Raw genomic sequence first — 576,716 nt, 5'->3', positions numbered from 1 at the left:
GACAACATCATCTGTATATTATGGTGGAATTGGAATGAAGTCTTACATCCACTTAATAACAATTTACTGACTAATAAAGTCTATTAGACATAATTTATTATCATGATAAGGTTTCTTCCCCCACTTTGGTAAATTTACCAGTGTTTAATTGTGCTATAAATAAAACCGTGTGCTTTTCTTCGTAAATTACTAATGCAATAAGGTGCTTTAATTGAGCCAAGGTAGAAAATAGAAATGTTTGGGGCTGATTGAAAGGGGATCTAGTTCTAGACTTTCACTTTAACCACAAAAATCAGGACTACAATTAAATGAAACAGCACCTACTGCAAATATTGTTCCCTTCTCAGTACCTGATTATTGTTGTACAGGTAGTTCTCATCTTAGGACCATTCATTCAGCGATCATTTGAAGTTACAATGGTGTTGAATGAAGAGACTTATGACCAATCCCTGAAGTTACAGCCGTTGCGGCGCCCCCGTGGCCACGTGATTAATTGGGTGCTTGGCAGCCTGCCTGCACTTAAGACCGCAGGGGTGCTTCACTTCCCCCACCCACCTCTCTCCCCCACATCTATGCCCTTTTGGCCTCCTGCACTCTGCGCCCCTGCCTCTCTAGCTGTGTTCTTGCTCCTGCTGCTGACCAAGCATGCCCAACCTGGCCTTTCCCGAGGCAGCTGCTGGCCGCACGAGGTTTTCTTCCCAAGGTCGTGCATGATGGTTTCCTCACAAGACCTGGGGAAGATGGCCTCACGTGGGCAGCAGCTGCCTCACAAAGGGCCAGGATGGGCATGCCTCAGCAGCTGCAGGAGGAAGATGGTGAAGGTCAGCTGGGGCTGCAGATTGCGGGGTGGCAGGGGCCTCGGAGGGCAGGGTGGAGAGGGTGACTGTGGCTGGGATTGGGCTGGGCCGGCTGCAAAAAGCAAAAAGCCCCAGAGCCATGGTGCGCCAGGAAGCCCTGGCCCAGCAGCAGGGCACAAAGGGGTTTCCTGGCATGCACATGTCTCTAGGACTGCAAAAAGCTTGCAACCCCAGAGCCACAGCGCACCAAGAAGCCCCTGAACTGCAGTGTATTCTTTCCCTGGCCTTCCGAAGCTCACACTATACCGCAGCATCCCCTCCCTCAACTTGTGCATGGCCTGAGCTGGCCCTCCCAGGCCTCCCCCACCCCCCTGCAGCACCCCCATGCTCCTTACCTGGGATTCCTGTCTCTTTCCACTTAACTATCTGTGTATCTTGGAGTTACGACAGCAACCGGGACCACCAGGATAGCCGTTGCTAAATGATGTGGTCATGTTATGTTACGCTTTATGATCACATTGCTTAGCGATGGAAATTCTGGTCCCAATTGTGGTCAAAAGTCGAGGAGTACCTGTATAAAAAGATCTGGCAACACCGCTGGTTTCCTGAGTCACTAGCTCATGGGGTTTAGTCACAACTAAACCTAACAGTTTAGAAAGGTTATTATCGGTAGAACATCTCTGAATAAGACTACAGTTCGTGAATTAGGAACTTGGTAAATTTGACCTGATTCAGAGATAATCAGATCAAAAGTAGCGAAATATTTTTAAAGCAAATGTTAATATAGGAGCAAATCAGGAGATGAAAGCAACATACTATAAGCTTTTGTTGTTGTTTAGTCGTTAAGTCGTGTCCGACTCTTCGTGACCCCATGAACCATATTGCCAGGCCTTCCGGTCCTTCACTGCCTCCCTGAGTTTGCTCAGTTTCATGCTCATTGCTTCAGTGATGCTATCTAACCATCTCATCCTCTGCCGTCCTCTTCTCCTTTTGCCTTCAATCTTTCCCAGCATCAGGGTCTTCTCCAAAGAGATCTCTCTTCGCATTAGGTGACCAAAGTATCTGAGCTTGAGCTTCATTATCGATCCTTCCAATGAGCAATCAGGGTTGATTTCCTTTAAGATTGACTGGTTTGACCTCCTAGCAGTCCAGGGGATTCTCAAGAGTCTTCTCCAGCACCACAGTTCAAAGGCATCAATTCTTCGGCGCTCAGCCTTCTTTATGGTCCAGCTCTCACAGCCATACATTACTACTGGAAAAACCATAGCTTTGACTATGCGGATCTTTGTCGGCAAGGTGACGTCTCTGCTTTTTAATATGCTATCTAGGCTTGCCATGGCTTTCCTCCCAAGGAGCAAGCGTCTTTTAATTTCATGGCTGCAGTCTCCGTCTGCGGTGATCTTGGAGCCCAAATAAATGAAGTCTGTTACTGCTTCCATTTCTACCCCTTCTATTTGCCAGGAATTGATGGGTCCGGATGCCATGATCTTAGTTTTTTTAATGTTGAGTTTCAAGCCAACTTTCGCACTCTCCTCTTTCACCCTCATCAAGAGGCTCTTTAGTTCTTCTTCACTTTCTGCCATTAGGGTGGTATCGTCTGCATATCTGAGGTTGTTGATGATTCTCCCTGCAATCTTAATTCCGGCTTGTGATTCTTCCAGCCTGGCATTTCTCATGATGTACTCTGCATATAGGTTAAATAAGCAGGGTGACAGTATACAGCCTTGTCGTACACCTTTCCCTATTTTGAACCAATCGGTTGTTCCATGACCGGTTCTGACTGTTGCTTCTTGGCCCGCATACAGATTTCTCAGGAGACAGGTAAGGTGGTCTGGTACTCCCATCTCTTTAAGAATTTGCCACAGTTTGTTGTGATCCACACAATCAAAGGCTTTTGCATAGTCAATGAAGCAGAAGTAGATATTTTTCTGGAACTCTCGTGCTTTCTCCATGATCCAGCGAATGTTGGCGATTTGATCTCTAGTTCCTCTGCCTCTTCGAAACCCAGCTTGTACATCCGGTAGTTCTCGGTTCATGTATTGCTGAAGCCTAGCTTGTAGGATTTTGAGCATAACTTTGCTAGCATGTGAAATGAGTGCAATTGTGCGATAGTTTGAGCATTCTTTGGCATTGCCCTTCTTTGGAATTGGAACATAAACTGACCTTTTCCAATCCTGTGGCCACTGTTGCATTTTCCAAACTTGCTGGCATATTGAGTGCAGCACTTTAACACCATCGTCTTTTAGTATTTTAAATAACTCAGCTGGAATACTGTCATCTCCACTAGCTTTGTTGTTAGCAATGCTTCCTAAGGCCCACTTGACTTCACTCTCTAGGATGTCTGGCTCAAGTTCAGTGACCACACCATCATGGACATCAGGGACATTAAGATCTTTCTTGTATAGTTCTTCTGTGTATTCTTGCCACCTCTTCTTAATCTCTTCTGCTTCTGTTAGGTCCCTGCCTTTTTTGTCCTTTATCATGCCCATCTTTGCACTAAACGTTCCTTTCATGTCTCCAATTTTCTTGAAGAGATCTCTAGTCTTCCCCATTCTATTGTTTTCCTCGATTTCTTTGCATTGTTCATTTAAGAAGGCCTTCTTATCTCTCCTTGCTATTCTCTGGAAATCTGCATTCAGTTGCTTATATCTTTCCCTTTCGCCCTTGCTTTTCGCATTCCTTCTTTCCACAGCTATTTGTAAAGCCTCATTAGACAGCCATTTTGCTTTCTTGCATTTCTTTTTCTTTGGGATGGTTTTAGTTGCTGCCTCCTGTACAATGTTACGGACCTCCGTCCATAGTTCTTCAGGCACTCTGTCTACCAAATCTAATCCTCTAAATCTATTCATCACCTTCACTGTGTACTCACAAGGAATATGTTCTAAGTCATACCTGAGTGGTCTAGTGGTTTTCCCTACATTCTTCAATTTAAGCCTAAATTTTGCAGTAAGAAGCTCATGATCTGAGCCACAGTCAGCTCCTGGTCTTGTTTTTGCTGTCTGTATAGAGCTTCTCCATCTTTGGCTGCAAAGTATATAATCAATCTGGTTTCGGTATTGACCATCTGGTGATGTCCATGTGTAGAGTCGTCTCTTGTGTTGTTGGAAAAGAGTGTTTGCTATGACCAGCTTGTTCTCTTGACAGAACTCTATTAGCCTTTGCCCTGCTTCATTTTGTACTCCAAGGCCAAACTTGCCTGTTATTCCGATTACTCCTTGACTTCCTACTTTAGCATTCCAATCCCCTATGATGAAAAGGACATCTTTTTTTGGTGCTAGTTCTAGAAGGTGTTGTAGGTCCTCATAGAAGCGATCAACCTCAGCTTCTTCAGCATCAGTGGTTGGGGCATAGACTTGGATGACTGTGATATTGAATGGTTTGCCTTGGATACGCACTGAGATCATTCTGTCGTTTTTGAGGTTGTACCCCATTACTGCCTTTCCCACTCTCTTATTGACTATGAGTGCAACTCCATTTCTTCTAAGGGTTTCTTGCCCACAGTAGTAGATATAATGGTCACCCGAATTAAATTCACCCATTCCCATCCATTTCAGTTCGCTGATTCCCAAGATGTCGATGTTCAGTCTTGTCATCTCATGTTTGACCACATCCAGCTTGCCTTGGTTCATAGATCTTACATTCCAGGTACCTATACAATATTGTTCTTTACAGCATCGGACCTTCTTTTCGCTTCCAGATACATCCACAGCTGAACGTCCTTTCGGCTTTGGCCCAGCCGCTTCACTCTTTCTGGAGCTACTTGGAATTGCCCTCCACTCTTCCCCAGTAGCATATTGGACACCTTCCGACCTGAGGGGCTCATCTTCTGGCGTCATATTTTTTAGCCTTTTAACATTGTCCATGGGGTTTTCTTGGCAAGGATACTGGAGTGGGTTGCCATTTCCTTCTCCAGTGGACCACATTTTGTCAGAACTCTCTGTCATGACCTGTCCGTCTTGGGTGGCCCTGCACGGTATAGCTCATGGCTTCACTGAGTTACGCAAGCCCCTTCGCCACAACAAGGCAGTGATCCATGAGGGGTACTATAAGCTAGAAGTGTACAAAAAAATAGAAAAAATGTTTTGTTTCACACCTGAAACAAACACACCATACTCCCGAAATCTTGCTGAACCATTCCAGCCTTGCTGAAACAAACTCGAACACTTTTGCTATTCCAGGCTTCAGCCAAAACAAAATCAGAAGATCTTAGAGTGATTTTTATGGGCTGAGTATGCATTACACTGTTTAATGCTGTTTAAATGCATTATTAAACTGTTTAAACAAATTTCTACTGAAATTCTCCAAAACAGCTTACAGTAAAAAAAAAAAAAATCAGTTCATTTTCAAAAGATAAAACACTATACATATAAAATCAATTCAGGTAGCAGCTTGTAAGAGTCAGCAGAATGGTTTAAACCCCATTTAAAAACAGATTTAGATTAGATAAAAAGCAAAGCTCACCCACTAAAAGTTTTGGAGAATAAAATAAAATTAAAAAGGGTCTGACCTGTTACATGACAATTGGTAATGTTGGCACCTTATATATCAACACAGGAAGTGTATTCCACAACATGCTTGGATCCCATTTTCCACCAAGAAGCTAATCCTACTTAAAAATCCAGTTTTGTCTGAAGAATGGCAGCCAGAGCAGATATTTTAATATCAGGCAAATTGAGATGGAAGTATTTGTTATGTGATGAAAATATGACAGTGTGCTAAGAGGACTAAGATTGGGTGGTTCTAGGTACAAAACCTTAGCCATGAAGCCCCTTGGGTAACTTTTCACTCTGACCTTCTTCATAGGGCTATTATATGGATAAAATGGAATAAAGCTGAAGAGTAGAGAACCATGTACATTGCCTATCCGTGTCCATATCCATATCTAATGTAATATGTATGCCCAGCAGAATCCTTCCCTTGAGCTGGGAGTCATCTTGCCTTCCAATGTTGGGGGACTTCAGTCGCCATCCTCTTGAAGTCAGTTCACGCAGAGGTCAGGAGTTCATGGCCTCCATGGTGACCATGGGCTTGCACCAAACCCAAAGCTCAACACATATAGGCAAGTACACGTTAGACTTCATGTTTATCCCAGAGCAGATGGGTTGTAATGTGAGCATATGGAGAGCAACTCCAACTCTTGCTGTGGTTGGATCACTTCCTGGTCCAGTAGAAACTGGCTGCCACCCAGAACCTCTGTAGAGCAAAGGGGCTGATTCAGATGTAGTGTCCCAGGCTTTTCATGGTTCTGGATGCTTTCTGGCAAGGGTGTGGTGTGATCATTGATATCCCAATGATCTTGCAGGCGGTTCTATGCAACAGAAAGTGATCCAGCACTTGGGACAATTTGTTTCTGGTGGCCTATCCCAAACTGTTCTCTGGTTTACCAAGGATCTCCAGAATTTTGTGATATACATACTTTCTCCAGGTTGTACTTTTATTTGAGTAATATTATAATATGGATATTCTAATGCATTGGACGATAATGTAAGCTGCTGAGACTCATTTGGTTGCAGTGGGCAACAAATTAATTAATTAATTAATTAAATAAATATTTGTGTTTGAAGGAACGACCACACATCCAAAGATTCCAGATAGTATTTGTACAAGACCTCAAATACAAATGTTTCCTTATGAAATTATTCCATAAATGTAGGTACCAGTCAACAAGTGTCAAAATCGGAAGCTCTTCTTACAGTATTTAAAAAGTTCAGGGTTTTTTCCTGCCGTTCTGAAAATTGGTTTTTGCTATAGTAGGGGAAACCCAAACACTAATTAATCTCTTTCGGAAACATTAACACTTTCTGATTTCATGCAGTTCCATCAATATGTACATTCCTACTATGGATTAAAATCAGTGCAGCTTTACTTAGTCATTAGAAATACATTTAAAAGTAAGTGCTTAGATTAAGTACAGGGCTAGAACATCACTATTTGCACTCATCAGATGCAATTTGAAAATAATTCTCCATCATCTTCAAGTCTTTCAACTTCATAATCTTGAGCCCTAGCAGCAAAAACCACTGTCTTGCTCACAAAACACTACCCCACTGCAAAACCCAGCATTTCTATGAGAAGAAACTGAAAATTAGGGCTACTGGCTCTGAGCTTTACAAGGCCACAGCATTTCACAAAAAAGACAAGGTTTTATTCTGCGTTCATGCTGCAGCTAAGGCAGAAATACATCAACTTAGCTTTTCAGCACACTCGATGTCATTGGCTCACAGAGGTCCAATGCTGCTTTTGTGCTTGCACTTGAAAGTGCCCTCAGGAGGGTATCTATAAAAGTAAAATTGGCATGTATGCATGTATGTGTATATGTGTCTGTGCACTTGACATTTACCAGCTTACATAAAATCTTTTGTAAATCTCCATCCACGCTCAAAATGCCAAGGAAGCAGAGCCAGAACACCTGATGAAAATTCTAATCCAGTTGGTGGGACTGCAAAGTAACCAACCATCTGGCAACTGTCTGAAATGTGGAATAACTTTGCTTAAACAGGAATGGGACTTATTTGAACCTTGGAATCTTCATTCTTTCCTTAGCCAAGTTTTACTGCTAAACTCCAGCCCCACTTTGCAGCCCCCCCTGGAGTCTCCGTCAATCACATCTCTGACATTTAGTAGTGAACCTAGATTTTTGGCAGGTGCCGTTTTTGTCACTTTTTCTGGAAGCATAATAAGCATCCAGAATAGGTGAGCTAAGCCTCTGGCAGTCTTAATGCATGTAGTGGTTTACTTAAAACAAAAATGACCACCCCAAAAATGCACAAAGGAGGCTGAAAATCCCTTGCAGTAATATCAAGTCATGCTTCCTGCATCCCTTGAAGGCTGAACTGAAAAAAAAAGAAAAGTTCTCCCATTTGTAATAAAATTGCTTATCTCTTGTACTAAACAGTTTGGTAACTTGTAACTTCAGGTACTCACTTCCAGTAACCTCTAGCACCCACCTTCTTCTGGTTATTGACACTATGGTTCCTTGGCCTGAACACTTCCTCTAGGAAGCTGGAAAACAAAGATGGATTCCTCCCCCCTCTCCTCCTCCCCCCCTCCTCCTCCCCCCTCCCCCTCCTTGTTCTTTCCTTTGTTTCTCTTATTTCTCTTTCCTCCTCAGAAGCAGCAGTCAAATACTGTTACAGTAAAAAGGGAAAGCAGAGCCAAGCTGCTCCAAGGGTTAGCAGGGCCTTCTAGTTGAACTATAGGCATCAAAAATACCAGCCCCTAATGCTGATCCAGCAAGTAAACCCTACACTGGCCTTTTGACTGAATGATTGAATGATTGAATGATTGAATGATTGAATGATTGAATGATTGAATGATTGAATGATTGAATGATTGAATGATTGAATGATTGAATGATTGAATGATTGAATGATTGAATGATTGATTGAATGATTGAATGATTGAATGATTGAATGATTATGTGCCATCAAGTCCTTGTTGACTCTTAGCAACCACATAGATAGATTTTCTCCTTGATGATCTGTCCCTACCCTGATCTTTCAGGTCTTCCTGACAACAAAGTGCACCTTCAGGTGCACCAATTGCCACTGTGAGACCATCCACCTTGCTGCTGATCATCTTCTCTTTCCTTCCAAGTTTCCCAGCTTCAGAGACTTCTCCAGAGAGCTAGGACTTCACATAATGTTTTCTAAATAGGATAATTTGAATCTGGTCATTTGTACCTCAAGTGAGAACTCTGGATTGATTTGTTCAATGATCCATTTGTTTGATTTCTTGGCTGTCCATGGTATTCTCAGGAGTCTTCTCCTATCCTGCTTCTTCAGAGACCAACATTTGCTTCCACAGAGTGTCACAGGGAATACTATGGCTGATCTTTGTAGGTATAGAGACATCGTGGCATTTGAATGTCTTTTCCAAGGCCTTTGTGGCTGCTCTACTAAGTGCTACTCTGCTATGTATTTCTTCGCTGCTTGTTCCTGTTGATGCTTGATTCTAAAAGGCAGAAGCTATCCACCACTTTGATATCTTCATTGTCAATTCTAAGGTTTTGTTTCCCCAAACCTAGGAATGAGGGAGACTTGTTTGGTTCCTTTTTTATTCCCAAAACTCTTCAGAAATGAGATTTTTTTAAAAAAATAATTGAATGTGGGAGAAAACCAAATTGATAAATGCATTATTTGAAGCAGTGGACTTTGAGTGCTTGGCATCCCTGTATGTTCAACCATCTTGGTAGAGCTGTTTTCTACAGTTCTACTACTACTATTTCTACTTCTGTTTTCCCCACAGGTACTACCTCTTCACCAACTGCATGGCAATCAAGTACAATATAGGCCCTTTCAAGTGTGTGTGTGTGTGTGTCAAAAACATCAAGATGGCAGCTGCAACTGTGCAATCAAAGCCTGTCCTTCTTTAATGTGTGTCACAAGTGTGAAGCATGTAAAAAAATGGTGGGCTTCAATTGTGTGGTCATAGCCACCATCTTGAATGTTTTTCCTTTCCCTGCAGATGTCCCTGGGTCCCTCTATGCAGGGAATTTTATACTATTACATTTGGCTGTGCAAACAGATTGAAATGTCATTTCTATACCCGCATGCATACATGAGAAAGAACATAGTTTTTTAAAAAAATCAAATGTAGAGTAAAGCACATCTGTATCTCCCTTCCCTCTGGAGTTGGCCAAATTAGACCCCACTTCTCCCAGTTGTTTGCCATTAACATTACTTGAAAAAAAGGTTAATTAAAATGTAATTAGTTCATGTACCCTTGAAAAATACCTGTATTGCAGCAGTTTCCCTTAGAATATTAATCACAATAGACTTTCTACATGTGCAGCCTGTGTGCTCGTAATGGTTTCCTGCAGAAGCTTCGAGCAGTTGGGATTAGGGATCCCGACTGCAAGTAATCCTGAGATCCTGACATGATCAAACTGAATGCGAGATTAAGAGATCCTTGACAGTCGGCCAATTAATGGCTGGATTAAAAAACAAAACAGTACTGCTTGTTGCTTCTGCCTATGATGAATCCATTGATTAGGTTTCTGCTGTTTAGTTCATGCTGTAATTTACACATTAAATTTCAAGAGTAATAACTCACAACAACCCATGCAAGACAGAAGAGTCATTAAATGGACCAGATTAATAATAGCACTGTCCTGGGTGGAAAATGAAGATAATTGTGCTGCTGCCCCTACCCGCCAGCTCATATTGAAACCAAATATTTTTTGTAAGAATGGCTTGCTTTTATACATGTATTAACAATCGTGAAATAAACGATAGACTAGCCTATCTGTTAAGTGTGGAAGGCACATTACTTTTAGGTAAGAAAGCATCTTCTGCAGGGGTAGAAATATTGCTTTGTGCCCTCACTTGGGGACGTTCAGAGAAAATTTTTATTCCTTTCAAGACAGCAGACCCTCCTGAGGAATTTCATTCAGCTTATTGAAATTCATAGATCTCTCCTTAATGATCTCAGGAGTTTGTCTAATCTACTTTTAAATTTACTTTGTATAGATAGAGTTTAGGCACGTTAAGAAGGTTCAAAACCAAGAAAGTTTGCTGCATCATCAACATGATTGTCAAGCCCACAAAGTCCAAACCCCAATCCAGAAGAATTCTCATGAACCAGGCCTGGTTCAGATAAATACTCCTTTATTGGTTGGTACATGCAGCTCGAAGCAAAGCATTGCTAAAACTAAAGCCCATCTAAATTTCCCTCTACTTTTCCCTTCTTGCCCCCCCCCCCCCGCTTCTATTTTGGCGCCTGATTTCTTTCTCACTGAATTGTGGCCTTGCAAATTCCTCTCTCTGATAACACCGTTTCTTCCTGGCCTTCAGACCACCACTAGTTTTGTCTGCTTTCATGCCTTGTTACAAATGCCTGTATCAAAGTAAATAACTATCAATATCAAAGCAATACCCCAAGCACACCTGTTAGCTCCTGTCTCCCCCCTTGTTACAAATGGCAGAATCAAAGCAAGCAAATTCCTGTTGACTGCTATAGCTATTAAGTCAGTCCTCTTGTGATTAACATTTGATTGATGCAGGTTCTGACAATGATATATGCTGGTGCTGCACTGTAAGAAGGACATGGACAACCTAAGGAGGTTAGGTCACTCATGGCCTAGTCACCTGGTGGCTTAACTACTGCAATGCACTCTGCATTGGGAGCCCTTGAAGACCACCCAGAAGCTTCAGTTGATCCAGAATGCAGCAGCGCAGGCAGTGATGGCCATGCTTTGGTATGGCTATGTAACTCCTCTGCTCCGTGAGCTGCACTGGTTGCCAGTTTGCTTCTGGGTGCAATTCAAGGTGCTGGTTGTTACCTATAAAGCTCTACATGGTATAGGGCCTGGTTACTTGAGGGACTGCCTGTCTCCTATAGTATCTGCCTGGCTGATTTAATCTGGCAGGGTGGGGGCACTCCAGGTTCCTTTGATTAAACAATGTCATATATCGGGACCCTGGAAGTGCACCTTCTCTGTAGCAGCGCCTGTCTTCTGGAATGAGGTTCCCTCAAGATTCAGGTCTGCTGATGTTTAGAAGAGCTGTGAAGGCCTGGCTCTTCCCCCAAGCCTTTGGTGAGGGAGGGTGAGACAGTTTGCTTCATTCCGTCTGGTCTGTCGTTCTTGACATCTTTTATCTTTTTTCTTTTATTGGTTTTATTGAAATTTCTTTGATTTCATTGTGAGCTCCCCAGAGTGGTTGGGAGTCAGGCGCATACAGTACAAGTTTAATATATTGTTGTTGTTGATGTTGTTTTTGAAAATGGTTAGGGGATAGAAAACAAATCATCTGGGTAAAAGATTTGAAAGTTGTATTTTAGCTTGTAGAGAAGAAAGCAGAAAGAGATAAGAGTATTTTTCAGATAGCAGCAGAATTTTCATATGGGAGAGGGACAATTCTTGCTTTGTGCTACCCCAGAGAATAGTTTTCAATGGGATGGGATTATAATACAGGAGAGTAGATTTTTAGGCCTGTATGTACTTTAAAGATGATTTAGAATCGGAAGAAATACTTACAAACCCCAAGCGAACTACGTACCTGTCAGCCCTTTGAGGTAGTCCAGATCAGGAAACAGACCTCATATGTTTGACTGGACTTACTGAAATAGGCTCTAGTAACTTGAAAATCTGACTGTGTTTTTCCTTCCCTCCCTCTTATACCCATAAATGAGAGTGGAGTCACTCTGGGCTTCCTCGTCATGCTTTCTTTGTTTCTCCAGCCTAAAGCATACTTTTGTTTTTTGTAACCATTTCTGCATAGTTTCTCCAAGGTCATTTCTGTGGCCGTCTATACCACCGCCCTGCTATTCTCTGAAGCAGCCTGACTAGTTTTAGGGCTTTTTTCAGATCATTAATGAGTGGATTTTTTAAAGCAGCAGCCCCTCTTCCCCAGGCTCATGTAGAAACCTGAAAAAGATCTGACTATTGTAATGAATAAGAGAGAGGTGTGCTATACTTACGTGAACTCTGAAGTACTTCTTCTGAATTATTTCTGAGGCATGCCTAGCCATAATAGATATCATCTGAACATCATGAGAAATGTTGTCTTGACAACTATAGTACTTCCATAGGGGGATGGTGACCTTCTCTTGACGAAGGTCTTCAAATGCAGCCTAATTAACTATGAATGCTAAAAATACCAATTTGTGCTCAGAAATCCAAATGAATGAATTTGCAATGCTGTAGAGGGCATCTGTGTTAAAATGGAGGTGGGGTGAGGGAGAAGAACAAACACAAACAATGCTGTTGTTAGGATCTGCTATCATCCTCCCAGCTAAGGAGAAGATGTGCATGATGCTTTTTGAATGCAGACTGCAGTTCTCTCAAATAAGTAAGAAGTCACAATGATGGGAGATTTTAATCACCTGACTTCTGTTGGGAGGCATACTCTTCCAGAGACGATCATACCAGGAAATTCCTGGCTTAGCTTGCTGAAAAATTTCTCCTTCAGAGAGTAGAGGAAGGTGCAAAAAGATCAGGTATCCTTGATTAATAATAGGGAAGATTTAGTTGAGGAAGTGGAAATAGCTGGAATGTAGGGAGCATGCGGTGATGTAATGCTGGAGTTCTTGATTCAAAGGGAGAATAAAACTGTAGTCAAATACATATCTTGGATTCTAAAGGAGCTGGTTATAAACTCAGAGAAATGAGAAGCAACATCCCATGGCAGGAGATGGTAATTGGAAAAGTTGCTCAGGATTGGTGGAAGTTTCTGAAGAAGAAAAATTTAAAAGCACAATTGCAAATGAAGGAGAGCAAACGAAACCAATAAAGCTTTACAAAAAACTAGTGAAGTTCTGAAAAAAGGACACATACAGGAAAAGGAAAGAGGACTAGCTTACAAAGAAAGAGGATCGACAAGGAGAGGTGTAGAGCTGATTTCAAGAAAGTAAACGGTCAAAATGAGCTGAGGCTAGCCAAGGATGCTAAGAAGAACAAAAATGGCTTTCTCTTCACATGCTCAGAATAAAAGGAAAAAGGGAAAAAAACAACAACATACCAGCTACTCAGTAAAGAAGGCAAAGTGTGACATAGGACCGATTCAGAGAAGGATAATGAAGATGATCAGAAGACTAGAAACTAAGCTCTACAAAGAGAGATCGAAGGAGCTGTTTAGTCTTGAGACAAGATAGTTATGATAGCGCTCTTCAAATGCTCATTCCAGAATATGGAATATGGAATAAGAGACGCAGGGTGCAGAAAGGAACATTCTGAACACCTGTTCCAAAAAACATCCTAACAGTAAGGACTGTTCAACAGTGGAACCAATAACCTGAGAAGTGGTGGGCTGTCCTTGGGGGTATTCAGTCAGAGGTGAGATTTACATTTGCCTGGGATGCTTTAATTTGGATCCCTACCATGAGCAAGGAATCGGAGGTGACAGCCTCAGTGGGCATGCAGCTGGTCAGAATGCATGGTGTTAGATTAAATGGCTGCAAAGACCCACCCTGCTCTATGTTTTTCCAATTATACTTTGCTTGTTTTTGAGAGGGCCCATGCTATCCAGATGTTCTCTCAAATTGCCAGTTCACAAACTAATAACATTGCATCTTATGCCCAGTTGTGTGCCAGGCTGTGCCTTCAGCTATTCTCTGTAACACTGAAATCAGGGGAATGGGGAGGATGACACTGGACTGCCAAACATGACATCTTTTTGACATTTCTCTGCTTGTCTGTCAAACAAGGCCAGCTACAAACAAGAGTTTTCATCTCTCTGAATTCCTCTGTTGGGCCTAGCCCAAGGAACTCCAGGAGACCATGCAGAATCAATCCAGCAAGGTTTATTAGCTACAACCCCTTAACAAGAATCTTCCCAGAATGAAACCAGTTTCCAGCGATGGAATTTCTTAGGGAGGTGCCAGTCTCCTCCGCTTATCTCTTCCTCACTCCTCTGGAGATGAGAGCACATTCTTTACTCCCCTCCCACCATTCCAGTCCATCACATCCTCCTAGTTTCCCGCCTCTGGACAAATGCTCCTTGCACCTATTCTGAGCACAGTTGTATTGCCTGTTTCCAGGGTGCAATGACAAAGCAAGGCACCCTGGTGTTAGTGACAACTTTGTGGCAGGCAGATAGCATGGCCAAAAATTAGTTCAGTGATAAAAAAAAAAAAGAATAAATAAATGCCATTGCTGGCAACTCTTTGACACCGTAAAACCAATATAAATGATGCAGGGTCATATCATAGAACAGAGACAATTCAGGAACATTTGAAAGCTGCAGGTCTCCAGGTGATCCTTGCAAATGGCAGCAATAGCAAAGGGGACTGGGAATTGCTGGTGTACAGTTGAAGTCTATTGCTCTGGAGAAAATGGGTTTCTTTTTTCTGAATGATCAGAGAACACAACAACGCAAATTAAATTAGACCACGCAAGCTGAACCGAAATTCAAAGCACAGCATCCTTCACCAGGGATTTAGTGTAGCTATTTAAGATGACTGCATTGACTAGTTCATCCCTGTGAAATTTGTGATCCCCAACCCAATTATTGCTATTAATTCTTCAGCTTTAGATTACAGATTACAGGACTGTTCCCATTAAGAAATAGGGCTATTCCTTACATTCCCTTAATTGTGACACAAATACGCCCCAGGAATTGTTTTTGATTTCCACCAAGTTCTCATGACATTCCCTTCAGCACTTTCCCAGGCTAGTTTAAAACTGTCCTTTACTGTTCCTGGTTTAAAGTAGAGATTCTTCTTGTCTTCCAACACAATTTTGGCCATGGATATGATCTGGCATGCTTCAGCAAAGATGTGGTTGCTGACGTAGTTAGGAAATGCCAGTTCCTCTTGGCCAGTTCAACATACTGAGGAGATGGCCTTATAGTTCCCCTCACTGGAAGCTGCCCTCCATGGCTATGTTGGCTTGGGCTGCAAGCAAGACTTGACACCTGATTCCCACAGTGGTCTTTGTGTGAGACTAGGCTGAAGCTGCCATAAAGCAGGCATGTAGGCAGAGAGGAGAAAAGCCAGGAATCTTTCTCTAAAGGGTCCTTTCAGAGAGGTAGATAAGAAGGAAACAAGGATCAAAGGAGAAATGGCACCAGAAGCAGATAAAGGGGGCTGGGCACTAAGCACATGGGAACCACCACCCCCATCCCATCAACAGCTAACAGACTTGTAAATCAACAAAGCAAGGACTTTGGGGGATCGAAGGAGCTCTGAGGCCTGCCCATTCTTTGAGTCATCCTGGATCTGGACTTGGTGGCTTTTGTCCTAGCTAGTGCTGGCAGCCTAGTTGAGGATGTGTGTGTGTGTGTGTGTGTGTGTGTGTGTGAGAGAGAGAGAGAGAGAGAGAGAGAGAGAGAGAGAATGTACATTCTACCTAGTAATGTTTTGCTGCCACTTTAAATTCACTGGGTCTCTTTGTATTCCAAAAGAACCTGACTTGCCTCAGGTGTTCAGTCGAAAGCGATTGGTGTGTATTCCTCATTATTTCCTGGCTGTTGACTAGGGCTGTGTGTCTCATCTGCTCTAGCTGCCTCTATATGGAAAACCCAGGTAGAAAGTGGGGGTGGAGGGGTGGGGGTTACAAGATCTGCATACCCCAACAAGCTGCACATGCATGAGTGAGTGACCATAAGCCGAACGTGGGAGCACATGCAACATTTGCCATAGAATGCCTGTCCTGCACTTTTCAAAGCTGTAATGGTATGTGGGAACGATGTTAGGAGACAGGAGGAAGAGCCGCAGCCAGGAGAACGATCAGACAAGAGGCAGCTGAGCCTGCAGAAGGAATGGGGGTGGGGCAAATGTCTCAGAAGGGACCCTCCCTAGTTTCTTGGGCTGTAAAGGTGACATGTAGTGGATTATAGTAGACAGCAAGGTTATCAGGAAGGAGAAGGTGCATTCCAGGAAGGGCAGGGAGACAAAAGACAACACAGTCCACAGCTGGAGCATGGGAAGTGTAAGAGGTTTAGGATAGCCACTCCCTAGGATCTCCCAGGGTATATCCACTACTTGCAGTAGTACAGATTTAGGCTGGCAAGATTTTGTCTACATGGTCTAAGCAATAAAGGAACTGAATTTGGATGAACTGTTTCCCTGCTGTTCTTGGATTGGGCCTGACATCAATCTTGTCTTTTTTTTTTTGGTCTCCCTGCCCTTCCTGGAATGCCCCCTGCCTTCCTGATAACCTTACTCTCTACTGCAATCCACCACATCACCCTTCGTAGATACATTCCATCACACAACAGGGGAGAAAAGTATTTTCAGACTTGCGAGATTCCATTAATGTACCCTTACAATAAAGTAGAATTAGTTCATGTGGATGTGCTTCCTGTCTGGTCTACCTTGTCAGGTTCGGTCAGCACGAGGTTTCAGGGAAGCACGGGGCTGCAGGGAAGCTCGCAACCAGACCACGTGGAATCCACCGGCGGTAGCTAGCAGGGAAAAGAGGAACCGAAAGCGCCGCTAATTAACGAGCCACCTGCGGCCAGCTAAACAGGAAAACCGCAGCGGAAGCTTTTAATTACGAACTGATAACGGCGCGAGCAAGCAAGGAACGGGGCCGCAGGGCAGCGAAACAAGATCGCAACGCAGCACAGAACCTGCGGTCTGCACGTAGCAGGGAGGGGCCAACCCAGCCGGAGGGGGACTGGCAATCAAGGACAATGGACTCTGACCGACCCTGCCATCATGAACGATCAGGGGGACATTGGGGGGCCTAATAGCCCACAGCCGCAACGCGATCACGAGGCGGGAAAAAGCGCGGGAAGGGGGGAATATAACAAGTGATGCAATTGTACCAAGCCAGTCCTGGCTTTGCTTGTGACTACTACGTTACGCATGAGTAAACCTTCTTTGTGAACCACACGTGTCACGAGAGTTTCTCTGTCGAACGGGGCAAATCTCACATAAAGCCAGGACTCACCGTCAGCGCTACCCGGTACCACCGAGGAGCGTTTTCTTTCTCAATACAGGCATGACCAGCGACGAGGAATCCGTGGGTCAGCTGGAGCGCGAGGGATCCAGGCTCGCGGAAGGGCGGTCGGAGCCGCCCGGGAGCGATGGGGCAGCGGCCAGGGCCGGGCGCACTCCATCCGAGCGGTGGTCGATGGGCGTGAATCAAGGACCAGACGATTCGGGCGTTACGATGACCCGGGGTTCGGGATTCCGGAACCGTGAGTGGAGCGAGAAATTCGCCCGACTAGAGGAGAGAGTCGAGCGACGCCTAGACGCCGTGGAGGCGATGCTCCAGACCCTACTACAGAGAGTGGGGCCACCGGCGGTGAACGAGGAGGCGAGCGACGGGGGGGCGGTCCGACACCCCTGCCGGCACCACCCACGGCGCCCCGGTCGGAGGACCAACGGGCGGCAGACGCCCTGAGACTTCGAGGTATCACTGGGAAGTTCTCAGGGGACCCCGAACAGCTGCCGCACTTTCTGACGCACGTCAGGGGGTTCATGCAGAGGGGTGGTCACCTATTCGCTAGAGACGAGGACAGGGTATCCTACGTGGCCGAGCTGCTAGATGGCCAAGCCGCCAGCTGGGTGATCGGGCTGTACGATGCCAACGCGGCGGAACTACGGAGTTTCCCGGACTTCATGCAGGCGCTCCGGGACAGATTCGAGGACACATTGAGCGCCAAGCGGGCGGAGGACGACATCCTACAATTCAGGCAGCGGGGCAAATCGGTATCGGAATATGCCCTGGAGTTCCGGAGGTTGGCCGAGAAGCTCGCGGACTGGCCGGAGTCCCTGAAGGTGAAGTATTTTAAGAGGGGACTCAACCCAGAGATCCTGGAACGGGCACTGGGGCGGGACGACCCGGCCACAGTGAAGGATTGGATCTGGCTGGCCGGAACGGCGGAATCGGCGTGGCGGCAGATCCAACAGAGCACAAGACGACGGGACCAGACGAGGGACCGGCCGAGGGAGAGGACCCCCGAGGAGAGACGGAGCGGTCGACGGCAGTCCACCGGGAGGCGAGAGGCGACCAGAGCCCCGAATCTGTGCTTCCGATGCGGAGGCAGAGGCCACCGAGCGGCGCAGTGCCCGACGGAGCGGGAAGGCGCCCCACCACGGCCCGAAGTCAAAACCCCGCGTGCGAACGGGAAAAGGACCGGTGACCGACCGCGGAAGGGGGCAGTGGCGGCGGTGACCGAGAAAGGACGCGGGGGGTGGTCGACCCCGGAGACAGCATCCTCCGGAGAGGACTCGGAGCCGGCGGGAAACGAGGCGCGCTCGCACTGAACGGCGTCCCAGTGCGAGCAGGGTTGTCGAGGCGCGCGGACCCAATAGGAGACGAGGACTGCCCACCGTTCCGGGTGAGGATACACGTCCGGGGGGTGAGATCCGGAGGGGAGGCACAGCTACGGGCGCTACTGGACTCGGGCTGCACCCACTGCTTGATGCACCCAGCGGTGGTCTCGGGGCTCGGGCTACAGCTGAGGCGCCTCCGGGAGCCCATTTCATTCAGCCAGTTAGATGGCACGCTGGCAGGCGGGCCAGCTCAGTATTACACCGAGCCGGTCCAGATGACGATCGGGAGTCACCGGGAAGAACTGAGGTTCGTGGTGGTCCCGGTGGCCGACTACGCGGTGGTACTCGGCTTGGCGTGGCTGCGGCGGCGGAACCCACGAGTCGACTGGACGGCGGAGGCAGTGCGGTTCGGGGTCGACAGACCGGCGAGGGGCGAGAGCAGAGGGGACCGAGCCGTGGAGACGGAGGCAGCCGCAACCACCGGCGGACAAGCGGAGGGTCCGGGACACCGGGAGACGGGGCGAGAGCAGATGGGGCCCGAGACCCGGGCGGCAACAGCAACAGCAGCAGCAGCAGCGCCGGGACCCCGGAGACCCGCCACGATCCCGAGGCGAGGGAGGCAGCGGCGACTGGCGAGGCAACCGCAAAGCGAGGGGCCGGACCCGGGAACCCCCGACGGGCGGCGGAATCCCGAGGCAGTATCGAGACCTGGCGGCAGCGTTCGGGGAGAAGGAGTCTGACCAGCTCCCACCACACCGGCCCAGTGATTGCGCCATCGAGCTAGAGCCAGGAGCGACCCTGCCTAAGCCAAAAATGTACTCCCTGTCGAGGAGGGAGATGGGAGCCCTGCGCGAGTTCATAGACAAGAACCTAGCACGGGGATTCATCCAACCCGCGAAGTCACCATTAGCGGCCCCGGTGTTATTCCGGGAGAAGAAGGACGGCTCGCTCCGTATGTGCGTAGACTACCGGGGGCTGAACGCAATCAGCACGGAGTACAAATACCCCCTCCCCCTGATGAAGGACTTGATGTCGCATCTGTCGAAGGGGAGGGTGTTCACAAAACTGGACTTGCGCGAAGCCTACTTCAGAGTTAGGATCCGCGCAAAAGATGAGTGGAAGACGGCGTTCAACACCCCGCTCGGAAGCTACCAGTTTTCCGTGATGCCGTTCGGATTAAAAGGGGCCCCGGGGGTATTTATGCAGCTAATTAATGAGGTGCTGCACGACCTACTCTACCGGGGCGTCCTGGTCTACCTGGACGACATCCTCATCTACACCGAGACCCTGGCGGAGCACGTGAGCCTGGTGCGCACGGTGCTCCAGAGACTGCTGAAGGCACAGCTGTACGCAAAGCTCTCGAAATGCGAGTTCCATCGAGAGCAACTAGACTACCTCGGCTACCGAATATCCAGCCGGGGAATTGAGATGGACCCGGCGAAAGTAAGGGATGTCCTGGGCTGGGAAGCGCCGCGAACCCGGAGGCAACTCCAAAGCTTCCTAGGGTTTGCGAACTTCTATCGTCAGTTCATCCCGAACTTCGCCCAAATCGCCCTTCCCCTAACCGACCTGCTAAAAACCAAGGGCACTGGGAAACCCCCAAGCCCAGCATGGCACTCGCGTGGACTGCAGAATGCCAGGGGGCGTTTGAGGAACTAAAACAGCGGTTCACCGCGGAGCCGATCCTGCGCCATCCCGACCCAGACCGGCGGTTTATAATACAAGTGGATGCATCAGACGTGGCAACGGGAGCAGTCCTGCTCCAACCCAGCCCGGAGGGGCCATCCACCCGTGCGCCTACGCCTCCCGCAAATTCACCGAGACGGAGAGGAGGTGGATGGTGTGGGAGAAAGAGGCGTACGCGGTCAAGTGGGCGCTGGCCACGTGGAGGCATCTACTGGAGGGGGCAACTGAACCGTTCGAGGTGTGGACGGACCATAAGAACCTCGAGGCCCTGAAGACCCCGCGTAAGCTATCCCCCAAACAGGCACGGTGGTCCCAATACTTCGGGAGGTTCAGGTTCACACTGAAACACATCCCCGGGAAGCGCAACTTCTTAGCGGATGGACTGTCTCGCATGCCCCAGCACGCCAGCCTACGGGAGGAGATCGTGGACTCCGTCATCCCCGCCAGCAGGCTGGCTGCAAAGGCGGTGACCCGAAGCCAGACCAAGGGGGAGCGACGGGACGCGGCGTCTGAAGTAAGGCAAGGGTTCGCGGAGGCAGCGGAGCGGGACGGTTGGCTCAAGCAGAACCGAGAGGCGCTAACCGGCCAAGAGGGGTTGTGGTGGCACGAAGGAAAGCTGTACGTGCCCGAGGGTTGCCGACGGGAGGTCATGGAGAGAGCCCACGACAGCCGGAGCGCGGGGCATTACGGCTTCGTAAAGACACTCCATTTAATCCGGCGGCAGTTTTGGTGGCCCACGCTCCGGAAGGACGTGGAGGCGTACTCGGGGGTTGCCCGGTGTGCGCAACAGCGAAAGGAGCCAAAGGCAAACCTAGAGGCCTACTCCAGCCGGTAGCGGAACCCGACGGCCCTTGGCAAGAGGTCGCCATGGACTTCATAGTGGAGCTCCCGGAGAGTAAGGGGAAGACCGCCATTTGGGTGGTCACGGACTTATTCTCCAAACAAGCGCACTTTGTAGCGTGCCGGCGAGTCCCCACGGCCGAGGGGCTGGCGAAACTGTTCGTGCAACATGTCTACCGACTCCACGGCGCACCTCGACGTATCGTCAGCGATCGGGGCGGCAACTTCATCGCGCGGTTCTGGCGGGAGTTCCTGAAGCGGGTGGGGACGAAACAAGCCCTATCCTCCGCGGCGCACCCGCAGACGGACGGAGCCACGGAACGCCTGAACGGGGGCTCGAACAGTACCTGCGCTGCTACGTGGGGCACCAACAGGACGATTGGGCGGAGCTACTACCATTCGCGGAGGTGGCATACAACAACGCCGTCCACAAGAGCACCGGGTTCTCTCCGTTCAAAGTAGCCACCGGGAGAGAATTCGTCCCCATGCCGGAGCTGCCTCAGCCGGAATCCCAGATCAACTCCCTGGACGCCTGGTTCGCCCAAATCGACGAGACCCGGCGAGCGGCGCACGCGGCATTGCAAAGAGCCAAAGCCGACTACAAGAAGCACGCGGACCGCAAGAGGCTCCCCGAGGAAAAGTGGAAAGTGGGGGACCAGGTGTATCTGTCAACCAAAAACCTAAAGACGCACCAGGCATCGAAAAAACTCAGCCCGAGGTTTGTGGGGCCGTTCCCCATTTCGGAGATCATCAATCCGGTGACCGTCAGGCTGACGCTCCCGAAAAGCCTCGGGAAGATCCACCCGGTGTTCCATTGCAGCCTGCTAAAGTTGCACCAGCCGGGGAACGCCTGGCACAAGGCGGAGGGAGTACCACCACCCATCATGGTCGGGGGAGCAGCATTTCGAAATCAACCGGATACTGGACGCCCGGAGGCACAAGGGGCAGACCCAGCTCCTAGTGCAATGGAAACATTTCCCCAAGTCCCACAGCGAATGGGTGAGTAAAACCCACATAAGGGCGCCGGACCTAGTGCGGGACTTTTACAGGAAATACCCCGGGAAGCCGAAATAGGACCGAGGGGGGGAGTTGTCGTCAGGGGGGCGGCATGTCAGGTTCGGTCAGCACGAGGTTTCAGGGAAGCACGGGGCTGCAGGGAAGCTCGCAACCAGACCACGCGGAATCCACCGGCGGTAGCTAGCGGGGAAAAGAGGAACCGAAAGCGCCGCTAATTAACGAGCCACCTGCGGCCAGCTAAACAGGAAAACCGCAGCGGAAGCTTTTAATTACGAACTGATAACGGCGCGAGCAAGCAAGGAACGGGGCCGCAGGGCAGCGAAACAAGATCGCAACGCAGCACAGAACCTGCGGTCTGCACGTAGCAGGGAGGGGCCAACCCAGCCGGAGGGGGACTGGCAATCAAGGACAATGGACTCTGACCGACCCTGCCATCATGAACGATCAGGGGGGACATTGGGGGGCCTAATAGCCCACAGCCGCAACGCGATCACGAGGCGGGAAAAAGCGCGGGAAGGGGGGAATATAACAAGTGATGCAATTGTACCAAGCCAGTCCTGGCTTTGCTTGTGACTACTACGTTACGCATGAGTAAACCTTCTTTGTGAACCACACGTGTCACGAGAGTTTCTCTGTCGAACGGGGCAAATCTCACATACCTCACAAGGCTGACAATAGCATGTGTCAAGTTTTATCAAACTCCTTATTAAACATGGATTTAGTGCTCTCTTGAAGAAATGCTAGTCCTGTGCTCCACCGAAGGTCTATTTAAAGCCAGAAAGAGAATATTACATGTTTTCTTTTGCTTCTAACAGTAAGAAATTTCAAGTGGCAGTAATGTTTGCCATTTTTATTACTTTGGAAACCTAGTGCCATTTTGCCTACTTCATTCTTGCTTTGGTGGCTCTAGGTGTCATGGTTGATGACTGCTGTTGTCATGTGCCGGGCAATCACAGTGATGTGTTCTCAGTGGGACTTTCCAGTGCTGTGGCCATGAGATTAGACTTGGACCCCTAAATCACTGGTTGCCTGTATAGCCATTCCCTCGTAGCTCCAGCCAAGGACAGAGATCACCTGTTAGCATTCCCTGATACCTGTTCCCTGGGCTATTTCTGAACACAGCTTTAGTAATCTATTCAGAAATAGGCCAACAGACATAGCACAGGTGCTGAGGAGAGCTGCCCCAAGCAAGAGTTGTACCCGTCCCTCCTGCTCCAACCCACACACCTCTCTGTGTCTGTAATCTGTTTGCTGGGCAACTTCATAGGTAGCTAAACCTGTCATTACTCGCTTAGCCCCTCCCCTCCCCAGTTTGGGAGAGTGATTGGTGGTTGTTTTCCCACCAGTAGGTGGGCAGGGGGTGGTCGGGGAAGAAGCCAGGAGAACTCACCGATTCCTTTCCATAACTTGGTCTGCAATAAGTATATATGAACGGCACATTTCACTTGTCTTGTACTGTTGCAGGTTAGGAATCAGCCACGAGAGCAGCACAATTTATGCCAGCATGCTTTCTGCCAGCTCAAGAACTGGTGGATAGCACTTTAACACAGCTGTCTGGAAGAGATGTGGCAAAACGTGCCGTAAAATGTAACCACCTGATTGTAGCAGGATAAATGTTAAACTCTTCCTACCTGATGGGTTTGAACTCCATAATTATTCACCATCCTTAGTAGTTGCCATTTGCAGTTTTAAAAAGTGCATGTTAAATCAAGATCCACTTCATGTCTCATCTGAGGTCCAGGTAAGAAGAGATCATGATTGAATCAGCTATCATCCCACCCCCCAAAAGCAACTCATAATGTCTTGGTTTGGGACAGGGCTCACAGTATGGGGAAAGATACTCCAAATCTTTCTGCCTTGGATGGTAGGCCACCCTACAGAAGCTGTTGTTTGGGGAGATAAAATGATGCCTCGATATCAGGAATGGGGAAGCTGTGATGTTTTGGATGTTGCTGAAATACAACTCCCATATCCCGTTCACTCTGAGATTCTGGGCTATAGTTCGGCAACATCTGGAGAGCCACACATTTCCCACTGCTATTATGTATTTCTCTTTGCATCTAATCATTTGGGAGGAGGAAAAGAAGAGACTTGAATGAGTAGCACAACAAAAGTTCAACAAAAGAAGATGTCAGGCAATCCAGCCAACAATCAATTCTGCTGTCAACTCTTATCTGGACCTTGCTGGAACTAAGCTTAGAAGCCTGTCCCAAAGACCTGCCCCAGCACTCTGGAAAGACCTTGTACTTTGTAGACATCGATCAATTAGTCGGTACCTGCAAAGGTATCTGTAATAAGTGACGCATTTCGGTGAGAAATCCCAGAGTGAGTACAGAATTCAAGAACTGATGTCCCACTGAAAAGAGTTCACTTTTCTTTGCTTTTTTTTTCCTCCAAAAGACAACTTCCCTGCCCTGTGCATTTATCAAATTCATTGTAATTGCTTGAATGCAGCGAGAGGAGGATTGTATTTCTATGCTCCAGCAATAATATTAGTTGCAGGAGGATTATATAAGCCATAAGTCTTTGTCAAAACCAATTACTAGAATTTTCAAGAAGCAGGCTAACTAGAGAAACCTCTGAGGTAAATGGAGGTCCTGGGTTTGTGCTCTTTGAAATTACCCTGTTGGGCACAAGCCAAGATGCAGGAATGATGCCGACAATGACACCACATGCGGGTGAACGTTTGACTTCTCTTCCTGGTTTTTTTTAACACCCTGAAGAAATAAAGCAATTAATCTTCCTAAATTTTACAGATGTCATCTATATATAGGTTTCTGAGAATGATAGTCATTTGTATTCCAACAAGGGTGCAGGAGGACGTGGATGATAACAGCGCCAAAGCCATGTTTGTTTGAAGGTTGCATCAGACTGCTTTGCCAAGAATGGAAGAATATTCTTTCCCAAACGCCAGTCAGACGATAAGAATTGTAATAATACAACACCAGAGCGCGATTCTGAAGGATTAGTGTCTCCTGTTGATTTTGTCAAGAGGAAGTTTTGCTTTGAATAGATTAGGACATTTCCTCTTTGATAGGTGGGGAAAACAGTGACTTGAACTGATAGAGAAATGTTGCCGTAGATCTAATCTCAGTTTACTCAGTAAGTTTCTTTCTGAAAGGTTTTTGGAGGCCCTCATGCACAGGAGTCTCTTTAAAACACAGCAGGCTCAAGGTAACAGTATTTATATCCTTAATGTACCTATCCTTGCTATGGTCCAAACATTAACATGCTACAGCAGTAGAAAAATGGACAAGCAAGTGAACCTGCGCATGGTGGCAATATTTATTTTTGCTCCATCTCACTGCTGTGATATGCATATCCAGATACATTTTTCCTGGTTTCTTGGTGGCTCCCATTTTGATTTAACAGAGAAGAAAAAAGATGAGTAAATCACCGCAGCTGCTGCTGTTTTATTCTTTTCCCCTGCACAGTGGCAAAATAAGAGGAATATAGGCAAGATGCTTCTTGAGAGGAAGGGCAAGGATGGGAAAATTCCTTCCACTTGGCAGGAAGAGATTTTGGCAAAGTTGCATGATGTGTCTGACCACCAGTGACTGAAACTTCTGACCCACTCAACAATATTCACATACCACATTTTCTTGCAATTTACTTACTTTGTTTCTTTGGGAAGAAGAATTTTCTCAAGGTACATTTGAGCCAGGATACCATTACATTCAGCACACATTGGTTTATTGACAGAATTGGTACCAGAGGTGGACTAGAGAAGCCTATAGAGAAGTGTTTCTCAGCCTTGGCAACTTTAAGATGAGTGGACATCAACTCCCAGAATTCCCCAGTCAGCCATGGTTGACTGGGGAATTCAGGGAGTTGAAGTCCACTCATCTTAAGTTGCCAAGGTTGAGAAACACTGCTATAGAGGGATAGAATTACAAGCCTTCTTTGGAGACTTACGCAAATTCTTCTTTCATTTGATTGGTTGCAAAAATATTTACATATAACTATGGGTCATGCAATAGGACATAACATTAAATATGACTGATAAGGTTAACCTTACTCATTGGATTAGTTTATAGGTATATTGGAATGTGACTCTTGGCAACTGCCTGGACAAGGCAATTTTCAGAAGTGGTTTGCCCTTGCCTTCTTCCTAGGGCTGAGAGAGAGGGACTGGCACAAAGTCACCCAGCTGGCTTTGTGCCTAAGGTGGGACTAGAACTCCTGGTCTCCTGGTTTGTAACCTGGTGCCTTAACCACTACACCAGAGTGGCTCTCTAGTTTTATCATAGCCACTATCTAAAAAATGTGAATTCTCAGAGCTATTTGTTATGGCCAGGCTTGCATTTCTGCAGTAACACTTTCACTTATCTTGTTAGTGATGTTACATTCCATGCACCTGTGAATTCCTAGCACCTGATATATGTATGATTTATAGCTGTGCTAGCCATATTGTTATACAAAGAAGGTATGTGGGTTAGGGTCCTGATCTGTACCTCTCAATTTTTCTCTTACATTTGTAGATTTATATCCTACCTTTCCTTCAGGAGACAGTACTCCTTCCTCCAATTCTTCCCTGCTACAACAACCCTGTGAGATAGATTGGAGATAGGAGAGAGAGAGAGAGAAAAAGTCACCTAAACTGACCAAGTGAGTTTCTGTGGCCAAGGGTGGACTTGAACTGGGGTTCATGTGCATGTAGAGGATCTCATCTTTGAGCACTCTGTCTTCTACCAAATCCATGAAGAATCCTAGAAAAGGAATCTAGTTTTGTCATCTAATATGCTGATTAGCTATATGTCAGTCCTTTTTCTTTATAATTACCTGTTTGGAAAATCTACTTATCTCCTGCTTTTTCTCAATAAAACTAACAGTGATTAACAACAATAAAAACACTCTAACAAAAATGATCGAAAAGGCACAGTAAAGACAGGAAAATAGAAGCAAATATACTGTGGGTGGGAGTATTCACATTTATATGAAGTTCTCTTCCTCCTCATGCTACTGGAAATGGTACGTTTCAGGGTAGCTACACCATGGATTTCTGAAAGTACAAATCAGCTTTAAATGTGGGCTTTGACTCTATTATATCGTATTTCTTTTTCCCAGCACACCAGCTGCATTTGATAAGAGGCCCTAAAATTGAGGCTTAACTACAACTCAAAAGAACCCCAATGGTTATTGTATTTCTGTGTATATTTTCTGCTACAGCAAAACTCTCCTAACTTGAGCATCCTGTAAAATGAGCCTTGAGATGTAATAAATATTGGTGCAATATTCACCGTATATGTGGGAATGGGTCTTTCAAATACTACATGTTGAGATAGATAATATTAGTGTAGTCAGGCTGAATGAGCTCTACTTCTCTGCACCTAAAATTGGCCTGAGTAGTCATTAAGTGCATATTTCTCAAGGTTATCTTAATTATAATGGAGTGCAATCAGAGTACAGCCACATCCTTTTGCACTTGTTACACAATCTGATGCAAATCCTTTCCCCAGCATCAATTTCTGTAAGATTCAGAGAACCCGGCTTGTCTCTTTTTTTCTTTTAGTTCCAATCAGGGTAGACTTGTCATGCACGTTATCAAAGTTCAGGTCTTCGAAGCAGAACTGGACATGGCACTTAAACATTCACCACGATTCCTCACTGTCTTCATAAACATGTAATTTTGCTCTGGCTATTTGATTAAAGGTAGCCTTCCTCTACTCCCCTCTTCTACCCCACACCACCCCAGTTTTTATTATTGAGAAGCTTGGCCGTGATGGTTTTGGAACATGTCTAAGACTTATTTTGAGAGTCTTACCATCACCCTAATAATGTATCCCCTAAGCCATTTTTTATGGAAGAGGCTATATGGCCAAGAATGATAGCTGGGCATAAAAGGTTCCTGATGATGGAGAGAACTTCCTGCCTTTATTGTAATTACATCTCATAACTTGGATGCTTTTCATACAAACTGAATTCAGAAAAGTGGTTCTTTTGCAATACATAAAACTTGAGAACCTAGAATAAAATAGGCAGAACTGATATTAATATTGTGGATGGGGTCAACCACACAACTATTTTGGTACTATTTATCACATAGCACACCCTTCCTGGGATTCATGGAGAAAGAAGCATGCATCACAATAAAAGTATTAAACATGAGGGTGGTTACCTTTGTTCATACATCAAGGAGATAATCCTCCAGTCCCAGAAAATTTAGATTCTGCTAATCCACTGAATACATTTCCTCCCAAAGTCAGCTACCAAGTAACCAGAGTCAAGCAATACTGGATATTCATATCTGTATGTGGTGAGACATTTTGCCTAGTAAGCTATATTGTCTCTGTCTCTAAACTCTTTCTAGCAGCAGAGAAAAACAAAGAACAAAAGGCAATAGATTCTATTCTCTCCCACTTCCAGATAGTTGCTACTCCAAATAGAAGTTCTTTAAAGTGTAACAAAGGATGCAGAAAAAAATGTCCTTCCTGTAAAATTATGCCACCTCAGAAACAGGATCTGGTAGTAATGCTACCAGAAGGTTGGAAAAGATCTCTAGAACATCTTTTCCGACCTTCGGCCAATGACCATGCTGCCAAGAAGCTCTGAGAGTTATTATCCCAATATAGATGGAAAGTCTGGGTAGGATTTTCTGAAAAATGACAATAATTTTAGATTATGCAAATGGTGCTGGGACTATTGTGCCTGCCAGCGTCAAATTTGTCCTTCAATGAATCCATTTCTGAAAATAACCAAATGGAACCATAATGTGCATTCCATCATTGCTGAGAAAGGATGCTTATTTTAATCCAGCCTAAAACCACTCTCTTATCTCCTCGAGAGCTATGATAATGTTTTTTTAAACACAATATACATGTTTTCTCAAATAATAACAAGGAAATGATAAAATAAGGGAAGATTAATGAAGATTATAGCCATTGCAAATTTGATGTGCAAAAATCCTTTATTTTAAGGTATATTACCAAAATAGTTTTTCAAAGGAGAAAAGTTACCCAGGCATCAACAACAATGTTTCTGGGGTGAAAAATGAGATACTTAAGAGATTAGAAGAAATGATAAGCTTGTAATAATAGTAGAGCTTGGACTGCTCAGATGGTGTCTTCCAAACACGAGTTCTCTAACTGTGTGACATAAACTTAATACACAGCACATGGAGACAAGTTTAGGAAGATGAAAAGGAATGCTGTTACAGTTCAGATACATTCAGATCTGTGGGAGATCAGGACAGGAAGTAGATTAAAGTTAGGCATTAGGCACAGTGAATAATTCTATAGATTTCTGTTTTAAGAAAAGCATGTCAAAACTCAGATCTCCTTCAAGCTACTAACAGGAAATGCTAATTCCCTAACAGAACTGGTAAATAATACTGTGCCTGCATTCAGTCATAGGGAGCCAAACTCAAGGATTACAGAATGGGAGGTGTTGGTGCTAAAAAGTGATGACACAATTTCATACTGCAAGTTAATTTCTTCCCTAAATAATAAAGTTCTGCTTTTAACAATAATAGAACAGGTCTCAAGGTAATGGCCCAATCTGATGTCCTGCTTCCATGTTACCTAAGAAATGGATAAGAATATGCATGTTTGTGTTGAGTTCTTTTGAGTTGAAAGCAAAGGCCTAGCACCTGCTATTCTAGCATGAAGTAGGTTCGTTTTTTAGCTTTGTTTAGTCTGTTTTTTATTGGCTTCATTATTCCAAAAGTTTGCAGAAAGAAACCTCCAAAGGAGTTAGCAAAATTAATATTCGAGTTACTAATGAAACTCCCCTTAGTTTCCCTGGTGTGTCCCTGGATCGGTAAAGTCTGCTGCAAAACTTAAGTATTTCTATAATTTGATAATATCTCTACTGAGATATTGTAAATCTGAGCTTTCATGGTTCCACATATTACCAGTGAGTTATTGTTTCTATGACCTAAACATCTGCTCCTTAAAGTAGTTTTTCTGTTTTACTTAGAAATAGAAGCATGTCACAATATAAAATAGGGTTACTATGACCTATTAGCAAATCTGGATAGTCAGAAAAACAACAACAACACACTTCCAGTTCCAGAGTAGAGTCCGGCCTCCGGTCTTTGGATGAGATGGCATATTTGAATTATTGAGAAAATTATGGGTACTGTGAAAAAAGATTTTTGACAGTAGGCTTAGCCAGTAATAAAACACTAGTTTCACTGAAGAACAAGCTGGTGAGGCTAAAATTAATGTTTCTTCCAAACTGAACATAAGACAAAGTTGGAGTCAAACCCCCCAAACACCGAACCATCGTTTAATACCCAGAGTTTTCTGTTCCCATTATCACTCAACATTTCTTACAACTGCTGAGAGTCAAATTGCTTGTGAAGAGAGATAATAGTAACTAACAAACCAAAAACAATAAGGAATTATAGCTCAAAAGAGATGTGCTATAAACTTCTTACATTAACCTTAGAACAATCAGGATGAGCTATACTGAAAACTATCAGCATTGGTCAAATTTGGCAGGCTTAAAATCTCATATCACAGAAAAGCTAACTAGTGTGGTGAAACAACTTGCTCAGATTCTTGCATCTATAGCAGAACCGGGATCTCAGGGTAAACATGCAAAATGCTTTTCTTGAATTGTTCAGTTGTGGTGAACCAGCTACCACAGAGTTGTGACTTAGCATCACTTACATACTTTCAAATGTTTTCTTTCCCAGAGGAGGCCTATACAAAATCAGATTACCTGGTGAAAATGCTCTTAGGATTGTATTATCTCAGACTTCTTTGAATGGATCATATCTCTTTTCCACCCTTTCATTTACTATATAAGTAAAATGTTTTAATTGCCTTTTTTCCCTCCTACCTGCATCTATGGCTGCTGTGACTGAAAAAACATTGCAGGTCAGAATTCATAAGTAATAGATGGAGGCTGTTAAAGTTTTGTTTGTGCTTAAGTGAGAACAATGCATGTAAGGCAGGTGATATTTAGATTTAATTTTTAGAGCAAGATCAATGCTGATGACAGAACAGATGGTCATCTTTGTCTGGGGCAGGGGAGGGAAAGAGAATTAAAATAATCAGATAGAATTTGGCAGCTGTTAGTTTACATTCATGCATAAATAAGATGGATCCTTATTAGTTAACACTGCAATCTGGGTTCTTTGGCACAGGAGGAAGGCAATCATGTAGTTATATATGTAATTTTTATTAAAGATTTTTAAAAAGAAAGATAAAAACTAATACAAACTAATATAAAGTAAGAAAAAGAAAAGAAAAAGAAATCAAAGAGAAAGCTAAAAGTTCAAGAAAGGCAAAAAAAAAAAAAATAGAAAAGAAAGAAAAAAGATATAAAGAAGTAGCTTCCGATCTTCTTTGCAGCAGTTCTAAGGACAATTATAAATTTACCTCTTACTCTATGGTTACAACATAACTCTCTTCTTTCTATAATCTATCCTATCTAATCATCAAAACCATAGATCATAAGTTCATGTTTTTTTCTGTTTCACACAAAAAGTCTATAAGGGGGTTTCCAGAATGATAAGTCAAAGTTGGCTGTAAGCACAACTGGGGCAGACTCAGGATTTGAGGCTTCACCACACGTACGTGTAGGCATTGATCACGAATTATGGCTTGGCAGGAGCCAGCATGGGCTCATCAAAAAGAAATCATGCCAAACCCAATCTAACCTTTTTGAAAAGAATGACTAGTTTCATTGTGGTCAGTTTCATTGCCCACAAGAATCTGGTGGTTATAGTGTACCTTGACTTCAGCAAAACATCCAGCAAAGCTTCTCATGAGATTCTAATTCAAAATATTGTAAAATGTGGCTGGACCATGCTACCTTTAGATAGACATAGAACTGCTTGTTCAATGTGTGTACATCAATGGTTACACCAATTTATTAGAATATATGGTTATCAAATTTGCAATATCATGACATCACCACACAAGCTCCAGCCTTCTGCGCTTGTGTGGAGAGGTTGCATGAAAGTAAGTAGGGGGTGGAGTTTGCTTTGTGATGTCATGTCACATATTTCATCATTTCCCTCCCACCTCAGCCTTTTGCCCGTGGACCCCTATGACCTTAACCTTTGGCCCTGGGGGTTGCCAATCAGAAGGGATAGGGGAATCCTTAAAACTAAATCAATCAAAAGGAACAGAAAAAGGGGACCTAAGCCAAGGTCAGAATCTTCCAAAGGGACAAAAAATAGAGACAGCATTAAACAAAACAGGAATCAAGGCAGCTAGCAAAGACCTCAAGTTAAAGTAGACAATCATATACAAAGCAAGATCACAGGGTTGTATCACACTCACTGACAGCAGGGTCACCTGGAGATTGAATATGCATTGAATTATAAGGACAGACCAAAGCTGAGGCAAATGAAGATAGGTAATAATAATAGATAGTAAATCATAATTCAGCTCTTTAAGGCCAAGTGTTTCCAACACATTTGAATTTTTGTTCACTTTTTACTGTCAGCCACCTTGGTTCACCTCTGGTCCCAGCTACCCAGAACTCACTAGACTTTTATTTATGTATTGATTTATATTCCATCTTGCTACATGCATATGTAGCATTCTTCACTCCCATTCTGGGGCCTTCCATGTAACATCTGTGCAAGACAAGTCGGGCTCAGAGAAAGTGACTGGCCCAGAGCTCCATGGATAAGAAGGGGATTTGAACCTGGATCTCCCTGGTTTTGGTCCAATGTCTAAACCCCTACACCACCCAATGGAATCTACAGTCAATTAAACTTATTAGTCAGTCACAGAGCCAGCCTTCATAAAAGAAAATATGGTATGTAATACATCCTGCCATGTAGGGTGCGTAATAAAAAGGCCCGTAACTGGGCTTAATTACTTGGCAGTCAACGATGCATACATTCTACAGGCTACAAATACAACTTTTACAACAGCAAGAGTTATGTTGGGTTCCCAGAAGCTGCACCCAGAATTCTTCTGTCTGACATGGAAATGATAGAATTTACAAAAATGATATTCCGGAGGAAGGTAAGGAAATTATACATTATTTGTTATAACAGCTATTCCCACACTAGTCCCCTCCAAAAATGTCAGGACTAACACCCCCCCCACCCCACCCTTCGAGTTTCCTGTCCAGTAGACCAGCTACACTTACTGTGCGGAAGAATTTGCAGCCAATGCAGTGAACTACTCCAAAACAGAATTTGATTCAGCCACAAGATGGCAATAAAGATTAAAATATAACAGTATTATCTAAACTAGATTTTATTTCCTTGCTTAAGTGTGACCCAAACACTGTGACCAGAGCATTATCTAATGTTTATATATATATATTTGATATATTTATATATATGAGACAAATCAAGGACTTGCAATGATCTCTAATCTAGTATTTATTGTAAGGAGTGGCTTTATTCCCTTTCATGACAAACAATACAATTAATCAGACATAGTGCTGATCTTCCTTCCCTAAAAAAATACTAATGTGTTTCAAATTTATATCTAGTGAGAGGGAGAATGAGTGGAGGAAGGAAGGAAGGAAGGAAGGAAGGAAGGAAGGAAGGAAGGAAGGAAGGAAGGAAGGGAGGGAGGGAGGGAGGGAGGGAGGAAGGAAGGAAGGAAGGAAGGAAGGAAGGAAGGAAGGAAGGAAGGAAGGAAGGAAGGAAGGAAGGAAGGAAGGAAGGAAGGAATGAATTATGGCCACCACCACCCCAGGTTTACCTTCTTGTAAGTTCTCTTTACACAAACTTGTAACTGGCGGCTGTAAGATATTTACCGTCATTAAATGGTGTCACATAACCACCTTTGTTGGTTAGCAATCATGTTAATAATTGCTGTCCCTTGAAAGAAATAGACAAGGACTCAATGTACAATGCAGAGGCTTAATGTAGAAATATTGATGATGGCAGGAGAGAATATCCAATTAAAAAAAAAACCCAAACCAGTGCAATGCACACCCAGCACCACTCCACGCAGTTAAATGAAATGATATTTCATTCTCCTGGGTAAACATCAGCTTTCTGTCATACTCAGTGCTGGAGCACTAGTTGCTCATCTGCATTATTCATTCTTTTTTGTCTGGTAAATTAAAAATGAAGCCTTCCAGAACGAAGCGTTTTTGCAATAAGAAGCAAGATGGGATGCATGGCAACCTTTTAATTCACTGTTCAAGAGCTAGATGACCTCCAGATCAGAAGAAAAAAGATGTTCAGATATAAGAGTTGGCCTTTAGACACACATGCATGCATTTATGTGCATTGCACGCATGCATATTTCTATACACATTATTATAAATATGAGCATGGGAAAGGTTATCCATAGTATCAATAAGAACCTATTTGTATCATCATACTTTGTAGTTAGAAAATGTCCTGTTGACATGGTCTTGATGGAGCTTTATATATATTAAAATTTTATTCCCTGGCAGATTAAGCCCAGCTATCAAAAACTTTTCAAAAGAAGGAGTCCAGTAGACTGTCACAATAAATTCATACATGCCCATCCATCCTTCATGAATACAATATCAAATGAAGCTGAAGCATGTATGTGCCTGTGTGTGTTTATGAAAGAGCCATTTCAGGTCCAATCATAAATATTGCAATATAATACTTACTATAGAAGCCAAAGAACATCCTTGTTTGTTATCCATCCATCCATCCGTCCATCCATCCATCCATCCATCCATCCATCCATCCATCCATCCACCCACCCATTATCTACATACATTATCAACTGTTGCCAGCTTAAACATTTTTGGATTGGATACGGAAGAGGGTGTACACAGGGAAGACTCCAGGACTATTACAATTAATAAAAGTTTATTAATAATGTCCCAATATTTACAGCGTCAGAGAGATCTTACCCCAGTTGGCTGTGTTGAATGTGGGTAGTGGTGAGTAAGGAATTCCATGGAATCAACTCACAAAGGGTTGCTTTCGTTGGGTATGTTTTATAGCCCTCCAATCTCTCTCCCCCCCCCCTCCTCAGAATTGATTCATTCATGCATCAGCAAGGGAAGATTACATATCAGGAAGGATTAGCTACATTGTAAAGTGTCTACAGCAGTGTTTTTCAGACTTGGCAACTTTAAGATGTGTGGACTTCAACTCTCAGAATTCCCCAACCACACATCTTAAAGTTGCTAAGTTTGAAAAACACTAGTCTACAAGTATTGGGCTACTGTTAAGACAAGTGGGAAACAATTATCTAACTGAGGTTAGAGAGGGAAGTGTGTTATCCTACAGCTCATGAGAGTAAATAGGAAGTGCTGCCTTGTCAAAGCAGCCTCTCTTCCAGGTGTTAATTAAACAATGCAGGTCAATCACAGGACACCAACTAAATTGATTAAAATATATCCGTGCAGATTTTTTTTAAAGAAGGAATCAAAAGTGTGTCAGAATCATCAGGTTGGAAGGCATTTTGGAGTTTTTTTAATCCAACCCCTTCCCAGGCTAGGAATCCTCACATCGTCCCAGACAAACTGCTGTCCAACCTTTGTTTAGAAACCTCCAGTAATGGAGCACCCATAAATCCAGAGTAGACTGCTGCATAGCTCTCGCAGGCTTTATTTTGAGTTTGGATCTTGAGTTTGGATATAGGCCAGTGCAAATCAGGCTTGATTCAATCTGAACTGGAAAGTCAAGATATGAAAAGGGCATGATTTGATTGAGTTTGCAATTTGAGCTTTGCAGGCAAACTGATTTGATTTGAGCCAATTTGATATTCAATTAAACAAAAGATTGATCCATAAACTCTTATGGGGAAGCATTAAAACACTTGCAGCTGCTTTATTCGCTTGGCAGAATCCACCAAAATAACAAGAAAACAGCAGGATGAGAGATTTGAGAGGTTATTAACTCTGCCAAGTTTTAGCCAGATACCTTCAAAGGTTTTACTACAACACGTTTTTAAAATGTTTTCCTTATACCTCTTTCAAGGCAGAGCCTGTGGTGAGGAAAGGACAGCATCACAGTCAGCAAAGAACTGAACCAACATGTGTCCTATACCAATTTAAAAATAAAAACTTTGCAAAGCTGTTGAAAAAATAAGCTTGCATTTTATTATTCCACTTGCTTTTCTGGTGTGCAAGGCTTGGACACCCAAGAATGCCCATTGACTTATCTATATGGGGTGCTACAGTTTGCTGCTTCTAATTCCTGGGTTTTGTGGGATACCATGAAGGTGGCATAGCCTCATCCCTTGGCTTCTTTGCAGTCCCAAGCTGTGCAGGGCTCCTGGGCAAAGCTTGGCCTCTTCCAGATGAAACCAAGATGGGTCAGGATTGTGGCTTGCTGGCAGTAATCTATCTTGGTTAGTCAGCAGACGTAGGCTGGCATAGAGAGCATGATTCTGGAGTGAGTCTGAACAGATGCAGGAGAAACCAGATAGAGATCAGCAAATGCTCCTGATTCTCCTGTTCAGGAGAAAGAGGAGTAAGAGAAATGGAGGTAAAAATGAATTATGCAAAACAAAAAACAAACAAACAAACAAACAAAAAGAATTTGCAAATAAACCAGGGAAATGGTTGGCATAGAAAAGACTAAGATATTAACAAGGAATATGATCAAAAGGAATTGATGGAAAAAAACTGGTTTTAAGATTAAGAAAAAAGTGAAATGCTTGGGTATTTGGGTATGACTACTATAAATTATATGTTACACCAGAATAATTATATCAAGACATGGAATGAAATCAAGAAGGACATGTTAGCATGGGAGAAATTACAACTGTTATTGTTGGGGAGAAGTTCTGTGATAAAAGTGAATGTTTTGTCAAGAATGATGTTTTTCTTTCAAACAATACCTATTTTGACAACTGATGTACCATTTAAATAATGGCAGAAAGATATATCTAAGTTTGTTTGGCAAGAAAAAAAAAACCCCAAGGGTTAAATATAAAATATTTCAAGATGCAAAGGAATGAAGAGGATTGGGACTGCCTGATTTGAAATTATAATTTGCAGCCTGCTGCTTAGTCTGGATGAAAGAATGGGTTTTGCTGAGAAATAAGAGAATTTTAGAATTAGAAGAGCAGGATCTGAGGTTTGGATGGCATGGCTTTCTATGGTACCATAAAGGCAAGGTTAATGTAGATTTTAAGAATCATTATATTAGAAGTGCCATACTGAGAATATGGAACAAGAAGCTTTTTATAGGAGATAAACAGTAAGTGAAGAAAAATAGTTAACTTATCAAGAGTTGTTAGAACAGGAACATGGAGAATATAAGATGAAATCAAGAGAGCAACTGGCTGCAGAGGGATTTAGTTTTCAATGGTTTTCATATGCCTAGTTAAGAGAAAGATTTAAGGTAGATAATAGGACATTTGGAATTGAGCAGCAGAAGACAAAATTTGAAGTTGAACTATGTACAAACGATGAACATGTAATTGCTGAAATGTATAAACTTTTATTGAAATTTGAAGCAAAAGAAGAACTGAAAGGCTGTATGATAAAATGGGCTAAGAACTTTGGACACAATATACTGATGAAACAGTGGGAAAATATGTGGTTAAAAGGACTAAAATTTACATTATGTTATAACCTAAAAGATAATTTCTATAAAATGATGTATCATTGGTATATGACTCCAGAAAAATTGTCCAGAATGTATAAACGTACTTCAAATTTATGTTGGAAATGTGGACAACATGAAGGGTTATTTTATCATGGTTGGTGCACTTGTAAAAATTAGAAAAGAGCTATGGAAGATTATTCTTATATATGATTACTGCTGCGAGACTATTATTTGCTCAAAAATGGAAAGATTCTGAAATGGAGTCTTTGGTGAATAGAGGAATGGTTGGTGAAGATGACAGAACTAAAAATTAACCTGTTTGATTAGAGAAAGATTAACAACTACATTTATTAGTGAATAGAAACCCCTTATGGACTTTTTGCTGAAAAAAGAGAAAAATGAACATGATTTATGGGTGTGAATATTAGAAAAGGGTAGCTTATGGGAAGAAGGAAATTATGATGTAACCTTAGAGAGGATAAAATATAAATACATTTACAATTATTGTCCAAAAGATCGGAAGCCCCTTCTTTATAATCTCTTTTCTTTTCTTTTCTTTTCTTTTCTTTTCTTTTCTTTTCTTTTCTTTTCTTTTCTTTTCTTTTCTTTTCTTTCTCTATTTTCTTTCTTACCTATTTATTATTCTTCCTTATTTTGTTTCTTTCCTAATATTTGTACTGTCTTTATCTTGTAAAAAAATTCTTCAATAAAAATATATTAAAATTATATTAAAAACCCCAAATTTATTTATTTGTTTGTTTGGCAGATTTGCACAACCACCCATCTCACCAAAACGACTCTGGGTGGCGTACAACAATCGGATAAAAAGACAGGTATCTCCTGATTCAGGAATGAGTGGCTACCGCTTTAACAATGGCCTCCATGGGATGGGGGGGAAAAAGAGGCAGAATGACAAAAGTGTTGCAGCTTAGCAATGTACTACTGCTTTTGTGCATGCACTGTGACATGTTTGTGTTGCCAAAGGAGTAGAGCTCAGGGGGTAAGGTCTGCATCTGGCCATATCCCAGAAGGAGAAAGCAAAGGTGACAGCCTTGCTGCCCAAAAAGGGCTCTGGTTGGCAAAGAGTTTCATGAGATTTTCAGGTTCATTGGCTGGTTACTCATATTAAGGATCCCCGCCCCAGCATTCTCCTTACATGAAAGCAAAGTTTTAGCACTGGATATTGTCTGTAACAACCCCAGAAGCTTCAGAGAAGCCATTGGATTTTGGGTGTTTGGCAGCCACCCAATTTAACTTAGCAGAACAAAGCAAATTCAGGAATCTGCATCAGTGGGGTAGTTCAATCAAAGCTCTGTCCAATGGAAGCATCTTTTCTATAGCAGTGGGCAAAACAGGCAAGACAGTGGGGGTGGCATCATGATGCAAGCCCAACCCCTTGCATTACGATGCTGTGTCCTCCATCTTCTCCATTTTGACATTGTCTTGTAGGAGTCATTGCTTTGAAGCTTTGCATAGGCCTAATGCTTTACTCCCCTTACTGATCTTAAATAGAGGCAGGAGGCATGAACCGCAGCATACTATGGCTCAGAAAATTACATGGATGCATCTGCAAAGTCACCAGGAGTTATGCTCAATAGAATCTTTACTTCAGCACCTTGGTAGCAATCTTAAAATGATAACTGGGCCAGGCATCATGGTTACAATAGATTAAACCGTTTGGCTAGAAATACCAGAAGCTTGTAAAGGATTTCAAAGTGCTTCTAGGCAGGTTAATCTCTTTCTCTCTCTCTCTCTCTTCTATCATCATCATCATCATCATCATCATCATCATCATCATCATCATCATCATCATCATCTACTCTCTCTCTGTAAGGATATTTTCTTTTTCTACTTGCCCTAATAATAAAAATCTCCAAATGCTGCTTTCTGCAGCAAGGAAGTGGAAAAAGCCATAACTTAATAATCAACAGTGTGACCTGCAGAGATGTTCTCCCAAGTTCAAATGTAATGCTATTTTCATATGTATATTTCAGGGTGACATTCCATTAAAATAAAAAATTTAATACACGGAAGCAACCAAAAGTAGCACATTTCATTTCACATTAAACACATCTGGGTGGCTTGTCATTCACCTAGTTTTATCTCTGGGGATGGGTGTTGGAAAAGCATTGAAAGATAAATGGTATAATCAGTGCCATTGGATTACAGGAATTTCCATACAAACTCCAAACTGTGGTTCATATAATTTCATAATCTATTTGAAAAATGAATGTTTCTACGCAACTGTTCCCTAGGTTGAAGTTTTCCCATAATAGTATTTTTACTGTTCACATTTTAGTTCTAATTAAAACACACACTGATGATGATGATGATGATGATGATGATGATGATGATGATGATGATGATTTTGAAATATGCATTCAGATTGCAGGAGAAAAACCGTTGAACCAGTTTGGCTAAGACAATCTAAATTTAGGAGAAGATGGCATGTGTCCTCAGTAGATCTTACAAGAAATGTCACAATCTATGTCAACATGTCCAACATCATGTTTTTCAGAGTGTGTCAGCACACTGAATGTCCCTCCTTGTTGATGGGACATGGCCAGCAGTATGTTAGCTAGCAAAGTAATCTCTAGATTAGACATCCAACCTTGCATATGCATCTTTGCTTTATGACTGGAAGACTGCCATTTTGATTCCCATATTCAAATGAAAAGATTACAGACGTAAATGCTAGAACTACAAAGGGATTAACTTGTTAAATGTGACTGGGAAGATGTCTGCCAGAATTCTAACTGGAGGAAGAAAACAAGAAGTGAACTCAGCCAAGCTGGGGAAGCAGATCAGATGTTAGCTCTTTAGCAGGTCCTTAAGACATGTTTGAAGGTCTAGGTCTTATGGACAGTCAACTAGAAAAGGCTCATGGATGATTTTTTAATATATGGTAACTGCAGCAAGGCTGTTATATGCACAAAGATGGAAGAACACAGAAATACCCATAATGGAGGAATAGATTGTGAAGATGGCTGTGTTTGCAGAAGTGGCTAAATTGACTTGCTTGATTAAGGAGGGAACTATAATTACTTTTATAAAAGACTGGAAACCCCCTTATGGACTTTTTGCTGAAAATGGATAAAAATGAACTGGTGTTTTGGGATTTAGTGATTAAAAGTTCTGTTTATGGAAGGAAGGGAACAATGGTGTGTAATTTGGGAGGGTGGAGATGGCAATAATTATGTTCATAACTGTGCAAAGAAGATTGGAAGTCACTTCTTTAGATATCTTTCTTTTCTTTTTCTTTCTCTTTTATTATCTTCTACTTCTTTTACTTTCTCTTCCCATTTGTTCTTTTAAATTTCTGTAGTTTTTTAAACTTGTGTAAAATCTTCTTATAATAAAAATTACTTTTTTTAAAAAAAGGTATGTTTGAAAGTGAGAAACAGCTTATTGCACAGTTGTTGATTGGGAAGAAGCGAATTATAATTTATATAGCATTTGTTGCAAATGCTAGATAAATTATTCCAAGGAGAAGAATGGAACTGAAAATAAATGTATGCAAGACCAAGATAGCTGTGTTTGATAGGAAAATGAAATGAATGATTCTAAGTTATATTCAAATGGTGAACAACTAAAACAAATGATAAATGTGTGTACCTTGTGTTACGAACTTTAATATTTTGGGGTCAGATACCAAAGCGGGTATATGCCAGGATAACTGCATTTAATAAAAAAATATCAATGAAATCCCAATACTTACAGCATTGGAGCATTCTGAATCACCCACAGTGATCTACAGGAGGAGGAAATTCAACAGAAGCAGCTTACAAAATGGTTGCTGCCTTTGGGTAAGTTGTATAGCCCTTCAACCTTTCTCTCTCTCCCCCCACCCAGGGGGCTGCTTAGTTTAGGCATCAGCAAGGGAAGGTTACATAGTAGTGAAGATTAGCTACATTGTTAATTGTCTAGCAAATATTGGGTGCCCAGTTACGACAAAAATGGGAAATAACTATCTAACTGGGGATACAGTGGGAAGTTTGTTATCTCACAGCTCACAAGAGTAAATAGGAAGAGCTGGCTTGTCCAAGCAGACTCTCTTCCTAGTGTTAATTTAATAATATGAGTCAATCGCAGGACACCTTGGTAGAATATTTACTAAAGAAAGGGAAAATCAATGGAGAAATATTAAGACATGGAAATGATAGTTGAAAGATAGTGGGTGGCATGTGGCAAGGAACGAGTATTGAAAAAAGTGAAAATGACTGTACGTACACTGTGCTTCTGCCCACTTTCTTATAAGGAAGTGAGAGTCAGGTATTCCAGGAGAAACATAAAATGGTTGAGTGAAACGGCAATAAGTTACTTCAGAAGTGTGTGTGATAAACCAAGAAGAGATAAGGTTAAGAGTGAATGGGGATGGATGTGAATTGAGTACAAAAATGAGTAACCGGTATGAAAGATGTGCATTGAGGTGGTTTGGTCATGTAGAGAGAAGGAATGCAGATTGAATTGGAAAACAAATACATGATTGAGGAGTGAATGGGTTGAGAGAAAGGGGCAGACTAAACGCTGTGGTTGGATGGAGTTGATGAGATCCTGAAAGAGAGAGATGAGAAGTTAAAGAACAAAAGCCAATGTATAAATCTATGTTTAGCACAATGGAAGCAAATATTGTTTACAAGGCTAGAAAGGCATAGTAAACGGTGGTAGTGAAAACAACATTTGGGTTTCCTCTCTCTCTCTTTCTCTCTCCCCCTTAAATGTGATTTGCTCACCACTTCTCATCCTTTCTCTGTGCCTCACGTTAAGTTGCTTACCTTAAAAAGAAATATTCCATAGTGGGGAAATATGTATGTATGTAGGCATGTATTTTTTTCCATAGATGATGATTTTTGAATTGCCACTTGATATACCTAATATGCTCTCTAGTCTTTTAAGTTGCTGAATTCATCTTTTGAAGCTTCAGAGGTGTACAATGTTTACTTCTACCAGTTGTCTGAAGACTGTTTCAGAGAAATACTTCTCTAAATACTTCTCATGATGCTGAAGGTACACCTCTCATCCAGGGTCCTCTTTTTGTGAGAATGTTCCCTTTTCTCTTGCCACAATCTTTCCATTTTTCTTCCTTCCCCATAATATGCCTCTAAAGCAGTATGTTTGAAAGTTGGCAACTTTCATCGTAAAGTTGCCAAGTTTGAAAACACTGCTTTAAAGCAAACTGACAGTGCTTTCTCCTTCTGCCAGTCTAAGGTGGAGTGGAGTCTGGTACAGCATGCTATCAAATGAGATAATCCATAGTCATCCAACCTGTCTTCCTAAGAATCATATGTGAATGACAGCTAAGGTTAACAGCGAGATCCTGGGCATGTCTGTTCAAAACTATATGTAATTGAATTCAACTGACATGCTCCAAGTAAAATTGCTTAGCATTGCAGCCTTAAAAATGGGAAATGTTCCCTCAAGTTGAGCTCAGCTCTTGGTGAATATGCAGACACATCCATGTGTGGTCTTGGGAAAAGCATGAAAGAGGCTTGCCATTGCCTTCTTCCATCATTTCCCCATTCTGTCCTACGGTTCTGAGCTTTTCTACTGTTCTCCCATCCAAGTAGTCACCAAACCCAACCCTGCTGATTTGTTTCAAGATCAGCCAAGCTTGTCTTAGTAGTGCCACCTGCTGGAGCTGAATGTCACTTTAAAAAAAAAAAGATTTGACCATCTTTATTCACCTACTTTTGGTGATTCCCTCTCCTGATTTTTCTCCAGGGGGAATATGCAAATAGTTTTTCTGTTCTCCCTCCCTTAAATAGAGAGTAAGAGCAAGACACAGGGAGTGATCATCAGATTGCTACTTTACCAATCTGAATCCATAAGCCTATTGGATATTGCAATAGGAGACTGTCAAGTAACCTGGGTGATCTAGAGATTCAAACCACAAGGGTTCAAAACCATTTTCACATAACAGAGCTCTTCTAAATTTATTGATTGTGTGTCATCCAGTTGATGTCAACTCTTAGTGACTACATAGATTTTTCCCATGATGATCTGTCCGTAGTCCTTCAGTTCTTCCAAGTCTCCTTCTACCTTTCCCAGCTTTAGAGTCTTCTCCATAGACCTAGGTCTTTGCATAATGTATCCAAAGTAGGATAATTTGAGCCTGGTCATTTGTACCTCGAGTGAGAACCCTGGGTTGATTTGTTCGATGAACCATTGGTTTGTTTTCTTGGCTGTCCATGATATTCTCAGGAGTCCTTAAACTGTAATTTTTAGTATGAAATGAAGGAAAAGAAGATTATTAATCACACAAGCCATAAGTATGTTAACTACACTTAGGACAGATCCATTTGACCCCCTAACCCAAGCATGAATACAGGCTACTGACTCTTTCTTAAGGGCGAGAATGCACAACATCGTTCTCTACTTGCATCCAGCCCATGGAGAAGACAACCTTCACCAGCATCAAAAGGAGTGTTTTCTGACTTGTCCCAGATCAAGCAGGGCTGCCTGGTTTCTCTGCTGCTCTTCATTTTTGTTGTGTGCTAATTCTTCCACTCCATTGGCTGCTGTGCAAGACAGCAGGAATGCTCCCTCCCCTCCTGTTACTGGTCCCTGCCTTCCACAACCTTTATTTTTTTTTAATTCACCAGTGGAACAGTGAAAATATGGGCTTTTTATTTTTTTTTTTTTTAAGTTTGCTGGTTGATGGATCTGTCTTTTTGTAAAATTGACCAGAATTTGGCCACTTTCCCCTCCTCGCCTAAGTGCTCAGAAAAAAGGGTAAAACTGCATTTCTTTCCTCCCTCCCTCCTTGCTCCCTTTTTTATTGGTCCAGGAGGGGTAAAAAGGCAAGGGAATCCACCAATCAAGGGCTCGGGCGAATGTGGTCTGGACAAAACATCAAATGATCACTGCAGCCAAAGCTGAGAAAGGGTTGAAATCCAGAAAGGGATTTCTTAAACCAGCTTCATTTCAAGCCAGTTTACACATGGGAGACCAGCAGCATAAGGTGGCAGAATGGGACAGCCCTTCATGAATGTAATTACGATTATTCTCTGATTTAAATGTTGTTTTTCCTAGGCCTGCCCACTAGGTTTGAGTGTGGCTTCCTACATGGCCATCAGAGGCCAGCTGTTTGTTGCTGTGAGCCACCCAGAGTTGTGTTTAAGAAGGGCAGCCATACAAACCTTTAAAACAAGCAAACAAACAAACAAATAAAATATACCTTTGGTTGTTGTTTGTTAAGTTGCCAGATTGGTCTGGCTTGGATTGTGTGGCCAAAATTCAGCAGCAAAACTGCCCATTTTCATCAGCCAAACAAACATTAGCCCCTCAAGGGGGCAAAATAAATAGGTTGTCATCTTCATGCCTATTGTGTACCAGATATCCTTCCATAAAAGGAAAAAAGTAAGCTCAAAAAGGAGGGCTGAAAAATTTGGTTGTAACCCTGGATATACCACCCTTTGTAACCTCTTTGCACTGAACCAAAGGAGAAAAGTAGATAAATCATTGAGTTAATGTACATACTGTAAATAAATCAACTGAAAATTGATTTCATTTCAATTTGAATATTATCTCATTGGATTATTGTAATATCCTTCATATGGAGCTGCCTTTGAGATCTTTTAGATGGCTACTAATTTAGGAATTAGTTCAGTCTGGCTGTTTTGACTGAAACAAAACTATGCTATGCTAACTGTTGCCTAGTTTCCAGAATCTTTTTGGTCCAACTGAACCTATCTTTACAGGTTTCATGGTTTAGGACCAATACACCTGAAGGCTTTTCTGCTTATTAACATCTATTTGTACATTAAAGAATGAATTGGGAATCTCTTCTGTGAAGACCTCCCTCCCCATATATCAGGCGAAGAGGATGGGTGTGAAAGAGATCTTTTCTGAGATTGTAATAGTATGGGGGAAAGACCTTGGGAGACAAGGCCAAGAGATGCTGCCTAGGGAACAGTCAGATAAGAGACTGCATAGCCCGCAACTGGATAGTGGGCAGGGCAACAGGTTCAGAAGGGACCCTCTCTAGTTTCTCAGGCTGTAAAGGAGGCTGTAAAGAACTGTACCTTCAGACTTGCAAGATTCTGTTAATGTAGCTTTACAATAAAATAGAATTAGCTCATCTACTTGTGTTTCCTGTCTGGTCTACCTAGTAAGGAGAGAGATAAATGCCCCAATAGTGAAATATTCTCCCCAGAAAGAGTTTCCCCTAGACCTATTTTTCAGATGCAATTTTTTACATGCAATTTCTCCCTTTCTGTCAATTTATATGGTTATAATTTTGTATGTTGGGGCTTATAATTTGTTTTGTATTTACATATTAATTGATCTGTCTTGCAATAAATTGTCTTGGGAATATAATTGAAGGTAGTATAAAAGCACTAATAAGGAATGGATAAATGAAATACAGTCTCCTTAATTATCGGCAGTGTCATTCTTTCATCTTAGTAATTAATGTTAAATCATTATAAAAAGGTCAAGCATAACCAAAAAAACAAAGTTAAGAATGTTCACTGTTATTTGGCTATTGCAGAAGGTAATAACATTTTTAGTAATACTAAATGAAGATTAGTATTTTAAGAAGGAGAAGTCAAACAGAAGCTGGTTCAGGAAAATACATGAGAGTTCCAGTTCTGTAAGTGGTATCACACTGGCATGTACACGCATGCACACACACACAAACATTTCCATTGTAATTCATCTCCTTTCCAACGTATTTGCACAGAAATAGAAACTTACATCTTCCACCGATTTCACAAGAAACTCACATAGTCTCCTATCTATAAGCATTTGATGTATAGCTTGGAAATCAGCATCAGAATTAAAGTGGTCAGGAAAAGGGATTGTTGTTTTGGGGTTTGCTGATTGCCTAAAGTTGTATTGTCATTCCAGGAAAGATTGCTTGTCAAGAGTCATCCTTTGGAGAGTTATATCAAATGAAACTGCCAAGAGTTGTGCTGGCCAAGACAGTGAATAGGTGAAGTTGGACAGCAAAACAGTTCTATAATTGAAGCAAATTTACATCCAGGCCATCACTGCTGATTGAAATCTAGGTTTAGATTTTAATCAGATGTATGTTATATCCAAATGGACTAAGGCTGGGGACTGCACTATCAAAGTCGTAAGTCCAGGAATTTCTCAAGCTGTAAATCCATGAGATAATTTAATAGCAAAATTTTGATGCACTCATCACTATACAAGGCCAGGATAGCTAGAAATTCATTGCTAGAGCAGATATAATTTGGGAGCATACAGGAGCAGATACGTTTGTTTTTATTTTGATTTTAGGATAGCTTCAGAAATAGGCTTGCAGTCTATCCATGCCAATATTTAGTTCATCTTTTTAAATTTACTGTCTTTCATTTAAGATATACAGCTACAATAGCATGGTCTATATCTTGGCATTCACATGTTATAGCAATGATCCAAACAGACTATTTTTGCCAAAACTCAGAGTCCATAAATTGTTGAATGAGGTCCATTTTAAACTAGAAATATGAACCTGTCTTCTCTTAACAAGTCAGTATCATACTTTGCCTAATAGTACAGCAGATCTAACATTTCCATCACAATTTAAGCACTGACTAAACTCTAAAAATCAGTAAGGTTACCTTATTTGGGCTGCAAAAATCCAACCATACAAATATTTCTGTATCTCTTCACAGGCATGCAGATTGCTTCTAGACTGATATTTATTGAAAGGTATTCTAAGAAGAATTTGTATGCTAATTTCTCTTAGTTACACCAAAGAGATTGATTGGTTGTTGAGCTTTTTTTTTTTAATGGGATGGACAGACTCCAGGTTTTCTGTTAACTAAGCTGTGATTTCTATATGAAGATTAGGGTTTTAATTTTTTAGATTTTCAACTTTGCCACTGGGTTTATATTTTGTTTTCCACTGTGTGTATGTGTGTGTGCGTGTGTATGAACATGTGTACATGTGTAATCCAAGTGATTTGTTTCAGAAAATCCTACAGGCACAAATAGAAAATTAACACATGACCCCTCTGAAATTTTGGCAGGGCTTGGTTCTACTTTCAGCCAAAATTCAGTTGTTTTTCCAGCACTAAAGGCTATGAGACGTATTTGGAGGATTTGGGACAAAAGTTTCAGTTTGATGCCTGTTCACATGAAAAATGGACACTTTGGGATAATCCCAGTTTAAAAATCACAGGTAAATGCTTTTGAGGGAGTATTGAGCAGAACAATATCAATACTCTTGCCTATCTTATTGGTAATGATTCCTGAAAAACATCTATGGATTGTAAGAAGAAATTGGATTGTCTAAGACTACTGAATGGTAATGGAAAGCTTATGGAAGAATCTAAACCTACAGTATACATTTACAGATGGATGAACAATACTATTAAGATAGATATTTGTAATCTGCAAGAATTTTGGAGTACAGTGTTGAAATATCCTATTTTAACAAATCAGCAGTCTTGTGTTTTAAAGAATGTTAAATATGGCTTTTACAGTCTAAGATGAGACTTATTAAATCAAATTATTCTTTTTCATGTTTATTGGACACTTCAGTGGATGCTTAAGAAGAGTTCAGTGACAGACTTTTTATGAGAGAGATGTAATATCTTTGAGATAACTCTGACATGAATGATTTAGGTTTATGCTATGGTTGTCCAAGTTTGGTCTAATATTCCCATTATCATTAAGATGATTCTTATAAGAGAAATAAGGTGCAGATTTTAATGTGATGTTGAATTATATGATGAAAACTTAGAAATTATAACTATTGAGCTTGAATTGTAGCTAAAAAGCTAATTTTGCATTGCTGGAAAGAAACTACTTGTAGAGGGCCCCAGAGATGACCATGCAGAAACTATGTAGAGATGACCAAATCCTGACACTACCAGTCAGGACCTAAAATCCTGAATTAATAACTTAATACTTAAGTTATTAATACAGATATTCACTCTCAGCTTTTGGACTAGCTGTTTACTGATGTAATGAAAAGCCTGATCAGTATGATACTCTATGGCAAGGTTTAACTTGTTAAAACGGAGTCACTTTTATACAGTCTATTGTAAAATAAGCATGTATGCATTTTTAAAAATTTTATATATTTTTCTGTTGTTCTTTTTGTTTGTTTTTTGATTGGGCGTGTGCATGGTTTTGCATTTTACTGGATCCTCCCTCCCTCCCTCCTCCTCCTCCTCCTCCTCTTCCTCCTCCTCCTCTTCCTTGTATTTATTTATTTATCTACCACATTTATATGCTGCCCATCTCACAGAATCATGACTCTGGGTGGCGTACAATAAAACCATAAAAAAATAGTAATTACAAAAACATTTTACAATTAAAACATCAATATTATTATCATGAAAAAAAGGGCTAGACAGAGCATTAAAGGACTTTAAAGGACTTCTGTAAGTACATCAAGGATGGGGCCAGTCTCACCATGGAGGGTATGATGTTCCATAGGACAGCCACCACAGCAGAAAAGGCCCATCTCCTGGGTCCCATTAGATGCAGTTCCTTAGCAGACAGGACCTGTAGCATACCTCTTCTGCCAGACCTGATGGAATGGGCAGAAGTAATCAGGAAGAGGTAGCCCCTCAAATAGCCCGGTCCCAAGCCATGCAGGGCTTTAAAGGTCAAAACCAGCCCTTTGAATTGGACCTGGAAGCAAACTGGCAACCAATGCAGCTGTAGAGGAGAGGTTTCCCATATGCCATTCTAGGGGCACACATAACTGCTCGTGCCACTGCATTTTTCACCAGCTTAAGTTTCTGGATACACTTCAAGGGCAGCCCCATGTACAATAGTCCACCTGGGAGGGGATGAGTGACTATGAGCAGAGCTTCCCGATCCAGGAAAGGGTGCAACACCAGCTGGGCAAAGGCCCTTCTAGCCACGGCTGCCACCTGCTCTTTAAGCAGGAGCCACGAGCCCAGGAGGCCCCCCCAAGTTGTGCACCAGGTCTGTCTGGGGCAGTGCAAAACCCAGAGCTACTCCGTCCTACCAGGGTTCAGTTGAAGCCTGTTGTTTCCCTGATGTTACCTCACCCCATGACAACAGATGAGCTCACCCAGTGGCTTCATGTAGATGTTAAACAGGAGCAGGGAGAGCACCAAACCCTGTGGCATCCCACATAGTAGGGGCTGAGGGTAGGATCTCTAGTCCCCTGCCCCCCCACAATCACCACCAACTGGTATCAATGCCAGAGAAAGGAGAACTAGTACAATACCATGCCATGCACCCCCAATCCTCGAAGCTTGTCCAGAAGGACACCATGGTCAATGGTACTGAAGGCTGCTGAGACACCAAGCAGAACAAGGATGGATGCACAACCCTTATTTCACTCTTGTCAGAGATTATCCAAAAGCACAACTAATGCAGTTTCCATCCCATATCCAGGCCTGAATCCTGACTGAAAGGGATCCAGATAATCTGCTTCATCTAGGGTCCTCTGAAGCTGCTGCATGACCATCTTCTCCACCACCTTCCCCCAGAAGGGGAGGTTAAGACAATGGACAAAAGTTGTCCAACGACGGCTTCTAGAGGAGGGGGCGAATCAGTGCTTCCTTAAGAGATAGAGGAACAACCCCCTCATCCAAGGAGAATTTCACCACCACCACTTGCATGACACCTCCCATGCAGCTTTAATCAGTTAGGAGGGGCATGGATCTAAAGAGCAGGTAGCTGAGCTCTCAGTCATAAGGATACTGTCCACTTCCTCAGGCCAAGAGGTATAACAATAACAATGATTTTTTAAAAGCCCAGGTATGTGGCCATATCCAAAAGTAAATATCAGGCCATTTTTTCTGGATTACATGACAATCCTAAGTGTGATATATGCCTTTGTTGTATCGCAACTACTTTGATTTGGACAGCTTGTATTTGCATTAGTTATCCAATCTGCTACTGAAGACTGATGACTTTGCAAGACTTTTTGCATAAGCCTTGATAAAAACAGGTAAACAAGCCTATAGGATATTTTAAACACAGATGCAAAATAAGAAAGAGAAAGAGAAAGAAAAAGGAGAAAAAGAAAGGGAAGGAAGGAAGGAAGGGAGGGAGGGAGGGAGGGAGGGAGGGAGGGAGGGAAGTCTGACCAACTTGTAAAAGCATATCTAGCTCCTTCAGTAGCTGAAAGCTAAAAAGAAACCTTGAATTTTTCTGCATGGAAGTATACAATGAGTGTAACCGAAGGACAAAAAAAAAAAAGAGCTCAGATACTTTAGCTAGTGTTGAGTGAAGCAAATGTCCCCTCCCATTTTTTTTAAACATCCCTCTTTGTGTTTCTTTTTTATACATCTAGAAAAACCTATTCAAGTTTGCAAACTATTATTCCTTCAACTTGAATTCATTTTCCCTTTCACAGAGTTGACTCTTTTTTTTTTTTAAGGCTTTCCTACGTAACCCAAAGCCAGCACTCTGCATTAGTGACAAAAAATCGCTCCATAGCAAGAATGACACTAATGGATATCTATCCTGTAGAATTAATATATGCCTCTCTTTTTCAGTATTTTTTTCAAAGTCCTGTGCTGACTCCTAGCCTCTCTGTCAGGATAAATCTGGTCCTTCAAAGAGGAAAGTACATTCTACTGGATGTGGAAATGTTATATATATGTAGCTGTATCTCCCAGCTATATACTATTTTCAAAAGTATCTTCAGTCCAGGTACTATAGCAAAGTCACCAATGTTAAAATGGGATCAAAATTAATTCAACTATAAACACCGCCAGCTGATATTCTTTGATTTTGTTTTCATCAGGATACATATATACTCAGTGCTCCATAATTCATAAGTGCAGGCATGGAATGACTCTGCTTAAAGCGCTCTGTCTGAGGTGATGGAACCAATGGAAAAGGGTGCACGGGGGGATTGATCAACCAGTTATGCTTCTAGATCAACCTTGTTGCTGCAGAGGGCTAGTTCTGGTCCAACAAAACGCTGTAGTAGGACTATGATTCTGAAGGGTATTGTTTTGATACACAATTTTACACTCTCTCATAATGTGTGGGCATGCATGTGATAGTGCACTCTATCTTATTTACAAAGGATTAACTTGCTTTGTAAAGAGCACAGCGTTTCTTTCCCCCACCTTATCTCTTTGTTGAATGCCTGATTGCCTTCTAAGAGAGCACAGAATTCCCCCCCCCCCATTTCCTTAGAAGCAATTAGCCAGATGACTGAAGCCATAAATTAGATCAGTACCAGGCAAAGAAGTTGCAACGAGAGAGGCCCTACATTCCAAAGAAGTTAGGTATTTCCTTGATAACCAGAAGGAAAAAAGTTAAACTTAGATTCAACTCTTTAGGGCCCACCTTTACTTTTCCCTGGGTCATCCCAAAATTCCCTTGTATGGATATGAGGGGATGTACTATCTGAAATATCTGAATATGCCTATAAAATCTTTGTTGCTTGCTTTGCAAGGTGTGGTTCTGGGCAACACTCCTTGAGCCATCCAGAAGGTTTCCTTGGCCAATAAAACCTCTGTTAATTAAAAGCCTCATCTCAAGTCTTCTTATTTGGCTTTACTGAAACTTGGGAAATAAAAGGTGCCATACAATTCTATAAATGACTCCTGAAAATACTCAATACGTTCTGTAAGGCTTATTTCCCAAAAAGTGGATATAAGAATGCAACTAAAGCATTTTTTTCCCCTGGGAGTATGCCCCATTGAACACACAGTATGAGTAGAAGTATGACCATATAATCACTCTGTAAGTCAGTGACTTTTGTCTGAGCAAGTAAAGTTCTACACAATTCAGCAGCAGATGAATACTCCATGAAACATCTCCATTAGTTCTCCAGATATTCGGGACACCTTCTGTTCTCTACTGCAGATTGCCCCTTGGTGCTGAAACTGTCCTGTGGAATGGTCCAATCTCTATCATTTACCAAGCCCAGTGCTGATGTGTTTTAGTTGGCTTTGAAAAATTCCTCTTTTTATGTTGATCTTTCCAAATCATTCTCTGTTTCTAACACCTGTGTTTTAAATGTATTATTTTTTATTCTACTGTGAGGAAGATAATGGTAGTGGTGACGATGATAGTCATGGATGGGGCTGATACTTTGGGACTGTTTGCAATGAGAAGCAATTTATCCTTAGGAATAAATAAAAAAGCAAAAAAAATCATTAAATAAATGTACATTCAACTGCAGTGGTGTCTTTACAGCAGGTCAAGTGTCAAAATGGTGGCTATGACTAGGGGGATAAAGCCCCACTTCTTTTTATGTGCACACAATGCATACAACACGTGTTGAAGAGGGACAGAGCTTCAAACACCAGGTCATGCCCACCAGTGTGAGGCTGTTGACCCACTCTAGAGGCCCCTACTGAACTAGAAATGAGAAAATTGGGACTTGTGGTGCAAAATAAATCAGGAGACAAACTAAGAGTTCTGCCAAGGAAATTCAGTGCTTACAGCACATACCTTCTTCCAACAATCTAAAAAGAACTCTATACACAGGCATCACCAGATAGACAACACCAACATCACTTTGATTATTCATTCTGGAAACTCTATTCAGAAAGCAAAAACAAGAGCTGGTGCTGATTGGGCCAATCGCAAGATTCTTCTTGGAACATGACAACTTAAACTAAAGGAAGCATAATCATAAGAATAATAAGATACAAACTCATCAGTATTTCCTCTGATCATGAGATGAAAGCAAGAAATAGATTGAATAGATTAGATGTGCCTAAAGAGCTCTAAACTGAAATGTAGACATCATTAAAAAGGAAGAAAATAAACATTTCCCAAAATGCAAAATACAAAAGTAGTGAAAATGCATTTTGTCTCTATGTTGCTGAAGAAGAGCAGAAAGCAAAATGCAGCGAAGACAGGGAAACATTTGCCCAGCTTAACACAAAGTTCCATAGAGGGCTAAGAAAAGACAAGGAAATAGCCCAAACAAGCAATTCAAAGAAACTGAAGATAACAATCAAATGGGAGGGACAAGTGATTTATTTGTTACAGAAATCAAGGAAACTTTTATGCAAAGATGGGCACAATAAAAGGCAAAGAAGCCAAAGTTTACTAGAGAAAGAAGATATAAAGAAGAGATGGTGCAAATATATAGAACTGTACAAGAAAAATCCCAAAACTGATTGCCTGTACAAAGGCTTGATCGGTGAACTAGAGTTGGGCATTGTGGAAAGTGAAGTTAAATGTGCCCTAGAAAGTATTACTTACAAGAAAGCTGCGATAGTTAATGAAATACCAGCCAAACTGTTTAAAACCTTGAAGGATGACAGAGTGTTGTACATGTGGCTTGAAAGCACGTATAAAAAAACTTAGTAGTGCCCAAGAGGCTTGAAAAGATCAATTTATATTCCAGTACAAAAAAAAAAAGGGGGCAGTTCTAAAGTCTCTTTAAATAGTCAAACAATTGCACTTATTTCTCATGCTACTCAGACATCAGCAGTATATTCGCAAGGGCACCCAGCTTTATTCATGCATGTATTTATTTACTTAACTGAAAACCTACAGAGGCTTACTAGTTATCTGACCCCCAAACCTGGATATACAAGCTGGATTCAGAGGATGCTGAGACATCCAAGGTTTTATTTTACTTTGCTTATTTTATTTTACTTTACAAGGCTTTCTTTGTTTGCCTATGATCAGTTTAAAAAAAAAAATGCCCCAAAATGCAAAGCCCCCAACTACCAAAAATACAAACTATAAACAAAAGTAAAAAACAACAAAGAACATAATTAATAACAAGCAGTAACAAGGAGAAAAGAAAACCTATGCGTATCACCTGTATATCGAGTATTAAGCAATATGTGCACATTTCAAACTACAAAGAAAACAAAATTCAATATTCTTGTAAAATATCATGAAATCTTGTGTGAAAGGGAAGCATATTGCATCATTTTTTTAATACTAGAAAAAAGTGCTTTTTCAAAAGTGAAGATTTCTCTTTAGATTGTATAAATCTTTTGCCTTTTGCCAAGCTTATAAGCTGCTCCAATAGAAGCTAATTCTGTTTGGAGTCCAGTTTGCATTTTGGTAAATGAAAACAATTTACAAAGGAACATCAATAATTACAATTGATGTTCATTACAAATGAAAACAATTTACAAACAAATTTATAGAGTGCTCATAAATTATAGTTCACATGCTGATAAAGCTACAGTTCACGAGTTCAAGCAGTAAGACACTTGCAAATTTAAAAACATCTATTTTGAGCCATAGTATTATTTTGGATAGCCAAATTTTAGTTGCAAAGGGATATTGTTTCATCTCAAGATGGATAGCAGTGTTTGGGACACAGGATAAGACAGCTTTCAGGAACTTTGCCTAAAACCAGTTAGACCTTTAGATGCTGCTTTGATCCAAATTTAGGATCTGTAGAGACATTATGACAACAGCTTAGCTTTAAAAAACTGAACAGTGGCTGGAGCAAATTTCCCATCTGCAGAATAGAAAAAGTGAAGCAGGGCAGATAGAGAACGTTCCGCTTTCTCGAGTACAAAACTACAGTTAGAAAACCATGTCACTAAGTGGTAGAACATATTCCTCGGCAGATAAAGCTTTTTAACAGTTTCCTTGGATGGTTATGGCCTGCAACCAGAATCCTGGATTTTCCTAAATTGATCTGAAGAAAGTTTTCCTTATAATAATCTGCACAAACAGCTAAAAGGCACCTCAGTCCTAATTAAGCTCCTAATCATAAGACCGAATCATCTGCATATAACAGCAAACAAATTTTCATGTGGTCCAAAGTTGCTAAGTGCCTTTCAGGCTAGAATTCTGAAGTTTCTAAATCATTTAAATAAATGGTTTGTCATCCTGATGTTGTCCGTGAGGAGACCCTCACCACAAGATTTGACCTGCAGGAGACTATTTTTATATAAGGCTTTAATGAGAATGAATCACCTATCTAGAGGAAGTCTAGTTTTAACCATGTATTAGGTTTAGGGACAGAATCAAATGTAGCCCTTAGATCCATAAATGCTCAAAATAATTTTCTGTGTTAGGAGAAATGAAGTACTTCTTTTCCAAATGAATTAATACCAGACAATGATCCAATGTTGAGCATCCTTGTCCAAAAGCTGATTGGGCTTCTGTTAGTAGTGATTCAATTGATTTAATCTATTACTTAGGAATATGGCATGCAGCTAGTACAAATATTAAACTAATAGGCCAGTAGCTGGAAGATCTTTGCCCTTTTTATTTATAGGAATGATGGCTTTGTTCCAACTATAGGGGATTCTCCCTAATCTATTTATTGTAGTAAAATAATACAATTATTATTGTAGTAATAATGGAAACCATCAATATTTTGTTCAATATGCTAAATTAGGAAATGATCCCAACCTGACCTTTTCCCTGATTTGCACTGCTGAAGTAACTTGCAAATAACTTTTGTAGACTCCCAATTCTATTGTGCAAGGCCATTAAATGTTGACTCAGCATCATCCGCTATATCTTGGACAACCAGTCACCAAAAAATAGATCTAAAGAAGCTCTCCCAAAGGTTTGCTGGAATACAACAATGCAGGACATGAGAAGGTGATCCAAAAGATCCAGCTTCCAAAATAATACAGTATCTTTATTTAAGAAAACATTAATTAGAAATGACCATATCTCCAAATCCTTCTTTTGCTTCTTCAAATGTAAAAGCACAGTATAGACTTGTTTAGTTTATAATAGCTAGAAGGAGAATGGGGCTGGTCAGCATGCTTCTCTTAATTTCCTCTCAGCGGCATAATATTCCTCTTAGGAGCATAGTCACCACATTTTAAATAGTTTTTGCCTCTTTAGGCTCCACAAACTAAAAACATTAGTTCCCAACATCAGAAAGTTTTTAATTAAAATGGACAGATCATGCAATTCCTTTATAATTGCCCTCATTTATGACTGATTTAAAGAAATGTGCTTCACCTGAATTCAGTAACCCTGTCAAAAATTTGCTGAGTTATTTTGACTGTACTATCCTAACTTTATATAGGCCTCAGAATTGCTTTCTGAATGGAAACACTGAGTTAGGCAGACATCTTTCTCAGAATTAGAATCTTTAATGTTAAAGTTTTGGTGGTCACTATCTGTCTACATGCTAATATGAAATGAATGTATTAAAGAAAGGACAATAACTGACAACAAAGAATAGTCCCCCATACTGGAACCATTCTAATAAGAGAGGAGAAGTTAAATTGGGTAAAGAAATCTGCAATCTGGAAATCTGCTTTAAATCTGAATTGGTTCCTAAGCCAGAGTGACCGCATAACCACATGGTTAAATTCATAATTCACATGAAATTATTTCAAATTATTTTTGACCATTATTTTTGGTTTTGTTCTGTATTTATACTTGGGTTGGGATTCTAAATAACAAGTTAAGTGTGTTTAGCAGAGCCTTAAAGCACTTATATTACATGTTCATTGTTGTTTAAACCTGTTGACATTAGGGTGCTCCTGAAAAAATTGAAAATTCCTGTGGCCCAAGAGCTGGCCACCTCTTATTTACTTTATGTAGCGTATTGACGGACCTGTAGTTATGCTACCTTACATACTCCAGTTGGATTAAATATCCATTCAGGCCAAGACTGACTCCCCGATGCAGCAGCTGGTCAGAGTTTTCATCATCTTCCTTGTAGCAGGAGAGAGAAAAGGGGAAGTTGAATTCCGTAGCAGCATCACTTGCACTCCAGACTTCTAAGATGTAAGATTGGATTCTCACATTGACATTGAAGCTAGTAGCTGCTTTGCAAACAATATCCAGGTGCAGACTGGGCAGGAGAGGCAAGCTTTTTCCCTGTTTCACCAAAAGCAGAAGAAAGAAAGCAAGAAGTTAACAGTTTTGAAGTGCCTGTATGTAAGGTTCATGTGTGAAAGCAAGCATCCTCTCTGGAGTTCTCAACAATTTCTTAAGAAATTATACTAATTAGGACTGAAAATGACTTGTTCCTTGCATTTTCATTTCTGTTTCTGATTACTGTTAAAGAGTTCTGACCTGAATGAACTCTCCCAGTAGTTTCCTGTGGATCCTAAACATGATTGGATTGATGATATCCTTGGGGTTATTTGTGATCAGAGTCACAGTGTGGAAAACAGAATCCCAGCATAATTTTTTGGGAATTACTCCCAGGGAAAATTGAAGTTACTGAAAACTGTGACTCCCACACTCATCCCAGCAAGGTGACCCACTAGGATATTGTGTTCTGTATATCCCTCTGAAGAGAAGGCATTGTAGAAATCACATCACCCAGCTCTCAAACAGATGTTATTTAATTTCTAAGAATTCAGCTAAAATGTTCAAAAGAAGTGTATATATCAGAAAAGCTTTTCTTTTTTATATTAAAAACCCAAACCAGCCTTAATCGTAACTACGTGGGATTTTATGGAACTTGAGAAATTTGACTTGACAGCTTTACCACCCAGATTTAATGAAACCAAAATTTCAGCGCGTCAGGTTTACTCCAAGGAGAAAGAACTCTCTAAGTCTATTTGGCATATTTAATGCACCAAATGGCATGACATTAGGAGCTCTTGCCCAGCTTCAAATATGAATCTGTTATTTGAGGATGAAGTGAAGCAGATGAAGAGGTCATGATTTTTCAGTATTGTGAATTTGTATCCATGCTTTCATTTTATATATGGGTTGGGCAAAGGTAGGATGGGGAAATGAACCTGATACGATTAGAAAAGATCTGTGCTTTGCATTACCTTTTAAAATGCAGAGAAATGAAAATCAACCAATGCATTAGACTGGTGGCTAAGGGAATGCTTTGCTGAAATTTCTGGGGACAAGAGGAAACAGGAAACTGATCTGCTACTTGTGTTTTCACAATTGCCTTCCCTCCCCCACCCCCCACACCCCGGAGTATGAATGATATGACATCATGACCAGGCATATGAGCTGTCACTAGAAATTCCCTTCCAAAATCCCTGGAAATTTTCTTTCATGTGCTTCCCATTTTGAGCCCCCTAAAATTGCCTCAAATGTTTTGTTGTGATTCACTAGCTATGAATGGGAGGATGGAAGGGAATCTTGCCCTAATGGCATTTGTTCTTTCAGGGATCACAGGAAAAAGAAGTTGGTGCCAATTCAAAGGCAGTTGCCCCAAATCAAAAGGGAGGCTAAAGAAAAAGGAGAGCAATCCAATTTTAGACTCTTAGAATTAAACCGACAGTCCTGCCACAGGCGTGAGCCTTATGTTGCTGCTAAGGAGTTCCTTTGTTTTTGAGATGAGCAGTGTGGGGCATCTTCTTGAGCTTGCATGCATTTGCAACCCAAGTGTTGTGGGCCTTGTGAATGGCATTTCATTGGATAAGTCCATCCCTCAATGGTTTAAAAAGATGCCCAAGATACGCTTACAAATCCAGGTGACATCTGAACCAAACAGGGAAGTATTCACCAATCCCTTTGATCAGGCATTTGCTTGGAAGTTTAATCATCATTCACTTGGAAATCTAAAGCGTTGGTTTTCTAAACCATATATTACTAAGACTAAATAAAGTTGCCTTTAAGTTGAGCTTGCTTCCTGATGACTCCATTCTTGGCAACAATACAGAAGTGGTTTGCCATAGCTTTATGCAAAGTCTAAGCTACAGTCCTGTTCTTGATGGTCTTCCATTCAAGTACTAACCAAGTCTGATTCTGGTCAGCTTTTAGGCAAGTGCTGTCAAGATTACCTTCACAAAAATGAACACATGGGGTTGATAGATTAGAATTAAGCCTGCTGGCTCATCCTTTGAACTCTAGATACTGACCAGTGTAAACCAATCCCATCAGGCTATATTAATTTGCTTCCATTTATGAAGGATGCAGACTGAATGAGCAATTCTAAATTTGGAAGCTCAAATGCATAGAAATCAGGTTTAGAGCTACTAGGTGTGATCCTAGCTTTTCCTTCCAGTTCCCTTCCCATCTGTAGTCTTCTGATCATCAACCTGCAGAGAACTTTGCTACTACAATAACAGTTTTCCTTCTTCTCTTTATTTTACATCAGATACAGGGTAGCATGTATTTTGGAAGGAAGGAAGGAAGGAAGGAAGGAAGGAAGGAAGGAAGGAAGGAAGGAAGGAAGGAAGGAAGGAAGGAAGGAAGGAAGGAAATCTCCAGGTTTCCTAAACTCTATTGTGTGGGTTTTAAAACTAAGGTGACCACTTTTGAACTGGTTAGCCCTTTGGAAAAAATGGGACCTCAAATTTTAACCAGAAGATAAATTAATTAACCCAGAAGTAGTCCTATTACAATGTCCATCTATTGTAATTCATTGCTACTTCTGATTCTGCTATTGAAGAAGTAAGCCATGGGAGGGGCCAGAGTAAATGTGATGGGAGTTACTATTCATCTCTTTCTCTCTCCCCCCCCCTTTTTTTCCTCTTGTTTTCTTTCGCTTTCTGATCTCTTTTTTTTCTCCCTCCAGATAAATGCAGCCATAGAATTAGCATATAATGTTGTAAGAGATATGAATCGTGTATGTAAGACTTCTGCAATTAGGCTAAATGTGCCTTTAATTTAGATATTGGTTCCCTAGCTGCTGGCCTGCGAACTAATCAGTAGATGATCCAGCTTTATTAGGTTAATTTTGTATGGAGGAGGCCAAGGTACAGGGTACATGGAGTTATAATTCTGCCGTTATATCATGTAGGTTTCCGGTATGGTCAGTAAAACTAATTTCTCCTGGATGCTTTCACAAAGCACCAATGATTTCCTTCTGAAAATCTGCTTCACTAAAGTATGTTTGCTTCTAGAAGAACTAACTTAATTCCTGATTCAATTAAACACAATATATTGGCATTCAGATTCTGAAAAGCTGTTTTTCCATAATCACAAAAAGGTTACTATCTCAAATATTAAAAATTGTAACCTTCCTTCCCTTCCTCCTTCCCTCTGTTCCTTCCTTCCTAATTCTACATATTGGAAAATATCTGGTCAGACAAAGCAGGATGGCTATATTTAGTAAGTAGGTCATGGAGACTTTTTCATTTGTTGAGCTGAAGAGTTCTACCCTTGCATTTTTCTGTGCTCTTGTGTGTGACAAGTACACTATGAAATCCTGCTTGCATCATCAAAAAGAAAAAAGGTCTGAAAGGACATCTCAGAAGTTTCATGAAGTAACAAAGATGGTTGAAACATGTATTTTTTCTTTGGTTGTAAGTTTTGCTCTTTTATTATGGAGACCTTTTCTTTTCATAAGTCCTTAGGAAGATGATTAAAAAGAATCAAAGTAAAAGAACCTTTGCAGTAGTACTGGCACCTCTCCAATAAACAATGATTACGTCTTGCCCTAGTAAACTGAAAGCAGTATGAGATGTTACACAACTTTGCTAAAAGAAGCCAAAATGGTCTTCATACTGACATTCAAGTGCCAAACATTTAGGTTTATTTTCTGAGCCTTCCTATATTCTTGAACATTTAATTAATGTTCAATTTAATTAAGGACACTTAACAACCATTTATAAACAGTTTGTTACATTATAGGCTTATTATTTTGTAAAGAACGTTATATCCTGTAGTACAAGAGAGGGTTATGGAACATTTAGAACCACCAGTAAGATGTCAAAATATGTTTTGAATAAAGATGTTGCCACTCCATACTTTTTGGCAAATAATACTTCTAAAAAATCCCCTCTCACCCCTATGGGTGGTATGTGACTTCCTCAATCTTGGGTCCTCTACCAGAGGCCTGGGAATTTGACGGTTCTACGCAGTATCTTAGCTGTTCCTTGCACTGCGCTCTTCTGGACAGAGAGCTCTGATGTTGTTCCTGGGATCTGTTGGAGCCACTCTCTCAGCTTAGGAGTCACAGCCTCTAGTGCTCCTACCACCACTGGGACCACTTTGGCCTTTACTTTCCATGTCCTCTTTAGTTCCTCCTTCAGGCCCTGGTACTTCTCCAGCTTCTCATACTCCTTCTTCTTGATGTTGCTGTCACTTGGGACCACTACATCTATCACCACCGCTGTCTTCTGGTCCTTGTCTACTACCAGAATATCTGGTTGGTTGGTCAGTACCTGCCTGTCCATCTGAATCTGGAAGCCCCACAGGATCTTAGCCCTGTTATTCTCCACAACCTTCTGTGGAATCTCCCATCTGGACTTGGGAGGGTCTAGCCCATACACTGTGCAGATGTTCCTGTACACAATGCACTTGGTTGTGCCATTCAGTGTATGCCATTCCTACCTGCATCTTACACCCTGCCACTATGTGTTGGACTGTTTCTGAGGCCTCTTTGCAGAATCTGCACCTTGGGTCCTGTCTAGTGTGGTAGACCTCTGCTTCTATGGATCTGGTGCTTGGTGCTTGTTCTTGTGCTGCTATGATCAGTGGCTCAGTGCTATGTTTTAGTCCAGCCCTTTCCAGCCACTGGTAGGATTTCCCAGTGTCAGCCACCTCAACTATCTGTTGATGGCACATCCCATGCAGGGTCTTGTCTTGCTTCGGCACTTCCTCCACCCATGTCTGCTGCTGCCTGAGGCATTCTCTCAGTAGCTCATCTTTGGGTGCTATCTTACTGATGCAGTCCTGGATACTCTGTATTTCATCCAGGACAGTGGCTTTGACACTCATCAGACCCTACTGTCCTCTTTCTGGACGGTGTACAGTTTCTGGGTGTTGGACTTGAGGTAGAAACCTCCGTACATTGTGAGGAGCTTCCAGGTCTTCACATCAGCAGCCTCCATGTCCTCCTTTGGCCAATTCACTACACTAGCAGGATATTTGATGACTGGCAGGGTGTATGTGTTGATGGCATGGATCTTGTTCTTCCCACTGAGCTGACTCTTCAGGACCTGTCTTATCCTTTGGTTGTACTTGGATGTTGCTGTTTCCTTGCCTCCTTATTGTGGTTCTCATGTAACTGTGGGATACCAAGGTACTTGTAGCTGGTCTGTATGTTGGCTATGTGGTCTGCTGGTAGTTCCACCCCATCAGTCTTAACTACCTTCCCTCTCTTTACTACCATCTGGCCACACTTCTCCAGTCCGAATGACATCCCAGTGTCCTCACTGTAGATCTGTGTCAGGTGGATCATTGAGTCGATGTCTTATTCACTCTTAGCATATAGCTTGATGCCACCCATGTAGAGGAGGTGGCTGATGGTAGTTCCACTCTTGAATTTGCATCTGTATCCAGTCCTTTGCTTCTAACAGAACTAACTTAACAGATTTGCATCTGTATCCAGTCCTTGTGACTATTTGGCTGAGGGGGTTCAAGGTTATGCAGAAGAGCAGCAGGGATAGTGCATCACCTTGGTATATGCTGTACTTGGCCACTTGTGTGAGCTGTCTTCAATACACTTCCAGTGTCATCTTCCACAGTCCCATCGAGTTCTTTAGTGTCCTGTTGACTTTGTATAGTGCCAGGCATTCATAGATTTCCTGTAGTCAATCCAGGCTGTGCTCAGATTGGTCTGTCTAGACCTTGAGTCTTGGGCAACTACTTTATTTATGAGCAACTGGTGTTTTGAGCCTCTGGGGTTGTTCCCAATACCCTTCTGAGCTGTGCTCATGTACTGGCTCATATGGTCATGTAGCTTGGCAGCTATGATGCCTGATAGGACTTCCCTTGTTGTGGGGAGGCAGGTTATTGGCCAGTAGTTGGGCGGTGCTGTTCCCTTGATCTTTCATGATCACTACCATCCTTCTTTGTGTTAGCCAGTCTGGGTGGGAGCCTGCTGCTAGCAGCTGGTTCACCTGTGGTGCTAGGTATTCATGCACTGCTGTTAGTTTCTTTAGCCAGTAAGTGTGGATCATGTCCAGGCCAGGTCCTGTCCAGCTCTTCACGTTCTTGACCCACTGTTAGATGTCTGCTACTGTGATGGTGACTAGTTCCTGTTCTGGGAGATTGCTGTGGTCTGCTCTCAGGTTATGCAGCCACTTTGCACTGGTGTTATGTGTCTTCTCTTTCTCCCATGTTCTTCCAGTACTGTTCTGTTTCTGCTGTTGATGGCTCTGCTGTTACTGTGTTGTTGCCCTGTAGTTGGGGTTATATCTTGGATAGTTCTTTGGAGAACAGGCCTCTGCTTCTCTAGTGTACGTAGCCTGGTATCAGTGCTGTGAGCCTTTGTTTAGCAGTCTCTAGGGCTTCAGATGGAGCAGGCCCTTGTATTTTTTCAGTAGCTGAGTCATATCCTTATGACTCTAACCCTAACCATAACCCTTTTGTAGATCCACCAGCTGATTAACTTCTGAGTTGCCTTGATCTTAGCTTCCAATTTCATTTTTCTGGGGGTGGGGGTATGTACTGCTGTTCTTCCTGATTGTGTAGCCAAGCATCTCTAGGATTACAGTGGCTATAATGTATACCAGTTCATTGGTTTGAGTTATGGTGGTAGCAGGGATTGTCATGAGAGCTCTATTGACATCTTCTAGCTTAATATTTGATGGTACATCTCCATTGAGCCTTGGCAATTGGTCTTAAGGGTTGACTATAGCTAGTTTGTCCATGATCTTATGCCTCATATCAGCTGCTATGCTTCGTAATGGAGGAGGTGGCAGTGATGTTCCAGCTTCAGGTGTTGGCAGCACATCCAGTTGTTCTTCCAGGTCTTCTTGAGTCTGGGATATAATGTGTAGTTGATCTATCTCAAGCTGTGAGAGCAGCTTCCTCTTCACTATGTTGAAGCGCTGGGTAGCTAGCTGCTTCTCAGTTAGTGTGGATGTAGGTCTTCTGTCCATCCATAGTTCCCTCATACGTTTCGTATCCCTATTCATTAGATCTACTGTTGCAGTAGCATTCCATCAATTCCAGGTTCTCTTGTCTCATTCATGTATGGTTTGTTCCAGTAGCCCACTTATCATCAGATTTTCCTGGTTCCCCAACACCTAGGATGGACCTTGTTAATCCAGGCAACGTCCAAGTCAGCATGATTCTCTTAGTTCGTGTCACTCTCATATTCAAGGTAGGCAGGTGAAGCATTAGGGGGTCTCTGCCCAAGGACCCCTACTGGTAAGGTAGGTATCAGCTAGGATTTGAACCCTGGTCTCCCACGTTAATATAATTCATATTATTATATTAATAACATTAATATAATATTATTTATTGATCTAAGGTATAGATTCTGCATTCAGTTCCTTGCTATCTTCAAATTTAAATTCTGAAATAGTCAGAACTGGTGATTTTTAAATTTGAAATTGTCAAAACTGGTGATTTTTTTCACTTGATTTAACAGATTGAATTCAGGGATGATCAGCCATGCTGAAATTTCAGGCATTGAACTAAGGAACAAATCACTAACTACTGTTTTGAATTCCATTAATTCTAATGGGAATAAACACCCACATCACTCTTTCACCGTTTACCACTCTTATCACATTCAGACTATGCTAAGTACATAGTCTGGATTCAGCTTTCTATTTTTCCACCCAATGGGTAAGTGCCATCTGAATCTTAGTTGATTTCAAAGGATTTCTTTTAAGGTAGCCTGCATTATGTATGGAGGAGAAAAATTAAGCATTCCGATTTTTTAAAAAGCATCTCCCTTGTTTAGTAAAGCATTCTGCCAAGAAACACACATACATCTATTTGCTTGAGTTAGCCATTTATGCATAACGTGCAACTGTTCACTCCATTTTCCTGCTAAATACCATTATCTTGGTTTTTGATGCATTAATTTTCATATCCTACTCATTGCATCAACCACTGTAATGCTCTCTGCAAATCATTTGAGTTCTCATCCAAGAACATGGCAACATCTGCATACAAAAGTATATGTACATTCCTGTTCCCAACCAACACTCCTCTGTTGTCACCACAAACATTCCTTATATACTTATCCAAGGGGAAATCATTTCCTCCTTCTTGCTCAGTGTTGAACTATTCACTAAGCATTACATTTATTCTCACCGACACATCACTCCTTCATCGGATACCACTCTTAACACATTCAGGAATCAATCTTCAACTCCAGATTTGGACAAAAGTTTCCACAATTCAAGCCTATTCAATTTATCATAGGCTTTCTCTAAATCAACTATGTCCAGTACAATTTCTTTCCCACATTCATTCATTTTTAATGACAAAAGACTAAATCTAAACTGCATAACCACCACCTGACATAAGACTGCACCAATCTATAACTCCAAGAACTACAGTATTGGGAATTACCTGATCAGAAGCCCCATTTTAAGATCCTGCCTGAGTATGAATATTACTTGAATCTCCTGAGATACTGGATTTGAGGTAAGCCAAAAATCAGTGGGTAGCTAGAAGGAAGGCTCCATTGATATAGCTTTATTTTCAATACTTTGAAAATGGAGCTGATCTTTTTCCCAGTGAAATATTATCTCTTCATCCAAGGGGGCCAAGTCTGAGTTGGTCGCTTGGAAAACACCCTCGTATTTAATTAATCACAGCTTCTGTCATGTCTCTTTTGCCAGCCAGACACAGGCCCTCATTGCAATCTTTCTTTTTTGTGTGTGAAATTCATTCTCACAAAATATTACAACACATAGGCATGAACTGGCAAATCAATACAATTTGTGTTAGGAAGGCATATGAGAGTGCATCATTCATTATGATGTTGACTCAGAAGGAGCTACTGTTCAGCAAGAAAATGTCCAGGGGAAAACAAATATCTATCAGCTCCTTTTCTCTTTTCAGAAATAACTACTTGCAATCTACATTCAGAGTAAAGAACCACAATATAGACAAAGATGTCCGTAACAAACCACAGTGATGAGAAATAATGAAATGTACATCATGGCCAAACCCTGGCCTTTCATACTTGCATTCCAATGTCAGGCGCATAATGCACGTAATTCACATGTGCATTGAAATGTTATGATACATGTTTCATCACTTGCCCCCCCTCCCCACAGCTGCCTACGAACATAGAATTTGGAAGTGTAAATGTGCAATTTATCATGCTTATAGGTTCACGTCTACTATTCAGCTTTGTGATTCTGAATTATCCTGGTGTTCCATAAGTATGTTGTTCCTTCCATAGGATGGAAGCTGTAGTTCATATTGGATGTTGTTTTTATCTTCTTAGCTACAAGGACTAAGAGCTGAAATAAACATATGCATATAATATAGATATTAAAGCATTTTGCCATTCATATACTGAATGTGGAACTTCACACATGCAGAGAGCTTCAGGCACTATCATCTATTCAAATGCTTTTTGTATTTTTCAGCAGATGTTAAAAAAAAATCAGCTGCTAAGAACGATTGCATCTCTCTTAGTAAATATAGCCAAATGTACAGTATATGCAGAACTGAATATCAGAACTATCAGATATTAAATAAGCCTTGACGTCAGCTACTAATTACTGCCAACTAATAATATTTGTGAAAGACTGAAATCTAAAATCAAAGGATTTGAAACACAAAAATAAGGTTGAGAGAGTCATACAAAATATTCATTAAAATGTGTAGAGGAAAATTTAATGAAGAACTTGGGGAAATGATTTAATTTCTATGTTACCTTTGATGGGCTTTCCATTCTACTGTATCAGATTAAAATGGTGGTCTTCCACCCTGGCTGGTGCAAGATATTACGATGTTCTACTAACATTTTCCAGAAATTCAGGAATAAGTTACCATTTTGTTTTAAATGTATTTGATAACACTTTGATCATTGGGAATAAGTACATTTGTTAAACAGCTCATGGTCAAATTTTGTATTTTATACAATATTCATGCAACTATCATTTTTGATAACTTTTCATCAAGAATTAGTTGCCTTAATTGAACTCAAGGTTACAATAGTACAGAAGCAATTTTCAATGTGCTTATCAGATCCAAATAACTCATTATTCTTGATGTATTTTTTGCAGTACGTGGCACTTTATTTAAAGTTTAGGTGGACTGGGATACCCACACACTGAATGCCTTTCATTCATCTTATGGTCCCAGATGAAAGTTATTTCTCTACTGCAGTTGATATTACTTCCAAAAGAGAAGCTCCTACTGGTGCCAATGGAAGTTGTCCTCCCAAGTTGTCCTCCCAAGTTGTCCTACCTACAATTCCAATGCAGTGATTTTCTTTGGGACCACAATACAGTAGAAAAAGAGTTTGCTCACTTGCTACATTCTCTAGGTCAAAGCCTCAGGAATGCTCTAAAGGGGATTCAGAATTGGATTAAGAAAAACAGCAATGCTTTTATATTTTTTTAAAAAATTGGTGGGTTTTAAGTTGGTGATTCTCTTAATATCAGGCAAATGTTATAGCCACTATGCTATTAGGGCACCTACTTCAATAGTAGCTGCAGCAGAGTTGAGGGAGACAAACCTGGGAAAGTCCAAGAAAGATTTTTTTTTAAATTAATGGTGCTGTAGGGTGGTAGGGGTGGTATGACATGGTGGGCTGTACATGTTCCTACCATTGCATGCAGTAGCCAATGAAAATAGAAGATGTTCCCTAGAAGGAAGTAAAACACAGCAAGCAAAGCAGATGGCAACATTTGAGCTTCCAGAAGCCAGAAAGCATTTTTTAAACATAGAACAGGAAAATGTGGGCAGATATTGTATTTGTGGAGGGCTTTGGGGTGTGTAGTCTGTGTTCCTACCCTCCAGAAATAGTCAGTGGCCTGCACTCATGATGGGGCATCTTGGAAGGACAGAGATGCTTTTGGTCTTCTCTACTTTCTCACCAAATAACCAGTAGGGCATTATTCCCAAGCTTTAGAAAAGACTCTTTTTGTGCTTTGATAAATTCTAGGATTTATTCAGTATTAACTCTAAACTAATAAAAAATATAAAGCATTTTTCTAAGATTTAAAATAAGATTATTAGGGGAAAGGGACATTTCTTTTAGAAAAAGAAAGTTTCCATTAAAATAGTAAAGACTTTGGCTTTATGCCTAGAACATATTGCTAGTTAATTATCACCATTCAAAACAGCACGTTCCACCAATGTTGAGATGATCACCTCTATTTAGTAAATAGGTCATAATTACTTGTACTTCTGGCCAAGAATTTGCATTTCAGACACTTCCTTTATGTAGGAACTCTCTGGAGGGGAAGCCCAAAGTAATCATAGCTGATATCATCAGATATTTTTGCTAGAACACTTATAATATTTCAGTAGTAACTGGCAATCACTGGTCCCAGGCTGTGGTCATGAAAACTTTTAATCCAAAAATAATTCTACTAAATTTCTGCCAAATTTGATCCAACTGTGTATCTGTTGCCTGAATAAATACTGTAGTGCATTTAGCATTATTTCTTCATCTTTATCTAATGCCATAGGTGAGGATCATCTTTTTTAATTACAGACTTTAAAGGAAAATAGTGTTATGTAGGATAATCCTTGTTGGAAGAAAAAAATCTGTAAAATAATTCTTTTATTCTAGATCTAGTTTAGTCTTTAGTTAATGTATTAGATATAGTTCAAGAGTAGAGTCATAAACATTTCACATTGGGAAAAAAACAAAGATAATGATGATAAAATGGGGATTCAATTTGGTGGTGACTTTCCTCCATTTACTAGCTGTTCCTTTCAGTGCTACAGCTTGGGGAGAAATCCCCAAATTAATAGAAGCTCTACCTGTTGTTGCTGCTAAGTGTGCGGAGCTCATGTAATCATAGACTCATCTTCCCCCTCAGAATCCCCAAATTCATTTTGTAACATTTTTAAAATTTATATTTAATTCTAGAAATGAAATGGTGAAGTGCATAAATAGAAATTTCTCTTTATATACTGATGGAGTTCTTTTTGAAACATCAAAGTATAAAGAGCAGACCAACGGATAATGGGAGAAGGGATGAGAAGGGTCGATTCCCTGAGTTTTGGTGAATGTCCTGTCAAGTGGAAGTTGGATCCACAACTGCCTTCTTCCATTAAAACAAACAAACAAACAAACAAACAAACAAACACTCAGTACCAAACATCCTAGTTTGGGTTTGGGCTTATTTCCAGTAGAACAGGAAAGGAGGTTTTGACAACATCTATGGTGCAATCCTGCTTGCTTGCTTTATTTATTTACTAACTTTTGTCTTTTATTTCTCATAACATCCCACCAGGCTAACTACAGCAGTAAAAGCAATACTAATTAATAAACCAATTACTCACCATATAGACAATAGATTTATATCAAAGCTAAGATTCATTCATGCCAACTACATAAAGTCATGGCTAGGTAGGGACACAAGGCCTTCCCATCCTTAGTCCAAGACCACTTCTAACTAGAACATACAACTATCCTCCTGAGAATAGTATTCCATCTTCCATTCCCGTGGCCTGTTAAATTACTTTACACCTTGGACACAGAATGAGGAGGTTGAACATGAGCAAGCAAAATATTATGGAGCAAGTGGGAGAAATTAAAGATGATATAGTTTTGCTTGAGGCAAATCAAGGATGGGGAGTGCATGGTCAGAGCCTCACGCAGGCCACTGACCTATTTTTGAAGACCTGGAACCCTTAGATCTCAGGTTATTTAAATGCACTAAGAAATTGCCACTATTTAGCAATGTAATTTTTCCCCATTAATTTAAGATCAAATACATGAGTTAAGATTCTGCTGGCTTAACACACTATTTGATCTTTAATTACCTGAATACCTATCCCCAACATACCAATAAAGAGATCTATAAAATCAGTTCTACCTCTTCAGTGATATCACTGAAAATCTTATATTTACAATGAGTGGATTTGAAGGCATGTATTCATGCCAGAAAGATTTTCTGGACGAATTAAGACATTATTTGAGATGCAGATGACTACCACACGAAGATGACCAATGCATGAATTGCTTTAGCCTTGCAAATGGAGAGAGTAATGAAGTTATTTAGGCCAAATTCTGCAAGCAATTTCACAGGTCCAGTAATTGGAGAGGGAGGAGGGGAAATGATACCTTTCGTTTATTAGCCCAGAATGATACATCACAGCTTTTGTGTTCGTGGGTTGGATTTGATTTGCTCAGTTAAAGTTTCTGGTGATTACACACTCTAATTATTGAAGGCGCTTGTAACTATATTGCATAAATGCATATTTCTTACTGAACTAGGGTTCTGTTCTGCTAAGTGCTTCATGTTGCAGAAACAAGTGTTTTACAAAAGAAACATTTTTTTCTTTTAAAGGAACATAAAGCCAAGACTAATCATATTTATGCCATAATGATCACCCCAAAAGTTTGCCCCTATACATGGCTTTGTCTATCACGATGTTGTCCGAAAATTCTGAGTCCTTGTCACTCTTTGAAAAGGTGTCTTCCCCCCTTTGCTTTCCATGATTCAGCTACAGATGACATTTGTGTTCATCCTGCCTTTGAAGTGTTTTCCTTTTCATTGGACAGACCGTCTGCCATATACCCCACTTCTCCCCAGCTGTCCTCCCTGTTACACTCAACTCAGCTTGAGAAAAATCCTAGAATACGGCTGATTTGTTATCAGAATTAGACTTTCCACAGGCTTGCTGGAAGAGCACTACGATGAACAGAAGGTGCTTCTCTTTTTGTTTCATGGAGCATGGAAGCATTTGGGGTCGTGTACTAAACTGGCAAGTGTGAAGCAGAGTACGAGCACCCTGACTGGCACGTTTCTCAGGGTTCAGCTACTGGCTAATTCAGGCTGAATGAGAATTGGCTGCAAGTGCTCCCCTAGCTTGTGCTTGGAATCTGAGTCCTCAAATGGCATTCTGGAACTGCAGATAATAAGGAAAACTGAGGTTTAAAACCCAGGTTGTTTTAAAGCATGCAAGGGGTGATTTGTGGATGGAATGGCTAGTGATGTGGCACAATTCAATCGGGGCTGTCTTTTCAGATATTGATTTAGGTCTTTCTCCCCCTGCCCTGGTATGTCAAAAGATACTGGTGACAAATAAAATGTTCCATATCTGCAAGCAAACTTTAGAGTAATAAAAATGGTTATCATATAAAATGTTTAAGTGACTCCAAGGGTTACTTTACATCACTCAGATGGGGGGGGGAAATCTTTAAAAACTGCCTTGCAACCAAAAAATACCGAGGGTAATAAAAGAGCAGATGTTTTCTTTGTATTTCTTTACATAATGCATCTCTCTTCTAGGATATGGTAAAAAGAAGTCTTTATGCAAGATGTGGGTTTCAAATGAAGTGATAAAAACACACAGGATTTTTATATCAATTGAAAAAGTACAAATATACAAGAGGCAGAAACTGTAGAGCCTGTAGATGTCCAATGTTTCCCCCTCCAATGTAGCTGCTCTAATCCAAATTGCTCCCCATAAATGCATTTGCCATTTTAAAATACTACGAGAGGTTCTCATCACCATCAAGTTGTATCTTAACAGAACAGTATAGTTAGCAGTGAACATTTTTAGGCTTAGTCCCTGAGAAGTTTGTTGGAGGCAACAGTGCAAACACTGAGGGGTGCCAGGAAAAATGATTGAGTAGGTTCAAAACCAATCCCCCTTCCTTTGGTTCAATTCATTTTAAACAAAATGAAGAATTAATTATGTTTCCTTTTGGTCATGTTAAAAATTGCAGTTCAATCACAACTTCTGAAAGTTTCTGGGAATCACAAAAAGTGTTTGGAAGGAGAGCGCTCCCTGTGCCCTGCTGCTCTAAAAGTTTATCAGTTCGGTACTGCTATCTATTCTCTCTCCATAATGGATCCCTTCCTGCAGTGTTCAATTTTTAAGCACTTGGAATGTTCACGAACAGTCTGTAACACTATAGCAGCTTGGGCAATGACCAGAAAATGCTTGTTCCAATGAACTGGGGCCAGATTTCTCATTTCCAATAGCCATTACAGATTTACAGCTCGCAGCCTTGGTTTATTAGCTACTTCAGTGCTTTCCTTCTACGTACAATTCCATTTTCTTTTCAAAAGGCCATTTCTTAAATAACACAAACAAACAACCATTTCCGGAAGCACTGGCGAAGCATCCCCTATTTCCAAATAATTTATTTATGCACCAGACCTTTCCTGCAAAGCGTTGAGTATGTTACTGTCTTGTCTCGTGTCAAACTCCATTTAACAACATATAACAGAACAACAGTGCTAAATTCGAATAAGATTTTAATGTTTGTTGGCAGAAAAGAAAATTCACAGATGTCTTTTTCACTATAATTGGCGCTGCATTTACTTTTTTGCCAGTTTGGAAAAAGAAAAGGAAAAGAAAGTGATTCGTTCAAACCTTTTTCTGATTTTTGAATATTACAATTTACCTGGATGTTCTGAATGTGAAATGCATGCAACCAGTTGTATCTGGTTCTCCTCGTCAATACACTGTAGATGTATCCACACAATAGCTAAAATGTGACATGGTTAATCAGCACTTACTTGATCCAGTGTATTATATGTTCAATGCCTGAACCTTATAACTAGATTCTTCAGTCAGTCAGTCAGTCAGTCAGTCAGTCAGTCAGTCAGTCAGTCAGTCTTTTTATTTTGGTCATTGATCAGCAACCTTGATTCTTCAACTGTTTGACTGATTAAAAAAACAGATACTGTATATAAAAAGAAAAACCAAATTCAGTTACACCAAGAATGGAATCAAGGTCAAATATATTGAATTGAGGTGATGTGGCTCTATTGTTTACCTGGTTTTATTTTCATGGGTTTTCATGAAGATTTATAATACTGTGGTGTAGCAGCATCTACGTATACGTGTATGAAAAAAAGAAAGGTGGTGGTTACAACCAAGGGATGGAAGGCAGGGCTTCATTCTTAGAGTTGTGATGGTCCTCTTGCCTTCTTTAATTCTCCCTGTAGTTTATAAGGGAGCCAGGCACCTTTCTCTGCACGACATGGCAGTTAGCTGAAAGAGGAAGATTCATGCCTTTTCCACTGTAGATGGCCTGGATCCTTCTCAGTCAAGAAGTACAATTGGCTACAGCACAGACTACGTTTTGCTCAGACTTTCTGTCTCCGAGAATCTGTCCAATAAGCTTCCTAACAATAATTTGGCACCTACCTATCTGTTAGGTCAAGTATTCATATCAGGTGGAGTGAGATAACTACCTCAGGCAGCAGAATCTCAGGCAAGCTATTGAAGGGCAGAGATGGAGTTGTCCTATAGTTAGGCTGTGCCCCAGAAAAGCCTCCAGTTCCTGGGAGCAATTGGAGATTCTATCCCATCACCAGGGTTTGAGAGAGATTTAGTTGCCAATCTGGTCAGTTTCTGGAAGGGCTCAGCTTGCTCTGCTCTCTCTAGAGCAAGTCAAAGACTTACTCCTGAGACGCACTTCAGAGAAGAACGTTTGACATGTCTCACTCAAGAAGACAATCCTCTGATGTCCCAGAATATCCATCTTTGTCTCCATTCTTATAAAGAAAACTAAGTATTGGGGAAAATACCGCAAGAGCAAATCCTATTCATAGCCTTTCATAATCGGAGTCACCTCCCTCACCAGTATATGGAAAGTTCTCTATCAGTGCCATCCCAGGAGGCCTGGTGTGTGTGTCGGGTAGGGCAAAAAATGAAGATGACCCTCCCCCTTCTGTATGTGCTTCAGAGTCACACACATAAAGCCAGGGACAAGGCTTTGATTGTGCTGCCTTGACTGCCATCTTGACCTTTTTTTGGCCCTCCCCATGGATGTCACTGCTTTCCATGTAGGAGAAATTCCCCATGAATCATGCAGTTGATGGAATTGGGGAATCATTGCAATAGCATTATATGATTAGCTAATCCAAATGTTACCTTGAACACTCCAATCTTCTTGTTCTGAAGAAAGGAGTTTGTAATTCAGGTATAAATCAATGCCCTAGGGTCCATTCAGACTTAGACATGAAAGTCTGGACCCTCCATATATTCCTAAATTTCATACATCCCTTTAATGCCCACTTATTACAGCACTAACTGATCGCTTTGCTCCAATTAACTAATGCTTACAAAAACATACACAGAAACTGTGTCTATGGTTTTGTTAGCTTTGTCTGATTGTGTGTTCTATACACACTAAGAAAATGTCAAAAAAAGAAAAACCAGCTGGAGAATACAAAAGAGAATTTAAACAAACCTTTCCTCTCTAATGTATTATCTCAAATTGCTTGTACAACATGCTTGCTGTTGCTACAGCATTATTCCAGTTAGACATAGACAGGTTAATGTATGTCTTATCTGCCTGAAATTCAAAATAATACCTGAGACAAATATGAGGCACTTATTTCCAAGCAGATGTATCAGTTTCACATATCACCGAACACGCTTACAATGGTTTTTAAATAGAGAATCCTAAAATCCAATCATTGCCTTGATATGTTTAAGCAAGAGTATATAATCTATGCCACCCAAAATCTTCAATATGGCTTGTTGAATTTTAATTTTTTTAATGTGTCAAAAGGCAAAACTTGTTCAATGTATGAGGAACAATCATATCAACTTTATTTCATTCATTTAAATTAAATTATATGTAGAGTTTGACCTGGGCTAGTCCATTTCTTCCCTCCTATCTTTTGGACTGCAACCTGGTCCACCATCCAAAATCCAAGTGTGGTCCTTTGTTATTCAATTGTCCAGAGCCTATTCTAACATGGGCACATGATAAAAGTTGTGAAAATAAACCTTTGCTGCACTCATGTTTTATTTATTCCATTTTTATTTATTTGTTGTACTTTTATACCACTACACTTGCAAAGGACTTGCACTGAAAAACAACAGCAATGACCTATAAGAATATCTCATTCATTCATTACAAGTAAAAAAATCATCTGCAAAGATGTTTTCCTAAAGATACACAATTCATAATTATAACAGTTACCAGAGATCCCAAATGACAACCAACTTAACTCGCAAAGCCCCATCTGTTTCAGTAGGCTGAAGGTCAGAAGTAAGAACTCATCCAGATCTCTGACATGTTTTAGATCAGTGTTTCTTAACCTTGGTAACTTTAAGATGTGTGAGCCGGGGGATTCTGGGAGTTGAAGTCCATATGTCTTAAAGTTGCTAAGGTTGAAAACACTTTTAGACACACATCTTAAAAATGTAATGTGGTGTGGTTCTTGCTTCATTCCAAGAAATGCAGCCTCAAAACTTGAGAAGTGACCTGCTGAATTGAATTAACGGTCCATCTAATGTGGCATCTTCTTTCATAAAGTAGCTGGCCAGGTGGCTTGTCCCCAGAAGTATTTTGGTACTAAGTATTTAAGGGTCTATTTATCTACTTTGGGTGATAGCCACCAAGAGAACTATCCTCCATTAATTTTCCTAATCCCCTTTTAAAGGCCCTTAAACCTGTAGCTATCACCACACAGATGGTCTTGAATTCCATTTCTTTCCTCCTGTCAGTCGTGAATCTACTGTCAACAGACTTTGTCAACAGACGTCTAGGTTCTACGTTTATGAAGGAGGGCAATAAAATAAAATAAATCTATCGTATTACTTTCTTCACACTGCTCATTATTTTACAAACATCTGTCGGGGGTTTCTTCTCCCCCTTGCATCAATCCATTTTTCCATTTAGTTTTTTTTTTTCAATGCAAGGTCCTCTAACTTCTTGGTAATTTAACTTGGGTTCTCCCCCCCCCCCCCTTGCATTTATATAAGCAAGGCTCATTTTAGCAACTTCTGTAGTACACGCAGCTGGAAAGACAAAGGGTTTAGGGAATGCCTTTAAGGGGCACTGCTGGCCTTACCAAGAATGGCATCGGTGTCTGCCTGTTCTAGGGATCAACGGAGGAAAATACTGCAGCATCTCATTAGACTCCATTAGTCTGGTAGCCCTGGAACAGGGTTCCTTATCTTGCCTCAGGGCTTGTGTTCTGGGATAACTTGGTGGGTCTGATGCAAACGCAGCAGATACCCATCAATGCTTTTTTCGTGTGCTATAGCACAGGCCAGCGTAGCCAGGAAAGCTATCACCATCATTTGGCAGACTTTGTTGTGTTATTTGGTGCATTAAAAATAATAAAGAAATGTCTTCTTTTTGCTATACTACAAATCTCATAAAACCAAGAACAGGCAGAGTGATAAACGAAGAAGGGGCATGGAATAAATCCTTAAGTCTACCTACATCTCTTTGCCGTCTTGTAGTCGGTAGGTCATGAGGTGCTGAAGAGTCATTGCCACTGAATTCATGTTCCCAACCCTTTTTTGTTGACCTTAGTTCCATACAGACAACTCCAGGTCAGGGACAGGTTACCAGAGGGCCTTGACAAACTGCCTTCCAGGGACTCTTCTGAGATTGATATCCTGCTTCTTCTGCAGGCATCATCATTGCAGCAGTGGCAGCAGCACTGGGACTAGCACCAAGCATCGAGGAGTTGCCATTTTTGATTTCCAGGAAGGTCTCTGATATTGTGCACTCAGAACATGTTGGGAAAGTAAAACGGTGGTTCTTGCAGCTGTTGAATGGAATGAATGGAGAAAAAAATCGTAAGGAATTGGCCGTACCTTAGTATGCTTCATCGCCAGGTCCAGCTGGCAGCAGCGCTCCTCATCTTGTTCTCCTCCATTTTTTACCCTGCAATGCCCTCTCAGTTTTCTTTCTCTAGCCCCTTTCCTTATCAGGCAGCAACACGTGTACCTTTTATTTTTCCTTTCGGCTGGAGCATATTGCAGAACAAAACTGCAGTTATGCCTGGCATCTTCAGTCCCTAGAGGGACTCCAGGAAGGATGTGGTAAAGCAGGACCTCTGCTGAATTTATTTCAGAGAATGCCTACGGCACTAAATTTTGGGCCTCCTCTAGGCTATAGGGAAGTATATCTGTGCTCAGAGGTCCAGCTATAGCAACATTCCTGTCTAGGAGAATAAAGAGGCTTAGTCCTTGGCCAAGGGTGCTGCATACCGATGCCAGATCTATAAAAACAAAGGCACGCAAGCCCAGTGAATGACCCATCCTTCATGCAATATAGAAAGACCTTGCTGCAGATAGAAAAAAAACGTTCATAACCATCAAGCGTAGGTAAAGGCAAGGCAGAAAGTGATCTACCGATGAGCAAAGTAGTTGAAGTTAAGTTGAGTTGAGTTTCTAATGTTCTGGCACATTCTTCCAAACAGTGAAATCAGCTTTAAAACAGCAGGAGAAATGTGTAATTGAATCATCCAGGTTAAGCTTAAACAGGTAAAGGGCAACTGAGGCTCAGATGACTAAGGCGTAAAAAAGTGCTACAAATGAGAAGCAGATGGCGGTAGAAAAATATAAACCATCTGGGAGGAAGGAAAACGGCTGGGCTGCCAATTTCAGGCATTGGAAAATCAAGAGATTGGTGGGAACTAATTTTTTCTTAAAAACCAAACATTACTTTTTAATTGCTCTCAGGTCTGAAGATTTTTATTTTCTATTTCACATACCAGTTAAAAGTTGCTTTTAATGGGTATTCCCTTTAGTTTTACTCTTTGGTCTAAATTCACAGGCACAGATGTACAAAGTTTTCTTTCTTTCTTTCTTTCTTTCTTTCTTTCTTTCTTTCTTTCTTTCTTTCTTTCTTTCTTTCTTTCTTTCTTTCTCTCTCTCTCTCTCTCTCTCTCCTTCCTTCCTTCCTTCCTTCCTTCCTTCCTTCCTTCCTTCCTTCCTTCCTTCCTTCCTTCCTTCCTTCCTTCCTTCCTTCCTTCTCTCCTCTCTCTCTTCTAAATCTCTAGAATGAATGTGGGTATTTATTAGATTAAATATTACCCTGGAAAAAATCAGTATTAATTTCTGTGTCACTGAAATCTCTGCCAAAATCCTTAAGGAGACATTGACTAGTATATAGTAAGGATAACATTCATATACTGCAAAGTTGGACAATTTGAGGCTACAAGCCATGTGAATCCTTCAGATCCCAGCTCTATCTCTAGCCATGTTTGCTAAAAGCTGGTGGATAGTTTCCTGCTCACTAAGTTAAATAACTGTGTCATATATTAAACACACAAAGAACATTCCTAAATTCCCTCCACAAACCCTGGGGGAAAAATTGCGAGAATGTCCTGTCTCTTCCACTTTTCAGGATTATCCCATCTACTATGACCACTGGATAATCCAAACATGTTAAGTCAGGCTCCTGGGTATCAGAAACTGCCCACCTTCATATATAAAAATTAAAGGCATAACCACATTTTCTCCTTGGCCCATCACCAGGACAGGCCACCCATTGCTTCTTCAGTCCAGGAACAGATGATGTCATCCTCTTTCCACTCCCATCACATCCCAAATGCACCTTGCCCATCTTTTCCAGATTTGATTCAAAATTGCTGTTTTCCATCCTAAGTGATCTTATGCCCTTCTGAATCTGTAATACTTCCTTTCGATCTAGTGATGGACCCTTTGGCTACAACACTTTGCATGTCCCTTTCCTCCTGCAGTTGATTGCTATCATGTGTGCCCATTTCATCCTGGTCTGCTTGGTTCCTATGTACTCTATGTCAGGATTTTCATTCTCATGGGAAAGGATTCATCCCATTATCTTTACAACAATAACAAATAATATTTTGACTACAGAGATCATGTGAAAAACACCTGTTATTGTGTGTTGTGTATTGTGCTATTTACTGCCACCTATTGGCGTGTGTATGCTAGTTACCCAGTGGGGGTGGCATAGAGCTATAATACAAGGAGAGGAAAATGTGCAGCCTCTCTGAGTAGTTGTTAGTTGTTTTAGTGTTAGCCACTATGTAGGTTTTATGGGCTACGTAGTTGTAACAAATTATCAAGTAGTGTACCTCTTCTCTGAGAGTTTGTAGCTAGAGATTTTATTAAGCTTGTGTTGCTAATAAGTCTTGGATGCTACATTACATGGGAAGATGTGTTTTTCTTTATATTATGTATGATATTTGCATTTTATGGAATTTTGCATTTTTATCATTAAACACCAGTTAGTATATATTTTCTGACTGGATTTCTTTGGGAAACAAGAAATGGACATTACATTGTGTTTGCTTTCATGGCTAATATTTTCCTGGAGTTTTTGCTGCGCTCTGCACAAACAGGAGTGTTTGTGATTATCACTCTGCCTGACACTCTACTGGTCAACAGTTGCCTTTAAAAAAAAAAAAAAGTCATGTGGTTGATGCAGCAATGGGCCATTAAGTCAATGAACTTTCATCACCCCATGTTTTCCCATCTCTTCTAGAAGGTCATTCTCTTCTAGAACAGAGCTTCAATCTTTGCATTCCCTATTAGACACCCTTTTGGTTTCTGCCCAGGCTGGGTGAAGCATACTTCCCTTGCTTTCTCACCCTTTGCTCACAAGAACAAAGATCCCTTTCCCTTTTCCCCCCTCTCCTAAATCTTTAAGTATGCTGGAATGAAGCTGCAAAGTTTTAATAAATGCAGATTTGCTTCTGTGAAGCTGAACCAGCTCTTTCTTGCCTCAAAATTTCTATGGACCTGCAGTAGAAGGTTCCTTTTGCTTTGATCATGACAGCTTTAGAACAATGGCAGTACAGTAAGGGGAAAAAAAGAAAGGGTCTGCCTTAGAGTCAAAAGAGAGAATGTGGGAAGGAGGCATGAAGGCATCCATATGTCAAACATCTGGGAAAGCAAAAGAAAAGAATGGGGACCAGTGAGAAGGAACAATCCCAAAAATGAGAAGGTGAGCACTGGTAGACGGGCCCACAAAGGGTCAAGCCATTGAAACTTGTTTTCCCTACTTGGATGGGGAAATCAAGAAACAGGGGAATGACCAGTCAAGGATGTTGGTAGCCATAGTCTAGACTGAGCACTAACTTGATCCCATAGCCAGACCATTATAATCTGGACTGGAATTTTAAAATTGGCTTCAGGAGCAGCCAGGAATAGCATGGGAGACATGCAACTTAAGCTGCCACATAGAATTGCCTTAAAAATCACATTTTATTTCTGCTTTTACTTCTGTAATTCTGTAGGTGTTCATCGGTAAGGCAATCAATGTCTTGCACAGAAAAGCCCTATTTAAATCAAAGGGATTTCCATGGTTCAAAGCTAGGTGAATGCAATTGATTGCAATGGGTCTCCTCGAAGTTCAATTAAATCCAGACCTATTTGGTGTCATTAAAAACATTTTCAATAAGTTAATGGGGCAGGGAAGTGTTCATCCCATCATAGTTCATTAGTATAATGTTTTTGCTTCTGCTTTGGTCTCCAGGAGAGGAAGGAGTGTGCCCCCACATATACAGATATGAAATTGAAGCTCACACAACTGAAATCGCTTTCTAAATGGGACCCATTGAAAACAAACAAAGCTTTCCTTTTCATCAAAACTCCCAGCAAACTTTCCCTTTCCATCTTCCACCTGGCCACTTCTTTCTTTCGAAAAGTTATCACCAAGTTTAAATACAGAGGAAAATAGCTCTCAGATCCAATAATATGCAGAAGGCAGAGTTTCCAGTGATACCAAGGGATTTTTGCCCAGTATATTTGCCAACAAATCAATAACAAGAGTAAATCTGTCTGCATCTTGTGCAATCAAATGCTTGCTATCAGGTACTCCTGGCTAAATTAATATAATCCCTGAAGTGCTGGGTATGTGTCAAAGTTAATGCCGAGGGAAGCTTATGCTTCACATGTGATAAGCTGAAGGATATCTCTTAATAATGGTTTAAATAAAAGAAAATTATGTGGAGATTTGAATTAAATGATCCTGAACTCACTTGTGGCTCTGCACTGAAGTCTTTCCTCTCCTGAGATGGTGCATTTTCTCACCCCTGCCAAAGTGTGGCCTGAAATCTTTGGAAATGATGAGACTCCACTGGTGAACTAGACAGCTCCTGTCCCACAAAAAGTCATCGTTGTTCTCTTTTAAATTGCAAGCATTTCTTTTCTACAAGGCAATGTTGTTACTTCTAGCTCTCTCTCTCTCTTTTTAATGTGCAACAGAGGAAGACAAGCAAGCAAGTCTTCCTCTGCCTGCAGGGTGGAAACAGTAGGAAGCATTCAACATTTCTGAGGAATCTCTCAGTATGTGTTGAATGAACTCAATGAGACATAATAATTTCTAAATTGTTCACCCTTTTCTGGATGAGAGCAATTGTCCTGAATAGGTCTTTACCTTTGGTAACTATTAGACATTGTAGGCAGTGCTGCCGAAACACCCTTTCCATAAGGCCACCTGATAGCAATATGAATTCTGGGGTTCATTTATTCATTCTTGTCTAAGTAAAGTTGGTGTAATTGACCCTTAGTTCATGTTTGGTTGCACTCAGGGATGGATGATCATTCTTTTTCTAATTCATGTCACACTTCACAGTATCTCTAAGTGAAGAGTAACAATCAGTGCTGCAAACTAAATTAGAAAAGATCTGCTCTGGAATAATGAACAGCATGTGAAAATAAAATTTCTAAATCAGAGTAATAGGTGTAATTTCAAACTCTTTTCCAAATCCAAGTACAGTACTCCTGATCTTGAATAAGATGCAGTGCTTCAAATTCCCCTCTAAATCGAGGAAGCCCTGTACTGGATAATACTGTTAGTACCTAAAGGCCTTTAATTTCAGAAGCACTCTTGCTAGCCCATGCACAGTTTGCTCCATGACATCTGGAGCCTCTCATGATAAAGGCCTCCATATATACTGCTGGCCACCTCCACTCTTGCCTTCTATGCTTTGGCAGTGACAGCGGAGCACTGAACTTCAATAGCCCCAATTTGGGGAAGCAGAAGCAGAGGTGGGCTAGTTTTCTCTTGCATCAGCACTAGCCAGCCAATCAGCCAAGATCAAGAATTTAAATCTGAAGAATGGCAGGATCCCATACATATCCAGTTTAAAAAAAACCCAGAGATTTCAAAATTAAAAAGGAGGACTGGATGTGCTTTGATGATCTTAAAAACTAAGCATGGATGAATGCTTAGTTGGATAGGAGATCATCAGGAAATCCCAGGCCTCTAGCCTAGCATCCTGGAAGAAGGCAATGGTTAATCATGTTCCTCTTGTTGCCAGAAAAAACTATATGGATGCGGCCATGAAGACACCAGGCAGATGAGAGATGGTCATTGGTCCAAAATCACCCAGTGTAGAGTACGGATTTGGACTTAAACCTGCCACAGTTAATTTAGCAGTTTAAGGAAGCTCTCATAGGAGAGGAGAGCATTGGTGGCCAGTATATGGCAACAGATGAGATGGTGCTTCATGGATGATATCAGGAGAAATAAAGGAGATACAGAAGATTATAGTTAGCAGTTGATGGGCTTGCAGTGGGAATACTAATGTCAACAGGACTATGTAATCACCCTGTACACAAAGATACGCATGACACTGGCAGTGACATTCTCTCCTCCCTCTTAGCAGTTGATGGACTGGCGTACTACTACAAGAGAGGCTGCCAGTGATTTGACAGGGTTAAACTTCACTCCTCCACTGCTGGGATCCCACGCTAACACAAAATTCTGGGTTGAGATACATTTTCATACCATTAAAAAAAGCTGTAAAAATAAAGCCCTCCCACTTTTTTTCCAAGAAGCAGGCAGTTTCTACCCTACCTTATATTTCCAGTGTACCGGAATGGCCAAAACAACTTCGTCCAAGCCCTAAGAAAGGACAAAACACACACACAGAGACACAGAGGCAAACAGACACACACCCTGAGACAGAGAGCGCACTTTAGGCTTACTTTTTGGTCCAGGTCACACAGACCACATCATTAAAAAAATCCCAGGACTCCTACATCTGGCAACATGTCCCAGAGGTTAGAGTGGGGCTGGCAAGGAGCATAGGAGAAACTGCTGAAGCTCCTGGTGGAAAAGAGAAGACACTGTAATATATGGTGTACTACTAATGTCCCCTTCAGCCTCACCACTATTATAATCCAGCTGCCCCATCTTTCTGTCCTCTGAAGCAGATTGGAAAGATTGCTGTCACTACACGAGAGAGCTGCTGTGCACTTACTCACAGCAATGAAAATAGAATATGCTATTTGTAGACCTGCAACATTCAGTGAAGGCTGCAGCTGCTACACTTCGGATAACAATGGCAGTTTTAAATCCCACAGGTCTGCACTGTTGCCTTGTGAATACATATTGCAAAGATAATTACAACTTCTCCTTGTACCGTTATTCCTGCTGATTACTTTGTAGCGTAAGACATTTAAACTTAGCAGAATGTTGTGATTCAGGCTTCACTATGCTGCCAGCTTGATGTACCTTGGTAAAATTGAGAGTCACAACTACTTTTACTGCTTTAACATCTGGGGGTGAAACAAATCAATAAGATGACTAAGTCTATTACAAGACAGAAAGAAGGGGAAGAGGTGAAGATTTCAGAAGGCAAATCAGCAACATTCATGAGATGGCCCCAAGAATGCTTTTAACTCATTTGTTCTTCTGAAATCGTATAAAAGAGTATACCGTTGATGTATTGATTTTTCCACGGCATAATCCTTTAAAAAGGTAAAATAATTTAAATTCTCATGTTTCCTTCCAAATACTGCCTGAAGGTTGCATGTGGACACTGCTTAAAGATCCAGAAACTCCTTGAACTCATGGTAGAGCTTCAGGGTTTCTACCTGAGGGACAAGCACCAGGATGGCATTCAAATGTTCAACTTATTTTGGATAGGTTGCCTTCTCCTTGAAAGACCAGGAATGTGTATATGTGTGTGTGCACATGTGTATTATTCCTGGAATCATACCTGGCCCTGGAGAAACTGGAGTTCTTTTTATCAGTTTATATCAATACACCACCTGTAACCCTCTCTGGATAGGAATAGCCTACCATCAAATGATACATATTCTGGTAACCTTTCTTTTTTTAAAGATATTTTTGTTAAAGTTTATATATATAAAAACTAATACAAAACTAAAAGACCTACAAAAAGAAAGAAAGAAAGAAAGAAAGAAAGAAAGAAAGAAAGAAAGAAAGAAAGAAAGAAAAGAAAAGAAAAGATTTCCCCTCCCTCCAAACAAGTATATGTATTAACAGCAATTTAACACCTTCTCTAATATTACTAAGAAAAGCCCTCTTCATCCCCTTTCTCATTCCTAAACAATAACCGAATTATAAAAAATATTCAACATTCAGTTCAATCAGCAAAAGCATTAAGAGTGTCAGTAATAATAAACTATATATTTTAAGCTGAAACAAATAGGTCTATTTTGCATTTTAGCTTCTAAGTTTTTTCCGAGAAATGAAACCTAAAAGATCTCTCCCCTTAAGCATACAAAAGACCAATAATAACCACATATATGTTTTAAACTAAACCAAATAAATCACTTTTACAGGTATAAATCATTGTCTTACAGTCCTGGTCAGAAATATTCTGGTAACCTTTCAATTTGATTATGACAACGTATGGTACATGGAGCTGTCTTTGAAGGCAATTTGGAAAATTGAGCCATTCTAAAATAGTGGCAAGATCACTAACTGTGACGGACTGATATGATCATATGATACCTTGTATAAGTCAGTTTGATACTGAATTTTAAAGCCCTAAATCATTCTCAAAGGTACTCAAAGAATGGCTCCTCCATAACGTATCTGCCTTGGTTCTTCAGTCATCCTCGAGGCCCATGCTTGGAAGATCTTTTAAATTAAGCCTCCCCAAGGAGGCCCATCTGGCACTCAACTTAATGTTTTCTCAGCACATTATTTTTCTTCTAAGTATGGCTATAGTTTTGTACTCAACTTATCCGTAAGAGGCCAATCTATTTTTTAAAATAAAGTATTTTACATATTTTATATATTTCTGGTCTTATTTATTAATGGCAATTTATTGTTTTCATTTCTACGGTTTCCTAAAAAATGGTTTTTAGAGACTTTTAATGTTTTCACTGACTCTGAAATCTTCCAAGAAGCCTCTGGCTATTGGGTGGTTGAAAAAATTAAGAAAATAAGTAAAGAAATAAACCAGATGGGAAAGGAAGGCACAAAAAGAATATGAGCAGAGTAGCTGACTCTGGAAAATCCTGGAGGTAACATATAACTATCATGGTTACTATACACTGATAGACATCTGCCATTATTTTTATATATGACCTGTTTTCTAAAGTTTTTATACAAATTCCCCTTTTAAGATCTGCTGTAGCAAATCCTATCAGTTAATTACATGCTATGCAAAGAAGTACTTCCTTTTTATTTGTTCTCAGCCTTTAACTTCGTTGGGTGACCTTGTCTTCTTGTATTTTGAAGAGGCAGAAAAATGTGAATGGCCTTCTAGTATTGGGTTCTAGTATTTTGGAGGGCAGGAGAGAGAGAGAGAAACCCTCCATCTACATTCACCATACTGACACTTATATCACATCATGATATAAGTTTAAATTTTATAAACTTTATATCACCCTCCCCCCATGATTAATCTTTTTTTCTAAGCTATCTCCGGATGGTAAGCTTTCTTTCATCATAGGAGAATTACTCTTGTCCAGGGGTAGGCAACAGTCCTGTACAAAGAAGGCAAGATCCCATTATAATGGCCAGTGCAATTCAGAAAATGGATCTGATTCAATTCAACAATTTAAACTGATTCAGAAAATCGATCCAATTTGGTAAGGCACTTGAATCAGATAATCAGATCAGATGATTGCACAGCATCTCCTTAGGTAACAGTCAGATCCCTGTAGCCAGCAAGTTGCTTGATGGCCTGAATGCCATTATTTAAATTTCCAACTTTAACCATACACAGTATTCCTAGGGACATTGTGGGAAACCTAAATGTTTTTCCAAAAAAGGTCTGGGAGCCACCATTTTAATTTCCCACATCATGTCACCCCAAGGCATCATCAGAAATTAACATTCACATGGTATCCAGGATCCGGCATCAAGGAGACTCACTGATCTTTGGCAGCAGTAGTCCATGAGTGAATATTATGCTGACAATTCAAGCCTGAAGCTGGCCCTATCAGTCATATATCTGAAATAGCCAAATCTATTTAATTGAAACCCTCAGCTTAAAACATCAGTTCCTAATTGTCTTTACAATGAAAACAATTTTTTGAAAAACAGCCGAATTTTATAATGCAATAAGGCAGGACCCTTGTTCTAATTTTATATATTACACCTCTGTGAGAGCTACCAACAGCAGCAGCAACAAAAGTCTTCCTAAACTTTCCTTTCAAACTTCAAATAGTTTAAATATATTCTCAGAACTTTTAAAAGACAACTTACTTGTGAATTCATAGACAATTTATTCTGCATTTCAAGGGTAAGTGTGGAATATTTTGAGGCTGATATACTGCATTATCCACATGTCTCGAAAGAGGATTAAATGCTCTGTTCCAAAGTGTGAATTTCATACCTTTAATCATTATGATTCTGTTATCCTCCTCTATTAGAACTGAACTATTTTGGGTATAACCTTTAACTTAACACCAAATCAGTGCAATCTGTTACGTTGGTTATCTGCAAGCAGAGATCATTCTTAACAATAATTGTATCAGGTTAGTGAATAAACTGGGGGAAAAACAACAGCTATTCCAAGTGCAATATGTAGTCATATCCACCCACCTCTAATCCATGTAAGCTTGGGGAGGATGAAGGAAGACTCACATGTTCAGCACAGGTACATTATCTCAAAAGGGACGGAGAACATTAGTCAGCCACGTGGGAGGTTCTGCTTGGCCGATATCCCAGTTTTGTCTCATTTTCACTTTACATGACGCCAGCTTGTCACATTCCTATTCCAGCCCATTGACTGTGGCTCTTTTCAACCTTTCCTTTTTAAAAATTAATTTAAAGTTAGTTTTGCACCTAGAGTTTCAATAAAGGACAAAGTAGTTCTTATTCTCTCAACTGGGAATTAAACAGCTTCCCTCTTATATATTAATAGATCACAAGGATAAAAATAGCCCTGGGTTTCTTCTTGACATCTTCTACACAGAACACTTTGAAGCATTTATCTGTGAGACATGAAACGTTGGCTTCTCATGTACATATACATTTGATTTAGGAGCATCCATAGATCATATCTTAAGCAAAACAAAGATCTTTCAACATAAGACCAAGTCCCATAACTTGCTAAAGATTACTATGTTGATTTGAGGAAGGAGATTCAATCAACAACTCTAGTTCTTGCAGTACACTATTACAAGACTGAAGACAACTAGCAACAACTAAGATGAAAGCATGAGGGAAATACCACTTTTTGTGGTAATTCTGCATAAAAGCAATATCAAGGGAAATTATGCCCAAATGCGTTCTAATAGAGGTACTAAAGGTATTATGATGAGAGGAAGTACAACACTCTTAATGCTGCCACACAATGAATTTACTGCCTCACTGCAGTGAACTCACTCAGTGCCCATTGCCTACACTACTGATTGCAAGTGTAGTGTGTGGCCACAGCAAAGCCTTCCAGTTGTTAGCCACCCTTGGAGAAATAGCATTTCCCTCCTCTTCACCTCATGGTTAGATGGAATGTGACCTCCAGTGTGTTTCTTCTATGCTTTGGTTGTTTTGTTTGAGAAACTGCTTGCTACATACAGCACTACCTAACTTGTGTTCTCATGTTCTTCAAACCAGCCCAGGGAGAAAAACTATAAAGGAAATCACTGCAGTTAGTGGGGTGGAGGCATGCTTCTCTTTATTTCATGGAAGATCTGAGAGGGCAGCCAACTGAGCAACTGGCAAGTTCAGCTTTAAGTATTGTCTGAATGTGCTTCTTCAAGCTCCATCATGCTGAAGGCATCTTCAAGCTGCAGAAAGTGATGACAAAAGGTGGAGATAATGTGAATTTAGATTCAAGTGTATTGGGAATGGCTTGCAAATGGAAGGGTTGGTGATGGGGCCAAGGTAAATTAGAGTATTGTGGAGCCAGGTTACAGTACTATAAATTTAGCATCTGCATTTGTAGAACATGCAAAACTGGTTTGTCTTAATCTGGGTTACGTTTTTTAATGGCTTACTCTGTCATATGAACTCAAGCCATTTGTATGGCTCAGTGCATTGTGTGATCGCTGAAAATAATTTGATTAAATTATTAAGTAATGAAACTAAGCATTAAATGGATATAGCCAATATCTACTGGATCACCCCATCTGCATGCTTGTTGACACCTGCACTTTTTTTAGAAATTAGTGAGAATAAAGCCTTGCTTTTGCCATGTATAATATATATTTGTACTACTGAAGCAAATATCAATTTTCCATTCTTGTGAGCATTGTGAAAACTCCAGATTAAAAGCATAGGTCTTATTGCATCTAGCTCAGTATTCATTTGCAGTATTTTAGGCTCTTTTAAATTTCAGGCAGAAGCCATACCTGGAGATTCTTGGACTGAAATTGAGACTTCCTGTATGCAAAAAAGCTCTTATCTTGAGCTTTTGCTCCTCCTCTTTGTTTGAAACATCTAGCTTGATATGGAAGATAATAGTATAACATAGAAGTGAGCAGCAGGATAGCATTTGACGGGTGAGGGATGTTAAAGTAATAAGAAAACAAAGTGGGTTGGGCCACATCACAGATATAAGTGGGGGATGAGTTTTTCTCTGGGCAGTTGCATGTTTCAAAGCTTTTATAGAAACATGTTAACATTGTGTTATGATTATTTTAGGATTTACATATCAGTGTTTGCTATAAAATTGCAACCAGGTTTTAGCCACTGTGCTACTAAAATCTGACGATGTAGTTGGAGGGTTCATTTATGCCCCACCCCCCAAATGAACCCTCCAATCACACCGTCAAATTTTAGTGGCACAATAGCCAAGCATATTTTCCAATATGCTTTCACAATTCAGAGGATACAGTAAAACTCAGTGCCACAATTCAGCATGGAAAAGTGGGCCTTAAACCTGTCGTTCTCAAAAGGAGCAATGTCTTTAGCATAATGTACAGATAAAAAGTTAATGAGGCAGTTTTTCCCCATGGCATCACCAGCCCAAGAATATCATTGCTGACTCACCTTAAAACTCACTGGACTTCTTCCTGTACATTTATATGTGATGGAAAAGGGTGAAATGCAAGTTTCTGAATATAAACAAGACTTGAAACCGATCAATTGTATGGCGGTCCATATTGTTATTTGACTTTCATCAAGAATAGCACAGGCTCGCTGAATTACATTTTTGTGAAAAGATAAGAGTTCTAAGTACAAATCAGGCATCTGGCAACTTCTGAGTTCTCATAGGTCTTTATGATTCCAAGACAAAATCCTTGATTTCTATTTACAGAGATGATGGTAAGTCAGAGGCAGGTAGAGCTGCGACTCATATGGCAGGCACCGGATGCCAGCGAGATATCCAATAATGACCTGTCAGGAAAGTATGCAGCGTACCATCACACTGTGAAATATCCTGGGGGACTCTCTTTATGAATTCTAAAAAGATACAGCAACCCTTCAGGCAAGAATGAAGTCACATGTCACTTAAATATTGGCTTCATGCCTTCTGCTAACTGTTCTTCACCTGTATTTTCGGAGTCTAAAAAGTATCAGAAAATAAAAGGCCTGTTTCTGTTGCACTGAAATGGTAAACGTTTCACTGCACAAATGTGGACAACCACAAGCATTAATTCTTTTCCCCCCACCCCCAAATTAGGGCTAAAAAAAGTTATCTTTTAACCAGTTTAAAAGGAGAATTTGTGGAAACCAATGGAGGAGGCCTCACTGTGCTTCTGTGGAAACTTCTGATGTTGCATAGACCTAAAGTGACGTCATACATAACTGAACTCAGCGGCTTTTGCAACAAACCACAGAGATGCCAAATTATTGATACGCATGCAGTGATGTCATCGTATGTTCTTGTCACCCAACATCTGATGCAAGTATGTACCTCACAGCATTTGTGTGATGATGTCATCATCATGTGTTGTCATTTGTCTTCCCTTCTTGCCCTCCCTTCACATCCCCAAGATTGGACTTCACACAGGTCATGAATATTTGTAAGGATCAGGAAAACAACACGGTCTCCTTTCTCCAGTCTGTATTACAGCTAGATAGAGCACGAAATTGATTGCAAAAATTCTAATTCAATCATATTTCAGTGGCAGTTCTAAATCTTTATATGTGTGAATCCATATTAATAGGCAATGCATATGATCAAGGGAAATCTATGAATGCTACAATTTCTGGATAATGACAGTATTGGGGGAAAATAAGACTTTTATAAGGCAGCCGGTGGATTTGTACATTTCAGATGAGAATCTCATGTTATCCTTCAAATCAGAATGGCTTATCAGTATTATATTTACAAGGCTTGGTTGTTGTTTTTTCCCCTTTTTTCTTTTGAGGAATCTAAGTCCTAAAAGAATGGGGAATTAACATTCTGATTTACAGGATAACTCCCAGCTGCTATTAGTTATTTCAATTTGTAGCTTTCTGTCACTGATACTTTATTATTATTGAAAATCTCCTTGAGATACAGGGGCATTTGCAGAGTCAAAATGGTGCTCACAGCGGAGCAATCAGAACTCTGCCCCTTTTAATTGTGTGTCCCATGCATTGTCCACACTTAAAAGGGGTTAGGGCTTTATTCATCCATCTGCATTTGCCATTTTGCCATTATTGACTCTCTTCCCATAGATGTCCCTGTGAAGGATTATAACTCTTGAAAATGTTCCCAAAACATTTGAAATAGATGAATAAACAAATCAATAAAATACACATAATGTGTTCTAGAGGTCCACATCTGTGTAGAATGGCCACCTAAAGACTGAATTAGCAAAACAGAAACATTTTAGACAATTGGATTGGAAGTAGTGTTGGGTGGCTGAAGGCCACCCTTAAAACTGGGAGAGGGAGAAGGGGACAGGACCATCGAAGTGTGGTGGTGATACAAAGTAGACAGGACTCCATTGTGTACATGGGCAGTTATTTTCTGGTGGGTTCCTCCTTTTAAATTCTCCCTGTTGTATCTATCAAAGATAGGGAGATTACAGTACTGATTTTTATGAATACTTTCTGAGGGCTGCATAAAGGAGCTTCAGAGTTTAAAGGCAACCTTGAGACACTGGTTGCTCATCTGTTCTAAGGCACAAGAGCGCTGGTGATTACACTGCCATAAGCCTCACCAGCACAGCCCAATGATTATTGTGGTTAAATCACCTAGCATACCAGATCACAACCCCCTGCATTAGGGCCTTTAAGCAAGGCTTTCTTACACTGCCTCCGATGCTTGAAGATGTCCTGTGCCGTTGGGAAAGAGGACCCCCACCCCTTAGAGTGGTGGACCATCACTTGACCATATGAATTAAATATTGAGAAAGGCATTGCTAAAAATAGTACTTGTCCTGTGTTTGTTTTGAGGCCTGGCAGCTATTTGATTGCATCCTCATTATTTCGCTACAGAAAGAGCCCAACGTGCTGAAGAGGAGCCTAGTTTTCTTTTCTGCTCCAAATGCTCCAGAAAACCAAAGATTTTAAGGTTGCCAGATCTCAGGCTTTGTTTCTGACATTTGGTTCAAGTTGGTGCATTGCATCTCAAGGCCACATCTTAGCTTCTTCTCCTTCCATCTCTAGCTCGATTATTTTACTGCTGAACCCCGCCCGCTTACAAGATATTCAATTCTCAAGCGTAGGCAGTCTTGGGAAATTGCTCAGCCTCGTCTCTTGGCACATTATTTCACTATGGCTGCCTGCTGAATCGCTCACATTGGCATGGTTGAGATCTAGCACGAAGATATCTTTCTATAGCTCTTCACAGAAGGATAATGAATGCCACAAAGGACCACCTCAATTAACTAAACTCGAGAAACCTGCTAGATTTAAATCTTGCATAAATCCTAAACCTTCTTTTGTTAAAGAGAAGGAAATATGAAACAGATCAAGAATGGAAATACGGGGGGGGGGGCAGTGGAGGGAGAGTACTGGATGAAAATCTACTTTACCTGGTGAAACAGTACAATGAGTCACTTTGCTCCAAGGCTGCATTGTTATATCTGTTCCTCTTAAATATATAGGAGAACAGCTTTTAACAATGTCTCTCCCCCCGACATAATTTCTTTACTATTCTGCATATGTTCTAGTCATTAGAGCTACCAGAATACTTGGGAAATGTGATCAGCCTTTCATGTGGCTCCTTTCGGTATATCAGTGAAAAAAAGGACTCCTCATTTCTTTGCTGGGAAAATGAGGGAAACTGTAATAAAAGCATTCTGCCAGAGGAGAAAAAAAAAGGTGGTCATTTACTATGCTAAATAAAGAATGGAGCCCTTGCATTGAAATTCCCTGATTTTATGGCAGATTGGTGGGTGGGAGGGAGGGGGAAATAGGAAGCCAAGCTTGTTATTTATTTATATATTTAAATAAGTAAATAAGGACTCCAGTCCCAGTATAGCCACTTTCTAATTTAACTCCTGGTGAGTTCAGCACACTTTGTATTCTTCTTGTCTTTCTACATAAACAAGTGAAAAAGCAATCACAAAGAGAGTGATGACAGCTTGGAATCTATAATAAACTCAACCTATGGTGGCCTTTTATATGTATTAGACTTGTAGGTATGTGAGATTTGCAGCTTAGAAGAATTTAAAGCTTTCCCCAATGTAACACCTGCCCAAATAAATTTTAGAAATAAATTTCAGGTATAAAAATAATTGCATTTTATTAATTTTAGCAGCTTTGCATTTAAATATAAATGGCAGGCACCATTAACCATATTTGTGCTTTACCTTTCTGATTCAGAAAGACTGATTCAAATTAAATTTAAAATTTCCCTATTAAAAATTCTATAAGCTCCTTTAATAAGCTGGTGACACAGTTTAGAGCGAGATTGCTCCTATATTGGGCAGAGTGATCAGAATGAGTTTAGTAAGACAAATATTTACTACTCTTGAACCCTATCCCCATTTAATAAATGCTATATTTTGACAGCTTGTTGACGATTTTGAAAAATACAAATGTAACAGAACTTGTCATAGTTCAGAGAATAGCATATCTGTGATTAATGTGAATTTGGATCACAACAAAAAGCTAGCGATACAGTGAACATTTTTTTAAAAATGTCTCAGCTTGAATTAGATACATGGTACAGAGAAGATACCATGTAAGTTTCAAGAAAGAGTAATGAATGAAGCCCAGTAGTAATTTTGATGTTGGCGTGACACCAGCTAATAAATGTGCGCAAAACATTTTGTGGTCAAACCCTCCGACCCTGAAATACCCCGTCCTGTCTATTCTGAGGCTGGAATGGGTTTTTCTGACCTTAACAGAAATGTTTTGTGCTTGGAACCCACCAGAACAGGATTTGTTGGGGTCAGAACACACATCTCTACCACTTAGGTATATGCTCACGTTCTGTAACAAAGTGACTGTTGGCAGGAAGGAACTTAATGTCTCCATTCTCCACATTCATCTTCCCCTTCCTGATTTCAATATAACTCACATCCTACTTTCCCACTGCAGCTCTGGGTGCCTATCACCAATGCATGGTTGTCTGCCGGATGTATTAAAAAGGGTCAAAATGGTGGCTGTGATGGTGTGATGAAAGCTTTGGCCACTTTAAGTGCATCACACATGCAATGCACTTACAAAACAGGCAGAGCTTTGATCACACCATCTTGACTTTTGCTCCAGCCCTGTGAAATACTGCTGATTTCTCCCAATTGGTCAGAAGTGCTTCTGCAGGAGTCCTGGCTACCAGGGCCATTTCATCATCTTGTGTGGCTACAACAAAGCTTCGGGGTGTATTTATTACAACAATCCTGCCTACGTGGACCAAATGGGAAGCACCAACTTCCATAACTTTGAGGAAGCCAGGACAAGTTATGGCACAGATGAGGACATCCTGTTTGTTTACCGAAATAGCTGACCCTCTGGCTTGGTGCTCCCAGTTCATTGCTGGCAGCCAATTCACTGCCATCATGGCAGCCATCTCAGGAGACAGAGACATTCGCTCCCAAACTGCAACAGGTTGCAAGCAAAGGATGCGTTGAGACTTGAGAGGACAGAAGGGAGAACATATTTTAGGCTACCTTAGAGAATTTGTTCCTGAAGCAGGATGTCCATTACAATAATAATAAATAATGAAATGCTTTTTTCAGTTGGGGTCTGTCCATGGACCCCAGGTGATTTGGCCTGGGGGTTCTGACTCTAGTCCCAAATAAAAATCTCACCAGTCCCCGCTCCCTAAATAAGAATGGATTGTTGAAAAAAAATTAAAATGACTCAACTCTGTTCTGATGCTATAACCAAATCCAGTGTGGCTGCCCAATTTTAAGCATACATTCATCCTTCTTCCTGAACCATTTTTTGGAATTCCCTCCTGACTCAGCTTGGTTCTTTTTTATCTGCTCTGGCAAGCTCTTTGCCTGCTTTAGAGCCAGGCTGTTGCCCTCTGAAAAAGCTAATACGTGCATTTTTTACATTTTGCAAATTTGAAAAGTTTTGAGATGCAGAATGTCTTTTCACAGGAATAAAACTCAAAGACAACCCAGCTTCATGAAAATGAATTGCAAAACAAAATGGTGTAAGAACAGTTCCTTCTTTCTAACTATCGTTCATCCAGTTTTTGAATCTTCTGATAAAAATCAAGCAAATAAATCAAGTAATAAAGGGGAGAGGCAGAAAGAAAGACATCAGTGTTTTATAAAGCAGTGTTCAAATGGGGCCATTCCCGTAAGCCCCCATCCATTAACTCCTTTCCCACAGTAAATGGCTCCTTCTGAAAGCATTCCCACTTACGGGGACTTTTCAGGTGTGACAAAAGTTTTGCAATGCTGGCAGAAGACTGGGAGAGCTTTTGGAAAATGTTTTCTCACAGAACTGGTACTGACTTAAATCCTTGCACTGGGACTACAGACTTCATATTGTATGACTTGGCACTTTGTCGTCCATCATTCTGAATAAGGTTCATTTAATTGATGTCATTCAGTGATTATTTGTGAAAGGCTGCCAATCCTGATTGTGCTTAATTTCTTAATTAAAAAAAAAGAGATTGCAGGCTGTCTCTTTGAAACCAATGTTTTATTTGGTAAGAGCCAGTTTGGTGTAGTGGTTAAAGCATCAGGCTAGAAATCAGGAGACCATAAGTTCTAATCCTGCCTTAGGCATGAAGCCAGTTGGTGACTTTGGGCCAGTCACTTTCTCTGAGCCCTAGGAAGGAGGCAATGGCAAACCACTTCTGAAAACCCTTGCCAAGAAAACTGCAGGGACTTGTCCAGGCAGTCTCTGAGAACTGGACACGATTGAATGGACTAAAAAAAAAAAGTTGGGTGAAATCCAATGGTATATTTCCACTGATGGAAGTGAAAAGGTTGTCCTGCAGTCCCCACATATCCTCAAAAAGGACTTCAAGGAGACCCTTGGCCTCTGAAATTTTGGATACACATGACAGGGATGGAGGTGAAGAAAAGTAGGCATAGAGGAGAAATTCCCATTGTGTGAGCAAGGCCACTTGTGAGATGCTGGATTTCATCCATTATTTTGTTTCAGTATTCTTCTACTCTCTGTCTGATGATTAGAGAATGTTCTCTCTGCAAAAAGAAGATGCATTGTTTAATTCATCTGATGCATATTCTGAACAACAGATGTTTGAGCTTGTTTATTGATTGTACACAGCAGTCAAATGAGCAATAATGATTAAAATATTTACAAATATATTTCAACATTATGGAAAAAAGGACATTTTCCAGTAACAGTCTTTTTATGTCCTAAAAAAGAACAAAGATGAAGAATAGTAAGAACATCTAAACTGCAATATGAACCAAAATGTAAAACTTCATCTTCTATTTTCGAAGGTAGCCACAGATGATAGGTGAAGTTTAATAATCTATGACATTGAATGTATCTCATTGTATCCAAGTGACCTTGGATTAGTTCGTACATGCATTTCAGTTCCTTGATGACTACAGAATCAGTTGATGAATCAGCTCCTTGTGAGCTGAAATACTGGAGTAGTTAGAGGAAGTATTTTCAAACATGAACATGAACTGTCCAATGGGGAGAAAAGACCCCATTATTAGGGTACCAAATAAATTAGAGAATATCCTGAGATATTTTGGGTAGCTTTTCAAAACAAATAAATGACTGAACTTGCAGTCCTATGTATTTGTTACCTGCAAATAAGTACAGCTGAACTGAATGATGTTAGAAATGTGACTTCAGTGGTACTGATTCTCTAGAACCTAAAGATCACAAAGGGCAGTGGGGTCTAGATGGAGAATCAAGGATTTAATCCAGTATTTCTCAAAGTTTCTCAGCAACTTTAAGATACGTGGACTTCAACTCCCAAAATTCCCCAGCCAGCATGCTTGTAGCCACCTAGGAGCTAGGCTTTGCCTATTCCACCCCTCTTCCCTATGTATTTTCAGTAGTACACTGTCTTTCTGTCATAGATATAAAATCTATTTTACTAGTCCTTGCTCAGATTAGATTCCCATTCTTCAGGAAAACACTCAAATGACTTTCTTCTATAAAAGAGACTTTCTAAGCAGACATTATGTACTTCCTCCCTTTTCTTCTACTTTTACCCATTATTCTGTGAACATCAAATGAAATTGGAAATACTTTTAAGAAGAATAAAAGAGCATATGGCTTTACTTTTAAGTATCAGTAACTTTTTTTAAAGCTATACCTGAAATGGTTCCTATGAGTTGTCAGTCAGGGTTCCAGCTAGACTAGCTTGAATACTACTGAAATCAAAACAGTCTACATTTGTCACAGTGAATGACTCATTTAATTTAGTGGAATATGAGCATAATTAATTTAGCTACTTAAAAATAAAGATTTCCAATGTTTTTCTCTGTTTATAAGTTATTTTAAAAATTAATAAACATCTAAGTCTGTATTGTTAAAGAAATACTAAGCTCTTATATTATTTGTGTTTTTACTACATTGTGTGTCTATCTTATATCTCTGTATCTATGAAATTAGAGATCAATAATATGAATTAATTGTATAAAGACTTTCTGAGTACCTAACCAATCTCAGCTGATCTTTGGAAGCTAAGTAAGGTCATACCTGATTAGTATGTGGATGGCAGGAAATATCAGGGTGGTAAACTGCAGTAGGAAATCAATTCTTCTTCTTCTTCTTCTTCTTCTTCTTCTTCTTCTTCTTCTTCTTCTTCTTCTTCTTCTTCTTCTTCTTCTTCTTCTTCTTCTTCTTCTTCTTCTTCTTCTTCTTCTTCATCATCATCATCATCATCATCATCATCATCATCCCAGATTAAGGCAATAGCAAACCATTTCCCGATTGTTGCCAGAAAAATTACATGAAATATTCAGGAGTTGAGCTCAACTCAAAGAAGACGTTACTTGCATGTGAGGGAATGAATAATATGAATATAATGCATGGTCAAAAGCTGAGCACAGGTAAAGCCCCTCTGCTTTTTAAGGGAGAAAAATATGTGTGAACATATGTGTATACACACACACTCCAGAATGTTTGTTCATTTGTTTGTTTTCTAGGCTTATATGCCACTCCAATCAAGGCTGACTCTGAAGGGCTTAATCCTATTTTTCAGACAATAATAGGATTAAAAACCAAATGCAACAACAACAATATAAATTACCCAACACTGAGGAATAGTCATGGCACATATAGATGTTTGCCCTTCAGGAGGGAACAAGTGCAATCACTGGGAACCTGAAGGCACACTGAAACACCCAGGTCTTAACTGCTTTCTGAGAAGCTAACAGAGTTTGATACCGCATTTGATAATCCAGCAGATGCTGTTCCAGAGAAGAGAAGCAATGATAGAGAAGGCCCAACCTCTATAATCTCTGCAGATGACATTCTATAAGGGTCAAGGTCCAGGAGGAGCCTCTTCTTAAAGATCTTAAACAGACCAGTGGGGCAAAACAGTCCTGTAGAGCTACAGGTCCCTAGTCCAGATTAAGGAAACGTAGGACCTCCTATATGGACTGATAAAAGTGCTCTTGTTATTAGAAGGCTATTGACAGTAACCACAATAAATGCTCTTTAAATAAATTACACTTCCATCTGTGTCAGGCAACTGGTTCAGCTAGCTCCAGCTGATATCCATCTAATACCTAGCTTCCAGTTTCTCAAGCATGGTCCCTTTCAACCAAAACATAATTTTACTTGAAATGCTGGGATTTAATTTAGGAACCTCCTACAGTTTGCTGTACTACTAAGATATGGCTTCTCTCCTTGATAAACACCACTGCTATCTGTGAGAGTGAGTGTGTATAATTTAAATAAAGCCAAGAAATGATCTTTTAGATCTCAGCAGGTCACAGTAAAGTCAGCGGAATCAGCTGATGTCTCAATCCATCACATACACACATACACACAAAGAAGGTAGCATTTGAATGCAGCTGGAAAATGTTATATGGAAGAGACAATTTAGTAGAAAACTAGCCTACAAGCAAATGACCAGTTTAGAACCCTTTTCCTGACATTTAGTTTTTGACATGCAGAGGACTATTATTCATTAAACTTATCTCTTGACAGTTTTAAATAAAACATAAAACCAGAATTAAAGCCAATGATTTTAAAAACAATTAAAATCAACACCTAAAATCAAGAATTAAAAACCTACTTAAAGAGGTCTATTTTAAATAATATTTTAAAAGTGACCAAAGTCATTAGGTCCTAAATTCAACAACTCAGATTCATGAATTCCAAAAAAACTTCAGGTGGTTACAAAGATGGCTCTGCATTGTAATGTGTGATCTCATGTCTCCATGTGCACCAAGGATCATCTTTGGACCCACTGTTCAATGTGGTAAGTCACTCCAGAGAGAGATTTAGTGTTTCTTTTGATGGGGCAAGGAATTGTACTCCTTTCAGAATCAACATCACACCTTTGAAATGGCTTGCTGTGTATTATAATTTTTATTTTGGCTAGATGAAGATCAAAACAAAGTTATGCAATTATGTTTATTTTACCAGTGAAATCAATAGGGCAGTGAGAAGCAATACCATCGCTTGTTGTGAAACCACCTCTACTCTGACCATTGAAGCAAAGCGTGCCATGAGGGAGAAAAGTGAGTGCTGCCTTGATGCATCTGTTGAAGCCTCAAGGGTTGCCATATATAATACCAAAATAGTGTGCAAACTATTGTACAATACCCTTAATTTCACATGCTAGCAAAATGCTTAGAATAATCCAAAGCAGATTAGAACCCTACATGGAAAAAAAGATTCCAGATGTTCAAGCTGGCTTTAGAAAAGGTCAAGGAACATAAGACATTATTTCTGATGTACATTGGATAATTGAGAAAGCCAAAGAATAACAAAAAAGAAGTGACTATGCGCTTCATTGATTGATTCTGTGGAATGTGCTTAGAAAAATGGGAATCCCAGAACATCTCATTGTCCTCAAGATATCTATATACAGGTCAGGAAGCCACAGTATGGATAGAACATGGTGAAACAGGCTGACTCCAGGTTGGCAAAGGAGTGAGACAAAGATGTATACTCTCCCCTTATTTGTTGAACCTATATTCTGAATATATATTAAGGGAAGCTCAAATGGAAGATGATGAGTGTGTTTTTAAAACTGGAGGAAGAAATATCAATAAACTGTGCTATGCTGGTAACACTACTCTGATAGCTAAAAATACAAAGGATCTGGGACTAAAATTAAATATAAAAAAGACCAAACTAATAAGAAGAGGTACAACAACCAGCCTTAGAACTGGCAATGAAGGTATTGAAGTGGTGGACAGCTTCTTCCTTTTAGGATCAACCATTCACAGTAAAAGCTCAAGCAGTCAAGAAATATGCTGCAGATTAGCAATCAGCAAGCAAGGTGTGTTGTTTCAGTTACAGTGGTGATGATGCACCATTGGAAGACCTGGTTTTTGCTCCAGCAATCTTGTAGGCCTATTTTTAATGGATCTTTCTTTCAGCATATTTTTTTTTCCTGCCCACATAACATTTTATTTAGTTTGTATTCCTGTGCTACTTTCTATCCAAGTTTCTTAAAGAGTGTAGTTAAAAAGTTGTCCTCATGCCTCTTTTATCTAATTCCAAGCACAACCCTGAGCCTATCATTACCCTTTTCTTTAGATGTGGAAACCTGGATTTCGATCCATTGAAACACTTCAATAACATTGTGCTGAAATTTCCGCTGCTGAAAGTCTCTACAGCCCCAAACGGAACAGTGAAATGTTAAGCATGGCTTTAAACTGCTTTGCTGGACTGAGGCCTAAGGCTACAGAGATGTGGTTTATTTCAAGGTGATAGCTTGATGTCTGTGGCAGCTGAATCAAACTTTAATTTGTTAAAAAGACCTGTCAGCATTTGAAAATCCAGAATGGGTAAATTTAGGGTTTTCCCTCTGGATGTGGATCAGTGCTTCAAGGCCTCTCATATTAGAGCAAGCAAACATGGAATTCATATGTCTCTGGCTAGCATTAAGTAAAAGTGCTTTCCACCCTGGAGCAAGTCCACCGATTCCTGTACAGAGTTGTCGAAAGTTCCAACAGAAGAGAATATCTGTAGCTCCGGGTTGAACCGTAGAGTCCTTGGTGCTCTGAGTGTTTGGTTGTTTGCTTGCAGATGTTTCATTACCCAGCTAGGTAATATCATCACCACCCTACTAGGTAACATCAGCACCGATGATGTTACCTAGTCAAGTAATGAAAGGTCTGCAAGCAAATAATCAAGCTCAGAGAGCACCAAGGACTCCACAGTTGTTCAAAATTTCAGAGGGAACTCAATGCAAAGGAAAATCAGGTGGGGAAAGTCTTTTTTATATACGGTAACTGAGATTGTCCAATAGACTCCTTGGTGGGACTGATCTCTGCAGCCTTATTCCTGTGTTATGGGAAATTCTGCATTATGGGAAAGAATTCAGATGTAAAAAATGTTAAAGCAAATCAATATGAGGAACAGGAAAGAAATACACTAAAGATGAGTTGTTTCTTTCTGTAAACTGTGCGGGGCAATGAAGAGAAAAATGCCTAAACTTGTACTACCAGAAGGCTTTTCTGATTCTGGCAGAATATGAACATGCTACAAGGTGTTTTGTCAACTGTATGTCCTATGTCTGTTTCAGGACCTAGTTCTCCAACACAGCCAAAGGTGTGGGATGCTGGGAGTTACAACATTTTTTCCTCACTCCAGTTTTAGCTGAAGGATTGTCAGAGGATAGACCTCTAATTGAAGGCCTCCTCTATCTGAAGGACTCTTGGATTCAAGTCCATTGTACAGAAGGGGAGGGAGGGGAAGGAGATCATGGTGTCATAAGATTGTCCATCAACAGTAGCAGTGGGACAGCAAGCTGAGCAGGTATCCAAGTCACAGATCACAGTTTTCCCCACTATGATGAGATGTATCATAGTTTATAGTAATTCTCTTAAAGGTGCATCTCCATATATAATTAGTATATGCAGTTATTACCCAAACCTGTTTTTTATTCTGTTTTAGGTAAATGCATGTTCTTTGTTTATTTCTTTGTTTTCTAATGTCAGATAACAGGTTACCCTATTAATGTTATAGTGATATGTATTGGTAGACATATGTAGTTGTGCAGGTAGGATTTTAGTTTTCTAGTATTTTCACAACACTAGCTTGCCATTTCTAGTCGCTGCATAATAATATGCTTCATTTGTAGCACTCTCTCTCCTTTCGAGAAGGCTTATCATATGCATAAAAAGAGTCACAGAGTGCGCTATGGGACCCATCTGAAGCATAATCTGAATGTCATAGCCAGAATGATTTCAGCTTTGCTGCAGAGTGTTTCTTAAATTATATTTAAACATAAAAAATAAATATTTAAACATGTGAGGATATTTTATTATTACTATTACCCTGGCAGACCTAGGTATAGTCTGAACCTTACAAAAGACTTGAGGATCATTCAGTTGAGAAGCTTTATAGGTAAGGGATAGAACAGGGCAATGCTAAAATAGCTTATTAATATAAAATGACAACCTGTTCCTCTTCCACATACACATAAACCAATTTATTATCACTTGAACCTATGTTAATATTGGTTGTAGGACTAGAATAGAGATAGTATCTCATCTGGGCTGAGGATATTTGCAGCCATGGAAATTTAGTGCATGGTTTTTGATGGTAAGATCTTAAAATGTAGAGAGCAGATTCAGTCGTTTGATACCTAAAGGGTCAATTATAAGAAATGATTGTGTAAGCCAATAGCTATATATGTACTCCATATACAATCTACATGTCAGCCTTCAGATATAAGTTAGTTTCTTTAGAGTCATCCTTTGATAGTCTCTCCATTCTTGCTTTTGATCTTGACTTACTATACCTGGTGATATGGAATATGGAGGTTCATCTGTGCTATTTCTGATATTGGAGAACTGAGCTTGACATTCTGATGAGTTCAATTCCTAATCAATTTGAAATTCTATGAAATCAATCTTCATCTTCCTTTATGCAAGTTCATAAACCAAGAAAACATCAGTTTAACCCTGACTCCAAATACAATCTTAGATACAAGATTGTATCTGAGGGGTTCTGTGACAATATTTTCATGGTCCTTGCCTTTTATGCCTGAGTGCCTAATCCCTGTTTTTTTTAATGAGTTCATTATTCATTTAGCAAGGAGAAACTGGACACAGTCTGACAATTTATTTAATCAAAATGCCCGTTTATATGAAAAGGAAGCCTTTCATGAAAAGCTTTGTCCATCTTCAAAGAGAGTTCATAAAGCAATTGAGACATGAGATGGCGGTCATTAAGGAAAGGAAGGATTAATGCCAGTTTGCGATGTGCTGCTTCCAGAGTCTCAAGAGACCAGCTGCCAAAAATCGTCAAGGAAGAGAACTGAAATTAGCCATCTGTATGTGCGTGGCATCCGCCATCTTTGCTCTAAGGAGACAGAGCCATATGAGAAAAGACAGCAAAGGTGAAATACACAAAGGCACTGGCTTTATTGCCATGGCAACCCCACCCTGATGAAAATCAGAAAAAGCAAAACATCTTTAAGAAAGGTAGAAGGAAGAAAAAAAAAATCAATGCCATCTACCAAGGGAATCCAGGAAAATATGCCCTTTAAAGAAATGCGTTGACATTTCTACCATTTGGTGACTACTCCCGACAAAAATAGGGGCTACAACTTGTGCAAGCTGCTGAGTTAGAACATATTGTACTTGTTAAATTATTCAGCATGTTTTGAGACTGAGTTCTGGATGATAAGTGAAGGCTGTAGCCCAAGATTAGAATCATGAGAGCCACATGATGAGGTCAGAACATTACTATTGGCATTTACCTTCATGCCATTTGACATCACCCTGACTATTTTGCACTTGCAACTTTGCTAACTTTAACTCTCTTCACGCAGTTGCTCAAACCAAAGGGACAGAACACCATCGTTTTGGGATTTTTTATAACATGGGGTAGGTAACCTTTTGGAAGCCTGGAGTTATAACGAGCATTTGGGGGGACCCCAACAGCTACAGAAGCTGGGATCGTGAGGGGAAGTGGGTGGGTCTAGCTTTTGTTTAGATATCCTTGATCTTGGGGAAGAATTTTAGTGGTTTCTCTGTTTGGTTAAGCTAGGCTAAATTTATAAAGAGTCTTACACTGTAGTTTTCATGAATTTCCTGCCTTCAAATGATGAGAAATGTAGTCTCTACTTCAGCCATAGTGGTCAGAGGAGACTCCAGGAGCTGCAAGACCTCATGGAAACCTGAAGCTGCAGATTGCCCACTTGTAATCTTACTCTTGCCTGGGAATCCTATCAGCCAAAAAAAAAAAAAAAAGCATTCCCATTGAAATTTGACCCCCAAATGATTAATTTCCCCTCAAATCAAGTGTTGTCAACTGTTTTAAATGTTTGACAAAACTATTATGTACTGCTATGTTTAATTTTTTTTTTGAGCTGTAATCTCCCTTTTCTTTTGTCTTCCACCTCCTGATTAATTTAATCTTGATGTACATAATAAAGACTTGCATTTTCTCACTGACTTTCTTTGGAATAAACTGGATGATGGTGGCATTTACTTAATTGATCCTCCCCTAGAGTTTGAGATGGTTGTGAGTAGAAAATATAGAGACCCTTTATGAGAGCTGGAGGGCCAATCCACCACATCCTTGTATATGTGTGGCTCAGACATCTCTCATTATACAAAAATTGAACTTGTGACCTTCATACAAATCATGGGCTCTACTATGAAGTCCTATCACAGTGGTGAAAGGAGATTTGACTACCACTAGTTGGTTAATGTATTGAAATGCTGCATTTTGACTCAGACATTAAAATATTCCGAGTTGTTTCTGCCTATCTTTCCAGTAGGATTTTTCCTACACAGGTTATCTGATTTTAACTTCTCTGCAATTCTGTAAGGTAGGTTAAGCTGAGAAAGTGTTTAATGTCAGGGCCACCCAGTTCTAACTGGAAACCAGATCCCCTCAGTTCAAGCCTAATGCTTCATATGACTCATAATTCACAGATTATATGCTGCTTTATACAAGAATCTGCCTGTTGGGTCTCCTACCTTGATTTAGTCTTCTCCCAACTTCAGCTTTGTCTGGGAGTTAGTCAGTTCTACCACATCACTGCATTAGGCATGATTGTTTCCAGTACAGAAGTTCAACAATTACCTATCATCAGAGGAAACTCTCCCCCTAAATGTCTACAATAGTTACTATGGAACTGCCTTCTTCCAAAGTGTTCCACCCCTTACAATGTATGTCCTCTATATGTATTATGCAAGTTTATTCCAGGGAAAATTCTGCACAATTCAAAGAGGTAATAACTCCCTCAAATGGAGCTCGATTGCTGGTGGCAACATGGGCAAGTTGGTGCAGTTTTCTTCACAATTCTTTGCCTTTTTTCAGGATTTTAAAAAAAACTTCTCATAGCCCTGACATTTCCTGGTGATCTCATCTCCCATACAATTTCTTTTCTTTTTTTTAATATAATTTTGTTAAGAATTTTAATTACAGTAGTGACAACTAATACAAACTAAACTTAGAGAAAGATAAGAGAATGGAAAGAAAGAATAAAAAGTGCAGGGAAAAAGAAAAAGAAAGAAAGAAGAAAAAGAAAAGAAAGAATATAATAAAGAAAACGAAAAGAAATATATAAAAAAGTGACTTCCAACCTTCGTCACAAGTATAGACAAATTTAGTAACTCTTCACCCCCTATAAGGTTAAATAGATATCTCTTCATCCCATATTCCATCCCTTATCTATAAGCAGATCCATAAAACAGCTTTTCAATCTTGGCATCAGCAAAAAAGTCCAAAAAGGGTTGCCAGAACGTTGTAAAAAAATGTCTTGTTTTAACCTTGAACAAATAAACCAACTTTATATTCTTTCCTTTTACTTCTAACAGTCTTAATCTTTAATTCAATCAAATATTGTCATAGGATTTGATTTCTCTTCAATTCTTTATCCCATCACACAAATTTCTTCAAGGTTCTAACAAGCCTCTTTTGTTGATCCAATAAATTAAAAAAAAAAAAAAAAGACATTATCCAGGTCATTTTCTTGGTTTGTCATTTGTATTTCCCCTTCAATTTTTCAGCCAGTTTCTTTTGTATATCCAATAAAGTGTCCTTTTCCAAATCATTCTCTTAGCCTGTCATTTGTAGTTCCACTTTCGGTACTTTGTCTGTTTTGTCAGACAAAACTTGCTCCACATCTGTCATTCCCTCATTGACATCTTTTGGAAATAACCTATCCATAGAATCAGGCATTGTCATTGATACTGTTGATATTATAGCCTCTAATTTCTGCCTCCAAAGATCTCCTTTAATATTTCCAGCGTTATGACGTTTTGCATCCTTTTGTAAGTCCCAGTTAACTGACACCAAAAGCTGACTTGTATTTTTTTCCCTTCTGCTTAGAATCTTTAGACCCCTCTAGTGTCTAGTTTCTAAAATCATAAAGATGCCTAACTTTATTATGAACCAAGATAGCCAACATAAGTCTGGTTCCCATGAGAAACTGTTTATTTGTTATAGTTAATTCCAAAATCTTATTTGTAAAAGTCAAAATTCCAAATTTATCTGGACCCATAGTCTGTTTGTAACTTTCTTAAATCAAAATCTTATTTAGCTTTTTGCTATTTATTTCAAATTCTTTAAGTTCTTAAGCTTATAATTAATTTTTCTTTTGTTCAGAGTTGAAGATAAATTCACCAGATGACTTTTCAAACTTGTTCTTCCAAAGGTCTCTAATAGCTTTAAGATGGTTAATAGGCAATTTCTGAAAATGATTAGAAATTGAGGTTTGCGAACTTAGTGTCTTTTAAAAGGCTCTGCTGTAGTTGCAAGCAAGATGGCTCATCCCATCATCTCTTGGCGCTAAACCCATGCAAAACCACTGTTGTGTGGTCTCCTCATGAGGAGGAACTGTCTAGAGCACATGTGAGCAATCTTCTGACCATTCCTTATCCAGAGAGGTTCCAAGGTACCGGTCTACTGACTGGTTTTCTTGGTCTTTGCTGTGGTCATTGGCTCCACTTTTGCAGAGCCATCTTCAGTTCACCATACCCCCTCTGGAAGTCCTCTGCTCTCCCATACAATTTCTAACCAAGTCTGATCTTGATCATTAAAACATAGAATAAATTATCAGCAGTATTTGGAGCTCAAGGATTATCCTTTGTTAAAAATGGTGGTTTCATGTTAATGCAATAATTGAGAGAAAACCCACAAAAGAATTTTCCCTAGCTAAATTAGTCTGCAGCCTTGTAACAAAACAGCTGCTTTATTCGTTGCATGTTTATTACAACAATCAGTGGAACTCCATTCTCAAATACATTTTAAGTGTTTAAGACCATATTCTTTCATTGCACTGACGAAAATAGAAGAGTGACTTTGTTAATTGCAGAGAGGTTGTATTGCTCTTCGAAATTTAAAAGCCCATATCTGGAGAAGTAGAAAGAAAGAGAATAACACAGAGAGAAAACGATGGATGGGGATTTTTTTTTATGTGATAGAAATTGTAGTTTTAGGATATCTGAATCACTGAGTTGGGAAAACAGCTATCACCAACCCTACTGACAAAGGTCATTTCTTGATCTAATTCAATCTTCTCAACATCCTTCCCACAAGTTTGGCATATTGGCTCCTCTACATCACTCATCTTCCAAAAATTGCACAAGACCTTTTATGGGGCTCCTAGTCAGTTTTATGGAGTGAGATATATTTATATTCAGCAATTGCATTGCCTTTTGTATATTGATGGAATATGCCTCCAGCCCAATTCATATGGACTGTTGGATATACAGTATGGTAAAGAGAAAATGTGTACAGTAGGTTTTAGAACTCAATCATATGAATGTGATAATTCTCAGGAATTAGCTCTTGCTTGTCTCCACAAAAACTGGCTAGCAGAACATAGCAGGAGCGTATGACTATGAAGCTGATATCAGCCAAGCTCAAAATTTGTGTTTAATAAGACCATGTTAGGAGGGGATTAGGCAAGCCATATCAGATGACATCATCTTAAAGGACTACAGTACATGGTCTGAATGCAAGAGGGCCCAGATTTAGTTCCCGACATCTCCAGGCAGAACTTGGGAAAACCCATCTGAAATCCTGGGGACCCATTTCTCTATGATACATTCATTGCTGTTGTAATCGTGTCCATCTACCTTACTACTAAGTGTCATCTTTTTCCTTCCACTTTCCCTTATATTACGGATTTTCCAGGGAGATAGAGCTTCACATAATGTGTCCAGAATATGATGAATTGAACTTGATCATTTGTCTCTTGAGGGAGAATCCTGGATTGATTTGTTCTATGATCCATTTGTTTGTTTTCCATGAAATTCTCAAAAGTCATCTCCAATACCAAAACTAATTGCACAAAATATATTTACAAAAAGTGATTGGTCCTGAAAGATCCATGATAGTAAGACAAGCAAAACATGGCTTATAAGGGTTAGCCAGACATTTGTTTAACATGAATAGAGATAGTGGTGCTGTTGTAGTAAATAAATAGCTCAATGATTTTCAGGGTTGTTATGGTCTGCTGAGTATATAATAAATGCTTTAAAAACTCTCAGAGTATTTTTGTTAATACAAAACAGCCTGAAAGGAAACTATTAGGTATGTTTTACATAGTTGATTATATTTTTTCTCTTTTTAATTCTCTAGATGACATGCAATTTGCACTTATTTTTCTAATACATTATGCCTTAGAGGGTATCTTTTTTTAATGAACTATGTGCAAGTTTTTTAGATCTCTGTGTTTTTCAGCTTCCAAGAAATCCAGTGATATAGAAATAATTTGGGAGGTGGGATGATTGATACTGCTTCCCCCATCTTCTTGAATTGTATACTGCTTTATAGATTTGTTACTTGTGATTTTAATTGGGGGGCATTTATATTTTTATTGTTTTTGTTGTCTTGGTTTTTAATTGTAAGCCACCCAGAGTCATTCTTTGGGGGAGATGGGCAGCATATAAATTTAATAATAAATAAAAATGAATAAATTAAAAAAAATAAACACACACACACACAACATGCATACACATAATGCATGCTCTTCCCCCCAAATTCACTAGGTGTTTCTCCCAAGAAGAAAATCCAGATTAACCTTGACATTCTATTCTGAGTTCATGATAAATTTTTGGGATTTTCCTGGATTAAGCAGCTGGGCCCCAAAGGCTCTGTTAAACATAAGATCTCTAGTCTGTCCATCCATCCATCCATCCATCCATCCATCCATCCATCCATCCATCCATCCATCCATCCATCCATCCATCTATCTTATATGCCACTCCATTTCTGAAGATTCTGACCAGCATATAAGAGTTCCAATGATTACATGGATTACACTGTGCCTTTGAATGCACTAGGTTTTGCTTGTTTGCTGCTTGCATACCTGTACTTGAATCTATTTGCTGCTCTTGTGATTCCCCCACTCCCCCCAATGCACTGTACTATCAGTAAATCTGGGTCAGAACATGCTACTTTTATTCTGAAGAGCTGAATTGCTCTAACAATTGACTACATGCTGGCTTAGCAACAGGCTAAACTCAACCAGGCTAAACAATTTCAGAGCACTCTGTCCTTAGCAAGAATTTTTAGGTTCCCCAAATGCACTTACTTATTTGTTAAATGTATATCTTGCTTTTCCTCAAGACAGCTTACATGGGAGATCTCCATAACCACCCAGAGTTGCTGGGAGTCAGACAGCATATACTATACATACATTTAATAAATTACTATTTATTGTTGGTCACATAGTCAGCTGATTGTTTAGACTGGATTCGGCATTTTTATCCACCTATCGAGTCCTTCCCAAGGACCTGGGATAGGCAGATGTTGTTTGATGGTGTTAAAGGTATTGTCGCAGGATATAAGCTGTTCCAGGTAAAGCTGACTTTTGCAATTGACTGATGGTGATTTTGTCAATGCCAATGATGTTCAAGTGGTGCTTCAGATGTTTTGGGATAGTACCCAAGGCACCTATTGGTACCATCTTTGCTTTCTTTTGCCACAGTTGTTCTATTTCTATTTGCGGGTCTTTGTATTTTGTGATTGTCTCCAGTTCTTTCTCTTCTATTCTGCTGTCTCCAGGCATTGCAATGTCCACTATCCAGACTTTTTTGTCTTCCTTATCAACAATTGTTAAGTCTGGGGTGTTATGTGGCAGGTGCTTCTCTGTTTGAAGTCCCAGAGCACTTTAACTTCTTCATTTTCTATTTGTCTGTTTTGTGGTCCCACCAGTTCTTGCTTGCAGGCAGATGGTATGTCTTGCAGATATTCCAGTGCACCACTGTTGCTATTTTGTCATGCCGTTGTTTGTAGTCAGTCTGTGCGATCTTCTTGCAGCAGGTAACTAGGTGGTCCACTGTTTCTTCAGCTTCTTTGCAGAGGTGACATTTGCTGTCTGTTGCTGTCTTCTCAATTCTGGCTTTGTATGCATTTGCTCTTAAGCCTTGGTCTTGTGCAGCCAGAATTAGCCCCTCTGCCTCTTTCTTCAACTTTCCTGCTCTTAGCCATTGCCAGGTCTTGTTGTTATCTGCTTTGCCTGCTAGTTTTTTTGTGTACTGACGATGTAATACTTTGTCTTGTCATGTCTCTTTTATATTCTTCATTTGTAGGCCAGTTTGGTCTCTTCAGGATTCAGTAGGCCTTCATGGTGTACTAGTCTCAGTGCATCTTCTACATTGTCCCTCAGATATTCTTCTAATGCCTTTTTTATTTCTTCAACTGTCTGGTGAACTTGCAACATTCCACACCCACCTATGCTCCTTGGTGAGTAGAGTCTGTTAACATTGCTGCATGGATGAAGGGCATGATTCATTGTCATTATTTTTCTGGTGTTCCTATCCAGGGCTTCTAGTTCTGCTTCAGTCCAGTCCACTATTCCAGCTGTGTATCTAATGACTGGAATTGTCTACATGTTAATTGCCTTGATGGTATTTCCTCCACTGAGTTTGGACATTTAAGATCTTCTTCACTCTCATGATGGATTCACTACTAACCTTCTTCTTGACTTCGATATGCTTGATGTTGTCAGCTTGAAGGATGCCCAGATATTTGTAGTGATCTTGATGTTATTTCCATAGGGCATCCTGATTCCTTCAGTTTTCACTATTTTTCTCCTGTTGATGGTAAGCATGGCACATTTGTCCAGGCCAGACTCCATTGCAATATCTTGGCTGTATATTCAGACAGTGTTGAGCAGCAATTCCATTTCAGATGGTGTTTTTCCATACAGCTTCAGATCACCCATGTAAAGGAGGTGGGATAGTTTGGCAGATGTTTTTGATGTTTAATAACCATGGCCTGACTTGTTCAGTATTGTTGACAGAGGAATCAATGCAATGACAGACAGTAGTGGTGATAGTAACTGTCCTTGAAAGATTCTTCTCTTGATATTAACCTCTCCCAGTCTATCACTATTGACCAGCAACTGCATCTTCCATTGTGCCATTGATCTTTGCACAAAGCTTCTGACGTTTCTACTGACTCCTGCTATTTCTAGGCACTTGATTATCCAATCATGTGGCAGGGAGTCGAATGTCTTCTTGTAATCAATCCAAGCTACATTCAAGTTGGTCTTCTCTTGCAGTTTTCCAAAACCATCCTGTCAGTTAGGAGCTGATGTTTTGTTCCTCTGCTGTTTGGGTGGTTTCCTTTTTGCTCAGATGGAAACAGCTTGTTTTCAACAAGATGCTATTGGACTGCATCAGCTACCACACCAGTTAGCAATTTGAATTTGTGATGGGTAAACAACTTTTCTTCCAGTAGTTCTGCAGCTGCTGGCCCTGGTTCCTCAGCCAACAGTCCTGAGTCCTGTAGCTTACTTGTCACCAGATGTCCAGGAACTGGAACACCTAGTGCAGTCCTTGCTGAACCAGACAACAACCAATCTGGTATGGATTTCTGTAAATTATGTCTCACCATATTGTTTATGGGAGAGAAACTCTTTGTCTGGCTCCTCTGATGAGACCTGTCCATTATGGTTGAATCTTTGGCATAGCTCTCATCCTCCTTGGAGCATGCAAGTGCCACAACCATGTCAAGGTAGTGCCTCACTGGGGGCTTTTTTATCATCATCATCATCATCATCGTTGTTGTTGTTATTGTTATTATTATTATTATTATTTTATCCCCCCAACTTTAACCCTGTGATATAGGTTGGACTGAAACAGAGTGATTGGTAGTGAATTTCCACAGCCAAGGGTGGAGTTAAACCTGGGCTGCCCGAGTCTTAGTCCAACATTTCATCATACTAGCTCTGAAAAGAGTAGGGAGAAGATATTCTAATTTTTTAGCCAACAAAAGGACTCCCAGAGTTGCAAGAACAACTTCTCATAGTGGTCACAGAGAGAGAAACTTGCCCTTCCCTTTAGTTCATTTATTCTGTGGAAGGCCACCTTCTATTTCCAGCTTCGCAATATATCTCTTTTTGTCACCTCCTATCAAGAGCATAGCATATCTCCATCATATGTCAGCCATTGCAGGATTGGAAACTCCTAGAGGTTTGCATTCCAGGCTGTCTTGGCAGATGTTAGGCTTTGGGATTGTTACAATGCAATGTTTGTCCCACATCTGGCAAAAACCTCTACTTGCACCTCTGAGGCTACGTCGTTTGATATTCTCTTAAGTGTCATCAATTCCTGCTTTCACTTCTACGTCTCTTGCTGTAAGATGGCTTTTCCAATAGTTCCAGCTATTGAAACCTGCTTTGATAACTGAGAAGACCTCATTCTGTCTCTTGCATGCCACTGTGTTAGAGGAACAAGCCTTGGGGAAGGAGAACCAGCATGGATTCTCCAAAGGTACATCCTGCCTCACCAACCTTCTTGCGTTTTTTGTCAGCTGGCATGTGGATGGAAATGACCCTCTTAACTTTGTATAATTGGACTTTTAAAAAGACTTTGACAAAGTTTCTCAACAAAGATTATTAAGTAAGTTTAACAGTCATGGGGTAAGAGAACCTGCTCTTTATGGATTGTTTACCAGTACAAAAATAGAAAGAAAAAAGTAAAAACAAATGGCCAATTTTCCTACTGGAGGGAAAATGTGGACCCAGTTATGGATTTCTGTTGGGATTGTTCCTTTTTAACTTGTTCATAAATTGCATTGATTATATGCATTGAGTAAGCACTGAACTGGCCTAGTTTGCAAATGATACCAAACTACAGAGTGATGAAAACCAAAAGTGATTGTGAAGAGCTGCAGGAAAAGCTATTTTAAACTGGGGGAATAGCCAACTAAACAACAAATATTATTCAATTTAAGTAAGTATAAAATGATGCACATCAGAGCAACCCCCCCAACTTCATCTATACACTGGGTTGTTTATAATTAATCAAGAAAAATATCAAAGGGTTATAACTGATAGCTCCAGGAAAAGATCAATTCAACATGTGAAAAAAGCAAATTCCATGCTAGAGAACTTTAGGAAAAGAATTGGAAATGAAACTGCCAACACTGTAGTGCTCTTGACCAGATCTATGGTGCAACTACATCTGGAATACTATGTACAGAGAATGTGGAAGAGTGCAACAAAAATGATCAGGGGGCTCGAACGTTGGGGACTCTTTAGCTTAGAAAATGTGACTGAGGGTAGACAGGATTGAGGTGTATAAAATTGTGTATTTCATGAAGCAAGTTGACAGGGAGAGTCTTTTCTCCTCTCAAAATACAAGGACCAAGAGTCACCCAATGGTGCCAATTAGAAGAACATTTAGAGTGGACAGAATGACCTTCTTCATATGGTGCCTAATTAACCTGTGGAATTCATTTCCACAAGACATGGTAGTAGCCACTTGATAGGATGTTTTTAAAAAAGCAAACAGATAGATTTATGAAGGACATCTGTCTAGAGCTATTAAGATTCAATGTTATCTCTGGATCAACAGTGTGCCTCCAAATACAGCTTCAGGGGAAAATGGCAGGAAAAGGGCATGTCCCAATCTCCTCTTTGGTTGGCCATTGTGAAAAACAAAATCTTGGATTAGATGGGCCTTGGCCTGATTATGCTGAGTTATTTTTATGTCCTTAAACGTAAGGGTATTGGTAAAAGACTTCAAGAAGAGTGATCAATATGGCAGAAGATGTCCACTCTGGTTGAAAAGAAGCAGTTCAACACACATACTTCTAACTGCAGGTGCAGGCTTGAACTAGGATGCACAAAATACATGCTCTGTCACCAAAGCACACTGAAAGCCCACCTCCTATTGGAGAGAACAGTGTATGTGACAGAAATGAGGCCTGTTATTGTGTAGTTCCATAAGAAAACCTACCAAGTTAAATGGTGCTTATTTCCAAATAGTTGGATACAAAGTTGCTGATTCAAGCTTTGATATTATGCCTACCTAGTAGGAATAATTTCACTTGATCTGGTGTGACTTCTCAATAAATATGCTCAAGTTTGCTTGGCAAAACTGGATCTCACCCTACGAATTAGCCTTATCCAGCAGCAATAAAAGAGTTAAACCCATCATTGGAATATTTTTGTTCTTTATCTCTTCATGATAACATTTTTTTAAAAAAATAACTATTTCCTTGAACTATTTCTCTCCTCTTCATAACGGCTATAGAAAATTTTTCCTACTGTCCTCCCTTCATGAAAGAGAAATATAAAAATTGCACTCCCTTTCCAGGGACTGTTTAAATGTTCCTTGTACCTTCCTGTTTAGCTTTAAAAGATATGCAGCAAGAACAAAGCTAATCACACATTTGCTGTCTTTACCATGTAAATGCAATAAATTAACAAGCCGACAAAAACTGATTGCTACCTGCTGCTAACAAGCAGCCTGGTGTCTAATGGTCCAGAACCAAGTTGCTTGTTGTTAATGATGTTCCAAGCAGCTGGGAACAGCTACATTCACAGAGTCAAAATTGGTCTTCTTTTGATCCAGCTAGAGGAACTCCATTTCCAACAACTTAATGTAAGCAGAAGCCAGTTTAAATGCCATTACAATTAGTAGGTTGAGATAATCTGGGCGTAAAACAGGATGGATGTCTCCCATTATATAGAAAAATGGAGATGCTATCTTGCTACCTTAAACTTTGCTCTGTGCACAATCCCTGGCTTGGCTTCTAAAGAATAAGTTCTCCCTAATATGGCAGGATTTACTTCAGATTAAGGACTGTACTTTCATAAATACTTTTATGACCAGATAACCTCTGGAAATAATGGTTCATTTGTATGTGAAAAATAATACTCCTTCCTTCTTCAGGATTTTCCTGCTCAAAGCCACATTCTTACATGAATTTGCTCTTCCAATATTGCACTACTAAATCATTTAATCAAGCAGTTATCACTGTCTCGTAGCCAATGGTAGTTAAACTAGCACCAGTTCTTACAACTTTGACAATCCAACCAATCTAAGGATAACAAGCTACAGCCAAGAATTCTTAGTTCATAATTTCTGAATGTCTTTTAAAAAAAATAAATAAATGGGGGTCATTGTTTTGGTCTCTCTAACCTGGAAAAGGCATTTTTATATCAGAATTTGATACCTTGCCCTTCAGTTTATCAGTACAGAGTTGTCTTTAATAGTAGTGACTTTTCCTAGCAATTGGACAGGAAATGAGAAGAGATAGATACCTGAGAAGAGACAGGTGGACTAAGCAGTGCTAAAACAAAGGTGGATGGTGCTTGAGTTTCTGTGGGGAAGGAGGCAAGGAGGGAAAGTGACAACATGCCCATCATGATGTCAGCATACAAATGATGCAAATTATGTACTTGTGTCATTTCACATCATGACACAGCTGAGACAAATGATATAACTGCATCATTTGCACTATGTCATTATGACGTGCGTCTTCTTTTAATGGCTTTGACTTCTACGGGATTCCTATGGGATGGAGAAAAGCAGCTGGTGGTTTTGACTTCTGAATTCCTACAGGTGGAGCTTGGATATAGGTATTTATTTTATTGTGGTGAGCATAACATATAGCATAGCTCTGGGGCACTGCAGAAGAGGCAGAAATTGAATACATGTGACCATGCCCAGATACAGTATTATATTTTGGACTCAGTCTTCTTGAAAGATGGCAAGATGACTATTTTCCACCCACTTGGGGAATGTTTACTGGGATAATTTCCAAACAGAGAGCCATGTTAGCCTGTCATAACAAGAACTTTAAAAACTGTTTTCCAGAGCTGGATGTATAATATGAATGTGGCTGAGGCAGGAAGGAGCAGTGAAGTAACAGATGAAATTCAGAAAGTACAGACATGATAATTTATTCACCTACAACATCCAAAATACATCAGCATCTAACTATCATCTTTCTAGCACAAAATAAGCTTCCTTTCAGTTAGCTTAGAGAGGAGAATTCTACCCAGACCAGCATAGATTGTCCTAAAACTGGATTAGATTTTGTCACAGCCTGCTTCCAGCACTATGCCTAGCAATATACAGTGTAAATCATATATTCTATCCAGATCCTCAGGAATAATATTAATAATTAGAAATCCAAGTGAGAGAAGCACAGTCGAGCAATAGAAAGATTTATCTGTGGCACTGAAAATTCCTCCACTCCATACAGTTTATTTAGCCTGTATTTCTAATCAGACCTAAAAGAGAATATTACACTTGTGGACCTCTACTGAAGCCATTTCAATATATAATCAATGAAGGATAGTCCAACCAGGGCAATTATTTATTTATTCATTTCAATTTATTGGCCACCCAACTCCAACGGACTCTGGGCAGTGTATAAAACTAGAAAAAAACCATAAAAGCAGCTAAAAACATTAAATCAGATGGACAGCCCAGAGTAAAATGATCTAATAAACAACAAAAATCAACAAAACAAAACAGGGGCCTTAGACAAATCATAAACATCAACCCCAGGCCTGGGACCAAAGCCTGGTTTTCAGAGCTTTCTGGAACCCTACAAGAGAGGGTGCTGTCCTTATCTCTGGGGAGATGCTGTCCAAGAGGGTGGGGACTGCAGCAGAGAAGCCCTGCTTCCTAGGTCCCACAAGATTACAGTGTTTAATGGAGGGGACCTGGAGCGCATCCACTCTGCTGGAACATACTGGGTTAGGGAAGAAATGATTGGAGACAAATGGTCTCTCAGGTATCCAGGCCCGATGCCATACAGGCCTTGTTAGGTAATAACCAGCATCTTGAATTGCACTTGGAAGCCAACTGTCAGCTAATGTAGCTTGCGTAATGGTGGTGACCTATGGGCACACTGATAGACCCCGTTATTGCTCACGTTGCTGCATCTTGAACCAATGATACTTGTCTTCTCTTGCAGATAGTTCATCAGCCTAAATGCTGGTACTTATTAGCAAAAATAAGCCACATGACAAAGATACAAGTCTGTCCTATATCTGCTTTGGTTGTATCTAGATGGATAAAATAGAATGGTGTACAAGCATAAGGAGCCTAGCAGTTTCATGTTCATGTTTCACTGAACTGATATGATATATTGGAAAAACAAATGTCTGGGGCAGGGGATGGTATGTGAGAATATTCCTCAAAGCAGGAATCATGCCTAAGCAGGGATTAGTGAAGCATTTTTAAAAAAAACTTTAACAAAAGAAAGCCTTATTTAAGAAAATAAAGAAAAGGAGAGACCAAACCTATCAGAAGAATCAGCAAGCAAAAAGCTTCATGGGTGTGTGCCTTAGGAGCAAAGAGACCCTGAGGTGAGTAATCACATAGACCGATGCTTCCCAACCTCAGCAATTCCCAGGTGTATGGACTTCAAACCCCAGAATTCCACAGTCAGTATGGCCACTGATGAGAATTCTGGGAACTGAAGTCCACACACCTGGAAGTTGCCAGTGTCTGGGTAACACTGGCATAGACAAAAAATAGGCAGAGTGAAAACAAAGAGGGCACACAGAGTAAATCCCTAACTTTCTACATCCCACTGTCCATTTTGGTGAATAGGTTGTGGGGTACTGAAGATTCAATGCTACTGAAATGACACCTTACAACAAAATATTCCACTGTCTATCAGAGACACCCTTCTACATCTTGGGTAGGAAAAACAAATTAACCTACATGAGCACAGTTCTATAATCAAAACTGCCAATATTTAAAAACTATTTCAGGAACATGGGAACTAACCTTGAAGAGGTGGAGCAAAGGAATTTCACAAGGGGACTAGAAAAAGAAGCTGTTGAACTGCAATCCATCAAATTGTTCAATTTATCTCTTGCAATATACATCAGAATACCATTTTCTATTATTACAAAATAGCTAGAAGTGTTAGTTCTGACTGCTAACGTATGTGTTAGTTGTTGTTTTTTTGCATTTCACTTCCTGTTGACTTCATAGTTTAATGAGAGAGAGAGAGAGAGAGAGAGAACACACTTTTTATGTCTGATGAAATATGCTATAGCTCACAAATGCTTACAGCCCTCATACATTTCTTTAAAGTACTGCAAGAATCTTTGTGGCTTTGGATAAGCAGTACCTCTGAATTTACCTCTCACTGAACAGACCTCCAAGGTGATAAGATAGCTAAACCGGTATTCCTGAAAAACAACCATTAACTAAAAGCACTGAAGCACAATCAATTCATCAGATGATGGAACCTATATTTTTATTTCAGTATACTCAAAATTGTGTTTTAAAAACCTGGATTTAAGATTCGGCACTTATTTATTACTTCTATTAAACGCTTGTCAATACAGTCCTCTTTAACTAGCAGTCAATACTATTTGTTGCCATCAGTTTCCTTGGAGATAACCTCATAAAACTCTCATCCCAGTTTTGCATGCCCCAATTAATTACAGCTGGCAACACACACACACACACACACACACACACACACACACTCTGACAGAATTTACCCCCCCCCCCAACTATAGTATTTGCAGATTATATAAAGCTCAGGCAGATAACCATGATGATGAACACAGCTCTAACACCTTTAAGGGATGCTACCTGGATGAGCTCCTGCATCAAACAATGGAGAATTTGGAACAATAAGAGTATGATGTACAACCTATGATCTTAGAAACTGGATCAAAAAGATCTCCCCAATATTCTGTGTTTTATGAATCAGAGCATTTAAAAAAGAAATGAGCTCCTTTGCAAACCAACAAACAAGGAACAGAAAATTCTATTTTTCCAGATAGAGTAAGGAAGATAAGTTCACATACATACAGGTTAGCAGACCTATTATATGCATGTGTACATTTGATGCAAAAGATACTCAGTCCCAGTTAAATTAATTTGGATAGAACTATTATTCCTGGAGGCTGTAGACTAGAGACATTCAAACCGGGTTCCAGGAAACCCTGGTAATCTTTGGAAGCTTATTAAATGTTACCCAATAAACAATAGTGCACAATTTTTTTGAAAATTTGCTTCTTTGTCACATACATACAATTTGATTTATCTAGGCAGGAAAAAAAGCTCAATTATTCAATGCAATCAACATCAGTGGCATAGCTAGAATGATCAGAAACTCAGTCAAACTCAATTAAGACTTTTGACCAGAGAATGTGGAAATCTATGAATATAGCATTTCATGACTTGTTGGGAAATAAGATCAATAAAAGGGGTGTTACGGAGAAGCCATTAAAAACCACACAAGAAAATATGGTAGTAGAGAGGAAGCTTAACACAGAGAAGTCTACAATATATTTTCAACTATTTAGTCAAAATTGATTAGATGATTTGTTGATTTATATCAACAGCTTGCTACAGAGACAATCCTTTGGTTTCAGAGATCTACTTTTAAAAAAAAGTTCCTTGTATTTAAGATTCTGTAAGATGTGTCTAGCTTAAAGTTATGCCTATTGGTAAAAAAAAGGTCACACTGAAAGTTATTCTTGAACAAAGGCCATCAAATGACTTGCATGGATGTGCCTGTCATACATAGAGTCAGAAATAAATTATTTTTAGCACCCCCAGGCCTAATTGTTCTTATTTATCCAAAAATTCAGGACAGGTAGAAACAAATACAGACTTAAAATGTTTACTGTGGTTCACTTCCTGAATCAAAAGCTCTACATCCGTCACTCATTCTCTTTCAAAGACATCTGCGCAGGCCTCAACTCAAAGTCTAGCTGGTCAGGATAAGTTTGAATTCCAGAAGAACTGTAACAGAAAGCTCACCATTCATGGTACCTTGTTCTATGTGATTACTCTGAAGTATTCTAATTTCCATGCACTTTTTAAACTTCTGACATGGCTTGGCCAATCGTACCTATGTTTTTTTGGTTTGTGTTTTCTTGTGCCCCTTGGAGCTTTTCCACTGAGTACCTCTAGGTCTGCCTCTACGTCTGCCTAGAGACTTAACCACTAGAAGACAGCAAGGAGATATGAAAAACTTCTAGATATAGTAGTTCCAGTGCCATCAGCTTATCCAGTTCATTTGGGATCTGTTTTTTTGTTTTAAAAACTTTCTCTTGAGAATCATATCTTGGTTTTTTAGAACTGTCTCTTATTAAGTCTTCTTAGAGATCTTCATTCTGGCCATTTCCTACATATTATATAAACTGAATTCTCCACAGCCCTTCTGCCACTGTGGCCTGCTTTGAGTTTGTCTCACATACTTCACCTTTTATATATGTCCATTCCTACCCCCACCCAAAGATATGCCAAAAGAAACAAGCTTATACTTATACTTTATGCTTAGGAATCACTTTATATGATGACTGCACTGTTAACACTGTGGTGATAAGATAAGCTTATTCTTGCTGAAATCCATTAATTCCCTTTTCTTTGGTAGTGACCCCCGATTTTTAAAGCCAAATTGTTATTCCATCTAAAATAGATCTGCAAGAAGCCACATTTGGAAACAGTTTGGAAACCCTCCAGTATTATCTGGTGTTAATTCTTTCCTCAATCATCCCTGGAGTTCCTTCATCTTCTTGAGTACCACCTCAGAAATATTTTCTACAGACATCCATTTTCTACAGATTTCCCTGTTATTTTCAAAATGAAGCATCAACATTCATCGCTGAGTAGTCCTATGACCCAAATAAGCAAACAACTAGCCACTTCCAACGCGCGGTAGCTAATTTTGTGAAAAACACTGACATTCCAAAATTCTTACTTCTTTATGCTGTGTGCCTCTCAGCCTGTGTATCTTTATCTCCAGGTTTCCAGATTTGTAATTTGCTGCTATTTGTTATGGGTGAATTCCCAGGTGATCTAGCAGTTGAAACCAGGTGTCTCCTTCAGTTGGAATCAAAACTGTTGGAGGAAGTAAAACACAAGCTACATTCTCGGTGGATGAGAATAGAAAGGATCATCACTTTGAGCACCATAAAATGTGAGTGCAACAAGGCAGTACTTTACTGCAATAGCTCACTATTGCTTATGCCTAAAAATTGCTACTAGTTCTGTTTGCTTGAAGGGAACATCAGTCCAGTAGTGTCTCAGAGGGCTTGCTTTAGCATGTAGTAGATAAAATCAATGCAAGTTGACTTGTTTCTTGGTTATTTAAACCATTGTAACTAAACTATAGCAACAATTTACTCATGTAGCAGCAAACAATAGACCCAGGCTAAAATGATAATAATTTCCACTGGGTTCTCCAATTCTGCATCAGTGAGTTTCCCCAAAATAAGAACATTAGTAGCTTACTTTCCCTTTTCTAAAGGCTAAACTAAATAACAGAAGATAGCGTATGTTTAAAAAACTGGAGTCAGTTATATAGGAAGAGGGGTGGGGAAAGGTAATATAAAAGAGTTGGTGAGGATGACTGCAGTACTTTGCTTTTTATCTATAATCTACTCAGGGTTAGGCTTTACTGGCCCCAAGCCAGAAATGCTATCAACAGATTGATATTTATCCTGGGAGAAAATATGGAGAGAGATAGGAAAATAACAGGTAGAAGAAATAGCTGTTTCCCCTTAGTGGCATCAGTGATAAACCACAATGATACCCAAATGATGACATGCAGTGTGATTTCATCACACAAATGCTATGACTTATGGAGTTGTGTTAGATGTGACGCAAGTATGTATGCTGTGATGTTTGTGTATTGATATCATGATGCATGTTCATCATTTGCCCCCACCCTGCCTGCCCCCATGTCCCCCTGCTTTCTCTTCATAGTAGTGGGAGAACTTCTGAAGATTAAAGAAAAATTCAAAGCAGACAAAAAAGCATTTAAGCAGAAAGGAATGAGGCAAAGATAGGCCAGCCAAATTTTTAAAGATACATCTCCTAGGATATATCTAGTGATACCCCAACTAAAATTTGGCAAATTTTACTTGGCCAATATTTTACTTCAACAGAATTATTTAAGTCAAATCTAGAATGTGGCTGCTAATTTTGAATTCTCTCTTTACCTATATTGACCAGACAATCCACATTCCAATTGATTGTGGAGAAAGAGGACATTATCATATCAATATTTCAATATTTAAGAAAGGTAATAGTATAGATCCATCCACCCATTAATATTTGGGCTTTTATGCTCCTTCAATCCCATGGCCCAACAATGCCCAGTTAAAATAATTAGGTTTAAAAACATAGAATGTAATAAAAAACAGACTTGAAGCCACCTCATCAGTCTCAGGAACACCTGAATTCACATATCCATTCCATGCCCAAGGGCCCTTTTTGGTCTTAATTGCCAAATACCAGAAGGGATGTCACCACTGTTGGGGGGGGGGCTGTTCCAGAGGAAGGGGGCTGTTCCATAACAGAGAGGGCTTATCTTCAGATGCCTTCTCACCAAGACTCTCTAGGAGGGAGCTTCCATAATAGAGGTGTCCTTTATGAGGCATGTATTGATTCTAAAACTATCTTTGATTCTGGTCTAAACTCTGGGAGAAATGGGGACCCTCTGCAATTGACCATTGTCTGTTAGCACATATCTTTCATAATGCCTCGCTCATTGCCTAATAGAGCATTTTATGTTTTATATCTGAAGAAATAAGCTGATCTTTGTAAAAAGATCTATAAAACATAATTAGTCTATTAATGGAATCAAGATTAGGCAGGTTCAAAGTTTCAAATACTGGGCAATGATTATCCATTCTATTGGGTCACCTAAGTTCATAGTTGCAAGTGCCCAGTACAGTGTATAATCTTGGGCTCCCTCCCCAGTGAAAGTAGAAACAGGGATCTGGATCATATTTTTCATGAATGGTTAAACTAAACTTAGCTCGTTGACTTCCTGCTGTATTGACAGATTCTTATCGATTTCCTTAGAATTGTCTTCTGGAGGCTAGGCTTCAGCTGGATGGTCTTTGTCCAGAGGATCCTCTTGACATTAGGTAAAAGAGTACCAAAACCATTATCAAACAAAGAATAAGAGATACTGAAGAACAATTACTGTTGTTGGTCCCAAGTTACTTTAACCTGGATAGAATTAACTGTTCCCCAAAGCCAGCTGATTATCTTTCCAATATGATAGTCTAATATAGTGTTTCTCAACCTGGGCACCTTTAAGATGTGTGGACTTCAACTCCCAGAATTCCCCAACCAGTGTGGTAGCTGGGGAATTCTGGGAGTTGAAGTCCACACATCTTAAAAGTGCCAAGGTTGAGAAACAGTGGTCTAATATAACAGTTATGGAAGAGCCTTCACACCAGTGAGATACCTTAGTTTAGAAAAGACAAAAAAAGTCTGCATTGTACCACAGTTGTTCTTGTGGCTCTGGGGAGATTGAATCAACAGAATATGTCCTCCTAATTGTGTGTTCTGAAGCATAAAGATATACAATGCTCTCTTACTGCCCCAATTGTACAGTTGTCCCAATGCTATGTTGCAATGCAATTTTTGCTTGCCATTTTAAGCTAAGAGAGAAAGAGACAGAGAGAGAGATGGATGGATTTTGGACAGTGGCCTGCAGGATCAGAAAAATGTACTGTCTCTTGATTAGTAGGAATTTCTCTAATTTCTTTTAATTGTACTTCTAGGATAAATTTATGAGTCTTAGGTTTGGGGTTATTTTATGCTCATTTATATTATGTGTATGTACAGGTAGTCCCCAGTTTAAGAATGAGTTCCATTTCCAAGGTCTGTCCTTAAGTCAAATGTGTATGTAAGTTGGAACAGTATTATGGTATAATTGTTATTTTATTGTATATTACTGTATAATTATATTATACAATACTTATTACATTATTGGATAATACTGTATAAATAGTACTGTGCAATGAACTCAAGCCATTGTGTATTTAACTTGAATTTTGCTACAATAGGCTCCGTTCTTGACTATGGGTCACCCTTAAACTGGGCATTCTTAACCCAAGGACTATATGTTCATGAGCTGCACTTAATAAAAGGATTTGATTTGATTTATTCAAGATACATACTTAGTGTGGATATTTACTATTTCAGAATCCCATTTAGCACTGTTGCTTCGCCTGCTGCTTCTCATTTGGTGCTATTTCTCTCTCCTCCTGTTTGGAGAGCTGTTTTTTTTCCCCCTCCTTAGCGAGTTAATCACGTAGGGACAAATAAATCCCCTTCTCCATTATCTCTAAATGGATGGGTCAAGTACAAGGAAGCCAGGTAATAAATTGGCACACATGTCAGGATGTTCTAGGATGAGGAAGTGACCAGTCAGTGTTTTAAAAGACCATATAGGTGCCTTTGTATGTACAAAAAATAGAAAGTAACCAGATGAGGCAAAAGCATACATTAAACTAATGAAAAATGGGCCCACTGTGCTATGCATGTTTATAAGTAGCATAACCCTCTGAATGCTGGCATGTGCTCCTGCAGAACAGATTCAACAATCATTGCTAAATCATTTTTTCTCTTTCCCTGTTGGCCTCCCCTACTCACTGGGTGCAGAATCATTATTCCACAACACTCACATAAGTGGTCTCACTTAATCAGGGATGTATAGTTAGCACCACACAGTCTATGTACGCAGTTCAAATGGTATATGGGGTAAGTGTATTTCAATACAGTGTGCAACCAATGAAAAGAAAAATTTAAAAAATCCTTGACCTGGGAATGGTAATTTATAAACTAGGTCTCAGCCTTTCAAAAGAATCCTATCTCCTATCTGGAGGACCACTGTTCTTATTTACTTGTCTTGCACACTACTTTATTTATATTCCAAGATCTGCAATGAGGTTTTATAAGGCTGATTCGACCATGCACAATAATCAGCATTCTGGGAAAAATTGGAAATTATGCTTAACACACTGTAATTTCCAAGAGGGATAACACTTTTGTCTCTAGAAAGTTAGGACTGATGCTAATTTCTCATTCTAAGTTCTATGTTCACACTCCTCCAAGCTTCAGTAAAAAAAATAATTCTTTTCATTTGAACTTATACTGGCTTCCTTCTACCTCAGGCTACAGAATTTGATGAAAGCCTGCTACGGTTCTGACATCTGTTAAGCAAAGTGTAGTGAGTTAATAGAAGATGCAAAGACATCACGTCACTCACAGGACAAGGAGAATGCTTGGACAAGGCCACTTGGCTAAACCAGAGAATTCCTGCACACTGCTTCTAATCTTCTTGGCTGCTCTGTGCAAGGGAGAATGGGAGTAGCCTTTTTCTTCACTATACATCATAGGAAATACCAATTCTCACCAGCATACAGACTGAGCTGTACATAAATAACCAACCATGCATTCCAGCAACATAGTTAATATGCATTAAATGTGAAAGGAACTATTTTAAAACCAGATGGCATAATCGAAGCACCACATTCTTTTTTTGTTATAAGGCACTGGAAGAGGGAAAAAGCCTAAAAAATAGTTTTAAACAATTCTCCTTAAAAGTAATTAAATCCTACACTTTTAATTTTAAAAAATGATTTAGGCAAAGATCGTTACTGGCTGCTTCTCTTAAAAGGCTAGCTGTCTTTGTGATACTAGAATATGCTGGAACCTATAGGTGGCACCATTGAATAACCTTTTGAAAAAATGCTTTTCATCTTCAGTTGCCCTTAATTAAAGTTTTATAATATTTATATGAATTATCCTTCTCCTTTATTTTCAATAACCTTGAATACATATGTGGGAAAATGTTTGCTTTTTAAAAAAAAGAATAAAAAAGCTGCCAGCACAGTGGTTAGTATACTAATTTAAAGCCCCATCTCTTTTGTTTAAAGGCAAATGCAAGTTTTACCTATAGTAGGTTTCTGGTGGAAACTGTACATTGATAGACCAATGTAATTCCAACTGCAAATCTGTTTACTCTTTCAAGTGGAAACAGGGTTGTATATTCAGCCATTTCACCTGTATTTAAGAAAGGCTTTTGTTTTAGAATGTGATTTATTCATCAAGTAATAAGGCATGACGTTGTGTGTATTATGCTCAGTGACTTCCCAGGCAGAATGCAATACAGAATGTCAGGTTAGAGCCTTGGTAATGCAGCCTTGAAGAATAGTTTAAAATCCACAAAACAGTGATATCCAGGGAAAGTTATGCCACATGCCAGAACATTTGGTTTATGTTTAAAAATGGGAAACACATGTTTAAAAATGGGAACACACACTCTGATCCACAGTCCAGCCTGATTTCACCGAGTTACTGTGGATGTGATCCTGTAACTGAATTATGCTGAACCCTGATTGGAAAGAATTCCCAGTCATGCAAAACAGGTGGTTTTGCAGCCATTTTTTTAATCTTGACCATCCATATGGGACAATCAGGGTGGAGAAATTAGGAGCCCAGACAATCAGTCACTCAGTCTATCTGTCGGCCTGTCTGTTGAAATTTCTGAAATGCCAGGTCCATTACAGTGTGAAGCTTGAAAGTTATCTGCACTTGTACCAAATTTTAGGGTCATTTTTTTTTTCCCAGGAAGGAATGAACCTGGCATATCAACCTCAGCTTTAAAAGGTACTCATGACTGTTGCCTCAGTTTGACTTCCCAGAGAGAGATGCAGATCCAAAAACGTTGCATACTTGGTTCCATTTTGGAAAGTGTGATTCCACTCATGAAAGGGAGATCTACCACTTCTCTGAAGTTGTGACTTGTGGTAGTAAAAGGTACCCTTCCACACACATGTGAGCTGCATTCACTACCAAATCTATGAGATACCCCTCCATGCATGTGAACTGCTTAAAGTGCCCTTGTAATAAAACATTCAGAGCAAGTTGAAATGACTCTGAGTGGTGACAGGGGGAAGAATCAGACAGGGACCAGCAGCCCAGTAAACCAAGTTACTGATATTCACTGGCTGTATCTCAAAAGTAGTATAGCTGCCATGCTGAACTAGGAGGAAGGGATTGATAATAATATGGTCACCCAGATGGGTTATAGAAAACATTCCAATGTCAAGCTGTAATTTACTCTGTGTCTGCCTTTTCCTTTGTCTTGTATTTGAAATGTATTAACCCAAAGATATGTAAGTTCTGGTCCTGCTTTTGCTCAGGCTGCTCAATAAGCTGCCAATGATTTGCTGGGAGCTCAGTGTACACTGTTTTGTTGTTTGCATGCCTAATAATGTTGTATCTTCAAAGTGACTTGGCTGCTATAGGTGAGCCAGGTTTTGGGCACAACTGACTCCTCACAATGAGCACCTCTATTTGGCTAGAATCCAATTCAGTTAATTATCCAACCCATCAGTGACTGAAGGTTGGCATTCAAGGGTGCCACACAACTCCCTGAAGCTACCTTTTTGAGAACTAGTTTTGAATGTCATCTATATATAGTAGCGACCAGTTTCAAATCTCCTGATGAACTCTGTCAGTGGTTTCATGTAGACAGATTCTGAAAAAAGCATTGGGGACTGAATGAAACCCTGAGGGAATATCTATCTCTCCATCTACCATATTTTTATACTACCCAAACTACCAAGACTCACCATGGTTTACAACTAACATTCATAATGCAATAATTAACAGCTCTTGTTTCCAGGAGTGACTGATTCCAAGCAATAGTGTCAGGGTGAACACCTCAGCTAGGCAGTAAATCACTGATTTACTGACACAACCCTTCCTTCAAGTTTCTTGGTTAGACTTGGCAGAAAACTCTCAGACATGATTTAGTTAGATTAAAATCTTATTGCATACAAGAATGAAGCTTCACTCAAAACAGTTGATTGCCCACTGCTGTGCCAAGATGTCAGACACTTATATATAATCATCAAGGTTTTAAACAGTACCCTTCTTCTTCATGCCCGTCACAGATATTTGGCAGGTTGCTGGGGGGGCCTTGAGTGGTGGACATATCTTTTTATAATGGCTACCTCTAGCCTGGGAGCACTGGTTACCACCTAATCAGCCTCAGTCTCTATAACACCTCCTTCATATTCTCTTTTCCTTCCATCTCTGAGTTTGGAGATGGAAGATGCTTCTTCACTTTTCATTTTTGCCACGGCCACCAGGAAAGTTTTCTACTCCTTCCAGATGCTTTTCCTATTGCAGAACTCCCCCCTCTCCCTTTTTGACTAGGGTCAGCAGAAAGGGGGGCATAATCTCTTCTACCACATCATCAGGAACTCTCCCCATTCCAAATCTCCATCTCTCCTTTTTTGGAGAAGTAGGCTCTTGATCTCCCCTGTAAGTCATTCCTCTCCTCTCCTCTCCTCTCCTCTCCTCTCCTCTCCTCTCCTCTCCTCTCCTCTCCTCTCCTCTCCTCATACAATATGCTGCCTTCCCTTCCTAAACCAGTTCCCTTCCCTTCATTGTCAGAACAATCTCAGATGCAGAAATCTGTTTGCATGGCCAGTTACAGTAGGTGGCCTGAGCTTGTGAGTTTATTCCAAATTTTGCTTTTGAAGGAAAGATGGTGGATGTACATTATACGATACCTGCCACAAAGGTTTATGTTTGGGTAAAGTATTCAAATAGATCAAGTATTCAAATCTGTCCTGCCTTGCTGAGAATCCCAAATTGTTCCATCTCAAATTCTGTCTCCCCATAGTTGGATGGGTTGTGGGAGGGCAGAAAAATGCAGGGGTCAAGGGATGATTTCAGACCAAGAGGAAACAATAGAAAATTGTATTTTCAGTTTGGCTAGAGGATAGCATTTCTGATGAAGATGGTCATAATCCAGTTGATCCTTAAGGAGATGATGAGCAGCTTGAACAACCTGAAGAAAATGGGAGACCTCTTGAATGGGATAGATACAGGTCATATTTAGTGTGAGTGGTAGGCATAGATGACTTGAAACAGTGACCCCTATGTGGAGGCATGAACTGACTTATCAACAAACTCAGCTATAGGTACAATACCAGTTGACTTGTTTGTATATATAACAATGAAGTATTACTCTACAGTGGTATTTGTCCTCTCTTTATTCTTTTCAGATAGTAGCTGAGAGGTGATGGGGGAGAGGCTCAACTTTTACATCAAAAAGTTTAAATTGAGTTTTCTAAAAACATGTCATGAGTTTGGACCTCTGTTGGAAATCAGGTGTTTGAGCAAACTGGGTTCCAGAAAATTAGTTGAATAAACAGACAAACTTTCTGGGTGGAGAGTAGACCACAAATGAGAATGAAATGGTCTATCCTAGAAAAGAGATCTACCAGAATAGCATCCAGGTCTTTGATGTGTGTTATGTCAGTGATAAAGCCCCAGAAAAATGTATCCTAGTTCTCTTCTGGGGGCAGGGCAGGGGACCAACAGTCCAGAATGTTGGTTGGTCAGTCAGGGACTTGGCATGACAAATGTGGGATGAAAAAATGCTTCTTGACATCTGGTCTAACTTGAGACCACCAAAAATCATGGAGAAGAGATGGGTAGTTTGGAATAATCCAAAATACTGAGCTGGTTGTCATGGCAGAACTGCAGTTCATCACCCCTCAAGTAATGAGGGATATATAACCAGTTGCTGCAGCATGGTTCTCCCTGTTTCCAAGAAAAGGGTGAGGAAGAAGTCAAAGTGGACCTCTGAAGGAAATGCATCTGAGCATGCACTTGCTAATCATGGATCTGATAAGGAAGAAGTCTCCCTTCTAACCCCAAGGTGGACTAGGTGTCAGAGGAAAGCAGACGAAGTTTTCTGGATGCAGAATGGAAATTGAGGGAAATTGATGATAAAGCATCAGCCTGCTTGTTCTGAGAGTTAAAAATACAAGAGATTCAGAATGAGAGAAAAATTGTGCCCATCTAACCTAGTGCTATGTGAGTGTGCAAGAAGCCTGTAAGTGTTCTAGATTCTGGTGGCATATTTTTACTTTTTTATGGTATTCCAGCATCTTTGAGGAGATGATATCAATGCTGAAATTCTTTTTTGATTGCCACAGTTGGGAAGAGATCTGGGAAAGAAATGCACAGGGAAGGAGGGCGCTGTCCTCAAATGCTGGAGCAGATTATATCAGCAGAGTTCCCAAAGCAAAATTAAAAATAAGGCTGTGCAACAAAGGATGGGTGGAAACAGGATATCAGAATATGGGCTGTTTGAAGAAAGCTTTCTTGTTCTTTGAAATTCCACTTAAAGGAAACCCCATCTTAGTTAGATAAGTTAATGTAGAAATATATTCATGATAAGAATTAGTAGGCACTCAAAATACTGTACATCTCTGATACCGCAGGGCAGCTCCTAGCACAGGATAGATTCTACCTTAACTGGGTCCATCTGAATTCCTGTAGAGGAAGTATGGTAGCCCAACTAATGCAACAGAGGTAGGTCAAAGGAACATTTTTCTAGCTTAAAGTAATCACAACTTACATGCAATAGTGAAGGCTTTTAAGAACTGTTTGAGCTTGATCAATTCTTAGGAGGGCACTCATATGTAAAGTGGCCACGTTCTCCACAATATAGATATAGGCATTGCATGTAATGGCATAATTTTCTGGAGCTGGTAATAGAGTTCTGCTAGCTCCCAGATTTATAGGATCAACCTCTGAATCGAAAGGGGGTTTAACCACAACATAACTCCTCAGGCATTAACTTAATTATAAATCCAACATGGTTTTAGTTGAAAATCCTCTGGATTCAAGATGTATATCTTGCATTGAGTAAGGAAGATATCACCCCTTCAAGGTATGTCAAGCCAGGAAACAAACTTTGCAAAGACTATTGAAACTCTACTTTATTGTTGTTAGGATATAATAATGTTGTGAGCTGCCCAGAGTTGTTTAAGATGGGCGGCCATGTAAATCTTTCAAATAAAATAAATAAAATAAAATAAAATAATTTTGAAAGCCTGGCAGAAGGCAGCAATTTTGCTTGGATTCCTATATGTCCAGGAAAGGAAATGCGTACTTAGCACTGGAGTGCTGTAGCTCTGAATAGCTCTAGGATCTTTGGCTGGGAGTGATACAGAGACAGTGGTAAATAAATCCTTGAGAGAAGGGATGATGCCTCCTGACTTAAAAGAGATGGTTGCATGCCCCATCCTCAAGAAACTAGCACTATCACTCAAGTCAAATCATCACTTATCTACAATTACCCCCAAATTCTGGGTAATTGTTTTTCAGTCTCTAACCCTCCCTTTGTGAGGATGTTTGTTGAGAAGATAGTGGGGCTACACTGGAGGAAATATATTATCATTCCAGGCCTGGGTATGGCACTGAAATAACGTCACTGATCATATTTATGGGTGACCTCTGGTGAGATCAGATTGAGGGAATGCAACCTTCCTGGTATTGCTAGATCTCTCAGCAGTGTTCAATATTATAATCATGGTATCATTTGGACCAGCTTCAAATGTTGGGTGTGAGGCGCATTGTTTTGTAGTTGTTCCCCTTCTTCCTAAAAGAGCAGTTGCAATTTGTGGTGGTAGCAGAGATAAGATCAAGGCCTAAAGTCCTCTATTGTGGAGTGTCATAGGACTCAATTTGCTTCTCACTTGTATTTAATATCAACATGAAGCTGCTGTGTGGAATCATTCATTGACATAAAGTGGTCTTCACACATCTCCACCTTGTGTTGCTAAGTATGCTGTCTTCTGGAGAGGATTTATACAACATTTTATTCTGTTTCTAACTCAAAATGGTAGGAAATGTGCCACAGATTTTCAGTAATCAAATTCAATGCAAATTCAGGGACCTGGTCAAAGGAAGAACTTGGGGCTACAAAAAAAGGCCTTTGGCTTATCTATGGGCAAGAAACCATGAGGCTAACTGCTTAAGTAGTCTGATCTGACTAAGACAGCATTTAGTACAAAAATTACACAAAATCCAGACATGTGAAAAGTCTGTCCAAGTATGAAAGGCTCTTGGGACAATTTCATGAGAGGCAACATCCCTTCCCCTTTCTCTTCTCTACATGTTTCACATATGCCCTCCTTAAATATTACATTCTGAACCCCAGAATTTCTGAGATGCTTATTTTAACTTGGCTTTCTTTTGCCAACAATATCACACTGGTAGGATATCAAAGAAAAGCTTTAAAGTTTAGAGAGATAATCCTTGCATGCTGGGAATTGTATTCTTCTAATTAAGTATCCACTGCAAGTGACGAAGAGCCAGGCAAAGCTGACAGAGAAGGAAGCTATCACTGAAGCTCTGACTCACGAGTGCTTTTCCGGAATCAGTTTAAATTATCACTTAATAGATAGCTATTACACACACTTTTCTCCTTCATGTATGATGTATATTATATTGGCATCAGCCATTAATGAAATTTCATTAACACAGGCAGCACTATATTAATTGCAGCTGCATATTTTATTCTTCCCTTTCCCCAGGAATTACCAATCAGAAATGCAGCCTTCCCTCAGCTTCCAAATAAAGACCCTGCCTTTTCTACTGGATCTAAAACAAAACAAATGCCATTCTTTTTTGAAGCAGGATTGGGAATTCCTGCAGCTCTACCTGCAACCTTTCCTAGGGATATATAAGGGTTTTGCATGATGTTCCATGAAGGCAGAAGTTTTTCATCAGGCCCATCTGCCAGTGATTAATGCGGGGGCTTCTTGATGCAAAAAATGAGTGCCACCAGTTGTGCTTTTGACCACAGAAGACAGATAGATATATAGGAAGAATTTGAACACAACTGGAGTAGCGAAGTGTGAGTGAGTGGGTGGATAGAGGGGAAGTTACTGTAGACAGAGTAATCTCATTAAATAAAAAGTAACCTCTAAAAAAAACCTGGAATTTGGCTATAATTGATTCTGAAGCTTTGTGGGACATGTGGAATCAAAGGGCAATGTAGTTATAGGTTGCAGCATTCATAGATTGCCCCTTCTAAGTTGCTGTCTGTCAAGAGCTTCATAATAGTAAGCTGCCATGTGAAATGCCACTGGAGTGAATCTGCAAATGTCTTGAGATCCTACTTGGTTTACAGAGCATCTAACGTGAAGAGTTGCCTGCAGAAAGCAATCAATGCAACTTTCTGGAGTACATGCCACCCATAAAGCTTGCATTAAACAGCCCCTCAGAGAGAAGAAGGAGGTGACAGAAGTATAAGATGGCGTTGGTTAGTGGTGGTGGAAGCCAACTGGCCAATCAGGTAGTGCAATGAACAAAGTTGATTGAAACAGCCAACGTATCTCAAGTTGTGGGTCTTGAAACGAGGAAACGGAATTGCTTCCCTTGTCAATAACCCTGTCGCTTGTAATGCTAAATGGAGATACAAAAGTAATCTGCCATGGATTTCTTTCACATTCAAATGCCATGAAATACCAAAATAGACTTCACTGCAGCATGGAGAGCACTTAGCTCAGTTTCCCAAAAAGTTATTTGAACATTTTAGAGCAAATTATGTAAACATCTGGAGGTCTTGGTCAGAGGAGGTTGCATTTTTAAAGAGGAAAGTTACAACAAGGGGCATTTAAATAATGTGCATATAAATTAAATGAATTAAATTCCATGGAGAAAACATACATTATAAAAAGGCACAATTAAAAAAAAATGTACTGGAGATGGCCATATTAGGCACCATAAAAATATTGCGATAATATAGAAACATTTGAACAACAGCTGCAAACTTTCTGGGCATTCAAAAAAGAATAATTTGCTGAGAAATGAAACAGATTAATGCTGATTCACTCATTCTCTAATGGTAAAAGAAGACAATGGCTCTTTTAGAAAAGAATGGGCTGTGGGTCCACCCTGGGTCATAAGGAGAGCTAGTGAAGTGACTGGCAAGCTGATCAAAATGAAGGAACACATAATTGCAGGTGAGTACCACATTAAGTAAGGAGGGGTAAAAATTGAGCAACGGTCTCCTCGCATTCTCCTGACAAGGAAGCACAAAGCCCTTGGCTACTTAATCTCAGGCCTTCATTGCTATTCTAGGAATAGAATGATTTGCTGCCACTTTACAACACCCGCAGTGATTAGGTAGTCCAAAGAACATTGTCATTTAAGCTTGCCTCAGTAAGGAATAAAAAAACAATGCGGCTGACTCCTACTCTGCACTGAGAGATGAGCAGTGTTGCTGGACGCTCACATGTACCCACCTCCTCACCCTTTCCAATTCCAAAGAAATAATGAATGCTTTCCACTGGATGCCCATCATGCTCTGGTTCTCCCCTCACACCCTCCCAAATGTTAAACCAGCTCTTAAAGATGAAAGACATGCATTCAGGCAATATGATTTCCATTTCACTATCTTGGGTCCTTTCCTCATAACAGCCTGTGTTTTCCCTTTCTGGTCTGTCTTGTCAATCAAGTAAAATGAGGTTCCGAATCCTTTACTAACCATTAGCGTCGAACACTTGCACAGGCTGGGAACTCCACCGTTTCTGCGTACGTATCTAATGACCAAAGCCTTTGCTGTCAATAAAATTGAAAGGATATAATTCTCTACCCCCTCATAAATCTAGAGTCAATTTAGCAAGGAAATTTGAGGGGAAAAGTAAAGTACAGCATTCAGAGATGGGAGCCCGGAGTCTCACAGAGAAGATTAAAGGATTGCTTCCATCTTCAAAACCTTTGAGAATGGAAGACCTAGCAGCCCTTTGCTCTCCTGAGCTCTGTCTCATTTCCAAGGGCTGTGTGTGTGTGTATGTGTGTGTGTGTGTGTGTGTGAGAGAGAGAGAGAGAGATTATTTTGCAGGAGAGAAAGCACTACTCTGAAAGATGGATGCCACAAACAAATACATGTGCAAAAAGTTAGAATTAAATCCAGGAGTCAAGCAGCAGCCTCTACTATAGCGTAATAGTTTTAATGATGCTTTAACCCATACAATTTAAGATTATTATTTTTATTTTTACCCCAAATGGTCTGCATGCCATTAGCAAATCAGTTTGAAGACAAGGTAATTTTTTCCAAGCAACTGGTGGGCAGGAAGACACATCTCAGATCCTTCTATGATCACTGTAGTGCCCTCTTGTAAAATCTCATTGATACTCCTGCTCCTCACTCCAACCTGTTTTGCTTTTGGATGGCACTACAAATCCTACTCAGGGATACGCTGGTGAACTCTGAGCTGGCAACTGATTAGGAAAGAGGTCTTGGATTCATGGTAGCTAATTCAATTAAAAGAGTGTCTTGAAGGGTGCACTGTTGTGAGAAAGGCAAATATCATGATCATCATCCTCAAGAAATAAAATGCTTATAACCTTGTTCTTTTTCACAAAGTTGTGATTGAGTACACTTTAATTGCAATGTACCATTCTAATCACTGCTTCAGGAAAAGAAAATGATACTGTACAAAAGATCAAGGGGCTGGAGCAACTGCCCTTAAAATGCATTTTATATTAGGGAAAAGCAAACAAACAAAAACAAAATAAAAGGCAGAGAGAGAGAATAAAGATGGATATGATAGAAATATATAAAATCATGTGCAATACAGTGAAAATAGATAAACCCTATTTTTCATGCTATGATAATATTAGAGCCTAAGATCACCAAAGTGGAACAGTGTAAAATTCAGTCCAGATAAGATATTTTATCCACAATACGAAGTTAAACAACAGAACTTACCATAGTGATGGCTACCACCTTATAATTTAGGGAAGGAAAAGCTAACATTTACTATTTTTTTCTATTCCTGGCCAATTTAGATATTAGAATATTAAGAAAGTAAAATCTACCAGTCTAAGTTTTCTTTTGGATTTCTATTTTATTTTCAATTAATGTTAAACATATTTTATTTTTTATTTTATTTTATTGTGCATTGCAATTACAACTCTTCAATTATCTTTCTCCAACCTGGTGACCTCAAGATGTGCTGAATTTCAACTTTCATAATGCCCAACCAATTGGGCTCCAATTCTTTTTTCAATGGGATTCCAGAATCCAAGGTCATTTTTGCGAAGTAAAAACAAGTCCAAGACCTTGTGTAGATAAAGGGAGTAGAGGCTTTTGAAGATTTCATACAGACAAGAAATTATGTAATTAATAGTCTATCCCAAGGTTTATCCATGCATGGAAACTGAAAGTCCAGTGAAAGGAGAAGTCTCATCTAGGAAAAAAGTGAAGCAATTAGTTGGGCATTTGGTTGTGCTTGTGTGCAGTGAATATTTGGCCTTGTTTCATTGGTATGGTTTGAGATAGGTTTCTTGTTTTGATCTTTTCATTATTTGTTATGTATTTGATTGATCTAGATACTTTATTGTTCAAGTTAGTCTGAACTGCTGAACAAATGGCCCAATTTTGATCTATATTATTGGTACTGGACATTCTTAATGGATTTATTGCTATGTTTTATAGTCTTTGAAATGTTTGCTAATGGTTGAAATGAGAATGTTATACTGTAGCATTGCTAGATTTTTTATGGTGAGCAATGGCCATTTAAATTGTCTCTTTTTCATAAGCCAATTGAGCAATGAAAAATGATGAATATCAATAAATGCCTATTATGATTCCAATTCTGGAAGTTATATAATATATGGTATATTGAGTATCAACAAGAGGTGAACATGCCCATGATCTAACCACTTGAAGAGTCACCACAAAACATTCTCATGATTCAATATAGCTTGTATTATAACTCTATGTAGAAGTGAAATCGCTTCAGCTCTTCGTATTGCATTAGTTCCCTTCTGGAAACCTTTCAGTCTAAATGCTGAGACCACATCCTTGGATTTACTACTGGAATCAATGAGCCTTGGAGGATAAACACCTCATAGGACCGGCTCAGGTAAAAAGCACACTCTGATAATATATCAACAGCCTCAAAATGTCCAGACAATAAAACAATGGCTTTAGCAGAGCATGAACGGTAATGAAGACATTTGCACTGAACTAAAAACTAAACAGAACATGAACATTGGCTCAAGGCAAGATGCATAGATACTAGGGAAATATTCAATTCAGAGTTTCAGTTCAAAGGCTATTCATTCAAATTAAACTGGATTAACTTGAATAGAGCATATGCATATAAATGTTTTCCCTGAACTGAATCAGTTTTCTCAATCGAATTAATCCAATTTGGAGATTTGATTTGGAAGCCCAAACTGTATCAGATTGCACATTTGAAAAACATTGGTGTTTCAAACTGAATTTTGCCTGATTTCCACATCTCTAATAGGAATTCTATGCCAGTTACCCCTAGTTGAGCACTGCTGTTCGGTTTTCTCCTTCTAGGGTCATACTCATGTATTAATCACATAAATAAAGTAAATATAGTGAAAGAGATCTTTTGCCTACAATTTTCCCTATCATGCTATCACTATATTCAGTGCAATGGGAGCTTTTTATACTCCTTAAGGCTCCTCATATGAACTAGACAAGGAAGCTCTAGAACACGGTTTCTCAAAGTATGGCCCGCAGGCTGGATACAGCCCACCAGAGTCATTTATCCAGCCCACCCAGCTGATTGGCTGCTGCTGTTGTCTGTCAGAAGTGGAAGTGTCGGGGCTGTGTCGGGAGCTGCAGGCGATGCACGAGGAGGGAGATCGCAGAGCCGGACTATTCTACATGACAGGTATGCCGGATCCAGCGGCTCTCCTCCTCTCCTCAAACTATAGTCCGGCCCCCCAACATTCTGAGGGACTGTGAACTGGCCCCCTGTTTAAAAGTTTGAGGACCCCTGCTCTAGAACTTCAAAATTTTCCCAGCTTCCAAAGTTATGCCCAGTTTAGCAACAATGAAAGGAATAACAGGATAGAAGGGATACAGTTAAGTCTGTAACTCTGCTCCACCAAGTTTGCCCTGTTCCAGCTAGCTAGCTATATATATTACTTAGTGGCCTATTATACTACTGAATCAGGACTGACTCCCAAATGTTTTAACAAATATCAAGAATACTGTAAAACAACTGAAAAGTAATATAATGTGGGAATAGGGTGCATATATATGACAAATGTTTGCGTGGAAAGTAGATTTCAGGATTTCTTGGACTGGAAGGCATATTAAGCATGTTTTGGGCACTTTCACAAAATGGCCACTCTGATGGATTTGGCCAGCCTCAAAACACTATTTACAATCCCATCCCATTTAGTTCCATCGGATGTTCTCCATCACTTCAGTTAACCTTCCCCCCCCCCCCCGGTACATTTTCAGTGCTACTGCTTTGCAGCATTCTAGAGTCACATTTATTTATTCATGTTGAATTAAAAGAATCCAAATAAAATAAAATCAGGTAGGACAGATGGGCTAGGGATGTGCCAAGCTTTGAAAGAGTCCTTTGGTTTGACAATGCTTCAGTCAAATCACCCCAAGGAAGCCAATTTGTGAATTAAAACAAAAACTCATGTCAAAGCAGGAAATCAGATGGAGTGGCTTTGAAGTATTTTGTGGTCTTCCAACAAGCATTGCAGATTCAGTGGCTTTTCTGCTGCTTCTGGGGATGCTAATCAAGTAACTTCACTTCCATATTATCGAGCCTCCTAACAGTAACTAAGAAAACTATTTTATTGCAAGGAAAGACAGGTCATGTTACAGAACCTTGGAAAGTGGACATGTGTGAAAGAAGTAGGATTTCAGGAATTATTGGCCTGTTAAGCACGTTTAGCCCTCTTTTATCTGTAAGTGCATTAAGACTGCTCCTCCTTGGTGCTTTTGATTCTCTTTCTACCTCCTTCGGAATTAAGAGGTTGCTGGCTAGCTTTTCATGAGATATGAAGGGAATGTCCATCTGCTCTTGTTCTGCAATTTGTGCAAACATCCATTCTCATTCCTGGGCTCAGAGAATTCCATTACACATATGTGAAAAAATTGAGTGGGGATTGATTGGTATGACATTGTATCTCTCGGTGCCAACCTGCTTCTGCTGCCTTTGCTAATTAAGTAACTAACGCAGGGGGAGCCAGCCAAAAAACTGACATAACAAAGTCCTGCTAGTGATGACAGGATCATTCTCAGAAGGGGCCAAGCTTGCCAGCCCTTCTGCATTGCAAAAACCCAGTGATCAAAGGCAGCACAGCTTACCAGCAAAGACAATGAGTTCTGTGATGAAGAGATTTACTTTTCGTCTCTTCTTTCTCTCCGTCTCCTTTTCTTGAAGAATCAATTATGCAAAATGGGACAATTGACTGGGTCTGCTCCTTCCTCCTCCTCCTCCTGCTCCTCCAACAGCAGCAGCAGTAAACCAATGCTCCTATAATAGAGAGGAAAAGTGTTGGTCTTTGAAAAGATTGCACAGAGAACTGTAGAAACAAGAGGGGGTGGGGAAGAAGAGCTTAAATGCTCCTCCAAGCACTAATTAAATTTGGAATTTACAGGAAGAAAGATTTTCCAAGTAAAAAATTGGCACAAAAGAACCATCCATTCCAAAGGTTGTTTATTATAGAGAGGAATAGGGGAAAGCATTATCTAAGAACAGTGCTAAGTTTAATTTCTTTTTCTGTGAGTTTAAGTCTAATTTATTGTCTCTATAGCTCATTCCATGTGTGTTTCAGGCAAATGGGCACCTCTTTACATCAGAATGGCATCCGAATAAGTAGTAGATCCATTGCATCTTATGATCTACTCAGAAACTTACATTTTCTGGTATATTCTTCTATTGGAGGTTCTTTTCAGAACCTGTGTTTTGAACAGCCAGCCCTATATTTTAATCTCCTTTGAACATTTTACATGTAACTCCTTAAAGTTAAAAAGGAATTTTTATATTGTCTCTTCTCTTCATCTCTTGGGAGGCTGGTCTATCACCAAGCATTGTAGGATGGGGGAAAGGGGTTGATTTCCTTAGTCATGCACTTCAAGATTACAGGGCTGGGGGTAGTGCTATAGAGCTTATTCCCTTTTTATCATTCTTTTCCCTTTATTGGTAAGTAAAATAAGGCTTACAGACTATGGGAGCCCTCTCACATTCAGGCTAGCCAGAAAGAGCCTAGGAAAAGGCATCCATCTGGAGTATTGGTGGAGGAAGCCATGTCATTGCACCAAGGCAGGAGGTGCAGCTAGACTGTGTAAAACAGAGGGCTTCTAAGAGAGAGTTTTAAGACCTCCAGCCTTTTACTCTATGGGCTTACCCCTACCACTACAGACCTCCCTGAATCAGGGTATTGTCAGTCCAAATACAGTGAAAGAAATGAGGCACAAACAAATTAAGGGGAATGAGAGCTGACACAGAGCTTTTATGGATTTGGCAAACACAGCTGAATGCCAATCCATTTCTATCCAACTAATGCAACCAGAGACTGGTGAACATATGTTAGAGCACTATAATATTATTTTAAAAAGTACAACAGTGTTTATCTTCACCAAAAATAATTTGAAATCTATAATAATGACTTAGTTCAAATAGCTGGTTTGATCAGGAGTCTTTAGAAGATATATAATAAAAACTTGATCCTCTAGCCAGTAACTTCTCAGTAACTCCCGGACCTGAAAGGGCAATATAAATCCCTGCTGAAGTTTAAAAAGAAGAAGCAGTAAAGCTGAGTTGACAAAAATTAATTAGGTTAATTAAGGATAAAAATTCAGCTCTTTTTATCATGACTGGTAGCTGGACATCCACCAACAAATCCTTCTGAAATAACAAATCAAGTTCTTGTGGAGGTTTGGGGAGCCCGTTTTACAGGCCTCTATAAGAGTAAGGGAATTCCTAATTATGTCTGTCTGAAAATTCAGTTTTAGTTTCAGTTTCTGAGGCAACTCCTCCCCCCCAGCTAAAAACAGTAGGAGCCAGGTAACAACCACTTTATACCTGAACATGTCAGGGCAAATGTGAATTAGTGGCCATGTATTTTGGCAGATTAACTCCACTTACATCACCTAGATAATCTCCTCTTTGCTTAGATAGACAAGAGAATGCTGATCCCTAGGCCTGGGTTTCCACTGTCATCATTCCCATCTTTAAAAAGGGAGACAGAAATGATCTAGGTAACAACAGATCACTGTCATAAGCAAACCGTATTTAGTTTATTATGTGCTACTAAGTCAGTGTCAACTTCCAGTAGAAGAGTATATATGAACTGTGGAGTTCTTGGTGTTCTCTGAGCTTGGTTGCTTGCTTGAAGACATTTCATTACATGAATAGGTAACATCATTGGTGCTTGTGAGTGTGGGTTTGCTCCCTGTTTATTATACAGCAGCTTGCCCTGCCAGTATTGGTGGGGCTGTGGTTTTCTCCTTGGTAGTTCCTTGGTTAGGGTATTGTTTTCTGCTTGATTGTTTGTCTGGTGTTAATCCCTGCTTATCTGGGTGTTGGCTGCTGGAGAGGATGTGTTTTGGTCTTTTTGTTTCCTTCTTAGCTTTTTTATTGTCTCTTTTGAATGGTGTATAAATGTGCTTTATCTCTGTGTGTCTATGGGAGAAATCCTGGCTCCCCTTTATGCTGTACATATATACCAATGGACTAGAATAAAAATGAATATATCTTGGATGAAGAATAAACTGGGTTTAGAGTAGGACAATCCAGAATGAATCGTAGAGTTATCTTTCAACAGCTAGCTGAAGTTGTATTCTAAGGAATCAAAATCCTCTTAATATGCAGCTTTTGTTGACTTCAGAAATACTTTTGATTCAATCTCCAGAGGCAAACTCTGAGAAAAATGTGAGGCTATTAACACCGATAAATGGTTGCTGTTGCTTATTAATAAGCAATATAGTAATATCAAGATTAGATGCAACCTGCTTAGAATATTCTTTGACCTACCACGGAGAGAGGTCAAGCAGGGCTGCATCTTGCCACCCTTTCTTTTCAACATCAATATTAAAGCTGTAGCCAAAATCTTAGATACTGTATAGGGCACCACCACCTGCCTATGTTGGCAGAGCAAAGCATCCAGATCCTCTTGTGTCCTGATGATGCTGTGCTTTTGTTACATCCTTAAATCAGCCTTAAGTGGGTCTTGAGGACTTTTGTGCAGGACTGTAGAGAAGAGGATCTGCAAACAAACAATTAAAAGATAAATATAAAGCGTTTTGCCAAAAGCTCTATAGTTACATGATTAGCTCATTGACGGAGACAGGCTAAAACGTCAAGGGGTGTTCTTTTCTTCAAGTATGAAAGCTGACCCCAAAGGAAACATGTAGTGCTGGTAGTTCAAAGGAGATCAACAGCCATCCTGAAATTATTTCTCACCCAAAGGGGTAGGCCAGTACCTGTGGCCATCAAACTATTCCAGAGAATATCATCATCTCAGCTCCTTCTGGGCTCTTCCCCTAATTACAGGCTGCAAACTATCCCTTAGAGACATTTTCCAACTGCCTAGGTGCATTCCGGTTGTAACCTTAAGACTGGAGGTTGAACTTTAAGGGGTAGAAACAAGAGCTTGGCTAGTGCTTACCAACTACTGCTTGAAGAAGTCCTGGTCTCACACATATTCCACAATAATTTTCAATCTAGGTTGAAGTCTTTCATTCCCTTGGTCTCTCCCCATAATTTATACTTTCCTTGGGTTACAAGCAAGCAAAGGACCAGTAAGGCAGTCAATCGAGGTCACACCTCATGAACAAAAACTTGCCTCTCTTATTCCATCCTGAGATATTTTTATTAAATGTCACTAAACTGTCTGTTCCTTCAAAATATACTGAATTAGCATTGTATATGTTAACAGATGCAAGGATTCTATGTCTTTTGTTGGAAGAATGGCTAATTAAATTGAGGATGTATGCCCCAATGTCTAGAATAACTTCATATTTAAAAAATAAATTGGATGTAGAATTCAGTTCTATTTGGAAATTATTTTTAGATTACAATTTTATACATGGAATTGAAACACACACAAAATTCAGGTTTTAGAGTTTATATTTTAACTTAGTTTATAATTTACAGTATTGTCTTAATATATTGCTTATCATCTATAGTTGCTCTGTTTTAAAAAATGATCTGAATTGTGTTAACTAACTACATTTAGACTAAACTTTAATAGGGAGATATTTTGATTAAAAATGGATATGAAATATCTTATAGTATTATAAGCTTTTAATGATGTATTGGAATATACTAGTCATATGATTTTTCAGATTTGTTGGCTATATGCTCATATTTCAATGGGTATATTTTATTTCTATTAGTTATTCTCTATTTTTTTAAAATAATTGTAATTGTACTTGCATTATCCATTTCCTATATTCCTTTAAAAATGTATAATTAAAACAAAACCAAAAACGAGTACTTAGCTCACAAACAGAAGTTAGAAAGCACTTTACACATCTCCAAGGAAAACCAGCAAACTATCTTGATTCTACTTCCCAAACACAAAATAAAGTTTGATGTGCTCCTTTTGGCAGTCCTACATGCCAGATTTCAAAACTTCCCCATAAAGAATGTAACTGCCCTTGTGGGTTAGGAAAGAGAGAAAACATTACCCATGTTTTATTCTTCTCTACCTTTTGTAGAGACATCACACCAAGTACATCACACCTTTCCTGTTGCAATTTCCAGGTCGATCAGAGCAATTTTATGTTTTCCTGCTGCTGTCAGACAAAAATGACTGTAATAAATGTGTGTGATATCATGTTGAATCTGGCACGAGATCACATCTAGGTCATCTTTGTAAATGGGCCATTAGAATGTTAGCTGGTCATAATTTAACTTTTATCATATCTGTTTTGGAGTGGCTTTAGTTTGTAATGTATAGATTTGTGCATATATACAGTTTGATTATGCTGGTGTATTCTTTAATAGATGTATTATTGTTTCTACATTATTGCTCAGTATTTTTAAGTGTTTTATCTGAGTGGCCTTTGGCTGTAGTAATTCCTTCCTTCCTTCCTTCCTTCCTTCCTTCCTTCCTTCCTTCCTTCCTTCCTTCCTTCCTTCCTTCCTTCCTTCCTTCCTTCCTTCCTCCCTCCCTCCCTCCCTCCCTCCCTCCAACCTATTTTGCAATGCCAGGATAATGCTGTTTACTGACCGACCTTCTCAAAAATAACAATGACTGACATAATGCATAGCAAGGCAGCTGGAATGCCTTCTTCAGCCAAAGAATATTGTTGAAGGCATTGTGCTATTTAGTGATGCCCATCAGCAATGGATACCTTCTCTTGACAAGCCAACAAACCAAGATGCAACAGCTGTAGACCATTGCAGGGAAGCTTTTTGTTCTCTCTTTTATTCTCTGTGTACTAAATCTGGTAAGATTTAATATATGACACACTCATTTGTTAGTTATGACATTTTCTTAAATTAGGTCTTTAGTTGAAACTCTCCTCCTTAAGGTTTTGAAAACCTGCTGTGTTTTCCAGGGCTTAAGCCTATTAAGCACCTTTAATTTGATATTAAATGGCAAAATGAAGAGCTCAGATATGCTTCTGAAATGTGGTGGGGAGTATAATAATGTCTTACACAGAGATGCTTCATTACAATTTTTTAAAGGCAGCCTTTCTTCTCCAAAGGCGAACTGTATTGATTGGATTAAAAACTTGCAGGCTATCTGTTGGAGAATTCAACAGAATTCTATTCTAACTGTGTTAACTCTGACACAAGTCTTACTACATTTGCCGAAATTTATTTATTTACTTATGCTTATAATCCCTCTCAATCCCAAAAGACTCCGCAAGCAAAATATAAGAAAAGTAATAACAATAAAGCAATAACAATAAAATCCACTCATCAAACACCTGCAATAGGTCCTTCAGTCAGATCACCTGGGACTAAGATCTCAGGGAAATAACTCAGCTTTAACTTGTTTATGGAATGCTAACAAGATAGGGGCTTCATGTACCTCAGAGGGAGGGCATTCCCAAGAGTTTTGGCTACCAGAGAAAAGGCCTAATATGAAGGACAAGATCATTTATTCTATATGAACAGGCTGTTTTGTAAGAAAGCTAAGTTTTGTTTTTTGTTTTGGTAAGATTGATGGTCCATGAGATCAAGCTGTGAGAAACTAGGTAGATGGAAACCAAGCGAAGGCCTTTTGCACTGCGGCACTCTGGCACAGAATTGTTCTCCCAAGAAAAGCTTGTCTAGATCGTAAATCTTTTTATTTGCCTCTGGCTTTTATGGATAATTTTAATCTGGACTTTTCCTTTTACATCTGTGTTTTCATGGTTTTTGTTGCTTTGCTTGTTCTGAGGTTATTTTAATGGTGATTGTTGATGGATTCAAACAATGGATGAGGAAAGAGCACCACTGGTCAGGCACATTCTTGTGGAAGTCCCCATAAACACATGGTGGGCCCCAAATTCCTATCAAGGTGGAACAGTAAATCAAGGAACACATTAACTTTATCTGTAAAGACAAATATCTGCTGGCTTAGTCAGATTGCTGGCTCCATACCAAAGCCTTCCATTTCATCAAGAGTACTTACAGGAACTGGCCATTATGTTCATATTATGCCTTATGTGATTGGCTCCCCAGTTTGTTTCCAGTCCCAGCTCAAAATGCTTGTGTTCATCTTAAAGCCCTTTGCAATTTAGAATCTCTTCCTGTATGTTCTTATTCATATTCTAAGATCCTCTTCAGGTGGCAGCTGTGGCTAGGGAGGCCTTCATACAGATTTGTCTGGTGAGCCAATTGTGCCCCTTCCTGGACTGGGAGGCCTTGCTCAAGGTCACTCATGCCTTGGTCACCTCCTGTTTGGATTACTGCAATGCACTGTATATGGGGCTGCCCTTGAAAACCACCCGAACACTGCAACTGGTGCATAATGTGGCAGTGATGGATGCCCCTAGGTTTACCATGTTACACCTCTGTTGCACAAACTGCACTGGCTCCTGGTTTCCCTCTGGGTGCAATTCAAGGTGCTGGTTATTACCTTTAAAGACCTACAGTACTGTGCAAAAGTTTTAGGCAGGTGTGAAAAAATGCTGTAAAGTAAGAATGCTTTCAAAAATATATATTTTAACTGTTTATGTTTATCAATTTGCAAAATGCAAAGTGAGCAAACAGAAGAAAAATCTAAATCAAATCAATATTTGGTGTGACTATTTTTTGCCTTCAAAACAGCATCAATTCTTCTAGGTAACCTTGCACAGAGTTTTTGAAGGAACTCAGCAGGTAGGTTGTTCGAAACATCTTGGAGAACTAACCACAGATCTCCTGTGGATGTAGGCTGCCTCAAATCCTTCTGTCTCTTCATGTAATCCCAGATAGACTTGATAATGTTGAGATCAGGGCTCTATGGGGGCCAAACCATCACTTCCAGGACTCCTTGTTTTTCTTTACGCTGAAGATAGTTCTTAATGACACTGGCTGTATGTTTGGGGTCATTGTCCTGCTGCAGAATAAATTTGAGGCCAATCACACACCTCCCTGATGGTACGGCATGATGGATAAGTATCTGCCTGTATTTCTCAGCATTGAGGACAGCATTGATCCTGACCAAATCTCCAACTCCATTTGCAGAAATGCAGCCCCAAACTTGCAAGGAACCTCCACTATGCTTCACTATTGCCTGGAGACACTCATTATTGTACCGCTCTCCAGCCCTTTGGCGAACAAACTGCCTTCTGCTACAGCCAAATATTTCAAATTTTGACTCATTAGTCCAGAGCACCTATTGCCATTTTTCTGCACCCCAGTTCCTATGTTTTCATGCATAGTTGAGTTGCTTAGCCTTGTTTCCATGTCAGAAGTATGACTTTTTGGCTGCAGTTCTTCCATGAAGACCACTTCCGGCCAGACTTCTCTGGACAGTAGATGGGTGTACCTGGGTCCCACTGGTTTCTGCCAGTTCTGTGCTGATGGCACTGCTGGACATCTTCTAATGTTGAAGGGAAATAAGCATGATGTGTCTTCCATCTGCGCATTAAGTTTCCTTGGCCTACCACTGCGTCTATGGTCCTCAACGTTGCCTGTTTCTTTGTGCTGCTTCAAAAGAGCTTGAACAGCACATCTTGAAACTCCAGTCTGCTTTGAAATTTTTGCCTGGGAGAGATCTTGCTGATGCAGTAGAACTACCTTGTGTCTTGTTGCTGTGCTCAGTCTTGCCATGGTGTATGACCTGTGACATGAAACTGTCTTCCACAACCTCACCTTAGTAGCAGAGTTTGGCTGTTTCTCACCCAGTTTTAAGCCTCCTACACAGCTGTTTCTGTTTCAGTTAATGACTGTGTTTCAACCTACATATGAAATTGATGATCATTAGCACCTGCTTGGTATAATTGGTTAATCATACACCTGACTCTAATCCTACAAGATCCCTGACTTTGTGCAAGTGTACAAAGTGTGCAAGTGTAAGAATTGATGCTGGTTTGAAACCAAAGGGTAGTCACACCAAATATTGATTTGATTTAGATTTTTCTTCTGTTCACTCACTTTGCATTTTGTAACTTGATAAACATAAACAATTACAATATATATTTTTGAAAGCATTCTTACTTTACAGCATTTTTTCACACCTGCCTAAAACTTTTGCACAGTACTGTGTATGGCACAGGATCAGGTTATCTGTGATGCCACCTCTCCTAAAGGACATCTACCCATCCTACCAGATTAGATGGGGTGGGCCTGCTCCTAGTCTGTTCCCTTAAACATTGCCATCTTATGGGATCTAGGAAGCGTACCTTTTCCGTGGCAGCCCCTGCCCTATGGAACACCCTTCTCCTTGAGGTTTGGCAGGACCCCACCCTCCTAGCCTCTGGAAAAGCACTTACTGAATTAGATTCAGGCTGCCCCTTGGCTTCATAAGTGTATGGTTGTGATCATTGTAAATATCAGAGTTTGGCCAACTCTTCGTTTTTATAAGACTTACTATTTTATTGACATTTTATTCATACATCTATATGCTTTTGATTATTATTTTGCACTTTCTTTTGCATTACTTGGAAACTATAATTGTAGTAACTATTGCATTACAGTTATTGATTAAGCACGCCAGTGCTTTTGTATTGTTGCTCAATTACCTTGGACTTCTTGTACATGTTACAATTCTTGCAGAATCACTGAAGATAGTTCTTCTAGAAGTTTTAGTAAGTTTCAGCAAGCATCAGAAAAACTACTTTCTAACTTCAGCAACTTTTGTTTGTTGAGTAGATAAGACACAACAAATTTAGTAAGGTAGAGTATCATTTAACAAACAATTAAATGAATAGGAGTGTTTTTCTTGTTGAGCTATAATCTATCATCAGAAGAACAAATGTCCTTCTAAGAAACTTTAGGGAAAAGACTTGGTGAAACTAGACCTGTGCAAAGAGTTTTGAATTCAGACCAGATTGGAATTCAAATCCACTGTTTTGAGTTTGGAGTAGTTGTTCTGTGTGAGAAATAGGCTGTTTCAAAAATTTTGGGAGCTTGAAACATTTCCAAATTGACCGAGGCAAGCTCCTTCTAGTGCAAAACAAACATTCCACACTCAAAGCAGCTTTTTTTTCTTTTCGATTATTTAATTCACCTTTATTATTTTTTATAAATAACTCAAGGTGGCGAACATATCTAATGCTCCTTCCTCCTTCTATTTTCCCCACAACAACACCCCTGTGACGTGAGTTGGCCTGAGAGAGAGTGACTGGCCCAAAGTCACCCAGCTGGCTTTCATACCTAAGGCAGGGCTAGAACTCATGATCTCCTGCTTTCTAGCCTGGTGCCTTAATCACTAAACCAAACTAGCTTTTGAACTGAAAACAGTGTGTTTCAAATATGAAACACTTTTGAAGTTGAAATATATTTCACACTATTACTGACACCTTTTGATAGCCAGAAACCATATGAATTGTTTAGTGTTTTGCCAGCTAAAGCTGTGTTGGGGTACAGGACAGTGACCTAATGATATCAGATGAAAGGACAAGTCAAAATCTTTACTTTCTCCATTAGAGGCGGTTGGGTTGTTAAAAAGTCTCTGACAACTTTAGTTCCCCACCCAAAAATGGTAAATGAAATTATTATATTTATTTTATGTTGACTTCTGTAAATATTATAAAATCATCCTTTGAAGCTCCCCAAAAGTAGATAAAAGGTGATCCAGTTGGCCATTCTGGCTCTAGGGTTTAACTGTTTAAATTTGGTATGGGTATATAGCAATTATCTATGTGTCTTCTGAATCCTACCACAAAGGTTCAATAACTTCCTAATTGTTTTTAGTTTATTTCTAAATTAGACTTTGGCAGCAGCCATGTTTTGCTTTACGATGGGTTATCATTATATGCCTCTACTTACGATCATACAATACAGGACTTATCAATGATATTTTATTGTTTGAGGCAAAGAGTAAGCTCATTTCCTCTTCTTCCATGGATAATAACCAATTTATTGGACTACTAACAATAGTGACCAGAATAGAGTTCTCCGCTGTACTCAAGACCATGAAATTAGATGTAGCTATACTCTCCAACACATTGTAACAGTTCTCCAACATTAAGGTGGCCATCTCACTGTGAGTTGAGGTAAGACTAACACTTTCACAAGATGGTATGATTGTCCTACATCCAAGTTAAAAGAAGGCCATTTTGTATTTACTCCTGGCTCATGGGTAATAGACTACAGGAGAATATCAGCCACAGTTGGCCTGCACAATGATCTATGTGTCATATAATGCAATGCCAAATCTATGTAAATTATAGCCAGTTAAAAAGTGGCCTTTTTTAAACCAGATTCTGGTTGTGTACTCATATTCTCCATCGCTCCCCCATCCATGTTTCACCTTACTTCCAATAAGTGCTGTATATAATACTTTTACAAGATAGGTCAGTTTTTGTTTTATTTTGCAAATAGGATTACTGATGAAAAGGTTTGTCTTTCCTAATGCCTTTGATGGATTTCATGACTCAAGTTAGATTCCAACTGGGAGTTTCACACTGGACATGAAATATCCCATACACATACTTGGAAACCAGATGATGCTACAGCAATCCAATTGTTGGAAAAGTACCACCAAAAGTAAATTGTTGGGATATTTTTAATTTATACCTGGCTAAAATCTATTTCAGGATTGTCTCTTTTTTTCTGCCCTAATGCTCCTTCTATCCATATGCCAATTCTTTGATTACATAAGTTCCCCCATCCAACTTTATTCATTGTAGTCCAAATGTTCAGCCAAACCAATACCTTTGGAAGGAGACTCCCTGTGGATTTAAATCATTTGGAATGATGTCACCAACATCATCTGGGGTTTAAATAGTTAATAATTAGCTATTGATTTTACATCAGTTGGTAAAAGAGTTAGAATGCAATTACTTGAGAAAGAAACTCTTAGATGATGTCCATGCCTGCTCAGACACTGGTGTAAGCTCCATGTAGCAGTTTGAAAAGGAAATAAATAGAAGATGGAGAAATCCTGCCTTTTCAATGTGTGAGAAGAGAGGGCTGACTAAGGAGATTCTTCAATATATATTTGCCAAAGCTATATTGAATACATGAAAATATAAATTAAAGTTTCTGAGATGAGACTTCAAAAATAGCAACAATAAGTATCGGCTCTTTTCAGAGGGGGTAGGTGGGGAGATTGCTCTGCAAAAAATACATTTCAGCCCCAGGAATCTGTCATTTCTGCCAGCAGTGATATATGAATGTTGAGAGAGAATGAATGAGAGAGAGGTGATGCCCCATCTTTGTTTGGCTTCTGTGACCTTCTCCAAATAGGTCTTGCTCTAGAATATCATTCAATCTTTAAGTCCATCTATTTATCCTTCAAGAAGCAACCTTGATATGATTGCTTCTCAATAGCACACTGCATTATGGATGCTCAAATCTTGAAGAAATTCAAGAGCAACTCTTCAGACCTTTGTGATAATATCACTTCTTCTACAGTAATCAGAAAAGGACTCCCCCACCCATCTCCAGCATCCTTTCTGACCACCAGGCAGTGAAGAATATTGGACCAGTTTTGTAATTTGGGGCATTTTATTTATTTTGAAAGCTCTGTTAAGTACATTGTTTAACATATCTATTACTTCCTAATTTTTGGTAAAAATCACTGGAAAATTGTGTCACGGTTATATGGTGGTTTGCATGTAAATGTTGCCAGAATTCTCTTCAGGGACTTAGGGGGCTCCAAGCAGCTAACATTAACTTAAATCTGATGAAATGCAGAGAGGGGAAATATTCTCACGTGTAAAGATGAAATAATCTTTGAACTCTCTTCCTTTCCCCATTTATAAAAGTATCTGATTGGTCATCAGTGACACGTTAACAATGCAATAGAACATTAGACCAGGAGAGACTTTGCATTTGAGTTACACACTAGTTACAATGACCTCTTTCCATTCTCCTGCATGGAAATGGTTGAAGAAACATTCAGAGAAAGAGAATCACAACAAGCATCCAACTGATAAGAAACTGAGTTGGGGGTTAGGAGTTGTTTATTGTTGTTTTTGTTGTACTCTTCCCAGAGTCACATTGTTTGACTCGGGTGGCCCTATATAGCCATCAAATAAATAAATAAATTTGTTAATATGCCGCATAAGTTTCCTTTTGCAAATTAGGAATCATAATCTTGATTCCCTGACAATCTGTTCAATTTTCTGAATTCGTGGTTTTGCTAGGCTGTTGAGGAGCCTAACATAGACAACTGGAATAGTATTATGCATGGACATAATTTTGGGTTGTCTGACCCAACTGGAAGAACTACTGTCCCCATGTTAATTGAACTGAAAAAGTATTTTGTATTTCTGAAATTGTTTTCTGCGTGTGTGTTTAGAAGGTCAGGGCTCATCTTATAAGTAATCCAATGAATCACTCGCATAGCACAAGTTCTGCATTGTGCAAAATCTCTGCACGTAAAGCGGAGATAGTTTTTCACAGAGACAAAGAATATACACAAGGTGAGTAACTATTGAGGGAAATTCCAATGTATTAATAAACCAGGATTATGTAAGTATGAAGTTTAAAGCTTCCCTTTGAAATGTTCTTATTCCTAGATATAACCAGATGAATATAGTTACAAAATGCAGGCACTTCCATTTGCATGAAAAAATATTATGCCCCCTCTCAGTCTTTCTCTCCCTCCCTCTCTTCTGATTCTCATTTTGTTTGCATGTTGTTTTTAAGCAAATGCTCATCAAGCAATTTATATTAAATCATTCAGACATAATGCTTTACAAACAGCCTATGAAAATTATAATGAGTGTTCCTAATTAGTCAATCATCAAGCTATAATCACTTCAGGATAAATTAGGTTATGGGAATTAGAGAAATTTAGTGAAGCACTGAGGTTGGCATCTCCCCCCTTTTTTTAAACTTCAGCCTTATGCAAAACACTCATACATATATACAAAAATACTTTGATTTCATCTCTAATTTGCATTCCTCTACATCTTTTTGAACAAACTGTCCGTATGTCTTTATTAGTATCATACATGATCAGCACAGATTCATAAATCACAGGCTCAGACAAGTTCAGCCACTTTGATTCTCAAAGCTTGACAATAGTGTTGTGACCTGTTAGTTGAGTACTGAATCATTTTTAGGGCCAGATTGTGCATGGATTCCCACTATGTGGGCGGTTGTAAAAATCAGTTGGAGTGAAGCCTCATAGTGTCAGGTTGCAGCCCATTTTAGGCTGAACAGTTTTCCTGTATTTATTAATATTCTTTCTCTCTTCATCTCCTCATCCGACTTTCAGAATTACACCCAACTTTCAGAGACTTTATAGATTAACTTTCTACATTCTTTCCAATGTTTTATAACATTATTTAAAGTTTCTAGGTTTAAACCACTATCATGCTTGTTGGTATCTACTGTATCTAGTGTCTTCTTTGATGCCCTTGTTGTCTAGCATTTCCAACCATTCCTGCCATAATTGATTTTTCTAAAGAATTTGATTGCATGACATGACCAAAATAAAATAGCCTTAGCTTGGTAATCTTAGCTTCCAGTAATGTTTCTGGTTTAATGCATTCTAAAAATCTCTCTGCTGTCCAAGGTATGCACAGTAGCTGTCTTCATACCCATAATCTGAAGGAGCCTAATTTTCTTCTGTTTGCTTTTTTATTGTCTAACTTTCACAACCACAGGTAGTTATAGGAAAAGCAATAACATTTACTGTTCTGCACCTGGTATGAAGACCAATATCCCTTCCCCCCCCACCAAATCTTGTCTATGCTGATAATTGTACTGTGCCCAAGTGAATTTTGCATGTAATTTTGGGTCCAGTGTCTCCTGTTTGGACAGATTTGATACCATGAAAAATTAAGTCCTAGATTAAGTCCTGATTCAATTCTTCATTGCTATTTTTTATTTTAATGTCACCATTTCCAGTTGTCTTACTTTAGCCTTCTTGATATTTAAATGCAATCCAGCTTTTTAACTTTCTGCCATGAATTTAGGGAAAGTTGTTTTTTATACCCTCATAAACTGTTTGTGTTTCTGCTGCCATTTTTTAATTGTCATTTCCAATTTGTCTAAATTAAGATTCCCCCAAATTGCTTTTGTATATAAATTGAATAGAAATGGTTAGCAAAAACAGCCCCGCTACACACCTTTTCCAGTCCTGAACTAATCTATATCAGGGTGGAGAACTTCTTTGCAGCTGGCAAGGGAGTGAGAAGGCATGCACTAATTAATCAATCAGCCAAAAAAAGAAAACAATATTAAAGTGCAAAAAATGCAAGATAAAAGCCTATTCACAGCAAAAGCTAAGCATGCCTATGGTCTGATCAGACCCAACGGCTTCTGACTGCCATTGTATGGCAGAAATTTTGGCCACCTTGCTAGAGACTTCACAGTCTTGGTTGTTTAGCAGGAAGTACACAATATCCTACTAGGACTAGTCCAGGTAATTTGTGATTAGAGGAGAGGTTACCACTGTCCTCCAAGGGTAGAGACAGGGCATTTCAAAAGTACATGTATGATTGTCTCAGTTTCAGTGTCTGAACATATATATACAGTATATGTATATGTGTGTGTGCACACACACACACGTATATATTACATAAATATGTATGCTCTGAATAAGGGATGTTATTGAACCTCCCAATCAATACCACTGAGGACAAAGTGTCCAAATAACACTTTGAGCCAGCTCAATGGGAAGAACAAGATCCATGCCATCAACACGTACACCCTGCCAGTCATCAGATACCCTGCTGATAAAGTGAGCTGACCAAAGGAAGACATGGAGGCTGCTGATGTGAAGACTCGGAAGCTCCTCACAATGTATGGAGGTTTCCACCCCAAGTGCAACACCCAGAGATTGTACACGAGCCGCAAAGAGGGCGGGTGGGGTCTGGTGAGTGCCAAAGCCACTGTCCTGGATGAAACCCGGAGCATCCAGGAGTACATCACTAAGATGGCACCCAAAGATGAGCTGCTGAGAGAATGCCTGAAGCAGCAGCAGACAGGGGAGGAAGTTCAAGTGGAGGAAGTACCATGGCAAGACAAGCCCCTGCATGGGATGTACCATCAATAAATAGCTGAGATGGCTGACATCAGGAATCCTACCAGTGGCTGGAAAGGGCTGAACTAAAAGACAGCACTGAGGCACTGATCATAGCAGCACAAGAACAGGCACTAAGCACCAGATCCATAGAAGCAGGGGTCTATCACACTAGACAGGACCCAAGGTGCAGATTGTACAAAGAGGCTTCAGAGACAGTCCAACACATAGTGGCAGGGTGTAAGATGCAGGCAGGAACAGCATATACTGAATGGCACAACCATGTGGCTGAGATTGTGTACAGGAACATCTGCACAGTATATGGGCTAGACCCCCCCCAAGTCCAGATGGGAGATTCCACAGAAGGCTGTGGAGACTAACAGGGCTAAGATCCTGTGGGACTTCCAGATCCAGACAGACAGGCAAGTACTGGCCAATCAACCAGACATCGTGGTGGTAGTAGACAAGAACCAGAAGACAGCAGTGGTAATAGATGTAGTGGTGCCAAGTGACGGCAACACCAGGAAGAAGGAGTATGAGAAGCTGGAGAAGTACCAGGGCCTGAAGGAAGAACTAGAGAGGATGTGGAAAGTAAAGGCCAAAGTGGTCCCAGTGGTAGTAGGAGCACTCGGGGCTCCCTAACTGGGAGAGTGCCTCCAACAGATCCCAGGAACAACATCAGAGCTCTCTGTTCAGAAGAGTGCAGTGCTAGGAACAGCTAAGGTACTGCGTAGAACCCTCAAACTCCCAAGCCTCTGGTAGAGGACCTGAGGTTGAGGAAGACGCATACCACCCACAGAGGTGAGAGGGGATTTTTTTTTTTTTTTACACACACATATATAACAAATATATGTATGCTCTGAATAAGGGATATTATTGAACCTCCCAATCAATACCACTGAGGACAAAGTGTCTAAATGAGCCAGTGTGAGGGCCTCCTTATGCGAGGATGCAAATATATAGTAAAAGAATTTGGGGATAGCGACAGATGCATACATGAGCTTGTTGTAGCAGAGTGTGAGGTATTAAATTTATCCCTTTGGATATCAAAAATTCTTTGCTTAGCCTCACTCCAGACTTTGTCTAAGGCCAGCGTAGATAGATACTGGGGAGAGAGCCCACCATGGGATCAGATCAGATGGTATTTACTTCTTCCATGGAGAATAATACCTCTATCAGTACAAGTTGAACTAGAGAGTTGCATCCATACATGGGCCTCAATAGAAATCTATCCAAGCTCAAGCCAGAGAAATAAATTTGGGTCAGAACTCCTTTTAGCACAAGGACATTGTTGTGTACCATACAAGAAGAGACTTAGTACTTTAGCTTTGAAAAGGTTAATTGCTGCAGGCACATAGTTGTTTCCTTTACAGTTTGTGTATCTGGTGATTACATTTGAAACTCTTTGGCATGGAGGGTAAGGTTTGAGGACTGAAGTTTCCAGGAGGTAGATGACTGAAAATAGATATCTAGGTATTCAAAGGCTTTTATTTGCTCTGTTGGGATGTTGTTGATTACCCAAATATGAGGGAGGTTAGTGCACTGCTTAATAAATATAATCACCTTAGCGTGATTAATTTCCAGCATTTTGGTCTGGCAATGTAATGCTAGTGCACGGAAGCTTTGCCCAGTCTCATTTGGAATACAGAAAAAATAGCATTGTCAGTATATAATCATTTAGAAATTGGGCTGAGAGTTAGAAGTGGGGGATGGAATTCAGCTCCAGGGAAGGCCTGTGTAAGGTCATTAATATAGACATTAAACAATGGGTTGGGAACAAGATACATCCTTGTTTGATTCCCTTGGGGGCTAGCATAGGCATAGTCGATTCACTGTTATTTGTATATCTGACCTGCACTGTGGTATTTTCATGCAGCAGCATTATTATTTGGAGAAGACAAAGATCAGTAAAGAGGACTGCCAATTTTTGCCATTATCTCTCATGGGGAATTAAATCAAGTGCCCCCTTAAATGTATAAAGGTGGCATAGACAGGGCCTTTTGGTAGATTGGCATATGTTGCAGACAGATGATACAAGGTAGAACATGGATCCATTACTGAAAAGCCCTGTCTAAACCTGGCTGTAGTTCCATGGCTAAGATCCTTTCTTGGTTCACCCAGTTAGCTTGCTTATAATAGAGATGTTTCATGTATAATTGACTAATTATACATAGCAGGCTGATTGGGTGGTAATTAGCTAGGTTGGTTTTATCGCTTTTGTAATAAATTGGAACTATTATGGAGTTGCTCCATTCTTTGGGCACCTACTGAGAATTATCCCTGATGAATGAGGGAGGGAGGGAGGGAAATTGGAGGCCACCATTCAGGGTTTAGTTTTAGCAACTCTAGAAAAAATCAGGTCCTTCTTGGGAGCTTTGCCTTTTTTCAGTTGGGTGATTGGGCTTAATGTTTCTAGTAAAGGATTAGCAGGTATTGGGCACAGGACCCTGACTGGTGTTCGAAAGAGAGCATGACAGTGGGCATCTCAGGTCTCTATATTAAGTTATCTCCCCCTCATCTGGGTCTACTTATTTGTGTACTTCTTTGGGGTCCAATGCTAGAGGAAACTTAATATGATGCAGGAGAAGATGTGGCCAAAATGTTTGGGGCACTTTTTTTCCCCATTTGTGGGGCAATTTAGGATTGTTGTTTTTCAAATCAAGGTCTGCTTCCTAGTGAGACGTTGATTTCAGCTGGGTGGATCACCATACAGTTTTGTCCCTTGGCGATAGTACACTTATAGCTGGGTGCAGTCAGGAGATTTCTGTACTTGTTCCAATTGTATTTAAGGCAACCAATAAAGCTTGTGTTTAGCTTTCTTATTAATGCATTGTCTAAACTTTCCATGAGCATATTTGATAAAAAATGTTCTGGGAATTATTAGGTAAACAATCTTTCTTTGTTTCCTTAGACTCATAAAAGATGTCTCCCTAGACATATCGGTCTAAAATGGTTGAATTTCACATGTGTACAAAACCCTGAGATTTCTCATCATTGTTAGATGTACATTAAGAAAGTATTCTAAGTAGACACACAAATTAAACAGACTAAATATTAGGGCTGAGTAGATTTTAGAGGGGGGCAGTTTTGGAGGAAAGCAGATGGGAGGCATTTCCTCGCAGCTGCCTCACACAGCAGTGTGGCCTCTTTGGTGCTAAGGGCAGAGGGAAGAACCATATTACTTCACTTTACTCTGCAGCCTCAGAGTCTTGCAGCTTTTACAAAAGTCGAAAGGCTCTTTCAGCTTTTGCAAATGCCGGAGAACACTGAGGCATCAGAACAACATGAAGCAATGTGGGCTCTTGGCCTCTTCTCTCCGCTCTTAGCCTGCACAGAAGCTTCTTCTGGTTTTCACGAATGGTAGAAGTAAGAGACAATGGGGAGGCTTTGAGGTGAGGTGGAATTTTACATTGAGATAACCTATGTTGCCTTTTTGCCTTGAGAAAGAGAATCCCATCAACTCCCAGTGTGAAGCTCTTTGACAAGACTTATTTAAATCACCTCACATAGCTCTAGTAAATATGTATAAGCACCTACATCGGCAAGCCTAATTGGTGCCATCTGCCTGTTAAGTTCACATGGAACCAAATTGAGTTTTGAGCTATGTGATGTGTAGAACAGCCTGCAGAATTTTCATCTGTATAGACAACAATGAATCTTTCTCTTTGGCTGCATTTAATGAGTGCCACACCCCTCTCTAAAATGTATCACACTGGAATTGTATGGAACTAGAATAAGTGTTATAATAAACACAGGGAATTAATTTAATGGAACTGATTATACTCTATCAATACGACGTGTGTTTGTCTATATAATTAGGTTGAATATTGCTATAATGTTCCATTGTAGCATATCAACTCAGATAAAATACATTAAAAATAAAAACACATGGTCACTTTCATCAGAAGAGGGCACTTATTACCATTAAAAAAAAAGAAGTGCTCATGTTCAACCAGATATTGGACATTTGCAACACTGCTTCTCAATTTTGTTGTCTAGGGCTATTTCAAAGTAAAAAAAAAGGGAGTTTTTTTTTTTTAATAGAGCCTCGCCTCTATTTAGCTGCTTGTTTTGATATAAAGCATGGCAATTTCAATTTTGTGCCTCAAAACCATGGCTCTTCTAAAGCCTCAGTTAAGACTTTTTGCTCCGAAAGTAATTATGCTTTGCAATGCCTTTGCAATATTTTTTCTATTGGTTTTGGCTTCTAATACATTGGGCATTTCTGTTCTGTCATAAAATGGAAGGAGGAGGGAAAGAACTAAAGCAATTATGAATTTGGAATTTTAATAGGCTGCTATTAATCTTTCATTATCCCCCTCCCCGAAACTGTGGGGTCTGTATATACACATTCTAACCTAATTATAAACTTCATCATAATAGTGTAATTTGTCACGCAAAACAACACTTTCTAGATACAGAGACTGTTGTTAACATTGGTATAGATTTGAAGCTTGAGAAAAGCAAGATGTCATAAATTACCCATCTTCCCATCTGTAGACCTGAAACTTGAATACACTCAGTTCTCCTTATTTGCAGATTCTGTATATGCAAATTCGCTTATTTGCAAAAATGTTTTTGTAACCCAAGATCAATACTCACGGCACTATCATACTTATTTGTGGACATAACGGAGTGGCAAAACATTGGACCTGCCCAACGCGGTTGCTCCCAGATGAGGTTTCAGCATTCGCTAATTCAGTATTTGCAGCAATTTTACAGAACATAACTGCCATGTATAATGAGAATTGACTGTAGTTCCATTCTAAATTTAGAAAAAGTTAACTTCCCATTTCTTTACCCTGCCACTATTCACATTTCTACTTGACTGGACTTAATTGTTTCTTCTGCCTTATAGCCACATTGTGTCCCCCAGATGAATTAGACTTCATCTTCCCAAATTCTTAGTAATGGCTGTAGTGTCTCAGGAATTCTGGGAATTGAAATTCACATATTGGCCAGTTGTGGAAAGGCTGCATTATGTATCTCCAGCTATACTTATTGTATAGTTATTGTCTTATAGAATTATCATGCAAATTTTATTTTGCCATGGTTTCCTGGAAAAGATCCTACATTGATTATCTTCATGTTGAAAAAAAATCAGGGCTGAAAGTCTGAAGTACAGTTAATGAAGGTTAGAAGATATCAATGGTAGTTTCTAAGGCTTCATACAAAGAATACATTGAAAGGTGTGGGGGAAGCACTGAATTGCACTTGTGTTACCTGCTCACCTACATGTTGCCTATGACTCCTCCTAGCGGTGTGATCTAGCAGCCTGGAAGATTTCTTTGGGGGTATTCTTGCTGAATTAATGTGCAGGGCAGGAATTGCAAATTCCTGTGAGTTCATTACTCATTCTTTCAATGTGATTGATTTCTAATGTTCATTTGGATATGTATTAGATTGTATCTATGTTTTTGGATCAAGCAAGTGATCCTGATATTATAGCTTGCTCACATACATGATTCCCCTTCCCAGACTTAGGGTGCTAGATGTTACTATATGCATTCTTTTCATAAATTCTAACAGAGAGACTTTCTCACAGTCAGAATCTTCTTTTGTATCTGAACGTTGACTAGGTGAGCGCTACTACTCTTACTCCGCCTGTTTCCAGTCTGAGAATATTTAAAGTTTTGCATCATGTGATTTGTTCTCCCTTGCAGTTTTATAACAGTAAGACAAATGGTGGGAGCTCTGGAATCTGTACTATGTAGCATGCCAACATGGCTAAATGCTTCAATCTCATATGCATCTATTCAGACATGAGGTCCATTGAATTCAGTGGGGCTTATTTCTAGGTAAACGAGCCTTACCATCATAGCAATGGACCAGACTGCTCCTGTCACTGATTTCAAACATACAACTAACTAGAATCTAGGTCATTCAATTCAGCGTTATTGGATTAAAGATTAGATGGATGCTTTCTTTTGTACTGCTTCTCCCTATACTGTATTATATATTTATTTTGCCAAATACATTCAAGTTTCTTTCTAGTTTAGTGTTGAAGATGTGACTTCAGATACAGTTTCTCAGCACCTTACAACCTACTGGCTCTAAGGGTCAGTTGGGTACAGATAATTATCAATTCTGTCTCTGTTCGCACTTGCTTGCTTCTCTTTTCCCCAGGCCCACATGCACATGAGAGCTCTCTCCTTGATACTCTTCCTGATAGGACATAGTTAGCTAGGTGCTATGTTTTCCTCCCTATGTTGTATATTTCCTATAAATAAAATCCTTTTTTCCTTAAAGTTACAAAACCAGCTTCACTAATTGTTGCTCAGGTTATATTTCCCCTCTGCAGGAATATATACACTCACTTCTTTTGACATTTAGATCATCATCTGATTTTTGCTATAGGCAATTTGATTATCTGTAGGTAATATAAGTAATTTAATTCAGCCAATTTTTGCTTGGTCCACATGAATGCCAATGTGCAAAAAAAGAAAATCATTCTTGCAAATTGTATCTGCCTGGTGGTGCACAAAAGCAAAACAAATCTCTGAGCTGATTTCTCCAAATTTCATTTTACCTTTCATTTTATTTCTTAGGGAACAGCACAGTAAATGGGACACTGATGGTTCCCACCACTTCCTTTCATGAACAAAACAAATATAAAATGCTGCAAATGGTTTTTAAGGAAGAAATATGCAGGGAAGAAAGGGACAGATTTCATGGAACAGAAGTTCTGCTAGCAACATCCTTGAAGAATATTTTCCTCATTTTTATCATGCCAGAATATTGGATGCTAGACACTGGTATCTGAGTGTGGGGAAGATTTCACATTTGAATCCTTTTGCATCGTCTTTGGCTGTAGTTTTAGGTGTGGGAGTCTGTAGGTAGAGTCTTTGAGGTCTGCCAGCCGATTTTGGTGAATATTTAAATCATCATCATCATCATTATCATCATTATCATCATCATCATCATCATTGTCAAATTATAACACGTAATATAGAGTGTTCGCAGAAGTAGAATTGGAAGAACTGCAAAGGTCTACCCAGGGCAAAGAAATCAAAGCCTTGCCAGAAGTAGCTCAGATGGTAGACATTTCTCCTCAGAAAGAACAAAGCCCTCTAACTAAAATAGAAGAGGATCTGAAACAAAGAATAACTGAGCATCTAGAACAGAATAGCACAAAAACAACAGAATAAGGTTGCCTGCACTGAAGCTTGTTAACAAAGAAACAGCTAGCACAAGTATTAAAAGATGCCAGTACTGTAATAACAAGTATAAGCACCAGCTCACTGCATGGAATGAACCAACTGAATTACAGCATGTTTGCACTTATAACTGAATACCTTGGATGCAAAGTCAACAAGGAAAAAAGCCAACAGTGCACCACCAAAATGGAAGTTCAGGTTGGAAAATAAGATCAGCATGCTAAAATCAGATGCAAGCAAGCTAGAACAGATGAAAGAAAAGAAGCTGAAGAACAAAAAGACCAAAGAAATATCATCTAGAAACAAGGAAGATCAAGTAAGCACTGGAAATAATAAAGCAGAAAATAACAGCCATACCCAAGAAGATCAACAGATATGAAGCTTGAATTGCACACTACAGGCAGAATCTCCAATTTCAGTCAAATCAGAAATGTTTCTACCAATCCATCAATGGAGAGACTGCAATGAACTAGTCAATACCTGACAAAGAAGAAACTCTGCAGTTCTGGGTGCATCTATGGGACAACTCAAAGAAATACAACAAGAATGCAGCTTGGATAAAGGAGGTAAATAAAAATAAAAAAGAAGCTGAAATGAAAAAAAAAACTTGTAATAACAGCAGAAATGGTGGAGAAAAGGGCAAGGAAGATCAAGAATCGGTTAGCACCACATGAAGATGAACTGCATGGTTTTTGGTTGAAACATCTGACTGCTCTGCACCCACTCATTGCCAAGCAGTTTAACAATATACTGCAAGGAGGTGAAATTGAAGATTGGTTAATATCTGGCAAAACCTACCTGGTAATGAAAGATCCAGCAAAAGGGGCAGCACTAGGCAACTACAGGCCAATTACCTGCTTGCCAACAACTTTCAAATTGCTAACTGGTGTGGTAGCTGATGCAGTCCAACAGCACCTAGTTGAAAACAAGCTCTTTCCATCTGAGCAGAAAGGAAACCACTCAAACAGCAGATGAACAAAAGATCAGCTCCTAATTTACAAGATGATTTTGGAAAACTGTAAGAGAAGGAAGACCAACTTGAATGTAGCTTGGATTGATTACAAGAAGGCATTTGACTTCCTGCCACATGATTGGATAATCAAATGCCTAGAAATAACAGGAGTCAGTAGAAACATCAGAAGTTTTGTGCAAAGATCAATGGCACAATGGAAGACACAGTTGCTGGTCAATGGTGATAGATTGGGAGAGGTTAATATCAAGAGAGGAATCTTTCAGAGAGACTCACTATCACCACTACTGTTTGTCATTGCATTGATTCCTCTGTCAACAATACTAAACAAGTCAGGCCATGGCTATCAAACATCAGAAACATCTGCCAGGTTATCCCACCTCCTTTATATGGACGATCTGAAGCTGTATGGAAAAGCATAATCTGAAACGGAATCACTGCTCAACACTGTCCAAATATACAGCCAAGATATTGCAATGGAGTTTGGACTGGACAAATGTGCCACCCTTACCATCAACAGGGGGAAAATAGTGAAAACTGAAGGAATCAAGATGCCCTATGGAAATAACATCAAGATCACTACAAATACCTGGGCATCCTTCAGGCTGACAACATCAAGCACACTGAAGTCAAGAAGAATGTTAGTAGTGAATATATCAGAAGAGTGAAGAAGATCTTAAAGTCCAAACTCAGTGGTGGAAATACCATCAAGGCAACTAACACCTGGGAAATTCCAATAATTAGATATACAGCTGGAATAGTGGACTGGACTCAAGCTGAACCAAAAGCCCTGGATAGGAAGACCAGAAAAATAATGACAATGAATCATGCCCTTCATCCATGCAGCGATGTTGACAGACTCTACTCACCAAGGAGCATAGGTGGGTGTGGAATGTTGCAAGTACACCAGACAGTTGAAGAAGAAAAAAGGACGTTAGAAGAATATCTGAAGGACAGTGAAGAAGATGTACTGAAGCTAATACACCATGAAGGCTTTCTGAATACCAAAGAAACCAAACTGGCCTATAAGAAAACCAAATGAAAAACAGAAAAGAGACGTGGCAAGACAATGTATTACATGGCCAGTACACAAAAAAACTAGCAGGCAAAGCAGATAACAACAAGACCTGGCAATGGCTAAGAGCAGGAAAGTTGAAGAAAGAGACAGAGGGGCTAATTCTGGCTGCACAAGACCAAGCCTTAAGGACAAATGCATACAAAGCCAGAATTGAAAAGACAGCAACACACAGGAAATGTCGCCTCTGCAAAGAAGCTGAAGAAATAGTGGACCACCTAGTTAGCTGCTGCAAGAAGATCGCACAGACTGACTAGAAACAACGGCATGATAAAGTAGCAACAATCGTGCATTGGAATATCTGCAAGACACACCAGTTGCCTGCAAGCAAGAACTGGTGGGACCACAAAACAGAAAAAGCAATAGAAAATGAAGAAGCTAAAGTGCTCTGGGACTTTAGAATTCAAACAGAGAAGCACCTGTCACATAACACCCCAGACTTAACAACTGTTGATAAGAAAGACAAAAAAGTCCGGATAGTGGGCACTGCAATGCCTGGAGACAGCAGAATAGAAGAGAAAGAACTGGAGAAAATCACAAAATAGAAAGACCTGCAAATAGAATTAGAATGACTATGCAGAAGAAAGCAAAGATAGTACCAATAGTTATAGGCGCCTTGGGTGCAATCCCAAAACATCAGGAGTACCACTTGAACACCATTGGCATTGACCACCAGTCAATTGCAAAAGGCAGCTTTATCTGGAACAGGTTATATCCTGCGACAATACGTTTAACAACATCAAACAACAACGTCTACCTATCCCAAGCCCTTGGGAAGGACTCAATAGATGGATAAAAATACCAAATCCAGTCTGAACATCTGGCTGACTGCAGCCACCACCTCCAACAACAATATTGATAATGGCATTGGCAGATGATTTGGTACTGAGCCAAGGAAAGCTCAGGTAGCAAATTTAAGGTTTTCAATAAGGTTCTAAACTATCCCTAAGGATTCCCCTATTTTAGTACTGGGGAATCTCAAAATAAAGGTAGATTTTTTAAAAAAAATCATCCTTAACTACCAGGTAGCAGCATCTAGCCAACCTTGGCTGGTTTAAAAAGCTAAGTATGATAGAACATAGCTTGGATGGGAGACAATGATGATGTCCCAGAACTATTGGCTAGACTTTGTGAAGAAACATCACAAAGAAGAAAAAGAACTCTCTAGGAGTTGAGCTTGACTCAAATTAGTCTTTACTATAGCCAGGAAGGGAAGAATTAATTCCCCTCTTCATATACTGTGAATGATGATTATTTGCCATAAAGTTGTTTTCGACTCCTAGTGACCACATAGATAAATTTTCTCCAAAATGATTTATCCCTAATCTGTTCTTTCATGTCTCCTAACAGTGCACTTATTGCCTCTGTAACTGAGTCCATCCACCTTGCTGCTGGTCATCCTCTTCTCTTTCCTTCTACCTTTCCCAGCATTGGAGCCTTTTCCAGAGAGCTAGGTCTTTGCATAATGAGAGCTAGGTCAAAGTAAGATAATTTGAGCCTGATCATTTGTGCCTCAAATGAGAACTTTGGGTTGATTTGTTCAATAATCTACCGGTTTGTTTTCTTGGTGTCCACGATATTCTCAGCAGTCTTCTCCAACACCAAAGTTCAAAAGCACCAATACTCTTCCTGTCCTGCTTCTTTAAAGCCCAACTTTTGCTTCCATAGAGTGTCAGAGGGAATACCATGGCTTGCACAATTCTTTAGGTATAGACACATCATGGTATTTGAATTTTTTCCCAAGGCCTTCATGGCTGCTCTACTGAGTGCTAGTCTGTGGCGTATTTTTTGACTGCTTGTTCCTTTGCTGTTGATGGTGGATCCTAAAAGGCAGAAGGTATCCATCACTTCAGTATCTTAATTGTCAATTCTAAGGCTGGTTGGTCTACTTGTTGTCATTAATTTGGTCTTCTTTGTATTTGATTTTAGTCCCATTTTTTCACTGTGCTTTTTGACTTTTAGTACTAGGGCTTGTAGATCCTTTGCATTCTTGTCTATCAGGATAGTATCATCAGCATAGTGCAGGTTATTGATGTTTCTTCCTCCAATTTTAAAACCACTCTCATCTTATTTCAATCCAGCTTCCCTTAATATACATTCAGTGTATAGGTTGAATAATTAAGGGGAGAGTATACAGCCTTGTTGCACTCCTTTGCCAACCTGGAGCAGTCTGTTTCACCATGTTCTGTTTCTACTGTGGCTTCCTGACCGGTATATAGAGTTAAGATGGCAGATGGGAGCAGACGCATAGTGCAGGGCTCCTAGGTATGGCTGTGGATATTGAATGAGGGGGGGACTCCCTAGTGCCTTTACCTGGAGGATCCCTGGTTTCACAACTTTGCCAGGACTTGTGGGGACTTTGCAGGTGGCAAGTCAGAGGTTGCAGTTTGGGGCCACCTTGTTGGGGGCGAGAATGGTGATCAGGAGTGGCGGTAGCAGTTGGCCAGTCTGGCCAATCTGATGGTGGTTGGAGCTTCTTCTGAGGTGGGAGCCAGAGAGAACAAGCAGCTGGTGAGCGATGGTGAGCGATGGAGCCCTTGTGGGGCAAGAGCCAGTGGTGGCGAGTGGTGAACGGCAGTGGCGAGAATGGCAGTGGTGATTGGGGCCTCGTGGGCCATGGAGATCTTGTAGCCTGGGTGAGCTGTAGCCAGGACACTGGCAGTGTGGCAAGCGGTGGCAAGTGGCAGCTGGAGTGGCTGGGATGGCTGGAGCGATGGCTTGGGTGGTGGAGGCCAGTTGCTGGAGCCCCTATGGGACTCTTCTTCTGCATTGGTGGTTGGAACATAAATTTGAATGGTCGTCATATTAAAGGCTTATCCATAAAGTCTAATCGATATTATGTGGTCATTGATTGCACTGTAGTCAAGTACTGTTCTTGCTCTACCTTTCCCTACTATAAAAGCAATACTATTTCTTCTTTTTCATGTCCTGAGTAATAAACGGTGTGATCTGATTAAAAGTGCCCGATCGCAGTACATCTCAATTTGCTGATACCTAAGTTGTCAATTAGTAGTTGATTCATTTCATCTTTCACTGTGTCAAGCTTTCCTGAGTTCATGGTTTTTACGATCCACATTCTTACTGTAATTATATCTATGCAGCTTCTGATTTTCTTTTCCTGTATGGCAACATCAGCAACTAGGCATCCCAAAGCCACATCATAAACACCATTAGTACTTTGAAACATCCTCAGTTCTTCCTCAGTAGCATGTTGAGTGCCATCCCACCTGAGGGGGCCATCATCTGGCACTATATTGTCAATCATTTTATATTTTCTACCCATGTGGTTTTCTTGGTAAAAATACAGGAGTGGCTTATCCTTGCCTTCTCCTACACAGTATGAATTGATGCCTTTGCCATTGTCACTAAAGGAATCATCTGCCTCCTGCATCTTCCTCTATCGTTGCTGCCCCATATAGGTGTCTGCTTGCTTTAGGTGAGCAGCTGGGATGCCCTTCCTGCCTTGGGTCACCCTGCTGAGAATATATACTCTTGACATACACTCCTGACGTTCGTCGCTCATCCCTCCCAGGAACACCCCCTGCCATGATGAGGCAGCACAGCACCATTTGCGGGGGGGGGGGGGACTGCTACCTGAATTCCTTTCTTTTGAATAACAAATAAGCACTGATTTAGGTGCATGCTATTAAAAGTACCATATAATTAAAGCCTAACTTTGGAATGATTTGGGTCAAAAGCAATTGAACTGGAGCAGATGATGATGATAAAAATCCCAAATCCAGTCTAAGCATCTGGCTGACTGTGTGACCAGCACCAACAATAATAATGTAGATATGAAACATTTCATTGCTAAAGATTTAATTGCTAATCTTCCTAAAACCATTCTGAATCTTTCTTCCAAATCTAGGAACAACTATTTCTTGTTAATAATTGGCAAACCAAGATTGAAATGACTTTATCACTTGCTCAAGGCCCTTCAGATGAATGCATGGCTAAGAGATGCAGATTCGACCATCCATGTCTAAAAGAAACCTGTTCTCTAAAGCAAAGATGAAAGGCCTGATGGTTTTAAATTAGATTATACAATGCAATAACCACTATTCCTCTGCTCCCTCCTTTCCAAATAGCTGGGAATGCCTTGGATAATTTCACGTTCATTTATTCTGGCCTTTGAACATTAAAATGTTAACATGATGGTAATCAGACTTAAATCAATTCCTGCGTAATTGCTGAGTCAATGGGGCCATAGTTAAATATTGATAAGAATCTTAAAGCTCCATCAGGATATATTGACAACCTGAGAGATGAATGCAACCCACGATGGGAAGAAGACAACAAAAGGTTGAGTTTAGGTCCTTATTGCAGTTGCAAGAGGGGGCAATTAATGCAGTCTTCTTGTGTTCTGTAAGCCTGACATTGCAGCTGCCATCTGGGGGATCTTTCCATTCATTTCCAGCTCAAGAAACACGTGAGGGAGACCCCCGATGTCAGAGGGCAAACGATCTGATGTTAAAGACAATCTAAAATAACAGTTAGATTCCGATTTGCATATTAAATCTGAGCAGCAGAAGTGGGAAACTGTCTTTTCTGCTCATCAGGACCAACTTTTCTCCTACTTAGAATTCTCTAGCCTTTGCTTGTCACAGTAGCCCCAAGCCTCCCTCGCTCCAGTGGCAATGCTTATAAATTATAAGTCATTTTATTTCGACATATAGATGCCAAATGGCTCCAAGGAGTTTTCACTGCCTAATACAATTAGGTAAAGCTGTGTCACAGTTTTAATTATACAAGGTCTTGCTATAATACATATCCAAGGAGTAAGCAAGTAAATAAATCCATTGATATTGGCCAGTGACCATAATTAAAGATGAGACAGAATTTCAGGCATTAAGCAATGTAAATCAAACAAACCCCAAACTACAGTATAAATACTATTTTATTGGTGGGGTTAAAATATTATTTTTAAAATAGTACTTAACTCAAAGTGGAAAGGAATATCTTTACCAAAACTAACAATTAATAGTCTTTTCAGGTCTCCAATGGTTCTTAATCTAATTCTATATTCACAAACCCTGGGACATATGCCTCAGCTCACTGTCCAGTAACTAATGAATCACCTCTTGGTATACCAGCTCTGTAAATGCAACATCAACTTTCTTCAAAAACAGAAGGCATTTACCTCTGTGTTTTTTTTCCTTTGGTATAACACTATTTAACATACATATGAAATTCCTGTTTGTCTAATGTCATTACACTGAAGCAAACGTCGAAAGATGTTCCCTGTTCCATTTAATCCTGGGACTGCTTCATTAACATATCTCTGGATTAATGCTCTTTGGAAGGAGAAATCATCTAGGTTTATACCTGTGGACAACAACAGCAGATTGTCACTCCCTCTAACAATGAGATGGTGACAATTGGTGATACTGACAGCACTATAGTCAAAATAGAAGGCTGAGCAACAGGAGGGAAAAATCAGCTTGCTCAAAACAAACAAATACCTCCCCCAGAAACTCATAATTAATAGGAGTGCAAACAGTAGGAAAAGAAAATTAAAAAGTATTGGCTGAATTATATTTTAACATGGGGGGAAGAGGTGAGGTAGTATGCTTATCTTTGAACCTTTTAAAACTTTCCTTATCATCTTGATGAAGAAAATGGTTCTTTAGTTCTGAATCACTAAATAATGAAAACTCTGATCAGGGATCAGTTACTGCTGGTTTTGGTGGGTGGGGTGGAGTGGGGGAAGGAATGAGAAACCTATAGGGAGGGCAAATAAAATGGTCTATCCAAAGAAAAAGCATGGCAGGCCTGTTGAAATCCTGCACCAAAGTGTTCTGCACGGCATCATTTGGTTTTTAATCCTACGTGTACGTTATCCTAATATCTTTTAATATGGATTAGCTATTATTTTGAGGTCCAGGATATACCAGTTGTTATGGTTACAATAGGAGCTTGCTAAAATGTTCTGCACAGCATGCTACCAATAATGTAATGATCCATTATGAATGAAGCCATTGGCAGATCAGTGCACATCCCACCGCCTTCTCCAAATTGCTGAAGCATTGGGTAAAGTGCCAGAAGCCATGACAGCTCCTCCATCATTGTCTCCTTTCTCTTTAAGGTCCACCATCCCTAACCTGAATTATTATTATTTTCTTTCTGGATTGTTCAGTACTCTATGCTGTTCACAAGATAAGCTATTTTTATATAACCACCCATAACATACAACAATAAAGCCACTAAGGAGTCCATTTCCAAGTACACTTTAGGTATATCCCTTTTTTGAGGGGGGTAGGGTTGGAGGGCCTGCAAATTCAGATCCTTTTATTAGTTAAATAAAAAAGAAAAGAAAAGGACAATAATGCACAAAATTAGAAGAGAAGAAATAAAGAAATAAAAATATACATGGCGTGTATTCACAGACATACAATCATAAATAAAGTTGTACAGTAAATGTTTTAATGAATGGAAGCCATAATTCATCCAGAGCTAATCTATATTGGTAAGTTATTGATTTGAAAATTGCTGGTGACATAAATTCTGCAGACCACTGAATAGTTGGAGCCACATGTTTGTCTTTCCAGTGCTGAAGAATAAGTCTTTTAGCTGTAAGTAAGGTACAAAATATCTACTTACTTTGTCCAGATGTCAACTCCCATGTGAGAGGAATAAGCAAAAGAAAATGAACATCTGAAAATACTGAATCTCAAAGTTGAGTTAATGCACCTAATAACTTCCTTCTGATTTCAGTTATAAGGATGGTAAAATGTCAGGAAGTCTTCCAGTCAAGCCCAACTCTTGGTGACTTCAAGAACACATCCATGAAGTTTTCTAGGTGATTTGCCACTGCCTTTCTTCTGGGATATTTTTCAACTTCTCAGGCCAGCCTATAGCTCTGGATCCAAATACTTATCATGGCAGCCCTGCTTAGCTTCCAAGCACTGTGAATGCACCCTATTCGCATTTTTACCTTCTGTAAGGTAAGCAGAGAAAGAAGTCGTGGTGTTAGTCCCAGTCCTTTGTGTTTTCATGTTTGGTGTAACATTGGAAAAGGCATTAGACTTAGATTTAGGAATAGATGTAAATTCTATCTCCATCCATCCATCCATCCATCCATCCATCCATCCATCCATCCATCCATCCACCCACCCACCCACTCACCCACCTTTTAAAATTTCATTCAATAAAAGGAAGAAGCGATACATTTGTGGCAGATTTTAGTGCAGTATTCAGGGATGAATTTTAACCCATCCAGCTCTCTTAAAATTTTACTCAGATACAATTTAAAGATTTGACTATCCTTCACACCTTATGTTACTATGATTTAGCGATTTGCTTTTTGATGACATTGAGATGGAGCTTATAAATGTTGCTTCTCTTTGTTCCAGTAGAAAAGAACTATAGAATTATATGCAATTTTCTCCTTTCTCCTACTGACCAGTATATGATCTCTAATTCTCCTCAAAGAGTCCCAAAAGTCCAGAATACAGTGGTACCTCTACTTACGAACGCCCCTACTTATGAAATTTTCAAGATACGATCAGCTCCGGCCCCAAAAATTTACCTCTACTTACAAACTCGCCTCGACTTACAAGCCATTTTCCGCCCATTCCACGTGGTCCGTGGCCATTTTTCCACCCGTTCCACGTGGTCCGCGGCCATTTTCCACCCGTTCCATGTGGTCCGCGGCCATTTTCCACCCGTTCCACGTGGTCCGCGGCCGTTTTTCCGCCCCTGACGCGTGGTCCGTGGACGCCGGAACGGATTAACGGTAATTACATTGAACCTTATGGGAAAATTTACTTCGACTTGCGACCAACTCAACTTGCGATCAGAGTCATGGAATGGATTAAGTTTGTAAGTAGAGGTACCACTGTAGATAGTTTTGGAAGTGGGAAATGGAGGGCCCTCTGGAGGGCAATAACTCCTTTTTCTATTCTTTTTGGGGGAACCTGTTATTTATCAAAGAACATCCCCCCTCCCCTTTAGCTGTTGTTTGTTGCTATCAAAATAAGAGCAGAGGAGATAGGATGATTCATCTCCCAGAGCCCTATTTGCTACTCATTTGAAAAAGAGGTCAGTGGAGGAAAAAAAACAACAACCAGTCACTCTTAAGCTGAGGCGTGGAAATACAGTGAAGGTATTAAAACTGAAAAATGCCCAGTGCTCTAAATAATGTTTTTAACACCTACAGTATATGATCATACCATCTGAAAAGATAATCAGGGGACATCATTAAAGAAAAACTTTGGAGAGTGACTGGGTTAATATAAGAATGCATGCCAGGTGTTTCATTAGATATGTTTGTAATATCTACAGATATTTAGGAAAATACAATAAAATATTCTGGCAATGCCCCCACCCCCACTCCAGGGAGTTTAGGTTTCTCATTTTAAATTGATTCTGGAAGCTGTACTTATGATTTCCCTTTGGATACTTTGCATTTTCTTAGCTGTCAATGCCTCTGTTCACCCTCTTGCTGAAATTCAGTTCAAAATCTCCTGCTAAAATCTCTGTTCAGTCGCCAGGTATTAGCATTCCTCAGGTTAAGTCAGGATACACCTGTACTCTGACCTCTATTTTGAATCAATTTTGCAGACTTAAATGATTAAGGCTTGAAATAAATGATTGAATATCCCTCGGGAGAAAATGTATCATGAATAAAAAGTTGACGGATACTTATTTCTGGGTGAGATCTGAACCAGATTTATCCTGCTCAGAAATATTATGGGAGTGATAAAGGGAAAATCTCCTTCAAGTTGAGCTTAACTCCTGGTGACTTGATGGACACATCCATGTATTTTCTTGACAGCAGTATGGAAGTGGTTTCCTACTGCCTTCATCTGGAGTGATAGTTTTTTATTTTCTAGATTAGCCTACAATGGGGATAGGGGACCAGTCTGTTCCTTCTTCAAGTACTAACCAGGCCCAATTCTGCTTAGCTTATAAGCCTAGTCAAGGCCATCCAGGAATCTATATTTCCAATTTCAATTATCATTACTATTTGCTAATATTCAAGAGGTTTCATAAATCATTTTATTTCAAAAATTTCTAGCTCTAGCTGCATTTTTTTCTCCTCTCACCAAGTTATATCTCCATGCAAATATCCAAATGAGTAGTAGGGATGAAGATAAGGAGCAGTAGCATAGTACTGTATAACTCAAACATCTCCACTCGATGCATGTTAGATGCTCCCAGAGTTCCTAGCTGGCATAATCAAAGTTTTATTCTAATAAATCTGAAGGGACAGTAAGTTGAATACAACTTGCATAGCTTGCGATGGATGAACCTGTCAATTTTATTTTGAACCTGAATCTGAACCTGTTAATCTTATTTTAATTTGTTTGTATGCATTTCTCCTATTATGCAAGTTTGCCTGTGTGTTTTGCCAATATTTGCATTTTCTGCAAATAATTTCCTACTTTATGTTGTTTTATATATCTTTAAATCAATATATACATTTTTGTGTGCATTTCCCATTAGTAGAAACATTTAATATGATTCCTTTTGGTTTGCTTTGGTCTGCATGACAACATTCCCGTATAAAACTATGTGAAGCATGATTACTGAAGGATAATTCCATTCCTGTTTGTATGTTCATTTTAGAAGTGCAAATGAAATTCTCCATTATCCCTAGCTGCAGGTATAGCTGCTGTATTGCTGAAATGTCACATTTGTTATGGAGATTGCCTTTGTGTTGTAGATTTTTCTTGGACAAACAGCCAGCGCAGGAGGTCTAATCTTGATTGGAACCATGGCAGGAGGGAAAAGGATTTTAATTGAAATTCCACAGACTTGGCAGAGGGAAGCTACTGGTCTTAACATCAATGGGAATAAAAATATCTCAAATATATCTTTAAAAACCCCACATATCTTATTGTCATCTCACCAGCTCGGAAACTTAAAATCTACCCGATGAAATATTGACACAGACACCTGAACTTCTGAAGTGATTACACGTATGATACCATAAATTAATGAAAGGCAAACCTATCTATAGCAGAAGGAAGAGAGGCAGCTTAGCAGCTCACAAGCTGGGTTGATAGCCTAGCTTTTCCAGGTCATGTAATCAGAGCTTTCTAAGTTCCATTAACTCCTGTTGGCATTGCTGCACTGATAGATGAGGAAGTGATCAACATTAAAAATGAAAATGAGGACACAGGTTTCCAGTCAGTGCTATTATTTAGGTGCTCAGCATAGAAAAGATGGGATCCAATTTTGCATTAGCAGACTTCCATTAGTGTGATAGGAGATTTTCCTCTTCTCCTTTTTCTGTACCTCCTGTTCACCTCAGACTCTATTACAAAGGGTTGAGAGACTCTCTGCAGCAAATTTTGAAGTTTGGGTTTTGATTGCAGGGAAATACAGAATCACTGCCTCCAGTTGTATCAGTGGAAGCTGCCTCTGCTAACAGAATCACAGAGATGGATGTTACTCAGCAAGATAGAGTCAAGCAAACTATCGTCATTTAGGTGAACAGTAATTATATACATATTTTAAAAAAAACACACCCTCCTAACTTGTAATTGGAACAGATTAAAAATAGTAGAGTTGATAAGAAACTGTAGCAGTGCCTTTCTATAAATCCTGTTCAGTAACATCAGTAATTTTGCATGCTGTTAGAAATGGTTGGAAATAATTACTTCCATAGCTGTGATATCTGGCCTGATGTTCCCAGCAGTGGTACTGGGGTTGGTTGCACCAGTTTAGTCTACATCTCCAGGAAACGGGTAACTTCTTTGTTCTACAATCCTTTTATGGCCTTTAGCCAATATCAAATATTAAATTGGTGGCATCAGAATCCAAGGAAGCATGAAGGCATCACCCAGCATGTCAAACTCAGTGAAAGTCTATTTGCAAAATGATTTCAGAATCAGGAGATTTGGAATAGGTCTCTTCTTAAGGGGAACCCACACTTTCATCTTTATCCCTAGTTACATGTAGCAGAAACGCCTTGCATGTCTGCATGAGTTTTGCTGCTGTAGACAGTGCTTCCACTTCATCTCATCTTCAGTCCTTCTCACCATCGCCGCTTCACACTTTTATCCACTACGCAGTGCACCTACATGGCAACCAGCTGTTGAAGTGCAGTGAAGTACTTCAAAAGAAAAGCCACTTCTGGTTGATCAGCTATATGATAGTATCTCTTCAAATAATCCCTCTTTTGTTAATTGAAAAATAGAAGGAGTTATATCGGTATGTTTCAGATCATTTCTGCCAGGAGAAAATCTCCCAGGGACCAAAGCAGCTCTCCATCACTCTCTCGCTCTCTTTTTTCAAACCAAAGGAGGATTGTCTCATAATTAAACATGCACAGGATCTACAGCTTCTAGCTAAAGGGAGGCATTCCGTACTGCTGCACTCATCTCGGAAGCTGGCAGCAAAGACAGGCTGTCCTAGCCCTGCCCAGAGCTGTCCTTTCCAGATGTCTTTCACCTCAGACTTTCCAGCACACTGTGTAATTAATGCACACAGTAATTTATCTTCTCTCTCAATGGGAGTTGCTACCCTCTTGCTGAAAATGGAAAGATCACCTTCTTAATAAACCTGCCGAGCGCAACCCGAGGAAACCAAAGTCCCCATGCACTCCTGAACCTACAAATCTGCATATGGCGATGTGGTGCAGCAGCTGTTTCTCTCCATTCTTTGCTGCTCCTCTCCTGAATTCAGCCGAGTGCATATACCTCCCCCACTTCTTAAGCTCAGACAGAGACACTCTTTGTTTCTTCTTTTGCACACAGCCGATTTATTATATGTTTATTATAAGATCAGCCAAGTTATCATTCAATCTTAATAATTTGGACTGATAAGGAGTGTTGTATGCTAACTGGATCCTTTCTCTCCCTCTCTCTCTTTTTTAATTTTGCTACCCTCCTCTGAATGTCTTTTAATGATTTATATGTGTATGGTATATGGACCCCCCTCTTTTCCTTTCCCCCTCCCACCCCCCACATATATCGTTGCAGCTAGGAAATGAAAGGTACCTTCCATGAAAGCCACAATGATATTTTCAGATGAATTGCAAGTTCACAGGATGTTCCCAAGGTGAAAGCAACATGCAGGCTGATCTCACCATTTGCAAAGACACAGGAGGAATGCACCTCCCAGACAACTTTCTTTTATCTGGATGCTCTGTTCCTAATTAAAGCATTACCCATAGCTGTGAACTTCAAGGAGAAATTTACAAAGGGAAAACGAGAGAGAAGGGAAAAAAGGAGAGGTGAAAGAAAAAGAGGATGGAAGAGGAATCGCGACAGCAGGGGGACAGTGAACACCTGACAAGAGCATTGGAGGATGTTTTTGAAAGCTGCAAAAAAGCTTTAGTGTTACTGTGCAGCCTGTTTACAGCGTACTCCAGTGCAGATTTGTGCAGAAATAAGTCCCATTCATTAAAGCTTCCTGGTAAATGTGAATAGGTTAGCAGCCTGAACTGCAGTTTATGGAGACTGCGATTTAAAACAACTGCCTATTGCTATATTTAGGTACCTAACAGCTTGCACTTCAAATGGTCTGGGCTGAAATTCCAGAGCTGTTTAATTTTCCGATTTCCTTTTTCTTTTTTCCCTTTCTGATTCCAGGGTATGTTGCTTCCTGACTTCCTCTTTTTCCTCCTTGTTTTTCACTCTTTTTCTTCCAGTATATTTCCTTGACTTGATCATGAGAAGATTTGAGATATCTAGGAATCTAGATACCTACAAATATTCTGTAGGTATAATTATTCTGTCTTCCAAGAGTTTTCAAAATGTTTCATGCACCAGAGAAGCCCAAGTCTGCAGGCAGTCCCTCAATAGTTTCCCATGAATCCTCTACCATTTCCTGAAATGGTAGATCAGATTTTTAGCACCTGGATGGTTGCAGTGGGAGAAGCAGAAGTCCCCTTCTAATAAAAGAAGTATGCATATATTGAATGAGACCAAAATGATTTAAATTTGGAGTTAGATTTGGCAAACCTAAAGGAATTTCAGTTCACTGTTCTTAAAAGAGATGAAATATCTATCAATTAAACAATGTAATGAAAATTACCAAGGAATATCACTACAGACCTTGAAGCCAAAAAGAATGCAATGTGAGAAATGTATGCTTCTGTTTCTGTTTTCACCCATCTTTCCATCTTCCTGTCTTCTTTCAGACTAGGCATATAAGACTTTGTATTCTCTTAATTCCACCATGAAATTTTCTCCTAGCTTCCATCTTAAAAGTGTACCTTTACATACCTTTATCCCCAATCCTTTACACTAATATGACTTACCTCCCTGCACACCAGCTGTCAAATGCCATTCACCCTTCTGTGAGTTGGCAGAAAATGCCCCCATTGTCAGTTACTATCCTGCCTCTATTGACTCTCTTCTGCCTCCCTGTTGAATGGTACTGTCCTGATTTTGTATGTGCAACATGTGATAAGCAAAGTGATAGGTTAATCAGTTAATTCCTCAATCTTCCATCTTTGGTACGTTACTAACTTGATTGTTAGTATTATTATTGTTTGATATATTTGATGAGCTTTTAGGGTTAGTGTATCATTGTGCATTTCTATGTTGCTGCCTGTGAGTTGCTTAGAGTCAAAATGATAAAAGAAATAAAAGAAACACTGGCTGGCAGAAAAAAAAAATCTGCCACTCCAATCATAGTAGCAGGAAGGGGCTGAGATCTGGATACAGGACTTCATTAGTCATATCAAGGCTCCTTCTTGTGCCCCTCCTCTTACACTTATCATAAACTGAATAAGATTAAAAAAGTCTAACTTCAGAGTCAAGAAAGGAAGTGAAACAGAAGCTTCCTTTCCTTTCCTTTCCTTTCCTTTCCTTTCCTTTCCTTTCCTTTCCTTTCCTTTCCTTTCCTTTCCTTTCCTTTCCTTTCCTTCCCTTCCCTTCCCTTCCCTTCCCTTCCCTTCCCTTCCCTTCCCTTCCCTTCCCAAGAAATGCTGAAGTTCACATTTATAAGTCCTTTGGTTGGAGGCAATGGGCAGTGAAGTCATTTGCACGAAAACAAATAAAATTAAACTGAAAATAAAAGCACTGTCACTGTTAGCAGGACTGCTTTGTCCAACTGTTTAGAGAAAGAGCAACAGAATGGTGGCAGATGAGGCTTATGAGTGACTGGATGGGAGGACACCTGCCCACATCATTCTGAAATGGCCAATAAGCATTACCATTAGTGATCACATCCACTAATGATCACCTGACTTTGCATCCAATGTAAAATGTAGCTGTAGTAGATGGCTATATGGTAAAATGTATGGTAAAAGGCTGGAAGCTTTTAACTTCCTCTCCTAGAAGGCCTATGTGTTTTTACAGCCTGACCTCACCATCTGCTTTGGAGTAGCAGTTTGGTAGTTACTTCTGCTGCTATGAATTTTATGAGGGGGAAGATACCTTACCTGGCATCCCCTTACAACCTTTATTACCTTTTAGGCAATTAAAAGTTAAAAAATGTAAAAAGTACAAAAATGCAGTTAGTGCAACAAGTGAAATAATTTCAAGAGCACCACTTCCCACTTCCATGTAGTACAGAGGCATGTGTCAAGAGGAGTCAGCCCCTCCTCCTCCACACTTGGGAGACAGACCAATCTCACAAGTGATAAACAAAATCAAGCTTTATTTTAAAAAAAGGTAAAATGTTAAGGTATCTTTTAACTTTAAATAATAAAGTACAATTAGTCACTGTTGTTAAAAACAAAGACAGCTGTTCAGATCTCAATGATGCAGCTGCTAATTTAAAAAAAAACAAAAGCAAAATGAACTGCAGTGTTCCAGGGATACCACACAATGGTGCTGGTATACTACAAATTTCTCAGACTTTATGGAAAGTTATTAAACTGAGTGAGTTTCATATATTATACATCTTATCAGAGATTTGAAAGGAAAAAAAAGGAACCACACACACAGCTGCAGGCATAAATTAAAAAAAAAAAGATTTACAACAGACCCAAGTTCCTATTTTATACAGAGTACAAAGATACTTTTACTAAAAGGTTTTAGCATAGCACAGCAAAACAAAAATCAACAAACCTAGTGCAGGTTCTTGGCTAGAATATTTTACTGATTTCACAGTAGACAAAGACATTCCTTCTAATTTAATTTTCTGGACTTCCCTGTATTTCTTGGGGAATTACAGCCAGAAATCAGAGGTTGTTGGGGAGTGATATTAAATCCCACTTTTTCCAGTCTTGGTTCCTGCATTTGTTTTAAAAGGAATGAATCTTTTTTTTTTCTGTCTCCAGCAGAGGAAGGAGCTGGGGTAATCTGAATCTCTATGTGATCAAGAGCGATACCTATTCTTAGGGATTTAGATTCTTGGTCTGACCTGCAGCTTACTTGAGGAGGCATTTACTCTGCCATTTGGCAGAGGAACCACATTCACTGCCTTACTGAAGTGTAATAGATTTTGCACACATTGCAGGTGCTGATAAATGTCATTGGCTTAAAGAGAGAGATATTACTTTAATACCAGTACAACTAAAGATGACTAAAGGTTGCCTCATTCATGGGTTGGGGTCTAGGGATGAGATGGAGGCAGGGCCAGGGAAATATGGCATGCATGCATCCATGCATGCATGCATGCATACACACACACACACACAGTATATGTGTGTGTGTGTGTGTGTGTGTGGCTGGAATATATTTATATTTTGTTTAGAATCAATGGGGAAAGGCCCTTAATCTCCTTTTTCAGTGGAAGGTCTGAAAGTGAAAATGCTTTAGAATGCATGATGTGAGAGAAACCTCAATGTGATAGGAGGAATGGAAGATGGGGCTAGCTTTTCTTTCTAGCCTTTCCAAGCGAAGCCAACTCAACATCAGGCCATCAAGTATCTCTGCAACTTTCTACCATGTTTGGAACAGCCTGTGTAGAATGCTATGAAGGCAAATATAACAAGGAAAAGAGGATATTGAATGAAAGCAGCAAGCTTATAACAGATTGCAGTTCCACATGCTCTGTGAGAGGGTTTGGCCTTAAGTGGTTGTGATATGGCTTGGACAGCTGTAGAGATAAGAAGCATTTAATTCTGGCCAGGCTCCCAAAGTGAAGGAAGATAGAAGGGATTAGGCTAATAGGCCTGGTGGAGCTTCTGTGAAGCCAGGTGGTTTGCTGTCTCAATGCAGCCAGAAGAGAAGTCCTTCTCCTTCACGAGCTGCTTTTGAGTCCTTTTTCATCTGTCTCTCCCAGGCCCCAGAACTCCCACAAATGCAAGAAACTGGTGTTGTCTGAGGTGTATATGCAGAATACACTTGTCTGTGTTTATGATTACAGAAGTCAAGCTGTTTTCAAATCACTTAAAAAAGAGAAAGAAGAGCATGTTGAAAATGTTATCTTTTGATGGCTGCCAGCAGTGTATAGATATGGCTACGGTGCATCATAAAATTTTATCTCCTGTAGATTTGCCCTGCCACAGAACATTTACTCGCTGTCAAAGAAAGTAAAACACATGCTAACAGCCCGAGGTTCCCTTTACAAGCACTGAAATTTCAGAAACCACCCCACAGCTAGTAGTTTTTCATCATCTTCCTTGCAACACTTGATGTGTGTGATTTGTGAGGTGGGGAAAAAGAGGGGGGGGGGAGGAAGAGAGAAGCTTATCTTTAAAATACAATATTTTGGAATGGATCTCTAGGGTGCACAGGCATTGGGAGGTAGGATTTAATTTGGGCTGTCTTTGTGACATTTAAGCATGAAGCTGTCGGATAGAATTGTATGCTTCACTTTTTAAAAATAAAATAAAATAAAATAAATGGGAATGAATCTTCCTGGAAAAGGACACTTTTGTGGTTTATTAGATCTAATATTGTTAAATTTGAGGGTCTCGCTCACTTGTCATGAATACACAGCAACTTTACTTGCAGTGTTAAATTTCATTTCATCTTTTTTATTCTTTAGTTATGCTTTTTTCCTTTCCTTTCCCTTTTTTTAAAAAAAGGGAAATAAACTACATTTGTCAGAAGAAGAAATAAAGAGCAAACATTGACATTTCAAATATGGTATTCCAATCAAATACCATCAGGCCAATTTGGCAGTAGGTAAATGGGGATTTCATGCTCTTAACCTGTTAACAGGATACCAAATTAAATATCTTCTACAAAGTAGACTATTAGGAGACAAACAAAAAAACTACAGTCATAATTTTCTCATACCCATAGAGAGCAGATTAATAATTAAAAAAAAAAAAGAACAATTAATCCAGTTCTGATTTTTTCCCAAAATATCTTAAAGGTAGAGTCTCTAGTCAAGTTTGACTCCCAGTGACCACATTGGCATGTCAGTGTTGTATTTTTGGCAGTAGAAAAGAAGTGGCTTATCATTGCATTCTTCTGCATTTTTTTTTTCATTTCCCAGTATAGATGATAGCCCTGGAATTTCCTGGGTGATCTAAGTACTAACCAGGTCTGATCCTGCTTAGTTCTTCTAAATCAGCCCAAATTGGTTAATTTAATTTAATTTTTAAATGTTGATGGTGCCCAACTCTACAACAGTTCTGGGCAACTTACAATTAAAAAAAGTAAAAAAAAAAAAAGTTAAAGAAAGAGAATACAACTGACCAGAAGACCAACCCCATAATAAAAAAAAAGATCCAAAAAGATCCCAAAGCAAAGGAGCTCAACCACCATCTTAACCTGGTTAAATGCTGTCATATACTACTTTCAAATACTTTAATATTCCCCCACCAAAGAAAACGTACTTCTTAAAACAGACTGTTCCCCCCCGCCCCCCAGCTACCATTGGAAAGTTCTAAGACTCCTTTATGCATTTAGATAATTTATGATGGGTTGAAAAATTATGCACATTAGTCAGTGGTGTCTTTCAGGTAGAGTGTCAAAAAATCAAGATGGCGATTGCTGGAGCATGATCGAAGCCCTGTCCCTTCAAACATATATGTACGAAAGGGTGGAGCTTCAACTGTACTGCCATCTTAACTTTTTTGACCACCAGTGTCACTATCCAACATGCATGTTTGATTGATATTAGAAGGGAAACATGAACAGAATCCGTTCTGCCTAAATCAGAATAGCTTATATATTTTCATGCCTGCTTTGATCATATGAAGCATGTTATTTGAACTATCCAATGTCTACATTGCATGAAAAATAATCATCTTAAAAGGCAAAGCTTATTGATAATTACTTAAAAGCTCTGAATATTTAACATTTCTATTGAAAAGACCCTAGCCATAGCCACACACACACACACACACACAAACACAGGGGGGGAAAAAACACAAGCAAACAATAATGCTCTTTCCTTTTTTCTGTCCTGTTGGTCTGTTGGTAGCAAGGCTGTGCACAGATCACGTTGCCCAAGATTTCACGCAGAGGAAAACTGTACATACTGCATGAGAGATTATGATTTTTGATGAGCGGTGCTGTCAGCTACTGATGCAAGTTTTCTATTTGTTATTCTGTAATCCAAGAACTATTTAAGGATTGGATACAAATGTTATAAACCAGAAATTAGAACACTAACATCCTCCAGTATTTCTCCCTACTGTAATTCTATTATGCATGTACTTCTAAAAGCATAATAAGAAGCTTCAAAAACATCTAGTCATTTTGGAAGATGAGGAATGCAAAACTATATTAAATATATGGTATTTGGGAAGAGGCCTTCTCAGTGATGCCTCTCCCCAGCTCTAATGAGACATAGACTGTGTGATTTTTTGATTAATTACATGCCATCAGGTCACTGTTGACTCTTAGCGTCTACACAGATAGATCTTCTCCATGAAGATGTGTCCTTAACCTGGTCCTTCAGGTCTTCCAACAGTGCCCTCATCGCCACTGCAACTGAGTCCATCCACCTTGCTGCTGATCATCCTCTTCTTCTGTTTGTTTCCATCTTTCCCATCATTAGAGCCTTTTCCAGAGAGCTAGGTCCTTGCATAGGTCTGTGAATGTTGAAGCTTTTGCCATAAAGTCGTTTTTGACTCCTAGTGACCACATAGATAAATCTTCTCCAAGATGATCTATCCCTAACCTGTTCTTTCATGTCTCCTAACAGTGCACTTATCGCCTCTGTAACTGAGTCCATCCACCTTGCTGCTGGTCATCCTCTTCTCTTTCCTTCTACCTTTCCCAGCATTGGAGCCTTTTCCAGAGAGCTAGGTCTTTGCATAATGAGAGCTAGGTCAAAGTAGGATAATTTGAGCCTGGTCATTTGTGCTTCAAGTGAGAACTCTGGGTTGATTTGTTCAATAATCCACCGGTTTGTTTTCTTGGTGTCCACGATATTCTCAGCAGTCTTCTCCAACACCAAAGTTCAAAAGCACCAATACTCTTCCTGTCCTGCTTCTTTAAAGTCCAACTTTTGCTTCCATAGAGTGTCACAGGAAATACCATGACAGATTCTGATCATGGTCGGTAGACACACATCACAGTATTTGATTTTTTCCAAGGCCTTTGTTGTTGTTCTATCAGGTATTAGTCTGCAGCATATTTCTTGACTGCTTGTTCTTTTCCTGTTGATGGTTAATCCTAAAAGGGAGAAGCTATTTGCATATCTTGGATATCCAATTCATTGTCAATTCTAAGGCTGGTTTTTCTACCAGTTGTCATTAGTTTGGTCTTCTTTATATTTATTTGTAAGTCCCAGTTTTTCACTGTGCTCTTTGACTTTTATTATGAGGGCTTGCTGACCCTTTGCATTTTTGGCTATCAGGGTAGTGACATCAGCATACTGCAGGTTATTGATGTTTCTTCCTTCCATTTAAAAACCATCCTCAACTTCTTCCAATCCAGCTTCCCTTAATATACATTTAGTGTATAGGTTGAATAATTAAGGGGAGAGTATACAGCCTTGTTGCACTGTTTTGTCAACCTGGAGACAGTCTGTTTCACCGTGTTGTTTGTACTGTGGCTTATTGGCCTGTATATAAGTTTCTCATGAGGACAATGAGATGTTTTGAGATTCCTATTTTTGTGAGCACATTCTACAGCTTGATGTGATTGACAATCAATGGTCTTTCTATAGTCAATGAAGCACATAGTGAGTTATTTTTGGTATTCTTTGGCTTTATTATACAAAGATTGTTATATAAAACTTATATAACATTATTATTATATAAATAATGTTAATCTCCTTTTGGTATTGGAATGTAGATTGACCTTTTCCAATCTGTTCACCATTGTGTTGTTCTCCAGATTTGCTGGCACAGCTTGTTTAGAACCTTTACCAATTCTTCTTCTGTTGCTTGCCATATTTCTGTGGATATTCCATCAGCTCCTGTAGCCTTCCAACTTGGTAATGACAGAAGTGTTCATCTAACTTCATCTTCTAGTACTAGAGGTACTTGCAAGTGGCAAAAATTGGGGGGGAAAGTCAGTCTCCTGCTTCATTTTGGATTCCTAAGCCATACAATTCAACTACATTTTCCTCTTTCATGTTTCCAGCTTTGGCATTCCAGTTCCTAATCACAATCAGCATATCTTGCTTGCATGTTCTGTCGATTTCGAATTGAACTTCATCATAAAATTCATCAACCTCTTCTTCTGCATCATTGGTTGGCACATAAATTTGAATGGTTGTCATATTAAAGGGGTGTCCATGAAGTCTAAATGGTATTATTTAGTCATTGTTTGCACTGTAGCTAAGTACTATTCTTGCTGTACCCTTCCTAACTATAAAAGCAACACCATTTCTTCTTTGTTTTTCATGTTCTGTGATTTCTCCCTCCAGCATCTTTCTATATCTCTGTGGCTCAATATACAGTAAGTGCCTACTTGCTTTAGCTGGGCAGCTGGGATGATTTTCATCCCTTGGGTGACCCTGCTTGAAGTAGGGCATATACTCCTGGTATACTCCCAAGAACATCCCACCACAACCACAGTGAGGCAGCACAGCAAGACTTGGGGGAGGGGGGCTCACACACTTAGTGTTGTAGTAAACTTCTGAAGTTGATTTATGTTAACATTTATTCTTATACAAATAACGTCACATCCATTATTTGAACTTGCTGCTGAAAACAACATTGGATATTTAGTAATTCAATTTTTTTCATGTCCTGAGTAATAACTGGTGTGATCTGATTGAAAGTGTCCAATCCCTGTCCATCTCAATTTGCAAGTTGTCAATTTGTAGTCATTTCACTATGTTGAGCTTTCCTATGTTCATGCTTCTTACGATCCACATTCCTACTGTAATTCTATCTATGCAGCTTCGGATTTTCTTTTCTTGTATGGCAACATTAGCAAGTAGGCATCCCAAAGCCACGTCATAAACACCATTAGTACTCTGAAACATCCTCAGCTCCACCTCAGTAGCATGTTGAATGCCATCTGAACTGAGGGACCCATTGTCTGGCACTATATCATCAATCACTTTATATTTTCTATCCATGTGGTTTTCTTGGTAAAATACAGGAGTGGTTTACCCTTGCCTTCCCCTGAGTAGTATGAATTGATGTCTTTGCCATTGTCGCTAAAGAAATCATGTGCCTCCAACATCTTCCTCTATTGCTGCTGCCCAATATAGGTACCTGTCTGCTTTAGTTGGGCTGGGATGACCTTCATGCCTCAGGTGACCCTGCTGGGAATATATACTCTTGACATACAGTGGGGCAAAAAAGTATTTAGTCAGCCACCAATTGTGCAAGTTCTCCCACTTAAAAAGATGAGAGAGGCCTGTAATTTTCATCATAGGTATACTTCAACTATGAGAGACAAAATGGGGGAAAAAATCCAGAAAATCACATTGTCTGATTTTTAAAGAATTTATTTGCAAATCATGGTGGAAAATAAGTATTTGGTCACCTACAAACAAGCAAGATGTCTGGCTCTCACAGACCTGTAACTACTTCTTTAAGAGGCTCCTCTGTCCTCCACTCATTACCTGTAGTGGCACCTGTTTGACCTTGTTATCAGTATAAAAGACACTTGTCCACAACCTCAAACAGTCACACTCCAAACTCCACTATGGCCAAGACCAAAGAGCTGTCGAAGGACACCAGAAACAAAACTGTAGACCTGCACCAGGCTGGGAAGACTGAATCTGCAATAGGCAAGCAGCTTGGTGTGAAGAAATCAACTGTGGGAGCAAGAAGCAGAAAATGGAAGACATACAAGACCACTGATAATCTCCCTCGATCTGGGGCTCCATGCAAGATCTCACCCCGTGGGGTCAAAATGATCACAAGAACGGTGAGCAAAAATCCCAGAACCACAAGGGGGGACCTAGTGAATGACCTGCAGAGAGCTGGGACCAAAGTAACAAAGGCTACCATCAGTAACACACTATGCCGCCAGGGACTCAAATCCTGCAGTGCCAGATGTGTCCCCCTGCTTAAGCCAGTACATGTCCGGGCCTGTCTGAAGTTTGCTAGAGAGCATTTGGATGATCCAGAAGAGGATTGGGAGAATGTCATATGGTCAGATGAAACCAAAGTAGAATGTTTTGGTCTAAACTCAACTCGTCGTGTTTGGAGGAGAGAGAATGCTGAGTTGCATCCAAAGAACACCATACCTACTATGAAGCATGGGGGTGGAAACATCATGCTTTGGGGCTGTTTTTCTGCAAAGGGACCAGGACGACTGATCCGTGTAAAGGAAAGAATGAATGGGGGCATGTATCGTGAGATTTTGAGTGAACACCTCCTTCCATCAGCAAGAGCATTGAAGATGAAACGTGGCTGGGTCTTTCAGCATGACAATGGTCCCAAACACACCGCCCGGGCAACGAAGGAGTGGCTTCGTAAGAAGCATTTCAAGGTCCTGGAGTGGCCTAGCCAATCTCCAGATCTCAACCCCATGGAAAACCTTTGGAGGGAGTTGAAAGTCCGTGTTGCCCAGCGACAGCCCCAAAACATCACTGCTCTAGAGGAGATCTGCATGGAGGAATGGGCCAAAATACCAGCAGCAGTGTGTGAAAACCTTGTGAAGACTTACAAAAAACTTTTGACCTCTGTCATTGCCAACAAAGGATATATAACAAAGTATTGAGGTGAACTTTTGATATTGACCAAATACTTATTTTCCACCATGATTTGCAAATAAATTCTTTAAAAATCAGACAATGTGATTTTCTGGATTTTCCCCCCCATTTTGTCTCTCATAGTTGAGGTATACCTATGATGAAAATTACAGGCCTCTCTCATCTTTTTAAGTGGGAGAACTTGCACAATTGGTGGCTGACTAAATACTTTTTTGCCCCACTGTACACTCTCAACGTTCTTTGCTCATCCCTCCCAGGAACACTCCCTGCCATGATGAGGCAGCACAACAGGGTTTGCGGGGCGGGGGGGGGGGACAGACTGGGTACCAACATTATTATTTTTTTGATACCAGGCCTTTTCATACATAACACGTCAATAGTTTACTTTTTATGCTCCAATGGAGCTTCTTAATTATTTTTAATCTTTGTCTAGATTTTATTGTCTAGATGTTGTATACATTTTAGTAAGTGTTCATAGTTTATAATCTATAATTCTGTTTCAGCTAGAATGGGGAAACCCATCCTGGGAAACTTTGTTCTGAATGTATGTATGTAAGAATATACTTTTAATAGAAACAGAATTAAATATATAAAGCTACATTAAAAAAAAACCCTCTACTAATGTGTTCTTAGAGAATGACAATGGCTGGCATGAAAGTGCAATTCCACAAGAGGAGACAGTTCATCTTCTGGTGTGTGTCAGCTCTAGGGCATAACAGTTTTGCTGGTACATTTGTACTTTTGCTGTCTTTATTCCATAGAGTACAAGGGGCCCTGCATTGTTGCAGGATGGAGAAAAAGACACATGGTTGCCTCCTATGTAAAACTTTGTGGGATGCTAGCAATAATAAAGTAAAAAATTGTTTTCCTGGCCAGCACAACCCACTGATTCAGATGTATGCAAATTATATTCCAATCCCTTGAGCTCCTCTCGCAGCATAGCCATTCATGAGATGAATGAGTAGAATCATGGTAAGAATGGAGAGCCACAATGGAGTCCTTATTCCAGGTGAGACGAGAAGCCCTGTGCAAGTCTAGCAGCAATCCTGAAGTGGCCTCAGAAAAATAGCAAAGACCTGGAAAAACAATCAAGAGTCTTATGGACCTTAAAGACTAAAGTCCATTATTATAAGGATTTAATAAGTGTATTAAGAATTAGCAGTAGTATTTATTGAAATGAAAAAAAAAGATAGATAGATTACAGAAAACTTGGCAATTGGATATGTTTACTTTAGTACCCCATTTATCTTTAAATTCATTTGGATGGAAATTTCTTGATCTTTCTAACCATCTATTGGTGTAGCGTGGAGACGTGGAGACTCATTTTCCTGCTCAAAGAAGAATGTGCAGATGTTCTGAACTTGTAATGTTTTGCAAACCCCCATCTTCTTTCCCAGGTCTGAGAAATCCTTTATAATTGCAATGACTTCCTTTTTATTATTCTTGTTGTTGTTGTTGTAATAGTAATAGTTATAATAATAATAATAATACCAATCCTAGGGGCTTACAATCTAAAATTGAACACAAATGAATGGGCATAGGAAAGAGAACAATACACTGTTGCTTATTTGTGCTTCTCAATCAACAAAAATATCCAGCCACATATAAAAAGCCACTAGGATTTTCATCAATAGTAAAAGAAAGAAGAATTGAAAGAACTTTATTCTAACTCGCTTTGTAAAGTTCACAGTAATGGTTTCTTATGAGCCTTTCCACTGAAGATGATGGGAAAGAAACCACACTTATAACTTGAATATTATTTGCTTTGAGTTGTTCTGTCACTAGTTAATACTTCTGCTAATCCCTGCTCTTATTGAACTAATATATTTCTATGGGAATGGGCAACGTGTTTCAAATTCAAATCATTTCAAGCTTGAAATGGGTTACTCTGACATTCTGGAAGTGTTAACATACCTGTTTTAAAGTTTAAACAGAGCCCTTTTGAGCTTCAGATATCTTCAGAATGTTCAGAACGGTACATTTTAACCTTGAAGCAACTTTTTAAAATCTCAAACTGTTTCAAAGTTGAAACACTTTAAGCATCCCTGCATTCCTAATTGTTCAGAGTGGAGCCTCAGTAAGTGGCAATGCAGAGTTGATCTTGGCTGACCTCAGAAGTTAAACAGAGTCAGGTCTAATTAAAACTCGGATTGGGAGATGCCTGGGAATTCCCAGAGCTGTTAGGTAAACTAAGAGCTTGAAAAAAACCATCATGGGAGAAGGTAATCCTCCAACACTGCCAAGAAAATTATATGGATGCAGTCTGTAGGAACTGAGTTTGACTCCAGGACAACTTTACTTTTTTTAATAGTTGGAAGAGGGATTTTTGTTTGAATCAAACTTTGAATTTAGCTTCACAAATCATAATATTTCTACTTCCATTGTCACTGTGTTTCTTCTACAAATCCTAAGTACACACAGAATAAACGTATCCTATTCCCCAAGCTTTTTTTTCCTCCCACCAGAGTAGACATTCATGTCAAAGAAATTGCTAAGGAAACATTTACAGTGCATATAATTTTCATGTTAAATCATACCTCTAAAAGAGAGATAATTTTGCCCCTCTGAATTTTAGTTTTATAGCAAAAGATTTGATAAGCATGTTTTCCTTTTGAGAAATAGAAGAATGTAATAATTGTAAAGCTGCAATGAACCATTTGGCAGAAAGTTGCTCATGGTCTCCAGATTCTCCCTATGGTGAATTTTACTGTTTATCATACACCTTGAAGCAACTCTTAGCTGACAATAATGTAAGAATCTGGGGTGAAGGAAGTGCCCTCTTCTTGTTAACAGACCAGTTGGAAACTGAGATCTTATGCTGAAAGACTTACCAGAAATGCTGAAATTGAAGGTTAATTTCAAGTATTACCACTGTATTTTGAAGAAAGAGAAATGAGAATTATCTGAGAGCTGGATTGGAGAGGATGTTCTGAATGTAATGAGATACATAAAATGGAAGACTTTCAGCTCAGCTTATGACTTGGAATCAGACCTTGTTTTAACTTGTATTAGCACCCAGCAGAGTGAGCCATAGAGAGGTCTGTCTTTCATGGTTTTTCATTTTCATTTTAAATTATGTAGAAGTAGGAACGAAATGGAGGCAGGTATTGGGACAGCCCAGCCCTCTGAAGAAAAGTAACTTGGAGACTGATACATCCCCTCCTTATATGAGCTGGTTTCAGTCAGTCTTAACTACTTTTAGAGGGGGGGAAACCCCAGAAAATGAGCTGTAAGCTAAGCAAAGACTATAATGTGTAGTTTAATCTTAATTTCCTTAATTGTCCAGAACATCTGGAGGAATTTATTCTGTGGAACCTCTTCTCCCACTTGATCCTAATTTAAGGGGTGGGCAACAGAGTTCTCTGATCTCCATTGTGTATAGCCTTTTAAATGGGATGGAAACTTGAACTCTCTGGATTTATAAAGTTCAGATCAGAAGATTAAAAAATATCAGATCTGTGCAAGAGTTAGCCCCAGACTAGGCTACCGGTTGTTGCTAACCTCCAGGGGAGGTATGCCGAATACTAGTAAATTTATTGATGCTAATAAATTACAATGTCTATGCATTGTTCTTAGCATTGATGGATTATCTTTAGTAGTGATAAAACTGATATTTTTAGAGAAGGTAGCAAAGGATCTTTTAGAATAACTCACACAAGGTTCAGTAAGCAGTCAGCAACTTAATCATAAATTAATGTCCTGTAACTGAAAGAAGACTGTGTATATCCATATTGTTTGGAGGAAAGCTATATTATTTGACTGACATAATTAGTAGCATACATATAAAGGTTTTTTTTCCAATTTAGTGTTTATTTTTGTTCTTTTTCTACATAACTTATTCTTATATTCTAATGTTACTTCTCATGTGATTATATCCTACTGTCACTTGTTCTATTTAAGATCTAGAGGATATTCCCTGAAGAACCAAAAGCTAGATATGAAAATGAGGATCTTTTAAGCATAATGTGTAACATATTTATATAGGAGGTCTTCTTGTAATGTATTTAATTCATATTTATTCTAATTCATATTTATTCTTTTTACTGTAAACCACCCAGAGTCACTCTGTAGTGAGATGGGCAGTGACAAATTTGAAAAATAAATAAATAAATAAATATCACTGAGATTACTCTCTGTCTGTCCCATTAGAAAACTGGCCATTGTAATTCCAATGGTGGAAATAGTTATTTAAAGATAAAATGACCAACTGTATAGAAGGACAATTATTGTGGAAGAAAACCCAACACAGACCCTTGTCAAACTAAATCATGTTGCTTTTAAAATTCTTGGGGAATATTAACGAATGGATCAATATATTTGATTTTTCTAGTCTTTCATTTTTTTTTTAACAAAAAGTCCTGAAGAAATGTAGATGACATAAGAACTATCTCTTAATAAGTAACAGGTTAAAAAGCAGAAAAAAGAGAATAGGGATAAATAGATGATTCTTCCAATGGAGAGGTATTATCATCAAGGTCATCAAGGTTCAATACTGGGATCCCTACTTTGTAAACTGATCATAATGACCTGTAATAAGAGATGAGTGGTGAGAGGGCCAAATGTGTCACACTACAGCTATGTTCAGGTATTTATCTAAATACCTCAAAGGTCTCAAAAGAACATGTGTGCAACTTCACAATCTGTCTTTAGTTTCCACAAGTAAGATGTAGAATGTCTAAAGGGGAGTGGTATTTGCATTGGTCCAAATGGGAAATTATTTCTCACCATTAACTAGAACCCAAATAAAGAAAATTCTGGCTTGTACTGCCAGCTATACTGACATTCGAGCTGAAATGAGCACAGCTCCTGTCTTTGTGGAGGTTGGAATGAGTCAATGGTACTGCATATGTGCTCCCATCTGCTCCGTGCTTTGAGCTTTCCATCCATTCAAGCCTGACCTGGGTTTAAGAGATGTCTGCCCATAAATGCAGATGAATAGTCATGAGAACCTTTCTTGGCAAATAATAAATGATGGGGCTGAGGAGAACTGCAATCTCTAAGAGGAGAAAATCAGCAAAAGAAAATTGACAGATTTATCCAACCCTAGTAATACTCATTTGGTAAAAGGCAAAATATATACGTTATTCAATGGTCATTTATTTCTTTTCTTTGTTTTTGTTACTCCTTTGTCATTTTGATCCCCCTTAAATCCTGCTATGCTGCATCATCATGGTGGTGGGAGGTGGGGTGTTCCTGGGAGGGATAAGTGAAAAATGCCGGGAGTGTATGTAGAGTATATACTTTCTTTCTACGCCTACAGCATGAAGATCATTCCAGCTGCCTTGCTAAAGCCAGCAGTCATCTATATTGGCCAGCAGTGATATAGAAAGATGTTGGAAGGGGATAGCCATTTTACTGACAAAGCCAAAACGATAATTTCATGCTGTGCAGGAAAAGACAATTGTAAGCCACTCTTATAATTTACCAAGAAAATCACATGGAAAGACAAGATAAAGTGGTTGACCATATAGTGCAGGATGATACATCACTCAACATACTACTGAGAAAGAGCTGAGGACCTTTCAGAGTACTAATGGTGTTTACGACATGGATAGATTAAAGCTTTTGGGATGTCTAGCTGCTGATGTTGCCATGCAGGAAAAGGAAATCCAAAAGCTGCAAAGACAGAATTACAATAGGAACATGGAACATAAGGAACATGAACATGAAAAGCTCCACACAGTGAAAGATGAAATGAATCCACTACGCACTGTCATCTTAGGCATCAACCGATTGAAATGGACTGGAATTGGACACTTTCAGCCTGAAGATCATACTGTTTACCACTCAGAACACAAAAAACAAAGAAGGAATGGTTTTGCTTTTCATTAGAGAAGAAAACTATTTTCTCCTCTCTGTGTTAACCTAAATTGTAATACACTACAAAGTTAAGGGTTTTGGTCTTGGGGAAAGAGGGAACTAATTTTAGGTGCATGTACATATTATGTATGATATGATAAAGCTGGTAGGGTTTCTTTCTTAAATGTCTGTATTTTGTGAATCAGGCTTTCCATATCATAATCCTATTTTTATTTGTTGATTTGTTTGTTTTACACAATATTATAATCTTACCTAGCCTGATGACAAAACCAAAGGTATAGTAAAGCAATCCTACAAATGTCCTTTTCAGGTTCTACTAAATGAATTCACTAAGCATGCATATTCCTCTTGAGAAGATACAAAAACAGCACTTGTGTTGAAGGTGACCTTCAGCAATGGTCCTACCATTGGACAGAGGGAGGTCCCTATCTCAGAGAACAGATGTCAGGAGGGAGGCAGGCAGAAGCAGCAAGGCGATACACAGCCTACTCTTTGCTCATCATTGCCCCGCCCTCTAAGTCTGCTGCCTTCAGGAGCAGTAGACAATGATGTTCCAACGCAAGGTTGGAAAGATTCGTTTGTATAGTTCATTTAGACAAATGGAATACAGGAAGGGCTGCCATGTTGCCTTTTGCATTAGGTAGAAAAGTGTCTTTGATCACTCCTGCCTGCTGCTGAAATTCTGTTTTGATGTTAATTTTTGCCTTTATGCATTTAATGAGAATGGGCAATTTTGTTTTCCTTGCAACATCTGAAGCACTGTTGTTTCAACATACTTTCCAAAGGATCCACAAATACGTTACTGGCGGAGGCTGTTAAAGGCAAATGAGTCTAACTGAAATCAGCAAAAAGCTACCTGTGATATTTTTAACTCTTTTCTCTGGATGATGCTAATGAAATTGCAACACTTAATGGTTTACTGTTGTCTGTCAGTCAGTCAGTCTCTGGCCCTGCATTTTCCTCTGGCATACAGCATTGTATATTTAACTCAGTGTCCAACCATAAGACAAACTGAGTTGAGAATATTTTTATAGACTATAAAATAAAAGTGTTAGGTGTCTGAAATGATGGATATGAGTTTGAATGAGAAACATTCCACACAAGTTTTCATCAACAGTAATCCTTCTCAGCCCTGCAAAGAATGGAGGAGGAGGAACAGGAATGAAGAACTGGAAAGTAAAAAGTAAAAGAACAAAGAAAAATATTGCAAGTAACAGATACCAGATGCATGCATGCATTGACCAAAGTTCTGTTTGATCCTCTTTTTTTTTTTTTTTGGTACATGGTTTTTACATATATGCACATACATATACGCGCGCGCGCACACACACACACACACACCTGCCCATCTCATGCAAGTGACTCTGGATAGCTTACAATATTAAAAGCAAACAAATACCTCAAACATAAATGCCATCTCTGCACCCTCCTGCACCCAAGGATAAATTGTTAACCATCAACAGTAGCAGAGCTCATCTCCCCTTGCCCCAGATGCCTGGAGGAACAGCCAGGTCTTCAAGGCCTTGTGAAAGACTAACAGGGTTGGGGCCATCTGAATTTCTGGTTGAAAAAAGGTTGCAATATATTCATACATGTTTATCTATGTCTATATCCTAATGTATGCATTTTTCTTTACACTGCTTACATGCACATTTTTGCAAGCAATTTTTCTATAGTAAAGTCATTTATATGCATATCTTCTCCTAATGGACATACATTTTTATGTGCCTTTTTTAAATGGTAAAATTGTATAAATTTTGAAAAGTTCAATTTTCAGTCTTCATGTGCATTCTAAATTCCTCTATATATCCAAAAGATTTAAAAACTAATGTATTTGTCCAAGAATCCTAATGGACATTTCTGATCAATCTCTACTTTACAGAAATGCCATTGTTATACTGATCATTTAGTGACTAGAAAAATGAAAATCCTACTTCCTCATGATAATTCTTTTTTTTTTTAACCAAAGAACTTCATTGGAAGCCTAGGAATGGTTAGCCAACTAAATTCTCATTTATGAGTTAGTATGGGGAGTGATGATTAGATCCTTTCACAGAAGAGTTCATAAAAATCTGATTTCTCAAGTTTTCATAAGCAGATGTAACTTGTTATAAACAAGTTTACACTTCTTGAGCCAGGGATCGGCAACATGGAGTGCTGAGAAAACATGATGAGGAAAATGTCTGAAGAATCAGGCAGAGTGAAAACAGTGAAGGACCCTCTAAGAGAATGAAGACAGCAAAAATGCCGCAAAAGCCTACAAAACAAAGCCACAGGTTTTTGGACACGTGCTAATTATGGTGATACTATAAAATCACAGGACAACAGGTTAGACTAGGAAGTCGAAAAAAATCTAAGAAGGAAGGGACAGGCCACTTTTGTAGTGTAGCCATGAAAACTACATGGACATGCCTACAAAATAACCAGTAGCTTTAGATTGTTTTCTTGCAGATAAAGGTAAAGGTCCAGATGTTGGATTTGGGGAGAGATGGGGTCAAATCATGGTGCTCACAGCAGCCAATATGTTTGTCAGACCCTGAAAGATGCCATAAAAGACCCCATTAAAAATAGTAATTATGAAAATCACTTTAATTTTGCAAGATCTCCCAAATCTCATGCTATCCCATGAGATAACTATTTTGGCAATCTGACATAAGATTTTGCATACTTTTGGACCATTTTTATTAATTTATTTGCTTTTGTGCCTAGGCCATTGCATGACAGTAACTGGGGCTAAGACTGTTGACCCCTTGAGTGATTTAAGCAGGCAGAATGGATAGTCTGGTAAACTCTGATTATACTTGTTTATGAATCATTTTTTTCTGTTAAGCAGGTTCCTAATTAATAATACATGTTGGTCAGTTCAGATTTCAATCAGAGAAGATAACAGATAAAACTTCTTACAATTGGAAAAGTATATTTATTTTTGAATGAGAGCTTAAAAGACATAGCACTTCTTCAAGTGTGGGAATTGGGCTAAAAGGAAAGGAAAAAAGAGAAAACACTATAGAAGAAGCAGCTGACAAATTTTGATAATGCCAATTGTTTTTATCAAATATTAAATCAAATTAAGGGTGCACCCTTGGAGAGCTGCCCCAATTATTCTCTGAGGGTCTGCCTGGTATAACTGCCTGTTTGCTATAGCGGTATGCTCATAAATGAAGCAAATATATTACATTTTCAGACTCCAGTGGTCTGTCTTGCAAAGGAGCTTTTCATTGTTTGGGGAAGTTGGGGAATGCAACACTTGCCATTCTGAAAGCCACACTGGAATGAGACTCTGTGAGTGTGTGTGTGTGTGTGTGTGTGTGCGTGCGTGTGGCTGTTGCTCAGTTAGAATCCCAGGGACAGAATAGGAACATTCTACTCAGGTTTCACTTATGCATGTTGCAAGCTTAAAACTATTTAGGGATAAGCAGCTTCCTCAGCTAAAGGCATTTTCTTATGTTGACGAGGAGCTGCTCACAGTGTCAGCTATCATTGCTCTTGAGCCTCATTTTGGCATGATGGAAAGAAAGCAAAATCTAACATCTGTATGAAATATGAATGGCTGCCAGAAGCCTGGCACTCACAGAAAATGCTGCAGTAGGAAGTTATGCAAAAAAACAACATCCTCCTTGAGACAGACGTTCCTGAAGGTATCTAGAAAATCAAAGACCTAAAAATAGAAGATGAAATTATGGTTTCATTTCATAACACAGTACTCTTCATGTCCATAGATCCAGAACTAGTGAAAGAATCCATGGCAGAAATACTATACAAGACAACCAACCTAGCTAAATACACTAAGGTCAAAATACTCAGAATCATGGACCTCCCTCAGCCTTTGCCTCACTACCTACTTTCAGTTTGGTGGACAGATATACCAACAAATCAGGGGTACACCCATGGAATTCCCACTCTCAGGACTCATAGCAGAGACTCTAATGCAGCATCTAGAAACTTTAGCACTCCTACACATACAACCAAAAGTATAGATCTGGTATGTAGACGACACCTTTGCCATAATAAAAAAGGAACAACTAGAGAAGACACATGAAACAATCAACAACATCTTCAAAGGAATAAAATTCACAAGGGAAGAAGAAAATCACACACTACCTTTCCTGGATATCCTCATCAGCAGAGGAAATGACAGCAAATTAGAAAGACAAGTCTATTGAAAAACAATCCACACTAATCAAGCGCTCCATTACCAAAGTAACAACCCAACTTCCCACAAGAGGAGCTGTGTAAGAACATTGTTCAGACAAGCACAAATGCACTGCAGCAACGCAGACACCAGAAAAAGGAAACAGACCACCAATACAACATCTTCCAACAAAATAGATACCCATGCAACTTTACCAAAATGTGCCTGACCACTCAACCCCGTATAGCACAATCAACACAAGCTATGAAAAGGATAACACTACCATACATCAAAAACATTTCAGAAGCAACCAACAGACTATTACAACCACATAGCATCACTGTAGCAGACAAACCAACTAAAGCCCTCTGAAACATCTTAACTAAACCAAAAGACCCAGTAGCCCAAGAAGAAAAAACAGGAGTCATCTACAACATACAGTGTAAGAAATGTAACAGCTACCACATAGGACAGACAAGCAGAAGACTAGCAGAGTGCATCCATGAACACCAACTAGTAGTCAGAAGACATGATGAAAACTCCTTAATCTCACAACACATGGACAGACTCAACCACAGTTTCAAATGGGAAACTGTAAGCATCCTAGATCAAGCTAAATCCAAAAATGTTAGGGAATTTCTGGAAGCTTGGCATTCAGACAAATCAGCCATCAATAGACACATAGAAATAAACCATATTTACACACCATTCAAAAGAGACAACAAAAATCTAAGAAGGAAACAAAAAAGACCAGAACACATCCTCTCCAGCAGCATACACCCAGATAAGCAGGATTAACACCAGACAAATAATCAAGCAGAAAACAATACCCTAATCAAGGAACTACCAAGAAGAAAACCACACCTCCACCAAAACTGGCAGGGCAAGCTACTATATATAAACAGGGAGTAATCCCCACACTCACTCACACTGATGATGTTACTTAGTTGGGTAATGAAATATCTGCAAGCAAACAACCAAGCTCAGAGAGCACCAAGGACTCTACAATTTAACCCTGAGCTACATATATTCTCTTCTAGTATCCTCTTCTATTGGAACAGACCTTCCTGAGTTGACCAGTCAAAGCTTCCAATCCCCTTTTTTGAGAACTGTTACTTAGGCTAAGCTTCCTGTCTAACAGATCACACAATACTTGGGCATTCAGAATAGCATGGGCAGAAAGTTCATTTGGTCTGCATTTTTAATGGACATAATTCCCCCTTTCTAAACTAATGTGTGAACTGAAATACAATTGTACCTCCAGGATGTACTTTCCAATTATGTGATGTAATTTATCAAGTAACAAAAACATAAAATCTACAGAAATATCTATTGTAATTAAAATAATATATATGCAGGCACTGCATTAAAGAGAATTAGTAGCAAAATAATTGTACTGTAGGAAAAACGTGTTCAGATACCTGCATATTAAGAGCAATAGGCCTCAAAATTTGAACAAATATTTATTTGGACTTTTAAAAAAAAATGTAGCTGGACACAGAAATTAGACAAAATAGATTTAAGGAGCAAAAAAATGGGGATTGAGTATAACTTGTAAATTTTCAAACTACTGTCATTTGAAATTCTGCCTTTCCCTAAACTTCATCTAAGTTTTTGAAGCTTCAGAACTACAGCTAGGAAATTTAGGTTTTATTTCTTTTTCCCATGTACTATTTTTTGCTAGGTAAAGCAAGCCCCCTCTCCCATATGTTCCTTTTCTATTTCCTTTGGGGGGGATTTACCATGATGTCCAACCAACACTTCCTTGTGTTCTAGATCACAAGGCGAAGGAAAGAATTACAAGGTGACAATAACTAATTGTCAGCATGAATATCTCAAGAACATTTTCCAAAGTAACTGCCTCTCATTTTCTTTTGATTAGGTAATCATAATCCTTAATAGATTGTGCTGTAGATATAATTTATCTTGATTTTAGGAAAACATTTGACAAAATGGTAGGTGTTCTTTATTTGGGGGATGGGAATCACTTGTACAAAAAGCAAAGCTTCTTGGATGCTAGTTCCAACCAATTTTCCATGGGCTTTGTTCTCTCCCATTCCACTTTCACTACAAACAAAAAGCAATGCATTAAGAAGTAATTCATAACAGATCAATATGGGCCAGTCACTTTGGCCACTTCAAAGGTATGTGAGTTGCTCTCTTATTTGATGGAATCCACGACAGAAGTAAAACCAATAATATATTTCTATTAAGATATTTTTAAAGTGGACATTTCTGGGATATTCCAAACATGGGCTAAAGAACTGAAATCTCCGATAATGCCCCATCAATGGCTTCACGATCTTAAAAATGTTAAAATGGTATCAACAGATTTGAGATTAAAATTGATTTATCAAAACATTGTATTTAGAGTGTATTGGACTCCCCAAATAATGAACGTGAAAGGATGGACATCAGATTTTCTTTGATGGAGGCTTATTGAGCCATATGATATAGTCCTGCATTCATTTAGTTTTGTTTTGTTTTGTTTTTTGATTGGTATATTAATGTATAGAAGTAGATTTATGGGAAAATCTTTAAATGTCAAAGATGTTAATGTGACGTTGAATTATATACCAAAGCTCTGGAATCTGTTTATCTGGAATTATGGTTGTATTGTGCATGGGAGGAAGAGGTAACTAAAAGAATTATATTGAGAAACTGGAAAAGTCTGGAGGACAATATGGTGGAAGGTCCCTCCGGCTGAAGCTCCTCTGAAGCTAGAGCGTTAAACATGGTTAATTCGGTGTCTCAGGATTTTTTTCCGAGACACGAAGCATTCTCTGGGCAAGGGGAAGCTATCGAATCGTGTCACGTGTCTTCCGGACAGCTATAGCTTATCAATCAAACACGGGTTGCGAACCAATGGTGAGCAATCAGCTGGGAAGCAGGCGGATCAGCTTGTTGGCGCCGCGTTTAAAGCTTCTTAAAGAGACGCTACTTCTGACCACCCCACCTCTAAAATCACTTTTGTTGTAAGTTATTTAAAGAATTTAAAGGGGCTATCTCCACTACAGAAATATTTCTTCTCTTGGTTGGACTTTCATTATTTTCTGGGACTTTTAAAGTGTGTTGTACTGGATTTGAAGGATTGAAATAAGAGCATGCAATCTGGAAGTTTTAATGTTTTTAAAGAAGTTTTCTATGCTTTTAAGAGACTATTTTTATTTATATTTTACTTTTGCTTTTAAAAAGGAAGAATTTTATATAAGTTTTTTTTCTTTTCTGTTTCTGGAATTGAGAGAGATTTACTCTTAAATACTGTGGGAAAGTTTTGGTTTGGCGATTTTCACAAGCTATGATTGGCTGCAGATTCAACCCCCTTGTTTTGTTGCTAGTTTGTGAGAAAGCAAAATCTGCCAATTTTTCTAAGCTGGGATTGGTTACTAATTTGCCCCCCCCCCCCCCGTCTTGCTGTTTGTTGTGGCTATTCAGTTATGTTTGCATTTGGGAATTATCACTTTTGGGCACAAGAGGGAGCAAAAATATTAAATTGGAAACTATTGAAAGGAAGAAACAGCTTTCCTTTTCTCCTTTCTTTAATTTTTAACTAAGAGTGGAAAGAAGAAGAAACAGAAATAATGGCCACCAAAAAGCATTGGTGAATCTGACTGGATAAAAGGCATATTTGAAGAATATACTCTCAAAACACAAACCATTACTCAAAGTGTTAACCAAATATTTAACATTTGCCGATCTTGATGAGAAGTTTGACCAAAAAATGGACAAAATTGAAAAGGAATTGGAAGAAGATAATAAAAAAGTTAATGACACAGTCAACTTTTTGGAAAGTGAGAGGGATAAAGAGTTGGATAAAGTTGTACCACTGGAATTGAGAGATAAAGAACTTTGTTTAAGGTCCAGGGAAATTTTTGAGATTAAAGAAGAAAATTTAATAAATATGATGGATGAAATAGAGAAAATTCTTTATATAAATTCTAGGTATGCAATTGTATCTGTTAAATCAAGAGATGTGTTGGTCTTTCAAGTACACTTTGATTTTAAATTTAACATTGAAAACGTGGATATAACTATGCCTAAAGAAATATCAGTAAGGATTTCAAGGAAGGGAAAGGATTATGCTGTTCTGATAGATATTTTGAAAAAGAATAAAATCCTCTTTTGTTGGGAAAAATTAGAAGGGATAGGGTGAATTAAATTTTAAAATAAAAGAATAGAGTTAGAAGGCTTTATATCTTAGTGATCTACGTATATGCAACTGTTTAAATGTTTTTGTATAAATGATGAATATGTTATTGTTAAAATGTATAAGATGTTGTTATACATGAATATGGAAGATGAACAAGCCAAGAAAGATGGAAGGTCCCACAAATACCTACAGCAGAAGAATGGATTATTAAACTAATGGACTTGGCTTAAATGGCAAAATTAATAGTATTAATAAGAGATAATATTGTTTTTTAAATTCATCTCCTTATGGCAACCCTTCTTAGATTACATACTTGTGGGGGGGGGGATGAAAGTGTTGATTGTGGGTTTTAATAATTAGGTGGTTTGTGTTGATAGAAATAATGTGAATTTGGATTAATTAGTGGTAAGAGATTAACTTTTTTTAAATTTGTATTTATATCTGTATGGGAAATAGTCGGAAGTCGCTTTCTGTTCTATCTATCTTCACTATTTTAGTTTGTCTTTTTTTAGTTCTATTTTCTATTTTTACTGTATTCTCTTTTTTGTTTTTAATTGTATTCCTAATATAATATAATAAAGTTCTTATTTTAAAAAAAGAGAGATGTTAAGGAATGGTGTTTGTAAATGTGTAACTGAACCATATTGGAAAAGGCAATATTCTCTACTAATTAAAGGATGAAGCAATACGTACAACTTTGGCAGAGATTTTATGACATTTTTCAATAAGATTTTGTGTTTGATTATACTATAGTACTATATGGTATTTATTAGTAAACCAGTGACTATTGATAAGCTTAATACTGTATATAAGGTAGATTTTTTTTCCTTCCCTCAGTCTTTTTTTTTTTCATCTTTCATTTTTGTTTTGGTTTCTGTTTTTTTTTTAAGTTTCAGGATTGTTCTGTTTAATTGTGGGGTTTTTAAAGTATGCTTTGCTCTTTTGCTAATATTTTATATTTTGAAAACTTTTTTTTTTAAAAAGAGAAGCTTTTCATGTCAGTGTTCAAGTATTTTACTAAATATGTTATGGTCTGAGAATATGAATATATATTAGCAGGTGAAAATGCATATAAAATATAAACAGAGAAAATGCCTCACTGACTAATTAGGCCAGCATTCTATCTCCAAAGCCCTTGGACCACTTATAAATAAGACAGGACCACAAGCTGTTTCCCCTAAGTTCTGAGATATACTGCCTTTGTACATGTATGTTTTATTTAATCATTCACATTTTGTTGTGTTCAGTTTCAGGATTTAATGACTCAAATGGGTTCTCATTGCTGGGAGTTGTGCAGGGAAATGAATGAATGAATGAATGAATGAATGAATGAATGAATGGTGGTATTATGTGGAACAGCCTTGTCTGAATTAGACAAACAGACAGACAGACAGACGTATTATGTGGAATACCCTTCTCTGAGCCTTTGTCCTGAGCATGTTTGGAGTGTAGCTTCTGACAAGTACATGTATATACCTATATGTATATAAGCACATACATTGTGTGTGAAATGCACATTTGGGGTGGGGGAATCCCAGGATTAGATTCGATTGTAGCTGACAGCTCTAGGTTGACAAGGTGAGGAAGTATTTATTTATAAATTTTATAAACCATTTCAGTCGTGGCTTTTCTAAGTGTTGTACAAAAGGAACTACAACATGCAATAGCTTACAACAACAGAAAAACAATATATCATTATGGTAAAAATTATAATTAATGTAGTATTCCTGGCACTGGGAACTCTTCAACTCACGGCTCCTGCTTGAAGAGCAGGTGGCAGCCATGGCAAGGAGGGCCTTTGCACAACTTTGGGTTGTGCATAAGTTACGCCCTTTCCTGGATCGGGATGCCCTTCAAACAGTCACTCATGCCCGGATAGACTACTGCAATGCGCTCTACATGGGGCTACCCTTGAAGAGTATCCGGAAGCTACAGCTGGTCCAGAATGCAGCCTCGTGGGCTACTGTTGGAGCCCCAAGGAGGGCCCATGTAACACCTCTGCTCCACGAGCTGCATTGGGTGCCAGTTTGCTTCCAGGTCCAATTCAAGGTGTTGGTTATCACCTTTAAAGTCCTACATGGCATGGGACCAGGTTATCTAAGGGACCGCCTCTCCCCTATGACTTCAACCCATCCCACCCGATCACACAGAAAGGGCATGCTTAGGACCCCCTCGGTGAAAGAACTTTGACTGGCGGGGTCCAAAAAGCGGGCCTTCTCTGTGGTAGCCCCTGCTCTTTGGAACATCCTGCCCCCAGAGGTGCGATCGGCCCCCACACTCCTGGCCTTCCGTAAGGCTTTGAAGACCTGGTTCTGCCACCTGGCCTGGGGTGGGGTGGGAATACCTCAAGCATGGAGATGGCTAGCCCCATAGAGGCCTCTGCCTTCAGCCTCAGATTTTTCATCCTCCTGGACTCTCCTTCTCCTTTTTAGTAATGTTTTTAATTAAGGTTTTATGTATTTATATATTTTATGTTTGTAATGTTTGTTGTGAATCACCCAGAGTTCCCCCATTGGGGGGAGATGGGCGGTTGAAAAATTTAATAATTAAAAAAAAAAAAATCCCATTCCCAAAGGCCTTCTGGAACAGTCATGTTTTATGAGCTGAATGGCCAGAAGAATGGGACTTATCCTTGCTTTGGGGAGGCAGCTATTCCAGAGAAGGAGATCCTCCACAGAGACTGCCCATTTTTGGCTCCTCCCATCTCACCTCTTAATAGGTGGGAATCTACAACAGACATCTTCTGTGTCCTCAGAATGGGCAGGCAAAATCTATTTGGGAAAGGTGGTCTTCACCATACCCATGGTGCCCTGGGTATGGTGAAGTAAATTGGGCATTGCATGATATTCTTGCCTGTGTTATAATTTTTTTTCCTGTCTTTTTTCTTTTGGAATGGTAAATTATCTTAAATTCAGGGTCATCTTCCTGAATTATAGTAGTACTTCTTGTGCCTAAGTTCCTGAAGACAAGCTAATAGCCTTAGAAATAAAGGCTAACAATGAATGTCAGCATTTTGTTTTCATTCCATCTGCTTTGAAGTTATTTCCATAGGATTTTCATAATTTTTCCCTATTCTTGGCATCAGATGCACATTGACATATGGTTAGGTAATATCTTCTGTAATCATTCATTTCACAGTTTACACTCTAATTAAACTTTTTTTTAAAACTAGCAATATTTACTATAAGAATCCTACAATTTCTCTATCAGAATCTTCGCTTTTAATTATTCAGTGAATATTTATTAATATGCATGACAAAAGAATATAGAAGAAGAAGAGAAGAGAATATATGTAACTTAGGGTTGAACTGTGGAGTCCTTGGTGCTGAGCTTTGTTGTTTGATTGGAGATGTTTCATTACCCAACTAGGTACCATCATCAGTGCTAGTGAGTGTAGGTTTTGCTCCCTGCTTATATACAGTAGCTTGTTGTACAGTGTTGGGGGGGGGGGTTCTCCTTGGTAGTTCCTTGATTAGGGTATTGTTTTCTGCTTGATTGTTTGTCCAGTGTTAATCCCTGCTTATCTGAGTGTAGGTTGCTGGAGAGTATGTGTTTTGGTCTTTTTGTTTCCTTAGCTTTCTTATTGTCTCTTTTGAATGGCATGTAAATATAGTTTATCTCTATGTATCTATTGATAGCCGATTTGTCTGAGTGCCAAGCTTCCAGGAATTTCCTAGTGCTTTTGGATTTAGCTTGGTCTAGGATGCTTACAGTTTCTCAATTGAAACTATGCATGGGTTGCATGGGTATCCATTTTACTGGAAGATGTGAAGGCAATCTGTTTCTCTTTTCTGGTGTTCCAGGTTGCTGCAATGCATTTGTGCTTGTCTGAATAATGTTCTTACACAGCTCCTCTTGTGGGAGGTTTGGTTGTTACTTTGGTAATGGAGCATTTGGTTAGCATGGGTTGTTTTTTGATAGACTTTCTAATTTGCTGTCATTTCCTCTGCTGATAAGGATATCCAGGAAGGGTAGTGTGTTGTTCTTTTCTTCCCTTGTGAATTTTATTCCTTTGAAGATGTTGTTGATTGCTTCATGTGTCTTCTGTAGTTGTTCCTTTTTTATTATGACAAAGATGTCATCTACATACCGGATCCATACTTTTGGTTGTATGCGTGGGAATGCTAAAGTTTCTAGATGCTGCATTACAGTCTTTGCTATGAGTCCTGAGAGTGGGGATCCCATGGGTGTGCCTCTGATTTGTTGGTACTACTTTCCAAACTGAAAGTAAGTTGTGAGGCAGAGGTTGATAAGATCCATGATTCTGGGTATCTCGATCTTAGTGTATTTGGTTAGGTCAGGTGTGTTGTGTAGTACTGCTGCCGTGGATTCTTTTGCTAGTTCTGGGTCTATGGAAATAAAGGGATGTAAGGGGAATTCCTACAGTGCTGATATATGTTTCAGAAAATTGGGACAAAAACTATTTTAAAAGAAATGATTCTATATTTTTCTCTTGGAATAAAAAGAAGTTAAAGAAGTTCAAAATTTGGTAGCAGTTAGAAGATATTCATAATGTTATAATTCAAGATTGAACAAACACAACGCTCCTTCCTTAACTGACAACTTCATATTTTTCAAGGATATCTTAGGAACTGAAGAATCTCATAGACATTTTTAGAACAATTTGGAAATTTTGAAAATGTTTTCCAGTTATGTGCATGGAAATTCCATGCAAAATATTAAGTATCATGGGAATTCCATTTGTTCTTAAAGTTTACTGTACCCTAAAGTGTGAGGTTTAAAGGTTCCCATGTATCAATACCCAGAATGAGTCACAACTGAAGTGGTCTTTAAATTCAGATAAAGAAATTTCTGTATATATTTTATTCATATTTAATGTAATTTAATTTGAGAAATATGAAATAAAAATACTTAAATAATTAAGCAATTCAGTATAGTTACTTAATATATCCATAAAATAATCTCCATTGATATCAGTTCTGAGAAAGAATACTGCAATTTGCCCAAACACATTCATCAAGTGTATCAAGGCTTGAATTGAAATATGAAGTTCATAAATAAAAAATAAAACATCATCAGCTTATAATACTAATTTATAGTCTGATGAATTGTGAGAAAAACCATAGATACTATGCCTATACCTAAGGGTTCTAAAATGTATCAAAAATCAAAAGAAAGTAGTCATTATTGTCTTGTGCCTTCAGAGAGTGAAAAGGTAGATTAAAAGTAACCATTGGTCTTTACTTTAGATTTGGGGATTTACATCCAGAATCTGGACACATGTTATAAATATTTGCTGAAATCTAAATTTAATTAGGGGGACGCGGTGGCGCAGCGGCTTAATGACGCTGAAAGTTGCCGGCCAGAAATGGCTGATGCTTCGGTGGTTCGAGTCCAGCCTTCACGCTAAACAGGGTGAGCTCCTGTTTCCTCCCCAGTTCCTGTCAATCCAACAGGTTGAAAACTCACGTGAGTAGAAAAATGGGTACTCCCACTCCGGTGGGAGGAAAAATGCTGGCGGCGCTTGCACGGGAGTTGGGACCAGTTGCCGGTAAGCGCGAAACTGCACTCGCCCGAAAAGGGTGCGAAGCAACGGAAACCCCGCCTCCTCCGCTCGCCAGCTGGGCTCTGCTCTAGGAAGGAGGCTCTGGCAAACCACTTCCGAAACAATTGCCTTGAAAACTGCAAGGACTCGTCCAAGCAGTCACTGCAGGGTCAGTAATGACTGAGCGCAGACCAAAAAAAAAAAAAAAATTAATTAAGGTAATATATTTTAACGAAATTTAAACATAATTAAGGTAACATAAAATATAGATTTTTATCAAAAGGTATTTTTTTGCCTCAAGTGATAAAATTACAGCTTGGTCTTTTCTGTCTTTATTCAAATCAATCAAAGCCACCAAGGGCTGAATATTATCCAATTCATGTCTACTTTTGATAAACCAAACTTGATCTTTCTTGATCGTGGAAGAAATCGCCTCTTAAAGTCTACTATCTAAAACAGCAGTTAAGTTTTTAATACCTATAATGATCAATGACATAGGATGCCAGCATATAAAATATTTCCAGATGTTGGTGTAATTGTGATATAGGCTTCATTAAATGAAGATGAGATACAAATTTCAAAACTCTTATGCCATTTCATAGGAGTACTTACAGAGTGGGTTGGCTAGGACTATGACTTTTCTGAAGGCAGCATAGCTTGCCATAATTTAGTCCAGAAATATGCCAGTCATAGAGGCAAATAAGGGGGAATTCTTGCCTTGTGTTCACTTATATTACCTCCAGCCTGGATTCAAAAGTACATGGAACCAACTCAGTGATTTAATAACTATTGAGGGGACAGAAAAGATAAAGAGAACTCAAACCTAAACCTCTTACCATCTTTAGCAGTCTACTTAGTTATTATTTTTAGAAGAACCTGAGGGAACATGATTTGGCTTATGTTAGGAAGAGTTGGGATAGAACTCATGATTATCTTGAAGGTCCTCTAACCTTTCTCTCCATGAAATAGCCCACTTCATCACTGCTATCTGTAGTCCCTGTATTGACTGGGTAATATTCCTACCACGTAATCTAGCATTGCAGTAACTAGCAGAAACATGTAGCTGCATTCAGGTACATCTTTGTGCTATAAAGGGAAGTATTTTTATCTAATATTTCACATGTTATATAGGGAAGCAATTTTGACTTACATCATTTGGATGTTGCAGGAAAGAGGAGAGGGGTTTCAGAGAGACTTAAGTGACTGAAGGCACAAAACACATATTGGAGACACTGGAGACTTCCCCCTCCATTTTCTCCATTTCTTAAATTATACCCATACCATAGATTAACCCCTTTAGTCTCAGTGTAGTCATAATTCAGCTGCTATTGCCATCCCAGTACCAAGTTCAGAGTAAAACAGTACAAACTGGAAGCAAAGCATAAGAAGTACTGGGCGCAACAGACAAAAGCTTGTTAGGCAGTGTGGGGAGCAATAAGCCATTGAGAAATTCAAACTGATTACCCAACAAAGAATTCAGGATAAACAGAGAAAAGGGAGTTAAAATGGTTAGAATGATGAATATATTTATGCATATAGATGCATAAATGTTAGCAACTCCCACTGAAGTAAATTAAAATACATCAGAAAAGGAAATGGCAAAAGGAGCTTCCCATTGTCGATATGGTGATATAACATCTTTGTATGGATATAAGTGGAAATCTCCACTTTAATTTGAGCAACTGCTCCTGGCGTTAGACAATGTGAAGCATAAGAAGTTATTTCTTTAACTATCTTTACATCAATTATCTATCTCCATACATAGTAAACAAAGAAGAAGAAATATTTAAAAGGCTCTGTGGCATTTTCACATGGAACAAGACTGGAAAGTTATAAGTTGTAAGGTTGTTTCTTGCTGCCCTTACTTTTTTTTTTTTTTTGGTGTGTGTGAGAACATATTTTTAGAAGAACTTTAGGAAGATTTTATAACTCTTTCACTGGGACTATAAATCAACTGTTTTCACTCTCCACAATATTAAGAGATTCATCTACAGAGACCATTATTTCCCTAGATTGTACACTAGTGAATTGAAAAAAAAATCAGTTATTTTCAGAGAACATCAGTTGTACTTTCAAGGAGCCTTCTGGCACATATAGCTGGATATGGAATAAGTTAATATGCTTGCCATAAGCAGAAGTAGCCATAACCTTTATGCTGCTGGACTGTTGCTCTAAACTCTCATAAAGCCTTCCAATAAGGTCCAATCCAGTATCTCTACTAGATTTGTCACTGCTTGCAAGCCTATACATGAGAGTTTTAACAATGCAAATGGAATCAAGGAAACTCCAGGGAGGGTTTCAATGGAATGCAGAAGATCTTAGAAGAGTCCTGGTTTGAAGTTCCTCAAATCAGATGGACCTCATTCTTCCTTAGGTATTCTACTTTTTTCATTAATAATCCTTCAAGTCAAACACAATCCTGACGATCTCATGGATAGTCTATGCATACTCTATGAAAACCCTTTTCAACCTTTTTACTCTGGAGGAAGCCATGAAATAATTTTCAGGTCTCAGGGAACCCCTTGCATGAAAATCACAAAAATTCAAAATCTTCACAGTATAATTCATTTCTAACCTACACATTTTACAGTGTTCACAACAACAGCAAAGCTGAGTTGTAAACAGCTGAGTTGCAGTGTGTAAACATTCCCACCATTGTGGGCAGTAGCATTGCATGGCATGTGAAGTTCAAAAAAACATTTTTTTTTTCAATCGCTCTCTCTCACAAAACCCTAGAGTTCCACAAAATTCCACCTGAAAAAGGTTGCTGCATGACCTCTATGTTGTTTTCTTGGCAGCAGTATAGAAATGGTTGGCTACTGCCTTCTTGCTAGATTTTTGTTTTCAACTACCGTGTCTAGCCACTACATGGGGGATTTCCTGGTGATGTTTAACAATTCTGATCCTGCTCTGATTTAATTTCCTTTAATTCCCAAGCACTCTTCTGAGACAGAAGTATCTAACGATAAATTAAAAATTTGTTCTATTTACTTCTTATATAAATACACCCTTTTTCTGCAACTAGAAACTGCAACTAGAATATACACCTGTACCAATAACAACTTTTTTCAAAATGTTGTGCCAACATTCAGTTTTTAAAAATGCACAAAATGTGCTTTCTAGAGAGAAGTATGCACAAATATATATTTTACTAGATAACAAATATATATTTTACTAGATAAACATTATTTGTCAAAAGTATATATGTTAGGAAAAGTGCCTTTAAACATTTATGTAGAGGGAACCTGTGTGAAAATGTCTTTTTTATTCAGATTTCATGCTGAAATGGGGCTAATCAAAACTTAGTCAGTTCTAAGTGAAAATAAAAATGACAATTTCAAAGGGATTTTGGAATGCGAAAAGAAGGAGAAGCAGATTAAAATACAAACAACTGTTCTTTGATTTGTTATATAACTGATATCATTGGCCTTTTTGCAACATAATACTGTGTTTTATGGTGTCTTGGCAAGTGACCTGTTAATAAAGACCATTCATTCATTCATTCATTCATTCATTCATTCATTCATTCATTCTCTCTCCCCAAAGAAACTGAAGAACTTTTGCAACATCTCACAACCATCAGAAATAAATGTTTCTAAGAATGGTTCTGATAGGTGGTTCAAAGCATAATTCCAAAGAGAGGGACAATCTACCAAAACAAGAATAACTATACAGTTGACCAGATAATTAATAGTCCTCATCACTTTTCAAGGCAAACTATTAACAATGAAATCAAATACAAAAAAAGGTATTTTAAAGTGCTGCCCTTCCATCCATACTGCACTATAATAAACTTTATTAAATAAATTTCCACAATATACATGAGAAAGAATTAAACTTATATTCTAGAAACAAGAAAATAGCATGGTAGCAATTTTGTAAACATTAAAACATGGTTCATGATCAAATGTATGATACTTTACTTCAGAATTTCACCAATTCTCCAAAATGCTGATCACATTAGCAAATGATTTTGAATTTGGCTTTATAGGAATTATGCCCTCCTGTGTTGCTTTCTTGCTCTAGAGTGGAAAACCCACCCTCTTGCCCTTGGCAAATAGTTACCCAGCCAAAGCAAATCAAATTCTAGACCCCGTCAGCGGCTCTGAGACCCTTGTTTTGCCTCCCTAAACACAAGAAAATTGGAGGCATCTGCAGCAAAATGACAGTCTTCATAGTTTGGCTGGGGCCAAGTTTGGCTGGGGCCGTCATTCTTGCTTGAGGCCAAGAAGAGTCAAAAGTGCTATACAGTAAATGGAAAGGACATTTCTTTGTTATAGCAGCCAGGCAAAATCTGGGCTGTTTTCTTTAAAAGGCAGATAATTTTACAATTGGCTTGATCAGTAGTGGAAATTACAAAGAGGTTGCTGAAGGCTACAAACCCTATTTGCATACCTCTTGTCTGAAAGGCTGAAAAGTCATTCTGGCAAAGAAATTTAACAGGAAAAAACATTGACCTGCTACCAAGCTACAGATCTGCCTTCCTTCCTTCCTTTTCCTCCCTCCCTTCCCACAGGATACAGAGAATAGATACAGAATCTATGGAGGACACAATGGAAGGTAATAAGCTGCTTCTTATTAAGGTATTTCCAGAGTTTGCTCTCTCAAATCAAGGCCTAGCCAGCCCCTAAAATGAGCTGTCTCTGGAGCTTCAGAAGCAGGGGAAAGTCCACCCTTTGATCTGTGTTTAATTTCTGATTACCTAACAGCTGCTATCACAGTTAACAAAGCTTAATTTTTGAGGTTACTGAAATGGCTTTAGTTGACAGATTTAGCTAAGGTATAAACATATAATTTCTCTCTGAGGCCCTTACAGACCTTCAAAATATATTGATTGTGTGAATTATGATGAAGGGGACTCCATTCAGTGTGAACAGAGTTTTATACCTGTATGGCTGTTCTACACAAACTGCACATTCTGAATTTTTTTCTGATCTGTGACATGATAGCCTTGCTTTGAAGCTGATGAAATACTTACACTGAAGATATCTCAGCCCCAGTTGCAGAATAATCTTCCTTGTGTATGAGAAAACTTGGTGTTAACAGTAAGGGGTTAGAGGGAACAGGTGATCTGACTGAATAGAAGAAATTTCCCCTGTCCATATGAATAATTTAAATGTATCATAATTTACACAATTCTAAGGTTTTTAACAGCTTTGGATTTTATTGGAAAGCCAAAGGAAAGTAACCATTTCCCCTGATGCAGCAGTGAGGTAAAGGCCCTTTAAAGCAGCTGCTTTTGAGCCTCTGAGAGGCTGCACAGGCTTAATGCTCTGAAGAACAATGCTTTGCTCATGCTAATATATTTTGCAGTGCTTTGCCGAGCCCTAACTCACCGCTTTGCCATCATTCTTCGGGGACTAATTTGTGCTGTGTGAGACAGCAGGCTCAGTCACAGGCAGTTGGCCTCATAAGTATGTTCCTTCTGTCAACTTGTGATCACAACTGAAGAACAAGTGGCTGCCCTAAATTTTACTAGGGTTCATGGGCCAATCTAGTATTGCCATCATCAACTCTTGTGCCCCGAGCATATGTGATTTCCTGAGGCATTCAACTATGAGAGAAGCTTACTTCCTAGTAACCCTTTCAGATTTATTTTTCAATACCTGACTTGGAAATGACTTTTAGAAGTTATTCAAACACTAATCTCAAGCACATGGTGGGCTTTGAAGCCCTTCTGTCCTGGGTCAAAATCTGAATCAAGAGAGTTCTTAGCTTGCCTGCCTCATGAGCTTTCTCCTCAGTTGTCTTTCATTTCCAGATGACGCTGTAGCTGCCTGAGCAGTTGTGGGAAAAGCGACAAGGATAGTATCAGGCACTAGAGCAGTTTTTCTCCCTGTTTTCATCTCTTTCATCAACATTGCCTTGAAATGTAGTGCAGTACCTCATTAAACTCTGGGAACAGATGGGGACCTTTTCATACTGGAAGCTGCTTGATTTGATTCAGGCACTGAGCTGATTTGATGCAGATTTTGTGGGGAAAAAATGCTATTTGTGTCATTCCAAGGAAAGCTGGGCTGGGACATGCGTTCACATATGTCTAATCTTGTATAATTTGTTTATGTGAACATCATTCCAGTGATATACCACAAACACTAATTGTCGAAAAATCCATGTGAAATAGAGAAATATTTTGATTGCCTGAAGAGCTGCCTTCTGGGCTATTTGATCCATTCTGGCCTGGCCACAATTCGTCCTAATTCCATTCAAAGCCGCTCTATCCAGTTTTCAATTCAATTCTTTCTTTTTCGCATTGGCTTCAGGCTTCTAAGGACTGATGCCTGGCCCACCATCTCCTGTTTTTCCTTTCCTGCCTTCCATTTTAGGCTCCAATTCAGACCTTTGATTATAACATCATTTGCCTCCGGATATCGACTTTGTTCTGCTGGCATGAACCTTTGATTGTCAATGCAGTCCAAACTAGTACTTGGCCTGTTTGATTTTTTAAAATATTTGTCCAACCATATACACATTTCACATTTGCTTCTTTGTTCAGACCCTTCATCTTTCATCTTTTCATCTTCCCCTTTCTCCTTATTTTCTTATTTCTATGCAATTACCTATTTCAAAGTTTACCAGCAGGCTTATTTGGCTACTTCTACTTTCTGCATTTTCAACAATTACTTCAGGAATCTCTGCTCCTTCTTATAAAGCATTTACCAAAACAAGTATTTCAGTCTCACGCCTTTGGCCCTGTAGCTCCACCAATTTATATTCCATTAATTAAGTGAACATTTGCATTTGTCCCCTATGGTCTGGCTCACAGTGCTTTCTAGGAAACAGAGAACAGAGTTGAAACCAAAATACCTGGACTGTTTTCCTAAGCTATATTCATTAAGCAAGTCGCTCGATGCCTCGCCGTTTGTATGCTAACAATTTGTTTAGGATTACACAAACAGTCAGCCATGAATATTAATTCTGAGTTGGCAACAGGCCTGAGCCACAATGGTCACATTAAAAGTTTTACCCTGTCTAGTTGAGAGCATTTTGCCAATAGGCCTAGGGCTGGTTTCCATTGATTTGTGGGAGGAGCTTTCCATTTCTCATCACTTGATGACTCATAGCTGAGTGTATTGACTAACCCTGACCAAAAGTTCTGGTCTGGACCAGTCAAAAAGTTGACCACATTGTCAGTGGGATTAAAACCAAGATGTCCAAAGTCACACTTTAGATATTCCTGTTGCTATATGACATGGTTTAGGCTGCTTTGTCACATGTAGGCTTTCAGTCTCATTAGAAGCAATTCTATTCCCCACTCATTGCTGTATACAGTGGGGCAAAAAAGTATTTAGTCAGCCACCAATTGTGCAAGTTCTCCCACTTAAAAAGATGAGAGAGGCCTGTAATTTTCATCATAGGTATACCTCAACTATGAGAGACAAAATGAGAAAAAAAATCCAGAAAATCACATTGTCTGATTTTTAAAGAATTTATTTGCAAATCATGGTGGAAAATAAGTATTTGGTCACCTACAAACAAGCAAGATGTCTGGCTCTCACAGACCTGTAACTACTTCTTTAAGAGGCTCCTCTGTCCTCCACTCGTTACCTGTAGTCATGGCACCTGTTTGACCTTGTTATCAGTATAAAAGACACCTGTCCACAACCTCAAACAGTCACACTCCAAACTCCACTATGGCCAAGACCAAAGAGCTGTCGAAGGACACCAGAAACAAAACTGTAGACCTGCACCAGGCTGGGAAGACTGAATCTGCAATAGGCAAGCAGCTTGGTGTGAAGAAATCAACTGTGAGAGCAATAATTAGAAAATGGAAGACATACAAGACCACTGATAATCTTCCTCAATCTGGGGCTCTACGCAAGATCTCACCCCGTGGGGTCAAAATGATCACAAGAACGGTGAGCAAAAATCTCAGAACCACACGGGGGGACCTAGTGAATGACCTGCAGAGAGCTGGGACCAAAGTAACAAAGGCTACCATCAGTAGCACACTATGCCGCCAGGGACTCAAATCCTGCAGTGCCAGATGTGTCCCCCTGCTTAAGCCAGTACATGTCCGGGCCCATCTGAAGTTTGCTAGAGAGCATTTGGATGATCCAGAAGAGGATTGGGAGAATGTCATATGGTCAGATGAAACCAAAGTAGAATGTTTTGGTCTAAACTCAACTCGTCGTGTTTGGAGGAGAGAGAATGCTGAGTTGCATCCAAAGAACACCATACCTACTGTGAAGCATGGGGGTGGAAACATCGTGCTTTGGGGCTGTTTTTCTGCAAAGGGACCAGGACGACTGATCCATGTAAAGGAAAGAATGAATGGGGCCATGTATCGTGAGATTTTGAGTGAACACCTCCTTCCATCAGCAAGGGCATTGAAGATGAAACGTGGCTGGGTCTTTCAGCATGACAATGATCCCAAACACACCACCCGGGCAACGAAGGAGTGGCTTCGTAAGAAGCATTTCAAGGTCCTGGAGTGGCCTAGCCAGTCTCCAGATCTCAACCCCATGGAAAACCTTTGGAGGGAGTTGAAAGTCCGTGTTGTCCAGCGACAGCCCCAAAACATCACTGCTCTAGAGGAGATCTGCATGGAGGAGTGGGCCAAAATACCAGCAACAGTGTGCGAAAACCTTGTGAAGACTTACAGAAAACGTTTGACCTCTGTCATTGCCAACAAAGGATATATAACAAAGTATTGAGATGAACTTTTGATATTGACCAAATACTTATTTTCCACCATGATTTGCAAATAAATTCTTTAAAAATCAGACAATGTGATTTTCTGGATTTTTTTTCTCATTTTGTCTCTCATAGTTGAGGTATACCTATGATGAAAATTACAGGCCTCTCTCATCTTTTTAAGTGGGAGAACTTGCACAATTGGTGGCTGACTAAATACTTTTTTGCCCCACTGTATGTCCTACTCTTGAAAAAGTTGATCTCATTCAGCTGTAGGAACATTTTAAAGTCCCTCTTTCCTCCAGTCAGGGAAAAAAAGGGGGAAACTGAACATTGTGAACCCAAATCTTTATTAATCAAAATTTGGCCTCCATTTTAAATAGGGTTTTAGTCATTTATACCTGTGCCACATTAATTTTCAATTATCGTTGTTCAGATAGGAAGGTTATAAGCCTGATCCAGCCAAAGTCAAACACACCAATGAAGCCAGACTGTTATATTTAGAATAGATCCACTGAAATCAGTGAGACCAATTATTCATAACTAATTTAAAAACCCCATTGCTTTCAATGGGTTTTGTCTGAGCATAAGTTGAAATGTAATAAGCTAGCTTCAGTGCAAGTGTTTGGCTCTTCCATAGAGACTGATTACATTTCTAAGTGTCAATTCATTCATCTCTGAATAGATTATGCTGCTTATTAAGAATAATAGATGTGTTGTCCCTGGATTAGTATAAGAGGAGTTATTCTAGATTTTTAAAGTTTTAGTTCTGTTTGTCCTTGAATATAGCTGCAGCTTATCATTATACCTATTCTTGTACTTAGAAATGCATGCACACGCTATTAAATAATAGTTCAATAAGAATATAAAATATTCTACAGTTATTTTATTTGAGCAGAATAAGACATATTTTCTCTACAAACGTATAAAATAAATATTATAGGAAGTTATTTAAAAAGAAAGAGAGAAAAGATGACAGAATATCAGTATGTGGATGTATTTGGTCTTAAAAATCTGGCTCTATTGACATATCTGCAATTTCCATCGATAGGGGAACAGAGTTTATTATTCTCCTGATATCTTCCCCCACCCCCCCAAACAGATACATAGCCTTAGATGTTTTGTGCTAAAGGCCATAAAACTAAACAGGAGAGCCAAGGTGATTTTTATGTGTGAAGTACACACCTGCCATGGGGTTTGTGTGCCTGTTAGTTCATGAAAGGGCTGGTGTTACTCAGGTGGTCCATAAAAGTAAGATGATTTGGCAGCAGACCAAGGAATGTGCTCATCTAGTCATTCCAGCAGCAGAAGCCAAACAGCCATTCTTCCCAACCTATTATTAGATTTGCTGCACTTCTCAGTGGCAAGAGACCTGCTACGGTGAACCAGCTGGCTATCAGTTTCAAAGCCACCCAATTTTCTTTCAAGAGTACTTTTGAATGCCTTGCAAGGCCCTCTCTTTTTCATGTTTAAAGACATTGTGAGATTATACACGCGGATCCACCCACATCCACACACACCACTCAGCTTGAAATTGAAGCAGAAGAACAATGAAGTGCTATGCATCCAGACCATTTTATCCTTTTGGAATGGATTAAAAATAGAGGAAAATTAACACCATCTAAGTTACTTCAGAATATTTCCATTCATTGCAATCCAACAGATGCCTACTCAGACTGAAGACTTTTAAAAAGCCTTCCATGTAGGGCTAGGATGTCCATTTTGATGGTGGTTGGAGAAGGAGAGAATAAGCCATCCCTTTGTGCATGCTATGCTCAAAATAGCAATTTAAATTAATTCATTTAAAATGGAGTGGGGGGAGGGGGGTTCAAATAGACATCTGCCTGCTGCACATTTTGTATGAATGTGTAGTTTATACAATGTTGGATCTTATATCTAACAATGTTAAATATAATCATCCTGTCATTTAAAAAAAACCCCAATTTGTAGCTATAAATCACTACCTATTTATGTAAGGTGTGAGTCTATTAAGGAAGCCCTGTGGAGTATAGATGGATGTATTCCAAATTCTATCACCATATGGAAAGGCCATATTGAACAACTTGGAATTAAATTGTATTTATTTTAAATGAATTGATAAATGGGTGGCTTAAACATTTCTGCAATTTTAAGCAAACTGTGTCCTTCTTAGCTTAATGAGTGTATTAGAGTGCAGTTACTCTTAGGTTTTGGTTCACACATTTAAATTTTGCAAAACATTTCTCCATTTTTAAAATAAGAAGTATTAGTGTGTACAGGAATGTATATTTAAGTCAAAACACACATTTAGCTACTTATTTCAGTGTAAAATTTCATGCTTTTTAAATGATAAAATTGAGTCAGAATGGCCTTAAATAAGGAATTACTAACACAGATTTGTAATAGATCTGTGTAAAGAGATCACAGATTTAGAGTGATCTATTCATAATTATTTGAAAGAATTATTTTTTTGCAAACTGAATCAAATGCTACTTTCTTTCTCACAAACATTGGCTTCCACTTTTCACAATGTGGGAAAAGTAGAGGCTTCACAATATAGAGGTTCTTGGGTATGAACAATTAATTTTACAATTTTTTAACAAATTTACATTTCTAGCTGTTGCTCCCCCCTTTATTAATTTTTTCTTGTTAGATATTTGGATCTCCTAATTAGTGTTGCTTTCTGGGTGAATTTCTATTAGATTATTTACTGTTCTTCCCATAAAATACTTTATGTCTGTTTTTCCTAGCACAGTGACTGATATCTTGAATAGAAAATAAAAGCCTCTTTCAAATACCCATATCTGATGTACTGCTTGCATATTATGTTCTGAGGATGACCAAATATCAAGCTGGTTTTACACCCATGCTGTGCCTATTCCAATTCAGTGTTCTGTTACGTAGCTTAGACTATTCTATCTAGGGATTCTGAAGTGGGTTTAGAAAGATGGTTTTCTGAAACAATGTTAGAAAATGGTTTTTCAAAGCAATTCCAGAAAATATTTGTTTCCTTTCTCTGTAGGCTCATAGAGTCGACAGAGTGTATGTGTGTGTCTAACAAATCATTTATTCCAATCCTTTGCCCTAAGGCAAAACACTTTATAGAGCTCGAGCATCGACAACAAAGACCTGTCCAAGTTTTCCATCAGAAACCATCTAAGGTTTTCCCAAGACAGTCTACATTCTACACTACTTTTGAACTATTCTTATATCGGGGAGGTTTTGCACTTTAGATATCAGTAGGCAAGCTGGGTAGGGAGAAATGTAAGTAAAAACTACAGGATTCTTAGCAAGGCTACTCTTGGATATATTTAGCATTAAATGGTAAAACAAACCTCATAATTATAGATATTTTATCAACACGAATCAAATGTCACTCTTAAAAGCATATAATTATCATGCTGCACATGTACTGCAAGCGCATTATGCAATGAAAAGACAGGTTAGGATGGCTAAAGTAGAGTGACAAGCTGATTAAGTAAGGCAATAAAGATCTGCAATGGTAACAAAGTGCAGGTGCTAAAATATTGGGTGAGTTAGACCTGGGCTTAAAATGAAGAGCCAGTCTCTGTCACAAAGTTGCTGAGGCGTGCGTTCCTGGGGCACAGTTTTTCCTCTGAGTTTACATTTCTTAGATATGTGCCCATACAGAGCCCAAAGGGGGTCCTTTTCCCACCCAGAGCCCTACAACCTTATTTAGTAGGTTCTGGAAATTGATAATTGATAAATGAACTAGTTTTCTTATTTGTACTGCTGGGCTAGCTATGTAACCTACCAATAGCCATTTTGTTAGAACCTCGTGTATGAAAGATGTTAGTGTGGGATGCGCTGACCCTAGCTGAGTTCCTGGCAATCACCATCATCCACACTAACATTGTTCATAGAGGAAGAACTTACAAAATGAATAGTACCTAAGTTGATTAGCTTTCAGTTCCTGCCCCCACCCATCCTCAGTGTGTGCAAACGCATTCGTTGTGCTGCTGTCAGTCCCTGGGATGACTTCAAGCATGGTTCCTGCTTTAATGACTAGCAGTGTGTCTCAAACTGGGCTTCTCCAAATAATGGCGTTTCTTGCCAGGTAGGTCAATATAAGAGTATGGGCTCATTTACAAAGTATAATCCTGAATATTCCTTCTTGGATATAAATTCTAACTGGGAATTAAATTCTTCAGTAAGCTGCTTTTAGAGTAACTAAAAGCTTTTTAGGCCATTAAATGCAGAAGTTATATCAAGCTCCATACAGTACTGACAACTTTGAAAACTAATGGTGTCCCCCCCCCCCCACCTTGGCTATTTAAATGGCTATTTATGTATAGAATACATGAACATTTCCAGATGTTCCTACTGTTAAATGGTAAAGTTGGTCCTTACAAAGGGCATTCCTGGTTGCACATTGCAACATCTGAGCAGTTTTCTAAATGTTGCTATCACTAAAGATGCTCTCTTTTTTTGTATTTCTTGCAACATAAAAATGGTTTATCCATGATGGGGGCCTCTTGAAGCAAGGACATATACTTATTGTGTGTTGTTCATGAACCTACTGTTCCCCTGGAGCTAGTATGCATGCATGCACATGTCCTGACCTCAAGTTGGATTGGAACCAATCATCAGTGGCAAATGCTGCCAGTTTTCACAGCATTTATAACTGCTTTATGTTGCAGACATATGCAAGCCTTTGGAGAGGCCTGAATCCAGTTTGCATTCTCCTTATCTCCCAAACAGAAGATTATTTTACCTTTGAAGGACGAAGAAGAAAAGACATCCCCTTCAGAGCACCCAGTTGGTAGCAGGAAGACCTAGAGGCTCTTCCGACATGGACCTGCAGTTAGGGAATTCTTTCCTGGCTTTTTCATAGTTCCTAGAACATTTAAGAAAACTTTATCTTTCAGAATGTTTGATTTGATAGATTAGCTTTTTCAGGTATCCCAGGTGGGTTTCAAAATTGTCCAGTGCTTTCTTACTAGTTAATGACAGCACTTTATTTATCAAATTATATATTTTCCCCAAAGTGTACTGTTTAAAGGAATTCTGAAGAGACTCTACTTGTTCTAATATTCTGCCTCTGCTTGTAAATTAAATTGAGGATATTTAGCCTAGGAGCCAGTTTTGCACTTCTATGGCCTGCTTTCATCAAATCAGGAACTGATATTGGTGTGTGGCCAGGATGCAATTTCCTTGGCTATCTATGAAACTGTAGCTGTACAACTAGCATTTTTTGAAATGAGAACATAATTGCAGAACATTTTGTTGATTCCAAATCCGGTCAAGCTACTGGATCGGGGATTTTTGGTAGTGTTCATTGCCTACATGTGGCATAACCAATGGGTGTAAGACAAACATGCACAACTTTGATCAGCTCAGGGAATGTAGCTGTCCTTGAACAGGAGGCTGGGAGCCATGCTCTAAAACTGTACAGAGTTATGACCTATTTTTGAAGAAGTTTAGAGGTTTTGAGGAATAAAGGAGATGCAAAGTTTAGGGTTTCCTATTTGTTTAATTGCATGGACAGAAGCAGCAGCATTTTAAATAGTTGAGGCAAGGATTTCTGATCAATATTCCATCTATTTTGGAGATTGGGCAATGAAAAAATAGTTTTAGCAAGAGCTTATGGAAATAAACAGTTTCACAATTTTCCTGATAGATGTCTATAGAAATGTATGAATACTGCATGAGAAAACAAGCAGAGCACGTTGACACATACAGGCACATTGCTTGACAGCTGTAACATCAAGGGATGCCCTAATTATGTGAATGAAGCCCCAGAAATATATTATTGCAAATGGAATTTGTACATATGATGAATGCACATGATCAGGATCTCTATATAATTGGGATTTCTTATCACACAAATTATATTCCAGCCGCATGTGTATAATTTGTACAAGAAATAGTTTTCCTACTGCAGGCATTCACACTCTATCACTAGATGTTGATGATGTGCCATGGAATTTGTGGGCGTGTGCCTGTTACTTACTTCTGCATTGGCTAGATACATTAATATAATTTCTGACCAAGCAGTTAAATGTCAGTGGAACTAATTCATCTATTTAGCATTCTATCATAAAAGGGTCAGAGGTCCAGAGATCCAGCCTACAAATGAAGCTGGCGTGTGTAGGAATATGGGGGAAGATCTGACTGCTGTAACAAACTTTGGTCTCCTACATGCCAATTCTGTTGGTACCTTAACATGTCTTATTAAGCAGTCTTATTGATTCTGGAAGTACCAAAATAAAACTATAATTAATAACTAACCAATACAATTTATTAAATAATATTTGAGGCCTAGTACATACCAGGCATTAAAATAATCATTTGGTATTCATTGGTAACAATTTGCAGTTCTCAGACTAATACATACTATCTTGAGCAGTTAGCAGTTTAAAGGTTAATACAGAGATCTCTAGCAGTTAATAGTCTATGGGGAATTTAACACATTCAATTCAATGAGAGAAAGATGAAAAGCAAGTTAGTATGACAAATCTTGCCCAAGCAAATAAAGCAAGAGGCTTAAAGTTATTAACAGTTTACACATTAACCCAGAGATCTTCAGCAGTTAACAGTCTAAAGGCTAACAGATCTTAAGTAGTTAGCAGCATAAAATTTAACATAGTAATCTGGGGTTATGATGTTTAATGCAGTTGACTGACTCTAGGGGAAGTAGTAAAACAAGTGGATAAAACAAGTTTAAGATAAAGAAGGGAAATGGGGTCTTGCAGAGGTTGAGTTCAGTGAGAGGAGAGACTTAAGAGAATAACATAAAAATAGTTTTAAGGCTAACTTATCTATGACTATGATGCTAAATGCCCTAGCCTCGCAGTAGGAAAAGTAGGAAGCAAGTTAATCATGCAAATCTAGGAGAAAGAAGGAAGGAGGTAGACTGATTGAGTTCATGGGAGAAACTTAAAAAAAGGACCTACAAAGAAGAAGTTATTTAGTTTCTGGATCAGTTATGAAATAAAAAAAGAAAAGTAGTTACCTGTCTTTGCTTTGCACGTTGAAAGCTGGCTTAATTTCTTTGGGGTAAAAAAAAAGGGGATAGAGAGAAAGAAACAAGGAGAAGAAATGTTGGTTGCCTTATTCTCCTCCCACTTGCTGGATGACAACCATTTTTATACTTTTCTTGAGGAATTTAGCAGATTGATAGGTGATAGACATGTTACTATCAAAGGTTATCCTAAACAAAGGCTTCACTGAAGCGACCACATTCATTTAGCAACAGTTTCCTTGGTGATTATGTCTTGCCTTTAAACAATATCTGTAATTCTTTAAGTGTTAGCCAGAGTATGAGAAGCAGTTAGAGCAGTATTTCTCAATCTTGGCAATTTTAAGACATGTGGACTTCAATTCCCCAGCCAACCAACTCCCATGAATTCTGGGAGTTGAAGTCCATGCGTCTTAAAGTCGCCAAGGATGAGAAACACTAAGTTAGAGAAGTCATGTATGATACCATAGGCATCACACCACAATCTCCAGCAGGGCCAATCTCTCCTACCTCCATCTATAACCACTTGCAAGGCCAAGTACTACAGTGAGGTGAAGTGCAATAAGTTGTCAGCCAAGAAATATGTTTCATCAAAAGAGATCAGAAGCTGTTTCTACTTGGGCTAAAATATGACATATTAGTACTTGATCAGCATATGATATATTAGCACTTGATCAACATGATTAGTTCCTAGTACTGCCTCAGTATCTAATTCTTAAGAAAGGAAGGAGAGAAGGACATAGACAGACCAAACCCAAGAATCAGATATGAGTTATTGAAAGGAATGTGAAAGGCTGTGTTTAGAAAGAGATCCCAGTAGGAAACTAAAATTACAAAAACAGTGATTAATGAAGAAAAACATAAATTGAAAAAGGTCACATTATAAAATGACAGAATATACATAATAGAGTTCAGTGGTTTGGTTAATGGCTCTCCCTCTAGACATGAACAAAGGATATTGCTAGAAAGTGTTGATTTAAAAGGATTTTCCAGATATATCTCATGCAAATATCTTTCTACTAAATCTGCCACTGTCTTGCTATGATTCAATAATCAACAATGCAAATGAGAAGACTGAAATAATGTTTGAACAACTTTAGGTCCTGTCTTCTTGAAAAGCTCATCCTTGGGTTCTTGTTAATCTCTTGGGCCTCATGGTTTTGACTAAAGTATTATGTAAATGTTGAACCAATTAGGGGTCCAATGGGGCAGGGGAAATACAGGTAGTCCCCAGTTTAAAAACAAGTTCCGTTCCCAAGGTCTGTCCTTAAGTCGAATTTGTATGTAAACCGGAACAGTATTACTGTTCAATACTGTATAAGTAGTATTGTGTAATTAACTTGAACCATTGTGTATTTAACTTGAATTTTGCTACAGTAGGCTCCATTCTTAACTATGGATTGTCAGTAAACCAGGCGTTCTTAACCTGGGGACTACCTGTAATCAGGTAATACCATGTGATTATGGCTCATATTATCATGAACTTCCTGGGGGACCTGCTATTAGAGACAAAACTGAAGATCAGGAACTACACTCCACCAAAGCTCAGAACTATCATATGAAATGGCATAGTATGCACTTCCACAGGAGCCCAGGAACATGGTAGGGGTAGAACCCTGCCATCCACAAATATAAGTGCTTGTGGGCAAAGGCTGAGAACTGGTAGGCAAAACAGTGCACATCTATTAAGAAGGCCTTTGAAAAAGAAATGGTTACTGAGGACCAGGGTAAGGCTAGAAGAATAACCTTCTTCTCTTGCTGCACCTGTCAGAGTTCATACCAGTCACGGCTTTAAATTTTGGCTCTCCAGGAACTAAACCTTGCACTCAGTAACAGTAGGAATTTCACAGACTCAGCGCTGCTAAATAAGTTGCTTTACTGCATATGCCAGCAAGCAAAGCCTATACATATATCTATGCTGCATCAGAGGCAGCTGCTACTGAGACGTGTTTACATAACAATTCTTGATGAGAATAATTGGTTCCTGCCTTGCCAAGTTCAGTCCTTACATCTACGACCTAAAACAATGCCTGCAAGCAGGAACCCAAGGCTTTGTTTGTAACAGACTTGCACTGGAATGTTGTTCTGTATGTACTGGCCCTGAATTCTGCCCAGTATCCTGAGACCTTCTTAAGTAATTTCCTTGTTATGGGACCTGACCCTTGGAGTGTTGTTGAATTCGATCTGAACATTGTTTGGTTTTTCTTGGCAAATGCTAGAACTGGAAATGGTCTAGGCAGCCATTCAAGGACTGCATATCTCTAATAAGCAAGTTCATTGCAAAAACTAATGAAGCCTTCATGAAAAGAATCTGCTGCTATGCAACCCTAACCCTAACCCTAACATCCTGTGAGTTTCTTTGGCAGCAGAATAAACTGAAAGTGATTCTTATGATGCACAAGTCTAACAGCAAGCTATATTGAGAAGAAAAAGATTAGGTTCCAAGAATTTTGGCAACCAAAATATTTCCCTTTTGAAACATATCTCTCTAAAGTAGATTAGAGTACAAACTTCTTTATTTTCTTCCAGGTATCTTTACTGATAATGGAGGAGCTTGCAGTTCCTTCTTTATGCGGTAATCTCCCGAATTTATCAGTAATCTTTATCAGTAATACTGTCAAAACTTGTTTGGGGCTTTGTTCCCCTTGTTTTACTTGCTCAAGCTTACCATGGACAGTTGTGGCACCATAGTGTTTGAGAACTCCTGGTAATATATGGATTAATATTTAATTATGAAAAGTGGTACATTTATTCCTTAACCAAATCTAACATCAATAAAATGATTACTTTGGGGGGGGGATCACAGAAGTTCACTTTACTTCTAATTTAAGGGAACTGTGGTCCACTAAAAGCTTGAGAACCCCTGGACTAAGGTGAAGGGCATGAATAAGAAATATTCATAGTGGTAAAAGAGCAACTGTTCTTTATGTGTAAAATTAGAGTAACAGAAAGCCTGAATGCATCCAGTGCTTACAGTACATCTCTGGGGTGGGGTGGGGTGGGGGAATGCAAAAAAGAAAAGCCAAATGAAGGAAGTGGAATCATCTCTTCAGCTTTTCTATCTCGAGAGCTAATTGTTACAAAATCTCTCAGCGCTCTGCTTTGTTCTTGTATCACTTGTCGGATACCTTGTCCTTTTTTAATTGATTTTTTTTTTTTGCATTTCCTGGGTTAATGGTTTATGCAGTGAGCTTAAAAGGGAAAGTGGGTTTAATGACCCTGCTGAGATATAACTGAGATATAAATGAGACACTTGTGAATATTTTAGATTGGCAAAATGCCTGTCATTATGATGAGTGGTATAAGTGTATGTCAGTGTGAAAGGAGGTTTTGTACGTTGCAAGGATCTCTGAGATCACCATATATTTGCACCGGTAGTCTATGGTACCTAACACAAGGTTTGAGGGCAATCTTTTTGTTAAGGCTAGCACCCATTTTGTACCCTACTAAGTCCCCCAGAATTGCTGTTGAAATTTGGTAGTTGACAATTCATTATTTGTGATGGCAGCTCATTATTTTAAGTCCTAGACAGGGAGCTTCACCTAAAATTTCTCAGTCCTCGGCATTATGACAGGGTTGGCACAACCACTATGATGTTATAGTAGGTGGGGAAGTGATGACAAAGAGTATTGCCAAATAAACAAAGACCTAGTGCCTTTTTAGGACTAAAAGCATACTCACCCATGTGCTCACATTTGCTTTTCCCCAACTTTGAGTGAATCGTATCATCTTCTTATGTGCAAAGGACCAATTTTCCTGACTGCATATCATACTGTCTTGGAAAAGAACCTGAGAAGCTTCAAAAACACTAATTTAATTGCTGCTGTTAACATCAGCAGCAACAACAAGGTACTTTTCTTTAGACTAAAGTGAGAGATGGGGCATGAATACTGTGGACTGGCTCCATTTATCCATTCAATGATGTGAATTGCAATACACTAGCAATCAAATCTATGTCTTTCTATTGAAATCCAGCATTGTAAGGAATACCAAAGCAAGATTTCTTCAGCTTGACTGCAGTAACTTTGTGACCTTGATTTTCTGTATTTGAGAAGGAATGTAGAGAACTTCTTGAATTGCCCATTCATCATTTATAATAAATGGAGCGTTTGCTTGAATGAAGAATGCAAGATCAGGCTGTCAGCCTTCTAGCTCATTTGGTTTAGCTTTTCTAAATTGAGTCAGCAAACTAAGTTAAATGTGTGGTTGATAACTTCACAATACGAATGTGAAAAAGTGCAAAATTTCGGAGCTCTCAGGTAAGAAAGGTCTAAGAAATTATCACAATATTAGCTCAACAAAACATAGGTGATATTCTCCAGAGTTTTATCAGAATACACATGTATGCTTATACACACACACACACACACACACACACACACACACACAGAATTTGTTTACAGGTTTTCAGGTTTCCTGTGTGTTAATTGCCAACATTTGTGATTTCTTTTGCTAGTTTTCCTTTCACATACTATATTTTCACTGATTTTCTCTTTGAAATAGCCTTATGTTATTTGAAGAGTTCCCCATAACATATAAAATGTGAAGGAGCGAGATGTGTTTGCAAACATGTCACAATGATACAATATGTGTTACCATACTGTAAATGTGTAAGGCAGCTGCTATTGTTTGAGGTAATGATTGGTCCAAGTTTCTATAGCGATGGATACTTTGGTTGGCTCTACTTTTTAAAAGCAAGTTCTGCTTTATTTCAACCTTCAATATATTTTTTTTAAATCTTCCCGTCCTGTTCAAGAACCAGTACCAAAATGGCTTTAAATGTTATAGTCACCACCTCATTCCAGTTGGAAGAATACTGGAAAATATGAAGACATCTCATGTACAACATCCTTACTTAGGGTAGCTGAATGTGTCAGTTGAACATATTGAAAAGCACTGGGAATGAGATGATGTAAAAATTCTGTCTGTCTCTGGGCAAGAACCTGATAATGTTAGTTATTCCTTATGTCTGCACATAACAGTTTTTGAATATTCACTAATAAATCAAGCTACAGTCAATAGTAAAGGGAGGTGGTTACCCATCCCCAAATATTTAAACATCAAAGCATAAAAGAATGACTGTAATAATTTGAAGTAGAGATGTTTGTTAGGAATTTATTAGGAACAACTTCATTATTAAATAGCTCAAAAGAAAAAGAAAAAAAATTCCCTAGTTATTAGATCGCAGTTGGAGAAATCTGGCAGTATAGGCTCTATGAATAAATTTGCTTTTTTCAAATTATTGTCAGGTCAAGATGCAGAATAAAATAAGATAATGGGCATTGTTGTGCATAGTAATAAATTAGAGGGCTGGTTTGATATGGACAAGTAGCCTGTTGGTTCAAGGAAGGCATTTCCTCTCTCTTTGGTAAGGAGGACAAACAAACTACAAATAGAGGGCTTCAGGTGATGTCCAAAATCAGGTTTTGAAAGCCACAATAATTCCAATGTATTTCTTGCTTAGCTGCTTGGGTTGTTTAGGAACAACAAGCCAGGAGCCTAGGTTTGTACAACACAAAATTTTCTAATTTTTATTTGTTTTACTCATTTGTATGAACAAAGAAGTAAAAGAGGAATAAATGTGCTGTGCACCCAGGCAGGCTTTCTAGTCAAGCAAATTTTGATTTAAGAATATGTATTGAACCCAACATATTCTATTTCTCTCGAACTTCTTTTTAAAAAAAGGTATTAAAAACGATACAACTTGATCCAGAGCTGCTGGCGATATTATGGTGGGACACAGATTCTATGGGGATATCTGGCATAATAAAGTGCATAATTTTGGTTATGCTGATTGTTGTTCCTCTTGTTCTTATTGTTGTTACCTCCTAGAGATTATCCTCCTAAGACACTAAAAGCCTAACTCAGAAACCTTTCACAGATTTGGGGTCTAAGGTAGACCTAGACTCTTTTCCCATTTCTTTTACAGAGCTCCCAAATGCCAAGATATGCAAAGAAACATCCCATTCTTGATTTCCATGAGCAGATGGAAAGCCAGGCATGAGAGCAGTGGCATCATACTCATTGATGGCCTCCTAGCTACAAGAGGCAATGTTAGCTAGCTAGCAACCATTACCATTTAGGAAACTACCTTCTGGCTGACAGATGAGATGTCAGCACAGGCACAGCAGGGAGACTGTTTTATTGACTAGTCTGTGATGGATTACCATAGTACTTGTGGGAATCAGACCAAGGGCAGTTTTCCATAGTGGCAGTGAATTATATAGCAGGGGATGATGGATGTCAAGAGCAGCTACTTAAGAGGGCTCTCTCTGGCAGACAGCCGAGCATCACAAACACTAAGAGGTCATAACAGGCAATAAAAACAAATTCTGGGCTTGCTCTGCTTGCAGTGTTAGTGGCTAAAGTTCTGTCTCTGGCAAGGGCCCTATTTCATCTGTTAGATGTGGTCTAGATGCAGCTGTATATCAGCACTGTCTAATCTTAGACCCAAGCTGTTTCTTGTTTTACACTCACTGAATGATGCTATTAACCAGGACCAGTCTGTCTGTCTAACTATCATACCCTATCTATTTATCTGTCCAACCATCCTTATGGAAACCACAGCTTACCCAAGAATAAGATAATTAAATTATGCAGCTTACTTCTTAATAGACATATTATAGAATTTGAAAATGATCCATTTCTTTTAGTTCCTTGTGCTGCTTTGATCAGGACATTTCTCAAGCACTCTTCATTTAGCATCCCAACTTAATGGAAGATGCTTATGAATCACTAACTGTGTAAGATAGGGGTAAAGAAGTACTAAACAGGATGTTAGGAGGAACACTTCATTCGTAATGTCATAAGCAGATTTCCACCATCTGGGGGATACCAGATGTGTCAGAACTGTAAAATCCCAGCCAGCAACTGGCCTCAGGAACTAAAATTTTAGGAGTTGTAGTTTTAACAAAAATTAGCACTTCTGGAGGACATCCGGCTGGGGAAAACTTTAGTAAGTGTTAGGAATATTGATGTAATGGAGACTATTTTGTAGACAACCTGTGCCTATTTGGGGGACAGGCCAGCCTGGATGATGTATATACATCTATTTGCAGATTTCTTACTGCAGCTCTTGATGACTGCTGTGAAGCTATATGAAATGTAAAGTAATTTGCTTTATTAATTTTTGCTCTGTATTCACAAATATGCCCTTGTTGATATTTGTTGAGCTCTAATCAGATTGCCTGACTAAGTAGCCTTTTGTTTGGTTAATATCTGTCATTTAGGTCACTTTTTTCAATTGCTTTTTCCAAGCATTTCATATAGTTGCTGTTCCTAGTCAAATCATGGTGTCCTAAGAAGCTACCAAGGAACTATCCAGTAAGGAATAGATGTACAGCACTATAAATTTGCTTAGACCAGCTTTTCTCAATCTTCTGCCCTTCTGACTACAACTTTCATCATTCCTAGATAAAGTAGCTGTTAGCAGTAATGGCTAATATCATTGGAATCATTGTTGAATACATTTGTAGTGGAAGGCTAGTACAAATCACTATTATAAGTTAGGAGATAGTTCTTGTAAATGGACCGGCTTCCCCACCGCCGCATTTCAAAGGTTTCCTGAGAAATGTCTTGCTCATGAAATAGTTTTGAACTGAGAAAAAAGAATTTCCCCATTTTTTAAAACAGTAAATTGTAAGAAGTCCTACTGAATCAGACCAAGATTCTAGCTGGTTCAGATATCAAATAGATGACTCTGAGAAATCTGAAAACAGGACATATAGGAACAGCAGTTGCCCTGGATGTTGTTCAGCAACTGTAATCTTGATGTCTCTGATTCCAAAGGTTGTTTATAACCATGGGAAGTAGTTTAATATCCATTTACAATGTGTCTCCTAACCCTTGAAAGGAAACTGAGATCCATATTTTACACTGAATGAGATGCTTCACTTTGCATAGACTTGAGTAAGCCCCACTGAATTAAGCATCTGTCTGTGATGCTTTGATTCTGGACCCTTGTCTGCTTTCTTGTGTTCAGTTTTACCATTCATTGAATGGGTGGCTACATCACTGTGGCTTGGATGATAAAGCTGTATTGTTTATATAACAGACAGTAGGATGAGCTAAGATCGAGTGAAATTAAGTGTTTTCAACCACAAGACCTCAGCAACATGATAGCTCTTGAATTCAATACAACTTAGGTTACATTTGGCAAATAAAAAAATCAGTTGTGGTATTAATGGGACTCATAAAGTAGCTTCCTCTGGGATATATGTTACTTCCACTCTTGTTAAAAGTTCCTTTGATAACTTATTCATTACTCTGCCTCTAAAGAGCCCTGAAATGCTTGTCTTGTTACATTAACTATGCAAGTCCTTCTGGAAATAGGTTTTAACCTAAAGTAATTTGAACTTTGGTGGTTTGATCTGTTCAAACTGGAGGTTGATGTAAAGTGTGTGATCTTCTAAAAGAAGCAGCAGAGGAGAAACAGGACAGCACAAGATTAAGTGAGTTGGAGAAAAGAGAGATGATGATGATGATGATGATGATGATGATGATGATGATGATGATGATGATGATGATGCAAGGGGGTATTTTGCTTTTTTTTTTTTTAATGATCATGCTGACAAAGCTGATACAAGGAACTCAAATTGACTCTCTTGCAGTTACACTGGCATGTCAGATTGAAGTGATACTATCCCCTTTGGCTGGATTCACATAAGTTGCCAAACAATGAACCTGGGTTAACCAAAGAAAATTGCTTCCTGTATGTAATAAGCAAGACAAATAAACTAATTATGGCTTAATAGTGTCTGATTCACACAGTATTCTAAGGCAATAGCAGTCCTACAACATGCTGAATCAGAGAGTACCCAACCTCTTTGGGTACAAAAAATTTTTAGCTTTTTCTGGCATGACCTGCAAATCTAGCCTCTGAGGCAAAGAACAATGTGAAATGTGGATTTCAATTATCCCTCCTGTTTTCAAAGATACTGCTAAGGCTAAACTACAGAGTGCAGATCTGGGGAGGTGGGCAGATGACTCCAGACAGACGACAGTTAAAAGACAGTTCTGGCCAAAAAGCGTGTGCAGCAGCAGTTGCACATTTAAAAACAAAGTTCCTCAATTGAGAATTGACAGCCAAATGAAGTAATCAGATGCTATAGCTGGGAAGGTAAAGCAAGAGAAGGCAATGTAGTAAGAGGCTGTGGCCACTTTACCAGTCTGGTACACTTATTAGTCCTGCTCTGTCTTAGCCAATATCTCACTGATACTTTTGAGATACCTGGGAGGTTCCTCCCCACCCCCACCCCAAGCTTGGACATAGAAAAATATTGGACTTTGACATCAAGATGGTATTTCCTTTTTTGCTGGAAGGAAAAGGTTTATCTGGAAAACAGTTCTGCAAAAATTATTTGGGTTAGTACTTTTTCCAGGGGGGCAGGGAATTGGGAAATATCCAGAGGAATTTTTGAAAAGCCTAAATGGTTGTAGACATGTATTGTGGGGGTGAGGGCAGAACAGAATTTACGTAAACAATGTTAACATACATGTAAATAATCTCAATAGAAAAGTGGTGCAATCATATTTCCGTAGTAACTAAATCCAGCATATGTGTCGATTATAGGATTGGGACTGGAATAAATGTAAATCTCTCTGTTAATTCAGAGGTGGGGAATGGTGTCCCTCCAGATGCTACTGGTCTCCAATTCCCATTAGCCACAGCCCAACCAGAATTAGAGCTGAGTAACATCTGCAAAGCCATGTGTTGCACACCCATTGGAATAATCAATTCTCTCATATATACATACTACTTTAAAATGTGTGATCATGCCTATTCTAGATATTTAAAGCATTTTTAAAAGCTGTTTAGCTGACCTCAATCCAGCTCAAGGATTTGTAATTCTGTGAAGAGAAAACAATGCCTCTGATAAAGAATTTGGGGGATAGCTGTGATCATTAAATGACTTTAATGTGGTTTAAAATTAGTGGCATGTGGATGGGACTTGGGTTTCTGGAATCTGAACTCTCATGAAGTAAAAGCATCCAAATTATCAGTATAGGGACAATGCAGAATTGACCTTTACTGTGCTCTCTGTTCAAACAGATAAAAGGTTAATCTAATTCCAAAAAAGAATAATAGAAACAAGTAATTCTTCACACTCCCAGTGTGACATGCAGGTAAATTCTAAAACATAATTATTAATGGTATGTGTTGACTATAGTTTGGAGGTGAATTTTACTTTAGGGAATGTTTCCAAGATCAACACCTGTATAGGAAATGGGTGGATTTTCTCCATTCAGTTCCTTAAAACTGCCATGGATTTCTCCAGCCCTACCTTAAACTCTTCCAGAATTAAGTAGGTTTAACTCAGCACATTTGTAAAATGATTTCAGAAGTGGAGTGTATACAGCTTCTAGTTTTGTCTTGTCACCAGTTGAATTATACTTCTCTCTGCTCATTCTTTCCACATTCTCTAAGTAAGTGCTGTTTTGGTGATGTCTGTAATTTAATGTTTCCTCTTTAGTGATGATAGCCAGCTGCAATATACTTTGTACTTAATGCATGATATACAAAATAAAGCTAAGGAAGCCATGGTGATATGTTCTCACATGCCCTAATCCTGACACCTGTAGACTACCACCATGCTACTTATATGGGGCTTCCTTTGAGGATAACCACCCAAAAGTTTCAATTGGCATAGAATGAGTGGTCAAGCTGTTAGCAGAAGAGACCTGCTACTGTAGTGTAATATCAATAATTGAGTTTTTGTACGATTGCCAGTAGCAATAGAGGTGAATATGTGTAGCTCAGGGTTGAACCGTGGAGTCCTTGGGGTTCTCTGAGCTTGGTTCTTTTCTTGCAAACATTTCATTACCCGGCTAGGTAACATCTTCAGCGCGAAAATGGGATGGGGTTTGCTGTTTATGTGCTGTGGCCTGCCTTGCCAGTGCTGGTAAAGGTGGGGGTTTTGTTTTGCTGCTCTGGAAGTTCTTTGATTGGCATATGTTTGGCCAGAACATGAAGAAATTGAGGTTAACCCTATGTATTAATGAGCCCTCAAGTTCTGCTATTCTACCTCATTGGGGTAGCGGTAGGGTGTTCCTGGGTGGGAGGGATGAAGAATGCCAGGAGTGTACAGTAAGAGTATATACACTCAGTGAGATCAACCAAGGCATGAAAGTCATCCCAGCTGTGCAACCAAAGTAAGTAGGGACCTATATCAGACAATAGTGATACAGGAAGATGCTGGAGGCAGATGATCACTTTAGTGACAACAGTAAAGCCATCACTTCATATTGCACAGAAGAAGGCAATAGTAAACCTCTCCTGTATTCTACCAAGAAAGCCACATGGATATACGTATAAGTAAAGCAATAGACCATATAGTGCTGAATGATTGGCCCTTCAGGTTGGATGATACTCAACATGCTACTGAGGAAGAGCTGAGGATCTTTCAAAGTACTAATGCTGTTTATGACATGGTAGGATTAAAATATTTGAGATGTCTAATTAAAAGTTGCAAAGACAGAATTATAGTGGGAATATAGACCATAAGAAGCATTAATATGGGAAAGCACAATACAGTGAAAGATTAAATATATTGACTACACATTGATATCTTAGGCTTCAGTGAATTGAATTGAACCTTGCAAGATTGATGTCAGCCTTGCGAGATAGTCCAGACAGGAAGCATACCCAGATGAACTAATTTTACTTTATTGTAAGGTTACTAACAGAATCTTGCAAGTCAGAAAGTACATTTCTCTCCCATCGCCTTTACAGCCAGAAACTAGGAGGGTCCCCTCTGAGACATTTGCAATGCTCACATGCCTTTTGAGGGCTAAGCTGCCTCTTAGCTGACTGTTCCCTTGGCTATAGCTTTTCCCTTGTCTCCCAAGGTCATTCCCACATACCATTATACCACTACACCATCACACATTATCCCTAATCTCACATGCTAGAAGAATAATGCTTAGGATCATCCAATGCAGATTATAGCCCTACATGGAGAGGGAGATGACAGATGTTCAAGCTGCTTTTGGAAAGGCTGAGGAACAAGAGACACTATTGCTGATAACTGAGAAAGCTAAAGAATACTAACAATAAATCAATATGTACTTAGGAAAATGAGAATCTCAGATAATCTCATTGTCCCCATGTGAAACCTACCCAAAGGACAGGAAAGCAGATAGGTCATGCTGAAACAGACTGGATCCAAGTCAGCAAAGGAATGAGACAAGGCTGTACACCCTTTCCTTATTTATTCAATCTGTGTGCTGAATATATATTGACCAAAATAATGACAGCAGGTATAGCAACCAGCCTTAGAACTGACAGTGAAAATATTGAAATGATAGATAGCTTCTGCCTTTTAGGATTGACTACCAATAGGAAGGGAACCAGCAGCCAAGAAATCTGCCACAGACTAGCACTTGATACAATTAAGGCCTTGGAAAAAATATTCAGATGCCATTATATGTCTATACATAGAAAGATCAGAACTGTAGCCATGATATTCTCTGTGACATTCTGTGGAAGTGAAAGTTGGACTTTGAAGAAGCAGGATAGGAAGAGTATTGACACTTTTGAACTTTAGGGTTGGAGGAGATTCCTGAGAATGCTGTGGACAGCCAAGAAAACAAACACATAGATCATAGAACAAATCAATCCAGAATTCTCAGTCAAGGCACAAATGACCAGGCTCAAATTATCGTACTTCAGACAGAAGATGAATATCATCATATACCAATTTGTGATTGTAATCAGTAGACCTTTTTTATTTTTATTGTGTGATAACATTCTGTTTTTCCCCCATTGCCTTTGTGAACCTGAGATTTAAATGAGTGCCATTGGTCCCCTTAACTACTGTTTATTCCCTGACAGATTCCACTCCTCTTGTCCTTCCACTTTCCTGAGATAAATGCATGTTTGATCAATTTGTGATCGTATATTAAACAATGTTACTGCAGAATGAGATCTGACCACAAAGGGATACCACTAAGGCACGTAAGGCCATTTGTAAGTAAGAGTGATGGAGATTGATTTCAACAAATAAGCCAATATATTCATTAGGAGAGCAGCAAACAAAAAAAATGGAGATGCTGAGAAAGTTCATGAAAAATTATGTATACTTTGTGAGAGGTCATAATTGTAATATGGAATGAGAAATTAGCATGTACATTTGATAATTAATGGATGATGAACAGAAACAATCTTTTGGTCTGGTTGGAAATAAAACGAGGCTCCCCTTTTTGTATGAATTATAACCTTTTAAAAAGAAAATATCTGCAAATAGTTTTAATGTACACAGATTTCAAAATCACTTGCAAATCTGTCCATATGTTTAATAAAATTCACCAGCCTTTCTCCTCTTATTTGCATTGTCTTAGCTCTGAGGTACCAGCTGAGTTTGACATATTGATTCCCCATAGAACTTAGAACATAGAAGAATTAGAGTTTTCTATGTAGTGTTGATCTGCTTCAGAAAAAGTCACTTACCTTCTCTGTTCTTTTGCAATGCATTATCCTGGCTGAATAGTGTGTGAAATATGCCACAATGACTCAACAACATGGCTCAATGTGCTTTTGCTATTTCAACCAGCCCTACTAATAAAAACCTTTATGGGCATGATAAAAGAATGATCTTCCTAATGTTCAAAGTACCAACTCAAGAAATCAACGCACAGCCTTATTTTCAAGGCTCTGGGAATTACCTCTTACAAGTGTCAAACTAGTCATTCAATAATTATATATTTATTATCTTCTGCAGTTAATATCTAACTGTTACACAACAGAAGTTTCTACTGTAGATTTAAAAAATAATAATATCACTCTTCTCAGTAGTTCAGGGTTGAAAAAAGCCTTTGTCCTTTCCACATACACATACTCTATCAAAATTATTGATCCTACTAGGCTGAGAGAAACAAATGTTTAGTTCTATAAACATCTGGTGAGAACTTGAATCTGTTTTTTTTTTTCATTCTTTGTCCATCATTCCCTACATTGTATTCCAGTAGATTTATTTTGAGTATGACAAGATCAAATTCAGTATTTTAAAAATTTCAAGAGCAAGAAAGATGACAAAGTTTTCAGTGAAGAATGAATGGGAATGCCTTAATTCTTGTCTGATTTGAAATTCACAGTAGTTTCTGTTGACAAATCAAATTCTTGCTTGACACACAACTGAATCCCATCTTCATAAACATACTGTATGTATATCCATAAATATCTTATTCACATATATTATTTGAGTTCAAAGGGAATAATAGAAAAAAAATAAATTATATCATAATAGTTTGCAATCATTAATTAGCCTTGCAACCAAATTTAAAACTAAATAAGTTTTGTCTCAAAAGTCTAATGTTGCAAATTCTTTTGAGCTTTAATCTTTGTCAGACCTCTAGCAAATGTATTGTTCTAGAAAGGAAATGAAAATGCATGAGTTTTCCCAATCCCCTTCACTCCCCCATCTTCTCATATTGACAGAGAAAATGTGAAGTCAGATAGTAATTGTGTTTGACTGGACCCCATTGCAGTGTTCCACCTGAGCTCCAATCACGTGGAGCTCTGTAACTACATTTAGTTAATTGTGGTTACAGCTTCTCTTCAAACTATCCAATTAAACTTAAGACTGGAGTGGAATTACATTTACCAGGGTCATACTGACTCCAGTACTGCATAAACAAAGCCTATTTTTCTCCTCCTTCAATAGGCCCCTGAGTCCCCCACAAAACCTCTTATGAGGATCAATGAACTCTCAATGGCAATCTACTTTCCTTCTCAGACTCTGACAAGAAAGTCATATTTTCCCTATTACAATTTGGTTACTAGCTGTTTTATGGATCCCAACTGCAGAAGTATGGAATAAAATCTTAATATGTTGCCCATATACACTCATCCCTAGAAGTTAAATCCCTAGCCATGAAGCTGGTCTGCCAGATGTCAATACAAGGAAGGAGCAGATATTCTATAGAGAAGAGACTGTATGATTGAAATGAAAGTGAATGCAAAGTGATCTAGCAGTTCAGTTACTGGCCTGTGTTTGTTCTCTTTCTTCCTCTCTTTCCCAGAAGAAATCTGTAGATCTATTGTAAGGAGAAAGGAGTGAATTGGTAACAGATGATGGAAAGCACGTTATCTTAATTTATATTTCATGTTCTGGTTTTTTTTTTTTTAGAACGGAAATGGAGCCCTGGCTGGCCATTGTTGTACTATGAGTGGAAGGAGAGAGCTGCAGCTCTGGATAGACAAGAAGAGGATAATGGAACACTTAGCTAATTTGAATGTATTCAAGTCACCAGAACCAGATGAATTACTGTATATCCTACAGTACTGAAGGAAGTAGCAGGAGTGACTGCAGAACTATAATCTTTGAGAACTCCTGGAGAACTGCTGAGATCTCAAAGACTGGAGGAGAGCAAATGTTGACCCAGGAAATTATGGACATGCCATCTTCAAGCAACTTATTAAACAGCATATTTGTTGGGTCAGGATGCAACATTTAACAAGAGCCAAAAGGAGTTTATCTGAAACAAACTGTGTCAGACTCACCTTATCTCCTTTTTTTTTTTCTAGCTTAATTAATTAAGGTAAGGCCATGGACATAGTGTACCCTAACCAGAACAAAGCATTTGGTGAAGTTTCTCATTATATTTTCATTAATAACATAATAAAGTATGGGCTAGATGATGTAACTCTTAGATAGTTTCATATTGGCTGAATTACTGTACCCAGACAATATTCATAAATGGTTCTACACTAAATTAGACAGTAATATCAACTAGAATACCACAAGATTCTGTTCTGGGCTCTTCAATGTTTTTATTAATGAACTGAATGAAGAGATTGAGTGAATGATACATAACTAGGAGATGATACAAAAGTAGGAGGAGTAGCTAACATTCTAGAAGGGAAAGAAAATATTCCAAAAGACCTAGACAGACTTGAAGACTAGGCTGAAATAAGCAGGATGAAACTTAACATGGAAAATGTATTGCAGAAAATATACATAAGTAAAAAGCACCAGCATTGGATGGAGAAGATTTGGGTTGGCAGTTACATATGTATTGTATATGTAAAAAGGATCTGGGTGTTATCACGGATCACAAGTCAAACATGAGCCAAAAGAGTGATACAGATGCTAACAAAGAAAATGTTATTTTGGGAACCTAGAGTTCAGATTACAGGAAGTAATAGTCCCACTCTACTCTGCCTTATCCAGGGCCAATTTGGAATACTGTGTCAATTTCTGGGCACCACAGTTTAAAAAGGACATCAACAAACAAATAAGTCCAGAGGAGAGCTATTAAGATGATAAGGGAATCAGAAACTAAGTTCTGGAATAAATGCTTAAATGGTTAATGTTATCCAAGTTTATTCTCCAACCACTCATTCAGAAGAAGTTGATAAAATTGATGAGTTTTATGGTCAGGTCCAGTTTGAAAGTGACAGAATATGCAAGCAAAATCAGCTGCTTCTACTTGGAGATTGGAATGCCAAGGCTGGAAAAAATGAAGAGGAAAATGTAGTTGGCCTGCATGGGCTAAGAAACAATTTATCAATTTCTGCCGATCAAATGAGTTCTTCATTGCCAACAGTCTTTAAACAACCAAAATGATGCTTATGCACTATATATGACATCACCATCTTCTGAGGAGAGTAAGGGACAGCAGCTGCCCACCTAAAAAAAATTATTGTGTTCAATGAACCAAAGCCAATTAGTTGTCAAATAGTCCCAGTCAATGCCTAATTCTAAATGAAAAATAAATAAATAAATAAATAAAATTCTAAATTATTCTAAATAAATAAAGCCTTTTAAAAGCATTCTAAGTTATTTTTTTTAATTTAAAAAGGGTTTTCAACATTCCTCCCCAAAATACAAGATTGCAGATCATCTTATAGTAGATCTCAGGTTCCCTAGAAATTTTCTTAGATGTACATGACAAATCATGGTAAACACAGTTGATGAGTAAAACATGATTAAAAAAAACTTTCAAATTTTTCCCTAATAGAAACGTTATTTTCCACTTCCTATTTCCCCCTCATCAGGCCTAGTAGCATCTCTAATTAGATCACTAATATTTCTTTCATTTTCAAGATATAGGAAACACGCAACATGATCTTCAACCTTTCATACAGATAGACAAGCATGACTTAATACATACAATTGCAACTGAGTAGGATGATTCTCATGATTGAAAGACAGCTGCTAAATGTTACAACTTGTTCCAAGGGAGGAAACCCAACAGAAAGAGCAGAACAGTTGCAATATAGGTTAAAAATATCCACATCTGCAAGAAAGTCCAAGAGAACAAACTTGGTGGTGTTGTTGAGAGCATCTGGGTTAAAGTAAGTGGAATAAGGAATAAAAACAGTACTGTTGTATAGTTTTAACTATTCAGTTAAAGAGAAGCTGTGGATGATATTTTCCAGGAACAAACTGAAGATCACTGAAAGTGACATGAAATAGTAATGCTAGGGAATTTTAATTAGTCTGACATCTTGTCAGAAGACAAAATATGTGAAGTATAATCTCTCCAGGAAACTCCCTATTTGCTTTACCAACAACGTTTCTTAAAAGTATGTAGGAAAGTACAAGAGGATCAACTTTTCTGTAGCAGCCCCTGCCCTGTGGAATACCCTTCCCCTTGAGATCCAGCAGGCCTCCACCCTCTTAACCTTCCAGAAAGTCTTGAAGAACTGTCTTCTTCCCTAAGGCATTGGGACAGTAAGACTGGAGCCTGGGGGACTGTATAGATGAATGGGTGTAGATGATGGATGGGGCATCTGTTTTTTTCTTGATTTTTTGTTGCATTGTTTTTATTGTTTCTGTTTTTATTACTGTTAGTCACCCAGAATTGTGTGCCACAAGATGGGTGACAATATACATCTTTCAAATAAACAAACAAACAAACACTGACTTATCTCTAATCAATAGAGAATATTTAAGGCACTTCCAAACCATATGATTTCCATTTCCCAATCTCACCACATTGTCTGAAATCAGTTATGCTACTGTCCTTATGTCTGCAAACTCAGAATACAGAGAACAGGTGGGGAACAACATAAGCCAATCAATGCTTTCCCTACAGCTAACCAATGGGAGAATGCAAAAACATTATTTAATCGATGCTTCCTTAACCAATCAGTGGCCAACTGCAGATAGAAGAAATTATCATGAAAAGGAATTCAGAAACAATAGGAGTTCTTAGAAAAAATACTAACAGCAGAATCATAAACACTGAAGATAGCAGAAGAGCCAATGTGTCTATTCAGAAATCATTCCAGTTGTGAAGAACAGGGTGAGGGGTAGGCTTGGGTTTGGAGGCTGATTGTGACATAGCTATTGAATACTTATTGAGTTCGAATCAATTCAAGCCTCCAGGGTCAAATGAATTGCATTCTAGAATGCCAAAGCAACTCCTGAGGGTCTGCTAAATCTCTATCCATCATCCTAGAGAAATCCTAGAGAATGAGTGAAATGTCAAATAATTGGAGGAGAGCAACTGTTGTTCCTATCATCAAAGGAAGCTCTAGTACAGACCCATCAGTCTGACACTGATACATGGGAAGATTCTAAAGCAAACAGTAACATCATCCACTTATACTTTAAAAAGCATGCAATGATTATTAGAGATCAGTGTGGATTTGTCAAGAACAAATCTTGTAAAACTAAAATTATTTTCTTTTTTGATTGGGTGACTTCTGTAGTAGTGTGAGTGCTATGGGCATAATGTTTCTCGAGTTCAGCAATATGTTTGGCAAACTATCCCATATCATTTTGAAGAGTAGGGATATACTGGTGGAAGTGTGACCATCCTTGCTCTCCTTGATCTCTCAGCGGCTTTCGATACCGTCAACCACGGTATCCTGTTGGGACAGCTCAGGGAATTGGGGGTGGGTGGCACAGTCTTGTGCTGGTTCACCTCCTTTCTCCGGAGTCGATCCCAATCGGTGGTGATAGGGAGCGAGAGGTCCCATCCTCGGCCCCTCCTTTGTGGGGTGCCGCAGGGTTCGGTTCTCTCTCCACTCCTTTTCAACATCTACATAAAACCGCTGGGCGAAATCATCCGTCATCATGGGGTGAGGTATCATCAGTATGCTGATGATACACAGCTATACATCTCCATCCCTGGTGAAGTAAGTGATGCTGTGGCCACCCTTTCGCGGTGCCTGGAGGCTGTAAGGGTCTGGATGGGGAACAACAGGCTTCGGCTGAACCCTGGTAAGACGGAGTGGCTGTAGGTTAATGGCTCCTCTGTTTCTGGGATTTTGTCATCTTTGGTGCTGGATGGGGTGGCACTGCCCCAGACAGACCCAGTGCGTAATCTGGGGGTCCTCCTAGACTCACGGCTCCTGCTTGAAGAGCAGGTGGCAGCCATGGCAGCCATGGCAACTTCGGGTTGTGCATCAGTTACGCCCTTTCCTGGATCGGGATGCCCTTCGAACAATCACTCACGCCCTTGTTATCTCCCAGATAGACTATTGCAATGCCCTCTACATGGGGCTACCCTTGAAGAGTATCTGGAAGCTACAGCTGGTCCAGAATGCAGCCACACGGGCTATTGTTGATGCCCCAAGGAGGGCCCATGTAACACCTCTGCTCCACGAGCTGCATTGGGTACCAGCTTGCTTCCGGGTCCAATTCAAGGTATTGGTTATCACCTTTAAAGCCCTACATGGCATGGGACCAGGTTATCTAAGGGACTGCGTCTCCCCTATGACTTCAACCCGTCCCACCCGATCAGAGAGGGCATGCTTCGGACCCCCTCAGTGAAAGAACTTCAACTGGCAGGGTCCAGAAGGTGGGCCTTCTCTGCGGTAGCCCCTGCTCTTTGGAACATCCTGTCCCCGGAGGTGCGATCAGCCCCCACACTCCTGGCCTTCCGTAAGGCTTTGAAGACCTGGTTCTGCCACCTGGCCTGGGGTGGAGAGGGAATACCTCAAGCATGGGGATGGCTAGCCCCATAGAGGCCTTCTGCCTTCAGCCTCAGATTTTTCAGCCTCTTGGTCTCTCCTTCTTCTTTTTAGTAATGTTTTAAATTAAGGTTTTATGTATTTATATATTTTATGTTTTTAATGTTTGTTGTGAATCGCCCAGAGTTCCCCCATTGGGGGGAGATGGGCGGTTGAAAAATTTAATAAATAAATACAGCTCTTTGGATCCTAAGCAGAAAAGGTATTTTGGAGATGGCTTGGGCACACTTACTGCACCTGTTGGTGCTTCCTTAAAGAAGCCATATTTTTTCCTGAGCTTCATGGTCCCAGGAAGACACATATTTGAATTGAGGAGGTAACAACTGTCAGCACCTCCTTCACTCATACATAACTTTTTCTGGGATTGTACAAGACTGAGAAGTGCAGCTTCTTTAAGGAAGTGCCAACTGGTGCATCAACCACATTCCCTCCAAAGCATTTTTCCACTTTGGATTAACTATCTAGCTACAGTAAGTATAGGCTGGGTGGCATATCTATTAGACAGATCAACATGTGGCTTGAAAAATGGACTCTGAGATTACATCAGTGTTTTCTTATCTGAGGAACTGAGGACTGAGAAACTGAGTGAAATGTCTCAAGGCTTTTAAAAAAAAAAGAATGTTTTTTTTGACAATGGGGTGGAGGGATTGTTTATCAGATCTGCAGAAGACACAAAATGGGGTGGAATAGTTATGTAATTACATAATATTCAAGTAATTCAAAGTGTTCTTTGTAGATTAAAGAAATAGGCTGAAAATAGCAGAATGACATTTAAACAGAGAAAAATGCCAAGGTTTTCCCTTATAAAAAAAAGTAATTTAATGCACACAAAAAGAATGGAAGGTACTTGGCCTGGTAACAATAAATATAAGCATTAAATAAAATTAATGAAAATAAAAAAATCTTCTGTTTTTCTCATTAGCTTAGATTAGTGTTTCTAAAAGTGCAGTTGTAGGACCTCTGGGGGTCCCCCAAGACTCTCAGGAGTCTACAAAATCAAAATTATTTGCCAGCCTATGCTGAAAAAAAATACAGTATTAAAATCCCATGAAACAATTGTGAAAAGAGGTAGCGGCAGTGAATGCATCAATTTTAATTTTTAATATGGTAAATGTCAATAAATATAACTCATACAAACAAAAGCTCTTTTGGGATCCTCCATAATTTTTAAAAGTGGGGAGGGGTCCTGAGAGAAAAAAAGTTTAAGAAACACTTGCTTAGATTAACCATGGCCCTGATTCCATAGGTGGTGCAAAGACCTTGGTACGATCCAGGAACTGTCTAATTTTTGGTACTCCAGTAACAGAAGAAAGGACAGGTCTGGGACATCTGGGGCCATATTGGAGAGATTGTGGTGCCACTGGATTCTTAGAGCCCTCACTTCCCTGACACGCTCTCCAAATTAGGCAAGATGCTGTCCTTGGCTGCATCAAAATCTTAAATTGCCAGATCACTCTCTTAAGATACATGTAACAATAGACCCATTATCCATAATACAATAATATAAATTCTTTGGAGCAATGTCTAACACAGCAAGAACCATCCTTTTTCTGAACCCTTTACCTTGACGCAGTTACAATTGAGCAACTCTTCCTGTCACTGTTTCAAAGAGCCATGTGACTACATTAAATGTGGAGGAATTCTGGTGAGGTTTTTTTGTGACAGATGTGTCTTCCCTGCATTACAGCTAGTCCAGATGTCAGCAATAAAATGGACGATGCATTTTTTGCAGAAAGCAGGCACTCTAGCTTTGGCATCCCTCTTCATTTCTGCTAAATGCCAGAAGGTCTTCTGAATGCAAATTGCTTCATTAAGGATATGGTCTGTCTTTGCTGTGCAGTAAAACACAGGTGCTTTTAAAGTCTCCCTTCCCTCATTCCATTCAGTTAGTGTACAGAGTCTCAAGAATCATCTAATGAAAACACTAATACACTAATAGGTTGTGAATATTCACTGCTGAGTAAAAGTCACTTTGTGCTTGCATATATTCAGAGACGTTCTCCTTTACCACTTCTTTGCATCTGCATGTAGTTTTGGTACAGTTGAAACCCAGGCCTGACACCAGCCAGTGAAGAATCCAATTGGGGTAGGTTGGGTGGGGGAGAGGTGATATCTCTCTTTCTCCTATTTATTCATACTGAATTCAAGCATTTCTTTCATAAACCGGGGGGGGGGGGCAAAAAACCATTCTGGAAAGTTGTTTTCCCAAATGAAGTTGGTAATAAATCATAAGATGAAGTATTTCATAAGAAAGAAGAGACATTTCCTTTTGTCAGTGCTTGATCCCAAAATTGCAGATATGCATACATGTATAGATATAAATCTCTCATGCAGGAAACAGAGGGTAATTCCTTAAATGCTTTTAATAGGAACAAAAGAGTTCTCCTCCAGTTTTCCTTTATACTATTTAAGGATGATCCTTTTTCAGATGTGTAATAGGACATAAAATTATCTTTGGAACTTTTCTATTCCACATCACCATTGAAAATCTGATGGTTCACATTGACCTCATGGTCTTTATAACAGTGAATACTGAATACTGGAATAAAGATCATGTACATTCAGTAGATGTGTAAATCTGGCAAGGAATCAAGTGAATGTGCGAAGTATTGGATCTGGGTTCAAAAACCTCAGATCAATTTATGAAGAACTTCTGACCTTCAATAAATCACATATCTTGAGGCTAAGCTACTCCAAAAGATTATTAGATGGATGAATGAGAGCTGCAGCTATGGTTCAATAATTCTTACATGAACATCAATGAAAATCCATTTTGGGCTCTGTATGTCACATTTGTATACATTTAAAATTATGATTCATTCAACAGCAATAACAAAAATTGTATCTGTTGGATACCTATGTGTGTTTTTAAGGAAAAAAATGTGTTTGGCTAATTATTGGAGATATGGGACTGCAATACTATTTCATGTAATGTAACCTTCGATCATAGAGACTCCCTATTAGACAGAAATTATTTCACAGATTTATTTAGTTCTAGAAGTCTCACTGGTTTTTATTGGTGCTAATTACTTTTAAACTAGATATTAACAGTTTGAAATTAAGCAAAAATTAACATGGGAAAACAGAAATTAATAATAGTAATATAAGATGAATATCAATTATCTAGTTTTATAACTGAATAAGCATTTTACTGCCAGGAATCCTGATTGGAGAATTATTTAGAAATCTGGCAACTCTTAATTTATATATTTAGTTTCTAATTTTTCCTGTTGTTAACAGACTTAAATATTAATGAATTAATTGTATAATATAACATGACTATATATGTAAGGCTTGTTGTTGTTGTTGTTTAGTCGTTAAGTCGTGTCCGACTCTCCGTGACCCCATGAACCATACTGCGCCAGGCCTTCCGGTCCTTCACTGCCTCCCTGAGTTTGCTCAGTTTCATGCTCATTGCTTCAGTGATGCTATCTAACCATCTCATCCTCTGCCGTCCTCTTCTCCTTTTGCCTTCAATCTTTCCCAGCATCAGGGTCTTTTCCAAAGAGTCCTCTCTTCGCATTAGGTGACCAAAGTATCTGAGCTTGAGCTTCATTATCGATCCTTCCAATGAGCAATCAGGGTTGATTTCCTTTAAGATTGACTGGTTTGACCTCCTAGCAGTCCAGGGGACTCTCAAGAGTCTTCTCCAGCACCACAGTTCAAAGGCATCAATTCTTCGGCGCTCCGCCTTCTTTATGGTCCAGCTCTCACAGCCATACATTACTACTGGAAAAACCATAGCTTTGACTATGCGGATCTTTGTCGGCAAGGTGACGTCTCTGCTTTTTAATATGCTATCTAGGCTTGCCATAGCTTTCCTCCCAAGGAGCAAGCGTCTTTTAATTTCATGGCTGCAGTCTCCATCTGCGGTGATCTTGGAGCCCAAATAAATGAAGTCTGTTACTGCTTCCATTTCTACCCCTTCTATTTGCCAGGAATTGATGGGTCCAGATGCCATGATCTTAGTTTTTTTAATGTTGAGTTTCAAACCAGCTTTCGCACTCTCCTCTTTCACCCTCATCAAGAGGCTCTTTAGTTCTTCTTCACTTTCTGCCATTAGGGTGGTATCGTCTGCATATCTGAGGTTGTTGATGATTCTCCCTGCAATCTTAATTCCGGCTTGTGATTCTTCCAGCCTGGCATTTCTCATGATGTACTCTGCATATAGGTTAAATAAGCAGGGTGACAGTATACAGCCTTGTCGTACACCTTTCCCTATTTTGAACCAATCGGTTGTTCCGTGACTGGTTCTAACTGTTGCTTCTTGGCCTGCATACAGATTTCTCAGGAGACAGGTAAGGTGGTCTGGTACTCCCATCTCTTTAAGAATTTGCCACAGTTTGTTGTGATCCACACAATCAAAGGCTTTTGCATAGTCAATGAAGCAGAAGTAGATATTTTTCTGGAACTCTCGTGCTTTCTCCATGATCCAGCGAATGTTGGCGATTTGATCTCTAGTTCCTCTGCCTCTTCGAAACCCAGCTTGTACATCCGGTAGTTCTCGGTTCATGTATTGCTGAAGCCTAGCTTGTAGGATTTTGAGCATAACCTTGCTAGCATGTGAAATGAGTGCAATTGTGCGATAGTTTGAGCATTCTTTGGCATTGCCCTTCTTTGGAATTGGAACATAAACTGACCTTTTCCAATCCCGTGGCCACTGTTGCGTTTTCCAAACTTGCTGGCATATTGAGTGCAGCACTTTAACACCATCGTCTTTTAGTATTTTAAATAACTCAGCTGGAATACTGTCATCTCCACTAGCTTTGTTGTTAGCAATGCTTCCTAAGGCCCACTTGACTTCACTCTCTAGGATGTCTGGCTCAAGGTCAGCGATCACACCAGCGTGGACATCAGGGACATTAAGATCTTTCTTGTATAGTTCTTCTGTGTATTCTTGCCACCTCTTCTTAATCTCTTCTGCTTCTGTTAGGTCCCTGCCTTTTTTGTCCTTTATCATGCCCATCTTTGCACTAAACGTTCCTTTCATATCTCCAATTTTCTTGAAGAGATCTCTAGTCTTCCCCATTCTATTGTTTTCCTCAATTTCTTTGCATTGTTCATTTAAGAAGGCTTTCTTATCTCTCCTTGCTATTCTCTGGAAATCTGCATTCAATATGTAAGGCTAGCATTGATTAATATATAAGAACTACGTTTTTGAAGGTTTTTCTATTTTATTTTTTGCATGAAATAAAAAATGAATAAATTGAACAATTCTGAGTCCCCAGATTAAGGTAGGGGGAAAAGTTATAATGAAAAAATAATTTAGTTATTTTTTAAAATCTCCATTAAACGAAATGAGCTCTTTTTAATGTATTTCCCTGGAACAATGAGCAAAAATCAGCAAGCCCTTGATCATTAATCACAGTAAAATTTGATTGGCAAATCATCTGCTACTTAAAACGGCTCTATATTGCAAAAAGACCTATAGCTCCTTAAGCAACAAGCGTGACTTCAACACTTGGTTTTCCTTTAATAATTATTTATAAGTATTCTGCCCTTAAATGGGGAAAGAGAGGAATAATGGCATGAATCATTGTTATGGTTTACTCCAAGAACAGAGAAAGGAAAGCATTGCTGTAATATGTCAGTAATATAAACACATTATAGCCCTGAATTCTCCTGTAAAGCAAGTAGGTATGAAAGAAAGTTGCCTAAGAATAGGATTAAATCTTTTCAAAAAGGTTAGTGCAAATAAACAAAATGACTTCTATTAGCAGATCGTGCCTTTACCAAATCAGTGTGGACATATCAGGAGATCTGATATGTAACAGTCAAATCACTGTCCTTCATACTTATATCTCAAGTTGTTGCTCTTGCACTTTGATCCCATTTTGAGAATTAATGGGACTCCAGCCAGTTTGGAAACTTTTGAAGGCAGGCCACAGAAATGCATCCTTCTCAAGACCAACACGTACCCATATTTATAGATTAACCAAATCTGAAATCTTGCCAAGAAAACTGCAGGGACCTATCCAGGCAGTCACTAAGAGTCATCACTGACTTGAAGGTACACACAGACAGATAGATATGAAACCTGTTCTTTTCCATTCTTCATTTCTTTAAATAACATCAACTTAGGTTTATAGGTCAGGGTAAGTGGCAAAAAAAAGTCAGGCAGAGATGATTTCAGTCACCTCAAATTACATGATCATCCACTGAGGTACTCATTCTCTCATGAAAGGGCCACTGCAAGAATAGGCAGATTGCTCTGATGAAGCAGACTGGTATTCCTTTTCCAACAGTTATCTGGAGTATATTGCTTCTACACACAGAGGATTCAGGAAGTTGTTAGTGCATTCCTACTGTTCATCAGCACATCTTACTTTCTTTCAATGTTACCTAATCATACAGGAGCACATTTTATGTCAGCTATACATTGTATTAAACACATACTTTTTTTCTGTTTTAAATCTATTGCCAATTCAGCTTACTTTACTGGAAAATCCTCAGAGTAATAAGAGGCGAAAGAAAGGAAAATTATATCCCTCTTTGTACTTTTCCACTCTCTCTTCCAACTTCTAAAATTGATACTGTTAATTCTCTTTTCTTCCTAGACTAAAAGTCCCAATCATTTTGCCTTTCTTCTCAAGAAGAGTCTTCTTTTCAGAAATGATATACATAATGTTGGTTCCCCATAGTAAGTTTAGCAAAAAGAGGAGCCTTGCTGAATCAGAGCAAAGGTTTGTCCAGCATCCAACATCCTGTCTCTACAATGACCAGTTTGATGTCTCTAACAAGTATACATTAAAAAAAAAAACTATTTCAGTTTGTATCTTGTGTTTTTATTCCCAATGTACTCTACATAGTTTACAGACCACAAATTACAAAATCATAAAAAAGAGTTAAAATTCTATTAAAAATTAATAGGCAACACAAAGAAAATACAACTGTGAGTTCTATCAGTAAATGCCTACAAAATTCCTCCATTATTTAATGTTCCTGTCCTTCTATATGTTTACAGCTATAAGGCAGATGTGCTTCCATCCAGGTATTTTAATCAGGCACAAAGCTTCTTGGTCTCTAAGTGATACTGAGCCTGATTTGGGCCCACATTAAAAACAACAAACAAACAAACAACAACAAAATCCCAAACCCTTTAATCTGCATCATCACAAATCTATTAAGGCGACTCATCCTGCCACAAGCTTCTAATGGTAACAACTGACAACAGATTTATCTGAGCTTCGTGTACTGATGATGTTACCTAGCCTAGTAATGAAACATCTGCAGGAAAATAACCAAGCTCAGAGAATACCAACTCTCTCTCTCTCTCTCCCTCCCCCACTCCTGCAGAATGCAAAATCACAATGAGATAAAGGAAACACCTCTTACACAGTTGAATTTGGATGAGGATATTAATGAATCAGATATCCAGGATCTCTCAGAAAAAGGATCTGGTCAGAAAGGCAAATGAAATGAAAGAGCTTCTGGGAAAAGAATGACAAACTAATTTGATAGAAAGTCACCTACATTCCTTGATCTGATTCAAACTCCCTTCTTTTTCCCAATGTACATCATTCACCAAAATGATCAAAGCAATCTCAGTCTCATATCCCAGCCAAAAAAATCATAGAAAATAATCAGTATTTCCAAATTACCTGGAATTGTGAGTATCTTCTTGATCAAATTCTCCAGCATTGAGATGCATACTGTTCCTGTAGCTGGAAACAATATATAGTCATCATGAAGAATAACCTTGATTATTGCATTTCCCATGCCCTCATAATCTCCTTTGAAAATTGTCAATCATTATTCCTTGTGGTAGCAAATTACATGTTAATTATGCATTGATGAGTTCCATCCCCAAAGAGGAAAGATGTTTTGCTAAGGTTTGAGGACCACACCCTATTTCCATTTCTCCCAGTGCTTCCATTTTGCTGCCTTGGGACAAGGACAAAGGGAGAAGAAGGCAACAGCGAGGAAGAATATTTTGCAAGAGCTCTTTAAGCTTTCTGGAGATATTCAGTCTGAATATTTGTAAGACTGGACCTCTTTCAGAGTAAACAACAGTATACTTGTGCATCTTTTAATATACATGCTGTTAATACAATACTTAGGAGAATAGTCAGGTAATAGAAAAATGCATAATTTTTCCTTGAAACAAACCCCAGAATCAGTAGGTAATGTCTTGCTGATTCCTTGCTTACATTTCTTTTTCTCCTCAATGGCATGAAAAACCATTAAAGAAAAGCATAAAAAGGCAGCAGCACAAGTTGCCACTAGGGATTTTTCACCTGTTCTGCAGTTTTCCATGAGTGGCTCCTTCCTATTGGTTCTTTTGGACCCTTTTCTGCTTCCCAACAGGGTATTATTTATAGTAATTTTATTAAAAATTACAACTACAATGATAGAAAACTAATACAAACTAAAAAAAAAAATCAAAAAGAAAAATAGAAGGTGCAGAAAAGAAAAAGAAAATAGAAAAAATAGAAAAGAAAAAAAAGAATATAGTAAAGAAAAAGAAAAGAAATATATAAAGAAATGACTTCCCCCTTTATCACAAGTATAAACAATTTAAGTAGCTTATTACCTTCTCTTAAAATACAACAAATGATCTCTTCTTCCCATATCCCATCTCTTATCTATAAACAAATCCTTAAAAATCTCATCATTTCAGTCCTGATCAGCAAAAGTCCATTAAGGGTTACCAGAGATAACAACATATCTATTTTAACCTTGACCAAATAAACCAACTTTATATTCCTTCCTTTTACTTTTAACAATCTTGATCTTTAATCCCTTCAAATAATGTCCTAAAACTTTATTTCTTTTCATTTTTTTCTTTGTCTGTTGTCACAAAATCCTTCAAAGCTTTAACAAGCCTCTTTTGTAAATCCAATATAGGAAGATTATCCAGGTCACACTCTTGGTTTATTATTTGTATATCCCTTTTGTTTATTAAGACATCAGCCAGTTTCTTTTGTATGTCCAGTGTAGCATCTTTTGCCATATCATTCTTATAGCTTATCATTTTTAAATCCACTTTCAGATCAGTCTCAGTTTTGTCCAGTAAAATTTCCATAACATTTTTTAAACACAGTCTATCTATAGAAGCAGACATTCTTAAAATTAACTTCTGGGTTTGTTGTTCAAAAATACAGTGGTACCTCGGGTCATGAACGCTTCTGTTCACGACCAGTTTGGGTCACGAACAGCTCCGTTCGCAAAATTTTGCCTCTGTTCGCGAACGCCGGATCGGGTGACGAACAGGATCCGTGGCCATTTTCCCTCCTGTGACACGTGGTCATGGCTTCCTGTAGGGAGGGGGACTCTCCCTCCAAGCAATACCGCCTCCCCACCCGCCTTCCTGTCCTCCACGCCAGAAGTCGCGTCGAGCAAGGTTAGCGTTCTCTCTCTTCATACTGTATTTTGTTTCATATTTTTGCAGTTTTTTTAAAAAAATACATATGGTTCAGAACGGATTAACCGTAATTACATTGAACCTTATGGGGAAATTTGATTCGGGATGCGACCAAAATTGGGTCGCGACCAAATTCGGAGGGGTCAGAATGGATTAACCGTATTTACATTGAACCTTATGGGAAAATTTGATTCGGGTCGCGACCAATTCGGGTCGCGACCAGAGTCACGGAACGAATTAAGTTCGTGAACTGAGGTACCACTGTATCCTTCAATATGTTCAATGTTAAAATATTTTTCTCCATTAGTAAGTCAAAATCAAATGTTCTTCTCCTTTAATTGTAATCTTTAGTTCCTTCTAGTGTCCAACTTTCAAAGTCCCATCCCATGATGTTTCGTTTTTAAAGAATTCAAAACAAAAGTATTTTCCCACAGGAAGGATTCTTATAATTAATTCCAAAATCTTATTTCAAATTTATCTGGACCCTTAGTCCATTTGTAACTTCGTAAAATCAAATTTTTAATCACCCTTTTGCTGTTTATTCTAGAAAATTTTAAGTCCTTAAATTTGTATTTAAAACTTCTTTCACTAAGGATTTAAGGAAACTTACCTGGTGCTGTAAAACTTGTTGATTCAAAAGTTCCTAATAGCTGAAAGGCAGTTAACAAGTGGTTTCCAAAAGTGATTAGAAAAGGAAGTAAAAGAAAAGGAGCCCGGTGTCCTTAAAGGTACTGACTGTGGGTTGAACAAGATAGCTATTTCCTTGTCTCTACACACCAGCTCTTCATTCTGCCGTGGTCATCAACTCCGCTCTTCAGTTTGCCATTTCTTCCCCAGAAATCCTCTCTCGACAGGGTACTTTTAATGTAATTTCTAGAAAGAATCATGGGAGAAGGGAACCCTTATCTTCTTTATACTTACTGTAATCTCTTCGATGTGCAGTAATTCAATATACATGGAACCCAAGGTTGCTTTTTAAAAAGATCAACAAATGATAAGAAGGATTTGTAATTTGACTCAATGGGATTTTTTTAAACTGCAGAAGGCTAGATGCTGGCTGGACAGAAACTTTCATTTCATGTAATCAGGCTACTTAGATATAAGTGAACAATTCTACAGTGTTAAATGAACCTACAGCATTACTCTGAATATCAAAGAGACTCTGACTAATCCAAAGGGCAGGGCAAAACTTTCAGTGATAATTCTTTTTCTCCACCTCTCCAGCAATACAAAAAAAGGATCCCTAGAGATGGAGGGGAATTTAGTCATGATTTTTATATGAAACAGCAATTCCCAAATCAATATGAAAACCAGAAGCTCTTGTGTATACAAATTTAAGTTTGAAGTAAGATCTCAACATTAGAAATGTGCTCCTTTTTCAGCATGCTGATTTAGCGCTTCTGGACTCTATCAGAATAGTCATGTGTGTGTTGAAGTGTACACAGCCTTACAAGGTAGACCAGACTAAGAAACCAATGCCATAACATTTACTGTAACAGAATCTTGCAAGTCTGAATGTGCTTCCCACTTTATCTTTGTGTGAACTAGGGAAGGGCTTGTTTTCTCAGGTTATTTTCTTGGCCCAGCCTCAAGCCCTGATTATCTGAGTGTTGTAGTGATAGCAGCTCTTCCTCCTGTCCTTCAAGGCCATTTCTGATGTCTTCTCCATTATTCCAGGATTTTGTGACATGATTCACAGCTAACTTCCCCCTAAGACAAAACTAGTATATTGAGAGAAAATGCACATCAAAACTGTATTTTTAGAGAAAGGGACAGAAAAAGATATGTACAAAATGCATTTTATGGTTCTTGCACAAAGAGATTTTGTGTACTCTTGTAATGGTCTGTGAGAATGTCCTTGAGACACAGGAGGAGAAGGAGCCACAGACTAGGAAACAATCAGATAAGAGACAGCTTAGTCCACAGAAGGAATGGGAGCATGGCAAACATCTCAGAAGGGACCCTCCCTAGTTTCTTGGACTGTAAAGGTGATGGGGGAGAGATGTATTTTCAGACATGCAAGATTGATGTCAGCCCTTAGAGGTAATCCAGACAAGAAGCACCAACCATGAGTACTAACACTACCTTTATTGTAAGGTTACAATAACAGAATCTTGCAAGTCTGAAAGTAAAAAATACTACCATTGCCTAAACTCCTCTCCTCCTCCTCCTCCTCCTCTTCCTCCTCCCCCTCCTCCTCCGGTCTCTCAAGGACATTCTCATTACAACTCTAGGAAGTATTTACTATCTGATAAGCAGATTTAAATGACAAAGAAATCAAAGTACAGAAGCAGCAGCAAATCTAGCGCTCACTTAAGCAGCATAGAAATTCAGCTTTAAATACCTCTCTGCTTCCCCAAAAATCAGCTGTGGGAAACTGTTCTTCTTTTTTCTTTTATGGTGATTTAAAATAGACTAAAAAGTAATACTTGACCCAAACTGACTTTAAGCTTAATTTAACCCAGACAAATGCAAAGTTCTTCACTTAGGGAAAAAAAAATCAAATACAAATATATAGGGCATCTGGTATAAAAGATAGCAAACTGCATATCCAGACATAGTATGTAAGGGACAATTTCATTTATTTTAGTTTTATTGCAATTATTTCTTAATTTCAAGGAATTATTTATCATTTACTTATACATCCTTAAACAATTTGTTCCATATTACTTTGGGAAATGTTGTCTTCCATCCAATGATTTCTTTCCCTTTCCTCTGCAAAGCTTTTTCCCGGTTAGTTCCTGATCATGCAGAAATTTAGAACTGAGAACACAATGTACATAGTTGTCATATTATATTCCTCCTTCAAGTAGCCTACCCTGGATTTTTTTAGGGGGGGAGTTGGGGAAGAATTAAACTGAGGCTTTGTAATTTCAGTTTTGAAATTGGGTTTTTTACCATCACAAAAACCCAGACATTCTTTTTTTAGTATTACAAAATGTTTTGCCTTATTTGGGATTGATGGGACAGGTCCATCTATATCCTTAAGCAGAACAAAGTGATTACTTCCAATTGAGTTTATGAAGACATCCATGTTGGCTGCCCCAAGCCATTGCTCATGAACTTCTCCCCAAGCTATTTTCTCTACTGGAAGAGAAATGGTTTGTCTTATGAGCCTGTCTTGCATTTCTTAAGTTAGCCTGCTGATCTTATGTGAGATGGAGGAATAAATTCCCTTTCCAGTGCTAAAGATTCACCTACTGGTCCAGTCACACAACAAGATTCTCAAGAGTATATACTGACTGAATGGATGAATAACATTAATATTTTCTTCTATTTCCAATTTGTTTGCTTTATCAATTTAAGGCTATACAGAAGAGCTGTATATCTCCAGCTTACATACACATGCCTGATTCTGACATACCTACAAATCTAATAATTGATGGTGTTAATTTGCAGCAGAAAACAAATCCAGCCATTTCAGTTGGTCCCAGAAGGCCTTTACCATGTAAATGAACACAGTGATGCTGGGCAAGTTATGAAGGTAAACTATTGCTTTTGTGGACAGATCTTTCTTGCTGGATCAGGGCAGAATGCTAATAACAAATTCCATCAATGGCCACAATGAATTGGGATTTAATATCAGCATAAGCCTTGACCTATTTCAACACCAGGTAACTTTTAGATGGCTTAAAAACAGCATTTTTAGAATTCCAGCCTGGAGGGCATGTGGTAAAGTTTGAATTATTTATTTGGGGTCAGGTTGTATTTCCAGTGTAGATTTCCTTTTGGAATAGCCAGTTTTCTCCCTAGCTCTCATTCATTCCTTGTCTTAACTAAAGTATCTATAGTAAAAACACCAAGGGTTGTCCCAGCCTGTGCCATTTCTTTGCTTATTTTTCAGCCTTCATAAGAACATATTTGCAGTTACAGTTAGCATTATAAAGACAGCATTTCCTTCTCTGATGCATTCAAGGTCATGCACCATGTTCCTTTCCTTTGCTCTATATTGCCAGAGTAATAAAAGTAGGTAATGCTCCATCTTACATTGAGTTGCAGATCTCATTTCTGCTGAACATCTGTGCAATATGAATGGGCCTATTACACCCCAAGCACCAATATTTTTTGGGGGGGAGGGGGGAATTATATTATCAACTTCATTCTTCCTTCTATCTTTATATTTATGTTGCTACGAGGCACCTGGGATATGCAGCGTTTGAAGCATGCATAATTTGAACTGGCATAAAGTACACCGAAGGCCATTTGGCTAATGGGAAAATAGGGATTTGAAGGAACAAAACCTCTGGTAATAAGCAGTGTCTCTTAGAAGACTGAGCAGAGCATGTACTGCTCAGATAATGATGCAGCTCACTGTTGAGGCTGGTAGTCTGGAGGGAAGGGAGGAAGTGAAACACATAAGTTAGGTGGACTATAGCAAAGTTCACTCTAGACCTTAATAGGAAGTTGTTTAGATTCCACTAACATCAATAGCCAGGTAAGAATAGTTCCTTAGCAGAAGCGTATAAGCTAGCCCCTAAAATCTTGGAGGGGCCCTCTCCCAGACCTCCAAAAGTTATATTCAAATTCACAAAAGATGCATGACTGTTCTTATTAAATGTGTTCACTTTAATTTAAATGCCAATAGAAATGAAAGGAAATTTACTTTTTGTCCTGGCCACATCCCCTTCTTTTGGGAAGTGTGGCCCCTGGCATGCTACCCAGATGTCTTGGCCTGGAAAAACTTGCACACTGCAACTCTACAGGAATAGGAGGAGCCCAATTGGTCTGTCGTGTTGTTTAGGACACTGTGTTGCTCAGGGCGTTTGTAATAGGCAGCTGGATGACTGCCAGCCACACAGCTAACTTGCTTTGCATTCCCCTAAGTTTGTCTTATTGCTTGCAAGAAGTTTGTGAGACTGTAATAAGAAAATGAGACAGTTCTCAACTCAACTAAAGTTTCACTGCATGGAGAGTGTAAGCGTGCTTTCAAAGATATCCACCTGAATACAAAGAGTAAATGCTCCAGGCGCTGGGGAAACAGATTGAGGAATGGGCTGGAGGACACTTTTCAAAGTTTGCTATAAGGAAGGAGGTGCAAATGATTGCTTTGAAGGTAATAGCGTCCGTTTTCCTGAGGCTGGTGCAGTCTTGGATGGGAGCATCATCTGAATGAGAGATATTTCCATCTAATCCTGCTGAACATAGATAAGTTTGCCAATTGAAACTGCAAAGGCCTGACAGCCATTGGCACTTGCTTTGTAATAGCAAACGCCTGGCACTGAAATATCAGAAATGTAACAGTTCTCCCTGACAGCAAGAAACAAATGGGTTTGACAAAACATTTAAGCCATAGTCATTTGCTGTTCAAACAAGGTGTCTCTTCATACCAAGTATGAAATCTACCTTGCTCGCTAATGTGCAAGCCTCATTTCACCAGTGACATTTTTATGCTACTTTCTGCTCCTCCTCAATCCAAATAGATTGGTTAACATTTTAAAAGTGCTGTTGGTGTCACTTACCCATTCTCAATACTTTGTGGCATGTCAACAGCCTCTCTTGTGTTTCCTCTGATACAGCTCTTCACTTAAAAATGCAATTGTGCTGCAGAGTATACAGATCTGCCTTCATTGGCTAGATGAATAAGTCATCCCCTATTAAAACTCTTCTCTAGATGTTTCTGTAATTCAGGCCTGGTGGCAAAGCTCTGAGGCTTGAAGGAAAAGCCACGAGGCCTGCTGTGTTTAATTTCTACCTCACTTACATCTAAATGAAATGGCATGACATTTGATTTCTCCCTGTTCCCTTCAGGACAATCCTCCACTGTTTGGAGCATAGCCCCCAATCAACCACTCAAAGGTTAAGTAAAGCCTTAAGACCCCCCCGCCCCCCGCCGGCAAGGTGTTTACTCCTTCTCTAGGTACTCAAGATGGTATATATAATTCCTTTGTAATCTCACAACAAACCTGCTAGGTAAATTAAGTTGAGAAATTGTGGTTGGCCAAAGGTTTCTCAGCCGGTTTCATGGTCAAGTGGGAACCTGAAGCTGTCCTGAATCAGTACTCTAACCACTATAGCATAGTGGATCTCCATTGGCTCTGTTTTGCTAGCATAAGGGCTGTCAAGTGAAATATAGAAATTACAGTGAATATACAGAATTCCAGAAATGTATGTTAGTGACCATTTTTAAAAATAAACTGCATTCACATTTTCAGATATGTTTCATGATATCAATGTCTAGTTAATTTGCTTTTCTGACCTTTCTTTTTACAGTGTTTTAGCCTCTAATATATTTTGGTTTTGCTAATATTATTTTAAATGCTGCCCTTTGCTACTTTGAATTGTGTTGTTCATTGTTGCCATTTTATTGTCTTTAATGGGCTTTTGTAAATCACTATTTTATTGAAGGACAGCATGAAAATGTTTTAAATGAATAAGTAATGAAAGTTGCTTTTGATATATACAGGTAGTCCTCACTTACCGACTGCAATTGGGACCGGCAACTCTGTCACTAAATTGCACTGGCATTAAGTGAAATGTCACATGACTGCACCAACTTACAATGTCAGTTCTGGCTGTGGCTGTTAAATGAATCACCACAGGTTGTTAATTGTGACATCACATGACTGTGACTTGCAACTTCCTGCTGGCTTCCCCATTCACTTTGCTTGTTGGAAGCTAGCTATAAAGATCTCAAATGTCGATCATGTAACTGCAAGACACTGTGTCTGTTGTAAATATGCGACAGTTGCCAAATGCCCAAATCACAATCACATGACTCCAGGGATGCTGTGATGGCCACAACTTTGAGGCCCAGTCATAAGTCTCCCTTTTCAGCGCCATCATAACTTCAAATGGTTGCTTAATGAGTGGTTGGTACTCAAAGACTACCTGTATGCATATGACTGCATATACTCACACAAACAAACCCACCAGGGAAGGATAATTACACAGCAAAGTAACTATCAACACTTCCATTTTCAGCTCATCTGATTATACAGATGATATACTCATTTATGTTTCATTACCATGGCAAGTATTTATATTAGCTCATATACTGATTAAATCTGAATCGATGTTTACCTCAATATTTTTTCCAGACATATCTTTTTCCAGAAATTCAAATTTTAATATGGAGCAATTTCCATTAAAAATTAATGGGACTTACTTCTAAGTAGACATATATAAAATTGTGTGTTGACATAAATAAATCAAGTTACTATAGGCTTCAAACTGTTATTCCAGGCTTAATTTTCTACTCACTCCACCCTGAGAGTTGTGGTTTACTATAATAAAGGTAAATGAATGAATTTCTCATTCCCTGAGTTAACCTTATAGTATCATTGTTATCACTAGTATTTAAGTTCACATAAAGATCAAATGTTGGATGGGATGGTAAAGTTTCAAAAACATTTTACTTGTGACAGCTCAGAACTGGGTCATGGCAGTTATAACAATGTGCCTGAAAAAGGTTGTCTGAACAGTGAGTGAATGGTAAGTTTATTGATTGCTGCATTGTAGAACTTCTCTCAGAATATGAATAATTTTCCCACATCCCCAAAATGAAAGACTGTCATATAGGAAGGGATTGTAAAAGCACTACCCCCGGTTTTCCTTGGACAATTATGTTGTGCTTGGAAGAGAGATGCATATATCTGACTAAATCTACCCCGTGTCAGATTTATGCATCTTGTATACAACTACCACAAGTATATGCCCTTTGATGTGAAACATGCCCAAAGACATACATTTTTTTAACCCAGGATCTCCAAATACTTCTTTGTTCCCACTGTTCTAAACAAACACATGGAAGCTTGTCTGCAGTGCTTGAGGTAAGAAATAGTTAAGAAATTGGTGGACTCCATGCATGACAGGCCTCTTTTGCCATGATGGATTGATGATTCACACTATTTCACTTGAAAAGAAATTGGTGCAGTGAGAGAAAAGAAAAAATGCTATCTTTTAAAAAACATTGGGCATTGGAGACCTTCTGTCTTAGAGCATGAAGACTAATGCCCTGCATCCCAGAGACAAACTTCTGTAATATATCTAACCACAGGGTTAGATACAGACTTAATCACAGTTAGAGTAGATCAATTGAAATCAGTACAACAAATCAGCCATTTTTAATTAAAGTCCTCTGTTTCAGTGGGTGTATTCTAAATTTTCCTGGATCCAACACAATTCTTCTTAGGGGTAGCAGAGACATTTCATCTTGAATGCCAATGATGATGGGACTCTTTGGGCATATCCACACTTACCATTTCAGCTGCTCTTGTCCTGTGCTCATGCTGTCTTGACTCTAAATTGGCTTAAGAAAATCCAGCCTGAATGGAGCCATTTTGAAACAGGTTGCAGGTTATTCAGTCCAGCCACTTGTCAATCATATCCTCCCATTGGACAATTCCCTTGCTGCTATACCCTCCCACCTCTGTGTGCCAGGAAAGCAAAAGCCAATCATTTTCCTTCCTGTGGTTGGCTGGGGAATTCTGGGAGTAGAAGTCCACACATCTTAAAGTTGTCAAGTTTGAAAAACACTGATATAGATGGTATAGATATAGATATAAAAATTAGATGTATAAATATAAAGTTAAGTTAAATTTATATTTAGAAGGTTAAAGCAAAAACAAACCAAAAAAACGCACATACATGCAGGCATAACCAAACGTTTTTCTTAAAAAAAATCATTTACTACAGTAGTATATTTGTTTTTTGACCCTGACTATTATAATAGTTTAGTCAATCAAACGTTGTACTCCAGATGTCAATGGTTTGAATCCCAGCAGGAACATTAAAAAAAAAAATCCTAACTTCCTCCTCACCTTATTCATTTTTTAATTATTAGTATGGTTAAGAAAGACAGTTTCAACAATTTTCCCCTCACTTCAGGTAAACGGAATTCACCTCAGCTTCCAAATGGCCCAAATACGCTGTAGGGAACCCAACCCAGATCTAACATTAAGCACTATCTCAGGCAAAGAAGTAAAGGAAGGGGGGAAAAAAGGTTCATTGGGCCTGCTGCTGACTCCAGAGCTGGAGCCCACACAGGGAGGAAAAATATGCTTTTAAAGCAGAACAGGGAGATGGGCGTGGAGGCTGCTTTGAGACTTAGAGGAGGATCAGTGGATCCATTTCCACTCTCCAGAAATGGTTGCCAGCCAGTTCCAGCGACAGGGCAAGAAGGACGTCTGGATTCACTTTTATCTCAGGATACTTTTGTTCTGTCTCTCAGAACTGAAGGAAAAAAAAAACAAAGGCCCTTAATGTGCTGAAGGGCATTTGGAAGTGAGGTGGGCTCAGGCTAGGGCTTTGTTTATATCCGCAAAGCAGTAAAAAGTGTTTAAAATAATTCTTCCGTTCTTCATGGTACATCTTCATTAAAAAAACAAAAACAAAAAAAAGATTTGAAATGTACCAGAAAGCAGTGGATGTTGAGGCCATTCTAAATATATTTAGTTCCCCACAGGAATCTTTAGCTGTAGCCCTATTTTTGGTGACAGTGGAATTCCAATCTCTCTAATTAATATGTGAGCTAGAGAGTGGAGTATACCTGCATGTATGTATGTACATACATACATACATGCAGGTATAGATATATAATATTTGATAACATTAGATGAAACAGGTTAGCTGATACAATGTGATGATTTCTCCCAAAAGGAAGAAAACAGAAACTACAGGGCAATCACGAAACATGTAGACAGGTGGGAGAAATGAAGGGAGAGTATAAAAACCTCTGCCCAATAAAAAGCAAGTACGGATGTAATTATTTGTTTTGAAGTAGTATAACCAGGTGTGCTGCAGTGAGCCTTTTGCAAGAGCTGGGCACCTCGTGCAAAAATCAATCCTTCGAGTCAGTCTCCCTATTTTTAGCTATGGAAGAAAAAAGTTTGTATGTTATCAGTCTGAACAGCCTTTTTCTTTAGCCCGTAATGTAGGGACAAGAGACCTGGTAGGTGATGTACTGGATGATGAGTTTGTGTTAGCTAATGCTCCAGCTGAGGAAGACAGGGAGAAGAACAGGGCGGCATTAAGCTTTCTCCCTTAATATTTACAAGGGTCCGCAGTTGTTATTAGAGAGTTTCCGTCTCCATCCTAGATGTTGGCTTAGAGTATTGGAGGGGTGTTAGTCTCAGATGAAAGGAATATTGGTCTAGAAGAAGACTGATAGAGAGGGGTAGTTAAAATAGGGGTGGATTATTGAAAATTTTGCTTCTGTTTATTTTTTAAAAAACCATCCCTTTTTTTTTTTATAAATTGTATTAAAAAAAATCTTCAGTTTATAACGCTTACGATGTTGAAGTAAAATTAGTAGTTAAGCTGGGAAAGAGAAATGGTTTCCATTACTTAGTTAGCAGATCAGTGCTTAAACACCTTTACTGGGAATTTGGTAAGAAAAGAGCAGGACGGAGCTATCCATCCAAGTAGGAAAGGCAGAGTGAAGTGTGAGTTTCTTTGGGGAAACTTGTCACAATGCTTGTTTGAAGAAGAGTGCCGCATCTTTTTAAAAACCTCCAAATTCTTTCAAAGCAAGAATGACTAGAGGGAATTTCACTCAAGCACTAGAAGAATATTTTCCCATTATTACTGCAGCTTTATTTGGTTGGATAAGAGACAACCATGTTTTCCAAATATGTAAGAACACAATGTATATAACTTAATGCAATGAAGAGGGGAACACATACACAAAAATACAAAAGAGTAGGATGGTCCTGGCATGCTGATGAAGGGGTGGTGATGGCGGCACATAAATAAAAGGAGGGACCTCTGAGCTTAAGGTGGGATTTTAAATATTTCTTACTGAGGACCACAATCTCGGGGTCCTTAATGGCCAAGGATACATTGTTGCTTTGACTGAGGTATGTAATGAAGGAAGATGGATGAGTCCAAGTGATTGCATGCCCACCTGAAGCCACATTACTGTATATCACTCCTTTGTCCAGGCCAGTAGAGAAGGAACAGGCATCAAATTTCACAGGCATAACCACTTAGAAGCTCTCCAAGCCACAAAATATCTTGGAGATGGTTATGCCACTGAAATTCAATAGCCATTTCAAAACTGATTGCACTGGGTTCCAGGGGTACAATTTGAAGTTGGCATTAAACTTGAAATTATACCCCTGCATTAAAGGGTAGAGTTTTCTTTCTTACAACCAGAAACTTTTTAGAGGATGTGGCGGGGATTGTTAAATGATTCCCCCTCTTCTACTATCTCTCCCCAGTCTGATTTTGAAATCCAAGACTGTTATTTAGCCAGTTCAGTCCATTCATGAGAACCAATTGTTAAAAAACTTAGTTTGGTAAAATACAGAATGCAGGTTCTGCAGGTGGGAGAAGTGAGTTGAAAAAAACAACTGAAGTTCAGTGATTCCAGGAAGGGAGAGCATCATTTGCAGTTGCAACACCTTGGCAAGAATTGATGTTGAATTCCCACAGACATACAATGAGAAAGTGGGTTCCATTCACTCACAGATGGAGCTCCAGCTGGCATTCAAATGGAAATAAGAAGTGTAGAATGTCCACTGTTCCCTTGTCCTGCTTCTGTGTTCCATGAAGCAAATACACACTGGTGCTGGTCTTTCGCTAAGCTTTTTGAGTGGATGAGGTGATCAGAACTGCACCTTTGGAGCAAGAGAAGAGGCAATTCAGGACTACAGGGGACATGCAGAAGAGAAAGGTGGTGGTAGGAAGCCTGAGTGCCAAGGTATCTGGTAGGAGAAAATGTGGGTACCTTTCACCCTTGCAAATGAAGGAAGAGCTGCCTTTAGTTTACAAACCTATCTATATTTTCCTGGGAGGAAGTCCCATGGCATCTTATGTGGCCCTTCTCCTGACAAGACCTTCACAGGTTGGAATTATTGTCAAACTAGTTGTTGCTTATTTTGACGATACCACTGTTGCAACCATATTGCTCCACTTAACAGAAACCTTGACCACAAAAACTACAGGAAGTATGGCTCTTGGGACTAAAACCTTGACTTCTTCTAACCTAAAGGGAACTCTGAAGGTATTTCATCACAGTTTACTAAATCCTTCCAGGTAAAAGGAAATCTTTGAGATAAAGTTTTCATATGAAGATCACAAATGAAGGGCATACAGGAAATATAGCCAAGAAGAACATATACATGTATAACACACAACAATTGATCCAAAGTCATATTAACGTTTTTACTGAAATTGACCTAAAATGTGACCAAATCATACGAGCCAATGTTCCACCCTTTAAACTGGATCTTCAGTAGCAGGGTGACTATAACCTTACTAAACCTTCTCTGAGGTGTTCAATATACATGAAACAATTTTAATGTATTAACCCAATTTAAGATGTAAGAAGTGACCTTCCATTGGTTTACAAAGACAAGACATTCAAGTTCATTATTTCAAAGGAAATCTAAATAACTAATATCAGTTTCATCAACTTCCTGTAAAACATGATTATTGGTCTAGGAACTATAATAAATTTCTCCAAGACCTCTAACCACTGTAGAACATCAGTAGCAGCAATAGCATCTGGACCAAATAACAAATGCTTAAGGTGAATAAATCACTCAGAACCATTTTGAGGAAAATTAAACTCATATTTCTTTGCAACTGAAATGATATGGCACATCAAAATGAATGAGCACAGAATTCAGTCTATTACTATCCATTCTGAAATAATTCTTAACTTTAAAAATCATATAGAAAAATACATTCTAGAATCTTGAAGAAATTGGGTTGTATATAAGTCTGTGTAATAAAACATAGAGGCATTCTGGAAGAGAAGGTTTGAGACCTCCAGCTTTTCACTGTTCAGGTTCAGTTGTACTGCTACACATCTTGATGAATAACATATAGGTATTATTAGCATGTATGATATAGAGATTGCATCCCTGTTCCAAATAGCCAATTTACCACTTTCATAAGGATCAAGTATCATTTTTATGTATGTTTCAATATCCAGTTAGTAATCTACATATGTAGACTCAAGCTGGTTTAAGATAGCTTACTTTTTTTCATTTTTTAAATTTTTTGTTCAATGATTTGGAAACATCAATAGTAACTGCCCACCTCAAGTCCCCTCCCTTAAATGTTGCTAACTGATGGTATCTTGGAGGCATGCCTTCTCGGTGGCTGCTCCAGCCCTTTGAGACATCCTCCTACCTGAGATCCGAGGGATCCCTATCCTTTTAGCCTTATGGACGACTCTGAAGACCTGGCCCTTCCCCCAGTCATTGAGCTAGGATGTGGGTTTTGCTGCAAGGATGATTGGTCTGGCACCTGGGGGGAAGGACACTTTTGTTTTGAACTATGTTTTTTTATGGATTGTTGTGAATCGCCTAGAGTCATCATATGAGACAGTGGTCATATAAATTGTGTAAACAAAACAAAACAAAACACCAAATAAATAGGTGATTGCCATTTATCCTCACTTGCCTCCATAAACATGGCATTTCCTTTTTCCTTCCCTGGAAATTTACCAAAATCTGAGCCTGAGTATTGTTAGATGTAGATGTACTTATTTGGGGTGGGGATGGGGGAGGTTATTAGTGATAGGAGTTTTAGTGGAGTTTAAATTTAACTCCCCCTGTGGGATAGGGGTGGTCAATGAAACTATCCAAACAAATGCAAATCATGGCAGTAGGCAATACTCTGTTACTCTTAACAGTTAGCTCCTAAACTCATCCTCTGGTTGCTAAGGTCCCTTTCTATTTTTTTAGGAAAAGAAAGTCATTTCAGGTGCTTGTGAAATATGTGTGCCATATAAACAAAACCTGCAGTAGCTAATTATGACTTTGCTACCATCCAAAAACATACTGTCTGGTGAGAATAGGCCAGCACCATGAAGGCAGTGGGTTGCTTCCAACAAGGATAACAATGGTGTGTACCTGATGTTTGTTGTAGAAAATGTATGCATGCCTTTCTTCCTTTTCTTCTCTACTATTCTCTTTTTGCCCTCCACAGGAATAGAGGACAGCTGCCACTTCAGAACTCTACTCTAGAAACTGCCTCTGAGTGTGCTGTGGCTAGTCCATTTTATCAGTTCCACAAGGATGTCATCTAATTTGTGAGACAGTATAATCATCTCCAGACCCTTCTGGTGTCTCTAGATGACAGGCAGGGAAGATTTTAAAAACAAACAAGGTGAACCGATTTGATCTTCCATTAAATTTTGCAGGTTGCTAGCTGTAGCTGAGTGCTTTATAGAGCACTTAGGCAACTATTGACCTTTTAAAATACATTTGCATTTGTAGAAAGTATCCCTGTCTTCTCAAAATAAGAGAGAGTATTCTTTTTCAATCACCCAGGAGCATGATGTGTCTTGGAAGCAATTCATAGCTTTTACATCCACAACAAATTAGCCAATCACTAATTGAACTTCGGAAACCCAAAGGGTAACATCTGAAGACTATCTTCTGGACAAAAGTCCATTTCTAAGTCCTGCAATTGGCCCATATGTCTCTGAATGTCTAATATATCTCTGACTCTCCCAAGCAGTTTGTAATAGGGTTTCATTAAAATGCATTCATTTTTAATGTGTTTAACCCCCTTTTTTAGACCTTTGTGGTGAACATGCAGAGGTCTTTAAACAGAATGAAGGGATTCCAGCTCTGAGATGTGTTCTTGCCCATAAATACTGTAATCTTCATGAAAGTGCATTGAGTAGCCACCCAGGGCTTGACTTGTTATCTTTGAATTGGTACCTTTTTTGTACAGGGGTACAGATAAATTTGGGGTCTTTTTGAAATGCACATTTTTCCTCATGGTAGATTATGAGCATAGCCAAGTTTATATAAAGGCATGCTCAGTGGCAAATTAATAGCAAGACAATGCTGAACTCTGAGAGTGAAAGATGATAATGACTAAATGAGCAGTGGGAGATTCATTAACTCAACTGCACTGAAATGAATACAGTGCCTCGGCATGGGCATAATTCAATTAGATTTTCATTAGAGCGTACCCAAATTTCATTTCATTTCACAGAAATTACTGTTCCATATCGCAAATATTTCTATGAGAGAATCAATGCAGATATTCAATATTTAGCATTTGTGCCACAGTGAGAGAGATTAACTGCCATGCTAAAGGGCTGAGTTTTCCTTTTTTCCCCCCTCCCTTGGGTTTCTCTTCCCTTCACAGAATTTATTTTTCACACTATCATTTGATTTCAGTCATCCCTGTATACAAATCTTATGTACAAAGCAAGACTGGCCTAACTTAATGACTGCTTCTTTCCATATGGATTTCATTCTGGGTTTGAAAATTTACTTCAGAAACCTTCTACTGAATGCTTGATCCTCCTGATCCCAAGGAATAAATTAAACAATTAATTCAATAACTAACCATACTTCCAGGCCTGCTTATTAATTTGTCAGAGATTGATTAAGATTTCCTTGTAGTGGTTAGCCTTTGAAGATGTGGTTTTTTTTGTTTTTTGTTTTGTTTTGTTTTTGGTGCCTTTGAGTCAATGTTGACTCCTGGTGACTACCTAGACAAGTCCGTGTAGTTTTCTTGGCAGAGTTTTTTTCGGAAATGGTTTGCCATAGCCTGTTTCTTAGGACTGAAAGAGAATGACTCGCTCAGAGTCACCCAGCTGGCTTTGTGCCTAAGATGGGAGTAGAACTCACAGTCTCTAAGTTACTAACCTGGTACCTTAACCACTACACCAAACTGGCTCTCTTTCAATATTTACCTGTAATAATTTCGGTTGCAAAACTGCAGTTTTGAAGGGACATTCATTGAACAGGTGACCCAACACTTAAGAGAAGCTGCCAGCTGCTTGAAATGCCCTCAATATGGTGTCCTCCATACGGGTTGGAAATCTTAAGGATCATAGTCCTAACACAAAGCAGGACACCAATGGGAAAAGATGACTTACAGTTTAGATCCTGTCCATGACCCTGGCTTTTCTGTCTTACCCATTTCCTTTCAACCTGTAGATAATTTGCTTTAGAACATTTCAGTAAAAACATGAGAAGCCCTCTGTTACCCATTCTCCTTTGCATTTTTAGATAATCCCATGTACAGTGTAAGGCAAATACTGCTGCATATCCAGGAGACCCATCTATTTTAAAAATAATAAGTTTTAAGTCAATTGATAATATCTTATTTGGCTACACTAAAGACTGTGACATGCAATCTACACTACGTAGCAAACTTGGCTTCTGGGTGAGGACCTATGGTGGGTTAGATGAGTGGTTCCGTGAGTGGGGAGAGCAGCCTGGTGAAATTGGCAGCCAGGAGCCAGGTTCTGGCTGATGAAAATGTCTCTGAAAGAAGGAGAGATTGGGGAATTGCCCACTTGCACTCTGGATAGCCATTTCTCATGAGGAGTCCACAATTATTGAGTTTCTTGTGGTCAATCATGAGTTGAGTGGTTTGGGAGCTAATATCAACACACCCTAAACAGCTGTGCAGCCTTTATAGAATATGACTCACAAAAACCTCACTTTCTTAAACACTTTTGGAGATAATTAATTTACAACCAAAGAGAGATATTCTGAATGGCAGGGAAGAACAAAGTCTCTTAGTGAGTTGCCTTTTTTGGGGAATTAAAGAGGGGGGAAATGCTATCTTGAAGGAATTTAATTTAAAACCAAAAAGATTAACAAGATTATGATTCAAGAAAGTTTTAAATGGATAAAGGGGACAGTAATTTTAGAAAACAGAAGAATAATTGTTTTTCCTCACAAAATTGCCTTTGAAAGCGGTAAAATTAATTAGACAAACAGAATAGACCTTTATGGGAATGCTGATTCTTTATTATTAAGGAAGTAGATAATTGGTGGATTTTACAAAATAAGATAATAATATGAGCCAGACTATATGACTGTAACTTCGGAGAGCTAATTGGGACTAAAGACAGACAAAGAAAGCAAAAAAAGGGGGGGGGGACACCTTCCTTTTACTTTCACCCTAGTACTTGACATACTTTCACTTTCTCATAATGGCAATCAGAAGAAAAGCTGCAAGATTAGGAGAAGGAAGGAGAGGTTCACTAGAACAACTTACAGATAAGGGCATTTCACCAGGTTTATTGCAGAAAATGTTGGAGGAATTTGGCAAGAAAATGACTGCAATGGTCACCAATAGTTTGGATGCTTTTAAAAAGGAAATGGAACAAGAATTTTCAGGAATAAAAAAGGATATGAAAGAAGAATTTAAGAAGATTGAAGAATCTGTAGGACAATTGGGTGGTGATCTAAAGCAAATTACTGACAAAGTGGAAATTTTGGAAAGTAAGACAGAAGTTATCAATAGAGAGATGGAGAAAGATTTGGAGAACTCGACATTACTGGAACTGAGAGAAAAAGAATTTTGTTGAACATTTAGTGATTCCAGAAGAATATGGAGAAGATATCACATAAAAAATTATTAAGTCTCTGTCTAATTTCCTGAATTGGAAGATTATACCGAGACAGAGATTGATAAGGTTTATAGGATTAATACATGATTTACAAAATTAAGAAGTGTTCCAAAGGATGTCCTTATGGACTTTGTCAGGAAGAAGACTAGAGATCAAGTTTTGCAGCAGCATTTTAATTTTAATACTAGATTGAGGATTCAGAACCTAGACATAATTGTACTTAAAGAAATTCCAATTAGAAAATTACATAAGAGAAAAGAGTATTTTTTTCAGACAAACTTTAAACAGAAGAAGATTCAATTGGTGTCTCCTGGGAGACTGAAATGGGGTGGTTTCTCCACAGAAAGATAGAACTTCTGAGAAGAATATTAAAAATACACAAGATAAACTGCCAAATATTTTTTCAAATCTAATGGACAATTTGGAGCTTGTTGATGCATGGAGATATAAAAATGATGACTCAAAAGAATATACTTATTTTTCTGAAAGACATAGATTTTTTTCAATAATAGATATGATTTGGATTTTTAAGACTTTGGCTATTAATGTTCATAAAGTGGAGACATTACCAAAGACTTTCTCAGATCACAATCCAGTGACTTTATCTTTTAAAAGGACAAATTAGGTGGAAATTGAATGAGATGTTGTTACAAAAGGAAACAGTAGTGGACGATTGCAAAAAGAAGTTCAAAGAATTTTTTGAGAATAATCTTAATAAAGGCACAGAAATAAGAATGGTTTGGGATGCAAGCAAAGGTTTTGTAAGACGATACTTCATACAATGTAATTGTGAACTTAAAAAGAAAAGGCATGAGAAAATACAAATGATTTTGGATGAGATTAAAACAAGGAAGAAGAATTTTAAAAAACCCATGGATGACAACTATTACCCATCAAATTAAGCTTTTACAGAGGCAACTACCTATGCAAACAGTAAGAGAGATGGAAATAAACATGAATTATGCAAAACAAAGAAATTTTGAATTTGCAAATAAACCAGGGAAATGGTTGGCATATAAATTGTGAAAAGAAAAAGAAAAGAAAGTGATATTAAAGATACAAGAAGGAAATTCTGTAATAACAGATACTGCAAATATGTGAAAAATGTTTCATCAGTGTTACTCTATATAAAGGTCAAGAAATTTCCTTGGAAAAAGTGGATGAATATTTACATAAACAGAATTTAAATTTTGAATGTACCTATAACAATAAGGGAACTGTGTGAAGCTATTAAAAAGAGTAAAACAGGAAAGGCACCTGGTCCAGATGGTCTGCTGGCCTCTTATTATAAATGTTTTGACATGAACTTTTACAAAATAGATGCTTCCTGCTTTTTCTCTTTGTTTTATTGCTTTTTTCTTCTGATAAGTAGCCAAGAGAGGTTGTATGATATTTTTTTACAGAGCAAGCAGGTCAGTTCTACAGAAATAAACCCTAAATGTACAAATAAACATATTCCCACTGAAATGGAAAATGTTCATTGCTTCTCCTTTAATAGGTCCTATTAGCCCATTAGCAAGCCATGGTCAAATCATATTGTAATTAAACAGAAAAATGTACCAAGTAGACTGTAAACTCCAAAGGACAATGTCTTAACATGTTACCTATTTATATGGTGCTACAGTATAATCAGAGAATCAGAGAAAAAAAAGATGCTTACTCACAAAAATAACTACAAAAATAATAAATAATAACAGAGCATATGATATGCTTTCTGCAGATTAAAAGCAGCACAAATGACAGGTTAATATTTCTTTTGTGTTGTTATATCCATATTATCTACAATGAATAAAATGCTATCTGATGCCATTTTAAATATTCCATATCTTATAAGCTCAAAGTGATTAATGCCACCTGCCGTGTAAGCTTCACTCAGATAATAATTAAGTTATCCACATGGCCAAAGCAGATGTGTCTATGGGTAAGAAAATATCTTGCAATATTTCCAAAGAATATTCAAGGCCCTGATTAAGCAATTAATGTGGCCAGTGGCATTTTGAAAATAATGAAATGGCTCTACAACAGGAAAGTGTCCTTGAAAATGACATCATAAAGACGTCATGCAGGGTTTCAATTCTGACAGCAAATATTTGGAAATCTTGAAGAAAAACTGTGGGTTACACCAAGAACTGAGGTGAGTGAATTATAAAATATATGCAAAAATCACACAGTATACTAAATTATAGGATAAACTAGCTAGGGTACTAAAACAAAGTATATTTAACACTTCAAAAATTGGCATATTTCATATATGTGTGTGTGTGTGTGTGAAATATGCCAATTTTTGAAATGTTAAATATGGGCAAAAGTATTTCTTTGTCCAGGTTCATATACATACATACATACATACATGCTATTTGATTAGGATGAAAATTGTCTATTGGGGTCTGTGATTCAGGCAGGATCCAATTCATTTTGTTGATTTAGTTCAATTAGAAGATACAATTGGAGATTTGATTCAACAAAAGTGTGTTCCCATGTCTATAATATTAAATGTCTATAATATTAAATTGAACCTTTATAATATTGAATGTCACTGAATCTTACCTTATCCTATCCAAAACATCAAATCATTTCAAAGGGCAGGGGCACCTGTAGGGTGGGGGTTTTTCACAATGTCAAAATGGCAGCTGTGACTGGGTGATCGCAGCCCCATCCCTTTTTAACATGTGTGGATAGGAGAAATATTTAGAAGAACCATACCAAAACCAAAACTCTCTGTATCTCTGTATGAATGTATAATATGAAATAGTTTAAAATCAATTGATAATATGATTCCAGGGAACTTATTCTGTCTGCCTTTTTCTTTGACTCAGCAATGGTATTTGCTGAAAAGGGAGCAATTTGCATTATCTCTTGATATTGCCATCACTGGGTGAAATGGCAGCCTCCAACTTGGCAGGTATCAAATGACTGAAGGATATAAGGATGTAAGCTGCTCAGAGTCTTTTGGGAGTTGGGTGGTCTCCAAATCTAATACTGTAATAAATAAATAAATGCTCTTGTCCACTGAAAAGCAAAGGAATATGCCAATCCTAAGACTGTGAATTTACTTGTTTTGGTGCTCTTTATTTTTGGATATGGTCCCTTCTGTTGGGGCTTTTAATTGCTCATTAACAATGTATATCTTTGTTCCGACCTCAACCAGTTCTTCTCCCATTATCTTGGTTCTTCATATACCTTCACTTGTGTATTTAGTCTTCTGGATTCTAAGTCTTAAGGTTAAAGCAGGGCCACAGGCTTTCATTTTATGTGAAAATGTAAGGTAACACTTAACTTTCCATAGATGTTTTAAATGTCTATCTCTATTACACATAAGCCAAGCTCCCTTATTTGCCTGGCAGTGTTGTTTGTATGCTACCTTCTGCTGATCAAGCCTGCCAGAGGAATCGTTGGATTGTTTTCTTTGGTGTTATTTTTTTTTTCCAATTCAGTAGTGAGTCTTGCTTCTTTAACAAAGCTACTACTCCTTAGCTATTTTGATATTTTATTACCTCATCCTCTGTCAGCCACTATCTTCCCCTTTTCTTATTTTTTTCATCTATATAGATTTTAAGGCATACTTCTCACATGTGGTGCTCTTCAGATTTCCTGTGACTCCAACTTTGTGTGTATGTGTGTGTGTGTGTGTGTTTGTGTGTGTAATAGAAGGTTTTGGAAAAGATATTAAAATGCATGATGTCTTTATACCTACAAAGATCAGAATTATGCAAGCCAAGTTATTCCCTTGACACTCTATGGAAGCGAAAGTTGGACTTTGAAGAAACAGGATAGGAAGAGTATTGACACCTTTGGTGTTCGAAAGACTCCTGAGAATACTGTGGACAGCCAAAAAAAGAAACAAATGGATCATTGAACAAATTAACCCAGAGTTCTCACTCAAGGAACAAATGACCAGTCTCAAATTATCCTACTTCAGATACATTATACAAAGTCCTAGTTTTCTGGAAAAGACTCTAATGCTAGGAAAGGTGGAAGGAAAAAGAAGACAACGACGACTGGCAGCAAGATGGATGGACTCAGTTATAGTGACGAAGAGTGCACCATTGGAAGACCTGAAAGACTAGGTTAGGGATAGATTGTCATGGAGAAAGTGTATCTATGTGGTCAGTAGTAGTCGAAAATGACTTGATAGCACATGATCAATCAATCGATTGATTGATCAATCCATGATTTATTAGAGCGGCAGAATCAACTAGGAAGTGATCATTATGTTTTCTTTGGAAGCACTATCTCTGGCTTCTACTTATGAATAAACTGGAAGCAGAAAGCATTGGCTGTCTGGAACCAATCATAATTATCTTTTATTTGCCTTGTTATTTCACTAGGTGCAAATATGCCAGGAATCTCACTGGGAATCATGAAGCTTATAGCTAAGTTCCAGAATCTGTGGTGGGAAAAATTGTGTATTCCTGGGGGAAGACTTGGGAACCACTCCTGAACTGATAGGAGATTTATACTATCACACTTTTCTTAGATGAGGAAGTGATGTTTGAATCCCAACTTGTGTTAGGCCCTCTCTGAAGAAGGGCTGAATGTGATTCAAATTACAGCCACTTTAATTCATTTTCCAATCATTCCTCCATTCTTTACTTTTACTTGTTCCCATTCATTAGAGAACCAACTTAGCAAAAGAGGCCATGAGTTCAATGAAGAGAAAGGTGTACTTTCACCTCCATTGAGAATAAGCATGATAAAGAATAGGGCAGACCATATAGCAGTTTCAGCTAAAAATTGGTTATGACTTTATCTTTAAATATACTATTCACCAGTTTCTGCATCTTCCTGCTATGTCAACTACACACTTATAAACCTAGGCTGGATCAGCCAAAATTTAGTATTGCGACCTAGGGAAGGGTGATTTTAAGAAGAGACGGTTGCAGCTTCTAACATAAGCTTATCATCCCACTTCATAGCAAGCACCTAAGACACCTTGGGGCCTTATAAATACTTTTCAAGTACTGCTACAAGTAGGAAGGAAAAAGAACACTAAGCATTTCTTTAAACACATTCCAAGCATTAGGACCACATACACACACACACACACACAATTATTAATTCTACATCAACCCTGCAAGGTACACCAGTATTTTCCCTGTATTTTAGATGAAGATGGGGTGCAGCTTCCCAACAGCTCCTAAGTTTGAGACTAAGATAAGATTTGGATATCATGGATTCATGAAACTCCAGCTCCTTTCAAAGTTTGATTGGGCCTACTGCTCCCATTATTAATTCTAGTAGGAACAGAAAATCAAGTCTGGACTAGAAAACTTTCATCTATATCTAGTGAAAAGTATGTGTTCTGCTGAATCTATTTTAATTTAAAGTGTTCTTTGATTTGTTTCTCTTGGAATGTATTGGGGAATGCTGAGATGTCACTAATGTTAGAATACCTAAACATTATTCATTACAAAATACTGTTTGCCACCTGGGCAGCTCTACTTTTCCAGTGGTCATTTAATTAATGGATGTCTAATAGACCCATCTGCAAATCTTATAACAACGCAATATTTCCACCAACGGAAATTGAGCTTGCCACTGCAAAAACGAAGCGGGGGGGGGGGGTTCCAATTAACGATACAGAGGCATACTTGATCTTAGAAGCCTTAAGGGTGATCAATAACAAGTTTCCTTTCTGAGAACACAATGTAGTTATAAGCACAAGATGATAGGCTTGAATTACTTGAATTCTGATGACCTTTTCCTATGTTTTCAGCTTCTTAATAAGAAAACTAGACAAAGTTTGATGCACAATAAAATTATGAAACAACTCTAGATTTAAACCAAAAACTCCAGCCAGCCAGGTTATAAAGTATTGTCCAGTCTGTGTAAAAAATTAATAAGTATAATATTAATAAAACAACATGGGTGCTGACTGATATACTGTATATCTTCTGTCCTTTGGTTCCATGAACACAGGGCCATACTATTTCATTGCATGAGGTATTATAAGGCTGACAGAAGGAATGGAATGGTTTCATTGACTAATAAGAATTCTGAGCTGTGCTCCAGTCTAGTTCCCGCCTTGAAATTTACGAGTCTCATCATTACATTAACAGTTAGGAATTTCAAGTTCAGTGATTATAATCAGCACAATTCGTGGAGAAGAGGAATTTATGAGCCTCATCAATTTAGCAAGAGAGGCTGGAAGAAATGGAATGACCTGATTGGTTAAAAAGAAATGCAAGAGTAACAACTTCATTTCAGCCCCGCTCACAGGGATCTAACAACTGAATAAATATATGTTTCATATGGATGAAAAATACAAAGTAGGTAAGGATATGTTTTGATGGATTATTTTCCACCAATGGAAAATGGTATACTAAGGGAAATAGATGAAGAAAAATGTAATGTGGCCAGGATCAGGGATTCAGCTGTGCAGAGTTTACACTTGTAGAAGAAATTGTTCTTGCCCCATCAGCCTCAGCCCCAATATCTTTAGTAATGGGGCAGGTTTGCAAGGAAAGCAGAGTTCAAGTGCTTTGAACAATTGGGCACCTGATCACTATAACAGCATCCATCAAACTATTGCTGGATTTTCTCTGATTTTTCCCCTCCGGAAGATTGGAGAGGATGATTCAGATGTATATCTTCTCTACACTATGGTTTACACTCAAAGCAGCAGTCATAAACATGGGTTATGCTGATTCTGATTTGTTATTGATGAGTTTGTTTTTTACCGTGTGTTTTTAACGTGTGTTGCCTTTTTGTTTTTTAGGTTTTATGTTGTTTTTTTAAATGTTGTTAGCCACCCAGAGTCGTGAATTTGAGATGGATGGCCATATAAATTGAAATTATCAATCAGTCAATCAGTCTTGGGTCTCCTTTCTCTTCTCCCAGTTCATAGTATCTAGTCAAACTAAAAGTTTATGAATAACTATTCACAGTTGGAAAAATAAAATATGGATAAATCAAAAGGATCTGGTCCGGTATGATTTTTCTTAGAAAAATTTGCCACCTAATCTAGATCATTTTTTGACAGAACAGATGTCATTCTATGGGAGCCTAATCCTGTCCTCTAAAGTATATTTATTACCTACTTTGTTGGAAGTACAAATCCAACAACATCACATGACATACTGCCTACAACATGGCAATAGAGTGTAGATAAAGACTATTCTCTGTGTCCCCTCTTGGTTTATCACTCTGTCTGCTCTTCATCTAAGAGATTGCTAATGTAAGGTACAATTACCATGTTTTCTTGGAAAAAACACAGGACAAACTTGAAAAAGGGGCAAATCTGAAAGAGGTTCATAAGGATAAAAAAAAAATTGTTCATAACTTTGCTTTACAAAGGAAAATTTAAGAGCAAAACCAAGTAAAAATTTACAAAAAGGCATAGTCTAATAAAAATATCTAAAATGCATAAAAAGTTATGAAGTTATAAGCAGCAAGTATTAGAAAGGATTTCTGCAATCGGACTGTGCAGTAAGTGGTACCGTTTGTACAGAAAAAAATAGATGACCAAAATAAAGGACAAAAAAAGCAAGTTTTTGAAAAATAAATAAATCTAAAGGACAGCTTTCTGAAATAAAGGATTTTATATAATTTATTTTTATAATTATATATTATAAATTATATGATTTATAATAAAGGATGTGGTCACTGTAATTAAGGTCATTTCCTTCGGCCTTTCTTCACATGCCCGTGCTTTTCAATTCTCCTCCTGATAGGATGTATAGATGGTAGGCTTTGCCTATCCCTATAATGTATTTTCTGTAAATAAACATCCTTTCTGTTATAGCTACAAAGCCTACTTTACTAAAATTGTTCTGAGAGTCCTGCTCTCAGGAATGCTCAAATACAGAATGCTTCAACCTCCAATAGATCTTTAGTCTATATAAAGCACTATGCAATAGCTAACTTGGTTATATGATCATTCAAGTTTGTCAGTTATTCCTCCTTTTAGGAGAATGCAAAGTTATTGTCCTAAAAGGTTATTTACCACCCTATTTATATGGGTGGCTTATAAATAAGGTGAATAAAGAATAACTCCTAGTTCTCCTGGCTTCTTGCCAAGCAAAGTTCAGCAAGGCTGAAATCCCAAGGGGAGGTGAGTTTTCTGATGTCCCACTGAATCAGCTTCCAAAGAATTCATTTATTATGTGATATAAGCAATGAACATAAGAAGGCAGAAATGCATATTCAATGGTAGCAATAATTCAGAAATTCCTTGCTGCAAAGCCTTGTCCTTGACAGCACTTTTTGGTATTTATTTAATACATGCAATAATTTCTGCTCCTCCTCACACAAAACACCATGGACTCTTACACACAACATAGTCCTTACTCTGTGGGGTGCCCTTATTGTATTCACAGCTTCCACCCTAAAACCAGGTCATTTCAGAGAAGAGGAAGGGTTCTGTGGTGCATTTTTTTTACCCATGCTTTCCCTGTTAAATTTTAGAATGTAAAAATGGATGACGACTATAGATCTATTCAGGAATTATGTTTATTATTTAGCAGACTATAGACCAGGTCTGGGCACTGCATGGCTCCGTCCTTGACTTTATGTGCCCCTCACTTTGCATTCTGCATAGAATATATGGATGGCTACTTAGAGGGAGCTTTCACCATTATAGATGCATGCATACACACTACTTAACTAGACTTCCTAACACAATGAGGAAATATTTTCCAGTCATGTAAGCCCTTTTCATTCAACTCAATGCAACAGTACAGAGAAGGAGATGTGTACTTAAATTCAATGTCTTGGGGCTGTGTATGCTTTAAAAATGAATTGGAAGAAGTGCCTCGGGCCTCACACGAACATGAGTGCAACACCTCACTGCTATTCATTAAAATAATACAGCTTTTATTCAGGCTCTTTCATGCACCTGAAACAAGGGGGCCACTGTTTTATGAGTCACAGAGTGAATTCTTTAAAGTAGTTTAATCTTTTAGAGATAGCAGATGGGTTGCACTTTTCCTTGTGTAAGGGGTGAAATACTTTTTCTGAATCATTTTTTAAACCTACAGGGCGCTGCTTTACTCTTTTAAAGCAGAATAGCCATCCTTATCATTTGGCCCACATGAAAAATGATACTTCATAAACAAATATGTGAGCTACTTGTCTAGCCCCATGCATCTGGGCAACATCAAGGAAGCAAGAACTATATATATTTCAGTAAGGTATATTTAATGCTTGGAGAACCAGTTTGGTGTAGTCGTTAAGGAATCAGGCTAGAAACCAGGAGACTGTGAGTTCTAGTCCCACCTTAACCACGAAGCCAGCTGGATGACCTTGGGCCAGTCTCTTTCTCTCAACCCTAGGAAGAAGGCAATGGCAAGCCACTTCCAAAATTCTGGCCAAGAGAACTGCTGCAACTCACCACTGACTCAAAGGCAATCCCCGCCCCTCCCAAGAAAAACCATTTTAATATTAGTCTGAGGTAAATACACAATCCTGGAAACTGTAAGAGGAATTTATAGTGAATTTATTAAGATAGAGTCTCTTTGAACAATTTCAAAGACTTGTTCCAAGGTTTCTTGCCATCTAAACTAAGTTGCCATTTATGAGATAAGCTGTCAGTTGATTCTCTCCCTATTCTCTTCTCCCTAGCCTGAATAGATGCTTTCCCTACAAGGGTGACAGCTGGTAGATATGCCAACCTTCCATATGACGATCTAGTATGTATTTGCTCAAATATCGAAGTTGAGTCTGTTTCACACATCTTTTTAAAGTGCCCACTGTACTCACAGTGGTGATACATCCACTCTTGAGTCTGATAAACTCCACTCGTGAGGAGGAGATTGAGGTATTCTTATTAAATGACCAATACCCAGGTGTTTCGAAGGTAGTAGCAAAATTTTTGTTTATAGCCTTAGCTTATAGAAACTGTTTGGTTCCTTCAATGAAATGTTAACTTTATAGAGTTTCTTCCTTTTACATATATATGTACTATATTTAGTTACTTATGCATGTACTGTTGGTGTGCTGTATTTTTAAATTCGGTGACTTGGTCTTGGACCACAAATAAATGAATAAGCTGTCAGTTGAATCAGCCACTGTCTCTCAATTGTTTATGACTATTCTCCCTTCCATTCTTTTTTCAGTCTCCCCACAATCTTCCACACCCCACAAATTGTCTAGCTTGCAAGTTGTGAAGATGGGCTATCATCTAAGCTGATAAGAAGAGGAATTATTCTTTGTAGTGTTTCCATTAATCGGTTTAACTGATTTGGTGTTGGATTAATGTTTGTTTTGTATGGTTTTTATTATATTTTTAATATAATAAGCTTCTGTGTGAGGCTTATTACCTTTAATGGCTGCCTAAAACTATTTTGAAGAAACAAACTGATAAACAAAATGTGTGGTATCCAAAATGGAGGTTGCTTTTCTTCAAGACATTCCTGTAACTCAGTCTGAAGACCTTTTCCAAAAAATTGCAAAGGTCATCTTCCCAAAGGCATTATGTATTCTTTTTAAACAGTTAACTTCCATATTACATTAAAGAACCTTTTTGCACTAATAATTTATAGCATCTTCATAGCATCTTTGCCCAGCTATCACTGGAGTGATTTAACATCTGTCTGCATTACTGTTATTTTGGCAAAATGAAGGTGACGCTTTAAATTGCTAATGCAGAAATGACCTTAATAAGTGTATGGGGAGAGTACAGGAACAATTATCCCAGGCTCCACAGATGAAATGGGGGGCAATGGGGTGACAAGGTGTATGTGGGAGCTGTTGCAATAGCCTGACTTCCCTCTTGGGCTATCAAGTGCCTAGGGAAGGAACAGTCTGAGATAGGGTTGCTAGAGTGCTGTGAGTCTGGGTGTGAGTATTAAGTGGGCGAAATGAATGAATGCCTTGGGTTAGGAGAGGAGAGTGAGGAGCAGGAGAAGGACCTTGGCTTATATGGAAGGGCTGACTGGAAGAACATGGACCATGTTGGGCAGGAGGAGATATAGCAGGATCCTGGGGCAGGCTGCTGTTAGGGATGCCAGGCTCACTGTCTGAGAGTGATCACAATGTCCAGCTGCACAATCTCTTCTTGGGGCCAGTTGCCAGAGCCCTGGGCTCCAGCTGTTGCTGTTGAATGCCAGGTCAGCCTGTAATAAACCTGACCTCATCCATGGTCTGATGGTGGATGAGGCAGCTGACCTGGCCTGCAACCCTTAAACCTGGGTGGGCAGCTCAGGAGTTCATGGCCACCGTGGCAATCACAGACCTATCCTAGGTTATTAGGGGGGCGTTTTTGGGGACCCCTTCTTGTTTTGCTTTGTTTTGATCTGATTTTAGCCTTCTTTTTTCTATTTTGCTCTTCTGTTTGGAGATGATAGACAGACACAGACAGACAGACAGAGTTTTTAGCTGTAAGCTAGCCAGAATCAATTAGGAGTCAGGTGGCTCATGAAGAAGGAAGGGAGTGAGGGTATGTTAAATTGATATTTTTTAGTTCAGGCAATACAACAAATCAGTTAAATGACAGTTCATAGTTATTTCAGTATTCCAAGTACTTTACTCAGTTCTATTTACTGGGCCACTAATTTCAATGGACAAAAAACAATGGTGCGAGAATTACATTGACTGGGGATGCAGTAAGATGGAAGGGGGAGGTTAATTAATGTACTGCCCCCCAGCCTTTCAGAATCTTGAAAAAGTCTTATGATAATATTATTGTTTGAGCAGTATTTTGTTTATTAGATTATAATACACTTTGTCTCTACATTTTAGAACAAGGGTAAAAAGTAAATGAAAAATTATGGTGCTCCTGATATTCTATAACCTTCTTATTAACTCCAAGAAATAATATCTGTGATGAACCTAAGCAAAGTAGGAGAAGGTTTGAGTCAGAATGCCAAAGCTTTGTATTAGGCATGACTATAAAGCTTACTTTCTTAGCTTTGCATTCCCACCCAGGCATGATAAATTAGATAAGTAGCTTTATTGCAAAGTATTGGCAAGTTATAGATAAAAGAAGATTCTGTGTAGCAGCATGTAGAAACCTTGTCTTATATATATATGTATATCAGTTCCACAATTGACATTCTAGCCTACTCCTGCTGCTGCCTTTTCAAGTGAACAGATTTTTGACTGCTCTTTTATCAGCTGTGAAGCTCTCTGCCCTCTGTCCCTTGTTTACACAACGGCTGTCTCTAGCATGAGAATCAGAGGCATTCACCTTGCCAGCGTCATCAGCCCTTACACATAATACCTGGATATACCAAGGCATTGCAAGTATCACTAGGAGAATGGGCTCAAGCTCACCCACCTTCTTGGGGTCCCTGAATGTACCCAACAAATAAGCAGTTTTATCTCACTTTTTTGGAAAAAGTAAAGATCTGTACATGGGAACATTGTTGTTGGTCCATGGGAACCAACATACATCCCATCTGTACATGGGAACATTGTTGACAATTAACATCTCTCTCTGTTGGCCGATACTCTGAGTCTCACTGACATAGCAGTACAAAGAGTTTAGGAGTACAACACATCTCTGTGTGTGTGTGTGTACACACCCTGGGTTAATGATGAACATATTGGTAACTAATAATAACATTGATATAACTAAAAGCCAGTTTGGAGTATTGTGAAAGAAGGGAGGAAGAGGAGAAATATAACACAAGACAGAACCACACAAAGTGTTATCTGGCTATAATCATCAGAAGGGGGCAGGTTGTTGGTGGCATTCTTTATGGAGTCCTTGGTGCTCTCTGAGCTTGGTTGTTTGCTTGCAGACGTTTCATTACCTGACTAGGTAACATCATCAGAGCATTGATGATGTTACCTAGTCAGGTAATGAAATGTTTGCAAGCAAACAACCAAGCTCAGAGAGCACCAAGGACTCCACAGTTCAACCCTGAGCTACAGATATTCTCTTCTACTGGGACATACTTTATGCAATGGCAAAGTGGTTTTGAATAGGTCTTCCTGGGGAGGGGGGCAATGATTTTTTCCCCCATATTTCAGCGTTCTCACTGGTTGGTATGATATCTATAGTATTGTCCCTGCTGTGGCTTAATATGAAAGGTAGTCAAGCTTATCTTTTCTGGGGAAGTGATTTTTTTTTTTTTAATGCCACATCTTAAGCGTCAACTCTAAAGCTTTCTTCAGTTGTGTCTTTGCATGCAGGTGTAGTTCTCTTTGGATGATATGTGACATCTGACATTGAAAACTTGCAAAAATATTTTGTCAGGGAGAGATTTACTTCAGAACTTATACTTAAAGTAGAAAGAGAGAGAGAGAGAGAGAAAAAAATAAACCAGAGGGATGGAGAAAAACATCCGTATTTAGATATTCAGTTCACAGCTGCAAAGAAACATTTGTTTCTCATCTAACAGACCTGGCATACAAAGACACTTACAAAGAAAGTTAATATTACAGTACTGGGGCGTGGGGGGGGGGTAGGGGAATCTCAAAATGACATTGTCCTTCATGGAATGTCCTTTATGCAACTGAGTAGCAAAACAACAACTGCCAATAAAGCTTTTAACACCACATATGCTCAAATTGTGCCGGTTGTCTTAGATAGATTTGCTATCGATGTGACAGGTCACAATGCAATTTAGAAGCAATTAAAAGGTAATGAATGTGCTGAACGGAAACCTCTGCCTGGGAGGTTTTTTTTCCATGTAGTGCAGAAAGCAGATAGATCTGTGCCCTTCAGTAATTTGGGCTGGTGCAACAGCAAGGATACTTGATGGAGAGGGCTTTTTAACGCTGGAAGGACTGCTTGCAGATACTTTGCTGAGGCTGCATCATAAACACGTTGGAAAGAGAAGCTGATATTGACCCTGATATCGGGAAGCTGGAGGTCCAGGTGCACAGGTGAGGCAAGAGGAGTGAAGCAGAGAATTTCAATTGCAGTTTGGAGGTTGTATTTGGATATGGAACTCAGTTGCACACATTCTCTTCAGTGACATCGGTACTTCCTGATTCCTTTGTTCTTTAGGCCTGGGCTGGGGGAACTGCTGTAGGATGATACTGAGAACTTCGGCAGAGAACTAAATATGGCCCTTTTTAATAAACTATGTTATAGTTAGTCATGTGACTATTGTGTTTCAGCCTTAAGAGCTTTAACAAATACTGTGGTTTTCTCCTCAGGGTTTTGAACTAGACAATCTATTGGGACAAAATGGATTCTTTTTCTAACACAAGCAACAGGATGATATTTTAGGATGCATGTATGGCATATTCCTCAACATAGCACTTCCTTCTTCAATTTTTCTCCACAAGAACCCTGTGAGGTAAATTGGGCTGAGAGACAATGAATAATCTATACTTACCCAGTGAGCTGAGGGTAGACCTGATCTGGAACCTCTCCAATGCTAGACCTCTACCTTAACCACTGCACCAAACTGGCAACTGGGAACAGTAATTCAACGTGAAATGATCCAGGTGAAACTACAGAACAGTTTAGAATAACCACTTTCTATTAAATAAAAAAAGAAGCAGCACCATTAGATGAGACTGAGAATGACCTCTCATGGAAACTGTGTTGAATGATAGAGACAGGCAATACGGTGTAGCAGGAAGAACCAGGTTCTAGTGCTCCCCTGGGCACAGAAGACAACAGAGTGACTTTGGGCCAGTCACTCTCTCTTAGTCTTAGACTGGGAAGTGGAAAAATATCTATATACCAACCTGCACTGGATCAGCACAGTAGATTATGGTCCATGGCCTTCAGTTAAAAGAACCTGGGTTGGTTTTGAAAGTTTGAATGAATTTTTCTATATAGATTTCTCTTGGCTAAAGTTTTGTAGGGAATGATGAAGGCAGTGGAAGTTAAAATGTGTTTCTTAGCACATTTTGGGAAATGGAAAGAAGTAACATTATTTATAATAAATTGTGGAGGTGTAAAACCAATTTTCTTTTATAGTGCTCATCTTGGAAGCCACCATCTATGTATTGTGTGCATACCAAGAATTCCATGGAGAACATGAGGTAATTATGGGGAAACATCTATGGATGACAATACGTTAGTTCCATTAGCCCAACTTTATTTCTTCACATTCATGACAAAGCATGACTTGATTTAAATGCTTTTAGGGAAGAAAAAAGCATGTCTCCTCATACACATTGGAGACCCTGAATCTCCAAAACATGTCCTGAAGAATATAAGGTCTGAATGCTTAAGTATCCTAATACAGAACATAAGAATTAGAGAACTGGAATGGGAATTTGCCCAGAGAGACAGGAACAGCATTACGTTTTCTAATATTTTTGTACTAAGTGATGATATTAATTCATGTTTTCTGAAGACTGTATCGCTTGTGGGGCACCCACACAATTTCCACAGGCTACTGCATTGCTTCCGACAGGATTAATGGCCTGGTAAATGAGGCAGAACTGCCTGTACAGTTAATTAATGATAGTATATGTCAAATACTGATAAGATCAAAATGATGGATAATACATGAAGGCATGAACTTCAGATTCAGATTTATTTCAGACAGAATAGGTTAAAGCCACAATAGTCTCAAAGCAATTATAAACAGCCATTTGCTAATGCAATTTGAACCTATGTTATGGAGTCCATTAGATCCAATTTTATATTAATTTCTTTTATGACCTAACTATAGGCCTTTTCTTGTCAGCAGCTTAAATTTATCCTGATGAAACCTTATTGAAACTCTCTATTGTAAAATTTTATGAACATACAAATACCTATTCTTCTGCCTTGCTGATGCATATTTGTATAAGAGTTTTACTCAGGAATGTTGACTAGGATGATTACAAAGCTAATGTTCAAACAGAATGAGAACACAGCATTTATTTTGCAACAAAACAAACACTGATCTCATATAATTAACAGAACTGTGCAAACCATTAGAAGCAAATGAAGTATCCCTATGATTCCTCTCAGACGCTTGGCAAGGCTATTTCAAAGGCCTCCCCCATTGACTGACCCATGCCTCACAAAGTGGCCCTCATAAAGTTTACACAGCCCTCATTATTAAATTCTTTGTCCATTTTCAAACAACTTTTCTCTAGTCAATTTTTAACGTTACTTACAATAAACAGCCCCATTTTCCTTGTGCTATCCTCTATTTATGCTTCACATGAGATAGTTTCATACAGTGTTGGGGAAAAAAGGATTATTAAGCATCTAAAGGTTTGTCTGACTTTCGTAATGCCAAAATCAAACAGAAAATACCTATAATCTGTCTTTCTATATGCAGCCCTCTGAATTTTTTTCTGTAATTTAATGTAATTAAATTAATATAAAGTAATCTATGATTAATAGCAGTTTTCATACAAATTGTCTCCATCCCCACCCCAAAATTGTAAATTTTGGTCAACTCTCCTCAAAAAGCAAAGTAAATGAAATTATTTGTTCCAATAATAGAGATTATGTGTAACTCAGAATTGAACTGTTGGGTTCTTGGTGTCTCCTGAGTGTGTTGTTTTCTTGTAGATGTTTCATTACCAGGCTAGGTAACATCATCCATGTGAGGGCAAGTGGGGATTTATCTATAGTAGGTTCCCTGCCAGTTTGGGTGGGGATGTGGCTTCCTCCTTGAAGGTTCCTTGACTGGGGTCTTGGTGTTTCTCCAATAGTTTACCTGGTGGTGGTCTCTGCTTATCTGGGTGTTGACAGCTAGGAATGATGTGCTCTGGGTTGTTTGTTTCCTTCCTTGACTTTGGGTGGTATCATTTTTTTAAGAGGCACATACATGGTATTGAACTCTGTGTGTCTGTTGATGGCTTATTTGTCTGAATGCCAAGCTTCCCAATTCTAGCATTTTGGAATTTGGCTTGGTCTAGACTTGTGTTTTTCAAACTTGGCAACTTTAAGATGTGTGGACTGGGGAATTCTGGGAGTTGAAGTCCACACATCTTAAAGTTGCCAAGTTTGAAGAACACCGGTCTAGAATAGCAATAGTTTCGCAGCTGAAATTGTTGAATTTGGGTACATATTGAGAAATTTACTGCATTTTCATCATTAGGTTACCTCCTTCCATTTACCAAAGTTATACACCAAGCCAAATAATTTTTTAAAAAGTCTGCAAGAAAACAACCAAGCTCAGCAAATGCCAAGAACCCAGTAAATTATTTGCATCAATTACAGTCAAGAACCTGCTATTCCCAGGATAGAGAAGACCATGTTGACCATTTTACATGATTAATTTAAAATGAAGGGGCTGTAAGAACAGAAAATGATGGCAACCCTGCTTTATCACAACAAATATGAATTCATGGGGATTAAAGTCTGTACTTTTAAGAGCTAAACTTTCCAGATATTTTGCCTGGCTGGGTGAATCCATCAGTCTCTCCTGTTCATATACAAGATTTTCCTTTCTATCTTTTGGTACCATTGTTTTAAAAGAATTTGCTCATTATGACATGACCTTACAAAAAATAAAACTGAACAAAATTCTTAGCATTTCTCAATAAGAGGCTAGTATATTTACATGTTTCATCCCTTTCTCCCAGGAAATAAGCACTTCCAAAATAAATAAGCAAGCAAAGAAACGTGCAAGACTCTTTGTCTGGAATTTGGCAAACTTCATTTTCTGGTAGATGCTGTAGTGACTGCCAATTAACTGAATTCTGTCAAGGTGCAGTATATAAGTTGTTTTTTGATTTCCCAATGATAGCAAATGGAAAGCATAAAGCTTCATAAATGGATGGAGAAGGCTCCTAAATTCTGATTTTTTTAAAAAAAAATCTTTTATTGAAAGATTTTACATGTATAATAAATACATTAAAAAAAAAGATATAGTAAATGTGAAAGAGAAAAAAAAAGAAAAGAAAGGGAGAGAAAAGACAGAGAAAAAAGGAGGTAGAAAAAAGAAAATAAAAGAGCAGAAAACACGAAAAGAAATATTAAAAAATTGCTTCCTCTCAGCAGTTATACATACAGTTCTAATCAAACCTCTCTCTCTAAAATTACATCATAATTCCCTTCTTTCTATAGCCTATTCTTTCTAATCATCAAAACCATAAGTCACAAAATCATTTTCTTTTTTATGCAAAAAGTCTGTGAGGAGTTTCCAGTCATTGATGAATGTCAATAATGACCTTTCTCTAATCAAAGAAGTCAGTTTGGCCATCTCAGCTAGTTCTGTCAATTTCACCACCCATAGGTGGGTAGTGCCAAATCTTTCCATCCTTGTGCATATAATAATCTTGCCACAGTAATCATGTGTTGAAATAATCTTCCATGACTCTTTTCTAGCTATGTATCCATCAGTCTTAAAAGGAAAAGTTCTGGCTTCAAATGAATGGAAAAGGAAAAGTTCTGGCTTTATTAATCTTTAAAATTCTCTGTATCAATGTGTTTATTTGAATCCATATTTTTTTTTTAGCTTTTTTACATGTTCACAAAGCATGACAGAATATCCCTTCATGTTGTTCACATTTCCAACATACATTTGGAATGCCTTTATACATTCAAGATAATTTCTTTGGCATCACGTACCAATGATACATCATTTTATTAAAATTCTCTTTAAGCTTATAGCATAATGTAAACTTCAACTCTTTTGACCACGTATTTTCCCATTGATCCATCTGTATATTATAACCAAATTTCTTAGCCCACTTTATCATACATTCTTTAACCTGTTCTTCTTCCATTTCAAATTTCAACAAAAGTTTATACATTTTAGCAATTACATGTTCGTCATCAGCACACAATTCCACTTCAAATTTTTCTTACTTTGCTCCATACCTTTTTATCCATTTTAAATATTTCTGATAACTGTAAATGGGAACACCACTGACAGCTATATCCTTCTGCCATTAGTTGTTCTCTAGATTTAAATTTATATTCCCTGTGGTGATTCTCCAATAGTTCCTGGTATGTTAACCATTTTTCTTTGCCTGTTGTTTCTCTTCTGTAAAATACTTCTTGTGCTGAGATCCAAGGAGGTGTTTTTGGGCACAGCCTAGGTTCATATGCATTCCATATTTCCATATTCTCAATATGGCACGTCTAATAAAGTGGTTTTTAAAAACCACATTAACTTTATCATACCATAAATATCCATGCCATCCAAACCTCAGGTAATGCTTTTCTAACTCTAAAGTCTTTTGTTTCTCAGCCACACCCATTCTTTCTTCCAAACCAAACACAAGCTGGAAAATACAATTTCAAACCTGGTAAACCCAATCCTCTTTCCTTTGCATCTTATAACACTTTATATTTAATTTGTGGTTTTTTCTCTTGCAATACAAATTTAGATATATCTTTTTGCCATTGGTTGAATGGTACATCAGTTGTCAAAACAGGTATTGTCTGAAACAAAAACATAAATCTAGGCAAAACATTCATTTTTATCACAGAAATTCTCCCAACAGTGACAGTTTTAACTTCTCCCATCTTAACATGTCCTTCTTAATTTCATTCCATGTCTTAACATAATCATTTTGAAATAACATGCAATTCATATTTGTCATAGTAATACCCAAGTATTTTACTTTTTTCCTCAATCTTAAAACCAGTTTTCTCCATCAGTTATATTTGATCTTCTATTTTCATATTTGTTAACATCTTCATCTTCTGATTATTCATCTTAAAACCTGCTAGCATACCAAAGTCCTTTAATTTTCCCATAAATGTTTCTACTCCCTCTAATGGAGTCACCCGCAAACACCCTTAACTTATAAGTTTCCTTTTTAATCTTTACTGCTGCAATTCTCTCATCTTGTCTTATGTCTCTGTTAAGTACTTCAAGAACTAAAATGAACAAGAGTGGAGACAGCAGGCATCCTTGCCTTGTCCCTTTTTGAATCTCACAAGTTTTTCTTAATTCTCTCTTAATAATTATTTGTGCTTCTTTTGAAATATAAATCAATCTTACCCATTATCTTCAAAGTTCATATCTTCCAGAACTCTAAACAAGAAAATCCAGTTCAAATTATCAAAGGCCTCTGCATCAAGGAAGATCAATGCAGCTTGCTTTACATTGTGTTGCTCCAAATCCTCCAGAATGTCCAACACATTTCTAATATTATTTCATAATTGTCTTTTAGGTAAAAACCTGCACTGATCTTCATGAATAAAGTCCTGTAAAATTATTTTCAATCTTTCAGCCAAAATTATTGTAAACAACTCATAGCCATTATTCAATTAAAGATGTTGGTTGATAATTTCTTGTTAAAGTCAGGTCCTGGGCCTCTTTAGGTATTAATGCTATATTGGCCTCTTTCCAGCTGTCAGGAATCTTTCCATTCTGTAAAATAATATTCATTGTTTGTTGTAAAAGTTCATCCTCAAAACGTTTATAATAACAGACTGGCAGACCATCTGGACCAGGTGCTTTAATAGCTTCACACAGTTCCCTTATTGTTATATGTCCATTCAAAATTTGTCTCTGATTCTCTGTAATCATTGGTAAATTCTGTTTATAAAAATATTCATCCACTTTTTCCAAGGAAATTTCCTGATTTCATATAAAGTAGAATAATACTGGTGAAATGCTTTTTGCATATTTGCATTAACTGTTATTACAGAATTTCCTTCTTGTAACTTCAGTATCACTTTCATTTCTTTTTCCTTTCACAACTTAAATGCCAACCATTTCCCTGGTTTATTTGCAGATTTAAAATTTCCTTGCTTTGAATAATTCGTGTTTATTTCCATCTCTCACTGTTAACAAAATAATTGCCTCTGTAGCAGCTTAATTTGGTAGGCAATAGTTGCCCTCTCTGGGGACTTTTTAAACTCTTCTTCCTTTTTTTTTTTTAATCTCATCCAAAATCATATGTATTTTTTCTTGCCTTTTCTTTTTAAATTCACTGTTAATTGTATGAAATATCCTCTTATAAAAGCTTTGCTTGCATCCCAAATTGTTCTTACTTCTGTGCCTTTATTAAGGTTATTCTCAAAAAATTCTTTGAACTTCTTTTTGCAATCCTCCACTACTGTTTCCTTTTGCAACAACATCTCATTCAATCTCCATCTGAAAGAGCCATTTTTGCTTTTAAAAGTTGAAATCGCTGGGTTGTGGTCTGAGAAAGTCTTTGGCAATATCTCCACTTTATGAACATGAGTAGCCAAAGTCTTAGGGATCCAAATCATATCTATTCCTGAAAAAGATCTATGTCTTTCAGAAAAATAAGTATATTTTTGAGTCACCATTTTTATATCTCCATATATCAACAAGCTCCAAACTGTCCATTAAGTCAAAGAAAACCTTTCGTAGTTTGCCTTGTGTGTTTTTAATATTTTTCTCAGAGGTTTTATCTTTCTGTGGGGAAACCACCCCATTCCAGTTGCCCAATCTTCATACAGAAAGTTCAATAGTTTATCAATAAATCCTTTATAAAATGCTGTTTTATTTTCATTTGGGGCATAAATTCCCAGTATCAAAGTCTTAGCTTCCTATAAGTTAACTTTTCCCCCAACATATCTGCCATAATCATCAGTCAATGTTTTGGATATGGTTGAGAGTTTATATACAAACAACTCCATTTCTTTTTTTCATTCCTGCTGAAATAAATTCTTCACCCAAATTTTTGTGACTCAAATATTTTATATCCTTTTTCCTAATATGCATTTCTTGTAAGCAAATCACATCTTGTTTTAACTTTTTCAAATAATGCATTTTTCCCCCATTCAGAATTGAATGGATGTCAGACATAATTTATAGGAACAATTTTCAATCATTGTTTTTCTGATATCTTTCCTCCCTCCTCCCCCCTCCCCCCAATCCTTTTTCATTTATTGGAAGCTTTTGTTGGTCCATTGATATTCCATCTCTTTCGCTAAAAAAACTTTTAAAAACTGGGCTATAATGAAGTGCAAATAACATGCACCTGGTTTTGCTCTTTAAACAAACATTCACGTTTTCATTGTATTTACTTGGCTCTGGCAGTTCATGATCATTTTCACTGGTTACCAGTTTACACAGATTTACAGTCTCATGCATAATAATAGTCATGCAAATTCAAAACCAATTCTGAATGTGCAGAGAAATAGGTTGAATGGTGTGACCCTGTGCACCCCATCCATTTATATTCTTCTTTCCCTGATTAGTTCCATGTTGTGAATCATTTCAATTTTGTTTATATATAATTTTATTTCTTAATGATAGGCTGCTTCCCAGGAATGTGTTCAAAAGTTGAATAGAATCAGGGATTAAGCTTGGCTGTTTTCAATACGTGATCTGCAATTCAGGTCAGAAGTATATACCATCTGACAAACACAGTGTTTGTCTCCTGAACTAGTTTGAAAAGGGATGGGCCATTTAAAGGGCACACTAATCTTTACAGGATAGTCAATATTCTGAAAGACTCCACATAATATTTGACTGCCAACCTTCAACATTCTTCTCTATGCATTCTGTTTCAGTGTAAATTTTTCACCATTGGGTTTTTGTCTTTTGAAGCCAGTGGCCCAATGCATGTTAGAAGCTGTGGGATATTGAACTGATTCCTGGGATGTGTTGTTTAATTGTACTGCCATGCATGAAAATTATTGATCTGGCTGATCATTTCACATTTTAAACTCTACTTTAGATGAGCAACACCCCCCCCCCGCCCCACAATTGTGCAAGGCCCTGGGCAATTTGTTTATTGCCTTCTCTATAAAAGGCCTCCAGGATAGTATTAAACCCTTCTCTTTCCCACACATTCCTCCTTACAGTTGGTTATATGCTTTGTACATGTAATTTCACAAAATATCTTTACTATACTGTATAGTGGTTTTTAAAATAAATTGCAATGTTCAGAGCTAGGTAACTTTAATCATTCTTTAATGAGACAGAGGTGCTTCTTGGTCAATAACTAGATATGCCACGCAGTTCTTCCTATATTAGACTCATTCAAGTCATCCAAATTGGTGTCCTTCAAAAAGCTATACACCCACTTCTTGCTTAGCGACCAAGTTCTAACGACCAGGTTGTTAAGTGAAATGGTCACTAAGTGAACATGTGACTGAGAGAGAGAGAGATGTTGTGAAGATCACTGGTTGCTGCCATCTCATTCAGATAAAATTCTCTCATACAGCTATGCCAGCATTTCTGGCAGCTCACTCCGGTGTGCATTGTCATCAGGAGCACAAAATTTGATCGTAAATACCTGCATTGGTTAGAAAATGAATTTTTTTATTACTGCTCATTACCATTGCATTTGTGAATTATCACTAACTGAGGTACTCGCTAAACGAGGAGTGGGTGTACACACATTTACTTTGAAATATGTTGCCAGCAGCCTAGCTCCAGCACCACCAGCATTAATGTGATCTGAAATTCAGAGTAGAATTATGTATTCTGTGACAAATACAGTGGTAATATTCTTGCTATGTCAGCTTTGCAGTGAAAGCACATCCTGAATTCCAGGTTATTGAAACTTTTCTTCCCAGGAATCAATGAAGAACTTTTCCATGCAGACATGTACTGCAACCTTCTGAGATGTTTTACAATATGTAATTACTTCTTCCACATTTGGCATTCTTCCTTATTTTATATAATATAAAAACAAATGGTGTGCCTAACATTTCTTCTGCTTTTTTTTTCTTTATTCTCAGTGAAGCTGATGGAAAGAAATGGGGTTGGATTTTTATTTTAAGCTGGAAAAATTGTGAAATTCTCATTGGTGGTGCAGGAATCTTTCACTTACTTTGTTGAGAAGGTGGTCAACCTCTATTATGTGTGTTGACTCCTTCAGGGCACAATAATCTCTTTAGCAGTTAAAAGGCTTGCTGGCTTCTCAAATGCTAAGGAAGTTCTTCCCATGGGCCTTTTCAGACCAAGGAATATGGAAAGTCAGGGAGGCTGCAAAGTGATGAAAAGATGTATAATAACCAAACAACATAACCACCAAAAGAATTTCTAAAGTCCTCTGTGGAGAGGGATAGAAAATCAGAAGGCAATTTTTAATAGGAAAAAAACTCTGGAAGGTGGACAACAGATTTCAGCAAATTTGAATACAGACAAGGCACAATTGGGGCAGACTTATATCTTCTCTCTGGAAGACTTCTCAAGAGCTTATATTGAAGTCTTTTCAAGAGCTTATATTGATCTGTAACTATTATTTCCTGGGATCCTTTTAATTCAGAGAATGCAACAACCACACAGTGACATTCATAATCAATAAAGCCACCAAATTCTTTTGATCTTCAAATTCACCCTGGTTTAAATGGAAAAAAAAGCTGTTTTCTTTCTTTCTGTCTGTTTTTAATATCTTGACTCAGAGGGCAAGATGCAAAACATTCATTTGGATTGCTTTCTTTGCACTGCACTGCCAGGTTAGCAAAGGCATTAGAAGTCAGTCTTCGGTGAAAAAAGCTGATTCTGATTTCTGCAGAAAAGGTCAAGGCCATGGCTTCCGGGTAAATTTTATCCGCATCTCTACAGAAAAGGAAAAGCTGCAGGCATTTTCTAACTTGTATCTTGTTTCTGCATTATGTTATGTGTCATGGAGTAATATCATATAACCCCATTTAATGGGATGTGTCATCAATTTTTATTAAAACAATTTATTTCTACTGCCTCTGGAAACATTTTAAATGGAAAAAGAATCAGGGCTACCTGTTGTAGAACATTTACAAATAGAGGTATCTTGGAGTGAGCTTTTCTCCCCAAAATATTATCTCCATTGCTCAACAGGAAATGCCTGCCAATCACAAATCATATAAAGTGCAAACCTGGAAAAAAATAAATCTATCCCCGGGGAGGCTGTCTTTTCAAAAGGATGAGAGGACTGAGCAGGGAACAGTAGACCTTATGTCCAGCTACAGTTTGATGAATGGAAGAGGCTGGTTGACTCAAGTGATAAAGCTTTCCCCATATTGTACCACTTCAGGTTGTAAATATGTAGGTGTCAAGGAGAGGAGGTGCTGCTCTCATGAGAAGCATCCATTTGACAAATTCAGGGAGTTGTCATTCAGACTTTAAAAAAAAAAATCTCTGGGTAGTCAGCTAATGTCTCTCAGAGTTTGTTCTTCTGAACCTGCTACCTTTTCAGACAGTAGGCCAAACTCTTAAGCACTACAGTAGCTTTTACTTGTGTGCTGAGTTTGACTGTGTTCCTGAAAATGACCCTGCAGGAGGTAGTTACCATGGCAATTTATTGAGACAATTTATTCTTTTATAAATGGAAATACAGAAGAAAGTGATTAGCATATTAGCCTTGTTAGCTTCAAAAAGTGTTAACCTCTTTTGTAGTTGTTTAAGATTTTCCTCCTCTTTTTCTACAAAATCATACACACAGTGATAAGTCATTACACCTTAAAAAGATAAATAAAAATTGGGAGAAAATGTTTAAAGGTGTTTTGGAGTTTAATATTAGTATGAACATATCTTCTGGGCTTCATGTGAAATTGTGTGAAATGGTGTTTGTTGATCGGAAAAGTGGACCCTGCACCCACAGGAAAATGCTAGGAAGAAGAAGAAGGTATCTCCTGGGCTTCAGACAAAAGTTTTGTAATTATGTGTCATTATGGTTATATACATTTTACAAGGAAACAATGTAGTGATATACAGGTAGTCCCTGAGTTAAGAACGCTCAGTTTATGGATGACTCATAGTTAAGAACAGAGCTTATTGTAGCAAAATTCAAATTAAATACACAATGACTTGAGTTAACTACACAGTGGTTTGAGTATACAATAATACTGTTCTGGCTTACATACAAATTCGACTTAAGGACAATCCTTGGGAATGGAACTTGTCCTTAAACTGGGGACTACTTGTAATTTTGGCCTGATTCTTGGAACATTTTTAGGCAGGTATTTACCTCATGTGTAGGAATACAAATTATTTTATACAGTCCCTCTACAACCTAAAATGACAAGTGAGGTATGTTTCCCAGATTAAAGTCTGATAGCATCACTGTTCCTGTCCCGTTCCCCCCCCCCCCCAATTCATAGTGACAGTCTCTATGGGCAATCATAAATATAGGCTTCAACATATAAAAACACGCCTCATACTTAAGGCATTTTTAGGTTTGTGGTGTAGGATGAGCACACACCTGGACTCCATAGAAACAGATTTGTGGCATTGGAAGGGGCCGCACAGAGTTATCTAGTCCAACCCTTTGCAATGTGCAGGAAAACCAGTTAAGCCATCCTTGAGATGTGATTGCCCAGAGATGAGGAGCCCATATCTTCTGTAGGTAGACTGTTTCACTGCTGTTCAGATCATGCCATCATAAAGATTTTCCTTTATATTTAAACAAAATCTAGGTAGCTACAACCAACACCCATTACTGCTGGTCCTAATTTCTGTAGAATGGAAAATAGTTCCATCTTTCCTATGGCATCCTATTATGTACCTGAACACTGATATAATCTTTCTCTTCTGTCTTCTTTCCTCCAGACCAAAACCCCCCTCAGCCTGTCTTAAGGGAACATTAGGGTCTTTAAGTCCCTGAATCATCTTCATTGCTCTCCTCTGAAATTGTTCTAACCTGTCACAATTTATCTGGCAATATGCTGTCCAGAATCATATATAGTACTCCAAGTGTGATCTCACCAGTGTGGAGTACAAGGGAATCAGGACTTTACAGTACTTTTAATGCTGCCTAGAATGGATTGAGCCCTTCTAGCAGCTGTCTCACACTGCTGGCTCATGTTTAATTTGTTGTCAGTGACCACACTTAAATCTTTCTCTGATGTAATGCTTCCCAGTCTGTTTCTTCCATCTTTTATAAGAGTTATATATGTTTCCTTCCTTAATTTATCTTTTTACATTACTTCCTACTCAAGGACATCTTGTTCCTCTCAGTACAGTTTTCCAACCTGTCCAGATTAGATTGCAGTCCCATTCTGTCAACTTGAGTGTTGACCAGACCTCCCAATTTGTGTCATCTCCAGCCCATCAATCCTGTTATCCAGGTTATTAAAGACATTATTTCTCTGAACATATGGATTCATTTTGGTGTACACAAGCATTAATTTATATTAACCCTCCCCAACCTGATGCTTTCCAGTTATATTAGAGCCACCACTCCAGAATTCCCAGCAACGCTGTGGCTGGTAAGTTTGGGAATTATACACCAGCATCCATTCTGAGGGACACCAGTTGATTTACATCATAAAAGCAAGTACTGATAATACTGAATAACAGCTATCAGCTATCATATATAACTAGAATTGGCCAATATATGATGGCACTGCTTTGTCACCTGTTCAAACTGCCAGATCTTTACCAGGTTTAGTGGAAGGTCTTGGTTTTAAAGATATTCAGCTATTCAGCATATTCAGCTGAATATGCAACTGTTCAGAAGCCAGTTTGGTGTAGTGGTTAAAGCATCAGGCTAGAAACCAGGAGACTGTGAGTTACAGTCCTGCCTTAGGCACAAAGCCAGCTGGGTGTCCTTGGGCCAGTTGTACTCTCTCAGCCCTAGGAAGCAGGCAATGACAAACCACTTCTAAAATCTTGCCAAGAAAACTGCAGGGACTTCTCCAGGCAGTTGCCAGGAGTCAGCACTGACTCGAAGGCTGAACAAATAAGCAACTATTCAGAACTGCATATTAGATATACAGCTATCCAGAACTAAAGGAGAACAGGTATTTTGGAGCAGGTATAAGCATGCTCATTTCTCCTGGTGACACTTCCTTAAAGAAGCTGCACCTTTTCCTAGGCTCAGAAAATAAATAGAGAAATAGGCATTTCAACTAAGGAGGTATTAAGAATTTGCAGTAGAACGTGACGGCCTTGTCTTTTCTTGGGACTGTGCAGCTAGTGTCAAGCCAAGGTGAAAGTGTCACTTCTTAAAGAAGACATGGACAGGTGCAGAGTACACACTACCCCCTCTGAAACATCTTTTCTTGCTTCATATCCAGATACCTGCACATTATTTTGTAAGCCCTGAACAATTTGAGGCCAGAGTATCCCAGCAAATGTCTGCTCCCTTATGTATTCCCTAGAGACTTCAATTATCAGTTTAGGAAGCCTGATTCTGAAACTCCTTCCAAGAGGATTGCCTGATGAATGCCTTTTTGGGGCCAGGCTTAGACATTCCGTTTTTGCCAGGTATTTTTATAACTTTGTGCTCATTCCGATTTTATGTGCACACTCTAGACTAGAATAGTGGCTTTTATATGTTGTATATATGTTGGCTAATATTTATTACTTGCATTTTATTGTATTCATTGTTTTGTTACTTTTCTGTTTTTTGAAAAAACTCTTAGTAACTTTCAATGTTGTTATTAACTTTGCAATTCACTGGGACCCTTTCAGTTGTTGTGTAGGTTAGAATTATCATAAACAAACACATTGGTATTTTGAAGGTAACTTCGAAAAGTAGATCAAAGTTTCCTACTGATGGGGTCTTGTTTTCCTGTAATGAATCAGACATTCTCATTTTGTATACTGCCATAATTCTGGAAACTTTGGTCACCCAGTAACAGTGATTGGAACTGGTTCAAGGAGAGATGATTTTCATTCATTTCCCAAGTTCTAGTGATAGTTGCTACCTTTGCTTTGATCTTCACTTTTCACCAATATATACCCACTCAAGCCTTCCATAGCCTTCTACATATGGGGGTCGTCCCCTTTAGATTCATATGTGTCAAGTTATGTGCAAAGACATAGAAGAATAGATGTTTCTACATGATATGTAAGTAGGAATGCTGGAGGAAATGATATTTAGGGCTTGTAAAGGGCTTGTAGGGCTCTTGGATTCATGGGTAGATTGAAACTTTATTTCCATAACTCTGCTCTTCTCTAGACATTTTAGTGTAGTTACTCAGATGTAAGCATATCACAATATGCATTTAAATGTGTACTTAATGTATTACTAAATGTGTGTCTCCGAGAATACATATTTAGGTTTTCTTTCCTTTTTTTTTTTTACATCGTGTGTGTGTTCTAATTGCTGATAATGAAAATATGGAAAAATCCTAATAAATGTGTCCATTTTGGATATTAAACTTTTCCCTAAGCTAAACATTTCTCTCTATTTTTCTGGGCACTTGGCTTTTATTTGCAGGTTTCTGACTATCAATTCAGTGTCAATTCACTCAGAGTTCTATTTTCCTGTACAATTTCAACAGGACCAGGCAGAGAGGTATGACAGTGCGCTTGCCAACACTACAGATTTTTCAGGGTAGTTTCCAAGGTTTATATGGTGCTGTAAACATATCAACATATGCTGCAATCATTTAGATGCACTAGGATGTGAATTTACCACCTTTGTCTCTAGCGGGTTTATGATCAGAGAAATCTATGGCTGGGTGCCTGAAAGTACAGTGGCAGAATGCTTTTCTTAAAACACTACTAACAGTAGCACTTTTTGATTCATGCATAGCCTTTTTTCTTTTTCTGACAAGTTTCTGTTTGATGTTCAGTCCCTTGGTTTGTAATAGAGTGTATCCAATTCCTTCCAATACACCATATTGTAGAATCAGCTGCTTTCCCTGACAGATAGCATCTGATCAAGTGCTAACATCGCTCATATGTTGATTGTTGCGTTCTTGTCCAGAGCTGCTCAGAAGTCTATTTTGTCTGCTGGCAAAAAGATGCTGCTTCTCTTGTTGAAAGGGGGTAGTGTTTTCATGGGCCCTGTCCCTCTATGGTATCTGTTGTTTTCATGTTGTTCTCATCATTTTCACAAAATGCCTTAGACCTGACAAGAACTGACACAGAATTATACATCCAGAGTTGAATTTGGCCACTTAGGACATTGAGTCCAACTTTCTACTCAGGACAGGAATCCAAATTAAAGGATCCAAAATAGATGGCTATCTAGCTTCTGCTTGTATACATTCAGTGAAAGGAAGTTCACTATCTCCTGCAGTAAATCCTACTGCAAGGAAAGCATGTAGCCTTAATTTTGTGGCCTCCATAGATCTTTCGGCATCCAAGCTCAGTCTAGAACACAGATGGATATATGGGGGGTTGCACTGAGCTAAAAGCCCTTCAGTCAACTATCTGGCTATATTCTTTTTCTCCTGAACACTTTTTTTTTAAAAAAAGGAATACATTTGTGCCACTCTTGCTTTGGACTGGAAGGAAATTTGCATATTTAATTTCAAATGCAGGAACTTTCTTCCATGCAGATTCCAAGTTCAGTTGTTGGAGCAATTTATTTATTTCTTTACTGGAGTTTTAAGGCCTGCCCAACTCAAACAATGTGACAACGAAAAACAAGCAACCCCCCCAAAAAACCAACAGCCCCCCAAAACAAATTCCGCATAATATTAAAACATGCACAATATATAAAAATGAAATGCAAAATATAAAAAGACGACCAAGCAGAATAATAACAACAACCAAAAGGGGACTCAGCTCGACTAGACCCAAATGCCTGGGGATAAAGTCAGGTCTTAAAGCTTTCCTAAAGGTGAGCTATTGGGGCTTGTCATCTATTGTGGGGGATTCATTCTTGGGCAGAAGGGCAGCTACAAAAAAGTTTCCTAGGTCCCATAAGGTGGTAAAGTTTACAAAAGGGAACCTGGAACATGCCTCCCTATGGGAACGGGTGGGGCAGGCTGATGTTCTTAGGAGAAGGCAGTGGTCCTATGCCATGTAGGGCTTTAAAGATGATACCCAGCACCTTGAATCACACCCCGAAGTCTATTGGAAGCTATTGCAGCTCACAGAGTTATGGGTAACAAGCTGTGCCCATAACTATCCACATCACTGCATCCTGGACCAACTGAAGCTTCTAGATGGTCTTCAAGGGCAGCCCAATGTAGAGCGTGTTGCAGTAGTCTAATCAGAAGGTGACTAAGTGTGAATGACCATGAACAGGGCCTCCTGGTCCAGGTATGTGTGCAATTGGCACCAAGATGCAGTTGTGCAAAGGCCCCCCAGGCCACAGCTGTTACCCATTCTTCAAGTAGGAGCTATGAATCCAGAGGAACCCGCACATTGCACCCCAAGTCTGAACAGGGCAATACCACCCTACCCAGAACCAAAAATGGAAACACTCCAACTCCAGGATCTGGAGGACCCAAAACCCATAACCACTCACTCTTGACACAGCTGATCTGCACTCTGCTATTCTCCATCCAGACCCTTACAGCCTTCGGACACTGGGACAGAACATCAACAGTTTCCCTTGGTGGCCAGAGGCAGAGATGTATAACTGGGTATCATCTGCAGACTGATAGTACCTCAAGCTGTATGGACTGTTCTTATGTTGTCCACTTACTGATTTACTGATTTAGAACCATGGTGGGGAGCCTATGGCCTTCCAGAAGTAGCTGAAGTGGTGACCCAAACCAGCATGGTTAATGATAAGGGATGATGACAGCTGTAATTCAGCGGTATCTGGAGAGACAGAGTTACCCTACCTCTACTTCTGAAGATATTACACATTGTGAATATTTAAACACTGTTGGAAGTCTAATGTGTTTTCTCTAATTTCTTTTGGTATCACATTCAATTCTAGCCCTAAAAAATTATATCTGTAAAAGATTACTTCTCTTTCGGGCTTTTAAAATCCACTTAATTAAGAGTCATCATTTCCTGATTTGGGAATATGCATCAAGCTCTTTTTTTAAAAAGAAGTTTATTTCCAGCACAGTATTTCCTAGAGCATGACACCTCTGTAATATCCTTTAATAATCAATTACGCCTGAAATGAAGCCTGAGATGGCCTTGATGTCTTTAAATACTACTCACATCTTTTGAGTGAGGAAGGACCAGAATGAGTATAGAAAACAATGGAAACAATACCAAACAGCTTAAAAGTTACACTAATGTAAATTTTGTTGTCATTGCAGCAGCTTGATTTTATTTATTTTAGGAGAGAGAGAGAGAGAGAGAGATGGAAATTTGTATCACATATATTTGTTTTACAGTAAATGTCAAAATACCAACAAAAATATTCTAATTAGCACAAGAGAACTAAACCACAATCAAGCAAAATTTAGCAACTTTTCTAGAGGATTCTGTTGACAGATTTGCCAGTGGAAAGGTTGCATTTTCTTTGTCTGATCTGCCTGGACTGTTAACTGGCAGAAGCATTATTAAATGAAGGTGCCAAGTTACTTAAAGTGGTTTTGCACCAAAGCACAGGGAATGACTGATCCATCCCCTCCAGACTGGGGCCAAAATGATTGGGAAAGGATATTATTATATGTTGTTTCTAAACCGTATTGGGCAAAACAAGAAGCCTGAACAAGGAGAAAATTGTCTTATGTGGAACAGACAAAACATTTATAACAAAAGTATAAAACACTTTTATAATAATGAGGGGAAATACTTCGATCACTTGAGCTGATTGCCAGATTCAAGTTCTATTGTTTTGGTTCTTAATCAGTTCTCAAAGTCAAATAAAAGCAGTTGTTGGACTGCAAAGCCACAATATTTAAGATCAGCACCAATCACTTTCTTCCAAGACAACATATAATTATTACAGAAACCAAAGATTCCTCCAAAAGAATCTACTCTTTTAAATAGTTGATCTAGGCATCACCTCCATTTGTGTTGGTGGCTTTATGAAGCTGTCAGCATGCCATCTCCCTCTGGTCACTTCCCTCTATAGCTATTTTCAGGATGTCTGCTTCTAAGGCGAGGAACATGTGCACGTAAAGTCTAAATCTTACTCTGCTTTATGAGGAGGAGCTTAGCTTCTTTCTCTCACTCTGACCAGTGGTGCTCTGAAGCATTGGTTCCCCAGTTGCTCTCTGCATAAGCCACCATGGTCACGGCAAGCAATAGCCAGTCTAAGAAGACTAGTGAACTACTGTTTCCTGCCCCCATGGATGGACTGGTGAAATGCTTTAAAAACAGATTCATCAATGTATCAATACAAATATGGACTTTTCTTCTTTTCTGGAAAGGGAAATTGACAAGAGTTCTGCCAGTTTCCCTAGGAGACAAAGAGATGAGAAGAAAGGCCCAACTGTGATTGTTTTCCTCCATTAGTCCACCACTGGATGTCCCAAATGTACAGGTATCAGGTACAAAGGAGAGTCAGTGGAGGAGAGGCTCATGCAAAACACTTATCCATGGAAACTACCTGTCCTCAAAGACACACCCGTGGAAAGGAAAGTGACTGGCACTAGGTTTCCTGCATGAATGGGAGAGATAAAACAACAGGGGAATCCATCAGTTGGGGGTTATAACAACAGCAGTCAGCTGTCTGGACAGAACACCTGGCCAGTGTTGTTGTTGTTGCCAAAGTCGAAGAATTTATTGAAATCTGGGCAGCAATTTCCTAAGCTGGCTTTATTTCCAGCTGGTTTCATTACAGGAGACAAGCCATTTAAGGCTTTGTGCATGGAGTGCAGACTATATTGAGTGACAATATCGAATAGGCAGCCTTGTTCTAAGACAGCCTTCTACATTCCTAAGTGAATCTATAAAATCTCTAGATCAGTCCTTCAATGTAGTGTTCTCCAGATATACTGAAATCATAACAGGTATAATTGCAACCAATATGGCAGTTAGAATGGCCTTTTGCTACATTGCCTGGGAATTCAGGAACATCTGGTCCTATCATACGTGAAATGCATCAGGTTGTAGAAAACCATTCCAAATGGTGTCTGACTGCTTTGTGGAATAGTTCTTAGGTATCTACTTCTTGTACATATTTTCCATTTCAGAGTAAAAGCTTTTTTCCCCCCCTCCAAATAACTGCCTTGGAAATTGAAGGGCTGTCTTACATTTATAAAGAATGCTGTAATAAAGTGTATGTTATTGAAAGCGAGCAGATGGGCAGGAGATTGAAGGATTCACTGCAAATAATGAAAGCAAGTGACTGGAACTGGTACAGAGGCAGGGGACGAGGAGAAAATTACTGTCATCGTTTTGGGGTAGGTGAATGGAGGCTGCCTATGAGATGGAGGACTCTGGAGTCAGACTCCTCCACTGCTTGGAGATACTCCACGAATAGAAGAGCTTTTCAATTGCAGAAACTCATCCTTTGTGAATGGAGGATGACAAGAGGAGAGTGGAGTTAGGATGCTGCCTGAACAGGACTACAAGTCCTTAAGCAAACTGGAGCGTGAGAGAGCCATCAAACTCAATGGGAATTACTCGAGAGGAAGCATGCATAAGCAGGCAGCTTTTCACACTGTTCTCTTTGGCTCACTTTGTGTTTGTGGGAGTGTATGCAGAGGGTGATCCATTCATCTTACAAATGGAAAGGATTATTTTAAAGATAATTAACCAATAGTGATGAATGCAATGAATATTAATTTCATTTTCATCCTTTCTGGGAGGGAGTACAAAACGTGGGCACACTGGGACCTACTGGTGGGGGCAGGACAACGTTGGAAATGGGGACAGTGTATAGGACTTTTGTTTCTGTTTACCAACTTTTCCTCTGTCTAATCATATCTTTTTAGGAGGATGATCATAAATTCTAGATTGTTTTCCTTTTGAGTAAATACAGTAACTTCTGAGTAAATGCATACTCACTTCACATACACAAATGCATTTAATGCAATTAATTATGTGTAGGTGCAAGAAAGCTGTGACTTACTTGCTTTATTTTAAAAAAAGTATGTGGCTACCCAACTTACGTATGAACTCTGGGGGGGGGGGTGTTCTGTTGTGTGGCTAACAACAGAAAATGCAAACAATATAATAAAACCTCTATAAATCAGAACAACAGAATAGTGCAATAACCTAGGCACCATATATCAAACTCAGCAACACAAATCATACCTATATTGGGCTCATCTAGAATTCTGGCCCGGCACCTGGGAGAAAAGTCTTCTCAGCCTTCCAGAGGCTGGGAGGGTTAGGGTTCTCCAGATCTCAGAAAGAAGGCTATTCCATAAGGCAGGCATCATGATAGAGAAAGCATGATTTCTTAGTCCCTGAAGATGACATTGAAATGGAGGAAACTGGAGTGTACCCACCCTATTGGATCTGGTGGGACCTTTGGAGATAGGTGGTCCCACAAGTAATCTGGACCCTGTGCCATGCAAGGCTGTAAAGGTGATAATCAGCACCTTGAATTGCACTTAGAGGCATACTGGGAAACAATTGCAGCTTACACAATAGTAGTGTAACTCAGACAAACCTCAGGGTGCCCAAAACAGCATGTACTGCTACATTCCAGACCAGCTGGAGCTTTTGAGTACTTTTCAAGGGCAGTCCCATGTAGAGCACGTTGCAGTAATCCATCTGGGAAAAAAATAGAGCATGAGTGACTGTGAGCAGGACCCTCTGGTCAAGGGACTTGTTTCATTGGGTGCTTTGAATCACAAAGACAGCACAATTCATGTGTTGAGTCATGGGGCTGATGTGATTTGCTTTCTAGAGGCCTGATGGTGACATAATTTGCCCCATCAAGGACTTTTGTGTAAACTTGAAGCCTTGTCTGGCAGTTCCCTGAACTGAAAGAGGCTTCTGAACATATATTTAATGTGCAGAATCTTCTTTTGCCTCAAAAGCAAGGTGAAATGAAGCAGTAGAATTAATGGGCTGCTTCGCAAAACAGTTTTGAAGGCTTGCTTCACATCCTGAGCATGTGAGCTGTCAGCCAGCGGACCAGCCCACCACATGAAGTAATGAGTTTTTCTTCCTGAAAATTCTCCAACAAGCTTGATGGTCATCAGTCAGAGATTCTCTAGTCATCCTGGGCTGAGCAGGGGGATGGATGAAGATGAGCTCTAGGGTCATCTGCAACTGATGAATTTATGATTCATGCAAAGTACCCTTCTGAAGCTTTGAACAGCCCTAATTGATTTCCTTCCTTCCTTCCTTCCTTCCTTCCTTCCTTCCTTCCTTCCTTCCTTCCTTCCTTCCTTCCTTCCTTCCTTCCTTCCTCCCTCCCTCCCTCCCTTCCCATTCTCCCTTCCCATTCTCCCTCTTGAACCTATAAAATGATTCTCAATTTTTAAATCCCATAAAGTGTGACTGAAGTAAAACTGCCTTGAAATTCAGTATAAAAGCAAATTCTCTCACAACATTGCGCATGCAACTGTTACAGTGTTCTGGTGCTCTGTGTTGAAGAAAGATGTGAAATTGGTTTGCATATACTTTGACCTCTTTTCTCTTGGAATCATCATTCTTCCTGGTGTAAATGATTGCAAAATGTTTTATAATACAGCATGTGGAGGGGAGCCATATGAAATAATTTGCAATTGTAAAACACTGCAGTTGGCCAAACTGCTAGCAATAATAGAAGGAAGGCCAATTACTGGACTGTAATGAAAGGGAACACCTTGCTCAGAAGGATATTAGGTTTTGGAAAAAGGGTCTCCACCCTTTAATAAAAAGATAAAGACAAGCAATTCAAAGTGGGAAACCAAGAGCTGTTACGATGCATTTGTCATCGTGACAGAAAGAAAATGATTTTAGAATCAACATTACTGATGCAAAGCTTTCATCACAAAGAATCTGCAAAGCATGCGGTGTGCACATAAGGCAATCATCAAAACTTTATACCATTTTTCCCTAGCAATGCTTCTCATTCAAAAAGAATAACAGCAACAAACACACACTGGAATGACCACAGAGGAGCTTTCTTGCCGTGGTATCAATCAATGTCTCTCTTCAAAGTAATCATAGAGTTATAAGGCTAGAAGGGATGTGATGGAGAAGACCATACAGCAATAATTGAAGCAAATCAACACAGCTTCCCTCTTAACACCAGCAATAAGTTACCAGTTTCCAAAGATCATCTGCCAGTGTCCAGTTGACAAGTATGAGAGGTAGTCTCTTCTCCCCACAAATGAGGCCCAGGGCAGAGTCCCCTTTCATAGGGTCAGACAAGGCAACACATCTTGAATGTGAGGTTTTCAAGTTCTGTGTAATGTGTGGATAAGGCTTAATACAAAAATGAGCAAAAGGAAGACAGTGTCCTCTTTGATCTAGGGTTGCCAACTTTATTCATTTGATTCTCCAGCTGAAGCAACAAGAATGTGGAAAAATAAGCAGGGGAAGTCTGATTGAAAAGGCAATGTGTAGCAGGTGGCAACTAACCCATTACAGTTTTGCAGGAAAATAAATATACGTTTCTCGCAGCCTGCTTAAAGAGTTTATGTCCAAATACTTGCACAAAACATGCCAACTCTAAAATATTGCCTGCATCCATTTTGTCAGTTTTCTTAAGATTTTTTAAAGAGCCTGATTGCCCTTCAGATCTCAAAGTGTCCCTGTTTCACCATTTAAGTTATTTTCAGAATAAGTGATTCAACACATTATCTCTTTGCAGTGAGGTGAACAAGGGGATTAATTTTCCTTGAGAATTTCTATAGTTACATTAATCACAATATAACATTAGGATGAAATAAAACAACAGAATGGTTAAATAAGCTGCATGAAAATTTCTGAGGAAAACTGCAGTCTGTAAGTTCTAGAAAACAAATTATTAAATTATAAGCTACACAAAGCTACACTAAAAAATGGAAGAGATAGAAAGGTATTTGTACTGCATGTACACTATAAACCACAAGGATGGATGGTCATTGATAGCCTCCAGAGAAATTCCTTCTCTCTCTTCAAGAGTTGACATCCAAGATATGCAGGCAAAAATGGCAATGGATTTTTGAGATTTAATATGATTTTGGAATCTAAAAACCTAAGTGCCCAACATTCAAACTGAATGAAGCAAATATTTACAAATACATACAATCATGATTCGAAGAAATATTTCTGTACCTAATGCAATTTGAGAAATCCTCCAAGTTCAAGAGTTAATCCGCCTGTTCAGACTCCTCATTTGAACCATTTGTTTGGGCAAACCAGCTTCCAGGTGGTTTGAAAGGTTATCAGGACATAACTAGTATGCAGATACATTTACAGGGAAGAAGCACCTTTTTCCAACTGAGGATTTTTTTACTTCTGATAGAATGGCCACATATCTAAATCTCTCATTGTAACATGGACTATTATTCACTGGACACATCCCTAATAGTCCTGAAACCATGTACTAGACTATGTATTGACAAAATGGATTCATAATCTATGTGAATGGCTTCCTTTATTCTCTATAGTATAGAAATATGGAAATCATGTAATGGAAGCAGTAAGTATAATTGGTACTCTTCCAATCCTCTTCTGGCCCTCAAAGCAACCTCCCTGGGAACTTCTCTGCTCCACTTCAAAAGCACATGTTTCCTCCATGTGTCATATGAATGCCCTTGTCCATCTCTGGGCCAGGGCATTTCTAGTTGGCTCAGGATAATCGTAGCAGCTCATTGGCTCCTTTGCAGAGGAAGGCCCGCCCCTTCAACAGAGCCAAAGCTTAGCATTAGCTCTAGTATCTTTTAGACCCTCATGTTGCAAGAGTGTAATCGGGCCCTGTTTCATAATTCAGAGATTGCTGGTTCAAATCCCAACAGGAATTTTTTATTATTATTGTTCGTTTTTCCAAGCCTCCTCCTCACTTGGTTTGTTTGTTGAAGTTCAGAATGGCATTTCTGCTGTTTGACGTATTTTCCAGGCACCTGATGTAAAAGGCTTTGACATTAAAAACAGGTTATCTGGCCTGTTTGAAAAGCCAAAGGTTTTGCCCAGCCCAGCTCTGATCTCTGCAGCCAACAACAATCCAAAGTTTGCTCTGTTATGGTCTTGGGTGAAAGAATGAGCAAAGGTAATTCTCGGAGAAAACCAATCCCTGCCACTCTGTGCAAATTCCCACTCAGGATAACATTCAGAACATGGAATTAGCAAATGTATATTCACGGAGATTTTAAGCAAAATACTGGATAAAGAAGATTTTTTTTTCTGTGTTGAAGGCAAGCCTATTTTGATGACAAGATTCAGTGTGGCACAGACTTCTTTGCCTTGAAATGTTTCCTATTTATATACATACCTATTATAGCTTGATGGCAGCCTGCTAATTGTGTTGTAAATAAGGGCTGCCTATGTTCCCTATGCAAGAAACCGCATTTATTTTATCTGGAAAGAGTGTGTGAGAAAGGGGGGGAAAACCCAGCACATTTACCAAAATGACATCACATTTGTTAGAAGCCTGGGGCTTTTCATTATATTTGACTTCATAAAACAGAAGGGTTAGCCTTCTGCCAGAATTAGCTGCATGATATACATACCATGGTAAGTCTGCAGTGCTCAGCTTCTTCATCTTGGAAAAGCAAGCAAACTAGACAATTTAGGAGTACATCACATTCTGTGACATTTTTACAACTCTGTGTGTGTGTGTTATTTTAACTCAGACTTATTCTGGGCTACTGGACAGCCTTTGCCACCTCTCCAGGATACCAGCCTTTATTCACTTATTCTTGTAACAGGAGGGTCTAAAAGATACTAGAGCCAATGTGAATCATTGCGATATATACAGTATAGTCCTAAAAGATTTAGGACCTGGATTTATCTTCTGGCTTGAACAATGACATTCTTTCTTTGCTATTTGTTATTTGTTATTAATTGCTATTATTTGCATATTCTGTTTTTCTTCCAAGCAGACTAAGCCAATGTACAAGTATTCTACTCTATATGCTGACCCCAAGAGTTAGATTAAGCTTTCATGACTAAAGCAAGAATTTTAACAGCCAAGCAGGATTTGAATCCAGGGTGGCAGATCAAATGAAAATATGTCATGCTGGTTCTTGGATTTATCATCACTTTTCCTCCTGTGAGATGAAGAATGTGAGATATTAATTTAACCTTTGAGTACAATGTCAAGTACTGATATATGTATCAGAAGTACTGATCTTTTCAAGCAGACTAAATCCATTTAAGGAACAAGCTGCTGAACTCCTTATCTGAATCAGGCCTACTGTTCTATCGCTTATCACCACTGTTCAGGATCTAGGACTTGTGTCTACATGTGGATCAGTTGAAAGGCTCTTTACGGTGACCCTTAGTAAGTCCACCTGCACTGCTGTTCAAGTGTAGCAACTTCACTGAATTCAATAACATTAAATCCAATATTTTGTTTCTATGACCACCTGTCACTAATAGTTGAACAATATTTATGATAAGAGTACAGACTTACCCTCAGAATTACATGGAAGAATATCATTCTGAGTGTAAGTCTGTGCTTTTATCATAAATATTGAGATCCTCCCTTCTGATAAATTTGGCTACAACTCCTATTAACCTGTATTATTAGCAGGGAACTCCAAACCATCAGAAAGGGCCTAAGTTTGAAAAGGCTACTTAAGGCCATAACAGCTCTAGTACATGTCCTCCTATCTTTTGCTTCCAATAGAAGTCTGTACTGTGCTGCCTTCTTTCCCTCCTATTTGAACCTTCTCCCTGGTGTCAACATGGCAGAGTTGGCAATAAAACTAGCTGGTTCTAAGGAATTCATAAGCAAGTAGAACATCACAACTGGTTGTCTTTGTTTACTTCTAGTATCTGACAGCTAATGGCATATTCCATCTTTGAACAGATAGTTTCGGCTTAGCTATTCTGGTTAATTGCTGTTGAATTGCAGATTGTGAAATGCTGCACTATAGAGCTGTTTGTCCACTCTAGTTAATGCATCATGTCCTACTCCACAATATTTCATGTTATTTCCCCACGTACTTGTCCATGTCCACTGATCTATTTTGTTTATTTTTCAACAGCAGTGAGTTGCTACCATTGGAAAGATCATGTGACTATGTCAAATTTAATGCATAGTAGGAATGTAAAGTAATAATTGAATAAAATTCACTGGAAGACACTTTGAGCATTTCAGTTTCATGAAAGACTCGCTGCCCTTTGTAGTGTCATACACACTACAATCAAGGTAATTAGTATTTGTGTTACTATAACCAAATATTCATGAAAAACATGTATAAAGAAGTATTCTGACTTTATCAGTACCCTGCATATACCTCAGAGTTGCTGAGATACAGACAGCACTATGTTGGTTTGCTAGGTAATCTCTAGATTAGAGATCCTGGCTTGCACAGAATAGCATAAACATACTTGGATAAAATTGGCTTTAGTTGTGCTTTTGAAAAATTGGCCAAAATGTGCAAAAGCTGACAGTACTGTCCTTACCATTAGCAGGGAGTATTGCGTGTGGCATGGAGATGACTAAGCCTAGTAACTTAATCTAACTTTCTCTGTCTTACAGAAAAGTAAGTCATCTGATTATGCTAAGTTGTGACTTGGAATGTAAGAGTAATTAAGGAAAGAAATAGATATGCTCTGTATTTGTTAAACTAAGAGAAATGGGAAAGATGTAACAGTTCTGAATGAAGGTGATTTGTTCTTGCAGAATGGGGTTGATAAGTACCTGCAGGGAACTGAAGGTATAGGCTTAGCTATGAGTGGAAAGGTCTACAATATGGCTCACAAGGTATGAATTAGTGTTACCTAGGTGCAAATTAAAGTAGGAATTCATAGGTTGGTGATAGTTGCATGTTACACTCCAGTAAAGGATTATAATGGAAGAATGAGATATGAATATTGGAAAAAATTGTGCAATATTCTGAATGAGAGCAATCTAGGTGGGGCGGGGAATTATTTTGTTAAGTGACATAAATGGATTTACTGAGAAAGTTGAAAAAGCCATTTAGAGACCCAAGAATGAATGAGGATTGGTGAGCATCTGCTTAGAGAAAGGCCTGTTTGTTTCAAATAAAGGTTTAAATAGAAGTCTGTTTATACCTATATATGACAAAGGAATGAATATAAATCTGAAAGCATGATTGATTTGTTTACGAGAATTAGGGATACGTAGTAGAGAATTATACAAAGGAGATGAGAGGTTCTGGGATGGACCATTTCGTGGTAATGTGAAGAGTGGATCTTGGGAAAAAGTGGATATGGAAGAAAATGAAAGAACTGAAAGAAACAAAATAAATACAGAATGACTGCAAGAAGAAATGGTGTAAGTTCTGTATGAAAGAGTATTAGGAGGCAATAATCTCCTAAGAGAATGAATAAAAAGTTGACATAAGGAAAAAGAATGTGAAAGCTGCTTGGAACAGAGTAAAATAATTATTGTGTATGATGAAAATGGGTGGAATTGCACTCATGGGGAGTGTGGAAAAAGGATGCTTGATGTAATGATGAAGTGAAAGGTTGTGGATGAGGTAAAAAGTATATAAGACGTTTGCTGCAAAATGAGGATGTGACAAATTGTGGAAGAGTTGGCTGCTTGAACAAAATTGCAGGCACCTGTGCTGCCTTCTTTCCCTCCCATTTGAATCTTCTCCCCAGCATCAGCAAGGCAGAGTTGCCAATAAAGCTGCAACCTTGACCCAGGTGGGGAGGAGGCCAAAGGAGACGCGGGTTTTGGAGCTCTGAAGCCACCAGCAAACAGAGTACAGTAGCCTGACAAAAGAAGGCATTTTTTCTTTCAAAAAGAGCGGATGGTCCAAAATAGAAGAAAAGAAGTATAGAGACCCAGCAAGACAAAGCACAACTTTAAAAAGGTGCAAGAGCTCTACATGCTGGCCATTAACAAAAAAAGAAGAAATCTCAGAGAGAGGGGACTTAAGAAATTAAGGCTTAAAAAAGAAATGTTGATGCATACCAGTAATAGTACAGAACATAATATATAGAGTAATAGATAATAGAATACAGGTAGTCCTTGCTTATGATAGCAATTGGGACTGGAATTTCTACCACTAAGGGATGCAGTTGTAAAGTGCAACCACATCACTTAGCAACAGCAATTCCTGCAGTCCCGGTTGCTGTTGTTAACCAAATCCTACAGTTGTTAGGTGAGGCAACTTCCTGCCAGCTTTCTACAACAAAGTCAGTTGGGAAGCTGGCAGGAAGTTGTAAGTCCCAGGTGGCTTGCAAGCAGGCCGGCAGGCTGGTAAGTGGCTGCTGCCAAGAGGGGAAGGGCATGATGGGGGGTGCAAGGGTGTGAAGGAGGTGTGGTGAGGGTTGGGGAGGGTGTACAAGGGTGTGAGGGAGGCACATTGAGGCTCGGGAAGGGAAACAGGGTGCACGAGTGGCTGGTGTGGCGCAAGTGCAGAGGAACTGGGGAGGATGCATGGGTGGGGGAGACGCCCTAGCAACTTGCAACATTCCCTGCCAGCTTCCCCATTGACTTTCTGAGGAAGCTGGCAGGGAAGGTCACAAATGGTGATCATGTGATTGTGGGTGCTGCAAATGGTCATAAGTGTGAGCTGGTTGCCAAGCACCCAGATCACGATCATATGACCATAGGGATGCTGGATGGCTGGAACTCCAAGGACTGGTCATAACCACCATTTGTTCAGTGCTGTCATAACTTCGAATGGTCACTGAATGAGTGGTCGTAAGTCAAGGAACACCGGTCATAGACAATAGTAATATAGTATAGTACATTGAATAGTAATAGTATAGAATATAGTAATTGTCTTAGTAATGGTAATTGTCATAATTGTCATAGTAATAGTATAGAGATAACAATAGAACAGAATATAGGAAGAACTCATGTATCACTTTTGTATGTTTGTTTTTACAAAATAAAATATCTCCCCGACGCTTATAGGGAGATATAAAAAAAAAAACAACCTGTCCAGGGTCCAGTGTTTTTGTGTCTCTCTTGAACCTGGGTCATTCTAATTTGGTACAGTTTGAAAAAGAACCCGTGACACAAATATATTGTTTAATTTATAGAGAAAAGGATCGCAGGAGAGAATATAGTCAAAGAGAGGAATGTGTGGTTATGATTAAAAAGAAAGAGAAAATGTAGAGCAAGTTGATGGAAATATAAAGGTCCTTTGGAAATGGGAGAAAAAGTCTAAGCAAGGAATTTCCAGCAGAGTACATGGATTTTTTTTTTTTAAGTGTTGAAATGAATTGGATGAAACTGAAATGAGGGAATGTTGGAAAGAGTATTTTAGTGATTTCTAATGTAATGATAATTATATGTCAAATACTATAAATGGTTTGCATGGTAAATAAATAGGCTTGACTTACGGAATGCAGGATGGAGTTGGTGAGATAACTGAAAAGGATACAAAAAAGAGAGAGGAAATAAATTCAAAACAATGTGCACACGGAAGAAACAAGAATATGTTAAAGTATTAAAAAGGTATAGAGTTATAGTGAATGTTGTTCATCAAAACTAGTTTTAGCTATTTTTCCTTTTTTTATCTCAGGGCATTCATTCCTTTGACTTACTATTTCTTTCTCCTTTTCTGCACTCTGCATAATATTGCTCACCCCAGAAGGAAATAGCGTGATGGGTATTTATGTATGTGTATAAGTTAGGAGGAGCCTTGGTAAAGCAATCACCCTGGATAACTGCAATGCTATTAAACAGAGAGCACTGTATATAAAAAGTGAGAAACTAGAGGTATTTTTTAAACAATTTAAACACTAATCTTCTGTATGTAATAGAATCAAAAGCTTGGAAGCATCTACAGAGGTGAATAATGTTTGATTCTAATGTTAGAATCAAAGATCTATTCCAGAATGCCACATTCTTTCTGTTTGGGACTACAAGTTCCACAATTCCTAACATCACCTCAGGCTGATTGAAATTGAATTCAAAGACATAACTGGACATCAGGTTGCCTATGTCTGCTCCGTCTAGTTCAACTTTCTTCTTCCAACAGTTACACATTATAAAACTGGGTAACTGATAAAACTCATGGAAAAGATGTGAAAGCAATACATTTTTCTTGCCCTTGTTTCTTAGCAACTGGCATTAAGCAGCAGCCCACTCCCTTTGTTCCTTGAGGCTAATATATAGCCTAATGATCAGTTGCAATTGATAACTTTACCCAATCCATCTTTAGAGCAGTCCAACTTGGTGGCCATTCTATTTGTGGCTAAATTCCCTTTTATCTGCCCCAATTTCCTCTCTCTTTATTGGCTTATATCTCCCTATAGCTAATACCTTTCACAGTGATTTACAATAAATAAAAGAAAAGGTATGTACCTCCAAGAAAGGATAACTCAGTGAAACAATGAGAAACAATTCAGACACTTAAAACAGGCTTCATTGGAAAGTCTAACAATTATCCTGTAGATAAAAAAGACAACGTAATAGCAGAAAGATACAAGGACACAGTATCTTTAGAGCAGTCTAGAGCAGTTTAGAGCAGGAGAAGGTGTGCGAGAATAAAAAGATCTTCAAGGCGAAGAGGTAAGAAAAGCAGAAAGGAGAGCAATTACCTGAGCACACTTGGACTAGGACCTCTACTCATGGCATCAGAGTCTGGGTAGGTAAGAAACACGTGCTTCCTTAAAAAGTCCAAAATGTTGTCAGCTTCTTCATAATGATATTTTAACAAAGCTGTCTGAACTGATTGGCAGTTTTTGTCAGTATTGGCCCTGTGTGAATTTTAAATGTCTCACACACATGAAAGGGCACACATACACTTAAGGTCTCTACATGCATTAACAGATCTAGCAATGTCCCTACTATAAATCTTATTTCCCAAGAATGTAATACCATGCATTTATGATATACTCATGTAATAATATCAGAAATGCACACTAATCATGCAATTACATGCCCACACACATGCCCACACAAATTGCTTTTGTGGCCATTGTTTATTCAGTAGTAATTGCATAATAGATAAATACCTGAATTTTAAAGCTCACTGGAATACTTTTAATGTGAACTGACCTTTGGTATTGATTGCAATTCTTTCTGATGCTTACTTTAAAAATAGCTCAAACAAGTAATGAGTTCCCATAGACCATGCTAAGTGTTTCTGAAGTTACAGATCTCTTATAGTCCTGCAGGGGTTCTTAGCATGCCTAAGAAATGAATAGAATTGGAACCAAGTTCTCACTGAAGTTGCAAATCTAGGCATAAATAGGTTCCTGCATAGCTTCATATTGCATGTGTGAGTTTGCTTAAAGCACTCCAATAGGAAACAAAATATCTGGTATCTAGATATGGTATCTAGATATGGTATCTAATGTGTCATTATTCCTATCGCATTAAGTTTGGCGACCTTTTAAATTACCATTCTGTTAATGGGAGATATGAATTGATCCCTAAATCTTTTGGGTGCTCTTACAATTTCTAAAAGTGCTAATGGGTTAATTGGTGATCTTTTCAAGACAACTGTTTATTTGTTCGATGTGTATCCCATCTTTTCTCTAGGAGCCCAGTGTAGGAAATAGGCCAAGCCTGTCTTCAGTTTTATGTCAATGATCATATGAGATAGTTGGACTGAGAGATCCCAACATCTATCTTTCCCAATATCTAGCTTTCATAGCTTAGAATGATAGATTCTGAGTTTCCCTAGTCCTACCACATTAATAGCTAAAGAAGCTACTGATAGTGTGAAGAACCACCAGAAAACGTAACAGTTTGCTCCTTGAACTATTAAATAAACTACTTCTCTAATAATGAAATTAGGATACAAGCCACCTGGAAAGTCTCTTTCATCAACTTCATTGAAACAAGAGAGCCATGTATGACAATGGAAGTCAATCAAAAGCTATATTTATCTGCTCTTTGGAGTTGTTACTAAGAAATGTGTGACATTTATTTTCATAGCTTGGTCAATATTTTATTGAGTCAAAATCTGTCAAGGGAAACCTTAGAGGTGTACCAAAGATGATGATGATGATGATGATGATGTCATTATGGTACAGAGTTGTGTAGGTATGGTAGCTCTTTGTGATTGCTAGGGAAAAAAATAATGTTCCTGTTCAACAGTCTAAAGTCTAGTTGCCACATTTGCCAAAAGAGATCCATTTGGCTTGTAGTACCCCTACTGGTTCTAACAACCATTGAGTCAAAGCCTGATTCCATGCATCACATTTATGCTCCATACTTCCATTCTGGAGTACCTTGAACAGGATTATAACTTGCTGTCTGTGAGACTGTTAGTGGTTGTCTAATAGGGAATCTAGAGTGTTTGGAGAAGCAGTTACTACAAACATGCATTCAATACAGTTACTGACTCACTATTTAATTTTTTTTTTTACTAAACTGTAGGGATCCCTAAAAACAGGATATGCCATCCAATAGCTCTATCTGTTCAAGAGCTTGATTTTTGCTTTGTTTTTTTTAATCTTGAACCTCTGGGTGTATAACTAAGAGCTGGGAAACTAAAGGTAACCAATTTATAAAAGATGGATGACCAGACCAAAAATGAAGTCTATTATTTTCTCTGTTTTGGAATAAGTAGTTAGAACTGATTGTGTTTTATTTCCTTCTCTTTCATTTTCTAAACATATCTGTTTCTCTTCTATGGCCTATCATTTCTGCTAGGATTGCTAAGATGAAGAAAGAAGCAATGGTTAATTTCTTATTTTTCAACATGTTAAATCCAGGTATGCTTGAATCCATTCTATGGACTTTCCTGGGTGAAACCTGAAATCAGTACAACACTAGGTTAAACTAAATTTGAATGTATACAATCTCATCCTATGGTAAGAGTTCTGAGATGCTGTTAACACCTTCTTCACGAATTTTCACTGGCTAAACTTTCCTTCATCAGGTAAATGAAGGAAATTTCATTTACCTGATGAAATTTCATTTACCTATTACAGATCTGTCTTGTCCATCAAACTTTACTGGAGTTTTTTTTTTAATTAATATTGTAAATTAAAACCTCAGTCAGATTTCATTATAATTATTGCCCTTTTCACCATCGATTGACAGCCCCCTCCTTTTTTACACCTCTTTTATCTCTTCAACTTTACATGAACAACATTTGGAAAACATTTCTAGAGAGACAACAGTGATGTCTTAGGAGATTTGATGCTCCAGAAGTCATCACTATGGGCAGGCAACTATGGTTTGCTCCCAACAACATGTTATGGAGCCCATTCCATTTTCTCCACAATGGTTAGCAACATTCTAATCTATCTTGTTCATATTATATAGCATATACACCCAGAGCTGCTGCTTTGGGAGAATTTCTTCTGACCCAGATATGAAATCTCTCTTTATAAAACACAGATACATTCATCATGCTTCCAGGACATTTAGAAAACATGAAAAAAAATCCTATTTCTCACTTGATAATTGCATGTCATACTTTGGAATTGTTGAATGCTTGAAAGTGCATGCATGCAGCTGAATATGGATTTATATTAGTTTCTGTGAGTTCAACTGCATACATTTGTTTTATTTGTTCTTAAGTTGCAGCACCTTATTTTCTCATCTTGAGTGGAAGACAGACAGAACATAGCCTGAATTGTATGGGTGTCAAAAAAAGAGGAAGAATATAGCTGCTATCCCACAATGCACAGAACAGAACTTTATAAATATATCAAAAGTCATTTGACTTTTCATAGACTTTCCATAGTAGCAGTGCACACTTGGGTTTTGCTACTTCTAGATATGGTCCAATCAAAAGTAAGGATTTTAGATCTTCCTGATTTTAGTATGAGATAATTAAATACCCAATAATCACATACCAACTTGCTTGGGGACATGCCTCATTGATCTCAATGGGACTCGATATGTCTTTCTTTGGAAATCATATATTTTAGCATAAAACTGTCTCTATTTCCATAGCTATTTTCCTTCTTCACCTACTGAACTAAAATCCAGTTCTGAAGATCTACATCTACAAAAGTGAATGCGTACTCATTGCAATGCACATCCTAATTATAACTGCTTATCCAGAGTTATTTTTTTCTTCTGGTGTAAATATGCATCTTACTTCTACCACCTGAAAAGCACAGGCAAATTATGGTTGGTAAATGCAACTTTGGATCATTGATTTATTGATTTTCATAATTGCTCATTTCTGGAACATTGTTGCCCACAATTAGTTTAAGTTGACATGCCAGATTGCCCATCTAATCCACTGTATGTTTCAGGGCAAGGACACAGTATTAGTAAACATTTTGCTTGTTTGGAACATTTACCTGAAAACTTGCAGATAAATATGGAAAGCAGAAAACACAGACATCCAAACCATCCTTCTGAATTTCCATCACAATGGATGCAAATCAGGCTTCATCTCTCATTTTTGTTAAACTCTGACAGACCTCCATGCTGAGATAAAGGAGCATAACACTTAAACTTGGGCCCTCTGAAGTCATTTCACAATTGCTTAAAGGGCAACAGAATGAACAAGGGCCAATTGCTGTCTTCTTGTACAGAAAGGAATCATGACTCAACTAAAAGGCTAATCCATTTCTACTTTATCTTAAGCTCCTAAAAATGTGACATTTTGTTTCACAATATTTCTTTCACAAGATAGATTATTTTGAAAAAATTAGAAACGCTTATGCAATGGCTGATATTACATATGCATGTTATATGCCTAGATTGTTTATAGCTTTATTTCCTCTCACTTTCTCTTTTGCTTGTCATGGTTTATTGGTAGGCCCTTTTTGTCCTGTTTTTGATATTCTTGTCACTTCTTGTTTCAAACTGGTAATAAACCAACCCACCAGATAAATAAATGACCATCTTTTGTAAGAAAATCCAATGAGCGCTACTAATCTTGAAAATTAAAAATACCAGAGAGTTATGAGACATACGATAATGAAGGAAAAAATGGAAGCAAACAATCACTTGGCCTAACAAAATGGACTCAGCCCAGACAAAGCAGCAGCTTATTGCTAAAAACACCCTGAAAGATTAGTTTATGCAGCTTATGGAAAAGATAAGGGAAACCTTAAGGAACAGTTGCTAGAACAGGAAAGTAGACCCTTAACATATGCCAAAGCTTGCTGAATAAATGGAATTAAGGCAAATAATTAAAAAAGGGAGAATTCAAGTTACCAGGAAGGGGGATTTAGTTGCTAAGCTTTTGCTCAAGTAAACAAGATCACTATATAAGCTTTTGCCTTGCCCCTTATTAGTGGGCAGAACTTTGTATTCTCCCCCTGTGCAGTTATGATAAACTTGGCTCAAAGTAGCGAGTGTGGACTCTACTCACCAAAAAGGATGAGGGAGTTGCTTTTTCCCCTTTCAATAGCTATAGACTTGTTCAGGCATACTCTTGAATGTTGAAGGACCCAGAGTACAGAGGTAGGGCAGGGCTCAGCTATGCTTCCTCAGCTTTAGGACATCAGGTATTGAACAGGGAAGTTGGGTGTGGTGTGGTAGGAATATCCACTTGAAAGTGAGTCGAACCCTTCACATGACTGCAATGTCGAACATCTGAATCCCTTCCTACTATCAAGTCAGACTAAAAATGGCCAGAAGCAGAGCACAGGGGTCGAGGAATTAGGAAAGTGAGTTTGCGTATCAGATGTCTGTAGGTAGCAGGTTTGAACAAGAATACTCAGCAGTAGGAGTTTTTGCTGCAATATCTGTGATTTTCAGCAGACCTTTGAAAGGTTTTAATTGCAGCTTGTAATTTACAAGTCATCATTACCACTGCACATTAACCAAGGCACAGAACATTGAAAAGTTGTTGAAAAGGCGGGGGGGGGGGGTGATAAGAAAAGCTCAAGCGGCATGTGGCTGAACAATGAACATTAAATAGACATAATTTGTTTTAATCTTTCTCAGCTGAGAATGTGTTAAGGAGAGTGAATATCAACTCCTTTAATGGGTACCCGATTCAACATATAGTTTATAAGCCTAGGCCAAACTAGAAACTATGAATAGTTTGGATAGCTTTGTAAGTCACTGTACTACATTCAAAGTTATAATATCTCAAAAAAAAAAACAACCAACCTAGCCATAAATGGCATATTAGTGGCAACGTTATTGAGCCAGGGAAACAATACAAATACCCGGGCATAATATTTCAGGATTCAGGGACATGGAATGCTCAAACCCAACAAAAATTGCCCAAGATCTTTATGGCAGACAGACATGCCCCTATAAATACAAAGACTTTCATCATCTTGAAAAAGTACAGTCTAAATTCCTAAGTGTGATTTTTAGTATTCCCTGATGTTTAGTATTGCCAAATAATGTGCTTTTTATTTTCAAAGAGTAGGCAAAGCAGACCTGTATATTGGCTTAAGCTTAAGCCGATATATTGCCCAGAAGGCCTAGCCCTCTTCACTTCGTATGATCAACCTCACTCCAAGCAGATAATTTTATTGGAATCAAAACTAAGGGGTTATAGTCTTTCTCAATTCTTATGGCATCCAGAGGACATGCAAAACCAAAACTAACCATAAAATGGGATGGGATGTCAATAAACAAAACGAGCTTAGCAGAACCACCCATTGATGTGCAGCTGGAAATCCAACTATGTTTGTTGCCCAACCATCATTTTAGTGATATTTTTTCAAGGCACTGGTGTGTCTTTTCTTTGGCCTTTTCGGAGCCTTTTTATAAATTATTTGTGTCTTTGAGTCAGTGTAGACTCCTGGCAACTTTGTGGACAAGTCCCTGCAGTGTTCTTGGCAAGATTTTGGAAGTGGTTTGCCATTGCCTGCTTCCTAGAGCTATGAGAGAGTGACTGGCCCAGCTGGCTTCGTGCCTAAGGCAGGACTAGAACTCACGGTCTCCTGGTTTCTAGCCTAGTGCCTTAACCACTACCCCAAACTGGCTCTCATTTTAAGTGCCTTACCCTCTGCAATTATGTAATGTAGATTTGCTGATGTCCCCTAAGATAACTGTGCGTGCCTATCTGGATCTGTTGAGTCAGCGGCACACATACCGTTCTTTCTACCCAACATTTACTCATAATACCTATTCTAAGCAAATATCCAAGCAGATACCTTTCATGTCAACCTCCTTTTATGAGATTTAATCCCAGACACTACCTACAAAGTGGCAACGTTTTTCTCGGGGCCTATGGCTATTAGAAGATAAAAGGTGTTGTGCAGGTGGTCCTTTATGCTTAGCTCAACATCTCCCTTGTTGCCTATATTCCAAACTTGGCTTGTTCTTTGCTCTTCGTGCCTGTTGTGCATTCTTGTCCCTTCAACACTGCTGACCTTTGTTAAATTAAATAAGCCAAATCTACAGTTTCACATTAGTAATGTAAATTCTAATTTTTAGAATTTGTTATACCTTAAGATCTAGATTGTTTGATCTACTGATTACTTTTAATCTTTGGTTTCATTTTATTCATTTTTGCTACTGTGTTTTATCATCTGCACTGTATTTCTCTTAGTGCATAGTGAACATTTTTAACATCTTTTGTTAGATCTTAGTGTTAAAGTTTTACAGTTTTGTGTTAGTAAGCCCTATAAGATTAATATTAATCTATTTTCCCCCTTAAATTCTTCTACCTTCATGTAGCCCACTTATGGTCTTATGTCATGACATCTATGAGAAGATCACAGTAGCTTAGATTTTTCTGATCTGCTGACTATGGTTAGTTTATTTTTGTTTTATTTGCTTTGTTTGATGTTATTCTTATTGTTTATACTGGATCACCATATTTTAGTCTTTATAGTTTTAATATCAATAGTAAGTACAATTCTTATAGCTACAGCTGAGTGTTACAAAGCTTTGCAATTCTATGCTAGTAATCCCTATAATTAAGTTTCTAATATGTTATTCTATACCTAAACATAAATCCTTCCTCTTGGAATGGTTGTAATTCTATATATTTTATACCAGTCTATGACTGAAATAAAGATGGCCTTCAAGCCTTTTTCCCAGATTTTTTTTCCTTTTCTTTTTGGACTTCTCACTCTAGTCTACAAGCCTGGAATTTCATGGACATCACCCTTCCAAATACTAAATAGATTTATCTGTGCTTAACTTTTAGAGATCAGCTAAGGTCAGCTAGGTGTTGCTATCTGCTGAGCACTGTTTAAAGAGTTAAGCTAGTTACTACTTCTCTTTATCATTTTGAATTTAAAGGAGTGCGCGCATTGCTGAATTTAGTCAGATGATTGTTGTGCTAAAACAATGGTACCCATTATAACAGTTCACTAAGGCTAATGGGTATTTGGCACACTCCCTATCTACTCTACTGAATATTGCTAATAAAAAGATGTGTTATTTATTTGATTTTCGTTTTAGATTCCATTTCTTGGAATAGTGGCTTTGGCAGAAAGATCCATTTTCTCATTTTAGTCTAAAGAATATTACCATAAGGGAATTATTTTCTTGCACTTACTAGGATCAAAACGGCAAGGCATCTCATTAGAATCTTAACACTGCATAATGTTTAGAAACTCCTGACAGAGGAAGTAGAAAGCTTTTATCAGTACAATTGCCATCATAGCATTTAATCAGGTAAAAGAAATAATATATGATTTTGATTTCCCAGGGACCAAACCTAAATGCAATCTATAACTCCTATCATATAAACTTACATTTTAGCTTAGCACTTTCTTAATACAAGCAAAAGCATAGCTTTGTTTTCTGTACATTTCAAGAGAAATATGTTGGGCTGGATTGTATACATATTATTTTCAATAACTATGTTTACTGAGGTTTTTCCCCTGTTCAATTAAACGAAACCAAAAAAGAGCATAAAACAATAAAAGGGGGGAGGGGGAGCAGAACAGCCATAATATGTATGATGGCGTCTCATGCATTTATATACCTACATAAAGTTTAACACAGCAGTTTCAATAAAGGATGGCTGTATTTCATTATAAGCATTCATACAATTTATTGAGGAGACATATTTTTTCCTCCTGTTGATCTTTCAGAGCAAAGATGCTATGTTTTGCAAGTTCTGTTTTGCATCATAAGGTTTGCACATGTATTCTTCAACTATCCTGAATGTGTGAGTGGGCTGATGGCTTGTCCCTTGGCTGTTAGATGATCACCGTCTCTCTGAAGGGAAGGCATTTCAATGTGCGTTTGTGCATCTCCCTCTCTCTCCCCATCCATTTATCCATCCATCCTTCAATGTTGGAATGGGGACTTTGATCCCACAACTTTAAGAGAGAGGATTCATGCATAAAATGGAGAAAAACAAATAAATACAGACATGCAGTTTTAGCTGCATCAACTCATTCAGCAGCAGTGCATCCTTTAAACACCAGGATACATAATATATACTGAAATTATTTTAGAAACATATAAGCATCTTAGGGTAGATGAGCATGTGGGCCGATAGCAGTGGGAAAAAAAAGGTATTTTGGAGAGGTATTCCTGATTATCATTCCTGACATCCTTTTAGCCCAAATATAGATGCCATTAATCCAGTGGAAAACTAATTTGAGTTAAGAAAAGTGGTAATGAATTTTTTCCCCTCTCATTGAATTATTGACCCAGTACTTTATTACGGAAAATGAAGGAAGGAAAATCACATGGCTTTCTTGTTTACCTTATTATTCTCATGTTAAGAGTTCCTCTATTCTACTTATAATAAAAACATTTAAAAATGCACTCACTGCCCGGTTTACAACTGTTCAGAACTATATTCCATATTTACTCTGGGCGCTGAATATGAGGGAGAGAAATAAAAATAAAAAAAAGGAAACCGTGATATAAACGGGAAGAATAGAAAAAGAGTTGGCAGTAAGAATGCTCTGTTGTAAGTTGCTAGTTCTACTTTAACTCCAAACAACATGTTGCACTGAGCTGAAGCACTGACCAGTAGATTCTTTAAGCCAGGAAAGGAGAGAGATAAATGACGGAAAACATTTTCTCCCTTTCATTTTCCTGGTCTAAATAGCATTCTACCCCATAGTTGCCTTCATGTGGTTTTAAGGGAAGCTGTGTGACCTCTACCATGGAGTTTTTCAAAAGTTTACTTCCATTGCAAAAGAAGCTTCTGTGACTCTGCCTTATTTTCAGGGAGGTTGAGAATTTCTTTTGAATTTCTCCAGATGGTGTTTTTGTTCTAAATGTGCTGTTGGAGGTAGCTGCTACAGCTGATGCTATTTTCTGTGATGTATTTTTTCATCACTCTGGAAGATTTCCAGTCTGTAAAAGTGCAATGGGAAGAAGTCCCTGGGGATTGGATTGAAGCATGAGAAGCCAGGAAAGTTGCAGAGCACTGGAGATATGATTATACAATCCAAGAAACAGCATTCATGCACACTCTTTGGTGCCTTGTGTTAAATAAGTGCAAGAATATTATTCTGTACCTGTCAGCAGTTCTCAGAAATTCTCTTCCCCTATGAAATATTTTCTAAAGCTAATCCTCTTTCACTAAATTGAAAAAAAATTGTAGGAAAAGTGCAGACTTTTTTCCCCTTGGTAAGCCATTTTAAATGCAGAAACATACAACTATTAGTTGGAATTTCAGAATTTAGGCAATACCACATTTACAATGGATTATCACACTGTTTTTCAATATTTAGATTTGTTATAGGATGGAGTACATAAGAATTCATGGATTTTTTAAAAATGTAGTTCTCAGAATCTATTGTCGATGTGATGCAAATGCAAACAATTTTAAACTGTGAAAATCTCCTGAATTCACAAGCTCTTGAGATACGTCTACTAGTATTTCATCACACCATACTGCAGACATGGGGTCATCAGCTGCATGAGTATCATGAACAGAGAAGGTTCGTATAGTACCAGGTCCAGGAGTAATGTCAGGTTTGAATGTTAACTCTATGTACTTGGATGAGAGGTCCACTAGCTATAATCCTGTAATAGACAAAAGTTTTTCCTTGAAAATTGTCCAGAAACTTCAGGTAGTATACACAGCGAAACGCTATGGACCTTATCTATCCAAGAAATAAAAATAGAGATGTCGGTGAAATTTGCTGAACCCGGGCTTGGAAAAGAGTTCATGGGCTTACAGAAGCACACCTCAAAGAAAAGTCAGTGTTTACTGAGGCTCAGACAAAATACAAACTAGAGAATGTATGTTTGTTCTCTAGGCTCGCAAATGCAGAAGAAGATGAGCAAAGTCAGGTAGGGATTATGGAGGATTGGGCAGCCAAACCTGACATTGCTTTCTCTGTCCAAGTCCCCATAAGGAGGGAAGAGCAAATCTCGAAAAATCCACTTCACTTTACTATCCACTTTGGCAGGACAATCTTCAGACTTCATGGAGTTTTCTATGGATTTTTTTTTAATGGACATTTGTCAATTTATTCATCTCCTTTTTTTCCTTTCCTTCTTTAGAATTTTAAATTTGATTTATCCAGTGTCTGCAATAGTTTGAGCCCCCCCCCAAAAGATTATACTGCATAGAAAAATATGCTTTGCCCATTGGTTAATGTAATAGATGTAATATGCAAAATTCTGCAATAGATGCATTTCAAAAACAATTTTTCACAATTTTAATATATTTGTGTTAAGTATTTCCACCACATCCATGAATGTATGTGTTTTGTGTATACTTCCTGCTGGTATATGCATTTTTCTTTACTTTGTGATTACAGAATTGCATTGTAAAAAAAATTTAAAATGCAAATTTTGAAATATATCTTTTTCTGTTTGCCTGGAGGACTAACCTGAAAGTGCAAAATTTAGGTAAGTTTGCATTACAAATTAACTGAATACTTCTTTTTTTTTTTTTTGCACAAGTTTAGCAGACATGTTAATCCCAAGAGTTAATACTCATTGCTCAGGATTTCTTTTTTTTTTATCATGAATCACACTTTTAAAAATAAAATGCTTGGTCTTGCTGGAATAACTCACTGAATTTTATAGCAGCTCTTTTTATAATATCTTGGGTCTTATGTTATGAGTCAGTAATGTAGGATCCCTTCATTCAGTGAAATGCAGTAGGATGAGGATTGAGGGAGTAGTGATGAAGATGAGGAGAGATGTAGAGACTGGAATAGCATGAGTAATCCTGTCCCACCTACACTTATCTTTGGCTGATGAATCACGTTCCCTACATGCAGTTGAACCATTTATTTGGTCTGGTGCCTGGGCTGTAACACAATATACAAAATACTCACCTCTCTTACCAACAGATTCTAAGAAGCGTTTAATTGGGTGGGTGTAGAGTACCAACTTTTCCTCATTAGAACCCACTTTGCATTTGGGCAGGATACAATATTGAAGCAATTCAAAAATACAGTTTTATACTCTGGTCCCGCACATCTGTTGGTGCATTTCAGAGAGATGAACATTTATCTATTTAATAATCCAGACTGATTGGTGTAAGCAGTTGTGAGTAGATGTTGAGAATGGTGCTTAGTAAAATTAGATTGTAGGGATCCCCTGTAGTAAATCTTATCTGTAAAACTAGATGGCAGGGTATCTGGTTATAGTTGTAAGACTTGATAGTTGTTTAAGTGTTACATATATGGTAATTGCAATTTATCATGATGTTTACTGATTTTATACTGTTCATGTGATTTTTACTTTTGTTTTAGCCTAACTGATAACTTTAAATGTGGCTAGTCTGTGCCGTAGTACAGTGTGTTTTATAAATGATTTTGGCTTGGCTTGGCTTGGCTTGGCTTGGCTTGGCTTGGCTTGGCTTGGCTTGGCTTGGCTTGGCTTGGGCTTGGGCTTGGGCTTGGGCTTGGGCTTGGGCTTGGGCTTGGGCTTGGGCTTGGGCTTTGCGTGATAAGGTCCATGCTGCTGAAATGCACCTGAAAAAAGAGTGCTGGGGATGTTTCCAAGATTTTGAGTAAAAACAAATAGCACTTTCTTGTACAGGGAGATAAAACATGGCATTTCAGGTAGCTGCAGACTCCCTCCCCATGGATGCCCCCTTGCCCTTTTTTCGCTGGCTTGGAAAGGACATTGCAATGATCATTTTGGGGCTGACTCCATCCTTAATGCAGTCCCTTTTTTTCCAGATAGGTGGTTTTGGCTGTGGATTGAGTAACTCTGGTGCAGATTGGACTGACCCAACCCGCTTCCTTGTGTGAGAGCCAGAGGAGGGATTGGTTAGGGTGGGTGTAACTGAAAGGGAGCCCTGACCAGTCTGGTGAGAGTGGGTGGTGGGGATTGGGTTGCCTGTGTTGTTATGAGAGTGGGGGAGGTGGCAGTGAGAGCAAAGGCTGAAGTGCCTCAGGGGATTTAGCTTCTCCTCCCCAGGATGGTTGATGAGGACAATGGAGATCCCTAGTCTTGGGAACTGGGATGGTTGGATTGGGGGATGTTGGGGCCTTGGGGGTAGCTGGGGTGGGTCAGAATATCACAGTGATGATGGACATGGTAGGTACAGCAGGAGACTGGAAGTGGGTTGTTCTTGGGGAACATGGGCCTTATAGCGGTTCTGTATTCCAGCTCTCAGAACTCAATCCCTGTGCCCGGTCAGCAGACCTTCAGAGGCCCTGGTTTCCAGTTGCTGCTACTAAATGTCAGGTCAGTCTGTAATAAGGCCTACCTCATTTGTGGTTTAATCATGGATTAGAGGGCTGACCTGGCATGTATTACCAAGACCTGGCTGGGACTAGAAGGGGGGGTTCCCCTTTCAAAAATGTGCCCTACTGGGTTTCAGGTGTGGCATCAGTCGAGACCTCAGGGCAGGGGTGGTGGTGTGGCAATCATCATCTGAGAGTCTCTTAAGGCTTTCAGGGACACTGCTCCACAGGTTGCCAGAAGACACTGTTCATTAAGTTGGGCTCTAGGGATCAGTTGGGACTGTTGCTACTGTACCAGCCTCTCTGCTGTGTAGCAACCTCCCTGCCTAAGCTTCTTGACTCCATATCTGAATTGGCAGTGGAGTTCCCTAAGTTTATGGTTGGTGGAGGACTTCAATCTGTCTTCTTTAGGAGTGGGATCTGAGGTAGCTCAGGAATTCATGGCTACGACAGCCATGGGCCTATCCCAGGTCATCCAGGGCCTGATACAGGACAGTGGTCACACAACGGATCTGGTTTTCCTGTCAGAGCAGTGGCAATGTGATCTGAAATTGGGGGAAATCTTAGTGTCCCCTTTGTCATGGTTAGATTGTGCCCTGATTGCCATGAGATTATCTGTTGCTACTATCCACCACAGGGAGGCAGGATCTGTTACATTGGTCTTCCCTCAGTGACTGATTGACCCTGATGGGTTTCAGAGGGAGCTGGGGGTTGTTCCTGCTGGTCTGCTGCATGGTCCATCTGAAGCCTTGGTAGCTGCTTGAAACAAGAGGGTCACCAAGGCTTTGGATCGGATTGTGCCTATGTGACCTCTCCCCTCTCATGGATCCTGTCATTCTCAGTGGTTCATGGAGGAGTTAGGGGAGGTGAGATGAGAGAAGAGATGTCTGGAGCATTGCTGGATGAACTTGACCAAACATGGGTTAGAGCTGCTATTAAAACCTACCTCATGGTGGTAAGGGCAGCAAAGCAGCAATGCTTCTCTGCCCTTATTGCATCCACAGATAGCCATCCCACAGCCTTGTCTCAGGTGACATGTGCCTTCTTGAGTAAGGGAGGACTTGGAGATCCTTCTACAAGGCCATCCTGAAGAATTTGCTCAGAATCTGTCAGATAAAATCTCTCAAATTCTGTCTCGATTGGATGCCAGCCTTGCTGCAGGTCTTAGGGAGATGCCCACAGCAGATTCTTGCCCTGTTATCTGGGATTGGTTTGAACCTGTTGGAACTGAGGAAGTGGACAGAATCCTTAGGACTGTGAGCTCAGCCACCTGCTCTTTAGATCCATGCCCCTCCTCTAAAGCTGCCTGGGGGGCAGGTGTTGTGTGAGTGGGTTCTGGCAGTGGTGAATTCATCCTTGAGTGAGAGGGTTGTTCCTCCATTCCTTAAAGAAGCGTTGGTTTGCCCCTTCCATAAGAAACCATCACTGGATCCTACCATACTGGACAATTTTCACCTAGTATCTAACTTCCCCTTTTTGGGAAAGGTGGTTGAGAAGGTGGTCAGGCAAGAGATTCAGTGGACTCTGGATGAAGCAGATTATCTGGACCCCTTTCAGTCAGAGTTCATGCCTGGATATGGGACAGAAACAGCATTGGTTGCCCTTTTGGATGATCTCTGGTAGGCTGTGCATCCATCCTCACTCTTCTTGACTTCTCAGCAGCCTTCAATACCATCAACCATGGTATCTTTCTGGATTGGTTCTGGGGATTGGAGGAGGGCAGCACTATATTGTGCTGGTTCTCCTCCTTTCTCTTGAGTCGATACCAGTCAGTGATGGTTGGGGAGGAGAGATCCTGCCTTTGGCCTCTTTTTTGTGCGGTTCTGCAGGGTTCAGTGCTCCCTCCTCTCCAACATTTACATGAAGCCTCTGGGTGAGATCATCCACCACCATGGGATGTGGTATCATTAGTACACCGATGATACCCAATGATATCTTTCTGCCCCTGGCAGATTAAGCAATGCTGTTGGTGTTCTATCCCAGTGCCTGGAGACTGTGGGGGTCTGGATGGGGAACAACAGGCTTCAACTAAACCCTGGCAAAATTGAGTGGGTCTGGGTTTTGGGGCTTTCTGGTTCAGTGACTATGGGGTTGCACTGCCCTAAACAGACTGGTGCACAATCTGGGGGTCCTCCTGGACTCACAACTCCTGCTTGAAGAGCAGGTGGCAGTCATGGCTAGGAGGGCCTTTGCATAGCTTCATGTTGTGTGCTAGTTGTGCCCATTCCTGGACTGGGAAGCTCCCCTCACAGTCACTCACACCCTGGTCATCTCCCAGATAGACTATTGCAATGTGCTCTACATGGGGCTGCCCTTGAAGAATATTTAAAAGCTTCAGCTGGCACAAAATGCAGTGGCACAGGCAGTTATATGTGCCTCTAGAATGTCACATGTTACATGTCTGCTCCATGAGCTGCACTGGTTGCCAGTTTGCTTCTGGGGCCAGTTCAAGGTGCTGGTTTTGACCTTTAAAATCCTGCATGGCATGGGGTCAAGTTACCTGAGGGACTGTCTCCACTCGATTACATCTGCCTGTCCCATTAGGTCCAGCAGAAGAGGTATGTAGAAGAAGTTATATCAGGCAGAACCTCAGAGATGGGCCTTTTCTACAGTGGCTCCCACCTTGTGGAACATCATTCTCCCTAAGGTGAGACTGTCCCTGTCCCTGACATCCTTCTGGAAGTCCCTTTAAAGATGGTTGTTTCATCACGCTTGGAGATCTCAAGGAAGTGGTAAATTAGTGAGATGGTATTGCTTATCATGATAATTCTCTCTGCTATTCTGCCATTGGTAACTTTGACTGGTGTTTTTAATTGTAGAATGCTTTTTTAATTGTTAGTTTTTATGAAGTGTTTTTATTGTATGCAGCCCAAAGTCACGTTCTGTGAGTTGAGTGGCTATATAAATGTGATAGATAAATAAATAAATAAATCTTCCAGAAAACTAATGTGCAATAAATGATAAACTAAAATAGTTACCTTAGATGACGTCTTACTGTTAAATACTAGTTACGTAAACTAATGTGTGTATTGTTGGCACTCACCCTAGTAAGATCGACTATCAATAGTAAAGGACTCAAGAAATATGCCATAGATTAGCATTTGGTAAAATAGCCATAGACTAGCTATTCTAACTGGGTAGAAATATGCCATAGACTATTGCCTTGCTGAACCTATTTTCAGAAATAGGTTTCCAGAAATAATTTTAAAAGCATGCAAACTTGTAATAAATGAATTGCTACCCAATATTGAATTTCAGAAAAGTGACCTTTGAATTATGGAGAAAAGAGATATCTAATGGCATATAATGAAAAGATTGAGAGGAGAAATCTCTTGTTGTTGTGGATAATATTTCTGTCAAAAGCTGCTAAAAAAACCCAGTAAGTTCATGACTAGGAATTATGTCAAATCAAGAATTCTTGAGTGATTATTATACTCAACACCTGGGTGATTCTCTCTCTCCTTGTTTAATTAGGAAAAGAGAAAATGTCAGAAATTCAAATCTGCCTTTATTGTTGGCAAAGCAAAATTGTTTTCACCTGCATCCCTCCCAATTAAGGAAATGTTAATGTTGTTTTTCAATAGCTTTAATTTAAATGCTTTGTATATACAAATCCTTCTGAATGTTTATAAGACATAATCATTCCTGTCTTTGAAAATATTTGCATAATGATCAGGTGCAAGATGATGGGAGCGAGACAGGGTATTTCCTAATATATTCATTGAACAGGAATAATTTTCCTTGTTCCTAGGTGACATCTGCTAAATTTTTTTGACTGTATCTTTGTGTTTTTTTTTATTATTATTATTCTTTTAACTGGGTGAACTTGAGAAGAGTTCTGCCAAGTTTCCCCTTCCAGTCCAAGTGACAGGAAGAACTATAAACCTCTTCTTTTTTTTCCCACCAGCCCTCCAAAAATAAGCCCATAGGAGAAAAAGCAGCTGGCTTTTGTTTCTCATGGCCTGGGTGGGAGGGGAATCCATCAGTCGAGAGCTGTGTCAACATCCCCCCGCACAGAACACCTGGCCCTCATTGTGCCCAAAATGGAGAAAGGGTCCAAAATCCTGAAAATGATTTCATAAGCCAGCTTCAATAAAACAATTAAAATGTATTGATGGTCCAAGATCAAACAGGACAAAAAGACCAGCAATAAAAATCACTCTCTCTCAGCCTAGAAAGCAGGCAATGGCAAACCACTTCCAACATCTTTACGAGGAAACTGCAGGGACTAGTCCAGGCAGTTGCTGGGAGTCACTGCTGTCTCAAAGTACAATAAAATAAAATAAAAAAAAAATCTACAAGCTTACACAATCTTTGTGATCATGCATTTCAAGGCCAGCTTAATTTGGAGTTAGTTTATGCATGGGAGACAAGAAGTACAGAAAAGCCCAGAGTCCTAGCCTTTTGTGAGTGGCAATTCTCAATGTAGTTTTGGTAGGAAAAGGTCAGGTCCAATACCTACTCAAAATGTTTGAATTCAAGATTTGAGGCAGAAAAATATATACATGTTCTCACACACACACACACACACACACACATAATGAACAGGTACCCCCCACCCCTAGAAACAGCTTTCCCAACCAAAGGTCATCGAAACATGTTGGACTGCTGTTTCCAGAGCTATCAGGCAATATTGCGAACCAATCTTTCCTACAGCTAAATTAGCACCAACCTTTTGAAGCATCCTTAAATAATTAATTGCACAGTCTCTCCAGGTTCCTTTCATTGTGCTCACACCTAGAATTAAGAGACCAGACATGGATCACAGAGTAAACTAGGACTGCAACTTTATTAAACTTACTGTCTTTCATTCATTCATTTATTTATTCACTCACTCGCTTATTTTAGATGTATCCTCCTGACAAGTTGCCTAGAATGATGAACAATAAATATATCATAAACCTATCATAAATTCAAGAAGGAAGGGGCAAAACCATAGTGCACAATAAAATTTGAGAACAGCATTAAAATTAAAATTGGGAGCAGTAAAATTTAATATAACTCAATTACAAAGAACATTGGCAGCACTCAACACTGCGCTGGCTCTGAGCATCTCAGCTCACTTAACATCAGAGTTTGGCTCAGCCATGTGTTGGTGGCAGATTACTTCATACCACTTTCTGTAGGTCACATCTCTTCAGCAATTCCAACTTGTTCTTTCCTTAGTCACAAGACTCTGGTTGCTGAGCTATGCTGGCCCCACGGGGAATTCTTATTCCACTCTGGGTTCAACATCCAGAACAAAGCAACTGGCAGGAATCCCTTATCTTCTTAAAGATGCCTTTGACCGCCCACCTATTTTCTTTCCTCTGATGCTCCTTCTCCCTCCCCAATCCCTCTGTTGCCACCATCTAATATTCTACTGGTAACCTACCCACCCATCTCTAGTGCTATCATCTCCCTTGAATTACAGTGCGAATAGAAGAAAAAGAGCTACAAAATGTGACCTGAGATGAAATAAAATCTTATAAACTTAACATACCTGGGGGACCACAAGGTGAGGAAGGTTCTTTTTATGCTATGTTTGAGAACTCAAATTAGGGCACTTCTGCTGAGATGGCTTTGTGTCTTATTGCCTTGTCAAATCACGTTAGCAAGTGTCTTTGGCACCATGTTGGGCTGTTTCTGGAAAGAAAAAAGATAATTTTTTATTTCTCTCTTCCATTCCTAACTTCTCTTGGCCAAAGGAGCCACAATTAAAGTGCAATCTATGTCTTATTATTATTAAAATTTATGATTATAAATCTGGCTCTTGATGAGATTTACTAGCTTGTCATTTTGGGACAATTCACTTTTGTCACTCTTAGGATGTTCTGCTCCATGTGACTCTCAGTTTACAACAGCCTTTGGTTACTTCATTGCTTGAGAGACTACATGGTCCTACTGCAGATGTCCTTCAATTCTTTTTTGCAGGCCAAACAAAACAAATCTAAACAAGGAAGAGATAGAAGAATACATCTGTCTTTATGCAGAAGATAAACATTGACTCAGAGAATTAAATGCACTCCATCCATTTCACGTTTTTCAGTCCTAAGAAGTCAGCAATAGTCCTTGTTTTCAAAAATCTGTCTGAGAAAGCTGAAATGGAATCCCTAAAAATCTGAGTAGATGCATCTCATCCAATGTAGACATATAATAAATAAAGAAGAATAAAGTCTTGGCTCATTTCCAGTGGAAAAAGTCAAAAAGCAAGATATCCTAGTTCTAATATAGCTGTCATACAGTCTTTGTTGCAATGCTGGAGATATTGAAAAGGAAGATTTAGCTTTTTGAACACCTTTAATAGGCTTCCTCAGAGTTTTAATTAGTCAAAGTTCCAAGTGGTAGCTGACAGCTGGCAGAATCTCCTGTCTCGAGTTAAAGTCAAGCTAATTAAGATTCTAGAAAGAAAACATATTCTGTCCAGCACTCTTAATCAGTCAGCTTTGGTTAGAAAAGCAATATGGAAACTTTTGCCTTGACAACTTCATAACCTTGGAAATGTGGACCTTCTAAATAATAATGAACCAATTTCTCAACATGGTCACTGCAGGTATCTTATCTGATGTATAAGCTGTTTTTCCCACCTGCTATTTAATTTTCTGGTATTGAGTTTCTTTAGGATTGAATTTTGAATGAGAAACTTTTGAAAGAGAAGTTTTTGTGTAATAATCCAGGCATATTGGACTGTTTTCCCATTTATTCATCCTCTGCCTATGCTTATGATCTACTTTGGGATTTGCCAAATTGTTGCTGAAGTCTATCTTGAAGGGAATCTGGGCTGAATTTTGCAGATCTGCTTAGGGACGACTTGGTGTAGAGGAATAAGAATCACTATGGCTTTTGTCAGATTCAAATTAAACCCCTCTGGGCCTAAACTAACACACTTTCCTTTTTGAATTAAATTATATTAAATTTCACATGTACACACACTACATTATGGGATTCAGAATCTAAGGATGGAGTATAGCCAATGCATTTATTTCCATTTTGTTTGCATTTCAATCACATTTAGTGATTGTTTAATAATGAGAAAATGAGATAGCAAATTTATTAAACTATATTAAGAAATATAACATGCTCCTTATCTGGACAAAGACCAAAGTAGATCAGGATCATATGGGATAGATTGTCATATCTAAGGCAAAGCAAATAGTTCTAATCTAGTAGATCCTCATTCAAATCCCATGAAGTTTCAGTCTTCAATCTGTTGTTCAAATACTGCAGCACACTATTGCAAATGAGGGTGCCATGGTAGCCTAGCTGGGGGGGGGGGGGGGAGAAAGACCTCTTCAGAGTGACTCCTGCAAGTAGACCACCATTGATCACCCCATCACAATGACTTGGACAAGCACAGAGACTCTGCAGCACTGATTTGGCAGTGCAACGGAGAGACTGTGGAAGAGTTGGGTAAGGATGGGTCTCAGATGCTAATAGCTATTGGGATACCTTTCAGAAGTGGTCTGAGCAAGTGGTCACTCATGGTAGGTAGGTAGATAGACAGACAGACAGATAGAGTGAGTAATGGTCTCATAGAATACTGAGTCATGCTAGAGTCAGAAAAAGCACTCATTCCACCAAGTTCATAATCACCAGAAGAGAGAAGATAGCGTTTGGGAAGAGGAATGCCAATTGCATCCATCGATTCCTCCCTACATGCAGGAACTGCTCATTCCAGAGCAGTGTTTCTTAATTTTTTTTGCTCTCAGAAACCCTTACCACTTTTAAAAATTATGGAGGACTCCAAAAGAGCTTTTGTTTGTATTCGTTTTATTTATCAATATTTACTATATTAAAAATTAAAATTGGCACATTTGTAGAATATTTATTGAATCATGTAAAAATAACAATATTGAACCCATTAGGTATTGACATAAATAAAATACTTCTCATAAAAAAACCCTATTTTTTTAAACAAATAAAGAACAATGAGAAGGGTGACATTGTTTTACATTTCTGCAAATATCTTCAATAACTGGTAAATAATTTTGATTTTGTGGACCCCTAAGAGAGTCTTGGGGGACCCCCAGATGTCCTCAGACCACACTTTAAGGAACATGTCTCTAGAGAGTTGGGCTGTGGCTTAGACAGCTCTGGTGGAGATGTGCACATATATAGCTACATCTCAGCCACTGTAGAGATTCCTTATGTGTTATGTTTGGAAAATCTAAAGGGAAGAAGGGTTAAAAAAAAAAAGTCTGTCCCCTAAAATGAATGAATGAGGTAGAAGGCAGTACTGCCAGACCAAAGCAGGTCAGGCAGTTTCAGGAGACTTGGACCCGCCCCTTGAAGTGGGTCAGGTGGAATAAGAGATTGCACTGTACCTGAGAAAGAAAAGGAGCATTTGGCGTAGTGGTTAAGGTACCAGGCTAGAAACTGGGAGACCGTGAGTTCTAGTCCCACCTTAGGCACAAAGCCAGCTGGGTGACCTTGGGCCAGTCCCTCTCTCTCAGCCCTAGGAAGGCGGCAAGGGCAAACCACTTCCGAAAATGTTGCCAAGAAAACTGCAGGGACTAGTCCAGGCAGTCGCCAGGAGTCAACAATAGCTTGAAAAGCAAATAAAGATTGCAATGCTGAGATTATCTGGGAAAAGGGCGATTAGCTCTTCAGTTTCTCCTTCTGGAAAAAAGTTCAGAAAACCCACAAAGACTGTCCCCTTAAAAAAGTCACTCATGTGGAGGTGGGGGAGGGAGTTTTGCTTATTCATTTTCCAAGATTCACTACCCTTATCCGTTATTTCTTGACATTAAACCTAGCAGATGAAATTGTGCGAGTCTTGTTTTCCTTGTCATACTCTGCCATTAGGGGGGTTGACCAGAGATTTCTGCTCATCCCTAGTAAGACTCATCAATAATTTTGAAATGCAATGAAATTCAGATCAAAGTGGCTTTGTATTAAAAGGAAACGACACATATGGCAGGGCAAGCAGAACCACTAGCAGCATGGATGGACCAGGCCATTGTCTGTGGAAATCTATGCCCTGCTGTGAAAGTAATGGATGACATTTGAGTTTCAAACATCTCTTTCATCTAAAATAATGTTGGACAATTTTCTGTCAAGGACCATGTTCTCTCCTAGATAACCTGTTGGGAGACACATAATAGGCACACAGAAGCAAGCTGTGGATTGGGCCATAGCCAAAAGAGATAAGGATACTGATTTTCCGACATTTCCCCTTTCCTCTTTTTGATACTCTCCTCCAATCAGGAGGCATTTGTGTGGAAAGCACAAATGACTCTTACCATTTGTAAGAGTCTGAATTAAGCTCTTGTATAAGTGAGCAAAAGGTAACGGGAGGGAAGTGCAAAGCAATTCAACATCGCAAAATTCTGATCCTGAAATAACTATGTATATGTACAGTAACCTGAGAGTTTTGTTTTAAGTGTTCTGACCAAGCTATTATTTTACGGCTTTGGGTTGGATTTTTTAAATGTTTTCCAGCCTAGCTAGTCTGGATCAATTATTTCTTTGTTGCTATTGGTTTCAATTGGATGGGATAATATGGCAGAGGAGTGTTCAGAAGAAAACAGCAGTTAAGTACCCAGCCAGATAGAAGGCTACTCACTGCTGTAAGCCCTTAGACTCTATGTAAATTCCTGCTCTTTCCTTTTAATGCTATAAGGATGCTAGAGTCTAGGGTAGATGGGTGTGTGCATCACATATATTTTGCGCTATGGTTTAATCTGCAGGGAGGTAAAGATATCTTTATGTGGTGTGTGCTACACTTCAGACACAAGCATTGTTAACATGTGTAAAGGTTACTAGGAGGTGTTGGCTTCGTTGGGTTTGTTAAGCTTTAGTTTATTGTTGTGACTCTGTGATGCTGAAATTCAAAATGCATCTTAAATGCAAAGATTCTATGTTGGTTTGGGGAGATTAGTTGAACTTTGCTATGTGTTTAACATCTTGTGTCTTATAATTGTAATAGTACTATTATTCATGCAATTAGGAAGCATTAGCAGTCTTTTTCAGCCTTCAGCCATCCATATGCACAAGCAAAACATTACCGTAGAACAATTACAGTTGATTTTCCTGCGCTTGCATCTGTCAGGGAGGCTAGAAACAAACATGCCAAATCTGTTGCTCGAATTTCCCTAAGTATCAGAAAAAAATGGAGAAGGAGATTTTAAAAATAGAGAAAACATTGTACAGTATATGTGCTAACTGAAGGAAATATTAAAGAGATAAATTCCTTTATTTGTCTTGTAATTTATTGTCTGCATGCTTCAGAGATTTATTGAAATATGAGGCATCACTGAGAAGACAGTCAAGAATAAGAGATATCAGATCAATTCCTATGGCTTTCTGTAGGAATTTATTTTAACGCTTAAAAGTTGTTTAAAATTAGCCTTTCAGCCAAATCTTCTATAATATGGGTGGCAGGTAGCATTTGACATGGACTACAAGCCACCTGCTCTTGTGATCCTGGGATGAAAACCAAAAGAATAATAGTTAATCCTGAGTTTCTGTTGCTGTGAAAGCTTTTGATTTCCCTTAGAACACTTAAGCTGTTCTGAGTTTGTTCCATTTTTAATGGGGCTTTTTTCCTCAGAGGTCAACACAAAACAAGCTGGTGTGCTTTATATACAAATCTCAGAGGTCTACAGTCTAAAACCCCACACATTCAGAGGACAGGGTAATTGTTATGTACATTATGCCTCACACCCCATTTTTCTACTAGCATTTTCTTACATTGTTTTAAGCAAGTATGCAGCACCATAATTTGGAAAATGATATATTGTCCCATACCAGCAATTAAAAATGCAGAAGCTCAGACTTAGATCAGAGTTCTTTATGATTGATATACATCTCACCACACTGCAGGGGTGTGAGAATTCAAGAAAACAAACTTCCTTCAAAAGCCAAAGTTCAATGCAGACAAATCCAAGATTGAGGAATCAGAGCTGAGTGTAGTCTTGTACCAATCTAATGGTCAGCCAGGGAATTAGAAGCAGCACAAATTCAAGAAGCTGGGTCCAACATTGGACAGTTGTTTCCCAAAAATTATCTGACTCCCAAGCCCTTCTTTTATAGCACTGACTCGGGCGTATTTATTTTCCTGAGTCATACCTCTCTTTTGAACCTCTCTTTCAATTCACTTGATCTTTCTGTACCAGGTTAAGGATCTTTTCCTGCTCTAGGTCAGGTGACTCAGCCTTCTACTGTGCTTCTGCAACAGGTGGCTGATGACCTGCCTGCTCCAGAACTGCAGGCTCATTTTCCCACAGGTGTTGCTATTTCTGAGCCTCAGCTGCAGACATTTGAGAGCCTTCTGGCTCCTGAGTTGCAAGATCAGATCCTGTCAAGGTTTGTTCTTCCAGTTCAGAGTCTGACTCATCAAACAGACTGGTAACATATCTTTTATTGGTTCATTTCTTGTGGAAATTTGGCATATTACTATTTTTCAATTAGTGCTAAACAACAGCATTTAAGATGATTTTATTTGCCTTGAGGAAACAAAAATAAGTCAATAACATAAGAAATTAACAACTAGGGCTAAGGTAAAGCAAAGGGCTATTTGTAATGTAAAGATGATCAGATTTCAATAAAAATGACAATACCTAATCTCTGATTAAGGAAAAAAAATACTTAATTCATGGAATCCAATTCTATTTTTTGAGAAATATTGAGGCCATAGAAATTGCTTTTTAAAAAGGTTTGCTTTTAAAAATAAATGTTTATCTAATACACAAGAATAATGCAGTAATGTGAAAAGAAATATGGGATCTTAAATTGGAGGAAACTTAGTCTGTATTCTCGGAGCTTTTCTGCTAGTAATTGATATAAGTTAGTTCACATTTATACTAAACAACTGCTTGATATACAGAGGGCTACAAAAATACAAGCATAACTATTTGTTTTTGTAACCCTCTCCTTATACTGCCTACCTTGAAAAATCATTTGAGGAACATTTTTATATGAATTGACACAATATGCAATTTAAAAGTTACCATTCTCAGAATTTTATACAAACATAAAAAATACAAAGAAATATATACTAAAAGAAAGTTTGCCAAATATTCATTCAGGATATGTCATTATCTTGCCATTACATCTGAAGTAACAAGGCAGTTAATTTTTGCCTTGCAAACCAAATTTTCAAACTTATTTCTTGAAGAGTAAGAGTACAAATTACTGTTTGCAGTTTCACATAGAATGGTAAACTATTGTTTGCTGTGAATCAGTATACATTTAATTAAGTATACATTTAATTCTTATGCAAGGAAAGAAGTGTAGATGTTGTTCCTGTAGCACTAAATTGTAATATTATACATTATAATTAATCATGTGGACGAACACTATAGTTTGATTTCTATTCTGACATTTACAGCATTCTGACTGTTACAAAGTTGAGCTCTGGTATTAAAAGCAGATACCCAGGCTAAATTCTGGAACATATTAAAATAAAGTCTAGAAGACTATTCTGGAAGATGTTCTTAGCATTTCTTAGGAATGAATTTGAAGTTTGATTAAAAACAAGAAAGAGAAAATGGATATGGGGTTCAATAATGGAAGATACTATAGAAAATCTATCAGCAAAAGTACTGATGATTAATAAAATGGCATTTCTACCTCTTCTTTACTCAATTTATCCTTCAGATGAGAATCCTGGATAACAAATTTACATTCCACTCATTCAATTAATCTATGAAATGAATCCCTTTTTGAAGTCTGAAAACAGCCTGAGGCACAATTTGCAAGCTCTTCCAAGCTCTGGAAAATATCTGTTCATAGCATAAAAGAGGAAGCTCTCTTTCAAATCATAACTCTATAGGGAATATTCCCTGTCCTTTTAGGTCCAATTCACAAATCCTAAAGCCTGAATATTGGAACTCTATGTGAGCAAGATTTTGATGTTCATTTAACCAGTCTTACTATTTTGAAAGTTCTCATGCTCAAGGAGAGTGTGATTGAGAAGACCAAAGATGCAGTATAAGAAGGAACATCTCTACATTCTCACTGTGAGAATAATCCATATAATTATGTTTGGTATCACCCACTATCCTTCCTCTAACAGCTCAGCTGAATTTGTGGGTGGATTGTGAAACTCACCCAGTTGTTGTTGTTTAGTCGTTAAGTCGTGTCCGACTCTTCGTGACCACATGAACCATATTGCGCCAGGCCTTCCTGTCCTTCACTGCCTCCCTGAGTTTGCTCAGTTTCATGCTCATTGCTTCAGTGATGCTATCTAACCATCTCATCCTCTGCCGTCCTCTTCTCCTTTTGCCTTCAATCTTTCCCAGCATCAGGGTCTTCTCCAAAGAGATCTCTCTTCGCATTAGGTGACCAAAATATCTGAGCTTGAGCTTCATTATCGATCCTTCCAATGAGCAATCAGGGTTGATTTCCTTTAAGATTGACTGGTTTGACCTCCTAGCAGTCCAGGGGACTCTCAAGAGTCTTCTCCAGCACCACAGTTCAAAGGCATCAATTCTTCGGCGCTCGGCCTTTTTTATGGTCCAGCTCTCACAGCCATACATTACTACTGGAAAAACCATAGCTTTGACTATGAGGATCTTTGTCGGCAAGGTGACGTCTCTGCTTTTTAATATGCTATCTAGGCTTGCCATAGCTTTCCTCCCAAGGAGCAAGCGTCTTTTAATTTCATGGCTGCAGTCTCCGTCTGCGGTGATCTTGGAGCCCAAATAAATGAAGTCTGTTACTGCTTCCATTTCTACCCCTTCTATTTGCCAGGAATTGATGGGTCCAGATGCCATGATCTTAGTTTTGTTAATGTTGAGTTTCAAGCCAGCTTTTGCACTCTCCTCTTTCACCCTCATCAAGAGGCTCTTTAGTTCTTCTTCACTTTCTGCCATTAGGGTGGTATCGTCTGCATATCTGAGGTTGTTGATGATTCTCCCTGCAATCTTAATTCCGGCTTGTGATTCTTCCAGCCTGGCATTTCTCATGATGTACTCTGCATATAGGTTAAATAAGCAGGGTGACAGTATACAGCCTTGTCGTACACCTTTCCCTATTTTGAACCAATCGGTTGTTCCATGACCGGTTCTAACTGTTGCTTCTTGGCCCGCATACAGATTTCTCAGGAGACAGGTAAGGTGGTCTGGAATTCCCATCTCTTTAAGAATTTGCCACAGTTTGTTGTGATCCACACAATCAAAGGCTTTTGCATAGTCAATGAAGCAGAAGTAGATATTTTTCTGGAACTCTCGTGCTTTCTCCATGATCCAGCGAATGTTGGCGATTTGATCTCTAGTTCCTCTGCCTCTTCGAAACCCAGCTTGTACATCCGGTAGTTCTCGGTTCATGTATTGCTGAAGCCTAGCTTGTAGGATTTTGAGCATAACCTTGCTAGCATGTGAAATGAGTGCAATTGTGCGATAGTTTGAGCATTCTTTGGCGTTGCCCTTCTTTGGAATTGGAACGTAAACTGACCTTTTCCAATCCCGTGGCCACTGTTGCGTTTTCCAAACTTGCTGGCATATTGAGTGCAGCACTTTAACACCATCATCTTTTAGTATTTTAAATAACTCAGCTGGAATACTGTCATCTCCACTAGCTTTGTTGTTAGCAATGCTTCCTAAGGCCCACTTGACTTCACTCTCTAGGATGTCTGGCTCAAGGTCAGTGATCACACCAGCGTGGACATCAGGGACATTAAGATCTTTCTTGTATAGTTCTTCTGTGTATTCTTGCCACCGCTTCTTAATCTCTTCTGCTTCTGTTAGGTCCCTGCCTTTTTTGTCCTTTATCATGCCCATCTTTGCACTAAACGTTCCTTTCATATCTCCAGTTTTCTTGTAGAGATCTCTAGTCTTCCCCATTCTATTGTTTTCCTCAATTTCTTTGCATTGTTCATTTAAGAAGGCCTTCTTATCTCTCCTGGCTATTCTCTGGAAATCTGCATTCAGTTGCTTATATCTTTCCCTTTCACCCTTGCTTTTTGCATTCCTTCTTTCCACAGCTATTTGTAAAGCCTCATCAGACAGCCATTTTGCTTTCTTGCATTTCTTTTTCTTTGGGATGGTTTTAGTTGCTGCCTCCTGTACAATGTTACGGACCTCCGTCCATAGTTCTTCAGGCACTCTGTCTACCAAATCTAATCCTCTAAATCTATTCATCACCTTCACTGTGTACTCACAAGGAATATGATCTAAGTCATACCTGAGTGGTTTAGTGGTTTTCCCTACATTCTTCAATTTAAGCCTACATTTTGCAGTAAGAAGCTCATGATCTGAGCCACAGTCAGCTCCTGGTCTTGTTTTTGCTGTCTGTATAGAGCTTCTCCATCTTTGGCTGCAAAGTATATAATCAATCTGGTTTCGGTATTGACCATCTGGTGATGTCCATGTGTAGAGTCGTCTCTTGTGTTGTTGGAAAAGAGTGTTTGCTATGACTAGCTTGTTCTCTTGACAGAACTCTATTAGCCTTTGCCCTGCTTCATTTTGTACTCCAAGGCCAAATTTGCCTGTTATTCCGATTACTCCTTGACTTCCTACTTTAGCATTCCAATCCCCTATGATGAAAAGGACATCTTTTTTGGTGCTAGTTCTAGAAGGTGTTGTAGGTCTTCATAGAAGCGGTCAACTTCAGCTTCTTCAGCATCAGTGGTTGGGGCATAGACTTGGATGACTGTGATATTGAATGGTTTGCCTTGGATACGCACTGAGATCATTCTGTCGTTTTTGAGGTTGTACCCCATTACTGCCTTTCCCACTCTCTTATTGACTATGAGTGCAACTCCATTTCTTCTAAGGGTTTCTTGCCCACAGTAGTAGATATAATGGTCACCCGAATTAAATTCACCCATTCCCGTCCATTTCAGTTCGCTGATTCCCAAGATGTCGACGTTCAATCTTGTCATCTCATGTTTGACCACATCCAGCTTGCCTTGGTTCATAGATCTTACATTCCAGGTACCTATACAATATTGTTCTTTACAGCATTGGACCTTCTTTTCGCTTCCAGATACATCCACAGCTGAACGTCCTTTCGGCTTTGGCCCAGCCGCTTCACTCTTTCTGGAGCTACTTGGAATTGCCCTCCGCTCTTCCCCAGTAGCATATTGGACACCTTCTGACCTGAGGGGCTCATCTTCCGGCGTCATATCTTTTAGCCTTTTAACATTGTCCATGGGGTTTTCTTGGCAAGGATACTGGAGTGGGTTGCCATTTCCTTCTCCAGTGGACCACATTTTGTCAGAACTCTCTGTCATGACCTGTCCGTCTTGGGTGGCCCTGCACGGTATAGCTCATGGCTTCACTGAGTTACGCAAGCCCCTTCGCCACGACAAGGCAGTGATCCATGAAGGGGAACTCACCCAGTAAATACTCTATAATGTTATACCCAGTATATGAAATGGCATTTTGGAAGTGTGCAATCCTAATGTCTGTGTTCAGATGCAGAATTTGTTTATGGGTTAATGAAAATGATATAATTGACTTTTCCTAGTTTAAAAAAGCAAACAAACTTGTCAGGTGGTCAAAGGTTTTATTTTTATTGTTGCCCCCTTTTTTCTTCCTGATAGAAACCTATTTGTGAATTCATTCTTCTTCTGATCTGCACATGTACAGCAAACTCTTAGAATCACTGAGGGCAGTAAATCTATTTTCTTCCATGTTCTCTTTACTGAAGAAGGATCCCAGAGATGGCTAACAGCTATTGCTGAACTGTGTGTGTGTGTGTGTGTGTGTGTGTCTGACTTTTTTTGAGATGGTCTTGACTCCTGATGACTGCCTGGACAAGTCCCTGAAGTGTTCTTGGCAAGTTTTTTTCAGAAATGATTTCCCTTATTCTTTCTAGGTCTGAGAGAGAGTGGTTGATCCAAGGGCACCCAGCTGGCTTTGTGCCTAAGGTGAGACTAGAACTCATGGTCGCCCAGTTTCTAGCTTGATGCCTTAATCACTATACCAAACTGGCTCTCACTGCTGAACTACATCTCCCAGAATCTATCACCATTTATTCTACTGTTTACACATTCCTCAACGCTATTCTACAACTTGGGGTACTCCTGGATCTAATGTTACTTTTCTCAGTGTAGTCAGGAGTTCTAGTTCTAATCTGAATGGCCAAAATGGATTTAACTATGAATATGTAATGATGTGAAAGCTGGTCTATAATATCCTACATGGAGCTGTAGAATCTTCATCTGGTTCCAAATGTAGCAATGAAATTTTGAAAAGCATTAACTCCATTCCTTGATCAGTCTAACTGCTTGCAGCTCTATTTTTTTGGCACAATTCGAAGTGCTGGTCATCAATTTTCAAACCCTTAATAGCTGCCATTTGTCTGTTGTTTCCCATCCAATTCTGGCATTCCATTGGATAACTCTTCTGAGTACAACTATACTTTTTTTTTTTAATCTTTCACTATCAGATGAGAAAAATTTGGCATAGACAATGTTTCTGGACTTTTGGCCTTGTTTTTATGTCCTCCTTTTAGTAACTTAATTGAATTTAGTTGGTTCTTCCTGGATTGTTTTCAGAACATTATAAAACACCTGGAGTATTTCAGCTGGAAAGGAAAAGAAATATAAAATCCATTTGCCCATCCATTTCATGAAGCCAATGGACAGAAGGACCTATTGCTATAAGAGTTCTAGGATCCTTATGCCACATTATCTTCAAGCATCTTCACAATGTAAGTTTAATCTTTTTGTCCCTGGAAGTGCAGGAGAAAACAATCACATAGTCAAAATCATGAACCAATAAATCATTCTTACAGAGACACCAGACCCACAAGTTTATTCAAGCCAATCTGTGGAATCAAGGCTAAGAAATACTGTGGAAGGGCAGTCAGGCTAGAAGAATGCTTGGAATCCAGACTGTGGATGACATAGCCAAGACAATAGTTCAGAATTATGGTTCCTAAATCAAGAAATCAGGGTGCAAGGCAGACTGAAATAAATGTCTCCAGGAACTGTATCAACCTCTAATGCTGCTTTATGAAGCTCCCAGCAGCTGGCTTCTCTAACAGAGATTGGAGCTATAGAATCCAAAGATATCACAGGAACTGGTTCTATCTGGTCTCCATTCTTCAAACCAAGCCAAAGATTATAACAGGCAGCCCTGGCTCCTTGTTCTCATCGCCTGCCATCTCCTCCTCTGTATGAAACTTTGGGAGAAATGAGCCATCAGTTCAGGGTGAAGGTCCATCAGCAAGCTGTTGACAACCAGCTGTATATCTTCACTCTGGGCCAAACAGGACCTGCAATGGAAACCATGACCTTCTGCTTGGAGACTGTAAGAGATTGAATGAGACAGAACAGACAGGATGAATTCCAACAACACAGAGGTGGTATTTGTTCAGATGTTCCAGAATTGTGCATCTACTATCCCTGAAGGTTTGCAATTTGGAAATCTTCCCAGATCCACTTCTGCAGAACTGGCTTCTGCAGAAATAGCCAGTTGAAACTGTTGTAGTCTTTTCTGCTCTTATCATCTTGCAGTTGGATTACTGCAATTTGCTTTACATGGGAATCCCCCCCAAATTTGGAAACTACGGCAATGCAAAATGTGGCTATCTTTTTGCTGACTGTTTAGCATTAGTATAGCAGAATTCAAAGCTCTGGTTATCACCTATCAAGCTTTATGATTCAGTTCCTTTCTGTGTTTGGGAATGCCTGGTCCAAGTAGATTCTGCCTGCTCACTTCAGAGGGAGGCTGAAAATCCCATCCCCCTTGATATATTAATGGAATAAGGGGTTCAAAAGAAAGACTTCTCACTAGCAGCCCCCTTGTTTTGGAATAGTTTGCCACCCAAGGTTAGGTAGCCCTTCCCTGCTAATATTCCAGAAGGCAGGAAAGACTACTTTTCTCCTCAGACTTTGTGGTAAAAGGTTCTGCTTAACTGGAGGTAGTTGTGCAGGATGTTTGGCATTCTATGCTTTGGCTTGTTCTTATGGTTTTGATAGTTCTAAAGGCTTGCACATATGGAGCTTGGAACCTCTGGAGTTGGCGGCATACAAATGCGAAGGAAGGAAGGAAGGAAGGAAGGAAGGAAGGAAGGAAGGAAGGAAGGAAGGAAGGAAGGAAGGAAGGAAGGAAGGAAGGAAATTATATGGGAAAAGATTGGAGTGGTTTTGCATTATCTGATAGCTTCTTACAGTACTACTGTGATATATAGGCTAGTTTGCTTATTAGTCTCAAGCAGCCACTACAGACATGTTTTGATTATTTTTCATTATGCCTTCAGTATCGTTTTGACAAGCAACGACTGGGAAATAATTCTTGGTCATTCAGTCTAAATATATTTATGGTGATGGTTATAAACCTCTGTCACTTACCTGTGGAATCTAAATAGTCTACATGCAATTAAAATGGAAAATTTAGACTCAGTTTATAGAACAATTATGCACCATTATGATTGGCTAATGTAATCAAGTCTTACTTGAACTCAGCAATTCTCACTATACATCATGGAGTTCTCTCTATTCTGGCTTATTAATTAATTAATCAATTCATTCATTTTATATGGCTGCCCACTTACCAAGCAACTCTGGATAATTAACAAGGGTTAAAACATCAGAATTCATAAAAATGACCAAAACCATATTGTGCCATACATTACACACTAACAGTTCACATAACTTCCTAGCCCAGTGCCAGAAGAAAGAACCAGGTCTTCAGGGCCATCCAAATCTCAAGTTGGGTGTGTTGTTCTACAAGGTGGGTACAGCACAGTTCCGGAGTCCCATAAGATGACATTTTTTTGATAGATGGGACCTGGTGCAAACCACCCTGGCCAGTTGGGTGGGCAGAGATAATTGGAGATAGACTGTCCTGCAAATATTGTGGCTTTAGAGGTGACCATCAGTATCTTGAACTTCACCAGAAACCCACTGGTAATCAGTGCAGCTCATGCTGTAACAGTGTTACATGACTGTACTGAGGTGCTCCTATAACTATTTGCACTGCCACATTCTGAACCAACTATAGTTTTCAAGTAGTCTTCAAGGACAGCCCCTTGCAGAATGCATTGCAATCATCCAGATGAGAGGTGACCAAGGCATGAGTGACTGTGAGCAGTGCCTGCCAATCCAGGAATGGAGACAATCGGTACACAGGAAGGATTTGTGCAAAGGCTCTCCTAACCATGGCTGCCAACTGCTCTTCAAGCAAGAACTGAGGATCTAGGAGGACCCCCAAATTACTCATTAGTTCTCTATGGGAAAGTGCAACCCCATCCAGGATTAGAGATGGAAAAATCTTCAGAACCTCAGTACAATGAACAACTATAAATGAATAAATACGTTCTAGATGATCCATCAGTTTTCTCTTTCTGCTCTTATTATAACAGGAGCATTCAAAACTTTAGCCACTTCTTTCCATTTCCTCTCCCTCATCACATTCTACCACCATTCAGCATCTCTGCTCACTGAATATTACAGACTTTAACTTGCTGTGGTTCCTTCCTTAAGGTTTTTTGGACTCCTGTTAATCCTAGAATTCTCCTAAGCTTGTTGTACTCTCTCTGTCTCCCTCTGTTCTTTAATTGGTAGTTGCTTTGACTAAAAAGAATACACACTTGAAAAATAAATTTATCATCAATACATAACACATAGCCCACACAAAAATAGTATTACCTAAGATCTGAAATCTTAAGTGCTTCTTCCCATCTATGGTATCTTTCACCAGTTACGTTTTGCATCTTCTTCTCTTCCAAATGTCATAGCTTATTGGCTGTTTTTCATCTACTGATTGACAGAATCTTTATTCAGAAATCCTTCTTTATAAGCAGCTTTTAAGCTTATGTTGTCTCTGTTGAGAAAGAGAAACAGAAAAGAAGAGTAATCTGCCTTCATGCTGTCATCTACTTGTGAAGTACCGGGTACTTGGAATCTTTTCTCTTTCTGTCCTTATTTCCACATTGTTCGAATAATATTGGCTGATATCCTTTGTTTTATAGATCCTTTTTTGGTCCCTTCATTCAAATATTCTGTGGATATTTTCTTTGATTGACTTGGTTTTAGAGGGTTTTACCTATGTTGTCTCCTTTCAATGCAAAGAACAGAAAAATTGCACATTTTGATGTAAAAATTGTTGTTATGAATTTGTAGGTTACACATTTAATCGCATGTGCTCCATAACGGCAAAGCTAATTCTTCCAGACTCAGTTATTCATTTTTTTTATTTTTAACTATTTATCTCAGATACTTTAATTATATTTCCTAGATGATCTAGATTAAGAAACAATGATCTTCAGTTGAACCCCTCATTTACATTAAAGACATTATAATTGTAATATGAATATGACCTAGGGGGTTAACAAAAGATGTGTGCAGAAACATATTAGGGAAATTGTTTGCAAAAAATGAAATCCTTATTTCTGGAATGTATATACTGCCTTTCAAAACAGACTTCACCAAAATGAGATCCAGATAAATACACTAAAACAAATTAAACTGGCATTTAAAAATATAAATTAAAAACAGTGGCATAAAAAGAACTGATAGACCAAAACAAAAACAAAAACAAAAACAAAAACAAAAAAACAGGTAAACTATCTTCAGAAACATTGAAAAAAACCCATTAAAACTATCAGTTAAGGCATCTACTAAACAGCAGCAACTACAACAGTAAATATACAATTTATTTAAAGATCATCCTGCAGCCCATCTGCAACAATTTGAATAAAAGGGCCTTAGAGAATAGAAATATCTCAAGCTGATGCTGAAAAGACAGCTGGGTAGGGAACCAGATGTATTTCTCTAAGATGTATTACCTTTTCCATTGAGAAGGATCACTCCCAAGTGGTCACCTGTCGTAGCTCAATATGGGAGACACAGACCTCTGGAAATAAACCTAGGACATAGTTAGGAGTATCTGGGAACATGTTGCTTCAAATGTCATCTCAAGTTATAAAGAGCTTTATAGTTTAACTCTAACACTTAGTAATGGTCTTAGAAACGATGCTGTGATACGTACTGTCATCATAATTTCCAATTCCAATCAGTGCTCCACCTACCATATTTTGTACTAACATGGTTTACTGAACTGAGGATCTATCTATACAGGACTGTAGTTGGTATATGAACCTAAACTGGTGAAAAGCAGTGAAACTCCAGAGGACATATTTGCCTTTAATGGCAAAGATGAATCTATGAGTAGCTGTGAGCTATGAATCTGATCCTTTATGATGAGTGCAACCCTTTCTCAAACAGGATGAATGTCATTCATCTATTATAGGCACCATGTATTTACAGAACTTTTTCTTTGTCTGGATTTGATTTAGGAAAAGTGTATAAAAATACACACAGAAGGGCAAACAAAATGATGCATGAATTTTTGTGGAGGCTTTAAAAAAAAAGCATTCCAAAACCAAAAATGCAAGACAGTGGATTAAACCTAATAGTGGAAAAAATTAGAAGCTTTGTAAAATCAAAACTGACAGTTCCAGCAATTCCTAGGAATGATATTGCCTAGCAGAGCTGGATAGACCCTGGTAGGTTTGAATGACACATCATGCTCACTTCAGAGAGAGCAGACAATCAATTCTCATGAATACCCAATGCTTTTCAATGTAAACAAAGGAAAAGAAGAAGGAAAAGTAGGGCTTTTTCCCCCTTAGAAGCATTTCCTGACTATAAAGAAATACAACAGATGAAGTCACATAATTTATATTGACAAGTCATCATTAAATGCTAAGATAAATTAATAAACAGCACCTTTGGGTGCAGCCACTGTATTCAGTTCCTGTCATGGCTGATTACAATATCTGAGTAAGTTGCAATAAAGTGTTGAATGTATATTAATATAAGGTAGCTTTTCTTTGCTTAGTTAATGCTGAATGATTACTATTTATTCCTTCCACCAATCACCATTTTCTCATAAACATTGAATGTTTCTTCCTCTTGCTTCAGTGTGGAAATAAAAAGGGTCATTATTCACATTTTATTGTTGCCCCGAGTCTTTATGCTATTGTGAAATATAAGCATTATGTAAATTTGAATAGGTAACAAAGTTGCTTAACTAATCAGATTTGCTCAAGAATGTATGATTAGCAAGGTTAGGTAAAAGCTGCATGCATGAACATCCTTTAAATTTAATCTTGGTGTGCTCACTCACTAATTTTAGGAATCATCCAGAAAGACATTTGTCACATCATTCTTTTTCATCAAACAAGTGAGAAAAACATTTGTGATTGATCAATGTACTATTCTACCAATGTTGCCCTTTTCAAAATAAGTTTAGGTCAACCTAATTTGATTTCTTGGTTGTTGAGTTCCTTGAAAATAAAAGTTGATTTTCAAAGAATGCTCTCCAATTTTTATAATCCACTGGGATACTGCCTGCTTCTTTTCCAGTTTCTTTCCCTTATACATGCTAATGCAGTGTTGCTTTAGGATGTATCAGTGCCTCCATATATTAATGTTCCGATCACTTCAGTTGAAAGATTTTCTTCTACACAGAATAGTAGTCTATTGCTTTTCTCTGTTCATGGATGTTTATACAGCAGTCTCTTCTGAATATGAGCTCCCCCAGTTCAGAAGGTATCCAATGAACTACTGGAGAAGAGAAGAGGGCACGAATATGAATTGTATGTTGTTTCAAAATACTTATATTAAGACATGGAATGAGATTTAAAAAGATATGTTAAGATGGGAAAAGCTACAATTGTCATTGCTGGGAAGAATTTCTGGGATTAAGATGAATGTTTTACCTAGAATGTTATTCTGTTTCAGACAATATCTGTTGTGGCTACTGATGTTCCATTTAAACAATGGCATAAACATATATCTAAATCTGTGTAGCAAGGTAAAAAACCACAAATTAAGTACAAAGTTTTTTACAAGATGCTAAAGAAAGATGAGGTTTAGGTCTACTGGATTTGAAATTGTATTTTGCAGCTTGTTGTTTAGTTTGGATGAAAGATTGGGTGATTTGGAGAAACAGGAGATTATTAGAACTAGAAGGGCACAATTTAAGATTTGGGTGGCACAGCTATTTATGGTATGAGAAAGTTAAGGTTCATGTAGATTTTAAAAATCAATTTATTAGATGTGCCTTACTGAGAATATGGAATAGATATAAAGCTAGGTTGTCCCCAAAGGTTCCTTTACACCACAAGATGCTTTTTATAGAAAAGAAATTAAGATTAAGCATAAATGGTTAACTTATGGTGATGTATTGGAATTTTCTCAAGGGGACTTTAAATTAAAGACAAGAGAGGATTTGACTTCAGAAGGTTATACATGTCAATGGTTTTCATATGTACAATTAACAAGAAAGATTTAAAGTAGATAGAAGGTCTTTTGTCTTTGAATATGGTAAGACTGAATTTGAAGTAGAATTACCTACTAATGATGAACATGTTATTGTTAAGATGTATAAACTTTTATTGAAGTTAGAAACAGAAGATGAACAAGTTAAAGAATGTATGATAAAATGGGCTAAAAACTTTGGGTATAATATACCAATGGAACAATCAGAGAATATGTGGATGAAAGGCCTGAAATTTACATTGTGTTTATAATCTTAAAGAGAATTTTTATAAAATGATGTATTGTTGGTACTTGTTACCATAAAAAATATCTAAAATGTATAGAGGTACTTCGAATGTATGTTGGAAATACGAACAACAAGAGGGGACTTTTTATCAACTCTGGTGGACTTGTAAAAAAGCTAAAAAATTTTGGAATCAAATACATATCTTAATTCAGAAGATTTTAAAGATCAATATACAGTCAAAATCAGAGACTTTTGTTTTGGATTTGATGGACAAACAACTGGAAAACATTCATCGAACTTTGTTTTTATATATGACAACAGCAGCAAGGCTTTTATATGCACAAAGGTGGAAAGACTTGATATTACCTACAGTGAAAGAATGGATGGTGAAGTTGATGGAGTTGGCAGAGATGGTGAAGATGATGGCTTTGATTAGAGAAAAGACATTGAGTAATTTTAATGCTAATTGGAAGCCTTTTTTGGACTTTTTGTGTGAAACAGAAAAAAATGAATTTACGTTGTATGGATTTGATGATTAGAATCAATACTGGACAATCGAAAAAAATGAAAGTTATATTGTAAACTTAGAGTAAGAGTTTAGTGTAAATTGTTGCTTATATCTGTTGTGAGGAAAGTTGGAAGTCATTCCTTTTTGTATTTTTTCTTTCTTTTCTTTCTTTTTTTCCTGCACTTTTGACTTTGTTCTCTTTTTTTCTTATTCTTTCCTTCTTTTTTCCTTCTTTATCTTTAATATTGGTTTTTGTTAGATTTTATTGTCTTTATCTTAAAACCTAATAAAGTTATTTGAGAAAAAAAAAGAGAAGAGAAGAACGTAAATACTAATAGCACCGATAGCTTATGATGTGGTTAAATTAAAGCCAAAAGGATGTCCAGCTGTTGATGTGCCCAATGGCCAAAGGAAAATTTGGGGCTATAAGGTGCATATGGAATGTCAGAACTACAAATGACGGCAAACATGATATTGTCAGAGCAGAAATCTGAAGACTGAACACTGACATTCAGAGAATCAGTGAAGGGAAATGAAATAAACTGGAATGGATCACTTCACATTAGAAAATCCTTGGATCTTCTATTGCTGACAAGAAATTCATGGAAGAAATGGAGCCACCATCATTAATAACAAAAGGTGATCAAGAGAGCCAGTTTGGTCTAGTGGTTAAGGCACCAGGCTAGAAAGCAGGAGACTGTGAGTTCTAGTCCTGCCTTAGGGATGAAAGCCAACTGGGTGACTTGGGCCAGTCACTCTCTCTCAGCCCAACTCACCTCACAGGGTTGTTGTTGTGGGCAAAATAGGAGGAGGAAGGAATATTAGGTATGTTCGCAACCTTGAGTCATTTATAAAAATAATAAAGGGAGATAAAAAAAATCTAAACAAAAAGTATATCCTCCCAAATGATAGTGTTCTTAATCTGAGTCCAAGGCAAAAGAATCAATATAATGATGATCCATGTTTATGTTCTAACACAGACCCAGAGAAGTCAAAAGGGTAGCAGTTCTAGGCGGTCCAGTTCTATGCTGTCTATGCTTGGGAAAAGTAGCTGCAGCTAGGCAGAGTGCTTCTCACCCCATTTCCCTCATTCTTTCATTTACTCACAATTTTACTCACAAGCATCCAAGCTGATATTCCAGCTGCCTGTGATAATTGAGCCACGCCCTGGCATTTTTAAGGATGTGCCGACGTGCGGAGGCAGCCTCACCTTTGGAAGAAGGCAAAGGCTGAATGCCACTTTACTGTCAGGCCTAGCTCAAGGAACTCCAAGAGACCATGTAAATTCAGTCCAGCAATGTTTATTAGCTACAACCTCTAGCAAGAATCTTCCCAGACTGAAACCCCAGTTCCCAAGTAAGGCCAACCACAACATTGTGAATTCCTCAGGGAGGTGCCAGTCTCATCCTCTTATCTCTCCCTCTCGCCTCAGGAGATGAAAGAAAATGTTTTTCTCCCTGAGTCTGGCCTTCATAATTCCATTCCATCACATTTACAGCCTTATAGACTTTTGAAAGAACTAAGTATTAAAGGACTGAATATTAAAGACATATTTACGAAGCAACATCACTTTGCAAGTCTTAGATGGGTGGAGAGAATTGGTCTGTGGTTGGGGAAGGTGTATGCTGTAATAAAGCATTTTGTACAGATTTGCTACACTGTGGTGCATTTAGTCCTTGGAAAGCAAAGAACTCTCACACACCTTGTTGACAAAATGTCAAAAGATGTCATTTTCCTTATAAACAACAAAAATGATAAAGTTGCAGATAAAACAGCCAACTGGAATAATAGGAAAATGTGATTTCAGTGTACAAAACAAAGCAGGAGACTGATTTATAGAGTTCTACCAAGAAAATACAATGTGTACAGCAAGTATCTTCTTTCAAAAATTTAAAAGATGATTCCAGACATGGACATCACTGGATGGACAATACCAAAATCAGATTGACTATACTCTATCCTCTGCAAACAAAAATGGAGAAGCTCTATTCAGTCAGCAAAAAAACCAAAAACAAAGAAAAATTGATACTTTCCAAGATGGTGGCTGGGAGTGGGCTGCCGCACTGGTTTATGGGAAGGGAAGTTTGTTATGAGTTTTTAATGTTTTTTATCTTTACCCGAACACCCAAATACCCCAAGAGTTTACCTGAGTGCCCTGTGTGCCCTGAAGCTTGGCCGCCCAACCACGGAATTTGGGCAGAATTTGTTGGAGCCGGTATGGCTGGGTGGAGCCCCATGGTTAAGTTGGATGCAGCGTGCAAGGCAAGAGGTGTGCAAGGTGAGCGTCACGCAAGGCGAGCAGCATGCAAGGCGAGCGGTGTGAGCTCAAGGAGAGGCCCGGGCTACAGAGAAGAAATTTTTGCTCTAGTCTGGGATCTTTGGGGTTGCTTGATGCATTGGTCCCAGATGCACGGAGGTTGGCAGAGCTCGGCAAAGGTTAGATGGAGCATGACAGGGACTGGGCAGAGCTCCGCGGTTGTGCCAGATGATGCAGAGAGCGCACCGCCCGAAGAGAGATCCGGACCGTGATGGCCTAGAACTCAGCTGGGCTTGAGGCCGTACTACTGCTTGGGGCCTGAAAATTGGCTGGGCTGGTACTGGAGCACTAGCGGTGACCTGAGTTGCAGCTGGAGTGACCTGAGTGGGACTGGTGGTGAAGGACTGAGGCCTGGACATCGGCCTAACAACTGGCTTGGCATCTGGCACCTAAACAGCGGCTCTGGCCCCCTGGGGGGACCTGAAAGACTTGGAACCCGGAGGATTCGATTCCAGACTGAGTATTGGGGTCCTCCAGTAGATGTTAGCTGGGTCTCCCTCCCTAGGGTGAGACAGGGAGGGAGTCTGCGGGTGGATATGGGAATATGTAGGTGAGTGTGTGAGTGTTGTCCCCTACCGACCAGTGAGAGAAGTCGATGTGGGGGGCATGGTGTGTAAAGGGGTTGAGAGGTAAGGCTCCTATGGTGCTGAGAATGGGAGCTGGAGTGCCAGGGAGCACACCAGCACCCCTAATTGACTGATTTAATTGACTGGGTGATTGCTATTGTCTGTTTGGATGGAGGGTCCCCTAACTAGGGAAGCCAGAGACCCGGAATTGGGGGGAATTGCAGGCCCTGGGGGGTTTAGGGCGGGTCATACTATTCAGGTGGTGATGGGGAGGGGGTGTTATAACGGAAGTCAGAGGGCAGGCCGCTCTCGGGGAAGACACCCCCAGTGTTTACTATCGGTGGCGTGTTCCGGCCCTCTGGACTCAGACCCAGGCCCTGGACAGCAGACCTGTGGAGGCCCTGGCTTTCAGCTGCTGCTTCTTAACACCAGGTCAGTTAATAACAAGGTCCCCTTTATATGTGATTTGATCACTGAGGAACTGGCCAACCTGGTGTGTATCACTGAGACCTGGCTGGGCCCGGAAGGGGGGATGCCCCTTTCAGAAATGTGCCCAGCTGGGTTTACGGTTTGTCACCAGCCAAGACCCCAGGGTAGGGGAGGAGGGGTAGCTGTTGTCATCCGGGAATCTCTGTTGGCCTTCAGGGGCACCGCTCCACCAGTGGCCGGTTGTGAGACTATGTTCCTGAAGCTGGGTTCATGAGAATAGCTGGGATTGTTGCTGCTGTATGAGCCTCCCTGCTGCGTAGCAACCTCCCTGCCTGAGCTGCTGGAGGCCATCTCGGGGCTGGCAGTGGAGTTCCCCAGACTTATGGTTCCGGGAGACTTCAACTTGCCATCCCTGGGATGTGCCTTGGAGGTGGCCCAGGAGTTCATGGCTACCATGGTGGCCATGGGTCTGTCCCAGATTATTCGCAACCCGGCTCAGGACAGTGGTTTCACAACGGACTTGGTTTTCTTGTCGGAGCAGTGGCAAAATGATCTGAAGGGGGAGTTATATCTGTCCCCATTGTCATGTTCAGATCATGCCCTGGTGACCTTGAGATTCTCTTATACTACCCCCCTTCACAGGGAGGCAGGACCTACTCAACTGGTCCGTGACCAATGGACCCAATTGGATTCCAAAGGGAGCTGGGGGTTATACCTGAGGATCTGCTTCACAGTCCAGCAGAGGTCTTGGCTGCTGCCTGGAATAGGAAGGCGGCTAAGACCTTGGACAAGATCACACCTGTGCAACCTCTCTTGTTCCATCGAGCCCGACACTCCCCGTGGTTTACGGAGGAGTTGAGGATCTTGAAAAGGATTAAGAGACATCTAGAGAGCTGTTGGAGGAAAACAAGGACTGAATCTGACTAAACACAGGCTAGAGCCGCTATTAAGGCCTACCTTGTGGCAGTAAGAGTGGCGAAATGTCAATATTTCCCCACTCTTATTGCATCTGCAGAATGCCACCCGGTGGCCTTGTTTAAGATCACCCAATCCCTTCTGGGAAAGGAGGGCCCAGTGGCCTATTTACAGGGCCGCACAGAGTTTTCTGGGCATCTGGAGGATAAAATCACTTGGATCAGTTCCCAGTTGGATTCTAAGTGTGAGGCATGGCCTATGGAGATGCCTAGGGTATGGACTTACCCAGTTACCTGGGAACAGTTTGATTCTGTTGGACCTGAGGAATTGGACAGGGTCCTCCAGACTGTTAATGCCACCACTTGTCAACTAGACCCATGCCCTTCCTGGCTGGTCAAGGCCGCTTGGGAGGTGACATGTGGGTGGGTCCAGGTGATTGTGAATTCATCCTTGAGGGAAGGGGTGTTCCTGGTCATCTTTAAAGAGGCACTGGTGCATCCCTTCCTCAAGAAACCATCCCTGGATCCCACCATACTGGACAATTTTCATCCGGTCTCTCACCTCCCCTTTTTAGGGAAGGTGGTTGAGAAGGTGGTGGCATTGCAGCTCCAGACGATACTGGATGAAACAAATTATCTGGACCTTTTCCAGTCAGGTTTCAGGCCGGGATATGGGACAGAAACAGCATTGGTTGCACTCATGGATGATCTCTGGTGAGAGCGGGATGGGGGTAGTGATAAAAACATCCTCTCTCTTCTTGAAAGAGAAGATAAAAAACATCCTCTCTCTTCTTGACCTCTCAGCGGCTTTTAATACCATCGACCATGGTGTCCTTTTGGGCCAACTTAGGGAGTTGGGCGTGGGTGGCACAGTTTTGTGCTGGTTTACCTCCTTCCTCCAAGGTCGGTACCAATCGGTGTTGATTGGGAGTGAGAAGTCCAGTCCACAGCCCCTCTGTTGTGGGGTACCACAGGATTTGGTACTCTCGCTGCTCCTTTTTAACATTTACATGAAACCACTGGGTGAGATCATCCACCACCAGGGGATGAGGTGTCATCAGTACGCAGATGATACACAATTATACATCTCCATCCTGGGTGATTTGAGTGATGCTGTGACCACCCTTTTGCAGTGCCTGGAGGCTGTAGGGGTCTGGTTGGAACAGCAGGCTTCAGCTGAACCCTGGTAAGATGAAGTGGCTGTGGATTGGAGGCTCCTTTGTATCTGGGGGTTTACCATCTTTAGTTCTCGATAGGGTTGCACTGCCCAGACAGACCCGGTGCATAATCTGGGGTCCTTCTGGATTCACAACTCCTGCTCGAGAAGCAGGTGGCAGTCATGGCCAGAAGGGCCTTTGCGCAACTTCGTGTTTGCCAGTTACGCCCCTTTCTGGATCAGGAGTCCCTCCGATCTGTCACTCACACCCTGGTCATCTCTCATTTAGACTATTGCAATGCGGTCTACATGGGGCTACCCTTGAAGAGTATCCGGAAGCTACAACTGGTTCAAAATGTAGCCACGTAGGCAATCTTGGGTGCCCCAAGGAGGGCACATATAACACCTTTGCTGCAGGAGCTGCATTGGGTTCCAATTTGTTTCTGGGTCCAATTCAAGGTGTTGGTTATCACCTTTAAAGCCCTACATGGCATGGTTCCAGGTTGCCTGAGGGACCATCTCACTCCCATTACATCAACCCGTCCCACCCGTTCTGGCAGAGAAGGCATGTTGTGGATCCCGTCAGTGAGAGAATGGGTCCTAGGAGGAGACCCTTCCTTGCCATTGCCCCCACCCTATGGAATACTCTCCCCCCAGAGGTGAGGCGGGCCCCTACCCTCCCAATATTTCAGAAGGAATTGAAGACTTGGCTCTGCCAACTTGCCTGGGGCAAAGAAAGATACAATCGACCCTGGGGATGGGTGGCACCTTGACGATGCTCCCTGAGTTTATTAACACCTAATTAATACCTGCCTCTTGGAAGTATTATAAAGGAAATATGTTTTTAACATATTTTAATTAATTAATTGATATTTATCTATTTTGGTCTATATTTATTCTATTTTTACTGTAAACCACCCAGAGTCACCCCACAGTGAGATGGGTGGTAACAAATTTGAAATATACATAAATAAAATAAAGAAAAAACAAAGAAAAAAACTGGTGCTGATTGTGGCTGGGATCACAAACTTTAATCACTAAATCAGATTAAACTGATTAGTTTAATCAGAACAAATATAATCAGACCAGCAAGATACATTCTCAGCAATATTCCATATGATTATGTGGTGAAAGGTTAGGGTGTTAATAGGTCTAATAGATTAGATTTAAAACAGAGTGACCGAAGAGCTCTGGACTGAATTTCATGACATTATAGATAAAGCAAGCAAATCTATCTTGACACTCAAGAAGCAAAAGTAAGCAAAATGGCTCTCCACTGATACACCAAAAATAACTGAAAAAAGCAAAAAGCAGTAGAGAAACATCTGTCCAGCTAAACTCATTTATTTATTTATTTAATTCATTAAATTTGTATGCCGCCCATCTCCCCCAACCGGTGACTTTGGGTGGCTCACAATTAAAACCAAAAACCCAAGCCATTAAAAAAAACAATACCATATGATGCAAATTAATTTGATTGAGCAGCTCCATATTCAAACGATGGTCATTTTCCTGTATTGCAGGAGTGGATACGTGCTATTGCTCTTACAAGGTACCTGGAGCCCAGTGGATCCATTCTTGTGGTTTCCATGGATAACAGCACCAGATTCCTACAGTAAGCTCCATGCCTCTAGCTCTCAATTGACATAGTATATTTATGATGGAGAATATTCCTACGCTTGCTTCTTCACAATCAGAAGAACAGCACTGACTTAGCAAGCATATGAACCATGCCTTGGTGTACTGGAGCTTAAAAATGGGAAGATTTTTAACATGAGAAAAAAAAATCCCAAAAAGTAACAAACATTACCACTGAAAAAATAGAGTTTTGACGGATTCATTAATTCTAGTTGGAAGAAATATGTTCTGATCTTCATTTTGGGACAATATTGGCTTGCTTAAAAATGTACGTTTACGTTCTTCAAGATTTTACAGCGTGAAGAGTCTGTTGGGAACAAACTGAATCCTTGCACAGAAACAAAATATGAATTTTAACAAAACTGCTAAAGGACAAGAACGCCATCAGCTGAAAGCTGGTTTTCAGAACAAAGCTTGGTGCTCATGGAAATGTGCAATGCCATATAAAGCTAGGTTAGTAGCCAAGGGCCACAGACAAAAATATTTGCAAGGGTTTTGGCAATGATTTGCAATAGTAGGTAAAACATACAAGCATCCGAATTCTACTAATTGTAACAGCATTTAGAAAATGGCACGTAGAGCACTTAAAGTGGGGTAAAAAAGTATTTAGTCAGCCACCAATTGTGCAAGTTCTCCCACTTACAAAGACGAGAGAGGCCTGTAATTTTCATCATAGGTATACCTCAACTATGAGAGACAAAATGGGGGGGGGGGAATCCAGAAAATCACGTTGTCTGATTTTTAAAGAATTTATTTGCAAATCATGGTGGAAAATAAGTATTTGGTCAATATCAAAAGTTCATCTCAATACTTTGTTATATATCCTTTGTTGGCAATGACAGAGGTCAAAAGTTTTCTGTAAGTCTTCACAAGGTTTTCACACACTGTTGCTGGTATTTTGGTCCATTCCTCCATGCAGATCTCCTCTAGAGCAGTGATGTTTTGGGGCTGTCGCTGGGCAACACGGACTTTCAACTCCCTCCAAAGGTTTTCCATGGGGTTGAGATCTGGAGACTGGCTAGGCCACTCCAGGACCTTGAAATGCTTCTTATGAAGCCACTCCTTCGTTGCCCGGGCGGTGTGTTTGGGATCATTGTCATGCTGAAAGACCCAGCCACGTTTCATCTTCAATGCCCTTGCTGATGGAAGGAGGTGTTCACTCAAAATCTCACGGTACATGGCCCCATTCATTCTTTCCTTTACATGGATCAGTCGTCCTGGTCCCTTTGCAGAAAAACAGCCCCAAAGCACGATGTTTCCACCCCCATGCTTCACAGTAGGTATGGTGTTCTTTGGATGCAACTCAGCATTCTCTCTCCTCCAAACATGACGAGTTGAGTTTAGACCAAAACATTCTACTTTGGTTTCATCTGACCATATGACATTCTCCCAATCCTCTTCTGGATCATCCAAATGCTCTCTAGCAAACTTCAGACAGGCCCGGACATGTACCGGCTTAAGCAGGGGGACACATCTGGCACTGCAGGATTTGAGTCCCTGGCAGCATAGTGTGTTACTGATGGTAGCCTTTGTTACTTTGGTCCCAGCTCTCTGCAGGTCATTTACTAGGTCCCCCCGTGTGGTTCTGGGATTTTTGCTCACTGTTCTTGTGATCATTTTGACCCCACAGGGTGAGATCTTGCATGGAGCCCCAGATCGAGGGAGATGATCAGTGGTCTTATATGTCTTCCATTTTCTTCTTCTTGCTCCCACAGTTGATTTCTTCACACCAAGCTGCTTGCCTATTGCAGATTCAGTCTTCCAAGCCTGGTTCAGGTCTACAATTTTGTTTCTGGTGTCCTTCAACAGCTCTTTGGTCTTGGCCATAGTGGAATTTGGAGTTTGAGGTTGTGGACAGGTGTCTTTTATACTGATAACAAGGTCAAACAGGTGCCATTACTACAGGTAACGAGTGGAGGATAGAGGAGCCTCTTAAAGAAGTAGTTACAGGTCTGTGAGAGCCAGACATCTTGCTTGTTTGTAGGTGACCAAATACTTATTTTCCACCATGATTTGCAAATAAATTCTTTAAAAATTAGACAATGTGATTTTCTGGATTTTTCCCCCCATTTTGTCTCTCATAGTTGAGGTATACCTATGATGAAAATTACAGGCCTCTCTCATCTTTTTAAGTGGGAGAACTTGCTCAATTGGTGGCTGACTAAATACTTTTTTGCCCCACTGTAGATGTTAAGACAGTCTTTCCACTTGGTGTTCTGAAAAAGAAGATTTACATGCACCACCACCAGTTTTTGAACAATCAGGGAAAGCTAAACAGGGGTATAAGGTGCAAAAAGCCATATATCAGCTAAAACAAAGAGCAAAAGCATGGTCTGATAAACTTGATCTAATGGGATAAAGCGTAGGCTTTGAACAGGGAAATCCTGATCCCTGCTTATATACAAGAGTTACAAATCAAAGATGCATGTTCACTTTCTGTTCTGTCCTCCTGTCTAACTGTGTATCTGTGTGTGCAGAGGACAGCTTGGAGAGCGATTTAAATAAAGAAATGGAAGTAAAACTTCATGGAGATATTAACCACTATCTTGGAACTGAAATTAAAAAAAGATGAAAGTGGAGTATACTTGTTCAATCAAACCTAAAAGGTAATAGATCTCGTAAAGTTTTTAGAACTCAGTGAGCAAAGGAATCAAGTACACCTATGGAGGCTGAATACCTGAATAAAAGAGAAACCCAAAGCAAGTTGAGCAATATGGGACAATTATGAGAAAACTACGTCAGTGCAGTTCGACTGCTGAACAGAAAGGTGAGTGAGTCAACACAAGAGGGCTGGATAGCAGTAAAAAAAAAAAAAAAATGAGGCAGATATTTAAAATGAACTATGAACTATCCAGAATAGAGGAGGGATCACCTGGTGTCCTATTTTCCACCTCTGTTATGCCCTTAAGGGGTTAAAGCTGGAATAATGGCCCACAATAATGCTTCTAGTGGCTCTGGAAAATCCAGTGCTTTTGAGATAGATAGATAGATAATGTTGTTCATGTCTGTCTTTCTGCTTTTGCCTAACCTGATTTCCTGTTTAGCCAGTTCACTGCTTCTAATATTTGCTGATACTTAATAAATAAGTATTAAGCTATATTTTTTGCTAGCTGAGCTGAGTGGCACGTGTGCTTGCTCTGATCTGCATGTACGGATGCACACTACCCACAATTATTTTCCACCCTTCAGCACTATGCAAGGTGAAACAGGCCAGGAGACAGTTACGGCACAAGTGGAGAAAGGCTTATCTGGGAAGCTGTGTAATACTTTGCACTTTCCACGCTTGCAGCGAGCCATTGTGGGGAAATGCAATGGTTTGCCAAATGCCTAGTGGTGGCAGCAGTTGCTACCTGTGTAAGCCCATGCTTGAAGGAGTGGCTTTGCCAGATGCTTCTCAATCTGGAGCTGCAGCATTTCAGCGGCTCTCCCCAAAGGCCTCCTTTTGAATCAAGCTCATCGCAGCAACAAGACGCAAGCTGGGTTAAAAGTCCTAGAAGTTGAAATGTGAGTTTGTTTCTGTGTGGGGTGGGGAAAGAGGCGGAGAAATTCTACAACTCTTCCTTGGCTGACTCTTATGTTCCTACCTTAGGCCTGTGGTGGTAAACCTCCCCCCTCCCCTAAACTGTGAGCTGCATTCAGTACCAAACCTATGGGAAGCCCCCCAAAACATGCACACCGCATTGTATGCATGCTCATAAATTTACGTTGTATCTTCAAAGTGATTTATTTGCTTTAAGAGAGCCAGGTTTTGGACGCCACAGGCTCCTTCCTCCACCTTTTTGCATGTCTGTGGCAGGCCCAGATTTCAGTAAGCAGTTCTGCCGCCATTATGGGTTGATTGATATTCTTAAAAATGGGGACGCTTCCACAGAGAGAATTAAAAAATGTCTGTGGGGCTCTGTTCCATTTGAAAACCAGCCATTTTTTATGCATAAAATTTAATATGTCTGTGGAATAATGAATATGATGATGCTTACAACGTTTCTTAAAATTCATAGAAAAGTTCAGAAATACCACTTTTTTTAAAAAAAAAAAAAGGAGCATAAAGGAAGAAAGATCTTTCAAGTGAATTGAAAATTACAAGAGTACAATGGGGGCATACATTCTTGAAGATTTTCTTAGGCTCTGTGATTAGGCCCGCTCTGTGGTCTCCCTGATATCTGTACTGTAGTTAAGATGAGATACTTTCAAGACATTTCTCTAAGTCTCAACATAATGTATTAAATCTCTTCCTGGGGAGAAAAGTGGTATATTTTCTGAAAGGAGAAGAGGCTACACTAAAAAGGGATTTAGCTGTGCAAATTTGATTTGGGTAAATAGGACAGGAGGAAGATATCTAATACAATGGAATATAAATAAGGGAAAAAGAGAGGCACACTATTTTAAATAACTAGACTGAAAAATGTATACACAACTTAGTGTTGCCTTTTCAAAATGCAGTCTGTTTAAGATTAGACAATGATTAGGATTTTTGCTCTGCTGAAAGAATGCTGCGGCATATATGGATGTAACATAAATAACCTCCACACATTTACTAATGATTTTACAGGATATGGTTCAGGAACTGGGAGCTTGAAAGTACAATTCAACAGAAGCAGCATTTTAGAATGCCTTGTAATATTCCTCTTAATTAGGGATGGGCAATGTTTTAAAAATGAGCACTTCCAATTTGTAAATTTTTAATTAAAATGATACCTAGAACTTGAGATTTTTTTAAAACAAAATTCAAATGTTAGAGAAAGCAAGACTCATGGATTCTTCCATCAAAGCAGAAGGATTTGAACAGAGGTCTCTTGCCAACCTGGGTTGATTAGCCAGATATTCAGCCATTAGAGTCTCCGTTTCTGTTTTCTGTAGACTCTGCTTCTTTTAAGAATTACATGGCAGACAGGTACAAGTTGGCCTTCCTGATGCTTATAATTGTAGTGCCTCCTGAATTGGCTGCTGTAGATGGGTGGCATGGATGTTCAGCTTTTTTTTTTTTTTTTTTAAATAGAACATAAGAAAACTTGAACATATCTTTGTAAGCAGACCAGAAAGGACTAGAAGAAATTAAATTAATTGGGGAGACTGATTGGAATCATTTAGTCCTTCCTTCCCCACTGAAACAATGTGGTTTCAAAGAAGAGTGCTGCTGAGGATTAAACCTAGAAGGAATGAAGGAAAAATATTGATGAAATCATTTTTGGGGAATGGATATGGAAGCATTTAACTTCTGTGGGAAAATAGAGAAGTTTACGCACTTGGTAACGTAACACAGTAGAGATGAGGAATTGCTTTATGCATATTTTTCCAATATGCATGCTTATCTTTTCTTGACTTCATCTGTATCCAAGTAGGGAGTTGCTTGACGCCTAGCTTGTAATCAATAATCTGTTTGTTCCTGTAAAGTAGATACAGTACAGCCTGTATTTTGTGGTGGGAAGTGGTCTTTCACCTTGGGAGGGTTGTTAACGTGTCCTTTGTGTGAGTGACCAGGCTTTGCAGACTCTTACAAATAAACTATTTTGGAGACTGAATATTGGGTTTGTGGTCTTGACTGAGTAGGCAAACAACTGGGAGGAACCTTAGTGTAAAAACAGCTAAGAGGGGAGCTGTGGTGCTCATGAGTTTTCTTTCCAACACTCCCCATACTTTATGTAGTGGGATAGTCGTCTTCTCTTCCCCTCTGTGTCTGCTATTTGTATTTAAAGTTGCATTTTTTAAACTTTTCTGAAAAGGAATGTATGTCTCTGCAATTCTGATGGGAATGGTGGTAAACAAAAATGATCGTGCACGTAAGGAGGCCACAAAGTAATCTGCGAGAACACATTCCTGTGTTCAGAACACATTCTGTTATAAAATATGTACTAAATATTGGAGCTTACTATAGATGATAGTATATACGAGTGTCTTCAGATTTGCTAAAATAAATTATTTGCGGCATGACAGTGGGGCTGCAGATGATGATAATGGGGCCACGAAGACTACAAATATATTCTTTTTAGAGGCCAGGAGCTGTGGTGTTAAACAATTTGCAGGTATATGCCAATGGTCTACTACACTTTATCCTGATTAGGCACGGTTAAGAGAACATATGAGGTAAACTACTTAGTGTTGTTACATTAGTTTCTTGTCCACAAAGAGAAAAGGGGCACTAAGGTATGTACAGGAGTTAAATCACTGCTGACCTATCCAGCAATTCAGCATTTACACACAATCAACTTTACATCTTCCAGTGATCTAGTTATTTTATGGGGAGGCCAAACTACAGCAAATATTATTTAAGCAAGCTGCATAATAATTCAGGAGAGGAATCCCTTTTCCGCCTATCATTTTTTATTTCCCTATCACTGCTTAAAATGGATGGCCTGTACCCAGGGTAACATTTCTCAGTTCAGCAACCTCAATATGTGTGTTGCTGAAGACGAATGGAGAAGGTGTTTAGAGTTAATGATCTGTATCATATTGCTTCCGTTTAGCTAAAGATATATAATCCCACACGGTTTGGGTTTATATTGACTCTCATTCAAGAGCCACATCTTCCAAAGGCCATCATGCTTTCCTGACAGGTTGGAAGATTAAAATAAATAAGTCAGGAAAGTCGCTCTTTTTATTTTTGTTTTAGATCAGCTCTCTAGAGAATTTGATATTTCTTTGCTCCTTCATGTTTTACATGGATATTAGAATTACATATTGCCAAATTGCTGTCACAATGTGTTTTGTCATTTCAGCTGCATTTCTAGGGGGATAAAGGCATATTTCTGAAATCCAAATGAATGTGTTTTATTCTCCTACCACAATTCCCCAAAGATGTCACTGAACATATAAAGCTTTTATATCTCCAAGGAGATTTTCTAGCCTGGGCACAGGTACTACAGATAAAGTCATAGTTAAGGTGAGATACAGAACATGGATATGTCATGTAAGATTTTCAAGATCTTGCATCCTTCTTTCCTAAGCAAAGTAAATTTCTGTTTGTGCTTCTCAGTGTCAGGATCCTTCCTCAACCATTTTGTTGTTCAGATCATAAACAGAGTGAGCATTAGCAATGGTTTCAGTTCCAAATTCAGAAGCTTTCAGGTTATTCAAGGAATAAGGTTGCCAGAGGTGATCAGCTTGTGCAATGCTCACTGTGCAATGTCTAATGTCACTGTGCAATCCTCCCATTCCAAAGACTCAGAAAACAGTTGATATTAGAGCAATAGGCTATCCCGGTTTAGAAATGTAGAGCTAATTAGAAGCTGAGCTTTAATACCCTCCTCCTGCTGTATAAAGTGATATCCCACCTTTCTGTCCTGATGGCACTTAAAGTATCTAACAAATTTTTAAAAAACAGATAAAATTTGATTAAAACATTTCATTAAAAATCATTACTAATTAACAATTCACCAAAAAGACCCAGCTAAAGCTCATAAAGTATCATTTATATCCTTGGATATAATTTAAAACAGCTATTGGAAGGGAAGAACATTTTCACAGCAGTGATGAAGAACCTGACATATCTTATGTATGTGACAGGATATCACCATTATTTTTCTAGATGTGAAGATTATGAGTATTGAAAAAGAATTACTAGCACTCTCTCTCTATGTGTGTGTATGTGTGTGTGTATGCACGTGTGGATTTATGTTCTGCCTTTCCACAATAATTGATGCAGAAGGTACCTAAGAAATGAATTAAAAGATAAATTGAAATAAATCATTTAAAACAAAATTAAAGCTCATTAAAAATGAAAAAAAGCAACTTCTCTCCCTGTATTTCATCAGTTAAAAACACCCATGTTCATGTTATGTTCAGAGACGATTGTCAAGCAATGCTGCAAAATGAAGGTTTTGAGAGGGTTTCTTTAGAGTAAGTATCCAGAGTCTCAACGATGGTGTAGCTTCATGTAAATGTTTATTTCTACCAAAGTAGCCCCCTTTTTGTTTTTGAAGTACCATTCAGCCATGCTGGACTCCTTGCAAGCATTCAGAGGTTGGCACTGTCCAATTCAGAAGAGCTTTTTTCATGGTTTTGATAGTGGAGCACAGCAAGACTTGGGAATATATAAAAAGAAATCAAATTAAATTGCAAGGATAAGAAAGTAAAGAGCAAAAATGGCCAGTTATGCTAAATCAACCATATTGAAAGCTAAACCAAAATCAGGTCTATTTCTTTTGACTCGGGCCTCATACTAAATATTGCATCTTTTATTCTCAAGGTGAGTGTGCATAGCTCACTCTGTCTTTTTCAGAATGGAACATTTTATTTCTCTTGGGACATTTCTTCCCCCCATACTTCAGTTTGTTTGTGAATTGCATCTTCAACATGTTATTTATTTATTTATTTACATTGCAGTGCCATCCAAAATTATCATCAGAAGCAGAGTTTATGGCTTATTGGATGCCCATTTGCTTCAGAATTTATTTCACCTCAACATATTCACAGCTATATTTTTGACATGTTCACCAAATACATAGAATTCTGGCACATGAGCAACTAGACATTGCTGCTGTGGGCACAATAGTCTGAAGAATGGAGTATTAATCCACTGCTGACCCAGGACAACAGTCTGGCCCAAAGTCCAGGGAAGAACCAGGTTTTTGGTGCACAGTAAAAGGTTGGCAGGGTTGGAACCATTCAAATCTCAGTGAGTACCATATATTGTACCATAAGGCAGTTGTTCCCTGGGTCCCATTAGATGGCATTGATCCAGAACATGCCTACCATGTCCAACTTCATGGGATCAGCAGAAATGATTAGAGACAGGTAGCCTGGCTGATAACCTAACCCTGTGCCATAAAGGGCTTTATAGCATTTTGAATTGCATCCAGAAGTCATTTGGGACCCAGTGCAGCTTGTGAAGTAGAGGAACACATGAGTGCACCAAGGCATGTTCATAACTAACTAGGCAGTTGCATTCTGCCCTAGCTGTAGCTTTCATGTAGTCTTCAAGGGCAGCCTGATATAGAGTGCATTGTTATAATCCATGTGGGAGGTGTCCAAAGCATGAGTGACAGTAAATAGGGCCTCCCAGTTTGGAATGGGCACAATTGGCACATGAGGTGGATCGGTGCAGATGCCCTGGTAGCCACGAACGCTGCCTGCTTCTTGAAAGGAGCAGGGTGTCTAGGAGACCCTCAAATTGCATAACAGCTCTGTCTGGGAAGGGCTGACCTGTTCAAACTCATACATGGTATCTCCACACGCACTCACAGATTTCAGCGTTGTTCAGGACAGAGGTAGACACTAGCCCCTATTATCATCTTTATCTACAAGATGGGCCTCACATAAGTGCCATGAGGGAAAATAACAGTTCAGCAGAAGGCAAACTTTAAACATGGCTGTCTGCTGCTTTTTATCACTTGAGCTGACCTTTGTTTTTTTCCAGATAAGTGGGCACACACAGCACTGGACTGCAGCCACCTAACCATTTTATTTACTACCTATGAGGCTATGTGGGATCCAGAGACATTCTTATAAATAAAAATGATGCCTATCTCTGACCTGCAGTTTTCTATTTGGGTGTGAATAAGCAAATTGCTCCTCATCATGGCAGCCAGTTTGCTAGAGTGGTCATGGCAGGGGTGTCTACAGAGATGGGTAAAAAAAGCTGGCATGTGTGCAATGCATGCAACATATGGGGCTTTGATTGCATGGTTGTGACCTCCATTTTGCTTTTTTTAACCTGAGGGTGTCTTTGTGGCATGCTCTCAAAATGCAAGGCCAAATGCCTAATACATAATGGGATCTGAGGGAATGCAGATTCTTCCCTCCGCCCAGAACACTGTACCATCCTTGTGTCCCTCATGCATCAGGGTGAACTAACATTTTGACAACCACTGCTTTAATTATGAACCTGTTCTTTTGCTCAAGAAAAAAGTCCTATATATGAAGATCCCTCCCCCACCCCCGCCATATGCCTACTCTTCTATTAGAAATCATGTCCCTTTGGTGCTAATGTTTAATTGTAATGCAAATTGCATGTTCGATTATGTTTATGTTAACAGAAGCTTCCCCCCATCCCCCAACTTCAAGGAATGTCATAAAATGTTATGAGGTTTTGCTCCTATCATTTGACCTAAGGGGTTTATTAAAAGCCTAGTAAGACTTATATATTTCAATACGCATTACATAGGGAATGAGAAATATCACTTTCTTTGTTTTAATTAACATTTGTAGTTAAAAAGAAACCATGGCAGCTATCAAAGAAAGATCTTTTCAAAATTAAGCACTCTAGCATCCCTTTTGAGTTCAGTAGAAGACTCAAGTTTTTCTCCCATTGAAATTAGCAGGGAAACTAAGGCAAGGTGAAGATAACCCTGAGTCTAGTTCAGCTCATTAATGGACATATCCATAGTTTTCTTGGCAACACTGTGGAAATGGTTTGAAATTGCCTCTTTTAGGGATTCCCCCCCCCTCCCCCCCAGTCTAGCCTACAAACCTGGAAGGTCATGGTGTTCTCTCATCCAAATACTGAACAGGTCCTACTTGCTGTTCTTTCAAAATCCATGTTACTACCTAAATCAGAGAAAATGATTTAAAAATGAGGGGTTTATGGAAAGGATTGCACTGCACCTAATTGTAAGGTTTGGAATTAGGAAATGCATGTGAAATACTTCAAAGGCTTTAGTGCAGTATACAAATGCTAATTGTTATTGTTATTATTATTCTTATGGTTGGTCGCAGAGTCAGCCAGATCTTTAGACTGGATATGGCATTTTTATCCACCTATTGAGTCCTTCCCAAGGACCTGGGATAGGCAGATGTTGTTGTTTGATGGTATTAAAAATATTGGTACAGGTTGTAAGCTGTCCCAAGTAAATCTGTCTTTACTTTACTCATCACTGATGGTGATTTTGTCAATGTCAGTGGTGTTCAAGTGGTACTCCAGATATTTTGAGATTGCACCTAAGGCACCTGTTACTACTAGGACTATCTTTGCTTCTTTTGCCATAGTCGTTCTACTTCTATTTGCAGGTCTTTATATCATTATCATTATCATAAAGCTCTCTGTAAAGGCCAATTTGTAATTTTAAACAACCCCCCCAAAATCATATAGCACTTTAAACCAGAGAAAATTCTGAAAACCTCTAAAATCAGGAAAGAGGACCTCTTAGCAGAGATTGATGAGGAAATAAGATTTGAATTTTTAACAACCTCTGATGTTAAAGATTTTTCTCAGTCTAAATAGTCTTTTCGTGAAATATATGTTTTGTAGATTTAATAAAGTATTACTTTTCATTTTATAATCTTCCCATGGGTAGAATAGAGCTACTAGGGCTCTTCTGGGATGGGCCATCCTAGTAGAGTATCATTTTATAACTCTACACACTTTCCAAGAATTCAGAGAGGGACCGAATTGTCTTAAGGATCTCCACTAAGCTGAAAATCCCCAGCAGAGCCTTAATGTGGTAGGCAAACAAGGTTGATCCTACTGAACCTTTCATCCTGGACCTTCAGAGCACTGGCATCAGAGTCAAGTAACAGGCTTATTCTTAGATTCTCTACAGATGAACTGGAGCATTACTCTAAGTTGGAACAAGAGGTAGACCTAAGGAGAATAAGACTCCAATGTTCAGTGCAATGTTGCATGATAAATTTTGAATACATTTCTTATGCCACCGTTCCATGTACATGGCCCTGGTTTACACCCATAAGAAAGCAAAAATTCTCAAAGAAGGTTTCCTAGCTAACCACTCATTACTTGTATAAAATTAAATATTGTCAAATTCAAGTCAGATTAATAATTTTGTAAATTTTGCAGTGCTAATTTTTCAGCATGAAAATCTGTGGTTAAATTTGGGTCTGGAGACATATGGCATATCCATGCTTTTTACATTCCTAATTATTTTCAAGCATTCCATCTGAGTTTTTAGGAGGGTATGCCCTATATAAGCTTGCTGTAATTTTTAGAAGTCCGTTAGAAAGTTAGAAGAATGAGAGAATCCTTATCAAATTGTGTCCCAAATTTGGAACACTGTTGGACATGCATCTTCTCTGGAGCCAATCTATTTTACTTGCTTTAAGAAGGTTAAATTACTTTTACTTTCACTCTCTGAATTCTTTCTTCCTGTTAAGAAGTGGGAAAAGAAAAAGTGCATACTTCTAAGGGAGATGACTTTTAAAATCTTAACTTATGAGTTCACCTCATTGCAAAGTGGATATAGTTTGTAATCTGAGTTGTGCATTTGGACTTTCAGAATTACATCAGCTCAAATTTTCACAGTGGTAAGGGAAATGCTGTAGAGTTCCAAATGGTCTTTTTTATCTAGCTGTGACACCTGAGAGTGTTAAATTACAAAATAATTTTGAAGTTGTATGTCACACAACTATGGGGAAAATGTCTTTGCTTTGTCTGGAAAGCGGGGGATGGGGTTTATCCATGGACAAGGTCAATTTTAGCATTGTTACTGATATCTAAAATAGTTAAAAAAATATTCCTTCACATATTAGATTTTTGATTCTTATATAGGTAGCATATTTTAAAATAATACCAAAGAGAGAAAAAAGAAGACTGGAATCAGGAAAAAGTATCAGTCACTGTGAATCAGATTTATTAGAGTAAACTGGGATTGGATCCAGATTTAGTCTTGTTCAGATTAAATCCAATGAAATGATTTAGACTTTTAAAATCAGAATTAAGTTTAGTTTGGTTAATTTAAATGAGTTTCTCTTCTTAAAGATTTAGATTAGAGAGGAGGGATCAAAAGGTTATTTACAGTATTTGATTTTATCCCACCTTTATTTTTAGTCAGCTCAAGGCAGCGTACATACCTAATGATCTCCCCACAACAAGAACAACCCTGTGAGATGAGTTGGACTGAGAGAGAGTAACTGACCAAAGTCACTCAGCCAGTTTTCATACCTAAGGGAGGACTAGAACACAGCCTCCTGGCTTCTAGCCAGCATCTCAACCACTACACCAAACTGGCTCCCAGTAACGAAGGGTATGCTGTTATGAACCAGATTACATCAGCCATTGCCTTGCCAAAACTGATTTTGCTCACTGGGTCCAAACATGTCAAGCATGCCTGGTGAGAGTCCACCCCAACCCCTGGCACAGGAAGTGTATTGGATTTGAATCAGACAGGCCTTCTCAGTAGCAGCTCCCATGCTCTGGGATATGGTTGTCTTGGTGGTACGTATGTATAGTGCCCTCCCTCCTTACATACCAGAAGGTGGTGAAAATATTTTTACTCCATTGTGCCTTTGCCCCTACTTAGATAAGTGTTCCCTAATTTAGTTTCCTCCAGATGCACTGGACCAGAATTCCTATGAGCCCCAGTCAGTGATGTCAATTATCAAGAATTAAGAGAGTCATAATGCAAAGCACACCAGACTTAGACCTGCAATAGACCATCACAAATAGCATTCCCAATTATGAGCACCTCCCATTGTCACAATCAGATTGGGTATGAATGGACAAAATATGAGACTAACATTCCTGTTAGTCAACTTCCAACACCCAGATAAACCAGTCTGTCCAACACTGAACCACAATCAAACACTTGCCAGAAAGTTTCATTGTTCTGTTAGACTTTGCTGTGCTTTAAGGTTGTCTGAGGTTCAGTTCATTTACATTTCAGGCATTTCTGTAAGACTCTTCTGGCAGAGTTAAAAAGTGTTCCTGTGTCACAAAGTCAGAACAGTACCCATGGCTACGGTATTCAAATTTATTTGATTAGAACCCTGCAGGCCTTTCCCTTCTGTTCATCATAACTGATGGCCAATGCAATAGGGAGGCTTTAGAGGCTGAGAGCACATCAGCTGATGGAATGCAATCAGGGAGATAAAATTCAAGTAAGCTTTTTACAAGGACAAGGATCTGTCTGGCCCTGTCTGTCAACTAGTACTAAATCTTGATTTAAACCTCTTCTGGAAGCTTTTGGAGTCAACATTACCCTTTTCATTCCCATTTCTAAAAGTGGATTTCATTTCAAAGAGAGCTAAGGAAGGTTGAAAATAAAGGTTAACTGAATGCTCTAAAAATTGATAGGACTCTAAATGCAAATGTAACTAAGATGCTGGTTTTCTAAACATTAGAAATGAGGGAGGGAGGGAGGGAGGGAGGAAGGAAGGAAGGAAGGAAGGAAGGAAGGAAGGAAGGAAGGAAGGAAGGAAGGAAGGAAGGAAGGAAGGAAGGAAGGAAGATTTCTATCCAGTAATATAAAATGTTGTTCATGAGAAATATAGGGACAGTGAGATTTTTGAGAGAGAATAATACTTTTAAACATGCTTCATGATGTGCAGACAGAAGGGTGGGTACCAAGCAATTTGCCAGTCTTCCACCACTTTCATTTATTATTATATGTACCATCCTGCTGTCTATCAAGGTCTTTTTACAATAAAAGAGAAAAGCAAAAGTACAGACCCTAAAAACCTTTGAAATCAATTACAATCAACAATTAACACCAACTATTAAAAACTTGTTTTAAAAGCTTTGTTTTTAGGGCCTTTTAAAGAGGAAACAGGTTAGGCTGTTCCAGTTCAGAAGGAGATGCCTTCCAAAGAACTGGGGTAGCTACAGAGAAGGCACGAGATAGCCGCTGGCAATTATAGCTAAACTTTAAATGATTTCAATGAATGGAGACAGAGAAGAATCCTATAGAAAAAAGCATTCCTTCAGGTCTGGAATCAAGCCGTATAGATTTCTTATTTTTCTGCAATTGATTCATGGAGTTGAGACTTTATAAATCACTACAATCATTTTCTGCCAAGTGAGTTGGGTGATTATCCAACTGGACCCAGCTGGTCCAATATTTTCTTCATATCATCAACTTAGAACTTGTTAATGCATGAACATTTGGCGGCCTTCTTCAGAATCAAATCCTGTACAGTGGGATTATTATTTTTTTACCAGTCATTAATCTGTTATTGATCAACACCTCATAAAGCAGCTGCTTGTCATTTAGCGATAGAGTTTAGAATTAGGCATAGGACAGTTTTTATTCTTCCTTAACAGAAGGTCCACAAAACTTGTCCTTAGATGCTGGATCCAAAAATTACACACTGAACAGTTTGAAATCCAATTGGGGATTTCTACATGTGCATGGAGGTGGTAAATGAAGGTAATTTGGTCAAAAGAGGACAAAATTTATTTATACAATATTTATCTGATTTTTTCAGATGAAACTATCCAATAAAGCTGAGATGAACATGGTTCCTTCAGTTGATTAGGGGCAGAGAAAGAGAGATAGTAACAGGATACTAGTCATGATACAAGGCTATGATTCATATCCTCAACAGATTGTACAGTGTCTTGTTTAATGTAGGAGAACTTGGAAAAACACCAGTGAAATTATTTGCCCATCCATCCATCCATCCAATTTATATGGACATCCAACTTCCCAAAGCAACTCTAAGCTGCTAGCATATAATGAAAGAAATGAAGAGAAGAAGAGAAGAGAAGAGAAGAGAAGAGAAGAGAAGAGAAGAGAAGAGAAGAGAAGAGACGACATACATTTAAGGCTGTCAAACCCAACATTCACCACCTAAAATGGGAACATCTTATTACCTAGCCCAAAGACCTGGAAAAACCAAGTTTTTAATGCTCAATAGGCTACCAGAGTCAGGGCCAATGAAATGTGAAGGGGGAGAGGGGAGATCGTTCCAAAGTGTAGGTGCTGCCACAGAAAAGGCACACTTCCTACTCCTACCAGATGACATTGACACAGGGAGGGGTCATGCAGCATGCCCAGTCTGGAAAAGCAAGTGAGATGGGCCAACATAACTATGACAGGCAATCCCACAAATAGCCTGGTGCTAGGCTATGCAGATGTTTATAGGTGATAACCAGCACCTTGAATTGCATTTGGAAGCCTACTGGGAGCCTGTGCAGTGGACAAAGAAGTAGTGTTACGTGGACATCAGTGGAACCACCCCTTCTCTCAAGGATGCATTTACCACCACTGAGATTCAACCGTATATCCTCTCCCTGGAGGCCTTGACCAATTAGGAAGAGCATGGATCTGAAATACAGATTTTCACTCTGAGTCCCAAGGACCTTATCCCCTTCCTCAAGACTAACTGGATCAAACATATCCCAGTTAACTGGGTAAGTCTATGCCTCCGTCATCTCCATAGGACCTGCATAGCCAAAATCTGACTCAGAATGAATCCAAGCAATTTGATTTGCCAGATGTTGAGAATAGTCCTCACACCAATCATATAGGTGCTCCAAACAGGGTGACCAGCTGGCATTCAGCAGATCAATATGATCAGATAAATAGTTTCTCCACCATTATTTTTTTTTTTAAATTCTGGGGATGATTACAGCAAGAAAATTGTAATTAATATGCAGATATGGTGCACCCGGTCTCCAGAAACAGATTAGACACAGCAAGGATTATTCAGTGAAGGAAGGAATTTCCTTTGGTTGATGTACTTACAAATTGCTGGAAGAACAAAACATGATCTTAAGAAAGGAGGAGGGACTTTAACAAAGATGACAGAATTTGGAACCCTTATACAGAATCAAGACCACCTGCTAGGACATATATTTAAATTGTTACTAAAATATGACATGGAGACTGAACAAGTTAAAAACTGCATGATAATATGGATGCAAAATTTTAAAGAAACAAATATAATACAGCAATGGGAAGAATTATGGAAAAAATCAGTACAATTTACCCCTAGCTATAATTTGAATGAAAGCTTTACAGATGGTATACAACTCTGTGAATAATCACAGAAATAGATAAATCATAGAATAAGAATGTTACAAATGTCATGATAAAGAAGGAACATTCTATCATATGTGGTGGTTATAAAAAAAATTCAAAGGTACTGGAAAGAAATCCACAATATTATATAAGAAAAGTAAAATTGGAATTGAAACTTTAAATATTTCTATTGGTAACTGTTCTAGAACATATAAACAAGAAATATCATGATTTATTAAGATACATGTTGGCAGCAACAAGGATAAATCTGGCAGTACACTTGAAAAGAGACACTTTGCTGACGATATCAAATGGTAAAACTAAACTTGGAGAATATGCAGCAAAATGTCAAAATTAACTATATATTCATAACAGAAGCTTAACTGAATTCAAGCAAGAATGGCTTCCTTACATATTACGCAACAAAGCAAACTTAGACATAGTGCGGTTTCTAAGGGAAAAGAAAAATTAGAATAGACAATAGGATTCAAACAGAAATCAGAAACATTTCCTATTACGGTAATTTTCCGACAATAAGACGCCCCCATGTACAAGACGACCCCCACTTTTCCAACCCAAAATTAAGAAATCAATATTTTAAAGATAGTGCAGAACACATTTTTATTTAGTAATTAGTTAACATTGACCTCATACACTCGGTGGGAGGAGGTCCAAACCGTCTCTCTGCAGCTCTATTTCCAGGCTCTTTTGCATAACTGATTACATTCAAGCACGAGTGAAACTGTCGATAGCTTGTCTCTGCAAACAGCCTTCCTCTGGTTTGTTCAGCATCAGCTGACATCAGTTACATCAGGCTCGTGATTGGAGGAAGTCTGTTTGGGAGACAAGCTATTTCACTCGTGATTGGAGGCTAGCAATAGGAGGAAGCCTCTCTGCAGAAACAAAGTATGGGCAGTTTTGCAACCGCGCGATTCTCGGCTGACTTCCTTGAATAAGACGCCCTTCAATTTTTAGGCTAAGGATTTTAGAAAAAAGTATCGTCTTATAGTTGGAAAAATACAGTATATTAGTTACAATCAACAGCCAGGGTATAATGGGAGAGAAAAATACAATTTGTAACCAAGTAGTTTTATAATAATATATTTCCTGATTTTTATTTTTCTCCTTTTTTCTTGTATATCAATATGCTTTTTTTCTTTCTCTTTGTGACTATTTGTAAAATTACTTTCTGAATAATTAAAAACACATATTAAAATACTTAAGTTTCACCATTCTTATTGCCACAAGATAACCCTTAAGAAAGGCTGTTGTTCACATTCAGTAGTTCATCTTTCACTAGTGCTATTCTAGGAATATCTTCTGCTGCTTCATTTACTGAAGATCCTCTGAAAACCACCACCACCTGAATCCATGAACAGAGAGAATCCAAATGAAGGCAATTCCATCTGGTGTTTTAGCCTCCCTCCCATTCCAAGCGGCTTCAGTCAAGCTATGCATCCAAGCTTCAAGGGAAAAAAACCAAATTTCCTCTGAAATCCAATAGACTCTATCAAGTGCCTGGGTCAGGCTGATTGAATAGACTCTACTTCTCTGCAGCAGGTTAGCCACACAAAACTCCAAAGATAACAGGCAGTAATCTGTCCATGACAAAGGACTGATGGTAACATCCTTAAACTCCAGATCATTGGCAGCAGTGCCCCAAGATAAAAACCAAGTCTAACATGTGGCCCTTGTTGTGCAATAGACCATCAAAAATTTAGGTCAAGAGCTCCTGTGCTACTTCCAACCTTGTGCCCAAGGACCAATAACGCTGGGGAACTATGGCAACAGCATCGAGTGGCACAGATAGGGAGGCTGCTATGCAGCAGGGAGGCTGGTACAATTGTAGCAGTCCCATCTGATCCTGAGGGCCCCACTTCACAAAAAGGGTCTCATACCCAGGGGTTGGTGGGGCAGTGACCCTGAGAATTGGCAAAGTCTACAGGATGACAATAGCCACTTCTCTACCCCCACCCTGAAGCCATGGCTGATGCCACACTTAAAACCTGGGTGAGCATTTCCATGAGGGAAACTGCTCCCCTCTGTGCCCAGCCAGATCTCAGTTATATATGCCAGGTCAACCCTTTCATCCATTCTTAACTCATGGATGAAATAAACTTTATTGTAGATCAATCTGGTATTAAGCAGCAACAGCTGAAGCCCAGATCTACCTACAGCTGAATGGCTGGGTATTGGGGCAGAGCACAGGGGACTAGAATGTAAAATTGGTACAAGGCACGGAGACTCTCCCCTTCATGGATCACTGCCTTGTCGTGGCGAAGGGGCTTGCGTAACTCAGTGAAGCCATGAGCTACACCGTGCAGGGCCACCCAAGACGGACAGGTCATGACAGAGAGTTCTGACAAAATGTGGTCCACTGGAGAAGGAAATGGTAACCCACTCCAGTATCCTTGCCAAGAAAACCCCATGGACAATGTTAAAAGGCTAAAAGATATGATGCCGGAAGATGAGCCCCTCAGGTCGGAAGGTGTCCAATATGCTACTGGGGAAGAGCGGAGGGCATTTCCAAGTAGCTCCAGAAAGAGTGAAGCGGCTGGGCCAAAGCCGAAAGGACGTTCAGCTGTGGATGTATCTGGAAGCGAAAAGAAGGTCCGATGCTGTAAAGAACAATATTGTATAGGTACCTGGAATGTAAGATCTATGAACCAAGGCAAGCTGGATGTGGTCAAACATGAGATGACAAGATTGAACGTCGACATCTTGGGAATCAGCGAACTGAAATGGACGGGAATGGGTGAATTTAATTCGGGTGACCATTATATCTACTACTGTGGGCAAGAAACCCTTAGAAGAAATGGAGTTGCACTCATAGTGAATAAGAGAGTGGGAAAGGCAGTAATGGGGTACAACCTCAAAAACGACAGAATGATCTCAGTGCGTATCCAAGGCAAACCATTCAATATCACAGTCATCCAAGTCTATGCCCCAACCACTGATGCTGAAGAAGCTGAAGTTGACCGCTTCTATGAAGACCTACAACACCTTCTAGAACTAGCACCAAAAAGATGTCCTTTTCATCATAGGGGATTGGAATGCTAAAGTAGGAAGTCAAGGAGTAATCGGAATAACAGGCAAATTTGGCCTTGGAGTACAAAATGAAGCAGGGCAAAGGCTAATAGAGTTCTGTCAAGAGAACAAGCTAGTCATAGCAAACACTCTTTTCCAACAACACAAGAGACGACTCTACACATGGACATCACCAGATGGTCAATACCGAAACCAGATTGATTATATACTTTGCAGCCAAAGATGGAGAAGCTCTATACAGACAGCAAAAACAAGACCAGGAGCTGACTGTGGCTCAGATCATGAGCTTCTTACTGCAAAATTTAGGCTTAAATTGAAGAATGTAGGGAAAACCACTAGACCACTCAGGTATGACTTAGATCATATTCCTTGTGAGTACACAGTGAAGGTGATGAATAGATTTAGAGGATTAGATTTGGTAGACAGAGTGCCTGAAGAACTATGGACGGAGGTCCGTAACATTGTACAGGAGGCAGCAACTAAAACCATCCCAAAGAAAAAGAAATGCAAGAAAGCAAAATGGCTGTCTGATGAGGCTTTACAAATAGCTGTGGAAAGAAGGAATGCAAAAAGCAAGGGTGAAAGGGAAAGATATAAGCAACTGAATGCAGATTTCCAGAGAATAGCCAGGAGAGATAAGAAGGCCTTCTTAAATGAACAATGCAAAGAAATTGAGGAAAACAATAGAATGGGGAAGACTAGAGATCTCTACAAGAAAATTGGAGATATGAAAGGAACGTTTAGTGCAAAGATGGGCATGATAAAGGACAAAAAAGGCAGGGACCTAACAGAAGCAGAAGAGATTAAGAAGCGGTGGCAAGAATACACAGAAGAACTCTACAAGAAAGATCTTAATGTCCCTGATGTCCACGCTGGTGTGATCACTGACCTTGAGCCAGACATCCTAGAGACTGAAGTCAAGTGGGCCTTAGGAAGCATTGCTAACAACAAAGCTAGTGGAGATGACAGGATTCCAGCTGAGTTATTTAAAATACTAAAAGATGATGGTGTTAAAGTGCTGCACTCAATATGCCAGCAAGTTTGGAAAACGCAACAGTGGCCACGGGATTGGAAAAGGTCAGTTTACGTTCCAATTCCAAAGAAGGGCAACGCCAAAGAATGCTCAAACTATCGCACAATTGCACTCATTTCACATGCTAGCAAGGTTATGCTCAAAATCCTACAAGCTAGGCTTCAGCAATACATGAACCGAGAACTACCGGATGTACAAGCTGGGTTTCGAAGAGGCAGAGGAACTAGAGATCAAATCACCAACATTCGCTGGATCATGGAGAAAGCACGAGAGTTCCAGAAAAATATCTACTTCTGCTTCATTGACTATGCAAAAGCCTTTGATTGTGTGGATCACAACAAACTGTGGCAAATTCTTAAAAAGATGGGAATACCAGACCACCTTACCTGTCTCCTGAGAAATCTGTATGCGGGCCAAGAAGCAACAGTTAGAACCGGTCATGGAACAACCAATTGGTTCAAAATAGGGAAAGGTGTACGACAAGGCTGTATACTGTCACCCTGCTTATTTAACCTATATGCAGAGTAAATCATGAGAAATGCCAGGCTGGAAGAATCACAAGCCGGAATTAAGATTGCAGGGAGAATCATCAACAACCTCAGATATGCGGACGATACCACCCTAATGGCAGAAAGTGAAGAAGAACTAAAGAGCCTCTTGATGAGGGTGAAAGAGGAGAGTGCAAAAGCTGGCTTGAAACTCAACATTAACAAAACTAAGATCATGGCATCTGGACCCATCAATTCCTGGCAAATAGAAGGGGTAGAAATGGAAGCAGTAACAGACTTCATTTATTTGGGCTCCAAGATCACCGCAGACGGAGACTGCAGCCATGAAATTAAAAGACGCTTGCTCCTTGGGAGGAAAGCCATGGCAAGCCTAGATAGCATATTAAAAAGCAGAGACGTCACCTTGCCGACAAAGATCCGCATAGTCAAAGCTATGGTTTTTCCAGTAGTAATGTATGGCTGTGAGAGCTGGACCATAAAAAAGGCCGAGCGCCGAAGAATTGATGCCTTTGAACTGTGGTGCTGGAGAAGACTCTTGAGAGTCCCCTGGACTGCTAGGAGGTCAAACCAGTCAATCTTAAAGGAAATCAACCCTGATTGCTCATTGGAAGGATCGATAATGAAGCTCAAGCTCAGATATTTTGGCCACCTAATGCGAAGAGAGATCTCTTTGGAGAAGACCCTGATGCTGGGAAAGATTGAAGGCAAAAGGAGAAGAGGACGGCAGAGGATGAGATGGTTAGATAGCATCACTGAAGCAATGAGCATGAAACTGAGCAAACTCAGGGAGGCAGTGAAGGACAGGAAGGCCTGGCGCAATATGGTTCATGGGGTCACGAAGAGTCGGACACGACTTAACGACTAAACAACAACAACGGAGACTCTATTCCTGAGGGTGGCCTGCCTCCTACCATATCTCCCCTCTACTGTCACCACTGAAGTTCTCACCTACCCGACTCCCCCAGCTTGCTTACCATCCCTGATATATCTCAAGTTTAAACTTGTAAATCTGATCAGGTTTTGTAGAGAGTAAGGAAGATTACCTTGATAGGAAATATGCAGGAGCAGTTACATAGGCAAAAGGGGCTATGACATTTTTTAAGTCCAGAACATCCAGATAATATTTATGTTTTTATTGGTTTTAAATTGTTGGGTTGTGAACCGCCCAGAGTCCCCCCTTGTGGGGGAGTTGGGCAGTGATATAAATTTGATTTATAAATAAATTAATTAATTAATAAATTAATATTCAGAAGTGATTCAGACAAGCATCTCCCTAATTCACTGAACTATGAGAAAGAGGAAGAACAGGACAACCAGACTTACTCTTTCCTTGCAATTGATATCACCAACTTTGGTTGGCTTTGCATAGAATAATACTAGTAACAAAACTGAGTACTCATTAGATGTAAGTTATTCAGGCCTACCATACAACACAATATCTAAAGAGTAATATATGTGTTTTTCAAGAAGCAAGCAGGTTAGATGGAGAAACTAATGATTTTTTTTCAATTAAACACACAGAGAAAAGCTTCACTCCTGATTGTTCTGTGCTTTGGCATGCTATCAAGCCAAAGCAGTCCCTCTCAGTCCTTCCCAGACTTTCTCCAGAGAAAAGCAACCAGCCCATCTATTCTCCAAAACACCACAGCTGTCCTGGCTCTGAAATACAGTAAAGGAGACTGACCAATCCCATCTTCCTGCATCTATACCAGCTTTCCTAGTTGGCCACACCCAGCCTTTTAAGAATACAACAGTATCTCTAACTAGCTAGCTTAGCCACACCTGGCCTTTTCATGGATGCAGCAACACCCGTAGCTGACCTGGTTAGCTCACCTCACTCCGCCTAAGCCCACAGTATAAAAAGGGACAGCTTTCTGACATAGAATTGTAGGAGGGGAATGGGGGGGGGGGTGCAAAAACATGAGGAAGTGCTAGTAGAGTATCTATAGTAGTAATAGCTATTATGCTTCAAGAAACAAGACTTAAACATCCAGTAACCAGGCCAAGAATTATGGTGAGCAGCAATAATTTGGCTCGCCTTGACAGGAGAGCTCAGCTTGATGCTCAGTAGACATCCTGCTTAGGGCTAAGCTTGGGCTTGGCAGTGACTCTGCCACACAAGTTGAAGACAGCCAGCTCTATCACAAAAATCTTGGTAGTAGTCAAGGCAAAGACTGAGTCCCACTTTAATCTTTGAGAACTTAAAGAACCAGATATGTCTGAGTAACTCAAAGCCCAAGGACCTGGTCATGTAGGCTAACTGGAACTGGGAGGGTGAAGTTATTTCTGTCTGTACCCAAAGGGACAGTGGAGAAAAGGGAGCTAGAGATTTGTATAGGGGAAAATCTGAAAATTAAAAAGCCTCTAGCCTATTGTGTGTCTTAGCCAAAAGATTCCCCTCCCCCCCCCAATAAGCTGGTATTTGCATGGGAATAGGTGAATAGGGCTTCATCTGATTTCTCAAAATTGTTTTGTACAATATGACTCCCTGCAAGATCCGATCTGTGCTGACAGTGGATTGTTTGCTAGTATACATGCATAATACACTAGTACTCTGGTAGAAATGAACCTGGTGAATTTTTAGACTGAGTTGCAACACCTCAAAATGTTAGCATGTATAAATTGGGTCTAAGTGGATTGCCAGCTGGGAAGCATAACTGAACTCCCCCAGTAGTTTTAGAACTGCCTTTCTCATTAATTAGCTCTCTAGAAGGCCCACTTGCTATCAGTCTAGGTGGAAGATACATGTGTAGTTATAGATGAATAATGTAGGGAAATAATATATCTTCCAATCAAAAGTTAATATTAGAGGATTTAGGAGTCAACCCTATAACATTCTTAGAATTTCAATTCACAATTATTAAAGAAATGAAAAATTTGCCATAAAAAGTAACTAAGAATATCTGTTAAGATCACCACCTTTTTTAAGGTGAATCCTTAAGTGGGTTCACATTATCTAATTGTCTTTCCAGCTCAACCCCCCATCTATAAACACTTGTCATGTTCATTTCCTTATTTTCCTTCAATTTCCACTATATGTATGTTTACAGTAGGGGGACACATGTTCAGACTGAGCCTTCATAGAATAGAATTGCACTGAATAGGGTACTACATAAGTTGGTGACCTGGCTTAGTTTAAGAGAGTGTCTTCTGATCTGGTAGGCATCCATGTTCATACCAAATAAGCAGAAGCCACTAAAGGCTAGTATGCCATCAGTGAACTAAAAGTAATTTAAGAAGCACAAGCTTCTGCACAAACAAGCAAAGAGCTATTATTTCACCATTTGCCAAATATACTTCTGGCAGGTATAAAAGTACACAGTGAGACTACTCCCTAAGCTGATACATTATGCAGACAGCAAGGCGTAATGTTTATAAATCTCCTCAACATTATTAGCTAAAGACCATGCCAAACCTTCTTCACAGAAACCTAGGAAATTTAGCATTGGTAAGGAAATTTAATCTGAAAAGTTTGCTATAACTTGACAGCTTTAACTTAATACAATCTAGATGAGGTGAATTAATTTTTTTAACACAATGAGCTTTTTCTTGAGTGTCATCTTCATGGTCATATCATATCAAGATAAAATTGACCTGATATAAATGACTCTTCCAGAGACGTGCATCTTTTCCAGCCATAGCCATTAATGGCCTATTAGCAATTCTGCTTTAGAATATCTTTCCTACTTTCCAGTTCTTCACATTTTACTTGTGTGGCCACTCTGCACAGAGCTTAGAAAAGCAACGGTCCATATGGCATTGACCAACAACCTTGTAGGTATTTTTTGCTGTGGTTTTTGCAGCTTGAAAGCAATTATCTTAGTTTGGATGCCCCAAGTTATTTGCTTATTATTTTATTTATAGTCAAAATGTATATTTTATTTGCATTTCTTTAAAAAAGAAACTTCATACTTGATGTCATCTAGAAAAATCACAGACAGCTGATGCCCATTTCTTTGTGTTAGTAAAAATGGAAATGCACTTGTGCTGACATACTGTATATATTAGGCAGAGTGAAATTAAGGTCTTATTAACTTCAGGTTTATGCATGCAAAGCTACTTGAAGCTGTCATTTTTTTCTTCTGTGATCTCATTGTGAATGTTTTTTTGTGATCTTGAGTGGAAAAAAGTCATCTAAGAAAGTGGGTCAAAGTGAATTCCAAGGTTAAACCAGCAGTTTACTAGTTCTGTTTAAAGGACCAATATTTTAGAGTGATCACCTGGAAATGGACAATTATAAATCTCCAACTTCACGGCTGGAGAAAAGCATCGTTCCACCCCTTGTAAATGGGTCTGAAGAAAGCAGACGTCTGAGAATCGATATTAACAGAAAAAGATCAAAGAGTTTTATTTTGACAAATCTGCCCAGAGTTTGTCTAAATGGGCTGAATACTAATAAAAAATTTCACTCTTAATGATTGTTCTTGTAAAAACCCATTGACTATAGGCCTAGAGATCTACTTTGCTTCCAAGAATGCATTATCTTGCAGTTTTATAGACATATCTTTACATAGTTCAGAACACTGTTGGAGAAAAACTGTACAAGGGCCAAATTAGATGGGGCACAGAATAGCCATGTTCAGGATCTCTCATAAATTACGGTTCATTTGATGCAGAGCATTTGTTTTTGTCAGAAACAATTCTGAGTCAGATAGTATTTAACTCTTTCCTTCATGTCCTTTTCTCTGAAACCTGGGAATCTGAACTAGGGGTATACATGAAACACAGAAGTGTTTTGTTCTGACCTCAGAACAAAATAGCATCTCTCAGAATGCTCCATCAGAATCCTTTGAGTATTCCATGTTCTGAGGCAACAAATACAAAATATCTCAAGTGACTCATGTTCTAATGTTTAGATGAACTCAGATGAACCTTAGTGAACAATAGGAACTCAAAATAAGCTCCTTTCTCCCTTGTTCCCCCCCCCCTTAAGACCACAAAAGTAGTTGTGGAATTTATGTATATGCCCAGCACTACCTTCCAACCTGTCTACAGAAAAGTTGGTCAAGGGAATCATTTTTTAAGGTTAAAAATTTCATAGTAAACAAAAGAAGGAACAGTTAGCACACTTTATGCAACTGAGACTGGCCCTCTTGAATAATCAATCCTAGGCAAGCCATGAGGCAAACAAAATGGATTTACTCCTATACAATCTATGAGCAGTATAATAATAGCAAAAATAAATTACTCTGGTTATTGGCTTAAGGTTTCTTCCTAATGCATGCACTGTTCAATTCTGAGCTACATATATTCTCTTCTATTGATAACATGCATACTTTTTCATTTGGCAATCTGTCAGCAAAGCTCAACAAATCAATCAATCTGATTTTTACATTTGAAAACCAGAAAGCTCAACAATAGTAATATCTGTAAAGGTTGTACTTGGCAATCTGCCTGAAAAACTCAACAAAGAGCACAGCTTTTACAGCAGGCAAACTGCCTGGAAAGAAGAGCAGAATCTATTAATATATATAGAGAGAGTGAATATTTTGCATTTGGCAATCTATTTATAAAGGTCAGCAAACAATGCAGTATAGCATTGTGCAACCTGAAAACACAATGGACTTGCCAGATAAATATGTTCAGTATAGTTTTACACTTAGCAACTGTGTTTGAAAAACAAAGTACAATGTGCAGGAAACACACGAAGTGAAAACATAGCATTAGATTCTAAACTTCCAATCCAGTAAACATGTATCAGGCAAACAGCACTCTTTTTTGTGTAATATTAAAAATGGTACTTAGACTCTGAAAGGTTATTCTCTTAGTTAATTGACTTCCCACATGGTCTGCTCCTTCATTCCTATAGAGCAAGCACCCCGTGGAAAACTTTTGAGGAGAGAAAATATTAATAGCTGAATTAGATCAAATGGTCCTGCTTAATAGTAAGCATTATATAGCTGTTACTGAGTTGAGTTTCATTGGGTCTGCCCTTAGTGGTAGTTATGTCAGCCCTGTGAGGTAGACCAGACTAGTAATCCGAAGTGATGAATGCTAATATTACTTTTATTATAAGGTTACTGTAACAGAATCTTGCAAGTCTGAAAGCGCTTCCCCCCTCCCTGCCTTCATCTACAAAAGAACTAGGGAGGGTCAAGCCTGAGACACTTTCTCAAATTACATTTCTGCCCTGGACTCACATTTGTCTGACCATTGTTTGGTTGTTGCTCTTCCTCCAGTTCCTGAAGGTTACTCTTACTCTTACTCTTACTCTTACAGGTTACTTAACGTTTTGCACTATCCGGGCTTAACAAAGTCATAATTAAGGATGAGTTTTCTTTGGGAGGGAGGGTTGCCTAGCAACCCTGGGAGTATAACCTGACTTCCCTGTGACGACCTTACCATCTATTTAAAACTGAGCTTTGGAATATTTACCACATGCAAAATGCTGATGTAATCTTCATGCTTTATTCTAGCAATCTGGCATTTATACCATCACAGATACCTGTTAGATTTTAATGAAGTCTTATCTTGTTAGCTTGTTAGCAATCTGGGTTTTGAAACTGTCAGCGCAGAGGCCAGCCCCATCAGGGAGGCGAAGTTACCAAGAGGATAAAACAAGTATCCAGAACACTTTAGACTTCACTCAAGACAGCAGCTGGATAGCTGGGCTCTGGAGTTGCCTGGCTGGAGCTATTCCTCTGTGGCCAGGTGGACCAATCGAGAGTATTATTATAGTACTCAGAAGATGCTGAGTACAGAAAAGTTCATCTAATATCACACTTTCCTTTATGTGTTATTGAATCCATGCGTGATGATCTAGTTAATAGGTCTGGAATTTTCATATTAAAATATTTATTCCTTCAGACTTTTCAGTGGCAGAGGAAGAGAACTTGATTCTTATACTGTAGCCTGGCCAGGGCTGCTTTGCAACATGGGTAAGATATCATAAATGCATCCATTTCTGAGCAATATATTTGTATTTTTTCACAAGACAATTCACACAGTAGCATAGGTAGGAAGATTGGGTATTGTGGACTGTACAGTTAGAATCTGTTGAACCTGTCAATTTTCATTTCTCTGTTTTCATTTTTCCCATCTTAAGTTATGGATTTTTCAGTGTATTTTTCCTACATTTTATATTTTGATGTAACGTTTGCCAGTAATTTTGCCAAATATAAAACTTTTTTTTTTCACTAATGCATGCATATTTTGGGATCACAGTTTGGTATAATTCGATTTTTTAAAAAGACACCCTCCTAGAATTCCAGCCAAAACCAGCTTATGTCTTTTCTTTTTATTATGTTATTGTTTGCCCCAAGTCAACATTTTGAGTAGGAGCGAGGACCATCATGTTCATTCTAAATAGCTTGGAAATGTTGCTTTAGCGTGAGGTAGTATTGTTTTAGAGACACGGTGGCTGAAGAAATTATTTGTCCCATAAAAGAAGATAGCAATCTCTAAGCTACATTAATTAATTTTGAGTCATAGTGACTCCAAAATGAGGCTGGGGCAGGCCAGTTTGGTTCAGAGACAGGACACATGCTCAGGCTGTTCTAACCCATGTTGATATAAGTTCCCTTTGAGGTCTGAAGGTTTTAAGAGATGTCCTTTTTAGGACACAGTTACTAAGAATTAAATCACATTATGTTCAATGGGGCTGACTGCCTAGCAATTGTGTATAGAAGTGTCATTACTCACAAGGCATCTATAACATTTAGGATTCACTGTAGTATCCTTTAGCTTAGTTGGAGCTGACTTTGTCCAACTGAGTTTAATGAAAATTTGTCAGGGCTGGCATTCACTGGGTTGTGCCTAGTTCATATTTAATTAACTTAAAATTGTTTAAAATAAAAGTCTTCAGACTCCTTCAACTTCAAATTAAAAAGGCCATTAAGCATTCTACACTTTTGTATACTTTGGAGGAACTGTCACCTGGTATAAATATTTAAATAACCCCTCTACAATTTGCAGAGCAATGGGAAACAATTTATTTCTATTCTCAATTATTCTGAAGTTCAGAAATTAGCATTGGAAGTTTTCAGCTTGCAAGTAAGTTACTATAACAATAGACATTTTAAAGCCCCATGGAAAGATATGTTGGAAATTGCCTGTTCAAAGAAATTTATGATTTTATTATAGCTGCATATTGACTATTCCTACAATATCCCGAAGGCAGAACCAAACAGTTTATTTATTCAAACTGCAAATGAAATTGGGCAAGAAAAGTAATTAGCAAGCAACAAAAAATAATGGAAAAGCACCATAAAAGCAGCTTGGAATTTATGTAGGTTGTCAGATTGTTAGAAAATAACAGCTTAAAATTTAAAAGATCAACTTTTTTTATATGCATACCAACTGCATATAGCATATATAGATTTATCACAAAGTTCACTCAGAGAAAAATTTAGCACCCTTGTTGAGGCAAAGATCCTGCTTTAACTTTGAGAATGAGTATGCAGGCCAGGTGTGTTCCCGCACAATGAAATGAGACTCCCATGAATATTTGCTTTGTTCCAGCATTGCATTTAGAGTTTGAGATATCTCATACGCAGTTCTCATTGAACAGGGTGGACCAGTGTGCCTCAAGCATGTGCATGTATGAGGTGAGAACTGGGGGAGTGGGGGGGGAGTAGCAGACAAGCGAAAATATGATGATGGCAGATAGCCTGACACAAGTATATAATCATGGCATTTCTATAATTATGTCACTGTTTCAGCATCACCATAGTTTGCTGCAAATACCCTTGGCATGAATATATTTCTCGGTGTATGAAGTTGTTCTATGGGAGCAATGCGTCCATGGCCTATATATATCTTATGCAATAGAATGGGGATGTGCACATTTTAAAATAAAACAAGTAAGTTTAAACACTCTTGCCCTTCTCCCCAAGTCTCACTGGGGCTGGTAGAAAGATCACGGCAAGCCATCATTATCTGGCTTTGTAGTTCTCAATGACCAGAGCAACCAATTTGTTACTTAATGCTAAAGTTACTTCCAAAGCTTTCCTTAACTAAACTATAATGCTTTGATCAAAGACCGTAGTAAAGATTTACCTACCTACCTATAATGCTAATGTCTCTTCTGCTTCTATTTTCACCCAATAGTTCACCCAACAGTTGACATATTTCACAAACATAGTTGTTAGCATATTTTTAAATCATGGCCATCAAAGTATTTAGGGCAGCCATGGGTACTTTAGTCACATAGAGGCAATGATCCATACAACCAGATGCAACCCAACCCATATAACCTTTAATCAACACCAAAAGCACTGGCCATCTGCTCAGCAGGATGAACCCTTATATCATGCATATTTGACTCCTTTCCTGAGGTTCAACATGCAGGCAGTTTCCAAACTGAAATCTGGCCATCATAAGCATCAGGGTCATTTTTTATGGGTGACTTACCTTTAAAGGCAATATATCAATATCCAAATAATGAGTTCAGTTAAATCATTGCCAACTTTCTCTTCTGCATTCTTCAGAATGCCCTGAATCATTTTTTTAATGTACATACTTGTCATTCTAAATATTTTCAAATTGGTCTTTTAAATAATGGTTTTAGGAGCATTTAGAACCAAGGATTATAAAAATAGTTTGCGTATATCTTTGGAAGCTTTTTTTTTTTTTGTACAAACACTTTGTTCTTATGCTGTACATGGAGAAAATGATAGTTATTAATTTTCTAATGAATCAGCCTTCACTACAGTTTCAACTGTAAGAAGATATCCCATGTTTCCTGAATAAAAGGATCAGATCACGCTTATTTCATTTATGTATACATAGATCTTTGTATTCATTCCCTTTCTACAATGTTCTCCTAGACTAATATATTATTTGTCCATGCTTCTGCCTGAACTAGTAGCTGTACAGTTTTTAATGACATATCAAAATCAACATTCCCTCTTATTTTTATGAACTGAATAGAAATGTGCAAAATTTAAGAACTGCAGGATTGTTTTCTAACACTAAATTTAAACAGTGTTTAAAACATATACTGTAATTTGAATAATGTACCTTTTTCTTACTCTTACTCAGTTCAATACATTGCCAATTTGATTTGGATGGAAACTAAAAAAATAATATTCTTCCTATTGATTTTTTACAGCTAGGACCATTTTTAACAAACCAAATCCATAGCGTTTGGGGCAAATATTTGGATGCTTTCAGTTTAACCCTGAGGTCTTTCCTTGATGATTTTATTTTTCATTTTTGTGGAGGAGTAACTCAACAAAGGAAAAATGCAATGCAATTAACTAAAGAAACATCACTTTCTGTATTAGATAATAACCTTATCTGTATTGGTTTCTGTGGGAAATATACAGTACCAGGATCAGGCAACCTAGTACACTACAAACAATCAATTTTAAGGTGGTTAAATACATCTGATAGCCAGAATAATATAGTCAGCCATGCAATGTTTCAATAGGTATCACAGAGAAATAAGAGGAGTAAACACTATCTAACAAGTAGAAGTACTGGATAGCCCATTTAGAAGAGAAGAGGGAAAAGCCAGCTGTACACATTTTACCTACAGGGAATGGCATTCTTAGGGAATGCTGGCATTTATGCATATGGAAAAGTGAAGCAAAAAAAGAAAATAAGTATGTTCCTAGACAATAAGAAGTGCTGGAGGTGGGACAAAGAGCATCTTTTGACAGCTCAGCTTGTATGCTTTGTGGTTGATAGCTGGTGGTGCATGGGGTGAAGCTGGAGAGACCGCCTGGAATCTGCAGACCTACTCCACAAAAATGTTACAGGCAGCAAGTGGTGATTGTTCTTCATAACAGCATATGATGTTGGGTGGGAGGGGAAAAGAAGCCAGAGGATTTACCAAGCACTACTGGTAAAATGCATATAAAATACATATTATATTTTACTGCCTGGCCATGATGCCAAGATGCAAAATTGCTCGGCTGTATGGCAACACAGTTGATACCAACAGACTTTTCTGCCAACTGAAGGGGAGGAGGGATGCATGTTAAAGTAACTGAAGAAGAGCCCATGGTCTCTCAAATAAGAAGAAATACTGCAAGCTTTAGGAGACCCTAATCTGTGGGGGGCTGGACAAGTCCAAAGGCACTGCTTGTGTGTGCTCTCTCTCTTTTCAAAGATTCCTTTTACACAGACAAATTTATGCTAGAAAAAGCAATCCAAAGTAAAAGAAAGAGAGAGAGAGAGAGAGAGAGAGAGAGAGAGAGAGAGAGAGAGAGAAGACAATCAAAATGCATCCATCAAGAAAGAAGGGGCAGCAACTTGAAGATATCACTCTCTCCTTGCCACATAAAACCTTTACAGATGAGTGAAAGAAAATTATTTCTATGACAAACTTTTGAATGATGGAGGCAGCCGAGACGCCTGCCCCAGGGAGATCAGAAAAGAGCAAGTATTTTTAAAAGGAGATGTTTGTCACCTTGAAAGCATTTGGGTTTACTTTATTTTCATTGGCAGATTCCACAGAAATATTTACTTTCATATTTGTTGACACTGACATAATCACCCCAGAGAATATTTTTGAGAACTACAGTAAAGCTTCATTGCAACAGAGTAGTGGAGGAGGGAATGTCCATTATTAGAAAATGTCTGGTAAATTCTACAGAACATTGTCAGACCTCCACGATTTGGGCCATCTGCATGATGACATCACACAAATGGTAGAAACAAATTTGTATCATTTTATGAAATTGGCATCATGATGCAAAGGACAGACACAACATACATTCTGTTGCATCAGGTCTGGAAATTGAGGTTTCATGATATATTTACCAAATAGAAAGCTAACAGTTTTTCCTCCAAATAATTTACCAATGACTCCTGGAAGGAAGGAAATCAACATATTTGTCAAGAATGCATTGCTATTGAGAGCAAGAACACGGGCCAGAAATGAAAATGGCTGCAGATATCCTTGCTGAAAACATGTCTTTATTTGAAAACCAGCTACCCCAGGGCAACTTGGAGGAGTTGGGCTCATTCCTGATGTGGCTGAATAAGTACCCTATTTTGTAAAGCCTGCACAGGGCTGCTTTTTCTTGTATTTCCTCCTCTGCCTAGTTATCTCTTGCCTTGTTTCCCAAGTTTTTTTCCAGTTTCTTTTCTTTCTCTTTCCAGTGCAGCAACCCTTTTCCTTTTATTTAAAATCCAATGTGGTTAAAAAAACCCACACATTTTGTTATTTCTGCTGGAAGGAGGAAGGACAATGTGTTTTTTTTGGGGGGGGTGTACTTCTGTTTTGCTGTGAGGGAGGGTGGTTTGTGTGTGAAAGACATTAGTCTGTCTCTGACACCCTAGGGATCAATTGAGGATCAATTAATTTTGGAAACAGGTACTTGATTTTATAGGCAATTAATTTATTTTCATTTAATTATTCATTTATTTATTGCTATATTTGAAGCAGAGCAGGGAAAGCTAGGGTGTTCTACCTTGGGCTGGCAATGTGGGGAAGTTACGCATTACGTAGGATTTTTTATTATGCTTTTTTCCTTGTCTGTTCTCCCTTTATTTCTCCCGTTATAAAATTAATGGATTGATTTGTTATGATAATAGGGCCATGCTATGTTTCCTTCTTGTCTAAGGTTAAATTACACGCTACATTTCTTATATAATCATTGCAACAAAACTTAACATTAGCATTTGAAATAACCGGGGAACAATAATGGGTCTGGGATGCATCCTTCTATGCATTATTTATATTGATGGCTTTCCAGACAATAATGCTAAGTAACACTTTGGCAAGTCAAATCAATTAATTTATTGATCTGTTGTCTACCATCTATTTCTACCTACCTTAGAATAAAATGTACAGTTGAGGGCCAACCCAGGTGTGTGGTAAGACTGGTAATTATTCTCCCACTTTAAAAGTAAAGTAACAAAAGTCAATTCTGCTTATGTGGGAAACTATATGGGTTATATATCAGTGCATATTTTCCTGATGTAAGAATCCTCACCTGTGGGTATTTTCCCTTGAGGAAGAATCAGTGACAGGAGAGGGAAGGGGATATAGTTTAACTCTCTTCCCCAGTGCAGTGGCTACATTCTGACTAAGCCTTGCCTTGCCTTTCACATCACTGTTTTGCTTTTTTCTGCATCTCAACCAACCAGCTATGAGATTCAATTACAGGTCTACTAATACTGCATCTCGTTTAACAAGCCAATATTCCTGAGTGCCTCCCACCAACTCATTCAAGTTCCATTGGGAAGAAAAATCCCCTTATTGTCTATAAACCTTATACTATCTCTACCAGGAAATGTCAGAACTGCAGAATTTAACATTTAATGATCAATTAACATTTAATCAATCAATTCATCTACCTTGGCTCAATTAGTGGAATACCATTTTATTTGTGGTGGTTGTGCATGAAAACACAATTGTCCATTTTTGCAATCATTTTGATTTTAATGTGCCGATATCATAGAATCATGTAATTAGGATTTGGCTTTCCAATTCAACACCTTGTTTTATGCAGTAATCCACATTAAAGCATCTGTGACATCTGGTTGTTCAACCTCTCCTTGAGCTCATTCAGGGAAAGGAAGCTCTTCCTGTGTAATTGGGAGCACTGTTCAACTATTCTTACTATTAGGACACTTCCTAACAGTCCACTGGAATTTGTTCCCTCGATTCTATGACCTCTCCTCTTGGAGGACAGAGAAAGTTGTGCCCTTTTTATGTGACATCCTTTCAGGTACTTTAAAATTACAGTACTATCGTATCTGTCCTCTTCTCAGGCAGAAATATTCCCAGGTCCTTTTCTCTCTCTTCATCAGATTTAGGTTCTTGCCCTCTGGTCATTCTCACTGATCACTGAATCCATTAGAGTTTGTCTGAATCCTCATTAAAGCATGGTATCTAGAACTGGATACAATGCTCGACTGACAATGCAGAATAAAATGGAACATTTTATAGATAAAGCCTAACATTGGATTTGCCCTTCTTAACAGCAAGTTAGGGCTGTTGACTCATACTCAGTTTATAATGAACTATAACTATGTCAGCCTGTTTTTCACAATCACCTAGGGAAACATACATCCTCTTGCTGGAAAAGACTGACCCAAAATAGAAATTGAATTGAGGTTTTTTCCTCTCTCTTTTTGTTACCTGTTAACATTTCGCCATCATCACCGATCAGCTGATGAACTGATCCTCTTTTTATTTTATTTTGAACATATTTGAAGAAGCTCTTTTCATTCTTAGCATCCTTTGTCATCTTGGCTTTGACCTTTAATATACTGCATGTATAATTGTAGATTATCTCTACATCTACTTCCTTGGTGACCTCTCCCTTTTTCCACTTCTGTGCTTTTTTGTTTGTAGATTTTAACAAAATTTCTTATGTATTTCTTCAAAAGGAAGATAGCAGGAGAAACCAATACATAAGAAATTTTGTTAAAATCTACAAACAAAAAAGCACAAAAGTAGAAAAAGGGAGAGGTCACCAAGGAAGTAGATGTAGAGATAATTTACAATAGAATTGTTTGCAATTGTCTTTTCAACATATTTTTTAAATAGGAACTCTCACCATCATGAGCTACGTTTTCCACTAATTTCTACTTCCATGGAACCCTACTTATTGTTCTGAGTTTATTAAAATCTTCCTTCTTGAAGTTGAAGATACATATAGATATAGATATTAGTTTATTTGGTCAATGACCAGCAAAAAAACCCAAAAAACAAAAAACACCAAAGTAAAAGCAAATAGATGAGATAAAATACTTGCATAACAAAGATAAAATAACGCATAAAAATGTGACATACAGTGCTATAATGGTGCAGTAATTACCTGTGCAAGTGTAAATCTAAAATATTATAGACTATGAAGTAAAACTTATATCATTTAAAAGCAAGATAGCTAGTATGTATTAAACCTAAAGTGATAAATAAAACAGAAATGATTATTTCTGTAACCAGTTATGCCTTATTTTCATTGTGGCAACACAGAATTTGGCTACTGTAAAGCGATAAATAGCTTCATATCCTCTAGAACAGGGTTAGCTTCATATCCTCTGGAACAGGGTTCCTCAACCTTGGCAACTTTAAGACGGGTGGACTCCAACCTTGCTGGCTGGGGAATTCTGGGAGTTGAAGTCCACCCGTCTTAATGTTGCCAAGGTTGAGGAACCCTGCTGTAGAAAATGGTTCATATAGAAATTGTCTGGCCTTCCTGGAAATTTACATATTTGGGGCAGAATATAAGCAGACTTGATATCACTGTAGAGTTTACAATGCAGTAATACATGCGAAGTGGTTTCGATCTCCTTGTCGCCACATGGGCAGGTACACTCGGTTAATGGGGTTTTGGAGTATCTGCCTTGCAGCAGTGCGGATGGTAAGATGTTATGCTTGGCTTTGAAAAATGCTGTTCTCAGTTTGGGGAAAGTTAGATTTTGCAGATATCTTGCTGGTTCCCAAGTGCCCTTATTCAATTTCTGCCATGTTGGGGCAGCCTATTAACTTCAGTCTGAAACTCCATATCCCTTATTTTTTTAGTGTGACTTTGGCTTGGTCATATCCTAAAGAAATTAGGAATGGTCCAGAAAGCCCATATAATGCCAACTTCTGTTCTGTGGTCTGTTTCCAGGGAGAAGGAAAATTGTCTATTAAAACTAAAGGGGTCAGTCCGACTGGGAAGAATTGGATTTTCAGCCAGTAGTTTATCCTCCTCCTCCAGGCCGTTACCTGGATTGCAGGCATTCCTGTCTCAAGCCTTAAGTGGGTGTTTGCTGTTCCATTGGGTGCCACAAGGATTGATCTCATAGAATTTGTTTGTACTGTTTCCAGCGCATCCTTGTTCACGTAAATTCCTACTTGTGCCCCATAAAGGATTGGTCCAGTGGGTTTGGCCTCAAAAGGTTTTAATGCCATGGAGATGCATTGTCCTCCACTTGTATAAAAGAAGTGTTTAATAGCACTTGTAGACCTAAGAGCTAGCTGCACTATGTGATTCTGGTGCACATTCCAGATGCCTTTAGAGTAGAAAACCACCCCAAGATATTTCAATGCAGTAACCTGCTCTAACCTGTGTCCTTCTACTCTCCAGAATTGTTGGGTAGCTCTCTTAGCAAAGATCAGAATTTTAGATTTATCAAAATTAAGAACCGGGTGATTTTGTCTGCAGTAGCAGAATATTGCTGTTATTGCTTTTTTCAGCCCTATAGGGGTTTGTGAAATTATGGTAGCATCATCAGCATAAAGGAGTGTAGGGATTTTGCACCCTGCTAGTTTAGCTATGTGGAAATGTGGATTATGGAGAAGGTCCACCACTGAACTGACGTACAAGTTGAAAAGAAGGGGGGCAGGAATACATCCCTTTCTGAACATTCACTGTTCCAAAGAGGGACCCTTGGGGTTTGCACCTCACTCTTAAAGTGCTGTTGGAATATACATATTAGACTACCACTAACCTTTAGTTAACCTTCATATCAAGAACTCCAGCAGTACATACTCTCCTAATATTCTTCCTTGTCTTCCCCATCTTTTGGTGGTGATGGATGGGAATCTGTATGTAAATCTTCTCTTTATGCACATTGTCCTTGGGTTATCTCATAAATCCCATGATGTAGATAGTGTTCATCTATGCCAGTGACATCTAGTTCTACATCTGTGGTCTGGTATGTATTCCTCCAGTGACGTATTTCTAGTGGCATCTAATCTCTTATCTTCAACTGTGGGTCAAAACTCAATATATCAAAAACAAAATGTCTCATTTTCCTCTCAAACCCTCCTTCCTTTGTCAAGTTTCCTGATGAGAGGAAAATATCACCAATCACCCTCATGAACTGACACAAAATCTTTTTTTATATATATATCCTCTCTCTGTCTCCTTTGTTCCCCATATTGAGTCATGTCACTTCTCCTTTACAACATTATAAAAATATGTCCCTTCCTCTCTGTCTCTTCAATGAAAGTTCTCATTCATGCCCTTGTCATCACTCACTTTTTTTTTGCTGTAGCCTTCTACTGTCTCACTTCATACTGTTACTTTTCTCTACTGCTTGGCTGTCAACACTATTCCCCTCTTCTTTCTGATCACATATTGTCCCTCTGTAAATGCAAGGGCTGCCATTTTATCGTATCTCTGCCCTTCATGTTTATATTACTTCATCCTCCCCAGGGGTCTTTTCCTTCAACCAGTTCAGAAATGGCCCAAGTGAACACTCAGGGCTGGGGAGGGAGAAGGGAAAGAAAGTCATTAAGATAAAATTAAAATCAGTGGGGAAAGAATAGCCTGAATAAGATAGATTTAATCACAGAGCTGATTGAGATGTCCATGAAAGCTCATAATGAGAGGCAATAAGATTTATAAGTAAATTAGGTATAATAAAAAGGTGTTAATTTTTAATGAGATGAGTTCTTCTTGTTAATGACTGAAAAGAAAGTCAGACATTCAAAGTTTTTCACCATTTTTTTTCTAGAAAGAGCTGAATTTAGCTGCCAATATATGTCAATTCTCTTAACACCTTTACTGCAATTTCAGGAAGCCACAAAATGTTTGTTTGTTTGTTTTTAACTGCATGCCTGCACATGTGCCAATGGTTTTAAGGGAAACTGTGAGCTCTGAACTATTGGATACAATTTTCAAATTCCATCTCATGGTACATCCACGGTAGGAATTCCTTTTGTTTTGATTGCTATATATTCATGTCAGTTTAATTCATCTTTTCCATATTATATTAGTGAAATTTCATCTGACCTTGTGAGCATCTCATAGCTTCTCATAATACTGAGGGAAGGAGTGAGTGAGAAGAAAATCTATTTTTCCTCAGAGATCACAGTTTGAGTCTTAGTTCAATTAATCTGGTGAGAAATCACACATCCAGGGGAGCTGTGAACTGTTGGATGATGTTAGGGTCAGTTTTAAAAAAATACTAAGCCCTAGGACCATGCAACATATAGAGAAGGAATCAAAGACTTTTACAAATACAAGAAAGTAAACACATTATTGGGAACTGAGAAGCTTGATGTAGAGATCAAGAAAAAAGCAAACCTTTCTTGAGTTTACCAATATTCACACTATTCCTTCAGTATATTGAAAAAATGCTCAAGAGAGTTATGGGGTTCACTTGTTGGTTCTAATGTGGCCACTAGCCTTGCCAGCTCACCTTCCATATGGCTCAGAAATGTCAGAAGGAACTTTATGGAGATATTGACAATCTTAAAGTTTTTCCATGAAAATAAATATGCTGCTGCAGTCAGGACCCCCTTCACATCGAGTTCTACGTATCTGCATGGATGGGTACATGCAGGCTGACTCTTTCAACTTATCAGAATATGGAAAGAACAGCTAGTTGTATTAGCAGCAAAGCACCCGACAGTGTAGACAGAGAGCACCTGAAGTCCCGTGCTTTCTTGCATTCTTTCAGTGTATTAGATTTGTTTGTTTGTTTGTTTGTTTTATCCTGCCCTTATTTTTTGTGAACTCAAGGCAGTGTACATATCTAATGCTCCCACCTCCTATTTTCCCCACAACAAGAACCTTGTGAGGTTGATTGGACTGAGAGAAAGTGACTGGCCTGAAGTCACCCAGCTGGCTTTCATGCCTAAGGGTGGCCTAGAACTCAAAGTCTCCTGGTTTCTAGCCCAGAATCTTAGTCACTGTACAAAACTGGCTCTCATTAGTCACATTACATTCTCTGTATAAATAAGTACCTTTCCCAATTCTAGGTAATATTTATCAGGTGATGGTGAGCTGAAAAAGAGCTGTCAGTTTTCCCTTTTCTCTGTTATACAAAAGAGAATGGAAGACACCACAACCGGCCTCGCTTGGCATGAAGCTGAGACATTGCAGTACCTGAAACCTAATAAATCTAATCCTTCACCTTTCAGATACTAATTTGCTCATAAAATGAGATTGCAGTCTCAGTACATTGAACAGTGTCTTCAGGTCCACAAAGGACTAGAATCTCACAGGCAATTCTTCCCACAGCTTTTTTTTGGGGTCTTCTCCACACAGTTCTGAGCCATTAGCTTCTCTACAGAGTATAAAGCTAATATTTCATTGTTTTTCCTAATTTTCAGTTTGCTTTTCCATACATCCAGCTTGAATGGGAAGTTGATGTCCATAGAGCAATCAGGCACAATTTCCAGCAGGTGATTAATCTGCCTTTGGGTCTCTCTTATCACTTTGGATTAGTAACAAGTCACACTTCTCTAGCATTGCTAATGGGATATTCATTAAAAGTGGTAGGTAAAAGGGCAAGCCCAAAGTGGTGTCAAGCCCCAAACCCAAGGAAGGTATTTATACATTCAGTTGCACTTACACTCCTAAATCATTGATTAATAGCACTTGGAAAAGAACATGCCTCCTTCACTGTGGGAAAGACAACTTGTGCAGTAAAAGGCAGGACATGCACCAGCGGAAAAGGCTGCCATTACTGGCTTTTATCCTCTGCTGGATTTGGAGTCTACCCAGTTCCTTTCCAGACTAAGTCAAGGTGACTTTCTACACAACACTGTGAAAAGACCCATGGCAATCAAGCCAAGTGATGCAAAGCAGAATTTTTCTGTTTTCCCTTGCTCTCTACAGTAAATAGTATTGGCCTCTATGTATTCATGGTATTGATCTTTTTTAATGATATGCACAGAAAAGTAATTCCCAAATGTTTGGCCTGTCACTGTGACTAATCTCCCCTTCCTCCCCCTCTAGATTTCACACCTTGAGGAAACAGCTGTGTCAATGATGCTTTCCATTAAAGTGTCCTGCCGATGTCAAGAGAAACACATTAATGGCTAGAGAAACCTTATAAATGGCCAGCATGCCATTTTAATGCTAAATAAAAGCAATAATCAATAGCAGAGGTAACAGCAGGATATAAATTTGCCTTGTTTTTTAAATAATTTCCTGCAGTCACATAAGATGAAAGTGCTGACTTTTAATTCTACTCCTCCCAAACTTTTCGAATAAAAATTTGTTTATAGTCTGCCTGTTTTATTTATTCACTTATTTATTTAGCAGGGCGCATGAGGTTCTTACTTATGGAACATATTTAAAATAATTCAACGATTTCAGTTATAAATAATAGTTATAGCTACAGGAGGAATTTGATATTAGTAATTAGTGAAAAAGTATTATACCACCGTGATAAGGTTTAATGATATTGGGGAAATTCACTTTCTGCTAAAGAATTTTTATTGTATGTTAAATCAGCATCATAACCTGTTTAATAGTGAGTTCAGTATTTACTACAGAAATAAAGTCTCCATCTTTTGAAAGGTGACCAGTGGTTTTATTATAGGAAAGTTTTTAATATATTTACTATGTGTATTGATTTACTCAAACTGGAGAGAATCTGTTTTAGTCATCATTTTGAAAAAGAGACAACCAGTTCTACAGTCATTATTTGCACACAGCTACAGGCAAAAAAAAAAAAAACACCTTGTTTGAGACCTGGGAATATCAAAGATGAGAAGCCCATGTGAAAACTGACTCTTAATTCTAATTCTGTCCCAGAAATACTGTTGAACACATGGATTCAGACATACTTTTTTTTTTTTTTTTGCAAAAGCAAAACTTCCCTGTTTTTTAAGTTCTAAATTCTGTCACATTCCATTAAAAAAAGTATATGCCACCTATATATACAAAGATAACATCAAAACATCTATGCATAATAGATAAGAGCTAAACCAGTATCATTAAAACATTAAAAACAGATCTAGAATCACTAGATGAGATAGCACAGACAGACAGACAGCCTGGATAAATTGATACATTTTAAGCCTTCTCCTAAACCATGACTATCTCAACTGATTCCACAATAAGAGCCCCACCATGAAAAAAAGCAAAATATAAATATTAGACATATCCTTAGCAGAACCAGCAAAAGGTGCCCCATGAAAAACCTGAGACTGTATGAAGTTAGAGCTATGTACAGAAGGTTCTACAGGTGCCTTAGGCCTAAACTCAGCAAGCTCTGCACCTCAAATTGGGTTCAAAAAGCAAGCAACAGGATGTGGTGCTATTTAACACAGTGTTGATGTGGAACCTCCAAGAGCCACTACGCCCCATTCATGTAGCCACCTTTTGGGCCAGTTGCAATTTCTAGAGCATCTTCAAGGTTAGCCTTCAGAAAACACTGTATTGCAGGCATCTAATCTTGAGCTTTCCAGCATTGGGATCATTGATGCCAGGTTTCTCCTTCAAGTAAGGGTGCAGCTTGTTTAGGAGTTGAGGCTGATAAAAAGACTGCCTTTCCATACAAGCTATGTGACTGACTTGCATTGTTGCTGGAGATTTCAAATCCCAAATTAATTCTGTCCTATTTAATAGGATATTTAGGAAAGCTGTAAAATTATTTTTAAACAATAATGGAAGAAAATTCATACCCATCACAGACTAGACATAAGTAGTGGCAGTGATTCAGTGTACCCAGGTTCTCTGTGTACAATAATGATCAGGATATGTGACTAGTACTGGAGACCCCCAGGTCTTAGTCCATCCTTACCCATGGAAGCCCAATGGCTGACTTAGACCAGTCACTTTTTCTTACAGGGTTGGTGTTGTGGTGCTCAAATGAAGGAAGATCCTCCTATAAGCTGCCTTGAGGCCCTGAGAAAAAGTGGGATATAAATGTACCCAATGAATGAATGAATGAATGAAGAAGGATTGATGATAAATTGGTTCTTTAAAAAATTGTAGAAAAATATTTTGATTTCAAACCTGCTGAATATAAAAGAGGAATGCATATACATGTCTGGGATATATATGCATGCCTTACAAGCTTTCTAATTCCAACATTATATCCCAAAATAACTATGGCGCTAAAATACCACAATTTGTAAATTAGGAAGAAATACCCCAAATGTGCATGTTAGAGAAAAGTACACACAAAAATGTATTATGCTATGGAAAATACGCATGCAAACAATATTCATACTGAGTAAAGGACCACAACAATGTGTAAACAAAAGAAATGCACATGAGTACATGAAGCATCTTTTTTTCTTTTGCTGAATTTGACAATGGCAAGGCTACACGGGGCTTGTTGATGGTAAGATGAGAATTTAGGTGAAAAGCAAGCTGATAGACAGCAAACTTCCCCTTTAACTAAGGCAGATTCATACATGCCTTCCTCTTATGCCTTGATCTCATCCATATCAGATCTCCCTAATGTCTTGATCCTGCTTTTGGGGATCTCAAGTAGCTCTACCATGCTCACAAGGGGAGATGCATATGAGTGCTCTATTGGGGCATTTAAATGGGGTGCAACCCTATATTGTTGTTTAGTCGTTAAGTCGTGTCCGACTCTTCGTGACCCCATGAACCATATTGCGCCAGGCCTTCCTGTCCTTCACTGCCTCCCTGAGTTTGCTCAGTTTCATGCTCATTGCTTCAGTGATGCTATCTAACCATCTCATCCTCTGCCGTCCTCTTCTCCTTTTGCCTTCAATCTTTCCCAGCATCAGGGTCTTCTCCAAAGAGATCTCTCTTCGCATTAGGTGACCAAAGTATCTGAGCTTGAGCTTCATTATCAATCCTTCCAATGAGCAATCAGGGTTGATTTCCTTTAAGATTGACTGGTTTGACCTCCTAGCAGTCCAGGGGACTCTCAAGAGTCTTCTCCAGCACCACAGTTCAAAGGCATCAATTCTTCGGCGCTCAGCCTTTTTTATGGTCCAGCTCTCACAGCCACACATTACTACTGGAAAAACCATAGCTTTGACTATGCGGATCTTTGTCGGCAAGGTGACGTCTCTGCTTTTTAATATGCTATCTAGGCTTGCCATAGCTTTCCTCCCAAGGAGCAAGCGTCTTTTAATTTCATGGCTGCAGTCTCCGTCTGTGGTGATCTTGGAGCCCAGATAAATGAAGTCTGTTACTGCTTCCATTTCTACCCCTTCTATTTGCCAGGAATTGATGGGTCCAGATGCCATGATCTTAGTTTTTTTAATGTTGAGTTTCAAGCCAGCTTTTGCACTCTCCTCTTTCACCCTCATCAAGAGGCTCTTTAGTTCTTCTTCACTTTCTGCCATGAGGGTGGTATCGTCCGCATATCTGAGGTTGTTGATGATTCTCCCTGCAATCTTAATTCCGGCTTGTGATTCTTCCAGCCTGGCATTTCTCATGATGTACTCTGCATATAGATTAAATAAGCAGGGTGACAGTATACAGCCTTGTCGTACACCTTTCCCTATTTTGAACCAATCGGTTGTTCCATGACCGGTTCTAACTGTTGCTTCTTGGCCCGCATACAGATTTCTCAGGAGACAGGTAAGGTGGTCTGGTACTCCCATCTCTTTAAGAATTTGCCACAGTTTGTTGTGATCCACACAATCAAAGGCTTTTGCATAGTCAATGAAGCAGAAGTAGATATTTTTCTGGAACTCTTGTGCTTTCTCCATGATCCAGCGAATGTTGGCGATTTGATCTCTAGTTCCTCTGCCTCTTCGAAACCCAGCTTGTACATCCGGTAGTTCTCGGTTCATGTATTGCTGAAGCCTAGCTTGTAGGATTTTGAGCATAACCTTGCTAGCATGTGAAATGAGTGCAATTGTGCGATAGTTTGAGCATTCTTTGGCATTGGCCTTCTTTGGAATTGGAACGTAAACTGACCTTTTCCAATCCCGTGGCCACTGTTGCGTTTTCCAAACTTGCTGGCATATTGAGTGCAGCACTTTAACACCATCATCTTTTAGTATTTTAAATAACTCAGCTGGAATCCTGTCATCTCCACTAGCTTTGTTGTTAGCAATGCTTCCTAAGGCCCACTTGACTTCACTCTCTAGGATGTCTGGCTCAAGGTCAGTGATCACACCAGCGTGGACATCAGGGACATTAAGATCTTTCTTGTATAGTTCTTCTGTGTATTCTTGCCACCTCTTCTTAATCTCTTCTGCTTCTGTTAGGTCCCTGCCTTTTTTGTCCTTTATCATGCCCATCTTTGCACTAAACGTTCCTTTCATATCTCCAATTTTCTTGTAGAGATCTCTAGTCTTCCCCATTCTATTGTTTTCCTCAATTTCTTTGCATTGTTCATTTAAGAAGGCCTTCTTATCTCTCCTTGCTATTCTCTGGAAATCTGCATTCAGTTGCTTATATCTTTCCCTTTCACCCTTGCTTTTCGCATTCCTTCTTTCCACAGCTATTTGTAAAGCCTCATCAGACAGCCATTTTGTTTTCTTGCATTTCTTTTTCTTTGGGATGGTTTTAGTTGCTGCCTCCTGTACAATGTTACGGACCTCCGTCCATAGTTCTTCAGGCACTCTGTCTACCAAATCTAATCCTCTAAATCTATTCATCACCTTCACTGTGTACTCACAAGGAATATGATCTAAGTCATACCTGAGTGGTCTAGTGGTTTTCCCTACATTCTTCAATTTAAGCCTAAATTTTGCAGTAAGAAGCTCATGATCTGAGCCACAGTCAGCTCCTGGTCTTGTTTTTGCTGTCTGTATAGAGCTTCTCCATCTTTGGCTGCAAAGTATATAATCAATCTGGTTTCGGTATTGACCATCTGGTGATGTCCATGTGTAGAGTCGTCTCTTGTGTTGTTGGAAAAGAGTGTTTGCTATGACCAGCTTGTTCTCTTGACAGAACTCTATTAGCCTTTGCCCTGCTTCATTTTGTACTCCAAGGCCAAACTTGCCTGTTATTCCGATTACTCCTTGACTTCCTACTTTAGCATTCCAATCCCCTATGATGAAAAGGACATCTTTTTTTGGTGCTAGTTCTAGAAGGTGTTGTAGGTCTTCATAGAAGCGGTCAACTTCAGCTTCTTCAGCATCAGTGGTTGGGGCATAGAATGTGGATGACTGTGATATTGAATGGTTTGCCTTGGATACGCACTGAGATCATTCTGTCGTTTTTGAGGTTGTACCCCATTACTGCCTTTCCCACTCTCTTATTGACTATGAGTGCAACTCCATTTCTTCTAAGGGTTTCTTGCCCACAGTAGTAGATATAATGGTCACCCGAATTAAATTCACCCATTCCCGTCCATTTCAGTTCGCTGATTCCCAAGATGTCGATGTTCAATCTTGTCATGTCATGTTTGACCACATCCAGCTTGCCTTGGTTCATAGATCTTACATTCCAGGTACCTATACAATATTGTTCTTTACAGCATCGGACCTTCTTTTCGCTTCCAGATACATCCACAGCTGAACGTCCTTTCGGCTTTGGCCCAGCCGCTTCACTCTTTCTGGAGCTACTTGGAATTGCCCTCCGCTCTTCCCCAGTAGCATATTGGACACCTTCCGACCTGAGGGGCTCATCTTCCGGCGTCATAACATTTTAACATTGTCCATGGGGTTTTCTTGGCAAGGATACTGGAGTGGGTTGCCATTTCCTTCTCCAGTGGACCACATTTTGTCAGAACTCTCTGTCATGACCTGTCTGTCTTGGGTGGCCCTGCACAGTATAGCTCATGGCTTCACTGAGTTACGCAAGCCCCTTCGCCACGACAAGGCAATGATCCATGAAGGGGAACCCTATATTACTGGGATCTAATTTGGAGGCTGGTATATGTAACATGGGGAAGAGGGAGCTGGCTGTACTAGCAAACTAAGTTTTTTTCCCCCGGGGGTGAATAATTTGCTACTTAAGCTGTCTTATTTTGACCCCTCTGACTATATGTGTTGAAACCTGATTTCACAAGCCCTAAAATAGAGTCCTGATTAAAAAAAAAAAAAAATGCAGTCCCACCATCCTCTGTGATGTGTCCCTGCACCTTTCAAAAATGTAACAGTGTCATGCATATGGAAGGAAGAGGGCTGGGATAATCAGCCACCTCCATGCCTATCAGAAAATCATTCTTTTGGGGAAGCACATTCATCTTCTTTGGAAGATCAAGACTCTTACTAGCCTTGAGTCCTAGCCCCTAGCATATCCTCTTCCTCGCCATGGATAAAATGAAAGCATTTTCTCCTTGTAATTAACCTTAACTTCTTGTGTTGTGTCTTCACTTTGGTTGGAGAGAGGCAAGAACACTTGTTCAAGCAAAAGGCCTTATGAAAAGCTGTTGTTGCTGCTGCTTTCCCAGTCCCATTTCAACATACAGACCCAACATGTTGCATATAACAGGGTGAGAGAAAGAGAGAGAGATTTGTAAGTTTTGTAAGCGTTATCGAAAAATAAACTATAGCCAAGTTTAGATTCTGGAAAGAATCACAGAAAGAGGGTCTAGTATCATGTTGAGAGGTTAAGAACCTCTTTCCAATGCATTGTCCAAGGAGTTATTAGACAACCTTTGAGTCTAATGCAATTTGGATATGGAGTACCTGAAGCACTGCCTTCCTTTATGGTAACCTGCATGCCTTCTAAGATTTTTAAGCATTTTATTTATTTTTATTGCTGTAATGTACAGAAAGCAAGAAAAAAGGAAGGGGAGGAAAAAACTACAAAATACAATATAATTTATACACACAGACACACACACACACACACTGGCAAAAACCAAAAATGAGCAAGAAGAAAAAGACAAATAGAAAATGCCAACATAATAAACCCATAGACATGCACACATATATTACAATAGGTATATAATAGAAACTCGCCGTTTAACCATCAAATTAAAGCTTGACTGCATAAGAATCATAATGAGCAATCTTTCCATTATGTTGATAGAGATCCAGTTCAAAGAGTGAGAGTGAACACATTTCTTCTGGCCAGGATTTTAAGTATAGGGTAGTAATTTCTTTCTAACAGCACAAAATTATCTTCTTAGCTATACTCCAGACTCAATAAATCCAACCTTCTTCATAAATGCACACTCGCTAAGATGTTCAGTAGAGGCCCATGGTTTATGTCCCACCACGATTAGATGTGACACAGATAGAGCTTTTGCAGCAATGGCAAAGTTGTGAAACAGTCTTTCCCCCAAGATTAATGCAGCCCCACCACAAGCTTTCCACCCAGTACTGTTAAAACTGTCATTCCACAGAGTATTAGTTATTTGTAAGTATGGCAGCCCTTAAGTGAGGCTAATAGGAGAAACAGGGAGACAAATTCAGTTACATTCAGAGACATACTGGCTCAAACAACTCAAGTAGACTTTGTGATTAGTTTTTGTTTTAATGCAGAAAATGTGAAGTTGTTCGTTTATTTGTTTGTTTGAATTCTTTCCTCTTATACCTATGTTTTTATGCTGTCTGTAGGCTGGTGAAAGCAAGGGACTGAAAATCAGCCTTGCTCAACTCGAGACAATAGAGCATTTTCAGATTCTATGGATGTAGTGTTTTTCCAGATTGACCCCAGAAGGTCTTCTTCTTCAGAGGAGATTGGTCAGGGGTAACATTTGGGGGCACAACAAGGGCCTTTGGCAAAAAAAAGGCCCTTTCTCACTGGTGGCACTTCTCTTCCTTGTTTGACACTGGCATAGGGCCCCTTCATTCATACTTAACTCTCTTCAAAGGCCAGCGTTAACAAGTTGAAAATGCACTGAAAATATATCCCAGGTGTTTTCTTTGGTGGGTGGGGAGATGGGGTAAATTTCCTTGATTTTTTTTTTTGCCCTTCAATTGATTGATTGATTGAGTTGATTTGATTTGTATGGCGCCCATCTCAGCAAGTGACTCGGGGGGGCATACAAATCGAATAAATAAATAATACTTTTTATCATTTTGCTATGTGTTTATGTAGTTTTAATTCTGTTAAAATCATCATCATCATCATCATCATCATCAGGAGAGCTTTACTGAAACTTCTGTATTTTTGTCCCTTTGGATTCCCCTCTAGCCCCAATGGAAAAGACAGTTGGGGTGAAACTAATTCTATATTATTGCTAGGTAAACAATGTAGAAGGAAGGGAGACATTACCAAATTTCCTTGATAAACATTACTTGACATTATGGACATTAAACACCCATCTTTATATACAGTCATGTGAAAAAGAAAGTACACCCTCTTTGAGTTCTATGGTTTTAAATATCAGGACATAATAAAAATCATCTGGTCCTTAGCAGTTCTCAAAAGTAGGTAAATACAACCTCAGATGAACAACAATACATGACATATTACACCATGTCATCATTTATTTTACAAAAAGAAAGCCAAAATGGAGAAGCCATGTGTGAAAAACTAAGTACACCCTTACTGCTTCCATAGCTATGAAGAGGCTAAGTAGCAGTCAGATTCTGCTAATCAAATGCCCTTGATCAATTGATCATCAGCAAATGTGATGACCTCTATAACAGCCAAAGTTTTAGGAGTTTGCTGGTCTCGAGCATTGAGGTGTGTGTTAACACAATGCCAAAGAGTAAAGACATCAGCAATGATCTTAGAGAAGCAATTGTTGCTGCCCATCAATCTGGGAAGGATTATGAGGCTATTTCCAAACAATTTAAAGTCCATCATTCTACAGTGAGAAAGATTATTCACAAGTGGAAAACATTCAAGACAGTTGCTAATCTTCCCAGGAGTGGACATCCCGGCAAATTCACCCCAAAGTCAGACTCTGCAATGCTCAGAGAAATTGCAAAAAATCCAAGAGTTACATCTCAGACTCTACAGGCCTCAGTTAGCATTTAAATGTTAAAGTTCATGACAGTACAATTAGAAAAAGGCTGAGTAAGTATGGTTTGTTTGAAAGGTTCTCCTTTTTAGAGGAGGAAGCCTCTTCTCTCTAAAAAGAACATGGCAGCATGGCTTAGGTTTGCAAAGTTGCATCTGAACAAATCACAAGACTTCTGCAATGCTGTCCTATGGACAGACGAGACCAAAGTGGAGATGTTTGGCCATAATGCATAGCACCACGTTTGGCAAAAACCAAACACAGCATATGAACAAACATCTCATACCAACCGTCAAGCAGAGTGGTGGAGGGTTATGATTTGGGCTTCTTTTGCAGCCAAGGACCGCCACCTTGCAGTCATTGAGTCGACCATGAACTCCTCTGTATACCAAAGTATTCTAGAGTCAAATGTGAGGCCATCTGTCCAACAGCTAGAGCTTGGCCAACATTGGGTCATGCAACAGGACAATGATCCTAAGGACGCCAGCAAATCTACAACAGAATGGCTGAAAAAGAAAAGAATCAAGGTGTTGCAATGACCCAGTCAAGTCCAGACCTCAACCTGATTGAAATGCTGTGGCGGGACCTCAAGAGAGCTGTGCATAAACAAATGCCCACAAACCTCCATGAACTGAAGCAATGTTGTAAAGAAGAATGGGCCAAAATTCCTCCACAATGATGTAAGAGACTGATAAAGTCATACAGAAAATGATTACTTCAAGTTATTGCTGCTGAAGGTGGTTCTACAAGCTATTGAATCATAAGGTGTACTTAGTTTTTAACACATGGCTTCTCCATTTTGGCTTTCTTTTTGTAAAATAAATGATGACATGGTGTAATATGTCATGTTTTGTTGTTCATCTGAGGTTGTATTTACCTACTTTTGAGAACTGCTAAGGACCAGATGATTTTTATTATGTCCTGATACATAAAACCATAGAACTCAAAGAGGGTGTACTTTCTTTTTCACATGACTGTATCTTTAATAGGCTTGGTTCTACTTATACATATATATAGACCTCAGAGAATGAACTAGAGGATTCCAACCAGAATAACTTCAAAATGCTCCGTATAGAGATGTGTTAAAAAGAAAGAAAAAAACTAACCAGAAGCCTAGTGGTCTAGCAATGATAAGGTAAGCTTAAAATCATTACTAAAATAATTCAATGGATACTCTAAAATTCCCTAAGAATGTCATAAGAAAAAAGAAGCCTCTAGCACTGGGAAGAAAACCATTGACAGAATAGAAGACAAATCCCAGCACAATATTAATCAGTACCACATCGATTAGTGGAGAAGAAGCATATTCCAAAGCACGCCAGAAATAAAGAAAAAAGAAGTGCCTTTTCCAATCAACCTGATGTTTTAAAACATCATTTTATCTGTTACCACCAGGTGATCCACTGCCAAATGGAGAAATTCCATATGGCAGTTTTGTAAGCATAATTTGCTCATTAGCTGTCAGATCAGGTCTTCTAAAATCAACGAAGCATTAAACAACAAAAGGTTTACAATTTAATCTCACAAAGCTCACAACAGTGAGGGGAAACCTTCACCAGTCACTTCTCGAGAAAGACAGATCAGCAGGGTAGAGTATTTCTAAATGCCACTTTGTGCATTCTATTCCCCAAAGGGTGACATGTGCAGAAGCCACATTTTAAATGAAAAGTATTCCAAGCAGAATCACAAAACCCACATTTTAAATAAATTTTTAAAAAGTGTTCAGCTGTGATGTGTGCAACCTCCTCCTCTGATCTACTAGCTGTTTTACAAATGTAAAATCTCAACAATCAGTGACTTGGGGGAAAGAATGAAGGGACAGGTTTAATTTTCTCTGCCTACACTTTGCCACCCAAGAGCTGCTGGTGACAATTCTGCAAAAAGGACCCTCTGCACTCAGCCCTGGCTCTGCTGGATCTTAACACTTACGTTCTGACCAAGGCAGCCTATCATCTGAGCAAGTCCATTTGTAAGAAAAATATATCTTTGGAAACTAAAGTTTTCCTCATATGAAAATTGAATATGAATATGAATACATGTATATGTGTGTGTGTATGTGTGTATACACACACACACATACATATATATATTCAGACATTAAAGCTGTTTCAACTCAATAAAAGTCCCTATATCAACCATTTATTGGCCATTGGGTGAAGAAATTTTCACACGGTCGTTTGATCAGCAATGGCACTTATAATATTGGGTAAAATTGGGTAAAAGTAGAATTGAAAATACCTGTGTCAGATTCAAAAGGGAGGATAAAATGAAGAAAAGAAAAAGGAATTATCTGATCAGGGAAGGCACATTACCACTATCTTTTATTACAGGAACACCTGTATATTCTCCCCTCTACCATACTGACAATACTCAGAACGACAGTTGCATTTGATCTGAAAATATATGTCAATCACAAATATAGAAAGAAGGATGGATGAGACAGGTAGACGTGTTTTGAAAATGGAGAACACTTTGCTACATTATTTATAGGCTTTAACAAATGAGAATCTGACATGGAACTGGACTGTCCCTTTTCCTGGAGCTGAGCTGAGCTGCTCTAAATTTTGCTTTGATCCTAAAGCAAAGGCCTATAATATTGGACAATGCTGTTACACAAAGGGGTCTAAAAACATTTGAGAAATCATGTTTTGTTATGATGGGAATTATAATTCAAGATACCTGAAAGATATCAGGTTAGGACTAATGTACAAATTGGAATTTGATTATGTACTTCAGATTTTGAGAAGCAGTTCTTGGTAGTTTAAATGCATTATAATGCTCATTGGCATATGAATTTTTAGACAAATATAGTGCTTACATACATAATAGATGGTTTTAAAAATCCAGATTAATGCTTCATGGTTGGTTATGTTGTAATGAGGAAGGAACCTGCATATGCCAGGGCTGCAATGAGCTATGCTTTTGGGATTGTACACTCCTATAAGAGTCATCCATGATGGGCAGACCATAATCAAGAGATCTGATTAAATACAATTAATTTCACTGGAGAAGGAAATAGCAACCAACTCCATTATTCTGCCAAGTAAACCAAAAGGAGATTCCAGCCAGGACAATGACAACATCATACTGAAAGAGGAACCCCAGTGATGGAAGGGGTCCAACACACTACTGAGGAACAGCAAAGAGCAAGGATGAGTAGCACTGATGTGCCTGGATTAAAGCTAAAGGATGTCTAGTAACTGATGTGCCCAAAGGCAAAAGGAAATTCAATGCTGCAAAGATGAATCCCACTGGTATGTGGAATGTCAGAACCATGAACCAAAGCAAATTTGATTTGTCCGAACAGAAATGTCAAGACAGAATTGACGTTTTGGGAATCATCACACTGAAATGGACTAGAATTGGTCACTTCATATCAGAGGACTTCACATCTCCTGCAAACAAAAAAATCATAGATCATATGGAATAGCGACCGTTATTAACAAAAGGAAGTCAACTTTAGTATTCAAGTACAACCCAAAATATGATAAAGTGATCTCAATTTGAGTTCAAGGAAGCCAATCAATATTAGAATGATCCAAGCCTATGTTCTAACCACAGATGCAAATGTGAATAATTCTGTGATGACTTGCAGCACCTTATCAATACCACAGTAAAAAAAGACATCATAGTCGTTATACTCAACTGGAATGCTAAAATTAAAAGTAAAATAGCATTTGGAATTATAAGAAAAATTAGTCCTGTTTTCAAACAAAGCAGAAGACTAATAAAGTTCCCCCAAGAAAATTAAATGATTACCTTTTTCTAAAAACCTAAAAGACAACTCAACGCAGGGATATCATTGGATGGACAGTCCCCAAATCACATTGACTATATATTCTGCAAGCAAATGGAGACTGATTTTTCCTTCACTTTTATTATGATGTTTTGTTTGTTTTTTAGGCAAGGAAAACAAATGAGAAGATGGGGTATGTGTGATGAAAAAATTAAGCAGGCTGAAATTAAAAATGAGTTCTGTGTTTTAGAAGGCTGAACTTCATACCCCAAATCACAGTCATTGGTCATAAGATATTTCACCTAAAAGCCTTGTTGATTTAAAAGGTTGAAGACAAAAGCTTCAACCTAGAGTCGGTGACCAAGAGTGTTTAATAAAAAAAAGCAATTTCCAGGGCAGGAGTTTGATTTGAACTTAGGAGATTGCCTTATACCAAGTCAGGCAATCAGTTCATCTAATTCAGTATTGTCTAGTAGTGTTGTGCAAACATTTGAAAGATGTATTAGTGCAAATGAAGCACATCTCCTCAGTGTTAAAAGAGTCATGCTCTTTACCAGGTTTGCTCAGCTACTTCAAAAGCCGTCCCTGATTGTCTGCATCACCCTGGATGCACAGGTAACATTTCCTCTGGGATTACCAACAAACTGAATTAGCAGAGACAACTTTCAAGGCATGAATCTAGCAAAGGATGTAGCTGCTTTAACATTTCAAGCAAAGGTACTTTGTTCATATTAAAATGCATTGCACAGTATTTGTCTCAGATGCTTAGCACAGAGTCCTACTGTTCCCATTTGTGATAAGGCAAATTTCTATGGTAGCAGCTCTCCAAGATCAGCTAGAGGCCTTTTCCAAACCTCACCCTTAGTCATTTCCACATTTATGACTTACAGTATTAACCAGGCATTGTTGTGCTCATGTAACAGTATTGAGGATAGGCTTTATGTTGCCTCAACACTGGTTGGGTGATATTAGAAGTCATGACAAGACATTGAGGAAAATGGCCTTTGATCACTGAGTCGTTAAAACATACTAGAAGTCATCCTAGATGCATTGTAAGAGGAGATGCACTTGGAGAATGTCCCAAGACCACAGAAGTCTGTGTGATACAGGATAATGTCAATCCTTATTTTATGAATGGTAAGGTAACTGTTGTTTTCATTTAGCATGTTGGTGTTTCAGATGTTGGTGTTTAAAAGGAAAAAAGAACAGATGAAGAAAGAGGAACTTGAACTGAAGGAGTTTCAGTAAGGGAAGAAAGGTAGGAAAATAACGTCTTAACTCACCTCCCATCTCCCATAATTCTCTGTTGAAAATCACCATCATTTGAAGTTGTGCTTCTCTAATGCAGCCTTCCCTTTTCTCGTGTTTTTGGGTGAATCATGGCCCTTTCCCCACCACTTAGTGGATAAGACCTAAAACTACTGTATAGCATATTGGGAATTCTGAGATATGTATTTCCAACACATAAGTACCAGGTAGAGAAAGTTTGTATTAGGCCGAGTTGTTGTAAAATAACAGAATCTATGTATGCAAAATAATGTACATATCTATAGATGGAGGGAAGAGACACATGGGCTCTAGGTACTACTGAACCTTATCTACCATCATCCAAATGAGATATTTAAGCCGAGAGCAGTACAGTGGTACCTCTACTTACGAATTTAATCCGTTCCGTGACTCTGATCGCAAGTCGAGTTGGTCGCAAGTCGAGGTAAATTTTCCCATAAGGTTCAATGTAAATACAGTTAATCCGTTCCGCCCTCCGAATTTGGTCGCACCACGAGGCAAATATCCCCATAAGGTTCAATGTAAATTCGGCTAACCCGCCCTCCGAATTTGGTCACAAGTCGAGGCACATTTCCCCCCATAAGGTTCAATGTAAATACATACGGTTAAACAGTTCTGAAACATATGCATTTTATTTTTAAACCACAAAAACATGAAAAAAAGCACAGTATGAAGAGGGAGAATGGGGTGGGGAGGCAGTTATTGTTTGGAGGGAGAGTCCCGCTCCAAAGGGACATCGGGGAGATCTCCTTCAGAGGTTTCCTCTCTTCTTTGCCTCTTAGCTGCAGGCTCAGTTCTGGGGAAAAACCTGTCTAAAGTCAGTTGTTTTTTCCTGCGCTGCATAACCCTCCGGAAATGAGAGAACATGTTGTCGTTCATCATGTTCAATGCTCTGGTTGTCACAGTTCTGTTGGGGTGGTGCTTCTCAATGAAATCCTGGCACTCATTCCATTTCTGCATGATGGATTTTATCACATCACTGCTCACCTCCTCCCCCTCCTCCTCTTCCTCAGTGGAATGCTCCTCGCCAAGCACTTTCTGTTGCTCACTCTGGAGCTGAGCAAGTTCTTCTGTGGTCAGCTCCTCCTCATGGTCCTCAACAAGCTCCTCTATGTCCGCATCATCCACAACCAGACCCATGCTCTTGCCCATGGACACAATCTCCTCCACTACCTCTGCATCAGACCCTTCAAAGTCACGTTCAGCGACACATTCTGGCCACAGTTTCCTCCAGGCTGAGTTTAAGGTCTGGCAGGTGACATCTTGCCAGGCTTTGTCAATTAGGCTGATGCAGTGGAGGACATTGAAATGTTTTTTCCAAAACTCTTTGAGAGTCAAGGATGTTTCTTCGGTGACATTGAAACACCTGGTGAAGAGCGCCTTTGTGTACAACTTCTTAAAGTTGCAGATCACCTGCTGGTCCATGGGCTGCAGAAGAGGTGTTGTGTTGGGGGGGAGGAACTTGACCTTTATGAAGTCGTACTCGGCGTCCATGTCATCCACCAAGGCTGGAGGGTGTGCCGGGGTATTGTCCATCAGGAGAAGGCACCTTTCAGGCAGCTGGTTCTCAGACAGGTATTTTTTAACACTGGGTGCAAACACCTCGTGCAGCCATTCCATGAACAACTGCCTTGTGACCCACGCTCTCGCATTGGCCCTCCACATGACAGGCAGTCTGGCCTTGTTCACATTATGGTCCCTGAATGCACGAGGGGTCTGGGAATGGTACACGAGCAGCGGCTTAATCTTCAGGTCCCCGCTTGCGTTCGCACACAGCAAAAGGGTCAATCTGTCCTTCATGGGCTTGTGCCCTGGCAGTGCCTTTTCCTCCCACGTGATGTAAGTTCTGTTTGGCATCTTCTTCCAGAAGAGCCCTGTCTCGTCGCAGTTGAACACTTGCTGAGCGACGTATCCTTCCGCCTTCATGAAGTCCTCAAAGTCTTTCTTGTAGGCTTCTGCAGCAGCCTTATCAGAACTGGAAGCCTCATCATGTCTTGCCACACTGTGGATGCCACTTCTCTTTCGGAATTTCTCAAACCAGCCTCTGCTGGCTTTAAATTCCTCACTTGCTGCGCTGGTAGAGGGGTTTTCCCACAATAAATCACTGTGCAGCTTCCTGGCTTTTTCACAGATGATAGCTTCACTCACGCTATCACCTGCCAGCTGTTTCTCATTCAGCCACACCAACAACAGCTTTTCCACCTCTTCCACCACTTGTGTCCTCTTCCTCGTTAAGATTGTCACTCCTTTTGCCACATCAGCTTCTCTGATGGCATCTTTATTCTTCAGAATAGTCGAGATGGTCGACTTTGCCATCTTGTACTCCGAGGCCAGATCAGTCACACGAATACCACGATCGTGCTTTTCTATAATGTCCTTCTTAAGTTCGATCGTCACTTTTTTCTTCAAAGCCTTATTCTTGCCAAGCCCGCTCTGCATTTTCTTTGGAGCCATGCTGACAAGCACACCAAACACCTTCCAAAACCTTCCAAAATGCCACAAAGCACACCACAAGCCTCACCGAACGTCTCCTTGCTACCACGATCTCGCCCACAGGAAGCTGCGACCGCGTGGCATAAGGGAAAATGGCCGCGGATCCGGTTCGTAAGTCGAGGCGAGTTCGTAAGTAGAGGTAAATTTTTGGGGCCGGAGCTGGTCGTATCTCGAAATTTTCGTATGTAGGGGCGATCGTAAGTAGAGGTACCACTGTATATCTCAGAATATGTTGGGGACAAGAAATAGGAGCAAACTGTCACCTTCCTGCCTTTCTTCCTGCCCTTTGTTGTAAAATTCTCAGCTAGGAATGTTTTTAGGTTGTTAATCTGCCCCTTGGCTCATAGGGGGAGATAGATATTTCTTGAAAAAGAAGGAACTGTTTTTATTCCTCATTGTCCTCCTCAGAAGTTTACATAGAGCTTAGTTTGATATGGTTTCACTTTGATTGCTAACTACATCTAGGCTCCCAGTGAAACAGCCTAGGTATGACTCCCTTAACAAGCAGAGAAAATAATTTTCTGGCATAAGCACTGTATTCATTTTTTCTAGTTTTTTTCCTCTCCCCACCTCTTCTCATTTTCCCAACAAAGCCTAGCACCCTAAATATGTCTACTACTAGATTGGCTCTAATGACAGGAGGAGAGAGAGAGAGTACATAGGCCACTCAAACTATATCTGTAGCACTGCGTGATTCACTGGAAGAATCACGTGCTTGTCTCAGGCAGTATCAAAATAATTTCTAGTTTTTTGTTGTTTTTGTTAATGCTACAACAGCCATTTATACATAAAGCCAGCCTTTTGAGCTGCACGAATAAATGTCACCCTTTTTGTTTTTCTTTGAATTTGGTTTTAGACTTCTAGCCACCTTCAGTACTCTGGGTGAAGAAAAATGGGCTATAAAGTTAAAATAAATAAATGGTTTGAAGCCTTGCTTGCCTTGTACTAAAAATGTAAATTTACTAAAAATATACCAAAAATAGTGCAGTTTTTTTTAAGAAGCTGCATCTATCCCTACTGGAAACCAGAGACTATTACAGTCTCTGTATGTTGTTATATATTCATTTCCCCAGAATTTTGTGGATATGGATTTAAGATTGTTTCAGACTGCAGCATAGTTCTTCAGTTTCCATACTTTTGGGTAAAAAGTAGACAAACAGTAACTTCATTAAAAAATCAATATTTTTTCCTTTTTGCTACTGATCTTGCTATATAGCAAATATAACAAAGTAATATCCTAACTTAGTTGTTCTGGTAAATATTTATAGTATCTAGATATGCATAGTGAGACCAAGCATGGCCTGGAGGTGACCCAGTTCTGCTGGATTTGCCAATATAATGTAAATCCCAAAAGCAGTTTCTCACTTTCCCAGCATAATTTGGTTTGGTTCATACTGTCACCACTTTTAAATACAGAAAACAAACAAGAAAAGTTAGATGCCATCAAGCTGGGCTCAACTCTTAGTGACTGCATGGGCAAATCCTCATGAATGAACACTTGCTATCCCCACCTGTTTCCAATGCCATCTTTTAGGTTTTTCAACGATATTCCAGTATGTATGTGTGTGTGTCTGTGTGTACACAGAGAAAGAGACATCTTCCTTCTCCTTCTTTTAACCTTACCAAACATATTCACTTTTCTTAGTCCAGAAGCCCTTTTAACACGTGTTCAGAGTCAGTGAGTTTCTGCTTGGTGACCATTGCTTCACAGAGTGACAAATTGGTTCTTCTTGTAGTCCATGAACTATTTTTTAGTATTCATCTCCAGATCCACAATTTTATGGCATCTATTTTCTTTCTCTCACTCCTTCTCAGTGTCCAGCTTTCAGAGCTGTATTCTTTAAATATTCTTATTTTGCCACTGACATTTCTTTATCTTTCATGATCTTTTCTAAATTTGTCATGCCTTTCCTGCTTCAGATTAATCTTCTCTTTACTTCTTCAGCACATCATTCATCTTCAGCTGTTCCGGAGTTCAAGAAATTAAAGGTGTCTACCACTTTCACTTCTTCTCTGTCAACTGCACACTTACTAAGCGTGCAGGTTCATATTACCTTTGTCTTCTTAATATTTAATTGTAATCAGGAATGTACACTTTCCATTTTTTGCTTTCATAATTAGTTATTTTAACTCACCTTTACTTTTTGTAATGGCTGAGTCCGGCAAAGCAGAAATGAGCAGTTCCCAGACTACAGCAACTTGTTATATAAACATGTCTGAGCATTCCAAGGCTACAAGCAAAATGTTGGGATCTGTTGAAAAGGCAGGAGGAAAAACCCAACATTTAAACCCCCATGAACCGATTTATATAAAAGCTCTGATTTCTTTCCTCTCCAAAGGGCAAAGCATCTTGTCTACAATAGCCTAATTTAGCCAAGTCATGTCTGAGAGTCTTCTGTTGAGTAAACCTATTCTTGAATATGAGATTAAGTGTCTGGAGAGTCGAGATTTATTGGCCAGCTCTAGTGCGAGGCCTGACAATTTCACCTAATGAAATGATGTTATCTTGCACATCTATATTGTTAGTATTTTGACCTCCAATTTTGATTTCATTTGCCATTCCTTTGAGTCCTGCCATTTTAATAATACATTTGCTGTGTACATGTGCACCCTTTCTCACATCTTCCTTATTTTGAATCACTTCCTAAAATTCTTACAGTAGCTTCTTGTTCACTGTAAAGATTCCTCAGATGAATAATCACTTGTTACGGTACTTTTATTAACCATAATATGTTCCACACTCTGGGATGATCTACATAAAGGTCTTGCTGTATTTAATGAAGGGAGAATCAACCACTTCCTTTGTCCAATTCTTTATTCATTTTTCAGTGTTATCAAGTTAGTGCTATTGTAATATGTATTAATTGTTGCTGTTTGATATTTTTAACCTTTATTTCAGATGTATGCTTGTTTGGAACCATAAATAAGCCAACAAATAAATAAATATCTTATGTCAGCTACCTCATCTTCTGCACCTCTGTCTTTCTAAAACATGCCTGTTCATTTATCTCTCCATGTATGGTTTTATTCTTCTCGGAAAGATCTTAAGCAGCACTGTTCTTGCATGAGGAATTAATGCAGTGGTCTTATACTCTTTTAATATAACTTGCCCCCATATAGCATGAGTCTGTGCTTGCTTTCCCCTAATAGATATTGTTCATCTCATGTCCAACAATTCTAAAATAAATAAATAAATTTCAGCATGCAAGTATATTCATTCTGATTGTTCATAGATTTGGGAAGTGCAGATTAGGTGAGTTCCTACAACAATTTGGGGAGATCTATATTCCCTTACATTCTTATGGGCTGTAGTTGAATACTATCCAGTGTTATAGTAGCTACCAATTCCTTCAGCATAATAAAGAATATAACTAACTTCAAATATATTATAAGGTAAAGAAAGAGAGAGGGATTGAAAAGAAAAATAATTTTATAATCAGGTAGTTTAAATAACACAATAAATTGTGTTTCTTTTTTTGTCTATCATTGTTTTCCATCTCAGATATTTTCTGATGATGAGCACATAATGTATAGCTGTCAGCCTAATGGATCATACCTATTTACTTTGCTTTTTTTCCCCTCTTTCTTCTTCTTTACCTAAAATCAATATGGAGAAATCAGAAGCATCATAGACTGGAGGGCAAGGAGAATGAAGCATTTAATATTCACCCAGACATCTTGCTCTGAGGACAACTTACAAGCTCATAACTATTTTATCAGGTTTCATTTTATTACTTCTCTGGGTGTCATCTAGCAGTTTTGCAAGCTTTATGGTTGGGAGACGAGGGATTATGGGCAACAGCAGCAAGAAAGCCAACATAGGTCTTTGATTTGATTCCAAGGAATTCTCTCCATAGCATTCTTAATGCAAGCAACTGGCTACTGATCATATCTCATTTAGCAGCTTAGACATACCAGCCTAACTTATATCTAAATAAAAATCTAAGCACTCATCATAGCCAATATTCTATTACCTAAGCTGCCTAGTTTTCATTGACAACAGAATAAAGAGGTTATGATTAGAGCGCAATGAAAATAAATATTGGAAGTAATTCATTATGTTTAATCACTTGGAAACAAAGCCTTTTATGATCTATACTAAAACTATGTTTTGTCTTCTTGTATCGATATTATGCACATACAGTGAAGTAAAATGGAGATCAATATTCATGCAAAGGGGGAAAGGCAATAAAAATTACTGAAATAGGAAGAGTTATTCTGTCACTGCTGAAATAAATCTCTAGAACATGCCTTTTACTGCAAGGTCAGCTATCTTGGATGTAACCATAGACTGCTGTATTATTCCATGACAGGGTTGTTACTAGAAATGATTATACATGTATTTGATTATGATGTGAATAAAGGTAAGATCACAATGGTTCACTGAAAGCTGACTAGCTAAGCAGAAATAGCATGTTTATCAAAGCGGAAGGTCAAGGGATATCAAGCTCTATTTCAGCATTCAGTATTTATGGATACTGAACACATGAAGAGGCTACCGGGAACATTCACCTACACTTGTACCTGCCATGTCTGTCTGGTTGACCAATCCTTGAGGGATCCCAGTGCAGATGCAGAGTGAAGAGACGATGTGGTCAGTACCTGTACGATCAAACCTAGGGAGCTACCGCACAGATACTGAACAAATGACTAAGCTGTGATGCATCCAGCTCTGAGAGATGATTGAGGCTGCTGAAAAATATAGCTTAAGAAGAAATGCAAATACTATATACACACACCCGTATCATGTCCTAGAGTTTATGTTTCTAACTTTGGAGAGTTGAACTCTTATTAACCCAGGACGTCTGGCCCTGGATATGGAGCAAGGAATGATCTATAATAGATTATGATGTCCTAATAAAGTGTTTGTTACCGTGAGTGGATTGCTCCCTGCAACTGTCTTACCTCTGAGAAGTAGTGGAAAAATGTTGGGATTTTGCAGGCTCTAGTACGTAGCAAAGATGTCTTCACCATCCAAATGATAGTAAAAATTGGGACTCCAGGTATCAACATAGTTTCTGAAACACAGATCTCTAATAAACTGATGGGAGGGGTAATTGAGAATGTTATCTCCTCCCAAAAGATTAATATGGTGTGATTAAGAACAGGTTTGATTTGCCACCATTTTCACCTCCCACTGGCTTCACTCCTACACATCCTGAAATGCTGAGAACTTGTATGGAAGGAGGAAGGAATGGAGCCATGAGATCAGTGTTTCTCAACCTTGGCAGCTTTAAGATGTGTGGACTTTAACTCCCAGAATTCCCCAGAAACAGCTCCCAGAAACAAAACCTCCCAGAAACAGGCCCGCCCCAAGCTTATTTTCAAGTGGCCTAAAGGCCCTATGCAAAAGCATCTCAAAAATTGTTTTTATGTGTACTCAAAGCATGACTGTGCCTTACATTTTCTGTCATGCAACATGTTGGTAGGTCTCCTAGCAATTATGTGGAAGCTATTTTTCTCCACACAGCCGTTGTGATGAGCCTATGATGAACCCAAGATGCATTTCTCTAAGTAACAGGTTCACTTTTCCCATGTCCTGACCATTAAAAAGTCTCCAGGTAGCCCAATCAAAGGTGCCTTATAAGGAAGGAGCTTTGATTCCACACATCAGTTTTAGGCACTGACACTAGCTCATTGATTGCATATCTTTGCTATAAAGATTGACTATTTATGTTCCCCAAAGAAGCTAAGGATCTGCCCAATTTGCTTAATTTGTCACAATGTGCCTCTTACAGTCTTGCTAAACCTCCCACTGGCCTTATAAACAGAAAATATGACTATTCTGTAATAGTGGTGGTGGCTGTTATTATTTAAATTTATATGTGCCTGTCAGCCTTGCGAGATAGACCAGACAGGAAACAAAGCCAGATGAACTAATTCTACTTTATTGTAAAGTTACATTAATATAATATTGCAAGTTTGAAAGTACATTTCTCCCCTCCATCCCCTTTACAGCTCAAGAAACTAGGGAGGGTCCCTTCTGAGACATTTGCTGTGCCCACATTCTTGCTGGGGGCGAAGCTGGCTTTTATCGGACCATTTCCCTGGTTGTGTCTCTTTGCCCTGTCTCCCAAGGTCATTCCCACATACCATTACAGTGCCCAACTCCCAGCGACCTGGGTGGTTATGAATTAATGCATCCAGGATTGTTAAACAAATGTGTCTCTCTATGTAAAAACAGATATTTAAAGCTGTGTACTTCGATACGGCAACATAATTTTTTTAAAATGATTTTTTTTGCCAAATATGTATGTATCAATTTATTTTATTGCACAGTCCACCTTCTCTTGCAGGCCCAAGCAATCTAATGGCAGTTTCAGACACCCTTTTTTCAAAATAAATAGGATTTAAATGGATGTAAGGAACGAGAAAGAGAGTTTTAAGCCAGCAGATTCAAAATATATCTCAGACAAATTATGATTTACATTTTTAAGATGTTTAAAATCATTTTAGAATTTTATTTTTTTCTGATGAGGGAGAGAAAGAGATATTTTGAATATGATTCAATCTTTTGGATATGATAGAAAGAGCAATAAAAAACCATTAATGTCCAGCTAATCCAAATACTTTACTAATCCTTTTTGGATTACTTGACTGGGTTGTGGAGAATGTGGTATGCAGTTTTCTGAAAAGTGCATTATGTGTAATTAGAGGACCTAATTGAGTGGAAGAGATTATAGCTATTTTCACTCCTATATTGTCTGAGTAGACAAAGGAAATCAGATAAGGTCTTTGCTCGGACAGCATCCATGAGCTTGTTCTGAATCTCTGCAAGGGGGCAGACATTTCTGAGTGAGTATCTGCATGATTTTAGGTCATCCCTAAACAGCCACTCTCTAAATATCTTAGGACTACCAATCCTAGTTAGTATGGCATTTGCTCACTGGGAATTGTGGGAATTCTAATCTTAATATATCCAAGGAAGGCTTGTATAGCCAGTCCATACAACTGGAATGCCTGTCACGCTGACCCTTAGATACATTCAGGACAAATGCATAGCAATGTGAGTCTTATTTTGTCCATGATACTGAGGTATAGCAAGGTAGGCAACACTGTGATTGTGGGCACTTGGGTGTCCACCAGGCTATTGGACCAATTATTTTAATTTATTTTTAAAAAGTGCATGCTGCAAAACAAAATACCAGCCGCTAGTGTCATATCCGGGCTTCACAAAGACTCTACAGGATAGGAGAAATCATCCTAAGAGGCTGCTTTGGGTTTTAGTAAATGATGTTTTGTCACTGGCGAGGACAATGTTTCCTTGATGTGCGGACTTCAACTCCCATCATTCCCCAACCAATATGGCCGTTGCTGAGAATTTGGGGAGTTGAAGTCCACACATCTGGAAGTTGCCCAGGTGGACTATGGTTGCTTGGGAGCTGTTTCTGGATAGAAAAGTTTCCTGTTTTATGGGTGTACCCACAATATACTTTGAAATTCCAGGTGAGAGCCTAACCTCCAAAGTTGTCTATTTATCCCTGAAGTAAGTCATTCAACTGAAAGCAAGAGTAAGTGTAAATCAATCAGACTGAGCAAATGATTTTTTTCAAAGTGTGCTGAAAAAAAGTTGGGGGAAAATATAAGCTTTTTTAAAGGATTAGCAAAAATATTTGCCATGAACCAGCTGTAGCTAAAGTGTCCAGAATGTTATACACATTAATAACTGCAAAAGCAACATATTTTTTGTCTTTCACAATAATTTACCCAGATCTCTTGAGCTTCTTGCCTTCATAAAGGCACAGAATATCAACAGGATGACAACAGGCTAGACAGCTGTGAGAGAACTAATGCCTGAAAGCTTGCCATGGTGATCTACAATAAAAAATGACGAGGAACATAGTGGCAGATTCTTTGTTTCTTGCAAGAAAATCAGCTTTTGCATTTGGGAGGAAAAGATGCAAATGTCAAGCAGTAACGATAACTATTGTAAAATGCTATGGTCCAGCCATTGCTGGTACTTACAGTCCTCTCGCAACCTTTCTCTACGTAGTTGTGTAAACATGACAGTAACTTTAAATCTTGTTGACAACTGCTTCCTTACCTGTCGGCAAGCAGTCAGCTGTGGTTCAAATGGCACTGTCCTGAAAAGCATCACCCAGTCCCACTGCTCTCTACTAAATCCAAGAATAGTCATATGGGACATTGCTGAATGGCTGGGTCAAAACATCACCACTTTACAAGCAGTGAAACAATTAAAATGATGGGGGGGAGGGGCGCGAGCATGGTAGAAAAGAAAAGAAAAAAAGAACTTAATGGTAAACAACCAGGATCTCTCAACTTCTAAAGAGAATCAAGGGAGATTCACAGACATCAGTTTTGAGGATTATTTTTGGCATCAGGGGAAATGAGATATAGGTAGTTCCATTGGTAACCCTTGCCAAAAATGCCTTTAGTATGGGTTGGAAAGTAAATCACAATAAATAGACTTTGGGTGGATTTAGACATTTGGGAATTGTACTGCTGCTTCAAAAGCCTGTGTTTCCAGACCATGAAATTAAGCTTAGAATTGAATGCAGCTGCTGAAATATCAAGAGAAAAAGAGAGGGTGGTAAACCATATTGTTGGAGATGAAGGAATGGTATCCAGCATAGCACATTCTAAAAAACTGGGACAGAATTGTCTTGTGTACTATAAAGAGCATTATACATACAAGTTATGTTGTATTTGAACTTTTAAAGTGAGGTGCTAGGAATTAAATCTGAGAACTTTGGCATTTCAATTAAGATGGAGTGGTGATTCTAAGATCATGATCTGTGGATCACTTGCATGATAATCATCAGATAATTAAGGAACCATCAAATAAACAACATGCATGTTTGAATTAGTTCATAAATATATAGTAATATCTAGAGTAATTAGAAGCAATTTAAATTACTAAGACCAGTTTATGTCCCATTGATTTCAATAGTCCTAGTATGGCCAAATCTTAATCCAACTAATAAAACTGAAATAACCATAGTCAGTGAGATTCTGGATCAAAGGTATATGGGCAGTCATAGCAATTTATATAGCCAAGTGGTGATTGATAAGAGACATGATGTTCTTTCTTCCTTTCCTTGCAACTGGAATGTGCATAAATATTGCATTAAAATCAGATGAGCTAATAACTGAAGAGAACTGTCTTAAATACATTGAAGCCAAAGCTACTGATTTTCCTTCCTTGGGCTTATTTCTACATTTGTGCTTACTGTATTTTTATTTATAATTGTTTATATGTATTATAAGCTACTGTGGGAAAACTTATTCCTGACATGCAAGATTGGAATTGTAATTTGGACCTGATCATCTCCCTAAAATCATAGTAGCTACTGGTTTCATTGCTGCTAATAGATTTACAGTTTCACAAAAAATGGTCCCCAGTCTTTTCTTTTCTGTAGATCACTACGGTATCCATGAAAGCTTCTCAGAGTTAACAGATGGCCAAAGATCAAGCAAAATATATCTGAAAAAGCCATGATACGCATCTTTCCTTTGATGGCATCTGCAGGTAGAGAATAAGAATTATTACTTTTAAAATAATAAAATGTTCAAAATCTTGTGAGGTTGACAAATCTCAAGAGATGTTGGTATTTCAGCTTATGATCTTATTTGTTTATTTTATTTAAGCAATTTATATGGCTACCCAACTCACGGTGGCTCTGGGCAGCTTACAAAAAGATCTTATAGAATTAGGGGCCTGAATTCCAAAACATGCGGAGAGAACAATTTTTATGCGTGTGATGTTAAATTGGTATATTAGTACCAAAAATATACAGCTGGAGTAAACTGAGATAGATATGTCTTGGTAATTCACCATAACTCATGTTTACTATAATGCTAAGAAGGGTATAAAGTCATACAACAAAAAGCTCTGACAAGATGGGCAAAATATTTTCAGTATGAAGCATTAAGCAGACTGGTAAAATACCGTTCACAGTCAGCAGGCAGTCAGAATAGCACTTCAACATTTTATATTTTCAGAATTTGGAATACTTTCAATCCATCTGAAATGCCAAGGAAATATTAAAAATCATTTAGATAAATGGAAATTTAGTTCAGTGGGACATGGTTGCACAAAGGTACAAACGGATTCGATTGTGAAATGTGAAGTTTGCTTAGGGATTTCCATGGTGTATTACACATTCTGAATAGACTGTTTTATTTGCTAGTCATCAATTTTAGCAATGTGTGCTTTAGCCACTGAAAATCTTTTTACCTTTTCAATGGCATATTTGAATTTTGATTGTTCTCTCCTAGTATCTTTTCCTATTTATCATAGCCAATGTGAGACATAATGGCATGAAAGCCCAAAGATGCAGAGAAAATATTCCTTGGAAATGCTGGCACTTTCTTAATCTGCCACCACCTATGATCACACATATGATATGGTGATATAAAAATCTAATAAATGAATTAATTCTCTATCCTAGATGCCAATAGCAGTGGCATCTGTAATTTCTTGCACTAAATAAAATAAAATAAAATATGAGCCACTTCATGAATGAAATTTGACTTCTGCTCTAAAATCAGCATACAACAAACAGAGCAGATGCAAAACAGCATCAGCTTTGGGAGGTTAGCAACTGATTGATTCTACTAAGGCTTGATTATCTAACTTGAAACACATTTTGTTGATACTTAGACTTTGTCCCCCAAGAATACTTTTTGCCAATACTGGAACCCTTTCAGCAAATGGGCACCTATATCCAATATGACTTCAAGTAAAAGCAGTGGAATGAGCTCTGTTTACGACGAACACCCTCTTTTACATACATCTTATCTTCAAATACATACTACTTGCCTTTATGGCAAGTAAAAATACCAGAAGTGGAACAAAGGGTTATAAAAAAAGGGGACAGGTTTGGATGGTGAATACAGAGGAGGATTAAAAGAGCAATGTGAAGATGGATATGCGTGCCTTTTGAGACAGCATATCGCGTAATGCTTTTCAGCTTTGCTTCTCAAAACACCAGTATAATACTGAGAGATTTTCTACACTGCAGCCTTTAGCTGTTTGACTCTCATGTGTGAACTGGATAAAAATGAAGTCAGCTAAAGAAATCATTTTCTAAATTTCAGTCCCTTCCTCCACTCTGGCAGAGTGACAGCCAAGGCTTCTGTCCAGACCACAGCTAACGTGGCCCCCGATTGGTGGAATCCCCTGCTCCCACCCACACTAAGGACGTTAAGTGCCACTTCCTTTCTATATTGTAGGCATGATTTGGAGTGCTGGTGAAAACACACACACACACAACCATTTACAGTTCTTCCAAATCACTTGGATTAGAAGAGGAAACTTGGCAGAACTCTTGTCCTGCGTAAAAGGGGGAGGGTTGGGTGGGTATTCCTTTGCTGAACCTGTTTCACTTACTCTTTTTTTCATACATTTAAAGATAGAAGGATTAGCATGAGATTAATTGGTGAATGCTTACAACAGTAGCTCTTTCAAGATGAGAGCTAATAGCTGGTTAGGCTTATACAATTCCTCTATAGAATAGACATGGGAAAAAAGAGAGTTTTCCCCCCACTTCTATGCTATGGAAGAATTGTTAACTAAGTTGATATGTTCACCTCCATCTATGGAACTTGTTTACGTTGCATTTTTTTCCAACATGAAAAGACAATTTATTCGACATTGCTGTAGTAATAAAGTAGTGTGATGACTTTGATAAGATATGATATACGTAAGGCTTCCAACATTTAGTTAAATGGGTTAGAAAGTATATAGTATTTTAATTATATTATAATATAGTTTTATATTAAGGTATCATTCATAAGCAGATTTATTTTAAAAAGTCCTTAGATTTATAGAATTGACCAACATTTCATGAGCTTCTTTTTTGTCACTGTGCTTTAAAATAGAGTGTTGGCTTCTGTTTGTGTACTTGTTTGTGGAGAAGTGTGAAGATATACTTTGAGTGTGGCATTTTGCTAAACTGCAGCAGTTGTTGAAATGTAGGTATCTTCAGCACACTCATTTGAATACATACATTAGGTTTTTCCTTTTATTCAAACCTAAACTATAAGAAGCTGCATCAGCAAATGCTAGCCGGAGTATCTGAAATACGTATAAATGGTGGTTACCGATAAATCAACTTTTTTTTAGTTTTTGAAAACCGTAAGACATGCTGCCAAATGTAATACACTGGTTTTTCAGAATCAAATCTTACTTTGCAAAATGTAGCTTGGTCCTAGGTAAGTACATACACAGTCTTGGGGACTGCCCTCCATTTCACATAGCAAGACTTTCTTTTCAGCTTCCCTAGGTTGTAATCGTTTGCCCTGTTGTTTTTAGTGACTTAGCGGCAAGGGGGCAAATGTTGGATTGTGGATTAGGTTATTTTAAAAAAAAAATAAATTGAGACCTGTTGCAGAAAATATTCTAATAAAGGCATTAGAAAGGGCAACATCTTCTGATCTGAATTGTTGTTTACTTTGGGATTCCCTTTCTTTTTAAATACAGTTTTAACCCTGTTCTCATGATCAAAAGAAATATATATATACACACACACACACACACACACACATATATACATACACATACATACACATACATACACACACTCACTCACTCACTCACTCCACATTCCCAAAAGATTCCTGGCAGTTTACAATATCAAATAACAACATAAGTGCATTAAAGAACTATAAACATGTATTATTATTAGTAGTAGTAGAAGTAGTATTAGTAGTGGTGGTAGTAGTACTAGTAGTATTTCATCAGGGAATAAGAGAACACAAAGAACATACCAAAAGAATCACATCTTTGCCTGGTGCTCTTTGGAAATTTGAATTCTAGCCAGGAACCTGGGAAGTATTCAGGTAACTTTGTAAGATATAACATGTGTCCAGCCAGGTGGGTTTTTTTCCGTTTTGCTTTTTTTCTTTTTGGTAAATCCATAGCTGATATGATCAAAATATTTAGTTCTTGTAAACCATTGTTTAATCTGTTAGCTGTTCTGCCTGATGTGTCAATAAGTATAGGGATGACTTTACAAGATCTTCTCTATAAATTACCCATTTGAATTGTTAAATCTTGATGTTTTGTTTTGTTTTATTTTTCCAATTCTTTTTCCTTGATTCTGCTGTCTCCGAGTATTGCCACATCTATAAACAGTATTCTTTTCTTTTCAATTATTGTTGTATCAGGTGTTTTGTTCTAAATGGTAAAGCAAAAATCCCATAAAATTTTATCAGTTTTAACAACTTTTTCAATTTTGTGATTACACCACATTAAGTAATTATAGTTTTTGTACAGTCGACAATGGATTGCAGTATCTACTCTGTCATAACATTGTTTATAATCAGTCTGAGCAATTTTGCTGTATTCACTAATTACATGATCCAAGGTTTCATGGTTTTTTTTACAAAGTCTTAATTTGCTGCTGTTTGATACATACTGAACTCTTGATTTCATCATATTTGTTTCTAATACTTATTCTTGACCTGCAAAAATTAACCTTTTTTCATTCTTGATGGGTCCAGCTTGTAACCATTTCCAATTTCTGGTCTTGCCCACTTTATTTTCAATTTAATTTATTTATTGGCCATGTAATGGCTTACTTTTCCAATTTTCTTGTCATTGTTTGGTTCTGCTACTTTCACAATGTTTTCTTTGCAAACTGCAATGAGCATTTTCTCTGCTTGACTTGATGTAATCATTTAATCCACATTTTTCTTCAACTGTCTGTTTTACATATACTGTATTTAACCATGGCTTCCAATTTTTTATGTTAAGTGTAGTCAATCAATATCATTCATGGATACAATGCGCGATGGATTGTCATCAGTTTTCAGGTTTTCCAATCTAAATTGTCCAATTCAAGCTGTGGTCTAGTTTACTGTACCAACAGTATATCTAATTACTGATATCATCCATATGTTCATGGCTTTGATTGTATTCCCACCACTTAACTCTGAATTTAGAAAGTTTTGCATTCATTTTAAAATCTCACCATGCAAGATGTTATCTGATTTGGGTATTCCTAGATATTTGTAGCTTTGCCATATGGGCACAGATTATATAAGATTCCATTTTTTTAATTGTACAGCTTCATTTTATTCATTTTTTTCTTTCTTTAGGCTGAGAATTCATCATACCCAAATTCCATTTTGATATCATTGCTATATATCCTTACAGTATTATATAAATATTTAATTTCAGTTTTTAATTTTCTATATGGCTTCAAATTATCCTTGTATAACAGGTGGGATATTTTTCCATTTTGTTCCAACAGTTCTTATCCAAAGTTTATTTTATTCAGATTATGAATGAGGGGTATCATTAAGATGGTAAAAAGACAATCCTTTTGAAAAATACCTATCATCATCATCATCATCATCATCATCATCATCATTTATTAAACATATAGGCCACCTGACTCTCAATGACTGGGCAGCTCAAAAGAATCTATTGATGTTTACATTTCCATTTTCTTTCCATTCGATACATTTTCTATTTTTACCATTTACCATCAAAATTGTTTTCCATTTTTTCATGGCTTCTTTTACAAAATTCTGGAAGTTTGTACTAATGCCAAATATTCCCAAACATTTTTGTACCAACTACATGGAAAAAATTAAATCATTCCAAGCCAAGTTACTCTTTTTTGTTTGTTTGTTTGTTTGTTCTGTTTTCTCTCTTTTTAGGATCATTTTATCATCAGAAATTGATCTTTTGATCCTCATGAATTTTGCAGTTACCTTTTTGTTCAGATGGAATGAATTAAATTTTGAATATGTAGCTTGAAATCTCAATTGCTAGTATACAACTATGGTTGTTTGCAACTACACACTTGTCTCTACCTTTTATTATTAAAAATATTCTACCAGTTGTCTTCCATTCTTCAACTTTTCCAATTTATAATATTTCATAAACTGAATAGCCAATCTTTCATGGAAAATCAACAGATGCTTAAGCCAAAATCCATGTACTTCATCTTTTCCTGGCACATTCTGGCTCTTAACCTTACTTGCTTTTTAATCATTTCTGATGTTATGACAATGTCATCCATTTTACTGAGCCAACGTTCTTCTCAATCTCACTGATCTATGTTTCATCTTTATTATGTCCTTTTGGGCTATCCCAGATATCGCTCATCTTTATCATGGTGAGCATCTATGTCTGTAATAATTTTTAGCAATGGTTTGTAAAACAAATGCTGGTTTGTTTGAAACTGCTGATTTTTTAAAAATTGATTTAGTCTAGCTTTATCTCATTCAATTTTCTTTAAAATAGCCATGACACTGGTTTAAATTTTGTAATACTTCTTTAATTGTCTCAGTATCAAGATTATATCTTTCCTGCAAACTTTTATTAATCTTATTATCATTCAATTTCTGCCATTTAGATTGCTGATATTGGCTCGTAATTTATTGATTGTTCTTTTCAACTGAATTTTCCATTTTGGTGCTTGATTTTGTTGCTTTTGTTTTACAACATTATGTCCCAAATCTGATGTTATCACTGCTGCTGTGATTTACACACTCTCTCTCTCTCTCTCTCTCTCTCTGTTTCTCTCTGTGTATGTGTGTGTGTGTGTGTCCGTCCGTCCATCCATCCATCCATCCATCCATCCATTCATCCATCTAAATATTCATCCAATTTCTAGATTAGCCAATTCTAAATGATTCTGGGCAGCTTGACATACTAGAAAACTATAAAATCAACAATAACACCCAATAGATGGCATCTGCCAGAGGGAATAGCTATCAAACTCCTTCCCCCACCAGCAGAGACAGAAACAGACAGAAAGGCCCATACAACCGTACTGACTCCAATGCCAGGAGAAACAACCATGTTTATTGCTCTTTAAAAGGCTGGGCCATATGAATCTCCAGGGTGATGCTGCTCCAGAGGGCAGATACTGTAATGGTCTGTGCGAATATCCATGAGAGACAGGAGGAAGAAGAGCTGCAGCCAAGGGCATGGGTCAGATAAAAGACATCTCAGCCCACAGAAGGAATGGGGGAATGGTAATTGTCTCAGAAGGGACCCTTCCTAGTTCCCTGGCAAGTTGGAGAGAGATGTGCTTTCAGGCTTGCTAGATTCTGTTACTGAAACCTTATAATAAAGATAGTGTTAGTATTCATGGTATAGGTTTCTTGTTTGGACTACCTTGGAGGGATGACAGGTACAACAACACAGAAAGACTGGGTCCTGCTAAATGGCACTGCTTAATTGATGAGACCCAGAGTGAGCCAACTCTGTCAGCTCTTACAAGACTGGCAGAAATCATAAGAGACAGACAGTCCCTTTAATAATTCTATGCCATGCAGGCTTTAAAGGTGACAATCAGAACTTCAAATTGCATTGAGAAGCCCATGGGTAACCAGTGCAGCTTATGAAGCATGGAAGTGGTATGGACGTGATGCAGCCTGTCACTGCCCATCAGTGCATCACTCCCACTGTATTCTGGACCAGCTATAGCTTTCAAATGGTCTTCAAGAGTGTTGAAATAGTCTATCTGTGAAGTGACTAATTATGAGTGACTGTAAGAAGGAACCCTAATTAATTGATTAGTTTCAGCCAACATATTTGTTTCAATGTTTTCTGCTACTAATTTCTGTCTTTCAGAACTTTTTATAGTTTTTTTTCTCCCCATCTTTTTCAATGGTAGAATATTTTCCCTGTAGTATGAGTTTTTCATAAGTTCAATATTTTTTTCCTTTTAGTTCTATCTGCTGGACAGCTGATGTTCAATATTCTTTTGCTCAATGTTTTCATGTCTTTCATCATCACTGTTACCTGTTTCAGAAGTTAATAAAATGTGATGTTGCTCTTCAAAAATTTTATTTGTTTTGTGATCTTGTTTCATTTGTGTTGTTATCAATATTATTAGCATGCTCAGCTACTTTTTTCAATTCTTGCCATTTTGTATCCATAAAACGTTTGTTCTAAGGATAAATGTTGTTGGTCCATTAATCACTGTTCATCCATTTCTGAGAATGGGTATTTAAGTTTTGAAATATCAAACATTCTCTTTTGAAACCCCTATTTTTAGGATTTGATTCAATATAGAATCTCATAATTGCCGGAATTTCTTCAGTTCATCATTTCTTTCACTTCTGGGTCTTCCAATCACTTTACAGCTGGCCACTCTAGTTGCCTAGCAGGATGGCTAAGCCCTATAGCCCATTTATTGATGCCCAGGAGTCATAGTGCCAGCTTACTGAGCTATATGATGAATGGTCAGGAATTTTTCATTCATGTCTTCACAATTGAAAATGGGTTTGGACCATACTTTGTCTGGCCTCTACACTAAGGCCTGTCTGGTGTGGTTGAACCTGGCTCCTGATACCATGTCATCAGCATAGCTCCTTTTATTGTGTCAGCCCTTTTATGTCAGACCAAATCAGGAAACACACTCCACAGGAATACCAGAACTGTATTTTATTGAAATAGGCTATAGCAACAGAATCTTGCAAATCGGATTGTGCTTCTCCCACCTTCCATCTTATATCCTAATGAGTCAGGGAAGAGTCATTTTGAGTCTCTTCCCAGGACTTAACAAATGCTTCTGTCCTCTTTCTTACATAATGATTTCTGAACACTTGCTTCAAGCCTGTCTCCCTGGCTCTCTACATATCACTGAGGTACACAGGGCCTCTCACCATGGCAAGATAATGGCCCATCAGGGGTAGCGATGATGGTGGTGATTTTTCCCATCTGACATTGATCTCAAACATTAAAGGCTTTCTTAACAATTTTGCTTTTACTGCCTTCCTAAGGCAGTAGGGAGACCTTCCAGATCTCTGGGGAAGGTGATCCAGAGGATAGGGATCATAAATGAGAAGCATTGACTTCTGCAGGGAGTTTCTTGCTACAGAGAACCCTCATCATCTCCACATAGGATGCCTGGCAAGACATAGGCTGCACCTCACACAATCTGGGAAGAATGTGCTTACACGTCCATGGCAAATCTGATCCATAAGCTTTACTCTAAAGCCTGTGGAGGAGGAGAGTCCAGGAAATAGTGTGATGTCAAGTATTGGAAAAAGGAGTGGAAATGACATACAAGATCTGGAGGCATCCAATAATAAGCAAAGAAATACAAGAAGGAGTAGGTAAAGTCATATAACCTAAGATTTCCATTGTCTCTATATAAATGCAGAGTATGGGGAAGAAGCAGGAAGAAGTTTAAATGCAGGAAACTAAATATAATTTAGTAAACATTACTGAAACCTGGTGGGACAAAGCTCAAAAATGATATGTGAAGATTGAAGGGTAATCCTATTCCTTATTCAAAAAGAATAGGCCGTACAAAAGTGAAGGAGGAGTGCCATTATTAGGAACATGAAAGGAGTGCAGACATGTGTAGAGATACAGGTAATTGAACACAAGTGTCTAGTCAAGAGTATTTGACTAAGAATGCAAGGAAGCAGAAATTCAATGATATTATTATGTAGGTTGGCTATAGTCTGCCAGGCTAGACAAACATTTTAGAGAATGCAATCCTGGACCATATTACAGAAATTTCAGGGAGTAAAAACAAGACAAAACCTTATGGAATTTTCAGGGAGAGGAGACTTTATTGGAAAATGAACTCAGTCAAAACTGCAAAGTCCCAAAAATTCCTCACTGATCTTGTGGTTTTATTTTCCAGAAGGTTTCAGAAGATATAGGGATATCCTCTAGATCTGATCCTAACCACTAGGTAAGAACAGCTGAACATGAGCATCACAAGCGGAACATGAGGCAACTTTGTGACTCGGCTATAGAAAATGCAAACGTGATCCTAGGCTGCACCAACAGAAGTACAGTGTTGAGGTGAAGACATGCCATAAATCCTACTCATTCTGCATTGGTCAGACTGCAGTAAGCATTCTTGCACCACAGTTTAGGACAGATATAAGAAAAACTGGAGCATTCCAGGGACCAAGATAATAAGCAGCCTGCAAAGAAAAAAAAAATTGAAAGAAATAGCTGAAGGCACTGGTTCTGTTTAGAATAGAGAAGTCTATGCGGAGACATGGTAGCTGCCTTCAGGAATGTGAAGCTTCGGCTATCATAAAGACAGTGGAAAACCTCCTTCAGTATTGTTCCAAAAGACAAGACAAGGAACAATGGGTTTAAATTGCAATGAAGCAGATTGCAACAGAACATCAAGAAGGATTTCCTAACAAAGAGTCACTCAACACTGGAACAGACTATCTTGCAGAGTGGTGGACTTTCTTTCATAGGAAGTATTTTAACAGAGGTAGGATGGCCAACTATCAGGGGTGCTGTGGTAGTAGATTCCTGCACCAGATGTTGTTGTTCACTCTGTTCTTGTTCAGAAGTGCTGTGAAGACCTGGCTCTTGATCCAGGCCTTTGGCGAGGGAGCGTGAGGCTCCTTGCTTTATTCTATCAGGTCTGTTGTTCTTGCCATCTTTTATCTTTTATTGATTTTACTGTAATTGCTTGTTGTGAGCTGCCCAGAGTCATTGGGAGTTGGGCAGCATACAAATTTAATAAATCATCATCATCTTCATCATCATCATCATCTCCAAGCTCCCTGGCAACTCTTGCATTTTACAGTTCGATGATATGCAACAAATAAAATAACCGGAATGACTACTTGTGACTTATACAAAAACTGGTATTGTTGCTAAGTTAAGCATAGAGCCTTGCTATGGAACAAAGTGTACTTAATTTCCAGCATTAGTCTACTGATAAATCACTCTAAAATCTGATCTTCTTTGCACATTTTTTGATGGTGTGTGTTAGTAAGTCTGCCAAATTCTTATCCCCAGTAGAGGTTTTCTGCTTATAGCATCCACATGACATTTAACAGGGTAGCTTTTCTTAGCATGGAGATTGTGTAATGGAAGAAAATGTACTTCCTGATTTTTTTAATGTATAATTCAACTGGTAAGACAGTATAGAATATCTGTCTGGATCTGAAAAGAGAAGTGGCAATTTTGATTCTAGAATTTTGAAAAATCTTACTTGGTGATTGTTTGTTATCTGTGCCTTTAGAATAAGATATGTGCCTTCAAGAAATTCTTCTTGATGTTCTTAATTTATAAAGCCTGAACCACTTTCCTCATTTTGCCTTTAAGTTTAAAACTAAGTGTCTTCAAATAATAATTATATTTCCATTTCTCTTTCTCAGTACACACGCATGTGTATGTGTGTGTGTGTATCAGAAAGTCTAAAGCAAATATTCTGTTAAAACTATTTAATAATAGAGATTTCTTTAGTAGGAATTTCTTAACATTTTTTCCTCATTTATTCCACTTATCTTGCCAGGATCAATCTTAAACTTGATAGCACAATAAACTTCAACAGCTCTTGTGCTAGCTTTCTCCCAATTGCCAGTAGATGTCACTCATGCTAAGAGACAATCAAAGTGATTGTGTAGGACGCTAATCATCTGTTACAGTTATGGGCAGATTCTCTGCTTATGAAGAATTTAGCCTTGACCCTCTTCTCACCTTACCTCCCACTTTACTTGCTCTAATGACAACAGGGCTAGTAAATTAAACATGTCAACTACCTTGCCTCCAGTCTTCAAAAATGCATGGACTAAGTATAATTTATGGTCAATGCTTACATAAGAGCCACTGGCAACTCTCTGTAATTATTACAGAGATATAACTAGACACAAAAATAAATGTTTCTACAAGTTTAACAGAGCTCTGACATTGCCATAATTAGACCCATGATTCATGTCAGATGACTGCTTTCACAGGATCCCGTAACAGTTGCTGAAAGGAATTTTGTTCAGTTGATGGGGTAGAAGAGCAGAATGGCAGAAGTTGTAAATATATCTACACTTTAAAAGTAGAAGAAAAGAACAAGAAAAGAAAAAATGCAGATATTAAATCTGTATCCAAGTTGCTTTGCACTAAACATGCATTTAATACTTAATGTGGTGTTCTTCATGTGTTCTGACATTAATAAAGGTTTCAAATTAATGGTTTAAAATGTGAATGAAAACAGCAAATGTCTCTCTGAAATGTATGGAGTTAAAACCAAAATTAGAAGATAGGAGAGGCCAGACATTGATTTCATATGATTTCCTGTCCTCTGCAACTTCCCACAGCATTTAATGATGGCATCTAATGAGCAAATCATCCCAAAAGGAGGCTGTCAGAAGACAAGGTGGCTACACGCTATCACTGATCACACAAGTAGGAGGTTACAAGAGCTCAAAGAAGCAGCTTCTGAGAGGCAGTCCTGGTGAACTCAGATTCACAGGGTCACAAAGAGTCGGAAGCTACTGAATGCCCACAGTGATAAACAAATCATGCTCCCTTCATTAAAGGATCACTTGAACTGTTCAGAGGCTGCAGGCCAAGGTGCTGACCAGGAATAATATATTAAAGGGCTGTGTCTACATTTTGAAAAGTGATAAAAGCTTTGAAATGGGATAAAGACCTTTCGGTGCAATTCTGGGCCCAAATAAATTAATACATCGGTAGCTATATAAAACGTCAGCCATTTATATTGTGCATAGACCATTGGATGGAAAGCTTGGATGGGATGATTTGGTTTGAAGGCAATTCAGTTGACTGAATCACAGTCTTGAATCATCAGTACAGCTCCATGAAGGAAGGAGGGTGGCTCTTTCACTGGCAATGCTTCTGCTTCATGGGCCGTTTAATGGTGTTATTCCCATGCATCATTCATGCTCAGATTGGTCCTGCTTTGAAGTTTCCCCAGGTGGAACATGTGGCGTCTGATGTTTCACCAACCAAGGCAGGACATATCACCTCTGACACTTGAAGACAGATTGTGGGGAAGCTGGGAGAGAGTCAGCTGAATGTTTCTCTCCAAAAAGGCAACTCAATCCAGCTGCTGAGGGAGGTGGGAAAAAGCATTTCCAAGAGACTCTGCCTTAATTAAGTCACCATAACTGAGGCTAGGAAATTCCTGTTACAGTTTTCAAGATTCTGTATTTACCCCAGACTAACATGAAAAGAAACCTTCCTAAAATGTCATTCTTCTTTCCTTCGTCTTGCCAGCTACCTGGGGACTTCCAAGCCCCCACGCAGATTGTGCCCCCTTTGCACAATCCTAATGATAGACGTATGCATTTGGGAAGAATCTTTTGAGTGCAGAGCTCCTCCTTTTCATGCAGAATTTCCATGGGAGGGAACAAATGTCAGAAAATGACATGAGAAAATGCTACAGACCAGACATCAATTAATTTTACAAGGTTTACAGGCCGCTCCAATCACAACCAATTCCAAGTGGCATACAATTCCCCCCTGTAAGTCAGTTTCAAACAAAAGAAAATACAATCAACAAATCACATCCATAAATGAACAGATTTTTCCATCCCCCCCAAATCAGCTCCCACATTTGCTAGTCCTCTATGCATTAAATACTTTGTCAGAGAAAATCACTAATGATATTACTTAGTAGCAGAAGAAATTCTGGTTTAAAAAATTGCCAGGTCACAGACTGACAGCCAGCCAGCCAGCCTGCCTGCCTGCCTGCCTTCCTTCCTGCCTTCCTTCCTGGCTGCATGAGCGAGCAGCTTCTATTCCACATTGTAAATGAAACTATGTCTGACAGGTATCAAATACGGGATGCCCTAGCATGTTTGTCTTCACCTTCTCTTTTGAGGGGAAGCATGTTGGATCTTACATCAAACAAGCCTGGGCAGAACTGATTTATAGCAATCTGTTCCTTCGTTCATAAGGATAGACAAATGTGTCAGTTTAATTTTCTCCAATTAACATATAGATAATTTTAATTCTCAAGTTCTTTCAATCTCCTTTATTACATTTTTTGTGAATGTGGCTAAGTTTTCATTAAGAAAACTTAACCTTACCTCACCTTTTCAAGATAGCATAACGTAACAAAATAAATTCCTAGCCTGCTGCCCTGGTCAAAATCAATGGGCTTAACTGTATACCTCATAGAGAGGATCATGTTGTGTGTCATGTAGCTATTTAAAAATGAGGAGCCTGCTAGAGAGCAAAGGGTAGTAACTTAGCTGAATGAATCAGAATTCAAATGAAGACTGAAAAGCTTTCAGTCGCTGTGCTGGATGGACAAATCTGTCACTGCCAATTTGCAAACAGTGATGGACATACAAAAGAGGTAATGGGGCAGGGAATTAAGACAGACAACCGAGGTTTGTAAATTTTTCTGTCACGTACTCTCAAAACTGGTTAGGCGTTAGCCTCTAATTCTCCTAAACACACTTAAGCCAGAATAATTTTGTGGAAAAACTTTCCTTTTAGCTGCAAGCTCTCCATAGAACAGTGTTGTCCAAACTTGGCCACTTTAAGATGAGTGGACTTCAACTCCCAGAATTCCCCAGCCAGCATGGCTGGCTGGGGAATTCTGGGAGTTGAAGTCCACTCATCTTAAAGTGGCCAAGTTTGGGCAACACTGCCATAGAAGAACGTCTTTTCATTTCAGAGGTGAGGCAACAACATTCGTTGCAATATTCAGTGGTGCCTTCAGTGGTTGGGCTAATGGACTAGGACTTGGGAACATTCAGGTCCACCCTAATGATGGAAAACTCACTGGGTGGTTGGGGGCCAGTCACTCTCTTTCAGCCCACGGAGTTGTTACTGTGGCAAAAATTAGAGGCAGGATAGAAATCAAAGAAACACATAAATACATCTTGTCTCTCTACCACTCTTTCAGGTGTAGGAAAACAGTAATTTATTTATTAATTAAAAGAGCTCTATACCACTTTACATTTCATTAACCATCACATTCCCTGCAGCATTTTTCATTTTGTTAAAAATCCCAGAACATTTTAACAATAAGTTTATTAAAGATATAATCATGCAATACAATTCTATCAAGCCATTCAGTCAGCAATTACTCAGGCAATAAAGTAATTGGGGAAATGCCCAAGCATATAAACAAATGTTTAATTCTCAGTGACAGCTCTCGACACTCGTAGCCCCCATCCCCCACCCCAGTCTTAATGGAGATATTATTCCCTTTGTAGCTGCCGCAATGGAAAAATGTTTTCTTCTGCATCGCAGTCCAAGGATTTATTGACAAGCTGTGAAACAATAAGCAAGGGACAAGATAAAACATGCCCCCCAATGAACAATCTTGAATTGGTTGTATTCATGAACTGCACTGATTATTGTGTGTGCTGTTTGTGTGTTGCAGAAAAAAATACTGATACAAATAAAATGTTTATAAATTATATGCTCCAATGCATGCAATCTCATTGTAGAAAGTATTTCTCTGTTTCTTGTGCATGCACACAGAGGCAGGGACAATCCACATTATTCTGCTCTGCCTGAGGTTACCACAGTGTCTGGTGCAACTTTGGTTCATATTCAGTGCATTATAACAATTGAGAATTTGAAAGCACTGAAGTCTTGGACCAGTGATCTCTCCTTCCTTCAGTTGAAACTGAAATGTGAAAGGCAAAGGCGATCTTTCAGAAAGAAAGACATGCAGCTACCATTGAACAATATGAGTATTTTAAAACGTCATTTTAAATGAACTTTGAAAGGGAAGAAGTACTTGTTCTACCTTACATAACCATTGTGACAATCAGAAGCAACACTTCATCTCTCTTTTTAACAATTAACCCTGACTTTCCACCTCCTTTGAGGATGATTTTTAAACTGTATCTGAAGGACGTTAATAAAAAAGAGTTAAACATATTTTTAAATTTTTTTTTCAGAAGGAAAAATAGTAATTTTTAGGGCAGAGTTTTAGTATCTTTCAAGGTTATATAAGAAGTACTTTCCCCACACCTTCTTATGACAAATTTGGATATTTGGGGATATGTCATTAAAAGGTGTGGGGAAAGTACTTCTTACACACCTTTTAAGCATACCTAAATTTTAAAAATATTCCACCCGCAAAAATACCTTTTATGTATAAATAACACAAGTGCCCTCAGGAGTTGTAGGCATGGGGAAACAGCAACTTCCAAAGTCCAACACAGTCTGGCAAGATAACAATATACCAGAATGAAAAAAGAGGGAAATCTTTTCTTTTCTTTCCAGTTAAGATATTAGACTAGGGGCTATCCTCACTGAATGGTGGGGTTCACTGGGTGTTATTAACCAGTCACAATCGCTCATGCTTTATAGGATTATTGTTCTGAGGAGAAAATTAGGGAACATACCTGTGTCAATAATCTTGAGTTCTTAGAGGAAATGTAGGATACAAATGCAATAATAAATAAAAGAAAGCACAGTACTGCTGATTCAGGTGCTTAACCTTTGACTTGGACACAAGCTACAAGGATTTGTAAAACTGTATTTCAGAGTTTGATGAGATTGATGAGGTTCTTCAAATTCTGCTCATTGAGCATATCACCGAAGCGGTGATGTTCTGACATTTATCAGGGAAGGAAGAAAGGCACTTCTCCTGTGCTGCCCAGATACCGAGAAGTCCTAATGGCTCTTGGGAGCTGCAATTCTTGGGAAAATAGTCGCTCCAGAGACCATGGAGCCTTTCCGTTGCATTCCAATTGAAAAATCATTACTTAGATGATTAAAACTTGCTACCACCTTTTAATTACAAAATTAAATTAAATTAAAAATAATAATTGGCAGCAGGACAGAGTCAATAACAGATAGAAAATAGAAGTTTTTAAATAAATTTCTTAAGTTTTACAAAGAGCATAAAAACACAAACTAATAGAGAGTAAAAAGAATAAAGGAAAAAGCGAAAGTGCAGAAAGAGAGAGTAAAAAGAAATAGAAAGAAGCTTCCAATTTCCTTTGTAGCAAATATAAGTAAAACTACAATGTTATCCCTTACTCTATGATTACAAAAAAAAGCTCACTTTTTTCTACCATCCAGGTTTTTTTTCCCTAATCATCAAAAAGTCCTAAGCACATTTTTTTTCCATTTCGTGCAAAAAGTCTATAAGAAGACAGATAGAAAATGAAACTTGATTGATTCTGGTGGATAAAATGGCCAATTGTTGGAGTCTAATGTGGGGTGTCACTGTTACACACACAAGTTAGCGTGGCAGCAGCTTCAATATTTCTGTATTGTTTGGACAGCCCTTGTCCTATCACCCTTGAAACAACAAAATATACTGGGTTGCCTAACAGGTGTGAGCATTTCTACCCCCATGGCAGAAGCATATAAAATGATTTACTTATGCACATCTCAGCTTCATAGCTTCTGTTAGTACCTGTGAGTTACAGTAGGAACAGGCAACCTGTGATCCTCCAGATCAGTATTTCTCAACCTCAGCAACTTTAAGATGAGTGGACTTCAACCCCCAGAATTCCCCAGCCAGCATGGCTGGCTGGGAAATTCTGGGAGAGGAAGTCCACACTTCTTAAAGTTGCTGAGGTTGAGAAACACTATTCCAGATTTAATGAACATCAACTGTCATCAGCTTTAACACTCCAAGACAATGGAGAAAGCCCCCGTGTTCCCTGTCTCTGGGTACACACACTAAAACCTCTAGCAACCAAGTAAAATTCATGCTTCTTTGAAAGAAAGGGTTGTAATATTAATGATAGTAATGATAATACCATTCACTCACCCATCATTCTTAATAGTACTGTGTTAGTTCATTTCTCGGTTGCGTTTCTTGTCTGTGAACAATAAAATTGTTCATCAAATAGTAAAGATCAGCAGAATTAACAAAGGCACAAATAACAAAAAACAAATAAATAAAAATGATGTCATTTTGTTTCTCCTAACGTGAAGTCTTTACCTGCAGGGAATAGTGATATTATGATTTGATTGGAAATGACATACTCACTGAAAATGAGCATTGGGATTTTCCCCCCTATTATTATCAACATTAATATAATAGCTTCACATCAGTCTTCTGACAATATTGTCAGTACGGGTTTGTCTGGCAATAATTCACTTCTAGAGCTTGGTTACATAAAGATGGTCACCTGACACTTTAATTAAAGGCAACAAAAGAAAGTGACGTGTTAGTGGAGTATTGGAATAAAGATTCTTAAGCCATAATAAGATGGATAGTTTAGAACTTCCTGAATAAATGGTCTCTGGAATTCTTCCATATTAATTGTCAATTAAAAAACAGGGGTAAGGGGAAGAATTTAATCACATTTATTTGGGGAGAGAATAATCTCTCCCATAGTTTCTCAAAAGTGGGGTCATCCTTGTTCCTGAACCAGAAGTGAAAAAGAGACCAGATTCCTTAGCATCCTTTCCCTCTACTCCTCCAATGTCTTTAGAGTTTGACTGAAGCTGTACCAATTTGCCACCTTAGATCCAGACTGCATTCTCCACAATGGGACTAGATTTGTTTCAGATTATTGTGGTAAGAAAATAACAACTGCTGCATAACACCAATATCAACATAAAATATTGGAACACATTTTTGCAAAGTAGCTTTGGTTTTTTAGTTAGATAAGGGAAAAAGGCCTTAAGGAAATACATATTCAGTTGGATTAGCTCTAGGGCATTTATAGAACCTTTCCTAGTATCAACCAGAAAACATATCCAGACAAATAGTTATCTCTACATTTTTATTTTTATTTTTGGAACAGATTGTCTCTTGCAGGATCCACTGCTCCCCCCCCCGCTTTCCTCCTGCTTCCTGGTCTTCAGCTTCCTTGCAGCATTTCAACAGACAATAAGTATTAATTGGCCATTGAGTTTATTCATTCCTCACTCAACTAGTTTTTAAAGGAATGCCCCCCAATTCTTCCTCATATATGGCCCTCTTAAATTTTAGGTACAGAAGCAATGATATTCAGCAAACTGAATGAGAAATAGAATATTTAAATCAAGTAAGATGACAGCGACATTATAGGATTAAAATGAAAGTCAATCAGTATATAATAATTTTTGCTTAGAAATTTCCCATGGGAAGTCTTTTTGTTCTTAATATAAAAGTCGTATACAATTTCCCAACCAGTTTGGAGTAGTGGTTAAGGCACCAGGCTAGAAACTGGGAGACTGTGAGTTCTAGTCCCACCTTAGGCACGAAGCCAGCTGGGTGACCCTGGGCCAATCACACCTTCTCAGCCCTAGGAAGGAGACAAGGGCAAACCACTTCCCAAAAACCTTGCCAAGAAAACTGCAGGGACTAGTCCAGGCAGTCACCAGGAGTCAAGACTGACTCAAAGGCATACATATATACACACACACAAAAGTATACAATTTCATATTTTGCACAAAAAGCATTTTGTTGGCAGGGTCACCTGACTTTCTGGATTTGAAAGCAACACCATCATCACTCCCTAGAAATAACATACAGTATATCTTCTTCAGTATATGTTCTTCAGTATATACTTATTCAAATGTACACTCTGATGTGTTCAGAATAGCTTACACTTAACATTTACAGCTTTGGTAGGCAACCTACTGCCTTACAATGATTTGGACTGCAGTATCATAAAACCCAGTCATGGCCAGTAGTCTGAGATTAAGGCAATAGCATCTTCAAACAAATGGAGAATACAAAATTACCTGTCCTTGGCAAATAATATTTTACTTTCAGTACTATTTCTTTCATGCAGCACCCAGCGCACATTTGCAATAACATTTTTGTATTATTCAATGTAAAGCTGCATGTCTTTTCATGTTCCATCTCTTCTAATGAGCTCTTAGGGTTATATCTTGCAGTTCTGTCTACGTTTGCTGCGTTGCTGGTTACTATAAAACCTATTTTTTTCCATGAATGTTCAAGCAGTATAAAGAAAGTGACAATAATAATAAAAGAAATATGACTAAGGTAAGGGAGTAGATTACAAACTGAAAGAAGCACAGGTAATGTTTTAAAAAATTAGACAAAAATGAAAGTTATTTTGTTTCTTTGGCTGTTAACAAAAAAAAATAAAAGCACTGGGAAGAAGCCTAATTATTACATTCTTCTAATGAGTTTTGTTACCAGCTTATTTTATAATTTTGCTAGTTGTGGAAAAAATGCTCACTTTAAATAAGGAACCAAAGAATTTGGAAATAGATGCAACAAAGTATTGGCATGTATAACCACAGTGATCACTGGGCTCTTGGCCACAAGAATGCAACAAAGGAGCTTAGAACTAAGCAAGGTTATGGGTTATACATTCCCAGAAGTGTTATATAGGAGCAATGTCAATCATACTATGACCTTTACAGCTGAAATGTAACATCTGACAATGCTATGGCATGACGTCACTATGGTCTGACCCAGTGCCTCTAAATTCCATATTCCTGTAAAGACTCCAAGCCTACCATCTTCTACTGATATTAGCACCTTCTAAATAGTCATTTATTGAACCCATGTAGTCTCTCCTTTCACATCTGGGCAAGGGTAATAATCTGATTTCTGTTATTAGTTTCCTTCCCCTTCAGAGTCACCAGTCTGTTTCAGTTTGCCTGCTCTGTCCAATATACAATTCAGAAACATAAGGAAAGTAGAATATTATTTGTCCCTCATATGGTAATAAATAAAGGGAATACCTCAGTAAATAAGGTGATCTGTATTTAGAGGCATGGACTTTATATCTTTAAAATATAGGTAATGTATATACAATTTAGAAAAAAAAATCAGTATTAGATTATTTGGCCAAAAGGTTAAGTTTCTCCAAACAGATGTCCTCCAGATGTGTTAGAACCATAAGTCCTAAAAAAGCTTATATATCCAGAAGGCAAGTTGGGAATAGCTTCATACTATTAAAAATGGAAAAAGTATCCCAACATTTATCCTAAATGACAGATATTTTGGGCCAGAGGGTAAGATCTATGAGCAGTTATTCTGTTTATATTTCACAAATAGCAGTAATGAAGGGTTAGAATTCTTGGCACTTCTTTTGTTTTTATAAATGTTACTATTTCTACTAAAGAAAGCCCCCCCCCTCCCCAAGTGGATTGCTCTGTGACCTAGTTTAAAAGGCCTTTGTTGGCATCATCCTGTGACCAGCTCACTCTTCCTTGCCTTATAAGATTTTGCTGTGATTTGCAATTAATCTATGAAATGCTTGCAGCAAGAACATTTCAAATTGTTGTTTTTCTGAAGTGTTCATAAAATCAGTATTATAAAAGTAATATATCAGACTAATTTAAAACCTTAAATCAGTTGGTTTTATAATGAGGAAGAAGACTAATTGTTTCAAATGATTATTTTCTCTTTTCTGAAACTTGCCAGACAAAATAAATGTACTGTCCAAGAATTAGTTACTAGACACGGTTGATTGCAGAAAAGTCTTTACTGTTCTGCTATGTGTTGAACTGCATTTACAAAGCAATGGCCAAATCATGCTGAGATCTCATTCTCAACAGCATGGATAGCACATAGATGCCTATCTAGTGTCAGCCCTTCAAGGTTTTCCAGATCAGGAAACAGACTTCACCAGAACTATACTTTATTGAAATAGGCTATATTAGCAGTATCTTGCAAGTCTGATTGTGTTTTCCCTTCCCTCGCTTTTATATGCCAGGGAGTCAGGAAGAAACCAGATTAAGTCTCTTCCTAATAATTTTCTATTCCCAGGGCTCAAGTAATGCTTCTGAATGTTTTGTTTTCATAACAGCTTCTGAATATTTTTCTCAAGGTCATCTCCTTGGCTCCCTACATCTACCCTCAGAAGCTAAGCTAAGCTAAGCAGAGGCAGCCCCACTCAATAGTTAGACAAAAAGCCACTACAGTACAGTACATCAATGTTGTAAGGTAGATGAGGAAGCTGAAAAACATCCCAGTAAAGAACACATTTTTACTGTTATTAAGAAAACTACATGAATGTGTCAGAAGTCAAGCAAAACTGCTACATTCTTGTTTAGCATATTCTAAGCATATGATTTATGGGCTCAAATAAATATATACCATCTTATTCCATGACTTCATCATTAATTCTGTCATGCTACCTTATTCATGGAGAAGTGCTGCCTGCATGCTTGACTGCAGAATCAGGTGCCTACTCCATATCAATTGTCTTCTCTCCTCTTTATTTTAGTTCCTGAAATATTGAATAGAGATATAAGACAAGAGAAAATTGTGGGAGTAAAGATTAAAAAAGAAACTTATAAGTGAAAGGCATTTGCTGATGACTTGGTGTTGATTCTGGAGGATCCACTAAAGGGAAAAGAGACATTAATGGGAAAATTAAAAGAATTTGGCACACTAGCCATTTTTAAGATTAATAACCAGAAGACAAAGAAGTTAACAAAAATATGAAAATAGAGGATTAAACAGAATTGATGAAGAAAACGGTTAAGATGGAGACAAAAGTAGATTATCTGAGTATCACTATGACAAATATGAACTGTATGTTATTTCAAAATAATTATCTTAAGACATGGAATGAAGTTAAAATGGATATGTTGAGATGGGAGAAATTACAATTGTCATGTTCGGGGAGGATTTCTGTGATAAAAATGAATGTTTTGCCTAGAATGATGCTTTTGTTTCAGACAATAATGGTTTAGATAGCTGATGCACCTTTTAAACAGAGGCAGAAGGATATATCTAAGTTTGTATGGCAAATGAAAAAAACACGAGTTAAATATAAGGTGTTACAAGTTGCAAAGGAAAAACAAGGATTAGGTTTACCTGATTTGAAATTGTATTTTGCAGCTTGCTGTTTGGTTTGTATGAAAGAGTGGGTGTTGCTGAGAAATAGAAGACATTTAGAGTTAGAAGACCATAACCTGAGATTTGAGTGGCATCGGTATTTGTGGTATGATAAAGTTAAGGTTAATGTAGATTTTAAAAATCACTATGTTAGATATGCCACATTGAGAATATGGAATAGATACAAATCCAGGTCTGCCAGAAAACACCTTTGTGGCTCTCAGCACAAGAAGCATTGTATAGACAAGAAATAACAGGCAAACACAAATACAAAGTAAAATCAAGACAGCAACTGATGGCAGAGGGACATAATTGTCAATGGTTTTCCTACTTACAGTTATCAGAAATATTCAAAATAGACAATAATTTATGGTATTGAATATTCTAAGACCAACTTTGAAAAAGAATTACATACAAATGATGAACATGTGATTGCTAATGTGTAAACTTTTATTGAAATTTGAAACAGAAGAACAAGTGAAACAATATATGATAAAGTGGGCTAAAACCTTTGGTCATAATATACAGATGGAACAATGGGAAATATGTGGACTGAAACTTACACTGTGTTATAATCTGAAAGAGAACTTTTATAAAATGATGTACTGGTATACGACACCAGAAAAATTATCTAGAATGTATGAAGGTCCTTCAAACCTATGTTGGAAATGTGAACATCAAGAAGGGTCATTTTACCATGTTTGGTGGACATGCAAAAAGGCTAGAAGATTTAGGGTTCAAATGCATATACAGATTCAGAGGATTTTAAATATTAATATATAACTAAAACCAGAACTGTCCCTCTTGGAACTGATGGATAAACAGTTGGAAAAAAGTCATGGAACTATGTTTTTATATATGATAACAACAGCAAGATTATTGTATGCACAAAGATGGAAAGATTTGGCAATACCTACAATGGAGGAATATTGGTGAAGATGATAGAACTTGCTGAGATGGCCAAATTGTTTGATTAGACAAAAGACAATCTTTATGTTTATTGCTGACTGGAAACCCCTTATGTGCTTTTTGCATAAAACAGGGGGGGGAAATGAACATATGATTTATGGTTTTGATGATTAGATAGGATAGATTATAGAAAAAAAAATCATGATGTAACTTTGGAGAAAGGGGTAAAACTACAATTATACTTACAACTGCTGTAAAGAAGATCAGAAGCCACTTCTTTATATCTTTTTTCTTCTCTTTTTTTTTTCTTTTTGCACTTCAGCTTTCTTTTTTATTTCTTCTTTTTTCTTTTTTCCTTCTAACTTTATTTTAGTTTGTATTAATTTTTACTCTTGTTTTTAAAACTTTTAGTAAAATTATATTGAAAAAAAATGCATATTCCATATCCCCACAATGACAGATGTATTTGTCACATAGAGTCAGATACCACAATCCTCCATCTGCTAGACATAGATGTGAAGAAAATATATCTTTAGGTGAAAGAAACAAGTTTTTAGAGGCCTCAGATGAATGGGATCGCCTTAATAAAATTGAAACATAAAGGAATGTGCAGCATCCTTGAAGCTGGTGTGAACTAGGCTGGTTGTAAATTCCGTATCACAAACATCCCCATAGCAGCTTAGGCATCTGTCTTGAGGGAGGATGCCTTCTTCCTGGCATTTGGCATCTTGAACTAATTTGTTTCTTCTTCTCTATGACACTATTGTTTTCCTTGTAGATAGCAGATAACAGAGGGGCAGAAAGTAACTTGAGAAGTATTGCTTATTTAGGTATGCCTGCATCATCATATGAATATGTATGCATATGTGTTCTTTTCCCTTCCCCTTCTTGTAGAAGTGTATAAATATCAGGGTATCCATTCTGCCTGCAAGGGAGTGTCTCCCACTAACCTTAGGTGGGCTCCCCCTCCAGTACGTACTGTCTAATAAACACTGCAGTGAAGCCTTGATTATTTTACACTTGTGTCCTATGTTTTGATTCCACATAGAAAAGTTAAAAAAAAAAAAAGCAAAGGGTGGATCTTGGGGAAGTCTGTGGACCAAGGCTGGGGAAAGGAACAGACTACTATAATTCCTTGCAGAGAAGTTGAGAGGTCCAGGAAAGGGACCAAAGGAGATTTGCTTCTACAGGAGGTTGATGGTTTTGTAGAAACAAGTTAAGCATACAGCTAAGAATTTGTACACATTTTTTAAAATTCCTGTTTTCTATGTGGTGCTAAATCTCATGTTCTTTATTCTCTTTACAGAATGGGATATTCAACTGTCATTCATACATAAACTTGTTTTCATGAAAATATAAGTTTTACTTTAGAATCTCTTGTGAGAAAACCTCTCCATCGTCTTTTCGGAGATTCTGGTAGAACATGCTTCATTTATAGCAGACCATGCCAACTTGTGATCTGTCTGGAGCATTGTATTTTCTTTTAGAGTTTTTTTTTAAATAATTTGCCAGCTGATGCATATCATCATCTGGACAGCACTGTAATTTACCTTTTTCAACACTGAATATTTACATTTTAATATTTAAAGTTCAACAACGGGGGTTGCATTTTATCTTTTCATTTTTCTTTTCTTTAATAAAGTTTGATTTAGCTTATCTCTTGTGAGATCAATTTGTCTTCCTATAGAGGAAGAAATATCTGAATTCTCTAGTCCATACACATTTGTGCTACGTGGACAGTTGTGGCAGTATAGAAATGATTTTAGTTTTAGTGTTTGGTCCTTTTAATTACCAGAAAGGGAGCACAGAGTGCAAAAGCCCTATTTCTTATATACATTGGAGTGAGGAGATGGAGGTGAGATGCAGTGCCCCCAGAAGACAGGTGGCAGCAGCAGAAGCTACTAAGCCACCCCCCCCCCCCCAAAGCAGAAGATGGAATCTGGTGTGAAGACTCAGAGGGCTTTTGAGAGAGGAGCTATAGGACCTCTAGCCTTCTACCCTGTGGGCCACAGCAACTGCCAAGGACATGCTACAGTTATCCCATCTGTGCTACATTCTCATAACTTAAGATGCTTATTAATAAAACAGCTAGAATAACTCCGTCTTCGGTGGTTCACACCCCTACACTTGTTTCCCATATTAACAGAATCCAATTGTCCATATATTACGAAGTACAATAATTTATTTTATACTTAAATATTATTTATAGCAATACCTTACAACTTATACAGACGGTAAAAAAGTTAGCCCTGCTTGCGCTGTTAAATGTAATTTTTGAATAATATTACCCGACTTCTCATTTTCCCTTTAGAAATGTTATAGAAGTAAGCACAGTGTAGTATAGTGAGATTAGTATCAGAAAAAAAAAATGAATACAATTTATCTTAAATAAATCCTCACCTGAGCCAGAAAATGTTGCTAGAAGTATGGAATGGACAAGCTGCTGGCACAAAAAATAGTACAAAGATTCACTTTTAAAGTTGAACACCTGCTATAAAATAACCATCTGTGTTTAACTGTAATTTAATTATAGGTTCATTCCTTTTGTGTGCACGGGAAGAATCTCATAGGTCTTCCCCAGTTAGTCTGCAATCAACTTCTGACATATTGCAAAAGGAGCAAACATATTCTTTCAGTAACACCTGCTAACTTCATTTCATTGCATTTTTGGTAAAGAACATCTGGGATTTCACAATGATAGTGATAGAATTGTTTTAATGTATGGAATGAATATATAGTGTGTATATCTGTGGGTCTATGTATTTACGTGTGTACACACACACACAGAGGAATCAAATGCTAGATTAATGCATTGCAAGCTTTAAAAATAGTGGCACTGTAGAAAAGATTCTTTGAAGGAACTCACCCAAAGGTGTAGATAGCATGGTAATTCATATGTCTACTCTACAGTAAACACTGTGATGCAGATCCTGACATCTGCATGGACATTATTGCCATGGTTGGAATTATATGAAGTAGAGAAGGTGACAGAGTTGTGGAGAGGGTGGTAGGATGGCTATCACAACTCCTAGCATTTTATTTGATGCTGCGACAGAGTTGAGAAGATGGTGTAATGTGTGGTATCCAGCCAACGGCTCATTCTCCATCACATTCTCATTCACCTCTAAACTGTCTTCACAGTCCCTGCCATTAATTTATCCACTAGTGAAAATACAACCTAAACCTCCAGTTATTCTCCCCAACAGTTTCATGTAAATATTCAAGAACATTTAAGTCCATAAATCAGATTTTAAATGTTAGCAGAAAATATATAAAAAGGAATATATTTAAGTTCATAGGTAGGGAGTCCCAAATAGAAGTAATCATCTAATGCATTGCTACCTATCATAACTCAGAAAACCTTTGCATATGTAAGGCAGCCATATCCCCTCTCCCTTAACGATGAGAGACTGGCATGATGCCTCTGTAAAATATGCAGCTAGCAAACACAACCACACAATGAAAAAGTCTAAATATCTAGAACTTCAGAGGAAAATGTCATCTTGACCATTAGATACATTGATGGGAGTAAAATGTGTGCAATGCTCACTGCTTGCTGATAACACTTTTGTAATTGCTGTCATCAGCAAGGTTACCCCAGCATCTCAAGGGATCCTGAGGATTGTTGGAAAGTCTTTGACTTTAGGAGCTGTGCCACAATCTGAGGCTTTGATGTATCTTGACATTTAGCCAATTACATTTCCAAGTCATTTGTATTTGTTTAGTTTGTTTCCCATTTGCAAGTGGAGAATCTAACGCAACCATGAAGTTAAGACACCAGCGTGTTGTATGTCAGGTAGCCTACTGATAAAAAATTAATAAAATTACCAAACAGAATGATAGGACAGAAATTAAATATTAGGGTTGGCTGTGAGAGGAACAAAGTGCAATCAGAGTAATAGCTTAATGTGAGATGTATGCCAATGCCCTTGGAAATACTGGGCCACTGTCTTTATGAGATTAAAAGGCTTCCTATTTCCCCATATTAAAGCAAATTCACAATAGTTTTCCCAAAGTGAATGTCCTGATGAACATAATATTCCTGACTACTGCATATATTGATTCACAGAACTGGATTTCTTTTATAGAAAGTAACATTTGATGCTGTGGGTTGACTAAACTGACTTTGTTTTACAGAAGGTAACATTAGCTTCACATTCAAGTTTGTATTTATTCCCAGCATGCTTTTTGTGTTTTGTTTTGCAAAGAGCAGAATTTCCATTCCAACATTCTCAGGGAAAGGGACAATCATCTTGTCTTGCAGATGATGACCAAGGGAATCCTGTCTCTTTCTCTGTCTTACTCTTCTACTTTTGATTCAGATAACTTAAGCTTAACTGATGACAAGCCTCAGTTGCAGAAAGTGCATATTCTAAAACTGTGAAACACAATAGCAATATGTTTTTATAATTATTCATGGTCTTGAATTAAGGTTATCATCCTTTGTATGCTGTTATGTGCCACAGCAATTATTTTCTCTTGAATAGTTCTTGGAAAAGTCAAAAAGCTCAAGGTCAGTATTACAAGAGTTTCTTGCCTTACATAAGCATATTCTGGTCCATGGTTCAAGTCAGACAAAGTTCTGTATCATCAGCCAAGACTCAGAGCACTAAAGTGTCGTCAGATACACAGAAAAACTAGCATTTTCATGTAGCCCAAATCCTGGATTTATCACAAAAAAATATTAAAGCATTTGAGAATTCTCAGGCAGACATTTAAGTGCAGGAACTTCCTGGCTGTTCTCTAGTACACAAACATTATGCAGAAACTAGACCACTCAGGGCAATAATCTGCTCTCTGTTAAACCCCAAGTGTTCTGCCAAACGACCAAGCACTGCTCTAGTCTTCATGCCATATCATAAACATTTTTGCAGAAGGGGTGGCCAAACAGAATCAGAAACTCTAGGACTTGGTTCAGACCTGCTCAGTGCCTTATCCAGGCCTTGGTTTTAGTCATATTCTTCCAAGCATGCCATAAAGTATTCTTACTTTAAGGCTACCGTACAGTATCTGGACTGTAAAAATCTGGATGACCATTAGATGACAGTAAAGTACATCTAGTGATGGTCTGGTTTTTGTAGTTCCTGTGCTTGAATTGTCAGAACACTGGCCAATGTATTCTTTTAGTGATGGGGAAGTTGCTCCAGTATGATGTAATATGGGGAAATTCAGTGAACATGTGGGGACAATTGCCTCAAAGTTGTGATACTGATTATAGAGGATCATACCTAAAAGTTGTAAACTAAGAATTAATTTATTCTTGGAGTCTTAAAACAATATATACATGTATCATATAGCTATATTTGAATATTTCTCCTGCTTTGAATTTCTTTGGCTTGCTTACTTTGAAATCTTGTAACTTTTTCAGGTTCCTTAGTTATTGAATTCAGTCTGCTCATTCAAGCTCTCTGATAACGGTGGAATTATTCATTATTCATTAAGCTTTCCCATATCAGTTGTATCTGGGTAAGAAGGTGATGTCACAGTTAGAAATCTTGGCACTGGGCCTCTCTAAATTTCTGGAACGTTGTAATGCTGCACAGTAGGTGACCATAGCATTTACCTGAAATGAAAACTGGTACTGAAGTTGGCAGACCCATATTTAGATCACTCTCCATATACAGTATTTGACCACTCTTCATCTATGTTAGAGTATGTATATGAAAAAAATTTTCCTGGCAAATAGAAGGGGTAGAAATGGAAGCAGTAACAGACTTCATTTATTTGGGCTCCAAGATCACCGCAGACGGAGACTGCAGCCATGAAATTAAAAGACGCTTGCTCCTTGGGAGGAAAGCTATGGCAAGCCTAGATAGCATATTAAAAAGCAGAGACGTCACCTTGCCGACAAAGATCCGCATAGTCAAAGCTATGGTTTTTCCAGTAGTAATGTATGGCTGTGAGAGCTGGACCATAAAAAAGGCCGAGCGCCGAAGAATTGATGCCTTTGAACTGTGGTGCTGGAGAAGACTCTTAAGAGTTCCCTGGACTGCTAGGAGGTCAAACCAGTCAATCTTAAAGGAAATCAACCCTGATTGCTCATTGGAAGGATCGATAATGAAGCTCAAGCTCAGATATTTTGGCCACCTAATGCGAAGAGAGATCTCTTTGGAGAAGACCCTGATGCTGGGAAAGATTGAAGGCAAAAGGAGAAGAGGACGGCAGAGGATGAGATGGTTAGATAGCATCACTGAAGCAATGAGCATGAAACTGAGCAAACTCAGGGAGGCAGTGAAGGACAGGAAGGCCTGGCGCAATATGGTTCATGGGGTCATGAAGAGTCGGACACGACTTAACGACTAAACAACAATGAAAAATTTTGGACTCCATTGGAAATCATTCCTTCATACCTAATGAAGAGCAATTCATCAGACCCAAAAAGACAGCTCAGAAGGCAATATCATAGTCGTCTTATATGGCTATAGAAAAAATATATACCTCAAGACACTGTATGACCAACAGACTAACATTCAATACATTTAGAATTATCTTAACAAAGGATGTCAATAAAAAGATTTTCTTCACCTTTGTAATTCTACCCTATAATTTCCTTTTTGATTTTTATGCAACAACTGAAAGGATATATTTCTTCCATATTATTTGGCATTTTCACAATTTTTGGGAGGGAGAGGTATATGAGAGAAAGAATTTTAATTACAGAAGCAATTAAGAAGATCCCAGGAAATTCTTATAATGAGCTAGAGTCATATGCTTTAGCATCACCCTAGAGCATTGAGGCACCTGCCATATGGTCTTCTAAAAATGATATTTTGCTTTCAGAAGGACAGAAATGAAACGATTAATCTGTAAAAACTTTATATATAGTTTAAAAAGTTATTTTCATTTTATTTTTCCTAATTAAATTTTAAATGAAAGCACAACATTTTGTGTTGAATATTTGGATATATATGTTTGCATGTACATCTGTGTGTAAATTGTGTCTATGTGTATAAAATTGTTCATATATTCAACATTAATATTATTAGAAATTTTAGAACAGATAATCTAGTATGATTTGGATACTGAAAACTCATAAAATCATGGTAATCTCAGCCATGCATTATGCATACTCCCTTGTTCAATCTTTACAGGGTACAGTAAAAGGAATGCATAGAAAAATATATTCAGAAGAGATGTTCACAAAAATACAATATATTAGGGAAATTACTTCAAAAATACACATGTAAGTAAAATATATACAGGTAATCTTTGTTTAGTTACTGCCTTGTTTAGCGACTGTTTGCAGTAACTTTACAATCAATCCTTTCATTTACGACCTTCACAGGTCTGTAAAACAAAGGAAAGCTGAAGTAAGATCATAAGCACAGTCACAGTTTCACTTAGTGACTGCCTCACTTAATAACCAAGTTACTGGTCCCAATTGTGGTCATCAAACAAGGACTATCTATATAAAAACCCACACATTAGGCAAAATGGAGTGTGTGCCTTAAGCAAAAAGCAACTGGACACATTCACCAACCCTTCAGTCTTTTTCCTACGTAACATCTTCTTCAGTTGAGCTAGAGTTAGGTTTCATAAATTCAGTGGTTTCTGTCAAATTTTGTATGTACCTTAAATATGCAGCAACTCTAAAGTTTCCTTGGCAGAAAAAAATCAAAGAAAGAAAAAAGAAAGTTGGGGGATAGTATTAGATATCCAAACATTGCTCTCTTTATTCCTTTTAATTCCATTGTTTTAGTGGCTATCAGAGTACATGCCATAGTTAAACCAATTATACAGATAGCTGGTTTGATACTGTCAATAATACTGAGACTTGCACTGGAAGATTTCTGTTTGGATAGTATCATTCCTATAAACTCAGTCAGCGCCCTTTTGAAAACAACTTTATATATTTTCTAAACTCACAGGTTTTATCTGTAGTCCAAAATAAATATTATTTAACTGAATTCATAAGTTTATTTGGTCAGCTAAGGAGGGTGTGGTTTGAGAGTCCAGTGAGATTGGCTGGGGGAGGCCGGTTATGATTCTATAGTGTGAGTTTGGGAGAGGTAGTTATTGATACCTTAGTGATGCTGATAACCAATGCTAAAGTGCCTCAGGGGACTTGGTTTCCCCTCCCTGGGATGGATGTTGCGAAGGCCAAGTGGACATCCCCAACCTTGGAACCAAGAGGGTTGGAGTGAGGGTTGTTGGGTCCTAGGGGGGCGGGTAGGGCAAGTTGGAATATTACAGTGGTGATGGGCATGGGTAAATATGGCGGGAGACAGGTAGTGGGCCATTCTTGGGGAACGCAGTCCCAATGTCTTGTACTGGTTCCGTGTTCCAGCTCTCTGTACTCAATCCCTGTGCCCAGTCAGCAGACTATCAGAAGCCTGGCTTCTGGCTGCTGCTACTAAATGCCAGGCTGGTCTGTAATAAGGCCTCCCTCATTTGTGATTTAATCACAGATGAGGGGGGCAACCTGGCATGTATTACTGAAACCTGGCTGGGCCTGGGGGGGGGTTCTCTCTCTCAGAAATTGGGTTTTAGGTGTGGTATCAGCCACGATCGCAGGGAAGGGGTGGTGGTTTGGCACTTGTCCTCTCAGGATCTCCACAGGTTGCCAGATGTGAGACCCTGTTCATTAAATTGGGCTCTCAGGATCAGTTGGGATTGATGCTACTGTACCAGCCTCTCTACTGCATAGCAGCCTGCCTGCCTGAACTGCTTGAGTCCATTTCTGGGTTGGCAGTGGAGTTCCCCAGACTTATGGTCTTAGGGGACTTCAATCTGCCTTCTCTCAGAGTGGGGTTGGGGGCAGCTCAGGAGTTTATAGCTACCATGACAGCCATGGGCCTATCCTAGGTCATCCAGGGCCCAACACAGGACAGTGGTGTCACGCCTGATCTGGTTTTCCTGTCGGAGCAGTCACAATGTGATCTGAAATTGGGGGAACTATTTAGTGTCCCCCTTGTCATGGTCAGACCATGCCCTGATTACCATGAGATTTCTTGGTGCCACTACCCACTGCAGGGAGGCAGGACCTATTAAATCAGTCCACCTTCAGAGACTGATGGACCTGAATGGGTTTCAGAGGGAGCTGGTGGTTGTTCCTGCTGGCCTGCTGCACGGTCCATCTGAAGCCTCGGTTGCCCCTTGGAATAAGAGGGTGGTCAAGGTTTTGGATTGGATCGCATCTATGCAATCTCTCCCCTCTCATGGATCCCATAACCCCCATGGTTTACGGAGAGTGGAGAGAGATGAAACAGGAGAAGAGATGTCTAGAGCATCACTGGTGTTCAACTGGGGACAAATTTGATTGGATATGGGTTAGAGCTGCTATCAAGGCCTACCTTGTGGTGGTAAGGGCAGCAAAATTACAATACTTCTCCACCATTATTGCATCCACAGATAGCCATCCTGCAGCCTTGTTTCAGGTGAGATGTGCCCTCTTGGGTAGAGGGAGCCTGGAGATCCCCCTATAGGGCCAGGCAGAAAAATTTGTGCAGCAACTATCAAAGTTGCTCGAATTCTTTCTCAGTTGGATGCTGGCTTTTTTACAGGTCCTAGGGAGATGCCCAAGGCAGTCTTGCCCTATTATCTGAGAGTGGTTTGAACCTGTTGCACCTAAGGAAGTAGACAGGATTCTTATTACTGTGAACTCAGCCACCTGCTCTTTAGGTGCGTGCCCCTCCTGGCTAACTAAAGGTGCCAGGGAGGTGTCATGTGGGTGCACTCTAATGGTGGTGAATTCTTCCCTGAGTGAGGGGGTTGTTCCTACGCCCCTTAAGGAGGCACTGGTCCACCCTTCCTCAAGGAACCATCCCTGGATCCCACTGTACTGGGCAATTTTCATTGAGTATCTGACCTCCCCTTTTGAGGGAAAGTAATTGAGAAACGTGGTCATGCAGCAGCTTCAGAGGACTCTGGATGAAGCAGATTATCTGGACCCCTTTCAGTCAAGATTCAGGCCTGGATATAGGACAGAAATGGCATTGGTTGTGCTTTTGGATGATCTCTGGCAGGAGCAGGATGGAGGTTGTGCATCTACCCTCTCTTTGCTTGACCTCTCAGCGGCCTTACCATCGACCATGATATCCCTCTGGATTAGCCCTGGGGATTGGGGGTGGGTGACACTGTATTGTGCTGGTTCTCATCCTTTCTCTGGGGTCATTTCCAGTTGATGGTGACTGGAGAGGAGATATCCCGCACTCAGCCCCTACTCTGTGGGGTTCCACAGGGTCCAGTACTCTCCTCTCTGCTATTTAAAATCTACATGAAGCCATTGGGTGAGATCATCTGTCACCAACTATACCTTTTTGCCCCCAGCGACTTAAGCAACTTAAGCAGTGCCTGGAGGCTGTGGGGGCCTGGATGGGGAACCACAGGCTTCAACTGATCCCTGGCAAGACTGAGTGGCTCTGGGGTTTGGGGCCTCTGGCTCAGGGACTATGCCATATTTGGTATTGCATGGGGTTGCACTGCCCAGACAGACCCAGTGCACAACTTGGGGGTCCTCCTAGACTCATGACTCCTGCTTGAAGAGCAGGTGGCTGTCATGGCTAGGAGGGCTTTTGCACAGCTTCGTTTTGTGCACCAGTTGTGTCCATTCCTGGACCAGGAGACTCTGCTCACAGTCAGTCATGCCCTGACTCCCAGCTAGATCATTGCAATGTGCTCTACATGGGGCTGCCCATTTGGAAGCTTTATCTGGTACAAAATACAGTGGTGCCAGCAGTTATGTGTGCCTCTAGAATGACACGTTACACCTCTGCTCCACAAACTGCATTGGATACAGTTTGTTTCCAGGTTCAATTCAAGGTGCCGGTTTTGACCTTTAACGCCCCTCATGGCATGGGACCAGGTTATCTGAGGAACTGCCTCCACCTGATTACATCTGCCTGTCCTGTCAGTTCTGGCAGAAGAGGTATGCTGCAGGTCCTGTCTGCGAAAGAATTTCATCTGGCGGGACCCAGGAGGCAGGCCTTTTCTGCCGTGGTACCTGCCGTGTAGAACATTGTTCCTCCAAGGTGAGATTGGCTCCATCCTTGACATCCTTCCAGAGGTCCATTAAAACATGGCTGTGTCAGCAGGCCTGGGGTTCTCAAGGCAATGGTGAGTTGATGAGATGGCTGCATTGTTTTAACACCAATTCTCTCCACTGTCTTGTTAATAATAATATTGCTGGTTTTTTTAATTGTAGTTTTTTAACATTTGGATTTTATCATTGTTTTTATTGTAAGCTGTCTAGAGTCACTTTATTGTGCAATGGGCGGCTATATAAATGTGAGAAATAAATAAATATTAAAAGAGTTTGTTGTATTGTCGAAGGCTTTCACGGCCGGCATACGATGGCCGGTGCTGGCGAAACGTTAGGAAACAAAACTTCCAGAACATGGCCACACAGCCCGGAAGACCCACACCAGCCATTAAAAGAGTTATTTATTTATTTATTTATTTATTTATTTATTTACTTACTTACTTACTTACTTACTTACTTATTTATTAAATTTGTGTGCTGCCCATCTCCCCCAACAGTTGACTCTGGGCAGCTTACAATTAAAACCCACAAACAATTAAAAAATACACATTAATTAATTAAAATGGATTAATCCATTAAAAGGTCAAGCTATAAAGCAAACCCTATACATAAAAAGCTAAAAACATTCAAGATGATGGGGGGGAGCAGAATCAATTCCCCCACAAGCCACTTCCACTAATGCGAGCCCCCATCCAGCCCCCAGGCCATCTGGCGTAGCCAGGATTTCAGGCTCTTCCTGAAGGCCATGAGAGCGGGGACACATTGCACCTCAGGACACAGGTTGTTTCACAGAGCAAGGGCCACAGCAGAAAAGGCCCTCTTCCTAGATCCCACCAGTTGAAATTCCTTGAGTAGTGGGGTCTGCAGCATGGCCCTTCTGCCGTTCTGAGTGGGGTGGGCTGATATAACAGGGGCAAGACGGCTCCTCAGATAACCTGGTCCTGTGCCATGAAGGGCTTTAAAGATGATAACCAACACCTTGAATTGGACAACCAATGCAGCTCGCGTAACAGCAGTGTTATATGTACCCCCCTGGGGGCATTCAGAACTGTCTGCGCCACCGCATTCTGCACCAGCTGTAGTTTCTGGATACTCTTCAAGGGTAGCCCCATGTAGAGTGCATTGCAGTAATCCAACCGGGAGGTGACCAGGGCATGAGTGACCATGCATATGCTGTTTTGCCATTCTGACGATACACCAGTTCAAGTATTATAATTTAAATATAAAAATTAAGATGTTTGTTTAGTGGAGTCCTTGGGGTTCTCTGAGCTTGGTTCTTTTCTTGCAAATCTTTCATTACCCAGCTAGATAACATCTTCACTGCTAAAATGGGATGGGGTTTGCTCTCTATTTATATACTGTGGCCTGCCTTGCCAGTGCTGGTGGGGGTGGGGGTTCTGTTTTGATCCTCTGGTAGTTCCTTGATTGGCATATGTTTACGGCTTGTTTGTGTGCCTGGTGGTAACCTTTGCTTGTCTGGGTGATGATTGCTGGTGAGGCGATCTTCTGGTCTTTTTGTCTCTTTTGAACAGTGTGTAGATGCTGTTTATCTCTATGTGTCTGTTAATTGCTGCCTTGTCTGAATACCAAGCTTCCAAGAATTCTCTTGCATTTTTGGATTTAGCTTGGTCTAAAATGCTGACAGTTTCCCAGTTAAAACTATGGTTGAGTCTGTCCATGTGTTGTGAGATTAAGGAGTTTTCATCGTGTCTTCTGACTGCTAGTTGATGCTCGTGGATGCGCCCTGCTAGTCTTCTGCCTGTCTGTCCTACATAGTGTTTGTTGCAGTCCTTACACTGTATGTTGTAGATGACTCCTGTTTTTCCTTCTTGTGCTACTGGGTCTTTTGGTTTACTTAAGATATTTTGGCAAGGCATGCCACAGTATATAAATAGAGAGCAAACCCCATCCCACTTTAGCGCTGAAGATGTTACCTAGCCAAGTAATGAAATGTTTGCAAGAAAAGAACCAAGCTCAGAGAACTCCAAGGACTCCACACTTCAACCCTGAGCTACACATATTCACCTCTGTTGGTGATGTTTGTTTAGGCTAAGTAAAAACAGAATACTATTGTTTTAGAGTAACCATTAGATAAATGATTAAATTATAGTATTGTTTGCAGTAAAATGGGATGATTTAGAAGTTTTTTTTCTTTTTAAAATAACGTTTCTGACTAAAATAAAAAATGCTTAAAACACATCAAATCAACTCAATTATAATTAGAAATGAGATGTACTAGAGTAATTGCTGGTTAGTTTCTAAACTGGTACATAAAACTGACTTGGGTTTCATGTAATTAAATATGCAATTTATCACTTATTTGTCACTAAAAACTACCTCCCCAGAGAGATTAGCCCTAAATGAATGTTATTAAGAAAGTGCAATTCATTTTTCCTCCATTAGCCAAGTCCTTAAGAGAAGAGAAAAACAAAACAAACACTAGCAAACACAACTAATCAATCTTAGTTTTCATCATTTTGTTCTTAATGTTTGAGAGCCAACTGAGAAGTGATTGCAACACAGACAAATGATATAAAAGTCAGAGCAGAGATTAGACCAAGCAGGATATAAAAATGAGAACTAGGCTCATTCCTAACTAAATTCCAGTATCAAACTTCAATTTAGGGAGAAAAGCACAAACAAAGAACTGCTGGGAGATAAATAATAGATGGGTAAATATCCAGGATAGAATACCTTAGTTTGTGTCCTCCAAGAATATTTACAGTTACACAGTCACATACCTTTCAAACATTTTGCCCCCCAAAAGGGTTATTTGTATTTAGAGCTCTAAAAAGGTGATTAGGATAGTAGTTCCTAGTTAGATTTCCCAGAATACCCTGTCTAATGTTACAGCTATAATAAATGTGAAAGAAGGAAGCAATTTTGCTACTTTTTCACTAATGAATCTTCTTCCCATATTTAGGTTGACCCAACTCTCATCTGCTAAACTTACATTTCCTATATTTTTGCTTTCCTTGGTTCTCCTAGATTATTTGCATACCAAAGTCACGTACATGGAAGAAATGGCATTATGACTTTCAAACGAAATACCAGTCTTGTTCCCCACTTAAAAGTCAACTGAAAGGGAAAGAACATTCTGTCAGCAATGTACTCCAACCGATGGAGAAAGGTCCCCCACTATTTCAGGAGTAATTTTGAATGAGATCAGTTATTCCAAAAGTATGACCAATGGAATTTGCAAGTTTATTTCTTAAAGCAGTCAATTGGGTGGACTTTATCATTTCAAAGAGGAAGAGGAAGTGCACATGATGAAATTCTGCCCATAAGGGAGAAGGAATGACTTCTTCAAGTTAAAAAAAACCAACCAACCAACCTAGCAGATGGAAGAGAAGACTTCTCCCAATAGTTTCTACCCATCCAGTTTGGTCTAGTAGATTGGGGATACTGCAGGTCCCGTCAGCCAAGGAGTGTCAGCTGGCGGGGACTAGAAGGCGGGCCTCCTCAGCAGTAGCCCCTGCCCTTTGGAACAGTCTTCCTTTGGAGCTCAGGATGGGACCAACCCTGCTAGCCTTTTGTAAGGCTTTAAAAATCTGGCTATATGCCCGACCCTGGGGTTCTGAAAGTGTTAAGGGCCCCATTACCTGGTTGCACTGTTGATTTTTATGTAATTTTTATGATAATTATTGGCTGTGTGTATGTGTGTGTGTATGTATGTCTGTGTGTATATATATATGTGTGTATGTGTGTGTGTGTGTATAATAAACCCAGCCATTGTTAAGGCAATATAAAGTCTATCTTCATTACTGTTATATCAGCACAATGATAATTAGATGTGTTATGTTTCAAGGAAAAATCCCAGTGCCCAGTCAATCATTCAAACAACATCCTTGATTTGGTATCCTAGGAGATCCTAAGTTTGAGTTATTATAGTGTATATGCAAATGTAATTTGCCAAAAATACAACCAAGCAACCAATCCAGCTCTTTAAGCATAATATGCCAACAATTCTGGATGATAAAGTTAAAACAGATCTCTTGCTTCCAAAACACATCTTCTCCAAAGACTCTGAATCTAATTCTTGGTCCACCTCTTATCCAGTTTATTATACTCGCTGCCTATATTCAGCTCTTTGTGGGTGGTAGCTCTCATTTCTTGGTCAAAGCTCCTACTACAGATTCTATACCTGTCAAAGGCTTCCAATACTTAAGAGTGTTAGACACACAATTCAGTCACTCTTCTGGTTCATGAAATTCAGCTAAATACCAAGTATATCGCTAAGGGCTTTCAGCTTGCCTAGTTATACTATCAGCTTTTCAACCCTCTCAAACATAGCCATCTGCTCCCAACATCGAGTAGACCCTGACCGAGTTTCTTTTTCATAGCAAAGTGCGGAAGTCAAGATAGTACACAGATACCAGAGAAAGCTAACTTTAAATCCAAACTTTATTTAAACTCGCATGAAGAGAAACTACAATAAAGATAGAAAAGGTAAAAGAATACTGTTTACTTTCTAAGTTCTAAGTAATTCTAAGTTTTCTATAAAGTCCAAACTGTATTACCAAGATGCAGGCTTTAGCAGATACCAGTCTAACTAACAGTCATTGATTAGATAAAATATAAGCTGCAGGATTCAGAGAAGTGTAAAAGGGTCAATATTACATGTGTCAATATTATAGCAGCCCTGGAAGATTCTTCAGCTCTTACCCGAAAACATTAGTCCCTTTATTTTTTTTTCTTGGGGTTCAGGCTTAATCCACATCCCTTGCAATTGGCTCGTTTCTCTTGCCTTCCACAGGCAGCTGTGGAAAATGTCAGCACATTTCGGGATTGGCCCAAATAAGTTATAGAGTCTTTCCTGTAATTTTGAATTAGGGTTAGGCGCAATGAGCAGAGGTCTTGAGTGTAGGACTTATCAGAGGTCTCCACATTGGTCCATTCTATGGCAACACCCCAAGACTTACAGCTTTGGTCTTCATCCATTTATCTCATGTCAACAGATGTTACATAACCACAGCAAGGATTCTAAATATATTTTTGTATCATTTGGTGCAACAATGCTATGCTAGAAGTGTGCTTTGCTAGTAATATGCTAGCATTCAAGCAAAGGCAATATGGAATACAAAACAACACACATTATCCACAATGCTTTGTCAGATAATACTAGAAAACAATGTAAATGACTAGTGTGAAAATGACGGAAGGAAGGAAGGAAGGAAGGAAGGAAGGAAGGAAGGAAGGAAGGAAGGAAGGAAGGAAGGAAGGAAGGAAGGAAGGAAAAATGCTAATAATTTGCGTAACATTCTTTCTTTGGCTGTTTGACTTTAAGTGTAGCTTTGATATCCTTTGTAAATGCAGATCAACATAATTTTTGCTTTAATATACTCATTAGTATTCTTGCTTTTGGATCAGCATGTGTTATGGAACTGAAATCAAATTCATCCTTTGAATGTGTGTATACATGTGTGTACTATATAGCAGCCTTCTCATGCTGATGTATTGAGACTACATATAGCCACCACTATAGTGGTTGGGAATTTAGGGACCTACAATCCAAACAAATCTGGAAAGTGTCTGAATTGAAACAGCTGCCATAGATTGTCATTTGCAAATAATATCAATTTTAATTGTCACCTTTAACAGAAAGAAGCAGGGCTAACAAGCGATCACCAAAATCTGATCATAGGTTAGGAAGAGTTAAAATTTCCAAATACCAACTATTTTGTTCTGGAAATCTTTCCAGGAGTTATTTTTAAATAAAGACAGATCTCATTTGACACAACACAGGGTGCCTCCCAAATTTTAAATTCCTGAATACAGTATAGGAATTTCTGAAACAAGATGGCTGAAAGGTCCAAGTCTCACAGTCCTACTGATCCAGGCCAAATCTCCATATTGTTCTGTGTTGTCCATTACATGCACACATACCAGCCAGCTTTTGATATAAACTCAAGGTATTTATTGCAGTCACAAATCCTGAACTGTAATAACATGAACAAATTGCAAATGGCAAACTTACTGCTTAGAGAACACCAAAGCTTACTTTTCAGATAATCCAGACCAGTGTTTCTCACTCTCAGGAACTTTAAAATGGGTAGAGTTCAACTCCTAGAATGCTGGCTGGGGGAATTCTAGGAGTTGAAGTCAGCTTATCTTAAAGTTCCTGAGGTTGGAAAACACTGGTCCAGAGAGGCAAAGCGCCAGTTCAGAAATGATCTAACAGTAGTCAACTTCCAGTCCAAAGTTCAACCAGATAATCTAAGAAATCCAAATCAGCATAGAGGTAGGGTCACAGGCAGGGACAGAGGTGTTGATGGAACATTAATTGCCACCCAAAGCTAGTTTCCTTTATGTAATTTGTGGATTTCTTTATGTAGTCCTGACTCCGGAGTTAACTACTGGCTTCCTTCTTTAAGTAGATGGCTTGACTTTCTTTGGTCTCTTCTTAATTAACAACAGGTAACTGGACTTGGGTTCTTGCCTAGCTCTGGCTTTGGACCAGTTGACTCTGACCTATGTCTCCTCAGATGGCCCCTCTTCAACCACTTCGTATGGTGCAGGCTGAAGCTCAGTCTGGTCAAGCTCTTCAGCTTCTGAATCTCAACTTAGGCTGATCCCTAACTAACACACTTACTCCAGTGTAAATATGTGTGTGTGTATGCTCAAAGGAGTATTTGTGCAAGCAAAAGGGTAGCATCTTTATACTCTCCCAAAGTTTGCTGCATAGAGAGTAAATTTTTATTATTTTGTTATATATTGTGGTATGTTTTAATTTATTCTTTGAGCGTGGTGTCATATAAGGCTCTCCAATTTTCCAAGCTTTGGCACCTGCCCTCCTTGCAAACCTTTTACCCAATGTTTTTATTAACTCAGTTTAATGGAACCTTTTTTTTTCATGGTGACCTTAAGAATTTAATAACTCTTCAATGCAAGGACAGTACCACCTGCAGGCTCCATGGGATTAGACTGCAGTAGCTCAATATGTCTGCAGGAACACATTAATGGGAAGCTCAAAGGAGGGGGAGATTCCTCAGAAACTACACAAATAGGCCCCTCAGCCCTGTGGGTGGATATTATGAGTGCTTATGATGTCTGCTCCAAGTTGGGGGACATAAAACATTGAGGTTCTGAGGCATGCAGAGGCTCACAGCTGCCTAATATTAATCTACCTTTGATCACATCCGATATGCTCGCAAATTTTCCTTTCCACTGTTTCTCTCCCCTTCTCCCCTCTCTGTCTATCTGCAACAGACACTGCCTATCTTAAAAGATTGAATCAATGCATTATTAGTCCACAAGCTGACAGAGGCCCATAAATTAATCCTATTCTGTCAATGGAGTAGCGCCTTCTCTGGTGAAACCTCATCCTCGCAGAATGCAAGGAGGATCTTTTAATCCAATTATCAGGAGAATGGACTGCCCTCATCTCATTTCTCATCTTGAGAAACTCTTATGAATGAGTTTTAAAGGGCAAGGGTGGCAGCATGGATAAAATAAGCTTTTGCTTGACTATTAAGAGCCAAGGTAAGTTGCATTGAATCAATAGATAACTGTACACACTTCTGGGAATGTAGAAATCTGCCATTGTTGGCTTTTCTCTGTTTTCCAGTCTTAAACATGTTCTGTTCTTTTTTTTGCAGCAGTCTGTAATTTGATTAAGAGATCTGTATGACAATTTGGACATCCTTCTCACAGAATTGCTCCCCGTGCACACATTTTGTATATGCTTTAGCTTCAACTGCACATATTTCTCCAAGGTTTTTCCCTCATATAAAGCATTTTGTACTTTGTTCTTATTAAAGTTATAGCCCATTCCATTTTTCCTGAAAAAGTACAGAATAGAATGCATGGGCGTGACCTCTCATTTTATCCTCCATATAGGAAAAAAAAATGCCTATATCAGTGAAATATGTAATTGAAAATATATCTGTTTTTATGAGTCTGGATAAGTCCTCAGAAAATACACACAAACACACACACATCACTCCTAAATTTAATGATCCTTAAATCAGATAACTGATGATAATATGCTATAAGAGACAGGACCTGGTTAGACCTATTATTATAGAACAAGAGTAGCAACCAATATATATACAGTATATTTGGATCTTTATCTGTTCAAATAATAACATTTAGGAGGTATTGCTTCTGCTTAATCCTATTTTCCCCACTCTAAAGGGTTGTTAATTAACGTGCTTGTTTTTATAGCTTTTCTCTCAGCAAAATGACATACCTGAGTGTAAAAATGCCGGAAACAGTGATATTATTAATCTAAACAGTGCAGCAAATTTTGATACCCTCCATCTTTTGTGGAGTTTTCCTTCTGCTTTATTGGCTTTATTTATTAGTTTGAAAGTGCTTCACATCTAAAACATATGGGATAAAGGACACAAAAGAGGTTGCATAAAGGCACCTCAAGGATTTGTGGCATTCAAGTTGATTTTTTTATGGCTCATCTGAAACAAAATATCTGTGAGCCAACATATTTTTGGTTTAATTGTGTGTGTGTGTGCAAGAGAATGTGAGGATGCTGAAAATACATTTCTGATGCTAAAACAAAGCTTGTTACTATGGTTCGTGATTGCTTATTTTTAAAAATGAGCTGAAGTATTAATGGAGAAACTTCCAAGACAGTATTTTCTGCACCTCTTACTCATAACAAATGCTCCCACATTACAATAAAGTATCAAAGCTGCTATAATGTGGTGACTTCTTGTGCTGGGGGTCTATAAAAGTTTACTTCTCAAGTTTACTTAATGAGCATGAGCTCCTCCAAAGCCCACTGGCACACTAGGTGATTCTCAAAGAATTTGATAGCTCTATTTGAGGATATATTTCAGTGGCTCTAGTAAAATAATTTGGAAAGGCAAAAAAAAAACAGCCAGCATATTTCTGTCATAAGTCCCCCAAAATGGATGAAATTGCTTAATGGTTCTTTCTTTTCTTTCTTTTAGATTTTTTATCCCACCTTTATTATTTTTATAAATAACTCAAGGTGGCAGACATGCCTAATATTCCTTCCTCCTCCTATTTACCCCACAACAACAACCCTGTGAGGTGAATTGTGCTAAGAGAGACTCACCCAGTCCCTTTCTTGCCCCTTTGTTGAAAAAAGAACATAAAAATTGACAAAAAATCTATCTATCTATCTATCTATCTATCTATCTATCTATCTATCTATCTATCTATCTATCTATCATCTATCTCTCTATCTCACTAATCCACTCCAGTGGTTCAGTATAGATTTATGTATGCTAACTCTTTTAGCCATTCCCCATGCCTTATAAATCCACAATTCTTGATGGCTTCATATTGGGAACATTGCCAAAAAGCATAGTATTTTCTATTTGACATACAATAATTGGTCTAAAATCATGTTCACAATCTAGTGGAATTCATTCCAAAATACCACAATAGTAAGATAAGCAGATATGGAGATTAGGGATATACAGTAATTCATATATGAACCAAAAAAGATGCTTTGGAGGGAACATAGACCCATGTGCTTCACTTCTTAAAGAAGCCATGTTTTACCTGGGTTTACATGGTAGTCATAGGAATATACACATCTGAGTTAAGGAGGTACCAGTAGTGTGTGATTAATTGTCACACATGACCTCCTTAATACCTTCTTAACACAAATACATATTTTCCTGTGGCTGCACAGCTGTGTGAGCCCAGAAAAGGCACAATCCACAGCCTTACTCAAAACACAGTGCTGAAATACTTTGAACTGAATGTATTCTGAAGAATTAAAATCCTTATTGTTTGAATGTTTGACAGCTGATGTTTGTTGGCTGGGACATTTGGCGGCTGACAGAACTGGCTGAGGATGGGCCTGCGGAACGGTCTGTGGAACGGGCTAGAAGATGGCCCACGCCCACGGGCCAATGTGTTTGCTGTACATCTGGCCCTGCACTGGTGTTAACGAAGCCTGGAGGCCAGAGGAGGGTTGAGGATGGACTGGGGTTGCACCAGGATTGTTGTTGTGTTGGCTGCTTTTTTGGACCTGGTGCTGGTTGCCCCCATTGTGCTCTGCTGCATTTCCATCTTTTTGTTGCTGGCATCCCTCACCCCGCAGACTGTATGATTGTATGGGACCTTCCATCTGGAGAGGCCAACCAAGACTTTGAAGCCTGGGGTTTAGGCAGTGGCTGGGCAGGGGGGATAACAGCAGAGTGGCAGTCTGCTGTGGACCCTTCCCCCACGGAGCTATTCCCTTTGTTAGCTCCAAAGAGAGGGAGGAGATGTTTGTTCACCTCCCATTTTTGTCTCTTGGTTAAGTGCTTCTGTTTGTAGGTTTTTCCCTACTTGGGGTGAGACCCTGACGTGGGGGCTTGGTCAGGTGGGGTGAATGGGAAGGGAACCTGTAACAAGTGGGTGAGAGTGGCTGAGAGGGAGTTCCTATGCTAGTGTGAGTGTGATTGTGTGTAGAATGGGGGAGGTGGGCACTGAGTGTCCTGAATGGTGCTGAGAGCCAATGGAGCTAAAGTGTCTCAGGGTGCCTGGCTTCCCTTCCCTGGGATGGATGCAGTTGGTCACTGTGGGAGGTCCCCAGGCTTGGGAATTGGGGGACCTGGAGGGGAGGATGATGCAGCCCTTTGGGGAAAATGGGTAGGCCACAATATTACGATGGTGATGGGCATGGAGAGTTATGGTGGGAGGTGAGGAGCCGGCTGCTCCCGGGAAACACAGGACCAATGTTTTATACTGGTTTCACATTCCAGATCCTTGGTCTCACCCCCTGTACCAGCCCTGCCTTCTGGGTCTAAATGCCAGGTCAGTTTGTAATAAGGCCTCCCTCATCTGCGATTGGATTGCAGATGAAAGGGCCAACCTGGCATGTATTACCAAGACCTGGCTGGGCCTTTCGGAGATATGCCCAGCCAGGGTTTGAGTGTGACACCAGCCAAGAATCTGGGGCAGGGGTGGTGGTGTGGTAATTGTCATCCAAGAATTGCTTACAGCTTTCAGGGGCACTGCCCCGCAGGTCACTGGATGTGAGACCCTGTTCATTAAGTTGGGATCTAGGGATCAGTTGGGATTGTTGCTGTTGTACCAGCCTCACTGCTGCATAGCAGCTTCCCTGCCTGAACTCCTTGACTCCATCTCTGGCTTGGCCATGGAGCTCTCCAGACTTATGGTCTTGGGGAACTTCAATCTGCCTTCCCTGGGTGTGTGGTCTGAGGCAGCTCAGGAGTTCATGGCCACCAAGATGGCCATGGGCCTTATCCCAGATCATCCAGAGAACCAATACAGGACAATGGTCACACACACTGGATCTGGTGTTCCTATCAGAACAGTGGCTATGTCATCTGCAATTGGGGGAGCTTTTGGTGTCTCCCTTGTCATGATCAGATCACACCCTGATTGCCATGGGATTCTCTGACACCGCTATCTACTGCAGGGAGGCTGGACCCATTAGATTGTCTGCCTCCGGTGACTGATGGACCTGGAGAGGTTTCAGAGGGAGCTGGAGGTTATTCCTGCTGGTCTGCTGCATGGTCCATCCAAAGCCTTGGTTGCTGCTTGGAATAAAGAGGTGACCGAGACATTGGATCGGATCATGCCTATACAACCTCTTCCTTCTTGGAGATCCCGTCACTCCCCGTGGTTTGGAATGAGGTTAGGATTGGTCGTACTTTGGGATGATCTCTGGTGCAGGCAGGATGGTGGCTGTACATCCATCCTTGCCTTACTTGACCTTTCAATGGCTTTCAATACCATCAATCATGGTAACCTCCTGGATCAACTCATAGGATTGGGGGTGGGCAACACAGTGCTGTGTTGGTTCACCACCTTTCTCTAGTGTCGATTCCAGTTGGTGGTGATTGGGGAGGAGAGATCCCACTCTCAGCCCCTACTGTGTGGGGTGCTGCAGGGATCAGTGCTCTCTCCTCTCTGATTCAACATCTACATGAGACTGCTAGGTAAGCTCTTCCATTGCCATGGGGTGAGGTATCATCAGTGCACTGATGATACCCAACTGTATATCTTTGCTCCTAGCGAATTAAGGAATGCTGTGGGCATCTTATCCCAGTGTCTGGAGGCTGTGAGGACTGGGATAAGATGCCAGTCCTGGGATAAGATGAGGATGGGGAACAATAAGCTTCAACTGAACCTTGGCAAGACTGAGTGGTTTGGGTTTTGAGGCCCTCCAGTTCTAGGACTATACCATCTTTGGTGCTGGATGGAGTTGCACTGCCTCAGAAAGACCCTGTGTGCAATCTGGGAGCCCTCCTGAACTCACGACTCCTGTTTGATGAGCCTCTCCCAATTCCATCTGCCCATCTCACCAGATCCAGCAGAGAGGGCATGTTACGGGTTCCGTCATCTAGGAAGTTACATTTGGTGGGCCCCAGGTGGTGGGCCTTTTCTGCTGTGGCACCCACATTGTGGAATCTTCTCCCCCTGAGGTGAGTTTGGCCTGATCACTTCTGAGCTTCTGTAGGTCCCTCAAGTCCTTGTTATGTCAGTAGGCCTGGGGACTCCAGGGGACAGGTAAACAAGTGAGGTAGCTCCATTATTATTAACATCCCTTCATCTACTATTCTCTGTTTTAGCTGTTTTTATAGTTTTTTTTTAATAATAATGATAACCGTTTTAGGAATGTATTAACTGTTTTAGTGAGTCACTGTTTTGTGAGATGAACAGCTATATAAATTAGCTAAATAAATAAATAAATAAATAAATAAATAAATAAGTTTTCTGTTCCAACTTTTCAAATATTTGGACCACAGAAAACAATGAAAACTTGGAACAAGACCCACGTTCCTTTGTTTTTCATCCCAGGGCCAGACAGGTAGGCGGGTGGGAATCTATGCTACTGATACCTGCCACTCAGACCAAAGAATGATTGGTCAAGGGGATTTTTTTTTAATAATTAAAAGGGCAGGCATGCATGCAGCTGTGAACAGACATCTATCTCTGCAACACAACAGACTTCACAATGGCTCTTTAGCTGTGAGCCATTGCTTAGCGACTTCTGTTTTGTCATTACGGCTCCTCCACTCCATCCAGGCTAAGCCAATGGGAACAGAGATATAAACAGCCTTTTTTTAAAAGTATAACCAAATCGGAAGCCACATTTTTTTACCATTTAATTTGCAATTGTTTACTCCATTTTCTCTGTGAAGTACAATTACCTTCATCTTGGATACATTAATATTCCAAACCATATTTTTCATGTTATCACTGTTGGGGCACGTTTCTATGGTTCTTAGCCAACAACATGGCATTTTTCCACATATAAAAATACCCAGATATTCATATCCCTTACAATTAGATCACTGATATCATCACAAACATTCCTTATAAGTTTATCCACAAATACATTAAATAACTGGTTCATCATACATCCTTGTTTTACCTCTCGCTCAAGTTTGAACCATTCACTAAGCACTCCATTTTCGATCACACACACTTTACTTCCATATTACCACATTCAGCAACTAATCTTCAACTCCACAATCATGTGAAATATCCATAATCGAAGCCTATTCATTTTATCATACGTCTTCTCTAAATCCACAACTATGCAATAAAGTTTCTTTCTTATATTTCTACATTTGCCAGTAGCTTGCTAAAGAGCCAATTCTGCTGTACACTCCCCCTGCCCAGCTTGAAGTCTCACTGCAATTCCCATAAATCTCACTATAATCTCTCATACCTTTTTCATCAAAATTCTGCAAATAACTTTCTGGGGACATGTAACAAATTAATATCTCTGTACTTCTGTTTTTATTCATGTTGCCTTCCCCTTTGTATAAAGAGACATATATAATGACATTCTTCCAGTTCTTAGAAACACACATACAGTACATTGAACCAGTACACATCCCAATTTTAACATTTTTCCATTTATACTATCCACACTTCCAGACTTAACTTTTTTCAACGTTCTCACAGATTTTACAGCTTTCTGTTCATTGTTTTTCTTGGACACTAACATTTACAATATTTGCTTCAATTCTACACTTTGACATGTCACTATGATTCCCATATAAATACTATAAAATATGTTCCATCAATACAGTTTCATCCCAAATTATTTCATCACTTGTTCTCTTATTTCATTTCATTTCATTTCATTCACTCTGCTGAAGGCTCCTTGTTTAGCTCTCTTCACCCACTTTCAAAACTATTATTTCCACCAAAATTGCCATGTAATCTCCATGCCTTTTAAAATCTTAACATTAACCTGTCTCTTTCACTGTACTTTTGCCTCTATATTAACATTATACAATATATTTGGCTTGTTCTCATTTTCTAGAGCAGTTATTCTGTTCTACACAGTTTTCTCATCACAGCCTCTTTCACTTCATAATTCCACCAAACATTTTTTCCATACTTCCCATTAGGATACTTGCACACACTTCTGTGGTACTCGGTAGCGTAATTCTTTTCACTCTGTATCTAATAGCTTCCACATCCTCTTTCCTTTCATCTGATTTCTGTTCCTTCTTTTGAGAGATTAGTCTATATTGTCATTCTTTTCAGTACAAGACTTATATTTTCTTTTCCTGTAGTTGTACTACTTTCAATTTCATTTCTTTCAATTCTTTCCTTCCTTTACACTACCAAAAACAATCTATCCCACATTCAGAGCTACCCATTATCCTTGTACCCATGTTTATTTTCTTAGTTTTTCATCATAAATAGCCAAATCAATCAGGTTTCCTTTGCCGTATGTATGCATAACAGGCTTTTGCTTAAACCATATATGTACAACAAACAGACCCTTTTCTATCTGATTCTCATCGAACACCATTCTTATACAGGTAGGTCTCGATTAGTGTGGTTAATGAATCCCATGACAAGGTCGCATTATTCAAATTCACACTATTCAAAGTGATATTTCTATGGAAAATATGGTAATTGGTTCCAGCTCGACAGAAGTAGGCAATGAAAATGTTTAAACATAATTTTTATATGTATATTAATGAAATATTACAACAAAGGATAAAATGAATATACTTATAATTTAAATTTATGGTTAATAAAGAGTAGTTATCGCAAGCAAAATAAAAGCAAAATAATTATATCATAGATTCCGGCATTCCAACATCTCATCCTATTTTGGCATTGCTATGGCCACATTCATGTCATTCAATTACATCAAACTTTTGCTCTAATATAATAACAACCTCATCTTTTTAAAACTTGTACTGTTTTCCTCTGACAGAATCTTCTGTTTCTCCATTTTGCACACATGAAGATTAGTATCGTCTAAAATCCCAACCACAACTGTACATGTGCTAGCCACAATTGCACACATGTTAGCCTTCCATTAACTGAATTTTGGGTCACGTTAAACACAACCAAGTATCAATTTACAATTTGCATTAAATCAACTATTGCATTACTTGAACTTGCACTAATCACGACCTACCTGTATATTCTGGCATTTCTGAATGGAGAATATAATTTCAAATATATTACAGATACAAGGCAATAGGAGAGAACATCTGGAAAGGAAGACATTTTAAAATCTATTTTGTGTTTTCTCAGGTGAAGTTTAAATAACATACTAAGCTTGTATTTCTTGCCTAGTCTCTTTAATTTTCTAATTTTTATCTCCATATTTGACACAAATAATCTGTGGTCTATTCTGCACCTGGAAGATTCCTGGCTGTCTGAATCACATTTTTACATTTCCTAATATTCCTGGTTATCCCCTTGGTTTACCATGGAGCTCCCGGATATAAAAAGGCAAATATGATGCCTGGAGCACCAGTGGAAAAAGACAAAACACAAAATATGTCTTTCTTTGTATACTACTTGGCGTGCTACTAAAAGTTGAGGTAGTATAGAAATTTATTATAATGATTTATTTATTATGATGGTTATATAAACAAAGTAATGAAACAAAACTACAACAAATGTTTTTCAGCAAAGAACGATCAACAATAAGTGACAAAATAGATTTATTCTAGATTAAAATAATAAACAAACAAACAAATAAATAAATAAATATCAATCTGGATAGTGGACATTGCAATACCTGGAGACAGCAGAATAGATGAGAAAAAACTGGAGGAAATCACAAAATATAAAGACTTGCCAATACAAATAGAGGTGCCTTGGGTGCAATCCCAAAACATCTGGAGCACCACTTGAACACCATTGGCACTGATAAGCAAATGCATACAAAGCCAGAATTGAGAAGATAGCTTGTTGTTGTTGTTGTTGTTCAGTCATTAAATTGTGTCCGACTCTTCGTGACCCCATGAACCATATTGCGCCAGGCCTTCCTGTCCTTCACTGCCTCCCTGAGTTTGCTCAGTTTCATGCTCATTGCTTCAGTGATGCTATCTAACCATCTCATCCTCTGCCGTCCTCTTCTCCTTTTGCCTTCAATCTTTCCCAGCATCAGGGTCTTTTCCAAAGACTCCTCTCTTCGCATTAGGTGACCAAAGTATCTGAGCTTGAGCTTCATTATCAGTCCTTCCAATGAGCGAGAAGATAGCAACAGACAGCAAATGCCGCCTCTGCAAAGAAGTTGAAGAAACAGTGGACCGCCTAGTTAGCTGCTGCAAGAAGATCGCACAGACTGACTACAAGCAATGGCATGACAAAGTAGCAACAATGGTGCATTGGAATATCTGCAAGACATACCATTCGCCTGCAAGCAAGAACTGGTGGGACCACAAAACAAAGTAATAGAAAATGAAGAAGCTAAAGTGCTCTGGGACTTCAAACAGACAAGCACCTGCCATATAACACCCCAGACTTAACAATTATTGATAAGAAAGACAAAAAAGATGGGATAGTGGACATCGTAATACCTGGAGACAGCAGAATAGATGAGAAAAAACTGGGGGAAATCACAAAATATAAAGACCTGCCAATACAAATAGAATGAATTTGGCAAAAGAAAGCAAAGATAGTACCAATAGTAATAGGCACCTTGGGTGCAATCCCAAAACATCTGGAGCACCACTTGAGCACCATCGGCATTGACAAAATCAACATCAGTCAATTGCAAAAGGTAGCTTTACTTGGAACAGTTTATATCCTGTGACAATACCTTTAAGACCATCAAACAACATCTGCCTGTCCCAGGTCCTTGGGAAGGACTCGATAGGTGGATAAAAATGCCAAATCCAGTCTAAACATCTGGCTGACTGTGCGACCAAACATAAGAATAATAATAATAATTTCCACACAAGTTAGTGTTTATTTTAGAATACCTACAAACACTGTCAATCCATCAGCTTTCAAATATATAAATTAACACCTGATAAAACGTTAAATAAAATACAGTCTCAGGTATTTTTTAAAAAAGTATTAACTACTGCTGACTTACTAAATGCCATCAATTACCAAACATCAACTAATGCTTAATAACAAAGGCAGACATTCATCAAAAAGTACATGTTGGGTATACCAGAATAGGCTTTCTGGGTAAAATTTTATTTCAGCTTTTCCCCAAATGCTGTTAAGAAAATGACTGGATAATTTACTGATTAATTTATTCCTTGGTTACCAAACATGTTGTTATATAAAGGTTAGACATCAAACATTTGGCTTTTGACTTTCTGGGTAAAACTTTATAGCACCTGTACCTGAAATGCTGTTAAGAAAATGACTGGATAGATTACTGATTAATTTATTTCTTTGTTACCAATGCTGTTCTGCTTGTAGGATTTTTATTCTTTTATATGTACGTCTCTCGCCAGGCACTTTTTGCTACATCTGTCTCATCGAACAGTGTAAAAAAGTTGCAAAAGTCTCAGAAAAGTAGGATTGCCCATCACTTTTACTGGAGTCCTATAAATAAATCACTTTGTGCTGAACAAAAAGAAAAGCAGAAGCGCATCTATATCTTAGCAGAGATAGACCAACGATATAGCAGGAATCAGAAAGGGCAGCCGACAATGTACCATACCATCACCGCTGTACAATGTGTCCTTCCTTTTACATAAACTACCGCCTGATATCTTTCAACAAAAGAACTTTACACTATTCCCCTTATGGCTGCACTGACATTTGAGTTTTCATTAAAGGTTATAAAGATGGCATTATTCTTTCTTCTCTCCTCCTACGCTCTCTTTCATGAATAGAGTTGAATTTGGATGTTTCAAAGACTGCTTTTGTTGATTAAAAATGGGAAAGATGTATATGTGTGATTAAAAATGGGAAAGATGTATATGCGTGAATGTATCGTTGATTTTCTATATTGGCTGTAAGTCAGGGATAGGAAATTACTAATTGTCCAAATGTGACTAAAGTTCAACAACCAGCTTCTCCTCACTTCTGGTCATGTTTGTTGGGATTGCAGCAACAGATGAGGTGGCATAAGGCTCCCCATCATTGTTAAAAGAATTCAAGTTACTTCTGTCAGAATCAAATAACTGCTAAGATTTTCCCATCTCTGAAATATTGAGAAGATAAACTCTTGCAATGACAAATTGTTTCCTAATATCCCAGGGCTTTAGCCAAGACAGGCCAACTCCCTTTCACTTCTTTATTACTGTCAGGATTAGCAGCACTGGAAGACTTTCTCTTTTCTTTGAAAATAATGTCGGGCTTAAATGTTAAGGGTGACACCAAACTGGAGAGAACATAGAGTTCTTGGGTAGTCCAAGTTTTATTTTGATCATGCCAATGAAAAATTCTTTATCCATTTTCCCCACTTGACTCAAAAGTAGCATTTCCAAAGCATTTCCAGAAAATGCTAGCGGACGTCAATTTTTTTGTCACACCCTTCTTTTTTCCCATAATGCCATGGAATGATATGAGCCAACAATATTGCTCTTTAAAATATAAATGGGGGGGGGGAGCCAGAGACACCACTGATCCACTGATGGTCTACTAGGAATGAGCCAACAGACCACAAACCCTTATCACTTTCTTTACACTGAAAAATTACGGGGGAAAAAAAATGGTTCTCCTCAGCAATTGTCTGCATGTAAATTGGCAGCAATTTTAAGGGAGGGCTTTATAAATCATGCGTTTCTTAATATATTTAAAGTATAAATGTTAAACTGTAGTGGGAGAAAAATGGAGAGAATTTAGTAATACCCTCCCCCATATTTCCATTGCCCACTTCAATTTTTCTTTCTTTTCTTTCTGATTTTTTTCCAGTAGCCTTTTCCAGACATTCATATCTCTAACCTTATCAAAAGGCATGTCTTTGATCCCTACTATTAATCTTGGCCATTTTATGAACTATTTTTCAAGAAATCAAATGTAAAGTAGTAGTGAAGACTGAGTTACAGTGCATGTAACTTTGAACTCAGTAGATTTTATGTAGAATCTGAATATTAATGAAGGGGTGCAGGAATTTATGGTTAAAGCCACGACGACAGTATACACATCATGATATCTTAATGCAAATGATACAATTTGCATTAGTAATAACATATGATAAATATTTTGTATAATTTGGGTATTGTTGTAATGATGCATTAGTCATCACCCCCCCCCCCATCTTTTATGCATCAAGGACTACATTTGGCATTACCTATACAACAGACTGCACTCAGGGGTTACAACAAAGACAAAAACTTAATTTGCATGAATGTAATTTTATTTATTTATTCATTCTCCGCATTTCTACCTAGTCACCATCTATAGCCTCTTGGCAGATTACCTAGAGTATAAAACCAAACGAAACATCCACAGTAATGCAATTACAAAACAAGAAAACAGCAGCACCCCGATGAAAACTACAGGTGATGAAAATAGAAAATAAATATGGCTTGAGGAAATCAGGAGAAGGCTCTCTGAAACAACTCTGCCTTCAAAAGCTTCTGAAACATTAACAAGGATGGGGTAGCCTGGGAGACTGTTCCACAGTGCTGCCCTGGAAAAGCAGCACCTCCTTGCTTCAGTCCCTGGAGACTTTCTCTTGGTTTGATTGAATTGGTCCAATTAAATATAACAAGTATGTTTCTTCCCTAGTCAGATATTTAATCATTGTTTTGCTTCAGTCAAATTAAAAATTAAACTTGGCAACAACTTGGGGGGATGGGCTTTGGGGGTTCTCTCAAGGCTTTTGGGAGCCTTTGGGGGCCACAGGTGCTGCATCTTTATCGTCATGAATCTGGTATGAATCTCACTTTTGCTAGGAATTCACCAGATGGCTCTAGGCAACCTATTTCCCTTTGGCCCTAAAATAACAACAACAACAGCAACATCTGCCTATCCCAGGTCCTTGGGAAGGACTCGATAGGTGGATAAAAATGCCAGATTGAGTCTAACTATCTGGCTGACTGTGTGACCAACCATAACAATGTATTAAATGTATATGCAGCCCAATTCCCAGCGACTGATCCAATAGTATGGATATAATAATTACAACAATCTTATGGGTTGCTTTAATACTGCCAAAACAATGTGTAGAAAGCCACTTTGGGGTAGTGGTTAAGGCATCAGGCTAGAAACTGGGAGACGGTGAGTTCTAGTCCTGCCTTAGGCACAAGCCATCTGGGTGACCTTGGGCCAGTCCCTCTCTCAGCCCTAGGAAGAAGAAGGCAAAGGCAAACCATTTCTGAAATCTTGCCAAGAGAACTGCAGGGACTTGGCTGATGGATGATGGATCATCATTAGTGAAATGTAAGATTTAAAAATGCCAGTTAGATTACAACAGTGATGTTGCTATCCACCTTTACCAACATATAAACTTTACTTTCTTTTCAGCTATTCTTAATTTCCATTCTAAATTGATTGCACAGTGGCTATAGTAAATATTATTTACACAACAATACCCTGTAGAGATGGGCAGTACACATTTTTACCATTTCCATTTATATCTTAGTGTACTGAATGCATCTTAGCTATGACAAAGAAGAGCCAGAAAACAAATGTCTCTTCAGCTGCATTAATTTCTGCAGCTGTATTCAGTCAAGACCCACAGAATGAGAGTCTAAAACTGACAATCCAATTTCTTAACTGTTCTGTAGGAGACTTTAGCAAAGGTACCTGACAGATATAGAGGGAATATTTTTCAAAGGGGAAAGAAATAGATTTTCTGCTCTGAGCCAATAGGAGAGTTTAAAGTGATAGATTATCTGATTCATGGCTTCCTTGCTATTATTTTAAAGGGAGTTTTATATATTACCTTAACATCTCTCCAAAGGTTTTTTTTTTTTTTAATGTCTCTTGCTATTCACTACTGATGCTGGTGGAGACACTGATTTCATTTCAGTGGTTTTTATGTTGAATGTGATGTTCACCTGGGGATATTTTTAATTCTATCTGCTCCGAGTTTCTGTTTTAAATGTTTGATTCTCATTTTTCAGCTTCTTCCTATGAGTACCTAATGCAATACATGATCATGGCATATATTTACTAGGAATCTGTGGGCCACAATGCATGGTTAGTGTGGTAGAAGAACTATCCACTATATAATACTAAGAATACTAGAATTCTAATCTTACTGGATATTCGAAGGAAATGGGACTGTTTGCAAGGTGGCATGGGAACTTGCTCATCTGATTTTTATTTTGTTGAAATGCAAAATGTTCCACTTGTCTTTGCAAAATTTCAATTGCTGGCCAAATCTGAAATCTGTCAAGATCATTCTGGATGTTCACTATCTGACCTAGTTTGGAGTCATCCACAGATTTAATACACATTCGCTCCTTCCCTTATTCCTTCCATATCCACAAGCAATTGCTACGTTGTATTGTTTTCATCAGTGTCCTCACAAACCAAAAAATATTTCTAAATTTTCTTAAATCTTGTCAACAACTTTTGAGTTGAGAATTGCATCACAAAATTTAGCATGTGTATCATCCATTTAAAAACCCTGATCTTTGGTCAATTTTTATTAATATTATGCATTCACTCATTATATGCATTCTGCCGATATTAAAGAGAGTGACATAAGTTGTAGGACAGAAATTATTTTCAGTAATCTGCAAGGATGATGCTATTAATATCTTTAAAACATTAAAATAAGGAGAGAAAGAGATAAAAAAAATAGTATGCATAGTGCATAGTTAGTGTGCAGTCTTGGTGTGATCTAGTTCAGGGGCATCTGTTGTGGGGGGAATACTGTATGTTAAAATAGGGTGGAGCTTCAATTGCACAATTGTGGCTACCATCTTGATGTTTGTTATACACACACATCTGGTCTAGCAATATTTAAATTAAACCTGAAGGATCCAGATCAAGGAAAACACACTTTAATTGTGGATTTGTTAAGTAATTTTCAACAGCTTACTCTTAGTCTCAGTTTTCAGTATGTAAAATGGAAAAACAGAAAATAGTAGCCCAATGCCACTACATGGTCTTTTCAGTACCTTCTAAGGAATTAATCATCTCCCAGGCATTTTTTATAGTATCATAGCCAGTTTGATTTAAGTGCCTACTCTATACTGAGATAGTGGATTTTACATGTTGTATATCTTCCTTGTGCTAGTTATTAATGGCATTTAATCATCTTCATTGTGTTACTATTTTTCAGGCTTTTTTAAAGGTTTTAATAACTTCTGATATTTTTAGTAACTTTGCAACCTACTCAGAGAACTTTGGTTCCATTTCGATGAGAAATAGAATAAATAATGAATATAATAATAAATAATATATCAGAAGAGATTAAATGATATCATAAATAAATAAATAGCATTCCAAGGATGTAGTGCTAAACATCATATATACTTGGAAATAAATTTCCACCCTTAATGTTCTCTGCTAATGATGTACCACAATCTATAATTTTAAATCTCTACAACCAATTTTTATGTAATTGTCAATGGTACGGTATTTTCCCCCCTTGTTACTTTGTGTTTACAGGCCCATGGGTATGAACATCAAACATATATCCTGAAACTGACTGCAACATAATAAGCAAACAAATCTTTGGTGATAAAATAATAACGGGCATTTTTAAAACTCTCATTAATAGAGCTGACAAGTTTGGTAAATAGCGTTGTGGCATTGACATATGCAGAGCAAGAAATAGTCTGAAATGAAAAGTCCATTGATTCAGTGAGTGACAAAACACAGCCCATCATGATTGTCTGATAAAACAGACACTGATCTTGTTCTTAATATGAGATTTCAACTGACAATGAAGAGAGAACAATTTGGGGTCTTAATTTGCAATAATCATTCAAAGATTTCGGCCTCTACCTGACAGGTTGCCTGCCTGCCCTTTCCCCCTCCACGCTGACAATTATTTAAGCTAGTGCTACTGAGAATGAGCAGTTCCTAAGAACAATGGAGACAAAGGCATGTATTTCATGAGCAATTGGCAGCATTTACTATTGAAAGACACTAGAATTATGCCTATGCCTCCTATTTCCAAAACAATATTAGCCCAATGAAATAAAAAAAGGTGGGATTAACAACAACAACAACAGTTGCAAAAGGCAGCTTTATTTGGAACAGCTTATATTCTGCGACAATACCTTTAACACCATCAAACAGCATCTCCTATCCCAGGTCCTTGGGAAGGACTTGATAGATTCAACTTTTGCACATTCCAGAAATCTTGTTTCTGGATTTACAGTTTCTCTTTTGGTCCTGTTCTTTCTATTCCATTGATAGATGGATAAAAATCCAGTTGAAACATCTGGCTGACTGTGCGACCAACCACCACCACCACCACCACCATCATCATCATCATCATCATCATCATCATCATCATCATCATCTGCTTTCGTTTTAAAAATAGAGAAAGAGAAAGAGCATCTAAATTCACATTGTTACCAGCAACATGTCTGGTAGGTAATCTGAATTTAATGCATCTCTTGGTATTTGCTGCTCACCTGCAAATGCCTTAAATAAGCAATGACACAAGGAACTGTGTGTTGGGGAGACTTGCCAAGTAAATACCAGGCCATAGTAGTTGGCAGGTGGGTGTATTCTGTTTGGTAGGTCTTAATTTGGTTTTCAGCCAGCAAAGGCCAATGTTGCTGCTAATGAGCAGATCACTCTGTGAGCAATGAAAAGCTAGGAGAGCTTGATCACAGGCTGGGCCCTAAGAGAAGGCAGCAACTGAGAACAGTGGGACAAAATCTGTTTCTGTGGCTTTTAGAAAATAATGCAAGCCAATCTCTAGAGGTTTTTTTAGGATAAGGTTGGTGTATGTCACTTGAACAACCATTCATCAGCCCCTGAGGTCTGTATCTCATTCATGTTCCTGTCAATAGATTCTTGAAATTATTATAGCTTGGAGCCTCCAACTAGCTTATTTTCAATCTCTGTCTACTCCTCCAATTCTTAGTTTCTTTGATAGTACAGTGCTGACCTACGAATAGCTTATCATGTTCTAGATACTGGCAATTCTCTGATTCCACTGATTGAGATAGCTTTAGACAATGGATTCAACTTTTGCACATTCCAGAAATCTTGTTTCTGGATTTACAGTTTCTCTTTTGGTCCTGTTCTTTCCATTCACCATGATGCCAAGATCTTTGCTATAGGCTTTGGCTAACCAAATTTGGATAACAGATTAGCATGTAAACGGCTTTGGTGCAACTCCTAATTTGGACTCTTCTTGCAGTCTAATTCTTAATGTCCTCCTGTCTAACTGCTCACAACCCATCAAATAGTAGCAGGACAATATATAACTTAATGACTATGTTATAGTATTTACAAGATTGGTTCAATATTTAATGTTTTATGGGTATTTTCATAGTTAAAAAAATTAAAACCATGGAAAGTAATGAAATATAAACATGAATGATCAAACATACCAATATTACTAGTAGTATGCAATAAGAGCAACAATGAGAGATAACACCATTTAGAATGTCTTGGGATTTTAGAAGTCCCAAGACATTATAAAATTAAAAAAAAAATGGAGAAATAAAATGGTCTTCATCTGTCTGTGGAAAGACTATAATATAAGCACTGGGGAGAACATTTTACACTGAGGTATTATCACTGAAAAGTCCGTTTCTTTAGAAGCCACATACCGCATATCCCTTAATAGGGAGACCCAGAAAAGTATATTCTTATTTTATTGTCACTGTTTTATCTACACAATAACCTTCCACTTTCCCTTCCAACCCACTTGCTTCCACCTGTCTCTGAGGTCCTCATTCCATCCTCCCCTGCTCTCTTTTTCATTGCTATCTTGTAATCATTTCTTGTAGATATCCCATATTAAACTGTAGGGCTCCCAAGAATAGAATCTGCTTCCCACTGCTTTCCAATTAACTTTTATGGAAGAACCTCCCGCATCCAATTGTGTCTCTCCCAAATCCTCTTTAAAAAATTGTGGGGACGCTCCTGAACAATGCAGAAGGGGCCACGGGTGCACTGTTGACGTTGGGGAAATTTCATACCTTTCCCTGCAGTCCCATTCCATAGTGTTGAGGGATTGTTACAATATAGCTGGAAGAAAAACCCAAATAGCTACATACTGTAGCTATGCCATAGAGGCAGTTCAGTTACGCACAGCAGGTGTGTAACATGTGCAATCCGTAGGTTCAATGTTTATCTTGGAAACCTGTTCTTGTAATTCCTTGAAGTGCAATATTTTCCCCTAGGTCTGTCCTGACAAAATTCTTCTCCTTCCCCTGGCCTTCACCGAACCTTTTTCACTCAATCTGATGAAAAAGAATTTGCTTTTTTTTTCTCCCCTCCAAAGAAAAACTTTTCACTGGAATTCTCATGGGTGGGATACAGAGTCAGAGGTGTGTGTGGTGTTGGAGATAGATGTGAACTGTCTCCTTTGGATCATTCCCAAGGGAAGGTGTCATGAGGAACTCCTCCCTTGTTCAGACTAGAAATCATGGACTGTAGTTGTAAAAAAAAAAAAAAAAAAAGTAGAAGGCTGTAAAGCAATGGAGAGATATCTAACAGAAAATGACAGTGGCATCTGCAACTCTAGAACAATAAAGCTAAAAACATCCTCCTGAAAGAAATAGTAAAGTAGCCTAAAAGAGAAGTAAGAGCAAACTTCTCCTCTTTTGCAGATGATCAAAACTTTCACAAAATTGGAAAACAGATTCCAGAATAGTATTACTTTTTCCTAGCCCCAGCCAGCATGGGGAATTCTGGGAGTTGAAGTCCACACATCTTAAAGTTGATAAGGTTGAGAAACCTTGACCTGGAATAAAGCCTTTGTTTCAGGCTTCCCCAGTGGATAGGACCTGTCCAGTCATCATGGGCTCCCTTCTTACTTATCTTTCTATCCAGCACCAACTGCTTGACTTGCTTTATGTCAATTGTATTTTTATCATTCAGTCCATCCAGCCCATTTTCTCCTCCTGCCAATGCCTTATTCATTCCTTTTCTGGATTTTTTTTTTTTTTTTTTGGTTACTGTCAGAGTGGTTGCTGGTCCTCTTGGGCAAAGCCCTGCCATTAATATGCAGAGTGTATCACTTTGTAATCAGTAGTTCTGAAAGGCTGTTACGAATGTTCACCAAGGACTACTACAAATCATGAATAAAGAGGAAGCTTTAGCCCATTTCAAGTTAGTTCTCCATCCTGTGTATTAAAGCCTCTTTTATTTTCTGCTCTTTGCACACTGACTTGTACTCCTGTGGCCGAAACAAACCCAAACAACAAAACCAAGCCTGAGTGTATATACAGTATATCTCTCATTTAGATGAAAGTGATACTGTTGAATAGTTTTTTTTCTTTCTGAGAGTCATTGTCTTCTGCAGTAGGTACATTCATATATCCATAAGCCACCACCCCCCACCCAAAAAGGCACTTGCTTGCTTATTTACATGTTCTCTTTAGACACATTTCATTTTAAAAGCCCTTCTGGTGCCGTATCTTCTTTTATTATCTCTCCAAGGACACGTAAAAACAGTTTGATATGGTGGCTTCTCTACTCTCTCTGACATAAATGCAGGAATCTTTAGTAATATTTAAAAACATCTCTTTCTATTTAAGCAAAGACCTTTAACGCTCTTCCAAGTCCTTCATCAAACATTAATGAGACTGTCTTGCAGAGTCTTGCAATGGGAGCCAAAAATAATGCAAACTATTCCCTGCTATGCTTTTATTTAGGCCTACAAGCTTTCTCTGTGGGGGAAATTTCTGGAGACTAGGAAAGGCCAATATCTCTGATGCAAATTTCAAAATATGCTGTTTTGTAGTTACTGACTGAGCTCTCTGATTTTATTCAAACATAATCGGCTTTGTATTTTTGAGATGCCCCCCTCCCCCCCGAAAGATCCAGCTCTCTTGATGCTGCCTCTTTGAAGCCAAGCCACTTCTGTTTTTAACTATGGAACAGGTAGGGTTGGGGGTCCTGCTCTACAGAGATATTAGCATTGTCCTTGTCCCACCCACAAACCAATCAGCAACTGCCATTCAGTGATTTTACAAATGAGGGACAGCTTATTGGCTGCCTTTATAAATTTGTAGATTGTCAGTACGGTTGTGTTAGAGAGATGGTGAGAGTTGGGCCTAAGAGCAAACATCAAAGTACTAACATGCAGGGGAGATATGGTGGAAGCCTACAACCTGGCTGTTGCATGGAAAAGAGAGTTGGCCTCTTCTTCTTGGGTGCAGTCTAACCAAGAAAGTTTAGGTGAGGGCAATTGTGACATTCTAACTTAGATCCTGGCCTTATTATCCAGGTGTTAATCCCAGATGAATGCACTGATCTGGCATGTTACGGACACTTGGCTGAGGTAGAAGGGGGAGGAGCTCTGTCCACTAGGATAATCTGTGATGCAACTGTCTGTGGCTGGAGGATGAGGAGTTGCTGAGGCTGTAGTCTATTGGAACTCCATCCCACTAACCATAAGCTCCATCCATTAGCTGCTAACTGGTGGTTGCTATTGTGTTTGGGTAGCCAGGACAGTGAAGGGATACTGTTAGGTTACCATCCGCCCTACTGCACAGCAGTATCTCTCCCTGAGCTAATTGAGGTAAACGTTTCTTGTATTGGAGGCTTTCAATGTCCATCCTGAAGTAGTTCAATCAAGAGTGGCTCCGGATGATCATGGACCATACAGCAGGACACACTGAATTTCAAACTCTGTTTAGCTGGTATTGGTGATATTTATTTATTTATCTATTTATTTAAGCACATTCATATGGCCACCCATCTCACTGAATATGATTCTGGGTGGTATACACCCAACAATGCCACTATTAAAACACTTTTAAAAAATAAATAAAAACAAGATTGTGGGAGAACATCCATCTAAACACAATACACATATGAAAGCTTACTGTAACCCTGTTGTGATGTACAGATCACTCACTAGTTAGTTTATGCCTGGCAGTTGCTACAAACTTCTGCAGGAATAAAGGGCCAGTTAAAATGGTCCAGTGCAATTAGCCCTGATGGATCTGGATGGTTTTCAGATTGTGCTTGGGGAATTTCCCACCTTGTCTGTCAGCAAGAAAGCTTGAAGCCCTAGCCAATTTGGGGATACAGAGATGGCCTGGGTAATTGGCACTATTTCTCCTAAGTGCCCTCTTTCCTCTTGTAGAGCTCAACTGATTCCTGCATTTATAAGATAACTAAGAATGATGAATCATATAATTCTTATACAGAAAGATCTGCACTGCTACCAGTTGCCTACCAGGCAAGTTCAAGAAATTGATTCTGACATTTAAAGCTGTACATGGCTTAGGGCTTGACTCTCTGTGGGACTCTGCTTCCCACTATTAACCTACCCAACTACTCCGACCAATAGAAAAGGGTCTTTTGAAGATGCCTCCACTACCTGAAGCTCATCTATCCAGGTTAAGTGGGATGAAGCCTTGTCCTGTGTGGCTTTCAAGACAAAGATATCCAGTACAAACTGAAACATTATCTAAATCATTAAGCATGCATTGTGACCTCACAGTGCAAACACCATCCTTCTGTTCTTACATCTCAGTGACAGACTCCTATGCTTCCAGACTAGGGAATGTGCTCCTTCTGGAGCTGTGTTTGGCTCCTATTCTCTCAGTATTTAGGAAGCTGGTACAAATGGATCTTTTCCTCCAGCCTTTTAACTGCCAATTTATTTTATTGTAACCTGAGCATTTCTAGGGACAGCACAGTTAACTGGGAGTTTCAGAAGGCCCAAAAAAGTTTATCTTGTAACACCAGTGCTAGTGGGACTTGTTTTTATCACATTTACAAAATTCCAATACAAACACTTCTATTTAAATACCTTGAGAGAAAATAGTTCAGAACTATGCATTTAAATATAAAATTTCATATTAAAAAATGATTGCAGATAACGGTAGAAACAGACCAAATGAGGAATGAATGAAAATTACTTTGGACTGCAAGAAAGCAGTTCATCTGTCTTAGCTCCAAGACACGATACTTTGGCACAGAACATAATAAGATTAGGAATATGTGTGGCCAACTTTTAAAGTTGGCAAGAATGTTTTATAGATAAGTTAGACTTTTTCTATAAATGAAAGTCTTGTTGAAACTCATTATTCCCAGGTTTATTGATTGTTCTGGAAGGTAGAAGTTGAACAGTACAATTATATAGGCCTGATCACTGTTCACACAACAAATGAAGTCCATTCTTAGAGGAAAAGTCAGCTCCCCCTTCCCTCTCCCCCCAAAATGATTTCAGATAAAATTCATGAATATTGCGGTGAATCCAGAGTAACTCATTACTGATAATAACAAGGAATTGGGTTGTAATGTATTTGAAAAGTTCAGAATGCTATCAGTTAGCTTACCCACCTAGCACACCTAATAATGATCTCGTGTGAAAAGAACATATTTGACATTTTTGAACAATCTAATCTTTGTCAGGTCCAAGGAACATTCTGAGTGATTGGCCTACAATTATGATTAATAAATACATAAGGAAAGTAAAAAAGAAGAGGAAGACTATGTCCTAAATAAACAGATGAGTAAGTTAACAAAAAGTGTAATTTATTTCACTATACATAAGAAGGTTCAGCTGAAGTAGAAAGAACATTTTACTTCATTAAATTAGAGGGAATTTACCAAATTTTAGACATGATAGCCCATGCAGAACAGCCATTTTGCATTAGAAATTTGGAGGAGTCCTGGTAGAACAGGACAAGGCCTACCTTAAGGCAGCATTTTTTTTTAAAGCCCCAAAGAAGGCAGACAGATGTTTCTACTGTGCTTATAATCAGGAGGTTAAGATATCCTCTCTCCCATCATAGTTCTCCTGGAACTGGTGTTTGAGGGCACACTATGCCCAATCCAGAGTAGCTATTAGTCTTGAAAATTCAGTTAGTCTTGAATTTTCAAGACTAATAGCTCTCAATAGACTTGTCCTTCATGAATTTATTCAATCCTCCTTTAAAGCCAACCAAGTTAGTGGCCTTCACTATGTCTTGTAGTAACAGAGCTAATTATGTTCTGTGTGAAAAAGTATTTTCTTTTGTCTGTTCTAAGTCTCTTTCTAATCAGTTTCATGAAATGACCCCTTATTGTAATGTTTCATGAGAGGGAGGAAAAAAAAATTCCCTGGCCACTTTCTCTATGCAATGCATGGTTTTAGATACCTCAAGCATGCCACTTCTGATATAACACAACATGCCTACTCTTTATATTAGCAATTAGGTAGTTTAATACATGAATTTCTCCCCTCCCTAACATGTGTACTGTCCTTTTATATGATATGACATTAGGTTCAGCATTTTACTCTATGTTTATACTGGCTAAAAGTGTACAGTAAATGGTTGATAACAGCTCAGAGTGTTTTAGTAGCCTACTTTCTATCATAATTTGAAGGGAAAAAAATTCAGGTGATAAATGCTTAGATGGCGGGAGACACTACTCAGAAAGCTAGGAAACAAACTGTTAGTCAAGAGAGGTCAAAAGGTAGTGCCACTAATAATAAAAATAGCTGAAGTAGGGAGTAATTGCATGATAATATAAAACATAAACCACATCAACATACATCTAAAGGGAAACGGTGGAAACTGATCAAACTTGACATTTATGGTTTTTTTATTTCTCTGTAGCATAAATCTATGAAACAGGATGTCTTTATTTTTTTAAACCAAAATACTTAGATATTGCTTCTGATATCCTGTTAGTTTTTCCTTCATACTCATTTTTCCCCTCTGGCCCTTTAGGGAATGGATGCAGACAGTTACAAAAAGTTCAATAGCAATGGCCAAGGAAGATGTAGACTAGTTTCTGTCCAACTCCACAGCAACATTATAGCACAGCTCCTGGAGTTCAGTTGCCCAACAGAACCCAGCAAGAGGGCTTCCCTGTCCCAAGTCTGCCAGATGTGTTTGTGAGCGGCTGTTTACATTTCTCATGACAAGGTTGTATTACACAGTATTCTAGTTAAGTTAGACTTGGGCAGGCCTACCCAAATGCCTTTTCTCTACTATCCCTCACATCTGGAGCCTAAGCTCCATTGTAGTTCAATGAAACTGTGCAGATTTGGGGGAAGAAAACTCAGGTGACATTTTCATGTGATGTCTCTTACTTAGAGCAATATTGCATGGAAACCATTAAGAATGTCATGTAGCATCTCGTCTTCTTGCACACTGCATCAACAGCAGTGTGCCTAATGCTAACCCAGCATGTGCAGGTCTGTGACCACACAGCCCAAACAAACAAGCAAACAAACAGGGTTTCTGCGTGTATGTATATAAGGCTACCAGATCTGAGTTTTAAAAATGTGGATGATTACTAGATGTCAGGAAAGAGATACAGAAAACTGTATCTCTTTGCTCCAGGCTTATGGACATTCAGGGTTTTGGAGCCCAGATGTGTTGTCTTAAAGAAAACAAAAACAAAACAAAAAACAAAGAAAAGGTGCAGCCACTCTCTCTAAAGATACAGAAAGTAAGTCAAGAGGGAAGAGAAGAGGGGAAGAGAATTAGAATAGGAAATATGGAGAGGGGTGATATCAAGAAGTGTCAGAATGAAGCTCCTACAGGACATCTAGGAAAGAATGTTCTCAACTCTAGCAATACCACAGCCCTGAAAAATGGGAATGATGTTTCTGGTGGAATAACGGGCCCCTTGATCTTTGAGAGCCATAGCAAAAGCCAAATCTCATTTTGTCTTAATCTGAGTCCTGATTAGGGAAGGACAATTCTACCATATTAGTTTTCACCCAAATTTTCATTTTCCTGAAGTTCTGTTCAGCCCCGTTGCCTGGAAAAATGCCTACATGAATTAAATGAAGTTCCTATCTCAATTTCTTGCACAATCAAACCCCTGCTTTGCACTGAGTTTCAAACCTGAAATGTTCACCATTCAATGGACAGATCCACCTAATTTATTCCAACCATGACCCAGTTTCTCAGTCACTGGAGATATATGGTCACATTAAACATCTTGGAGTAAGAGATCGCCATTTGCTACCTGACATATGAACAAATTTCATTTATGGCTAGACCAACAGAAAATTAAAGAAGAGCATTCTTTATGCATTACCTATAAATTATTTTGTAATAGGAGTAGAGCTCAGTAATTAAAAACCTAAAGGGGATAGTAATATTCTGTTTTCCTAATCCTTTGAATTAAAGAGATTTTTTTTAAAAAAATTAAAAATAAAAGGATACTATTGAAATATTAACAGCACCTTCATTCAGTGTGTACAGCAGGAAGGCTCATAGGAGGTAAATGAGCCAGCCATTTGCATTAATGTTCTTAAATAACGCTGTTTAATATTACCATTAAAATGGACTCAATTTATTTTGAAAGCTTTTTACATTGAAATGGGTAGTGATTTTAGACTGAGTTAACAGTAGAATAAACTTGGGATAAGTTTTAAATGAGATGCCCTTTATCTATTTTCTTGGCTGCTATATCCACATGAGCAAGTTCAGCATGGCAGGACAGTTGGAGAACCCAATCTCGCTACCATGGAGTAGGAACCGTGCTTGAGGGTCACGTACAGAGCATTTCCCTAGTCTTTAGAATAGTGAAGACTGTTTCTCAAGTGGTTACAATTAAAATACTAGATTAGTTTATTGTCTATATGTTAGAATCAGCCATGATATCTAGTAACTGGTACATATTACCCAATCAACTTTGCTGGGCGTAATCCCGAAGTAGGCAAACATTTCACCACAAGAGCTATACTAGGTATGGTACAAACAAGTATTCAAGAAAAAACTGCATACATTATACATCTAACTCCTCTTTCTACATACAGGTGCACAAACACACACATCTCCTACATGTACAATGCATGTTCTGCACATGTTTTTTCTCTCTCTCTTTCTCTCTTTTTCTTTCATACACTGACACACACATAGTCTACTATAGTGTTAATGGAAAATTCAGAAATACCTCCCATTCTACTGTTTAAAATCAGAGAAAAAAGGGCTTTTTTTACCCTTTTCATTGGGAGAACATGAGACAACTTGCAGTGTAAAAGGAAAAAATTGCTCCATTGTTGCCATCCTTCTCTGCAAAAATGGGATGTTTACTGCTGGCTGAGAAAACAGAAATACTTAGTTTTGAAAATGGAGTACAAATGGCCACAGTGTTGATAACAGCTACCAGGCATAGTATTTTCCTTTTTTTTTTTTCCCTGGCAGATGGTGGGTATGTCATTCATTGCCTGGTGTTCATCCACGTAAATTACAGGTAGTTCTCAGAATGAATGAATGAATGAATGAATGAATGAATGAATGAATGAATGAGCATCTTTTTCACTCCCAATGAAGAATGCAAAGAACAAGCTACAGAGAAGAGTGGATCAGGACTCTGATCACTGGGGAGGGAGAGGATGCAATGGGCTGTGTGCGTTTATGGGGAGATGGTAGGTGCATGGGAAGAATTTATCTTCTCTAGTTTCCTAGATAAAAGGAAATACAGATGAACATTAACACTTCAAAGAACTGGGTCAGGCTGCAGAGTAAAGTCCAGAGTAAGTCCCAATTCAAAGGGCTGGTTATTACCTATAAAGCCCTATAAAGCATTGCATGGTGTTATACCTGGGATCCTTTTGCTAAACATGCCTCTACCCATCTGATCCAGTTATCTAGGCTTGTTGAGAGCTTCATCTCCAAGGAAAGAGCTGGCCTTTTCAGTAGTAGGCCCTGTACTTGGAACATGCTGCCTCTGGAGGTACGCATTGCCCCCATCCTTCTGACATTTCAGAAGGCACTTGAGAACATTCAGTAGGCCTTTGGCCCAGAATGACAATTATGAGTGGCCATTTGTAATGTAATGTTAAGCTGGTTTTCATTCTGTCTTACTTGTACACCACCCAAGTTCTGTAATGAATAAGCAAACAAGCAGCAGACTGATCTCTACTTGGTGCTTAAATGAAGCCAGCCCTGGCATCAGAAACCAAGGGCCAGGGCATTCCACCATCAGGATACAACAAAACAAGCCCCCCTTTTTACATTTCCCTATAATATACTTATCTGTATAGCAGGATACAGGACAGCTTACTTGGCAAGCCTAGAGATGGGTAGGGAAAGATGCTCCCTCAAATAGCAGATGTTAAATTCTCTTCTATCATACAACGGAGCTTTCCTCAGCAATTGGGGGTGGGGTGGGGTGGGGTGGGAGGGAGGAATCCTTTTAAATCCCACCATTATTTGTTTGCACAAAGAACTGAGAGCTTGGGCAGGTTTTGAGTTGCGTTATGTGAGCCACAGAGAAGCCAAGTTGTTTTGCTCCATGCGCATCTGTTTTTGTGATACATCTTGAAAGTCATTACCGAAATGTAGCTGTCTTCATTCACTTCGATACCCTTCATGTGAAGTGCACTCCAGAGGATGCAATTAATGACTACAGTAGCTGTGCCAGAGTTAGCAAAGAAGGGCGTTTTTACAAGGAGCTGCTGTAGTCACCAGCAACCGAATGCCGCATAGAGTTCAATCACAGAGCCCTCCACGCACACAGCCACAAAGAAAGATTCTTACCCTTGACCGCCACATCAGATGCGTTCACCAAGTGAATGATGCACAATTGAAAGTGTGCTAAATAGCTCATGCTCAACACTAAAATCCAGGTATTCAGAAGTAGTGAAGCCTGCAATTTTCACTGACCTCAATTAGAGCTAGAAGTGCTTAGTAGCTGTAGAAAAATCAGACATGACTTACCCTCTTTTTTTATCTGAAGATTTAAGGTACAGTAGAGCATGAGATGAAAACTAGTTTTCTTGTAAAGAACTGCACCCCCCCCCAAAAAAAAACAGCCAAGGCAGAAGCAAAGTGAGTAAAGACTAAGTGGAGTTTCCTATTGATGATACCACAAGAATAAACAAGGACCTGTAGAAAATTTTGGAATAGGAAGTTCAATTATTGGGGTGGGGGGAGGAGTGAAAAGGATCAATCTCCTCCTCACTACTTTTCCCTACAATTCACTCCCTTCCCCACACAAGGATGTGATGCTTCTCAGGTCCTCATTAGCTATTCCTCCAGAAGGTGTGCCTTAATTTATAAAGAACAGTTTGAGCTGTACAGATTGGATCAGGAGACCATTTTCTGATTTCACCTGTCCCTTTTCTGCTCTGATTAACAATGTCCTTTACTATTTCCTATATTCCACTTCAGGAAAAACAAAATCAGGCAGTCAGTTGCGAATTCAGTGTTCAGGAAGAAATCCAGAGAGAGATAATTTCTTCAGGATTCCTACTGGGATTTGCTGAGTGGAAGCCAATCACTGAGGGACATCTGAATGCAGAAGACCACATTTTCTCCTGGCAGGTTTGACCTAGCCTTTCCCTTCATCTTCTAGGCATATAATGGATATCTACAGGCCCATGTGGCTCTGGCTCTTAGACAAACTGGCAGAAATTGATACAATTGGTCTCCTCCAGCATATGCAACTGAGAACATATCAGAGATGTGAACAGTATCAGGAGCACAGAAGTAGGCTGGCCATTGATATGTAACAGGAGACCATATACACATCACTCAGGAGGTACCATTTGTCCCCAGGGCTGCCTTTTGGAGGTTAATGAGGCTCAGCACTATTCATGCTCAGAACATAATGTAGACTGCTGTTAGATGCCTCCAGAAAGAAGAAAAGCCACCAGATCTCATGGTGGAAAATGTGCCCCCTATAGTGTTTCGCAGTTTTTAAGAAGCATCTCATTTATTTCACTTAGTTTTGGATGCTTCCACATGAAAGGTCTGTACCAGCTCCAGCCCAATATGATCTCAAGATGTCACCTAAGTTCACAAAGTAAATTAATTTTTGGCTTACTTGTAATATATTTGAAACAGTAATAAAACTACTTTTTTCTTTGAATTCCATGATTCTTTAGATTATTTGGGGAGGAGGGTTTGCTTTCCCATTTGCAAAAATTCTGCCTCTCTTTCCATCTCCTGGGCTTTAGCTGCCCTAGCAGATTTTTCCAGGGGAAAGGGGGCTTGATGGCTTTGCAGCTTCATCTCATTGCAGCTGCTTGGAATTTTTTGCATATACCCAGAGAAATATACACAATTTGAGGTAAGGAACTGGGAAAGGTGCAAGCAATTTATTTAATTCCCCTCAAATAAATAGAGTGGAGGTGAAAAAATATTTGTTTCTTCAGAATCTGCAGCAGCTTTGGGCAGAACACATTATACTTAACTCACCATCCTTAGCATTACAAGGTCATTGAAACAGAAAATTATTAAAAGCTGCTTTTGCAGAACTGGGGAGCAGAAAGAAACGTGTAGAAATGGCAGTGTAGAAATGTCATTTTCTTTGATAATGTATGAAATCCAGAACCTAGCTTTTTTCTTTTCTTTTAACATCAGCCTGATTGCTTCCGTGTGCCATGTCAGACTAACGTTTCCCTATTTTAAATTAAGAATGGCTGCAGCAATGGAGTTCTTAATGAGCAACCATAATTGCCCTCCCTGGACTTCTTTTATCAAGGAGCACAGAATGAAATATGTGGAAGCAAATGCATAATAATTCCAACAGTGATATAGAAGAGCAAATACTTTGGTGGTTAGGTGAAAGAAATAACTCTAAATCTAAACATGGCCTCTACAGTATTATCAAGCATGGAAGCTTCTTTCTTCTCCTTCTCCTTCTCCTTCTCCTTCTTCTCCTGTGTGGGAGATTAAAATAGGAACATTTGATTCCTTAAGCCCTCCAAAGGGTTGAAAAATTTGGACCCATCTATTCATGTGAAATAATGATGACATTGCCATGCCCATTGAAAGAAGGAAGGAAGGAAGGAAGGAAGGAAGGAAGGAAGGAAGGAAGGAAGGAAGGAAGGAAGGAAGGAAGGAAGGAAGGAAGGGTTTAGCTTTCTGCCACCTGAAAGATACCCTCCACTTCGTGTGTAAAATATTCTGATTGTTTTACTATTATTTGGAGTACAAGTATTCTCTGCTGCTACACTGCAGAAACTTTTACATCATCGCATCATGTAGGAATTTCTACATCACTGTGTGCACAGAACCCACTGCATAGATTTTAACTGCTCGATTCATTGCCCCAATCCTAGCAAGGCATCAAGAGATTTAGTCTAGCATGTGAGTAGTGTTTTTTAAGCATTCAAGCAACTCAGTGAGATGGTGCTATACCCAAGCTTGTGTACTTGCACTATTGTACGTGTATGCTTTGTGTTGTTACAATTAAAGTACTGTATTGGAAAGCATACCAAAACCCTTGAATTTGGCCCCGCCCCAATCTATCGTCCCAACCTATCTCACAGGATTATTATGAGAACATAATTAGAGAATGTTACATACCCTGCCTTGAGCTCCTAAAGGAAAGATGGGATATAAATCTAATAAATAAATAAAATGTGCAAGATGTGGCCATTCAAAGAAGGGATACTAAACAGAGCCTTGTACTACTCAAGCATGTGAACTCAACAGCTAAACATCTTACTAGAGCTGTCCACAGCAGGATGGCCAAGGTGGCCAAAACAGCAGGCACAAACCCACATCAAAGTCCCAGTGCTTTGATCTGTGATTGTGGTTACCATTTTGACCTCCTTGTTCCCCTCCATTGTGCATGGTTCTGCATCCAACTACCAGCACCAATGAGAAATTTTCTTCTTCAAGGCAAAAGAGAAAGGAATGAAGGGGGAAGAGGGGAAGAGGAAGGTGGGGGGGGGGGAGAAAGAATCTTTCACAGGGAATGAAGAATTTCACAAACATAAGGACAGGGAACATACACATAGAACAGCACATACAGGAGGTTAAAAGCAATCTCATTATTATTTCATCATCCCTCTCTCAAAGACTTGTGATGGGATAATTTTGGTACTACCATGCCCTGGAGTGGAATAATTATTTATCATTATTGTATTAAATGTATTATGGATGCTCTAAAATACTCTGGGCTGCTTACAATATCCATATATACAATTAAAATAGTTAAAATCATGAAACAAAGATGGCCACCCAGACGAAAAACCACTATAAAGATAAAAACACAATAGGGGCTCCACAGACACTCTAAACCCAGGCCTGGGAACACAGCCAGGTTTTAAGGGTTTTCCTTAAAGGGTTCCCCTAGGAGAGCAGGTGCCATTTATATCTCTCGGGTGAAGCTGTTCCAGAGGGCAGGGACAGTGACAGAGAAGGTATGCTTCCTAGGTCCCATAAGATGATAATGTTTAATAGAGTGGACCTGGAACATAGCCCCTCGGCCTGAACATACTGGGTGGTCAAAAACTATTGGAGATAGGCAGTCCCTCAGATAACCAGATCCTATGGAAGCTTGACTTTTTATCACAAGATAATAGTCATACATACATACCTCAACATTCTGCAATTTATATGGAGACATTGGAAAGAAAAGTTGCATTTTTGCAGGTATACTATAGAAGTTTTTTCTTTTCTTTTCTTTTCTTTTCTTTTCTTTTCTTTTCTTTTCTTTTCTTTTCTTTTTTCTTTTCTTTTCTTTTCTTTTCTTTTTTCTTTTCTTTTCCTTTCTTTTTTCCCTGAATCACTGACAGTGGTTTGGGTATAGCAATACTGGGTTTGGTAAATCTTTGCCTCACTAGGAATGAATCGAGAATCTGCCTGAATCCATTTAATTTCATTAGGAATTTGGGATTCATTTCCAACCGATGCACATCCTTATGTGGATATTCAAATGTCTTGATATCAATGGTCTCACTTTAAAAATATAACAATATTTATTAATACCAGAATGTGCAGGGACTATTTGATCAAGTTCAGTGGTCCACTCATGAGCTTGGAAAATAGCCCAGACTGGTCTGGATCACTATGAAGGTAGTCCAATCTGTTCAGACATCTGGATCCCCAGTCAGATTCAGAAACGTGTGCTTTTTACGTTTAGATCTTAGATGTTTCCACAGTTATGGGTTCTATTTTACAAACTGTAAGGGCTTCTGCATAAAATTAATTATGCTTTATTACAATATCTGATTTAATGGTTTTTAACTCTGTTTTGTAAAGTACACTGAGAAATTCATATATTGGATGATACAGAAAAAATACTGCAAGATAAAGTTTAAGGAATTCAGAACAATAAAATAAGCTTTGCAGCACTACCCTGTAGAAGTCTACTGAGAAATTTGTTACACTGTGTTTAGTTTGATCCACAGCATTGTTGTTATACTGTCCAACATACAATAATACTGTATATAAGAAAGAAAAAATATATAGGCTGCATTCAGATTGCTTACAGTTAAAAACAAATAGTACTGTATTAAGGTATGGGGTTTTGTATCTCTTCCATTCCCTGTTAAAGAATCAAAACATTTCAAGAAGCAAATGAATGTTCCATACAGTCACAGTCCCATTGATTAAAATTGATCTTCACCAATGAATCAAGCAAGCTGATTAAAATTTGCAGGCCTTATAATTTTATGTGCGCTGCGCAACTTCTCAGTTCAGTTCTTCAGATCCCTTTAGATAAAGCTTTTCTGACAGTATTTGGGTTACACACGATGTACCACACAACTGCCAGAGACAATAAATTACCCTCCCTTCATTGCTCTCCCTTTCTCCAAGGGATTTCTAAGACATCTATCACCCTAGTTTTGAAACAAAAAACACATTAATAGCGGCATCAGGAGATGAAACAAGAAGGAAGGTCCGTCACATCAAACAGTATAGTATTTGAAAACAGACTTTTTAAAATTCCCTTGAGAAAGCAGAAGGAGAAATAAATTGCAAGGATGCTTTTTCTGCAATAGCTTTGATGCCCTTCCAACCCCATGTTAAAGGAAGGGCTCTGACAGCGATAGGTTTTCTTTGAGCTCACGGAATGCAAAGAGTCTCCATATCATAACATCAGCTTTAGGGAAAGAGGCTAAGAATGGTGCTGTATTAACCAGAAAGGAAGGTAACCCTGAATATAAGGTGACTCCCCCCCCTCCAAAAAAGGAAGAATAGATAAAAAGAAAGTTGGAAGGACAGCCCAACATTCCATATGATCTTAGCTTCCCCACCTTTATTAAGATGGTGAACTCCAGCTGAACCGCAGCTGAAGCACATCCTGGAGATTCCCCACCCTCACCCAAGATCTGTGTGTGATTGTGTGACACAGTCGTGTGTGTGTGTATATATATGTTTGTGTGTGCATGCATGTGCATACGCACATGTATACCTACCATAAGTGGGCAACTGATAAAACAGCAACTGGAATAGGAGTCTTCAACTTTATTTATTTAATACATTTGCATATTAATTGCTGGATTATTAAATGCTTATTAAATGCTGGATATGAGACTCCTCCCTGTGGAAGGATAGGTTTCGATAAGACCCGATTAGTGGTTGCTTCAAAAGCAGCATTCTGCATTTCATTAATAGGCCCTGAATCTCATGAGGTCAAGTGAGTAAACAACCACAACCAAAAAGTATTTCTGAATTGATTGTAAGACATGGAGGGACAATCTACATCCAATACAGTTCCACTAGAATTGAACAGCAATTAAAGGAGTGACATTTTGATACAACTTGGAAGGAGTTAAAATCTGGTTGCAAAAGGACTAGGCTTGTAATTAAGAAATCAGAATCAGATGTGGGAGGATAGGAATTCTGGAAATTAAGGGAAAGGTAAAATGTCTGCTGCTAGACATAAGGGAGCCAATGAACAGAGACTTCAAGAGAGAGAGGGGCTTATCCCAAGAAATGAAACTTAAAAGCTCAAGGGTATACAAGTGAGCTGTGGAGCTGAGTGAAAGAAGTCAGATCCAGACTTGCTGCTTGCCCCTTTATCAGAACAATTGTTTCTGGAGGGCAGAAACCGAAGATGTTGCCCTCTATGGATCCTCCGCTCAACTTCAAAGCAACCTCTACACACGTTTTCCTGTTCATCCTCAAAAGCACTTTTCCCCTGTGTTAGCTTGAGTGTTCCTGTCTCAGCTAGAGTGCTTCAGTTTGCTATAGGTTAAGCCAGCAGCTCACTGTCTATTTTGCAGTTTGAGGGCCACCCCTACAACTGGACCAGTGCTATCATGCACTCTAAGACATCCCATACCTCCCTTTAATAACAGTAAGAAAACAATGTAGTGGTTAAGTTCTTCACTTAGCAAATAAAAGGTTGTTGACTGAAAAGTGAGTAGGAACTTAGAAGAAAAGAAATGAGATCTTTCTGGAGTAGATAGTTTTCCTTCTCTAATTAAAAAAAAAAAAAAAGTCCAAGCATTTACCATTTTACCTGTCATCTGAGATTGAAGACCATAAGTTTGGGGTAGATACAGCTCCTCCAGATTGATACCCTTAGATTGGAGGCATGTTCCTTCTATGAACTGGTTCTTTACCAGCAGAATGGAAGAAGGGATGAATATTTTTTATGGGTTCAAATTTCATTTTCATTTTTATTCAAAAACTATACTGAATGGTATTTTCTCTTTTTTTTTCCTCCATTGTTATTTGCATTTTTTGTGCTTTTCCTATTTTTAGTAATTTCTTTGTTCATTAAAGCAAGAATGAATGAATGAATGAATGAATGAATGAATGAATGAATGAATGAATGAATAAAAAAGAGAGACACTGAAGAGAATACAACTCCTTGCCTCATTCATTCATTCATTCATTCATTCATTCATTCATTCACACATCACCATGGAGCCAAACTGGACTGACTACTATATATGCAGGTATGGTGATATCATCCCATTTAGTGCATCATATTACAGAGTCGCTGCATCATTACTTTGTAATATAGAATTGCAGGTATTTCTTTTTTCTGATTGTCAAAGAAGGGCCTGGTTTATAACAAATATGCTAAGATTCATTCATTTTTAACTCCATCCATCCTCAGAGCTAAGCAACTGGCATTTTGGACATCTGCAAACATTTTATGTATGCCAGATGGTCAGCAGCAGACCTGATACCTCTAAAAATATATATCTCTGGAAGAGGAAGACTTATTACACCTTTAATTATTCATGCACGTCTGCACACAGAAATTAAGAGTCACCAAACATTGACAACTCAAATACCTTCTCCTAGAGTAGCATTATTATGACCAGAAAAATATTTGAAAGTGAGCCTAAGGAGATCATGAACATCAGTGAAGCTGGACCCACTAAATATTGCATGTTGAAGAAAACTCTGACAAGCCTTTGTTTAAAACCTAGAAAGGGTCATACATACATACATATCTTTATTATGGTCACTGATGAGAATATAGATGGGGTCTAATGCTTATATTTCTGTATTGAAAGAAGTAAAAAAATTGCCTAAACCTCACAATACTATAGACAAACATAGTGAAGACAGCAACAGTAGAATGCTACAAGATCAAGCCAGGAGTAGAAAGTGGCATTACTTACATGTAATTAATTATAAGCCTTAATAAATCTTTTGAGATGTTGGAAAAAGCAAGACACGAGCAAGGCCAGGACCACATCATGTATCTTTGTTCCTCAACATCATGCATGCTATTTAGCTCCCCCACCCTACTCCATCTAGAAATCTCCAGGTATAATATGATTTTCTTCAGACAACTTCACATACATAGGGATCCATCATGGGGGTGCTTCCATATGGACAGCTCTACATACCAACCCTACCTCCCTGTCTGGAGATGGTCAATGCATAGATACTGAAGAAGAATTCAGTGGTGTGTGCAATATTTGGGGAAAGCTACTTGGCCCACACCCCTCCCTGCTTGCATGTTGCTTTTATTGAACAGACTTACTGGGATGGAGGAAAACCCTGTCTAGGAGACTAAACTGCTATGGGGGGAGGGGAGGGGAGGGGAGGGGAGGGGAGGGGAGGGGAGGGGAGAAGAGAAGAGAAGAGAAGAGAAGAGAAGAGAAGAGAAGAGAAGAGAAGAGAAGAGAAGAGAAGAGAAGAGAAGAGAAGAGAAGAGAAGAGAAGACTTTTTGAAACACTGAGATATTAATGTGGAAAAATATTTGGAGGGGCACTTCACTCACTTTTTGAAGCCCTTCTATGAATGTTTCTACCTTTTGATAATAGAGACATAGGGCTGGCTCTGATAAAAGTATTATCAAAGCCAGTGCTGTCCACGCAGTCGCTAGGAGTCAAAACTGACTGGAAGGCACAAATTGCTTTTATATCTGCTGCAGAGAAATGTGTGCATCACACAGGGATGTGGCGGGTTGGTGTTTTGCCACAGTAAAATATGGGAAGGAGGTTTGTGGATTCAAATGCGATGAACACACAAATGAGGCAGAAGCTGAAAGGAAAAGAAAGGAATGAAAAGCAAAATAATCATTTTAGCTGCGAAGTATAATATCCACAAACAATACAATAAAATAAGCCATGGCAACATGCAATAGAGGAGTGTAAATACAGGACAGAGTAAGTCTGTGCCTAGCAGTTATCAAAAGTTTATGTAAGATAGTACTAGCTTATCTGTCACATCCTTCTGATACAGATGGTTGACCTTGGAAATAAAAGAGAGCTAGGGAGCATGAAGACACCATTATTTGTGGGAATCATCTGAAGCGGGTGAATGTAGAAGCTTATTTTTAGAAACCTAAGGTCTTACTCAGCTGTGCTGTGGACAAAGAGGAGCCATTTTCTCTTTTTCCATGGCAAAGAGATCAGGAGAAAATGGAGTATACCACGTATGCCTTCTTGCCCTTTCAACCACCTTCTGCAATAGGTGGCCCTTCTGGCTCCCTCAGGCAGAAATCTCTAAGCCTCTCTTCCACAATCCGTACTGTTGCACCTCCCACAATCCCAGGGAGACTCTTGGCCTCTGGCATCATCTACAGAGAAAATGTCTTCCTTTGCTCAGGAGAAGAGTGGAAACCCTCTCTGCTCTCCATTTACTTGGCTTTTTATAGCCAGCAGAGTACCCAGGATGCAAAGTAGGCTAAAGAATGAGATTGCTGATTTCAGAAGAAGGTATGAGTTGTTTATTATGCAGATTAAAATTAAGGGGCTAATTGAGAAATAAAACCAGTGGGAGAAAGGAAAATATCATGACTCCAGCCAGCTTTACTCAGAGCTAATTATCCAGGTACAAATATTTGAACAAACATACAGATTCACATCCTGCGCAATACATTTGTTCTACATAAGAATGATTGTATAGGGTTATGCTGTTGAAACAACAATAATAACAACACGTTTTATTTTTTTCAGGTAATCCTTCTAAAGAAGGAAGTAGGCCAAAAACATCTTTGTAAAAGCACCCAAACTGAGAATCACTGAAAAACAGCTATTCTACAAGCATTGTAGTTCCTTTTGGTGGAACATAAAATGTAGCCTACGCCTAATTGAACATTTGATTCCCCAAGCAGAATGCAGCTTGGCAGTTAGATACAGAGGCCCAGCATGATTTCTGTAAATGTGCATCTCCTTTTTCCTGACCCAACAGAAGCAGGAAATTTTGTGCTCAAGTGCTGTAAAGTAGAAGCTTGGAAGAGTGATCTTTGAAACATGGCTGCAGAGTTGCTGCTGCAACATATGTTGAGATTTTTAGCTTCTTTATGTTACCTCATGATGTCAAGTGATAAAGCAGGGCAGAGCAAAAAGAAAATGGACGATGCTTTTGTGTTTTAAGAAAAAATCAGTATTTCCCTTTTTAAAAATAAATTTTATTAAAAGTTCTACAAAGAACATAAAAACTAACACAAACTAATAAAGAGTAAAAAGAGCAAAGAAAGAAAAAGAAGAAGAAAGAAAAAGTGCAGAAAGAGAGAACAAAAAGAAAAAGAAGTTTCTGATTTCTTTTGCAGCAAATATAATTACAATTACAAAATTAACTTACTCCATGATTACTCTGCCAGCTTCCGTGGGGCTCGAGGAGGGGCAACCAACCCTGGGGGTGGTTAGCCCTCTGAAGACACTCCCAGAGGTCAATATTTAATTTATACCATCTATCCCTTCGCTTATTATTTATTTCTGAGTACTGTTTTATTGTATTTTAAATTGGTTTTTGTTCTTATTTTCTTGTAAACTGCCCAGAGTCACTCGCTGAGTGAGATGGGCAGTGACTAAATTTGAAATATAAATAAATACATACATAACAAAAAAAGCTCACTTTTTTCTATCATCTAGTTTTTTTCTAATCATCAAAACTACAAATCCTAAATGCATTTTTTTCCATTTCATGCAAAACATCTATAAGGGGTTTGCAGTGAGCCATAAATATAGATGTTGTTTTTTCTCTAAGCAAAGAAGTTAATTTAGCCATCTTCACATGTTCCATCATCTTCACCAGCCATTCCTCCATTGTGGGTAGTGCTGAACCTTTCCACTTTTGAGCATATAATAGCCTTGCTGCAATTGTCATATATAAAAACAAAGTTCCATTACTTTTTTCTAATTGCCTGTCCGTTAGTCTCAAATGAAAAGTCTCTGGTTTCAGTTGTACTTTAACCTTTAAAATCTTCTGAATTAATGTATGTATTTGTATCCAATTTTTTTTTTGTCTTGTTTACGTGTCCACCAAACATGGTAAAATATCCCTTCATGTTGTTCAGATTTCCAGCAAAAATTCAAAGTATCTTTATACATTCTAGACAATTTATCTGGTGACAAATGCCAATGATACATCATTTTATAAAAATTCTCTTTAAGGCTAGAACATAATGTAAATTTCAATCCTTTTCAACCACATATTTTCCCACTGATCCATTTGTATATTATAGCCAAAATTTTTAGCCCATTTTATCATACATTCTTTCACTTCTTCTTCTTCTGTCTCATATTTCAGCAAAAGTTTATACATTTTAGCAATAACATGATCATCATTAGTACACAATTCTATTTCAAACTCAGTCGTACTTTGTTCAAAACCATACCATCCTTTATCCAATTTAAATCTTTCTGATAATTGTACATAAAAAAACCATTGACAATAATATCTTTTCAGTATTTCCCAGTAAGCTAAGACACAAAAGTTGTTGAAGAAAAGTTGCCTAACCCTCATTTTCTTCTCTGTTATGCATCCTGGTATCCTTCAATATGTTTCTAGATTCTGATTCTAGAATTCCTCAAACAACATACAGCTAGGTCTATGAGATAATTTTTGTTCCTCCAAATATACATCTACTATTGGGCTTCACAATCTTTGGCCCTTTAAAGGCTTGAAATGTGGTGGACCCTCAAAATGTAGACACTTAATTGTAATGTTCAATGTGACTGAAAGGAGAAATTACTAACTAGATGAACAGTAATCATATTGCTACGTGTACTTAATTTAAAACAAACTCAAATTAAATTGTTCTGGATAGGGCTGAACAGAGAGGAGGGTATATTTCAGATGCTGAGTAACTGTGTTGAGGGAAAGGAAGGGAGGGAGGGAGGGAGGGAAGAGAAGATTCCCAAACTTACCAAAAACCAGATTTGTCAGGTAGGTGCTTGCAGTAAAGCAAATTATTATTAGTAATAAAAAATTTCAAACATGGCAGTATTTTACTTAAATTAAAACTTAATGATGCATCAGCTATTGAAGTTTACATGTCAGTTTGTACAATCTGTGGTCACACAGATGAAAATACCAGAATCTTACATCCAAGACACAGCTGTCAATACATAAGAATCTCTTTTCTGGATCAGTTGATTTATTAGATTTATGGCACTGTATATAAACATAGGGAAATAAAGCCTAGATGCAGAGATGATAGATAAAGGTACATTACTGGCACTGATGAAGATATAGTAATATCTAAAATATATCATCAGAAAGGCTAAGGAGGAATCAGACCTCATTCATTGAAATCCCCATGATTTCTCTGTTGTCCCTTTCTTACCAAGATCGGACCCATCAAAACTGCAACATTTGTTTCAGCATAACGTATTTCTTCCTAAAAGAGTGTTTTAGGAATCCCATAGGTGAAGCTATCCGCAGGGGCCTTACATAAAATTGGTATGGTCCTGGGTGTGGTCTTTGGAATGTCACTGTAATAATAAGTGTGGTCCTTGGCGCAAGAAAGGTTGTACACATCTCACCTTCTTGGCAGGACATTTGTAATTTGAGGATTTGGATTATTTCAGTGTGCTCTATTGATTTAAAGCAACATGTTTTACATAACGCCTTGAGGAGATCAGAGAGGGTGAACTTTCCAGTTTCTTCTTTCTTGCCTGATAACCACTTTTCTTTCTGCATTCTGAAACTGCGTTTATGTATTTCCAAACTGCATTAACTTTTATCTTTCAAAGACAATGTGGGGAGGGATGAGTTCCTTCCTATAGAAGGGTCATTTTCTCAAGGAAACTTAAAAATTGTGGTCTGACTAAATCCATGACAGTTCCCATTCAGATCTGCTAACAATGTAAGAAATGTTAATGTAATTGCTAGAGCAACATTTGCAGTTTAGATGTAAGACTCATGATCAGAATTTGACTTACCCCCTCCCCGTCTTTCTAGTGAATGTGAAATTTATTCTTAAGTACCATTTAAAAATTTCTATTTGTGCTACATTTTAATCCTCTAGAAAGGAAAAATGGCATTTCCCTCCTCAGTTTAAAAGAGCTGATTTCCTAGAAAATGCATTCTGAAATGTATGCCACAGGATAAAAGGCTATTCTTCCGTATCCATCTCCCTGTGTGAAGTACAGACAAATAGGTATGAGACAGATGTTTCCTGACATCTGCAGACCTTTTGATTGTTTTAGATTTTTAAAGGCGTTATGGTATCTCCATGGCTGCATACAGGAGCAGGAATTCAGATTTGACTGTAGGTCACTCTTCCACAACCTGGCAACTTTGAGCTGTACTGAGATTACAGGGTACTGTTACCCTTTCCATTTTATGGATTGTACAAATAATAGAGGAAATCAGTAGCAATGACAATAGAAGTGAGCAGCACAATGACTGGGTGATGGTGGACTGGCGGGGGGGGGGGAACCTGCCCAATCATATTTTCACCCTAAGATGCATAACTGTCTCTAATTACAACTCTCATTTCCCTCTCAGCCTCTGGAAAAATGAACCCCTGGGATTCTGCAGTGTCTAAACAAGCCATAGTGACATTAAAATGACACAAGTATCATGATGTTATGCAAATGGTGCAATTATGTAGTTGCATCATGATGCCTGGTGCAAGGTTGTAAATTGCATCATTTGTATGATGATATTATGACAAATGTGTTGTCATTACCCCAGTGGACACTCTTTCTGAGATTATTAAACAAGAATACTTACATTTCTAATAGGTCATACTCTGGCCTCCAAATAAGGGCCCACAAGAAGATGAAAGAGATACTAGAGAAACATCAGTACAATTATCTACACATTGCTCAAAATGATGTCTCCCACCTTTTCTTACACCCTTTTCTTAGACTTTTATGCCAGAAACTACATACATGGAACACATCTGGAAACCTTTCCTGTCTTGCACACATTTGTTTTTGTCCCTTGGCAAGAAGTTCTTGATTTGATTTAGGTAACTGAGAAATTTACCTCCAAAGTCCATTGTTTGACAGCCTCAGAGGCTCTAAGCAGCTTTTCCCTTAAATACTGATAACTGATCTTGCCATTTTGGTTTTTCTTCCCAGTACCAAAGGCTGTTCTGTATCTCTCATTAGCATAATCTTCAACCACAAGAAAATGTAACATCTTGCTTTGAAAGAATAAGTTTAAATGAGGTAAATAATTAGTAGCCATGAAAGGGTTAGGCTGAATGAGACTGCCAGTTCAGGACTGTAGTATGTGGATGAAGCTTTTAAGCTTTTTCCATTTACTGTAGTCCTAATAAAAACATCCCCCCCCCCTTCAACTGATATTTGCACTAAAATATACATTTTATTGTGTGAATGGAAGGTTTCCTTTAAGACAAAGAGTTCTTTTGCAGCACACACTCTGTATCCTCCATGTACCTTAGCTGTATCCTCATAGCTAAATGTCATGACTAGCCTTAATACATTAGCTCTTCTGGAAGATTGATAAGAATGGAAGAAGAGCCCTGTTGGATCCAGCCAAAGCTCCTCTAGTTCACCAGTGTGTGTCATATACTGTAATAGCCAATCAAATGCAGTCAGAAAGTTCATGAGATCAATTGTACTCTTCAGCTGTTGCTTCCTAGCAGCTGATATTTAAACTCTGCTTGCCTGTGATTCCAGAAACAACAAACAGCATTCAAGACCAGTTGCCTTTGGATAGACAGCCCATGTGGTACAATAATTTAGGTGTTGAATTCAGACTGGGGAGACCCAAGTTCAAGTCCATTCTGGGTGACTTTGGGCCAGTCATTCTTCCTCAAATTAGCTCATGGGACTGTTGTGCTGGAAAAAAAAAATGGAGGGGGTAGTATTATGTATGCTGCCTTGAGCAATTGAAGGAAAGGCAGGATATAAACTATTGCCCAATAAATCAGTAGCAAACCTCATGCTCCCAGTGTTTAGCTGTGCGTTAATTAAGAGACACGTTCATGTGACATGATGGTAAGAAATGAATATTTCAAATCCATACCGTTTTGCTATAATTTTTAACTATACTTATCAGTTGGATGACATGTAGAAATGAAACATAGCAAACATGTTGCGTCTGAAAATTCCCTGCACAGAGTCTTTTTTTGGGTTATAAATGAAGTTCTCAAGGTAGTTCACTGTCCTTGGAAATTGTTTCCCATTCAGTGTACATGCATTGAAAAGGCTACGTGGAACGTGGATCAGCATGTCCTCTGGCTTTGCATTTCAACTTGCTTTCCATTGAAGCTGCAGACGGAATGCTTTTGACTACCTCCACATTATCTGGAGACTTCACCATTGGAAACCACTATCCTCTTCTTAAGGGTCACACAGGGCAGCTTCAAACACATGCTTAGGTTTTTTAACAGTCTCTGTAAGAAAACATTATGCCAGCTTGAAAACGATTTTGGACACATTCATAAGAGAATCTGAATGACAGTGGTGTCCTTGTGACTTTGTACTGGGAGTTCATCATAGCAATATGAGGGTGTAACATTATTCATCTAATACCTGCTTAACAGAGGAGATGTTACTAGATACATCTGTCATAATAATATTGTTGTGTCAACAAGATGATTAAATGGCAGCCCGTTTGAAGAAATTAAAAAACAAATCTGAAGGATTACATGCTTGATGCTTTAATAATGTGTGCCATCTAAAATAAACCTCTAATAAATTTTAATCATATTATGGCTTTGCATCATTCTCACTGAAGCATAAATAGCTGAATTATGCTCAAAGATGGACCAAAAAATTATGCAGCTACACCAAAGATTCATCACAACAGAATGGATTTTGTTTTTCATGTACATGATTTTAGCAGACTGGTTTTATTTTTGTTTGCTTATTTTTGAGAAGAGAGGAGGAATTGACGGCTATGTTATGATTAATAATTGCCTAGCACTATAAAATACAAGGACAATGTTCCAAATGTATAAAATTTGCCTGATGCTTGAGTCGTGGATCATTTTAGCCCTGAAAGGATTCAACATGCAATACTTAATGGGATGCTTCAAGATAGAATCAGTTTATTTTTTTTATCATTAAAATGTATCTTGATAGTGATTGGTTTAAAATGACTTGATGATATGCATGATGCACATAATAACAGACTTGTGTAACATCTGTAAATGTTCTGTGACATTGTTGAGATTTTAATCCTAAACTGTAAGAAAAATGAAATTTAAAGCAAGTTATCCAGCCTTTTCTTTAGAACTCAAAGGCAACATACCTGAAGTTCTGTGCCCTAATTTATTCCTACAGCAATCACCTTTGGGAATATACTGGGCTGAGTGATAATGTCCCAGTGAACTCTGCACCTGAACAGGGACTTAAGGTCTCCCCAGTCCCAGTCCAACATCTTAACAGTATAAAACCCTGGCTCAGCAATTAAGCATAATAAGCTATATCCATAAGTGGCAGGATTAGAAGAGCAGCAGAGTTACTGTAGGAGCTTCTGAAGCTCCAGTACTCCATAGAGTGGTACACCAGCACCAACTGAGGGAACCATCATCTATAATAGGCAGTGACGTATTGGTTGTGTACCATCTGAATGCTAATCTTGCCATTTCTCTCATGCTTCAGTAAGAATGCCCAGAGCAATGGCTAGGTAGAGTGCTATGGCCCCAAATTTCAAAATGCAGTGGCTGGAGACCAGAAAGAAAGGCCCCTTATAAGGAAACAGTGTGTCTGGGAAAATTCATTAAGTTTTCTGAGTGATAGTCTGGTAATTTTGATATTAGAATACATTAGGAGTCCATGCAAATTGAACTGTCATTTTCTGCATTCTCCATTTTGATTTTGGTTCTTGGGCAGAGCAGAATACTCAACATTGTGAGTACGGGGTGGGGGGGAGGGATGGTGTGAGGATTTTTACACTGTAAATATTTTGTGTGTTTGTGTTTTTTTACACTCTGCTCCTTGCTTGAGGTGAGAATCATCTCCTCCTGACTGATTTATTGTATTTATATACTGATCAAAACTGACTCCCAACCATTTCCATACAACTAAAAGAAAACATGGAATAAACTTCAGAATGATAAAAGCAATATTCATTAAAAATATGGCCATATATAACTTTAGCGACTTCCTGTGAGCACCATGGTGAGCTGACAGGATCTTAACAATCTCTCCTTTGATCTGGAGAGATTATACCAGCCCTGATCCAATCTTTTTGCAAGGGAAATTGCTGCTGGATGTTGGATCTGGGCTGGTGTAATCTCTCCAAATCAAAGGAGAAATTGTTGAGATCATCCATGTGATTCCAGATAGTCACTACTCATGAGCAGACCAAGGAAACTGTTGTTTTACAGTCAGTTTGTGAGTGGAATGGCTGGGAGTCAGGATCACATCAAGCTCACACTCACAAAGCAGTCTTATGGACACTAAACTCGACCAAGCCTTATATCTTAATCACTTTCTTGGATTAATTTTTTATGTATTGTATATTGGAGAGATTAAGACCCTTTGGACTGGCAAGGTTTTACTGTATCCATCAGGTGAGTTTCCACCTCCTTAAAAGACGATGATGTAAATTTGATCTTAAATGTTTTGAAAATATATGGATTTTTTTGGACTATGCAGCAAAAGGGTGCTTAGTATATGGATTTTGGAAAGTTAATAATGGATTAAGGGGCCAGAGAAATTTGGAATTATTGTTTTGAATTTATTAGAAGATATTTTCTCATGGGAAGATGGTGATTGCTTTTATTACTTTATGATAAGGAGATCTTGAAGGTTGGACATTACAGGAGCCAGAGGACAAAGAAAATGGAGCAGAAATCTTTAGTGCAAACTTTTAAATACCTCTCAGCCAAGTTACTGGATAAAATGCATCAGTTGCTTGAGAAACTGGACAGAGCATGCTTTAATGAAGTTGTAAAACAAGAACAAGTTGTAATGGATGTTTATGAAATTAAATTGAAGGAGGACTTAAATGTAATGCAAATGGATCTGATGGATGATTTATCCCCTAAGGGAGATGAACAGATATCAAACCAGGAAATTGATTTGGGTGATTTTTTTCTTCTGGATATACAAAAAAACTCTTAAGGTTTGGAAAAAATTTTTTAGAAATGACAAATAAAAGGATAAACTTTATCTAATGGACATGCAAAATAAATCTGTTAAAGTTCTGAAGGATTTTTGTCTGGATACACCGATGATCAGCAAATTACCACTGGGACTTTTTTTTTGAAGGGGTTAAAGAATAATTTTAAAATTCAGGGAAGGTTTATAAGGTTGGTTGGTTTGATCAGGGCTAAAAGAGGGAAATATCTGGCTGCCCTTACTGGACTTTTGCTGACAAGAAATGATTAATGAAGCATTTCAATTTTGGGGTTGTTGGGTTTTTTTTTGGTACTTAAGAGATGAGTTATGGAGAGAAGAGAGATTATGTTTGATTTAGAGACAGTGATAAGCTATTAAAACTGTTTTTACCTGATGAGATGAAGGGGGAAGTTACTTTTTCTTTTTTTCTCCCTCCCCTTTTTTTCTTTTCTACACTCTCCCTCCTCCTTTTTTGTTTTTCTGTTCGTATTTTTTGTAGTTTGCATTGACTTTTATTCTTTTCATTTATAATTCTTAATAAAATGATTTGAAAAAAAAAGGACAATATATATCTCTAGATGTCAACCCTAACTGAGCAGAAGCACTTAAGCCATAAATATCCTATGGAAAAGGATATACAACCTTCTGGAAGAATTCAAAGGCAACCAGCCTCTGGGGATAGGCTGTTCCTCAAGGTAGGATCACCACAGAGAAAAAAGGAATATTGTCCCTCTTTCTCACCTCATGTATTTGGGGAACCTTGAGCTTCCCTTTGTGGGTGAAACATACAGGACAACAATTTCCATGTGAAGGAGGTGGTCCTGAAGACATATGGGAGCCAAGCCATATATGGCTTTATGGGTTAAAAGAATTCTATTTGAATTGCACCTGGAAAGCAATATTTCATTATAATGTCCTTCTGCCTTTGGAGATGCATTAAGTATGACCAACAGTTTCCATTTCAGTGCTTGAATTTCTTCACCTAGACTTTGACTGCTGCTGATTTTGAAGGTATCGGATAGAACATTGCCTGAAATGGTTTATCTTCTGTAATTTCATCATCTTTATTTTTAAACTGCTTTGTGATTCTCTAAGAAAACAATAATCACTACTGCTACTAATAGTTGTATTGGCCTTAGGCCAATATCTGTTTGATATTCGTATCAAATGCAGTTTTTGTTCTTTTATAATGTAAGCACCCATGCATACAGAGAGGGCATATAACATACTAGATACATATTCATCATGCTATTTGCTTTTGGGTAAGCAATGTTATGCAATATGCCAAAGATAGGAGAGAGAAAAAAGGAAAAATAGCTAAATCTAGTGTATATTGACATCATTTACCATACTCTCATCTCCGTATTTCTCTATGTTTGAAATCCATCTTTAATTCCACCATGTCCAAACTCTGCTTCATACATATCCTTTAGTTCTTTACATTTCTCACATTTTTTCTTTCTCTCTCATTGGAGCTTGACTCCATCCAACCACATGTTCTCAGTCTTCCCCTTCCTCTTGACCCATCCACTCTTCCTTCATACATTTGTATTATGATTTTATCTTTATTCGTTGTCTATGTAGGAACAAACCAACTCAGTCTACTTACATACTGGACATTCACTTTTGTATTCAGTCCATATTCATGGTTATTCAGGACCTATTCAGTCTTGACTCTATCTCTTCTTGATTTTTCACACACTTAAGTTTCCCATTCCCATTGTATTCAGCTTTCTCCTAACATACCCAATTCTCACTTCCATGTAACATACAAATGGGTAGAAACACTTTCTTACACATATTCATTTACACTTCTTTTGAAAAACATTAATTCCTTACAAAATGCCATATACTACCCACTACCTTTCTTTAGCAGTTGCACATCTTGAAACTTCTCCATCCATTTTCCACATCTTTAGTAAGCATGCAGCTAAGGTGCATAAATTTATCTGCTTGTTCTAGGGTTGGTTTTTGTTTTTGTTTTTTTGGCCATTTGCCATTATTCATTCCATTTTCCATGTCAAACACACTAACCCTGGTCTTTGATCCATTACTTTTCAGATCCATACATTAACTGTCAGATTCATGCTCCTTATTACATCATAGAGTCTATCTAACACCTGCTACAAATCAGTTGGGTTCTCAGTTAACAAAAGCTGCATTGTATGCATAAAAAATTGCACGCACTTTCACATCCCCAGTTAATGTACCTCTAATATCACCACCAGCATTCCTTACATATTTGTCCACAAATTCATTGAACAGCAAGGGGGAAATCATAGATCCTTGTCTCACTCCTTGCTCAGTGTTGAATCATTTGCTAAGTCTTCTGTTTATTCTCATGCATGTTTAACTTCCATCATATTTCACTTTTAGTGCATTCAGCAACCAACCTTCCACTTCATATTTGTGCAAAATATTCCATAATCCAAAGCTTTATAATGTTCTTTCTCTAAATCAACAAATGCACAATGAACATTTTTTTCACATTCAATTATACAATTAGAATCTTTTAAACTATGTTGTTAATAGAATATTCTGAAAGTAAAGATGTCAGTCCATTCCCTTGAGCCATATCCTATGCTGCTAATATAAATTGATTTTCCTTGTTAGCAGAACTAATAAGGCAACATCTTTTATATTTTAGAAAGGATTGCAAGTTAAATGACTCTCTTATTTTCCTATAGAAACAAAATGGCCAAATCATTCAGTTTTATGATTACCATTAATTGAATCATTCTTCATGTAATGAAATAAAGCTTTGCTCATTGCAATTCAGTGTCATGCTAGTAATTTTTGGCATGTTACTATGTAGTTTTAATCTTGATACTAAGTAGATATTTTCAAATGTGTAGCTTCATCCTGCCTCTAAAATTATTGCGTTCCATATGGTTAAATCCTGCTGTATCTCTTTACAAAAAGGATTCTTACGAGAAAGCCCTATCAGGAAAATAAAAAAAAGATGCTTCATGTTGGAGAGAGCTATTTGTGATCAGTTAAGAAACATGTAATGACATGTCACCTGTCAACTGTTAAATGGGCTGGGAAAGGCTTAAATACATGTCTGGAAGACCAGCTGCTGAGACAAATGTAATTGATTGTTTTTGCCTAGTTACACAAACAGGACTGAAGATACAAAACAGAAAAAAGGGCATGCCAAGAACAAGGAAAAGGCAGATGTGTCCCAGAAACTGCTACCCAAGAGGCACCAGAAACAGCAGCTTAATCTAAAGCTTTGAAATACTGTCATGGAGCTGGAAGAGACCATGGTTCAAAGTGAGAACTGAAGTAGGCCTGAGCCAAAAAGGCATCTCTGCCAAGGGGGCCATTCACCTGCAACCAAAGAGAGATAATTTGGGGACATACACAGCAGGACATTGTCAACTGCAAGTTATTTTCCACAAAGAACTGGAGAACTAACCATGTAGAGGAAGAAGAGGAAGAGGGTGAAATTTTTCTTGCTTTCTCTCTCCTCCCATTCTTTGTAGGAAACATGTTTGTCACCACCTGAAATGGCAGCATCACTGCCATGAATCTTCAGTGCCATAAAGTGCCTTGATGGGAATAAAGCTGTGTCCAGACGCTCTGCCATTTCCGGGGGCATTGGATGGAGGAAGAAAAAAGATGGCTGCTCTTCCAGCTCAGCAGGGACGATCTTCTATTTTTCCTTCAGTGCCTCCAGATATGACATTATACCACAATGTAGCCTCATTCCCACTGGAGCATTTTCAGGACTGAAGTCCTGGACAGGCAGTTCATTACAACTCTGTCATTGCTTGAAGCAGTTATCGGTCACCTTGCTGTGTTTCTTATTAGCTGCTGGTTGCTAACGAGACAAAAAGTGTGCTTAGTTTCCCCATATCTCATTCCCAGTTGATTTTGGAGGTGTTGGGAGGATCCATAGCTTCCCAAGAAGGGCACACTGAAGTCATCTCCTGATGTTGCTATAAAGGCCATCCTAGTTGGAGGACAGGAATCTGTCTCACCCATAGTGGAAGCTGTGGGATTAATAAGTGGTATAACTACCCACCAATTTTATCATGCCTTAACATTTTCCCCATCTTATGAGGTGGTATTTGGTATACTCAGTCAGCCTTCAGAAATCTGCATCCTTTGACGAAATCCAAATTAGTGTAAGCCAAGGATGAACAACCTTTTAATCACATGGGCCATTTGTTAATACTTTGAGAAGAATTGATGATACAAAGTAGTCCTGGGATTTTCTGCTCTTTCCTGGATTGAGTGTGTGTGTGCATGTGTGTATGTGTAACGCTATGTTGAGTCTTACAGTGTGTATTTTGGGTGTGAGCTGTCTTGAAATAATGGGAAATTTGGTCAATGATTTTTTTGTTAGTCACAGCAAAGGGGAAAGCTCTATTTATATATTTATAGGCAATAAGGATGCCAGTAGTTTTAACCTATTTACCATTTGAGTGTTGTAATTGCTTTCCTAAAACATCTGATACCCCAAATTGATGACGTCTTGGTTCATCAGTTACTATCATCCAAAATTAAGAAGCTTAAGTCTGTTGCTATACTGCTTAAGTATAATGGAATACTGTACTTAAGTTTTGGGAACATACTGTAATGCTTGTCTTCAGCTGCATCCTACCAAATCATTTCTGTTTACATAATATGAATCCATTAAATGTTATGCAAATTTTCTATTTTTAAATGATTTTTTTTTTTTTTTTTTAGTAATGTCACTGGCACCTCTTTGCTTTCTCATGATGTTATTTTGATGACATGATCTGGAGTTGGAGAACATTAATATCATCCCTTGTCATTGACAGATCACTCCCTGTTGGTCCCTGTTTCTCTGAAACGCTACCCTGCTGCAGGGAGGTGGGACCTATTTGATCAGTTTGACTCAGGTGCCTGATGTGCCTGTGGGGCTCCAGAGGCAGCTTGAGATTATTCCTGGAACTCTGGCACACAGTTGGACTGAGGCCTTAACCACTACTTGGAAGGGGAAGGTAATCATGGCCTTGGATCAGATTGTGCCCATGCGGACTCTCTATGCAAGTAGATCCCAGAACATCCCTTGGTTTTCTAAGGAGCTCTAGGGGATGAAGCAAAATAATAGATGCCTAGAAAAATGCTGAAAGAAAATGAAGAGTGAACCTGACCCAGCACAGGTAACAGCCTTTTTAGGCACTACCTTCTGGCAATAAGGGTAACAAAACGTAGCTATTTTTCTACCCTTATTGCATCCACAGGGAGTTAGCTGTCAGGCATGTTAAGGTGGCCTAATCCCTTCTGAATAAGGATGGTCTGGTGGAACATTTAGAGGGTCACTGTGAGGATTATTGTAGGCATATATTGAATAAAGTTGCTCAGATATCCTCAGTTGGACTGTAGCTGTATAGGTCCTATGGAGGTTGATTGCACTTGTCAGTGAAATCTGACAGACACAGGATGGGTGTAGGGCATTCATCCTGGCCCTTCTTAATCTCTCAGCAGCATCAGATCTCATCAGTGATGGTATTCTTCTGGTCCAGTTTAGGGGATTGGGAGGCCCAGTATTCTTTTACAATTCTTACATAGTTTAAATGTATATAATGTAAAGAAAAGGGGACTAGTTTCTTTTGTACTAAGCTTGACAGTGGATTGATTGGGCTATTTGCCTGTGACTTCCTTGGGAGTGTTGATATTCTTCACTTCCAGTCTTTGCACAGTTTATCATAGCTGCTAAAAAGTGTCACTATTACACATCACAATCTCTTGCAAAATCTCACTGGAAAAGTATCAGTTGGCAGGAAGGTTCCATTATATAATCACATTATTGTTATGTTTGACTAATTTTTCCTCCTTAAAAGAAACATTTTATCATACAGCACTCCATTAACAATTTGGCAAAGTACCTTAGAAAGAGCAAACTGAGCTGTGGAAAACAATGTAGATGTCAAGTTATGTGCAGTATTTTGCTCTACAGTCTTTATTAAGAAATCAGTAGGGATAACACACAAGCAGATGGTATAAATCTAAAATTAGAAATATCAAAGAGATAAGTATTATGGAATATTAAAAAAAAACCCACATGCATATATATCCATTTTAGGATAATACGTCTCTGAAGCATTTAGAAAGTCAGGAATGCTACCATTAAAAGCCCCTGGTGATTGGCTTTGAAATGTTGATGGATGACTCCATTTGTATTGTCATTTTTATTAGCATTTCCATTACACACACACACAAAAGATCTATTCTGATTTCCACAGTTTGCTCTTCTATGTTCAACAGGGTAAAAATGCATGGTTGATATTAGAAAGAAAAATATTGAACCAAATGCCTGTAACTGAAGCATAGCCAAAATAACCAGAAATGCTTTTTATCACTCCAGTGAAGTAGATGATGACTTATGCTCTGTGTGAACTTTAGTTTCTGAATTCAGTTTTTTTTTTTTTAAAGCCCTTGCAAAATGCTCAGGAAAATAATGTTACACACAGAGGAGTTTTGAATAGTGAATTTTATACTGTATGTTATTAGAAGTGAATCAAGAGTACCAGGAAGGAATTAAGTCAGATGAATACTATATTTTGGTACAAAATAATAGATATAATATAGAAACAATATATGGACATCTCTAGAGTTTAGAAGGGTTTGATGTGTGATGAAGAGACTAAGATGAATTCAAAATTAAGTCCCATTTTTCTTTAAACATATACTATCCTGAGAGACAATGAATTTCTCTTTCTCCAATTATACTCATATACTCCAGCTATATATTTATAGGAATGCAAAAGACCTACATTAAAAAGAAATTGGATTGTATGCTGTAGGTATCGATGGACTGCTCCACCTTCTAAAGTCTAGTTTAGAAAAAACGTTTACACAAGTACCAATGAACAAAGCAGAATTCAGCCCTCAGTCAGGAAATGGTACTTGCCATGTACTCACTGGACTAAGACAAGGCATTCTCTCATCTTGAACCCCATATCTACATGCAAGATAGGGTGATAAAGGTGGCATATCAAATATGGTTCTACTTACTTAACTCCTTACAAAATGAAGAGGGAAGTTTTGAACAAACAGGCCATAAAATACAGTACACTGCATTTTGTTGGTCAGATGTCATGCAAGATGTAGACACACAAGCTCAGGGGAAAGGCAATGGACATGTCCATGACAATATCCATCTTTGGGCATCAACAGGTGAGGTGTGAGGGTAAGTGATCTCATGTGGGTCATGATGTTATCATACAAATGATGCAAATTACTTCAGTGCATTATTCATACCAGGGCCTCATGAGGTGACTGACACAAATGTCAGAATTCACATAAATGTCATGACATGTGTGATGTCATTGTGCTTCTCCTGGGTGCCGGTCGATGCATCTAGATATTTGCTTCATCATATGCACATGATCATAATGAAATAATAAATGAAAAGTGATACTTGTTGGCAATCATATAATCATTTTGTTATAAATGTGATGAGACAAAACAGGCAGAGGAAGATTACATTAGATATCCAATAAGGAATCTCAAGAAAAGTATTTGATGACTTGAGGACCTGAGGCAGAATAAGCAGCACATGCATAAAGGAGTATAGTAACCAAACGTAGTCCTGCTATCTTGGCACCTATAGCAGAAAAACCTCACAACAGTCTATATTTTTGCAGGAAAATAGTAAATAGCTAACAATTTGATGTCCTCTCATGACTTGAGACAACTTTCCTTACTTTGACGAATGAGGAAGCTGGCCCTAGAAGATTTACAGAATCAGAACACTGAGTCATGTTCTTTGTCAAACTTTCTCTGCACACCCAGAGCAAATATGGTCAAGGAAAGGATTTTGATTTCTCCTCTCCTGTGTCAATATTTAATTACTGGAAGGGTTTATAATAAACTAACTAACTAAAATCAAATCAAAAAGCTACAAGACATAGGTAAGTTTAATTAAACATATGAACTTTTGTCACCAAACAGCAAGTATGTTGTGGAAACACATTTGATCAGATGATCTCTCTCCCTCATTGAGGCTCAGTTCCATGAAAATGTTATCATATGCTCCAATGAATATCTGAATCAGCTCTGAGGGTGTTTTTCTTTTTCTCTCTTTTCTTCACAATGTCACAGCGTTCTATGAGATTATTTTTATGGCTGAACAGGCAGTTACTTAAGTAACTTGGCTTTTCTTTAAAGTGTACTGTAGTTCAAGAAAAAAAATCAATTCCAAGTTTACAGATCTTTAGTGTAATCACAGAAAACAACCTCCCAATGTATCATGAAGAAATACATACACACATGGACACACCTAACACCACACCACATGGACCTGCTTGAAATTGGTAGTAGGTCTTAGGCTGGTTCAAAATCATAACATTTTTAATTATAATGTGTGATACCCCTACTGTAGGAATTTCTCATAGAAAAACAGTCTTGTTTCCAAGTCTTCGAATCCCAGCTAAGTTGATATTAATAAGATTAACCTTTTTATTATTTGCTATTCACTTATTTTTCTATTCAAGTGCAAAAGCAGATAGAGAACAATTATATTGCAAATGTCTCAAAGATATATATATATATATGTGTGTGTGCATATATATATACACACACATATATACATAATATATATATATATATATATATATATATATATATATTGCTGTAACCACCCACTAAATAATAAATGGCATGATATAGTGATCTATCTTTGAATATTTATATTCAAATATTCAAAATATTTTATAATATTGAAAAATTAAGGTTATTTAGCGCTCTCTCTCTCTCTCTCTCTCTCTCTCTCTCTCTCTCTCGGAATGTGTACTATAATAAAATATTTATAATTTGGACTATAGCTATTTTATAGAAGTTTTTGCCTAAGAATAGATGACATTAAATGGCTTGGTTAATATGTATGATTAAGCAATACTTGTGTTTCAGATCCCTATTACCATTCTCAGTGATCAAACTTAATTTGGAAATATTTAATTTGAAAAAAATCAGCTAATCATCAGTCAAGGTAAATATGTACATAAGAATCCAGTTTGGTCAAGCCAAAAGTCCATCTGGCATAGCATATGGTGTTATATACTGGCCAATCAGACGCATTCAGAAAACTCACAGGGATAGAGTGAACGGAAACAGTGGGCTTTTTATCCCAGCTTCCTAGCAGCTGATAATCAAGGAAGGTTGCATGTAATCCAGGAAGTGGTAAACCTCTATGAAATTGTCAGTCTAAATTGGCTGCCATCACCACATCTGATAGCAGCAAATTTTGTAGTTCAACTATGTGCTACATAAAGTAGCATTTCCTTTTATAAACCTTGATTCATCTCAATTTATTTCCATGGATGACCTGAGTTCTACCACTGCCCAAGAAGGAGAAAAAGCATATTTCCATCCACATTTTCTGTACCATGTATCCTTTATATACTTTATCACACCTCCCCTTGCTCACTTTTACTCCAATCTAAAAAGCGACAATAATTGTTTCTTTATTTGTGTGATAGTTATGCTACCCTTGTAATCGTTTTGATTGCCCTTTTGATTCTTCTCCAGTTCTACAGTATCCTTTCTGAAATGCGGTGATCAAAACTCTACACAAGTGCAGTTTCACCACAGATTTATAAAATAACTTTACTAGATTGGCAGTTTTATTTTCAGTTTTCTTCCCGCTGATTTTAAGTATGGAATTTGCTTTTTTTTTTTTTTTACAGCAACCACACACTGCACTGGCATTTTCATTGAGCTATCCACCATGACTCTAAGATCCCTTTCTTGACCAATCACTGTTGGCTCAGATCCCATTAATGTATATGCACATTTATTTTTATGCCATTTTGGGAATCTACCAATGCTTTTCCTTAATTTGGCCTACAAGAAATAAATAAGGCAGCCCCATTTGCCAACCTCATTCCTGTAGCAGAACAGTGATTGGCATTATGCTCAAAAATAGCATGCCAGTGTTCTTTCTCTTGCTTTAAAGACTGGAGTAGCATTTTCACTCCAATGTCAGGAAGAGACCAAAAGCAGGATTTCAGGAGCCATGATTAACTTCATAATATTAAGTTAATAATACTGGTGAGAGGACTCTTCTTAAAATGTAGTAATGCAACTGTATTACTGTACTTCCAATATGAACTTGCTTAACAGATAGAAGTAGGGGGGCAGAATTCAAGGAGGAGCAGAATATATCTGTACAGAACTAACTGTCCTTCTCTAACTTACCTGCAACTCTGCTCTAAGATAACATTAAGTACTTATGAGAGATACTTTAAGTTCTCTGAACTGCTACTGAGTGAGGTGTCAAAGCCATTGTGAAAGTCAAGTTCTCAGCTTGACATGCACAGCAAGGAAAGATAACCTTTAAAGCAGTTTCTCTGAGCAGGGGAGAACATTGCTGTAACCTTGTACTATTTAGTGTGCAAAGCAATTCACAGGTTAACAATTAGTTCCTTCAAATTCCAGTATAGCACATTCACAACATCAGTGCTTGCCACTACCAATCAAGAAAGGGTTTCTTCCCTGTCCAGCTGCATTACTGCTAACTGTTAGCTGACGGTTTTCTTTGGAGAGCTAAATTCCACAATGCATTATCTTAATGTTGTGGGACTTGGGAAGTGCGCCTTTTCTGCCACTGGCCTCTGGAATGACATCCCCCCAAAGATTCAAGCAACTCCTATCCTTGTGACATGGTCAGCCCAACAAGCTAGACCAGACTAAGAAACTTAATGCTATATAGGTCAGGACTACTTTTATTGTACAGCTATAGTAACAGATCTTGTAAGTCTGAATGTGCTTCCCCCTCCCTCCCTTTATCTTTGTGAGAATAGGGGAGGTCTGTTTGAGGTGTTTACTCAGACTCATTTCCTGGCTCAAGCTCAAGCCCCTCTGATCTGATCATTGCCTTGGTAGCAGCTCTTCCTCCTGTCCTTCAAGGTCATTCCCTCTGTCCTCTACAGACATTTCAGCAACTGTTAAAAACCTGGTTGTTCTCCCAGGCTTTACTATGTCTGCCAATGGTTGGGTGCATTGTTCTTCCAGTCAGTCAAGGTCCTTTTTTAGTTGTGTCTCTATATGTTTTGCTTTGCTATTTATAAGCCACCCAGAGTTGCTAAGGAGTCAGGCAGCCTCTAAACATGGATGGATGGATGGATGGATGGATGGATGGATGGATGGATGATAGATGATAGATAGATAGATAGATAGATAGATAGATAGATAGATAGATAGATAGACAGACAGACAGACAGACAGACAGACAGACAGACAGACAGACAGACAATCTTTTCCATCTTTCCACAGACAGGATAAAATATAGAGTGCGTATTCATAGTGTAGCCATGATCCTTGAAAGCCTTGATAATTTTATGGCAGGTTATCTGAAGGAATCTCTTCATATACATCAGGGTTGTGAGAAGTATGATAAATAAACAAATAAGCATTTGTTTTTTTGCATTTTTTTAAAACTTTGGGGGTTGAGAGGTAAATCATTTGTCTTGAGCCTTGGAAGCTTAATTCTCTCCTTCCACCTCTTAAACAGCTGGGATATCCACAAAAATAGTATGGCTTCATGCCAGATGGGGTGCTCCAGAGATATATAATCCTGCTGTTATGTTAAGGTGAGCTACAAAGACCTTGCTAATCTATGCAATGGACAGATCTGAAAAACAGGGGCTATGATTATACAACTCCTTTCCAAATACTAGCAATAGGAAAAAGCCTTTCATCACAAAGTGAAGACAGCCAATTTCGGGGAGTGGTTAAGATGCTGGCCTAAAAACCAGGAGACTGAGTTCTAGGCCTGCCTTAGGCATGAAAGCTGGCTGAATGACTTTGGGCCAGTAACTGTCTCTCAGCCCAACCCACCTCACTGGGTTATTGCTGTGGAGAAAATAGGAGGTGAGAGTATTAGGTATGATTGCCACCTTGAGTTAACCAAGATATAAAAAAATATGGAATAATAATAATAATAATACTAATAATAGTAATAGCAGCAGCAGCAGTAGCAGCCCTGGACAGGAAGACCAGAAAAATAATGACAATGAATCATGCCCTTCATCTACACAGTGACATTGACAGACTCTACTCACCAAGGAGCATAGGTGGGTGTGGAATGTTGCAAGTACACCAGACGGCTGAAGGAGAAAAAAGGGCATTCAGAATATCTGAACGACAGTGAAGAAGATGCACTGAAGCTAGTATGCCATGAAGTCTTACTGAATCCTGAAGAGACCAAACTGGCCTACACAAAAAGCTAAATGAAGAATAGAAAAGCGACATGGCAAGGCAAAGTATTACATGGCCAGTACACAAAAAAACTAGCAGGCAAAGCAGATAACAACAAGACCTGGCAATGGCTAAGAGCAGGAAAGTTGAAGAAAGAGGCAGAGGGGCTAATTCTGGCTGCACAAGACCAAGCCTTAAGGACAAATGCATACAAAGCCAGAATTGAGAAGACAGCAACAGACACAAATGCCACCTCTGCAAAGAAGCTGAAGAAACAGTGGACCACCTAGTTAGCAGCTGCAAGAAGATCGCATAGACTGACTACAAACAATGGTATGACAAAGTAGCAACAGTGGTGCATTGGAATATCTGCAAGAAATACCATCTGCCTGCAAGCAAGAACTGGTGGGACCACAAAACAGACAAAGCAACAGAAAATGAAGAAGCAGACAGACAAGCATCTGCCACACAACACCCCAGGCTTAACAATTGTTCATAAGAAAGACAAAAAATAGTGGACATTGCAATACCTGGAGACAGCAGAAAAGAAGAGAAAGAACTGGAGACAATCACAAAATGCAAAGACCTGCCAATAGAAGAAGAATGACTGTGGCAAAAGAAAGCAACGATAGTACCAATAGTAATAGGCGTCTTGGGTGCAATCCCAAAACATCTGGAGCACCACTTGAACACCATCGGCACTGATAAACTCACCATCAGTCAATTGCAAAAGTCAGCTTTACCTGGAACAATTTGCATCCTGCAATGATACCTTTAACACCATCAGACAACAACATCTGCTATCCCAGATCCTTGGGAAAGACTTGATAGGTGGATAAAAATGCCAAATCCAGTCTAAACATCTGGCTGACGGTGCAACCAACTATAATAACATCAGGCTAGATGAAAGAGCAAAATATGACACAGAAGCCACTCTTCATATTACCTTCTTGGGGTTACTCTCCAGTCCCAAGTTTCTGCTACTTGAAACAGCTGCCTCAGTCTTCCTAACAAGAGAGCGAGCCTCGTATTCATGGCCTCATCCGTATCAGCATTTCAATGGACCTTAAAGACCACTTTTGCCAAATTACTTTGTCTTAAAAATGTCTTTCATGTTGCTTGGGATAGTTTATTATTATTATTATTTTAAGATTCTGAGCTATTTTATCATCATACTGAATCTCAAAGAATCTGTAAAAAGAATGAACACGCGGTAATTATTCTAATGAATCTTTCTTAATTCAGGGTTTATGCTGCCTTGTGAGGGTATTTTAATTTTTTTTCTAAATAGCCTTATGCACAACAAAAGCACAGGAAATTGCAGATGCTAATAATAACATGGACCACGCTGATGCCAGTCTGCCAAATAACACATACAGTATTTGAGGATCCATCTCCTTCAAATGACTTTTCCTTCCCAGCGAGGGACTGCTTGAGATCCCAGCTGAATGCAGTGGTGAAGGGGACTTGGACCAGGAGGCAGACTTTCTCTCTGGTGATCCATCACAAAGCCTTTCTCAAGGCCATCCCAAAGGCCACCCGAACCATTTTATTTAGTTGGTTTGAAGGGTGGTGGTGATCTGGCTGCCATTCTGGAGTTTTGGCTTATTTTGTGGAGTAGGCTGTTTTAGATCATGTTCTACCCCACTCTTGGAATTAGGGTAGTTCATAAACAATTGTTATAAATCATCCCTCCAGTTCAAGTTATGCATAAGTGAAACATAACCCTTAGAATGTATAACTAGAATGCATGCCTAGAGTTATGTCTTCCATTTCTTGGAATGTCTATTTGAAGAGAAACCTCAAAGTAACCTTGTTACTATAAGGTTTTGAGGCTGGGGATGAGGAACCTGTGGCCTTTCAGATACTCCTGACCTGCAACTCCTGGCAGCTTTCAGCATTCACACGGCTGGTTGTGTTTATTGGGAGTTCTACAATGCCAGCATCTGGAGGACCACATTTTCCCACTTATCTAGATAGTAAGGGCACATATAAAGGTGTTCAACTGTCAACTTTTTATAAGCCCTTAAATGTCTGAGCTGTCTATAAAGAAAATCAGGGAGTCATTTATGCTAGGGGGTCTGTGAAAAGAAGTTTTTGCCTCCATGATTCTTTTTTTTTTTTTTTCCTATTTATGTATTCATTTACACAATTTATATGGTCATCCATCTGTCTGTGACTCTGGGCAGCCAACAGTAAATAAACCCCCCCCCCCAAAAGCAAATAATTAGAAACGATTACAGCCACAATCTTTGTACAATGCACCACAGATCCAATAATACCCTTCCATCTTAGGGTAACAAACAAACAGCAAACAATGAAACTAAATCAGTTGATTCTGTTATGTAATAGCCATTGTAAGTGGAATTAGTGATAATGAACTGACATGTGCATTAAGTGCTTCTCAAATCTTACAAGAAAAGTGTTTTTAAAACAATAAAACAAACAGGGTTTGAAAACTTTCCTAACTCAGTAGCAGTTATATAAAGATAGTATTTGAGTTTTACTTCCCCCTTCCACAGTACATTAAACTTTGGTAATTTCTGCTAAATCTTGGACAAAAATGGACCACTCGGTATTATTTTAATTAAAAATTTAAATGTAGATTTAAACCGGGGAAATGGGTGTTTCAGTTAATAGGATCTCACAATTCTATCCAATACGTTTGCCCATGTTTCACCTTTGAATTTAATCAGAGCTTTCCACAGCTTTCCAGGTGACAGGATGTATAATAATGAAAGCAGTGACAGAGTATTAAAAGGACAAAATCAAATATTCTTGTGACTGTAGACTTACTAGAAGAATCTCTGAGTGTTAAACTCAATTTCATCATAAGATAAACTTTTCTTGAGTTATTATAATGGGCTTAGGCAATGATATTTACCAACTATGGTCATAATTGCCTTGTGCTCTCCATTTTATTGGATGGAAAATCATAATGCTTGAGGAAAAAAACCCTCACTGGTATGAGTTCAAACACTCTTTTTTTGGAGGTGATAAAAAATTCATGGGGGAGAAATGGAGATAAATCTCAGGGAAAAAAATTGCTAACTAGAATGTTATTTGAGTATGGAGCCAAAATGAAACCTATTGCATTTTTCACCTACAACAGGTTGTGCTATTCTTTTCCTGAACATCTGGGCTCCCTAGGGGAGTGAGTGCCTGCTTCATAAGAACAATGAGGCAAAATAACCACAGGTATCCAGCAAAATTTATCTAATGTCCCTTTCATTTTTTAATCAAGTGGCATTGCAGATGCCTCTCCACAATCCACCCCTTTCCTCCTTCCTAGTCGCTCAAGCTGACTATGAGTTACATCACCTCTGAAGTCTTCCATAATAGAGAATTTCTAGTAAATTAATACATCCCTAAATCCTGAGTGTGCCATTTCATTGCATGTACATCCTGGTTTGTGGGATATGGGCAACAGAATGTTGGCTTTCCAGGTAGTCTCTAGATCATAGCTTGCGTAGAATAGGTAAAGATGCTTGTGACATGTTGGCCAAAATATGACAAAATTGACCAGTACTATCCTTACATTTAGAGGGAATTTTGCATGCGGTGCAGGCACAACTAAAGCTAGTAACCTAGTCTACTACTTCTCTGTCTTAATAAAAAACATTATGTGAATGCCTGGATTGAACAAAGTCATGTGTAAGAGATTATAGGAAGGATAGGAGAGAGCTGGTTGAAAGATTATTTCAGAAATGGCAACTCAGTCCAGGTATTGTGAGATCTGGGATATGAAAGATTCTGTATTTACCCAGACTAGCACTGAAGATCCCTTACCGAAATCTATGCCAATTTTGCTTCCTTGGTCTTGCCAGCTCTCTGGGGCTTGACAACAATCTTAGAAACTAGAAATTTCCCACCCTCTGTTATAGTGAGTTAATTAAGATAGACTGCCACCTCTGAGATAATCTTTCAGTTGACTCTACTCCAGATTTTCCACAGCCCCTCACATCATAGTGGAAGAGGTCAATATCTAGGGGCCTATCCTATGATTTCTTACTCCTTTTTTGCACTTTGCATAATGTTGCTTACCCCAAAAGGGAAGACTGTAATGGGAATGTACATACAGTATATATGGACATAGGTATAATGATTTATGGAAAATAAAATTATCCTTTAATATGACAGAATTGATCAATTGCCATATTTAGTCATATTTTTTCTACCGCTTGAATTGCGATTCAGCATTCCATGTGTCAAGAAGCAGCACAGGGAGAGAGCTAGGAATTTGTGGAGTGCAATTCTGGTCCCAATGTTGCCTAGGTTTAAATGACAACTGAATCCATGCTGCTTTCCCTGGGCATTGCAGAGGGAGAGGGAATGGCCTTGAACAATAGGAGGAAGAGCTGCTAACAAGGCAATGATCAGATAAGCAAGACTTGAGCCTGGGCCAATAAAGTAACTTGAGAAAACATCTCAGACAAGCCCCTCCCTAGTTCACATGGATATAAAGAGAAGGAAGGGGAAGGACATTCAGTTTTGTGTCTTGACTTCAGTGAAGGGAGAAAATGTCCATCCAATTGCCAGGCACAGTGCGGGAATAATGTGGGCACTAGGGGGTGAGGCTTACAGAGGTGCTGGGCAGGAATACACACACACTGCAGAAGGAGTAGAGCATTTAGGAGCAATACGTTTGTAGCAAGGCTTGTAAAAATGTCAAGACTTGTCTGTAAAGATGGCAGCAGACAGGCAGGGAGGGGCAATAGAGGAGGAGCTGGGGAAGCAAGAGAAAGAGCACACATGTGCACCACAGCTTACTAGAGACTGAGGAGAAGGCATAATCTGAGTCAGACAGACCATAATCCAATACCACACAATAGCTTGAAAGTACTGAGGGACGAGCCCGAGACTTGAACAGGAACTCACTGTTCAAAAACAGGTCAAAACGAAGCAGGAGTCAAGAGCAGGCATTCATGAAGTATGAAATTGCTTCCAGCAATGGCAGGCAGTCTCTGCGCAGTTTAAATCCTCTCCCTGAGTGTGCACACCTGAGGCTTTCCCTGCTCAGCGGTTGCCAGTAATGAGGCACCAGGCTCGCTTGCAGAGTCAGCGTCTTGCCACTTGCTTGCAAGGCACTTACTTTGGTGGGGTGCAGGATTCTCAGGCGGGGGGCGGGGGGGTTGCCCTTCTTCTTGGCATTCGTGTTGGCTAAAGAAAGATCTGTGTTGGCTGAGGAGGGACCTGCGAGGGTATCAGTGTTGGATTTAGTGGCTGTTGCACCTGGTGGGACCTGATCTGCCCGCTTCTTGGAGCCTGGCTCTGAGGTCATGACTTGCAAGATTCTGATACTAAAGCTGTAACAGTAAAAGTAGTACTGATCTACATGGCATTGGTTTCTCAGTCCGGTCTACCTCGGAGAGCTGACAGGCAGTTGCAGGCTTCTCCAAGGTCCTGCAGAGTTGAGCGTCTCCTGAATTTAATAAAGTAATAGAAGATCCTTTGAGATGATTAATTAATTGGGGGATAATTAAAACACCAGGCAAAAGAAAAAGAGTAGTAGTCAGTCATGATTCACGTGAAGAAGGCTGAACCAGGAAGGAACAGAAGACTTGAAGAGATCTGAAAGAAACTGGAGTATCCATGCTACTGTATACATTCCGGATAATTCACCCAAGAAGCCCACCATATTTCCTTGGCACTAACTAGTTCCTATGCAACATCCATACAGAGCTCCAGATAGGTCTGCTCCCTGGAGACTCTCTCTGTAATTTTTTTGTGAAGTCTCTAAGCAGAAATTAATTTTCAGTTTGCTCCCTGGGGTGTTCTACTCCCAATAATTAATCCAACAAGCAGTTTCCTCTATGTAGGGAGATGCCAGATTTGCTCTACTCATGTCCTACCAAGAAAAGAAGTCTATCATGTTCAGCCAGCAATATTTGGGCATTGTTAATACATTTTTTTTCTGTTTCCTTTCTGGGCTGGACACATCCCAAGTGTCTTTCTTCCAGACTTCCCTATTCTCACTCATTTCTCCCACTTCTCTTACTTGCTTTGAAATTAGGAGAAAGGATAGATCTGCAGGCTTCCATCCCTTTCAACTACCGTAGACTCCATTCCAGACTGCTCATTGTTCTGCTTCTGTAGCAAAGTGGCAGACCCTTGGTGTTTCTTTGTTTTTCCACGTGTGACAGAACACAAATACTGTAGAAGCTTAACTTCAGGCAACTTTTTCAGACTTTCTTTGCCAGTGATAGGCTTTGATCTAGTCTGCTGTTAATTTCAGATTAAGCGAGAAATAAATGCTGACCGAGAGTGACAATGGATTGCAGAGAACAATCACTCAGCTATTTCTTTTGCTTGAAATATGAAGCATAAAACTAAAAGTATGAAGCAGGGAAGTATTTAAAATTGGATCACCATTTTGTTCTGTTTGTTTGCAAAACTGCAATATTTTAGTATTCTTTATGCATGAACTGCCAATCTAGCAACAAGAAACTGTTCCAATGAATACAAAATAATGTTCACCGCATAGCTGCCCTTCTAAGTAAGCAAACTTACTCATTATTAATACTATCTCTACAAATGTCAACAAATATATATTAAAATTCATGCATCTTATAAAGCAAAGTTTTTATGTATTTTTTTAGTGTAAAATAGGTTTATTTTATGTCTGCATCTGTGTATGAGTATATTGATCCCAGGTGTATAAATTAATGTAGCCAGAGTAAATGATTAATTGAGGCAAGAAATATCCAGTGCAGTCATGCCTTTTTCACATTTTACTTTTAATTTGTTTACTTCTTTGAACCTTGCCACTCTCCATGTTTTTTTTTTTTCTAATTATTCAATTTCCCCTCATTTTTTGTATTTTTGTACTTCTGTCCTTTCAATTCATAGAATCAGAGAGCTGGAAAGAACAATTTAGACTACTGAGTCCAGCTTCTTATTCCCTGCAGTTCCCTGGTATTATTTTCTTTTTTCACACAATAAAGATTGGTATCTATTACAGTCTTACTAGTTTTCATCATTCTCACAGCATTTATTATTTCATTTCATCCTTTTTTTTCCTTGGGTACTAACATTTATAATAGTTAATTCAGTTAAACACTTCATTATTATTCCCATACAAACCTTGAAAATACTCATTCCTGCATTCCCCAACCCTAAGTGATTGTATTGCTTTTATTTCATTTCATTCACTCTGCTGGAGGCACCTTGTTTAAGCCTTTTCAGTCTCTCCCAAAACAAATTGTAATTTCCATGGAAAACACTCTGCCTTTTCTCTGCGTCTTTTAATTTCAGCTGTTCCTTGCTTTCTGACTATATTCTATGTACCTGTCTTTTTTCTTAACATATATATTATACAGTATATTTCTCTGATTCTTACTTTTGGCAGCAATCATTCTCTTACATGCATTTTTTCATTCACAGACTCTTTCACTGCATCATTCCATCAAACATACTTTTCCATACTTCTAGTACAGTATAACTCAACACACTTCTATGGCATTCTGTAACCTAATTCTTTTTCCTTGTTCCAAGCAGCTTCCATATCCTCCTTCCTTACACCAATTTTTTATTATTGTGTTTGGAAAGCAGTCAATCTACTTTCCTGAAATCAATCTACTTTCAATTTTTCCTTTTTCTTCCATGTCTACTTTCCCCCACCACCATATTTACACTATCAAGAAATGGTATGTCCCATTTCAGAACCTGTATCTTACTTCTATCTATATTTCAACATGACCATTCAAATATCAATCATGCTTTTAGATTTATATTTAAGTTTAGAAAAAGCTTTCTGTTTGGGTCTTAATAGAATGTGCCATGGGGTAGGGAGTGGGGTGGGGTAGGGGCAAGGGCTGAGTTCTCATGATCCTACCAGACAAACTCCAGCACACAAAGCCCTTCATGTAAATAATCTCAGAATTTTTCTTTATTTACGGCATAATCAAAGTCAGAAAATTCATTGGTTTCTCTTTCAGCCATGCAAGGCTAATTATGCAAGCAGCATGTAGCAAATAAACAGGTAGGTTTTGCCATTAAAAAAAAAAGTTGGAATATAGTCAAAGCAGTAAATTGAGTCTAATTTGAGTCTAAATTGCTCTGCTGTTCAGCAGTTAACTATTTTTTCCCTGCCTGCAAAGTAATCCTTCTGCTACTTAGAGGATTAATTGCACTTAGCTGGCAATCCGGTGTGGCTAGCAGAAATCCTTTTCTCTCTCAGAATTCTGGTCATAGTCATGATCTTTTGAAGTTTGGTCCTCTTCTATCTTTAGAGTTCTTCCCTTTGTCCAGGAACTCTTATTTTTTTATATATAGATTTTATTAAAAGTTTTAAAGAGAAGATAAAAGCTAACAAAAACCAATCTAGAGTAAAGAAAGAGAAAAAAGAAAAAAGAAAGACAAAGATGAAGACAAAGGTGCAGGGAAAAAAGATAAAAAGAAATAAAAAGAAGCAGCTTCCAATTTTCTTTGCAGCAAATACAAGTATGATTAGAGTTATCTCTTACTCTTTGGTTACAAAAAGAAAAGCTCACTTTGTTCTCTTATATAATTTTTTTCTAATCATCAAAACCACAAATCATAAGTGATTTTTTCCCCGTTTCATGCAAAAAGTCTATAACAGGTTTCCAGTTAGCCATAAATGTAGGTATTTTTTTTCTCTAATCAAGGAAGTCACTTTAAACACCTCTGCAAATTTTATCATCTTCATCAACCATTCCTCCATTGTGGGTAGTGTTGAACCTTTTCACTTTTGATTTTGATATCTTCTTTAATCTCCTCTCTTGACTTTTCAAATCTTTCATCCATTCTTTTTTCAAGAACTTCCAATTTATGTCCCATTTGTTCAAATAATTTCTGAAGCAAATCTGGTGTAACTGTTTTTTTCTGCAGGTTGCTCTAGTGATCCCCTCCTGCCCTCTCTTGTAATTTTTCTTGTAGTTGCCATTGTATATTATAATCCAAAAGTGAAAGTATCTCAAGCAAGCCAAAGGAAAAAGACACCTCCCCTTTCTTTTCTCCTTTTTATCTTTCTGTGCCTTTAACACTTCCATTCTAATGGTTCTGCATGACAGACACCACATCACCATGGCAACAAAACATCACAGTACAGTTCATTACCTTATCTTTTGTTAGGTAGAGTCTCCCAATTAGATGCACTCTTTAACAATAACAGAATGCATTCCCACAAAGGTCTGGTCTCTTTAAGTGGCTTGCTACAAATTTATACCAAAGCACTTTCATCAAAAATAAAAATAATAAAAATAGGAAGCAGAAGAATGGCTATCCCCTTTGTCCATTTTGAAACTTTCTTAAATCTCTTCTTTGTTAAGCTTTTTGCAAAAAGATTCTTAAATTCTCTCTCTCTCTCTCTCTCTCTCTCTCGTAATCCTGAAAGAAGGTTTAACTTACCACAAGGAATCATATTTGGCATAAAGGAAATCTCTCTATATCTGTAGATTATTTCTGAAAATGGTTAAGAAATGTCCATATAGGCTACAACACAGTTGTGAGCATAGATGGAATCCAGGGACTCCCGGCTGCTCTACCCTGAGCTGACTGCAAAATCTTCCATTTCTGCAATTTACCTAGGGGGAGCAGCCGTCCAGAATGCAAGTGAGTTATCTCATGATCTCCCTTTGATCCAGGGAGATCTGAATCTGCCTTTCAGCTGGTGTTCTAAACTGCAATGTCTCTCTGTTCCTTTGGAGATATCAACCCATCATAATTCCTCAGCAAAAGCCCCTGTCCAGGAACTCTTGGCTTTTTGGTCTGCTCTGGAACCTGCAGACCTTCATCAGCCAAAATTGCCTAAATCCAACTTAGTTTGCAGCCATGATCTTCTTTGACATCTCTAAACTCCAATATAGTTATAACCTGGGCTCCTTGGCACATTTAAACTTTCTCCTCCACCCTAGCATGACAACATCAAATTATTTACATGAAGGGTTGTGTATGTTGGAGTTTGTCTGGATGGATCCTGAGTGCATGAATGTGTGTGAATGTGGGCTATGCCACTCTTCACTATTTCCAAGAACGAGTTTTTCAGCATCCCAGTCCAGCTGGGAGATCATGTGAAAGTAAGGCAGTTGCTATGCAAGTTCTCCATTCCGTCACATATGCCAGTGTTATATCGAATAACTACTGAAATGGAAAATGTCACTCCTTTATCAGATCTCAGCCCTTCCTTCTAATTTCATTTTATCTTGATTGAATAATACCTACTGAAGAATTAGTGCAGGGAAATAAAGGAACTATTTCTGTACAGAACACAGAGTTAAAGCATGGAAAGCCTACACTAGTACATGGAATTCATTGTTATTAGATGCAGAATTACTGCCAAATTAGTAAAAAAATAGAGCTATCAGCTCTGGGTTGCAAAAATTCAGATGACCACTACAGGGCAGCATTGAAAAGTGTCTGTGTCTCTTTGCTGCCCTCTAATGTTTGCCAGGATTTTTTCTTCAGCCCAGATCTGGTGGCCGTAGTTAAAAATAAAGTTGTAGAAAATAAGGCTAACAACAGCCAATAGTTTTGATGACTGAATACTACCTATTGGATCAAAGGTAAAGTGCCTTAGATAACAATCACTAGGAAACAACCTTAGAAAGGGAGTATCAATTTCATCTCCTGCCTGAGAGCTTCCCAGATGCAATTTGTTGACTGTTGTGTAACCATAATAGGCTATTGGCCTCATCCAGAAAGGCAGCTCTTATATTTTTCAGCAAAGCTTCCCAACTCCTCTTCTAAAAAAAAAAAAAAATGGCATATATGTTTGGACACACATCCACAAATGAATATACAATATTATTAGTCTGTTGAAAGCTATTCCTTCTTAAAAGTTTTTCCAGCTGGCTTAAGTTCTCCACACACATATGGAAGAAAACATTCAGTGATTCTATAGAAGAATGAAACTTTTTATGTTAAATTGCTTGCTTTTTATTTATTAACTGTTCTTCCCAAGATGTTCCGAAGGGCCACACTGTGAAAGCTGAAGCTGAATTAAAATTATGAGTTGCAGAAATTTAACAGAAACCAGCCATCTATTCTGGTTGCCAAGAAGTTAGGAAAGGAGTTAAAATACCAAGTGCAAGTAAAGCTGTCAACCAGAAGCATCAGCGGTGATGGGGAGCAAATGCAGAATAAGCATTTCTCCATTGCAACACAAGCTCTGCCCTTTTTGTACTTATGTTGTGACATTGCACATACATAAAATATTGGAAGACCTTATGTTGCAATGGTGCAACATTCATTTAATTATTTTGGCATAAGCATTGAATCCTGCAGAGGTTGCTGCTGAGCAATTTCCCTAAGAGGGAAAATATTCTAGAAATCACAAACCCCCAGGAGAAAGACAGTATTTCATATGGATCTGCAAATCATTTCTGATTCTGTTTGAATTTGAGATCCAAATATGGGATGATTCAGCTTGGTCTAGTAATTCAGTGGCACCTAATTTGAGTTAACTTGAGATTCATCCATAGGCTGTAATGAAGCTGTTTCAATTTTTTGCAGAATGGGATGAAAACACCAGGGATACTAGATGCTTTAGAGAACTTCAGCTGTATCAAGTTCTAGTTGAAAACCTTCAAGAATTTTACCTTTTGTATGTGTGTGTGCCTTCAAGTCAGTCTTGATTCTTGGCAACCGCCTGGAGAAGTCCCTGAAGTTTTCTTGACTACATTTTCAGAAATGGTTTGCCATTGCTTGCTTTCTAGGGCTGAAAGAGGAGGATTGGCCCAAGGCCACCCAGCTGGCATTGTGCCTGAGACTAGAACTCATGAATTTCTGGTTTCTAGCCTGGTGCTGCTACACCATAAGGTTCATGTATGTAATTTCTACTTAAGAGCATATAGAGAAGTTAGACAAACCAATGCTGTGTTTTACTCCAACTTAAAACTCCTAACTTTCAAAAACTTTTCTAAAGTCTGGACTTTGAAAATTGATTTTAAAATAAGCTCCTACCTTTTCCCTTGCTTTTCAGGAGTGCCAGAGGCTTATGCTCTGTGGTCTCTGATCCCTGATTTTTTTCTGGAATGCTAGGAGGACTGGCATAGTTACTTGGCAAGGTTGGCTGCTTCTGGAAAGGACTTTCCCCTTAATACTTTCAGGATGTGCTTATATCAGAGTTGCAGCTTGCTGGCAATAACCCAAGTTGGCTAAATGGCAGAGAAGCAGCAGAGGCTGGCAAAGGGAGATATAATGCTATAAGGATAGGCAGATCACAGAGAAAGACACAAAACAAGTGACCCCATATGCAGAGTGCTGATTGCTGAGCAGCTGGGTTTACAAGACCAGCACAGAAATGTAATATTCCATTAGCAAAAGAGAAAGCAGATTGTGGCAACTATATTAAAATAGTGAGCTAAGGTAAATGAATAAAACCCAAGCAGTGTTAGTTTTGCCACCCCAAAGGAACTCCAATTAGAATTAATTAAAATAATTAATGAGGTGATAACATTTATTGGCCAACGATTCATGTCAGTGTCCATGCATGTCACTCAACCCCTCTTGGCATTCTCTCTCCCTCTCTCTATATATGACTGAAGTTGCAAAATTATATCTTGTATGTTAGAATCTCAAGCAGCTAACAAGCACTTCAGAGCCACCAGCTTCAATTCATTGTATGAGAGAAAGTCTCCTCTTTGATTCCCAACTCAGGTTTGAAGAGATGATTCCACTGAAGCTTCATCAAATCAAAACTCCCATTCACAGCCCTACTGGTTTATTGTTTCATTTATTTATCATATTCATAACTGCCCTCATCACCACACAGTTGGAACTTCTGCCATGCACTCTGCCTGGGGTTGCTTTGAAAACTACTCAGAAATTACCCTAGTGCAGAATATAGGAGGCTGCTTATTGAGATATTATTTTGATCACATTATAACTATCTTTCAGGGACCACACTGCTTACCAAATGAATTAGTTTTGACTGCAAGCCCTTGCAGGACCACTTTTTTCAACCAGGGTCAACCCACTTGAACAGATCTCCTAGAAGAAGCAGCAGATGGTACCCCATTTTCATGGGTTAAGGGGGGGATGTGGCTAGAAAGCATCGCTTTGAGATCATGGTACCTCTCCTTAGGAATAGTTGACCTTTGGTATCATCCTTCTGGAGACTACAGAAGGCTGAATTCTTCTGGACCCTTTTTGAAATATGATTGTTCACCATCACTGTTGTGTTTTTAATTGTTTTTTTATCGTTACTGTTTTGGTGCTTTTGATTCTATGAATTGTTGGGAGGCTTTAGTGTTCTTAGGGTTGTGGGTTAAATTTATCTACCTGTTGTTTATTTTTCTTACCATGGACATTTTATTGTAATTGTTTTTCTTTATTACAGATGTTTTATTGTATCTTATTTTGTTGCAAACCACTGGAAATCTGAATGGTTGAAATAATAACAAATAATAATCATTAAGTGCTATTATTTATATCCTGCCTTTCTTCCAGAGGCACAAAGTAGCATACATTTTCCCATTACATTAATTATACCAAATATACCAATAACTTTACAGCAATCCTGCAAAGTAGCTTAGGGTGACTGGTTCAAAGTTGTCCAGCAAGACACCTGCCTAAGTGGTTACTAAAACATGGGTCACTCTGGTCCTAATTCAACACCTCATGACATTTATACTCAGAAGAATAAAAGGTGAGCAGAAATTGTGATTCTGTTTTGAATCACTAGGATGACCTGAATGAACTCATTATTAGTGGTGCCTACATTGAGACTGATACATTTTATATGCTTTATTTCATATTCTGATTCTAACTAACTTTTTTTTAAAGAAAAACTACTGTTTTCCCCTAGGAACAGTAATAGTATAACTTGTTATTTTTTTAATTCTTCAAAAAAAAAATCAGTATTTCTGGTTGGTTTAAACAGGGTCTGATCCTTGGTTTTAACACCATATCTAATTGCTTAACACACAGTCCAGCAGCATGAATTTTCTGGGTCAGTAAGTAAATTATAGAAGTGATATGAGTGCTGTAACTTCTGCTTGATGGTGGTGGAAGGAATCACGGGAGGGACTGAGTTAGCTCATTTGCTTCTCCTTGCAGATGGTGCAGGTTATAATCTAGCCTTCAGAGACACAAACTAGTATGCAACAGATGGAAATCATCAAAAAGGTCATTTAATGACCCCTTCCCCCAAAGTTAACTATTAATGTCCTGTAGATAGTAATGGTATTTCTTAAGAAAATAGCAATGAAAACTATTAAAAAGGAATGCCTTGGATCTAACCATCAGTAAGTAGCTTGAGAACATGTTACTATACATACATTTAACCAAACTTTCCCATGTATCATGTTTACTGGTTCAGTTAAAGTTTACTGGTTGAGTTAAATTTATTGGTTGGGTTAAAGTGTAGGCAGGCGATTCATCAGTTAAAAATGATGTACTTTGTAGGCAATCCCAAAATATTGTAAGGTTGTTACTTTACATTGAACATAACATTAAAGCTTTAAGTTAATGCCAATTCACACATTCTCACTTGCCTATTTTCTAATGTTTAAGTGCTGATTCATACTATGTTGCTGAGCTAACCTGATGTATATATTTAAAGAGTTGGGAGAATAGGATGGAAATAGAATACAGAAGGAATTAATTTAGATCCATACTTAACAAATCTGTCCATGAAGCAGGACACCCTTACATACTGATATTTTCATATTTATTTACTTGTTCACGTACTTACTTACTATATTTGTAAACTGCCCCAATATTACAACTGAGGGCTATGCACAACAAAGGGAAATAAATCAGAAATAATTTTAAAATAAAATAACAATCAGTAAAAATATGCATGTAGAGAAGAATGCTTGTGCAACAATCAGCTGAAGCCAAGAGCTTTACTAGACCTCTCTGTGGTGTTCAGTAACATCAGCCATGGTATCCTGCTGGACTGTCTGTAAGGAGTAGGAGGTACCCTTCCACAGTGCTTTTCGTACTTGAGTGGATAGGACCAGTCAGTCAGAATGGGGAAGAGCAGTTGAGTCCCAGTGCAAGCTGACATACAGCTGTTCTCTCTCCCCCTCTTTTAATATGCATATGAAACTCCTGGGAGAAGTAATCATTGGTTTGTGGTGAGTAATGAAGATATTGATGATACTAAATTATATATCACCATGCCAAGTGAAGGATGCTGAAAGGATATATTAGATGGGTCCAGAACAAGGTCCTATTAAATTCCTGCAGGATGGAATGGCTTGCTCAACCTGGTTCAATCCCAGTCTGTAATTGGCTCTAGGTTAGGTTACCATCTAGCTGAGAGAGTAGGCCTGAGATTTGGGGGTCTTCTTGGACTCACAACTACTGGTCAAGCAATGCATAGAAGTCATACCCAGGAGGGATTTTGCCTAGCTTTACCTGGTGTGCCAGTTGTGGGCCATTTTGGACTGGGATACTCATGTAGCACTCTCTTTACTTCACTTGCAATTAGATCATGCAAGTTATTTTACATGGAGATGTAGAGTGCATAGATGATAGCCTTGATGAACAGAGAGAAGATCATTACCAAGGCAACAAACAAATAAACATGGCCCATACCAAGAAAGAGATTTATGAATAAGTAGCTTTAGGCCCATACAGCATCAGCCCTACCTTATAGGGCTAACAAATACAGAATGCAGAGGCCTGCTTGCTAAGGGGAAGAAGTTTCTTCAGCAATATGATACCTGTGTTGGGATGTCAGCCCTTGAAGGTAGACCAGACTAGGAAACCAAAATTATGAATGCTAAACTACTTTTATTGTAAGGTTACAATAACAGAATCTGGCAAGTCTGAATGTGCCTCACCCCTCTGTCCCTTTATCTTCATGATAACTAGTGAAGGTCAAGTCTGAGACGCTTTTTCAAATTACATTTCTGCCTCAGACTCAAATTTCTTTTATCTGACTGTTGCCTTGGTTGTGGCTGTTCCTCATGTTCTACAAGGATACTCCTACTGCCCATTACATGGGACTGCTGCATTGGTACCAAATGGCTTCTGGATCCACTTCCAGGGGGTATTTTTAACTCTTAAACCTCCACATGATTTAGCATGTGTCTACTTGCAGGATCATCTCTCCTATCTTTGTCCACCAAGTGCATCCATTCTGAAAGGACTACTTAGGATCCCCACCCCACCTCAAGTTAAAGGATATGAGCCCCGATGTGTGTCTTCTTTATAATGACCTTCAAACAATGGAACACTCTGTCTCCTAATGTCAGGGGACATTACAAAGCAGCAAAGCATTACAAAGCAGCAAAAGCCATTTTATTTTAAAGGAAACTAGGAATGGACAGTGGACCTGGCTTGTATCTTTAATTCTTGTGTCATTTTTGTTTATTTCATGACTTTATAATTTTGTGTAAACCGTCTTGAGTCATGAGAATTAGGGTGGTATAGAAATGTTGTAATACATAAATGAATAAATAAACCTTTCTACAACCTGGTCCCTAAGAGAAGTTGGGGCTGTAATTCCAGATTCCTTGGCATGAGAGTTCCCAACCTGTCATTGTTTTGTGCTGGCTGGAAATATGGGAGTCATATCCATAACACATCAGGAAGGCACTAGATTGGGCAAAGCTGTAAGGATAAAAATTGTGCCCCAAAACTTGGAGACACATTGTTAGCAAAAAAAATGTGCGCATTAGCAAATGTGTCTTCCGAAAGCTTATTTTAGAAGCAGTGCATCTGAAAATGGTATATTCATTTTTAAAATGTATTCACAAACTCATGCAGTACTGGAAAAGAACAAGCTCAAGGTGAGAAAATGAGAAACTGAGCAAAATCGAATTAGACAGGTTCGCCTACCCCAAGAACTGAACATGCATATTGGAAATTCTCTTGCTCCAGGGCACTCTTGTCCCCTGATCCACTTTTAAATGTTGGCAGTAAACAACTCCACTTGGAGGACAATTAAAAGTCAATCATTCCAAGCAAGTTTCTTGAATGAAAATAAAACCAGGCTGCCAAAAATATGCTTAAAAAATTAAAAAATGAGAGACTGCAACTCTGTTGCATGAAAAAGTCTCTACATCTAGATGGAAGGATCTGCTCCACTTACATGCGATTTTTGTATGCATTGTTAAATTTGAATGCAACTTATTAGATGGTTTTTATTTATTTTATTTTATTTGCTATTCTGAAATAAATGCCTGAATCTCATGTCAGCTTTAAACAGTTTTAATGTCAAAATGGTATTGTTTCCTCCCTAGATCTTTTCATGATCTTTTCCTTTATTAAAAGTTCTTTCAAAAAAACAAAAACAAAACCCAAAGAGATTTTGTAAAATAGAAACTGAACCCGTTCAGATATGGTAATAGTCTATTTTAATACTTTTCATCTTATATGTAGTCAGAAATAGTAAAACTCAAACACTTCTAAGTGGGCTTTTTTCCCACTTCCCCAAAGATTCTTTAAAACTGTTTTGTGGATTCCTGGGCAGACTAATGCCAAGCCTGTTTCAGAACGTAGCCTCAGGCAGCAAATGCTCTGTGTCCTCAAATGTTACCCTTCAAATTGTTCAGAACTTGTCAAATGCTCCGTTTAGCCACAGAGCAGGTTCTCACACTGAGAACATGTTCAAGGCTAAATTGATCCAAGTAGCTGGTCCCCAAATTTGTTTTCTAAAGCATCTCCTACCATTCCCTGTTTCAAACCATGCCTTCCTTCTGTCGACTGACAGTAAATCCCAGTCTGAGCCCAGTCTGGAAGATATTTGTTTTCTACAAACCAGCTCAACTCCATACTGGAAGGGTCCTCAAGCTCCGAGTATCTCTGAATTTAGTATCAACAATTAATGGCAATATTGCTGCCATGTTTGGATGAGCCCTAACTATTCTGTCTCCTGCAACATCCTGGATTCTTTCCTCCTTAAACCACTGTCCTGTCACTGTCAACAGAACTATGGTTTCTTCCATATGGTTATTCCACACATCCTTTTCTCTCATGCCACCATCTCCTCTTTGCCATTATTTTGCTCACCAATTCTGAGTTTTCCCCACTCCCTGCATATGATTACCAAACAGCGAAAAAATTTCCTTTGATTTATCTTCTTTTTTTTTTTAAAGGGTGCAGGAGGTGACCAGATATACTATAAAATGGATCCCTAGTCAGGAATCCATTGGACTGGTCCACTCTTATCATTCTTCTATCTTGTCTGACTCTGACGTTTACCCCAGTTGCCACACAACCCCGGCTGAAGGATCATAAGAGACATCTACTCTTAGTCCATGGAGAGTTGATACCATCAAGACCATATCAGCCTATTTATTTAACAAATTTATAACAGCCTAATAACAATATCAATAGTGACAATTATTATTCACATTTACCAAGGCCCAGCACAGATCAAAAGAAAAATAAAATGGATAAAAAATTCAATAAAAGTTAACTTAATCAACAACCAGTAAAAGCAGTATATATATAATTAAAACAAATCAAACTGAACACCTAGACTTACAATGCAGGTAGTCCCTGGATTAAGAATGTCCAGTTACGGATGACCCATAGTTAAGAACAGAGCCTATTGTAGCAAAATTCGAGTTAAATACACAATGATTCAAGTTGAATACACAATGGTTCGAGTTCATTACACAATACTACTTATACAGTATTATACAATAATACTATTCCAGCTTACATACAAATTCGACTTAAGGACAGACCTTGGGAACAGAACTCGTTCTTATACTGAGACTACCTGTACTGCAGATCCTGAATCCATAATTGATATGAAACAAATAATCAACTGAAAACTATCAATCTTAATGAGAGTAGGATAAAACAACCAGACCCTACTCAGAGAGAGGTTATTTAATCCCCTTTTAGTGGCCTTCAGACTTTCACTAATGTGATGGGAAGGAGGAAACTGTTTTCAGAGTTAGGGGACCAGTTTCCTAATAGTCTGGACCTAGAGGTCATGACTTGGAACAGGGAATGTAATGGTAATTTCTTTCAGGCTACAATATGAACTGTGCTATTTTAAACAATGTATCCTCATTGTTGCTTCTTCCCTTCCTCTTCCTCCTTTCCTGCCCCTCCTTCCTGATTTCTTGTTCAAGAATCTCAGCATTACCTTACTGCTGTAGTTGTGATGCTTGTGATACTGGGAGATATTTCCATCCTTCCATCCTGAGTACAAAGGAAACAGAACAGATAAACTATCCTTCTGAGAACCTTTGTCAGGTTTTATGTGCATCACAAAGCAGCTAGTGCTTAAAATTAATTACAAACGGTTACCTAGGTTACAGGCATCTTGTGCTTACAAGTTTCACATTTTTTTTTTAATCTTAAAAGGTTCCACACCCATTTCAATCACTTGAGGGAAGTCAAATAGGGAAGTGAGGCTCAATGGGAGAAGCAAGCCCTCTCCTTTTCATGAGTGCACTTCATGTTTCATGCTGAGTTTTCTTTTTAATTTGAACTTTAAACACCTACCTTAAAAAGAGTATTCATCAAAGCCATGCTGTTCAAATCATAGATCATTTGGCCACTGCTAAGTTGATATTGATTTCATACGTTCCATTAAAAGCTCAGAGTAACACAACTTGCCTGACAGGAGAGATGAACTGCACAGATGTTATTTGTGAGCACATGAGTGTGACAGCTAATCACCACTGATGTACTTATACCACATGGCATGATTTGTGCATCAAGCTATACCAAGCACATCTTTTGCTGCATTAATCGATTATTTAGACCCAAACAAGAATGATTTAGATTTCTAAGAACCGAATGTTTGACATTGATTTTCATTAGGTTCTGAAAACTAGAGATTAGCTCTTCTTTCTTACTTGAACATGCAAAATAGTTCTGGCATTTTAAGGGGATTAGAATACCATGAATGGAAATGTGGAACTGAAGAAGTAAACAATGGATGCATAAGAATTTCAAGCTTTGCATATTTTGGTATAAGTCAATCCAATCTTCAATTCCAAGGCAACACTTTGGTGTCTTCATTCACAAGACTGTTTCACCCTCTTTCTATGTCAATTTCAATTTGTAGCTTTAAAAATTCCCATAAAGTTAGTTACTACATGTAAATGAATATGTTTGGGTATTGGGTTTTCTTTAGAGCTAAGAATGATGACATTTTGGGAATCCAGTCTTTCCAGTCTGTGAAATGTGAATCAGAATAATTTTGCTTTCAAATGCTTCCAAACAAAGTCATTAATGTTTTTTAAGGATAGCGATCAGCAGGGTGGATTCAGTGGAGATAGTGTTTGGATGTGGTTAGCCTGTGTAACCATCTGTAATTGTATGTGGGAATGATCTTGGGAGACAGACAATCAAGGGAACAATCAGATAAAAGGCAGCTTAGCCTGCAACAAGAATGGGGGGGGGAAGAGGTTCAGAAGGAACCTTTCCTAGTTTCTTGGGCCGTAAAGGGGAGAAGGAAAGAGATGTACTTACAGAGTTGCAATATTCTCTTAATGTAACCTTACCATAAAGTTGAATTAGCTTGCCTGGTTGTGATTCCTGTCTGGTCTACCTCATAAAGCTGACACCATCCCTCCACCACATATTAATGAATGTGTATGGGGAGGAACACAACACCTTCTACAGTACTTCCTACTCTTGAGATTAAAATACAGGGTTTTTTTCCCCCTCAATCAATGACCTAGGTCTGAAGAGACTCTTATGATAACAAAAAACCAGAAATCACCCCTCTCAGTGCTCCTTCCTTCCTTCCTTCCTTCCTTCCTTCCTTCCTTCCTTCCTTCCTTCCTTCCTTCCTTCCTTCCTTCCTTCCTTCCCAACAGCAAGGTATTATTTAACATGTTGGTTTGCTTGGTATTCTACAGTTAGGCATTCTTGTGATGCAGAATTTAATCAAGGGAGAATGATCATACATCAGTGACCCTTAGATCACTGCAGAAAAGGTGCAGTAACTCATGGGAATTACATCAATTCACTTGCATGGACCTGCTCCTTAAAACAAAGTTACCCTACACTTTTTCTCTCTCTGCAGAAAACTAGCTCCTTTTACTCCTTCTGCTGCAGAAACAAGAAGGGGAAATAAACTATTTGGTAATAGGCCAGTCTTTCTCTCTCTCTTTCTCTTTCCTTTTTTTCTAAAAAACACATTACCATTCAAAGAACAAGAAGAGCTTTGTCTGCATTTTAAGCAGCTGCCTTCAGGTACCTTGTGCAATTTATGGATTGCCTTAACTTTGGAAACATGCATGACAACCACAGAATTCCATTACTCTTACAAAGTTAACTAACCAGACTGTTTCAAATGTCATTTCATAATCTAAAATGGAATAAAAATAATTTCTGTTATGAGTATTTACACAAGTGACTCTTCAATGGGAATTCTAAAAGTAATTATTCGTCATGTATTTATATTCAATTCCAAACCATTAGTGCCTACTGCTTTCTTTTCTCTGTAAAGAATTGATCAAATGAATCCTCCTCCTGCTTTTGGGGAGATGTGTGTGTGTTTGTGTGTGTGTATGTGTGTATGTGTGTGTGTATGTATGTATGTGTGTATGTGTGTGTATGTGTGTGTGTATGTATGTATGTGTGTATGTGTGTGTATGTGTGTGTGTGCGTATGTATGTATGTATGTATATATATATATATGTATGTATATATGTATGTATGTATGTGTGTGTGTGTATGTGTGTGTGTGTATGTGTGTGTGTGTGTATGTGTATGTGTGTGTGTGTGTGTGTGTGTGTGTGTATGTATGTATGTGTGTGTGTATATATATATATATATATATATATATATATATATAAAATAAAAATCTCCCTGAAGGGAAATACAATAGGAAGTCTTTCAGCCCATGCATTTTCTTTCTTTGGGTTCTGTTTACAATGTCATTCTTGTATTTGTGAGAAGCACATGGTTCTGTCTTTAGAGCAATGTGGGGTAACTAGAAATTCTGGGTTCTGAAGGAGATAATTCAAATGTTAAAATTATGTCTCCTCTAGAAAATTTCAGTAAAAGAAAGATACATTAGTCAGGAGATCAATATGTTTGATGCAAAACTAAGGCTGGCGGTATAAGGTGGTTAAGCAGATCTAGCAATTGCTGGAAAGAGGCAATGGGAACTGAGGTAGTAAACCAGTCAAATAATATCTGCTTGTATTCACAGTCTTATACAAAATAGGGCAGAAGGTGAAAGAATTAACTAGTACATGTTTAGAATTATTGTATTATTTAAGGCTAGTTAATGACTGAAATACAGTATTTTCATTCCATTATTAAAGTGACCTCACAAAAGTTGCTTCAATAATCTTCATTTTCATAATTTTAAAAAAGCCACAATTTTCTTTCCTTTAAAAAACACATCAGTTGAGCATGCTTGATGGGAAATTGTTTATTAGGGCATGCTGAATTACAGTCTGAAACATTTGGATTTCTCTGTGGCCCAGCAACAAATTTGGTGAGGCATCCATGTATGGTGTTGTCAGCCCTATAAGATAGACCAGACTAAGAAATAGACACCACTTAGACCTAAAACTACTATTATTAGAACAGCAATAGCACTATTTCAGCAACTTTATGATGTGTGGACTTCAGCTCCCAGAATTCCCCAGCCAGCATGTTGGGGAACACTGAGCTACAGTAACCGAACCTTGCAAATCTGAATGTGCTTCCTTTCCTCCTTCTTTTATCTTCATGTGAATTAAAGGAGGGCCTTTCTGGGGCATTTTTGTAAACCACTTTGTTGTCTGGGCTCAAGCCTTGTTTGTATGATTGTTGCCTTGGTAATGGATCCTTCCTCTGTCCTTCAAGGCCATCCTCTATATTCACTACAGGGATGGTGGTTAAGGTATTGGACCAGCACCAGGAAGACTTGGGTTCAGGTCCACTCTTAGCCATGGAAATTTGCTAGTTGACTTTGAGCCAGTCACTCTCTCTCAGCAACTGTGTGGAATTAAGCTCAACTGGCCTGGATACAGAGAGGGAAACACAGATGTATAAAAAACACATCAGGCCATCTCAGTTCTATAAACAACAAAGAATTGTAAAGATTAAGGAAGAAAAAGAGAAGATAGGAAAAGACTATGAGGGAAGGTGCAGAAAACATTGGTAAAGAAGAATCTGGAAATAATTGCTGCAGGAGTGACAATTCTCAGTCCTCCCCTGTGATGAATTGGGATTTTTAAGACCATTAATAGAGACCAGTATGATTCACAAGCCTTTCGTGCATATCAGAGGAGGCTGAGAATGCTTTAATACAATGTTTCTCAAACTTGCCAACTTTAAGATTCATGGACTTCAACTCTCACACTGGCTGGGGAATTCTGGGAGTTGAAATCCACACAGCTTAAAGTTGCTGAGGTTGAGAAACCCTGCTCTAATAGATTGGGATGTTATGGAAAGTACCATATCACCTCAAAGCACTGACTTCTATGGGCGAAGGGTCAGAATTGTGAACCTTTCAATCTCTCTGAGCTGGCTCCCAATTCTCATTGGACACTAGGCACATATGACTAGACAAAACCATCTCATTAAAAAAGCTGTTGTTTCACATCATTCCAGCTGGCCAGTGCCCATTTTGCCTCTATATACAAACTTCAGCATAAAGCAACATTCTACTCCAAATGCCTCTTTCGTTGAAATTCGATAGAAGCGAAGCTACTAGATCCCAAAATATTTGGAGTATTGCACATTAACATGTATTGGCACATGTTATTGAGCTGATACAATGCATAGTGCAAACAGTATATTAAGAACAATGTGATGTAATAATGTTTTATCAGTGGCAATAGACCTCCCAAGTCCAAAATGTATCATATTGCCTTAAATTGAAGGACATCCCTTGTACTCATACCACAGTGATAATAAAATTATGCTAATAAGTGGACATGCCCATGTTTTATCCTAAACTGAAAAAAGTAGGAAACCTTAAATCTAAATAATTAAAGCTGGAAGTAAATCAGACTGTTTGGGAAATGACTTTTAAATTGTGGTTCATTAAGCACATATTCACAAATATGGCACATTATCCATCCTGTTTATGATGCCATCCAGTATTACATACAAGTGTAGAACATTGTAATTGCAGAAGTGAAGATTGCTCATCTGTGTTTTACGATTTCTGCTAATGTAAAAGCACATGCCGTAGATTAAAATGTAGCACTCCCGTTGTAGAGTAAGCCTCTTAAAAAAAAAACTACCTGCAGACACAGCTGTGCTGGAATGCTGATTTACAAATGAAATGTGTGCTGATATACTATAGATTCCCAAAAGAACAATAAGAAAAGCAACAGATTTCCTGCTTGCAGAATCCTCTTCACTTGCAACCAAGGTCAAGATCTACTTCCAGTGTTGTTTAATTGGAACACAAATGAATAGTGATAGGTCAGATCAAAGCACCTAACATTTTCACTCATTACATTTTTTTCTTTTCTTTTCCTTTTTCAAAGGCCTCTTTTGCAGTGTTCCAGTTGTTTTCCACTCGATCTGCCATCTTCTCTAACCTTTGCCCTAACCCCCTAGCGCCCTTCCCTTTCTGTTTGCTCCGTTTTAAATTCAGCCCTTTGCCTTCATGAATGGAGCACTCAGTGCGGAGAGAACCTTCAGTGCAGAATTGCAAATCATTAGTTAGCATATGAAAAGCACCATCAATTAAAAAAAAACATAAATGAGGAAAACATTATGAAACTTTTGAAGAGTACAGTGCTTGAAATGCATGAGAGTCAAACATGCTTACGCTCGGATAAAACACTAATGCAAATGAGCCATACATCTAAAATCATTAAGGGTTTTGATGTATGTGTGTGCGTGTGCTCTTATATCAATTATTTTTTATTAAAAATGTATTATAAAAAAATTCTCAGTGAAAATGTAGATGATAAAATATTGTCACTGGTGACGTGTTGGGTTTTGTTAGAAAAGGTTTTTAATAGCAGCAGGTAGCTTGGGAACTAAGCAGGGTCTGGCCTGATGAAATCCCAAATTGCAACCTAGATTAGACATTGAAAAAAACATCTCAAAGAAGTCAATGGCACACCACTTGCACACTGTTGCCAAGAAAACAACATGGATGTGTCTGTGAAGTCAGCAGGAGTTGAACTTGATTCAGGGGAGGAGGGAAAAAACAGAATGAAAAATGAAACAAGCTAACCAGAGTTTCAAGGTTTTTTCCCTTGGAAGTATACTTTAAAAAGTTGCAAGGAATTTGCTAGACTTCCTGCTAGAGGCTATGAACTCAGACCACTTGACAGCCCCTCTACAGACTGAGCGCGCCACATCAGGTTCACCTGTGCCTAGGGTTACCAGATATCTGAACAGGCAAAGAAGGACACAGACAATTGGAAAGGAGGACAGGTGGGGGGAAAGAAAGCCACATTAACTGTTTAACTTTCTTGGCATCCACAACAAACATTACAGCGAAAAACTGGAAAAAAAAATACTTAGTCCTACATGTGTATGAGATTACTTTTTCCAGCATCAGAAAGACTGGTTTTTCAACTGCAATATTTTCCCAACAAATCTTTATTTCAAGACCATATGCTAGTGATAATATAGAACTGATGACAACACGCTTTTCAGATTTCACCATTGACATGTATGACGAGTTAAGCGATCTATATTGAAGGGGCTGGATTGAAGCTTATTTTTGGACTCAGGAAATAAATAAAACAATGTAAATCTAGGCTGTGAAGTCTGTCGATGAATGAGGGAAAGAAGGAAGCAGACAATTTATAAGGTCACAGTACACAATTGTTTGAATGACCACTGTTGTGAAAACATGAAAACAGTCCAATTTTTTTAAAAAAACAAAATACTCAAAAAGCTGGACAATATTTGATTTTAGGGCTCTGCTGGCCAGCCAGAGGACATGAGGATCTGGTAACCCTACCTGCACCCTTTACTAAATATTCAAAGAGACTTTTACCTGGTCTGCTAGTTTTCCATGGGAAAAATCGGTATTTCAAATTTGAGGGGGAGAGAAAAATTACAGCTCTTTTGTGGTGTTATTCCAAATGAAACATTTCACTTCCTTTGATAGCTACATACTAAAGCTGTGCCAAATCTTGCCTATCTTCTTTATTCCATGAGAAAGAAGAGGGCAAAGCCATTTTCTTTAGAATTCCCAAATGTGGGAATTCCCAAATGTGTCCTTACCTCGCTTTATGAATGAGGTAGCATTGTCATCAAAATATCCTAGGAACAGGAAATGCTGTTGTAATATCAGGGAATTGTCTGGAAAATGTATTACCTAGGGATTATGTAGTATCATGTAGGAATAAATGTTCATTTAAAAGTTGATGTCAGTCACACCATGGAGAGGGAGAAATGGCTGGTTCTGGAATAACTGGAAATGAATTATTTACATCTCAAGTACAAAAAATGATTAGCATCACAGAATCTACAGAAATTGGATGGGTCACTTATGTGAATGTAAGTGAGAAACATGGTTTAAGGTCATGTTCATTTTCTGTGATTAACCTATAAAATCCTACCTCAGTATTTGGGACTTTGGAATTCACTTGAGGGCTCCACGTGGATGTACTCAACCCAGGAGCAGTCCTCATTTTAAGATTCTTTGGGGTTCCCTTGCATTGATGAAAATAAACCTTCTTTCCTCCTCATATAGTCTTAGAATTCTTCAAAGCAAGAGGGAGGATATTCTTGGGCAGCCCAGAGGTTTTTTTAAATCACTGTTTCCTCTCTGTGAAGCATGCAGCATGCAGCAGAAAGCAAGGTCATTTAGGTCACATTCCATGCAATTAACACCTTTTTGCTCATTGAGTGCTATGCTACCTGAAGGGTTTCCTTTTCCCTGGCATAATAAAGCCATGTTAAAAATTTGGAGATTGAGTGATTGTGTCTAATAAGGCCAAGTCCAAGGCTGGCACCTCAAGGATGGGTCCACTAGTGCCTTTTTTAAGGATGGTGGTATTTTCCCCTCTACAAAGAAGCATTCACTAGTTGGGTGGGCAATACATTTAAATAATAAGAATAATATTCACCATCAAACAACAACATCTACCTATCCCAGGTCCTTGGGAAGGACTCGATAGGTGGATAAAAATGCCAAATCCAGTCTAAACATCTGGCTGACTGTGCAACCAACAATAATATCAACAACTACCTGCACCCAGCATCCTGTTCCCTTTCTGTCAAGTTGTACCATCCAGGAAGGGGAGAGAGTCAGCCCACAGCTTATCTCCCCAAGCATCTTATCCTGTGCACAAGATCTGCAGGCTCAGATGTCTCCCAGATAGCATTGTAAGATATTATCCCCACTAATTCTTACCCAGCCAGCTTCTAATTCTAAGCTAAGGCAAGTGATATTATCCACAAAATGCTTAGCTTACATGTCATAGAACTCCTAGTGCTTTCTTCCAGCCCATCCTTCTGCAAAAGGATCTGGGTCACTTTAAAAAGGACTTCTGGGCAGCTTACTGTAGAGGCACTAAGGGCTCAGATTTGTTCTTCGTTTTCTGCTAGCACTGCTCCAAGTGTCTCTGTTGGTGCTTTATCTTCTGAATGTTCCTTGGTAACCAAAAGCCCCCTGGGATTGGTGCATAAGGAGTGGCTGCTCAGGATCTGTCCTATCAAGGGCCTTTGCCACCTCTATATTTCTGAGGTAAAAAGGCCTTCAGTAGAGTTGCCTTCTAGGTCACTAAACTTTCCCAAGCACCCATTACAAACCAATTGGATCCATAAAATGGTTGGGGCAGAGTATTCATATCAACCCATCCTCCTTGCAGAAATTCACAGGCACAGTCTTCTTTGGTTACTTCAAAGAAGCTACAAAAATATTGAAGATGACTTTTCCCTTTTTCTGTTGTTATTCATTGACATAGGAAGAACTAATCTGGCTCCACAAGAAAGAATCTTGGTATACTTTAAAGATAAACACAATCGAGCATAAGCTAATTGTCTGTGAGTAGGACACACACATTTAATCATCTGGTAGAATGGTCTTATACCTACCTTGATTTAAGAGCTGGTGTTTTCTGTGAAACTGATGAATTATCTCTTTGAATTAAAGTTGAGTTCCAGATTTTTCAAGCTGGATTCTGCAGAGCCCTCTGCAAAGACTTGAATTAGTTCCTCGGGACTAATGAGAAAAAAATCCCCTCTGTGAGTGATTAATTAAAAAAAAAAAAAAAACCAACCTTGAATGCATTCAGCTATCTGCTTCTACTTCGATGCTACTGTTCCCCTTTCACTTGCTAAATGTCACCAGTGTTTGCAAGTTCACCACCCAGGATGTGACATGTGACTAACTGCCTTTCCCTTGCCACGTGCACATTCACAAAACCTGCCTCCCTGCCTCCCACAACCTTGAACAAATGTTTTGAACTCTGCAAGGGCTGTCTCTCCCTCATTCTCCACTCTCCACATTGCACAAAGTATTTGTGTGTATACATGTGTGTGTCCCCCAGAGATCTGCTTAACCATCAAGCAGAATAAATGCCATTGAACTATGAGGGAATGAATAAAGAAACTTAGGTTTGCACCAAATCCTTTGGAGTGAAACTTCCAATGGGGTAAGCATGTAAGGACTGTTTCTGCAAAAGCAGGTGGGCAGGAGGAAGATGGTTGCTTAAGTGGCTTCAGCCAGGCATTCATGCTAGAAAAAAATCCAATTTAATTTCACTAAGTTAATCCACTACTTCTGTCTATACTGCATGTCATGATTAGGTACATCACCATTCCTAAGTAAAGGATTTATTCTAAGTGACATCCCAAATGATGATGTTTTCAGCTTCACAATATTAAACGGTTGCACCCATCCTAGATATATACCCTTTGATATATGTATATTATTTATTATTTTATTTTTTGATTAAGTCTAATACATACTTATGTACAGTAATGTGGAATTTTTTCCAGACATGGATCGTTCGCTACAAGCTGGTACAATTGCAGACGGTACAGAAATAGGTGAAAACAGAAAAGGTGAAACAAATGCCAGTGCTGTAATTCAGGCACCCATTTTTGTGAAATTAAAGAAGTTTAATATGTGAATTGCATAATTAAATTACAACAAGCATAAGTTGCCTTGTCAACTGCCAACTGTCTATCACTCGTGCTTTGCCTATTAATCAATTAAAAAAAAAAAAATCAACAGGTCCTGGGGCCAGAAATATTTGAAAACCCTTATTCTGGAGGGTTGGAGTTGATTTTTGAGGTCCCTTCCAATCCTACAATTCTATGATTCTACATGAAGGAACTTATTTCTGGAGCTTCTCCTCTGCAAATGTTATTTTACCTCAGTTTTTATCTTGGCTGCAAGCCTGGCGTTGCAAATCAGATTTGTTTTGCCAAAAGTACAGTTATACCTTAGGGCATCTTAAGGCAGCCTCATCATTATAGCAAATCTGTTGCCCAATATAAGTAGTTGTCTATTTCATCAGGAAAGCAGAGGGTTTTTTTTCTCCTCCTCCTTTTCCAAATGCTTTTCCCATAATTTTGCCAGGTCATCATCACCGAAAGAACATCTAAAAATGAATAATAACGAGACAGTAAACAAAGAGAAATTTTAAAAAGGGAAGAAGTTTTGCTTTAAAAATTCTTCTTCTCTCAGCAGTCATCTCTTTTCCAGATGCAGCTTCTGTGCTCTGCAACTGGATTAGTAGCCTAGGCATAAAGGTTTTATATAAACATTAAATAAATACTTGCATTCGTATGAATGTGTGAAGTTTTCTACCCACAGAAAAGGGAGGTCGTAGTATTTCACATTACAATTCAAACTTTCCACATCTGTTGTTCCATAGGCAAGTATAATTTTCACTTTAATGAGACATTTCATTGGCTAGGCCTCCTCGGGTAATACATCAACACTGGATGAAGCTTGAATACTGACACCGATTGTTTCAGAGGTATTTGGAATATTGCCAAAGCATTGGGCCCATTCGGAAAGTTACTTACCATATTTTTCCGTCAATAAGACGCCCCCATGTACAAGACGACCCCCACTTTTCCAACCCAAAATTAAGAAATCAATATTTTAAAGATAGTGCAGAACACATTTTTATTTAGTAATTAGTTAACATTGACCTCATACACTCGGTGGGAGGAGGTCCAAACCGTCTCTCTGCAGCTCTATTTCCAGGCTCTTTTGCATAACTGATTACATTCAAGCACGAGTGAAACTGCCGATAGCTTGTCTCTGCAAATAGACTTCCTCTAATTGGTTTTTTCAGCATCAGCTGACGTCAGTTACATCAGGCTCGTGATTGGAGGAAGTCTGTTTGGGAGACAAGCTATTTCACTCGTGATTGGAGGGTAGCAATAGGAGGAAGCCTCTCTGCAGAAACAAAGTATGGGCAGTTTTGCAACCGCGCAATTCTCGGCTGACTTCCTTGAATGAGACGCCCTTCAGTTTTTAGGGTAAGGATTTTAGAAAAAAGTATCGTCTTATAGTCGGAAAAATACAGTACTTACAAGAGTTCTTTCCCTCTGGCCAACTTCTCTGTTTTCTGATCTTTCCCAAGTATCTCACAAACAAGACAAGGCCAACCCTTTACAAAATGAGAAAGAGGGAAGTGAAGATGCAACTTTCAAGCAGGGAATGACTTTCCAGGAACACTTCAAGAGGAGACTCACTCTGAAGGAATTGTATCAGAAATTATTCCCATGTAACTGGCCAGTCACTTTCCTTAAGTATTTTTTTCCCCCCCTAATTGCAACAACTATGTAAGAGATCATGATGGATTTGGGTTTTGCTTTTCTAGTTTTTTTTCACAGAATGTCCCATAACTTGTGATTCAATATTCAAGGCCATTCTGCAAAACAAAACAAAACCAACCCCCCCCCCAAAAAAGTGACTGCCAAGCTCAGTTCCGCCTGTCTTTTCTCAGATGATGATGATGATAATGATGGTGATATTTAAATTTATTAGCTGCCCAACTCCAGTGGCCTCTTACAAATGCAAGGCCTCCTACAGTTTAATGGTACAAATGGACAGGAATGGGTGTCGTACCTCTTTATGTTTTCCTACGTTCACTTCCAAATTAATGAAAATTCAACTGATGGATCCCATTTATTTATTTCTCAAATTCATATGGGTGTCTGTCTCACACAAAGTGACTCTGGGCAGTGTACAATAAAGCCAACCATTAAAACATTCTACAGACACCACTAAAAATAATGAAACTTAAATAAAAACAAGATCGCAAGTGGGAATGCATCAGAACGTTACAGGTGATGCAGCCAGCAGACGAGCTCTCTGTTGTCAAGGGATCCCCAGGCCTGTTGAAAAAAAATACCTTTTAAGGGGTTCCTGGAAGGTCACAAGGATTGGGGCTAACCTCACCTCAGGGAGGGTTGATGTTCCAAGGGTGGGTGCCACGGCAGAAAAGGCTTGTCTTCTGGGTCCCGTCAGGTGGAACTTCTTAGCAGGAGGGACCTGTAACATGCCTTTCCTGATGGACCTGATGGGACGGGTAGAGATAATCAAAGAGAGGTGGCCCATTCAGTTCAGTTTCTTGTTTTGTCTGAAATGAATGCACATTCCAGGTAGGTACATTGTGTTAATATGCAGAACATATTTTTAGGCTTGGAAGGAGGGGAGCCCTTCTCTAAATGCTATGTTTCCCTGATAGTTTAGTAATTGTACAAGATAAATATATGCTTACATTTTGCAGAAAATTAGAATTTGCATGATACTTTGGTTGCGTCTGCCATTTTGCTTATAGAAAGGGGAAAAAATGAAAACAGTTATCAATGAAAGATGTGCCTTGCTGAGTGTCTGCTAGTGATTCAGCTATTGAATTAGCAAACATCGTAACAGAGTTGCTGTAATGTTTTCCTCACCAGCAATTTTATAACTATATTTTAAAAGGGCAATTGCTTCACAGCTGTTGATTGATATTAGTCTAACACCTATCCCTCCCCACATAGTTTAAATATTGCAACCACTGCACAAGTTTCTATTGTGAATACTGTTGGAACCATACTATTTTCTTTACTTTTTAGATCATTTTTCCATAGCATAAAAGCATATTACCACATAGATACTGCTCATTTATCATGGATATATATATTTCTGTTATCTGCCCTTCTTTATCAACCTGAATATTTGTATGATGAGGTTTCTGTGCTTTGCCATTGTTATGTGGTGAAGTTAATGCAGCTGCAATGTTGTATTGCAACTCAATGGGTGGACAGGATTGCATGTGAAGCTGTGCTAAGTACCACTTGCAAAGATGTTTCCACAATGAAATCAGAATACTCACAAACACACCCCTATCAACTTTCAGTAAATGTACCCACACATCTCTGAGAATTTAACTGAAATATTAATCTCGCCTGAAAAAATGTTGGCAATGCAAATCCAACGGTTCTGACTTTTCAGCACCTCATGACCTACTGACCCCAAGAGAGCATTAGGGTATATATAGAAAATTAAGAGGTTATTCTGTGTCTCCTCTCTGTCTGTGAGATTACTAGTCTAAAGTTACTTCTTTCTGCCTTTTTTCCTAGGCACTCATGTACACAGCACATTTCTTAAACTCTCCTGGTAGGATGAAGTTAACTTGATGCTAGGCTTTGCCTATCCTTATATTTCCTGTAAAAAAAAAATCTTATAAAACCTGCAGTATTAACCTTTCCTTCCTTCCTTCCTTCCTTCCTTCCTTCCTTCCTTCCTTCCTTCCTTCCTTCCTTCCTTCCTTCCTTCCTTCCTTCCTTCCTTCCTTCCTTCCTTTCCCTCTGCCTGCCTGCCTATCTTTATCAAACTGAGCGAGAATTGTGTGTGCGTGCGCACATGTGTTATTGGCCTAATATTATATTTTACTGAGCCAAAATTACTAGAGAAAGAAAGATAGACAGCATACCCTAAATCAGCATTCTGTTTCTTGGTCAGATCATTAAGCCACACTTTGTTCACTTCTGATTCAGAAACAAAACCAAGTCCAAAAAAACCATTCTCAAAATATGAGGCAAATAACCCTTTCCCCAAATTTTTCCTGACATTTGGAATGAGATTCAGTATTTAGGAAAGGAAGTTTCATATGTACACCCCTACTTTGGTCAGCTTAGGTTATCCCCACCACCTTAAAACATCCTGTACCCTTCCTTTCTTTGAGCCGTAGCAATAAGCAGAGGAAGAAATAGGAAGAGCAGAAGAAGTAGGATAAATAAATAATTTTTTTCTTCTCTCTCCTCTTTTTGCTTTACTTTCTTGTTACCCTGTATTATGGGAAATGACATTTTTTTTTCATGGAAGCTTACAGTCACTTTCGCTATAAAAAATGTCCAAAGGCATTTTCTATGTATCTTTTTTTAATGAAATTAATCTGAAATGTTCTTTCAAGTTAACACAATTTCAAGAATATATAACTAAATATTATTTTGAAATTCAAATACAAGTGACTTGAAACTTTATTATCTTAACTGGTTATATTTTAACTTTTTAAAACTTGCTACAGTTTAAAGTAGCAAAAATTAAATAAGTTTAGATTACTGGTACAGTAATTTAATGCATGCTCCTGCGCTAGTGAGCTTTATACTGATGTGTTTACATGAATATTTAATATTATTAAATAACTCAGTATCCTAGATTAAATAAACATGACACATCAAATTAATTATAATTTGACCTCCTAGCAGGTAAGATGCTTAATTAAATCATTATTTCTGATTTGGTGTAATTCCAACAAGGATCCAATCTTACACCAGATATTTACCCAACTACATACTCAGCTGTGTAACATTGTACAAACCTTTTCAGCTAAGTACTTATTAATTATACTGTACATGTAATATTAATCTACACCAATGAAAGTGGTTCTGTCACTCTCTCATGGTGTTCATTGCAGATTCCCATTATCTACTGACCTTCTTCCTACCAGTTAGGTGTATTAAAAAAGCTCTAGGGTCACCAAGTTAATTCCTTTCTAAAACAGTCTGTGTTGTAAATTTAACTTTTACAGCATTCTAATTCTCAAGACCAATTAGCACATTTTATGACTCCATTTGGAAAGGCTCCAAACTTACATCCATATCACTATACTTCATAATTAGTCTGTTTAAACAGGGCAAGTTAGACCTTTGATACTCTCAGGTAATCTGCTACCAAGCTATGGAAATACTTTATATATTAAACAGATGTCAGCCCCAGAGATTTTTCACTGCTGCTCTAATTCTATAGCATTTACTTCAGTTCTTGAGTTTTGGGACATTTGGTGACTCTCATACAGGACTGGAGAAACTATTTTGAAATATTTTAGAAATCTATTATGCAGTGCTATGAGCATGGAGGAACAAAGTAGTTATATGCATTCACAAGGGGGTCAAGGGATACTTGGTTGTCCTAGATAACCCATAATTTCTACATTTCCTATTTTCTTTTTCTTAGAAAAAGCTGCTTCTTCACGCAGAGATTTGAAACTCACAACCTTCATACCCCTGCAGTAAGTATGAGCAACTGATTTTTCTTTCCATTTTGGCAAATTTGGGCAAGATTAAGAGACAAAATAGGTGTCTTCAGCACTGAAGCATCTTGAAGAGGCTTTAAGCATCCATAGCACCTTAAAGACCCCTCAACATTATGCTTGTTTGTCACATTGGAGGGTTTGACAGGGTAAAATGAGAATCCTACATCTCTAAAAGGCATAAGGAACATCTGGTAGGCATCAGGGAAGATGATTGTTTCATAAGAATAGACATAGATACAATTGTAAATGTAACAATATAGAGATATAAACTACCTTATAGGTTAGGACAGCATATATGGATCTTCTTCCCACCCAGCTGTTACTACAATCCACTTAAGATCCACTCATTATGGAATTTACTACTGCAAAACATGGCCACTCACTTGGATAAACTTAAAAGGTGTTTGGATAAATTCATGGAGAGCTGATCTATCAAAGGCTATTAGTCTTGAAGTTTCAACATTACCTTTGGGGTAGCAGCAGCATGGCTCTGAATATACTTGCAGGAGAACAACAGTAGGAAACACTTTAAAACACCTGGATAGTTACTGGGAGAAACAAAATGCTAGATTAGGATGGGCCATGGAAGGGGTTTGTTTTTCTTTTTTAATTCTCTGTTAAAATCTTATTTTTGAGTTGCTGAACATTTTCTTTTCATATAAAAGAGGCTCCTGCTTTCCTTTGTCATTTTCTGAGATGCTGTAGAATTTCTGTAGAATTAAGTGTGGTAGTGATTTAATTGTTGCTTCAAGGTGGCAGAACTACTCCTGTTTTGTTTTAGGGTATCCTTCTTTCTTAATTTCATGCTTCAGTTTAGGAATCTTGCTACTTTTTTTGCTAATGGGAGAAATTTCTTCATTGGTCTTCTCCTTGGCATTAACTGAAGTGTAGGAGGCGAGGGAGCTTCAGAGAACTGGACAGATAACTGTATAATGCAAGTTAGGAAATTGATATACAGCCTTTGGCCACCTCAGAGGTAAGATAGATGCAAGGATCGTGTGCATCAGTGATTGCAGAACATTGGGTGAAGACAAAGCACCTGTTAGATTTAGTAAAGCTTATCTCTGAGTAAACAGACACAGCATTTCATTATTTATTTGCCTTTAGAAAATCATTCATCCCATCTTCCACTAGGATCAGCTCTTAAGCAGAGAACATCCCCTCTCCAACCATATTTATTTGTTTTTATTTGTATATATAAAATATAAGTACATTTTTTAAAAATCCATCAAAAGTTAACTATAGGAATGCAGATCAGTCCAACTGTCAGATTTAGCCCAAAGAACTCCAAGAGACAATACAAATCCAGTTCAACTGTGTTTATTAGCTATAACCTCTATACAGAAAATCTCCCCAGACTGAAACCTAGCTCTCAAGCCAGCCAGCCACAACACCCTGAATTCCTCAGGGAGGTGCCAGCCTCATCCTCTTGATCTTCCCACGCTCCTCCGGTGAACTAAGAACATGCTTATCTCCCTGAGCCTGGCCTTCATAATTCCATTCTATCACACCAACTCAGGTCAATCTCTGTCTCTGTCTCTGTCTCTGTCTCTGTCTCTGTCTCTGTCTCTGTCTCTGTCTCTGTCTCTGTCTCTGTCTCTGTCCCTGTCCCTGTCTCTATTTGCTGGCAAGAAAATAATAATAAATATGCAGCTATATATTTAGGATAAAAGCTTAAAAACCTAGAAATACCTTCCTATTAACTTATTTGGATGTGTGTTTTTTTTAATTCATTAGATTTATAGCAGTACAAAGTATGTGACAGGATGGATGGATAGATAGATAGATAGATAGACAGACAGACAGACAGACAGATAGATAGATTCCCATGACAAGATAGTTACTGACCTGTAATCACCCAATAAGCTTCCAAGGTTGAGTCAGAATCTGAAGTTGGGCACCAATCCCCCACTCCCCCACTTTGCTCTTGAAAAAAAAGCTACCACTGGCCTGCATGTTTGCAATCCTAACATTGCTGATTAGGTTATTTCAATGTAGTGGGTCTTTTCATACAGCTTGGTTTAGAAACCACTTACAAATAATACATTTTGTGAAGAATGGATGTGTTTCCAACGTATTACCAACTTCCTTTCTCATAATTCTTACAACACCTTGCCTTAATGAGATTAATAAAATTCACTTTTGCCAGAGTGGGTGAATAGCACACTTCAGCTTCTCCGAAATCTGCCTGTGGTCCAAGACCAGTGGCATCCCTGTATCATAACCATGACACGCTGCAGGAGGATGGAAGGAGCCTTTCTACTCCATGTGGAAATAGGTCCATTGGTTTGGTTTAAAGTAAGTGAGCTATTCAAGAGGATAAAAGGGCCTCCAGAGTGGATTGGGTTCTCATCTAGTAATTGTATTTACTGAAAATATTCACATTAGCCTTTGTGGCAATATTGATACAACACTGAAGCATCAGGTATTGTAAATGAGGAATAATGGTTTAGGTTTTAAATAGGGAAAGCTTGAATTCTTAAGTGCTTAATGAGCTAAGAATGCTGGAGGATGCACTTTGCTCACATTCACTGGAAGATTTAGCCATTCATTAAGTTATAGGTGCACTATGTGACATTTTATAGAAAGCGTTTTAGATAATACATCAGGAAATAAAGGCCCATATAAGGACCTGGAAAGCAGGGATCAGACATACAGCTTTTCTCTACCTTTCCCCATAATTTCCACACCCATCCATTAACAACAATGCTGAAGCACCAGCCTGATCCACTGCAGGATCGTCATAGATAAAGTCACATACAATTTTCCCTATCACCTTTTCTTAAAATAATATGTAGGGTGTGATCTAAAGTATAAAATGTGTTTGTTTTTTAAGTTGGGAAATCACAGACAGAAGGAACAAAATAAATCCTCAGTGTGCTACTTTTTCCCCAGTTAGTTTTGCTTAGTTAGATGGAAATCAGACTTAATTTGAATCAGTGGAGTGGAGTGGTAAAGGTGTTGGACTGTCTCTGGAGAGACCCAGGTTCAAGTCTACCCTCAGCTGTGGAAGTTTACTGGCTGACCTTGGGCCAGTCACTCTCTTTCAGCCCAGCCTACCTCCCAGGGATGTCATAGGAGAAAACCAAGGAGGGAGAAATTTGAAATATGTTGCCTTGAGCTCCTGAAGGAAAGGCAGGATGTAAATCTAACAAACCAGCAAACTTATTGTTTTCATTGGGGGGGGGAGTCAAATTGGGAAATGTAAAGCGTTTTCAAAAATGACTAGCATCCATAGTCACTGACAAGAAAACAAGCTCAAAAATCAAACCAACAACTGTACCTTAAAGAAATGTGAAATTGCCCCAAGAACAAGATGGAGTAACAAAAGCTGTTTTTACTAGGGAAGCAAGACTTAGAAGCTGAAGGAGAGATGGCAGCCAGGATTAGTACATAGGATTTCCAAAGTCTCCCTTTCAGACATTGCCAAGATTCAGATGTTATTAACACGAAGGCACTAACATGCCTTCAAACCATACCCTGAGACCAGCTGTAGGATCTACTGTGTTTCCTCTAAGTGATTGAAGTGTGTTGGTGCTGGGTACATGGGGGAAATGTGTAAAACAAAGTGAGAGGAAGGAGAACGAAATAGGTCAGCTTTCATTTGGAGAGACATCCAAAAGAGTAATGAAATTGTACAGATACCCTTGAGGGAAAGACAAGGGGGAGGGGGTTGAGATATAGGCCACCAAGGAGGTTCCAGCACCCCCTTCTGACTATGAGAAAGGAAACAAAAAAGGATCAAGCAGCACTTTAAAAAGAATAGGAAAGATGCAACAATAAAATACCATGAACCCCTTGGCAATAGCAATAGGGATTTCCTGATGCCAGGTGTAAGCACTAACCTTAAGGGTTTTATAGAATGAAACAGGAATAAGTCAAGTCCTGTGTTATAGAAGGCTATTTTTAGGGGAAAGAATTTCAAGCACACTCTAGCTTGCAGATGGACACATTCCAAACTCAAGCAAAGAAAAAATTGTGGAGTCCCTGGAGTTCTCTGAGCTTGGCTGTTTTCTTGCAAACGTTTCATTACCCGGCTAGGTAAACCTCTTCAGTGCTAGAATGGAGTGGGGTTTGCTCTCAGTTTATAGACAGTGGCATGCCCTGCCAGTGTTGGTGGGGGTTTTGTTTTGTTTTTTCCTCTGGTAGTTCCAGAGGAACTGGTAGTTTGGTGGGTAATTAGAAGAAAGAATGAAGAAAGAAAGTAGAGGATGCTCTGCTGGAGAATAATTGTATAGCTATCTTATTCCCCTCCCTCCCTCCCTCCCTTCCTTTTTGCATCTCCACTCACCCAGCTTGATATGTATATCAGGTACTGGTGAGCAAGGGAGGAAAATCATCTTTCATTTTTCAGAAGTGTATGGCTGGCTGCATGAGGATGGAGGCATCCTCAGCAAATTGCTCCTTGCAAATTTCTGTACAAAAGGACCTGATGCTTGATGGTTGCCCTGATAAGGTGGTCAGATTATTATCCACTAAACTGGAGAATAGGTAATTCTTGGCAGCAAAGAAGGCATGCTATTTAACCTTCATGAACCTTCCGGTACTGAAGGACTACATAACAGATTCAAAAAGGGGAAGGGTTAGTATAAGAGATAAAGTTGAGATAAGGGATAGAAAGGGCATCTCAGAATAGCTCAGTGTTCAGAGTAAGAGAGATGAAGCAGAAGAGCAAGTTTTTTTGTGGGGGAGGGGGCAGCAATAGCAATAAAAAATGACCTAGTGCAAAATACCAGACCCGTCAGGACTTTGAATAGAGAATGATATAGTACAGCAGTAGAAGTAGCAGATGCAGGGCGATTCTGCACTGGAGCTTAAGCTGCTTGTCTTTCATAATGGTCCCAGCTGTTTCTTAAGCCAACTTCAGAAATTCCGGTCTAGTTAGCAATGGGGCAGGCTGGCATTCTAGACTATGGCCACTGCAACACCTGATGGGTTGTTCCCCTGTCTCATGACCTTCCCATCGTTGCAAGGAAGACAAGCCTCACAGGCTGGCTCCAGTGTGGAGTGATTTGCCAGTGCCTCCCATTTCCTTTTAGCGATTGTTTCCTTCCCACTAGTGCCCAGGTCTTACTTGTGTCTTTCCCAAATGTGTGCAGAAATGGATGTCTTCAATCTCCTTCCCACATTATTGCCTTCCCACATTATCACCACTAACGCAGACCCTTTTGTTTCTTTCTTTATGATAACATCATTGTGCTGATGCCACAGTAATCACAGTAAAAAAGGCTGTTCCTTTATTCCTGTGTTGCTTTGTAGGTCTATGAAAGCTTTGTAGAATGGAAGAACTGACAGTTCATGAACAACTGGAAAGCTACCTCGTTGTTAGAGAATCTTGAAAGCCTGACAGAGATTTTCTCACTCCTTTCTTATACTAAAGAGAATCAGGCGGGGCAATCTTGAATTTTTTCTTTACCCTCTTCTGTTTATTTGGGCTAAGCTGACATTTACATAATAGTTATTGAATTCCTTCTTCAAGACCATCTCTACTCCTCTACAATTCAGCTTTATAGAAACAAAGTGGCAAAGTCCCTACCTTGCAAATTAAGATTTGTTGTTGTTGTTTAGTCGTTAAGTCGTGTCCGACTCTTCGTGACCCCATGAACCATATTGCGCCAGGCCTTCCTGTCCTTCACTGCCTCCCTGAGTTTGCTCAGTTTCATGCTCATTGCTTCAGTGATGCTATCTAACCATCTCATCCTCTGCCGTCCTCTTCTCCTTTTGCCTTCAATCTTTCCCAGCATCAGGGTCTTCTCCAAAGAGATCTTTCTTCGCAAAATTAAGATTAGATACACACAAACACACACACAGAGGGAAGGGAAACTTTGAAGTACTGTGAGCAGAGGCTGGGAAAACAAGGGCAGCATGTTTTATGCAGCCTAGACAGAAACTGAAAGGGTGCCAACTGGGAAATGTAAGGGTTGAATGGAGCATGAACTTCTAGGGTTGAAGATTGACTTAACATTGACTTAACAGGCCATGACTGGATCAACCTCAAGATTATAAAAAATAGTAACTGTTGACCAGAAGAGAATGTAGGTGTAGAGAGTAAGGAAAGTGGTCTTGATGAAGATATATAAGCTCTGTTGCTACCAAGGTGACAAGGGGTAAAACATATTTTAAGTCTACAACAGCCAGGTAACATTTGGAAGTGGCTTAGACAGACACTATCTTATTCGCTGAACTATAAGTCAGAAGAAGAGGTACAACATAATTGAACTGTTACTATAGCAGATCTCAACAAAAGTAGTTTTAGCCTTTTAGCCTTTCTGTGGAGTTGATTTCTTGGTTTGGTCTGCCTAATAGGGAGGCCCAGCAGCCCAGGATAAAATGGCTGCCCAGAGCAGCCATTAGCTGCTGGAATGGAGGGTGGTGGTGTCAGACCCAGCCCAAGAACAGCAATGAAATGGTCCAGTTGAGTACAGTTCCTTTATTTGCTTACACCTTATAGACAGAATCTTGCCAAACTAAATCTATACTACTGCAACCAGTGGATATATCCTGGGAGATTCTAGGGAGTGGCTACCCTGAACCTCTTACCCTTCGCATGCTCCCCCTGCGGACGGTGTTGTCTTTTGTCTCCTGTCTCCTTCTGGAATGCGCCCCCTCCTTCCTGACAGCCTTGATCTCCCACATCACTTTCCTCCTCATAGATACATTCCATCACAGTGTGTATGTCAATTTCTGCAACTGTTCTGAGCTGGGGCTGCTACTAGAACAGAATTAAACACTGGAGACCATCCCTTCTGGGAGGCTCAAGACAGCTTGGGTTTGAAGCTGGAAAACATGAATGTCAGGTGTATTTGTAATGGACTGGGAATGGAAGGAGGAGGATGTTATCTACTCCTGTTTTCAGGAAGTAGTGAGTGGCCAAGCAGGATCTGCCCTCAGGTTGGTGGTATCTAAACATGACCCTGAAGAAAATATTTAGAATATCTTGGATTCTTCAGGTACATTTATCTATATTTGGAGACTCCCCCACCCTTTTCATTGTATTCACAAAGGACAATGGCAAAGGATCAGCATTTTTAAAAGGGGGAATAATCTATGTCTGGGCTGGTTTTGTTCCACCTGTTTTCCACCTATCAAGGTTACTGTGTATTTTGTCTGAGGTTGGAAGCTGGTATGAGTTAGCAAATGTACTGTATATTTTAAAAGAGGGGGAAATCAGTTGTTGCTTGCAATTGTTTTTCACCCAGCTACCCTTAGAAAAGTGAGGAATGCCACCTAACACCCACTTCTGCACCTCACAGGATTCACTTTCCACATCAGCAGCTGGTTCACACATCCCATCTAAGATACTACAGATTTGCAGACATGATATACTTATCAGCCACTTTTGGTCCTTCCCCTCTTGCTTCCACACCTCACTTGATAAAAAGTTCTTGAGAATTCAAAAGCCTGCACATTTTGTGACCTTGAGTGCTTCAATATAATTTTGAAGGATGTGAATATACTGTATACTATATTCAATATACTGGCAGGATGTAAGATCCTACAAATGCTTACTATTCAGAAAGTATTTCCTTTAGGAAATTACACACTGGTTTCACAGACAGATATGCGTAGCCTGCAATATCATTTTTTGGCTTAGAAATATCTATGGAAATAACATCCCAGGAGTTGAAGTTAGGACAGGAATGAATCCAGGCCCTTTTGTGGTAGCCTCCAAATGAAGGAAGAAGCATACTGTGCTTTGGAAATTTGGTGGATTTCCATTTAACCGTTGGAATGGTATGATCTTTATTTGATCATTAAACTGCTGGATGACTTCTTGCAAAACCTCCATATAAATCCTTAGGGCTGCATGTGTGTGTTTGGCCTTCTCAAAGCTGTCTTTGTTCTGTCATTTCACAATGACAGAATGTCCTAGCTAGTGATTTAGGGGGTGTTTCATATAAGATTTGTGTATATTCATATTCTGCAGTGTTTTATTTTATAGCATATATTGACAATACAAGATAAACAATAAAGTCAATTTTAAAACAATTGTGCATAAAATGCAGACACAGAAATTTCCCTCTGGAATTTATTTTGCCCTAACATGTTTTTATTCAAAGCGACTCTGCATTGAAAGATTTAAAGAATTTATGAGATCACTTAAACCAAAGTATGAATGGATTGCTTGTAATTTCTAGATCCTCTAAAATAATCACATCTTATCTCTCAGCAAGAGATATAGCTTGTAGTTTAGTAAAATGGAAAGATTTATGGGCTAAATGACTAGAATATAGAAATACCTGAAGAAAACTATTGTAACCTACTATGTTTTAATGATGACAGTAAGAAAGCTTGTCTATAATTTATTATTTAGGACTACTGCCATATACGCTATATCAAAGAATAATAATAATGATATTGCATACAATTCTTGCTTTTAAGGCTTTTTTAAAAAGAATGTATCCTTTGGATTGCTGCCAGTTTTGATCTGTAGCTCTAGTCTCTGATCTTAACTCCTTAATATTATAATATTATAATATAATATCTGGCAGAAATGATGGCTCAGGAATCATGCACAGTTACTTGAGAAACGTCGTTCATCTGGATATGTATCCTGTCAGCCCCACTAGGTAGACCAGACTAAGAAAGCCACTTCACTGGAAGGCTAAAATTGCTTTTACTGAGATTGGCTATAATAGCAGAATCTTACAAGTTTGATTGTGCTGTACCAGCTCCCCCTCCTCCTCCTTCCCCTCCCCCCCTCCCCCCCCCCGCTTATACGCCAGTGAATGAGGGAGGCATTCACCTGAGCTGCTTCTGAATGTTATCTTGTTCTGGACTTAAAATATGCTTCAGCCCTTGTTGCCTAGGCTCTCTACTTCTCCCCACTGTCCTGAAACTCAGCAAAAAGGCTGAGATATTGAAAATTACACTGCCAGGGAGCCATCTTCACCACACTAATGTTTGAGGCTAAAAGCATAAGCCCTTTTAGGCCCAACTATTTTCAGACTAAATGTAGTGGCATTGAAGGATTGTCCACTGATCTTGACACTTATGACCAGTTTTAACACTAATTAACCAAATATCTATTATTTCTGGCCCTGAAGGCAAGTCACAACTTCCTCCTTTGCAAAATCTTTTACTCCATTTCCCAGTGTCAATGAGACATGTGTTTCCTTCCTGGCAGAAATTAATTATAGGAAATAGAGGCAAGAAAATATGTATCACAGTGACATCAAGGTACAGTGGAAGTTTAATAAGGTAGTATGAAGAGATAGAATTCAATAGTTGTCTTATTCAGTAATAGTTTACTCGTGGTTTGTGGAAAAGAAATATGGTATTTGAAAGCCCGAAGCATTCCAAATGTTGACAACCTCCTTAATTAGATTAATTAATTATGGAGGTTGTCAACATCTGGAATGCTTCAGGCTTCCAAATACCATTTTTCATTCCCACAAACCATGGGTAAACTAGTACTGAATAAGACAACTGTTGAAGCTCTTGCTTCCTTCACCACTAATATTTTGGAGGTGATGGTTTGCAGTGTTTTCACTAGCTGCCTAGAAAAAATTTCAAGAGGCCAAATCATTGTTCAAACTCATTGGCTACCATGCCTGTAAGTAGTCATTGTTTGAGGCCCTTTTCTAAATTGATTGAAGTTCCCATTATTTGGACAGGATCAAAATCAACTCTGAAAAAGTTTTGCATCTGCTAAAGTGGAAATAACATGAGTGTAGAAGTTTCAGGTTTCATGTTTCTCCTTATTTTCCTTCAAGCCTCAGATTTTGATTTCCCTTATGGATTCCTTCCTGGATTCTGAGTACATGCTACCAGTTCTGTCATGGAACTGGTTTGGTTTGGACCCTTTAATAACTACTTTACCCTCTCTTTGTGCTATGAAAAGATGTAAGCCCTTAATGAGAATTCTTTATGAATCTAGGTCTCTGTTCCTATTTTGCTGCCAGAACGCAATGCTTTTATCTGTAGCCTCAGGCTAGAACTTTTAAATAGGTAAAAGTCAGAATATCAGCAAACCCAGGTTAATGTGAACACAGAACAGGTATACAACTAATCAAAAATAACACATTCATTATTACCTTGCAACACAAAAGGTGTTCTTATAAAACTAATCCAAGGTAGCTGCAAATATTTTTGCAGTTAATATATTGTGGCATTGCAACACAAAAGAAGCTCTTCAATCAGTAGGTGGTTAAAAAAGAGCCAATTGTCTTCCCTGTTGTCCCATTGCTGCTATAAAGACAATATGCCAAACATACGTCAGAGATTATTTGTGTGGTCTACCCCAGCATCTCCCTCACTTACCATTTGGAGACAATTACAAAGCTAAATAAATAAACTGCATAAATAAATTAAAGCAGCATGCAACTGGGAAAAATAACAGCTGTGGAGTCTCTGGGATCTATAGGTAACCAGATCCAAGCATTCTTTTTATCACACAGCCCCGTTAGAAGAGCAGATGCTGAGGACAGCCAACAGAAATGATTGATGGATCTTTCTGCCACTGGCTTACACAGTGCATCAAGACAGGAGGTGCAAAAGCAATATTGGTAATTGAAGGAAATGAATGATGCTTAACCATTTGTGCCATGTTTAGTATATGCAAAGACATCATTACACAATAATAGTTTGCTGAAGTACAGATGTTGTTGTGGGAAATACATAAGACAGTGGAACACTGCAGCATAGAATTTAGTTTGGTATGTTAAGGGACTTATTTCTAAGTCATGACAAGGGAGTAATGGGCAACATGTAAATCAGATAAGCTCAAAAAGATAAGGATAGGAAAGTAAGTTGAAAGAAATATTTTTTGAGTATAAATAATAATATTGACCTTCCCACTGACTCTGAAATAATAATTGTGGATTCATTTGTGAAAGCCAAAGAAGTTGATTTCTGTAATTAGAACTCCTGCAGGCTTCATGAATTTCTCTCCTTCAGGTGGCCAGCCAGGCTGTGGACAGTTGGATCTGGGAGATAATTAGGGCTTCCCTGGAGGAGGTCATACCACTGCTTGCCTTGAATGAGGTGTTGGCATGGCCTGAAAAAAATCCTCATTGTTCCAAATTTATTTCCATCCAGTCTCTAATCTTTTCAGTAACCTCAGAGTTATTGAAAATGTTGTGGCTGCGAAATATTTTAGAGGAATGGATTATCTGGATCCTTTCCAGTCAGGATTACAACCAGGCCATGGACAGAGCTTGCCTTAGTCACTCTGTTAGATGATCTTTGTGAGGAACCAGTTAGGGAGAATATGCCTGTCTTGGTCTTATTAGACTCTAAATAGAATACAATTAACCATGGGGTCCTTATGAATGCCTGCACCATGTTCTGAAGGTCCTAATCCTGCCTAAATGGGAAGTTCCTGTCAGGGGGAGATGCAGTGGAGTCCATGGGTACTCCAACATGGGCTTCCACAGGCTTAGTGCTGTCCCCCATGATATTCAATATCTACATGAAAGCACTGGGAGATCTGTCAGAGTTGAAGTGTCGTCAGAATGCTGATGACGCCTACTTCCAGGGAAGGTGGCAGACAATGTTTGTGGCCACAAACAGGGAACTGACAAATAGATTGGCTCCATCAACCCTTTTCGACAAAGAGAAAATGTGAGATTGCCCAAGCTGTTCTCCTTATGATTGCTTTGCACAAGGAGACTACAAGTCAGCAGTCTCCAGAGGGTGGGAGAATCGGGAGATGAGAGAATTCACCATGATTGTTCCAACCTCAAATGGAGCCTTTTTAAAGGATGCTAAGTTTGTGCTTTCCTTGCTAACCACTTTTGGTAACTGCCTATTAACTGCTTCAAAGAAGTTAGATCCCTTCAAAGTGGCAAGGCTGTAAACATTGGGTGAGTATCTTCAATCATTAATATAAGAAAATGAAAATGTATTTTTATTTTAAATTCTATTTAAGATTAGAATTTTCTAATTTAAGATTAGAATAATCTAAGATTATAACAGCAAAAAGCAAGACAAGGTTTTGGATATAGAAAGCTTTAAATGGATTAAGGGCTCAGAAAACTTTGGAATGTTGGATTTTGAATATTAAGACTTTGAAATTAATTTTTTTTAAAAAATGCATTTTTGTGGGAAAGAAAAACTTTTTTTGATATTGGAGACATAACAAGATAAGTAACTTATAATGGCATTCAGAGATATCTTTGAGGAACTGCACCAGGAACTGTGCAGGGACTTTGAATCAATTATGTCAGCTATGTTGTGCTTTCTTGGGAACAGTCTCTTCCCAGAAGATGTTACAGAAAAAGAAATGCAACAAAGTCAACCCGAGAACAACATGAATGAGAATCTGAATAAGAATTTGTCATCAGATATAAGGAAAAAATTGGATGAGGGAAGCTTTAAAAATCAAGAAGGAAATAAAAATGACAATCCCAGAGAACAATTGGAATGATTTATTTTTGCTGAACTTACAAAAGAGGCTGTACAAAGTATTGAAGAAATTCAAAATAAGGATAAACAATCATCTGAATGGATTAAAGAGCAAGACTGTTTTGCCTAAAAAGAAGGAACATAAAGTTGGTTTATTTGACCAGGGCTAAAATAGGATATGTTGTTACTTGGGTGGTTCTGTTCTGGATTTGCTGATATCTGGACTGGGAAAATTATGTGTATTATATTTGCTTATATTTAACATGGCGTTTAAGCTTTTTCTTTTATAGTTACTTTACGTATCCTAATTTGACAGAATTTAAACTGGCTCTGTATTTAACTGTCTTTTTATATCCCTCTTTATGTTAAATTTTAGTCTTTTGGTTATGTTGGGATACTGGGATTACTTTATATTTGCTAACTGCGGATTTGTTTATAGTTAAGAATTGAGATATGGAATGTTTATTGAAAGGGATATGTTGCTATTTTGAGTTGTTCTCTTTGGAACTGTTGGCATTTGGAATGGAAGAACATTGTGGAGTTTTATATATGTTAATTAATGTTATTATTTTAGGACTCTGGACTTTTTTGCCGACACTTGGATTGGAGAAGGTGTTACTTATTGGATTAGCCTATAGTTAAGAGATGAGTTATAGGATGAAGTGTTTTATATTTGTTAATTGAGAGGAGGTAAAGAGATTATGAAATTGTTTATACTTGTCATGATGAGGATGGGAATTTTCTTTCTTAGGATTTTTTTTTTTTTTGCTTTTTTTTTGCACCTCTTTTTTTCTTTAGTTTATATTATCTTTTACTGTTGTAATTAAAACTTTTAATAAAATTATTATATATAAAAAAGAATGCTGATGACACCTGATTATACATCATCTTATTATTACAGTCTGATTATACATCATCAAGCCAGAGATGTCATGAAGTCTATTTACGATCACTCATACCCTAGTCACCTCCTGGTTGGACTACTGTAATGTGCTCTACATGGGACTGCCCTTGAAGAGTATCTGGAAGCTTCAGCTGGTGCACAATGCAACAACATGGGCAGTTATGTGTTTTCTAGTAAAATAAATGTTACACTTCTGCTTTGTGAACTGCATTGGTTACCAGTCTGTTTCCGGGTCCAATTCCAGGTACTGATTTTGGCCTTAAAAGCTCTTCATGGCATGGGACCAGGTTATTTAAGGGATTGCCTCTCCCCAGTTACACCTGCCCATCCCACCAGATCCAGCAGGGAGGGCATGCTGTGGGTCCTGTCAGCTTGGGAGCTACATTTGGTGAGTCCCAGGAGGTGGGCCTTTTCTGCTGTGGCACCAGCATTGTAGAATATCCTCCCTCCTGAAGTGAGGCTGGCTTCATCACTTTTGTCCTTCCACAGGTCCCTCAAAACCTGGATGTGCCATCAGGCCTGGGGACCCCAGGGGACTGGTGAATTATTGAGGTGGCTGTACTATTATTAACATCTCTTCACATAATATTTCTTCTATTTTAACTTGTTTTTACAAAATTTTAATTTTTTAAAAATTATTATTATTATTATTATTCAGTATTTATTAGTTAATTGTTTTTAGCCTTGTTGTACACTGCCCAAAGTCACTTGTTTGTGAGATGGATGACTATATAAATTTGACGAATAAATAAATAAGTCCTGAAACAGCCTGGAGGCTAGGAGAAGATGGATGGGGGAAAACAAGCTCAAATTAAATCCTACCAAGATGAGTTGCAATTTGTCAGTAAACAACTGCACAATCCAGTAACATCCATCCTGTAGTTGTTTTGGATGGAATTGCAGTTCCCCCAAAGAATACGGCTTGGGAATCCTCCTGAGCTCTAGGTGCTACACTGAAAGTCCACTGAAGCATCACTGGAAGCCATGGTCAGGGAGGTCTCTGCTGGTGTGCCAGCTGCAATGCTTCCTGCATCAGGATGCCCTGAAGGTAAGTCATGCAAAGATCACCATCTGCATTGCCAGTTATGTTGGGCTGCTTTTGGAGACAACTTGGAAACTGAAGCTAGTACAAAATGCAGGGCAACTCCATCAGTGTAGAACAGCACAAATTTAAAAGTCTTTATGGCACAGCAGTGAGATACTGTACATCAGACAATGCCTTTCCAGAATTAAATCAGCCTATCTGGACCAGTCATCCAGAGTGGGCTGATTAGAAGTTCCTCTCCTCGAGTAGTATAGGGGATGTTGTCCAAACAGTAGGCCTTCTTGGTGATAGTCCTTGCTGTTTGGAATACTTTTCTCCAAATAGATAAGTTAGAGTGCAAAAAAGTTCAGTGTACACTGTTGCCTACATCTTGGAGTACAGAAACAACCTACTCTAAATTATTCCTTGCCTGATAAGTGTTAAAAGAAATTCATCACAGAGTCCTCTGGAATTTGAGAGGTCAACTGAAAAGTACTTTACCGTTGTATAGACAGACTGTATCATGATGCAAACTGAACCCCTTACATTCTTGTACATGTATTTGAATATGCACTTGCATATGTATTCATGTACTTTCATGTATTCACATCACACAGCAAGTATATAAAGGCAGGCTTACATGAAGATGTTCCAGTGTACGTTTCTTCATTCTGATGTCATAATGGCTAGCTGTGGATGTTTATCTTTTGAAGAAGAATTCCACTTCAGTATTTTCAAGACCAGGTATGTCTGGAAGTCAGCCCAACTTGGAAATGTTTAAAATGTAAAACTTCAACTATATAATCATAATATCAGAGAAGTATGTCATCATGATGGCATTTGGAGAAGTGTTTATCTCAGCAGTGAATGCATCTGTAATTGAGAGATTGTAATTGGCACTGCATTTTGCATTTCATTTGGCAGAGATCAATTAGAAAGTATTACAGGAATACATATCATGCACTTCCTAATTACATCTAATATTCACTCAATCATGTTGATATTATTTCTGCAGATGAACTAATGAAAGCCTTCGCACAGAATTGTTCCAAAATACTGCAGAGTTGATAGAAAACATTTTCCTTTTTGTTTGCTAAAATGAGTGGTGATGATAGTGAAACATTACAAGCACAATCAGTTAAGATTAGCCAGTTCCTCTAGAGTCTGAAATGCAGGAACAAGGACTGATTCACTGAGATTTGTATGGTGACTCTAGAAAAAGGGATTTGGAGGATAGAACTTGTTGATGTGTTGTAAGGTACTACAATATGTGTAAATTTTATACACAATAAAATATGTGTATATTTTAGATGTGATTTTTTTTTTCTTAAAGCGATTATCTCTAAACTACATAGAAGGCGTCAAAAGTCAACAACCTTGCAATTAGTCAAGTATTTCAAAATACCTTATATAAATGCAAAACAGGCCAGTTAATCAAAGTATCCAGTCTCAATCTAATTTCCATTAACCATCTGACCTAGCACTGACTGGTAATACAAGAGATTTTTTTTCCAATACCATTCAGGACTATCCAAACCAGTTAGATTGGCAGGAAAGAGGTTTAAAAAAAATAAATTTAAATGTAAAAAGAAGGAAGAAGTTATTTAAGGGGAAAAGAGCTCTACTGTATATAAAACCTTTAAAACGTCCTCTTTTTTGGTATTTTAAACAGAATGTTTTCTACATAAAGGAATCAGTAAGACAAATCCCAATACCAAAAAGAAAAAAGAAAAAAAAAGATAGCTTTTTTAAAAAAAGCTTTTGAAAAGCTATACAATTTCTACAAAGCAGCTTCTGCAGCAGTTTGAGAAGATAAACAGGACTTTAAAGTGCAACTTTTTAATATTCTTTTCAACTCCATGCTGCTTACACATATGACCCATTGTTTTGAAAGTGACTGAGAAACAGTTCAGGGCTCTGTCACATCAACTGTTCTTTAAGAAGTCAGTGGAAACAGTTGAAGATGGAATAAGGAAATATCAGACTCTCCAAAATCATCATCTACATCATTTTAAAAAAATCATATCATATTTTTAGTCTAACTGTGTTAAAGGTCTCCTGAAATGAATACAGTGCCAACTATGGCAATAAAATATAAGATTGTATATCTGGTCATTTATTTATTTATCACAGCTATAAGGCTGCCTGACTCCATAGCGTGACGGATTATATCTTATCTTTTGGAAGTAAAGATTAGTTGTAAGGCAGAAAGAAGAAAGAAACTTTTCTCTGTCTCCTCTCCCTAACTCTACTGGAACAATATTTTGCTTCATTAAAATGATTCATTCCTTTGACTTATAACCCACATTTATTTTCTTTATAACAAGGCAATGTACAAAATGCTCCCTTCTCCTGTATTTTCCACATACTATATGTGAAGTGGGTTGGGCTAAGTGAGAGTGACTGGACCAAAGTCATCCAGCTGGACTCTGCAGCTAAGGCAGGACTCGAATTCACTGTCTCCCATTTTCTAGACTAGTGACTTAACCACTACGCCATCTAGCTGTATATATAGCCTAACTTCAGGACAATGATAAAAGGTTTTTCAAAATATGGATTTCACCTAGGATATCTGAAAGTTTCTAGGTATTGGCAGTAGTTAATGTTTTTTTTTTTTTAATTTCTCTTAAAATGCCTTAGAAGCTTCTGTAGCACAGCATTGAATCAAATACCGCTCTGGGTAAAATATACAAGGGATGTTTGGAAGAACTTTCCATGAACCTCATTTATTTTGTCTCAAAATTTCTCTGAAGAGTCTACTCTGAAGGTCCTTCCAAATGAAGTTGACATTTTATTTTCATATGAGACTCACTGATAAGCTGGAGAGGTGTGGAAACATTTGGAGAAATGATGGCTATCCCAATTTTTTTGTTGTTGCTTATCTTGAAAATCCTCAGAGTTGTAACTTGAAAATAAGCTCACCAAAATTCAGATCAAATTTTACTTTAAGTAAATTTTTGGTGGCAACTCTCTGTGATCCCTCATTCCTTCCTACTACAGTAGAGTCTTGCTTATCCGACATAAATGGGCTGGCAGAACGCCGGATAAGCGAAAATGTCAGATAATAGGGAGGAATTAAGAAAAAGCCTATTAAATGTCATAGGCTAGATGCACGCGCCTGCTGCACCTGTTGCAATCGATTTTTGCGTTGCGGTGCCACACCATCAGGAGCAACAAGAAAGAGTACACTCACGCTCGCAAACAAGCAGCACACTTTTCCCGTCGCCGATTTATGCGTGTTGTCGTGGTTTTTTTTAGGGGCGTCGGATAAGACGGAATGTTGGATAAGCGAAGGTTGGTTAAACGAGATTCTACTGTACTTCATACATTTGGGTCTCTGAGCCAGTCTTGACTCCTGGTGGCTGCCTGGACTAGTCCCTGCAGTCTTTTCTTCGCAAGATTTTTGGAAGTGGTTTGCCACTGCCTGCTTCCTAGGGCTGAGAGAGAGAGTGACTGGCCCAAGGTCACCTAGCTGGCTTTGTGCCTAAGATGGGACTAGAACTCAGGATCTCCTGGTTTCTAGCCTGTTTCTAACCAAAATGGCTCTTGCTTATTATATTAGGCCTCCATTTATCTCAAGACTATGGAAGAGGTCATTCTAGAACAAGTCAATATTGGGGGTTCTTAGTGCTGTCCACTTGACCTGCTCACAACCTGGGGAGGTCCTGAACTGAAAATCTATTTAATAACTAAACTAATAACACCCTGTCACTTTATCACAATCTGCTACGCGGGAAATTGAAATGCCATATAGCTGACAGCCAGAAAGAGGCAGAGAGGATATCCACAGGTAAATGCAGATACCTTTAGAAAGGAAGGAAGAGATTGGGAGTAAGAGAAAGGGTAAGAAAAAGAGAACTGATGGAGGTCTGAATGTTTGCAAGTTTGCAGCTATAGCTCAAGACTTGCATTGACATACTTCACTGAACTTGGTACCATTGTCAGAAGAAAGCTTTTGAGACATTTGCTAATTATTCTGACACCTACTCTTCCCTTGCAATCAGCCCCCTACCAGGAGGAATGCTTTAGAAACTACCAGAGGGATATAGACGATATCGGTCCAAAAATGTCTGGACTGTGTATTTTGGGGGAGGCAATAAACTCAGCTGTTGGCAAATGTGAAGCAGCCTGAGTACTGAATGGTTGCATTCTCTGCATTTAAGTATTGGTTAGTTCGGATGGAAAGAATGATCAAAAGATCTGTCTGCTAGTTCCAGACTTGCAAGCATATAAACAACAATGTACTGAATATGTCTTCAGTCTGCAGATGGTGAAGATGGGAAAATGTGGGTCGAATTAAAATCTGTTGGGAACTGTTTGCAGATGGAATGGATGGTGGTATGGTAAAACTCAGAAGACAGACAAAAATACTGAGTGCTGAAACTGGAATCACTCATCTAATAATCCACATATTTATTATGTTTATCTCTTTTGTTATTGCTGCATAGAAAGTATGAAACTGCCCCCTCTCCTAGAGCAATTGCATCATGATCTATAGAGATAATAGCTAAGGTTATCAACTTGTTTTGTAACAAGGCCCCGATCCTTAACAGTTGCCTAGAAGGAGTTTTTAAAAACTTTCCCCCACCATCATTTTACACTCAGGCTGAGAAACCTATTTTCTCTGCTAAATGGCTGTGCTCAAAACTGGCAACTGAACTGCAGCAGAACAGTGTTTTAAATATTAGTGCCAAAAGCTACACCTGAGAGAAAGTTTAACCATCAAGAATGAAAAATAAATATTGTATGCACAAACAACTCTATTTCTCTCCCTGCTACAAACATTGAACTGAAAGACCCTGAACACAACATGTGATGCTAGAGATCAAAGGCAAGGCATGCTTGAGTAATTCCCAAGTCATCTTCATTTGCTCTGAAATGCAACCACTATAAGCAGAAATCTACTTTCAGCATTAAGAAAGAAGGTATGGAGCATCACCCAGGGATTATTACTACAGCATATACATATTCTACAATAATTTTTAAACAGAATCAGTCCAAAGATAGGTACAGTTAGAAAGTGAAGAGAGAGTGGAAGAAAGGAGGTGGGAAGTTCAGAGAACCTGTAATATTTCACTAGGGATAAAACTACACTACACAATTATCTTCTTCTCCTAAAAAAATGTCAGTAAAGAGGACCTCTCAGTGCACATGCTAAAGTGCCATAATGATAGCATTATCTGACCTAACTTCCTTTGCCATCTTCCTGAAATAAAAATGAGAATATTTTAAAACGATATTATTCAATTTATATTAGGCAGTTTTAAAACACGTTAAAACTGCTTAGTTTTAAAATCCTAAACCAAGGAAGGTTGACAATAGCACTGCCCAACAACTCCCAGCGTTCTTGACAATTGCCCAATCTGGCTAGGAGAAATAGAATTTGTAGTCTGGCCACATCTAGACGGTTTCAGCTTCCCCTTTCCTACCCTAAATACCTTAAGACCAAATTATGTTAAGGACAGACTGCATATGAACAAGCATTCCCAGTCCTTAAGATGAGTCTCTCAGTAGCATCAGGAAGAAGACACGGGATCAGGTTTTGCAGCAGTGTTTTAATCCAAGACTGAAGATTGATAATACAGATGTAATTGTTCTTAAAGAAATTCCTATTAGAATTTTGCGTAAGAAAAAAGAGTATTCTTCTTTGAGTGAGAGATTAAAAGATTCCATTTCAATGGGACAAATTGGAAGGTGTGATTTTTACTTTTAAACAGCAGAGGTTTCGACTGAATTCTGTTCAGAAGGCGAGGGAATTTCTAGAAAAAAATTAAGAGAAATGGTGGAGTTTCAAATGGAGGGGTCAGAGGAGGCTACACAAAAACTTCAGCAGGTGCAACAGGAAATTGAAAGTGATGATGCTGAACCAGGCACTACAGATATCGATTTTTCTAAATTTTTGGCTTGATTTTGGATGACAAATGCTTAACATGGAATATAAATGGAGCAAATGCTCCTCAAAAGAGAAAAAACATTTCATTCTTTGAAAAATTAAAACAAGATATAATTTGCCTACAATAAA

This window comes from Python bivittatus, unplaced genomic scaffold (assembly GCF_059951505.1).
Source record: "Python bivittatus isolate LINGU-HERP-01145 unplaced genomic scaffold, Pbiv_v1 ctg000700_np1212, whole genome shotgun sequence".
Classification (NCBI taxonomy): Eukaryota; Metazoa; Chordata; class Lepidosauria; order Squamata; family Pythonidae; genus Python; species Python bivittatus.
The sequence above is the reverse complement of the archived record's forward strand: the minus strand, read 5'-3'. Positions refer to the sequence as shown.